The sequence below is a fragment of the Artibeus jamaicensis genome, unplaced genomic scaffold, assembly GCF_021234435.1.
Source record: "Artibeus jamaicensis isolate MK-2021 breed Jamaican fruit bat unplaced genomic scaffold, CSHL_Jam_final contig_64, whole genome shotgun sequence".
NCBI lineage: Eukaryota > Metazoa > Chordata > Mammalia > Chiroptera > Phyllostomidae > Artibeus > Artibeus jamaicensis.
This window is the reverse complement of record NW_026521911.1, coordinates 3840351-4397500: the sequence shown is the minus strand read 5'-3', so window position 1 is coordinate 4397500 and position 557150 is coordinate 3840351. Positions and strand designations below refer to the sequence as shown.

The 557150-nt window shown below is 45.3% G+C and overlaps 5 protein-coding genes, 2 long non-coding RNA genes and 1 pseudogene across 10 annotated transcripts; 5 read left to right on the top strand and 3 right to left on the bottom strand.

Annotated features, from left to right (window-relative positions):
• Positions 1-17333: 17333 nt before the first annotated feature.
• Positions 17334-37830, top strand: WNT11 (Wnt family member 11). Of its 2 annotated transcripts, none has more exons than XM_037131551.2 (6): positions 17334-17461; positions 21375-21555; positions 28054-28289; positions 29845-30122; positions 32767-33059; positions 37025-37830. In XM_037131551.2, exons 2-6 carry the CDS (start codon positions 21473-21475, stop codon positions 37197-37199), a joined length of 1065 nt encoding a protein of 354 aa, XP_036987446.1. In that variant the 5' UTR covers positions 17334-17461; positions 21375-21472; the 3' UTR covers positions 37200-37830. The 2 variants fall into 2 exon arrangements, with proteins under 2 accessions (XP_036987446.1, XP_036987445.1); XM_037131550.2 differs by having other exon boundaries at positions 17334-17616.
• A 43090-nt stretch (positions 37831-80920) lies between these two features.
• Positions 80921-362195, bottom strand: UVRAG (UV radiation resistance associated). 3 transcript variants are annotated; one of them, XM_037131552.2, is made up of 15 exons: positions 361862-362194; positions 332129-332246; positions 321906-321940; positions 312546-312707; positions 306488-306562; positions 284398-284483; positions 245266-245371; positions 225826-225952; positions 210765-210849; positions 209047-209134; positions 208063-208123; positions 200523-200688; positions 154613-154691; positions 107263-107354; positions 80921-82841 (listed from the first exon to the last, which is right to left on the bottom strand). In XM_037131552.2, exons 1-15 carry the CDS (start codon positions 361976-361978, stop codon positions 82136-82138), a joined length of 2103 nt encoding a protein of 700 aa, XP_036987447.2. In that variant the 5' UTR covers positions 361979-362194; the 3' UTR covers positions 80921-82135. The 3 variants fall into 3 exon arrangements, with proteins under 3 accessions (XP_036987447.2, XP_036987448.2, XP_036987449.2); XM_037131554.2 differs by lacking the exon at positions 80921-82841 and adding an exon at positions 82860-83114 and having other exon boundaries at positions 361862-362195; XM_037131553.2 differs by lacking the exons at positions 321906-321940; positions 332129-332246; positions 361862-362194 and having other exon boundaries at positions 312541-312703.
• LOC119038957 (protein FAM204A-like) lies at positions 226908-232641 on the top strand (annotated as a pseudogene).
• A 14815-nt stretch (positions 362196-377010) lies between the features above and the next one.
• DGAT2 (diacylglycerol O-acyltransferase 2) lies at positions 377011-409408 on the bottom strand. Its single transcript, XM_037131508.2, has 8 exons — positions 409166-409408; positions 394901-395029; positions 388751-388858; positions 388304-388374; positions 382086-382290; positions 381300-381474; positions 379866-380068; positions 377011-378202 (listed from the first exon to the last, which is right to left on the bottom strand). The coding sequence occupies exons 1-8, from the start codon at positions 409203-409205 to the stop codon at positions 378048-378050; spliced, it is 1086 nt and encodes a 361-aa protein (XP_036987403.2). The 5' UTR covers positions 409206-409408; the 3' UTR covers positions 377011-378047.
• A 116-nt stretch (positions 409409-409524) lies between these two features.
• LOC128628272 (uncharacterized) lies at positions 409525-435208 on the top strand. The gene is made up of 2 exons (XR_008392587.1): positions 409525-409625; positions 434298-435208. It is a non-coding gene; the product is annotated as an uncharacterized LOC128628272 (long non-coding RNA).
• Positions 418437-425047, top strand: LOC119038941 (uncharacterized). Its single transcript, XR_005080508.2, has 3 exons — positions 418437-418519; positions 419630-419800; positions 424307-425047. It is a non-coding gene; the product is annotated as an uncharacterized LOC119038941 (long non-coding RNA).
• Positions 432889-449383, bottom strand: MOGAT2 (monoacylglycerol O-acyltransferase 2). The gene is made up of 6 exons (XM_037131516.2): positions 449293-449383; positions 444359-444537; positions 435847-436051; positions 435308-435482; positions 434469-434668; positions 432889-433043 (listed from the first exon to the last, which is right to left on the bottom strand). The coding sequence occupies exons 1-6, from the start codon at positions 449381-449383 to the stop codon at positions 432889-432891; spliced, it is 1005 nt and encodes a 334-aa protein (XP_036987411.2).
• Positions 449384-477316: 27933 nt separating this feature from the next.
• Positions 477317-554017, top strand: MAP6 (microtubule associated protein 6). Its single transcript, XM_037131558.2, has 4 exons — positions 477317-478841; positions 533561-533774; positions 535835-536031; positions 552827-554017. The coding sequence occupies exons 1-4, from the start codon at positions 477919-477921 to the stop codon at positions 553950-553952; spliced, it is 2460 nt and encodes an 819-aa protein (XP_036987453.2). The 5' UTR covers positions 477317-477918; the 3' UTR covers positions 553953-554017.
• Positions 554018-557150: the final 3133 nt, after the last annotated feature.

The following is a 557150-nucleotide window of genomic DNA, read 5'->3' as shown; positions in this document are numbered from 1 at the left end:
CTTTTACTGGCGTCTGCCCTGCCCCAGCCTTGGGCTGGGCCCCGGGGACCCTGATGAGTCAGGTCTGACTCCAGACCCCCCTGCCCAGTAGCGGCCGCACTGGCTGCACCCTCTGCCTAGCCCAGGGCTTGCGGACTGGTCCGCAGGACCTAAGTCTGGGCCCCGGTTGGCTGTGGTTGCTTCTAAACGAGGCTGTGGCCTGGACACACACCCAGGACCTCACCTCCTCTGCTCAGGCCCGACATGACTCCCAGAAAGGCCTTCTTCATGACAGTTCAGACTTCCTTCAAATCCTGTTGGGGCTCCCCACAGTTCTGGGAATAATGGCAAAGTTCTTTACCTGCCCGTCTGGGCCCTTTGAGGCCTGACCTCTCCCCTCTCACCTCTCAACAAATCCTCCTCACTCCACCTTGAACACCCCAGGCCATGGCTCCATTCACGGCTTCCTGTAAATTCCCATCCTTGCCCTTTCTGCTCCAGCAGCACCTGCTCAAGGCAGACCCGAGCTGGGCAGGGCCTCCTCTCGAGCCCCAGCCCCTGCTCTCCTTGTCACCCTGGTTGCCTGACCCCAGAACACATCTGTGTCTTCAGCAGCTGGCATGGGGGAAGGCCCCCTGAGGAAGGGCAGTGGCCATGTCAGCCCAGGGCCAGACACAGATGACCTGTGGAGAAGCATTTGTCGAATGAATGGTATTCTGTCTCTTTCTCTAAAAGCTGAAACCAAAGAAAAACGTTACAACAACTCGAAGCCTGGTGTAAGTCAGGGGTTTGAAGTTTGTTTGACCTCTCAATTGGCACAAAATGCATGTCAGCAACAAAACTTCTGAGAGGGGTTCTGTGGCCCCTGTGCCAGCGCTGGGACCCTTGGAAATGACCTCATGACACAGAGGGGTGGCAGGGCAGGAAGGGCCCAGTAGGTGAGAAGGCAACTTTCCAACCAAAAGGGCTTCTGGCTCAGAAGCCTCGGTGTGGAGTGAGTAGGCCCAAGACTGTCTTAGGAAGGCAAGAGCGGAGGCCAGAGCATGAGGGACAGCCAGGGGCGGGTGACCTATGGGTGCAGCTCCCCACAGTTTGCAGAAAGGAAAGGAGCAAGGCCGTGTGTGTGTGTGTGTGTGTGTGTGTGTGTGTGTGTGTGTGAAGAAGGTGTCCTAGTGCCTGCTGAGCCAGGGGGTGGGACACCAGACCTGTCAGGCCTGAAGGCCACTGCTCCAGGCAAGTCCGTGCTGCTGACTGGGCTCTCTGAGAAGGTGGCTGGGATATTTAGGCTTCACTGGCTGTTCTCCCTCTAACTCTAGGGAAGACCCAAGGCTGCACTGATGCAGGGCTGTGATTGATACCATGTGCTTGACAGCGGCTGAAGAAGTGGCCTGGACCTGGCCAAGCAGGGAATCTTGGAGATTCTTGGCCGTGAAAGCAGAAGAGAAGGAGCAGGGAGAGAGGGAGGAGGGGAAGGGTAATCTCCTTATACGCACCCTCATTTATCCTGTCCCTTCAGCAGACAGCCCTGGTCGGGGAGTCTGGGGGAGGCATGCAGAGCAGCAGACTGATTCCCACGGGGCTCTGTCCAGCTGGGGTGCCGGTGCCCCGGGGAGGAGAGGATGCGCCGGGAGAGAATGGAGAGGATGGGAGGAGAGCAGGGAGCTGGAGGTGAGAGGGAGGAGGGGCTGGAAAAATGAAAACCCAGCCTGTTGGTGGCTTCTTCTTTTTTTTAAGAGCCACAAGCTGAGATCAAAGGTGATATTTTTACAGCAACTGAAATAGAAAACCACTGGGCACACAGTGGGAGGTGAGCAGCCGGAACACAGGCCCCTTTATGCAGCCTGTGGCCACAGCAAGCACGCTGCCCTCTGCCCAGTGCCACCAGGGTGTGGGGGTCAGTGTGGCCTTGATCTTCCCAACTCAGGTTCAAGCAATAAGTGAAGGGAACGAGCTTGGCTCTCAGTGCTGGAAGGGAAAGACAGCAGTGAAGGATGGTAGTGAGAATCAGCGCCTGCCACCTTCCGCCAGGAGCCTCCCCTCATCACTCTCGCTGTGGGCCCTGGAGCTGTGCAGGCCGTTTCATCCTCACAGACCCCTGTGGCGAGGAAGGGATCTTATCACCTCTGTTTTATGAAGGGGAAAACCAAGGCTGCGAGAGAAAGATGATTTGGTGAAGTCCCACAGAGAGTTGGGGGCAAATGCAGGACCAGAACCCCAGGGCTCCTGGTCTGACACCCTTTCTGCTCCCTGTGATCACTCGCTCACACACCAGATTGTGCATTGAGCCTCTGCTATTACTGGTCCTCCTAGCTGGCCCTGGCAGAAAGGGGCCACCCTCGGGTCGACTGGAGCACTGTTTCCCAGAGGGTGGGCGCTGGACCAGCAGCGGCAGCCTCACCCGGGAATACGAAAGAACGGCAGGTCCTCAGGCCCAGCCCAGACTCATGAACTCTCCATTTTCATGAGCTCTCCCGGTGACTCCGACGCACACTAAGTCTGAGAATCAGTGCGTTATCTCAGTTTCCACGTGGGTACTCCAGGGAAAATGACAATGCCCTTCTCATGAGGTTGAGTCCAGCATCAGCGAACACACATGCTGGGTGCGCGCCCTGCGCCGGGCACCCTTCCAGGCCCTTTACCAATGTGACTGATTTAACTTCACAGCTCGGTAAGACAGGAACTAACATTACCATCGTTTCACAGATGAGGAAACAAAGGCCAGAGGTGAAGTGACTTTGCTCAGGGTCCCCAGCCAGCAAGCAGCAGAATTCTGGAATCCAGGCTTTTAACGGCTAGCCAGTGGGACGCCCCCAGCAGCGGGCCTGGCTCCCGGAATGTGTTCCAGGCACGGCTGGGGATGTGATAGTATCATGGAATTACTTCACCTGAATTTGAGATGATGGTCCCCATTTGGTAAATGTGAGATCTATTACTTTGTCAAGATCGAGGAGTGAGTCAGCTGCAAAGGTAGCCTCAGTGTCTGAAGCCCGGGGGCAGCCCACAGGTCCCTACATTCCGAGCAGGTCTGAGACGACAATAAACCATCTGGTCTCCTGGAAACGTCCTGGTTCGATGTAGGGTAGAGGGTAGGCTCTGGCAAGGGCGGGCTGACACCTAGTACGACTGACTGCTCAGGAGCTCGAGACCTTGGACAAGTCACCTCACCTCTCTGAACCTTTTTTCCTTCTCTGTAAAGTGGATGACAGCAGTTTTAACCTTGCATGGCTTCCGGGAAGGTTGGAGAAGGAGACACTCATGCACAACCCAGAGCAGGCACAGAGCCCGCCATCAACAAGCAGGGCGCCCCTCTCTCTCCCCCTCCCTGCTGAGACCCCAGTGGAAAGGCCAGCTCTGGGCCCAGAAAAGTTTGGAAAGAAGAAGAAATAAGTTCCCAAATGATCAAAATAGATTTATCCTCTGGCTTTTCCTGCCCTTTTTCCATATTTCCTTGAAATAGCCTCCCCAACCAGGGTTTCTGGGGTGAAACACCGGCACCTGCTGCACCCAGGTTGGGAGTGAAGCAACCTGTGAAGGGAAGAGAAGGTGTCCTCCCCGCACCGCCGCCACTGGCCAGGCGCCAGTAATCAGTGTGAGCGTCTGAGCATCTGCCTGCCCCGCGGCAGGCTGGCCCAGACATCTGAAGTGCATTAGCTGCCTGTACCCCAAGGGCTGACCCTGCTTGTTGATTATCCCAGAGCCACAGAGGATGGAGCAAACAAAGACCAGGTGAGGTGTGGCCACAAAAGTGGGGGAGAGAAATCTCTGGAGCAGCCTCTGGGGACCCCTGGAGAATGGAGGAGCCTGGGAGAAAGTGCGGGGTCTGGGCCAGCTCCAGTCCAGCCATGGGCTCCTTGGCTATGCAAACCGGAGCTGGAGGCTGGGAGGGGGTCTCTTTCCCTCTGAGGGCCTTCTGGCACCGACCTAGAATTGTTGGGCCCCAGGCCGACCTAGCATTCCCTGCCTCTGAGGTTTAGCCCGTTGTTGGTGAGAGGTAAGTGATAGATGGAGGGAAATAATTCAGGAGTGGAGAGCTGTGATCCCTCCCTCGCACCTGGACATCAGAGGGGAGCTGAGAGGGGAAGACAAGAAAGTGATACCAAACTTCAGAACAGTCACCTGGGTGCCCCATTGGTGACCATAGGTGGCAGAGACAGTGTCCCTTCCAGAGACCGGGGCTCCAGCTGGGGGCATGGCTGGGATCAAAACATCCTTCCCTTTCTGGACCCATCACTCCACCCTGCTGCCTAGATAGGCCACAGCCGACTTTCACTTAGCAATTTTTATTGATTCCTTATTCTATGGCAGGCAGGTCTTAGGTGATTGACCAACCTCCAGTCTGGCCCTCATCTGACTGGTTCTGACATTGACCTTTCTCAAGACAGCCAGAGAGGTCAAGCAGGCTGGCCCTGTCACTCAAGATCAATGCCTCCTCTCAACACTATTAAAACTGATACCAGACAGTGTCCCTTCCTGCTGACAGGAGTGCACTCGTCCCCTCCCTGTTCTCCTTTCCTCGTGGGAGCTGGGTCTCTGGGAAGCTGTTACCTGGTGGGCCTAGAATCTGAGCAAAGGGGCGAGGAAGGTAAAGCCTGAAAAACCATCTCCACTCTGCTCAGAGAGGGCCTCCGTGGGGACCAGGACGGGTCTGTCCCTCAGACGAAAATTTTTACCTTCCGGACAAGTCCAAGTGGCCTTCCCTGCACCTCGGCTTTTCTCTGGACGCCTATCTCCTGGGTGGCTGTGTCTTTCTTTGGATGGTTTACATCTCTGATGACCAGGCTGGCGAGCTGCGTCGTGAGCCAGGGAGCCTTTCAATTCACTCACTTCTCACAGGGCAACCTTATTACTGGCATTTCTAAGAAAGGCCCAGAGAGGGGTAGGTGGGACTCTGCCCAAGTTCTAACAGCCAGCAGGACCCAGACCCTCTGGATTCCCAGACAAGTCCCAGCTAAATAGTTTATCACTTTCAAATGTGAAAACTGAGTTACAGAGCTGCAGAAAAGTTAGAAAATAGAGATAAGCAAAAGCAAAATAAATATACCTTTGGTTTTCTTCTCAGAGAAACTTCCACTGCCCTTTCCCATCCCTTCTCCCCCCGACACCCCCCCCCCGCCTCAGCCATAATCAATACCGTACCTCCTTCGCCAGCAGCTGTTCCCCGAGGAATGGGCCTTCACAGCACATCCTGGAAGACAGTCTTAGACCGGATTCTGGAAAGGCCTGGAGTCTCTTCCGGAACAGAAGAACTTCCGCCCAAATGAAACTGTTTAAGTGCAGAATATAATAGGAAATTCTCCTGGCCAGGAGTCCGGAGCCTCCATCTAGCCCTGCATGCTCTGTGGAGGGACTGCGAGACCATAGGCCGGTCCCTGCTTCTCAGTTTCTTCTGCTGTAAAATGAAGACTTGGACTTGACCACGTGGATTCCCCACAGCTCATGTCCGTCTGTTGGCTTCTCTCAGGCAAGGGCCCTGCCTTCTCCTCTTCAGTGGAGCATAGGATTTAGAACCAGAGGCCAGGGTTCAAGCTCCCCAGGACCATCAGTCCCTGCCTGCGTGTCCCTGGGAAGGGCGCCATACCCCTCTGCACTCTGTCCCTCCACGTGAAGACGCAGATGAAAGTATTGGCCCGCTGTGTGTCTCGAGGCTGCCATAGATCCCATGGGAGGTGTATCTTTAAAACCTCGGGGTGACAGAGAGGGGCACTACTGGGCTAGTGCCTGAGAGTGCCCGATGCCTGGCTCCATCCTGGCTCAGGGAGGTTGGCCCAGGCCCCCGATGGAGCCGCCACCGGCCTGTGGGCCGGCCTAGCTCTGGCAAGCGTGTGCACCCTGGGCCCAGCCCACCGTGTGAAGTGTCAGTAAGTCGCTTGGAGGGCCTCGGGGCCCACGACACATGAATAGCAATTTCCATGTCGGAGTTCACAGAGCTAAGGCCGTTTTAAAAAATAGTACTTCCTTTTTGCTTTACTTCTTTTTCCGTTTTGGCTCAGGCATGGATAGAACGTGAAAGCTGCCGAATGACTACAGGGAGGAGAAGCGGCGGGGCTCACAGGCTGACTTGCTTTCTGGGCTTCTGAAAGCAACGGCCAACCCAGCAGGTCTGGCCCCTGCTTCCACGTGCCCATCCCGACCTGCTCCAGGCTCCCCCTGGCAGGTCTGGGGGAGGGGGCCATGAGGACCACCCTCTGGCTCCCAGATGACCTCTCTGGATCCCAGCTTACCATCTGCTGTGTCTCCCCAAAATGCATATGCCGAGGCCCTACTTTCCATTGTGATGGCCTTCAGAACTGTGAGAAGTAAATGTATTTCTAGGTCACCCAGTCCATGGTATTTTATCATAGCAGCCTGGACGGACCAAGCTACAGATACGTGCATGAAATGGTCATAAAACCCCTCTCCGGCCACTGCTGAGTAGAATAAATGCAGCGAGCATTCATTTAGTCGTGCATTCATCCACCAAAGCAGACGCAATCCCTGCCAGTAAGGAGCCGCCATCCCAGTACTCGGGAAGACAGTAAGCAGATTAAGGAGCCAAGGACAGAGAACACCCCGTGGATGACGGCCAAGTGCTATGGAGAAGCCCGCCTGGGGGGAGGAGAGTGCCGGCAAGGGGCCTGTTTGCACTTTTCATTAAGGTGGTCAGGGCAAGGCCACCCTGAGGAGGGGCCTTTAGGGGCTGCTGAAGGAGGCGAGAGGAGGCCAGGCAGCCACGTGGGGGAAGGGCGTCCCCAGCTCTATCAATGAAAGGACACCGGCCATGGCAGGAAGTGGGGTACAATTTGGAAATGATTTTTAGGTGTCTCCTATGCCTTCAGTGACATTCTGAGCAAGGGCAGGCTCTGAACAGCTAAATAGTTAAGCGCATAGCTACAGAGGGTACAGTCTCATCTTACCTGTTAGACTCAATTGAACAGGCCTTTGCTAAACCGCGTGCTCACATCAGGTGCTTGAGGGCTCAGCCCTGCTGCCTGACTGAGAGGAGTCGGCGTCAGGAGGCCTGACAGCCGCCCTCTCTGGGCCTCAGTTTCCATGTCTTTTTTTTTTTTTTTAAAGATTGTATTTTTAGAGACATGAGAAGAGTGAGAGAAAGGGAGAGAAAGCTCAATGTGAGAGAGAGAGAGACATTGGTTGGTTGTGCATCCCAACTGGGGACCGGACACGTGTGCCCTGAGCAGGAATTGAACCAGCAACCTTTAACTTTGCCATAGGCTGCCCAACCAGCTGAGCCGCACTGGCCAGGGTAGTTTCCCTGTCTTTAAAATACGATGGCCAGTGGTCGCTAGGGGCTGCGAGGAGGAGGAAAGCAGGCATGATTGCTCAGGTGTGGGGTTTCTTTGGGGAATGATAAAATGTTCTGGAAATAGATAGCAATGGTGGCTGCACAGTTCTGTGAAATACTGAAATTCACTGATCGGTACACTTAAAAAAATTATCAAAAAGGTGCTTGGTGGGACAAGATAGCCTCTAAAAGAAGGAACACAAATATTGTTTGTGCCTACCATACCCAGGGCCTGGCCTCAGATATGCTATCTCATGATCCCTCGGGCTCGGACTTTCTGTGACCCGGCGCAGTGGCGCTCACAGCGAATCCGGTCAGCAATAAGCCCGACTGCAGGCCCACCGCCAGCGCAGAGACTGGGCTGGGAGCTGGGGCGGGGCAGTGAGCAAAGCAGACTAGTACAGACACTGGGGAAGAGGAGAAGGAGATGCGGTCTTTCCCTGCAGGAGCTCCGAGTCTGTGGAAGAGATCAGAAGTGCATGCTGTACCCAGGAGGTTATTTTCTTTACGACTAGCTCCTTTTATTCCTTGTATGGGAAAGAACCAAGAAAAAAAATACAAGGGGGGCCCATAACCATGGAGTCCTACAGGAGCCCTGGGAATTGATTGATTCCTTCATGCATTGGGACCGTGGGCTGGGGGTTCAAGACACAATAGTGGGCAAGTCAGACCCAGCCCTACCCTTAAGAAGGGAGACAGACTTTCAAACAAACACACAATTAAGAATTTCATTATTGTGGTTGTGGTCCGTGCAGTGTTGGAAAAGAACACGATGTTTTGAATGGCTTAACAAGAACAGTGGTGTGGCTTGAGGGTGAGTGGGAACGATGAAGGGGTGTGGAGAGGTGTCGGTGACGCCCCTGAGGGCTTGCAGAGAAGGGCCAGTGCGGGTGAAGTCAGAGAGCTAGGGGCAGCCGCTGCACAAGCCAGGCCCACCGTGCTGGCCTCGGAGGCTGGGGACATACATGCTTACTCCTGTCGTCCCTGCCCACGCTCTAGTGTCCCAGTTTGACAACAGACTACACAGCCACCTTACTCCCAGGCCACCTTAGGGTGTCTGTCCTAGAACAACTGGCATTCCAGGAACGCCCGGTCCGCGTCCTGCCGTCCGGCCTCCGAGCCTGCTGCTCTGCATGTCCAGGAGCGAGGGCCTGCCAGCCTGAGCGGCCTCCGTGGTCACTTGAGCTGGATGATGTGCGAAGCACCTTGCTTGGCCGCCCCTGGTCATCAGGTCCACCCCCCCCCCCCAGGCAGACCCTGCCACCCCAGGCCAGCTTCCCCTTTTCAATATCTGGAGGTGAGAGCTTTTCTACCAGGTCTCTTGGCCCCAGGCTTGGTGAGCCAGTTTCCAGCCATCCCCACCCTCGTCTACTCCCCAAGGACAGGCTCCAGGACTCAGCTGTGGCCTCATTCTCTTTCCACTCTTGTTTTTTATTTTTGCCTCTTTATTCTCATCCCCGGGTGACTCTCCGCCTCTGCTGGACTTCTCTCCATCTTGCCCTCCTCGTTTTCTCTTTAGGGTAACTCGGCATTCTGAGACCAGCATGAGCTTTAGGACAGATGGATCGGGGTTCAAAATGTAGCCCTGTCACCTGTGGCTGTGTGATTGCAGGCGAATGTTTCCTCCTCTCTGAGCTGATTTGGGGTTCTATGAAATGGGATGATTCTCCTAACTCCTGTTTCTCTGGGAGGTCATGGGCTGAGACAAGTTCATAAAGTGCTTCTGGGAAACAGTAGCGGCTCAGCCAATGGCAACTGGTCTTCCTTTCCTGCTGTGCTTTCTCCTCTCTGGCCTTCCACGTGACTTGCTCATTGAACCACAAAGCAAGAAACAAAAGCGATCCCACTGGACCCTAACCACCTTGCTCACTCAGCTCAGCCCACCACGCCCAGACTAGAGCGCAGCCAACAGCATCATGACAGAGAGCAGCCTGCTCCCTGCTAGCCCTGTGGCTGGAAGTCAAGGCTGGGCTCTTCTGCCCTGGGGCTCCTGAGGGGGATGTGGGAGGTACGGTGTCTCCTGTGACACAGGCACCAGCGTTTTCTGTTTTTCACCGACCTAAGGACAAGTGAGGCAGCCTTTCAACATCACCCACCCTGGCCTCAGGGTCCTCATTGTCCCCCCACACTATACCCTGCCCTTTCCAGCCTCTAAGCCTGGCTCATGCCCCTTACCCTCCAACACACCCTTCTGCTCCCTCCCTCTTGTTTTGGGCCTTACACTGTGTCTGGGACTCAGGCACGACCGAGGAGGAAATGAGGCTCAGGTACCCTTCTAGCAGGGGACTGGGCTCCGAGACCGGCGGCCTTACCGGAAGCTCAGAAAACGGAAACGATAGAAGGGGTGAGTACTTTGCCATCAAAAGCAGGAGGGAGACTGAGCAGGCAAAACTCAGCCACCCCCTCCCCTGGGGGCAACTGCGGGATGGCCTAAGAGCCAGGGAAGACATGTAGAGTGACCCAGGGTGCGAGTCCCAGCTTTTCTCTTTCTGGCTGTGTGCAGGTGGGCAGGTCGGCTTACCCCAAACCTCTGCCCTCTGGACTGCAAAGTGAGAGCTGTGACTCCCAGTCCATAGACTTGTAAATATTCGAGATAGGAAACACAAAATGATAGCTCAGAGCCCGAGACATAGTAGCGGCTGTGCTAAGGGTGGTTATTATCACTGCTATTGGTGCTTCGGGTGGGTCATGTTCAGGGCAGGAGCTGGGGACCCTGAGAACATGCTCCAGACAATGGGGGCTCACCAAAGCCCAGGTCCTGGCCCAGAGCTGCAGGGTGGCTGTGAGAGGGGCCACTCCTCCCTGGGTAAGGATTATATAAGTTGTCATATCTTTGGGACATGACTCAGGATCAGCCCAGCAACACCCCAAACTGCTGGTGACTTTGGCCTGGTGACCTGCTCTTTCTGAGCTCGGTGATAGCCGAACTCAGGGCCCTACGCTGGGCACAGAACTCACAGATGACTCTGACCTGGCCCTACTCAAGGTGCCTACAGCCTGCTAGGTGAACATGGTCGGTCACCTGAATGAGGGGACCTCAGTTACTGACCCCCTGTGTGACCTTGGACAAGCCACCACGTAGCTCCGGAGCTCCCTTTTGCCCCACATGTAAGGGAAGGAGTTAACCACAATGACGACAGTTTGTGTCCAGGCCCACAGCCCCATCTGGTCCCCACAAGGTGACTGGATAGCCCATCCCCCAGGCCTCTGCCTTAGAGTCCAGTGACATCATCCCAGCCCTCTCTGTTTCCCCGGCAACTGGGGTGCTGTTCGAGGCTCCCCAGGGGCCTGGACCGTCTGGATTTCCTTACACGTAACTGTACCTTGTCCACATTTTCACAATTAAATTGTCAGTTTGGGTTCAGTGTTGTCTGCTGATGCCTGTCAACCTCTCTAGGGCTCCCCCTCACTCTCCACCCAGAGAACGTCCTGCCCGGTCCCTCACCACTGCGGAAAGAGGCAAGGATGCGAGTGGGAGGCAGCAGGTTGGGCTGCCAGCCCAGCTGTGCCACGTATCTGCTGTGTGACCTCAGGCACATCTCTTCCCCTCTCTGGGCCTACGTTTCTCCAACTTAAAAATATGACTAATCATCTCTGCCCAGCCTCCCTCCCTCCCAAGGCAGCTGCGAGTCTCAAAGTGGCCCATGCCTGTGGCAGAGCTCAGGGACTTGTACAGCTCAGCCCAGGGCCCGGGACGGTTCGTAAAAGGAGCAGGCAGACCTGGAAAGGGACTTCTCTGTGTCCTCAGCAGATAGATGGGTACTGTGTGCCCCGCCTCCAACTGCAGATCAGGCCCAGGCCTTCTCTGGCCTCCCTACAGCCTGTTCTTAGATTGAAAGGGCAGAAGGGGTGCATTTCATACAGGGCCTGGACCACAGATGCAGAGTGGAGCTGCTAAGCCAACGGCTCGGGGGCCCTGCTTCCCCGATAGCTGTGCCCACACCATGTGGCCAGGCCCTTGCTCCCCACGCTGGGCCTGAGTCATTCCAGCTCCCACCCCAACATTCCCTCCCAGGTTCCCAGGAACCCTCTCCCCCCACCCCTCCTAATCTACCCCCCCATATGTTCAGACTTCAACCCCACACCCAACCCTCCCCTCCCTTCTGCTTCAGACCTCCTCCATGTCCCCCTTGGCTAAGCCGTGCTCCTTAGCCCAGCATTCCGGGCCCTCCCAGGCAGGGGCCACTCCTCCACCCCAGCCACTCCCCCTCCTGTCGCTCTTGATGCCAACAACACCGAACCCCTACTTACCCTAAAACCAAACTTGGCCCTCTGGTCTTTGCTTAAGCTATTCCTGCTGCTGGGAGTGGCCGCCCCCATCCCAGCCACCTGACAGCCCCTCCCCCACCTGCACACGATCTACATAGACATGAATACTAAGTGCAGATGACCTCCCCTCTGGAACTGTTTATGCAGCCGCAGAGAAGGAACTCACCTTTACCTAGGGCTGATTGTGTGCAGAGCGTTTTACATAGACCGTCTCCCTCAGCCCACAGCAAGCCCAGGTGGTAAATTTCACTACTCCTGTTTTCCAGAAGAGGAGACTGAGGCTCAGAGACAGGAAGTCTTTTCCAAGGCCACACAGAGGTGGGGTTGGGGTTGAAACCCCAAACTGTGTGATCCCAGGACCCGTGCTTGTTTGAGGCTCCAGTGAAACACTTCTTTAAGATTATGGCTGCGGCCCTCATTTCCTGTGCACCGACTTGCTATGAGGGTTGTGCTGCTTTGCAGAGGCCGGAGACCACTGTGACATGCTCAAGGCTGACATATAGAGAAAGGGAACCCACGAAGAGAGCCAGGGTCCCCGGGGAGTCACAGGCCTCTGCTCTCGATGGAGGGGAACCCGCTCCTGGGCGGCACCATCTCACAACGGAAGAGGCTGTCCTGGAGGGAGTGAGCGTCCTTCCCTGGGAGGCGTGCAAGCAGAGGCTAGGTGAGGACCTTCACTCACTCATTTGGCAACTTTGGAGCCACCGCTGTTCTCTGGCCCTGATGGAGCATCAGGGGTGCAGTGTGGGTGAGACAGAGCCAGTCGCTGACCACATGCTGTGCCCAGAGCAGTGGAGACATTTGCAGGGGCTCTGGTGGCCAGAACTTCAGGGACATTACAGGGAAAGTGGCTGCACTTTGAAATTCTGAAATGACCTTAGGCAGGTGCATAGTTTTAGGTTTTTAACTAGTTAAGCCTGGCCACTTCAGGTACCTCTGGCTACTCGACAAACCATGTCGGAACGTCCTGGCCCGCTGGACAGTCCTGCTGATCTCACTGGGCCTGTCACGTTGACTGGTGGGCCAGCAGGCCTGGGTGCTGCTGGGATGGGCGGGCCGGCTGGGCTGCTCTCGACTTGGCCTCAGGGCCTCTGTCTGCACTGGACTCTTATTACTTAGTAGTCCGGCCTGAGCTTGGCTGGGCTCCAAGGGGGTGAGAGCAGAAGCGACAAGGCCTCTGAGGCCTGGGCTTCAGAACACATACAGCTTCCCTTCTGTCACATGTATCGGTCCACGCGAGTCACAAGGCCAGCCTGGATCAAGGGGCGGGGAAACAGACTTCACTTCTGAATAGAGTCACATTTCAAAGGGTTGTGTGTGTCTTGGGGTGCAAGGAATTGGTGTCATCAAAAAGCTACCTCACTGGCCTTCCCAGAAAGAGTTCATACCAGTGAGAAATTGTTCTCTTCTCTCAGCCTCAGTTTCTCTCTGTGTTCAGTGGGGGCACTGGTGTGGTGAGACCCCAGCCCTGTGTGTGTGCAGACTGAGACCCAGGTGCAAAAACACTGTATCACATCAGAGAAGTGGAAGCTCAACCCTAGAAGGAACTGCCAACCTAAACACAAGTGCCCCACTGGCCCACTGCTTCCCATTCACCCCTTTCAGGCACTGTCCCCTGGTGATTCCCAGGGCTCCTGGTGGCAATATCAGCTGTCAGTCAATGGAAGGGCTTGTGACTCAAGCAGATCAATCAGTTGCCTTCCCTGAGACTCATATAGAGGCTCAGGAAGGCAGGAGTTCTCATTTGCCTGGAATTCTGAACTGGAGCTGTTGATGGCTACATACCAGGGGGAAGGAATGAGGCCCACATCAGCTGAAAGAGAGCAGCAAGAAGCAGAAGTGAGTTTCAGACCGCATTCCTGGGGGCCACGGAGCTCAGCCCCAGTCCCGAGCCCTGGCGTGTACAGCTCTCTGTTCGGGTCACCAGCCACGCCAGTTTCTCCCCCAGCTGTGCAAGCCAGTTGGTTCTCCTATGTTTAAGCTACTTGGCATTGGGTTTCTCTCTTGGAGTTGAAAGAGGCCTGAGAAACACAAACATTGTCTCCTGAGCAGCTACCACCACGATTAAACAATCGAGAGTTGAAAGCAGCCTTTCAGAAGAGACGCCCTCAGTCCACATGACGGGTGGCATTTTGTTATGTGCACACGGACAGAAACCTCCCGGCTGACCCTGCCCCCCACCCCTAGCCTGCTCCCTGAGCCTTGTAAAACAACAACTGCTTCCCCAAGGGAACTGAAGAGGAGGAGAACATGACCCACTGGGCAGAAGCTCAGCGGCCCACGGTGCTGGGTTGGCAGCCAGGCTCCGGCAGTCACTGATTGTGATACGAGATCCTGCAGAAATGACCAGACAGGCCGGGGCTCCACATACTCATCTGCAGAGCAAGGCCTGTCTTGCTCATGGGCACAGAAACTGCCTGGCACACAGTAGGTGCTTGGTCAATAATGGTATTTCTTCCCCTCAATGTTACCTCCCAGCGGCCTTGGGAGAAGACAGTTTAGTGGTTTTCCCATTTTGTGGGTAATGAAACCAAGGATCACAGAAGCTGTGTGGCTTGCCCAGGGTCACACAGTGGGTAAGTGAAGGAGGACAATCTGAGACCCAGGCCCAGGTGCTCTGATGACATGCCTGTGGCTCTTTGCTCCCCCTCCCCCTTGCCTGGAAGCTCTGGCCTCACTGGCACACCAGCCCCTGGGTCAGAGGGCAGCTGGGCTGGACTGCTCTGCCCAGGCCCCTGTTCACCTGCCTTCCCAGGAAGGCTCTTCTAAGAAGCACTCTGGTGCTGAAAAGAGCCCCCTCCAGTCTCACTGTGCCCACCATGCTCATGCTGTCCTGTGACACAGGTAAGATAAAAAAGACCCAATGCCTGGATTCTGGAGCAAGAAAGTCCTTTATCTAGTTTAACCCCCTCACTTACAGATGGGGGAGCTGGGACTCCAAGAGGGCAAAACAATTATCTGCTGTTACACAGCAAACTACTCACAGGGCTAAGGACTACAACCAGGTCTCCAGTGTCCCTATCCAGAGCTCCTGGGAACAGCCAGCTCAGCCCCAGCCAGCTCAGCCAGGGCCTTGGTCCCAGGGCAGTGAAGCTGAGGTGGGTGGAGGGGTCAATAGAGGTTGACACAGAGAACGAAACTGTGGCTTCCCGACCCCTGTGTCCTTTCAGCCTGGGTGCCCCCTGGATGGGCTGCGTGCACGGGTGGGGGTGTAAAGGTGTGTGCCCCTGACCAGTGGCGGTCAGGAGGGGGCCGAGAAGCCTGCTGACCGGAAGTCTCCAGCCCGCCTGGGTGATCAGGTAACCAGCATCACCCAGGGTAGCAGAGGAGGAGAACAGTTTACTAATGTCCACAGCAGCAGCCACTGAGAGCGTGCCCACAGTGCCCAGGGCAAGACGTCCACCCTCGGGAGGGAAGCCTGCAGTCCAGGTGGACAGCACAGGCCTGACCGCCTCCTCCTTGAGGAGGCCCCGCACAGAAGGAAGGAGGAGGAACAGGGAAGGGGGAGGAAGCTCAGCTGGTTCTAAAGATGAAAATAAAACTTCTCACAAGTGTCTCAGGGAATCCCAGGGTGTCTGAGGTGGCCGAGTACTCCCTCACACAAGGTTGGGGGGGGGGGGGAACCGCGGTGCGCAGAGGGGCAGACCCTGGCCCCAGGTCTCCCTTGACTATCCATCCAAGGTTTGGCCGTTTACACCCTCCTGTCCCCGTCCCGGCCTAGGGCAGGGGCTCTCCAGGCAACAGAAAGTCACTGTCCTCTTCCCATCTGTTCCCTTCGGGACCACCAGCTGCAGTGCTGAAAGGCCTGGGTTCAAACATCAGCTCCAATGCTTGCCAGCTTCTCCCCTTTGAGCCTCAGCTTCCACATCTATGAAATGGGGTACTAATTCCCATCTTGGAGGACATAAAGGATTTGATGGGATTGTATTTTCCCATTTTGTGGCTGAGGAAACTAAGGCCTCAAGTAGTTTAAGCAACTTGCTCAAAATCACACAGCTAAAAATAAAATTGGGCAGCCAGTATTGGAGCCCCAGTCTACATAACTCCAAACTGCTTTCTGTGCCCCCTGGAGTGGGGAGCCAGACTGGATTTCCCACCAAAGGACCACTTATGCAAATGCGTGGAGGCAACTGCTTTAGCTTTTCTAGCAAGCAGAGAGCTCGACCTAGAGGAGGGGGCATGCCGGCTGTACAGAGGCCACCTGGAATGTCTCTGTCTGTGATGGCCAGAGTGCCTACTGCAGAAGAGCTAAGGACCCTCTTGACCCCTAGGGGCCTTTGCCCCCAGCCTCTTGGGTAGAGCAACCCTGTCTCACCTTCTTAGACACCCTATGCACAGCCCCACTACCTCGCCGAAGCGTCTGTGCTCTTTGCTTCCCACAGCTCGTACTGACCGCAGCGCTCTGGGAGAAGGGGCGGGGCTCCGGGATGCTCCTGCACCAGACCGCAGGTGTTCACCAGGACATTCCTGCAACCGTGGGCAGGAGTACGTGTGCAGCTGGTGCTGCACTCGTGGATGCTGTGTGTGCATAGAAGCACATGTGTGCTTGTGTGTGATCTGGTTGGGAGCATCTCAAAGATGCGTGTGGCCATTCATTCATATGCGCTGTTGAGAGAGTGTAAGCCTGTGGCGTGTGCATGTGTCTGCTGAGTGTGTTTGCAGCCATCCGTGGGTGATGTGTCCCGGCCCTGTGTGCCGGGGCACTGGCTGTCCACGTGTGGAGGGAACTCATGCAGCTGAAAGCTTGAAGTGGGCTCCGTGGACCCGGACGTGCTTGCTGTGTATGGAGGTTTCCCGGGAGGGCAGCCCGTGGGCCGCTTCGTGGGCAGCTGTACGGAACGGGGAAAAGAGCACCAGGAGGTTCGGGGGACCTGAGACAAGCCCCTCTCCATGAAGTGCATGTTTACCTTCTCCTGATGAACTAGACCATCCTTGGGATGGAGGTCCCCCTGGTGGAACCCCCTGATGGAAGCCATGGAAACCTCTGCACCTGGCCCAGCAAGAGGGGGAGGGGTGCAATCCTCAGGCTGGAAGGTGTACCCTCAAGGTGGAGATGAGGGGGATGGGCGCTCACCCAACCAGTCCCTGGGAAGTTGCCCCAGAAACGCAGTGCCAGTCGGGGTACACACCACACGGGAAGCAGCTGTGGAGTTTCTTTTAGGTTTTAAAATCAGTCTTTTGCTGGTGGTCGGCCCCCTGGGGACCAGGGTCAAGGTGCTCTGAAGGCTTCCCCAGCACTCACCCCAGAAGCTCAGGCATCTGCCTCCGAAGGTTTACAGGGAGCCTCCCAGCGCCCAGCTCGTGCACCTGCTCTCCCCCTTCTCCAGACTGTGTGAGAACTGGCCCCAGGAAGGACGGACTGGGACGCCAACGCTGCCCCGCACCTATAGTAACCGACCTGCAGGATTCGAACACCTCGCGGGCTGCCGATGGGGCCTAAGTGTGCCTTCCCTTTGAGCTTCCTCCTCTCAAACCAGATGGACTGAGAGTCTTTGCCCCGCTTGCTGAGAGGTTTAGGAACCTGCCTTACCTGGGCCCCACGCGCCGCCACGGGCACGCAGTAGGCTCGCAGTCGGCACGCCTGGTAAACACCAGCCACGGTTAGCCAGTCCCCTCTTTGTAACTGAACAGGGTGCGAAGTCCTCTGAGCCGCTGGCACCACGGGTCAGTGGCACCCGAGGGGACCCCGCCCCCGGCGAGCGTGGCCAGAGCCGCTCGGTGGGGTTTCCGCGCGCCGAGTGGGCGGATCAAAGCGTCTGCCCGTGCCTTATAAAGCAGTTTGGGCGGCCCGCGGCGGAGACCGTGCCTGGCCGGGAGGAGAGCAGGGGCGCGCGGGCGAGTGCAGGCCCTGGGAGAGGGGAAGAGCCCAGAGCAGGCAGAGTGCGAGCCGCAGTCTCCCCGGGACCCGAGCCGCCGCTACTCGCCAGGATCCCGGTGAGCGCCTTGTCCCCGCGGCTTTGCCAAGAGGGCACTGTTACCGCCTGCCCAGCCGGGAGAGCGCTCGGGTCCACGGGGGCCGTTCTCTCCGCTCCCCGGCCGGCCGGGCAGCCGGCCACTCCGGGCGCGACCGGCCGACGAGCGCCCAGGAGGTGAGCAGTGACTGGGCAGCCAGCGGGCGCTCTGCGGGGACCCGCTGGGGCGGGAGGCGTCGGAGTCCGAGGAGTCGGGGGGAGCCCGTTGGGCGCCCGCTCGCCGCTAAGAAAACCGAGCCGTCCTCCGCCCCTCTCCTCCTCCGCGGCTCCGCGAGGCGTTCCCCTTGTGGGGAGCAGCCCCGGGGTCGGGGGCGCGCGGTCTGTGGCGGAGCCGTGGAGGTGGCCTGTGCGGCTCCTGCGGCCCGCGCGAGCCATCCGGGCCCTGGGGGCCCCCCACCCGACCCCCTCCCTCCCGGTCGCCGCGGATGAGGTCACGCCCGAGCCATGCCGGGGGCGGGGGACTTGGACCTCGCGCGGAGGGTGTGCGGCTGGGCGGGAGAGAGTGGCGGACGGCGGAGAACCGAGGCGGCTCGGACCCAACGTGGGGGGGGGGGGGCGGTGCGGGTGAACGCGGCGCTCGGAGACCGGGTCCCAGAAGCTGCGGGGACGGGGCAGAACCGGGTTTGTTTACGGACCTGGGCCCCAGGCTGGGGGTGGGGAGGAGGCGAGTGCTGTCGCGTCCCGAGGCACATCTGGAGCCGCGGGCACATCTGGCCGAGCTCGCGCACACGCCCCGCACTTCCCACCTCTCGGCGCCGCGGTGCTTTCATCCCCTCCCGGCTCCTCGGCGCCCAGGGCCGGGCTGGGGGCGTAGTCCCAGGCACCCCGAATTTTCCCCCACCCCACCCTTCGCACTTCCAAAAACAAAAAACCGTTTCACGGTAACTCGGCGAATCATCAGCAGGGCAGCCGACCCACTTCTCAGTTCTCTATCGATCGGGTCCAAGCAGGGTCTCGGCCCGGCCTCCCTGCGCATTGCAGGCGACCCTGGAGCGGTCGCTCGGCTCGTGGGGTCCCCCGGGGAGCCGCGCCACCCCAGGCTTCGGGCCGGCGGGCGCAGACCCGACGCGCTGTGTGGACACCCCGCCCTGGCGCACGGAGCCGGCCCCCGGGGTGGGGGAGGCTCGGCTCAAAGGGGTGGCCGCCAGAGACACACGGGGCTTCCAGGGGCTTCCAGAGCCCAAGCCCAAGAGCCACCTGTAACCTCAGTAAGCAGTTGAAGCGGGGGTGCGGCTACGGATCTCTGGGCGCTGGCGGGCTTGTGTTTCACCCGAGGCAACCGGGATACCTTGGGCCTCATCCCCCGTGGGGAGGGTCCAACGACACCGCTTAGACGCGGGACCACCACCGCCTGACCCCACAGGAGGCTCAGTGCCAGGCCCAAAGCCTGGGGTCAGGTAGTTGGGGGCTGCCCGCGGCAAGTGGATGTCTTACAGGGCAACCAGAACTGCGAGTGCGCTTACACTGCACCTCACCCCGTCCCCAGGCAGGGACCCCGGGGCCCAGGAAGAGCAGGGGACTTGCCGGGTGTCCCACCGAGCGCGGCAGGCAGCCGCCTACCTACCTCGAGCCCCCACTTAGCGCCCCCTGGCGGGCCGGGGGCTCGGGGAGGCGAGTGCGCCCTGACCTGCTGGGCGCAGGCCGAGAGTGTGACCCAGCGGCCCGCGCGGCCGTCCTGGACGCTCTCACGCGTGACAGGAATAACCCATCTGCACCCAGTGGCCGGGTCCAGGCACTGCCTCTCCCAGCGTCGCTCTGGGGAGGCGGAGGGAGAAGTCCGGGAGCAGCAGGGAGGCTCGGAAAGCGCCGGAGTAGCTGGAGGTCTGGGTCCCCTTTTGCTGTGTGACCCGGGAGGGCAAGTGGGGCCGGACACTTCTACCCCGCTGTGAGTCTTCGCACTCCTCCCTCCCCGTGCAGCCCCTTCCCCCTGCCCACCCAGGAATGCTGGGCGCCGGGGCGGGGCGGGGGGCAGAGGGGAAGCCCACACTTTGGGAAAGGTGGAGGCGCCGAGAGACAGTGACTGGAGGTTTGATCCTTTCTGTTCCCTCCCATATCCAGCTGGCGCTTTTCTCGTTTTCTCAGGAGCGTGGTAAACTTTCAAGGCCAGGAAGACAGAAGGTTTGAATACAAGCTGGGTGGGAGGAGGGGGCTCAGTTTCACTGAGGCCCCCAGCCTTGACTTTTGTTTGTAGCCAGCTCCTCTGTGTTGGGCACCTAGGGAGAGACTCCGCGAAGGAGGAAATAAATTTAATTCAGGGTTTCCTCCCTGCCTTCTCCTGGATTATGGCGGAAGGCTCCGGAAAACTGCGAGGTTTCCAATCTGTGTGCGTGTTTAAGGCATACAATACGCAGGGGTGCGGAGCAGTGGACGCCGAGGCCGAGGCCGAGGCGAGCGCGCAGACCAGCAGTCCCGCAGACCACTGGGAGGCTGGAGAGGCATCGGCAGATGCGCCCGAAGGCCAGTCCCTCATTTTTACAGAGTGGGAAACTGAGACTGGGGGTGGTGCAGGGCTTGTCCAAGCTCACACAGTTAAATGAGAGCTCTCTCCCACTGCTCAAGCTTCCCCACTAAGGTGGGTGCCTCCTTTTCCCAACTCCCCACACCCTTCAGAAAGGAATCCCTTTGTCTCTGCTCCTCCCCAGGGGAAAGTGGCTGGGACTGTGAATGTGTCCAAGAGAACACCAGGAGTTGGTAAATTTGGGAGAAGCTGGGAAGGGAGTTAATGAGGCAAGAATGAAGAGGGGAAAGGTAAAGAAAAAGAGCCGGAGAAAGCGGTTCTGCAGCCTGACCCCTGGAGCAGTCGAGGCTGCTCCGTGGCCCCGGGACGCCGCCTGGCGGCAGGAGGCGGCATCGCGCCGTCCTGGTGCGCTCCCCGCTTAGCCAAAGCCAGGCTGCCCCGCTTGGGCTCTGGCCTGGATGCCCCCTGACCCTCCGAAGGGGAACGGCCAGAGAGGGACTTGGAGACCCGGCATCTTAAACAGCTCTCGCTGTAAAAAGACTTTGCCATCCCATTTCTCAGTCTCCCCTTTGCAGACTGAGAAACTGATGACCAGAACAAGCCTCCATGTCTTCTCATAGTCTGTGATCTCACCAGGACTTGGGAGTAGACTTGGGAGTAGAACGCCGGGCGTGGACAACCCATTTCATGTCTCTGGGCATTAGTCCTCTCATCTGTGAGATGGGGGCAGTGAGAGCATCTATCTCACAGGGTTGCTGGAAGGAGCAAATGCGATACTGTTACAGGGAACGAACGTTATCATAATTGTGTCCCTGGCATACAGAGAGGGTCAACTGAGGCCCAGTGGGAAAGGAAAATCACTAGGGTCATAATATAATAATTACAATTGCAGAGATAAGAACCCAGTTTCCGGGCCCGAATTACTCCTTCCTGGCCCGCCTGCGGCCTCGGTCCCGACCGCGCTCACCCTCTCCTTTCCGTCCCTCCCGGTCTCCAAGTGTCTATCCCCGCCTTTCCCTCTGCTCATTGTCTTCCAGCCTCGGTCTCTGAGCGTCTCTCTCTCTCTTGCAGTCTTCTTGCCCCTCTCTACCAGGTCCCCTCTCCGGTGTCTCCGGTCCTGCCTTACCGTTCCTTGCCTGCCCGCAGCCCGGGTCCCAGCCCAAGTGGCACAAAGAAGCGTCCGGGTGCCGAGTTAGGTGGACACACCCTCGGCACCTAATTCCAGCCAGACCCTGGCCGAATCCGGGTCTGTGTGGGGCAGGAGGTGACGCCCGCCTTGCGCTGACCTCCCCGGACCGGGACCCCCCTCCCCCGCCCCCCGCTTTGTAATTTGAATAAAACGTCCCCCCTCCGCCCCGCTGCGGCCCCAGTCCTGAGCACCGCCTTAACCCCCCGCCTCCGCTCTCCCCGACTGCAGGCAGCCAGCGCGAGGAGGAGTTGCGGTGGCCCCGGGCGTGGTGCGACTTCGGCAGGGCTGCTCCAGGGTGCGACCCCAGACGCGCCCACCGCGCGACGATGAAGGTGTGGCCGCAGGTTTGCGAGGCGCTGCTCTTTGCCCTGGCGCTCCAGACCGGCGTGTGCTACGGCATCAAGTGGCTGTAAGTAGGGACCTCGTGTCCACGCAGACAGGCTCCGGGATAGATGGCTAGGGGTGGAGGGGAACGGTAAGGAGCAGACCCAGGAGCAGAAATTGGCTTGAGGTCATGAGCAAGTCACTCTTCTTAAGCCTCCTTTCCCTTCTGCAAAATATTATCCACACCTCCCCAAGGGTTATGAATTAGGCGCAGGGCATGGAGGGCGACAGAATTACCCTGTCCTGGGCAGCTGAGGATTGACAAGACCTCCCCAGGGGCAGATGAAGAACCATCAAGAAGGTCTGCGCCCTGCACAGACAGAGGGCCTTCCCAATGCTCCTTTCCTTGTCAGTCTCCTGACCCCAGCAGGAGGTCCTCGAACAGTCCTGGTCCTTCCACCTGAGTGACATGGGGGAAGTGTCACACAGCCTCTGGAAGCCTCAGAGTCTTCCTCTGCCAGAGGGGAGTAAGTAAGCATCTGCACCTCACTCAGATGAGATGGGGAACGGTTCTGGAAAGAGCCTCACAAACTGTCAGATGCTGTGCACACGTGAAGGGTAGTCCTTTAGATAGAAATGATTAATGGACGGGTGGGTGGGGGAGAGAGGTACCCTTCCATCCAGCAGAAGGGAGTGCCTGCTCTGTGCAGCCCAGTGGGCCCTGCAGGGGTGGAGAGCAGTCCAGCCCAGCCCCTTCCTGGAGGAGCTGCCCTCTGGACTGGAAAAGATAAGCCCAGGCTGTAAATAGCTGCGAGTACCTTGGAGAGAGCTGGGTGGTGTCGTGGGGGCCCAGAGCCAGAGGAGGCCACCTGGTGGGAGGCACACACTTGAGACCCCCGGGAGATTCTTCAGGGGCAGTGGACCCTAGGCTGGCCCTGGGGAGGCTCTGGGAGTGTGGCAGGTGGGGACAGTGGGAAGGACGGCACATGGAGTGGAGGGACTCCCTGAGTGGAAAGTCCAGGACAGGACATGACACAGTCTGGGGTTGGGGTGGGGGTGGGGAGCGGTACAGATAAGGCAGAGGCAGGGACAGATTATGGGGACTGGGCAGGGGCCGTGAGGAAGGCTCGTGGATTAGCTGGGAGACAGGATGATAGTGGCCAGGCCACCACGAAATAGTCCTTTTTTTTAGAGTTTTATTTATTTTTTGGAGAGAGGGGAAGGAGAAAGAGAGGGAGAGAAACAATGTGTGAGAGAAACATCCGTCGGCTGCCCAGGCATGTGCCTCAACTGGGAATTGAACCAGCAATCTCTTGGGCACTGGCCGGCCCCCAACTCATGGAGCCGTGCCGGCCAGGAGCAACAAGTAGTCTTGCGGTCATCAGCCCTACCCCTTGTGAAGCTGAGTCATCAATTAATTGGCTAATCAAGAGGGAAACCCCATCCTCCTGCATTTTTCGTTTGCAGGAAGCCTGTGCTCAGCAGCCTTCCAGCCGCTCCTCACTAGTTTTGTAAGAAATCATCAACCTTCCTTCTACTGCCTGTACCTGGCCCTGTCCCAGCTGGTGGGGACCTCTGACCGGGGAGTCCAGGCCCTTCTCACCCACCACCACCATTTTACAGATGCGTAAACTGAGGCCCGGGGAGGGAAGGCATTTACCAAGGAGCAAAGTAATGGCAGGCTGAGCTGAGCTTGTTCCTATAGCGCTGCGAGGGACACAGATATCATTCCTGGCCACAGTGGGGCCGCTAGGACTCTGCGGAGTGTCACACATGCGCAGCTCCCGGGCTAGTATGTGGCTGAGGAGAGCCTGGACTACGGAGCATGCTGTTCCCACCGCGTAGCTCAGGCTGCTGCAAAAATGGGCACAACCCAGTGTCTGCCTTACAGGGCTTCCTAACCTCTTGGGGAGGTGACATGTAAAAAAAAAAAAAACCCTAAGTGGACTTTGGGCTGTGTCCTCAGAGAGCATGGGAGCCCAGAAGACATGCAGTTTTCCCACCTAGGGTAGGACTTTGGACTGGGCTTTGAAGGGTAGATAGGACTTTAATGGCTGAGGATGGAATGCAAAGCAGGCACCTGAGGTGGGAAGAACAGCCAGGGCAAGAGCACAGAGGCAGGACGTATGTGGGGAAACAGAGAGAGAAGGAATTGCAGGGGCCTACTAGTGAGTCCCAGGCACTGGTCTAGAGCTTTAGTCAAGAGGTAGGTGATATTCTTATCAGTACCCTTTTACAAATTCGGAGGTAAAGGTGCAGAGAGGTTAAGTAACTGATGCAAGGTCACACAGCTAGATAATAGTGGCTGTGAGATCCGGGGACCCAAGCAGACAGCCTCCATGAAGCCAAACCTCTTGACAGTGATTTAACTCTTGCTGGAGCTGAAAATAGAGGGGGAAGCAGGAGGAGTGGAATTTAAGAATAACAACCATAGGTCCTGGCCGGTAGCTCAGCTGGTTAGAGCATCATCCAAATATGCCAAGGTTGCGGGTCTGATCCTGGTCAGGGTACATACAGGACTCAGCCAATGAGTGCATCAGTGAGTGGAACAGGAAATCCATCTTTCCCTCTCACTTTCTCAATATAAAAAGTGAATAACACTAGTGCATGTGCACACATATGTATATATACAGTTGAGCCTTGAACAACATGAGTTTGAACGACACAGGCCCATGCACCCGTGGGTTTCTTTCAGTAAATCGCCATGCCGGTTCCCGCCTGTGGCTGCGAGTCCTCAGTGTGGAGGGCTGGCTGGATGTGCTGACCTGCACTGCTTTACACGGGGGCCGTGAGCATCTGTGGACTTGGGTGTCCACAAGGGGCCTGGAATCAGTCCTCCATGGGTGCTGAGGGACAACTTTAAGTTTTGGGCGAGTCAAAAGTTACATGCAGATTTTTTACTGCATTTGTGGGGTTGGCCTCCCTGTCCCGTGGGCTGTTCAAGGGTCACCTGTGTGTGACCTTGCTGCATGCCAGGCTTGGTCTCAGCACTCTGTGTGTGTGGCTTCGTTCGAATCCCCATCAAACAGAGGAGGAAATGGAGCCACAAGGACTCTCTGACTGGCAGGCTGTCATAGCAGAGGCGGGTTAGGCTGTGGCTCTGTGGCCTGTGGATCGTCCAGGCAGCCACTGCGCAGTTGGGAACAGGGAAGTGTTCAGTGTGGAGAGGAGGCTGGGGACTCATCCAGGAAGGCCCAGCTCTCCGGGGCTGCCCTGGTGAGGGATTTGGGGGGGCTGCTACCTTGTGTTTTGGAAAGTGAGCTAAAGATGGAAGGGCCATTTGACACAGGAGCTGAAGCCAGGTGTGGCCAGCGACCTGGAGTGCTCGCCTGTTGGGCACCTGAGACGAGACTGGCTTCCCCAATGGGAGGGAGGGTAAGGGAGAGGGGGGGCGGAGCCTGGCAGCTTATGGAAGCAACTGACAAGAAATAACTTGGGGGGGGCTTCTATGACCTCACCTCCCACCCAAGTCAGCTGCTGGGATGTTCTCAGACCAGCAGGTGTGGGGGAGCCCAGGTGGGCCGTCCACCCCCTTCTCTGGCTGTCCTGGGGTAGGGGAGGGTGGGAAGGGAAGGCAGGTTCCAGCCTCCTGAGAACCCCTGGGGGCTGTCAGTAGGGGAAAGACCCAGGGTTCCTGGAAGGGCCCACAGAGGCCACCCACCTTGCCTGGGCAGCCTCAAGCCTGCTGCTGACTCCAGCCGGGCCTCTCATGGAGGAGTCCCAGGAGTCTCCAGAAGGGACAGAGCGGCTGCAGAGTCGGTGGGAGGAGCACCAGGCCAGAGCTGGGAGACCAGGGCCGCCGGAGCCCAGCCTCTCTGAGCACCAGTTTATTCTCTGACGTGGGAGTGGAGAGCCCCAGCCTGGGAGCCGGGCGGCCTGGGTTCTGGCCTGGCCCCTGGCCTGGCCCGGCTGCTGACTGGCTGCCTACAGGTCTGGGCAAGCCCTGCCCTTCTCTGGGCTTCCTTGTCCCTCCTTACACAATGGGATGGGGACAAGTTGGGTGAGCAGCTGAGCCGGGACTGAAACTGCCCGCTAGACTTTCTCAGAACCGCCAACCCCCGAATGACGAGACCTCGCCGCCCGAACAGCGCCCTTGGCACAGGCCTTGCCCATGAACTCTCGGTTCCCTCCTGTCCTCTCTTCCACCCTCCCTCCCATGCCCCCACCCCCAGACAAGCCAAAATGTTTTCAATTAGGGGTCTGCTGCAGTGAGGCTCGCCGCGGAGATGTCCAGACGGGTGACTCCCCCACCTCCCGCCCTAATCCTTGATTACCTCCCCGAGGGGGACTTAGTTAGATACAGTCATTACCACTAATTACCAGATGACCGAATCTCCCTCCGCAGGAGTGGAATCTGCTGCCTCCCACCTCCCGATCTCCCGGCCTGCACGCTCCCGTGGGCGGTCCTCCCCCCACCCTCCCCCACTTCCACCAGCCCACTCTGTACCAGCCACTCTCTCCAGCAGCTCCCAGCCTCCATCCTGCGCCCACCAGGGGCCTCCTATTTTTCCACCACCCACCTGGGAAGTCAGCCTTGTATGGGAGCGTCCTCACTGTGGTGTCCCTCAAGGCACTTCCTCTCACCATCAGCTGCCAAGGCAGATGCTTGATGACTTCAGAGGTGAACAGGCCGAGTGGCCCAGGGTCCCCAGGCACCAGGAGGACAGAGCACACCTTCCTGGGAGCTGCAGCCCGGGGCATTCAGGAATTGCCTGGACTGAGCAACCCAGGAAAGGCTGGGCTCATGTTCCCCCACTTCTTGGCCTGAGCAGGGACGCGGGGAGAAGACCCGGGAGGGAGGCAGCCCACACTGAGTGCTGGGTCCGGCACAGGGGGTTTCCAGGTGTATCTCATGTAATCTTACCTGCTGCGGAACAGATCACTGACTCAGAGGGGAAAGAAGAAAGCTGGATGAGGGAGGGCGGAGCAGCTCGGGACAGCTGAGTGTGCGCGGCCCCCAGCCCTGCATGAAGGGAGGACCAGGAAGGGAGTTTTGGGGGCAGGTCTGCAGGAGGACGGTGTCAGGAGAAGGCTGAGCACACAGGCCCTGCGTGTCCTCAGTGTCCCCCTCTGTACAGGGACGATAATGATCTTGTCCAGGCCCCCTCCTCCAGGTGTGGTGAGTTAGGAGGAGGCAGCACACGAGAGGCTGTGCAAGCTGGTGCCGCACCTGTAGACAGTGGCTGCTCGGTGGGGGGGAGGGGTCACCTCGGAGGGGACGGCTCTGCCTCCGTGTGCTCACGCCTCACCCAGCGTGGGCTGTGGGAATTCAGACCAGGTTCCCCAGGTGCACCAGCAGGGGCCGGCCTCAGTGGCTCAGGCAAGAGCGGACGGACGCTCAGTGCCATCTGGAAACCTGCCTGAGGTCTGCTCCGTGCACCGGAGGCGGTTGCTCCACTGCTTGTGGCTGGGGAGGTGGGACTGTCCCTCTAGGGTCTCTGCTGGGGTGCTGAGGGCAGGGGGCTAGTCTACGTGAAACCCTTTACAGCTGGGGGTCTGTCTTGCCTGCCCAGGGAGGAGGTGCTGCCGATGCAGTCTGCTCCTCAGAGAAGGCCTGGGGGAAAGGCAGATCCAGCGCGGACCCACGGTCCCTGGGTCTTGGAATCCCGGGGGTCCATCCCTTTAGTGCCAGGATCTGGCACATCCCAGGAGTGTCAGGGCCAGGATCTGGGAAGCCCTTAGGTCCCTGGCACCACCAGTGTTCAGAGAGCCCCCCTTGGCCAGCATTGCCCCAGGGTGGAAGAGGCCAGCCCTCCTCAGAGGGCTCTGTGCCCAGCAGACGAGCGTTAAACCCAAGGCTGTTGCTTTGCTGCTGCGTTTCTCAGGGACACAGTGTGTCACGTGTCCTAAGTGTGCTCAGCCACTGGTCCCCTTTTTTCAGAGTGTCTCACTGGACTGGAAGTGTATTTACGGGGACAGACACCAAGGCCCAGAGAGACAGCGGTTTGTCTCAGGTTGCACAGCAAACTAACGGCCAAGTCTGTTCTATCACATAATGAGTGGCTCTCGAACCCTTTCACAACAGTCCCTTGCGTGTGTGTCGGACTTTCTAACCTAATTAGGGAGTTTAGCAATTAAATGAAGCAATGGCACGGAGCTCCTAACTCATGTTGTGCACCTAGTAAATGTTTAATTAATACATATTAAGATGATGATGATTATAAAATATAGCACTTAGCATGGTGTCTGTTGAGTGCTTAGTGTTGAGTGGATGTTTAGTAAGGAGGAATAATTCATAGCTATGTGAGCACTGAATAAAGGCAGTAGGTGTGAGCACCTTTCACGCTGTGAAGTTATTGTGAGTGGAGTTATGATAAAGCTTAGGTAGGATGGAGGTCATGATCCTACATTATGAATGAGAGCCTGAGGCCCAGAAAGGGACAACGATGTACCCAAGGTCACAGTGGGGTGGGAGGAGGAGCCATATTTCTGCCCTGGACGGTGCTTTGCCTCCTGGTTTCCTAGCTGCTTTTTCTAGCGAAGGCTCCTGGGAGAGGCTGGGGCCAGTAGATGGGTGGAGGCAATGTGGTCCCTCACACCCGTGTCTTTCCTTTCATTGTTGTTGCCTTTGGGCTGTGCACAGGGCGCTGTCCAAGACGCCGGCAGCCCTGGCGCTGAACCAGACACAGCACTGCAAGCAGCTGGAGGGCCTGGTGTCCGCGCAGGTGCAGCTGTGCCGCAGCAACCTGGAGCTCATGCACACCATTGTACACGCCGCCCGCGAGGTCATGAAGGCCTGCCGCAGGGCCTTCGCCGACATGCGCTGGAACTGTTCCTCCATCGAGCTGGCCCCCAACTACCTGCTTGACCTGGAGAGAGGTAGGGAGCCAGCAGGGGCTGCTAGGGCCTGCGGAATGCTTACGGGCGGGGATGGGTGAATTCGGGCATAAATGTATGTGTTTAGATAGGTGGGCGAAGTCACGGGTGGATGGATGGATGAATATGCAACGGGTGGGTGAGTGAATGGATGGATGGATGATGGACGGATACATGGAAGGTCAGAGGCGTGGATGGATGGATGGGTGGGTGAATTTATCACGGATCTGGGTATTGAGGCAGGAACTGATGAATGAGTAAACACGGAGCGAGTGGATATAGCAGCATGGGGAGCCGGAATGGCAGCATAAAGGCACGTGCACTCTAAAGCATGAGTGAGGCTTGAATGATCCCAGAGCAGCTCTTGGGGGCTGGGGGGACGGCCAGACAGGGTGTTGGAGCCCACCTCTGGGGCAGGCTGGTGTTCACAAATGATTCTAGGCCAGTCACCGCAAGATGCACAAAATGATGTGCGGACTAAAGGACATCTGTGGAGGAGACTTCCTGGAGGAGGTCCGGGGTGGATTTGGGGATCGTGGGCTTGACAGAGAGGCTTTGATGGGCAGAAATGCCCTAATGGGCCTAATCTGTGCTCTGCGCAGTAACAGTGGTATTTGTGGGGCACTCGACGAAGCTTCCTTCCTTCCCGAATTAGCTGAACTCTAGAGTTGGCCTGGGAGGTAGGCATTCCCGCCCCATCCCACAGTTAGGGAGGCTGAAGCTCCAGAAGAGGAAGTGACTCTCTAGTAAAGGGATGGACCCAGGGCTCAGACCCAAGGCCAAAACACCCCACCGCCGAGGCACAGCGGGCTCCATTGCTGGGGCTGCAGTAACAGAACTGCAAATGAGAGGGTGGGGCTGGTTCAAACAGCCGAAATGTGCTGTCTCACAGTGCTGAGGCTGGCAGTCTGAGATCGCGGGGTAGGCAGCGCTGCGCTCTGTCTCGGGGTGTAGGGGTGGGTCTTCCTGGCCTCCTCTTAGGTTCAGGCAGTGGTGGCGGAGGGTCCTCATTGTTCCTGGGCTGGGAGCTGCATCGCCCCAGTCTCTGTCCTTGTCACTTGGCCTTCTCCCTCTGTGTGTTGGACCCCAAAATCCCCCCTCCCTCTAAGGGTACCGGGCATTGGATGAGGGCCTGCCTTGATCATTTTAGCTCTGTTACACCTGCAAAGACCCTGTTTCTAAATAAGGTCTCATTCACAGGTTTGAAGGGTCAGGATTCGAGCGGGTCTTTTGGGGGACACACTTCAACCCATAGCAGGCTCTCTGCACACTCACCTTGCCCTTCAGGCCATGAACTCTTGGCGGAGCTCAGGGACTAGGCCTTCTTTTCCCTACACCAGCCCCTGGCACTGGGCACAGAGCAGGTGGGGGAAGTACAGGGTCATGAGTAGGTGGGGTGAGGGTGTGCCTGTGTGTGGAGGGGCCTTGCAGGCCTGTGTGGATGTGTGTGTGTGTGCAAGTGTGTGTGTGGGAGAATGTGCAGGAGACTGATTCCTGGGCCCAGGAGAAGGCCTCAGCCCTGGGCCACCCCCAGTGGCTGACCCGCATTTTCCCACAGGGACCCGGGAGTCCGCCTTCGTGTATGCGCTGTCGGCAGCCGCCATCAGCCACGCCATCGCCCGGGCCTGCACCTCCGGCGACCTGCCCGGCTGCTCCTGCGGCCCCGTCCCAGGTGAGCCACCCGGGCCCGGGAACCGCTGGGGAGGATGTGCGGACAACCTCAGCTACGGGCTCCTCATGGGGGCCAAGTTTTCCGATGCTCCTATGAAGGTGAAAAAAACAGGATCCCAAGCCAATAAACTGATGCGTCTACACAACAGTGAAGTGGGGCGACAGGTAACCACCCCCCACCCCCAGATGGTTGCGCTTGTGCCAGAAAAGGCCACCCAGTGTGCCCCGATGGGGGGGTAGCGGGTGGGGGTGGCGCACGGGCCCTGATACACCCACTCTGATGTGCTCCCGGCCTCCTGCAGCTCTGCCCTCTCCAGCTGCTTGGGGCTCGCCTGGCTCCTCCTCCTCCAGGGGGTCCACTGGGACTTGGGTTGGAGAATGTGGGCAGAGAAGAAGGAGCACTGAGCTGGGAGTCAGCAGCTCCTAGTTCCCACCCCGGCTCCACGTGCAAGTGTCCGGCCTTGGTTGCTCCCGTTGTCAGTGGAGGGCTTGGTGCTGAGTCCCTACTGGCCGTGTTCCTCCAGCCCTTCCTCTGGGCGTGGGAGGAGATGCAGAGGGGGCTGTGGCGCAGCCCAGCCTTAGCCTAAGGCATCGTCTCCTGGGACCTAACGGGGACTCCCTCCTGGCTCCAAAACCCACCCTAACCTCCCAAACACAGTTTCCCCCAACATCTGTTATCAATTTTTCCTTAATTCCTTACCTCATTTCACAAAAGATTGGGTGAGTGAATGAATAGACCTTTTATTTTTTGACAATTAAAAAACAACAACTTCACACTAGTCTGTATGTCAAGCCCTGTGTTGGGTGCTTGGTGAGTTTTCTCTCCTGTGGCCCACAAACCACCTGTGAGGAGGTGCTGCTGTCTCTTCTTAGAGATGGAGACGGGCCTGGAGGGGCGGGGTTGGCTGCAGGTGGCATCTCGCGGCCTCCTCCCCGCAGCCCTGTGCCAGGCCCCATTCACAGAGGCACCGAGTGAGGCACAAAGAGCTGAGGTGGCCCAGTCAAGGACACAGGGCACAGTGGAGCCCAGGTCTGTGGGACTCTGAGTCCAGAGGTTTCTGTGTCCTCACCTTCCTTTCTCACTGGTCTCCCTTGTGTAAGGGACATTTGGGGAAACTGAGGCCAAGTCACACTATGGGTCTGTACTAAAGCCTGGCCAGAGACCCAGGACTCCAGCTTCTGACCCTGGGGGTCCAGGCCCCCATCCTTGGAAACTCAGCGGGAGCCCTTCACCCAGCCCCTAGTGCAAGAAGCCAGCCCTGCTCCCACCCACGGCCAGGCCCAAACCTCCACCAGCAGCACAGCCATGGCTCGCGCCTCACAGTCCAAACAGCATTCTCAGCCCAGGGTCACACTGGACTTACCCTGAGGCCCAGATGCCCAGAGCCGGCCTCTCTGGTCCCCCTCCCCCAAGCCGAGGGCCGTGAGGGGTAAATGGCATCTCAGCTGCAGGGTGCTCGTGCTGGCACACTGGAGCTGAGGGCCTGGACACAGTTCACCTCTCCTTCAGGACTCAGAAGCACCGCCCCGCCTGGGGCGGCTGAACGCGCCCCGCAGTGGCGTTCACTTCCTTCCTGAGCTCGTCACAGGCCGCGCTGAGCCCGCTCCAGATTCTATACCTGAATGGGCTCCGTCATTCCCCGCTCCCTGCACCTGTGAGGGGGAAGAAGCCGGGACCCTGACCAGTACCCTCACTAACTCACTGAGGGATCTGGGGCAAGTCCCTGCTCTCTCTGTGCCTCAGTTTCTTCGTCTTTTTGGTGCAGGGAGTAGGCCCAGGGGACATATAAGTCTTGCGACTGTCTGCACAGGGCAGGCAGGAGGGCCGGCCTGGGCATGCTGAGCTGAGTCCCGTGTGCAGAGATGCGGGGGTGGAAGGGCAGAACCAAAAGGATCAAATTCACCCCCCCCCATACACATGGGGAAACTGAGGCCCAGGGAAGGTGGTGGGGCAGAATTACTTCCGAAGCCAGGGCCAGAGTCTCCCCGAGCCCCAAAGCCCAAAGCCTTGTCCCTCTACCAAATTATTACTTAGACTGATTTTTCAAAACCAATATGGATTTAAATTTTATGGTTCACAAAGCCCTTTCGTAAATGCCATTTCATTGAGTTCTCACAACTACACAAGGTGCCGACTGCATGTCGACCCCACACACAGAAGGAAAGGCGCTGAGAGGTGCCGCGGCCGCAGGGTGCTCACAGCGGAGGGGGGTCGGCCGGGCCAGGGAGGGGAGGGCCACCTCCTGCCGCTTCCCTCTCTCCCTCCCTCCTTCCTCAGCCCTCTCTCCCACCTCTCTTCCTTCTCCTCCCCCAGACTTTCCCCCCAGTTTTTTGTGTGAGAGAAAAAGTGAGGACCTATAGAAAACCATGGCTTTTGGGATCGCTCCCCAGACCTGGGTTCAAATCCCAGCTTCCAGGTTTCCTGGCTGTGCAACCTCATGCCTGAGTCTGAGCCTCCATTTCCTCTTTGCACGCTGGGGGTTAGGACCCCCCCGCCCCCCGTGATGGGCTGGGCGATGACCGAGCCACGCTGTGTGTTAGAGCCCTGGGTGTGCGAATGGCGTCTGTCACCCTGCGGGTGCCACGCTCCTCCTGCACCTCCCAGCTGACCCCCAGTGGGGAGGAGGAGCTGAGAACCTACAATGCCCCCCAGATTTTGAGCAACAAGCCCTGTCGCTTGAGGTTCAGAACAGTCAATGACTCCTGAGAGCGCCCAGCATGGGACATGGGAGGAGCGGGGCGCAGAGTCCCAAGGCAGGCCAGGGACAGGGCCCCGGCCACCCAGCCCGACGCCGCCCCCTGTCCGCAGGCTTTGCGCGCCTCTCTGGAGGTGAAGTGTAAGTGCCACGGGGTATCTGGCTCCTGCTCCATCCGCACCTGCTGGAAGGGGCTGCAGGAGCTTCGGGACGTGGCCAGTGACCTGAAGACCCGCTATCTGTCGGCCACCAAGGTGGTGCACCGACCCATGGGCACCCGCAAGCACCTGGTGCCCAAGGACTTGGACATCCGGCCTGTGAAGGACTCGGAGCTTGTCTATCTGCAGAGCTCGCCCGACTTCTGCATGAAGAACGAGAAGGTGGGCTCCCACGGGACGCAAGACAGGTAAGGGCCTGCCGCCTCCCTGGCAGGAAGGGGCCCCATCCCAGCTCCGGGCCAGGCACAGAGCCAGGCCTCAGTTGGCATTTGGGGAATGGAGTCCATGCCCTGTTGAGAGAGGTGGCCCCAGGAATAGTGAGCGGAGGTGCCGGGGCTCAAGGGACCCCTGGCAGAGCCTCTGGGAGTAACTGTTGTGTGCCGCGCCAAGGCCGGGGCCCCTGGGGAATGGAGGTTGGCGAGAAGCCCCCACCCACCTTCCTTCAAGTTGGGAGACAGGTGGGAAGAGACACAGACTGGGACTAGCCTCAGTAAATGTTTGCCAGATGAACACGTGAAAGATAAACGTCATACAACTTGCTCACTGGACCAAAGGGGCAGTGGGGCCAGCGGCCGGCCCACAGCGACACAGGCGGTCTGCCCAGAGTGGAGCCAGAACTCGGGCAGCCGCTTTCCAGAGGCGCAGCGGGAGGGGAAGGGCTGACTGCATTCCTTACGGAGATAGTGGCCCCCTGTTCCTCCACACACACGCACCCCCCCGCTGGCCCCCACTTTCAGAGCCGGGCCTGGGTCCCTACAACAGGCCCCATCCTGGTTGCTGGAGCTGGCTCAGGACAGGAGAGAGGGAGGGAGCCAGAGATGTCTGCAGACCTACTGTGTGCCGGCCGGGGCAAGTGGGGAGCAGCATTGCCCAGCGATAATTCTGTAGGAAGCCGGTCCTGAGAAGCTACGATAGAGACAGCTCCACGATCGTGTTCATCTGGGAAACTTTCTGGCGACTCACAAGGCACGAGAACATATTAAAGGCTGGGAGGAGTCCCACAGTAAAGGGCCTGTCTAAGCTGTGTTTCCCAGAGGTGTTTGGCTGTGGAACTCTTTTATTAAGGAGCCCCTAATAGCATTCCACAAAATGAGTGTTCCGCGGGGTTAAAAGAATATTGAACCAGAGCGAGGGTGTCTGAGAATGTGTTTGGCACATAGTTGGTGCCCGGCCAGCATTTGCTTCCTCCGCAGCCCACGTTCCTGTCTCCAGGAGAGGGGGGCTGCTTCGGGGGGCTCTGTCTTCACAGACCAGGGCGGCAGGCCCTGCGAGGAGGCCCGGGCTCCCATCTGGAGGCCAGATTGAGGGGTCGGGCTGAGTGAAGATGGAACTGGGTCAGGCCAGGGGGATGGGAAGGAGCGAGGCAGGCAGGGTGGGTCTGACGAGGGAGGCGGGTGGGGAGGAGGATTCTAGAACCCAGAGGGGCTATGGAAGCCCATCAAGGACTCCTTTCCCTTGGAGTGTCCTTTCCCTCAGAGCAAAGAGAGGGTCTCCCTGGATCTACTGGGGGCTGTGTGTGTGCTGGGAAAGGACACTTTTCACCCCCACTCTGCAGTTTCCGAGCTGGCAAATCCCTCCACTCATCTGAGGCTCTGCCTCCTCCTCTGAGCAGTGGGGTGGATAGCACACACCTGGGAGGGGTGGCAAGTGAGCTGTCATTGCACATACGGAGTGCTCCTCTGTGCCAGGCAGTGTCACTCTCCAGGGAAGGGCTCACTGGTGGCAGTCTCCCCTCCCCTCTTCCCATCCCAGGCCTCTTCTTTCCCAGCTCCCCCAACTCTACCCCTAGGATTTGCCCTCACACTGCTGGTGGGGAGGCCCATCCCACAGCACCAGCTGGCTCCCTTGCTTTCTCAGAATGCCGCCCCCAACCCAGGCTTCCTGCCGTGCTCAGCTCTCAGCCACTCTTTTGGGAGCCTTTGCAGACATCCGTCTGGGTCAGTGTATTCTGCAGTAACACACAGCCTTGCTCTCTCAGCAGCTTCCGACCACAGGCATGGCCCACACTCACGACCTGGGGGTCTGACAAGCACTGGGCAGGAGGAGAGACATCAAGTGTTCAGATTGTGACAGAGGGGAGCCCAGAGGGGCCCTGGCCCAGTGTGGGCATCAAGGAAGGCTTCCTGGAGGAGGGAAAATGGAAGCTTTACCAGGCTAGGACATTTGGGGGTGCAGGGAGTTGGATGTAAATGAGCCTTTTTAACTGTCAGAGGCATGTGTGTGCAGAGGCTGGCCCCCTCGCTGGGGAAGGCACCCGCCTCAAGCCCACCCTGACGAACTGAGGCGTCTGCGGCTGTCGGTATTCTGAACCCCAGCCCTCGGTCCTCTTTCTTCCAGAGGCCCCTGCACCCACAAAGCTGCCCTCTCATGGCCTGTGCCGCTGGTTCCCTGGGACTCAGGTGTCCCAGGAGTCTTCCCTGGGGCGGCGACCCTTCCTCCAGGCCCCCGCTCCTGCCTCCCCCGTCCCAGTCACCACCTCAAGCTCTGTCTGGCTCCGAGGTTGGAGGCCAGGTTTTCAGACACTGCCCGTCAGGTTCCCAGAGTAAAAAGGGAACTCTGCCCCCTCCCACACCCTTTCCTTCAAGCTAAGGTTGAGGGGCACTGATGGTGCCGAATGATGAAACAAAGCCCAGAAAGGTTAAATGACTCATCTTAAGTCACACAGCCAGTAGGGACAGAGCTGGGGTTTGAACCCAGGTCTTTCTGGCTCTGGGGTATGTGTTCTTCCTGCCGTCCCTTCCAGCTTCCTGCCTGACACTGTTTGCAGCCCCCATGCGGTTCACCGGCACCTCCTGACTCTCCCCCCATCAGCTGCTCCCCTCCTGCCCACCACACGGGCCTCCCCAGCTGAGGGCTCGGCCCCCACTCAGCTGCTGCCCACCTCCTCCCGGACACCCCAGCCTCCCGCCCCTGCCCTTCCGTCTGTTCTCTCACTCCTGTTAGCTCGGGGGGGGGGGGGGTCAGGGCTGTCGGGCCTCTGTGCACCCAACACCCTCCCCTCCCCTCCCCTCCCCTCCCCTCCCCTCCCCTCCCCCTCCCCTCCCTCCTCTCCTGTCCCCTCCCCTCCCCTCCTCTCCTCTCATCTTAGATTCCTGCTCTTCTTTTACTGGATGGCCTGGGCAGCTCGGCCTCAGGTGGCCATCCTGAGCTCTCACCAACCCCCAGCTCCCCCTGTGTGACCTTGGGCAAGTCCCCTCTCCCCATGCTGTGCCTTGGTTTCCCCATCAGGAAATATGAGGGCTGGATTGGTCATCTCTAGGGCTTGTCCATCTCGGACATTCTGGGACTCCTCGGTCCACAGGGCTGTGGAGACCCAACTGTGTCCCATGGTGACATCCTTGTTCCCGCTAGAGGGACGGCCACCCTGCACAGATGTCTCTTCACCGACAGCAGAACTGGTGGCAATGGGATATGCGGGTTTTCTGGGGACCTTCTGTGTCTTCCTGTCCCACACGCAGGATTCAGGAGCAAACGCAGCCCTGGACTCTCTTGGGGGAACACGCCCTGGACTTAGTCTCGGGAGCCCCGAGCTCAGCCCCTGCTTACCCACAGACTCCTGTGAGGCCCGCACAAGCCTCTGCCCTTCATTCACAGGGCCTGTCTCCCCCCGGAAAATGGGCATGATAATTCCAGCAGCCCTAGGACCCTGCACACCTGCAGTAGGATAAAGTAGTGGAGAAAAGTACCTGGCACGCGGGGACGAGTGGGTGCCAGACCCACGCTCCCAGGGACCTGTGCCCAGGCCCCGCTTTGCTTCACATCCAGCACCATGCTGTCTGTTTCAGAATTCAGCCTGGGATCCTAAAAGTAAGAGCGATCTTTACATTCATCACAGTATAACAAATATTGTGAAGATAAGAGGATTAGAGTGATTTGAGGCTCCTTCAGGTATTTAGAAGTGGAAGAAATAGGAAAAAAGACACCCCCACCAAATACAACACTCCCATCATTTTGATAAATGCCTATTAGAAAGAGAAGGCAAAGTGAGCAGTAGCCTTACAGAAGAGGGTTACTTAAAACCCCCCGAGACCGAGATCCCTTCCACGGGGGAACTGAGTCTGCAGCCACGGCGCAGGGGGCTGTGGGCCGCCAGGCTGGGAGTGTGGGGCTGGAGGTGATGGGAGTGCTCACCAACTGCCCCTCCTCCCCCCAGGCAATGCAACAAGACGTCCCACGGCAGTGACAGCTGCGACCTCATGTGTTGTGGACGCGGCTACAACCCCTACACAGACCGCGTGGTCGAGCGGTGCCACTGCAAGTATCACTGGTGCTGCTACGTCACCTGCCGCAGGTGCGAGCGCATGGTGGAGCGCTACGTCTGCAAGTGAGGCCTGCCTGCGCCCGTGGGGGCTCCCGGGGGCCTGCCAAGGCCCACCGGGGGGCCTGGAGACACCCCGTAGATTTCTGCTTGTGAATTCCAGATGCCAGGCACTGGAGGCGGTTTGTGCTTCCCCTTGGAAGCCACCGGGAACAGAAGGAGCCCGGAACATCAAAGGAAACCAACAAGATTAAAAATAACCTGGCAGCCGGAGGCCCTGGAGTGCCCGCTTGCTGCCTTCCAGGCTGGCGGAAGAAGCCAGGGGCATGGGTTTGGCAAGACTGGTGTGGACTTGACCTTTCACAGCCAGATCACCAGTCTCCCGGGAAGGAAGAGGGGTCTGTCTGCCCTCATCAGAGTGTCTGCAGGCCCAGCCCTCGGGCTCCCCGGGCCCCCAGGGTTGAGCCTGCTGGGCCCACCACATGGAACCACTAGCTCGGGTTGTAAATGTTTTTTTTGTTTTGTTTTCTTTTTTCCTCTGGGATGTGGGAGCTACAGAAATATTTATAAAACATAGGTTTTCCTTTGGGGTGGCTTGCCTCAATTCCTCTTTATATATTTTATATATATAAATATATATATATAATGATCTATATTTTAAACAAGCCTTTTAAACAGCTGTATGAAATAAATGCTGAAAGAACCTCAGCCCGCCCCTGCAGTGTCTGGCCTCAGGGGAGCTCAGCAGACCCTGGCGCTGGCGTGGGGGCTCTCTTTTCCAGGCAGGGCGGCTTCTCATTGATGTTCCTCCCCCCCCCACCCCACCCGGCTCTGGGGCTCTGGCCCTAGTCTCCCTGTAAGATCTCTTGGTCAAGGGCAAGGACAGAGGTCTTGAAACATAAACCCAGCTGGCAGATTCCTTGCTCCTCAGGGACACACACAGACGCACACAGCGTGGCTGTGTCGACGGGCCTGCTAAGCTAGCTTCAAGGGAAAACCCAACCCAGGGGATGCTGGGGACACGGACTCGGGTTCCAGTTAAGCCTGTGGTTTTTCTGTGTGACTGTGGGGAAACCTTTTCCCCTCCAGAAGCCTCGGTTTCCTCATTTGTAAAATGGGGTGGTGGAGAGTAAGGTTGGTGGGTGTGGAGAGAGCGGTGGGGTCCCTGTGGGCTTCTGCCAGGATTTGTTCTCTTCATGGCTGTGGGTGTGAGGAACAGGAAGATGGAGAAGGATGGGGGGGGGGTTGGCCAAGCACTGGGGAGAGTGCTAAGATGGGGTGCACAGAGGACTGGGTTCAGACCTGGAACCTTGGAGATGGAGATGGTGATTCCAGTGCCACGGGGGAACACTGAGTAGATGGGCAGATGTTCAGGTCTGGGGTTCCGGGGTTCCGGGGAGAGGCTGGTGGCGAGGGGCACCGTGAGGCCTCAGCACTGAGGGCTATGACAGGGAGACAAAGAGTCCCCAAGGCCTATGCCTGGCACCCCCACTCTGAGGTCAGGGAGATGAAGAAGAAAAGCATAGAAACTGAGAAGCAACGACCAGGGAGTGGGAGAAACCCCAGGGTCCCTGCGCTGGCCCAGTGACGACAGAATGCTGTCCCTCTCTGAGTGTCAGCCTCACTTCCGGTCTCAGGGACAGCACTCAGCACAAGGGGAGAGTCTCCTGGGGCCTGGCCCATGGGAGGCCCCCACACGGAGACAATTATTAGTCACCTGTGTCTCAGTCTGGCTGTGGGTGACCACATGAGACACAGGATGTAGGAGGCTTTACCAACTGAGCTTCTTTGCATGTGGACGGAGATGCAACCTGCAGTGGCTAGAGCGCAGGGCAGCCTGGGTGCCTGGACTCAGTGAAGCGAAGCAGGCACCCCGGGTGGGGTGTGGTGGATGCACTGAGAGGCCAGACCCATCACGGGGTGGGCCATCCTCCAAGTCCCTGCCTGGAAGTGTGCGGGGGGGCAGCCACGGTGACAGAATCCTAGCTGAAAGGAATTCCGAGATAAATATCTTGGTCCCTGTGCATCTGTTTTGCAGATGAGGAAATTCCTAGAAGGGAGGGGCCTTTCCTGTGGTCACAGAGCCAATAAGGGCTGCGGGCTGAGGTGGGGTTGCAGGACAGCCCAGCGCAGGGCTCCCACCAGCATCTGGGCAGGGCTCCCACCAGCATCTCTGCAGAAACCAGTTAGCCTCCACTGAACAAGCCCTTGGAGTGTGCGCTCTCACTGGCCCGGGGCTGCCCCTGCTCCACAGCCTTCACTGGCCCCCAGGGGTCCACAAAACCAATGCCCAGTTCCCTGCCCTGGTGCTCGAGGCCCTTCCCCCAGGCCCCAGGTGACTTCCAGCCACATTTCCAGCAACTCCCCACGCGCCTCCTCTGCTTGGCCCACCTCTGGGCATCTTCTGTTCTTCAGCTTCTACAGCACACCCGCAAAGCCTTCCCCAGTTCCCTCAGGCTCCCAACACCCTTCAGCCTTTATTTTATTTTATTTTTCATCCTCACCTGAGAATGTGTCTTTATTGATTTTAGAGAGAGGGAGGGAGAGAGAGAAACATCGACGTGAGAGAGAAACATGGATTGGTTACCTCCTGTACATGCCCGGACTGGGGATCAAACCTGACACCTTAGGTGTGTGCCCTGACCAGGGATTGAGCCCACAGCCTTTTGGCGTGTGGGATGGTGCTCCAACCAACTGAGCCACCCGGCCAGGGCAACTCTTTGAACCTTTAAAGCAGTTGTGGCATTCACGATCGCAGTGCCTGCTCTTCTTTCAAGGCCCGTGTAAATGGTTCTCTCCTCCAGAAAGCCTTCCCTGAACATCCTCAGCCTGGGTCAATGGCCTCCCCTGAGTTCCCATAGCTCTCTGCATTCCTGTCTGGTGTTGCACTGAGTCAAGGTGTCACAGAGGTCTGTGCTGTGTCTGTGTTTGCCTCCCCTACCAGTGTGAGCCTTCTCATGAGCTGGAGCCAGCCCGGTGCCCCTGTGCATCCCCAGGCTAAGGGTGGTACACTCAGGGCCAAGTATGTGCCTTGGAAATGTTGGGTTTGGGCTGCCCAAGACAGCAAACAGGAAACCAGACCAAGGACCCGGAATGACTCTCAGAAAGGGAAGTCATAAAATATAAATGCTACCCTTTATTGTGTACCTACTGTGTGCTGTGCTGATCGTACTACCCTGGGTGGGTATGGCTCTCACCATCTAACAGGTGAGAGGGGCTGACTGGCCCAGATCGCACAGCAGGTTCACAGTAGGGCAGGGCCAGGAGCCCAGGTGTCTGACACCAAACCCCTCCCCACTCATCCTCTAAGGAGGTGTGGGCTGAGCAGCATAAAAGGCAGAAGACCATTTCTGGCTCAGGGCAGGATACCTAGCTGGGCCCCTGACTCAGTGGGCCTCATATACCTGCTGTCGGCCAGTGCCCAGGTCTGCAGTGAAGCCCCTGGACTTCCTGGCTGGTCAGGGGCCAGGCAAGGAGGCTGTGGTGGAGAGCTGGTCCCAGGACCACTCCTCCCGCCAGGCCGGTGTTGCAAGCATGTTGCTGGGCTGCACCCACACTCAGGTGAGGCCTCCTCCGGCGTGACTCCCAGGACCTAGGCACTCTAGTGTCTCAGATTGTATTGTGGCCAGAGACTTAGAACCATAAAATCTTGGTACCTTGGACTTTAGAGTGAAATCCTCATACCATTGCACCAGAAGTCCTATCGAGGCCAATAGCCAACCCAAAAGGCCCAGGGGTTGATCTGTAGTGTCAGGTGCTTGTCACCAGCAGGGGTCCTGACCCAGGCTGTGCCTGCTCCCTGGCCCTCCGTGGTAAGAGCCTGCAGTGTCAGACTGGGCTCTGTGATGCCCAGAAAGCCCTTGAGAAGTGGCAACTTCCCGAAGATGCTAGTACCGGCAGTGTTGAAGTTTCTGAACCAAGTGGGAGGCCTGCTGGAGACAAGGGAGAAACGGCCAGGGAGAGAGGCAAGAAGGCGGCAGAAAGGAAACAGGGACTCTTGAAAAGAGGGAGAGATTAGCTTTGTGGGAAAGGAGAGAATAAGCAGATAAGGGCCCCTCGGGAGGCCAGGTCGGGCCAGTGGAACAAACATGGGGGGCCCAGGCCTGGCCCTGAGCAGGCAGACGGTCTGCTGTCCCTCAAGTCGCAGGAACCAGCTGCCAGGTTACACAGACCAGGCCTTGCTCAGGATGCAGGCAGGCCCCCGCCCGGGACCCCGGGCCTGAGAGAGGCTGCAGGTGGGCGGGGTCTGGGGCTGGGAACCAGGAACCCCGGTATCTTTTCCACTGTCTTGCTGTGTGACTCCAGGGAGCCAGTGGCCCTCTCTGGGCCTCTGAAGTAGTTAATTCTCACAACCATTCCGGTCTGTGTTTTTGATGAGTCCTGGAGAGAGTAGGGATTGACCCCAGGTTGCAGAGCCATAGGTGGCGGAGCTCAGAGGTTCAAGTCCCAGGCTGCCTGGCTTCATGTCCATGCTGGGCAGCCCAGGGAGGCGGGGGGTCTTCCACTGAGTGGGTAGCTGGACTCTGAGGCAGTGGAATGGCAGACAGGGTGTCACACAGGAGGGAGAGGAAACAATTCACGATTGAGCAGCTCTTGACATCTGCCACAGGGACCTGAGACTGCAGTCCGGGGCAGGCGCAGGCGGCCCCGTCCGCATGGCCATCACGCCATGGCTCAGACAGCGCTTCCCTGCCCTGTCTTCCCCAGCTGGAGTTCACGGTCATCTGGGTGTCTGGACTCCTGGGAATCACCTGTATGTGGAAGCTGAGGGGCGAAGCACACCTGTCCTCTTTCAGTGGACCTATGGGTCCTGGTTGGCATAGCAGAGATGGCTGAAGTCAGAAGACAGGCAGGGTCCTGGCTGGGAAAGGAAAGCCCACTTCTCTCAGGATGTTGGGGGTAGGGAGTGGAAATCTGGAAGACTTCATGGAAGAGATACCGTTTACACTGGGTCCGGAAAACTGAGTGGGATTCTAAGATACGGAGGAGGGGGTGAAGGGGAGGGGTCCGCGTGAGCAAGGCCTGGCAGCAACCTTGCTCAGAGGGTGCCAAGAAGTGGGCTGTGGCTGGACTCAGGCCTGTGGGCACCAGGGCCACAGAGGTCCCAGCCAGGCTGCCTTGGGCCCTGGGCCGACGCTGCAGAGCCAGGGTGTCTGAGCACAGCTCCAGTGGGCACTGGCCACTGCTGGTCCTCCCCACCCCCAGCCCTCTCCTGCCTGCCAGGTCCCCTGCCCACCCGCAGAGATGGCTGGCTTTAGGCAGAGTGATTTAACAGCTGAAGTTTAACTGGTCCCTTTGCTCCCGTAGACAGAATCAATATCCGCTCAGCTCCCCAGGCCTGTGGCTGCTGAAGACATTCTCCTTATCGGCCCCTTGGTCCCCATTGCCTCACCTACAGGGCTCCAGCCAGCGGCTGAGGGGCCGGAGTAGGAGTGGAGGGGGAAAAGGAGGCAGCAGATCACACAGCCATCCCCATCCCGGCTGGCAGGAAGGTGCGCCCTGACCTCGGGCCGGCAGGTGAGGGCAGGGCTTGTACGAGGCCCAGACGCCGGTGCTGCTGGAAAGGGCGTGGCCACCGCTAAAACCCGAGTGTTTATTTTATGTTGTCGCCGTCTTCACATCCACAAAAGCATGCCGTCTGTGGAAGGGGCTGTCTGGGAGGTGCTGGGACAGCAGCTCATTAGATGCCGAGCCCTTGAACACCCCTTCTCACTAAAGCTCTTGATTCAGCTTTTCTTAGATTCTTAACCTCCACTCAACGTGTTGCAGGTCCTGGGAGTTTGGGACTCCAGGGCGGCAGGATGCTCAGAGTGTCCAGAATCCGAAGAATTCCCAACTGTATGCCTTTGCTTTCTTGCACCTGCTGTGGGAGCGTCACTGTGGCTTCTCTGGTGTTTGTATCGCCCTTCCCACCCCTCATTTCTCCATCTGCCCCCGCAAGAGAGCTGTTCTCACTTCCAGTCACATCGGACCCCAGAGAGGGCAGGGCTGACTGGCAGGAATCCAGCTCGCTCAGTCCCCAGTTCTGTTTAGCATTTCCCTGGGCATCTCTGGGTGAGGGGGTGAGCAGCCCAGCGCCCTCTGATCCAAGGGCTCCTCCTGGGGACAGGACATTCATCGGGATGGTTCCCCTGCGTATCCGTGATGGGGCTGATCCTTGGAGCTCCAGGTGACATTCACCAGCAGCACCTCTGCCCCTCACAGGTCAGTTCAGGGGGCTCTTCCCCTTCTGGCAGTTGCTGTCCCCTCCTGCCTTCCTCCCCTGAGGGCTCCTCTCCCTGCAAACAGAGGCCCCATTGCCACCCCTGGTGATGAGGCTGTGGACCCTCAGGACTGGTGTAAGGGTCACTGCCCTTGGCACACCCTGGCCAGGCCGAAGCCCCAGCTGGATCTAAAGTCCATTCTGGGGTAAAGGAAAATAGACAGCCAATGCCTCCTGAACACACAGAGCTTGCCTCTCACACCCCAGAGACACCCTACCATCCTCTCTCTGTCTCTCTCCAGGACACCCCCGAAATGCACAACCATGTGGCGAGGCTGCCTCATGGAGCAGGTGGGGGTGTGGCCCGTTAGAGCCACACAGCCAGGGCTTTTCCCCTGCCCCTCCGAGCTGAGTGGCCCTGGACAAGTTCTGGCTCCCAGGACTCTGTTCCCTCAGCTGTCAGGTGGGGCTGCGACAGGCTTCTCCTGCCTTCTTGAGGACCACACGGGGCGGGATCACCCAGCCGGAGCTCAGCCGGGACCCCCTGTACTGTGCCCGTCCTTCTGCCCCCACGTCCCCGAGTTTGGGCTCCAGGCCCCACCCTGTGCCGTGTGCTGGGGACAGGGGACCCACAGGGGTGGCGGAGCCTCCGAGAGGGAGCACGCCGGGAGCGCTGCTGTGGCTGGAAGCATGGCTTTGCTGCGGCCCAGGCCTGCCTGACGCCTGGCTCTGCCCCACTGGCTGTGTGACCTGGGACTAACTACTTAACCCTTCTGAGTCTCGGTTTGTTCATCTGTACAGTAGCATGAATAACAAGCCCCACCTCTTCAGGCCATTGTGAGGCTCAGACTAGATACTGAACATCAAGTACTTGGCAGGTAGCAGAGTTACTCACTAGTAGCCATTGCTATCAAATCAGACGTCGGTCCCTGGAGCAGTCACCAAGCCCCCACTGAGCACTGTGCCGCCTGCCAGGTGCCAGGGAACCGAGCTGAGACCAACAGCGTGGGGGAAGCCAAGTGGGCTGGGAGCCCAGGGGGCTGGCAGTGAGGGGTGGGTCGTGAGTCAGCTGGCCCTCCTAGAGGAGGCCCCTTGGCCTCTGGCCCTACAGCTGGATGTGGAAGAAGGAACAGTGGCCAGATGAACTGGAGGACAGCCCGGCTGAGGGACAGCACGGCACAGAGACAGGGAGGCAAACAACCATCAGGGGTTTATAGAAAAGCCCGGCCCAGGGCAGGGGCAGGGGGGGTCTCACAGGAGGCTGTGGGAGGGGCGGTGTAGAGCAGCAAAGCCCGGCTCTGCCCTCACCGCTGCTCCTTTGACAGCTGGGTGGAGCCCAGGGAGAAAGGAAGAGTTTGCTCCGCTTCCTGATGCAGCCCTGAGCAGGTGGGCACTGCCGGTCCTCTCCCCGGGAAGCCGAGGGCCCCTGGGGAGGGGCTTTCTTCATCAAATCCCCAACTCCAGCTTTGCACAGCGCCCCCACTGGTACCTCAGGCGGTCCTGGGGCTCCTGGTGATGCCATCCTATTCTCGCTGTCTCCCCAGAGCCCCAGACAGGCCTGGCCCAGAGATGGAGCAGGAGCATAAGGCCCCTCCAGGTCCAAGGATGGGGTTTGGATGCAAGCTGTAGGGGGAGCGGTGCCCGCCTGGCACAGGGGCAATGGAGGATGGTGCTCAGCTGATGGCTGGGGGACACCCATTGAGGTGGCCAGACCCCCACCCTTCTGCAGGTCAGCCCCCATTTACAGAACAGAAAACCAAAAGGAGAAGACTGTTCTTCACAGCCGACTCACAGTGGTCCACCCAGCCTGTGCTAAGGGCTCTCCTGCCGCGTCTTGCCTGTGCTGCTGTTTTGTGTGTACCTACTCTGTGCTGTGGCTGCCCCAGTGTGTGGGGGGGGCACCCCATCTCTCCTGGAGAGTTTGAGGCTGAAGTAGCAGGGCTCAGAACCCCACACCCTCCCACAGACCCAGCCCGCTGGGCCAGGGCCTGGCTGCTCCAGACCGGATATCCCGTCTTGCCTGGAAAAAGCTCCCAAAGGGGGCACCTTCAGAAGGCACAGCAATTTAGAATCCGATTCACAGACTCACATGCCTTGGAATGAGCTCCTCACACGCACTGGGTGCTGCCGTGCCCACGTGTCCTGACGACTTTGTCACTTACAGTGCTGGGAGTTGGTCACACCATTATCACCAAAGAAAGAACCTACTTGGAGGTGACTGTGGAGCCAGGCTGAAGCTCAGCCACACAGTGTCATTCTTGGATGGCCTGTGTCATTCTGGATGCCTCAGTTCTTTCATCAGTAAAAGGGGGGCAATCACAGAAATAGGCGAGGCCACCAGCTCCAGACAGCCTGTGGCAGAGCTGAGGCTTTGCCAGTGTTGCCATGGAGATCACAGTGTTGGGATCAGATGCCCAGACAGGTCCCATCAGGCCACGTGCTTGGGTTCCCTCCCAACCCATCGCTCCCGGGAGCTTGAGGCCCTGCCTCCTGCTCAGCCCTTGTCCTGCAGGGCCACGCTGGGCACAGAGCAGGTGCTTCTAAACGGCCAGTGATTATGATTTGGGGAAGGAGGGAGAGTATGGTGGCATTTGGAGATGCTTCCATGTAAGCCTGACCCTTCTCTCGAATGCCACCCTGGTAAACAGGGTCCCTCCTAAGCCTTCCTTCTGACTCCCTGCCCAGAGGGCCGTCCTCCTGTGCAGGCTCCCTTCGCCGAGGCTCACCGAGGGCTGCTGTGTGGCAGGCACACCATGGGGGGTGGTCTGGAGAGGCCGCATTCACTAGAGAGACCATAGGAGCCTTGGAAGTCAGCCTGTCCGACCCTCCTGTGCCCAACCCCATTCCATAGATGGGGAAACTGAGGCCCAGTGGAGCAGGGCCGAGCCAGGTCCCACTGTGTCTGATGCAGGATCCCTGGCGGGGCTCTGACCTTTGAGGGGCTGGCGGGCGTGGGGCTGAGCAGGGCCTGCTGTGATCAGTCTCAGCCATCCCGCCTGCCTTGCCCCCGAAGCAGGGTTGTCCCCACCCACCACAGCCCCAGAAGCCAGAGTGGCCACACCAGAGGGGATCCTGGGTCCCGCCAGGCCGGGAAGAAGCCCAAATATTTAGTCTGGGTGGAAGGGAGCAGGGTTCAGATCCCACCCGGTGGCCCTTCCCCCGGCCCCCTGCCAGGAGCCACATCACAGAGGGGTGTGAGTCCTCCCCACCCCGCCCCGACATGTCCGATGACCCCATCACAAAAATTTTTTACACAAACATGCTCTGGTGCCTGAAATGCCACCATTCGTTATTCCTCTGGGTTAAGGCGTCGTGTCTTCCTGCCCAGCTGCCTCCCCGATAGGACAAGCTGTGGTGATAATATTGGCAGCTTGTGCTTGCACACGGGTGCACACTTTATATGTGGCTTCCATATCGCACAGCACCTCGTAACATCTCTATAGGGCTGTCCTACTGTTGCCGTTTGAGGTGGGAAACCTGGGATCAGATGGGGTGTTGCTTGTCTGAGGCAGCTGGGCACAGAGTCCTGGTCCCTGGTCTGGGGGGCCATGTCCGCAGAACCAGGGCCCAGATCAGCCTGGCCTATAAAGCGAGGCCTCCCCCAGGTAGGATGGGGACCCATTGTCCCCCAGGATCCTCCCCTGTTCCTGGCTTCAGGTCTCTTGCTGCAGTGTGACACCCAGGTCTGGGTTCCCAGGGGGGCCTCTGGGAGCCTCAGTTTACCCTCCCCTCATTACCCCCACTCCCGAGCTCCTTCGGGTTCCTACATCCCTCGTTTTCTATTCCATGTATTTGAAATACAAATCACCCCACCTCTGCAGGATCAGACACTCTGGGGTGGCGCCCAGCAACTGGTGTTCAGAAAGGGCCCGGGCGATTCTGGTGCTGCAGGCCGAGGGCCAAGCTGTGGCACACCCACCCCTTCACTCCTGCTGGACACCGTCCACCACTCCCCGTGGCCTGCAGGATAGCTCCTGGCTGCTCAGCCTGGCACAAGGGCCCTCTGACCAGGCCCCCACCCCCTCCCAAGCCTCCTCTCCCAGCCTGCTCCTCTCCACACCCACAGGCACACAAGCCCCTCCGACCCCTCTCACCCCTTCCGGACACCATGCTTCTCACACTCGGTGCCATCTCCTGTCACGTCTCAGGCCTGTGCCCACACCATCCCTCCTGCTTGTCCCTAAGCAGCCTGGAAACTTCTTTGATCTTGCAACGCCCTCTGTGCCTGGGAAGTCTTCCCTGGCTTCTCCAGGCACAGAGGACCCTGGTTTGGTGCCTATGGCTGTGCTGTGGCTCCAGAGGTCCCTAGGAGCCGCTGCCGCTGCCCTGGAGCAGGCCTCCCAGACCAGCGTGCATCTCCCGCTGCAGACCGTTGTCTGCCTCCCACCTCGGTCCCAGGTGGCCACCTACCCTGGCTACCCAAGCCCTCAGCCTTCAAAGTTGGATGGTCCTTAGCTAGAATCACAGCAGCACTAGGTGACCTTGGCCAGTGACTTGTCATCTCAGAGCCCTGGTTTTCCCAAATATTGCTGAAATGTATGATGACACAGGCCTCGTCACCGGGTGTAACTGTGTCGGGTAAATTGCAGCACCTGACTTTCCTGGGCTCTTCCTCGCTTTCCTCAACTACATGATTAATGACTCTTAGAACTAAGTCTTCCTTAAAGGGCTGTGATTTCTTTGGTCAGACGATGCAAAGTATTTAACTCATTGTTATTTCCTTTATACTGTGGTGAACAGGAAGTTCAGCACTAAACTTTATCTTAATCATAGTCATTACATAGGTTACCATGAGGTTGATAAGTTTACTTCCTACTGTCTAAGGGGTTTTAGTTAAGGCCTCTACTGCATCCTTTCTTTTAAACTACCCCTAATCTCTAAAAGATTTCCGTATGTGGGGAATACACTGTTACTTTTCAATCCTGCCTGGCCCAACGTAGCAGCTCAGCAGCTCTCCTCTGTATGGCCCGCCTGCCCAGACCCTCCTGCGGCCGGCCCTCATCTCCTCCCCAGCCCCCTGGCCTCCTGACTCTGCCGCCATCATGTTATGTTTATGTTGCGCCTGCCACCAGGCGTTCGGTGGTGCCCCAGACCGGTGAGCCTTGCCCTGCCATCTGGCAGATGCCGAGCCCTCGAGCCAGGCCCAGCTCCGTGCCACTTCCCCCAGGCTGACTCCCTGGCTTGCAGGCCCACGCCTTCCCTTCCTCAATGTCCTATTGCCCTCCCGCCCACCTTCTGTTCCTTCATATTTATTGAGCATCTACTTTGTTCCCTGCACTGTTACTGGGGAGTCCTCAGTAAACAAGAAACAAAACCTCTGCCTTCATAGATCTGACATTCTCATTGGGGAGAATGACAATAAACAAATAAAAGCATTTTTTTCAGGTGGTGGCCAACATTAGGGAGACGGTTAAGACAACAGCCTAAGGGGGGAAGGGAGTGCCGGTGAGAGGAGGGGACATTGTGGTGAGGAAGGATTCTATTTAACTTCTGTGGTCCAGGCAGGGGTGAGGGAGCAAGCTATGTGGTCATGGTGGGGGAGCCCTGGGGCCAGAGGGGTTGCAGTGGGGTAAGGGAGGGAGGGGCGGTGGGAGATGAAGCCGGAAGCCAGCAGGGTCAGACGGCGAGAACAGGGGAGCCACAGCAAGCTCGGGAGCAAGGTCAAGAGGGGGTCTGCCCTGGGCCAGGCTCTGAGCTGGGTGCTTGCCATCCAATTTCTCACTTGGTCCTTCTGGCAATTCTGTGATTTGAGACTGGTTTTCAGACCACTTCAAAGGCAGCGGAGGCCCAAAGACAGAAGGAACCTGCCCGAGGTCACACGGCAGAGAGGCCCTTTCCCGTTCCCTTTCTCTGCGGCGGGGGGGTGGCCAGTGAGGAGTGGGGAGGAGCGTGCTGGGAGACCGCTTGTTTTCCCCCAGCCTCTCCGTTCAGCCTCTGAGCATAAATCACTCTGACACCCGATGAGGGGAGCATGAACAGATTCAACATCACCTCTGTGGGTGAGTGCTTCCCAGGCCCCTGCACTCCAGCTGAGCATGTGATTCTTGGCTCTGATGCCAGCTGCCCGGCCCAGGGCTCCCAATGCTGAGCCCATAACACCAGGGGAGCTGTGTCTGCCCCAGGCTGGGAAAGGGCTCAGGAGAAAAGGGAGGACCCCATGGGGCTGGAGGGGCTGGCTACTAGACAGAGGGTTGAAAACACTCAAGTCCTAGGATCTGAGAGAGACTGGGCCTCCATCGGAGAGTGTGGAGGGTACAGAGGGCCAGAAGCTCTGTGGCATAAGAGGAGGGCTTGGCCTCCTAGCTGGGGGCCTCCTTCTCCCTGGGTCACCCCCGCCCCGCTCCACCGTGCTGATAGTTCCCAGTTGTGCTGAGGCGGCTAAGATTGCTCTGGAGCTAGCACAGGAGCAGAGGCAGAGCGAGAAAGAGGGAAGACTGCCCCCACCCCGCAAGCCTGACTGCCCTCCTCCACCCGCCCCACTGGTGTGCGTGTGCAGGAACCATCCAATAAATGCTTTCTACAGGGAAGTCCACTGGGGGCTTTGCAGAGGAGGCCTTGTGGCTTCCCACGGCCCCCTGGAGGAGAAGTGACCCTTGTCTGACAAACCTTGAGGATTTGGAGAGCCCCTGTCCAGTGCGGGGCTCTGAGCTGTGCTGGGACAGCGCCCTGCCCTCAAGGAGCTGCTGGTCTCCACGTAAAACCCACTTCTTGGCCTGGCAGTGGGTCCAGCTGCTCTTTCCCACCAGTCCTCCTCCTCACACCTGCCGTGCCCCACCCAGTTGTTTTCCATGAGTGCCTGGGACTCCTAAGCTCCCACGCCTTTGTTCAGGCATACCCCTCCTTCCACTGTCACCTGCCAGAGCCCGCTGCCCTTCATGTCTGGGTCACATCTCCTGCCCCTCACTTGTTCTTAGGCACCTGCTCACTCCACACCTCACCTCCAGGTCAGAGGCCGCTCGGCAAGGTTCACGCCAGAGGGCGGGAGGCACAGTGGGAAATCATGGATTCTGGGGGCAGAGAGATCTGCTGGGCACCTGGCTCTGCTGACCATCTGGCTCTGCCACCTACTCAATGGCTTACTGGGTAAGTTTCTAAACCTCTCTGGGCCTCAACTTCCAGGTGAAATACTCATTATTAATCTCGTTAGGACACACAGGGTTATCACAGGAGCACATACTTGTAAAGGTTCACTGAAGGGCTTTGCAACACTCCTGGCTATCATCAGTGATTCCACAGCTCTTGCTCCAGTGCTGGCCCCAGTGGTCACCTCCAGCTGAAGCCCCTGCCAGCGGTCACCAGCAGATTGGGGCACCAGGGGGAAAGGATCCTCCCTGGATACTGGGAGGGGAGGATCAAGAGCCTATGCTTCCTCTTCCATCCTCAAAAGGATAGGTCCCTGGCCCAATCTGAGCCATACCAGGACTCTAGAATTCGGGGACAGGGGGATGTCTGCCCCCATGTAAATCCTCTTTCTTTCCAGAACTGAGGGCAATAAGAGATGTGAACCTTGAGAGGGGAAATAAAATGACACCTACTAAGAAGAGCTCCTGGTGGCCAACTAGGCTCAAATAAAAAAGCAGAGCCTAGCAGCCATTTCTGTACAGAGGCTCTCATGCAAACAGCATTTCATCAAGAGGCTTCTGCACTGAACTGTCTGCCCACACTGTGTTTCTGCCACGTGAGCCAGCCCTTATAGAGGAGTTCCTGGAATCCTATTTCAACCAATAGGGATGAGGCTTTCCCATCCAATGGGAGCTATGCAGCTCCTGCCAATCAGAACAGCTCTGTTTGGACCAATCAAGACTGTCCTTTTGGATCAATCAAGCTGCAAGGATTTGGAATCCTATTTGCTTGAGAACAGACCAATCAGGGACCAGGGCGGGGACTCCTATTCATATAAGCCAGCTCCCCTGTAACGCCAAGATCACATTTTCCCTTACTGCCAAAGGTTAGAGACAAGCTTGGCCTGGTTGAGCTGAAACTCAAAGCTGTCTCATCAGCCCAGCCCAGCCCAGCCCAGTGCAGAGCTGTCTCTTGGGAGAAGGGTCCGGTCCTGGGGCCCTGTCACAACTGTGCACTTCTCATAGTCTTGTGCTTCTCACAGCCACACTGTGTCACAGTTGAGCTGTTTTACACTGGACAGTTTCACCTTGGCTGCACTCCAAATTGGGAACTCCTGTTGGCACTGAATTGACATCAACGACCACTATTTGACAGAGGCTGACCCAGGTATGGCCTCCTCTGGCCATGGGTCCCCAGCCTTTTTTATGTAGCCTGGCTTTGGTTAGGCCCCGCCCTTTCTCAGCAAGGAGCAAAACTGGTGGGACCCCTGTGCCCTCACCTCTCTGAGCCCGGCTCTGTGGCCAGTGAGAGGCTGTGAAACAGGGCTGGGTGGGGAAGGGGAACCTTGTCACTTCTAGAAACCCTGCTTGTTCTGAATTTGTGGGGCTCTGCCTCCACTTAGCTGTGAGGGGGAGTTGTCTGAGCCCAGCACTGGCTGTTCACGGCCTCGTCTCGTGGCCTTGGACAAAGGTCGGTGCCCTTCCTGGCAGGTGGGGGGACTGGTCTCACAAGGCTGTGGAGGAGTCCATCGGGGGTGACTGAGGCTGGAGACCAGCGAAGTCCCCTCCCTCCCTGTGTTCAGTCAGAGCTGCTGTGGCTGGGGCAGGAGGGAGAAATGGGGAAGAGCTGGCAGCAGGGGCTTGGGGATACTGGCAAGGGCCTGTGGGGGCCCAGTAGAAAGGGGCTACAGAGGGTGGGCAGGAGGGCTGTGGGGGACCAGGAGGGTAAGGGTTGGCAGGTGGCCAGCCTCACCACAGGCCCCCCAGAGCCCCCTAATGGACCCCACAGAGGCTGCTTGTGAAGGCCCCTTGCCTAATTATCAAATTGTTCCCAGATCCCCTCCTGCAGACTGACCTCCTCCTAGCCTGCGGCTATTAAGAAATGTCAGCCATCAGCCCAGCCAGAGTAGGGACAGTAGTTTGCAGGACAGCAGGGCCCTGACTGTGCCCCTCCCTTGCTCTTTCAGGGCCAGGGGGGAAGGAAGACTTCTGCCCCCCCCGTCCCCTGTGGAGCAAGTGTCGGTGCAGGAATCAGCCCCGCCAGAGGGGACCTTGGCTGGATTCCCCGGTTCTTGGTTTCTTCCTGGAGTGGGATTCAGCCCTGACTCCCAGGGGCATTGAAGACCATCTGTGGGGACTCCCAGCGGGGCCAGTGGCCTCCCTCTCACTCCACACCAGACTCAGGGCACAGGTGGGCGAGGGCATGTAGCACACTGCACCTCTGTGCCCACTCCTCTGCCGACCCTGGTGTGGGCTCCCTCAGTTCCCAGTAAGTGCCCTTCGTTCCCCCGTTCTCCGGGGACAGCCTCACACCACCTCATGAGTCAGCCGGTCTACAGAGCTCTGGATCTGCTGGCCAACCCCCAGGTGGGGAGGGCGGGTGCACTCAGCACCCCCATAGCCCTCAAGCCTCGCTGAGTCCTGTTCTGACCTGTACTGCTCAGGGCTATGGGGGCCCCTGCTGCAGACTGGGTGGGGACCTCCCAGGGTCCCACCATGAACCCTGGCAATGCCAGCACTGTCCCTGGACCCCCATCTGGAGCTTCCCCTGTTCCCTGGTGCACCCTCATATCTGTGTGTGCACACACCCACGCACACTTGTGCGAGCGCACACGCAGGATCAGCAGGGGTGATGAGGAGCCGACATCTGTCCGCCAGGTGCACCTCAGCTGCTAATCAGTACTTGGAAGGAGCTGCTGGTGAAGCTACCCCCAGGGAGAGGAGGGCAGCCAGAGGTCACCTGAGGTTCCCAAAGCCCCTCACGGTGGCCGCATGGAATGAGCCAGGCGCCTGTCAGCCCCTCAGCTGACTTCTCCCATTTCCAGATGGGGAACCGGGGCTCAGAGAGGGGCAGGGACTTAGTGGGGGCCACACATCGGTGGCAGCTGGGGCTGGACTTTCTGCTCAGCCCTCATGACCTGAGTTGGGCCTCTCCCCTCCCCACCCAGCCCCAGATGTCTGCCTCACACCCACGCCTGCTCTGTGTTCCCTGCCGGTGAGGAAGAGGACCCAGGGTGCCTTGACTACCATCTCTAGACTCTAAAGGGCCACAGGGAGGTGCAGGGCACTCAGCTCAGTGGGAGGAAAGACATTCTTCTAGTCAGAGCTGTCCCCCAAGGGTGGGGGCTGCCACAAATTGGAGAGGGAGCTTCTAGCCCTGGGGGTGTTGGAGCAGGGGCTAGGGGCTGCTGGGGATGCTGTGGGTGGGCTCAGTGACCCTGAGAGTCCTTCCAGCCAAAGCATTTCTCTGTTCTGAGATTCTGAGTGTCAGTGGCCCCCTAAGTTGAGAATTCCTCTGAAGTTTGGATTAAACACAACTAAGTCCCCAGACTTCTTCCAGCCCCCAAACTACAAGACTTTCTGAGCCTCCAGAATCCTCTGTGCCAAGCCTCACAGCACGTGAGCAGGCACACCAGGACTCCAATCCCTCCTCATCAACGACAGCCAATGACTTGGCCTCCCAGAGACGCAGGGCCCCATGTGTCGGGTGGGGACCACTGCAATGGCACCAGCCTCATGCACTGTGGTTGTAGTGGGGATAAAATGAGGGGCTGCACGTGAAAGCCACTGAGAACTAGGCCAGGGGCTGTGAACTTGACTCTGGCTTGGTGGCTCTGCAGGAAGAGGAGACAGTGGGAATGAAGACAGGAGGTGGTGGCAGGGGATAAAGGGACTACAGTGACAAAAGGCCTGGGTGTGAGCAAAGGAGCAATAGGGATGGTAGCTGGAGGCTTCCAGTGCCCGGCGGAGGCCCCAGGACCTGCATGAGGGGACATGTGCCTCCCAGTGGGACACTCGGCAGGCACATCCATCACTGCCAGGGTCCGCCAGCCACCAGAGCTGGCAGCAGATCAAAGGGCCTTGAGGATGAGGCCGACAGCTGGGCCAGGCCCAGTGACCTCGCTGACCCCAGCTGGTCAAGAAAGTAGGGCGGAGAGATGCCTGAGGGTGGGGTTGCAGGGAGGCAGATTCCAGTCTGGCAACAGCACCTGCTGGGACCAGACCGGGCAGGGCCCAAGCCCTCGTCCCTGAACTGGGTTCCCAAGTTGTGATCGTGCATTTCTCAGGTGAGGACACCACCACCTCCTCCGCCTGATCTCCACCTGCCACTCCCCCATGTCCTCAGCCGGGAAGGAGAGAGTGTGGGCAGAGAAATCTGGCAGAAGCATCCAGATTGAGTGGGGAGAGATACCGGAGAGCCGGGAGCAGGAAAGTGCCCTTGCATCTTGATCTGTTCAGCTTGGAGAGCTCCGGAGCCACGGTCCCCTCGCCTGGCGTGGCTCTCCCTGATCCACGGCAACCACAGCGGCCTTGGAAAGGTATCTCCAGGCCTCCATCTCCCCATCTGTAAAACGGGTGGGTTGGACTCACTGCTCTCCAAGAGGCCTTCCATCTCTGAGGTGGGATGGGGAGGGCTGGCGAGGGGGGTCCAGAAAGGAGGCCTCTTCAGCTCGGATTTAACGAGCCGTCTGTTTGGCTGAAATTGATCAAAACCAGACTTGAGCTCAGCCATGTCTCTGATTTGCACCGACTGAAGCCGCCAAGAATTCATCTTTCACTGTTTCCAGTAAATAATTGGGCTCCCGTGGGGTTCCCAGGGCGGGCCGGACGTCTCACCTCGTCTCTTCACAGTGGACTTGACCAGGGGAGGCCGGCAGGAAGGAGACCCGCAGCCGAGCCTCCAGTTGTGCTTCTGCCTTACCAACCCGTGGTGGCGGGGCTGGACTCGGGGCCTCCGGCCAGTGATCGGGTGGTAGGGGCTGCGAGCCGGAGCCCACGCGCCCACACACTGGGCGCCTGGCCCCATCCCTTCCTTCCTTCACGCAGTCGACACGGCTCCTTGGAGCTCCCAAGCACTGGGTGGTGGGAGGCGGTGGCCTGGCCTCTCAGGGGTCTTGAGGGTCACTGCCTCTTCCATGGTGTTCCCCTACACATTGTTTATAAAGGAAACGAAGAAACGCCCAAACCGGGTTTCAAACAGTGGCACTGTGCAAGTCGCGAAGTTCTGTAGGTTGCACGCACACGGCTCTGTCAGGACCTGGGTAAAATACAGGGCTGCTCATCCCGTGGGGAGGAGACAGCACTGGACTCTGCACCTTACAAGGGTCCCTGGGGATTCTCCCTCCCTGTCACGTTTGAGAGCTCAGACTGTAGACTTGACTTTGGGGTGGTATCCCCCCTCCCCGCCTCTAGGATTGTAACCTTGGGGTTCTCTGGACCTCCAAGTCACCCTTCTCCCTCCAAAAATATGAATAAATAAACACAAAGCCACCAAAGATACAAAGATGAAGGTAATGACGGGCACCAGTTTGCTGCCATTCCCTCGCTCACGCTAAACTGTGAGTGGGTAGGTTTTACCCCACAGAGGAGAGTTTGAGCCGAACACTTGCAAACTGCTCTCCCGCAGCTCTGCGCACGGATGTGGGAGGAAGATGCAGGAGCCCCTCGCTCCTCCTGCAGCTCTGCTGGGTGTGGGTGTGGAAGAGAAAGGCAGACCGTGTGAAGGGGAGCCCGGGAGGGGCACAGAGCAGGGAGCGGCCTGGGCGCTGTTTTTCCAAGCTAGGCCCCCTGCTTACAAGTAAAGGGCCTGTTGGTGGCAGCGGGGGTTTGGGAAGGAACCTAAAGAACAGTTTAGTGACCTGACCTGTCCAAGGACAGTGTGGCCCCGGGGCCTGGCTTCCTGCAGGTCGCCTCCCCAGTGAGAAGAAGGGACATGAAGCCTGAAGCCTCATTCACCGCAGGTCTGAGGCTTCAGTGAATTGCTCAAGGTGTGGAGGGCAGAGTCGTCTTGCCAAAAAGGGCGACGGCTGAGCCCCTTTGCTCTCATTTACATTTAGCCACGGGACTGAATTCATCTTGAATTTCAAAAATATGAAAAGAAGGCACAAGGTGACATAGTTTAGCAAAAGGGAGCAGGATTTTTAAAGTTTCAGAAACGCTGGGAAGGTTGCTGGCTGCCAACCTGACCCACCCGCCCAGTCCTCCAGCCGCACTCTGCGTCTGAGGTTTGAGTGCAGGTTCCCAGTTATCGGTTTGGGCTCTGCGCTCTAGTTGGTTCAAACCAAGGCCTAATAGATCCTAGCGGGCCCTCAGGCCCCTAACAACATTCTGTGAATAAGCAGGAGAGTGAAGACAAGGGCAGCAAAGGTGTGGAGGGAGGCGAGGCAGGAAGGGTGGGCGTCGTCCCACCATCGCCACCCTCCTAGGTTCGGCCCAGTGACTCCATGTCCCCAGGGCACTGGTTATCTGTCCTCCTTTTGGCTTTAAAAATCTAGGTTGAGGGCAGGTGTCCTGAGAGTAGGCCACTCATTGGCTTGATGCCCTGGGAAAGGGATTTAGGGAAACCTGTCTCTCACCACCTGGACCACTTTAGGGTACTGGCACCTGCCCCCCACCACCGCAGGCCCTGTAAGCAGGGGGCCTAGCTTGGGAAAACAGCGCCCAGGCCGCTCCCTGCTCTGTGCCCCTCCTGGGCTCCCCTTCACACGGGTCTGCCTTTCTCTTCCACACCCACACTCAGCAAAGCTGGGCTGCGGGAGGAGTGAGGGGCTCCTACCTCTGCCTCCCACATCCGTGGACAGAGCTGCAGGAGAGCAGTTTGCAATCGGAGGAGCCTTAAGAACATGGGTGCCAGGAGCATTGGGCTCTCTGACCCCAGACCGGGTCAGCCCTCCTCTGGGTCCCAGCACCCAGCCCAGGCAGGGCAGGTCTGAAAAGGTTCTGGAAAATATGAGGAAGACTCCAGCCTCCCCCAAACCTACCACATCCATACAAGACTGACCCAGAGAGAGTGTGAGGTGTGAGGAGCACGGGACCTCCCCTTGGGGGCTGAGGGGCTACTAGGGATGGCAGCGGCTTGCCAAGTGCTGGGGACAGAGACCCAATGCCTGTGGGTGTGGGGGCCACGCAAGAGCGGAGCTGCCAGGCCCCCAGATCCTTTGCCCAAAGTGCCCTCCCTCCAGGGGACCCTTCCCGCATCCAGGAAGCCTACGTGGCCTGCCCCGGACACCACCATCTCTCCGTGCCCCGAGGCCTCAGGCCGGCTCCCTGAGCTGCCCTGGAGACGGACAATGGCAGAGGTCTGGTGGCTGAGGCTGCCAATGGATGGCTTAGCATCCAAGAGGCCAGTTGGCCACCCCCACCCCCAACACGCACACCTGAAATAACAGGCACGCGCCTGTGTTTCCAGTCTGTGACCTTCACTCCCTCGTTCACCCTGAGTTTGAGGGATGGTTGGAGGGACAGGCCCTGCCCAGGTTCCCTCCACCCCACTGGCAGCCCGGTCCTGCCTCATCTACATCCCAGACTGCAGAGGCCTGGCGGACAGGTGCCTGGTGTCCTGGACACGTTCCTGCCCTTCCCAAACCCAGCCAGAGGAAGTCACCATTGCGCAAGTAATCCACCCCTGAGTACTTGTACTCAGTTTCAGGCCACCCAAGGGACTGGGTCAGCTGGCCTGAGGCCCCCAGTGAGGAGTGTCACGTGACTTCGTCCACATGCCCAGCCCCAGCCCAGTAGTCACAAGACTGGGCCTCTACCTGGTCTTCGTGACCTCTGATCTCCGAAGCCCTGACCTTGATGTCTCCTGACAGCAGCTATGCCCAGCAAGTCATGCTCCCTTTCTGGGCCTTACCCGAGAAGAGATACAGAAATTATGACCTGGGCCTATTACTCCTGTCATGCTCACATCCCATGTGACAGCCCATTAGACAATGGTGAGCAGGGTTTTACTCCCCATTTCTCAGATGCAAAGAGCGGAGGTGAAGGAGCTCCCCGCAGGGACCTTGCGGCAGAGACGGGTCACAGCAGCCCCGTGAGCCTAAACCAGGAACCCTGCCCTGTGAGGAGGGGCCATGGCCCTGAGCGCCCAGTGACTAGTCTTAGCGTAATGAGAGCCAGTGCTGATGGATTGCCTGTTCCCCGTGTGATGTTAGCCAGGTTAAGGGCTTTGCGTTATGAATTCTTTTAACCCTCAGAACACTGGCGAGTTTGGCCCCTGTTATGGCCCCTGTTCCACAGACAAGGAGCCAAGGCTCAGAGAGGTGAAGTGATTTGCCCACAGCCACACAGCTTGAAACTTGGGTGTGGGGCCTTGAGTCAGGCTTTGGGACACTCTGCCTAATCTGTCATACCTGTCCCTGCCAAGACTCCAGCCCAGAGAGGCTGGCCTCAAAGCTCTCCGATCTGCTCTGGCTGCCTCTGCAGGCCCATGTTGGGGAGGGGACCCCCAGGCTGCCAGAGAGGGTGAAGGTAGGGTGAGGACCTGCGCCAAAGTTCCCTAGGGCCAGTGCTGAGCACGGAGTGGTCAGTGGCCAAGTGGTTCCCCCAGCTCACCCCGGCTCTCCTCACACCCAGGGACAGGTTCCCCACGAGCCTGGGGGCCTTGTGGTCTCTGGGCAAAGGGAAGCAGCCACCCTGAGAGGGGGCTCGGCTGGTTCAGATCCAGGAGGAATTTTCTGTGGGAGGAGGGAAGAAGCTCATAGACCCAGTCAGAGGCCGCCCAGAGCAGCCAGCGTTAGGTGCGCACAAACTCAAGCCTCAGCCCTTCAGGTAAGTGCTCCTGTATGGCCCTTCACTAGCCCAGTCCCCACACTCAGAGGACAGGCAGCCCACCTCCCACCCAGGTCCAGACTGTCCCTCCACCCTGGCCAGAAGCCCTTCCAAGCAAAGCAGGAGGGAGGGGGACACTAGTGTCCGCATAAAGCTGTGTGGCTTCCGGTAAGTCACTTAACCTCTCCGAGCCTGATTCTATCACACAGGGGTTATTCCCACAGACCTCTCAAGCGGCTTTGAGGCTTGAGTAAGAGAAGGTGTGCGAGGGGCTTGATTCACACCTGCTAGTGCATAACAGGGGCTCAGTTGCACGTCCATGGCATCTGTACCGCCAGTGGGGGTTAGATGCAGTCTGGGTTCAGTCACCAAGCACCTGGGCTCATGCAGGGCACTGGGAGGAGAAAGGTCAGGTGGCATGTGGCTGCCTGTGGAGAGAGGGCCCTGGAAGGTATCTTCAACTCCCACCCCCTCAGGGCGAGATGGAGAAACTGACCCACAGAGGGTAAGTGACTGGCGCAGAGTCATGTAGCAGCTGGCACCCGCCTCTGCACCCTGTGGGCCTCAGTTTTCTCTCTGTGCCTTGGTTCCTGTCCTCTGCCTGCCCTGAGGAGGTCCGAGGGAGGGAGATGAGGAGGGGAACTTGCTGAGAAGAGCAGGAAACACAGGGGCTTCCTCCTGTTCCCCCTTTGGGGCCATGGGTCTCAGGGTCTGGAGCAGGTGGTGAGCCAGCCCCTCAGGCCATGGAACAAAGGGCCGCCACCCCAGGGTGCTCTCTGCTGCGGCCTGTGTAGGGGGAAGGGCCAACTCCCTCTGCATACTCACGGGTCCTGGTGGAGGCACCAAGGGGTCCGGGGGCAGGGTGCGCGAGGGACACGACCCCTAGACCCCTGGGTGCTCAGGAACGGGGTGAGGAGGCCCTGGAACAGGGTGCCCTGCCTGTCCCTGAGGAGCGGCTTGAGTGCTCATGACACACTTGTGCACACCTCTTGCACACACCCAGCTTCTACTGGGCGGAGAGCCCAGCTGCTGAGACAGAGCCCTGGTCACTCAGCAACGAGCAGGCCCGGGAGCTGGCAGCCCAGCCTGAGTGAGACCAAGGCAGAGACTCGGGCTGTGTGCCAGTCCAGTCTGATGATCTGTGGCCACTTTTCTGCCTCAGGGGACAGTAACCTTTTCTTGGTGGGAGAGTTTGGGTGAGGGTTAGACAGGATCTGTGTGTGTGTGTGTGTGTGTGTGTGTGTGTGTGTGTGTGTAAGAATGTCCCCTCTCATTTTAATGGCTTTTTTGTCAGATACAGGACGGGCCCTCCCCACTGCCTCCCAGTCTTCCTTTCTCCTGGCCTCTACCTATTCATCTGTTCAAGGGGGAGACTGCTTTAAAGCTCATCTGTCAGCTCATTGGGAAGGAGGGACCCAGCAAGACTGAGGACCAGGGTTCACAGAATATTAGGGGGTTCGCTGGGCCCTCAGAAATGAGATTCCGCGGTGCCCTGAAAGCCTGCGATGTCCAGCAGAGCCCCTGACATCTGGAACAGCCTGGAGCAGGGCCAGGCCTGCCGTGCTGGAGATGAAAACAGCCCCAGGGACAGGGTGAGGAGAAGGGGGTGGGGAGGGGGTCTGTCACCGCCAGGCGGGCGGGATGAGCCTGAGTCTAAATAAATCACTAACACACGGGTGGAGAATTCCTTGAACAGGCGCCCTGGATTATGGAAAACAAGGGGGGGAGGGGAGACTTTCGGGGCAGGGGACCATTCTTGCCGCCCCCTCCCTCTCTCGCACCAAGGCCCATCCCCCTCCCGCACCGGGGCGGACCGTCTGTGGACCGGCCGCCTTAGCTGGGGGTCTGCTCTGCCGCCCGGCCCCTTGATCCGTGCCGTGAGAAACTCCAAAAGCCTCGAGCCCATCCGAGGGGAGAGAGGTGTTGAAAGCCGCATCCTGCTCTGAGGGCTGAGCCAAGGCCAGAGATAATATGTGCTGCAGAGGAGCAGGCCGGGCCTCCGCGGCCCCCTCCCCCACCCCAGCCCCAGTCCCCAGGCTCTGCACCGCTGCCTGCGCCTGAAATCAAGCTGTTGGGCAGCGGCCCTGTTGCTCCCAGCCTGGGAGGTGGCCTGGCCCCTGTCCCACTGGACTCGCTCCAAACACGAGAAACCCCCAGCTGGCCCAGGGCGGGGTCAGAAATGAGCCTGGAGAGGGGGAGGAGCAGTTTAGGCTGAGGTCTGGAGTTGGTCAGATCATCCTGGGGTTCCCTCCTGCCTCTCTTGGGACCTCAGTTTGCACATTTGGGACGTGCAGTGGGGAACCCCAGCTCCTCTCGCAGGGTGTGTAAGTACTGGGTGGGGGCCCGAGGCTGGCTCTGGGTCACGCGGCCCAGGCTTTAGCTGCAACTGTGAGGCAGGGGCTGGTGGCTGCTGGATGGAGAGACAGACAAGGAGTGACTGAACAAGAGTCAGCTGGGATCTAGAAAGCCTACCACCCAAGTATGACTGGAGACCAGATTCAGAGAAACACGTGTCTATTTCCCTGCCCAGCATGGCACCCTTTGAGTCCCACCCCTCAGTTTACAGAGGGCCTCTGCGTTCATTCCCTGCGCTCTGGGAGGAAGGACAGAGAGGCCCGTGCCGCCTGTGGCAGGCGAGGAAACTAGAAAAGGCCTGGCTGAGCTTGGCACCTGGACGTATCCCCCAAACCTTCCATGTTCTCTGTCCCTGAGCACCCCCTCCCCCCAGCCCAGAATGCTAACAAGGCAGGAAATGTCACCCTACTCAATAGATGAGACTCCCAGGTCCAGGGAGGTCAACGCAGGGACAAAAAGCCTGGCCAGCACCAGAACTCAGGTGTCCCGCTCCCACCCGGGCCCTGTCCAGGCCTGGCTGGAGCTGGCTGTGTGCCTGCGGCAGGAGGCACAGACGCCCCCTGGAGCGCAGGGTCTCTGCCCAGGCCTCGTCCTTAGGAACGCCTGCCCCGAGGCCAGGCCCCAGGGCTCTCTCCTGCTTAAAACCCTTCCTTGGGGTGGCTCTAAGCCCAGCTCCTCCCCCAGCATTTGAAGCCACTCACACCTCGGTGTCGTGCCTGCCACTTCCCACTGCACGCTGGAGCCCTGCCCCTGAGCCCACGGTAGAGGAAAGCCCTTTCCACAAATCAGGCACAGTCTCCGCCTCTGCAGCCTGAGCCTCCCCACAGCACACATCTGTTCTGGGGCCAAACAGGTGCCATTGAAAATGGCTCTGGTCATTCATTCCCACTCTCACCAGCTCAAAGGTTGTTTCCTGCCTGATCCCAGGCCCCTGCCAGGCCCCGCGAGGGGTGGGGAGAGGCCAGGCTGTGGCTGTAGGGTGGGTGGACCCTGCTCTTTGCTGCTTGGGTGACTTTGGCCCAACCGCGGCCCTTCATGAACCTTCATCTGTTAAAGGGGGTGATGATTCACACCTGGGAGGATGCAGCGTGGCATCGAGGAGAGGAGAGACGCGAATGCGCTGCGCAAACTGCAAAGTGCTGTTCAAGGAAATACAAGTGGAGTGTGAGGGAAGAGCCTGGGTAGCCGTCTGGGGTCCCACAGAGGTGGGGGAGGACATTCCTGTGCGACAAGGCCAGAGGGGGACAGCTTCGGTGTGGGTCCCCGAACCAGCCCTCCCACAGTGGGAGGGCCAGCACGGGGGGCCTTGCCCTGGAGGCCAGGAGAGCCTCTGTGCCTTCTCAGGGTCTGTACCTTCTCAGGGAGGGCCGGCCCCTCTTCGGCACTGGTCACAGCCCCTTCCAGGAGAGCAGGGGTGGGCCCTTTCCTCTGAGCTCCTCAGCAGACCCATTTAACTCCTTAGGCTCAGCAAAGGGAGACACCTAGAGTCACATGGCCACTTGGAGGGGCCCAGAGGCCCACCAAGTTAGGGAGTCACCAGCTGGGCCAGTGTTCGAGCTCCTTGAGGACCCTATGCACACTCACAGGCCTCAGCCCCGGGCCACTCATCACCTTGTAGCCTGACCAGGCCCCGCTGGTGGACAGGCGGGGCGCCTAGAGGTGTGCAGGGAGGTGGGCGGGCAGAGGGAGTCTCCAGAGAAGAACCAGAAGCGGTGCTGAAAGGGGTTTGGAAGAGGTGGGTCTGGAGGAGCACCAGAGAATGGTAATGGGAACCAGAGGCTGTGGGAGGGGCTGCTCTGGGCTCACCCCAGCCTGCTGGCCCCTGGAGGTTCGGTTGGGACACTGAGGCCTGGCCCAGCAGCAGAGCTCCCCCTTGGCTCCTTGACCACTGCCCAGCACCCCCCACCCCACACCAGATGGTCCCCACAGCAGAAGGGTACGGGGTTAGCCAGTGCTGGCAGTCGGGAGTTTGTGGGGTTTTGGGATGGGGCCAAGCAACATCAGACGAGTGTGTGAAGCTAATAAATAAAGTCAACATGATAGCTTAACCTGCTGAGGAGGATCAGGAGTCACCCAGGATCAAGACAGACAAATGAGCAAATGAGTCCAGTGTCCCTGGCCAGCTGGGGCGCGGTGAGGCCGTGCTTTCATGACGTTTGTTTCATTGGTTCCTCACAAGAGCTGCGGGATGAAACAAGTATTTCCTGATTTACAGATGAGGGCACTGTGGTTCAGAGATGTTCAGTCATTTGCCCAAGGTCACACAGCCAAGAAAGGACAGAGCAGGCACTCGAACTGAGGTCTACAGATTTCAGGTCAGGGTCCTTTGCACTGCCTTTCTCCCTCCTCACCCACACTGCCCACCCTGTGGGATTTCACAGGAGAATGGGGCTCCGCCCTGGCGCCCCAGTGGCTCAGCAGGGAAAGATCCTGGCACCAGGAGCGGGGTGCTGCTCTAACGCATGGGCCCTTGTCTCTCAGGAGGGTGCTAGCGGCTTGCTTGGAGATCGACACAGCCCTCTCCCCAAGGCGTCCACAGGTTACTTTCTTCCCTCATGTCCTTGAAATTTGCCCATTGGTCCCTACCTTTGCTCTCTCCCCCAAAGCTTACCCCCACAGAGGACAAGGGGAAGCCAGTGAAGCCCCCGGGGACCACGAGGACCCAAACACCCAGCTTTTCCCTGAGGGTCATGGGGAGCCACAGATGGGTGTTGAGCAGGGAGAGATGAAGTAGAACCAAGCTGGATATGAAACCCGAAAATACAATGTTTTAACTCCAGTTGGTTAGGGCCTCTGTCACCCTCCACGTTGCTCCCACTGCCCAGCCTCTTCTGGAGCAACTCTGGGTGTTTTGGGAATCCAAGGGGGAATTGAGTGAGGTCTCAGTTCCACTGGGGCTTGCGGGGGTGTGTCTACACGGTCCAGGTCCCTTGCGAGTGTGGTGTCGTCAGTGCTGGTCCTCCTGGGGTGGAACGGCTTCCAGGGACACTCCTCCCGCCAGGCCCACCCGGCGTGGTGCCACCGAGGTGCAGAACCACGTGCCACATTGTGACATCAATGTGTCCTCGTACAAACCCTTGAGCTGGCAGCATGTGGGCAGTGGGGGAGAAGCAGTGTGCGAACGGACGGAACCAGAAGGCGGTCTGTGGAAAGCTGGCCAAGCATCGGACTGTGTAAGGCTCTAACTGATCTGACTCTGGCCAGTGCATCCTCAAAGGGAGCGTTCTGTCCAGGCAGGGAGACACTCAGTAGGGCAGCGCTCATTTTTGCTCTTTTCTGATGACAATTACGCAAGATAGAATTGGGTGAGATGACTGGCACGATTTGTTTCTCAGTAAGGGTTCCCCACATTGTGCAAAGCTTTAGGACTTTGAACTTGATCTGCCCCTGGTCTGTCTCAGAGGTCTTGCTTGTAACTTCTACATTACGTTGTCTCTGGCTATAAATTGTGTGACCAGAACTAGGGGCTCCCTGTGATCCAGGTACCCCCAAGGCCTCACCTGTCTTCTTGGAACCTCTGTCTACATGTTTCCCCCAACCCCATACACTTTAGGGGCTGAAAGCCTCTCCTTCCCGGGCCTCCCCCATCGGCGGTGCATTTCTGCAGGTAGTGATGAGGTGGTTGGGCCAGGGCCAGCGCCCAGGGTCTCTGCAGAAGCAGAGACTGGGCTCCCACCCTCTCCAGGCCTCTGCAGCTGGACTGCACATGTCCGATAAAAGCCCTGGGAGGGCAGACCACAAAGGAAGCGAGTCTGGCAAGCCTGCACTTCAGTGAGGGGTCCCTCAGGGCCAGGGTACCTGTGTCAGAGCCCCTGCACCCCTTCCCACCCCTCCACACGTGCTCATCTTCTCTCTGGAAAGCCCGGGCACCTGGGCCAGCAGCCACACCTGTGCGGAGTAAACATCTGCCTCCTCGTGACCTCCACCCACCCACGGGGCGTGGGTCCACCCCTTGGATCGAGCAGCAGAAAAACTCAACCTCCCCTTCACCATCTGCCCATCCCTTTACTCTTACCCGTCCCTCATGGCCCTGGTGAAACATCGCTTCTCTTCGAGGTAGGTTTTCCCTGCTCCCCATCTCACCTCCAAAGTCCAGGGGCCCCCACACAGGGCAGTGCAATTATCCATCCGTGTGTTGCAGACTGGAAGGTCCTGGTGGGGGATAGGAACTTGCTCTCTGCGCCCCAGGGACCAAGCAGCAGAGGGAGGTCACTGAGGCCGGGCTCAGCAAAGGTTTGCCAGCTGTCTGCCTCCCTTGTCTTGCCAAGGGAAGAGGGCAAGGCCACACGGCAGGTTGCACTCCCCCCGGGGTGTGCCTTGTCGGCTCCTGGGGCAGACACCCGGCTCCTGCCCTCTGCCGCCCCACAGCATCAGGCTCCCCCCTGACTTCTTCTTTTTTTTTTTTCAAGATTTTATTTATTTATCTTTAGAGGGGAAGGGAAGGAGAGAGGGAGAGAAATATCAATGTATGGTTGCCTTTCGTCCGTCCCCTGCTGGGAATTGGCCTGCAGGGAACTGGTCTGCAACCCAGGCATGTGCCCTGACTGGGAATCGAACCACGATTGTCTGGTTTGCAGGCCCGTGCTCAATCCACTGAGCTACACCAGCCAGGGCTCCACCTGACTTCTCATCAATATTTCTGTGGCTGGCCACAGCCTTTTTTATGAAAGCATGCTTTCCTCACAATCCGTGGTTCCCTCGCACTTTTCTTCATAGTCTCCCGAGAGGACTCCTTTCCTCCTCTTTCTCCCACCTCTAAATGAGCCCCAGGGCTCAGCTCTGAACCCACTCGCCCCACCCTGCAGTCTCTGACTAGCGCCTGTGCCTCTGGTCTGCACACGCAGCCGACCGACACCTGCCCGAGCGGGTCCGACGGGCCTCTCAGACCGAGCGGTCCACCTGAAGCCAGGTTTCTTCCAATAAGCCCGCTTCTCCTCTTCTTTGCATTATATTCCCCGTCCTGCATCCGTTCCAGCCTAGGTTACCCTCCTACCCCTCAGCATCCACCGGGCTTTTCTTTTTAAAAGAAAAAACCAACCACCTTATTGAGATATAATTACACAATAAACTGTCCCCATTTAAAATGCACTTTCAGTTCTAAAGCCAATATAATCCTAACACATGTCTTGATTATTGGCTACTGTGATCTGCCCAGTACTGTTCCATAAATGTTTGATGAAGCTGCAGTTTGTTATTCACTTTTCTTTGATCTCTAAAATAAATAAAATTAAAGAATTAGAAAAAACAAAAGGTACTTTTATAATTCTGATATTTCTCAATGTACCGAGCTTTTTACTGTCACTATAAATTGTTCTTTATGCCTGCTGACAGCCTCATTCTCAAGTCTACCCTACCTAACCTGAGTGCAGCCACTCCAGCTGCCTCATGCTTACTGTTTGCACCGTCTCTACTTCCACCCTGTTACTTTCAGTCTGTCTGTGTCTTCACATCTAAAGTGCGTCTCTTTTAGCCCTGGTTGGGTAGCTCCGTTGATTGAAGCATCGTCCAGATGCACCAAGGTTGTGGGTTCAATCCCTGCTCAGGGCACAAACAAGAATCAACCAGTGAACGCATCAATAAGTGGAGCAACAAACTGACGTTTCTCTCTCTTAAAAAAAATCAATAAAAAATATAAAGCACGTCTCCTTTAGGCAGTCTAAAATTTATTCTTGCCTTTTAAAATCCAGTCTGACAATTCCTGCTTTTTTATTAGAATATTTATTGGATTTGCATTTACTGTAATTATTGAAATAGCTTTGCATTATTTATTTTTTTAAATTTATTTAACTTTGCTAATTGTTTTTTATTTGTCTCAGCTGGGTTTTTCCCCCTTAGTTCCTTCTTTCTGGCTTTCTTTTGTGTTAATAAAATATTTTCTAGTATTCCATCTTATTGGCTTTCTAGCTCTATCTCCTTGCATAACGTTTTATGGTTGTTCTAGAGATTACAATACACACTTTATTATATTTATATGTATATGATATGTGCGAAACCTGAGTGGGGGGAAGGCACAGATTAAGAAGGGCTTCTGGTGGTTAACTGAGCTCAGCTGTTAAAAAACAGCCCAGCAGCAGGGGGTCTGTCACAGAAACCGCACTTCGTGGAGAAGCCCGCACTGAGCTGCCTGCCTGCACTGTGTCTGCCAACTGAGGCAGCCCTTACACAGCAGTTCCTTGAATCCTATCTCAACCAACAGGACCAAGGCTTTCCCCATCCAATTGGAGCTGCACAGCTCTGGTCAATCATCACAGCTCTGTTCTGACCAATCAGGATAGTGCCTTTTGGACCAATCAAAGAGTGAGGATTTGGAGTCATCATTTGCATGAGGTTGGGCCAATCTGGAACCAAGGGTGGTGACTCCAGTCCAGATAAGCCAGCTGCCCTCTGGCTCCAGGGGCACAACTTCCCTTTCCACCAAAGACTGTGTTTCTTCTGTCAAAGAAGAGCAGTGAGGAGCGTGGCAGGACCGTCTAGTGGGAGGGGGCCCTGGCCCAGGGCCACCTCAAAGCCATGCAGTTTTTACAGCTGTGCTGTATTACAGTTGGGCTGTTTTGCACTGAATAGTTTCTTTCTTAACCATACCCCAAATTGGGGAAACCTATTGGCATTGAATTGGCGCCCATGACCATGGGTTGACACATGCATGCCTTTATCAGAGTCTACTTAGAGTTAATGAATCACTTTATGTAAAATTTAAGACTGTTGCAACATATATTTTCACTTATCCCCCATCCCATTTTCCTTAATGCTATGTTGTCAATTACATGTATACTCGTATTTTATAACTCCATATATACATTTTTAATTTGTTGATTTCAGAGAGAGGAAGAGGAGAGAGAGACAAACAGAAATATTGATTTTGTTTTTCCACTTATTTACGCATTCATTGGTTGATTCTTGCAGGTACCCTGACTGGAGGTAACCCAAAACCTTGGCGTATTGGGATGATTCTCTAAATAACCGAGTTACCCAGCAGGGCAATATATATAGTCTTTTTAAAAAATTGATTTTAGAGAGAGAGGAAGTGGGGGGAGAGGGAGAAAGAGATTTGTTGTTCCACTCATTTATGTATTCACTGGTTGCTTGTATGTGCCCTGACCAGAGATCAGACCTGCAACCTTGGTGTATCAAGATGACACTAACCAACTGAGCTACCTCGCCAGGGTCTATACATATATATAATACACACATACACACACACACGCACACACACATATACATTTTAATTGACACATGCTTTTTATCAATTCCAGTTCTCTTCTTTCCTTACTATAGATCTGAGTTCCCTTCAGCTTGAAGGTTTTCCTTTAGCCATTTTTTTTTGTCATGGTGTTCTGTTGACAAATTATCTCCTTATTTTCACTATAAAATGCCTTATTTCACCTTTGTTTTCTGGCCTCCATTGTTTCTAAAGAAAAATCAACTATTACCTGTATACTGTTCTTCTGTATGCAAGGTATCTTTTTTCTTTTCCCCCTTTTTTCTAGCTGCTTTCAAGATTTTCTCTTTATCTTTGGCTTTTATCAGTTTGACTATTAAGTGCCTAGAAATGGTTTTCTATGTGTTTTCCTGCTTGGGATTTGTTGAGATTCTTAGCTCTTAAAGTTAGCTTTTCACCAAATTTGCAGTTTTTGCCCAGTATGTATTCAAGTATCTTTTCCTGCCCTTTCATCTCTGTCTCCTCTCATGGCACTCAATTACACAAACTTTGGACCTCTTGATATCCCTTTTAAGTGTGTGTGTGTGTACACACACACACACTATATATAAATATAAATATACAATATATATAATATGCATTATATATATGTTAAAGATATACATATTAAATTGTTGGGAACTGCCCTGCCTAGTTCAGAAGCTTTAACCCTCCAATGCTAACACTGAGTAAGAGACCTTGAGACCATAAGCCACTAAGGAGACAAAGCTTATCTCCCTGGAAGGGGTGCCACCTCTGCTCCCTTTTACTTCACCCTGCTTGGCGCCGGGGCAGATGACTGTTTAGCCAATGACCAGTAAGTTTCCTCAAGGGAGGGACAACCTAAGACAGGCATGGTTTCAAAGGAGCCATTAGGGAAGGACTTGGGAGCCTATAGCAAAAGGCGGGTGATGGACCCTTGCCCCTCAACTTTGACATAGCCTGAGTCCTCATTCTGTCTGTAAAAAGTCTCCTAATCTCTTAGTTGTCTTACTTCCCCTGCCTGACTTAAGCCTGAAACAATGCCGGAGGTGGGTGCAGTCCTGTGCTGGAATAAGCACTCAGGCCTGAGAAAGAATGCATGAAATCCTGTGAAACCTGCTTTGCTAAGAATGCCCTCATTTTAAATCATAAGGGTCCAAGCATGAAATGAGTTTGTTTCCCAAAGTTTTATGGCCCTTTAGCTAACTGACCCTGACTCAGAATAAGCCCTCATAGTTCTTTGAATGTTATCTATTGTTTGATCATTTCTGCCTGACAGTGATGAATGAAGCTCTTCCTTGGGGTAATGCTCCCAGAAAAGCAATAAAAGCCTGTCCAGGCAGGGGTCGGGCGCTCTCTCACTGAGTGGCCATGTCGTCCCCTTTTCTCCACAGGACTTCTGTAGTCCATGTGTATTTGTTCATCTGATCCACAGCATACGGACCCTGCTGGACGAAGTCCACATCATTACACATATAAAATATATGCTAAAACCTAAATACATATATATATATTTGCATTTCTTTGTTGAGATTCCCTTTCTCTTCACTCATTAAGACCACTTTTTCCTTTAAATCTTTGAATATGTGTTTTTTTAAGATTTTATTTATTTATCTTTAGAGGGGAAGGGAAGGAGAGAGGGAGAGAAACATCAATGTATGGTTGCCTCTCGTGCATCCCCTGCTGGGAACTGGCCCGCAACCCAGGCATGTGCCCTGACTGGGAATCGAACTGTGATCCTTTTGTAAGCAGGCCCGCGCTCAATCCACTGAGCTATGCCAGCCAGGGCTTGAACATGTTTTTTATCATTTGTATGAAAGCTGCTTCGAGATCTTCCTTTGCTAAATCTAATATTTGTGCCTTGCTCTGTGTCAGTTCTCGTTTACCTTTCTCTCACCTGAGTACAGGTCGTGTTGTCCTGTGTCTTCGCAGTCTAAAAACTAGACACTGAAGTCATTCTGGGTGCCATTGTGCTTTTTGATGACTGTTGGTGTCCATTCTGGTGGGCAGTTAGCTTGCCTAGATTCAAACTGCCGACGGCCTCCACAGTCTGCAGCATCGCCTCTCTCTGCTCAGCGCCTGTAGCTCCTAGCTGCTGCTTCCTCAAAGTCTGGCTCCCCGGGGTCTCCCTGGACCTCTGTAATGTGGCGATCCTCCGAGTATTTGGACAGTTTATATTCAGAGTTCACTGCTCACTTTCCTGTGTTTCCATTGTTTCTGTGAATTCTCCCCTAAATTTCCAAGGGCTCTGTCAGTCTTGGGTTCTGTCCTCTGACACCTCATGCCCTCAGGGTGTTAGCTTTCTGCTGTGTGCCCAGACTCGGGCTGGGAGGTTCGCTCAGTCTTTCTGAGGCGGCACACCCACAGGTCCCCCCAGGCTGGCATGGCCCTGACTTTCAGGGGCAGCTTCCTCTCTGGTCCCTGCCTATTTCGTCATCAGGTCCTTGGACTAAAGATACGGACTAATAGGCTAAAGGTACGAACAGTTCACGCTCAGATTTGGGGTCTCAGGCCTTCTGCAGTTCTCTTACTTCCAGAATTTCCACCTTAAATTTCCAGCTTCTCTTACAGCTCGGAGCTCCTTTCCGCAGCCCACGGTGAGGCTGTGGTTTCCACCCGCCACAGCACTGGGGTCTGGGAGCACCACCCCAGTTACCTCTTTCAGTTGCAGTTTTTCAAGGGTAAAAAAAACTCTTCTTCAGCTTCATTTGTTTTGAAACCCTTCCCAGAGCCTTTAAATCATTATTTTAAAAACATTGCCCAAATGTCATAATTGTTATCTGCAGAAAGGTTCACGCAAGCTTCTCGAAGTTTCTCCCACTGCATTCTTTGTAAACTGCTAGAGCACGTCAGTCCCCACACTTAAGGCCCTTCGATGAGTTCCCACTGCGCCAAAGGTAAAGTCCAAAACCCCTAGTGAGAACTGGGACACCAAACAACAAGAAATGTATATGGAGACTCTTTTAAGATTAAAAGTTCCTGTTGACCCTATGGGGTTGAAGACATTTTATTTATAAATAATATTGCCTACACAAGTCTGTGCCAACATAGGGTCTTTCCCTTCCCCATCCCCTTCCTGGGCCCTGGCCCATGTGGAGGCCAGAAAACAGGGGGTGAATGTGGGGAGGTGGCCAAGGTGAAGCGAGGGACAGAAGCTCTTCCAGCCAAGAGGGGCCCCAGCGGGCGATGCAAATGATAGCGCTGCTGGTGGACGCTTTGCCACCAGGATCCAAAGCCCCTTCCTTCTGCCCAGGCCCTCCAGAGGGGAAGTGAGGGGAAGGCACTGTGTAACCCAAAGGAGGAAGGAAACCCAGGAGTGAAAGGCGTCTGGGAGGGGAGAGGGCCTCAAACAGAACAACAGGCCAAGTGCAAAGGCCAAGGTCGGGTGCATGACTGCAGCCCCTCACACACCTCAGGGTTGGACAGGTAGGGTCCAACCCTGACGCAAAGGCCATTTACACTTCCTCTGGACTCCTTGTGTGTGTGTGTGTGTGTGTGTGTGTGTAATTTTTCTGCAAGGAAAAATTGCTTAGTATTGACTGCTCCACCTTTCCATTTTTACTTCCAAGAATCTTTCACAAACAAAAAAAATTAAATATAAACTCACATTTCTATTTCTCCTACAACCATAAAGCCAAAACAAGTTGACAAATGAAAACCACACAAAACTACAAAGCCAATGAAATGGATATTTGTAACGTGAATCTGACGTGACGGATGATGTTTCGCTGAAACCAAAGCACCTCTGACTCTGGCACCACCTGCCACATTGCAGGTTCTTCAGCCTTTAAAACGCCCCCACTCCTGTCTCCCACCATTTCTCTCCCTCTGAACTTCTGGGGCGCTTTGGTTCAGGCCACAGGCCCTGGCGTCATTTGGGCTCCACTCCACAGGAATGTGTCGTTATTTGTCCAGTGGCCTCCTTTGCCCTGCTTGACGGCAGTGAGAGCGGAGTAGCACTGAGCCAGTGTTTGTCATCCCTTAGACCCCTTCCCTTGCCCCACCATTCACGGCCCCCCAGGCAGCGTGGATACGGTTCAACACAGCAAAGGGAATGGAAGGCTGAGGTCCTCCAAGGCCAGGCTTTCGTCGTGAGGGCAGGAGTTGCTGAGCAAGAGGAGGATTTGTGGGTTCTGACCAGATGGAGCTGGAGCCTCGAGAACTCTGAGTGTCCAGCCATTAAAAAAGGGAAGCAATAGAGGAGAGAAGGCCCCAGGCCGTGATGATGTAGGAGCATTTTCTCCACTCTGAAAAAGGAAGTGGAAGTTTGAAGAGCTGCCGGGGGGGCTGTCTGACCCCAAACTCAAAAGGCTGGTGAGCCTGAGAAGGGCTGTTCCTCCCCTGTCCCTGCCCCCTTGGGGGTCGAAATAGGACACAGGTTGGGCCAGTGGCAGACAAGGGCCCGGCTGCCCAGGGTCTGCCAGGATGGTCTAGGCAAGTCTTCGTCCAGGCTCCACGCTCCGCAGGGAGATGTCCAGGCAGGCAGGCCTCCTTCAGTGGGCCAGCCTCAGGGCGGTGAGGGGAAATGGGCTGGGGGGCCTAGGTCTGTCCTCAGGGGAGCCAGGCAGATGGAGACCAGAACCACAGAGGGGCCCCGGGTAGTGGAGGCCAGCGCCAGACACCGAAGGAGCCTCACCAGGGGCCGGACTGGTCGGAAGTCCTGGACGTGGGGTCAGAGTGGCTGGAGGGTGGGGTTAGGGAGGACTTGAGAATTTGGACACTTACCCCAAAGAGGGTGAGAGTTTTCTGCAACTGGCTGAAGAGGGCCAACAATCTCTGACATTGTTTGAGGGCTGCCGCAGGGAAATAAAGTTCCATGTCTGCACCTCTGGGTTTTGACTGCCCATGCACACCTGAGATGGATGGTAGTGTCCCCCTGCTGGTGGACGGTCAATACCCAGAGGTGCAGGGCCAGCGTTAATGCGGAGTCCTAAGGGGCTGTCTAGAGGGGTCAGGATGCGTTCTCACTGTACCAATGTTAGAAAACTGGACAGGGGCGGGGGCGATGTCTGCGAACCCCAGCTTGAGGAAACCTGGTCATCGTCCCTCTCCAGCCTCATCACTCACTGCTCCCCTGCAGCCCCTTGGGTGCCTTTGAGTCCTTCCCGTGTGCCACGCTCCTTCGTGCTCCATGGCTTTGAACACCTGTTCCCTAGGACTGGAGTGGATTTTCTGGCTTCAAATATATGTTTTCATTTTACTCCCCCAAAGGAGGCTTGCCTGAGATCCCAGGGCAAAGTGGGTTTGTGACGCCACAGCCTCACGGTCACCTGTGGGTTTTCTTCATAGCACTGCCCCCTGCTCAGGAGGGTCATACCAACAGGGGGCGCCCAACCAATGCTAAATGGGTGAACGAATGAAGGCGAGGGGCGGTGCCTGCAGTGCAGACGTAATGAGCGTGACTCAAAGGTTCTGGTTTCACGTCCTAGCTCCGTCACATTCCAGCTCTGTGAACTCACTTCTCTGGGCCACTGAGCTGTGACACTGTTTTCTCTGGGCCTCGGGTGCTTCCTCTATGAAAAGGGCACTCAGCACACGGAACGATCTGGAAAACCCTGGTTGCGCCTTGAAACAGGGCACCTGCCGCTGGGAGCTGGGGGCCTCCGGGAGGCGACAGACTGGGAAACCTGCACAGGGTGCCCGGAGGGCTGGTGGGAAGTGCAGCGTGAAGCGAGCCGCAAATGCAGGCCACACTTGTAATTTAAAATATCCCAGTGGTCACATTTTAAGAAGAAAGAACAAACTGATGACATTAATAATTTAAAATTTATTTTAAATTTTACTTATTTCGACATGCCCAAAATACTAACATTCCAACATGTAATCAATATGAAAATTAGTAAGTTATTTACATCCTATCTGTGCAGTAAGTCTCTGAAAGTCACGGTGTGTTTTAGACTTACACACGTATTAACTTGGCCTAGCCACTTGTCACTCACTCGCTAGTCACACATAGCTAAGGTCTGTTGTATCGGACGTCACAGATACAGGTGTGATCATCTTTAGGGTCAAGCATTTGCCAGAATACTTCAAGGTGCCGTGTTCTTCCATCAGAAAGCACAAAACACCTGGTTTGCTCTCCTTTTTGGACACCAGCAGCCGTCGATGGTCATTGTCTCAGAGACACAAACACATAAGGTGCAGGAGGTGACAGTCTAACTCTACTGTCCCTTCTGAGTCTTTTTCCTGGGAACGTTTCTTTAAGGGAAACTTCTGCTCCCCAACCATTTGGCTCACCAGTGTGTGCAGCTCGGGCAGCAGAGGAAAGCCAAGCCACTGTTTGATTCTTTACTGAACAGCCCCTAGGGGGTGACAGCTGTGTTTGGGACCGGTCACTGTGTTTGCAGGGGGCAGAACAGGTCGGGGGGCAAGAGGTGGCTGAAGAGAGCTGGGGGAGGAAATGATTGCTCTCCAGGTGGCACCCCAGCCATGGTGAACCCCTGAACAGCCAGGCAGCCCACTCCTCTAAATAAACGTCAGGAGTCTCCTTCAAAAGGCCCGAGAAGCTCCCGCCACCCCCACGGTGCCCCTGCAGTCCTGGCCTGTGCCTGCATGGTCACTCCTGGCAGGCCCCCACCCCAGGCCCTCTCCCATCAGGGCCTCCCACCTTGCGCAGGCAGCTCCGTTCAGTCCTGCCCTCCTCTGACCCAGGTCACGCCCTCGCCACACCCAGTCTCCCATCTTGTCCACCCCTTACACTTTCTCTGAGGCTCCTTTTATTACTGGAAATTTCTACTAGGAACTTTCTCCCTTTTGTTGGCTCCTTCCATTAGCATCTACATAAAAATCCCCCTACTCACATTCTCCTGAAGTTTCCACTCTACTTTTCTCTGCCTCCTCAACAGGTAAACTTCTTGTAAGAGCTGTCTCCACTCGCTGTCTCCACCTCCTCAGTGTCCACTCTCACTGCCACAGTCCCCTGCACTCCTCATGCTGTGCCGTGCATGCCCAACTAGTCACTCAAGGAATGGCTGCACACAGGTCCTCGCGATTCCTTTTCTCTGGCCAGTAGTACTGCCTCCACGGAATCCCCTTGACCTACCTGTTAGACACAGCTAAGGTGAGTCCTCAAAGAAGCTTCCCCCGCCCCTCTGGCTCCCTCTCTATTGTATGTCTCCTGGACTTAAAATTTTTTTTTAATTCACTTTAGAGAGAGGAGAGAAACATTGATGTGTGAGAGATACATTGATCAGTTGCCTTGCACACGCCCTTTACCAGGGAACTGGCCTGCAACCCAGGTATGTGTCCTGACTGGGAACCAAACCCATGACCTTTTCGTTTGCAGGCCGGTAGTCAATCCAGTGAACCACACCAGCCAGGGCTTTTTTTTTTTGCTTTTGACATCATATTTCTGATCGTTGTGAATATGCATCCCTGCACCCTCTGGAAAGCTGTAGCACGTCTCCCCATGAGATGCTCATGAGCCGCCCAGCTGTTCCACTCCCTGGGCAGGAACACCCTCTTGATTTGTTCCTTCCTAGTGAGAGGCTGCTGGATGAGGGTGGGCTGCCTGGAGCTGGTGGGATGCTCCAGGAGGGAGCAGGCTATGGGCCTTCACAGCCTCGGGATGCAGGAGAGGACTTGGGGAGAGGTCAGGGCCTGTGGTCCCTACTGTGATCTCGGAATTTGCAGAATCCCTCCTCAGGGGCCTCTCTAGGGCTCCCCTGAGAGTGGCGATGGTGACACGCTGCGCGTGTCCTCCAGGGGTACCCTCAGCATAAGTGGTCTCACATAAAGCTCCAGTTTGGGGGGGGGGAGCACCGCACACTTGAGGCGTTGCTGCTGCGTCACCACAGAGAGAACGCAGGCGCCCCAGTGCAGATGTCTGCAAGGCAGGGGAGGGCAGCCGAGGCCCGGCCTGGAGCACGGGGTTTACCGCTCGGGATGCTCACTGAGAGTCTGTGATACCAAACCCAGCTCCAGTCTCTCTGGATCCTCCCACTGCTCTGCCTGTAAAGGTCACATGATGTTGACGCCAACGCTCAGCACGCTGGGCCCTCACAGCGCTCTCGGGGAACCAAGAGACAGACAGCGGGGATACAAAAACCCTCGGGTCCATGTTCTGCCTCCTGTGGCCACTTACTCGAACTTTGTGTCTACCATGTGCCATGAAGGTCCGGGCATGGTTGGGGCCAAGAAGTCAGGTGACCGACAGGCTTCTGGGAGCCAAGGACCAGGCCGGGAAGGCTGCAGAGACCTCTGTGGCATGAGCGAAAGAGCATGTGCTCTCCGCATACCAGGTAGCCTGGGGGTCTCCCTGCATCACAGTACCACAGTGTGGCCAGGCCCGTGACCCACAGACCAAGACATTTGTGGAAATACAGAGAGATGCTGAGATTTTTTTTTGAAGAATAAACTATTTCCTAAAAGCTAATTAAGAAAAATTTTTGCAAGTAACTTTTGAGAGAACAAGCTTATCCCTTAAAGCATCAAAACTTATTCTAACCATTTTGAATAATATACTACCTTAAAATATTTGATGCATTTCCTATTGAACTACCATTAATTTATCCTTTTTTCCCAATGACAGAGGGCTATCCTCAGAAAGTCTCATTCAAGCTGAATTTTTAAAGCTAACTCTTTAAGTTTTGCTGTTATTGCTAAACCCTTGTGTCAAGGCTCGGAGTAGACAGTGGCGTGGCAGTGCGTACAAAACCCTGCGCAGAAGCAGTGGCTGTTGAGTGGGTTGGCCCCAAATTTCACAACAGGGGCGGGTCCTCGCCTTTCCTGCCAGGCTGAGCCAAGTTGTGAAGAACTGACCCCCCAGGGCAAGCGGAGCCTGGGTCCAGGCCCCGGGAAACCCTGAGCCCGGGCTGAGGAGAAGCACGAGGCTCAGGGAGGTTCAGCGCCTTGCGGGGCTCGCACAGCCCGGGAGCGGCAGGGCTGGGCTCGGCGGGGGCTCCTCACTCGCGCTGCCCAGGCTGCGCGGGTGTGCCTCTCTGTCAGGTTGCCCGCTATTTCTGTCCGCTCCCACCTCCATTCCTTCGGAAATGGCTGCAGGTGATGTCCCGGGGACTAAAAGGAGCGGTTAGAGCTGCGCTTTGTACGAAACCTAAGGCTCCTCTGAGCCCGGCCGGTAGCCCCGTGCAGGGGCTTGTCTGGCCACAGCCACTTCACAAATGGCTGGAGTTTTCACTGTCATCATGCTTCACGACCGTCCTTCTTCTGGATTGCTGACACTGCCGGCCTCTAAAAAGCGTGAAATTATTTCACAGACATGTATTTTTTATTCATTTAAAATCCACAAGGCTGAGCTGTCTACCTACAAAACTGTAATTAGATGCGCTAAGAGTAAAAAAGGAAAAAGAAAGCTTCTACCTACTCCGAGAGCTCTGGGCACTGATTCAGCACGCAGCGCGGCTGTGGGAAGCTGTGTTAGGGGTGTCTCTGGATGAGGTGGGCCAAGATAAGGTCATCTGCCAGGTGTTAAGAAACGTGAAAATTGAGCTAATTAGGCTTCTAGGCTGGGTCTCCAGGGTCCAGGCCACCCACCAAACACCTTGAAACACTCGTCATTTGTTTAGAACTTCGTTTTTTGCAAGTTTCAGTCCCGACACACTTCCTATGTGAACAGAATGAGCACTGTATTTCAACTGTTCCACCCAAGCCTGATATATATGATGCAAGAAATCCGTGTTGAAGGACTAACTGCTCCCAATGTGCATGGTGCTTTGTAAAGAGCATCCAGTGCTTCCCCAGAAACAGCTCTCACACCGCCCAGCCCTGGGAGTGGTTTTAGATGGTCGGGGGCTGCGCCCAAGTGCTGGAAAAGGTAACGGTGGCAACAAGTCTCAGGGGCCCTCTGTCCCTATGTAGTGGCCCCCACAGGACTTAAGCGAACCAACAAGACGGTGAGGCCCCATGCAAAGAACGGTGAGGGCAGAATTCTCTCCAAGTTTTCACAGATTAAAAAATGGGCGTTCCTCAGAGAACAATGGCGCGACCCAAGTCATGGCTTTGTAGTAGCTGAGTTGGGGCCTCCAGAATGAGGCTTCTGAAGAGCATGCTGTTTGTACCATGCGGTAAAAACCCAGCTTGTTATTATTCAGTTTGCCCTGAAAATGTTAGGGACACAAGGATGTACCTCCTTTTCAGACACAGATTTTTTTGTAAACAAAAAAGATGAAATGTACTCAAACAATAATCACTACAGTCCGGCCTCAGTGGGGCTGCCAGTCATAATTCATATCCAACCAAGTTACTTTTTGGCTTTAAAGCCTGGAAAGGGCACCTAGGAGTGGCCCAGGTCACGCATTCGAATTTCCTGACGTGGCGCCTCAGTCCTTCCCATTGGCCTGCAGTTCAGTTTCTCCTCACTGTTCTTCACATCTCTGGCCCCACGCACAGCAAAAACCTTGCTGTTCTGCAGACAGGGAGGCCCCGCCTCGCCTCTGGGCCTTTGCCATGTGGTTCCCTCCATCCATAATGTGAAGTCTTGCACAGCCTTTACCTGCACTGCCCTCCACGAACCTTTCCTGATGCTTGCTTGAGTCAGAACAGCTTTCTCTACCTTCCACAGGATGGCTATATATCCCTTTGTCATATAATTAATCACACTGAATTGTAATTGTTAATATACCTATCCCCTCTCCTTCCACTAGAGACTGGCAGAGGTCAAGGCTTATTAATCTTGGTACTAACCTTGTTCAGCCAGAGAGAGAGAGGGTGCGCTTGCAAGAGTGAGCTAGTTCAGTAAATGTGGCATGGCTGTCTGGCTGAGAACAAGGTTTTCATACTTAACTCAGCTTCAATATGAAATTCAAAACAATGAAGAAGACAGGACTCAAATATAGCAGGGAAATAACATACACTTTTACTCTCAAAATAAATACTAATCAATTTTATTTTATAAATACAGATGCTGAGTTTTCCTCCAATTACCAACAGATCAGTTTCACATGCCATTTATTATTGGTGGTGGTTTAAAAAATTATTTAAATAACCGGTTAGGTCAGGATAAATGGGCACCATTAGAACTGCTAAAAAAATATAGCTGGATACAATCTTCCAAAACTAATATTCTGAGGGGGGAAAATAATCTCTGGAATTTCTAAAGTGGTTAAGAGGAAGTGGACAGAGAAAACACAATCAAATGTTCATCTGATAACATTTGCTGGCTGTTAAAAGTGTCTCAGCTGTATGAAAGCTGAAAGGGCTCTTAGTTGTTCAGAAAGAATAGTATTGAACTTTCATTTCATTTTATGTCCTCAAAGCAAATTTGAATATTTCTAGTGATTTACAAGATGAATTAAAAGATTAGTAGAAGAGAATAGTTCACCCCATATTTTGGCTATGGCCACTTTAAACAGAGGCAAAACTAATTCTGCAGCTTTGGAAAATGTTGAACAGTTATTTCTGGAGACATGTAATAGAACCTGTAGGTTCTACCCAGGTTACGGCAGAAACTGCAACAACAGAAACACTCAATGAAAACAGAAAACTCAAACCTAAGTGATGTTTAGAGGTGTAACATCATTGGACGCCGCCGACCAAGCAAATGTGTTGGTAACTACCGATCAGTTCTGAGCAATCTAATCACATTCATGGCAGGGCTCCGAGTCGGGGGGTGAAAAGCTGTGAATCCCAGAATCAGGCAGTCACAAATTAGAGATGGGTGGATGGACCCGAGAGCTCCATCTGGTCCTGTGGGACCTGAGATAAACACTATGACCACAGGTGCTCTGAACTTGGTGCCCTTTGCTTGGTGTTGCCCGGAGCCAGGCTGGAGGGCTGCAGCTTGAATACACCTTGATTTGAGTTTGGCATGAAGTTTAAAGTCTGCTCCCACATCTTGGGAAACCACAATCACATGTGATTTACCTCCTACTGTTCGGTACTCACACAGTCCTTCGAACACCTTTTCCGGGGGGAGGTAGATCCTACTTCATTGGAGGACCCCCCAGATCAGCCTGACATGGACCCCTGACCGAGCATGCCCCGTCCCGTTTGACTGAAAGCGAACGGCAGCACATTGCGAAGATGCTGCGCCTGCTGCACGGAGGGCTTCTGCTCTGGCTTTGGAGCAGCCCCGCCTCTCATGTGGACTTTTTATGGATCTCATCAGACCGAGTTAAAGCTTTTCACTGCTCGCAGGCTGGACTTATCCGTCACGCAATGATTCTGTGAGTTCTCTTTACGTAGGAAATAACAACATAAACTATTCCATTTCAAATGTCGCTATAAATTAAACTTGAGCCCGAGAGTGCCTGGGCAAAATACGGAAATGATTATGCGACCTGTGAGGTAAGATGTTACGAGGGCAAATGCAGCCACTGCAGCGGATGCCTGTGAAGGGGCTTGTGCTGCTCTAACAACATGTAAATTCGAATGAAGTCAACAACGCTGGCTTGGACGCAGCCCGGGGTTTGTTCGGGCTGGTCCTGCCGTGATGCAGCAGCACACGGAGATGTAGTTTCAAGAGGAATTTGAAGATGAGAAAAAAATCAGATCAAGTGAAGTACACACAATTTTTATTCTTCTATACAATACATAGATATATATGGATAATTTTCCTTAAAGAGCTTGCAACCCTGAGGCGATATCCATGGGCATATAAAATATAAAGCAATAGCAAATGAAACTGGCGCTCAGGAACGCCAACCGGACTTTGAACACGTAACGAACACGTATGCAGTCGCACGCACCCCGACAGCGCTCCACGCCCATCCCATCTCAGGCCCGCTGCCTCCACTGCCCTGCACTCTGCAGGCCGGACAGCCCGACTTTGAGGACATTTCATCACACAGTGTCTTCCTTCCCAACTGAAATTTAATAAATTAAATTAACGTGGATTTACATATAGGGGGTTTTGTCTGCTGAGTGCATTGCCAGAAAGCATGCCTAGTTTTGATGCCAACATCTGCCCACGTAAAAACCTGGGCCCTCAAAGGGCATTGGATTCCATCTGACTGTTGCAACCTTGGGGTCCTGGAAGATTCCGTGGGAATCCACCAAAAGTGAGGGTTTTTTATCTAATTTGAGGGTGACATCAAGGGTATGGCTGATTGAAAGAGGTGAAAGGTCAGAGCTACTGCATTAAAGAACCAGTAAATCTGATGTCCTGGGGTTTCAGGGTGCACGACCCACCCACTGTGAAATGGGGCAACAGTGGGGTCTACAGGTTGCCGGTGGGGCCTGGGGGCAGGGGCAGACGGGCCTGGGTCTCAGGAGACTATTGTGCTTCTTATTCATCAGCCTGATGGATGGCCAGAGATCCTTCAGTAAATGGTAGAAATCTTTCTCTAAATATTCACTTTTCCCAAAGTCTTATAAACTGCAGCGAGGGCAAATGCTTGAGAAACTAAAGTTGAGTTCATTATATTATTTATATATTATCATCTTCCCTCTGAGGATAACATAGAAGTGTAAATAAAAAAGCAGACAAATACCTTGAAGGTGACTTGAGCTAGAGAGTGACTTTTACTTTAAAACAATCGTCAGGCCTGAAAAGCATGTCTTGAAAGTAAAATCTAACTCGTCTGGCCCACTGATACACATGATCCCAAGTCCCTCCTCGATCCACAAAGTCTGTTTTTCTGAGGACTATTCCCCATTAACCATCATTTTATGTCATAATTATTACCAAGGGTAACCAGTGCAGCTTCATCCTCAGTTTGGGCAGCGACCCTGTCCTGGTCCTACGGGTCTGCCTGCTCGCTTCACTTGTCAGAACTCCTGCGTGGCCGGCGGAAGCTGGATACGTTTTCATTCAGTGCATAGATCCTTCGGGAGAACTCTTCAAATTCCCCCAGAACTTGTTCGTCGCACTCCACTGCCACAGCACTGTCCACTGGGATGCAGTTAAATGCTTCCAGCTGATCGCTCGAGGTGAAACCCGTGGCTTCCATCCCGATGATCTCTTCTGCTTGCTCCACGGCACAGCAGAGCTCAGCTTCCGAGACTGGGTGGAACTCGCCCGGCAGCTGGACACTGGCGGGGCCGGCCTGCTCACTGGGTAGGAGAGAGCCATTTACTGTGGCTGGATGTCCGGAGAGGGCTTCTCCTCGTTCTTGGCTAGTCTTTCCACCCACGTGGCCTCCATTTAAGCTGTCACCCAAATCTACTCCTTTTTTCTGGTTTTCTTTGGAGAAGTCCAAGGAGGCACCCAAGGAGGAGGACAGGGGTGTTGTCTTTCTCTCGGACTCTCCCGGGGAGGGGCTGGCGGGCATAGGCTGGGCTACTGCGGAGTTGTAGCTGGGAGGAGGGGTTCTGTACTGTAGTCTCTCGTTCTCCGAGCTGGCCCGTTTTCGGTGTCCTTTGTCCGGGGGCGAAGGGATGCCCCCGGAGAAGCCGGCATCTGCACCCCCATATATGGAGCTTTGTCTCTTTGGGACAGGGATTGCACTGGAGGTGTGATGTCTGTCACTAGAAGACAAACAAAAATGAGAAGTTTCAACTTTAAGCCTTCTGGATCCAGACACAGGAAATAGCAATGTTTAGGACCTGAGAGAATAAAAACTGATAATAATCGATCTTAGTACGATTGTAGTGTCCGAATGGACGAAACAACCCAAAGCGTTCTGAGTCCAACTTGGGGAGCTTCCTTCAGGAAGCACGCAAGACAGAACGCCCAGGGTAGGAAAGGGGATGGAGACCGTGTCACGTGGGGAAGAGATGAAGTAACTGGAGGGGCTGGATCTGGAAAGAAAAATATATAAGGGAGGTAATTAACTTCATGTATCTGAAAGACTATCCGTATTCTTATTTTTCATATTCCACTTACTTTATCTTCATAAAGCAGGCACCCTTACATGGCAGAGAAGTTAAATGACTTGCCCGTGACATTGCAGTGAGGCCGAGGTAAGGCCAGACTAAAACTCATGACTCCTGGCGTGACAACTAACGGCTTTCCCGACACCCAAACCCTAATCACCTGGGACGAGCGAGAACTGACGGAGAGAGGGTCAAGGACACTTGTAATGAAAGACTGATTTGGGCAATGACTTCTCCTTTACCAAGCTGGACACACACGTTTTGTAAGTTTGGTTTTCGGTGCCTACTTTCAAACTTGAGACACTTCTTAGGAAGGTACTTTGGACAAGCAATGACAGTCATTATTAAGCAATTCAAGTTTTAGTTTCTAAAGTCATTTCATAGACATCATGTTACTTGGTTGCCACAAAAACCCTGTCCAGAAAGCAGAGTAAGCTTTACTACCTGTACATCTGAAGTACCAACAATGTGTTCATGAAAAGAGAGCATCCAAGCCCCGGGAGTAAGGGTCACGTTTTGTGCCGTGCAGGTACCACCGTCCATGCTGTGGTCATCACGACTTCTGATGTTGCACTTGGACGAAGCTGGTCAGCTCCTACAGAACCGTGCGGCCAGACCAGGTCCAGAGACAGAGGGCGGTAGAGACATGAGTGTTTCTTCAGGGGAGGAAACACAGTTGCAAAAGGGCAACTACTGGGCCCGAGCGGGAACCCACCCGAAGCACAAACAGCTACTGCACGTGCCAGGACTCGGGAGGGGAAAGGAGCGCAGGCCCTGCCTCTGAGGGGCTACCAGTCTTGTCCAGGAGAAGACACCCAAAATTGCTTAAATAATGCACTTTCAGATCACAGCTGTGATGTGTCCTAAAAAAGCAGGAAGGATCCAGGTTCCTTTACCTGTGTCCACAGCCACAAACCCTTAAGCCAGATCCTTGCCCCCTCTTCTCACAGTTTTTGACTCGGGATTATCCCTGCGGTCTCAGAGACCTGAGCAAGGGTTATTCTTCTTGAGAAAAGGCAACCGCAAGTCTTCTAATTCTCGGGCCTGTCAGACAAGCACGCTCGGCTGTGCTGGTGCGGGGAGAGATTTCATAATTAGGGGTGGTCAGTGGGATGCACAGAACCGGGCAAGCAGACCAGTAAATTACTGTTTCTGGTTCTCAAGAGAAGCAAAACAAAACAGAGCAAAAGCTGCTAGCCCCAGTCTAGGTTTCCAGTTAGCATGTTGTCAAAACTCACAGTAATTGGGTATGCCATGCATTTTTGTGAGCCTTGTTTTTTCTACTGTACCACTTGCTGACAGTGTCCCTCTCTAAACGATTCTGCAGGGGCCCAGCTAATCAAACCAAAACGGAGCATCAGCACTACTCAGAGAGTCTATTCTGGGCAGTTTCCACCCCAGCCGAGGAGGGGCAGGAAGCACCAGGTGGACCGGCCTGGAACAGTGACAGTGACAGTGACATTGCTGGGATGCGACTAGACACCAGGTGCTTAACCACTGCTGGCCATGAGGGGTGAGTGACATGAAACCTTCCCTGCTGCCATCACCTCCCCTCTCCCCACCCCATCCTGCTCTGACTCTCTACCGGGTTGATAAAACAGCGTGAGAAACTGGCCAGGGTGCAACAAGCAGAGCTTACGACACAGAGGAAAGGGGTTTGTGTAGTTCTCTGTGGTTTTGAGACTCCCCTCAAGCTCTCAACTCTGCATAACAGAAAAGTAATAAAGTGTGACAACCCTCCCTGCAACCACAACGGGCAGGGAACTGCCGTGTTCCCGGGTATCACTAATGTCGAACCCTCACAACTACCCTGCGGAAAAGGCTGGCACGTGTGTGGATTCTGCGGTTTAAGGTTGCAGAACCCACATCTGAACTAGACTTGGTCTGACTCGAGGGCCCACGCAGCCCGATGCATCCCACGTGGGGAAAATCACACTCAAATTTAACATTTGCTGAGCGCCGACGACAGGCCAGACTTCAGCTGCTTGCCCTTCTACAGGCCTTTGCACGGAGCTCGGGGCTGTTGCTCCGGTTTCAGAGGATGGATTCTTAGTCTTTTCAGAGGTCCAGGCTTTGGTGTCTTCCGACTTCCTGATTTTGTGGCATTCTTCTCTAGTTCCCTAGGATGTTTATGAGAATCCAGGTGATGAGAATCTGAGATACAATTTGGAGAGCTCCTGTAACAGTGAAATGCTCCCTCTTAAGGACGGTCAGGAACCGAGTTACGATGCACAGGCAATAAAGAAGCCTGAGTGTCTGACGTTCACCCTCTAGTCACCACATTTTCGTCTTTCCCCCATTTTTAGCCACGTGTAATGAAACCTACCAAAGACTATTACCATAGTTTTTCTTATATCTCAAAAAGAGTCAGCTGAACAAAAAAGGTATTTTCCTGACTCTGGGCCACCACTGTGGATGTGTATTACTAAATCACGACACAGTAAAGAGACTGCAGTGTGTTCGGCGCTGTGTTTCGTAGGACACGAGTCTGAGAGTTAAGTCTGTGCTTAAGCTTTTCAGTGTCCTTGTCCTTTCTCAGTCAAGGTCAGTGTGGCTGTGTCAGCACTCTTGCCTACAGGGGCTTTTCTCTCTCTCTCTCTCTCTTAGATTTATTTTTAGAGAGAGGGAAGTGGAGGAAGAGGGAGAAGAATATGGATACAAGAGAGAAACATCCATTGGCTGCCTCTTGCATGCATCCCAACCGGGACTGAACCTGCAACCCAGGCACGTGCCCCAACTGGGAATCAAACTGGCAACGCGTTCCTTTGCAGAACAACGCCCAAATGACTGAGCTACACCGGTCAGGGGGCTGGGGGGGTGGCTACTCTTTTTTTAAAGTTTGCCTCTATTCTGCTGTGTCCTTGTAAAGCAGACGTCCTAAGAATTGTGTGCGAAGTAAGAGTAAATAAGGTCTGAGTGATAGGCCAGCAGATGTCCTGGGCATAATATGCTTTAGTATGAGTTTTGTAACATTAGCTTTGGCTGCTTAGAATTCATTTTTTTTTATTGCTTCCAGGATCTTAGCAATGTTCCAGCTTTTTAAGATAGCTGAGCTCCAAACAGCTGAAGTGTTGAATGATTACCTTAAAATATATACAAACACAGATGCATTTTTAATTATTGTAATAATTTTCTCTGGAAACCTCAAAAATATAAACCATATGAAAAATAAAAATCACTCACGAGGCTATTACCCATCAAACAACCGCTATTCACTGGGGATAGTTTCCTTTCAGACTTTGATTTTGCATGTGTATGTGTTTAAAAGACCAAGAGAACCAAGTGTGTGTGTGTGATACCCACACACGCACACACAGCTCTGCGTCCTGCTGTTGGATGCCACTCAAACCTCCTGGTGAACAGCTCTCAGTCGTTGCTCCATTGACTAGATACCATAATGTGCCTGAACATTCCCTTAGTTTTGTAGACTTGGGATGGTTCCAACATTTTACTATTAAGAAACTGCTGTGAGCAACTCTGTATAAAAACACAACACATAGATTTTTGATAAAACCTGATTTTCATGGTTAATGGAAGGTTTCCAGGGGAAACTTGCATTTCAGATTTCGGTAGAAACTAGGTTCTTACATGAAAAAAGGAGCATTTCTTCTGTACTGTTGCCTAAGAAGGTAAAAAGTGAAATTAAAAAGGCAAATAATAGATCAAAAAAGAAGGCCCAGAAGGCTTCGAAATTCTTTTTGTCTGATTACAGGCTGGCTTCATGATTATTTCATCTAGATGGAAGAAGAGGTTGAAATGCACAGATTTCCTAATTATATAACCAGTTTTTAAAAGGCTGTTGACAATTTACTTATCAAATGAAATTAGTATGTCATTTAAGTTGTGATGAATAACTTGTAGAGTATTTCTACTCTCAGAAACAACCAGACTACACGTGGCTGTTTGGGAAGGAGCTGATGCAGCGGGAAACGTGGGGGCTTCGCTCCGTCTTCCGCCCCTGCCTTGGACCAGAGACCTGGCGGCCCCGAGCCCGAGGTCTAAGCCACTGGACTGAGCCCCCAGCTCCCTGAACACCTTCTCCTTGAAGCCATGTGCCTTGAGTGGATGTCTCTTCCAGCTTGGCTAAGGTCCAAAATGGAAACCTGGAAACATGACATCTGGGGTTTAATGCTGCAATTAAAAGGAATTCATTTAAAAACAACCCAAAGATACTGTGATTGCAAATTTACTAGGCCATGGTTTACTGAAACACAGCACAGGCTGTTGAATAACTGAACCACATCGGGCCTGTTTAATTACTTAATAATAAACCTCTTGCTCCCAGTAAAAATGGATACTCCAGGGTCACAAACAATAGCATGATGAGGGAGAAGCCAAGTGGTCTGGAGTTCCGCGGTCAAGGAGAACAGTCTGGTTTAAATTTGGCTTCTTCGGATCAAATCTTCTCTGATTTCTGCAAATTAAGGTGATTAATTTCTTTCTCATTCCATGAGTCCCCATTTACTGCAGGTGGTTACCTTTTGTTATCCCTTTGGCTGTACTGGAGAGAGGGGTGGTGATGAGAAAGTTCCACCCCAGCTCTGCTGCCACCGTGCTCCTGGTTGGAGCTATGCCTTAGGGACGGACTCGCCACTTATCAGCTGTGTGACAGCAGCCGGTCACGTACCTTCTCTGTGTTCCTGTTTCTCCTTCAGAAAACAGACGGCTGACTACGGTGGGGAGTAAATACAACGATGCGCTTCAAATCCTGGCAGAATGCCTGGCATGTATGCTGATGGCTGCAGGAGCCGTAGCTGTGGTTGCTGTCATCACCACCTTCCGTGGGCTTCAGATGCCACAAGCATTGTCCTCATTCCACAGGAGGGGTAACTGAGGCTCAAGGACATTAATGTCTTGGACAGGAACACGGGGTAGAGGTGGCAGAGGAAAGACTAGGAGCCACATCTCCTTCCTTCCTTCTACGGTGTCCCTGACCCAGAACACTGTTTAAAGCAGGGACTCTTCCCACCCACCCCCTCTCCACTTCTGCGTGAATTAAGGCTAGTGTGAAAGTTTGAGAAAAAGTACTAAATCAATCAAAAGATTTATTCTGCCTGATGTGAAACTTCATTCCGTTTTTTTTTTTTCCTTGAGGATCTGGGGTGAGGAAGGCTTGGAATAAAGTAAAAATGCTCAAACCGCCTCTGTTTACATGATCCACCAAATGTTTAGGGACTAGAAGAACTTCCCAGAATCCTTTGTGGTGCATTCCAGTCGTCCCCAGACCCCTGATGCATCATCATTTTTTCTGCATGAATTTAGCTTCAGGGGAGAGTTTCTATAAGAGGCAGAGTTTCTCTACCACCCCAGCACACACGAGGAGAGGCATGTTCAGGACTTTTGTGACCATCGTACGAGCACCCAGCCATAAAGCCGACCCGGAGACACAATCCACTCCACTCCACCCTCCTCAACCCCACAACTTTCTCCTCTTTCTCTTTTGGCTGGTTTATTGCCTGAAGCTATAGCCTCCTTTTACAGAAAAGGGATTGGGAGAGAGCAAATGAGGTACGAAAGCACTCGTCCAAAATGCATTCTCATTGCCAGTCCCGTATGCAGAAACTCCAAGTGCGACCCCGCTGTTACAAAACTCAGAAACTGGTGAGCACGTCGTCGCTCTGAACCTGCGCTTCCCCTTCTGTAAGAAGGGCTTACCAACCTAGCAGCTGTTCCGGTCAGAATTAAATGAGACATACAAGTAAAATTCTTAGTACGATGAGTAGGTACTCCATAAATCGTTAATGAATACCGTCTTCATTTCACAACGAAGAAACTGAGGCACAGAGGTAATTTACCAAAGGTAGTCTGACTAAACACACATTGGTTCCCCCATCTCTCCCAGTCCCTAGGACTTGCCAGCAAAACACCCACATCTGATCTCTATTTCTGTTTGAGGGAGGAGTGAGAATCAATAATTTTTAGGTCAAGTGGCTTGGTATCTTTTTCTTCTCTTCCTAATTACATTAAGTTTTTGTGGCTATTTTGACTTCCGAAGACTTGTTACGCTGCTAACAGGAATGCTGATGTAATTTAAGCACCAGTTTTGAACAAAAACACATTCTGAAATGAAACAATGTAAATGTGGAGACGCAGGGGAAAATAAAATACAGGAAAAGTGAAAACTTACTAACATTACGAAAGTTCCTGAAGCTGGCGCGGACCTTTACCTATCTGAAAATACTGTTTCCTGCTCTCCTTTGGAGCCACTTCCGCTCGTCGCATCTGCCTGCAACCAGGCCCCGCACCGTAAAGTGCCAGGAAAGTGCAGTTCACAGACTCCGATGCGTCTTTCCCTCCTGTAAAACGTTTCCTCGGAGGAACATTACTAGATCACAGCTGGTCAAAACGCTAAATCTTGATTGTCTGGATCCTGGCCAAAATCTACAGCCACAACTCTGTGGAATAAGAATACTTGAAAAGAAAAAAAAATCCTTTTAAACAACATTTGATCTTCTTCTTTCTCCCCCTGCAGCGAGCGATGACCTCATGGCAGGGAGGCCTCTCCACGGAGGTGTTTGGATTGGTTTACCGCCATCAGGAATGTTTGAAGCTGTAGGTGCTACTCTGCGCCAATATCATGTCAACTGTGCTAAAAAGCAATAATAGTTTCTCACCTTCTTAAAGATTACTGCTTAAATAATGCAGAGCAACGACAGGGCTGCACAGAGTGCCAGGAGCAGGCTGCCAAGGCAAAGCTAAGGGAGAATTACGTCTTTTGGCAGCTAAGAAATTATGACATAGAGTTAGTTTTTTCAAAAAACAACCTCCATAAATTAGGCTACTATCCCTTTTCAAAATCCAGCAAAGGTTAGGGTCTATCTTTTGCTCCTTTCTCTTGCCCAGATCAAGCAGGAGCACAGAGCCTCCTCGGGAAGGCCGCCCTTACCGGCTCGGCCTCGTGTCCTGGGGGGTAGCTGGGCGTTAACAGTTGTAAGCGGCAGTCGCAGGCCAGAGGCAAGCCACCTAAAGACCTCTCGCCATTACCAGATAAGTGAAAGTGCTTAATCTTTGCCCTGGATATTAACAAAAACAAGAAACAAAATAAAAATAGAAATCATCTTGGGCCAAAAGATTATTTGGCTGAAATCTGTGCCAGTGGTCACTTTTCCCCTGGGCTCAGCTTGAAAGGTTTCCTGCCAAAGTCTGACTAAATAAAAACAGAGAGTTTAAAAAGGTATAAATGAACAAGGGGGCCTTTAGATTTTCTTTAAACCAAGCACTGACGGAAAGACAAAGTTCCACAGGCAAAGGATAAAACAAGCGGGCTGGAGAAACCCACCTCCCCAGACTATGCGACGTGAGGGCCTGGCCATCAGGCCTCCATGGCCTGGGCTATGGGGCCCAGTGTGGAAAAGAGGGACCTGGGGTCCCAGGACAAGCCGGAGACAGAGGCTGAGCGGTGCCCACAGCCAGGAGGCCGGTCTGGAGGCCAGCTCAGTGTCAAGGCCGAGCTTCTTGGGATGAGGGAACAGAAGATAGTCCTCCAAAGACAGAGAGGCCTGGGGGGGGGGGGGCAAGTCAGCCACGCCTCCTGTTAGCTTCCACTTTACAAATCATTATACAAATTAATCTAGTGACACGCAGTCAGGCAACAAACAATCTGAGGACCGTAAAACAGTATTTTTTACACAGAAAGAGATGACACCTGGGGACCCCTTGGAGTGTCTGGACAGCACTGAAGACATGGAAGCAGTAAAGCATTCACGCTAAAAACTAGAAAAAAAATAACCCCAACTTTGCCGGGGAAACCAGAGGAACAGCCCCCTCGCGGAGCCCAGCCCCAGAAGGGGCTCCGTGGGGCACCTGAAACCTCAGTCAGAGCGCTTTCAAAATTTAAACAGCTGACTTGCAGAGAGAGCGAAAGGAAGCGTCCGGCTCCAGAGGCCAATGGCGGAAAGGCGGGATGAAGCCCGCGAAGGACACTGGGGAGCCGGGCCACCGCCTCGTTTGTGTGAGCTGCGCCCTGGGCCGAGCCGAGTGGCTTCAGTTTCCCTCCAGGGGAAAAGGACAGCTCTGCCATCATTTTCAAGAGGAACCTGGAGAAGTGCTGGAACTTAGCCACGACCTGGCAGGAGGTGGTGGGAGTCTAGGAATGGAGTCTTCAGAGCCTTCTCTTACACCGTCCTCCGGAACTCCTGAGAGAGGCGACGTGAGGTACCGTGTAAAACCGTGTGCATGTTAACAGAACATGGCAACGAACTGAATGATTTACTTTCTTATTCAAACATTGGTTGAGTGTGTACTATGCATAAGGCCCTGCGTGCTGGACGTTACTGTATCCGGGGGTTGTATCTAGACACTATCGTATATGGGGGCACAATAATGACTGAGAAAAAAAGCTGTGGTTCCTGCTGTTATGGAGCTTACACCATAGGGGGGAGGGCAGACATTTGTCAACAAAATCACAAACATAATTGCAGAATGACAGCCTCTGGCACATGCCATGCAGGAGAGGGCCTGGGCTGAGAAAGCTTGTAACAGGACTGCCCCAGAAGGGCCGAGATCCGAAGGGCTAGCGGAATGCTTCACCAGGGTTGGTGAAGAGAGGGTTGGTGGCTGAGAGCATCTTCCAGGCAAAAGGAACAGCATATGGCAAGACCCCATTGTCACGACACAGACAATATGTAAGGACCCAAAAGGTCACCAAGGGAAGAAACTGGAAGAAAATAAAGCTGGACAAGAAAACGAGGTCTGGACCATGCAGAAGCCCACGGGCCATGCTTAGCATTCTCCTCCTCATTTAAGCCACTAAGTGTTTGAGGCTAGTGTGGAGTGGGGGAGAAAGAAAGACAGGTTCATTAACTGACAGAGTTGTATTTTGGAAAATACGCCCTGGTGGAAGTTGGAGAGCAGACTGGAGGTGGCCCAGAGTGGACACTGGGGCACCACGGGCTGAGCCATAGGTTCCGGCTTGGACCTGCATGGAAATGGATAGATATGAGTAAGGACATATTAGGGGAGATGAGCAGGGGTTGCTGAGGTTGGATATGGGGGTGGAGGGAAAGGGAGGGCTACGTGTGGCTCCCTGGCCGGTGTAAAGAACAGATGGAGATTCCGTTGCTGAAAACAGAGGTGAGGTGGAAAGACGGGATGAAAAATAAATGGGCACAAAGAATGTGCGGTGAAAACATCCAGGAGGCAATTGGAATGGAGATCTGATGTCAGAGAGGAGGTCTAGGCTGGAGATTTACACTCGTGCTTCGTTTCAGTGTGGATGACCACGAAAATGGTGGCTGTCACCTCAGGATGAAGAATGAAACGAGGGCCCAGAACTGAGCTCTGAGGGGCTCTGGTTCTTTTTGATGAAGCAGATAAAGAGGAGCCTGCAAATAAGAAACAGTCAGCGAGGAATGAAGAAAACTAGGAGAGGGTTATAATGATAGGATTCCTTTTCTGGAACCACAAGATGCCAAATGATCCCTTGTGTAAAGCATTTTAATCTTAACATAATTATAAGAGCTTGTACTGAGTACTAGTTAAAACAGGGGCCTATCACTGTCCAGCCTGAGCTCAAATGTTAGCTCCTCCACCTGTGGTTCTGTCTCCTATAAGTGACTTTAACCTCTCTATGCCTCAGTTTCCTCACTGTAAGATGACAGAGGATAATAGGTCTTAATTGTCTCAATTGTCTCACTTCACAGGGTGGTTGTAAGGATTAAATGAGGTAAGTAAATAATATATTCAAAGTGCTTTGGAAGAGTGTCTGGTTTAGAGTAACAGTCATCTGATTTAGCTATACTGACATTACTTATTATTATACATGGTTATCCACTAGCAGAAGAATCGCTGAACAAGTATATAAAATGATCTTTAACAACTCCAAAGTTGAACCACAGGGAACAGATCTAAATTGAGCTTAACTCCAAGGTCACATGCAGCAGCCAGTGGTCATTCCTAATGCTGCAAACCCTTGTTAGCTTTCGATGAGCAAAGACCATATCACTACAGCCTTCTTGAACCATAGAGAGCAGGGCTTTAGGTCTAGAAGGATGCTTATCTGCTGATACTTAGCACATGCTAAAGAATCCCTCCTTAGTACAGGATACATAAGTGGCTTTTCTGTTAATTCCTTCCCTCCATTCATTTAAGTGTGCCCATCTTCCAAAGCCAAATTCAAGTCCGACCTTCATTAAGCCCTCAAACATGCCAATCTGAAGTGAGCTCTTTGAACTCAAGCAGCTATAGTACTTGTAAACTATGGCATCCAACTGACGTTTAATATAATCACTTGTATCTTGTACGCATACTCCAGTAGACATTACCGAAATCCCTGTCCACTGCCTGGCACTCTGCCAGGCTCTGGGAATAGAGGTGTGTAAGATCAGGGTTATGTGGTTAAGAAGTCCCACTGGTTGCCATTGATGGTAGAAAAGACAGAGAGTTAATCACTAACCAGAACACCACGGTGCTTTATGTACAATATATATTTTGCATATTATAAGGGAGAAGGGAGGCAGTCATCTCCTGAAGGACTCATCAGAGGAGGCTATGTTTAATTGGTGCCTCGAAGGATAAGGGGTAATGGATCAGGCTGTGTGTGTCTGGGGGGTCTGGTGGGGGGAGGAGGCACAGACTAAGAAATGAAGAGAAGGGTATTGAAGGAGGAATAAAATACAGTGTGTGTGCAGTCAGACGGTGGAGCCAAGTCTTGTAAACACTATGGGAGGGACCCGGTCTTTTGCTGTTTCTTCAGCCCACACTTCTACTTTCTAATCTAATGCAGCACAGAGCACACGGGCAGACACTGAGTGCATACATTTGTTTTATGAATAAATGGATTCACTGAAGCTGTCCTCAAAAGGAGTAATTTTTTTTCTTTTGGCAATGTGTGGACAAACATCCAGTTAATGGTGGGGAAAAAAAGTAAAAAAGAACACTATAGGGTCACTTATAATAGAAAATCAAAACTATCTAATGATACAGTAAATCTAAATGAAGGAATATTATGTAGCCATTAAAGCGATGCCAAGAAGTTTTTAATGGCCCCGGGAAAAGCCCAGGACACGCCGCCCAGGAGAGCAGCACACGCGGCGGCTGCTGAGCGCACGGTGCGCTGCTAAGGGTAAAACATGCCCCAGCATTCGAGAGCATCTTATGAAAAAGGAGTGCGAAGCATTTTATTGATGATTTAAAAAATACTGATTGCATGTTGACATGTTATTGGGATTAAATGAAGTATATTATTCAAATTAACTTACCTATTCCTTTTTACCTTTTTCCAATGTAGCTGCTAGAAACTTCAATTTACGCATGTGGCCCAGACTATATTTCTACTGAACAGCACTGACACAAGTGATATGATCTCAGCTATATGAGAAACACATAAAAAACCAACTTAGCAGTGGCTTTCCCCCTGGACTGTGGTTTCCCCTCTTCTATGTATTTTTACAACTTCCAAATTGTATTCATGGAGCACAAATTACTTTATAATTAAAAGGAATGAACAACAAATGAGACAGAAATAAAAAAGAGAAAAAGATCTCAACTTGGTGCAAACACTCGGCAGAGTAAGACAAGGAGAGGGGGTGTTTAAGGAGGAATAAAATACAGCGTGTGTGCAGCCCGACGGTGGAGTGAGGGCCCAGCCGGGGCTGAGACAAGCAGCCCAGGGACACCCGAATGGCTTTCTGTCACCGAGGGAGGGTGGGCCACAGAGGATGCTAGCCAGCTGTTCTTCATCCTGACTGGAGACGGAGAAAGCGGAAATGGGTGTTAACGGCAGGAGGGGGCCTGTAAGTTAAATACAGGGAAGAATTTCCTGGAGCGAGGGTGCGTAAACTCTGGAATGAGTTATGGGAGAGGCCTGGGCCCCAAGGTCTTTCAAAATACCACAGATACTCATATGCCTTGTGTGTTCCTGTCTCGAGGCAAGGAGACGACTTGTCAAGATTTTTTCTAAAATAGCTATCTTGGAGTAAGTAACTCCGATAAAACTTTCTTTTTCATTTATTTTTGACCAGGCTACGCTTTTCCTGTTCAGGGTGCCAGCCTGCCAGAAGCACTCTGCAAGGCCAGCACATCTGACACAGCTACCTCAAGGAGGACTCTTGAGATTTCAAAGCCAGTGTCATCTGATCTAAATTTAAAAACCAACATCGGCTGGACAAGATGTTTTTTAAGTTCCTCATGGGTCACCTGCCAGAAGTTAGTTCTGAATTCAGCATCAGCATGACAGGGAGAAAGAAAGAAGGGTAGATTTGCTTTTAAAAAGAGAGGCTTTAAAAAAAAGTGTTAATGCTGGACACGGCCTCTCTGTCAAAGGTGAATGGTTTGGCTTAAAAGCAGAACTACTATATTGTTACCCTGTGTAGATTGGCTCACTCACTCTAGGTTTTCATCATGCTCAGTTTACTCAAAATTTTTTTTCTTAAAATGTGCCAAAGCTCTTACTTACTTATTTTAAAATGCTGTTGAGTTTGCTTCTACAATATTTATAAAGAGTGGAGGGCTGGGTCAGCAGAAGCACTATCCAGAGACTTTACCGCGGAATCTTTTGTCCCTTGAATAAATAGTGCTACAGGCAGAGGAGATGCCCAATGAACTGTCCAGGGCACGAGTGCCACTTAATAATGTTTTCTGTAGCCCTTTTTAGTTTATAAGCCACTGAGACAGGTGGTATCTCATTTGCACCACATAACTGTGCTTGGGAAGTAGGGAGGGTGCTACTAACTCCTTTCAAAGAATAGATACCTGAAACAATTTGTGAAAATTAAATGACAGAATTGAAACTGCAGTCTACATTTTCGGATTCCAAAGTCAAGAACTCCTCCCGCTGTACCTACCACACTGCCTTGCTGCTAGATAGTTTAAGCTTCATAGTTGACGAAAATTAAACTTAGAATAAAAAAAGTCCATGCAGAGCAGGACAGATGTCTTTGAAATCCTGCTCTATCATGTCGCAGTCTCAAAAAAGAACAAGGAAGACACCACTAAGGGCAAACATGCTTCTTTAGTTTTCTTGTTTCTTAAGCAATGGAGTTAAATATGCAATTATTTTTGTTTCTTTTGATTTGAAGCTCTTAACTTCTTCACAAAGTTTATAGTCTTAATTTCCTCTCTACCCGAGGTAAATGGGGTAGGATACGCAACCCAAACTGTTTTCACCAGAACTGCTGCCTTAATTCTGCTGTGTATTGTTCTAGTACTCTGGCTCTGACTTTGGTGCGGTTCCAGGTGGAAGGTTACGGGCGTTAGAAACTAAGTGGCACAGAGAGAGGCGGGCGGGGGAGCGCGAGAAGGACTGATCACTAACTACGAAGGTGTGGCATGGCGTGGTCAAAGGAGCCTGGGACTAGGAGTCAGACAATCTGGGTTTCTGGCCCCAGCCCCAGCACTCACGACCTGGTGACTGTGGCAAGCCATTCCGCATTTCTAAGTCTCAGCTTCCTGATCTGTAGAACAGTGGTCATCACCCTCGTCCTCCCTCCCAGGGTTGTTGCATGCTTCAGTGAAAACACGGGAGGTTTTGCAAATAACAGACTTTTTTATTCTTAACTTCTAATTACAGTGAGAGTTACCTAAGAAGGTAGGTGCCCCCCAAAGTAGGCAGGCAAACTGATTTACAGGGGCTTATCTCTAAGGCTTCAAAGGGTATTAAAAGGGCTAGTAGGAAGCAAGAGGGAGATGGTGTTTTGTGATCACCTTACAGACAGACATAGAATATGGCTCTTGATTATTAAAAAGTGTGACCATGAGCCATATTCTGTATCTACTTGTAAGGCGATGACTGTATATTTGAAAGGAAACACAAAACACTTATAGCAAAGAATGGATTTAACTCTTAAAACAGATGATAGCTATGAGTCATTTATCTATTACATATTTATAATGACTACTATGTATTCGGTACTACTATATATATATTAGGAAGTATGCTGGGTATTTACATATTTAATCATACGATTAAATTCCATCAGGTAGACACTATTATCTCATTTTATAGATGAATGTAGCTGATGGCTTAAACTTGCCTTGAGGTCAAAGACACGTTAAGTGGTGGAGTTGGAATTCAAACCTGCAGTCTTGTACATGCTTTTTACACCTGGGCAACTGTTTCCTTAACCTGTTCTGTCCCATCCCCCAGGCTCCACACGCCTGAATCCTTCCACGCTCCAGGTCCACTCTCACGCTTTCTCCGTACGAAGGCTCACCCACTCCTCACCCACGCCTCTCACACAGGAGGTGAGCGACTTCCTCTGAGTGTTCCAGACAACTTACCTCCCTTTCTAATAGTACTGCATGCTTTCTATTTTCTGTTGTGTGTCATTTGTTCCTATTTCATTGCCTCAGTTAGACATGAAACTGCTTGAATGCAAGTTCAAGAAGTACGTTCCATGAACAGAGCAGGATGCACTCACATGCTCACCACTTATAAGCAGCTCCTTCCCGCAGCGTCGGTGAGACAGTCTGCAGCCTCAAGCTGCTCAAAAGCTTGCTAAGACTCACGGGGAGAAGTGAACCTAAGCAACTGGGAGAATACATGGGCACCTCTGTATTCATTTGTCCCTGTGCCTGTTGAGCGAGTGCATAAAGAGGTAGGATGTGAAGCTGGATTTTGACGTGACAGCAGCACTGGGTAGGGCAGAGGCAAGGACAGGCTACTCTGGGGAGCGGGAAGTTGTCTGAGAAAAGAACTGTGGTCAGAAATGAGCGTGGTATGTCTGGGGGGGTCAGATGAGACCTAATCGAGGGACTGTCCCAGGACCTGGGTGCTGGGGCCCCACCACAGGCAGCCCTGTTCTCAGCGACCACAGCAGATAATCTCTTCAACTTGGTTTCAAACTGATTATTTTACTGGCAGCTGTCAAGCTGCAGCTTTCGAGTACAATGTTCCCTGACCATAACTCAGCACCAGCATCAGCTGTGCACACGCACGTCAATTTCAATCTTGGACCACTTTGTAGATGGTAGTAAAAAAAGAAAAATGGGATGTTTAAGTGGTGTGCTGGTGGCTTTTAACCAAAATATTCAAGAGTACGACCTCTGAAATCCTGCTCTTAAAACCCGTGTTGCTTGGAAGTTACAATGAGGTTAGTAATCCTAGGATGAGAAAAGGGGAATGCTTTTGGAAGGAGCAGGTATCAAACACTGAGCCGTGTGTAACTATTCATGAGGAAGAGGGGTTCGTTGAAGGATTAATCAGGTAGATGCTTCTGAAATTAGATATGACTTCTGTGATGTGAAAGGAAAAAAAGGAATTTTAATTGCACCGTCTCTTCTTTAAGAAACAAAACAAGCTGTCCGGTACTTTCAGGCTTGCCATAAGGAGGGATTCAGTGACTGCACTGACCCTCAGCCAGTCTGAACTCCTCGGCACCAAAAGAACACAGAGCAGTTGCTTCCACAGGGACCATCTGTGAATGGTAACAACTACACAGAAAACGGCAGTGTTTTCTTTTAGAAAAGATGTAAGAGACTCTCTGAGGAGCTGGAGTTTTTTTACCCTTTGCCCTGAGGAGCACAGGCGTGGGAGGTGACTCCTCAGCCGGAGCTGCTCTCGGAAATTCTCAGATTTCCTCTGAGGCTAAAAGTGCTTGTTCCAGTTTTGTTTAGATTTGTAGCTTCCAGCCCGGCTTCCTGCAGTCCTCTCTACTTGGGATCCTTATGCGGCATTCATTTCGTGGGACTTCACGTCTACCTCGGTAGCCCATCATTCACGAGAGCACCGTAAAGCGGTGCCATACTACTCATCCAGTGTTAATGTGCTCAGCACAGCTGGCACAGAGGGGCACTGCGTCAATGTGTGAATTGGGGGCTTAATGGGTGTTTAACATCAGTGCCAGGAGACCTAGATTCCAGTTTTATTGCTAGAGGTTCATGGGTCAACCATTCTTAGGAAGTCAGTTAATTTCTCTGTACCTTAGAGATGAAAGTGGCGGGAAGTTACAGTGTTCTGGGAGAGGAGGGGCAGTCAGGCTGCGGTGATAAAGTGTTTCCATGTAAGCACTCTGGGTGATCTGTCTGAAGCGATTTCAGAAGAAAGGGATCTAATCTCTAAGGTGCTGGTACTCTGCTGTGACTTTGTTTCTTATTTTAAATATGTGCTTCTTTCTCCCTAATTGTGAATTTGCAGTTTCGGGTTTTCTTGAAAGGGGCTCCTAAACATACGTACATACATACATACATACATACAGTATGTGCTCCAAGTACCACAATCACCCAGATTCCTGAAATGAGTCTGTGCTCTAGCCAAGGCAGTCATTCTTTGCCGATAAAGCTACTGGGCCTTTTCTAAAAGTATTTCCTTAAACGAGGGGTTGGGGTGAGGATCACTGAAGGGAAGGAAGGGGGGGCACATGTGCTAGACAGGAGGATGGTGAGTGCCCTGACTCTGAATCAGGAAAGAACTTGTTCGAGTTACTAAGAGGAGGTCAGCAGAATGACCGTGAGCACGGGGAGGGGGATGGTGGTGTCGGACGAAGCAGAGCAGAAGGGGCCAGGAAGGCCAGGAATAAGGGCTTGGATTTTATTCTAGCTACTGAAGACAAGATTAAGATATAACTAAAAAAATGTAAAGGCCACTCTGGCTACTGTGGAGCATGAGCAAAGGCGGGAAAAGAGTAAACTCGGGGAAACGCTGGACTAGAGCAGGGTCTGGGTCAGAGAAGGTGGTGACTCGGGCCGGGCAATGGTGGCAGAGATGGTGGGAGGTGGTCAGATTCAATATATATTTTATAGGTAGAGATGACAGGGTTTGCTGATTAGACTGAATCTAGTAAGAGTGAAGGAGAGAAGGGACTCAAGGATGGTCCCCCAGCGTGAGCAATGGGCAGACAGGGCCGTCTGCTGAGAGAGAGGAGACTGGTGGGAGGGTGACCTCAGACACGTGAGATACCTTAACATTCCAGGGGGCGTGTCAAGTAGTCCTTTGACTACAGAGAGTTTACAGGAGAGACTTACACCGCAAACGTAACTTTGAGACCCATAAAGAAGTAGGTGGGTTTCAGATGTAAGGGGATGAATGAGATGGCATGAGAAGACAGCAGAGAAAAAGAAAGAATGAACCTAAGATGGGACCGCAGAGAATTCCGTATTTAATAATCATATGAGTAAGGAGGAATATGAAAAACAGACAGGGAAAGGGCAGTTGAATGGAGGAAATCCATGAGGGGGGAGTGTTGTGGGAGCCACGAAAGGCAGGTGCTTCAAGAAGGCAGGAACGCTACTCAGATGCAGAGCAGAGTGAGGAAGGAAAAGTGACCTTTGCGCCCAGCAGCACAGAGAGCAGCAGACACCTGCTGAGAGAAGAGGAGGTAGGCACACAGATGGAACTGGAAATCAGGTGGGAATGGGGGACTCAGGAGCTGGGAAAACAGAAACAACATAAGTAGACCTGTAATCACTACAAAAATTAAATCAGTAGTTAAAAATCGATACTTTCCCCCAACAAACAAAAAACACTAGGCTTTTGCTAACTACTATCAGACCTTCGACATATAGTGTAGCTAATTCCTATTGTATACACACTGTTCCAGAGAACAGACAAGAAGGGGAAGGTGCTCACTTTAGTTTATGACGCTTACAACCTTGTTACCAAAATTGGACAAGAATTATAATATGAGAAAGAAACATGGGCTGGTTCACAGGTATAGACAGTCTTAAAGTAATAATAGCAAATCAAATCTAACAGTGTCAGAAAAAATAATATACCGTGATTAGAGTTTACTCCAGGAGTAAAAGAAGGTTTAACTTTAGAAAATATATTTATTAGCACATTAAAATAGTAAAGGAGAGCAAATGTACAGTTATCTCAATAGATTCAGAATAAGCATTTGATAAAATTCAAAACACACAAATTTGTGATTTAAAAAACAACCTAGTGAGCTGGGAACAGAAAGAAACTTCCTTTTACTAATATTAAAGAGTATCTACTTAAGCCTTCAACAAATAGATATAATCCTTAGTGGTGACAAAGAAGCGTTCTCTCAACAATCATGAAGAAGATGACTATACCCATGGTCACTGCTCCTCTTCCATGATAAAACATAAGACAATGAAAAGTAATACAAGTTGTGAAGACAGAAAGAAACAATACCGTTATTCACTAACAAAAAAATCGTATGCACAGAAAATCCAGGAAAACCTAAGACAACCTATTGTATTCAATGTTAGCAAGATTGCTGGACACATTCCAAAAATACAAAAATCAGTGGTATTCCTATATGCTGGCCCCCCAAAAGTTGGATATTGTAATGAAAAATTTGTAACAGCAACCAAAATGGTAAGCTACCTAGGACTAAGTATCTAATAGAAGATTTGTAAGACTTTTATGAAGAAAATTGGAAGACCTCACTGAGATGTGTTTAAGAGACAAGAAAACATAGACACCATGTTCACGGTTAAGACTCAATATCATAAAGCTTTCAAATCGTTCAAATATAATTCACATGTCAAGAAAAACCCAAAGAATTTGAAAAAGAGCCGTAAGTAGGAGCCTCGCCCTACCACATTATCAAAGAGGTTGGGGTACCTTCCTTTTCCCCTGCGCTGAGGGACATGATTTAGGAAGAACAGTCCTGGCTTCCCTCCATCCTCTCACTCACCGGCTCTTAACAGGAGGAGCACCTGTTCTGATTGGTGAATTTAGGGAGAAAAATAAAACCTGAGTATTCTGGGCTTAGCCCCATCTGACCGCTCTCTGCAGTGTAGTTAAGAGCCTGCCTATACAGGGAAAGCCTGGGGTCCTCCAGTTCACAATGATTATGAGGGTAAGTTTAATTTTGAGTGACATCTTCGCAAACTCTTATTATTATTGTACCAAATGTCAGGGGGAAGACGGATGCTATTAATAGTTATTGAGCATCCTCAAACCTCAATGAAACTTACAGAAATTATATCTTGCAACTATTCAAAATGTGGTACCAGCCTATGGATGGACAAAGCAATGAAGCAGAACAGGGAGCCTGAAAACATGTCCGTGTATGTAAGTGGAGCGGATACACGGAACAGGCGGCATTACCAAACTGTGGGCAAAGGGCAGGCTCTTCGGCACGTGACGACGGGGCAATTCGCTGTCTGCACTGAGCAAGACTCATTTAGCGATTAATCAGGTAGTGTTGTGGGTTGCTCACAATAATAAAGAGAGCTCTCCCTCTCTTTATTAGTTTAGGTTATTTACCACTTGTGTTATAAAACCTTCCATGAATTATACACCTGTTTCCAACTAGATCACAAATCCCTTGAAGACAGGCCTTGAGTCTTCTTGTTCCCTCCAGACTTTACACAGACTCGATGCCAACTAAATAAATGTCTGCTAGCTTCCTTCTACATCTTTTGATTATTGTTTTATATTAAGACTCAATTCCTATCTCTCATTCCTTAGGACATATCAATAGTAAGCTTTTATAATTATTTTGCTATTCCGACTAGAGTTCTTTAAACATTTGTGTATTTGCTTAACGGGAGTCCTCCCTAACATCAGACATCTGGAACTTGCATTGTGAAGGATCATAGGAGACAAAAATAAAACCAGTCAAAGCAAAGGTTAATCATGTGTTGTTTTCTTACTCTCTTCAAGACCTGTCCTCTTGGCACAGAAGAAAACCAAACCGATCTCGTACCTTCCTCCTCACAAACAGCTTTTCTGTCTAACATTACATTTCGTTCTTACCACAAAGTGGTGAGATGAGCAGGGCAGGGATTACGGTTGAGGAAATTACATTTCCGAGAGGCAGGACCTTAAGTTCACACGGCAGGCCAGACAGGAACGGCAGTGGGAAGCCGGCGTGTTCAGAAGACACCGTGCTGCTCCGGCCGTCTGACTTTCTAAAGGCCCGGTTTCTTTTTTTCTTTTTCTTTTTTTATAATTCTACTTTCTTTTATTTTTCAATAAGCAAAGAGAAATTTGGGGGACAAAACACACAAACTTAGCTCAAGAATTCCTAAGTTAATGCCCGTGGTTCAAGGATTCAAACTTCGAGAATTACTACATGGTTGCAGCTAAAAGCTTTCCACTTATTTAAGTGAAGTGAATCACTCTAATGTGTTCTTGGCACAGGACTTTACCTCTTCACTTCTCTTTTTATTTGATTTTCAAAATTTTATTTTTGTAATTACAGTTTATATTCTGCATCATTTTGCATTAATTTCAGGCATACAGCACAGTGGTTAGACAATCATACTTTACAAAGTGTTCCCTCTGATATTTCCAGTACCTACCTGGCACCATAGTTACTACAATATTACTGACTCTATTCTCTATGCTGCACTTTACACCCACAAGACTATTCTGTGACTACCAATCTGCACCTCTTCATCCCTTCACCTGTTTCACTCCGTTCCCTAAACCCCCTGCCCTCTGGCAACCACCAGTCTGTTCTCTGTGTCTATGAGTCTGTTTCGATTTTGCTTGTTTCTTTACTTTGTTCTTTAGAGTCCACATATAAGAAGTAAAATCACACCGTACTGGTCTTTCTCTGACTTACTTCACTTGGTATAATACCCTCTAGAGTCCACATATAAGAAGTAAAATCATACCGTACTTGTCTTTCTCTGACTTACTTCACTTGGTATAATACCCTCTAGGTCTATCCGTGCTGTCACAAATGGTATGATTCCATTCTTTTTTTATGGCCGGGTAGTATTCTATTGTACACGCGAGTGTGTGCCAACGCATTCTTATCCATTTGTCCACTGACAGGCACTTGGGTGGGTTCCATGTCTTAGCTATCATAAATAATACTGCAATCAACAAAAGGGTGTGTATATTGTTTCAAATTAGAGTTTGGGGTTTCTCTGGATATATTCCCAGGAGTGAAACAGCTGGGTCATAAGGCAGATCCATTTTTAATTTATTGAGAACCCTCCATACTGTTTTCCACAGAGGCTGCACCAACCTGCATTCCTACCAACAGTGCACAGAAGTTCCCTTTTCTTTACATCATCACCAACACTGGTTGGTTGCTGGTTTATTGATGACAGCCATTCTGATAGGTGATACGTCACTGTGGTTTTAATATGTTTCCCTGATGATGACTGACGTTGGGCATCTTTTCATGTGTCTTGCCTACCTGTATGTTCTCTTCGGAGAAGCGTCTATTCAGATCCTTTGCTCATTTTTTAAATTGGATTGTTTGGTTTTTTTTGGTGTTTAGTTGTTTAAATTCTTTACAAATTTTGGATAATACTTTATCAGATGTATCACTGGTGAATATGTTCTTCCATTCAGTGGATTGTCTTTTCATTTTGTTGATGGTTTCCTTTGCTGTGCAAAAGTTTTTAGTTCGATGTAGTCCCATTTGTTTATTTTTTCCTTTGTTTCCCTTGCCTGAGGAGATATATCAGAAAAAATATTACTAAGAGAAATGTCTCTTAGTAAAACATAGGTTTTACTGCCTATGTTTTCTGCTAGGAATTTTATGGTTTCGAGTCTTACACTTAAGTTTTTAATACATTTTGAGTTTATTCTTGTGTGTGATGTAAGGAGGTGGGCTAGTTTTTTTTTTTTTTCCATATGTCTGTCCTATATTCCCCACACTACTACTGAACAGACTGTCTTTACCCCACTGTATGTTCTTACCTCTTTTGTCAAATATTAATAGAAAACATAGGCATGGGTTTATTTCTGGGCTCTCTATTCTGTTCTATTGATCCACATGTCTGTTTTCATGCCACTACCATGCTGTTCTGATTACTTTGGCCATGTAGTATAGTTTGACAGCAGGCAGCAGGATTCCTCTGAGTTTGTTTTTTCTTTTTCAAGATTGTTGTGGCTACTCAGGGTCTTTTGTGGTTCCATATACATTTCTGCATCATTTGTTCTAGTTCTGTGAAACATGTCATTGGAATCTTGATAGGAATTGTGTTGAATCTATATAGATTGCTTCAGGTGGTATGGACATTTTAATGATGCTAAGTCTTCCTGTCCATGAGCACAGTACATTTATTTCTATCTTCTTCAGTTTCTTTCTCTGGTACTTTATAATTTCTGAGTAAAGGTCTTTTACCTCTTTGGTTAATTTATCCAAGCTTTTTTTTTTAAAGGCAATTATAAATGGCATTGTTTCCTTAGTTTTCCTTTCCCATAGTTCACTATTGGTGAATAAAAATGTAGCTGGACTCGATTTTGGTACCCTGCTACTTTACTGAATTCACTTATCAATTCCAGTAGGGTTTTTGTTTTGTTTTGTGTGATCTGTAGGGTTCTCCATGTCACTTGTAAAAACATCAATGAGAGTTTTACTTCCTCCTTTCCAATTCGGATGCCTTTCATTTCTTCTTCTTGCCTGAGTGCTGTGGCCAGGGCTTCCAGTACTATGCCGACTTTGAGTGGTGAAAGTGGACATCCCTCTCTTGTTCTTGGTCGTAAATCAAATGCTTTTAGTTTTCCTCCATTGGGTATGATGTTAGCTGTGGGTTCCTCACACAGGGCCTTTGTTCTGCTGAGGTATGTTCCCTCTATTCCCACTCTGCTGACAGTTTGTATCATAATGGGTGCTGAAATTTGTGCTTTTCTGCAAATTCTACTGATGTCATCATATGATTTTTATCCTTCACTCTGTGGTGAACCACAGTAACTGATTTGCAGTTATTGTACCACCCTTGCAGCCCAGGAATAAATCCCACTTGAACACAGTGTATGATCTTTTTAATGTATTGCTGGATTTGGTTTGCTAATATTTTGTTGAGCATTTTGCTCTGTGTTCTTCAGGGATATTGGCCTATGATTTTCTTTCTCTGTAGCATCTTTATCTGGTTTGCAATTAGGACAACGCTGGCCTGGTAAAATGAGCTTGGGAGTCTTCCCTCTTGAATTTTTTGGATCAGCTTAAAAAAAACAGGTGTTAATTCTTCCCTGAATCTTTGGTAACACTCACCTGTGAAGCCATCCAGTCCAGGGTGCTTCTCTGTTGGAAGATTTTAAATTACTGCTTCAATTTCATTAGTTGTAATTGGTCTATTCAGATTTTGATAGTTCTTAATTCAGTTTTGGAAGACTGCACATGCCTAGGAATTTAGCCATTTCTTCCAGGTTGTCCAATTTGGTGGAATATAGCTGTCCAAACTCGGTGCCAGTGCTGGGACTGAGGCCACTCAGCAAAGACCTCAGGTACACCAAGGTTAGCTGCTACCTGCTGCGCGCTTGCACAGCTTCGTGGTGGTGTTGGGGGTCTTGGGGAGTTTTCAGGGTAAGGCCAAAAGAGTTTATCAGGCCTAAACAGACCAAGATTTGGCCATCTGAAGAGAGGGTTCTACACAGGAAGGATAAGTTTAAGGTCAGGGAAAAAGGGTCTCTGGCTGGGGAACCCCATGTGAGGTTGAGACTCCAGGGGGACCTCTGAAACTGATATCTCTCCGGATTATCAATGGTCCCAAGTGGATGTGGGGCCAGGCCTTTACACATCTCTGCCCTTCATACCAGGCTAGATGTGGCTTCTTTTGGAAATCCTTGGTTATATGACTTCTGTTCAGCTAGTCTTCAATTGGTTATTCCAGTTCATTGTTCTATAATTTAGTTTTAATTCCAGTTTGGACCTGGGAGGAGGTGAGTGTAACTTCTACCTACTCTGCCACCCCTTGGATCTTCATCTCCCCTTAATTTTTAATAGTCACGTCTGTCCTGACAAAGCACTTTTAAGCAGCAACTTGCCTTCATGGTACAACAGGCACTGATATCAAACACAAGAACATTCCAGTATGTGCCTCTTGGTGTCAAGATTAGGTCCCGACAAACCCAACCTCTTCCTTGTCTGCTTTCTCCCCTTGATTCTCACAGCCACTGATCCTGGTGCTCATTCTGTATTTATGACCATCGCTGTTCTTTAGAAGAGTCCCAGGGGCTCCGTGTCTCTCCCTTCCATGACTCACAAGGCTGCCCCTCGGTCTCTGCCTCAGCAATGCACTCAAGGGCCGCATGCCCAGGCAGCTCCCAGCGCTCACACAGCACCTGCTCACAGCCTCTGCCCTCCCGAGGGTGCTTCGCCCTTTGCCACGACGGCTGCCTTTCCTTTTCTTCAGGTATCTCATTACAGAAGAAAACCCGGAAGGCAGGTGTGGAGTAAGGAGGAAGTCAGAAAAGTTTCTTGGGATTATTTTCTGCATTACAGGTCTGAGCATCAGAAACGAAGGTACATACCACCGGACCAGTAGTCCATGTTCCATGAAGTTTTTCAGGTTGGGAAGGGTTTGCCTCAAGTCTGGAGTCCCAAGTCCATGTTGATATCTTAGCTGCAAAGGAAGAAAAATAGAATTAAAAAAAAAATTCTGGCAGATATTAGGCAAGGCTTCAGAAATATGATCTACTGACATGTCTTTTTCTATTTTTGAACTCTAAAAGAAGGAATACGAATGTATGATCCCAAATATACCAACCACACTGTTGGGATGATATTTAAAAGTAGCCTCTTCATTTCTTGCTGCCTCATCCCTAAAGTCAGAGAAGACTAAGAATGACTAACTATGGAATCAGGTATTTCAAAGACCCCTGTAAGATTTGCTAACATCGATTCCATGACCATATACCATAAACCAGTACTTCACTCTGGGTACTGGAGGCCAGTATTATATACTCTGAGCACATTCAGCCCTTTTTCACTGACCCTGAGCTTCATGTAATCAAGGACAAGAGCATGTGGTATTCATCCGATTCCCAGCAGTGTCGGGCGGGGGGCTGGTGCGCAGTCAGTGCTCATTAAACAGGTATAGAGCGAGTCGCCACTGGCAGAGGCTGTGCTCTGTGCTTCTCTTGCATCTGTGATTTCCCTCTTTAGCCACAATCACAGCACCGAGTCATAGGGCTAGCATGAGGAAATTATGGCCTGTGGGCTTGATCTGCTCTTCGTTTTATTTATTTTTAGAGGCTTACTTGCTAAAATTAAGTATCCTTCTATGTTCCCTGGGTAACTTCCTAAATGGTTTTCATCTGTTTGGTCTTTATCTCGTCCTGTTTCAGAACACCATTTCCTTCCCTAACTGACCACAGCAAGATCTGAATATGTGTACACTCACATGCATAACATCGAATACACAGTAAGTGCACGACATAGCCCTGTATAAGTGTGGTTTTCAAATGACATGACACACGAAAAAAACATTCTGTAATCTGCACAGTAGTGTACAAATGAGAAGGGTGGTCAGTTTTGAAGTTTTACTTTTCTAGCACCTAACTTTCAAAGTTTTCCTCTCTTAAAATATAAAACCAGTACCAATAAAAAAATTAAGTGTTCTTTTGTTTTTAGCTAATACTCAATTGATTTTTTATGTAACAGAGAAGTTTATTCCCACTACACTGAATTTTTAAAGGAAAACTCTCAAATCTAACCAGGTCTCTTAAATACATAAAGCTGAGTAGAAACAGTGAATCTTAAAGCTAAAAGGTATCTCGAATATTATTAAAGCCAATCCTTTCCTTCTGCAGATGGGGAAACTGAGGCCCAGAGAGGGGAAGTAAACTCTCCAGGACCACAGGTTTCAATGGCAGAGACATTATTAGCCAGAGCCTCCTTTCACAACCACGAAAACTCACCATTTACCCTGAAGTGAGAGGAAAATTGGTAAGAACAATTGAGAAGACAAAGGGAAATTATTCTTTTCCTTTTCCAAAACTCAGCTTGGTGACCTAAATCACCTCCTGAGGTTTGCTGACCTTGAATTATAAGATCTACTCCACACAAAATGACATCATTTCTTATATTAATATTAAAGTATTTTTTTCATACATCGATAAAAGCAAAATGGCTGATATCCCAATATGACATTCCTGAATTCATTGTTTCAATAAAAGAGAGAAATTGTTTACACATGGCATGGAAATTTCACCTGTGATTCATACTGAAAAATATTACGTATCAAAAACCCGAGCAGAAGTAGCCCCCAGCTGTGTCCCTGAGCCATGAGCAGGCGCTCGCCTGCCCCGGGCGCCGTGATGGAAGGTGGGAGTGGGCTTCTTTTCAGAGACCACCACAAAAATATGTCTGCACACCCGATTTCAACCAAAAAAGGAAAATGTGGGCATTTCTAGCCTCCACGCAGGTCTTAACTCTTCATTTGCTGCACAGCACTGTTATTTTTTGTCACGGAATCGTAGTCTATTATAGCTTAGAGACAGCCTGGAGAAAATCTTTTCTAACCCTCCTCCTTTTATAAGCGAAGACTCCCAGACTCAACAAAGCAAGTGTCCTGCCCCAGGGCACAGAGCTGACAAGGAACAAAGCCAAGGCTGGACCCTCTTAATAAAAACTGAATTCTTTCTACCAGGTCATCCTTTAAATTTTCAACACACACTAAAAATCTGCACATAATACAAATATATTAATTTAATGTTTAAAATGAGGCACATGCACTGTTTAGTAAGTCTACACTATTATACTGGTTATAATACAACAGCAACAGTTCCCTGCTCCTCAGTAGCCACTGCCTTTAGCTGCTGCTTTACCTTCGTACCTCTGACTGACATACTTATGTTAGTATTTCCTCTTCCTTCCCTTCCGGATTTAGGCATCATCTACGATGTCCCTGCTACGACAAATGAGAAGCTAGTTCAACATTATTCTCTTACGCAAACACTTGATCCCTGTACCCACACATTAGCGACTGCCTCTGTTTATTGAAGACTGTGAGGGTTTAACTTTCTAACCCCCCCCAAATATACTTCTCCTCATCCTCTCAAGATATTCAAAATCATATTTTTAAGTCAATATTTAGTGTTACCTTATTACACTGACAAAAATACTGTTCACTTCTTAGCCATGTAGTATACTATTCCTTTTTTTGTTTTCCTTGAAGTGCTAATTGCCTTTTCTTCCCATTTGTTGAGTACCTATGTACCTATCACTAGACCTTCCCCAAACTAGGACAAAACCGTCAAATCTTTCTCAATCTGATTAGAAACACCATTCACACAACCAAGCAGGTCCTTTGCCCCTTTGGAGACCCTACCTGAAGCATCCCTCTCTCTGCTCCAATGTGAGGAGAGTTCCGACTAGTTCTGCTCGACTAGTTCCATTGTTATCATCCCAGAACCCCCCTCCGCCATCCCCTTGGACATTTTGTTCACTTCTCTTCTGCAGTGATCTCAGGAACCCCCTTCTTGACTTACACTGCCTCGTCTTGGTGGAGCATATCCAATCATAGCTTTCCAGGAAAAGGGAGCATGGGTCATATCTTTTTTGACACCTTGGATATTGAAAACTTTTATTTCATTCTCACACTTGAACGACAGTTTCCCTGTGAATAGAAATCTAGGCTGTGAAAGAATAATTTCCTTCTGAATTTCTAAAGTATTGTTTCCCTGTCATTCACTTTGCACACGGCAATTGAGAAACCTGGTAACATTCTGATTCCTGATCCTTTGTGTGTGAGCTCATCCTTCTCTCTGGATGCTTTTAGGGTTTTATTCTTTAACCCTAGTTTTCTGAAATTTCAGTGTTGAGCCTTGTTAGGATCCTTTTTCATTTGGTGTGCTGGGCACTTAAGTGAGTTTTTTTCAATATGAAAACTTTTATTCCCCTAATTCTGATTATGTTCTCACAGTATCATCATCATTATTGTTATTAATTTTATCTCCTCCTTCTTAGACTTAAGATGCTATGTACAAAATTTACATCTTTTTTTCATCTTTGACTTAAAAATCCTATTAGGGCTCTAACGTCCAGTAATCTTTGGTTGTCGTTCACCTTTACAATGCACCGGGGGATTTCACTTTAGAACAGGTGGATGGACACCTTGCTCTCTCTGTGGAGAACATGTCAGTCCCAGTAGCTCTCACTGCACGGCCCGTTTTTTTTCCAGAGAAAGTCCTCCAATCTTTTACTTAGGGGTATAACCTGGATCCCATTTTGGAAGTTAAGTAGGAAAAAGTGGTCTGGGAATTCAGTGCTGGTATGTCAGACTTTCGTTTAGTCCCCTTATTTTTAGTAAGGTATCTTACTTATTGCCCCAGATACCAGGCAGTTCAGAATTCAGAAGTTCTTGGGTTTAATTTGTTCAGAAATCAAACCTCCAGTCTCCACTGGGGTGTGTGCAGAAATAGCTGGTTGGCTGTGCAGGGCGGGGCACGTAACCTGGAGTCTTATTTTTCTTTGCCCTATTTTTAGACTTACTCCTACCCTTACACTCTATGAATTCACTGGTACCTCCAAATCCTAAGTCCTTCTGAAGTTCTAAGGCTTGAATTACATTGCTTCTTGAAGGCTTTAGGTTTTATTTTTCTCCATTCTGCCAATTCTGTTTATTGCTCATTTATTTGCTTGTGATTTTCTAAAATTTTGTTGACTCTTATCACTTGGTCTTGTTTTTTCTGTTCTTTTCATGCTTGTGAGTTGATAGTTTTCATTTTTATCTTTATTAGTAGCATTTCATTATATTCAATATAAAATATATTCAATTTGTTTATCATGAAGTTCCCCATATATATTGTATAAAACAGCTTTTCAATATTGGCTAACACTCTTCCTTACAGCCTTTTACACAGTACTCGCCACTCTGTCAGAGAGCTGCCTTTCCTGCCTCTGAGTTGCTCTCTCTAGATCTGGTCTTATTTTCTACATGTGGTCATATTCTGTCCATTCTCAAAGAGCCAACACAGGTTCCACTTCCTGCAGGAAGCTCTCTCTGATTAGTCTAGGGTAAGGGACATTTTACTCCTCTTCCCAAATCCCTTCCTACTTGCTGTCTTTGGAAAGTCAAACTAAATGAATAGGTACTTGATGAATACTTATTAATTAATAAGTTAAATTGTTGCAGCCTGGGAGGGAATTAAGAGGCATCATGACATACTGGAATGAGCTTAGATGCAAAGCCTTGGTTTGAGTACCGTGCTGTCCTTACTAGTTGTTTGACTTTGGGTAAGTCGCTTCACTTCTCTGAGTTTTAGTCTCCTTACTTGTGAATGGGGATGTTACTTATCCCTGCAGAGCTGTTGTGAATGGGGATGTTACTTATCCCTGCAGAGCTGTTGTACAGATTAAATAAGATAAAGTATATAGAGCATCCAAAGCAGTATCTGGTACATGATAAGAGCACAATAAACTATACCTACTATCATTATAGTACACACACACTCTATATTATCATCACCATAGCATCTGCTGCTAGGCAGGGCAGAAAACTGGTACTTGATAATGGCTCATCACTTAACACATTAGAATGAGAACCAGTAAAAAAAAAAGAGCTCAAATCAAAGGTAAAAAAATCTTCAGTACACTGCTCACTTCTTCAAAATGCTATTTTTTAAACTACTTTACTAAGCTTCTGATCACAATCACATCAGAGAAGCAGCAATGAATACATATACATGTAATATCTTTCAAATAATTACAGAGTGAAATGGAAAGACTAATAACATGCTGTGAGTGGTCAGGAGGCTGGGGTGGCAGACCCAGCTCTGCTCTATGGCCACAAGCAGTCCCCGCCCTGCTTGGGCTAGTAGAATGATTTTCAAACATTTTTGGTAGCTCTGGAATCCCTGGTTCAGATGAAATGCGTGTAGAAGCCCAGACTTTGAAACAAACAGGGAACTGCGCTAACTATAGGAATTGGTGGCGGAGAGAGTAAAAGCCCCTGTAGGCTTTCCCATGGCCCCACCACCAGTGAGAGCCTTTCAAAGGTCTATGAGTTCACTCCAGCTGCTCTAAACATTACAGATGTGAACCACGCATCTAAGGATTTTAACATAAAAAGATGGTTAAGGTAGTGCACATTCACAGTGTGAGTGAGGAAGGAACATCAGCCCATTTGGCCCCATTTCTGGTTTTGTCCACTGCTGATGATATCAGAAGTCAAACTTGGCTAAAAGGGTCCAATCTTTATATGGTCACTGAAGAGGCAGGTCTGATGGAAGAGTCTACAGAACACACGCCTCTGGATACCTCAGGGAAAGTCTGTAAAAACAGAAGGGGTAGGACGGGGTTCCTTTCTCCACTGTACTATGTCAAGTAAAGCCCACCTACTGTTGAAAATGGTCCTTTAGCCTTGGCTGGTGTAGCTCAGTGAATTGAGCACTGGCCTGTGAATCAAATGGTCACCAGTTCGATTTCCAGTCAGGGCACATGCCTGGGTTGCAGGCCAGGTCCCCAGTGGGGAGAGCACAAAAGAGTCGACCACACATGGATGTTTCCCTCCCTCTCTCCCTTCCCCTCTCTCTAAAAATAAATAAATAAAATCTTTTAAAAATGTTCCTTCAGGAGAGGAACGAATCTAAATTTTTATTAAGTAATTCTTCAACAAGTTAACTCTCTGATGAGGTATTAGTTTAAAAAAAGGAAGGAAAAGAAGACATGAGGTCCGGAAGGAAAGAACAAGGATAAGAAGGAAGGGGAGAAAGAATTACACTTTTCTAAGTCCCTCGTGTCCGCTAGGCTATCGGTTCTACATTCTGCCGCTGTCCACAGAGAATCAGTTCATCTCTGGGATGACAGGCCTGGACTCACACTCTGTTCTCACCACAGGATGTACATAACCTTGAACGAGTGACGTAACCAATCTGTGCCTTGTCTATAAAGCAGGACCAACAATATCTGTCTTGTAAGACTGTTATAAGAGTTCAACTTGAATTTTTACAGGAAATGGAAACTCCTCGGGGCTGATTTTTAGAGGCTATTCCTTAGCACTGTTGAGGGTCTAGAGAACCAAGCTCAAGAGTCAGACTTCGCCTTCCTTGTCAGCAGTAAGAACTGACTACAGGATTTTAGGCAGGAGAATGAAGAAAAACAACTGCAGAGGCAACCGTGAAGGATGGGGTACAAGACTGACGTAAGAAATTTAAGAAAGCTTATTGCGCATCCCACCCAAGCTGCCCTCACCGACGGCTATCAGCTCCGCACTTCCCCCAACGCAGCTGCACTCCCACTTCCGACTGGGGAAAGCAGATGCCAAGAACCCAGGCAAATAAAACGTTACTTTGGGTCTGTCTAACTGCTGCAAATTAGTCTCTGAAATAAACACCTTTTGTAACAACTTCCTATTGCACCACCACCCAAAGAGTCTGAGCAGTTTTTAAGTAGAATTTTGGTTTCAATTAGCTTGAATTTCAGCTTTACTCTGATTGGGTTTGAACTCCATGGGAGCAATTAAATTTTTGTGCAACTCTATAGTAGGCTACTAGGTGAAAACTACACATAGATGATAGATGAGATGGGGAGAAGCAATGTTCAGTAGTTTCTCTGGGAAAATGAACAAATGCTATTGTCTACTTACAAAAGAAAATCCCTGTACTAAAGTAACCAGGAAGATATGGCTTTATAGTTACTGCAACAAGCACAGAGAAAGAAAGCAAGAACAAAGAATACACTTAGATTGCAACAGACAATAGGAGCTGTGTCAGTAACAGTAACTGTCTTCTCCATGACCTCTTTTCCCAGCCCACCTTTCTGTATAAACAGGCAGTATTTTTCCAAAGCCTCCTGCTGGTTTCATCCTGAATCACTGTACGTGCACTGTTTCACCAAGTAAGACGTATCACCTCTGATGGTGAAGCTCTGGTAGTTCAAATGAACTAGCTTACCCAGCCTGATAAACAGTGCCCCACTGACTAAGTACGACCATTCGCAGATTTGCAGGTCATATTTAAAGTGTGATTTTGTACTGCCGAGAATAAATGTGGAATTCTTATACTCAGTGAGCATCCTCCTATTGAGCTAAGAGGCCTAATTTAATATCAAAGTGCTCAATTTTATCTTTATTTTATAAACACACAATTTTTCCAGGCAGGAAAGACTCTGGGGGGTTCAGGAATCATTTTGTCATTTAGGTTTTGGCAGGAGAAATTCAGTTTAGACAAAACGCGCGCACACACGCATACCCAAACCCAAGCTACACAAGGCCACTTATTGCATGGCTTATTAGTTCCATATGGGGCTTGAGCTAAGCTGCATGATATGTTTGATACAAACCGTCTGTTACCGTGAGGGAATGTGGATTAATACAACGCTTCAATAAAGGTTACTAAAAGATCAACACTTTCGTGATGGGATTACAATGAATTTGACAACAAAGAGAACTGGTCTAGAGAAACTCAAAAAATAAGAAATTAAAAACGCATATATGCATCTAAGACTTAACTTTATAGTTTTGTCTTATGTAGTCAAGACTCTGTATAGGAGTAGTTACCAATATTTCAATTCATTTTCAAATGCTAAGCTTTCGCTGACATACCAAGAACTAGATTAAGAGCTCAAAAACCAGGCCCCACCATGTCAAAAATAAAACCTGCCTTCCTTGAAGAAAATACAACTCTCTCAAAGATGTGGAAAAGCTACTTAAGGAACATTTAATATGAGCAGTAATACTGTTTCTTACAGTGAGTCTGTGCAATATGTACCTCCAAGGAAAAGTAGAAGAACCTGATTATGAGCCTCTAGTTGCAAGAGCAACCTAAGTACTTTTCCAGCCCCGTCTATGAGCCGTGCCAGTTCTTCCCCAAATCTCTGTGATGTGCTGAGCACGGGTCGTGGCTGAGGCCTGCCATGCTGAGGTTGGAAAAGCCTAAGAGTCGAGCCTAAAAGCTCTTACAGCTTCGAAATGGAGAAGTTTCTTCCAGTCCTCCTCCCCATCACACTGTCAGCTATTCTTGGAATTTTGGATTCATACTAGAGTGGATGGCACCTTTAAGAGCACCAGCCCACCTGCTTCATTTACCTTATAGGTAAGTGGGAGATGACATGGACCATCTGTGGTTGAACCTAGAAACCAGAATCAAGTCTGCTGAGTTCTAACCACAAAGTCCTTTATTTACATCACAAGTTGTATTTATGAGGCACAGGTTATGTTTGAATCAAACTTATCATTATAAAATCTGTTATATTAAAACCAGCTCCTTTGCATCAGAGTCTTTTTGGCAGAAAACCACCAGCAGTACCATTAAACTGATGCAACTCCGGGGTCAGCGTGATCTGGAGTGTGGTCTCTATCCCTACCAATTGTTGTGAGTTGCAGAAGAGGGTCAGTAAAGCATACTGCAAAAGGATAAGCAAAGCGGAACAGGAAATCAATGAAAGGTAGGCGAATCGACCCTTGATAGCAACTAGAATCAGCTTTAAATGATGAAGGTTATTGTTCCTTTAGACTAAAGGCTATGTGAGTGGACAAACTCATGTCGTAGAAGCCATCAGAGCAGATATTCATGCTGTCAGGTTTAGCAAGCTCAACCTTGGCTCCCTGCCCTCACAGTATTAGCTCTGTGCACGCTGATTTACCCCAAACTACCTTGTACCGACCCAACCTGGATTCCCTCGGTAGCTAAACTCTGCTCTCCAAACTGACCAAACTCAGAACTTCTGTTTCCAATTTCCTTTGATGCAAACTTGAGGTAAAGGACTGCATTCGATCAAGAAGATCACAGTCCAATAGGGCAGAGACAGTTTTTTAGAATGCTTTATAAATGGAATCATAGACTATTTAGTCTCTTGTGTTTGCCTTCTTTCATTTACATGTTTGAGATTCATCCTTGTTGTTGCACACATAAGCAGTTCATTCCTATTCATTGCTGAGTAGTATTCCACTGTATGGATATACCACAGGTTGGTTATCTATATGCCAGTTAACTTGGTTTGTTTCCAGATTTGGCTATTATGAATTAAAATGCTATAACATTGGTTTTACACCTGTGTATAACACAGGCTTTTGTTTGGACTTGTATTTTTATTCTTCTTGGAGCCATACCTAGGAGTGGAATTTCTAGATTGAATGGTAGATGTTTAACTTTGTTTTTTAGAATGCCAAAGTGGCTATACAATTTTGCATCCTGCCCCAGTAATGTATATTTTAGTTGTTCTCTGCATCACTGACATCAGGACTTCATACTGTCAGTTTTAAAAATTTTAGTCATTCTATTAAGTATGCAGTGGTACCTCATTATAGTTTTAATTTGCATTTCCCTAATGACAGATACTAAGCATCTTTTCATGTGCTTTTTTTCCTCGACATCTGTATCTGTTCTTCTGGCCCTCCTGCAGTTTCTGTGAAACTACTTCTTATGAATACCTAATACATCTGATTTATAACTTCTGATTAATCTTAATACCTTCTAATTAGTAACCCTCTAATTAATATCACTTCTGCTTAATCTACTACAGTCAATTCTGTTTACAGGAAAACACAATCCTGTTTACAGTCAATTCGTAATGAGGAGCCACAGGGAATTCTTTGGCCTGTAAAAGACACAAATGAAGATGCTGTTCTAAGTGCAAAGATTCTTTATAGAAATTCAGGCAAATCTCAGTGTCAGTTTTACTGGAATAAAAATGCACCTAAATCTGTCATTATAAATTTGATTACACAAGGAACGCAGAAGCCCATTCTGGCATTTCCCCAGGAATGTACAGTGACCACAGTACCTGACATGACCACTGGAAGAAATGACTTAATTCAGTTCAACAAATGATTGCTGAAGGAAGAGCTTGTGTGTGTTACGTGTGTGGTGGTGGTGATAATGGTGAACATGTAGGTATGTACATCGTGTTGTCTGTAAGAGGGGAAATTAGGAAATAATTTGAATATAGCTAGGCCTTCAGCCGGGTTCTACAGTGCAATGGTACTTGTGTTAATGATCAAAATAATGCTATAGCTGCTAATATGTTTACTGAGTAGTTTAATTATGTGCCAGGCATGATGCCGATCATTCCATATCATATTCGTTCATTCGGTCCTCACTATAACTCTCTTATGGTTGAAGAAATCGGGACTTACAGTCAATGGATGTAGACCTTGAACCTGTAACCCCGGTTTGTCTGACTCCAGCACTTTAAACTCCTGACCACTCAGAATGGTGATGACAATGGGAAGGTCAGCAGCAGCTACTGTTCCTCTCTCCCCGCAGTCTGTATCAGGCATGGGGTCAACTGTTCATTTATGTCGTTTTATTTAATCTTCATAATAACCCCATGAGGCAGATCTTGTAATTCTCACTATGATCTTGACCAAATTTAAAAGTATAAAGCAGTTGCTTGAAATTTCACAGGGAACAAGTCAAGTATGAGATCTGAATTCAGGTCTGATAGTTCACATCTCAGCACACGGTCTAAACGTTACCTGCAAGTCGGTTAGGAAAGACTGTTTTCTCATTCCTCACTTTTAGAAAGAGGCCCTCAGCTCTTGGGAGAAACACATTCTCTTGCTATCCGACATTTGACAATAGTTACATCTCCACTCAGTTGTTGTTCGGCTGAGCTATGTGGGTATTTAATCTTTAAATCTCTGCTTGCAAGTCAGTCCCCGCAGCCTCTTCATCACTCTGTGTGTCTCTGAACTCCCTCCAGTTTCCTGAAAAGAATCTGGTAATGAGGTGCCCTAAACGGAACACAGTTTTCCAGAAGGCTCTTTCCTCTCTTTAATGATTTTTTCCTTAAAATATTAATTCTACTATACTTCAACTTCATGCCTTTTAAGTTTTTTGGTGAAATTCTTCTGACTTCACTTGAATTACATTACGGTCCAAGACCACGTGCCCACTGTTGTCTCTCTGGCTGACCACAGGGAAATGTAGCTTCAAAAAAAGAAAAGAAAAAGAAAAACACCACCAGCCCCCGCCCTGCCCGCCAACAGCAATGACCTGCTGAGTGCGCAATGCCCTCCAACTGGACAGACGCTCTTACGGTTTTGTCTGGAATAATTTCACCCATCTGTTGACCTCACAATTCATTTTTTAAAAGGGCAAATTAGATATGTACTGAATATCTACAACAAGGTATGCAAGGTGTGACTGTGTATGGCACAGGGACCCGGCCATGGATGCCACCCTTTAGGAGTCCACCTCATCCATGAATGATAACCAAGTGCCCCTAGAGGAACAGTACAACCTTCAATGAGAGTGCGAAGGGTGGGGTTAGTAGGCAGAATCTTGAAATGGCTCTCATACCTTCTCTCTGGCGTTTCTCCTTCAGATTTCAGGTTGACAGCTAAGGCAGAGTATCTGGGGGTGCCTAGTCACACAGGCCCTTTAAAAACAGTTTTCTGTGGTTGGTGGCGGAAGAAAAAAATAGTTCAGGGATGTGACCCGTGAGAAGGGCTCGATGGGACAGGGCTGGTCTGACGATGGAGGGGCCATGTGAGAAGGAATGCAGGGGACTTCAGGGAGCAAAGAGTGGCCCCTGGCTGCAAGCCAGCAAGAAAGTGGGGACCTAAGACCTACAGAGCCAAGAAGCTGGATTCTGCCAACAATTTGAATGACCTTGGAAGTCAATTATTCCCAAGAGCCTCCAGATAAGAGCCACCCTGATTTTGGCCTTTTGTGACCTAGAAGCAGAGAATAAATGGGCCCGCCCAGGCTTCTGACCTGCAGAACTACGGGGTAAAAATGGATGCTCTTGAAGCTGCTGAATTTATAGTCATTTGTTACGAGCAACAGAAAACTAGAGCAGGTGGAAAACATCACCTCTACCTCCTCCCCCAAGATATCTGGAGTGAATTCACGGGGGAAACACGGCCTGCGCAGTTCCCGGAGGGACTGATGACGTTTGTATTGCGTGTCAGGTACAGTGGGTGGCTCTACGCAGGGGCATGGAGGTTTTTAGTTAGCAAATAATATTTTGAATGCCAAACACATGAGGGAACCTACTGCTGCACTGGCTAACCTAAGTTATCAGGGAAAGGAATAAGGGTGACTAAACAATCATCCCAACTTTATCTATTTTGGGGAGACTGAGTTTTTGTTCTTTAGAAATTATGGTTCTCTAAAATATTTGGCAAGATCTTGTCAGGATGAGAGCCAAATTTGTCTTGTTCAAGTTTATGGAAGACAAACCGAAAAACTAAAAGAACACATGAATAACTAGTTAAAAACAGGACAAAATCTTTGGTTGTTAAAGCTAAACACACAGCATTAAGTGAACTTATTTACTAAACTGAGAAGGCACGATGCGTTTGTGCTAACAACGTAACCAGCTACGGTAACAACACCAAGTGCGTCCCCTCGGGCTCCCCCTCCAGTCTTACAGGTACAAAGGAGACAGGCAGCTGTTATCAGCTCTTCATTCTGGCAACAGCGACTGAACACCTTATATGTGCCAGGTCACAGACTGAAGTTACCAAATAGTTCCTGCATTGAAAGTAATCCTAGTATAAAGAAAAAGATATTTGAAAATGAGAAACATAATTATATTAAAGTATAATGCGTATGGCATTAGAGGAAATGACAGGAACACAGAGGAGGGACAGCTACCCAAGTCTGGGGAGGACAGGGGCTCTAGGAAAGGAAGTGACAGCCTATCCAAGCCACACATACAAGTCTGATTGCACTGGGTCAAAGGGCAGGCAAGGTTTTCCAAATGGAAGAAACTGCATGTGCAAAAGCCCAGAAGCAAGAGAAGTCATGGACACAGCAAGCAGCGTGCACAGGGAAAGGCAAGGGACGAGACTAGAGCAGTGCAGGGCCACCACAGGAGTGTGCAGCCTAGATAAGAAAACCTTAGGCAAAGTCCCGAATTCTGAGTGCTCCGAAGTAACCAGAATGGCAGATGACAGTGACTAGGTGTGATGGAGAGTTTAACAGTTAGATGGCCTCAAAGGCAGATGAGGGTTCTATACAAAAAGGGGAAAATTAATTAATGATCTGGAGAAATGGACAAACTATCTATCCTTCCCTACACCTTCTGTCTTCTTGCTTGGTAGACAGTCAGAAAACTACTCTCCAACGAAAAAGGTCACAGGTTGCAGTTAAAATAAAGAGCCGGAGAGAGTTCTATGGCTACTAGGGGCTTGCAAGGGCCCGGCAAGCCTTCCGTCAGGTTGTCTGGAGGCTCTGGCTCAGGTGGGGATGCCCTCAATTGAGGTCCATGGACCTGCGCCAAAGGCTTCTTTTAGAAGACTGCCTGCCGTGTGTGTCCAACAGGACTCTCACTCAAGGAAGCGACGGCCTCAGGGTATTTGTAACATTCATTAAGGTCCTGGTTTGCAAAACAGGATGTTCTGTGTGAGGTTTCCACTTAGATACAGCGAGAGTCCTGCTTAGGCACAGCGCCATACAGAATAAAGCATAACTCCAAAGGCGCTTGGTGTTGCCCTTCCACAGAACAGAGCCTTTCTCTACAGCATCCTTGGCAATCATGCAGCTTTCGTATGTCCACCTCTGATGGCCTGCACCTCGTTCACCCCGGGGCGCTGCCTTCCCTTGTTGGGCAGTTCTACATGTTAAAACATGCTATCTCTCCTGTGAACTGAAAGTTTCCTCTTTCTGATTTTTATTAATTTAATCCATCGGTAAGGTTTAAGTTTTTTTCTTCTTTCTTTCCCCTGACAGCCTTTTCAAATTGGAAGACAGTTATCTCCTTCCTGTGGCTGTATTTCTTTACTTATGTTTTTTACTTGTCTAGAATAGCTATATATTTAACATACATTTGTGCAGTTTTATCAGTACCTCCCATTACAATTTTGATCTCTATCAGATCAAGTCCTTCAAAAACCTTTGGCAGCGAAGGGACCGCGACTCCCCAGGGGGCCTTTGTTTTGTCTGTGTCTCAGTGCTGCAAGACGTGGAACGCCAACTTTTTTTTGATACAGTGCTCTACAGTGCAAACACCTGGAAATACCTGACATTCCTTAAACAGGCCCCATCATGCTTTGATTCTTTGCCGCAGCCCTGCCGCTGTCACGCTTTTCCTTTGGTCTGGGACGTCCAGCCTAGTCCCCCCCATTTCCGGCTTTCTCCAGTAAACCATGACCTTTCTTTCGGGCTGAGTCTCACCTCACACACTGAAACGCTTTCCCCGACTGAACCAGGAGGAAGAATCATCAATATCACTCAATGACCAGCCCTTTGCCAGGTCCTTTAATGTTGTATCTTATTTAAAGTTTATAAATTCTCAGAGAATTATTATCTTTGCTTCACAAATGAAGATACAGCTTCAGAGGGTCAAGTCATTTCTAAAGGTTATACAACTAATAAAAAACAAAAAACTCCGGTGTATCTGATTTGAAGCCTGCGAATATCAAACGATGCTACTCCTGTGATACGGCTTCCCTTCCTTATTGATGGATATCACAGGTAAACATGCAGGGGGCATACCCAACCTGCCAACCTGCCTCCTTTCACAACCTAAAAGTATCAACTATTTCAGAAGACATTCCTCATCAATTAGTTTCAAGAAGAAGCACAACGAATATCTCTTGGGAATACTGTAGAAAGTGTTGGAAATTAGAGATGTCTCTGATCTTCAAATCTGGGACTCTGTGGACTTCAATTCTTGAGCAGGAAAAGATATTCAGAAAAGCCTGACTCCGGCTTTGGGACAGTCACTAGTTGTATTTGGACCTCATTCTTCTACTGTCAGAAATGCAATAATATCAGGCTGAATTTGGTTAAAATAAAGAAAATATTTTAAAGTTCACTGTTTTCTCACATATTCTAAAAACCTTCCTATATTTAAAAACTTATTTTGAGGACTTGTTGGTTTGGGTGGCAGATTAAACATGTGCACTGACTTCTGCAGCCTCCAGAAAATCCAGTAACGTGTAGTAATGGGATTTTCTGTCTGCGTGTTTCCACTGTTTCTAACGAGAAGATGGCAACGTTTTAAAATTGAAGAAGATGTAATAGCAACAAAATGTTGGAAGTGAAAAGCAATGGGATAAGTGGTCACGAACTTAGCAGACTTGAAAAAGTTGAGATCGAAGCCAGAAGAAGAGGGAGTTGAGAGGCAATCTGAGCTGCCTTCCAGTAACCCCATTAAAGCTCAGGAACTGGTGGCTCCTTGTACTTCTTGAAGTGGCAGTAAAGTTGGGTTAAGAACAGGCAGATGATTTGAAAATCTGCAAGACAATTCTATTTCTGGATCCTCCCCCAACTCTACAGAACCAGGCCATACATAAGCCCTCCCACTCCTTGGCAAATAAACTAGACTTCTATTCTTTCAGAGGAAATCATCAGCGCCATTCAGAGCAAAGGCAATGCACTGGAAACAGGTGGTTAAGCAAACGTACGCATGTTAATGCCGAGACCTGCGGTCCTCTTCCCCCACTCTCTTTCCAGAATGTAGACTGATATTACACAGGCAGGTAACGGAAAGATCCTGAGGAAACAACCTACACGGAATGACATTACATGTTCCCCAAAGAGAAGGGCCCAGCCAAGGCCCCTACAGTGAGTCCTGCAGTTGACAGCTGCTGTCCACACACGAAGAGCTTCTGATGCTATCTAGTCTTCTCCTCTTAAAAGTAAATGTGCAACCAAGTATCAGCAAATTTCTAAGAAAAGCCTATAATGCACATATCAAAAACAATAAAAAATTTAAAAATCATGAGTATGCTCAGATAGATAAAAATGCTATGTACATAAAACCGATGCTATTTAGAAAAGAAGAGCTATTAGAAATGTAAAATATTAGAGCAGAATATGGAAAGTGAAAAACAAAAGGGCAAGAAGATGAAGTTAAAGGAATCCCCCAGCAGATGTTTGTTTTGAGGTAGAACAAAAAGAAAAAGATGGACAAAAGGGAAAAAAAATAAGAACATCAGAAGACAAGTACAGGTAATCAAACATCTACATAACGGGGGTCCAGAAAAGAAAGATAAGAGAAAAATCAATGAAATAATTCAGAAAGAATCCCCAGAACCCAATTACCTTAAGTTTCAAGTGGAAAGGATCCACTGGGTACCTAGCACAATGAATAAAGCTAACCTTATACACATGGCCATTAGTCCGAAATTTCAAAAACACAGGGACAAGAGGAGTTCCTACAAACTTTCAGAAAGAAAACAAAGCAAACAAAATAATAAATAAATTACACGACAAAAAAAGAGGGCATCAAATGTTCTTAGGTTTCTCCAAAGTCACATTGGATGCTAAAATATAATTGAGCAATGATGTTAAAATTCTTAAGGAAAATTATATTTTCAGCCTAAAATTCCATATCCAGCCAAAGAAAAATGTAGTATTTTCAGATTTACAAGGTCACTGAAATTTACCTCCATATAGCTTCTCTTAACAAGCTACAGGAAGATGTACTTCAATAAGAGAGTAAACTAAGAAAGAGGAAGACCTGGGATCCAGGAAACTGACTTCGACATAAGAGAGAAGAGGAGAGTCCCCGGGATTATGATGAAAGCATTGAGGGCAATCAGGCGGATCGGAGCAGGTCAGAAAGCTCCAGAGAGACTGCTTCCAAAGATGAAACGGACTGAATACTTAGCATGTACTTGACTGCATATCTGACATATCGGAACATCTTAACAGACTGTCATAACTGGTAGAGAGTTTGGGGTGAAATTAGTTATGAAAACACTGAAAACTAGCCGCGTTAAAAGAGAATCATAAATTCCAAAGGAAACAAAAAATATTAGGTAGGAAAAAAGTAATCATAGTAAACTGCATGGCTCATCTAAAAGTAGAATTTCCAAAGAGGTAGTAATTTATTTTTTTAAAGAAAATTGGATTTTACATTCTTTTTCTAAATTATATTTTATTAATTTGCTATTACAGTTGTCCTGATTTTTTCCCCTCTACCCCCCTCCTCCAAGCACCCCTCAGGCAATCTCCACACTATTGTTCATGTCCATGGGTCATGTGTATAAGTTCTTTGGTTACTCTATTTCCTATACTGTAATTTACATTCTCATACAAATTTACCTATTTATCCTTCTTAAACTCCTCACCTCTTCAACCATTCCCCCACATTCCCCACCCATCTGGTGACCATCAAAATGTTCTCTGTATCCATGATTCTGTCTCTGTTCTTGTTTGTTAAGTTTATTTTTTAGATTAATTGTTGATATATATGTATTTATTGCCATTTTATTGTTGATAGTTTTGATCTTTTTCTTAAATAAGTCCCTCTAACATTTCATATAATAATGGTTTAGTGATGATGAACTCCTTTAATTTGACCTTATCTGAGAAGCACTTTATCTGCTCTTCCACTATAAACGCTTTATCTGTCCTTCCATTCTAAACAATATCTTTACTGGGAAGAGCAATCTTGGCTGTAGGTGCCCTCTTTTCATGACTTTGACTATTTCTTGCCAACCCCTTCTAGCCTGCAAACTTTCTTTTGAGAAATCAGCTGAGAATCTTAGGGGAGCTCCCCTGTAGGTAACTCTCTGCTTTTCTCTTGTTCCTTTTAAGATTCTCTTTTTACCTTTAACCTTTAGCATTTTAATCCTGATGTGTCTTGGAGTGGACCTTTTTGCATCCATCTTGTTTGGGACTTTCTGTGCTTCCTGGACTTGCATGTTTATTTCCTCCACCAAATTAAGAAAATTTTCTTTCATTATTTTTTCAAATAGATTTCCAATTTCTTGTTCTTTCTCTTCTCCTCCTGGTACCCCTATGATGTGAATGTTGGACCTCTTGAAGTTGTCCCAGAGGCTGCTTACACACACTATCCTCATTGTTTTGGATTTTCTTCCTTCTTGTTCTGATTGGCTGTTTTTAGCTTCCTTATGTTCCAAATCATTGATTTGAATCTTGGCTTCATCTACTCTACTGTTGTTCCCCTATAATTGTTCCTTATTTCAATTATTGTATTCTTTGTTTCTAACCGGATCCTTTTTACGCTGTTCAGGTCCTCACTAAGTTCCTTGAGCATCCTTATAACCAGTGTTTTTAACGCTGCATCTGATGGATTGCTTATCTCCATTTTGGTTGCTTCTTTTTTCTGGAGTTTTGATCTGTTCCTTCACTTGGGCCCTGCATCTTCACCTCCTTATTTTGGCAGACTCTGTGTTTGTTTCTGTGTATCAGGTAGAGCTGCTATGACCCCGTCTTGGTAATGTGGCCTAACGTAGGTGTCCTGTAGGGTCCAGCATGGCCTCCCCTATCACCCAAGCTGGGTACTCAAGGTATGCCCTTCATGTGGGCTGGGTACAGCTTCCTGTTAAAGTTGAGTGTTGGTTGCTGTTGGCAGATCAATGGGAGGGATTTACCCAGGCCAGTCACTGCAAGGATTGGCTGTGACCACTGACCACAAACCTCTGACTTTAATGTAGGATCTGCTAAGCAGGGGCAGGGTGATGGTGTTCTGATGTGGTCTGTAGCTGTTCACTGGGTGCACAGGCCCTGGGGATTCCTAGGTGGTGCAGGTCAAGGTCAGCCCCCACCTGTGTTTTGCTCAGGGCCACAATGCATGATCTATAAGCAGTCTGAGATGGCTGCTACTTGTGCAGGGCTTGGAGATTCCTAGGTGAAGCTAAGCTGTGAATGTAGGCTGGTTACTGCTAGTGCTGGGCCTGGGGACACACAGCAAGAGGTACAGGGGGCTAGGGGCTATCTGAGGCCCGCTGTTGCTTGTTTCATAGAATTTAGGAAATCGTGAGGCATGGGCCAAGATCAGCCATTCATATGGAAAAGCCTTGTTAAAAGCTGTAAGTTGGGTGGGATGGAGCCTCAGGGGATCTCTAGGGCAGGGCAAACAGTGTTAGCCAGGTTGATGGAATCTCAGATATGACACCTGCCTGCCGGTGTTGTGGCTCTGTGTGGGGAGGGTTCAGGAAAGGGTCAATGGCCACCCACCTTTCTGTCTGGGAGAAAGCTGTCCCCCAGCTCTTGCCTTGATGCCAAACACTTCAGTTCCCCCCTGGATGTCACTGGTGCCTTTCAAGATGCTACCCCAGTATTGTAGCTCAGAGGGAGTAAGTCTGTGTGTGGATTCATTTTTTAAGGGGAATTGCTTGGGGGAGAAGTTTCTTCTACCAGCTCAATCACTGCTGGTTTTTGCAGCCAGAAGTTACAGAGATTTGTTTTCCTGGCACTGGAACTCTGGGCTGTGGGGCTGGGACTCCTCGCTCCCGAGACTTCCCTCCCGAAATTTTATCCACCACACGTGGGTGAGGGACCAGCCTGTTCCATGTCTCTGCCCCTCCTACCAGTCTGGATGAATGTGGTTTCTTTTATTCCGTACTTGTCAGACTTCCATTCAAGTTGGTTTCTGGTGGTTCTGAGTGATGGTTGTTCTGTAATTTAGTTGTATTTTTGATGTGGTTGTGAGGAGGCAAGCTGTGTTAGCCTATGCCGCCATCTTGACCTCAGTCCTCCCCAAGATGTAGTAATTTAAATGCTGACCTATATTGTTAGGTTACATACAGGTTACCAACAACCTATATCAGTACAATGGGAGAACAGAAAGGTAATGTGAACATAGTAAAGAGGTGGCAAAAGGAAGCTAGATTCTCATTTTCTACTGAGGTCATCAGTGACAGCCTAAAACAAAACCCAATTGGTAGGCAAATACTAACAGAATCTGTTTAAATTGTTGAAAGTGGTTGCCTTTGGAGAACAAGAAGAATATTATTTTTCACAAGAAGCCTTAAGGAACTATCTGAATCTTTAATAATATATATATAATTTTTATAAAACTAAAAACAAAAAAAAGGTGTTAACAGGCCAGCTGTAGGGTTATCTGAAGACAGCACCCATTTCCCTCCCTTTTTGGGGCTTCAAATGGCACCATGACATGTGTCTCTGTTGAACTGGTAACAAGCTGTCCTATATTGCCACTATAAACACACTAGTTTAATTACACATAAGGGTAGTAGTTTACTAATGCATCTGAAATAATGAAATAAAATTGTCAGCGAAAGAGAAACCATTAGAAAATGCCAGTAACATTTTGACGACATTGGTCAGCTCTCTGTTGAGTAGAAGTAAAACAAGAACTTGAGATCCTGTAACAACTCATTACCAAGGGCGTTTGTTTTGGGGAAAAATGCTCACTTACTGTGTAAAATCTCAACCACTTCTCAAAGCCCTGAATTATCTATCTAGACACATGCAAAGCCAAGCACATTTATAAGTGAAGGCAGCAATTTCATCTGGTGCACAGATGCACACTCCCCCTCCTTTTTCAAATGGCAGGCTATTCCCTTCGGTGCTGAGTTCCTGTCCTGAGTCTGAGAAGGAAGGTGACGGATTCATTCCACCTGCCACACACAAACCTTTTCTGAGTCCATTTTATGTGCTAGGTGCTGTGCTAGGCTGAAGAGATGAACAAGCTTCCATCTCTGCCCTTAGAGAGCTTATTTTCTTGTAAGAGAGACATTCACACACAACATATAACAACAGAAGTACAAGAATATTGATATATTTGATCAATTGTTTTACAAAGTGTTCAGCAGGGAGAACATAAGATTAATGATAACTCTGTTCAGTAGGGTACAGAACAGAAAGACTTCGCTGAAGAGAAGGTGGCCTAGCTGGTTGGTGGAGGACAGACAGGAGTTTAGCACCGGATGGCAGGGGGAGATTTCAGGCAAAGGAAGTATCACAGCGAAAGCAGGTGGGCCTCACCGCAGTGAAGCGGTGCCCCTCTCCTGGCACAAAGGCCAGTGGCAGGGGTTTGGGGTTACTGGCCACAGGAGGTGAAGCTGAAAAGGGAGGAAGGAGATAGATCCTGCGAAGCCTCTGCCATGCTAGTTTTCCTTTTTCTTGAGGGGGCAGGGTTGTGGGAAGGCAGCCGACAGAAAACTATTAAAAAGGTTTTAAGCAGATTTGCAAGGTTCCCCCCACCCCACTGTTTGTGCTCATTATAGGAGCACTTACTTAAATGCCAAGTGTTTGAGCAGGGACTCTACCTTGGAGGCTGTGAAGAACCTCTTACAAAACATCAAGCAAAGGGAAACCACCAGGGCACTACGATGGTGTGACCGATGCCATTACTGGCCTATAAACTTTTACAAGTGCCAAGTAATATCAGAGTTCAGAGGACTGCCCTTCCCGGACTGAACCAGCCTCACTGTAGTGACCACAGGTAAGTTGCTAAACCTCTTTACTCAGTTCTAAAATGGGAATAGAAAAGAATTTATCCTGTCTACCTTAAGGAATGTTCTAAGGATCAGATAAAATAATGTTCATAAAAATCTTTTGGTAAAGTATCTTGATCCTTCATTTATAAGTTGCATGACCTTAGACAAGCTGTTTAACTTTTCTGAGCTTCCAAAGTCCTCGTTTGTAAAGTGGGGATAATTCCAGGTATCTTATCAGGTGCTTTGTCTGACAACATTTGTGCTAGTTAGTTTCTTAGTCGTTTACACTGACTTATAGCAATTGGTCAATTATTCAGTCCACTCGTATTCACAGAGTACATGAAGCATGCAAAGTCCTGATTAGTCAGAACTCACAGGAAAAACTAGCAAAATTAGATAAGAATTTGAGACTACTATCATACTACTCATGATCAAGTCAACATAAGGGAATAGCAGCCAGTACCTGTAAGCTGAAAGATTTCTCCAGAATCTCATGCAGGACTTAACCAAGAACATGTCTCTCTTTCTCACTGGACTTCCTGTGTACCCGCACACATTCACAAGTGCGTGCACGTGTGTGCGCGTGCGTGTGCAGAAACATTAGGACTCACTGAGGAAAAATAAATCTCTCACACTTGAAAATTAAGGAACAGCATAGGCAGCAAATCTCTGGGTGAGGGTGATGCAGTGGATTATACAAGCCAATAATTTATGTGAGGGTTTCACAAAATGTTAGACACTAGGAAAGGAACCAAAATAAGTCAAATTACATCAATAAAAAGGTATGACTCGCTGGGCTGCTTGGACCGGGATGCTGTTTCTTGCTACAAACACGAGTGGCTAGAATTTGGATGGCTAACAAAACAGTGCAATAATAAAAACAAAGCATGTTGTAATGGCCGCTGCTGGGTCCACGACCTTGGGGATCAATGAAACCAAGGCCTGCTGCCATGAGCACACAATCTCCTGGGTTTTGTTTTGGGGGGGGACATAAGTTCATATCATTTCTAAACTAGCAATTTGTCTGCCTAGCTTTTGCTAAGTCTGTTATGGTTACGATAAAATGTAATCTTTCATATTAAATCACTTATGACCTTCGTAAAGTATTACTTTATATCAACTGACTCTTGGGATGCTTTAGTTTTATGAAACATTCACTCTGGTTTCTAAAAGTATGAAAGCAAAACTAGATACTCCTAGTCTACTACATCATGTTAACAAGCCAGCCAGATCTGGGAACAGTAAATATGTACCAAATAAGAAAATATATACCAAACCTCCATCTAACTAGTTTCAAAGAAGAAAGAATACCTGCAAGTATTAATATATAACCTATATTTTAAATCCTTCAAACACACAAGACACAAGTCTGACTGGCTTCCTGGACTCGTGTCTCCCGCCCGAGGTTATTTTATGGGGAAAGGTTACCAAACCAAGTGAAAAACTGTGAGAAAAGCCAACGTCCACATTAGGGCAAAAGGCAGCAGCTTTAAAGAAGCACAATGACAACCGTTTCTAGACCACGTGGCAAAAAGAACGGAAGAAAGATGCTAGTTCATGGATTCAGCTAGGACACGCGCAGTTCAAAAACATGTCATGCAGTTTCATTAAGCTCAACATTTAAATTATGAATATAGAACTAGGACGTTAAGTCACCTTCGTATCACTCATTTAAATCAGACTACCTTCCTCTCAATCTGTCAACTCTCTGCTTCCGAAGGGAACGGGACTGAGTACTTTGGACTGTGAGGGAGAGTGGGTTTCTCGGCGGTGGGGAAGGAGGGTGCACGACTTGAGGCTCAGCTCTAAGAGCAGTGTGAGAGCCCGGCACCAGTGGCCACGTGGCATCTGGCAGGCAATAGGAGCACAATACACACATGCTGACGTGTGAATTGGGAAAAGGACCTGGAAATACCACAGGGACAAACCTGCCTGCTTTGACATTTGATCACAGGCCCTGAAGCTGACAAAGGCTAAAGGTGCCTCTGCCATAAGTAACATGAACCGGCAATGCCCTGCTTGGGGGGTTTCTTCTGTGGCAGAGACGCAGAACGGCACTATGCTAAGAGCTCCATATACAGCAAAAAAGAAAATATGATTTTTAAAAAGATATTGTTTTGCTTTTTATAATCGACTAAACTCCAATACTACTCAAAGTACCAGTATGCAACAAATAAGGAACATGCGTCAGAATACAAATAAATGCACTCCCTCCTCCACTGAAAATGCATTAATAAGAAAACTAAAATCACAAGTAAGCAGTGTACTTTCCGACACAGTTGATTCGCACCGGCACACGCTCCTTATCGTGCTGTAACGGGCAGCAAGCAGCTCTGCGGCTGCCTGCTGATCTGGGGACCACGCTTTGAGCAGACACAACACCCCAGTGATGTTTTTCTAAGGAAAATAAGTTAGAAAATAATCACATGCTAGTAAAAGCTGAGGGCCATAAAGGGAACTAATACTTATTAAGTACCATTATTGCTTCAAAGTTTTTACATATATTATTTAATCTTTATAATAACCCTGTGCTGTCAGTATTGCCCTTCTGAATTAAGGTTCAGAGAGGTGCTAGACTTATTTAAAGTCATGCAAATAGTGTAGATATAGAAGCCATGACATGCACCCCTTTGGTCGCTGGCAGCAGGGAGCTAACTGACTGATGGTTCCAGCTACTGCACCTCTGGATCCTCACTGTGTTAGCGCCATCCTCCCCGCAGGCTGCTCCCAGCCAATGACGGGGCACAGCAGTGGTGCGAAGGCAGGCCCATTTGGGTGACACATGGGACTCCTCCAACAGGCAACTTGGGTTTGAGGACTTTGATCAATGTGGATGAATCTTTCTTAGAACTGAGTTGCACTCCAAGCCTCTTCCTATTCAGTCCTTCCTCCTTCTCCCCTTTTACGAATATCATATATGCATTATAGACTAAAGGCTCTTCGCACCTCCAGCTTCCTCCTCCAACAAATCTTTTGTACATCTAATCCCCTCCTGAGGTCTGCTTCTTGTTGAATCCAAACTAATGTAGCCAGAAGTGGGTACTGATACTGAACCCTGTGATTATTAGAGGAAAGGGAGTGCAGAATTCACTACAGTGAGTCTCAGACGTTGCATTTTACTCACTAAAGGAGGTTTGTACAAGGAGCAAATTAAAAAGGCTGCCATGCCACGGCCTAAACTTCTCCTTCTCCGCCTGGAGTGAGAGGAGTTCACCCACACCAAGAGTGAGGTCCCAAGGTGGCAAGTAACGGTGCTGATAGTGAGACTGATAGAAGCGTGTGCGCCAGCAGATTTGCAAAACTACCATGTCCTGTTATCACTAACTTCATATTGCCAGTTTTGAAAAAGCAATAATAGCAAAAAGCCAAAGCACTACCAAAGGGTGCCGTGCTGCCAAGGTGCTATCACAGCCCCGGTGGGCAGTAATTTATGGATTCCTCGAAAGGAAAGTCACACTGGCACCTCTGCCAAATGTCTCAGAAGATATGATAGGGTATGGGACTGAGAGAGAGCTTTCCTGAGCGTCTGTTCTGGTGAAGGCGCTGTGATAATTACATTTTAAACATTTGTGAACTCTCCGTCACATGGGGCAACTTCGTTTACACTTCTGAACCCCCAGAGCCCAGTTCACTACATTCAGTGAATGCTTTGTAGCTGGTGTATCCAAAAGGCACACACTACTCTGTCTATATTCTGAGTTTCAGATAAAAATTAGAAAACCAAGATAACTTACAAAGATAAAGTACCAGGAACTAGGATAATGTATTTTGTTTAGAAAAAGAGAGTATATATAAGTAAGGTATTAATTAACGTTTAGAATAAATAATAGTATGTATACTTTAATGGCTATATTTTTAGGGAGAGAAAGAGAATAAAAAGGACAACATAGTAATGAGTGCCTTTACTTTTCACATCTTCCAAGTCCTACCAGAATGAAAGATCTCACACCACTGCTAAGAGCTTTGTGTTCTCTTGGACTCTTAAGTTCAGATATTAATAACTCCTTTACAGAAATAAATAAAAAAAGCACTGATGGAAGAAGTAAAGTGCATTAGTGTTTGTGTTATCTCTCCCAAATATGAATTTAATGGGTATCTTAATAAGGAGATATAAACTAATGTCACCGATTAGGAAATATATCTACTCACATCTGTTAGAAGCCTTTAACGGGGCTTGATGGTGATGTCTGAGTGGAATTACTATAAAGCAAATGATGAATTAGTGTTGGGGCAAGGGGAGACATAAATCTGCCTCAGAGATGAAACAATTATATTTTATATCACAAGTTAAAGGTCAACTCAAAAGACAGCACAGTCAATCTTTAAGCAGGGCTAACCAATTTGGCTAAGCCCACTACTTGGAACTTGCTGAAGCTAAGCTGTTTTGATAGCTGGGCCACAGGCTTCCTTGGCTATAATAACCTGAAAGTAACATTTATGTGTTATAAGTCTCTTTTAGTCTCCTAAATACCATGAAGTGATGCTTATCAGATTTTAAGACACAGGCACATTCCACTAAGATGACTTCATTCTCAGGAGACCCCATCATTAGGAAGGCTTATTAAAAGAAGGTGAAGGTTCACAAGCCTTTAAGAAGAATCCTAAGTGACATTACAAACTAAATCTAAAAACAAACTTTTTTTTGGCTTGCCTATATAAAATAATTTCCTTTGTATGGTTAGTCTAGTGGTCATAGTTCAGCAAACTTTAGATTAAGTGACTACCACAATTAGTGTGTCAAAAATATAGACATCATTTCTCTTCCTTTCTCATCTGATCAGGTTCAGTTTCAACACCTACTATAAGGGCTTGACCTACAAGTAGTAAATGCCCAGATACTCACAAACTCACTCACTACTAGGCATTTGAGAAATCTTTTGTTCTTTAGGCATATTTTAAGAAAAGATATCTATCAAAAACTTAGTCTATTCATTTATTCAGAGCTTATTTCTATATTACATGTACTTAAAACGATCCCAAAAATTGTTTCAAAGAAATATAAAAAACACACCATACAGATTGGTTTTGGTGATTTATTTAAAACTCCTTTTCCACCAAGGAGTTATTTACTTACCCCAAGCCTGAAAGAGTTATTGTGAAGATTAGGGATAAAGAATAAAAAGTGTTTTGCATATACATAATCAATAAGAGCAGACGTCTGTACTTGTGAAGCTAAGATAAATCAATTTCCAATTCTTCTCCCCCTTGTATATTTGACAACAAAATACCAAGTCCTTACTAATGACACATATTTCTTAGAAACTACAAGAATTCAATGGAATAGTATCACATGTAGTTTTTAAATGTTGTTATCCTACAATTTTTTAAAGCATTTTTAAAATTTAATTATTGTTCAAGTAGTTTTCTTTTATTCCCATCCCAGCCCTCCCTAGTGCTCCCCACCTCCCTCCCATTTCCACCCCCCTTAGTTTTTGTCCATGTGTCCTTTATACTAGTTCCTGTGAATCCTTCCCCTTTTCCCCTGAAATTCCCTCCCCTCTCTCCTCTGGTCCCTGTCAGCCTGTTCTGTATTTCAGTGTCTTTGGTTATATTTTGCTTGATTGATTGATTGTTGTTTAGCTTCCTGTTAAAGGTGAGATCATATGGTATTTACAATTGTGAAGACACAGCGTACAGATAGGCAAAAGCTGAAAACTCGTAAATGCATTGTTATTGTTATAAAGCAAACCCGTGTGACCAGCACTCAGTCAAAATCCCAATGGTCCTGGGAGCCCCGATCTCACTGTAACCCCTTCTCCCTCCCAAAGGCAGCACTAGTCTTGTTTTCTGTATAGTTTCGTTTGTAAAATAAGTTTAATCCTGCCTATTTTAGAACCACACAAAGATGAAATAACGTTGTGGAGATCCTCTGTTGTTTGGCTTCTTTTACTCCACATGATGTTTATGAAATTTGTCCTTATTGCACAGAGCTCTGGTTTCATGGCTGCACAATATTCCATTACATAACCATGGATTACGTTCTGTGATTAATGATAAACATATTGCCGACAGATTTTGAGCTGTTTTCCAGTCTGGCTATTATGAACAGCACTGCCATGAACATTTTCATATGCATATATTTGAGTTCACTGGATAATGCCAAACTTTACTAAAATGATTTTATCAATTTACATTTCTATCACCTCTGCTGTAAAAGTAATTTATCATTTTTTAAAAATCATGTATGTGCTCAAACAAGATGGGAAAGAACCATAGATTACTGCTAGAAGAAAAGGTTATTTGTTTTTTAAAATAATAACTTATTTTTATTGTATATTTTCCACTACCATTTATCCCCCTTATACCCTCTTCCACCTTCACTCCCTACCCCCCCAAATCACCACACTGTTGTCTGTGCCCGTGTGTCCTTTTCCTTTTTTGCTCTATCCCCCTGTCCCCCAACACCCACTCCCCACCCTGCCCACAGCTGCAGCCTTCGATTTACCTTCCTTACTTTAGAAGGATCTGGGGAACACCTATAAGGGACACCCCGACAAAGCCAAGGGGGTTGGAATCGGGAGGGAGTGGGGATGGAATCAGAGTCTGGGGTTGGGGGGAGTGATGAGGGGTAAATGCAGACAACTGGACTTGAAGTACAATAATTTTTTTTAAAAGAAGAAGGATCTAGGGCTTAGAAAGATGAGGAGACCTGCACAATGTCACAGTGAGGAAGAGGCACACTGAGCCTGAGAACCCAACCGAGGCAACTGAAGCTAGAACACAACCTGGGGCTCTTCCTAGGGCACTAAGCTGCAAGACAGTCTGGAAACAATAAGAGACAGCCATTATCTATAAACATGAACACAAGGAGGACAAAAATAGAAACATTTTGGGCGGTTTAGAAAAGCCTACAAGAACACTGTGCTGTCGGACAGACATCTGTGAGCCCAATTACGTAAGTAAGAACACTCGGGCCCAGACAATTCCTGTGCAGTGCCATAGCTGGCACGTGGCACCCCGAACCAGGATCTGAACCAGGCCCATCGGTGCCTGTGCCCCTGACCACATTATACTGTCCTAAAACCAACCCATGGTTGCGGTGGGGGAGAAACTTTGATTCTGTTAATTTTATTAAGAACTAGTGAGTATCAAAGGAGAACTACACATGACTAAGGAAAAAATGTAGCTAGGCAGCCTCTTTAAAGTTGGAATGTTTGTATCTGCTGGTATACTGTGTAATTTGATGGTGGAAGACAAACACTAACGGACTGGTTTCTAGTCCTGGGTTAATGATGAAGCACTTGTGCCATTTTGAGAATGTCGAGAAACCTCACTAAACCTAACATCTACCCGAAGAAAATGATATATACATGCATATTTTATTATAAAAGCAATGCACACTCAACAAAAAAATCAGAAATAAAAAAAGTAAGTAGAAAGACTACCCAAACTCTCACAAAACTAATCATAATTTTTTTCCGCTAATACCAGACATATTGCTATGCTATTACTTAATCTTCATAAAAATTTTAGTGGCTATGGATCGTCCTCAGTTTATTTAACCTACCCCTAGGTAGTAGCTATTTTCAGTCATGCTAAAGGTGTCTTACCTATTCTCAGGAAGGTAGAATTATTTCCTCTTAAAGAGTTCTTAAGAATTACTAAATCAAAGGTGAAAATTCTTATGAAATCTACTTCTGAGAATAGTGAAAATCAGTGTATGAGCTTTTTGTGGGAAAGCACATTAAACACTCCACAGTACCACGTACACATATGTGTTGTTACCACCTTTTCATATTAGTCCATGCTGGTACTGGACTGACACTGAGCTGTTATTTACCTGGCAGGGTGCTCCATAAGCCTCTGCTTATTTTCTATAAACGAAACCACCAACATAAAACATACTGTTTGCAAACAGTATCTTAGAGAATCTTAAAAACTCTTTGCCAATGCTGTGGTTAGTAAAAAAAAACCCTGAAGGTGATGATTTTTTAAAAAAGCAATGAACAGAATGAACTATGAATGGTAAAGTTATGAAGCACAAATTTAAAGGTTCAGCCTGGTATGGACCTCAGAATACGTGAAGCTCAACCCCTTTATTCTTTAGATGAGAAAGACTGGGCCCGGGAGAGAAAAAGCACCTGCCCAAGGCACCAGCAAGTTAAAAGGATGAACTAGAACACCCAGTTCGCTGCTGGTGTTATGTTCTCTCCATTAACATTTTCGGAGTCCATAGCTGACAAAATTCCATTCCTTCCATTCTATCCCCCAAGTTATTTAAATGTAAAATGCTCATTGGAGTTTATAATCTATATATCTTTTAAACTGACAACTTAAAAAAATATCTTCAAAGCTATTATTGGAAATGTAGGGCTATGATTTGGGTCTATCCACAGATAACTGGGGGCCTGTTAGCATAACTGCTTTTTTTTTCTCTTTTTTTTTTTAACAAGATGAATTAGCAAAATATAGTTATCATTAGAAGTTGCAAAATCTAGAATTTCAAATCAACTGTGCTATCCTTTCCTCTAGTTTTTACTAGAGATCCTGAGTTTTGAATAGGAACACCTAGGTTCCAGTTCTGGCTCCACCACTGAAGAGATCCATGTGACCTTGAGCTTGTGCACTTCGCTTCTTCAGAGCTTAGTCTCCCTGTCAGCAGAAAGAGGACAATAGTAATTCTGTGCCTCATAGGCTTATGGGAGACTGTAAGAAAAAGTGTCCTGTGGCCTGTACAAAGCCAGGCTACAAATATTATTGTTATCTATGTAACTATTACAGTATGTAATGGAAACGAGAAAAAAGTTTAATTTTCAAAGCCCAATCTACCATGCTTAATTAATTCAGGTGAGCCGCAGCCTGGCTCAGTTTTTGTTTTCACATGGATGAACAGAGTAAGAGGAGAGTGGTATTTTTGTTATTAATATATTGAATATATAGTATCACATTTTAATATAAATAAAAATTTATGTAAATATAAAATCGCCTCACTTTATTCTGTAAGTCAAAAATACCACTTTACTAATAGCAAAATAAAGAATACTGCTAAGTTTGGGGGGCGTGATCTAGGAATATTCCACCTGATTTAAACACGTAATGCCCCTGAAAAGGGGAACATGTCACAGCCCATAAATGCAGAAGATACAACAGTGAAAGGAGGATTTTATCACCTAGGAACACAAGTCAGGTCATCAAGAAGCCCAGAGGAGAGACCCAGACTGATGCCAGCGTGTAGGTTACCTCTGAACTTTGCTCCCACTAGTACCTCTACCCAGGCATCTTTACCTTCCCCCCTCCACTCCTCTGCCCTCTGTTTCTTTGCAGGAAAACTGTGACACTTCAGGGGCTCAGCTTGCATGCTTTCTTTAAAAATACTTCCAAAATAAGTTTCCACATATCCGTTGTATTAGCTCATACTACACTGTAATGCCACCATTGCTGGAAGGCGAGCCACCAAATTTAGGGACCAAATCCTGTTCATCCTTGTCTCCCTGCGTCCAGGCCAGCACCTGACAGAGTAAGTGATCGTTCAGCCCTACTTGGAGGCACAGAAACATCAACAGAGTAAACAGAAATGGTCATAGCAGTCACAGGACTCAGATGAAAGAAAAGAAGCATTTTACAGTCGATGAAGAGTGCCAAGCAGAGGAAAAGAATGAAGAAATGAGCCAGGCAGTGGGAGAAGGGAGTTTAGAAACTTCTTCCAAAAGCTATCTTCAGCCCAGTCTTTGCTCTACCGCTGCGGACTGCTTGTACAGACTGCAAAGGAACTGACTGTCCTACGGAGGACTGAGGAAGGAAGGAGGGGAAAGCAGGGAAATGAAGACTCACACCAGTCCACGACTTAGCAAGTTCCTCACACTTCGTTGTAAAGCCTGTGCATTATTTCCTTAGATCTTATATTATTTTTTGGGTTCTATAGTCTATTTATGTTTTTTAAAAGGCATAAAAGTGTATCAGTTATTCACAAAAGAACTTGAAAGAGCAAATAAAGTTTGTGAGCTGATTCACTAATAATCAAAGAGCTATACATAAAAATGTGACAATATGAGGTTTCTTCTCTCACATACAAAAGGTTAATAACACACAATACTGGCAAGAGCAGAGAGAAACAGATAGGTCGAAGTAAAATGTATATATTTTTTGACTCAGCAATTAGGTATTTATACTAAGGAAATAACCAAAAACATGTACAAATATCTAAATAGGAGAATGCCTTTCATTACAATGTTTTCATTAATAAGGAAACATTGGAAATGATCTAAATGTCCATCATCAAGGAAACTACTAGTTACAGTATACCCGTACAACAGAATGCTGTGCAGACAAGAACATTTTATACAACTATAATCACCAATATGAAACTATTTTCACAATAAAGTTAAAAGTAGGACTTCCGGCCAAGATGGAGGCATAGGTGGAAACACTGTGCTTCCTCACACAACCAAGTTTTAGTAACAAAAATGCAGCCAAAACACAGAACATTTAACTGTATGGAAGTCCGACAACAACAAACCATTCATCCAGACCGGTAAGAGGGGTGGAGTCAGTGGCAGAACAGGTTGGGCAGGAAAGTACAGTCAGACCCACCCAGGAGCGCAGGAGTGCAGGCAGAGGGTGGCAATGGGTGAACCCAGTGATGGCGCAAGGCGGCTGGCTGACTGCGGTCACACGTTCGAGCGCAGATAAACCAAGTGAAGGAGCGAGCAGTGAGACAGACTGCTCAGGCTAGGGCCCCAGTGACGGGAATTAGAGCCTGAAAGCACCAGTTGGAAAGACTTTCGGGGTCAAGGTGCTGGGAGAAGCTCCCAGGCTCACAGAGAGTTTGTTGGAGAGACCCACAGGGTCCTGGAGGGTACACAAGCCCACACATCTGGGAACCAACACCAGAAGGGCCCAATTTGCTTGTGGGAAGTGGTAGAGGGGACAGAAATCGGAGAGTGTGGAACAAGGGCCATTGCCCCCCACATACAGCATCACAACCCAGTGACCCAGGTGGCCCCACCGTGGTGAACACCTAAAGCTCTGCCCCTCATACATAACAGGTGCGAACAGACCAAAACATTATGGCTCAAGAACAGCTCAAAGCCCCACAGCCAATAAATCTAAGCGACCAAGAGATAACTAACCTTTCAGATGCACAGTTCAAAAACACTGGTGATCAGGATGCTCACAGAACTGGTTGATTTTAGTCACAAATTGGAGTAACAAATGAAGGCTAAACTAAGTGAAATGAAGGGAAATGCACAGGAAACCAATAGTAATGGGAATGAAACTGGGACTCAAATCAAGGGAGTGGACTAGAAGGAAGAAAAAGATGACCAAATTGAAAAGAAGGAAGAAACAAGAATTCAAAAAAAAATGAGGAGAGACTTAGGAACCTCCAGGACATCTTTCAACACTCCAACATCTGAATTATAGGGGTACCAGAAGGGGAAGAGGAACAGCCACGAGTGAAAAACATTTGAACAAATAATAAAGGAGAACGTCCCCAATCTGGCAAAGGAAATAGACCTCCAGGAAATCCAGGAAGCTCAGGGTCCCAAAGAGGTTGGACCCAAGGAAGAACATACCAAGGCACACCATAATTACATTACTCAAGATTAAAATGATGGAGAGAATCCTAGAAGCAGAAGAGATAAGGGACAGTCGCCTACAAAGGAGTTCCCATCAGACTGTCAGCTGATTTCTCAAAAGAGACCTTATAAGCAAGAAGGGGCTGGAAAAAAGTATTCCAAGTCATGAAATCCAAAGACCTACAACCAAGATTGCTCTATCCAGCAAAGCTTTCATTTAGAATGGAAGGGCAGATAAAGTGCTTCCCAGATAAGGTCAAGTTCAAGGAGTTCATCATCACCAAGACCTTATTATATGAAATGTTCAAGGGACTTACCTAAGAAAAAGATAAAAAAGATGAACAGTGAAAGGACAGCAAACTCACAGTTATTAACAACCACACCTAAAACAAAAGCAAACTAAGAGGACAGCTAGATCAGGAGTGGAACCGTAGAAATGGAGATCTCATGGAGGGTTAGCAACAGGGGAGTGGGAGGAGGAGAAGGGGAGAGAAGGTACAGAAAATAAGTAGCATAGATGGTAGGTAGAAAATAGGTAGGGGGGAGGGCAAGAATAGTAGGGGGAATATAGAAGCTAAAGAACTTGAGACACGTGGTCATAAACTAAAGGGGGGGAATGGTGGGGGAGGGATGTGCAAGGTGGAGGGGAATGAAGGGGGGAACAGGACAACTGTAATGACATAAACAATAAAATATATTTTTAAAAAAGAAAAAAGTAGCACAGCATAAAAATATTTCTGTAAAATTTTGTCTATTTAACTTAAGTATGTATATTTACATAGATGTTTAAAAAGATGTTAACCAACATATCACAATGGTTATCTCTTAGTAGAGACCCAAATGGTTTTAATTTTTTCCTTAATGCATTTCTGTACTTTGAAGCAAATTTATTCTGCAATTTAATCATTTATATGATAAAAAGTTATTCCTGATTTGAAAAAAACCAAAAGGACAAATATTACCTTAACTTGAAACTAAAGGTTCAGTGATAGTGAACTAGGTGTCTGAACACCCTTCCTCCCTGTACATGGTTCTCTCACGTACGCAGCTACGATGGCAACTCCTCCCCTTCTTCACTTATTCTTAACTTGCATGTGACCTGCAAGCTCCCTGCATACACCTTCACCTCACTTTGTATTTGTGGAATATGTGGTTTCTTTATAACAATGATCACACTGCACTTTGGTTTTATCATTTGGCAAACACTTGTTTAGCAATTACTGTGTTCCAGGCACTTATTCTAAGTGCTTTACAAACATTATTTAATCCTCCTAATAATAATCCTCATAAAAGACGGGAATTATACCTATAATTGTTAAATATTACTATTATCCTCATTTTACAGATGAGGACACTAAGGTATAGAAAGATAAGTAACTTCTCCAAAATCGTATAGCTGAAGTGACAGAACTGCCATCAGAACCCTTGCATCCCCAGTCCACAGCACTTATTCTTAAATGTGCAGTTATATTGGATTTATTTTATTTCATTTTATTCTAGGACTTTGGCTTTCACTCGATTAGGTTTAATTAGGATACTGATTTTATTTTCCCTGGTAACCCAAGTCTGCACAATTTAAAGTGCTTTTCTATACTAAGTACCAAAGTTTACATAAAACAACTTTTTGAAGTTCATGTCCTTAAGTAGCTTTAACCTAAGCTATGCCAGTCACTTTGATGCCAACTAAAATCAAACCAAATTCATTTGTCATATACATTTTACTCATAATTCACTGCATGAGGCTTAAACCATAAAAATGTAGTTAGAATTTATAGTCTATCTTCTGTAAACTCAGCACTGTGCATTACATTTCAGTTGAGGTGCATTTTTTAAATAATCTCCCAGCAAAAAGAGCCATGCATGGTGGTGCTTTGGAAAAGGCCAACACTATTACAAACAAGCAGTTTATAATGGTGTGTCTTCAGTTTGCATAAACTGCAGAAAGTTACATGCTAGCTTAAAGTATTAAAATGTGTGAAGTAGGACTTCCAGCCAAGATGGAGACATAGGTAGACATACTGTTCCTCCTCACACAACCAAAATAAGGACAACAATTTAGAAACAAAATGACAACCAGAACTGACAGAAAATTGAATTGTATGGAAGTCCAACAACCAAGGAGTTAAAATAGACACATACATCCAGACAGGCAGAAGGGGTCAAGGAACTGCTGGCTGGAGAGGGGTCATGGCAAAAAAAACAGTGGCACCGGGCATGCAAGGCAGCAGCTGACAAACCCAGGGCACACAAGACGGTAGCGGGGGAACCCTGGCATGCAGGCGGTGACTGGTGGACCCTGGGCGCAAGGTGGCAATGGGCAGACACAGTGAAGTGGTGATTGTGAAGTGAGGCACTATGTGCAAGGTGGCTTGCTGACCAGGTGGTCCCACACTTGCGTCCAGATAAACCAGGTGAAACTGAGGAGCGAGACAGATCGCACAACCCAGGGTCCGAGCACCAGGAAATAAAGCCTCAAAACACTGACTGAAAATACCGGTGGGGGTTGAGGTGCAGGGAGAGACTCCCAACCTCACAGGAGAGTTCACTGGGGAGACCCACAGGGTCCTAGAATGTACACAAGCCCACCCACCTGGGAGTCAGCACCAGAAGGGCCCAGTTTGCTTGGGGGAAGCAGCAGAGGGGACTGAGGTCTTACAGAGAGTGGAGCAAGTGCCACTGTTCCCCCTAGGACCCGCCCCCAAATATAGCATCACAACCCAGCTACTGGTGAACACCTAAGTCTCTGCCCCTCATACGTAACAGGTGCGACAAGACAAAAAAAAAAAAAAAAAAGGCCCAAACAGAAGAACAGAGCAATGCTCCATAGCAAATACAAGTAAGCAATAAAAAGATAGCCAAATCTATCTGATGCACAGTTCAAAACAGTGGTAATCAGAATGCTTACAGAACTGATTGATTTTGGTTGCAAATTAGATGGAAAAATGAAGGCTACACTAAGTGAAACAAAGGAAAATGCACTGGGAACCAATAGTGATGGGAATGAAACTGGGACTCAAATCAATGGAGTGGACAAGAAGGAAGAAAGAAACAACCAAACAGAAAAGAATGAAGAAAGAAAAATTCAAAAACATGAGGAGAGGCTTAGGAACCTCCAGGACATCTTTAAACATTCCAACATCTGAATTATAGGGGTACCAGAAGGGGAAGAGGAAGAACAACAAGTGGAAAACTTATTTGAACAAATAATAAAGGAGAACTTCCCAATTTGGCAAAGGAAATACACTTCCAGGAAGTCCAGGAAGCTCAGAGAGTCCCAGAGAAGTTGGACCCAAAGAGGAACACACCAAGGCACATCACAGTTAGTTACACTGCCCAAGATGAAGGATAAGGAAAGAAGCTTAAAAGCAGCAAGAGAAAAGGAGACAGTTACCTACAAATGAGTTCCCATCAGACTGTCAGCTGATTTCTCAAAAGAGACCTTAAAGGCAAGAAGGGGCTGGAAAGAAGTATTCCAAGTCATGAAATCCAAAGATCTACAACCAAGATTGCTCTCTCCAGCAAAGCTTTCATTTAGAATGGAAGGGCAGATAAAGTGCTTCTCAGATAAGGTCAAGTTCAAGGAGTTCGGCATCACTAAGCCCTTATTATATGAAATGTTAAAGGGACTTATCTAAGAAAAAGATAAAAAATGTATAGTAAAATGACAGCAAACTCACAATTATTAACCACCACACCTAAAACCAAAACAAAAACAAAGCAAACAACTAGAACAGGAACAGAACCACAGAAATGGAGATCACATGGAGGGTTAGCAACAGGAGTGGGAGGAGGAGAGAGGGGGAAAAGGTACAGAGAATAAGTAGCATAGATGGTGGGTGGAAAATAGACAGGGGGAGGGCAAGAATAGTATGGGAAATACAGAATCTAAAAACTTATGACACATGGACATGAACTAAAGGGGAGGAATGTGGGTGGGAGAGGGTGTGCAGGGTGGAGGGGAATGAAGCAGGGGGAAATTGGACAACCGTAATCGCATAATCAATAAACTATATTAAAAAATAAATTAATAGGGAGTCACACATTAAAATGTGTGAAGTAAAAGGCTAATGTGAATCTTTTAAAACAACTAGGATAAATGAAGAACTAGAATTTATTGAAGATGCTAAAATCAACTAAGGTATCAAATTTATACTTAGTTCTTAGACAGAAATAAAAGAGAAAATTGTGACTTAATATGTTTCTTTCTGTCTGATAAAAGGAAACGCGCAAGTGTGGTCCCCTGAAGTTAGAGTCAGACGATTAGGATTTGAATGTCTTTGCTCATTCATCAGCGATTCAGTTTATGTAAATGTGAAATGGAGGTAAGAATAGAGAGACTTTCAGGACTTTTGCAAAAGATAAAATAGATTACATGGAAAGATGGCTGTACCCTAAAATAAGCTATGTAAATATAAGTTATAATTGTTTTAGTTTTCATTTGGAAAGATATTTTTTGGCATTGGATTTCTAGCATCAGTTTAAAGTGGGGGAAAATATTGAAGGATTTGTTTTCCGTATCGATCTAACAGAAATGAAAATAACAACCAATTAAGAGCAAAAAATGGCAGCTACTACCATTTACTGAGTACCCTTGTGGACAAATTCTGATCTACAAACTTGACATTCATTATTTCTCAAACCTACAACAATCTTAGGAAAATTATTCAATCTTCATAGGCACTCCCAACTTCATCCAGTCAGTGGGACATGTATGCAGATCTGTGGGACTCTAAATGCCCATACAGCCAGCCCTGGCTGGTGTGGCTCAGTGGATCTCTCAGTGGCAGTGAGAGAAGCAACAAACCAATGTTTCTCTCCCTCTTTCTCCCTGCCTTCCCCTCACTCTAAGGATAAAAACAAACAAACAAACAAAATCTTAAAACAACAACAACAACAGCGATATAAACTGCCACAGAGCCCTCCTGACTGTGACCCAGAGGGCATTTGTCTGGAACCTCTGCTCTGAGAGCGACGGCTGCGTGCCCTGTACTGCTGGCTGTCTACTCAGGTCACGCACGCTTTTCATCACCCTCCCTCAAGCACAGGCACGCGGAGGGTGCACTCAGCCTGTCATGGGTCTTGCATGGCTCAAACGCTCAGATATTTGTGGATTGGGATATACACCATGCACACGCAAAAATGTGATTTTTCTACTCTTAAAGACAAAACATCGCACAGAGGATAAATTATAAGTTAATTATCATCATCTTTCAAAGTGAGGACTTTGACTAAAAATCTGCTTGTCCACAGCAGCATGAAGTTTAAGTTTGAAGTGATTTGGTGGAAACACTGTAGAATTCACAAAAAAGCTTAAGAGACAGGATTTCTGCCCCTATAAACTGCTTTAATGTTTATTTACCATACTGAACAGTGTATCTAAATGCCACTCTAGAAAACAGAAACTTATTAATATATGTATATATAAAAATATTTCTGCTAACTAATATGGTAACTAAAACCTATCTGGAAGAATATCCAAGATCAGAAGAATAAATAGATGATAACATATGCACACAAATAAAATATATATTAAAATATTGATTAAGGCTTTTTAATGTGTTGGGAAATGCCTGTTTTCAAGAAAAAGAAAAAGATACAGAAAACTCTATCCACTATCTCAACTATGTAAGAAAAAATGAAAAGGTTTGGTCAGAAGCTGCATGTGAATGGTGGGATTGCGGATTGCTTAAAAAATCCTGTTCTACCTTTTTTGTACTTTTAAAAATTTAAACAATCGGTATATATTATTGTATTTAAACATACCTTTTAAATAAAAATAATATAGGGTGGTACTAAGCCTAAGCATAGGGTTCAGAAATAAACCCTCATATATATAGTTAATTTTCAACAAGAGTATTAAGACAATTCAATGTATAAAGAGTAATCTTTTTGACCATTTTTTTCCAGGATATTTCATGCAAAAGAATGAAGTTGGACCCCTTCCTTACACCATACAAAAAAAAAAAAGATTCAAAATTGGTCACAGACCTGAACATACAGGCTAAGAAACCAAAGAAAACCTAAAAGTGCTTGGTCTAAACGTCCTTAGATATAGCATCGAAAGCACAAATAAGAAAAGGGAAAGTACATAATGTTGGACTTCACCAAAACTAAAACCCTTGTGCTTCAATGGATACTATCAAGAAAGTGGAAAAAAAAAAAAAAAGACAACCTGTGGAATAGAGGAAAATATTTGCAAATCATATATTTGAGAAGGTACCTATGTCTAGGTTATATAAAGTTCTCCTACAACTCAACAATAAAGATACACGCCCAATTTAAAAATGGGCAAAGGGTCTGAATAGTCATTTCTCTAAAGAATATATACAAATGCCCAATAAGCACATAACAAGAAGCTCAAAATGATTAGCCATTAGGGAAGTTCAAATCAAAATCACAATGAGATACACTTTACATTCAGTAGGATGGATGTACTGATAATGTACTTTATTATAGTAATAAAAAACCCCAGAAAATTACAAGTGTTGGCAAGGATGTAGAGAAAACGAAACTTTTATACACTGCCGGTAGAAATGTAAAATGATACAACTGTTTTAGAAAACAGTCTGGCAATTCCTCAATCTATCAAACACAGTTATCACATAGCTCAACAATTCCACTAGGAGGTATATACCTAAGAGTAATGAAAACATGTCCTCACAAAAACTTGTACATAAGTGTTCATAGCAGCATTATTCATAACAGTCAAAAGAATAACCCAGATGTCTATCAACTGGTAAATGAATAAAATGTGGTATATATTCATACATAACTTCGATGTGACAAAATGATTTGGCAATAAAAAGAAATGACTGATTCATGTTACAACATGGACGAACGCTGAAACTTGTTAAGTGAAAGAAGCCAGTAAAAGAACGAATGTTTCATGGTTCCATTTATATGAAGTGTTCAGAACAGGCAAGTCTATAGAAGCAGAAAGTAGAATGGTAGCTACCCAGGGAAGGACGTCTGGAGGAAGTGGGGAGTGATTTAAGCTAACTGGTACAGGGTTTCTTTTAGGGGTCATATATTCTAAAATTGACTGTGTTGATAGTTGTACAGCTCAATGAATACACATTTTAAATGGATAAATTATATGGTATGTAAATTATATCTCAGTAAAGTTGTTTTTTAAAAAAATATAGATATAGGACTTAAAAATAGTTTCCACTATATTACTGGCAAACTTTGTAGGCAGTGGGGGGCATTTTGACTGTTAAAACATCCTTGGGAATTTTTATTCTTGATTCCAAGAAGAATTAAGAAAATAAATATGCATTTTCTCCCCATATGTCGTAGACATAGGACTGCAAGTTGAAGAAATAGACAGGAATTTGAGCTGCGAAGTGTAAGCTGGCATTGATCCCTTCTAAACAGTTGTGCACTGTAAGCCCCACGAGTAGTCAAATTTTAGAGAAAGGCCATGTCCTCGGCAGAACAGAGGTTTCCAACTGTTTTTGGAAGAAGAAGCTACTTTTACTTTCTATGAAGTCTTAATATAACTTAATGGGAAAGAGGTAACAGGCTGAAAGGAAGAGAGGTCATGAAGTCCCCAGATTCTAATCCTAGTTCTTCTACCTAACTCTTGGTCATGGGTCTCATCTGCAAAAGGCAGATGACTGCGCTCTAACCACCTTACGGGATTGTAAAAAGACCCAAAAGAGAAAGGGAGAGGAGGGGGAGGTGAGGGGAGGGGAATGAGGAGGGGAAGGGGAGGGCGAAAGAGGAGGGGGAGGATGTGGGATACTAACATTGTATACCCCACAATTAGTGGGGTACAGCTGGATTTGACCTCAGAAGATTTGGTCTTGAATTCTGTTTGCCATTAATAGCTTTGTCATCCTCAGGGAAGGAACCATAGCAGCAACTCAAGTTTTTATCTCTAAAGATAGACCTGGTCAACATAACTTCACAGAGTGTGAAATGAGACATCAAAGTAAAAATATACCAAAAGCCATTACATTCGATACAAATGTAAATCATCATTATTATTTATAAACTATATCTTCAAAGCATTGCTCTTAAGTCCCTGAGCTTTCAAGAAAGAAGACAGGCTTAAGAAAAGCCAAAAGCGATAGGAAGGAAACCACTGATAGCATTATGCCTTGCACTGCACAGTGTTACCAGAATTAAAATGGGCAAGTCTCTTAGACAAGGTGTCCACATTTGGTGAACTGGCACACGTGTCCTGGTTTATCAGACTTGAGCAACTGAGTGTCTCATAGGAAATCTAGATGGCCACGTTTTTCTAGGGCAGTGCTTCTCAATCTTTTTTTTGTCTTGAGATCCCTTTACAGTCTTAAAATTATTGAGGACCCAAAAGACCTTCTGTTTATGTGGGCCATATATATCATGCATTAGAAGATAAATTAAGAAAACTTTAAAATATTCATTTTAAATAAAATATTAGAAGTCTATTACTTGTTAGTGTAAATAATATTTTAATGGAAAACAAGCATATTTTCCAAAACAGGAACTGAGAAAGATGAAGGATATTTGTTTTATATTTTTGGAAGTCTTTTTCTTGCAATTCTGCCTAAAGAGAAGACTGCTGTATTCTCACAAACTCTTCTGTGTTCATTTCATTCCTGGATGTTGTTTCATAAGAAAATCCTGCCTCGTACAAACATATAGTTAGAGAGCAAGTACTTAATATAGCTTTTTCAGAGAACTGTGGCTATTCTTCTCTGGTATCCCTGAAACTAAATCAAGTAGTGATATCTTAAAAGTTAGTAGCAAGGTAAATCTGAAAACAGAACGTTCTTTTTACGTCTGTTATATTAAAACCCCTTGGTTTTTGGCACTTCGAGGAGATCTTTACCTGTACATGATTTCATAGCATCATACATTGGTCACTTGGAAAATCTTGGCTCACCAAGTTAAAAAAGATTTTACATGTTGACACATTCATTAGAACCACAGTTGTTAAATATCACTACCAACTTCATCATAAAAATCTTTAAGGAATGGGAAGCTGTCAATCTTACGGAGGCAAACACAAATTTTCAGAAATACCAATTTTCATTCCAAACCTTGAATTTTATCATCAGTTGACCACCTGCACCCATTTTGGTCACCCCTTAAGCTCCTGCCTCTGGCGACCACCAAACATGTTTTCTGTATCTGAGTTTAGTTATTGTTTTGAGATTCCACATATAAGTGAGATCATATGGTATTTGTCTTTCTTTGCCTGATTTATTTCACTTAGCATAATGCCTTCAAGGTCCACCTACGTTGTTGCAAATGGCAAGATTTCATTCATATTTATGGCTGTATACACACATTGTACATACAATGGAAATATCTATGTCACATTTTCTTTATTCATTCATCCATTGATGGACACTTAGGTTGCCTCCATGTCTTGACCATCATAAACAATGACACTATACACATGGGTGGGGGTTTGTATGTCTTTACAAGTTAGTGTTTTCATTTTCTTTTGATAAATACCCAGAAGTAGAACTGCTGGATCGTATGGTGGTTCTATTTTTAATTTTCCGAGGAATTTCCATACTGTTTTCCGTACTGGCTGCACCAATTTACACTCCCACCAACAGTGCACAAGGTTTCCTTTTCTACACACCTTTGCCAACATTTGTTAGTTCTTGTCTTTTTTATAGTAACTACTCTAAAAGGCGTGATAGCTCATTGTTGTTCTGACTATGATTTTCCCAAAGATTTGTGATGTTTAGTACCCATAATATAGTTTAAATCTGTTTACTGCTCTCCATCTCTCTCCCTATAATCCATTAGAGCAGCTAGAGTAATACTTGAAAAAAAAATCAAATCACACCACTTTCTTGCTGAAATCATTCATTGGCTTCCCTTCATTTTTAGAATAAAATTCAAACTCTTTACTATAATCTCTATGGCCTCAGATATACTCCCTGCCTACCTCTTCCCTTAATTACTATGCTCCGACCACATTAGCTTGTTACTGGCACCAAGTTCTTTCCTGCCTCTGGGCCTTTGCACTAACTGTTCCCACGCCCTTAAGGACCTTCCCGTTTCCTAGCTCTCTGCATGGCTGCTTTCTTGTCATCTCCATCTCTTAGCTGAGTATCAGGTCTTAATGAGGTTTGACAGCTTTTTCTAAAGTAGGTCCCTCTCTAGTTATTTACTATTATATCATCTAATTAATTTCTATCACAGCACTTATAACTGCCTAAAATTATTGTTTATTGTCTAATTCTTTTCATTAGAATTAGATTATAAACTTAATGAGGCAGGGATTTTTTTTAAAGCTTTACTGAAATATAATCATATACCATACAATCCATCCATTTCAAGTGTATAATGCAATGGCTTTTGGTTTATTAAATTAGCTTTTAATTGTGGTCAAATATGTAACATAAAATTTGTCATTTCAACCACTTTAAGTGTATAATTCAGTAATATTAATCACAACCTTGTGCAGCTATCACCACTTTTCCAAATTTTAAAAAATCATCCCAAATAGAAACTGTCACCATGAGTTAATAAGCCTCCCATTCCCCTCTTTCCCTAGCCCTTAGGAACCTCTAACCTACTTCCTATCCCTAGGAATTTGCCTTACAGTTGTTCATATGGAAAGTAATATAATAAATAATAACACAAGAATAAAATGTTTTTCTTGTACTCCCAACTGTAAACCCACTTTTGCCCCATCCTGTTTATAGCACATGGTAGATGCTCAATAAATATTTGTTGAATCAACAAATTAATCAATTTTAAGGAAGTTACAATTTTTCTGGATCTCAGTTTTACAGCTGTGTGATGGTGCTATATTACAATTCATTCATTTACTAAACATCTTTACAGAATTTGTAGTTTTAGGCATTGTGCTTACTCATGAAAATATCATAATGTGCACAACAGTTATAGTCTCTGCTCTTAAGAAACATTCAGTTCCTTTTCCATTTGGAAATCTCACCTTCTTTGATTCTGTGCACACTCAGAATGGAAACATAAAAACGAGGACATATATGGAAATAAGCCTGTTGGATCATACAATACTGCACCGAAGTGACAGATGCCAAAAGCCACGCCGTCTTCAAACTCATTTAATGTTAGCAGCTCTTCTCACTGTGCGGTGATGAGGAGGGTCACATGAATGCATCTGTGTACATTACAAACTATAAATGTAAGGTGGAAGTCTTGTACTTTTTGATTTACTACATTTTATGCTTTGGGAACTATAAGAAAATACTGTGCTATACACAAATTCCAATATACTGACGAACTTACTGACAATTAAGGTGGGACCTTGGTTTTCAAATCAATGCTAATTACACTGAGCCTGAATTTTGCCAGGTTCATTTATTTGTCGTGGTAAATGCTGACCAACAAAGAATGCTATTTCCAGACAAAGGGGCTGACACTTGAAAAACGTATTAGTAAATGGTGCTAAGAACAAGACATTTGCTTTCTTCACTGTCACCACTGCGCCGGCACACACGCTGTTAGGCAGCAACGACAGGAGGAGGGCGAGCGGACCTTGCTAACCCTCTCGGCTCCTCACACGACACTTGAGGATTTCTGCTTGAAGGCCTGTCTTTCTAAGCTTGTGCTTTCAGCCCTTGGGCTGGACTGATCCCAAACACTGAAGTAACAAATATTACTAAATTCTGTCATTTCCTCTACCAAAAAAGTGATTTTACTACTACTTCTGGTTGTGATGAAAGGTCCTATTGACTATTCATTCAAACCCTTAACCAAGTTATGGATGCAGAATTCAATGACTTCACTGCTTTTCTCTGGCACTTTAACACACGCCAGTGCTTTCATCCACCCCCACTAACGCGGTGCAGATTGCCGAGGTGCGGCCATTTTAACGGCGTGGTCTGTCCACGTCCCTAGAGGGGGGATAAGTGAGGCTGGCCGAGAAGACAAACTCCCATTGAACAACACGGACTGGTCTATATGTAGAGAAAAACCTTCAAAAGTCAGACATAGCTTGTTGATACCTTACCTGGTTAGGAACCATAATAATTAATGGTTTTTTGATTTGTTATAAGTGGAAATGTAATAAAGTGATGGTAGAAAGGCTAAAGACAAAATGAAACATACCAAGAAACAGTAAGAGGTGAAAAAGAGTTGAAGCAAAGAGAGGCTAAAGGTCACAAATTCGCTACAAGTTTCTTCCTAAACGCTAGAAAACGGGCTTCCTGAATGAACTCTGAAACCTAAGGAAGTCTGTTTATAAGAAGTTTATTATCCTCTGCTTTTTAAACTGCCACAAGTTATAATTTTTTTTCTTTTAAATCAGAGAGCATGATACTTGCTCTCTCTGGATTTACAGTGGTTAACCTATGGCTCTTAAACACAAACACAAGTGTAATCTCTCATTTTCAAAAAGAGTATAAGGTTACAGATGATACAAAATTACTAGAAGCAATCCATTTTTTAAACAGATGAGTAAAAGTAGTTCAACACACTTGTGGCCTCAGTGCAGTTAGGAATAAAGTCAGAGGCTACCTGGGAAGTGCTCCAAAGTGAGGACCGAACAGATGGGAAACTAAGGGTCTGGCATGGAAAGCTGACTTCAAATTTTCCACTGCACATAGTCAGCCTCCACCTTTGTCCTGTTTTCAGAGCAAGCTGGGCTATTCTTAGCACCTCTTCACACCAACTTATGGCATTCCTATTGGGCCCTAAGAAGAAAGAACTAAGTGAGAGAGAGAGAGAGAGAGAGAGAGAGAGAGAGAGAGAGTGTGTGTGTGTGTGTGTGTGTGTGAGAGAGAGAGAGAGAGAGAGAAACTTGGTTTTATGAGGAAATCTAGGCATTTTGGTCCTAGCCTGAATCAGGAGTAGGTTTCACCGGGAATATTCCAACAGATTTCTAACCTAGGGTGCAGGTGCTTAGAACAAAAAGAAAACAGGCCAAGAAGAGAAGACCTCTGAACTCAGATCAGAACTCAGTTGTACTAAATGAGGCCAATGCTACTGATACCCTGACTCCCAGGCTCTGGACCCCAGAATTCATGTCCTCTTTTCGGCGTTGGCTGACTTCACGTGGAGATGCGCCCCAATTGACTTAGACCTCTTCTTCCTTAACGTACTCTTAGTCTGGTCGGGTTCTGACCAGTTCTAAGCACTGCCTCTTCCATGGTTTGACGACTGCGGTCAGCAGTGTGAGGCTGGCAGCCTTGAAATTAAAGTCCTATTTCTTAGACTGAGATACTTTTCTGCCAAAAACAGAGGGAGGGAAAGCACCGGCTGTGGGAAGAATGGCACACAAAAAGATGAGTCTCGGGCCAGCGACTGTGAGCAGGGCACTCGCCTGGGATTCAGAACAGGAGCTGGTGTGGCAGCAGCAATAAAAGCAGCGGGGCTGAGAGGGCACGCATGCGAGGTTACAAAGCGAGTGACCAACTGAGGACTGCAAACCAGAAATTGGGTCCGATGGCAGAAAAGGATATGAATCTTAATAAGAACCAAAGTAAAAAGTGAACTATTAGACTGAGTTTGGATGAAGTGCAGAAAGGTAAAGATGGCACCACATCAAGGAGTGATTCTATGTCTTATCAAGGATGGATAAGGGAGTTGTTCAGTGAATCCTCAGACTCATACAGATAAAGGGCAATCTGGGCTCACATAAACAGAAGAGTCACGAACCTTACTGTTTCTACAAAATGGAAAGCTCTGGGGATACAGGTGATAACGTCTTTAAGCAACAGCCAAACCCTGGATACTCCGCCATATACTCCTCCAATTGGAATGGTTTCCACGTAAAAAATAAAGCACTGAAGCTGAACTTCCTTTACAGCTAGAAAAGTTGTGAAATGTCTACCTCTTGAAATAGAGTCAAGTATGCTAAAGAAATGCTGCATGTTTCTTTCAGGAAAATGTAAACCCAAGCCAGCATCCTTTAAGTCTTTCCATGGCATGTGGAAAGACATTACTTAAATGAGATATTAACTTGCACGACCTTGAGAGAACCACAAAAATCCAATATGGGTTGGAAGGCCCATGGGCTTGGTCTTTTCTTTTTGGCCCTGGGTCATATGATGAGAAGACCATCAAGGACTTGCCAAAGTTGCTAAACTTGTACTTCATAAACAACTCCAGATGCAAAACGAGCTGCAGAGGCAAAAGGTTGTAAAGCCCACATTCGAGTACAGTACTAGCAAGTGGCAACCCAGTAATGGGCTTCTGCGCTTAGTGGGAGGACTCCAGTTTGTACCCACTGCTTCTCAGTAGTATTTATAATGGCAAAGAATAAGGCCGTGGCCAAAAAGGACTTTGTATTAACACTGTAACTGGTTAAATAAAACAGTCAACTGTAGTTATATGCGGGAAGTGGGAGAACGAGGAACTACTTACCTGTGCTATGTTTTTGTTCAGAAGATAGACGCCATAGTCAAATTGCAACTTCTCCCCGCCTTTTGGGTATAATGGGAACCTAAAAAAGGTAAAGGAGGATCAGAAGTTTTCCAACATTTGGCTGAAACAACCTCGAAATTGCTGAAAAAGGTGGAAGTTTCTTGGATACGGTATGAACATCTAAAGACTTGGGCTAAGTCAGTTATAGTCATTGCAACCTATTATCTTAGCATCTTCATTACGTTAGTCAAATTAGAACAATGGCTACTGTGTTCCAAACAAAAAACTGAGTAGGTCATGCAACAAGGGATGGCTATATTAGAGAGTGACCCCAGGGGGTCCTGGAGGCGGGGGTGGGGGTGGTAGAGGGATTGAGAAAAAAAGGTGGAGTGCGGGGAAGAGAGAGGAGAGGGAGAGAGAACTCGTGGGCATGGACGACAGTGTGGTGACTGGGGGGGCCAGGAGGAGGACTGGTGGGGGTGGAAGAGGGTATGGGGGAATAAACAGTGATGGGAAAAAATAAAATATAAAATTAAATTAATAAGTGACCCATTAACCCCCAGAAGTTAAAGCCACTGTGTTTCATATTTACACATCATAACCATATTATAATAAGATTAAGATCCTAGAAAATTTCTCCTCTAATACTTTGGACCCAGCATCTCAACTTCTACTAAATGGGAAAGAAAGAATAGGAAAACAAAAATCAGACATGAGAGCAATATGTTCAATTTCTGTTTCATTTAAGGTGGTCAGTCAAATCAACAACATTAACATGGATAAAAGTCCATTAAAAAATCCATTCACATTCACAGGGGTGGCTATTTGGATGCTGTGTCTCCAAGGTGATGTACTCGTGCCACAGAGTTCTCATAACACTTTCCATTTCAACCCGACTCACAGAAGCAACAAAGGCAAGAGATCTGTGAATCTTTATAAAGATAGTGAGTTATTTTAGGGAGTAAGTTTCCCTCACTATTTCCTTTTTCCTGCTCCTGCAAGTGAAGAAAAGGTTACAGTATACTTACTTAGTCATATTTTCCCCTGATTCTTACGACCAAGCATACATCTTATCCTCTCAAACAAATTTCTCTATCAATAGATAGGGTCAAGAGGAAAACTCCACCTTCCTTAGTTCTGCAATATAAAATTATTCTCAAGAACAAAATTATCTTATTGAAATGAATGGTAGGTGATAATTACTGGATATTCTTAATTTCATTTGCCTGAGGAAAAGACACATCCCATATGGCCTGGAGGATATTGTTTTTTAGGGAAAATAAAAGAGAATTTAAGAGCCTTAGATTAAGTTCTCAAAAGTTGCTGATTACATAGTGGCCAACAGGTAAATCTGCTGTGCTATAAATTTACAGGCACTGGGGAGTGAGCAAGGTCATGAACTGTTTTTATTCGCTACTAAAGGAACATCAAATGCTTCACATACCCATCAAGAGGATATAGCTTTGTACTTAAAGCAGAAAAAAATATGATATATGGTTTGGTCCTAAATTGAGATGCATAAAAATGACAGCAAAGCAAATTCAGGATAAACAAGGGGCAACACCAGGCTTTCCCAGGGTATCTGAGAATCCATCGGGTTCGTGTAGGATGCAGAGAAAGTACCTCTTTGGAAGGACCTATCAACAAGGGGGCCCCTTGGAAGAAATCCACAAGGGCCCTAGAGCTCTGTACTTTGTAGCTGTTACTCTATAAACCATCACCTGTGGACAGTGCACAGCTCTCCAAATCCACACCTGTCTCCACTTCCAAATTACACATACAGATGCCGCACCAGACATGCTGGAAGCGTAAACGGACGTAAGCATGCCTTGAGGGCCAGGCCTCTGTATTTCTGAAACGCTGATTTCACAACATTAATTTTTTAATTTTTACTTTATTGGGACTTCTTTGTAGAAAGTGTCACAAGGTATGTATGTAACATTGAAACGAATCGACAGTGATTAGAGCTGAAAGTTCAGATAGGGCAATTTTAAGTCAGATCAAATATTAGGACAGAGTTCACATCTTAAATTGCTTTGAAATTCTTAAGTGGTCACTGCAAGTTGAACAGTATAATATCTATAACTATTACATATTCATTGTGCTTTGCAAAAGTGCATGGATTTGTATGTTTATTAAGCAATCTTAAAGAAGGAAATCTATGTTAAAAGGTAAAACCTGTTACCATCAAGATGTAAGACAGAAATCAAAAGCATCTGAACTCAATATAGATAGAGGACCACATTAGCAAACCATAGACGGCTTAGATAAGCAAGTGATCCTTCAGGTACAACCAGAAAAATGTCCTCAGCACCGCAAACAGGCTTCATTAAGGGGAGTGTTATATTAAATAACTGGAGGAAGAACTATACATTTCCTATCATCACGCTCTCACAGAAAAGGGAATTCAAATGAGCAATATTAATTCTTTTTCAAATTAATTTCCAAGCTGTTTAAAAAATTCACACACTCTACATGGTAAGAAATCAATAAATTACTAACAAATAGATTATGTGTGAAGACGATTTAAAGCTCTTCAGTACAAAGTAATCTAAGTTTGAAATAAAGAATTATGTCATAACCACCAAAAGCCTAGTAGGACCCCAGTCCGCTTTAAAGGGAACAGAACAGCAATGGGGGACGTACTATTACTGACAACCACTTTGCATTGGGTCCCGCTACACTGAGAGATTCTGTTCAGTCCCGTTCATTGTTTTCTCAAGCATACAGATAAATAATTGGAACCTTTCTTATAACTTATGTTTCTTATAGGTTTTGTAATCATCCCATTTGACTATAAAAAGCATGCAGTGCAGTAGAACGGTCCAGTGTTTTATTTAAAAGAAAATGCCTGGCCTTGGTCACCTACTTAGTAGAAGAGATGTGACCTCAGTATCAGGTGTTCGATTATAAGTTCAGTACTATTCCTACTACCTCCGAGTCATCTGGAGACACAATTTGGAGAGAAATGATGAAAGGAATCAGAGGAGTTTAGCCTGAAGCACAGAAGTCTCAGGAACAGCAAGTAAAGCACGTTCAGGAAGAAAAAGAGGTTGGTTTTGTTCTCCTGGCTTCAAGCAGAGAGAACCAGAGTCAAAGGTAAAAGTTACAGGAAAACTGATTACACCACAGAGTCAGTGCAGATCCAAAAGCTCTCGGGCAGAGAAAGCCAATCTGAGACTGGCCAACAAATAACGGACACGTTATGCAGGGGTTTCATGGGCTGAATGGAGGCGCCCAAAAGATATGTCCATATCCCAATCCATGGAACCTTGGATATGACTTATTTGGCGAAAAGGGTCTGCAATTAAGTTAAGGATTTTGAGATGAGATCATCCTTGATTATCCAGGTGGGCTCTACATCCAGAAGTACATCCTTATAAGGGACACGCAGAGGAGGGACCCAGTAAAGAGGAGGTCGTGTGCAGCTAGAGGCAGAGACGACAGTTACACGGCCACAAACGCTGGGAGGCTGGAGCCACCAGAAGCTGGAAAGGACGAGGCAGGTTTCTCCCCTGTGCCTTTGGAGGAAGTGTGGCCCTGCTGACACCTTGACTTCAGACTTCTGGCCTCCAGAGCTGCGAGAGAATCAACTGCTGCCACTGTAGGCCACTGGGTCCACAGTGGTTTGTTGCAGCAGCCCTAGAAACCAGCGTGGGGTCCAAACACCGGCTGACCCAGTACACTAGACGAGGCATAACATCTCCTCTATCTCCAAGATCCTATAATTCTAGAAATGCAAAACTAAACACGCAGGAACCCTGAAGACAGTACAAGACTGTAATGATAGGTGTCCGCTAAGGCTGCAAAACTGGCTGACTGAAGTAAATGGTACACAAGAACAGATTCTTGGTCTCCAAGTAGAAAATGTTTTCAATTACATTTTTTTTTGTGTGTGTGTGTGTGTGTGTGTGTGTGTATGTATAACAATTATTTCATGTGTGCATACATGAAAATACATCTCAGTTTGGGGGGAAACTGTAAAAGAAACTGAAATTGGATCATCCTTCCTTAAAAAGACACAATTATTGTGCTACCTGCTCTTCAATGGCAAACTCTGGCTGTTTACAAAGGACTACACGGGGTGGCAGCTTCTCGTTCTCATCTCCGAAGCCCCACACCCAGGTCTGGTTCTTCGAGGGCTCAGTGGGGGGCGAGGATGTGGCCGGAGTTAATTCTGAATTCTGACTGTGGTACTCCTATCAGTCCTGCCCGCAGCAGCAGGACGACGTGACCAGGCGGTCATATGTTGCAAGGCCGTGACTTTAACTTCAAACTTACTTTTCCCATCCAGGTTACTTTTCGACCACAACACAGGTTTAGGGTGACCTCCCTTTTACCCGCTTTCTTTGCCTTTTACACGTGTAGTGATTCATCAAGTCAACAAATTATTTTTCCTCTGAAACAGTCTTATCTCTCCGTTCCCACTGCCGCTCTGGAAAATTCTTTGTTGTTCTATGTGCCGTAGGATGTTTAGCAGCATTCCTGCCCTCTACTCACTAAAATACAGTATTATTATTTAACATTTTTAAAAACCATATCACTCTCTCAACCCTGCTTCCTAATCAGTCACTGCCTTAAATTCGAACCTCTCTGCCTAGCTTTCAAGGCCTAACTCACCTGACCTGTCTGCCTTATTTATCTGCGACATTATTATGCTCAAGAGGTTTCCTCATAGTGTCATGGACACACCAAGTTCAGCTCTGTCCACCTTTCCGCACTTCCTGGAAACGCCCATCTCTCTTTCCTTCCACCTGGCAGGGTAAAAGGCACTATGTTTCACACTGTCGTGTCTAAAGAAAAATAACTCACATTTTTCTACTAAGTTGCATATCGCTAAAGCTTTATCTCTAACTCATTGCAAGTTGGTGATAAGGCATGATGCAGGCCATAGGCACAGGAGACGGAAAATGGCTGGAGTGGAGCGAGGGAAAGGGAAAAGGAGGTACAGTCCAAGAGGTGGCGGGTCCAGGTCAGGCCACAGCAAGTACCTGGCTTTTACTCTGTAAGAAGAGGGAAAGCTCTGGAGGATTCTGAAAAGAGGAGAGACCTGGGCGCTTTGGCTACTCTCTGAGAATAAACTTCAGGGAAGCAAGAAAGAAAACAGAGAGGCCACTACAAAAACCCAGGCAAGAGGAGAGGGGAGTGAGAACCAGGATGGTGGCTATGTAGTGGGGAGAAGTGGCTGAATTCTTGCGTCCTGAAGACACAGCCAAAGCAAGCTGTAGACAGATCTCACATGAGGTGTGAGAGGTGGAGGAGGCGAGGATAACTTCAAAGTTTTCTGGCAAGTGACAGAATGGAGTTGTCATCTTAACTGATAAAAGTACTGGTGGCATTAGAACAGACGGCTGGGGGATTGGGATGAGGAGCACGGTGTGAGGCTCGGTCCTAAAAGATCAGGCTGGAGAGGTCAGCAGGCATCAGACTGCACACGGTCCTATGCGCCGTGTGACGGCTATCCCGAATACATCCTTAAGGACAATGAGAGAATAACTAAAGGTGTTATAAGCCTGGCAGTGCCAGGATTGGGTTTGTTTCTTAAAAACCAGTAGTAAATAAAGGGGAACAAGACCTGGTTAGGAGGGTGTTTCAATGATCCAGGCCAGAATAGTGATGGTTTTGATTAGGATTCCAGAATGAAGAGGGACACATATGAATAGATATGAGCTATAATCTGTGAGAAGTGAAAGGACTCTGAGATATATTAGTTCTGACAGTGGTAAAGGAAGAGGAGTCGAACATGACCCTTTGGTTTCTAGACAGAGTGACTAGGCAGACAGTATAATCCATGAACTGAGACAGGGACACTGGGGGAGCAGCAGGCATATATATTACACATGTATATGCTTATTATGTACAACTTTATTGTATGTAAAATTAGTAGAGGAATTTGGGGTGGAAGTATCAGCTCCTTTTATAATTCCTTTATAAGGAATTACAAAAATGGAGATGGAAGCTGAAGCCATAGGTAGGAGTGAGGGGGCCTACAGAAATCGTAGAGAAGAGAGGGCAGTGGGAATGTCCACGAGAGACAGGGAAATGGGAAGGATGCACGAAAGGACTGGTCAGAAAGACTTGAGGAAAACCGAGTGTTTCACCAGAAAAGCTCAGAGAAAGTGTTACTTTAAGAAGCAAGATTACCATCAGTAGTCATATGTTGCTGACAGGTCAAGCAAAACAGACATGAAAACATGTCTACTGGCTATAATTACATGAGTTCACTGGTAGGTGGCTTTGGTAATATGGTAAACACAAGTTTCAATGAAGTAGTGGGAGATGGAGGAAGCCTGGTGTGAGTTCAGGAGTGACTGGCAGTGAGGGAATGGAGATGACAGGCAGTCTGGCGCGGAGAGGAGCGCTCCGTGGCCGGAGGGCCGCGGCCGGGCAGAAAGAAGGCCCTGTGGAGGTGGGCGGGGGGGGGCTCGCCAGCCTATAGGGGCAGCACAGGAAAAGGATCTGCCCTAGGTGGCAGGTGGGATGGCTCTTGCACTGTAACAGGAAGGGTGAAAGAAAATGACCACTGTGGAGAGTTTATTTATTCAACAAATTTTCACGCTGTGCCAGGTATAGTGCTAGGTGGTAGAGATATCAAGGTGGGCAAACACAGATAATGAAGCTTGAAGTTCAGTGGAGTAGACAGACATTGCTCACAGATCACACTTACAAATATAGGATTTATAAGTTAAGTACTCTGAAGGAAAAGAACAGCATTCCGGAAAAGAACACCATTCCATAGAAGAGACAGACAAAAAACTGAGAACCAGGGAAGACTTCTGGCAGAAAGTGACCCGTCAGGTCAGCTGAGATTTCGGAGGCGGGCAGGAGCTCGGGGAGGGAGGCTCCAATGAAAGGAAGCAGCACGGTGAAGGACATGGCAGGGGGAAGTGTGGCGCTCCAAGGAATCGAAAGAACAGTACAGTCGGACTGAGGGCACTCGTGACAAGAGATGAAGCTGACAGGAAGGTAGATTATGCAGGGCCCTCTGGACCATGTCAACTCATAGTCTCTTTTTCCCCATTAGAAGAAAAAAATGGAAGGAGTTGAAACAAAGGTATAACTTGCTCAGATTTGCATTTGATACCTTCTTTCTTAAATTAATCCTTTCTCTTTCACCTTTCCTGGTAATGGTGTATTTGCATTTTGAAAAAAATAGGCGGATTACAGTGGAGAATAGTTTAGAGAAGGTGAGAGCAGCTTGTTGCAGTAATCTGCGGTGGGTCGGACTCAGGTGACAGCATAATGAGTGGGAAAAGGGAGACTGATCTGGAAGACTTTTAGGAGATAAAATCGGTACATTTGGTTATGGCTGGAAGTGAAAGATGATGGAGAGGATCATGAGTGACTCAGTGTTTTGTTTTGCCCAGTGAGATAGAGGGCTGATCAAATGGTAAAACAGTTGGAACCAAGAAGTGTAACAGAGCTGCTGAACCCAACAGTGGTTATTAATCATGAATTTATAATGATGCAATTGGGTGACATTTGCCTGGGTGCAGCAGGTAGAGAGAAAATAGACGGCAGGGCTCTCAGGATAACACAAAGTCACAACAGTGGGCAAGACAAAGGTGGAACAAAAATAATGAGCCAAAATAAAATCTGAACTAGATAAAGAGGCCAGGGTCTGAAGGTCACCAAGAGGAGCGATGCGCAGATGGGTAACAAACAAGCTGAACGAGGACAGGCAGAGTAAAACGCCTGAATCGAGTTCTGAGTGTGGACTGAGGTGGTGACATGATTCAAGAGTGCAGCCATGGGAGCAAATAAACATGATGGAAGGCAAGAGGTCACTGGTAACAAAGATCAAGAAAACGAGGGGCCAGGGAGTTGGATGAGTCATCCACTTGTGTGCTAATGTCATGCACAACAAGAATTGACGCAGGGAGAGAAACCATTCGTCTGCCCTGCACGCTCTGTTTCTCCTGTTTCTCTGTTGCCAAAATACGTGATGAGTAAGGGAGTCGTAACTGAGGACTGGTAGGTGAAAGAGTGGTGTAGCTGAAGGATGTAGTCTCAAATGAATAAGGTTTTTGTACGTCTACTTAACCAACAGAGAAGGGAAGAACCCAGAAAAAAACAACAAGGAACAAGAAAACCACAAACTCAACTTCTGAATCTGAACACAACATATAAGAAAATGAACAGCTGCCAATGGTAAGGCTTCAGGAAAATGGGGTCCTAATGAACACTCAGGTTTAGACGGGGAAAGAGGCAGGCTGACTTCACTGAGAGGGGCCTGAAGACACAGGAGAGTTACTGGCGATCCAGGTAAGGTGCACTTTCAGGGGACTCAGCTGAAAGACTGGTGGGCCGGGTCAGCATCAAGGAAGTAGAGGGCATTTTGAAGACGATGAAGATAATTATAAAAGGTTTTGAGGTACTTGAAGGGAGGTTGAGGTACTCCCATCTGATATCTGGTTTCTCTATGCAGTCAGAAGTGCGGTGATTTACGAATGAAGTTTTCCCCTTTCATTCTGGGTGCGGAAAAGAGCAGAGAAAGCCTGAGGCAGGCACGTGGCAGGAGAACCAGCTCTCCAGGATCTATCAGTCCGACCGAAACAGAGGACTATGAATTTAGAGTGCTACCATCTTTCCAACTGTGTGGGTTTCTCCAGTAAATAAGTGGGGCAGAGGCAAGAATGATGGGATGAGGGTGTTCGGAACACTGACAGGAGAGAGCCTGTAAGTGAAACCACTGGGTAGGACAGCAATGACGGTGGCCTACCAAAGGCAGAATAATGGTGGCAGTCTGTAACAGGGTACATTATCTGTAGAGAGTTAAACAAAAATCTTTGGATTAAAGATCGGTCTTTCTTTAAAATAAAGATTTATTTTTAAAGAGGGGGAAGGAGGGAGAACGAGAGGGAGCAAAACATTGATTGGTTGCCCCTTGCACAGCCCCAACAGGGGAACTGGCCCACAAGCCAGCCATGTACCTTGACCAGGAATCGAACCAGTGACCTTTCGCTCAACCCACTGAGCCAAACATGTCAGGGCGAAAATTGGTCTTTTTTTATTTATTATCACTGTGACTCAATAAATCCAAATAATGCCAGTGATAAAATATTCCTCCCAGAAAAAAATCTGTTGTTGGGCTAAGTTCTAAAGAATTGCCACTGTGACTATTTAATTTCAATACACATATAAGCTTCTAATTGGGGTGTTTTCATATATATACTCTAATAAGCATTTTCTCTACACGGAAGATAGTTTACAGAAATCCCAGTTTGTTGGGAACAGCCCAACAAAGTGAACTGAACTATACACTTCAGTTTCTACTAAGTTTTGGATGGTTTGGAACGTCCCAAGTTGGCTTTGGCCACAGTTCGTGTCTCCAGAGTGGCTGGTACTACATAATGCTGTGTGTAAGCAGTAGATTAAAAATAAACAATAATAGCAATGTGCAATTCTACTTTTTTGAGTTAAATTCTTTCCTGGAATAGGTTTTTAAATACTTATTCAGATCCAAAAATATTTGAAACCAGCCTTGAACCAGGTACAGTGAAATACAAACCTTTACAATTGTTCCTTGCAGATGAGCACGCAAATTGTGTTCAAATAAAAAAGTAAATATATATATATATATTTTAATAAAAGAAAATTTTCTGTTTTTTTTCTTTGGTGATTGTTTATTTCATGATCATTATTGAAAATAATTTTATCATATAGAGAAAGAGGTGTTAAAAATGATCCACTCCACCCTGGCTGGTGTGGCTCAGTGGATTGAGCGCCAGCCTGTGAACCAAAGGGTCTCCAGTTCAATTCCCAGTCAGAGCACATGCCTGGGTTGTGGGCCAGGTCCTCAGTTGGGGGCGTGTGGGAGGAAACTACACATTGATGTTTCTCTCCCTCTTTTTCTCCCTCCCTTCCCCTCTCGCTAAAAATAAAAATAAATAAAATCTTGAAAAAAAGTGCCAAAAACATTAGGTGTGCCAAAAACACTAGGTATGCGTCACTGAGAAAGGACTTTAAATACACACTGGGAAACACAGAGGGGAAGGTAATACTCTAGACCCAGAGGCATGGACCCAGGGGTATGCGAGGTTAAGACAAGAAAGTCTTTCCTTGGGAAGGCTGCAGGGTAAGTGACACTGCGGTACTGTTAGGTGAGCCAGTTAGTTTACCTCCATCTAGTCTATCCTACTGTTGTATCCATAGTTGTCTAGTAAAGAGGTTGAGGATGTGTATATTATGATTACTGAAAGGGGTTTCAGAAAGCACAGAGGAATGATAGAGTAGGGAAGAAAGAACAGAGATGACAGACTGGAGGAGAAGCAGCAAACAAAAAATCACGCGGAAAGAATTAATGGAGAGAGGGTGACAGAAGTCGTCACAGGAGAACCAGAAGAGAGAAAACAGCAGAGGTGTCCTTCCTGCTGCTGGCAGGACCACAGGCCACGCCCACCCAGCCAGCAGGTGTGCCCGAGGCCCAGATCCATGAACGATAAAAGTATTCTATAAACAAGTGATAAAAAGTATTCATTGAAAAAAGAATGAAAACAGAGAGAATATATAATAGGGTATTATATATGCCAGCCAAAAGAGATGAAGTTTTATATGATAGATAATAAGATGCCACCACAGGTTTTTAAAGGAGAAATCATGTCAGAGAAGGTTTACATCAGATTATTCACATTGTCAATATTAAATATAGTACTTTAGAGAGAACTGTGCTAAAAAGAGAATGGAATTTCAAGGAAATAAAATTCCAAATAATTTCAGTAAGGAAGTTAAAAATAATTTCCATTTTTAAAAAATTGGTAAGGTGCCGGGGTGTGGAAATTGTTAAAGAATTCAGTATCAATTTCCTTATAGAAACCTTCCAGTTTTTCCATATTGTTTTGGTAACTGCTGAAAAATAGTCTACAGGCTACTTTCAGTGAACAGGGTAAAATCAAAGGATGGAAAGCATATCTTTTTAACACTCAGTTTTGAACAGTTCTGCCAAGTCAGTTGAAACCATGTCACGCACAGCGACGGCCGTCCTTGTTTGCCCAGGCTGACAGCTCCCGTTTCCCACAGAAGTCTGCAAACACTAAAAACCCCGAACCCCTACCATTAAGCATGCAAGGTGCGCAAACCCACCATGTTTGGAAATGCCAGAAATGTTTCCATCTAGAACATGAATTAGGAAGCAAAACCATCCACCATTCTAAAGTTTACAATAACTTCACCAAGTGTGCATATAATATAGGTTTGCTTAAACATATCAGTGCTCCTAATATTTTCTGTAAATCACTTCCTTATCAGTGCTGGGAATGTAAGAGGTGCTCAGTCCTAAATTATTTAATTATAATTATTAAATAATTATAATTTCTGGGGGAGAGGAAGAGGAAGGTAGAAAGGAGATTTACATGCAAAAATTAAGGCTTTGAGGTCAGAGAGGTATAGGCTCAGACCTCAGCTTTGCTACTTACTTATAATGTAAACTTATAATATGTACCTGTTTCCGCGTCTCTAAAATGTTTAATAACACCAATCTTTAAGGATTGCTGTGGAAATTAAATTAAGCAAAATAATCTAAGACCCAGCACAGACATATTTCAGTAGACATTCCAGTGTTGACATTACGATGCCTTACCACACCCCCCATACCGATCTTTAAGTTCCACAGGGGAAATACCATTTTTTATTTATTTTGCTGCCTCCTGAAATTACAAAGCATTCTTATGCACCTTTTACTTATACCCTCTATTTTAATTGTCTACACAAATGTGTTATCTCCTCTATTAGAAGGTAAGCTCCTGAGGACCTGGGTGTTAAGCTCAGAGTAGGCGCTCAACAAATATCTGCAAAAAAATGAATAAATTGAATTAAAGAATCGAAAAATAATTGAACATTTAACAAATAGTTAAGTGATATATAGCCCTGTAAATTAAAAAATAATAATATTAAGATTCAAAAACATTGTCATCATTCTTTCTTTCTTAACTTTAATATGCCTAGATGTCCAACTTTTATTTTTAGAAGTGCTTTTGAATTTTGCTCAAAGGACCAGTTCATTTTTGTTAAGTTTTCCTTTTTTTTTTTTTTTTTTTTTTAACAAAAGACAAATTCTTCAGTAGGGAGAAAATTTCAAGTTACAGAGGGCTGTTTGCTGTGAATTAACAGGAAGTAGCCCCCTCTAGTACTAGAGTCGAAGACCCAGTGACTACTGCCGAAACAGCAGCAACAATGACTCCGATGCTGGGCACTGTACTTCCTGAACACCTGCTATGCATTAGGTATTACTATCAGCGCACACATCCGTACAATACTAGCAACTACCCTATTGGCACTATTCTTGAGGTGGCCACGGTCACACAGTCTTTCCTAACACTCACCTTGACCCCCAACTCCACCCCACCACATTCCACCTCAGCCCTGCGCTGAGTTTGGATTAGTTATTCCTCTCCTGTATGTTCTCTCAGAGCCCTTCACAGTCACTGACTCGGTACCTTTTACCCTGTGTTGCAATTGCTTGTTTATTCCTTTGTAGCATCTTCTACAAGAACGAAAACTAGGAGCCTGCATTTTATTAATACTGTACTCTAGTTCCTAGAGCACAATGTCTAGAACATATTTATTTCTAGAATGGAAAAAGGAATAAATGTACAGAGTGGTGAAGCTAGAATTCCAACCAATGTCCGTTTGACACCTAATCCTATGCTTAATTCTACAGTATAATAATCCCATTTTGTAAATTTGGATTATTTTGTAAACCTCCCTTATTCATGACTTCTATAAAAGATTTATGAAATTTCTTCATCCTACAAATCAGACATTCACAAACCAAATTTTTATCATTTTTTTTCAACTGATTTGATAAGCCAGTACCTTAAAAACCACCAACTGTGGCTTTTGTATGACAGCATTTTGGGTTTGGCATTAAGCAAAAAGGCCAATACTGTTGACGCCAATAACTACAGACCTTATTAAAGCCCAAAATGTAACTTTTAAAGTCCTAGTAACAGTATCATACACATTTATTACTCTCACAACATACAAACAAAAGTGGACAAAAGATTTGGAAATAAATCCACAAGTTTCTGAAATATCCACTTAATGTTAATAAATCGATTTTTCAATAACTGTGTGTATAAATCTAACTGCATAAACCTGTAGGTTAATTTTAGATTATCATCACAAAGCCTAAAAACTTCCCACCTGCCTTCTGGATGTCAAAGCCCAAAATCACATACATAAGTTTTCTGGAATGAATATACTGTCTACGAATTCTGCACATTCAGAATATATATGAGACAGATGTATTTCAATTATGAAATTGCAAAAGGAATCACCTCAACTCATCATTTCACCCAATGTCTGAGCACAAAAAGACAACTTAAGAGGCCCCCAAGTCACTCTGTTTACGTGCGGACTCTCAGGAGGAGGGGTCCCTGAGGACCACTGATCTGACAGAAAGCGATGCTAACGTCTCGGCTGTCATAATCAATCTCCTCTAATTATCAACAAGTTTTTCCCATTTCTGACCAGTCACTAGAGCTGACCTCTGACAAGTACTTACAAGTCATCGAAATCTCATTTTATTTTATAGCCTCATATTTGTTATTGGGCTAATCTTTACCTGTTCTACATCACACAACAGCTTAAATATTTGAATGGCCCAGCAATAAATTTCCATGGTCCCCCTGGGTCAGTCAGATGTTAGCTGTTAAGTAAAGCTAAAAGGATCTATGCTTCATAAATTTCCTTCAGGGTCCACATTTGCTCTTACAGGCCAGGCTTTCAAGCCCAAACATCTTTATAGCTATGTGCAGTGATTTATTAACTCCTCCTTGTTTTTATCCAAAAAGATCAATCACATATGTATCAATAAGCTGGTGTGCTGGTGACTGCTTTTATTGTACATATAAGCACCTGCCTTTAATACAAACTTGAGTCTAAAGCTTTTGTAAGCTCTTGCTGGATTTTAACGACCTTCACCTGTTTCTAATTTGGTGTCAAACATATGGTTTAGCTCTGCTATGTACTTCTAAGCCAGCCTGTCTTCTTATGGATCCAACAATAGAAAAGAAAACAAATTCAAAGCACAAAAACCTGAATTTGGAGGATGTTACACACACACACACACACACACACACACACACACACACACTTACATACACCAGTTACTTGCCCAATTACTTCTGAAAACCACTTTAAACAAATAACAGGAATGAATGATTTTATACTTATGAAATCATATTTCTTTACAAACAATTAGATGTGTCCTACATAACTCTCGAGGGTTCTAAGAATTATATGCAAACTGCAAAAATGGGTGTTTAATCTCAAGATCTCAAAAAAAAAAATGGGAACAGCCATATCTAGCTGCCTATGAGGTCAGGAAAGAGAGTTTCTATCTTTATATTCAGGAATCTACATTTGGCTGTGTAAAACCCAGATTTTCTTTTCCCTTCCCTTATCCTTCTCTAAATTAGACCAAAAGTTTAAGAGTCAGGATGCCAGCAGAGAGAGAACCGCCCACCCCAGCAGGCCGTGCGATACTGAAGTCAGGAGTGTCTGAGTGATAGGGCCGGAGGGTAAATCCTGGGAAAAGATGACTCACAGAATGTCTCGGAAGGCGGAGAAGTCAACACAGCCTCCCGCAGCGCTGCCTGACTTCTTTCCTGCACACATTTACTTTTCCAGTTGAGGTGGCACAACACTGGCCACAGCTGGCATTTAATCTCCCATTCAAATTCCTCTCGTCCTCTGAGACCCAACGCAAACACACTGTCCATTCTGGAGAGTTCCCAAATCAGAAATGATGGTGCTTCCATGAGATTTATCAGTGTTTACCCACCATCTAGAAGCATGTAATCACATTAGGCTTTGTTTCACAATGGTGTGTTTACATGTCTCTCTCTTACAGTGATCTAACACAACCACCATTGAATAAATGTCCACTGAATTGTATCAAGTTGGTTTACAAATAAAAAGATTTTGTAAAAATGAAGCATACTTAAAAATTAGAATTTTTATCAAAATAATATATGTACAGGTTTAAAAAGTCAGTTTACATGTTTTTGAACTAATACTTTCTACCTCAATTCCTCACCCCAGAGCCAATTATTTTCAATACTGTAAGGTGTTTTTTTCCTTGCCATTGACCCTCCATATTGCTAACAATATCTTATATTCCTGTTTCTCAATGCTATGGTTTTAAAAATAATCTACTGACAACCTACTGGGGAGAATGAGGATTCATCTCTCTTACATACTACTTCTCCATCTCATCCCAAAGCGTCTGCATGTCCCCTTCCTCCTGTTCTCTCGGCAGCGTCAACACCGCAGTTTCTAGTTAAATCGATATGGAGCAGGGACACCCAGTCAAATGGTGCTGTAGGTAAATGCCTTACTGACCTCCTTTCACAACCATGTTGAGATTACAACTAAGTAACAGAACAACTGACACTCAGAACTGCCTGAAACCTGGCTGAATGGAACTCCTCCAACAGGGAATTAAATAAACAGCCACACTGAGACTGGTAAGAGGGGCCAAGACACAGAACAGGCTGGTTCCATACACGTGGGTGATAGATATCTATCACATGGGTGATAGATAAATACTGGGAGGGACATCTTGGCTGTAGAGGTCCCCTGAGGAGCAAGGGTTCCCAGTGCCACACCAGGCTGGCCAGCCCAGGGTTACAATGTCAGGAAGAAAAGTCCCCGCAACTTCGAGCTGTAAAAACCAGCGGGATCGAGAATGAGGCGAGGTGGAGGACTTCTGGGGTCCCCAGGAATTCTGCTTTAAAGGGTCTGCACACGAACTTATTTGGACTCACTCCCTCTGAGCTCCAGTGCTGGGGGCAGCAGCTTGAAAGGCACCAGACATACGGGGAAGAACTAAATTGTCCAGCACTGGGGCAAGAGCTGAGAAGGAAGCTTTCTCTTAGACAGAGGCCACTGTTCCTTTGAGGTGTCCACCTTACAGAGCCAGTAGGCCCGCGACATATCTGACTCCATGAACCTGGCTCATGTTGTGATACCCTGAGGCCAACTTTTGGGCCCATCCAAGCTGTTTCCAGCAGCTTTTCCATACAAATGATCTGTCTTAGTTCATGCTTCGGATTTTTCTAAAATCTCTCAGACAAGCGGCACCTGGCCTCAGCCTGTCCTGTACCTCTCTATAAATGGCCCCGGGCCCAGCACCACTAGCAGCCAGCCTCGGTTCACAGATCGGCCTTGCCTGGGCACTTCCAAGTCCAACACAAGTAGGAATCATCTGCAGATTTTTAAAAAGATTTTATTTATTCACTTTTAGAGAGAGGGGAAGAAACGGAGAAAGAGAGGGAGAGAAACATCAATGTGTGGGTGTCCTTTACACGCCCCGAACTGGGCACCTGGCCCGCAACCCATGCAAGTGACCTGACTGGGAATCTAACTGGCAACCCTTTGGTTTGCAGCCCACGCTCAATCCACTGAGCCACACTAGCCAGGTGCAGTTTGTTTTGTGGCTCATGCCAGTGGCCTGGGGCAGGCACAGGCAATGGCTGACCTTAGTCTGCACCTCCTTGGAGGCCCACAGCCAGCACACCCAGTGGACAGCGTCAGTCCATGTTGAAGCACCACTACCCAAACACCTCCATGAGCAACACACTCAAGGGGCAGATTTGGTGGGCACCAGGGCTGTGCTGAAGTAAGTCTTTCTCTGTGGGTTGGGCCCCTGTGTCCCTGATACTATTCCACAGTGGTCAGGGGTCACAGTCAGTCCTTGTAGCTTCAGCCTGGAGGTAAATCCCTCCCACTGACATGCCAACAGCAATCAAGGATCAACTATAAGAGAAGGGTGTACAGAGCCCACACAATGAGCACACCTCAAATGCCAGCTTTGGTATCAGACGGACTGTGCTACTGAACATTATAGAACACCTACTGTACTGGGCCATTCTACAAGCTTGGGGGACGTGGTACCTCTACCTAATACATGGAACTAAACACAAGGAGGCTACCTAAATGAGAAGACAAAGAAACATGGCCCAAACAAAACAGATCAGAACTCCAGAAAAAGAACTAAACAAAATGTAGATAAGCAAGCTATTAGATGCAGAGTTCAAAACACTAGTTACAAGGATGTTTAATGTACTTAGTGAAAACTTCAACGGTGTAAAACAGAACCAGTCAGAAATGAAGGATACACCAACTGAAATGAACAAAAATTTATGGGGAATCAGCAGTAGACTAGATGAAGCCAGGAATCAAATCAGGAATTTGGAATATAAGGAAGCAAAAGACAGCCACCCAGTCAGATCGGCAAGAAGAAAAAGAATTCAAGGAGAAAAAAAAAGGATAATGTAAGGAGCTTCTGGGACAACTTCATGCATATCAACACTTGCATCATGGGGGTTCTGGAAGGAGAAGAGAGAGCAAGAAATTGAAAACCTATTTGAAAAAATAATGAAAGAAAACTTCCCTAACTTGGTGAAGGAAACAGACATACAAGTTCAGGAAACACGGAGTCCCAAACACGATGAACCCAAAGAGGCCCAAACAAAGACACATCATAATTAAAATGCCAAAAGTAAAAGACAAAGAGAGAATATTGAAAGCAGCAAGAGAAAAGTGGTTAATTACCTACAAGGGAGTTCCCATAAGACTGGGAATTGAATTCTCAATAGAAACTTTTCAGGCCAGAAGGGACTGGCAAGAAGCATTCAAAGTGATGAAAAGCAGGGACTACCACTAAGACTACTCTATTAAAAAAATTAAAACATGTACAATATATATCAACAACTGAATCTAAAAAAAAATATGCCAAACAAACAGACTCACAGATACAGAGAACATTTTGATAGCTACCAGATGGAAAGGGCAGGGGCTTGGAAGGATGGGTGATAAAGGTGAAGAAATTAAGAAGTACAAATTGGTCATTACAAATAGTCATGGGGAGGTAAAGTACAGCATAGGGAATATAGCTGATAATTATCTAATAACTATGTATGGTGTCAGATGGGTACAAGATTTATTGGGATGATCAGTAAGTTGTGTGATATCTAATCACTGGCGTGTACACCTGAAACTAATATAATAATGTATGTGAATTGTAATTTAAAAATTTAAAAATGATTAAAAATATGCAACGTTACAATAAAACTATGTAATAATTATTTTGAGCTGAGCAACATAATGTGTAATATTTATATATTTTTTCATTTAAATTTGGTTCTTCCTGGTGTTATAACTATCTAGTTTCTTCATTTGCTTACTTTATTGATGTAGCTCTAATTCATTCCCTGATTCCCTGAAAGCAATAAAAATCACCCCTAAATATAATTACATGCGTAAGATAATCTATCCCTTCTGCTCTTTCAAAGAGTCCTTCGTCATCCCACTCTTTAGGCCTTCGATTGAAGAATCAGCCTTCTATAATTTATTTCCCTTCGCCATCATCCTGAGATCCCTTCTTTTCCTTAAATGATGTTTTCCTCTTTCTTGGTTTATTCCCTTGTATTAATAGAGCACGTCTTCCAAGAGCTTCCTAGGACCGGTGCATAGGTAGATCTTTTTTTTTTTTAGGACTTTCATGTCTAAAAAGTCTTTTTCTTCCCCTATCTTTGATAGTTTGACAGCTACACAAATCCAGGGTTATAGAAATAATTTTCCACAGTATTGGAAGGCACTGCTCCATTGATTTCTAGCTTCAGGGTGGCCTTCAACCACTCGGATATCATGACTCCTATTCCTTTACCTGCATCCTTCTCCCTCTGCAAACTTTCACAGTCTTTTATCTCTGGTATTTCAAAATATCACTGGTTCTTTCGATCCGAAATCAAGTCTTCCTATTATTAGAATTTTCTTACATTATTTCTTGGATTCCCTACCCTGTTTTCTCTGTCCTTTTTCTGTACTCACTCTTATTTGGATGTTGGATCATCAGGTGGGTGAGGAAAGCCTTTCATTTCTTATCTTTTTATTTTTCATCTATGCCTTTTGGCCTTTCCTCCCTAGATTTCCTCAAATTTACCTTCCACCTTTCTGTCCAATTTTTAGTATTTCATCATTTTTATCTCCAGGCTTTGTCTTCTAATGAATGCTCACTTTTAATACCTTGTTTTTGTTCTTGGATGTAGTACGTTCTCTTGTCTCTTAGAGTATATGAAAATATATATATTTTTAATTTTTGCTTTTGATTGATCCCTATATTCTTTCTTCCCTCTACATTTCTTATTTGATCATTTAGTCTGGCTTCTGTACTTTATGAGAGAGTTCTCCCCAAATATCTGATAATCCTTGGCTGACCATTCTTAAAATTGAGGCACAAAAGAGCTCATTGAAAGCTATATGAATAGGACTGCAGTTTCATTGGGGGATGTACAACTGTGAAAGTTGTAATTTCTCTTAGATCAATCCGATTTTCCACATTCTTATCAATTTTATCTTTCAGTATGTAGGCATCCACCTAATTCCTCTTTAGCTGGCACCTCTGCCCTCGGTTTTGGGGGCAGTCCCTGAATCCAGGGTTAGTCTGGTTCAACCTCTTCAGAGTAAACCTCCAGGTTTCCGCTGCTGCAGGGAGAAGCAGCAGCATGAGGAGGAGTTGCTGGGGCACAAGGACTTCTGCCAGAAACTTCCAGTCATGCCTGCCTCATCTGCAAAGATACCTGGCCCCCAGTTCTAAGTTTTTCTGAATTTTTACAGTACGAATCAGCTTGCCTCTTACAGCTTTCCCCGCTTGCAGGCTCTTAGATTTTTAGTCTGTCTCATTGGCTAAGTCAACTGCTACTCCTCCATCTGTTTTTCAGTTTTCACAATTTTGTTGCCATCTCCTCACTGGAGGCTGCGTCTCATATTTTCTGTCACTATTGGTTTGTGCTTTTTAAATTTCAATTTTTGTACTTTTATTTGAGTGTTGTGGAGGAGAGAAAAGATAAGTCTATTTGTTCACTTAGAAGTCTGAAGTCCATTAATTATGGTTAAAATAGCACCTTTGGCTTTTCTTCGTGTCTGGCTCTTGCGCCATGTCTTATGTGTATTATCTAATTGTTAAAACAACTCTTTGGCAGAGACTGCTGGTTGTTACCCAATACCCACTCTCTTCTGTGGTTGATAGAGCCCTGACAGTGAGTAGTCTACTCAGGAGAACACATTTCTCAGTCTCTTGTGGAGGCTGGAGAGTAGACAAGTCTTCATCCGAGGAAAGAGCGCCCATTTTCCCTCTAGATGAATGATGGCCGACACTCCCACAACCGTCCTGGAGATGAGGACCACACCCTAGAGATGGAAGAGCAGGGGCTCAAAGGAGCCTGGGTTTTCTGAAGCGTTTATGGAACTGCAATTGAATTACTGATCCCTGGACTTTTATGTGTGAAAATAAAATTTTATTAGTTGAAGTCATTGTCAATTTGTTTCTACAGGCAAACTCCAAACTGATACTATTTCACCAAATCAAAGCTGTGGAAAGTGACTCGCACAAGGTCAGGGTGAGTAGGAGGACAGCTACCTCAGGGCTTCAACCGAAGTCCATATTTCTAACCATAGGCTTCTGAGGTTAGAAATGAGAATGATCAGAAAATCATTTTTCTGAAAATGATCAGATCTTAGAACCACATACACATATATGTTGTAATTTGAGGGCTGAGTATGATTACTATCCCAAGAAAAAATAATAAAAATTGAGGAGCCAGAGTTCTGCTCACTCTTCCACCAGAGGCAAGAATGATTTATGAATTTTACTTAGCTAAGTGATGGGAGCAAACATGTTTCTGAATCATGTAAAAGTGGTTATAAAAGGTTTTCACCAAATCTGGATACAATGCTGGAGGTGATCTACTTTAAACGTAGACTTTAATGCAGACAGGCAGGAAGTGATTTCAAATGTAAGACCCAACGAACATCACACTAGCTTCCACACAGTGAAATCCCAGTGCGTGTTCGTTAAATGAATACAAATTGGTTCTTGATTCATTTGCTGAGAAATACTTCCCAGTTGCCCTCAACTTAAAATAATCATTCCCACATCTTTTCATGTTTATACAACTCATCTGTCATCCGTTTTCCTCTTTTTATTTGTAAAGGTGTTTTTAAATCAAAGAATGAGCAAATAACTCTATACCCACTACCAACTTGGTATTATTTTGCATTTTTAGTTAAAATAAATAAAGCATTACAGATTCTTTAAAGAGAGTCTCTTTTGTTCCCCACCTCTACACTACCTCCTTATCTTGGCCATGCTTTCAACTTCGACCTACAGACAGCCCAAATCAACTGGTTTAAATGAGAAAAAGAATGGAGACAAACTAGTTCCAGAACTGGCTAACTCAGGAGCCCGAGGATCTTCTCAAAACGCGGGTTTTGCCATCTTTCCACCTGCCGTCCTTAAAGAACTGTTTTAGGCCCATTCATGGTCATACAATGGTTGCGACACTAGTGGAAGACGGCAGACTTTCTTCTGTGTGTCACGCACGTAAACTTTTTATTAAAGCACAACATACAGATAAGTGCAAACCCACTGAATTTTCACAGAACATTCCCATGAAACAGAATCTCAGGTCAAGAAAGAGAATATCACTTAGTAGCGCCGCAGCCACGTCTGTCTCAGTGCATAGAAACCATTCCCCGAAACACACTGTAGAACTGGCCAGAACTGTGCCAGAGTTTATGCCTAAACCAGTCACTGGTGAGTGGAATGTGGAACAAGATTACCAAGACTGCTAAGAAACCAGTTGTAGTTTATTCCCTGGGGCTGGGGCCCACCTTCCACATAGCAAGTGAAGAGAAAGGATAGTCAACAAAACGGACCTCTTGCTGCTAAAAAGGAAGCCAAGAATGGCTGTGGGTAGACAACCAACCGCATCTGCCACGGCCTTTCCCACAGGCCAATAGCTCTGTGTATCTGGCAAACATCTGTTGTCGCTCTTTACATTTTTAAAATACAAATGTTTAAATAAATAGTAATGGACCATGCACATCATTCTGCAACTCACTTTTCCCTCGATATTGTTTTTTGAGAGCTGTGTTTTGCTGATACACATATCTAATGCATTCTTTTGAACTACATAGTATTCCATTTTATGGTTATTTCAGATTTCTTCACTTCTTTCTTTACTGACTGAAATTTAGGCTGTTCCTAATTTTTCTATGTTTTTAAATCCTCACCTGAGGATATGGTTACTGACTTTAGAGAGAGGAAGGAGGAGAGAAAGTGAGAGAAGCATCTATGTGAGAGAGAAACATTGATCAGCAGCCTCCTGTACGTACCCGTACAGGAGGGACTGGGAATCAAACCCACAAACTTAGGCATGTACCCTAACCAGGAACCGAACCTGCAACCTTTTGGTGTGGGAGTTGTTGCTCCAGCCAACTGAGCCAGCTGGCCAGGCTTAGTGTATTTTTTCACTAATACAGATAATGATATATTTAACATTTTTATAAGCCCTCTGAGCAAGTTTCTCTAGTATGTATGTAGTTTCTAAGTATGTCCTCATTTTACTAGATTCTGCTCACATGTTGCTGTGGCTAACGCTACAGAACAATGTGTAGCCTTGGAAGTGAATTTCTTGACCTCTTCTTGACTCAGTTTACACAGCAATAGGAGGGAAATGACAACAGCATCAACCTCATACTACTTTTATGATAATTAATTCACAATAGTACCTGAATCATAGACAGAGCAACTGTAATTTTCTTGGTTAGATCTATTATTAATTTTTATATTCCTAAAATAGAGTACAGGGCATACTCGTATCTACTGTGGGTTTTTACTGTGTTCAGTAGGCTAAGCTGGAACTATTTCCCAGAATATCATTGACTATATAGATAGAGGCTAGAGCTGAATGAAACTAAATTTGCATGAGATGTGGGAGAAAGAAGCAAAGCAGCAGCCATTACACTCTGAAGCAGTGGTGATCATCGCAGTAAGTCATAGACGCATAGGCTGCCTGTAAATCCATTTGGTCTTTGTGCTCCTTTCTGCAGCTAGCTCTTGTTCCCTACTGCTGAACCCTGCTGACAAAGAGTGGCTCCAGGCCCACTACCAGATGCAAGGGCATCCGTCTTCCACAGATGTCTCCACCTGTTCCCCCTTGAGGTTCTGCTACGCAGCTGGACAGACCTTGCTTCCTACTTGAGGCCCGAGTGGTCCACCTGCAGTGAGCCTCTGGAGGGCTGGTTAGTGACTCTGATCACCCTCTTGGACTCTCCTCCAGCTCCTCCAACAATTGGGCGGTAACTTAGTCCTACAATAAGTCCCTTAGAGCACTTTCCTGGCTGAAATCTAACTGAGGTAATATCCTTTCATAATTTTTCAGTTGAGCTGTTTCTTGTAGCTACTGAACCATAAGGTTCTTTATATTGTCGGGATTCCTTCCTCCCTCCCTTTCTTTTGCTATTTGTGTGCTGAAGTTTAAACTAAGTTATAAAAGATAACTGTACTGAATCCTGGCCAAAAGAATGAGTATTATTCTGATTTTCTGGACAAATAAACAAAATCTCCAAAAATCATTTGGGTATCCTATTTATTTTTAGCCAAACTAATTTCTCCTATGCGTTCATAAAATTGATCAGTCTTCCTAGGTGCAGTACTGTTTATGATCTCCTTAATGTCAGATAACTTCCACCAGTACGTAACTGCCTACTGATTGCTGTTGTTTCCTCGCTGTTTCAATTTTAACACTGCATTTTTATTTTAACATATACTCTTTATTATATTTTTATCACCATTTAGTCCCCTTGTGACCCCCTCCCCCCAGCAATCGCCACCCTGATGTCCACGTCCGTGAGTCCTTTATACATGTCTATTTCTTTGCTGCAGATCTGACTTTGTCACTGCACACTTTCAGTTAGCCACTGTGGGACAAAACTCTCCTGTATGGTTACTGGCAGAGAGCATCTAATAGCAGTGCATGGGAGAAAACAGATTTATAATATACTGTAAGAGATTATTTCAAATTCAAAACAAATTTAAAGAAAAATGCTACAAATAGTGTTACAACAAATCAAGAGTGGTAGAGGGCATAGTCAAACCAGGTATGTGCGTGCATCCATTTATTTAGATCTTTTATGTCCTTCACTATCATTTTATAATGTTTTTTATATTTTTCATTGATAAAGGTCTTTTATAGTTTTTATTAACTATATGACTAGGTACTTATATTGTGCTTACTGCCTATTTGGTTATGTTGGTGTACAGAATCTACTCGATTTTCATGTGGATTTTATAGCCAACAAATGTGCTAAATTTTCCAATTATGATAGTTTGTAGATTCCCTCACATTTTAACATAACTTTCACATGTACAAAAGACAATCTTGTCCCTTCATTTCAAATATTTATACCTCATCTCTCTTCTCCATATAATTATGTAGACCAAGACCTCAAGCACAATGTTTTATTATAAACATAGTAACTGACATCCTTATCTGCTTTCTGATTCCAATGAGAATGGTTTCACCATTAAGCCTAAGGCTTGCTATAACCATTAATAACTATTCTCTAGCTTTTTAAGGAAAAGGAAATTCCCTTCTGTTCTCGACTTTAGAAATTTGTTCACAGTATGTTCTCAGGATTTTTCTTTTCTTTCTTTCCTTCTTATAACCTAGCATTTTGTTTTTTAAATTAACTTATTTTGTGCTATATTTTTCCCCATTACCATTTACCCCCCCTTCTGCTGCAAACACCACACTGTTGTGATGTCCATGAGTCCTTTTTCCTTTTTGGTCAATCCCTCTACTCTCCACCCCCTATAGCTGTCATCCTGCTCTCTGTCTATAAGTCTATCTCTATTTTGTTTGTTAGTTCAATTTGTTCATGAGATTAAACATACGAGTAAAATCATATGGCATTTGTCTTTATCTGAATGGCTGATTTCACTTAGCTAATGTTCTTGAGGTCCATTCATGCTGTCACAAAGAGTAAAGTTTTCTTCTTTACAGCCAAGTAGTATTTCATTGTGTAAATGTTCCATAGTTGTTTTATCCACTCATTCTCTGATGGACACTTGGGCTGTTCCATTACTTGGAGATTGTAAATAACAATGCAATGAACACAGGGTGCTCATGTTCTTTCGAACTAGTGTTTTGGGTTTCTTCAGATATATTCCCAGAAGTGGAATCTCTGGGTCAAAAGACACCTCCATTTTTAATTTTTTATCTCCATACTGCTTTCCACATTGCCTGCACCAATTTGCATTCCTATCAACAATGCAAAAGGGCCTTTCTCCATGTCTTTGCCAACATTTTCTGTTTGTTGGTTTATTGATGATAGCTATTTTGCCAGGTGAGAGGTGATATATCATTGTGGTTTTAATTTGCCTTTCTCTAATGATTAGTGACGTTGAGCAACTTTTCATATGTCTATTATCCATCTGTATGTCCTGTTTGGAGAAGTATCTATTCAGGTCTTTTGCCCATTTTTTAATTGGATTGTTTGGCTTTTTTGGTGTTGAGCTTTATAAGGCCTTTATATATTTTGGAAGTTAACCCCTTATCACACTGACAAATTACGTTCTCCCATTCTGTAGGTTGTCTTTTTATTTTGTTGATGGTTTCTTTTTTTTTTTAAAGATTTTATTTATTTATCTTTAGAGGGGAAGGGAAGGAGAAAGGGAGAGAAACATCAATGTATGGTTGCCTTTTGTGCGTCCCCTGCTGGGAACTGGCCTGCAGGGAACCGGTCTGCAACCCTGGCATGTGCCCTGACTGGGAATCGAACCGCGACTGTCTGGTTCGCAGGCCCGCGCTCAATCCACTGAGCTACACCAGCCAGGGCTGATGGTTTCTTTTGCTGTGCAAAAACTTTTTAGTTTGAGATAGTCCCATTTGTTTATTTTTCTTTTGTTTCCCTTGCCTGAGGAGATATATTGGATAAAATATTGCTATGAGCAATGTCCAAGATTTCACTGCCTATCTTTTCTTCTAGGATTTTTATGGTTTAGGGACTAACATTTAGATCTTTAGTCTATTTTTAATGTATTCTAGTGGTGTAAGAAGGTGGTCTAGTGTCATTTTCCTATACATATCTGTCCAATTTTCCCAATGTTGTAAATTGGATAAACTATCTTTAGCCCATTATATGTGCTTGCTTCCTCTGCTGAATATTAATTGACTATAAAGTTGTAGGTTTATTTCTGGGTTCCTATTCTGTTCCATTGATTATGTGTCTGTTTTCATACCAGTGCCATGCTGTATTGATGACTATGGCCTTATAGCAATAGTTTGATATTAAGTACTGTGATTCCTCCAACTTTGTTCTTTCTCAGGAACATTGATGCTATGCAGGGCCTTTTTTTGTTCCATGTAAATTTTTAAAATATTTGTTTAGTTATATAAAATATATCATGTAATCTTGACAGGAATTGTGTTGAATCTATAGATAAATTTGGGTAGCATGGACATTTTAATGATGTTAACTCTTCAAATCCACTGTCAACATCATACTCAATGGGCAACAACTATATTCATTTCCCTTAAGATTGGGAATAAACAGGGATGTCCACTTTCACCTCTCTTATTCAACATGGAACTGGAAGTCATAGCAATCAGAAGATATAAAAGGCATCCAAATTGGAATGGAAGAAGTAACTTTCCTTATTTACAGATGACATGATAATGTATGTAGAGAACCCTAAAGATACCACTAAGAAACTATATGAACTGATACATAAATTCAGCAAAGTAGCAGGACACAAAATTAATATCTAAAAATCAGCTACATTTTATATAGCCTTTCTAATAATGACCTATTAGAAAGGGAAATTAAGAAAGGAATCCCATTTTTGATTGCTTCAAATATAATAAAATACCCAGGAATAAATTTAACCATGGATGTAAAAAAACTGTACTTAGAAAATTAGAGAGAACTTCTGGCCAAGATGGAGGTGTAGGCAGACAAACTTCGCCTCCTTGCACAACCAAAACAAGGACAACAGCAAATTTAAAAACAAAAATAACCAGAACTGCCAGAAAATCAAACTGTATGGAAGTCCAACAACCAAGGAGTTAAAGAAGAAACATTCATTCAGACTGGTAGGAGGGGCGTAGCTGAAGAGGACCCATGGCAAGGTGGTAGCTGGAGGACTGGGCTGGTAAGGTGGCAGCTGGCAAACGAGGTGGCCCCACATTTGCATTCCTATAAACAACTGGGGTGTGAGACAGACCACGCAGGGAAATAAAGCCTCAAAACCTCAAAAACCTATGGGGGTTGCAAGTGGCAACTCCCAGCCTCACAGAAGAGTTCATTGGAGAGACTCACAGGGTCCTAGAACATATACAATACCACCCACCTGGGAATCAGAATCAGAAGGGCACAATTTGTTTGTGGGTAGCTGGGGAAGTGACTGAAAGCCAGCAGAGAGCTGAGCAAGTGGCACTGTTCCCTCTCAGACTCCACCCCCACATATAGCACTGCAACACAGTGACATGGGTAGCCCCACCCTGGCTAATACCTAAGGCTCCATCCCTTACAACATAGCAGGTGCGCTGAAACAAAAAAATATGGCCCAAATGAAAGAACAGATCAAAGCTCCAGAACAAATACAACTAAGTGAAGAAGAGAGAGCCAACCTATCAGATGCATAGTTCAAAACACTGGTAGTCAGGATGCTCATAGAAATGATTGAGTAGGTCGCAAAATAGAGGAAAAGTGAAGGCTATGATAAGTGAAATAAAGGGAAATGTACAGGGAACCAACAGTGAAGGGAAAGAAACCAGGACTCAAATTAATGATTTGGAGCAGAAAACAAAAATAAACATTCAACCAGAACAGAATGAAGAGACAAAAATTCAAAAAAATGAGGAGAGGCTTAGGAACCTCCAGGGCAACTTTAAATATTCCAACATCCAAACCATAGGGGTGCCAGAAAGAGAAGAGGAAGAGCAAGAAACTGAAAGCTTATTTTAAAAAATAATGAAGGAGAACTTCCCCAATCTGGCAAAGAAAATTGACTTCTAGAAAATCCAGGAAGCTCAGAGAGTCTCAAAGAAGTTGGACCCAAGGAGGAACACACCAAGGCACATCATAATTACATTACCCAAGATGAAACATAAGGAGAGAAGCTTAAAAGCAGCAAGAGAAAAGGAGACAGTTACCTACAAATGAGTTCCCATCAGACTGCCTGCTGATTTCTCAAAAAAAACCTTATAGGCAAGAAGGGGCTGGAAAGAAGTATTCCAAGTCATTAAAGGCAAGGGCCTACATCCAAGATTGCTCTATCTAGCAAAGCTACCATTTAGAATGGAGGGGCAGATAAAGTGCTTCCCAGATAAGGTCAAGTTGAAGGAGTTCATCATCACCAAGCCCTTATTATATGAGATATTAAAGGGACTTATCTAAAAAAAAAGATGACCAAAACTACGAACAGTAAAATGACAACAAATTCATAGCTATCAACAACCGAACCTAAAAAAAATAATAATAAAAAATAAAAACAAAACCGAACTAAGCAAACAACTAGAACAAGAACAGAATCACAGAAATGGACATCACATGGAGGGTTATGAGCAGGGGGGAGGTCAGGGGAGAATGAGGGAAAAGGTACAGGGAATGAGAAGCATAAATGGTAGGCACAAAATCGACAGGGGGAGGGTAAGAATAGTATGGGAAATGGAAAAGCCAAAGAACTTATATGTAGGACCCATGGACATGAACTAAGGTGAGGGAATGGTGGTGGGAGGGGGATACAGGGCAGAGGGGAATAAAGAGGATAAAAAATGGGACAACTGTAATAGTATAATCAATGAAATATATATTTTAAAGAAGAACATTATAACCCACTGAAGAAAGAAATTGAAGAGACAAAATAAGTGGAAACACATATTATGTTCTCAGGATTTTTCAATCTCCAAGTGTCTCCTTTTTTGTTGTTATTGTTGTCATAAATTTTCTCACTGAATGTTTTAGTCATTAAAAAATTTTTTCCTTTCATTCTCATTTCTATTCCTAGAATTCCTATTCGATACATGTTAACACCTTTTAGTCTGTCCCCTGTGCTGCATTCTGGGTGATGTTTTCATTTCCATTTTACTCTTTACAAATTCTATCTTTATGTGTGGCCACTCTACTATGTATCTTATGAGTTTTTTATAAATAATTTTCCTTTATCATTTAAAAATTTTTTAAATAACTACTTTTTTTGAGTTACAACTGCCCAATTCTGTTTTGTAAACTTCCATTTTTGTTTTATAATTCCCTTCTTTATCTTTGAGAATTCTTAATATACCTAAAAGTCTTTCTTCAGATTATTATTTCAATTTCCTTAGGTGTATATTCTCCTATTATTTTGTTTCCCCCACCTTGTCCTTAGATTTCCACTTTGAAATTGTCTATCCCAAGATGTTTTATAAAAAGATTAAAGTAGAAAAGAGTCAAGGGAAGGAGCCATAAACAATTCAACCTTCTGTAAGTTTGTGGCTCCTGGATGGACATCACAGACTGGGCCAAACTTAAGTGCATCCAGGGTCAAAGTGTTTTGTTAGTATCTTATGAGAGTTCAAGCATCTGGAACACCACTGAGGAAAGAAGGATATTTTACTCAAAAGACATCTGGTGAACATAATGACTGGCTGAGTCCTGAAAACCCCACATTTTTCTAACATGATCCGATACTGCTCCATGTGCAAGCATGCACACACTCGGACATGCCCACATGTGACACTCATGACAAGGAGCCATGTGAGGTATTTCTAATTTAATATGTTTCATTGGCTAGTTTTGAATAAACAAACACTATTTATTATTCCTCCAAATTAATCTCATCAAATAGGTCCTGATGTTAGCATATTGTTTCAGGGAATGAGCATGGGGTCATTCAAATTTAATAATGTTATTTTCACTTAAAAAGCTAAAATACTAAGATAAATATTCTAAGCAAAGTAACCTTTAAGTTGGTCCAAAAAAATTTAACATGTACTTTTCAGTCAATTGTTAGGCCTTTATTCTTAATAGCAAAACAACTATTAAGACCCGTCCCAAACCACCTATCAACCAATCTCATCTTTCTCTGTTCAAGATCAGATTGTCCTTCTTGCTCTCCCAGGGGATACCTGACAAATTTTCCGATGTATTCACGAGACAGGGGCATGGCAGGCGGAAAAGGAGAGCTACTGAATAAAAGGAATGATACAAGGTAATTTTTGTTACCTCTCAAATGAGACAGTAAGCTTAGGTAATATGCTAACTTTCTTGGTTTGTGTCTGTTCTAAAAACATCTAGCATTAAGTCTATTGATATGGTAGACACTCAGTACCAATCACAGAAGTTATTTTAAACTAATTATTAATTTGAAAGAGAAAAAAGATTGTTTTACTTACTGGTGTTGGTCATTACTACATTCTAAAGCTCTAGATCAATGTCCGTCACACAGTCACACTTACTGAGCTTTGATGGATTGCTGAATAGTTTAGCAGGTTCGTGTGTGCATTTATAATTCTGACAACATAACCCTTAATTTTTTAACTAGCATTTAATAATACAAAACTGAGTTAAGTTTCTATTCCAAATTTTATACTAAAAAACAAACAAACAAAAAAAACAGGTAGGTTCCCCCCACGAAAATGATAGAAGTGGGAAGGGAAACTTCTCTCAATTACACATGACCAACCTGTGTCCTCTTAGAATGAAACAGATCAATCACTCCCCTGGAAATCTTTGATCAAAAATAATATGCTATTTACTAAATTTCTTTTCAACCAACTTATGAATCTCCCATTTTATGATTTATGCAAAATCACAAATAATATAAAATCCAAAAATAATAAAAAATTTTTACATTCCTTCCATGGAACACTGTTTAGCAAATTCAATACTAGGAGGTGGCTTCTAAAAAGTTTTTCCTCTAATAAGTAATTTTTAAAGCCGGAAATGACAAATTTATGCTACTGCACACTCAAAAATAAATATTCCCTGTATGGAATATCTTACAACAGAAGTTGTCTCAATAAATTCATTCATCATCTACACATTTAAAAGTGTTTTAGTATAGATGTCAATCAAACTCCAAGAGACCTGTCATTCCTCATTACCTTACCAACCCTATATTTATACAAATTAAAATAATAAAATGCTCCAGTTGCTTATTGGTGTGTTTAATTAACTTGAGCAGTAAATTCCTATAACTAACCACAGTTAACACTTCTCGTATTTCATCACTAGACTCTCCACACCATGAACTTGGGAGCCATCTTTTATATTAACAGGAGTTACTAACAAGCAGCATGGGAAGAATTAATTCTTTTGTAAGTCTTTTTAAAAGGTTTCCAATAATATAAATGACTAGCACTCAAAATTAAAGGCATTATTAACATCAATATTTGCTCAAAAGGAAATATAGAGAACTACTATAAATTTAAAACCAATCAAGAAGCAATAGCTGGTGTATAAAAACTGTATGAATTATGAGAAAAAGTAACCACCCACATCAACTCTGTGTTAATAAAGGAGAAAGGTGCGTACCAAGAAACATATATTCTAGCCCTAAAGGAAGTTGCTTTAAAAAAAATGTTTGCAGGAATGGGGACTCAGACAGAAATACTAGTGCAAAAGGATAGAGGCACTTTTCAAAACTTAACACTAACTGTATAATGGGGAATAATTCTAATACAGAATAATAAAGGCACCCAGGAGACCATCTGTTTCATTATCTATACGATACAGACACAATATATATTTGTAGACTGTGTACATGTAAAAGCTACTCAAGGGTCTAGCAGAGACCCAGAAGTGTGGTAGTCAGGTTGAGAAAGGTTTGTGAAGATTTTACAGTGTTTTGTAATTGCTCTGAAACAGATGAACTAATCAAAAGTCTTGCAAAGGATGAGAATGCATCCTATTTTTTTTTCTATTTTTTGCCAGGGTAACGAAAAAATGTTATGAGACATTTAGTGATTATGCTTTTGTAACAGCTGTATACACTAAGCCCATATTCCTATTGGGTTGATTGTTCCTTGTCTTATTGATATATAAAGGTTTTCCTTGTGAGTTCTGGATGCAGACCCTTGGTTAATCTATGTACTATAAATATCTTCTGACCCCTGGCTTGCCTTTTCATTTACTTGTTTTGTTATAAACCAATTTTCTTCAATGAAATCAAGCTTTATGAAAGTTTTCTCATATTATGGTATGTACATTTTTGTGATTATTAAAAAGATCCTTTCTTAATGGAAAGCCATGGACTTTTCCAATTCTAAAAACCTGTCTTTCATTTCTACCGGAATGAAATAAGATCAGAAAGTACAGACAGAAGAGAAAGAAATTAATATTCTGGTTAATATGTGTATTTGTTCTGTGTATAGGTATTTCTGAGTGAATATTATATGCAATAATTTTATAACCTTCATATTTCTCTAAAGTCATTATCTTTGTTCTCAGGTAAGTGCAGAGCAGCTGGTGAGTGAGACAAATGGTGTGTCTGACGCTGAAGTCCTTTCCAAAGAGTAAACGGGAAAGCCACGGTATCTCCTTTCCTATGTTGAGAACATGCACTTTTTATTATTTCAATGCAAATATGATTTAGCCCTGTTAGCTACTTATATATGGAAGCAAATATATGTTTAAGTCATATGTTTACTATAACCATTCTGTGGTCTAAAACACTTTATAAAGATATGTTACTATGCTTTAAATAAATCAATAAATGTGTGTTAATATTAACTACTTAAAGCTAATCATCTTTGAGAGTAACTTTTAAAAAATTAAATTATAAGCCCTGACTCGTGTGGCTCAGTGGATTGAGCGCTGCCCTGTGAACCAAAGGGTTGCTGGTTCAATTCCTAGTCAGGGCATGTGCCTGGGTTGCTGACCAGGTCAGGTACCCAGTAGGGGTGCATAAGAGGCAACCACATGATGTTTCTCTCCCTCTGTCCCTCCCTTCCCCTACGCCCCCCCCAAAAAAAAAACTTAAAAAAATTATAGTTTAAAAAAAATTAAATTATAAACGTATCCTTCTGTTATCTATGCCTAAAACAAAATCACTGAGCAACTTAAGGTGAGGTGTCTTACCAGGCAAAGGGAGGAACTAGAGGCTTCGGTTGACAGGAAGGTACTGATTTTTGCCAGTGTGTATGTCCTGCTGCATCTAGCCTTTGCTCGGACAGCTCCTCATCTTCTTCCACATTAGCAGCTCAGATATTTAGGGACCAGCTCCTGGAGCATGCATTTGCAGGCAACCCTCAACTCAACCCCATGCTGATCTTGAACATGACCCTTCAAATACTGAGTGTGACTGTCTGCTGACTTGCTGTGCACTCTGGATGCCACTTCAGCAGATGAGTAATTGTATTTAATGTGCAGGGTCTAATATGTGTGAGTCCTCCATATGTGGTTTGACTTTGTTGTGATGTAACCCTTTTGTCGTTTAATCTCTTGTGATTTAAGGATATATGGATTAATTGTCATACCAATTTTTCATTTCAAGGAATTAGAAGAGAAAAACCCTACAAAAACTAATTGATGATTTAATCTGACTCGGAAGTTAATAAATTCGGTGATCTTACGAATCATATATTATAACAGAGAGAGATGTGAAAATAGGGCAGTGAGTATCTGCCATATTTTAACTATCTGGTTAAAAGAATGACATAATTTGTTTCATTATAATCCCAGAATAAATGTCATATTCTCATATCCCTCACTGTCGCCTACCAAAAAGCCCAAACATATAAGAATTAAAGGAAAGAATGGCGCCGCTTTCAATGTGACATCAACAAAATTAAATCTTACTTATTAAAGTAAATGACTGTTTCCTATCAGAACCCACAGGGTCTATGCTGCCACGTGATGCACATTAGCAGACTGCAGAAAGCCGGTCCGTGGGCCACGTGGAGAGCTCACTGATGCCCCGGGGGCCTTCTGATGAGAAACACGGACCTCACATATTCTAATAATGCAACAATCTTTAACCCATGACACAGCCCACTGTTAACTACGTAGAGGCATGGGCAAAAGTCGGCTTGAAGTGGTTTGTATGGAAAATAATACAATAATTAATAAACTATAATACAAGAACAAGCTGAATTTCACGTGCCCACAAGTGTACGTGGTTTTGCCCAACCCTGTGCATTATTCCTCTGCCCCTCCAACCCTCAAGCATTACGCTGAACTTTCCCTCTGACTTGAGTATACTGCAAACCAGAAAAGCAGTCAAGTTCAAGTTGGGGTCATGTGTCAGAGTCATCTGGTTTTCTTTTTTACCCCACTGTCCCATTACATTACTGTATTTTAATTTAGTTGGTTGCAGAAAGCTGAGATGATAATAATACTAGGGAAGACTTCCTCCTCCAGATAATAACATCAGCACCGTAAAAGCACACTTCATTAAAAAACAACACGCACAACAATATGCTTCCAAGTGTCAGCGATGAAATAGCTGCACAATTACTTGTGACTCATTTTCCACATTCCCCCTCTCGGTGGAATGCCTAATCTTCACAAGGTGTTCATTTCCTGTCTCACCCAGCAAACCCCTTCTGCAGTTTTATTTTGTTGATCTCTCCTGCCTAAATTTCCATAGGGATTCCTCATTTTAAAACATGCTCTTTGCTCTCCCTCCTGAACACAACCCCATCAGCACTGTTGCCTGTGCCTTGGATTACAACAGGCGGAGAAGTTAATAGCTTGCCATGGTCCTAAGAGATTATATGAAATAAAGATTGGCCAGAGCATCTAGAGTTAAAACTATGAGCTAGAGTATGGAGCGTCAGATTACCTAATAGCATTTGCAAAAACTGAACATCCCTTTTGTTCTCCTGTTTCAATTCAAGAAATTTTTTATTGAGTATCTACACAATACTAGGCTCTCTGCAAGTCAGTGGTGTAAATAAATGCCAAATAAAAGGTAGTTTCATACTGAAAATATTTCAGACAAGAATAAGACAAATAAATTTACTATACCACTTATATCACTAGGTTGTTGTTAAAATTAAATTAGTATATATATAAATACACTTCATTTCTGAGATACTACATGGAGAGAATTGTTGATAGAATTACAGACGGCTATAGGGGTACAGCAAACTATGGGAAATCAAGTTCAGATCACAAGGGAAGGGCTTTATGTTAAAATAATATTTTGAACCTAGGGAAGGCATTCCAGAGAAGAATAGCATGGACAAAGAGTATCATTAAAGTGGGAAATGATGTGATGTGTTTGGGGAAAAAAAGTTTGACCAAGCTTAGGTTATGAACTGGGAGAAAACTAGGACAGGACAAAAAGAAAAGTAAATAGCAGGCCAAGCTGGGAACTATTTAGTTGGTACATGCTCTACATTCCTCATAAGAATAAGGGCTTCGGCATTCACTACGTGGTAACTTCTGAGATACAGACAGACAGGCAGTGATCAGCCAGAGTGGCTGCAGCGACAGAGACAAGCCTTCCAACCTGCAAAGGTTCTATCTCCTGAACTCTGGGAAACTTCATTAGTTCTCTGCATGACCACTGACTGAGAGTTGATGTATCTCATGGCACTGCTACAAAAGGAGACCTAGTACTATGCCATTGGGTTGCATTTAAAATTTTCCTTAAGCCCGTCTTTCCTTTAAGCACCTAGAAATAGTAAAAGGTTACATGGTTGCCAGGAATCCTGCTGCAAAACTTAATGTACACACATAATAGCTGCAAAATTTTAGTGAGCATCTTCTATATGCCAAGCACTGGGTTTCATTTCATCCTCATATTGATGTAGTGGAAGGGTATTATACCAGGGTAAACCAAGACTCAGGGAGGACATTTCCTCAGTCACTCAGTAGTAAGAGGTAAAGCCAACATAATTCCAAAGTCTTAAATAATTAAAAATAGGAAACAAACTCCACCAAGTGAAATAAGCCAGGCAGTGAAAGACAAATACCATATGATCTTGCTTATAAGTAGAATCTAATCAACAAAACCAACAAGCAAGCAAAATATAACTAAAGACATCGAAATAAAGAACAGGCGGACAGTAACCAGAGGGGAGGAGGGAAAAAAGGGGAAGGGTCGTCAAGGAACAGTTGTTATAAAGGACTCACGGACAAAGCTGAAGTGGGGAAGGAGTACGAGTGGGAGATGGGGGTGGGTGGGGTGGGGGGAAGTGGTGGAAGGAAAATGGAGACAACTGTACTTGAGCAACAATAAAAAATAAACAAAAATATATAAATAAAAACAACTCAAAAACAAAAACAAAAAAATCTTCATCAATTTTAAACAAATGGATGCAAGAAAGAAGGGAGGCATTTTGCATTGTACCTTTTAGAGAAGAAAAAACCGTCAAGTGAGCCAACTAATAAATGAGATTTAAGTAATTAACATTTTCAATGAGAACTTAACATAGTGACTCTGCTTAACACAGGGGGACACACATCATGTCATTTCTTCACATGTCAGCCTTCCCTGATTCATAAAAAGGAGTATTTCAGACATGCATTCAGACCCACTTTGATTAGCACATTTCTTCTATCTCCTAAGTGCTTATTTCAAAGTACCACACTTACAACAAGCACACCATCTTCCGGGCTTGCCTTGCTCAGTGGGCCATATAAAAGTGAGTGCTCAGTTAACTTATTATATAACCTCCCTTCATCTTTCAACTTGCTTTCTCCCCATCTGTGAAATGAAAAATTAATTCCATAACCTAATAATATCCTGTCCGGTTCTAAAACACAGTAAGTCTATAATTCTGCACGAACACACATTATTTTTCATCTTTATTTCTGCCCCACAGTGTACCCTTAGGTAGTTATAATGGAGTTGGACTACAGCCTTTTGGGAGTTTTCCCACAAACAGGGGTTTTTCAATTAGGTCACATTCCTGTAATCAAATGGAAAATCTGGAAGAACTAATACTTTCATTAATTTCAGTATTAACTAATATTAATCACCCACTCTGAAAAATATTTGTTTGATTACACTTTTAAGTTGCACAGCAAGGAAAAGCAAACCACCAAAGCATTCATCTGGTCTACCCACTGCCTCAAGCCATCCCATTCACTGTTGAGTTTGAAGGTGTGAAGTTGGGTTTCTAAATGCCCGCATCTGGGCAACAAGCTATAACAACATGAAGATGAAATGTTCGAGTTTATAGGGTAAACAGTAGAAGAATAGAAAATCTAAGTCTGAGCACAATGAAAATCTCCCACTTCTGAAAGGAAGTCATCAGATTTAATTGGACACCATGAAAGCACACAGATGCTAATTTAGGGAATACAGCAACTATTTCTGAACTCACAGCTTGATTAACAAACAGAAGCTGAGACTTTTTATAGGAAGAAAATCTGTAATTCTAAATATAAGATGCTGTCAGCAGGTTTTAAGTACGCCTTAAGCAGGTAATCACATAAATGAGGAGTCGGAATTACAGCAGCCTGCAAACATTTATGTTTTCGATATAAGCCTTACGCCAACAAAATCCCAGGTGCCGGCCACTATTCCTACAGAGAATTCACTTCTTATACAAATAATGTTCAAGGTATTCTAACTACTTCAAGAGGACACCATTAGAAAGAATTCTCACTCATTTATTCAAGAAGGCAATGTTGCCAGGCCAGAGCGGCAGGCTGAAGGCACATGGACAGGCAATCCGTCTGCTCACTGCCACTCGGCACACTCCTTGGTGTCGTCATTCCTGGCAAAATGAAACCCAGCTATGCTGGAGAGAAAGCTCCACATTCAGATATGCCAAGGTGGCTGCAAAAAACAAAAAAATATATAGAAGACTCAAGCCACTAGCTTAGGGACCCAGCTTCCTGGCCAGCCCCTTTACTTACACACATGCCCTTCACAATACCCATCCCTTCTCCCGCCAGCATCGCATCCACTGGCAATGACTGTGATCTGGACCCAGTATTACCTGATTTTGGATGCATCATAATTCCTTTTTGTACTCCACTGTTTCTGTCTCTTATAAAAATTAGAATTCATCAGGTAAAAAAGGAGGTTTTTGTCAAGATCATCCATCAGAATAAACATAAATACAAAAAAAAATCAAGAAAGTGGGAAAGCAGAATTAACACTTCTCTGGGATCCAATAATCCCACTACAGAAGAAGAGCTGGCCATCTTTTAGGGATCTGTAGAAGCTGTGCATTGGATGGGCCAGGAGTTTCAAAGGTGCCTGCCAATGATATCACTCCCTGCTTCTCCTGAGAACAAAACAAAATGTTTCACACATCTTTTGAGGGCTTGAAAAAGCCCTATGCTCTGACAGGCTCCATCCTAGTTCAATGACTGTTTTACTAATCTATTCTGAATGTATTATCTAGCAACAGTTAAGCAGCACAATAGCAATGACTAATATATTTCATTTAAAATTACACTTTAAAACCTACTTTTCAGTCCTCAGTGAAAGAAGAAATAATGGGGGAAAAAACCTTGCAGCTGGACTCTGGTTACATTCCTTCGTGTTTTGCGGTCTGAGCCTTAAAATGAAATGCAGCAAAGGTTTCAGAGCTTCCCTTTACAGAGTGCAGGTGCACAAGAAATGGCTTACGCGAGGCAGCAGTCCAGACCGAGTTCCAAACAGGCAGACAAAGGAAAAAACGAGCCCCTCAGCCCCCAGCAAAACTAGCTAAACAGGGCTTTGAACTCCAATATTTCACATGCCAATAGCTAGATGAGGAAGGTAATCAGAGAGGGCAGAGGCTGAGGATTCCTAGGTCTATTACACTAAGTATAATTTGTCCAATGAGTCATTCAATTCCTATTTTCCGTCTCCCATGAAGACCTGATTCCACATAATAACCTGGAAAGGTTTACATCAAAACTGACACACTCAGGAGAAAAAGAAACCATGTCTAAGCTCTTTCAGTGATCCAGGCTAAAAACAAGGTTGATTCAATCAACGAGCATAATCAATAAATGTATTTTTTATTTATGTATTTATGTATACATCTATGTTGTTCCAAAAAGGCTTTGAAGTTTTACTAAAATGCATAAAACCAGCCAAAAAATGGATAGTTCATAACATCAAAGACGTCAATTGTGAAATGCATCATTAAGCTTACGCACCAGTAAGATAAATGCTATCAATCATATCATGACTTGCCATTAATTGTAAGCTGCATTTAATTTTTAGCAATATTAAAATGTCAAAATATGTATAACAGAACCAATAAAATACAACATGTGTTTCTGTAGAAGAGGGAAGACAGAGGTAGAATATAAAATTATTTCACAAAAATGCAATTCGTGCGTTTCTACTGGCTGCCAAAGAAAAACGGGTAACATAATCACCTAAATCTACCTGGCCTTCCCAGAGTGCTCAGGAAAATCAATCAATCAATAAACAAATCATCACTGCTCCTCACACTGGGCACACTGCTTGGAGCTGTGCCCAGGAGAAGCTGCTCCTTCACAAGGAGCAGAAGAAAGAGTATTTGTCATCTTGAGGGACTCCCTTCCTTCAAACTCCCAAAGGGATTTTCCTACCAGAGCTAATATTTTAAGTCAGATCATCATGCAAAAGTGTGATTAAAACCTGGAGTGATAATTCTATTAACACGGAATCTGAGGAAGGTTGGCAGGGGGAGCATTCTTCACATGCACACAAGGTGCTCTTTGTCTGAGACGTGTCTGGTCGTGGTGCTCTCTTATAAAATCATCTAGAGTTTCCTTTATCCCTCAGAAGTAAAGTTTTTCATCATTAAACAAACAAATGGAATGATGTCAGTGAAAATGAGAGACTAGGTAGATCTAAGAACTTGTCCTTCCAGAGATAATGTTAAAAAAAAAAAACCAAGCAAAAACGGTCAGCATCAACTTTGCCAAAACTCTGGAAAGTAGGCTGTCAAAGGCTGACAACAACCAGGTGAACTCACTGAATCAAGAAGAAGGAAACTCAAAATCTGGAGGAAAGTTTCAGAGCATTTTTACTTATCTTGCTGCCAACCCCTCTTGAGGCTGCAGTAGAGTCTTGAAGACAGCAGCCTACAGCTTGAGCCTGCAGCAGCCTGATCCCTGTTCTTATTTTTTTTTTAAATTGTGTTTGTCTGTTCTGACTTGTCTGGGGGGCACCTGGAGAACCAGTGAGCGGTGGTGGCCTTTGTTTTGCCTGGTCAGAACTGCTCAGAGGCAAAAGCAGAGCACTGTTCAAGAAGCGCGACAACCAACCCACCAGCAGCCTCGTTGTGCAGAAGACTAAGGTGGAGAAATACAACAGGCTGTCTAAAGCCTGGGCAGAAAAGCTGGGGAGAGTTTCTTTGAGAAATTAGTGCATTCACAAGTGCCCGTATATACTGAGGAATACAGAAGTTACTCATACACGCAGAACATGATGCATGCTCAGAAAAGACCTGAGGAGACCCTGGGCTTTCCTTGCTGGCTGCCAGCTGGTCTCACTGAAAGCAAGCACTGAAGGCTAAGGCCTCAAGGTTGAAATAAAATGAAAAGGAAAAATGACAACAGTTACACAAAAGTATACATAGAAATAATGATCTCCAATAAAAGTAACTACATAGAGTACTATAGGCTCATAATGCTTTGTATAAAGATGTAATTTGTCACAATAACGAAGCTGTACAAAGAAACAAAGACCTCCAATAAAGTAACTACATAGAGTACTATGGGCCTATAATGCATAAAGATATAATTTGTCACAATAACAGCCACATAAACATGGGAGGACAGGCGGAGAGGAGCAGCCTGTATATGCCATTGGAGCTAAGTTGGTATCAATTCGAACTAGATTGTCATGAATACAGGATGTTAAATATAATTTCTGGAGTAACTAATAAGAAAATATCTTAAAAATATACTGAAAATGATACAATAAGGTAATCAAAATGGTACACTACAAAAAAAATCAAGAAAAAAGGCAGTAAAGAAGGAAATGAAGAAGCAGAGCAGAAAACATTATGTCATACAAAAAAAGGTGTACTAAATATGAAAAACAAATAGCAAAATAGCACAAGCCCGTTCATACCGATAGGTATAGTAAGTATAAATACTATATTTTGCCGTGTCTAATCTGCACTGTTTTGCCCAAACTTTTGAGGGAAAAATAAGGATGTGCATTATACATGGGTAGTACTAATTCATATTATACATGGGAATTGGGATAACTCTTTCTCCTTGGATTTGACAATGGATTTAAATATGAAATCAAATGCACTTAAAACAAAAGAGATAGAATACACCTAGTCAAAATTTAAAACTTCTGTGCATCAAAGGCCACCACAAAGAGACAATTCTTTTAATTGCTTCTTATCTACTTTGTTGACAAGAGAGAAATTATGGCCAGGGTTATGGGGATGGCTGAACACTGGGTATCTGACACGGGACAGATGACATTGAGAGCACTTTATCAGTCACATACGCTCTCAGCCCAGGGGAGGTGAACACCACATGCCATACAGGGTCACATGGGGGTTACGAGTGGGAACAAAACATGAAAATTAATAAACAGAAATTTCATTTAGAATGGAGTTGGAAGGCTACAAGAGAGAATTCTCATGCATGTGTCATTCGATACACACTGCTGCCCCAACAGGAGCAGAAGTTCCTCGAATCTCCGACAGGGACTGATAGATACTACATGGCCACGTCAGCAGGAGGAAAAAAAGAGTCCTCCTCATCCAGTACAGCTCAACTCGGGGGAAACTGCCCTAACTGAGCCAATGAAAAAAATCTCTATACTTCAACCTTCCAATTTCTTCCAAGGGATTCTGCATTTTCAATAGCCCCTCCCAGGCCCATTAAACAGAGTTCCTCTCCTTTTTTCTCTGCACTTGCACGGGGTTCAACATTACACCATGTGTCCTTAATTGTGGTTCTTTGTTGTACTCGAATAAATCCACTTAGCTGGAGAAGTATCTGACTATTTATTTAAGGTCAATATTACTGAACAGCCAGGAGCTGTGACAGGCAAGTTTTGTAGTACCAAAAGGATGTGGTGATGGCTGGTTCCTGCGGGAGAATGTGATTGGTTTGTCCCCATAATTTCCTAGACCACAAGGAACTGAGATTTACAACTGGAATCAGCAGGGACTGCACCTGCTTATTGGTGGACAGGGAAGGTTGTCTGAATAAGGGAACTTGTCCACAGGAGCAGAGTGGGGTGGCACTACTCAAGGCCCTCTGGTTTCACCAGATAATCAAGGCAGCAGATACTGTTGACCTTAATTTTAGGTCTTACACTGTAACCACCCAGAGAATGGGAGAAAGTGTTTGCAAATGATGTGTCTGATAAGGGTCCAGTACACAGATTGCATAAAGAGCTTACAACTCAACAACAAAAAAGATGAACGATCCAATTAAAAAATGGGCCAAGGACTTGGATGGACATTTCTCCAAAGAAGATGTACAAAGGGCCAGTGAGTGCATGAAAAAGTGTTCAACATTCATTAGTCATTAAGGAAATACAAATCAAAATCACAATGATATACCACCTCATGCCAGGGAATGTAAACTGGTGCAGCTGCTGTGGGGAAGTTTCGTGGCTCCTCAGAAAGTGAAACGTAGAATCCCCACAGGACCCAGCAGTTCCACTCGAAGGCACACGCACGGAACAACTGAAAACGGATGCTCGAACAAACACTTCTAACTGAACGTTTAGAGCCGCACTGTTCACTAGCCAAAAGGTGGACATAATCCCAATGTCCATCAACCGATGAATGTTTAAACAAAATGTGGTATGTACATTCCACATTTTTTTGTACATGGAGTATTATTAATAAAGTACTAATTAGGCTACAATGTGGATACACCTTGAAAATATTAGATTAAGTGAAAGAAACCTTAACCAAAAGGTCACATAATGTATGAAACATCCATAATTAGTAAATCCATAGTGATGGCAAGTAGACCACAGATGCTGGGGCTGAGGAGATGAGGTGCTGGGTGAGGGGACAGGCAGCCGCTGTTTGATGGGGGCAGGTTCTCTGTGGGGGCGACGAAGTGTTTTGGGACTAGAGAGTTGGCGGTTGCATACCACTGTGAATGAATATACTATGTGCCACTGAACCGTACACTAAAAAATCAATGTTATGTGGATTTAACCTCAATGTTTTAAAGAGAAAAAAAACACTCATGTTGCCTTCTGTCAAACACATACATTTCAGGCTCTCTCTCTATGTTTTTAAAATTAAAAAGGATACTTGGGCTCTAAACCGGTCAATCAGTATCTTTAAAAGGGCACCGGTTTTTACCATAATGTACTCCCGCACCTCCCGCTGCCACACTGAGTCATTGTCTCACCACAGATGACAGACGCAAATCGTCCCCCTGGGGCCTGCCTCCTCTGCCGTCCCTCTGGGGGACATCCATTTCTTCATGCCCATGAACATGACAATCCCTTAATCTACAACAGTGGATCTCAACCCTATTGCACATAAGAATCACCTCCAGAAACTTTTAAAAAGTTATGTAACTCATACCTGGACCGTCAATTAAATTAGAATTTCTGGGGGAGAGGCCAAGAATCTGGCGGTCCAGAGCTCATTTTCAAAACTCCCCAGATGACACTGATGTGCAGTCAGAGCTGAGAACAGCTTACCTTGAGTATTCTGTATCGCTTCCCTTTAGCCAAGTGTAAGTAAGGCTTTCTGGACTCCGCTCATGCACCCTTCAGTTTTGGGAAGTTGTATTTTTCCTAGAAATTTATCTAATTCATTTGAATTTCAAACTTATTTATATAAAGTTGATCATAAGACCTTATCTTTTAATGTCTGTATATTTGTAATACCATCTTTTTTTCTTCATTTACATTCGCTACCTTGCCTCTCTTCTCTTTCTAAAGAGTTTTTCTAAAGGCTTATCAAGTTCCAGTTATTTCAGAAAAGAACTTTTGCCTATATTATTTTTTTCCAACATACAGCTATGCATTTAATTTCTGCTTTTATGATTTCCTTCATTCTACTTTCCTGGAGGTTAATTAACTTTTCTTTTTCTAGCTGTTTCAGAAGGAGACTTAAATAATTAATTTTTAAATCTTTTTTTCTAAAATATGCATTTGAGTGTGTAAATGACCCCCTGAGCACAGATTTAGCTGCACTGTACAATGTTTCATATGCTATATTCTTGTTATCATTTAGCTAAAATAATTTCAAACTGACTTTATAATTTCTCCTTTGATACCGTTTATCATCCATATATTTGGGGATTTCATTATTGATTTTTGGTAAATTCCACTGTGGTCAGTAAACATAAAGTGAATTATTTTAATCTTTTTGAAATTTGTTCAGGCCCAGTATAATCTATTTTGGCAAATGTTGCATGTGTACCTGAAAAGAAGGTACATCCTGTAACTTTGGTGCAATATTCTTTATCTACAACTTAGATCAAGTTTATTAATTGTACTGTTCAGGTCTTTTAGATTCTGGGGTTTTATTTTTTGTTTTTCTACTTTCTAGTAGTTAATTCCAGTTTAATGAAAGAAAATTTAAAGTCCTCTGTTATGAGCATGGATTTCCTTGTAGTTCTGTTAACTTTGGTCTATATATTTGAAATTATAGTTTTAGGTATATATGTACCTAAAACTATTTAGAATTGACTGTATTATCATAAAATGTCTTACTTTATTTAAATTGCCTTAAGTTTCCCTTTATCTGATTTAGCATAGTTCTACTAGCTCTCATTTGGATAATATTCGTATAATATGTCTTCAGTCACTCTTTTATTTTCAATATTGCTGTGATATTTGAGGTATCTCTTGAAAGCACATTATTTATTTTTATTCAGCCTGACAATATTTATTAATAACATTTACACTTAATGTAATTATAGGGTAAGTTTGGGTTCATATCTACAAATTTACTATTTGTTTTTGGTTTGAAATTAATGTTCATTTTCCTTTCTTTTCTTGCCTTCTTTTGGATTAATCAAGCATTTAAATACTTTTCCATTTATCTTCTCTATTAATATTGTTTTGCTTGGACAAAATAACTTTTAGTGGTTATGAGATAATAACATGTATTCTTGATCTATTAGAGTCTAATATAGATTGGGATTTTACCACCTTTCAGATAATGATATAATCTTTAACTCCATTTTCACTTCTAAACTTTTTTGTTAGTTATACATAATTTCTGTGCAAGATTATTTTTATTCTGCCTTTAGATATTTCCCTCAGTACTGATATGCTGGTGTGCATTTTTCTCAGTTCTGACGGCCTGAAATGCTTTTTACTTTGCCTTTATTTTGCAGAATCCATTCAGTGAATAGGAAATACTAAATTGGCAATACTGTTCTACGGTACTTTTACAAGTCACTGCATTACCTTCTGGCACCCAATGTTTCTATTGAGAAATTAGCTTTTAATCTCACTATTACTCTTTAGATGGTGTATCTGTCTTTTTCCTCTATGGACTTTAAATATTCTCACTTTGTATTTGGTATGCAGCTATTTCACAATAATTTCCCTTAGTATTTTGGCTTCATACTTATTTTCTATTGTATTTCATGCTCCTTGAATCTGTAGTTTGATGTTTTTAATCAATTTGAAAAATTCTGTCATTAACTCTTAAAATATTGTGTTTACCCTGTGTCCTCTATTCTCCTTCTTTGTGACTCTAATTATTTGTCTTGTGTGTTAGTCCTTTTGGTTGTGTCTTATGCATCTGGTACTTTTCTATACAATTCACCTCTTTTGCTTTTTTATGCTTGGTCAGGATATAGTCTACTGACCTACCTTGCAGTTCACTAACCCATTATCAGTTATATACAATCTCTTGTTCAGTCTCTCATCCTTCTCCTGGTTGTCTTTTTGAGAAATCTACTTCTTTCACTCGCTGACTAACGGGAAACAGGTACTGCATGAATATTTGCAGAGTTATTATACTTGTCCTCACAAAAACAAATTAATTTAAATGAATCAATTTTGTAATCATTAGCAATTTTAACAAGCACAGGAGTTGGTCCATTATCATCTAAATGGATGAGTACATTCTATTTAAAAGAAACAGAGTTTTACAAAGAAGAATTTAAAAAAGAGTATATAGAAATCTCCACACTCTAGGTCACATTTTATATTTTTAACCTATTCCATGTTTCATAGTAGCTTGATGCTAAAAGTATATTTTAAAAAGATACTTACTCTCTCTCCTTTTCTGTCAGCTTGTCATTGATATTGTCTTTGATTGTTGACCTAGATCCCTTATGAATGACAGGGTATCTGAGGGGCACTTGCAGGAAAAAGGAGATCATGGAGACCAAATGTGCGGTGTAACCAAGGGCAACAGCGATGCTTCCATCATCTTTGGCTGTAAATTAAAAGCAGAAGAAAGCAACTATTTACCTTACAAATGTAGCTATGAGATCATAATAAATCAATTTCAAAGGAGATTTTATTATTAAGAAATAACTGGTAAATAAAATGTTAATCTTATCTAAATCACAGTTTACATTTATAATTTTAAGCTCAATTATATATTTATGTTATAAACTTACTTCAATTACATGAATTTTATATAAATCTAAACACATTAATAGACTTAAAATTTCATTTACTACATTTAAAACTATTTCCCAATAATTAATGTGGTGAGACTAACATTTTATATATATTTAAAGAATTTTTAGTACACTCGAATATCCATTACTTTCTTTCCCAACATTTTTAAAGGCAGAAACAATACTTGAGTCTATTATATAATGTGAAAATTAGTTACAGAGGTTTAAAAATAACACACTATATAAGCACTGCACATTTATTCATTACCAACTTATAAGCAATACAGTTGTTTTGCTATACTACTGCACAACATTATGAATTCTAAGGTGAAGTAAAATAACATAATCCTTTACGGGATATGGTCTCAATATTAATAAAGATAGTGTTGCATAGATAAGTTTGTGAAGTCTGAAACACAATAAGGAGAAAAACCATTTTAAACAGTGAAAACAAAAAAGTAAAAATCCACACTGTTAATATATCCTGTTTATGCAATTTAGGTGGAAGCAATTGTCAAAAAAAAATGTATGTATCTTACAGTCAAATGTAAGCAACTGTTTTTTTAAGACGCCATGGAAAATTACACTTTTAACTCACCATCCAGATTTCAGCTACCACCTACCAAGTGATAAATATAATCATTCAGGTATGCAAAACTAAGAGCAATATTAAAAAATTTAAGCTTGACCCAGGGGGAAGAAAAAAGCAACTGCTTGGTATACAATATTCCTAAAATACTTTAAACAGCTCACATACAAACACACACATGCGTGCACATATGCTACAAGATTTACTGCATCATCAGGAGCCCCTGTAACTAAAGAAAGGCTGAAATGATTGCGATGACCTTGGCTTGTATTTCCTGATTTCTAAGGGCACCTTGAACTTTAACTACTAGTAATGTTTTTCACATTCTTTTTTTACATTTATAGTTAGTTATCTAACTTTACCTTCCTATGGTAGGGATACCGTTAGAGCCACCTAGTTCTCGGCGAACTTTCCACCCGGGGTGACCCTGGCACACTCTCCACTTCTCTCTGATCACATTATAAAAACAGGTTGCTTTCATTATCTATTTTTCTTCCACCAGGAACTGACCACAGTTCTTTATTTACGACAGTCCTTCATTCATTACTAAACTGGACACCTTTTATATGCTATTTCATTCACTTTACAAATAAAGAAACTAAGATGCAAAGAAGTTAAGACACCTGTCCGAGTAACCCAGCGAGTACGCTGCCTGGCCAGGCACTGCCCCTGACCTTCAGGCAGTCCACCACACTGTCCGAGAACTTCACTGCGGAATAGGTAACTTTCTTTTTTGGAAGCTGAGAACATACCAAGCGTACGACACATACATGCTACCTTAGTTTCTTCACTCTTTTCTAGTAATGGCAAAGAACACATTCTGTGAGGCCTACAGTGCCAGGCAGAGAACAAGCTTCTCAACTAACGTCTGATGTTCTCTCACATCAAACTGAAGAAAAAATCAAACAGCGCTCATTTCAAATGACAGTACTGAGTCATGCCCTCACTGACTGGAATCCAACTATCTTTGAATCCTGTTTTTAGAGACCCTGCCCTCTTGCTCCAGTCCCACCCAAGTACCTTCAATACTACAACACTTTACTCCTATTGAAATCTGTATATCACACCACCTTAGAGACTAAAATTACATTACCCTGTGAATTCATCACATTACAATTTAATGATCATATAATATTAGAACTAGGAGAAGCCTTAAAAATCACTGAGTCTAATGCTATCCATTTAGACACAAAATAAAGAGAGCGAGAGAGACCTAGGTAATAAAAGTGACTTGGTCAAAGCCATACAAGTAAAAACCATGAGTGATGGAACAGAAGGTAGAATTGTGTCTACACTCTGGCCCCCAAAATACCTATCCCTGGAGTCACAGCTGGAACAGAGGGCGCTGAATCTTGCCTCCTACTTTCTGTAAAGAGGAAGGCTTATCAAATTTAAAATACTCTAAGGACTTGGTCTTTAAGAACCTTCTTTAGAAGGGAAAGAAGATAAAGAGAACAGATGGTAATGAAGGATGATGATACTCTAGGTTCGGACTTTCCTGTATATGCTTCACACTCAGTTTTTCCTTTCCTATATGACCTGACAGAGGCAAGAGAAGGCCTCTTAACTAGTCTCCCAAATAGGTCAAATGCAAACTATAAATGTTTTTTAAAAAAATATATCCAATGCTAAACACTCAAGCATCTACATTTTTCCATATTACTAAAAGGGTAATACTAAAGAACTACGTTTGCATATTTTGAGCCTACATCCACCTATCTACTAAAAGAACAAAAACTTGTCCTATAACATTACCTCTTTTCAATGCTCAAAACAATTTTGCTTGTATTTAATGAGAAAAGGTATCTCCGAGAAGCCTATACATGTAAATCAAAAACCAAAAAGAAATGGCAAAAACTGGAAACTGGATAACGTTGGAAATCAACTTTGATTCCCATGATTTACACTCATCATCGTTTCCACCACAAGACTCCTGGTTCCACCAATTAAAACTCCAGGTTGTTTCCCCTTCCAGGCCAAAGTGCTCACTCACAGCCTCGCCGTTAAACACCGTGGTGTTGGATTTCCAATATTGAAGCTTTATATTAAAAAACATTTTAAAGGGACCACGGGTGAGGCATTACAGGGCCCAAGGGTATTCCAATATCCTCAAAAGGAAAACCACCTCCTGGTAGGGAAGTCACTTTCACCACCCCAAGACCACTGAACCTCCAGTGGGAAAATGTGAGCTCATGTGGTTAATTATGGCCATTGCTGGCCACAAAACCTCAGATGTCACATTCTGTTGCCAATCACTTTAGCTAAAAAACCAAAAGGTTTAAGGTTTCCAGCATTCCAAGATCTAAAGGACTTTTTACCTGCCAAAGCCAAACCCGGCTCTCTGGGGTGTACTTTTCCAGTAAGCATTAATGACGTCCCCAACACCTAATGCAGAGCAGAGTTTTGTGTTCCTTACGTTGTTCTGGGGTTAGAAAGGTCACAGGTGAGGGTTGTGTTGGTGAGAAGTTGGAGGCAGAGTGAAAGGTTTCAGAGAGGAACAGGAATGAACTGTTAAGAGTCAGGTATGTTAAAAAAACAAACAAAAACAAAACCCTGATTAAAACGACGTTTTAAGTGGCTTCAAACAAAACAAAAAATCTGCAGTTTCCTTATGATAAATATTTCTAACTTGTTTTTTAAATGTTGGTACTCAGTGCTGCAGGTTTTCTGTAACTTTTTCAATAATCAATTCCACAAACACACAATCTCCGTGACAGCATTATAAATTAATTCAAATGTCCCTTTGACTTATATGCTGGACAAGCTATTAATATTCAAATGCATCCAAGTACAATAAGTGATCTAAAAGCTCTTACCATCCTGCCTTCCCAATCCCTGAGGCAGCTGATCTGTTAAGGAACCAAGCACCCACTGATCCAGACAGGATAAAATATTTAAGACTCTAATCACTGCCACAGCATCTATGGAATCATTCCATGTTCTCAATGAGACACTGTTTGACATATGGACTCTCCTTTCCAAGAAATTATGCCTGCATAAAGGGATACAGACACAGAAGGAAATCTGGGTCTCATTAACACAAAAGGCTCTGGTGTTACGGATTACTTAAAAACACACACAAACATTTTTTTTCAAGAAATGTCTCTGTCAAAGGAACTCAAATGAATACCCTTCATCAGACAACTTACTCTCGTTGTGTCCAGGTCTCTCTGACACACTCTTACAGTAACTCACCCATGGAGAAGAGCGCAGTCAATTCTGGGCCACTATGGAGAAGTGTCCCAAACAGCATTATTAACCGGTGCAATGTAAAGTATATCCCAGCATGGTCTCATTAATACCACAGAATAACGGGTTGGGAGTTCCTTCCCTGGAGTCGTGCCAGGAGTGCATCTGCTCCAGAGCACTGCACAGCTGTCAGGGGTCGAGGTGACGCCGCAAACAAGGGGGGAAACTGCCTCATGATGGGAATAACACGGACCTTCCCGTCAGGCTGACCGGGGACGACTTGAGTTTGGACACTGGTTGGTATGAATCTTTGGAAAAATGAACTGATCCTGCTGAGCCTCAGTTTTCTTGTCTTTAAAAAAATGGAGTGTAATTCTTAGCCTCACAGAAGAACTAACAGATAAGATAGCACTGTGCATGATATTTCGTGTTATCATATTTCTACGCACCCAATCTAAAAATGTCCTCCTCCTTTCAACAGGGAATGAATGCTTCATTTTTAAGACACGTCAACCACCATCTTTGCTTCCAAGGCTTTCCTGAGTCCCTCCTTCTAGAACGGATTGCTCCCACTTCTCTGAGCCCCCTGTACCTGGTGTAAACGTCTAAGTGCCTGACACAAAGTATGAATTCAATCAACATTTCGTGTTGGCTCGATCACCGGTTTGACGGCCTCATGGGGACTGAAACCTCACGGGGCAGGATCCACGCCCTCATCATCTTTGTGGGCCCTGTGCCCCAGGCACTGGAGGTGACACACACAGAGCACTTGGCAAACTCCGTGTGTGGAAGGCCTGCCGAATGCTGATGTAACATTTTCAAGTCCAGTGCTATCCTAGGTGCTACTTAAAATTTCTGGTTCCTAGGAGTCATGGGGCCCAGAGTAAAAGTAAACATTTATTTCATTTCATCTCCCATTTCACTTTCCAGCAACTGCTCTAAAAAGCTAAACTTACTTCTTAAAGAGGAGGAAGAATTTATGCAGCTTGCTGGGTATACACAAAGCACAGGTAGCTGATAAAAGGTATAAAAAACTAGGAAACAAACAACTTCAAAGAAAACAAAACCAGAATCAGGAAACATCCAGAGTGTTTTGAGGTAACAGTTCACTGGGACTGATGATACCCTTGCTTCCCTCACTGTCTCCCTTCAAAGCATTCTGTATTTAGCAGCCAGAGTAACTTTTAAAAACATCAATCAGCTCACATCATCCCATCTTGAAGTCTTTCAGGAGCTTCCCACTTGACTGAGAATAAAATGTAAGCTCTGACAGCGGCCTCACAGCTCTGGCTGACCTTCCCTCCCTCCTCCAATACAACCCTTCCTCTCCCTCACGGTGCCCCAGACAGAGGCCTGGTCTGCTCTTTTCTGTCCTTCTTTCCTTCCCTCCCTCCTTCTTTCCTTCCTTTCCTTCTTCTCTCTTGCAACTAATTTCAATTACATTTATATGAGCGCCTTTTATATGAAAAGCATTTTCAAATGTTATCTTAATCAGTCATCACAATGAATTGGAGATGTAGCTATTACCTCATTTTACAGGTGAAGAAATTAGGCTCTGAGAGATTACATGACTGTCCAAAATACAGGGGTCTTCTCCCATGACCCCAACACTGAGTTTTTTAAAGATACACCAAGCCCATTCCCCCCATCCTGACCTTTTTACTTGCTGTCCCCTCTTCTAAGTAATGCTCCCCCACAACTGTGGTATAGTTATTTCCTTCCAGCCTTCAAATTTTCTGTCAAATGTTTCTCTTCAGACAGTTCTCTGCTTTATCTAAAGCAGTGATAGGTTCCCCTATTGTCTATGCTTGCTTATTCTCTTATTAAATACTTATTTATTAGTTACTTATTTATTAGTTAATAGGCTGTGTATGCTCCATGAAAGGAGAGAACATATTTGTTTTTTCCATCATCATATCCTCAAAACTCAGCACAGTGCCTGGCTCAATGAATATTTTTTTCAATGAATGAATGTTCTATATCCCTAGAACCTGGCGCAGGGCTCAAGGTACTCCATAGCTTTGTTAAATAGATGAATGAGGAACAAAATGTCGTGGGCTTTAAGACACTATAACTTTACCTAAAGTCAACACTAAAGCAACGTGGGTATGACTTACAGAGACGGGAAGGAACCTGTACAATGAAAACCAGACAAATCCCAGCTAGATCATTACCTGGCTTTGTGGTCTCTGGCAAGTCACTAAATAGCTCATTTACACATTGTAAAATGAGATTATACCACCCTCCTTCTGCGTGTCTTTTGTTTGTTTTTGTGAGGATTAAAGATAAGACAAAACGTCATGCTTTATAGATGTAATTGTCACAGCAGTCATGTAAAATGCATAGGACATGAATTAATGCATTCATACTACTAATTAGGAAGTCAACTCAAAGTTTAGACGGCTTTCTCCAAATTGCATGGCTTTTAGACAGTGAACCAGGAGTGAATACCGTTTTCTCATTCCTGTTTCATCAACTCTTTTTTTATCATGTTCCAGCTACTTTGTTGTAAGGGTTGTTGTACAGGCCAGTAGAGGCAGTAAATTAAAACAGTCTTAAATGTTAAAGGACTATAAATAACATTTCCTTTACGGGGAGTTGGAAGAAAGACCCAATCAAAATTGGAAAATTGGTAATGCTCTTGAATAACTTCTTTAAATAGACTAACATGCTAGCTTTGAAAAGAATCTATATAGCTATTTAACAGGCCTCAAAGCCTTGTTTAGACTAAGGGGGAAAGAACTCACTTTGCAAAAAAGTAAAACCCCCCAAAAAACAAAAAAACTTTTATTGCCAAGTAAAATAAGTTGTTTTCTTTGGCATCCTGGTAAAGAGACTAGGAAAATTAAAATGTTTTAAGCTTAGCAATTACTATGAATCATAGTCTATAATGTCTTTAATATAATTTTTTAATTAAAAGAGGACAAAAATAACAGAACAACAAGTTTAATCTGTTGTAGTGGGAATGTCGAAAAATTAAATTTCCAAATATATTTCACATTGGTGGAAATATGATTTTCCACATAACAACAGAGCAGATTAATGCGTGTTGTTCTTCTTCCAACCACACACGTATTTTTCCTGAAAATCTAACCAAAGGACAGGGTGGTTATTAGTATCCTTAAGAACCCCCCTGTCTAATTTTCTTAGAGCCCTTTTAAAAACTATTTTCTTTAAAATTCCAAATATGAAGTTCAATAATTTTTTCCATGATTAGACCAAATATTCTTTTAAGTCTTCTATCAGGGGGCCTGATTCTATACACTTACAACTGGGGAGGGACAGAGGAGCCAAACACCCTTCTAGGGAAAGTGCTGGGCAACCAACATGTCAAGATATCTCTCTTTTTCCCTGCCACATGCCCATACAGACACCAAATCTTCAGAAGTAAAAAGAAATAAAATACCTTGGAAGTCCTCAGAATTGGGCAACTTGACACCACATACAAAATAATCCTTATGTTCATTCTGTGAAGATGACCAAAAAATGAAATTAACTCTTTTTAAGTGTAAAGAAGAGAAACGCTAAGTCCATTCTCCAAGAATTCAGCAGTCATTGGCAACTCACAGAAAATACTGTCTTAGATGTAAAATGTTGACATGATTGTTGAAGCTGGATGATGAGTCCATGGTGACTCATTATGCTGCTACTCTACATTTATATTTTCTTGAATTTTTCTATAATTTCCTATACTATACTTGAAATTTCTATAACATATCTAAGCAACAAGCCATGTAAAATTTTTATCATAAAAATATTCTTTGACCAATTCATACCTATAAATGAAAAATTTAAAATAAAATTACAAGGTTCTATGGGGAACCTAAAATCCTATTAACTTTCCTCTGAGAAAATTAGTCTTTTAAACTAAAAATCTGTGTCTTCATTTAAAAAAAAAGCATCAAATTTAGCGGATCTGGTTCTCTAGGAAACGATCCAATCAGCTTTATTAAAGTTTTACTTTTTTGCATTTACTCAAAGAAACTAGATTTAAAAACGTAATATCCTGACAGCAATATCTGAATACTAATAAATATAAATTAATCAGCAGATATATTTTTTAAAGCAGAGCACATACATCAGCATTTATGCATCAGAAATGATTGTAGTTGATAATGGAAAGATCCGAAAGAAACCCAAAATAATTTGGTATTCTTTCAGATGAAAATGAGTGTATCTCCCCAACAAATTGGTATAAAAATTCAAATGGTGGAACCTATTAACAACTAAGTCTAAATCTACTTTTAAAGCAGATATTAGCTCCCGAATGAAACCATGATGGTGCATAAAACTAAGACTAGAGCAATGAGTTTTTTCATTGAGACAAAATTTCAAATAAAAATCATCTTTTAAAAAAGAACTTTTTTCCCCCAGAAAATGTGAAACTTACCAAATCAATGGGGTAAATGTAGGAAAGCTCAGACAGTAACTGCCTGCAGCGGATTGTCAACTGAGCATTAGTCTTCAGAAAGAGTTCTCTAATGAGAAAAGAGAAAAGTTCACTTATTAAAGAATATGCTTACATACTTTCAAATGTTTATTTACACATAACTGACATGGAGAAAGATCACGTGGTCTGCAGCGAGCCACAGAAACTTAGAAGTAGAGGCAAGAATAGTATCTCACCTAAGTCCTGACCTATCTCTAAATATTATCAATGAAGCTAACTAGACACAAGCTAAGGCCTGTTGTGTGGGCCCAGCACCTGGGTAAGAGATGTAAAGGGTACAACTCATCGTTGGCTGAGCACCTACTAGTGTTCTATATCTGGAAACTTTACAAATGGCTTTACTTAATTATTATAACAACACTATTAGGTTGATATTATTATATCCATTTTACAAACAAGGAAACAAGGTTTAAAGAAGATCAGTTAGCTAACCAAAGCCTCGCTTAATCCGATGCCATTGATTTCAGGAACTATTCATATAGTAGTTCCTCAAAAAAGTATCTTTATTTTTTACTTACACCTACAGTTGTAACTACCTCAAGAAAACCTGCTGCCATGTTAGAAACATAACAAAAGAAAAAAGCAAACAAGCAAAAAGCTGTGGCATGAGATGAATGAGCACTTCTTGAACCACTTAAGAAACATAAACAACAGATGAAATACCTACGGAACAAATTATCTGCTCAATTGTGTTAACAATTTTAAGAAAAGAGAATTCAGGAGAAGCTGTAGGTCAAAACGGAACATAAAGGTAGTTGTGTAAATAATGCGAATGGCATTGACGATGTTCAGGGGTCCACTCCCACTTTCCCAGTGGGCTGGACAGACAGTAACTTCCCAGAGCCTAGCTCTCCTATCTGAAAAGTGAGAGGATTAGACTAGATGAAATCCAAGGTCCTTTCTAAAGTCTAATGTGTTTGAATCCTCGGTTGCTAAGGTTTTCTGAAAGAAAATATAAGATGAAATGACTTCCCTGAAACTTTTAAAAAATGAGTAAGGATGAGCAATAGACCAGAGCAGGCAAGAAATTAAGCATATGCTGGAAAAAATAAGCAGAAAAACCATTAGCATTTGTTAAGTGAATGTTGTCGAGTAACTGAAATTAGCTACAGCTGTATAGTGGCAGTTTATTGAAGGTTACTTGAAAGTTAAGCAAAACAACACCATGGGCTCTTAAGAAGAGAAAAAATTACAGTAACAATAGGGTTTTAAGAAGAGAGATCTGATAGCAACATGGAGGATAAAATGGAAAGATTGAGAGAATGAGTCACAGAGATAATCTAGGAGCTGTTGCGGTAATTCAAAGCAGCTAACACTACAGAGGGGTAAATCTAAAGAAATTACTGATGGAAAAAAGGGTAAACTACACTACATGTGGAAGACAAGAGAATATTCAAACATCGCGTCATGGTGCTTGGTCTCAAAAACCAGAGGAACAGTGTTTTCCTCTCTGATTACAGTATATACCAGGAGAACTACGTCTAGCGCACTGAATGACACATAGAAAGTGCTTAATAAATATTTGTTGAAAAATGAACATGGCATTGAGCTGTGTGGAACAGAAATTAGTAACAGCGACTTTTAAAGATCCTAGTTTCCCAAGCCCCATCCTCAAAGTAAACTCGACACTCACAACAATTATTCTGAGTTTCATTTACCTTTTCGCAGTACAGTCCTTCCTCAACTCATTTAAGGATTCCTTCTGGAGTTGAAGCTTAAGGTGCTCAGCTGAAAATGTACTTCCTAGAGAGATGGGAGAAGACAATTTCCGATGTAACAGCGCAGAGAGAGATGCTCAGTCACCTCCAACAGGCACAGCGCAGTCCCCTGACTATGGGAGGAAAATAAAGAGCCAAAAGGCAAACTGGCTTGGGGTACAGAGGTCTTCCAGGGGGATTAACTAGAATAAATTTACCTGTTGGTTCAACTCTTACAAAGGGCCAGCCTCTAGCAGGTGTTAAAGAGTAAGAGTCTAAGATTCCCTGCTTACAGAGTTGTGGGTTGCTGAACAATAAACCCGGGGGAGATTTCCTAATTCGAACAACTTTTTTTACAACACTGGTTCTGGACTCTGGATCACAATAACGATCACCAAGGCTCATTAACTGTAATAAATGTGCATCTCCGGTGGGGGTGCCGACACTGGGGAGGCTGTGCACACGTTGGGGCCAGTTTTGCTGTGAATCTAAAACTGCTCAAACAGATAAAGTTCATTTTTTAAAAAAGGGGTTAATTTCTGTTCAACCAAAAAATGTTACAGTGCAACATTACTAAAATATAAAAAGCAGAACAGAAAAAATTACTTGTATTTCACTACTACAATACAGGTCATATATATAAAGTTTTTATGTACATTATCTGTAAGTATAAGTAGTTTTAGTTACAATCACAGTGTGCAAGAAATGTATATTCTGGTTTTTCCACATTATGTCACAAGCATTTTCACATGTTGACAGGCAGTCTGAGTTATAATGTTTAATGGTTGTATAAAGTTCAACTCCATGGATGTGAGTTATGTGAATATTCCACATTCTGATACGCCAGAGCTTAATCCCATTACAGGACATTTAATTTCCTTTAAGTGTTTGCTTTAGCACTGCAATGATTAATATTTGTGTTAATAGGCCTGATTTTTGTACTTAGATCAAGTTTTGGAACTTCCATTTCTCTTTATGTGATCATAAAATCGTTTTACATCTTTCTACTCTAAGAAAGTGAGAGTCTTACGTTCTTGACACCCCGGGCCCGATAATCCAGCAGCCCTGAAGCACAGAGAAGCAGTCTTAGGTCCCAATTCATGAGGTTCTAGATCCTACAAAGGCGTTAAGTTTCATGAACTGGGACCCAATAGAAAAGCCCTAAACTCTACTGCACATCCCCTACAGGGAGGAGCAAGCAGATGAACTGACCAAAGGAGTCTGCATGTCAGCACTAAGTTTTCTAACCTGAGTAATTTTATCCACATAGTTCTAAGCACCTTGCTCTTCTTTCTCAGCTGTACTCAAATGACCAGATGTCTCTAAAATGAAACTTAGAATGCCACTTATCTTCTTTAGTCCCAATATAATTCCTCCCCAAATCTTCACCCCCAATGAATTCAGAAGACATTTAAGCTGATGACTTCCACCCACTACAACACATACTTTTTACCAGAATGCACATAAATTCTTCCACCACCACAGGAATTCTCAGTATTATCATTTGCAGATACATTAGGCTGCCTCGATTATAACACTGCTGGTGAAACCACCCGAAGGGGCAAGACAGATCTGGTCTTCAAAATGCAAGTGTACATACCCTCCTCAGTTTTGAAGACCTTCTAGAATGTATCACATAACCAATGGGGGGTGGGGGGATACCCTTGTAGAATGAAGAAAGAAGAATTTAATTTTTTAAATATATTAGCCAGCTAACATACAAGGTAAAATGCTAACAATAGGTAAATCTGGATGAAGAACATAGATGATCACTGTACTCTTCTTACTCTTAAAACTTTTCTCTAATTCTAAGACGACATCTAAATAGGAAGTTAAGGAGCAGATCCAGACCCAGAAAGGGTGTCACCTGGGAGGCCATGGTTTTCCACAGGCTTTAGGCTGCACATTGGCACCATCTCTCCAAGACACATCAGGTTCATTTCTGTCAAAAGGTAATATGCCTCATTGGTTACAGGTGGGCTCTGGAACAAACCTGAGTGAGCGTGGTTTAGCTGGGCTCACACAGAGAAGAGCTAAGTATCTGAAGATACCTCAGAGAACTTAACCTAAATTCCAGAAGTCGCATCATAAGGAGAATGATCATCACAATGAGGCAAGGGTGTCCTCAATCTCCTTCGATGTTGTTCAGGTTACATATCACCAGCCTGAACACTCCCTGATTGGTGGTGTGTATTTCTAAGGACATCACATATCCCTGATGTCCATCTTGAAGAGCATGCATATGTCCTGCTTTTCATCTAAATGTCTATCCAAATTTAACATTGATTGGTGTCCTCTCTTTGAATCAATCTTTACTATGGTTGCAAAGTAATAACATTCCAACTCCAGTATTCCTTCCATATTTATCAGTTACTACTCAGCACTCTTCTCTAAGCAAGAGGCCTCCCTTCTCCATTAGCAATCTACTATCAATAAAGAACCATAAATTCTATTTTAATTTTCAATGATTTAGAATTTATTATTTTACAGAATTATTTTGGTGCTCAGGTGGTCCTAGACTTGGTCAGTGGGATTCTCGCCAGCCTTGCTCCAGTGGCCTTCTGACACACTACCATGTTATTCAATATACTATTTATCATTTTAATTTCTGTAGGATCTGTAGTGCTGTTCCTTTCTCATTCCTGAAACTGGTCATTTGTGCTTTCTCTTTTTATTTGGTCAGTCTGGCTAAAGGGCTTGCCAATTTTATTGATCTTTTCAATGAACACCTTTTGGTTTCATTGATAATCTTTACTCTTTTTTGTTGTTGTTGCTTGCGATTTCAATGATTTCTGCCCTTGATTATTTTCTTCCCATTTGATGTGGATTTAATTTGCTCTTTTTTTTCTAGTTGTTAAAATACACAGATTATTGGTTGAAGACCTTTCTTCTTTTCTACTGTAAGCATCAAATATAAATTTCTTCCTAAGTTTGCTTCCCTTTAAATGTTGATGTTATATTTCCATTTTCACTCAGATCAAAAGATTTTCCAATTTCCCTTGTTATTTCTTTTTTGACCCATGATTTATATAGATGTGTTTGTTGTAAATTTCCAAATACTTGGAATTTTTCAGGTATTTTTCTGTGAAGTGATTTCTAGTCTATTTCTGTTTTGGTAAGGGGCCATAGTTTGTATTATTCTGATTCTTCTGTATTTATTTTATTATACCAAAAATGACCTAACTGAATGCTCCCATGTACTTGGGAAAAAAAAAAAGTATATTCTAGGCCCTGGCTAGTATGGCTCAGTGGATTGAGCATGGTCCTGTGAACCAGCAGGTCTCTGGTTTGATTCCCAGTCAGGGCATATGCCTGGGTTATGGACCAGGTCCCCAGTGCAGGGGTGCGGGAGGCAACCACACATTGATGTTTCTCTCCCTCACTTCCCCTCTGTCTATAAATAAATAAATAAAATCTTTAAAAGAATGTATACTCTGCTGGTGTTCAGTGCAGTGGTATACTACCAATTAGGTCAAGTTAGCTGATAGTGCAGTTAAGGTCTTCTATCCTTACTGATTTTCTCTCTACTGATTCTGTGTATTACTGAGAAGAATGCTGTGCTTCGACTATGCTTGTGGATTTGGCTATTTCTCCTTTCAGTTCTATTAGTATTCGATATATGTATATACTATGTTTTATATATATATAAGACAATTCTAAGTGTGTGTGAATATAACAGAATATATATGTCCGTATACATAAATACGTATATGCTGTTATATTCATACACATTTAGAATTGTTATGTCTTTTCATGAACCAATCTCTTCACGATATTGTGATCTCCATCCTTATTGTAGGTAAAACTCTATTCAGAAGGCTACTATGCCTGATATTTACAGGTTGGGACAAAGGTAGGTTTACAATTATTCACATTAAAAATAATACAATAATAATACGAGAATAAACTGTTTTGCATATTCACAACTGTAAACCCACATTTGCCCCTCCCTGTAATAGCCGCTCCAGCTTTCTTTTGCTTAGTATTGGCACTCTGTACTTTTTCCATTCTTTTACCTTTAATTTACCCAAGTCTTTATATTAAAAGTGGGTTTCTTGTCGATAGCATTTAGTTAAGCTTTTTTTTCATATAAAATCTGAACAATCTCTATTTTTTAATTAAAGTACTTAGACCATTTACATTTACTATAGTCACTGATAGGTTTAGATTAGAGCCTACCATTTTGCTAGTTGTTGTCTACGTGTTCCACCTATTCTTTGTTCTTTATCCCTCTTTTTATGTTTTAGATTTTTTTTATGATTTCCTCTTCCTTCCTATTGGCTTATTCTTAACTCCACTTTATATGTTTCAGTAGTTGCCCCAGAATTTAGAGTATATAACTTTAATTAATAAAGTCTACCTTCGCCCTGGATGGTATGGCTCAGTGGATTGAATGCCAGCCTCCGAACCAAAGGGTCACTGGTTTGATTCCCAGTCAGGCACATGCCTGGGTTGCAGGGCACATGCCCTAGGTACCCAACAAGGGGTGCATGAAAGGCAATTGCACATTGTTTTTCTCCTTCTCTCTCTCCCTCCCTTCCCCTCTCTAAAATAAATAAAATCTTTTAAAAAATAAAGTCTACCTTCAAATAATACAATTCACATAGAATGTAAAAACATGAAAATAGTATCCCCCTAATTCTTCCCTTCCCCACTCTTAAAATTCTTCACATATTTTACTATTTGCAATGTTACTAACCCCCAAACATTCCTCTTTGTATATTAAAAAGCCAATTGTCTTTTAGAGCAATGAAAATAAGAAAAAATGGCTTTATACCGTCACTTCACCCACTTCCAAGAACCTCATTTTGTGTGTGTGGAGCCGTGTTTCTGTCTGGTATCACATGCCTTCTGCTGGAGAGCTTCCTTTCACATTTCTTGAGGTGTAGGAGTGTTGACAATGAATTATCTTAGTTTTATCTTAGAGAGTCACTTTGAGCTTCAGTTCGGGTAATTTCTGTGACCCATCTTCAAGTTCAATGGTTCTTTCCACAGTTGTGTCAAATCTACTGATGAAATCTGTCAAAAGCATTCTTTATCCCTGGAATGGTGTTTTATTATTTACAGCATGTCCAATAGACTGTTTCTTACAGTTTTCATCTCAGCTGAAACTGACCATATGTTTGTGTAAGCGAGCCACAGTTCCACAAACATCTGAAGCACATTAATCACAGTTATTTTTAATTCCCTCTCTGATAGTCCCCACACCTGAGTCATTTCTGAGTCTTTTTCAGTTAATTTCTTCTCTTGACAACATTTTTGTTTTGCTTATTTTGTCTCAAAACTGTTGATTGAATCCTGAACAGCATTTTCAGGGCAACGAAGAAAAGGGTAAGGTCTTTCTCCTACTTTTAATTTAGGGGTTGAATCCATAAAGTCCTGAGCTGTATTTGGGTTTTGTTGCTGCCATGGTTACCTTGAGTATACTACAACCTTCGAATGCCCTCTAATTTCTCCTTTTTGTGGCAGTGGTGGGGGTAGAGATGGTTTGCTGGAGGCTCCCTTTTTCCAATGATGCTGCTCTATCCTCCGATTTAGGTATTTCCTGCGAACCTCTACCTAAGTACGGCTGTCTCACCATGCCTTTGCCTGTCCTCTGTTGGTTAACTACTGTGGCTTGGTACTTCGTGCTTTCTAGCCTGGTTGGGGAGTAGGGAAGGGAGTATCTCTGCTGTCCCAATTGAGCCAGACTTACCCTGTGTCCCTGTCTATCAAGGTAACACTTTCTCAGTAATACTCTCCTTCCCCTAAGGATAGGAGATTTCTAATAGTCTAGGTCCAACACACTCTCTGTCCCATCCCCAAGGGCAGTGGTTTTTTACTTTTTCTTCTGGTAGCCACAAAAGGTTTTCACCTACGCTCTGGGAACTGCAGGGTTTGCAGGCTCTTCCCCAGAGGCTTAATGCTTTTGTTCTTAGGGAAGAAGGGCATGACTTTCTTGCAACAGCATCCATTCTCTCCTCTAGACCTATACCACCAAAGGAGACTTTACACAATTTTCTGCCCTGCGTCGTTTTTGTTGTGAACATGTGAGTTAGGTCCATGCAGAATGAACTCAGAGCGGGTGTGAACTGCCTTTTATCTGCTACAGTCTCACAGCAGCCCACAACAGTGAACAGCAATTTGTTGAAAACGATAGCTGAATCATTCTACCTTTTATACAGTGTCCCAGGTTCTCCCCACACTCTACCACTGGTGAATCAATTCTCACACCCAGCCTCTACTTGGAGATGCCCATCTTTCCTTACACATCAGGTATCATATTTTGGTTGCCCAGCAATCTGAGTTCTCTGACAGATTCAAGGAGAGTTAAGATTTGGTACATCACTCAGCTTTCTCTTGTTCTTAGGGTAGAAGTGAAGCCCCTCAACCTTTTTTCCACATCCTAGGCAGAGGCTGGAAATCAAGTCTGAGGATATTAATTTGAGAGTTTTAAAACTGTTCTCTGATCTCTGTATTTTGTTTTGGGTCAGCATTCCTGTTTGTTCGATTTGTTCTCATTCTTACTGTTTCCCTCAAACATATGATAACCCTTGTCTTTCTCTTCAAACCCGTTAACACATGATTAGATCGGACAGTGTAGGTGATGCAGCTTTCCTTTGTCGCCATGAAGATTTACAAGGAAGGCTGCGCTCCTGAGTGCCAGCTCAGTGTACGTGGGCAGGTCCTGCTAACAATTAGGCTTTCCTTCAGAGTATGTGTGTCGAGAGAACGTAGTACCTTTGCTTTAAATCATCACAACCATCAAATAAGAGAACTTTACTCTGGGACTGTATAAATTTAGGATCTTTCACTCTCGGGTAGAGCTGTCTTTCATGCTTTCCCTCTGGGTGGGTTGTAAATGTCTAGTCAGGCTCCGCGCCCCCTTTCCATGCCAAACGCTCACACCACGGACCTCACCAGGTCAAGAATCCACCACGTTTAGAAAGAAGTAGGACCAAATGTTATAGGACGTTACTCTAAATTCCTAGAGGAAAGAGGATGAGGCAGTAAGTCACCCTTCCCTGGTCACTGGTAACCTTCCCTGGTTACGCTCCACCGTCCCTCCTCGGTTTCAAGCTGAGGCCTCTGGGAGCCCCACCGGAAAGCCCCAGTGCGGCCTCCCCCATGTGTGTTCTCCGCACAGCTTTCCTCTGCTCTAGCTTATTCATCGGTACAATCCTATCTACTTCGTGTCATTGAGACGTGTCGAGATCTTTGCTACCCCGATGACAACTTCTTTTACTCTATCACCACAGATTTACTCTTTATGCAGGATTCTTCACTATCATACCAATGGGTCGCTGGGGGAGGGAAAGAAAATGCATGTCTTCTTTTACAATATTCCCAAACCGCTCTCTGAAATGCCTGGCCTTGCGCACACCAACGCTCCCCTCTGTTAAGATGGCCTCTCTGTCCAGCCAGAACTGAAGTCAAGCACTTTAATTTTAATAACCAACATCAGTGTTGTCTCCTGTAAATCTAAAGCTAGGAAATATGAATTTTGCTTCCACCAACAAAACAAAATACGGTCTCTATGGCCTCTCTCTCACCAGACAGTTTGGTCTCAGACTGGCCAATGGCCAGTCCCAGTCAAAAACTACAGTTAAAACCAATAAACTGTCCTGCTTCTGCATTTTCTACATCAAGTCAGATGATCAAAAAGCAATATACTTCGACTGTTTTGGTTTCCCTCCTGCAGAAATGTCTTTTCTATTCTATGATTTATGATGTTGCCTTTCTCAAGGGTTAATAGATATTTCTTGTAACTTTTGCAAAATTACAATTGACTATATTTCACTATGATATTTAATATCTAGCACATAAGAAACCACATGCTAAATTCCTCTCAATTTAGGACCAAGAAAAGATTTTTTTTCTCCCCAAAGAACTGATATATATGCACTTCCTTATAACAGGAATGAGAAGCAAATGATACTTTGCATAACTGTACGCACTTGGCTCGACAGCTATAAAGGTCAGATCTCATTTCAGTGCTTAAATATAGCAGGCAGAGCCTATGGGATGCAGTGCAGTGTACGGAAAAGCCCATCAACTTAGAAAATCAGAAAGGTTTGTGTTAAAATCCTATCTATGCTACTTTTAGGGCTCTAGACCAGTCTCAACTTCTCTGAACTTCATTTTCCTCATCTTTAAAATAGGGATAATTTCACCGTTATTCAATGTTTGCCTCTCAACCTTCCCCCATGAAGCTCCAAGTGGGCGGAGAAGACTGCATAACTGACACAACTGATTCTGTTTTAAAAGTACTAACCACAAAGCACAAATAAGCACACTATCCAGCAAACGTACAATTTCCTCATTAGTTTGCTTTCCCACTCTTGGACAGTACTCCGCTGTACATTACCCCAAATCCTTAAACCGCCCCTAAATCCAACACATAATTACCTTAGTTCATCATACCCTGAAACAATAGGATTTTTTCATAGTCCTACTCACTACCTAATAGGTAAACTCACCTGCACCTATGCCATTTTCTCAGCCTTCTCCTCCTGGTCAACGGATAAAGCAACTACATTCATTTATATCCTGAATTCCTCCTCATCCCAACCCCACCTCATACAACTTTCTTCCTAACAAATTATACTCCAGGGGCACTGGCCTCTTCCCTATGTTCAGGCCTCTCTACTTCTGTCCCCTCAGGTGGTACTCCAGAAATGCTTGTAAGACGGGGCTCCTCATGCAAACCTTTTCTGAGCAGTCTCTGTAAAGGTGGTCTCCCATAGTCTTTTATCTAAATGTCTTTTGCACCCATACACACTCCCTCCTCCCTTTCATTCCTGTTCTGTTTAGAGTTTAATTGTGTATTTCTTAGGGAGTGCAATAACTCCCTAAATAAAAATTCTCTATCCTCGGCTCCTCAAAGAGAATTTTCTAATATGTACATCTAATGTAACATTATTTACTTATTTTTTATTTTATTGATCTAAGAGAGAAACATCAATTTGTTGTTTCACTTATTTATGCATTCATTGGTTGATGCTTGCATGTGCCCTGGCTGGGGATCAAACCCACAAACTCGGTGTATCGGGATAACGCTGTAACCACCTGAGCTACCCAGCCAGGGCTAATCTCCATTTTATATTGTAGTCAATATAAAAGTATATTGACCATGAAAAAACTATGAAAACAGTCCTACCTATTTTTTGTCTTTGGAAAGCTTGCTTATTTAAACAGACCTTCAAATCTTTCAATATAAACTTCCTTTATAATTAGGTAATTCTTTAGCTCTCTAGACTCCTATGGACCTTGACTCAAATGTCTCCTTAGTTGAAGTTTCACTAAAATTACCTGCAATTCTGTAATTTACTTTCAGATCTCCTAATAAAGTGTTCCCTTTACCTGGGAAGTCCTACCTTCTCCCCGACCTAGCCATCTATTACATATTCTTCTGGACTCAGCCTGTCACCTCCTTTACCGGATATTCTGATTTTCAGATGCTCATCTCCTGTGTTCCCATGGCACCCTCTACATATCTCTGTCCTGTAGTTATCGCACCTGTCATTCGGTTTGTAGCCTCTTACACAGTGCCCGGTCGTTTGTAGGTGTTCCATAAATGTGGCTAAGAGCTGATAAGGGCACACGCACACACACACACACACTCAATGCTCTTCTCACTTCCTTTACATATCCAGTGATCTTTTTACTCCTAGGCTGAACTCTCTGACTGTAAATGCATTTTTTGCAAATGTCACTTACAATATTTGGGGGAGTAAGAAGAGAAAAAAATGCTGACAGGCCAAAGTAAAATTCTGTTAGGTGTCTTATTTATACACATTTATACCTTCCATTGCAAAAGAGGGCGATTAAAATATGATAGTTTGACTTTCCTACAATCCAATTGAAATTTTACTGGAATAAATCATTACAAATATATAAAAGATGAATCACTCTGAGAAGAAAACCTGAGGCTTACTTAGGACCCAAATTTACTCTCACAACCACCGAGTTTTCTTGCCCATCACAAGCCGCACACGATGCCAACTGCTGAAAGTAAGGAGACTTTAACAACGTGAATTCCGGGGGGAAATTGTCCTCAGGCACAAAAATGTTTGAAAGGCAGATAGTAACAATTTTGAAGGAAGTCTGTTTAGGAACTGCTATCAGATGGCTATAAAAAAGAACACACACAGAGACTAGTAAAATTTAAATTTTACCATTATTTCAAGTAAGTATATCTTGAATTATAAAATCTGTGAGATGTAATTTTTTCAATTTGTGACCTTAGTAAAAGGAGAAAGTCATTAAATGATACTAAATACAATATCTTTATAACTTCAAATAAAAATCTGGGACTCTTGACAGGAACTTTAAGTACCAATGTAAATATACTGTGTGATTCAACTTTTATTTGAGATGCAGGCTAAACAAACACAATAATTTATTGACCAAGACAGAAGCCTATCAAATAGAACAAACTAGATACACAGTTGACCTTGATTACTAAACTTTGTTACAAAATAACAAAAAGAAATCATAACTGTTGGAAACATCATATAAAACATTTATTTTGGCAATAAAAAAATCAAAACTTTTCATTCACTGGAATTACCAAGAGGAATTTCTCCAAATCTTAGCAATGAAATCTTACATCTTTTACACACAATATCACTAAACCAATGTATTTGTATTTGTTTTTGCACTTGTTTACCAAAACAAATTTAAAAAATCTGTAGAACAGCAACTGAATAAAGCTAGTTATAGGATTCCAAAGAGTGGACCCCATCAAATGACTTTTCAGTTAACAAATGGCATTTATAGACACGCTTGGGTCAGAGAACATTTTTCTCCATCTTTCGTTGATGGGAAGTATATCATTGTTATCAAACTTTGAGAAATAAAGAAATTTATAACAAAGGTGAACCGATCCCCATCTTTCCGCCTGTATCCTCCTGAGACAACTAACACTGAAAGAGCCGTAGGAAATCTTGACTATGAAATTCAAACTTTTGTTTGGCTTGTGAAGTGGAACTATGTCCACATAAGCTGAATGCCTGTCTAAGGACAGACTGAGAGGATGGCATATCGATTCCAATCTCTTAACTAAGATGAAACCTAATCAAAGAAATGATTGAAGCAAATCCATTTCCCCCGTCCTGTTAATAAAAACAAACAGAACCGAGCACAGTGCTCCGTCTGTGAGCCCGCAGACCAAATGGAAAACTCGCAAACCATCAGTTTACATGTTGGACACCTACTCGAAAAAGGAATAGTGATATTTTATTTAGTAGAAACAAGACAGGCTTTGGAATCAAAGAAACCTAAACCTGAATTTGGATCTGTTGCTTATTCGTGCGACACTGAGAAATGTCTGAGTCCCAGTTCTTTTACTTCAAGAAAAAGGGGGTAAAAATTATTATCTCTAGGACTGTCTTAAGAATTAAATATACCTTAAGTGAAATATCTGGCATATTATAGGAACTCAATAAGTTATCTGCTTCATAGGATTTATGCAAGATCCAAATAAACGTACTTCACAAAGTTTTAAATAGTATGGAACAGTGAGAAAAGCACAGAACTTGGAGACAAAAAGTCTGGGTCTGCAACTCAACTGTGTCCCTAACGGTTTGTCTTAGGCTGGCCACTCACCTTCTCAGCATCCCGTACGTGAAATGAGGGCAACATACTTGCCATACTTAGCTTTAAGGGATGCTTTAAGGATCAACTACCATAATCCGTGTGTAAGCACTTTCTAACTATAAAGTACTACATATGTTATTGTTACTATGAAGACACTAACTGCATTAAAAAACAGCTTCTTCCCACAAAGATTAGGGAATTCTGTTTTTATAAAGTTAATATCTGTCTGCAGGCACCACTGAGGAGTTCTTAAATTTTACCAATATTTATATAATTTATTTAGGTTCTGCTAAACATACTTCCTTAGGATCAATGTTTCATACCATTTTCTAAACCGAATTTCAAGCAAACTAGTTTAGATAGAGTGTTGCTGCTTCTCAGAGACTGCAGGGTGAAGTTAGGGCAGAAGACCCTGTAAACCAACACACAATTACTCAATAGGAAGGTTATCCAGCTTAGGACACTAATGATGGGAAATCCATTTTTTATTAAACATCATAAGTTAAACTACTAAAATCCACCAGAAATGAAAATCTATACATTAATAAACATCAATACTGAAAAGATCAGCTCATGACCCAGCTGGAAGTTGCTGTAGACCACAAGCTGAGAACCAATGCCTCTGGGGGATGGGAATGGGGAACTTAATGGTTATGGACTAATGAGGCCCTCAGAGTTATGTGGCCACTCAGCAGCATGGATAAAAATTATCTCTTTTGCTCTTTCCAATAAATCATCCCACTGCAATAATTTTTATAAACAAAAAATATAAAATATATAACAGGCACCTGGTTTCTTCCCAAATGTTTACACAAATTAATCCCCATGGCAATATTATGAGCTGCTAGCTATCCTTACTGCACAGATGTGTAAAAAAGATGCAGAAGTAAGTAATTCCTTTATGGTCCGTTCAGGAAAATCGGTAGCAAAGATTAAATATCATATGTTACTGACTTTGTATCTTAACTGAACTCTTGGGCTAAGAACCAAGTGCCTAGATGAGCACCAAGTGCCAAAGAAGTCTTAATATGTAAGAAGTCACTAGTAATATTCACACTAGCAAATCATTTCACTATTGGCTAGCATGTACTCTACATGAAAGCTGCAAAGTGAAAAATACACTTTTCTCTTTCAATGTACCAATACCAGGGACTCAAGTGCTTTTCAAAATATTTTAACTTGGCTCAAGATTCATTAAATATTAGATTTATTTATAAATATAACTGACTTATAATGTAAGTAAATAAATAACCAGAGCTAGAGCTGAAGCTACAGGGCCATGGCCCTAATATTAGCAACTGCTAATTTGTCTGTGCATGTATAATGAAAATCAATACTCCTGAAAAAAATCAATTGTATTCCTAAATATAAACAAGTTAATAATAAAATTTAAAGATGTTTACCATAGTATCATAAAACATCAAAAGAAAGAAAGAAATTCAATAAATCATGAGAAACAGCCATATACTAGTTAGTTAATTTCAATAGTGTCTTACGAAGATCTAATAAAGGCATATACCATTCCCTGGTTTTAGAAGATGTATTGCAGACATTTATTATCCCCCAACTGTATTGATAAATATATTAAATGTAGTCCCACTGAAAATCCTAGCAAGATTTTCTCTTCTGAAAGAAAATTCATATGGAAATGCAACAGCACAAAAATAATGATGGTGATCTTGAAGAAAAACTAAGCAGAACATTGATAGCAAGGCCAATTATAACATGAGAAAAAATTAAAACACTGAGATAATGTCAAAAGAACAGAAAAATAGGTCAACGGACCAGAACAGAGGCTACTGTAGCAGACACGCAGGTATATGGTCACCTGACTTACGACCAAAGTGAGACTGTGTGCAGTGCGGTGGAGAAAGGAAGTCTTCAATAAACAGTGCTGGGTCAACTGAATGTCTGTATGACAAAAATGAATCCTGACTCTTTCTTACTTTATATCATTCTCAATCCCCGATAAGTTACAAATATAAATGTAAGAAGTACAATAGTAAAGCACTTAAGATAAACCACAGTGGAACATCTTCACGAGATTAAAATAGGCAAAGATTTCCTAAAATGGTTACAAAAAGCCTTAAATATTTTTTTAAAAACCTGATATAATGGAACTTCAGTTCATATAACGGTATCATTAAAGAATGAACTAGCAAGCCACAGAATGGGAGAATATGTGTTTTATGCATATTCAAACAAAGAACTAATATCCATTACAAATAAAGAACTCCTCTCAAAAAAACTGTCAAGCCAATAAAAATATGGGGGAAAGACTTCAACAAGTACTTCACCAAGGAGTAGATCCCAATCAGCAAGAAACATATGAAATAGTGTTCAATTTCATTAGTCTTCAGGGAAATCAAAATTAAAACTGCAAGGAGATACTATGACATACTTAACAGAAAAGCTAAAATACTAAAGTCAGGAAGTACCAAACACCAACAAGGAAGACAAAAGACCCAATACACTGCTGGACAGAAAGGAGGTAAATTGGCAAAACCACTTTGGAAAGATTTGGACACAATTTGCAAAAGCGAAAGATATGCATATCCCATGATTGTGTAATTCTGCTCCTAGATTTATAACCAACAGAAATGCAAAAGAAAAGGAAAGGAAAAAAACATCATTAATAAACATGTACTATAACATTCATGAAGCAATATCTGTATTAGTTCTAAACTAGAAATTACTGAAATGCCAAAAGCAAGAATAAATTCATATTCATACAATGGAATACTATTGGCAGTGAGAATAAACTAAAACCACATTGCATGCAGGTAGGGATGAATTTTACTAACAAATGTTGAACTAAAGCCAGCATGTAAACTGTATATATTATATGATTCTATTTGTACAAAGCTCAAAATTAGGCAAAACCAATCTTTGACTCTGACTGGTGTGGCTCAGGGGACTGGACATCTTCCTGAAAACCAGGGAGTTGCTGGTTCAATTCCAGTCAGAGCACATGCCTGGGTTTCAGGCCAGGCCCTGACTTGGTGGCTTGCAAGAGGCAGCCAGTCGATGTTTCTCTCATGCATCAATGTTTCTTCCCTCCGTCCCTCCCCTGCACTCTAAAAATAAAATCTTTACAAAAAGACAACAACCCACCAATCTTTGGTATAGTAAGGCAGCAGTTAGTCTGGCTAGAGATGTACAGAATGGATAAGATATGAGGAAGTTTCTGGGGTTCCGGGGTCCTTATAATGCTCTGTTTCTTGATCAAGATTCTGCTTATATAGGTGTACTTACTTTGAAATTTGAAATATGGTGTGTGTGCATATATTCATACATTTTTCTGTATGAATCAACTTCAAAATACTTCAAATTTTTTAAAGTTATACCAGCACAGTTGTACAAAGATGACTATTGAGCCCAGGAAGAAGGAAGGAAAATGGGAACATCGAGACTAGACTATTCGTAAGGTGTTCTTACTTACCTTTGTCCTGCAATGCAATTTGCTGCTTTTGAAGTAATGCCACCTCCCGTCCCAAAGCTTTCTTTTGTCTTTCCAGTTCATTTCGAAGTACCAAAATTTTTAATTGCAGGCACTCACTTTCTTTTTTCTAAATAATTAAAAGCACAGGTAAATTTATGAATATAAAAATCACAACTATGAATAATTATGCATGCATAATGTTTTATAATGAACAATGGTATAAAGCACTTTAATACTCATCTAACTTAAACATCTGTTCAGTAATGTAATCATCAGTGCCTATAATTTCAATGGTAAGAGTACAGATGTAAGCAAAGAATAAGAGAAAAAAATTAATGTAAAGCCTGGGGACAGTTCTTTCTAAGAACCCAAAAGAGACCACACAGTATCTCAGGCCTCTTTCCTAACTTCATAATACAATAAGATAAAAAAGAATAACAGAAAAGAAATGGAGTTCTCAAGGTTAAGAAAAGAGTTACCATAGAAGCCAACAGTCCCACTTCTGGGTATGTGTACCCAAGAAAATCAGAAACATGTCTATACAAAAACCTGAATATGAATGTTCACAGCAGCATTACTCATAAATGGCCAAACAGTGGAATCAATCCAGATGTCCATCATCTGACAGAGAAATAAAATGTGCCATATCTATGCAATGGAATATTATTTGGCAATAAAAAGAAATGAAGTATTGACATATGCCACAACATTGAAAACATTATGCTAACTGGAAAAAGTTTAAGAAGGCCACAGATTCCATTTATATGAAATAGTGTCCAGAACAGGCAAATCCACAGTAACAAATAGATTTCCATCTTTGTCAAATTATTGAACCAAGATGCTCTAGTATCTCACAGATTTTAGAGAAAGCCAAGTAGAGACCTGGGCTTCATCCCTGCCACGTGATAAGCAACCAAGCCCCCCAGGGTGGCAGCAGATACCACAGGCAGAGCCTAGACTTGCAGCAAGTACAGGAGACCCTCTCCCTCCCTGCTGGGTGATGTCAGAGCAGGCCTAGTAGTCAGTCAAAAATCTCACTACTGAGGAACACTAATAGGCCACTTAGGATATCAGTAGATGCCATGGCAGGCAGTACCAAGGCACTCCAATGCCTCCCACAGGTAAGCACCAGTGAGGCCTAGTGGACAGCTGGAACTCCCACTGCTAGCCAGCAGTAATGAGCATCAATGGAAGAAGCAGTTTGGGAAACTGGGCTTCCACACCAACCTGGCAGTAATGAGATGCCACCTTTCCCTTCCCTACCAGAGAGAGACAAGGGTGTCAAAGGAATCCAGGTAAACAGAGACTCATAATATAATGCCCAAAATGTATAGGCTTCAATAAAAAATACTTATACCAAAACCCAGAAAGACATCAAATAAATGCAAAAAGATAATGAATAGAAGGCAACAATGAGATGACAGAATGTTAAAACTTTCTGACAAGGACCTGAAAGCAGCCATCGTAAAAATGCTTAAGAACATGCTTGAAAAAACTGGAAAAATAGAATATTTTGGCCAAGAAACAGAAAGTGTCAGTGGAAGAAAGAAGGAAGGAAGGAAGGAAGGAAGGAAGGAAGGAAGGAAGGAAGGAAGGAAGGAAGGAAGGAAGGAAGGAAGAAAGAAAAGATGTAAAAAAAAGAACCAAATAGAAAGTGTAGAACAAGCAATAGGTGGAATAAAAAACTCAGTGGACGAGCTCAAATCAAGAGCAGAATGTAGGCAACCGAAAAAAGAATCTTTGAGTTGAAAGATAGGACAGAAACTGTCTAATTTTGGTGTAAACAACAGAGAAAACAGACTGTACAAAACGAACAGAGCCTCAGGGATCTGTGGAACGCCACCAAAAGACCTAACACTTGTATCATCAAGAACTGGGAGGAAAGAGAGAGGGCAGGAATGGAACAGCACTCATTACAATAATGGTTAAAGCTTCCCGAATTAGGCAAAAGAAATAAGTCTAAAGATTCAAGAAGTTACTGAACCCCGAACAGAGTAAATTCAGCGGTGAAAATAACAAAAATAAATAACAAAATAAATAAAAACTGGGTTTTTTGGATTTTTTTTTGGAAAACATCAATAAAACTGATGAAACTCTAGGCAGGATAACCAAGTAATAAAAAAAGACATAAGTTACTAATATAAGGAAGGAAAAGGGGCCATTACAATGGATCCCATGGACCTTACAAGAGTAAAGAATATTTAATTGGGGTGGGGGGGAGATAAAGAAATAAATATATTTTATTTATTTAAATGTTATAATATATAATGTTTTATAATATATTTATATATTTCATAATATAAATATTCATATATTATATTTACACAAACATATTTTATAATATGAATATATTATTTACTTATTTATTTAATAATCTTCCCAAACAGAGAGCACCAGGCCCAGAAGGTTTCACAAGTGAATTTTAGCAAACATTTAAATAAGAAATAATGCTAGTTCTTTAGGAGTTTCCGGTCAAGATGGAGGCATAAGTAGATACTACTCACCTCACTGTACAACCATAAGAAGGAACACACCTAAAAATGAAAAACACCCAGAATTCCCAGAAAATCACCCAGAACTGTATGGAAGTCTGACAACCAAGGCTTTATAGAAGCTGTGTTCATGCAGACGGGTAGGAGGGGCTGAGGCGGGGTATCTAGGAAAAGAGGACTCGGTGTGGTGGGGAGCAGGGCTGGAGAGGCTGCCAGGTGGTGGCGGCCTGCAGGATAGGCAGCCCCACATTCACATGTGGTGCATAAAAATCACCGTGTGAGCAAGCAAGCTCAGCCCCAGGCCACTGCCCAGTGCCAGAGGAAAAAGAAAGCCTCATTAAATCCTGGCTGTAAACCCAGGGAGAGTTGGGGTAGTAGAAGAAACTGCCAGTTTCTCAGGGGAGCCCAAAACATACACAAACCCTCCCTGGATGCTGTGGCTCAGTGGAGTGTCAACCTGAGAACCAAAGGATCGGTGGTTCCATTCCCAGTCAGGGCACGAGCCTGGGTTGCGGGCCAGGTCCCTAGTGCAGGGCATGCGAGAGACAACCACACAATAATGTCTTTCTCCCTCTCTTACCTTCTCTAAAAATAAGTGAATAAAATCTAAAAGAAAATGAAAAACCATGCAAACCTGCCCACCCACCCTAGGAACCACAACCAGGACAGCAGCTAGAGGGGCATCAGTCACATGCAGGAAGTGGATGAAGTGACTAGAAATAGGGTGAGGGCCAGGCAAGCCCCCAAAGGTCAGTCAGCAGAGGCACTGTCCCCTCTTTGACCCCTCTCAAACACACAGAGCCATGGTTGCCCCGCCTAGGCAAATATCCAAGGGTCCACCCCACAAGACTTAACAGGTATCCTAAAACAGAACCAAAGCAGCTCTAACTAGCACACAGACACAGGGAGGCAGCCAAAATCAGGAGACGAAGAATATAGCCCAAATGAAGGAACAGGACTCCAGAAAAAGAACTAACCGATGCAGAGATAGTCAACCTATCAGATGCAGAGTTCAAAATACTGATGGTCAGAATGCCCAAAGATCTCATTGAATATGGCAGAAGAAATGAAGGCCCTACTAAGGGAAATAAAGAAAAATCCACAGGAAACCAACAGTGAAGGGAAGGAAGCTGGGATTCAAATCAGTGATTTGGAATTTAAGAAAGAAGTAACATTCAATCAGAAAAAAATGAAGAAACAAGAATTTTAAAAAAAACAAAGGGAGTTTAAGAAGACTCTGGGACATCTTCAAAAGGGCCAACATCTGAATCACAGGGGTGCCAGAAGGATAAGAGGAAGAACAAGAAATTGAAAACTTATTTGAAAAAACAATGAAAGAACACTTCCCTAATTTGGCAAAGGAATTAGACACACAAGTCCAGAAAGGACAGAGGCCCAAACAAGTTGGATCCAAAGACAACCACACTAAGATACATCATAATTAAAAAACAAAAGATTAAAGTTAGGGAGAAGCTCTTAAAAGCAACAAGAGAAAGGCAGAGAATTATCTACAAAGGAGTTCCCATAAGACTATCAGCTGACTTCTCAAAAGAAACTTTGCAGGCCAGAAAGGACTGGCAAGAAGCATTCAAAGTGATGAAAAGCAAGGACCTACCACCCTAGATTATTCAATCCACCAAAGCCATTGTTTAGAAGTAAAGGACAGATTAAGTGCTTCCCAGATAAGGTAAAACTAAAGGTGTTCACCATCACCAAGCCCTTATGATATGAAACGTTAAAGGGACTTATTTAGAAAAAAGATCAAAACTATGAACATTAAAATGACAACAAAATCACAACTATCAACAACTGAATCTAAAAAATAAAAACAAAAGCAAACCATTCAAACTAGAACAGGAATAGAATCGGACATATGGAGACCATTTGGGGGGTTATCAGCTGGGAAAGAAAAGGGGGAGAATAGGGAAAAGGTATAGGGACTTAGAAGCATAACTGAGTAGGTACATAATGGACACAGGAGATGTTAAGAACAGTGTAGGTAATGGAGAAGCCAAAGAACTTACATGCACAACCCAGGGACATGACCTACGGGGGGATTGCTGGAGGGAAGGGGGGAACCAGGCAGAGGGGGGCAAAAGGGAAATTTGGGATAGTTGTAACACCATAATCAATAAAATATACTTAAAAATAAATAATGCTAGTGCATTAAAATCTCTTCCAAAATATGGAAGAACTTTCTGACTCATTCTCTGAGGCCAGCATCACCCTAACGCCAAAACAAGAAAAAGGCATAATTAGAAAGGAAAATTACAGACCAATATCTCACATGAACAAAGAAGCAAATTCTTCAGGAAAACATTAGCAAATCCAATCCAACGATGTGTAAGAGTCATATACCATGTCCAAATGAAATTTACTCAGGTATGCAAGGCAAGTTTGACATTCAATAATCAATGAAATTCACCACACGAACCAGGCTACAGAAGAAAAACCACATACTCATATCAACAAATGCTGAAACAGTATTTGACAATATTTAACAGCCATTTATGACTAACACTTAAAAACTCTCAGCAAATGAGAAGGAGGAAGAGAAAAGGAAGGAGGGGGAGGGGAAGAGAAAAGCCTCCTGGAACTAGTAAGAGATGATGGCAAGTTTGCATGACACAAGGTTAATACACAAAAGTCAATTTTTTAAATTGCTTTCTTATGTAACAGCAAGAAACAATTGAAACTTGAAATTAAAAACAAAACATCAGTTATAGTGCATAAAAAATGAAATACTTTGGTATAAACCTAAAAACTATGTGCAAGAGTTATATGAGGAAAACTACAAAACTCTGATTAAAGAAATCAAAGGAGATCCAAATAAATAGAGACTGCCTATGTTCATGAATAGGAGAACAATATTATTAAGATGTCAAATTTTCCCAACTTGATCTAAAGATTCAGTGAAATACCAACAAATTATTTTGTGGATATCAACAAACTGATCCTAAAGTTTATAGAGTAAGGCAAAAAAAATTAATAATAATAAAAAAGAAAACAAAACAACCCCCCCGCCCAGAATAACCAACTCAATACTGAAGAAGAATAAAATTAGAAGACCATCACCATCCAATGTCAAGACTTTCTATAAAACTACGGTAATCAAGACAATGTGGGATGGACAAAAATAAGTCAGAGAAACAAAATAGAGTCCAGAAATAGATACACATAAAATATAGTCAACTAATCTTTGACAAAGGAACAAAAGCAATTCAGTGGAGAAATGACAGCCTTTTCATCCAATGGTGCTAGAACTACTGGACAGGCACATGCAGAGCAAGACAAAAAATGTAGATATAGACCTTTTGCCTTTTATAAAAATTACCTCAAAATGAATCACAGACCTAAAAAGTAAAATAAAAAATTATAATAAAACTTCTAGAAGATAAGATTATAGAAACTCTGGGTGACCTGGGCCTGGAGAAGACTTTTTACATACAACACGAAAGGTATCATCCATAAAAGAAGAAACTGATATGTTGGCTTCATTAAAATTAAAGCTTACACTCTATCCACAGGTAAGATGGCTGCCAGGCAGCGGCTCCTGACCAAAGAAAAGAAGGAGTGGGCTGCTACCTCCTGGCCTAAATGAAAGTTAAGTTGAGTTTCATTCGGAAGATGAAGGCACATTAGAGAACTCTGGACTTAATTTACAGGAACATAAAGAAGATGGGACCATTACAAAAACAGAGATCTCAGATTTCCCTAGAAATGGACCAAACACTGAAGCAGAGGAAAAGGTAAATGCATACGAAAAGTGTCCTTCTAGAATGTCCTTACATATGTGGAATAAATTTCAAGAATTGCATAAAAACACCCCAAATGGAAAACCTCAACCTCAAAATTCAGAAGGGAAAAGTAAATGCTCCAGAAAAGGTAAATTGAAGAATGAAGAAGAATCTCATAGAGAACAGTCCTCAAGTAAAACCCAGTGGAAGGAACTTACTCAGCATTTTGGAGTCAATGACAGTTTGAACCCCTGTTAAAAAGAAGAGAGACAGACAGAGAAGCGCAGACCAGGCGGTGGAAGGAAGAGTGGAGTATTGAGAAGGCTGAGGAACTCAGCAACCAGCCAGCTATCCCAAAGACTGCTGTAAAAACTGCCAAAGCAATGACCTGCCATAACTTCGTAAAAGCCAAAAAGGAAGCTGAAAGTTCTCAGACTGCTCCAAAAAAGATGAGATTTGCATAGGGATGTAAAGCAAAGAAGAGACAGGAAACCAAAAGCAATTGGGATGTACATAATTTGCCAGAGTTCTTCAAGACTTTGAATCTTTTCTTGACTTTTTACTTGAGTATTCAATTGCTAAAGTGACTGAAAAAATATTCCTGCTTATGTTAAATATGTCATGAAATTGACAGTAGAAAAAATAATCATAACATTTGCGAGTTGACTATCAAATTTTTTCAGCCTTTTCCTAAAGAGTTCATCCTATTGAAGTGAATGCAATGGAATGTTCTGTTCTGTGTACAAGGAATCTAAGCATATATACAGGGGAAAAAGATAGGATTTTTATTTATTTATTTATTTATTTATTTATAGAGGCTTATAGTATAAAATTAATTTTAGTTTTCATCCATTTGGCATAGCATAGCCAATGAGCTCCTTGTACTTTTTAAAATCTGTACTCAGTCTGCACTTATTCTGGAACCGTGTTTTTAACATCAGCACTAGTTTACAATGGATCAGTCTTAAGTGTAAGGAAGTCTTAATTGATGCTGTCTTTATAAATCACTTTATCTTAATGTTATAAAACTAATTATTGTTTCTTTATTGGATGCAGTAGAATTGATACTTCGCAATCACACAATAAAAGCAAATGATTAATTTTTGTGTACATTCAGATAAAATACTATAATTTAAAAAAGGATGGAATTTTTTAAAAAAACTTATGCACTACAAAAATTACTATCAAGAGAATAAAGACAAGCCACAAGCTGGGAAAAAATATTTGAAAACCACTTATCCAGTAAAGAAATGGGATCCCAAAATACATAAAGAACTCTAAAAACTCAACAATAAAACAAACAACTCAATTAACAAATGTGCAAAAGTTCTAAACTGTCACCTCAACAAAACAAATATATGAATGGCAAATAAGTATATGGAAAGATGCTCAACATCATATGTCATCAGAAAATTACAAATTAAAACAACAATTAGATACTGCTACACTCCTATTAAATTACTAAAAATCCCAAACACTAACAATACCAAGTGCTGGCATGGATATGGAGCAAAAGAAATTTTCATTCATTGTTAGCAGCAATTCAAAACGTGTTCAGTCAATTTAGAAGACTGCCTGACAGTTTGTTATAAAACTAAACATAGGCTTACTACACGATCCAACAATTGCCCTCTAGATATTTACCCAGATGAGTTAAAACTTATGTCTGAAAAAACCCTACACATAAACCTCGACAGCAGTTTTATTCATAATTGCCAAAATTTGGAAGCAACCAAGATGTACTTCAATAGGTCAACAGATAAACAATCTGTATTGTACCTGAACAATGTAGTATTCTTCAGTGTTCTCAATAAAAAGGATGAGTGATGGAAGATAAGAAGAAAATTTAATTGCATATTGCTAAGTAAAAGAAGCCAATCTGAAAAAGCTCTATACTATGTGTGTAATTTCAATGATAAGACATTCTGGAAAAGGTAAAACTATGTAGACAGTAAAAAGATCAATGGTTGCCAGGGGCTTCAAAAGAGAGGGTAAAAGATGAATACATGGAACGAAGTAATTTTAGGCCAGCAAAAATATTTTGGATGATACTGGTAGATACACAACATTGTACAATTCGCAAAACCCATAGACTGTATAACTCACGGAGCGAATCCTAATGGAAACTATGGACTTTAGTTAATAATATTGTATTGATACTGATTAAACAATTATAACAAACGTGCCACTCTAATGTGAGATGGTAACAACAACAAAATTGAGGGGCAGAAGAGGAGAAGTGGAAACTTCATGCATTTTATGCATAATATTTCTGTAAACCTAAAACTACTCTAAATAATAAAATTTATTTTTATACTTCCCAATAAGTCAATTTTATTGAATGTTCATTTAATAAAACAAATCTTGGACACATTCTACCAGAGATACAATCAATTCTGCTAAATAAGTTTATTAACTCATCTTTCCATAAAAATATTTCCCACTTAAATCTATGAAACCATGGTTTGAATTTTATTCAGACTCTCTTTTAATTCAAATACCTTGCCAGAATTTGCCTCCAGATAAAATGTGAAAACCTACCCCCAGAACGAACATATATGTGCCTATACCGGTTTGCATTCATTAAACAGAACCACTCTGGGTTCTATTGCCCGCCACTAGGAAAAACAAAACAAAACCAAACCATGATATTCAATGCCAAAGTCTTATGAAAAGGAAAGGAGCTATTTATTCAAAAGTTATACAGGATTAAAATAATGGCAGAATTTTTCCATTAAATCCCACTCCCTTAAAAACAAACACCCCCCCCCCACACACACACAGTCCTGCCTCTCCTTACCAGACTAGGCCAGTCAAGGTACCATCTCTCATGAACAGAAACAGAAGTCTGTAGCTTGGCTAGGCAGATTCCCTTTTTAATGTTCCAGCTCCTCCCAGTTGCCCATGTTCAGCGAGGCTCCTGCTCTTATCCCCAAATCACCTGGCCCCTCTGGATGGTGGGCCAGTGAGGGTCCTTCCGCATCCTTTCAAATCCATGGCCAAGACAGATTCTAAGTTACATGGTCAAGAGTAATTCTCCTTCCCAGGCCACATGGTTAAGAGAGCATGGCTGCCCTGCACTTGAGTTTAAATCTTCCTGGAACAGAGCTTCCTCTATAACCCCATTTGCAACTCTCCCCACTGCACATGCCAGTACTCTGGTTTCTTCTCCCTTTCTGGGCTGCCATTGTTAGTCTCAGAAGGCTGGGCCCAGCTGGGCAGTAACCAGGGGACCACCTCCAGCAGCGACCTGGGTCAGAGTCGCTATTAGTATTACTAAAAAGCTGGCCAAGTTCTATAGATATGCAAAGTAACCCTTAACGACCCTGGTCAGCTGTCCCTTCCCCCAGCCAGGTTAGTGGAGGACTTCTCATTTGGGGGACCTCAGACGGTCCCTGTTACATTAAACACAATTACTGCATTATAAATGCATGGGCCCTTCTCTCCTGGTGGTTGTCAACAGTGTCAATAATATACTTTCCTTGATTTTCCATAACATAAATCTTAATGAAAGAGCAAGCCTAGTAAACTCTTGCCTCTGTCCTCAGATACATCCTAATTAAAACTGTAACAAAAAAAAATCCATTCATTAAATAAACTGAAGAGGTTACTTATCCCACATAAACTGATAGAAAACTTTGAGAGGGAAGAGTTAGCATCTCCATATGATTCACAGAGAATGAGGAAACACAGACTCTCGGTGAGATATGACCTTGTTGAAGGAATGGGCATGGAGAATGACTTTGACAGTTGTGTGGAAAGTACTTCATAGCTGTCATTTCTCACCCAAATGCTTTTTTCTCATCTCTGAAATACTGATTCTAAACAGATGGCATGATCTGTTAAAGACATTCAAGCCAAGAAAACAAGCAGAAAACCTTATTACCAATCATCATTATATTTTGACTGGAAAACTCTATGAAATATGAAATATTGCTGATCAATTTCTGAGCAAAACAAATATCTAATGAAGAGCCTACTATGTGCTTCTGGATGAATGAGGAGTGGTCTCTGCTTTCTAGCTTGGGTCTGTCTAATGGAGACAAAAGCCATTTCACCCTGCCAACCCACTGTACAAACAGAGACGAAAGTCAATGAGATTATAGAAAAAAGAGCCAAGGAACAGTTTGCTTTCTTGCCAACAGTGTTATCACTAGCCCTAGGGTATTTTTACAACACTGAGGAAAGAAATATGTAAAATCTTAGGAAGCAACCTTTTCAACAAAGAGATAAGGGTTCAATTTCCTTAACTTGAATTTTTCCACAGAATATATAAACTGAATTCTACCTGGGCAGGGGAAAAAATAAAATTATGATAATAATTAAAAAGCACCTCTTCAGAGAACACATAGACATACCAATCTTGTCTATTCCAGGGTCCTGCCCAAATAAGAGTATGTTTTCTGAATTCACAGAACTAGGGATACTAGTTTATCTAAATACTAAAGTAACACAGGAAGGCATGTGTGTGTAGTGTGTTTGTGTTGTGGTCCATGTGCAGAAACCAGCCCATTTACAGAAATACATCCAGTTATTCAAAATGAAAATTATTGGCTCTGATTTCTGATGAGAGTAAACGAGCCCTGCCTGACGAGTGGGATCTGGTTCTGATCCCTTCTAATGCATCTAAGGCAAGTGCTCAAATATCTTAATCTCCCATTAAGTATCTTCTAATGGGTTTCTGTGTTCTATTTATCTATTTACTCTAAGTATAGTTAATGTCACATATGTTATCTCCAATGAATCACGTTTACTTGGATTTTAGCGTTTTTTAATACAACACTCTTTGATCTGAAAATCACAGACGCATTCATCTATTTGCCAGCACATGCTCTCCTATTTATGGGTGTTTACAGAGGCAGCAAATGAGTAATGTTAAAGATTCATTTCAGCATAACAATGATATAATAAAAGAAACAGTTTTGTTCTCAGAGATCACACTGGAGCTAAAAATCCTTAGGCAAAAATTCTTAGAGCTTGGTCCAGAAAACTGTGAGGATTCCTGAGACTGTTTCATAGTCTGTGGCATCAAAAACACTTTCATAATAATACCAGGCCATTATCTCCCTTACCACTCTCATTTTCTCCTAACTGTATGATGCAGTTTTACAGATTCTATAAGATTTGTGATATCACAATAGACTGAGTGCAGAAGTAAATGTGAAAATTCATTGGTCTTTTATTAACCTAGATATTATCAATAAATATATCCTAAGTTCTATGAGGTCTTTACAATTTTTAAGAGTGTAAAGAGGTCTTCAGACCAAAAAGTTTGGGAGATACTCATCTCCATTAGTTTCCCCACCAAAATTGAAAATAATGAACAATCTGAAAAAAATTGGCAGTTGTCCTATAAGTCAACAAATATGCTTTTAAATGCCATGTATAAGTTGTTTCTATTGCACCTGCAGGTACTCAGTAGGTACTGAGTAGGTACTTTAGTAGGTACTCAACCACTAAAAAAAGGGAATATTTTCCTTAGAAAATATTTAATCTAATCCATTAATTTAATAGATTCCGTGGCGCTCTCAGCTAGAACACAGGTCTAGATAGGGAGCAAAATGTTTATCATAATAAAATGCACAGGAGTTCTGCTTCCGGTATAAAAGAATGAGCCCCTGACAAACTGGTCCCCACAAGTAATTCCGATACAATCTAGATAAAATACTATCAGCTACTACTTGAGGCTTCTGGAGAGATCAGAGAGACTCAGATCCTAGGGCAGGCAATCAAAACAGAGCCAGCCCCCCATTCTGTGGCTGTGCCCTGCGGGTGGCTGCAGTGGAACTCCAGCAGAAAAATGGATTTCTGCTCTCCCGCCAGAGGTACCAGGAGGAGAGGCGAGGCACCAAGGCCACCAGAATGCAGGACTCCAGGGACCAGGTCCCCATTATGTTTAAATACCATGGAGCCCCTGACTGAACCCTCAGCAATACATACATGCACACGCATGTGCCAAGCTCCCACGTTTGCTGGGCTTCAGGGTAAAAGGACTGAACTAAAATCTGAGCCTAACCAAGTTACCGTATTTTGCTATATATAATGTGCACCTTTTTGCCCAAATTTTTCAGGGGGAAAAAGGATGCACATTATACATGGCTAGTGCTAACTCTATACCTATATAAATGTTTTTCATTCTTTTATGCTTATGCATTAAAAGTATAACTCTAGAAGCCAATAACAATATCCATATGCAAAATAATACCCAGGAATATGATCACTGGTTTTACATACAAATAAAAAATTGAATTAAAAATTAAAACAAAACATTCTTTTCTGAACGTTTGGGCCAATAATGTAAGTTATAACATGGCAAAATGCGGTAACTACCTGCTGAAATAAAAACTTCTCCATTCTTCAGAGCAAAGAAAGAAAATCCAGAGATTCTGCATGACTATATGCATGATGTCCCAGATACCACACGTTATCACCCAATATATGAAGAGCCAGGAAAATGTGCCTTACTCTCTAGAGAAAAGACAACCAACATAGGCCAACTCCAAGATGATCCAGATGTTCATAATATTAGACAGAAACTTGAGAAGCCACTATTTAAATATGCTGAGTAAGAATAAGTAGCATATTCTCATAATGGATAAAAAGAGAGTTAATATCGCCCTGACTGGTGTGGCACAGTTGGTTAAGCGTCTTCCCGCAAAGTCAAAGGTCACTGGTTCAATTCGCAGTCGGGGCGCATGCCTGGGTTACAGGTTCAGTCCCTGGTCAGGGCACGTATGAGAGGCAAACAATGGACATTTCTCTTCCTCTCTTTCTCCCTTTCTCCCCCTCTCTACAAATAAATGAATAAAATCTTTAAAAAAAAAAAGATAGGAAACCTCAGTAGAGTACCAAAAAATATTAAAAATCCGGCAGCCTTCTGCTTCTGGTCAAGATGGACCAGGAAAGAGGAACACTGCCCAGGTAATTCTGCCAGGCCGCTGCAATCCTGACACCGATCTGATAAAGTAAAACAGTGTATCCCAATATCCCTAATAAATATAGGCGCAAAAACCCTTAAATTATTACCAAATCAAATCCAGCAAGACACAAAAAAGATTATGTTTCATAATCAATTCAGGTTTATCCCAGAAGTGGGACGCCAGTTAAACATTTGGAATTAGATCAGTGCAGTTCACCATAACAACAGAATCATGGAGAAAATCACACGCTCATTTCCACAGGTGCACAAAAAGCATTTGATAAAATTCAACATCCATTCATGATAAAAACTCTCAGGAATTAGGAATACAAGGGAACTTCCTAAAACCAATAAAGGGCATTGCTAACATTATAGGTATTTACTGAGAAAGAATGAATCATTTTCCCTTAAAAACAAGAACAAGGAAAAGAGTTCCACCTTTATCACTTTTATTCAATGTTGTACCTGTATGCCTTAGCTATTGGAATAAGAAATATTAAATGAAGCACATAGAGCGGTCCGTGTTTGTAGGTCCAATGCAAATCTCAAGAAATCGACAAAATAACAACCTGAACAAAAAAGGTAGTAACAAGATTGCAAGACGAGTTTAATAAATTTTATTCTTATACAGCAGCAGCAAAGAAATGAGAAACAAAAATTCAAAAACAATCCCATTCGCAATCATGCCCCAAAACCCTTCCATGAAATACTAATAAAAGATGTCCAAAATCACTGCAGTGAAGGCTACAAGATATCACTGAGATAATTAAAAACTAATCTAAGTAAAAGAGATACATGCCATGTTCGTGGATTGTGGAGTTTGAGAGTTAAGATGCAATTCTCTACAAGTTGATCTACAAACCATATCAATATCCCAGCAGGCTCTTTAAAATTTTTTTAGTAGAAACTGACCAGTTGATTCTCAAATTCACTTGGAAATTCAAAGAAACTAGAAAACATACAGAAAATTTTTAAAAGAACAAAGTTAAAGGACTCACCCTGTCTGGTTTTAAGACAAGGAGTCTGTAATAATGAGAGAGTATGGTATTGGTGAAGGACAGCCATACAGACTGATGAAGCAAGACAGAGAACCCAGAAAGAGGTACGCATACCTTATCAGCTGATGTGAAACAACATTACAAAACAGTTCAGTGGGGAAAGAAAAGACTGGTCAACAAATGATGCTGAATCAACTGGATATTCATACAAAAAAAATTACCATGCTTAACTCATACAGAAAGACTAACTTGAGATGGACCAGAGATCTAAATGTAAAGACCAGAACTATAAAACTTCTAGAATAAAACACAGGAGAAAATTTACGTGACTTGAAGTTAGGCAGAGATTAAAAAAAAAACAACAACCCACAACGAGCCCTAACCATAAAAAAATACACTGGATTTCATCAAACGTAAAACTTTTGCTCTTTAAAAAACATCATTAAAAAGGCAAGCCACAGGCTGGAAGAAAATATTCCCAACACACATATCTGAAAAAAGATCTGTGTCCAGGAAAAAGAAAAATCTCATATTCTCTACCCCCGTCTCTTCCTCTCCCCTCCCCGCCCACCAGACCCCAACATAAAAAGACAAAAATCCCATTCACAAATGAGGGGGAGGAAGGTCGAACTACATTATGAGTATGGAGAAGTGAAAAAAATTACTTGTAAATAAATTACAATAATGGGAGCTTGGTTTCTCACTATCAGAAAAAGATACTACAAATAAAGTGAATGTGGAGGCTAGAATGAACCCTGTGGTTTTAGAGTTGAATAAATTCATATGAACTCATGTTTACTTTAATGTATACAGATACTTCTCCCTATCGGTGTGTCCACTGAGAGAGCCCAGAAGCAGTCACAACCCAGTAGCAACAGGCACACACAGCCCCCAGGCCTTGTTTCTAAAGGCCGTTACCCAACGAATGGCCGATTCTAAGGCTGGCGGGGGGGGGGGGCCCAGATCACATAATGCCCAAAGTTAAAGGAAGTGCTCTACCAAAACAAACAGAAAAGGGATGAAACCATGTCAAAAGGGCACAGAAATCAACTTGAAAGACCTCTCAATGCCACGAGTTGAACAAGAAAAGAAAAAACATAGTATTGGATTATAAACTGAAGTAGAAAATAAATATATACAAGTCCATACTGATAAACAAAATGAGTGAATAAATAAAAGGCAGGAGAAGGGGAGAAGGGACAAATCTTCCTCACAAAGAATTTAAATAATATGCATAGACCCAGGAGCTTAAGTCCCCTTTTCTTGCATATAGGGTGGACTTTGCATTCTGCTTTCAAAAAAGCTGAGTATGGGAAGGGAATTTTATAGTAGATAACCTGAAGACACTATGCTAACCAAGAGACCAGGTTAATATAAACAGCGATTTGTCCTGGTACTTTAATAAAAGGAAAGAACGAGAAACTTTCATAGATCTCAGAAGCCTAGGAAGACATGATGTCCAAATCCGGTGCTCTATCCTGGAGTGGAACAAAAATGGGGACATTAGAACCCAGTCTAACCACGACAAAACATCAGACAAACCCCAAAGGCAGAATAGTCTATGAGACACCAGGCACAGTCCTGACACAATCCTCAAAACTGTCAAAGTCATCAAAACCAAAGAAATTTTTCACTACCAAGGAGAATCTGAGGAAGCATGACCCTAACTGTAGTGTGGTTTCCTGAATGGCATCCTAGAAGAGAAAAGGGACATTAGGTAAAAGTTAAGGAAATCTGAATAAAGGAGGAACCTTAGCTACTATATTTTTTGGACCATAAGATGCACCCCCCCCCCAAATTTGGGAGGAAGGGCGTGTGTCTTACAGTCCCAATGTAGCCTGGGACTGTGTTATTATCGCCGGTTATTAAATATTTTACCACATTTTTTGCTTCAAATTTTTTTCATATTTTCCTCCTCTAAAACCTAGGTGCACCTTATGGTCCAGTGTGTCTTATAGTCCTTAACAAATACAGATATACCTTTTCAATACAGCTTCATTAACTGTGAAAAAAAATGTAGCATGTAAGATGTTAATAACAGAGAAACTGGGTGTGGGTATATGGGGTAACTCTCTGTACTATCTTTGCAATAATTCTATATCTAAAACTATTAGAAAATAAAGTTTATTTATTTTTTAAAAAGTCATTAGTGGACACACTGGGGAGACTTGAAAAAAGCCCATAGTTAAAAATTTGTCCATGTTGACTTCTTAGTGTGACGATATACCACGTCACACGTGCCACATCATATGTAGAGGCTCGCATTAGGGGAAACTGGATAAAACGTACATGGGAATGCCAAATTCTCTTTGCAAGTTTTTTGTAAATCTAAATAGTTTAGTTTTTAATAGGCAAAAATAATTTTATTATTAAATAAATTAAAATATTTAAACCTACCAATAAAGATATGAGAAATGTTCATCATAGCAATGTAGTTGTAAACAAAACTAAGAAAGCACCGCACACCCATTTAAAATTAAAAAGACCGACCCCTTACATGAAATGGACAAATCCTTGAAAGACACACTGGTCAACTACCACAGCTCGCTCAGGAAGTGGATAACTTCAATAACCCTCAAGTACAGACCTGAATACCTAGTTCAAAATCCATGACGACAACTCCAGAACCAGATTGGTTTCAGTAAATTCTACCAAACATTTAATAATAATTCTAATTCTGTACATAGTCTTTCAGAAAACAGAAGAGGAAATCCTTCCCAACTACTAGACGTGGCTGACATTATCCTGACACAAAAGCAGACACATTACAAGAAAGCAAAATTATAGACCAATATTCCTCATGAATATACTAGACATAAAAATCCTTTTTAAAAATGTTAGCAAATTAAATAGTAATATAGGTAAAAATAATAATTCACCAAGAGGGGCTTTCCCCAAGAATGTGAAGATGGATTAACCTTCAAAGACCAAAGATTAAAAAAACATATACACACAATATCTCAACAGATACAGGAAAGATATATTGCAAAATCCAAGGCATATATATATATATGCAAAAATTCAAAATGACAACAGCAGAAATTGCATAAGCAACATAATGCCCCCCCAAAATGCAATGTGAGAAGATGCAGAGTCTTTGAAAGTCATCATCAAGTACAAACCCAATTTCTTAGAGATGTGATTTCTTTCAGAGGCATATATGCCTTCTAACTGTATTTACTTATGCTGAAAGTTAAAATGAACCCTTATACATGGAAAATGCTTGGAATGGAGGATGATGACCTTGGGCCAATTTGGAAAGGACATGAGGAAATAAAAGATAATACTGAAAGTTTCTGATTTGCTACAGGTAAATCTTTCAGTAGATCCTTAACGAATACAGGGCATCACTCCTTGAAAGGAGACAGGTAAACCGAAATTTGTCTCTACTTGTTAAGTGATTACGGGAAAACTGTTTCCTTGCTCCAGGTCTCGTTTTTCCTATCCTTCTCTAAGACGACAAAATTCAACAAATATTCATCGAGCATCTACTGTGTATCAGACACTTTTTTTTTAGACACTGGGGAATATACCAGTGGGGAAAGAATAAAACACAAAACTCCCTCCCTTCACAGTTTAGAGACAAAATATATGTAAGATACACAGCATGTTCAAAGAAAATAAATACTCTGGGGATAAATAAAGCAGAGAGGCGCGCAGAATGTACTGAGAGGGGTGGGGTTATTAGGGGACTAGAGGATTTCTAGGTTCACTTTCAGTTCAAACATCCAATGATTTTCTTCTAGGTTGATTAGCAGCATAAAACCACACAGTGAACCTCTGAACCCGACCTCTTTAAACTCACATATTCTATCACCTTGCTCTGTATGTCACCACTTATATTCTAGAAAAACAGGATTAAACATACATTTTTCCATACTGAGACAAAGCATATGTGGCTATTTAATGAAATAAGTAAATTCCCAGTCTTGCCTTGGGGGAGGAAAATAAGAAAAATAAAACCTAGCAATTTTTCCCCAGACAAAGGTTCTAAAAATGTGGCATTTTTGCACGATATAGAAAGGATTAAAATTAGCTGTTTTTCCTCCTCCTCCAATATATTTGTGGTCTGGAATCTGTTCCTTTATTGGGCCTAAGTTACAAGAGGTGGTTTAACAGCCTCTCCAAAATAAAAGATTTGCCATAGGCAAGAAAAGTCAAATAAATAAGAAGTATCACTACTACAGCTATTGCAGCTACAATTTTTGTATGCCTGCTAGATGCCAGGTACAGCACAAGATATTTTACATATTAGGCTAAACTATATGAAACTGTCATTTATAGGTCAATATCAGCAATTATATAGAGTTTAAATAGGTTTTCATTTATTACTTTCAAATTCCATGAGAGGGAAGTTAGTGTAGGTTAAATGCTCTGCGTAATTACCTACACAGAGCATTTCTATAGCTCATCTAAATTATTATCTTGGGCAAAACTTCAAGGTATGATGAAATTTCTGTTTGGGTAATGGCATAAGGCCCTCTGCCAAGTTGGCAGCGCTAAAAATGACAACCGGAAGATACGCCTTACCTGTAATAATGAGTTTGTGCAAACAAATAACTTTTAAAAACTTTAGTTAGGGCTTCATTTAGAATTTAAATTTTATTTTAAAAACATTATAATTCAGAGCACTAATTGCATCAAAAGCTATTCATAGCCATGTGGCTTCATTTTGAAAAAAGCTCAGTGTATTGGTTATAACCACTACCCTACTTAAAAAGACAGAATCTTTTTTCCAAAACGAGTATTGTTTTTCTCCACTAGAAAGAATAACCAAAAATTATACTAATGTCTTAAATCTGTTTATTTGGAATGGAATTTCTCTTTCTTTGGAAATGCCTCATTAAAAGAATCTCTCAAAAGAGAATTGTCTATAAACCAGCTTAATAAATTCAATCCAAATAATTTTAAATTCATCTTTTAATAGTAGGTAAGTCCCTAAAGATTTTTTTTCTTCTGGCAGCTATTTTTCATTCACTATACAGTTCATGTGTAAAGTTCACATTTATAAGACATTAATAAAATAGCGTTTAATTATCTTATAAGTAATTCTATGTAATCTAAAGTATTATCTAGCAGAAAGAGGCAGGCACTTTGTACATTACATTAGTAGCAGATGTGAAAGTTTATTTCCAACATTTAAATGCCAACAGAAGTCTCAGTGAAACATTAAGAAAAAAAAAGATAGAAAACTACCTAAAGTTTTTTTGGGGGGAAATAAATTAATATAAGAAGAGTATGATGATTATATTCAGAAATCAAGGAGTCTGTACAGATAATATATAAAAACCTACCAGCTCATTGCTTGTAGATGTGAGTCTTAGTTTTTCTTCAATTTCCTTTCCAATTTTCTGAACAGTTACCTGAGTCTGTTTAATTGCACACTGGGCTCTATGAAGCCTAGAAATAAAAGATGTAGAAAAATTTAAGTAATTAACTTTCAACACTGAAGCACAGATATAAATGGAAAGAAATGAGGACAAATCTTCCAGGATAAACAGAATTAATAATGAACCCAAATTGATTGTTTCACAATTTTCTAGAATATTTACAATGAAACACAATATGCTCTAAAAGCACACTTTCTATACCTGCCTGACTACCTCTGACACACTGAGAGCTCAACTGAAGAACTCATGGGAGTCTGGAATAGACGTCAGAAAATCATCCGGTCAAATCCTATCACTTCACAGATGCAGAAACTGAGGCCCCAGAGAAGTTAAGTGGATTGCTAAAGTCACCAGGAGAACATGATCACTTCAAGACTTAATATTACTTATGAGTATCCATAAAAAATTCAATGATTTATTTCAGTTAAGGAGACTGATTTAAAGTACCAGCCAGGTTGAAACAAGCGACGTTAAAAAAGATTGAGCTATTTTCTTTTTTGGTTTGATTATAGGTGTGTGTTTTTCTTGGTCTCTGTCCTTTGATATAGTGTGTTTCTTATACTCTTACATATAAAAATTGGTCAAACTGTCTTTATTTGCAGACGACACGATTTTCATGTAGAAAATCACTGGGAACCTGCAAAACAACTAGCATGACTAGCAGTCAGAGGACACAGGTGAACACACACACTCCGGGAAGTTTCGGTGCATGGGCCAGTGGCTTTGCAGCCACAATCACAATCCTTGTGGATGGAAATCAAGAAGAACCTGATACACCAATTCATACAGAAAAACAAGAATATCTAGAAGAGATAAACCAATCTTGTAATGTGCCAGATTTCAAGGCTTATTTTGAAAAATATATTTATTGATTTTAGAGAGAGAGGAAGGAGTGGGGAGAGAGAGAAAGAGAAACATTGATGTGAGAGAAAAAAAATCGGTTGCTTCCCAGATGCACCCCAACTGGGGATCTAACACACAACTTAGCTATGTGCCCTGACTGAGAATCGAACCTTCAGCCTTTCGATGGACAAGATGATACTCCAACCAACTGAGCCACACTGGCCAGGGCTCAAGGCTTTCGTTTTTATAAAGCTACATAATCAAAACAATATGGTACTGGTATAAAGATAAAAATATAGATCAATGGAACAGAATAAAGAGTAGATGTATAGATGGTTATCACATAGATAACCAAATGATTTTAGACAAAGGAACCTGGGGAAATCAACAGTGAATGTAAAGTTTTTAAAATCAATGATGCTGGGACACTGGACAAACATTGAGAAAAATGAATCTCATTCCCTACCTCACAGCACACACAAAAATGAGTTGAAGAAGATCACAGTAAACATAAAAGCAAAAATCATAAAACTTCTAGAAAAATACATGGGAAAATCTCTTGAAATCTTGAGTTAGGCAAAAATTTCTTAGAGAAGACACAAAAAGCACCAACCATAAAATTTTAAATGGATAAATTGGACTTTACCAAAATTTTAAAAAATGTCTGTTCATTTCAAGATGCCATTAAGAAAACATAAAAGCCGCCCACAGACTAGAAGAAAATATTTGCAAAACATCCACTGACAAAGAACTGTGTTTGGAGTATTTAAAGAACTCTTACAAACCAGTAACAAAAATACAACCTAATTTAAAAGGAGCAAAAGTGTGAAATACTTCACAAAAGAAGATATAAGACTGGCCAATAAACAGGAAAAGGTGCTCAACATCTTAGTCATCATGGAAATGTAAACTAAAAGCATAATGAAATACCATTTCACACCTGTTAGAACAGCTGAAATTAAAGGGACAACACTCCATTGGAGCAAGGATGGGACGAACCGGGACATGCACACAGCACTATCGTTTTGAAAACTGTCCCTTATAAAGTTAAACATACATCTAACACACGACCCAGAATTTCTACTCTTAAGTATTTACTCAAGGCATATAAAAACGTATGTCCACAGGAAGGTGGACATACGTTTTTATATGTTTTATAAGAATGTTCATAGAGAACAACCCAAATGTCCATCAAACGGGAGAATTAATAAACAAATTGTGATATATAATGAAATTCTACTCAGCGATAAAAGAACACACCACTGACACAATATAAATGAATCTCAAAAACATTATGTTGAGTGAAAAGAGCCAGAAACAAAAAAGCACATACTGTATGATTTACACACACACAGTTCAGGAACAGGTAAAAGCAGTCTCGGGGGACAGAAACCAAGAGCTGCTTAGCTGCCTGTGTGGGGTGGGACCGACCGGGGAAGAGCAGGCAGAGCGAAGGAATGACCTGATGTGAGGGGCAGGTTCTGCGTCTCGACTGGGGCAAGGGGCCCATGGAGTAGACACAGAATTTAAACTTAAGAGCAACTCATTTCACTGTATGTCAATTTTACCTGTTTTTAGAAACTGGTCAACATTCTAACCTGAAAGTTACCAGATATATGAGGAGGTTAGTGTTACTAGGGATTTGATGGCATCAATATCTGTACCAATATTATTATTATTATTACTACTACTACTACTACACTACACACTAAAAATATTCATGATATATTATGCACTTTTGGAAGTTGCTTGGCAGTTATTAAGGATTTCTTAGGTCATCTGAAAGGGAGCAGCTCTCATTATAGCTAGTTTGCTCACAAGATGAGTTATTCAGCAACTTCCTTGAGGCTCCTAAGGAACCCAACAGAATCATTCTGTTACCTCTTGCTCTGGGTGTGTATATGCACACTTTTGAAAGTAATACTCTCTTAGAAAGGTGGCTCTAAAGACATTTAGAAGTGGGGAAAAGCCCTTTGCAATGTGCTGCCAGCACACTGAAGCCCTTTTTCTGGACGCCCTTATCTTGCACACCGCACTCCAGCAACGCTGGAGCACTGGCAGTTCCCCACACACGTCACGCCATTCCTCGCTCCTGCACCCTTCGAGCAAGCTGCCCTATCTCCCTCCAGGTTTCTCCTGGCTGTGAAACAGATAAGTACACTCGTGATCCATTAAGAGGCAGCTCAAGCATAACCTTTTTTTTCAAAAGCCTTTACAGACTATTCCAGACATGTGGAGGCACTCCTTCTCCTGGAATTCCATGGCATCGTGTACACAGTGCCGCTGACAAAGATTACAGAACTGCACTTAAGAGCAGCTATTTATTTCCTTGTCTATTTCCTCTCCGAGGGGGGAAAATTTTTAAATACAGTCCCAGTGCATATCACAGAACAGGGCATAAAGTAGGCACTCAAAAAGTTTTTGCTGACTGCATGTCCACTAATGCCTCATTATAAAAGCACAGTCCCAAGATTTAATTATTTTTTAATGAACAGCGGGAGACTGAAAGATTAAAACGATAGTTTTCTATATTTATAATTTCAAAATAATATATTCAAAACAAAGAGCACACACATTAAAGACCACTCATTTGGGCAGGGAAACACTATTTTTACTAAAAACATTATCATAATTCTAACAACGATAGGCATTATCGACCCAGGATAGAAATCAACAAAATACCCTGTTACTTTAAAAGAGGGAAAATGCTGCCTAAACTCACTGGTACTATGCAAACAACCTTGTCAAATGGTAAAGACTTTAAAAATAAAAATGATTCATGACCATAATTAATGTATGACTTCAACTATTTGGCTCTCACTGCCCCAGACGCTTTCTGATCTTACCTTAGGGGCTTAAAACACACAGACAGAGTCACATTTCCTCCAATCTTCAGTGTTATCCAAATAGACTTCCAGAGCCCCTGTTACATCAAGACAGAGCTAATAACGTCCCCCTTTCAAACCCAACAGCAGAATAAAAGTTTGAAGTGTTTAGGCGTTTAGGCATAACATGGGACATCCTGATTCCCCTGAGCCTGAGGAGGTGAAAAATTAACAAGAAAAGAAACAACTGCTTTACCTCCAAACCAGCTAGCCAGTTTAGCCAGTTTCGGAGGAATATTTCTTAATTTTGCAGACTATGAAATGATACTGTAAAGCAAGAAGTACATGATCACCTAGTCATCCGGGTGATTGGTCAGTTACAACACTAACACCCTGAAGCTGAAACAAAACTCATCATCACTGGTGTGGGGAGGAGGAACCAAGTAGCTATTTGATAGGTATTCTGATTATCGCAAATAATCTGAATATGGCATCCCTGTTACTTAACATGATTTGAGTTAACAGTACAACTGAAACTGGGCTAAAAAATAATGCTTTGCAGTTACATGTTGGTGTGACTATAAAGATACATTGAATAAAAGGTATTATATCAAATAAATATTAATAAATACTGAGACAATACCGATGAGATATTAACAATAATCTCAGTGAAGGAGAAGTTACAATTTTTGTCTACTTAGTGTTGATCTTATCACATCTGAAATGCTGCATTTAATTTTAAGGGGAAGAATGACAAATTAGAACCCCTACAAAGGCAGTGGTGTATAGGAGCCTACTGAGAAAAATAGAGACCTTATCATTAATAGCTTTGTGTTCCTTACAAAGAAGCCTAGATTTTTATTCTGAAGGTATTTAATAATCATTAAAAAGTTTTAGGCTGGGAAGAATTTAATTGCATTTGCACTTTGAAAAGGACTTTCTTCCTGCAACAAGGTGACTGGGGCACTGAGAAACAAGACTGTAAACAGAAAGGCTAATGTGAGGTTATTGCACAGTCTTAGCAAACATTAGGCATTGTCCTAAATTACACTAGTAACAGGAGGGACGGTGTAGATGTAAAAAGTGAGAAAGAACGAGAGATAAAAACTGATGTCTAGCCCTGACCGGGCAGCACAGGTGGTTAGAGTGTCGTGCCAATACGTCAAGGTTGCAGGTCAGCGCATGTGCAAGAATCAACTAGTGAACGGGTAGATATGTAGAACAACAAATCAATGTTTTTCTCTCCCCACCCCTAACTCACTCTCTTTCTCTATCTCTCTCTCCTCCTCCCATCTATCTATCTCTCCCTTCTATCAAAAAATAAATTAAAAAAAAGACATGCCTGAAAATAAAATACCAACATCAAAAATGCAAAGAGGAAACATCACTACAGATTCTGTAGACATTTAAAGGGAATTGAGGGAAAAATATGAACAATGTGCCAATAAATTCGACAACCTGGATGAAATAACCAAACTGCTAAAAGCTGCAAAATTCTAAAGCAAACTGAATAGCTGTTATCAGTTAAAGAAACTACATTTGTAGTTAAAAACTTTCTCACTTAGAAAACTCTAGGTTCCAATGGCTTCACGGGTGAAACACTAGTCTTAACAAAATCTGTCAAAGAAGAGGGAACACTTGAAAAGAAATTATATCCAAATATCTCAAATGAATACAAATTCAGGAGAGAATGAAAGAGAAAAATTATATAATTATTTCAAAAGATGTCTTCCCCCCCCAAAATTAGAAAAAAATGATTAAAACAAAAAACCCTCAACAGATTAAGCTTCCTCAATCTGATAAAGGGTTTACACAAAGAAATCTACAGCTAATGTTATACTCAAGATCAAAAATAAGTAAAGATGTCTATTTTCACCATTCTATTCAACACTGTATTCAAGATCCAAACCACTGTAACAAGAAAATAAAAAGAACTCACAAATATCAAAAAGGAAGAAGCAAAAATGTCAATTCCCAGATGATGTGACTATGAACATGGGAAAACAAAAACCAATCTATAATCAAATAAATAAATTTAGCAAGATTGCAAGGTTCCAAATTAAAATACAAAAGTTGACTGGTATATTTACCTAGTATCAACAAGTAATTAGAAAGAATTCTAATGAAAAAATGTGAAAGACCTATACCCTAAAACATGAACTAAAAAACGCTACCGAAAGAAATTTAAAAACACCTAAACAAATGAAGACATACCATTTCACAGATTGAGAGACTCAGTATTGTTACAAAGACAAGTCTATCAGGGTGATCACTTCATAAGTTTATATAAATGTTTAATCACTGTGTTGTCTAATCACTATGTTGTACAACTATGTCAACTGCAACTGAAAGAATTTATTTTAGTTTTTAAAAAGAAGCCAAGGTCTCCCTTAAATTTATCTCTATAATCAATGCAATCCAATCAAAATCCTAGCAATCTTTTCTTTTTCATTGACAAGCTAATTTTGAAGTTATAGGAAAATGGACAAGTCCTAGAACAGCCAAGTAAGCGATGAAGAAGAACGGAGCTGGAGGGCTACAATTCCAGGTGTCATGACTGAACACAACGCTACAGTCTGGAAAGCAGCAGTATTTGCACAAAGTTAAACGAACAGATGAAAACAGAATTCTGTTTATAAAGACAAAACTATTCAAATACAGGGTGGGGGGAAAGTAGGTTTACCGTTGTTCATATGGAAAGTAATACAATAATTAGTACATGATAATATGAGCATAAACTGTGTTTTGTGTTCTCACAACTCTAAACCTACTTTGGCCATAGTTTGTATAATCAACTTATTTTCTGATTAGGGAAAGAAAAGCTATGTCAACAAATGACCCTGAAATGACTGTGTAGGTTGATAATAAGTCATTAAGCAATTATAAATCTTCCTATCTTTACTATCATCTAGCTTATTTTGCTCCCAAAGTTTTCATTACATAGCTTGTCAAACACCTTAACTAGGGTTATTATCTGGATCTACAAATCTAATTATATTTCCAAAATGGAGACGTTAGCCTGAGATAAGTTGTTCTTGGGAATAGCTTACTAAAGGGGAAAGGATTTAAGTTTCAATCTGAAGAAAGGGTAGGGAAGACTCTGAGGACTGTACGAAGTGGACAGCCGTTTAGGGCACTGGGAACAGATATTCAAATCTGTGAAGACTCAAAGTGCGTTGCCGGCTCAGAGCAAGGAGTAGATGGTGTGCCAAAGGAAAAGGTGCATGAGAGCAATGTCATGAGAGGCAGTCTGAGAATTTTGGTTAGAGTCAAGTTGCTGTGTGTTTTTTTTTAATGCCTGAGAAATCTTTTTCATGTCCACATCACCTACAGCAGTCTTGGACACATGGGAATCACTCACACACTTGTTGATGGGTTTATTAAATATGATAGTTTCCCAAAACATCAGAAGTCTACCCTAAAGCCTGCTTCTACATTCCTCTGTCTAGACCATGAACATAGTTGAGAACACACAGTCTCATGATAATAGAATCAAATAAAAGAGAACATTATTTATGAAATTAACATACTCTCGTGGAAAAGTAAATGGTAACACTGTGTGTGGGAAAGTTATATTGAGGAGATGGTGGCTGGTATAAAAGCATGGGACAATAAGGGTGTCTGGTCTAACCAACATGTGCCCCCCAAATTAGCAAATAACACTGATGAAGTTATAGCTACACAATAATCAACTCCTCGCAGTTCCAATTTACATCTCATATAACTCATTTCAGGCAAGAAGAACCACATTTGGCATAAGTGCAGGCCAAATCCTTTCCAGACATTTTCATAATACTATCCATGTGCTAAAATGCAAGTTTAATTTAAAATACATTCATTGTGTAATAAACATACTTAAAGAAGTACATTACATACAAAAGTACTTCAGAATTAGAAATAAGAAAGGGGACAAACTATGATATGGGCAAGATGTTAAAAATTAAAATAAATATTATATACAACTTTATGCCAAACTAAAAAACTCACAAAAAGAAAATGATTTTCTAAAAGTACTATAAATTGTCATGTTTTAATCTCTTGTTGAGATTAAAAAACAGAATTGATCAACAACCATACAATAAACAACCAAATATGGTAAAGTTACAGGATACCTAGTCAATGTACAAAGGTCCACTGCATTTGTATATACTAATAATAAGATTTCAGAAAGAGAAATAAAAAAATAATTCCTTTTGCTGTTGCAATAAATAAAAAAACCTAGGGAAAAATCTTAACAAAGGATTTGAAGGACCTACACACTAAAAGTATAAGACATTATTAAAAGAAGCTGAAGAAGACACAAAGAAATGTAAAGATATTCTGTATTCATGGATTGGAAGAATAACATACCTATAATGGTCATTTTGCCCAGAGCAATACACAGATATAACAGAATCCCCATCAAAATCCCAATGGCATTATTTAAAAAAAAAAAGAAATAGAACAAAACATCATCACATTTGTATGGAACCACAAAAAACCTAAAAAGCCAAAGCAATCCTGAGAAAAAAGAACAAAGCTGGAGACAGCACAGTCCCTTCAATTACACTACAAAGCAACAATAATCAAAACAGTATGGTACTGGCAGAAAAACAGACACACAGACCATGCTACAGAATGAGAGGCCATAAATAAATCTGCATTAAATCGGCATATAATTTTTGACAAAGGATCCAAAACCATACAATGAAGAAAAGAAGGACTCTTTAAGAAATTATATTGGAAAAATTGGAAAGCCACATGCAAAAGAATAATACTAGACTCCTATTTGCCACCATACAGGAAAATTAACTCAAAATGGATCAAAGACCTAAATAACACATGAAACAATAACATTCAAAGAAGATACATGATTTGGTACCTATGTTTTCTCAAAAACATAGAGATTTTATGAATCTGACCTTAAAGGCAAGGGAAGTAAAGGCAAAAATAAATGAATGGGACTATCTGAAACTAAAAAGCTTCTGCACTGCCAAAGAAACCATCAACAAAACAAAAAGGCAACCAACCAAATGGGAGAAGCTATTTGAAAATAACACCTCCCATAAAAGGTCAATATCCAAAATACAGAGTCCAGCAGAAGTAGTTAAGACCTGCTTGAGTGTGGTTGGTAAGGCAATAATACGGGTATAATCATTTATAGTTTTAATTTGATTATTTCACCTAAAATGTCATATGGTGTGCTTGAGTGTGACATTGTTTTATTACAGAATTACAGGCTTATGATTTTGTAATAAAAGATTTTATAATAAAATAAGAGGCGTTATTTGTGCCAGGCCCTGTATATTAAGAACTCATACAACTCAACAACGACAACAAACACAATCCAATTAAAAATGGGCAGAGGACCTGAACACTTATCCCAAGAAGACATACAAATAGCTAATAGATATATGAAAAGATGCTCAACTTCACTAGCATTAGGGAAATGTAAATCAAACCACAATGAGCTACAACCTCACACCTCACAATAGCTATATCAAAAAGACAAGTAATAATAAGTGTTAGAGAAGTTGTGGATATTAAAAAAAAAAGCCCTCATACCCTGCTGGTGGGAATGTAACCCAGTACAGGTGTTATAGAAAACAGTTTGGTTGTTCCTCAAAAAATTAACAATAGAGTTACCATATGACCCAGCAATCCCCCTTCTGAACATCTAATTGAAAAATTTGAAAACATTTATTTGTAAAGACATATGTACCACTACGTGCATATTGCAATCAAGACATGGGAACAGCCAAAGTGCCCTTCTTTCGATGACTACATACAGATGTGGTACATATACCCACAAGATAATACTACCACTGGGCCATAAGACGAAATATTGTCATTTGTAACAGTGTGGATGGGCCTGAGAATATCATGCTAAGTGAAATAAGTCAGATAAAAAAATAAAAAACCATGTGATTTCACTCATATGTGGGATATAAAACTGAAAGCAACAAATTAAGAAAGAAGACAGAAAAACAAACAAAAACTCAGATACACAGACTACAGTATGGTGGTTACCAGACAAAAAGAAGGGTGAGGGAGGTGGAAAAAGGGGTGGGGCATCACCATGTGGTGATGGAAGGAGACTTGACTCTGGGTGGGGAACACACAATGCGATGTACAAATGATGTATTACAGAACTGTACCCTTGAAACCTATGCAATTTTATTAACCAATGTCACCCTAATAAATTTAGTAAATTTTTTAAAAGAAGGCAATTTCATATATAAAGAACTCAGTTTGTCAAGAGGACTTAATTCTAGCCCTGGCTGGTTGGCTCGGTTAGTAGGGCGGCATCCTGCAAAGAGAAAAGTCGCTGGTTCAACTCCCAGTTGGGGCACATGCCTGGGTTGCAAGTTCGGTCCCAAGTCGGGGCAGGTGTGAAAAGCAACCAACTGGTGTTTCTCTCTCTCACTGATATATCTCTCCCTTTCTTTCTCCCTCTCTTTCTTCCTCCCTTTCCCTCTCTCTAAAATCAAAATAAAATAAAAATTTAAGAAAAGACATAATTCTAAACGTTTATGAACCTAGTGATAGCTTGAAAATACATGAAACAAAGTGTGGTATGATAGAGCTGTAAAATGACTAGGCAAATCCACAACTGTGAGAGATTTTAACAGCCCTCTCTGAATAAATAGCAACCAAAAAACAGCACACAGAAAATAAGTGAGGATAAAGAACACCTGAACAACACACCTGACCTGATTAACATTTATACAACACTCCAACATTCTTTTCAAATGCACATGAAATGTGTAACATTCGAAAACACATTCTGAACCACAAGTCCCAACACGTGTACAAGAATTCAAGCCATATGATGTTAATTTCTCTCATCCCAATAAAAGTTAACTAGAAATCAATTTTTTAAATCTGGAAAATATATAAATATGTGAAAACCAAATAACAAAGTTCTAAATGACCCATGAATCAAATCAAAAGGAAAATTAGGAAGTATTTTTTAATGAATGAAAATAAAAATATTACACACCAAAATGCACAAAATGCAGCTAATGTAGAGAGAAATTATAGTACTAAAACCATGTATTAGAAAACTAGAAAAGCATCAAACAACAATCTCAGCTTTCACCATAAAAAAGCTAGACTAAGAAGTGCAAATTAAACTCAAAGCTGGCAGAAGAAAAGGAGATAATAAATATAAGAACTGAGATCAATGAAAGAGAAAACAAAAGCAATACAGAATAATCAATGATACCAAAAGTTATTTGTTTGAGGTCAATAATATTGGTAAACCTCGAGCTAGACTAACCAGGACAAAATGACCCAAATTACCCATAGCAGGAATAAAAATCACAACTTTAGAAGTCTTACAGACATGAAATTTTACCACATGGGCAAAATGGTGGACCCATTCCTTAAAAGAGACAATCTACCAAAGTCAAGACATAAGTAACCTGAATAGTTCTATATCTAAGAAATTTAATTTTCATGAAAATCTTCCCACAAAGAAAATTTCTGGCCCAAATGGCTTCACTATGAGTTCTACCAAAAATGTAAAGAACAAGGAATAGCAACTCAGTGCAATGTCTTCATAAAATTGAAGTGGGAATACTTTTCAATTCATTCTATGATCCCTTACAGAGGAATCAACTGTTGATGGACATCTGAATTCTTTTCCATTTTGACTAGTAGAAAAAAAGATATTATAAACATTTGTATACAAATCTTTATTTGGACATATGCTTTCACTTCTCTTGCATATATACCCAGGAGTAGAATGGCTGGGTCATATGACAGGTACAAGTATTTTGGAATATCCATAGAATGAAATACAATTTAATAACAAAAAATAGACTACAGTTGGCCCTTGAACCATACAGGTCTGAACTGCATGGTTTCACTTAAACACAGTATTTTGAACACAGTAACATGAACAAATCTCAAAATAATTATCTAGAGATACAGAAGGCAGACCAAGAAACCCACATACTATATGACTCCACTTAGAAAATTCAAACTAATCTATGGTGAAAAAAGCAGAGATGGAGATAGAACGAGTGGGAAGAAGAGACTACCAAGGGCACTTTTGGAGCTGTTGAATATGTTCACTGTCTTAATTATGGGGATTGTTTCATGGATGTTTGTATATCAAAACTTACCAAACTACACCTTAACTATGTGAAGGTTATTATGTCAACTACATGTTAATAAAGCTGTTATTTTTTTAATCCTTAGCACCAGAATTGAAGACTTCATCTCCGTTCATTCTTACAGAGGTGTACCACTAGCCCTGTAGACACAGACATCATGCTATTTGCTTAAAAACTACAGTAAGAAATTCACCAAATATTTATTAGACACCCTCAAATATTCCACTGAGTATTTCAATCAATATATATTCAGAACCTAAATACTGAACAGTGCTGAGCTAGATGCTAAGGGTGGTGCAATGAAGAATTAGATCTGATTTTCCCAATAATCTCTTTTAAAAGATTTAATTAAAGTTACTGGCAACAGGAAACAATGGCCTTTCTCAGTTTCTGGCGCACACACACACAGGCACATTTGGGATCTGTCCAGAAAGAGTCCAGCCACTGCTGATGTAACAAGAGTGGTTTGCACAACATCAATGTAACCTGGCAGCCAAGGAGAATGAACTGGAAGGAACATGCGTGAACAATGACGACTTCATTGTATTAGTCAGTGGGGACAGTAGATGCCATTGAGTGAGCATGTGTGCCCTGTGGCTGTCACATTCAAATTTACTAAGCAAGTAGAGTAAGGAATCTGCATCAAATTATGCGTTAAGCTTGGAACATTCCTACATGGAAACTATTCGGACAATTCAGGAGGCCACAGCTCTGGGAAACTGATGATTGGTAGCTTCACCATGACAACACGCCCGCTCATGATGCACATCTCTGTGGAGACTTTTTTGGTGAAACATCAAATCACCCAGGTGACACAGCCCCTACAGCCCAGATTTAGCGCTCTGTGACTTCTGGCTGTTCACACAACTAAATTCACCTTTGAATGGGAAGAGATTTCACACTCTCAACAAGATGTGGAAAAATACAACGGGGCAGGTGATGAGCATTGAGAGAACTGTGTGAGGTCCCAAGGAGCCTACTTTGAAGGGGACTGAGGCATCACTGTCCTGTGTACAATGTTTCTGGTATCTTGTGTCTTCTTCAATGAATGTGTCTATTTTTCATATTACATGGATGGATACTTTCTGGACAGCCCCCATACACATCTCTCTACAAAACTGCTACAACATCTTGCTCTATATTCTAAAGATACTTGATCCCTAGGCTGGTAGGAAACGCCAGCATTACTACTATGTGCATTATGAACATGTGAAGTGAGAGTTTTACCATTTACCCATGTATTTTTAGAGAGGCAGCTTATGGCAGCATGTCTTTCAGCATTATATAGTTGTATCATCCATGAACTGAGCACATGTCCTTAAGAACCACATTAATATTCCTAGTGAAAATATCAACATTTGGAATAGCTTAGATGAAAAGATTAGATAACAATAAAGCAGCATTTAGTATAGTTACGACCCCACGCTAACCACCATCTCTACGCAAGTAGGCTGTTTAACCTATCACATCTCCCTCCTGTATAGGACTACACAATAAAAGTAATCTGCTTTAAATTTAAAAAGCCCCCCAAAAATGTAGTGTGGGAGACAGCAGAAAAAGGGTGGAAGCCTGGCCCAGAGTGTGTGAGCTTGAGCCGGACACAGGGGAGTCCGAATGGAGGGAGGAGGATGATGACTCGTCTCAGGGAGCAGAACCTCAGTGGGGTAAGGATGGCATGTCCGCGGTGGTAGCGGGACAGCAGCAGCAACGGGAGATTACTACCTACAGAGGGAACTGATCTAGAAAGTACACTGAGTACCACTTGGTAGGATGGGAGAACACATCACTTGTATAACTTCCCTTCCAAAAATATATAAACTGAATCTCTTTGTGAGGAAACATCAAACAAATCAAAAGTGAGGAACACTACCCAAATTAATGGCCTAAAATCATTTGAAATGCCAGTCATTAAGTCGAGGAAATACTAAGGAATTTTTCAGACTGACAGAGAATTAAGAGAAAGGACCACAAATGCAATGTGTGATCCTGGATAGAACCCTTTTGTTATGGAGGACATCAAGGCAGTTGTAGAAACCCAAATGTGGTGTGTCAATCAGATGGCAGTAATGTGTCGACCTCAAATTCCTGATTTTGATGGCTGTACTATGGTTCTAAAGGAGAATGCTCTTATTTGTAGAAAATCTGCACGCATTTATTAAGGAGTGATAAGGAATCATCTTTCTAATTTACTCTCATATGGCAAAAAAAGGAAAGCTCTTTACTGGAAGAAGGTAAAAGTATCACAAATCAAGACCCTTTCACAAGGCAACCAATCCAGTCTCTCGTTCTGTAGAAATAAAGGTCAATGCAGTGGTACTGACATAGTGTTTAATGCACGTATTCATGACAAAAACAAAGGAGGGGAAAAATGCCCTTTTTTCCCAACTGACATATTTCACAATGAGGTCAACATCTGTCTCAGAGTAAAAACCACAAAGAAGCAGATTTCTTAGGACTGAGTTTTAAATGACTTGACAAACATTTCCATCAATATTACAAATATACTATACAGAACAACTATATAATTTGGCCAAGCTCAGAGACAACCTCTCATGCAAATTCTTTTTAACTATTCATATGCTTATTGTTTTTTTTAAAGATTTTATTTATTTATTTTTAGACAGAGGGAAAGGGAGTGAGAAAGAGAGGGAAAGAAACATCAATGTGTGATTGCCTCTCATGTGGCCCCCCCTGGGAACCTGGCCTGCAACCCAGGCATGTGCCCTGACCGGGAATTGAACCAGAGATCCTTTGGTTCGCAGCCCATGCTCAATCCGCTGAACTACACCAGCCAGGGCCATACGCTTATTGTTTTTAATAGTAAAAAACCATTTCTAAATATATTTTATTGATTATGCTATTACAGTTGTCCCATTTTTTCCCTCCTCTTTATTCCCCTCTGCCCTTTACCCAGCCTTCCTCTACCATTCCCCCACCTTAATTCATGCCCATGGGTCCTACATACAAGTTCTTTGGCTTTTCCATTTCCCATACTATTCTTAACCTCCCCCTGTCTATTTTGTACCTACCATTTATACTTCTCATTCCCTGTACTTTTTCCCCCATTCTCCTCCCCACATTGATAACCCATTTTTGTGATTCTGTTCCTCTTCTAGTTGTTTGCTTAGTCTGTTTTTGTGTTGGTTTTTAAGTTCAGTCATTGATACTTGTGTGTTGTCATTTTACTGTTTATAATTTTGACTGTCTTCTTTCTTTTAGGTAAGTCCTTTTAACTTTCATAGAATAGGGGCTTGGTGATGATGAACTCCTTTAACTTGACCTTATCTGGGAAGCATTTTATCTGCCCTCCCATTCTAAATGAAAGCTTTGCTAGGAAGAGTAATCTTGGATATAGGTCCTTGCCTTTCATGACTTCAAATAATTCTTTCCAAGCCCTTCTTGCCTGCATGGTTTCTTTTGAGAAATCAGTTTAGAGTCTGATGGGAACTCCTTTGTAGGTAACTCTCTCCTTTTCTCTTGCTGCTTTTAAGATTCTCTCCTTATCTTTCATCTTGGGTAATATAATTATGATGTGCTTTGGTGTGTGCTTCCCTGGGTCCAACTTCTTTGGAAGTCTCTGAGCTTCCTAGACTTCCTGGAAGTCTATTTCCTCTGCCAGATCTGTTCTTTCATTTGGGCCATATTTCTTTGCCTCAGTACAGCTGTTACATAGTGAGGGGTGAAGCCTTAGGTGTTCACCAGGGCAGGGTAACCCACGTTGCTGCACTGTGATGCTGTATGTGGGGGAGGGGTCCGAGAGGGAACAATGCTGCTGGCTCCGCTCACTGCCGGATTTTAGTCACTTCCTCTGCTTCCCACAATCAAATTGGACTTCCGGGAAGTCCTTCTGACTCCCAGGTGGGTGGGTTTGTGAGACCCTGGGACCCTGTGGGTCTCTCCAACAAACTCTCCTGTGAGGCTGGAAGTTTCTCCTGCTGCCTCAACCACCACAGGTTTTTACCGCCAGAGGTTTTGAGGCTTTATTTCTGAGCACTGGAACCCTGGGTTGCGTGGTCTGTCTCACTTCCCAGTTGTTCCTCCAGGTTTATCCACATGAAAATGTGGGTCCACCCAGTCTGCCAAGCACCGCCTCACCCACCCCAGTCCTCTAGCCTCTGCCTTGCCACGATAACTCTCCATCCTAGCCACCCATCTCCGCCTCTCCTACTGTTGTGAATGAATGTTCTTCTTTAACTCCTTGGTTGTCGGACTTCCATACAGTTTGATTTTAGGGCAGTCTGGTTATTTTTGTTTTTAAATTCTATATCCTCAATGTGTTACTACTCACTTATGTGTATGATGAAAACAACAACATTTTCTTTTAAAGACTGAGGAGCATTTCAAACATCAGCTAGAGATGCTGAGATGTATAGAACTATCCTGCATCACATAGTCCTACCTCATAACACTGTTTCTGCCTTTCCTCTTTTTATAAGGCTTTCCATAACATTTCTCAGGGTTTTCAATGTTCCTGACAGTAGCATCACCAAATTATAGCACTTAATCTACTATGGACTTGGAAATTTGAACATCGTGCTTTATAAAATGGCAGACGAAATAATAGTAAACAGTTTTTGAACAACACCTATACATTTTTACTATGCATAAAATGTAGAACATTGTAGGTATGAAATATTTTTGCAGCTTAGCAGATTTATGTTACCATTTAGATTATTGCTTGGGGGTTATAAATTGATACTGCCAAATAAATAAGGCACTACTTTATTTCAATTTTAAAACAATATATTAATTTTTGTTCAGAAAGAAGGTTGGAATTCACATATCCGATCAGAGAAAATAAGACTTTGTGTTTAACCAAAAAAAAAAAAAAAAAAAAAACAGGGGGAGAGGTGAAGGAAGAGGGAGAGGGGAAGGGAAAGGAGCAAGGGAGGAGAAGCCACCACAAGTCCATTCGTTGGACCCTGTCTCTTGGGAAATTGTTCTAATGTTAGGTCAGCAACATAGAATTACAGTCCTCTGCTATGTGACCAATTACTTTTGGACCTATAGTAATAGTCAGTATGTGTGTTACTATATACTGTACTATACTATGCCTGTAAATGTTACTTGGATCTACAGTAATATGATGAAGGGTGTTTCTCTGTGGCTCAGTTGTTTAAGTTATCCTAGAAACAAAGCACAGAACAGTTCATTATAATAACATAGCAGATGTTACTTCTTTAATAAAAAAGTTGATAATGTAAGAATAAGATAAGTAACAAAAACACAGAGGTGGAGGGAGAGGTGGAGGAAGGTACAATAAAACTGCTAAATTCCTCTTCTTTCATTGTCTGAAGCCAAGAATCACTGCATCAAGTTTATTTATCAAATAACAGAAATCATCTGTATTATTTCAAGACTGGAGCAGGGCTAGGGAGAACAGAACAGAAAAATCTTATTTTTTTTTAGAGTTTGGTTTTTTGAAAAAATATAGAATGCAGGTTTCATTTAAATTTTTTCAATGGCACAGAGGAAGGGATGAAGAAAAGGGACAAAGGTATCACTTCCTCCAGGAAGTTTCCCACGACCACGCTGGGGCCTCTTGGCTTCTGTGCTCCCAGAGAAACCACGGGGCACTCTCAGAGCATTTGTTACCAGGTACTGTGTTCCTGTGCTCCGTTGCCTGCCTAACCCACAGCCTCAAATGTGCTAGAAGGCTGGGGCCATGCCTCACTCACCTGTGCATCCCCAGCACAGTGCAGTGACTAGAGGAGCAGTAACATGGCTGCTCAGCGGAGGGGCGACAGCAAAGAACGGTCACAGGACATAGGGCTGCTAACGCCGATTTTTCATTTGAAAAACAGCAACACGGAAAGGGAAACGAACCTCTCAAAAAATGATAAAACAAATGTTGACATTTATGGTTGTATCGTGGTAACTATATCTCATTTTGAAAAAATTTTGATGAATTCTCAGGAAAAATAAAAAGAAATTTAGAAAGCAAACGAGGGGAGCAAGGGAACCAACACCTTGCCTTTGCCATTTGCTTTCCATCAGGGGCCCCTTTCGCCACCTCCTATGACTAGTCTCAACGAGCATCGAACACGGGCTGACTTTTGCAGATGCCAGCACATACTATGCCTGTTCAGAAGATTTTTCAGAGAAGTGAATTTATTTATATATAAACAATGTCTCAAGTCTATTCAAGTGGCTCCACAGAGTAATTTCACATGACAACTTTTTTCTACCATCAGAATCTACTTACGTGAAAAAGAAAACTGCAGTGTAAAAACAAGCACCGAGAAGCCCTGGTTTCCAAGGCTACGGGGACAGCTTAACGTTGACGCATCAAAACTGGAATGACTAACACACTTCAAATAAGTATATTTTTTTCTCTGAGCTATTATAAAACGTTCTTTTCCTGTCTGTTCTATGTAAAAACAGTTCTATAATAATAGTTTATCATATAAGGAATCACTAAGTTAGACATTCATTTTTAGCCTTGAAAAGGCAACATTTGAAGTTAGTTATTTTACCAGTTTTGCTCCAAAACTTTGTTCAGCTCCAAAGTTTGAAGGAGTGTTAGGATTACAGGGTCCTTTGATCAATTTTTTTTTTAAAAAAAGAAAGGGAATGGAATTGTGATGAGGTTTGAAGAGTATAAAAGACCTTCGTTAAGCATATAAACCTCACTGAAGCAATGCAAGATGTTCAAAACAGCACAGAGCAGTAGAAGAGGCCTCAAGCTGCTGGAGGGCGCCGAGAAAGGGCTGCATGATGTCGGGCGAGTCATGAAACCTCCTAAGCCTCAATTTCTTCATTTGCTTATTGTGCCGCATTGTTAAAAGGATAAAATAGGATAATAACATATGTACAACACATATGTTTGCACATAATGGACACTCAAAAAAAAAGCTAGTACTGAGACTATAAGAAGGCATCTATACAAAAAGAAATAATGCAAGGTTAACAAAGCTGTGTTTAGGACACAGAATGCTTGTTAAGTGTGGTAAGGGTGCAGAAAATGAAGCGAGGTCCAAGAAGGCTTCCTAGAGCAAAGGAATGTGATTTACATCTGGAAGAATTTATTTAACATGTCAGGCAAGCATACCCTACCTTTCTACGTGCTCGTACCTGGTATAATCTTCTGTTCATTGTGCTGCCTGATGAACTCCCACTCATTCTTTATTAACTTAACACCTACCCTGTGCTAGGGAACAGGCTCAGCACCAGAGGCTACGATACAGCAAGAGAAACCAGACTCTCTGTCCCCACAAAGGTGACACTCTGTTGGGGGAACAGTTATCACCAGGCAATGACACAAAGTTTTATAAAAGATAGCAAGGTGCTTCCTTTCTCTCCTCCACTGACACCCACCCCAAAATGAAGACACGACTGAGCATGCTAAGGCCAACAGTGAGATTTAGAGTCAGGTGGGAGGCATCCTTAGGCCTAAACTTCCTGCATCAACTCCGCCTTTTCCCAGAGAGCGGCCCTGACGCACTCTGGTTCCCATTCTGCCACACGAGCGCCCACGGGAACTAACAGGAGGGGGGGACAGCTCACAGAGCAGTGCAGGGCCCTGCTAACGGCAGGTGCTCAATAAAGATTTGTTGCTAGTGACATTTTTATTTTACATTATTGACCAGCATTCTTTTCTTAGATTAGTGGATTACTAAACCCTGAACCTAATTTATTTTAAAATTCTCAACGGCAAAGTTTATCTGTCACACAGCGTGCTCCAGGGCTCATGTGGATAACGTGTAGTAAAATTCTCGATCCTCAGTTCCTATACACATTCTCACCATCGTATAATCCTAACTGCCTGCTAATCAAAAATACTAGAATAGCCAAACTAATAACATAAAAAAACATCAGACATCTCAGCAAAAAGACCTTCCACAAAACACTTGACCAGTAATCCTCCACACAATCAAGGTCATCACTGACAAGGAAAGTCTGAGAAGCTGACAGGGGAGCGGAACCCCGGGGCACAATGGCTGACTATAGTAAGGCATCCAGAGTGGGATCCTGAAAGAAGACATCGAAGTATGGCCTTCAGTTATTAACAATATATCGGCATTGTTCACTCATTATAACAAATGGACCTCTGTGAGATCACAGAAAACACATATATCGGTGCTCTCTGCCCCTGGTTTCTGGCACGGAGCTCCTAAAACTTCATAATTTCCTAAATGGTAAAAGCACTAGGAGTATCTTTTGTCCTAAAAGCTGGTCTTTGACCCTGGTTCCTGACACGGTATTCTGAAGTCCCTGGGAATCTGCGAGGTGACAGCAGCGTCTTGCTATACTGAGGTGGCTCTGTGTGAGCTCCTGGATGATGGCTGATGACCAGAAAGAACAGGGCATGGTTACAAGCTTGGAATTTTCCACCCTATCCCCTGTTCTCCAGACAGAGGAGAAGGGTTGGAAATAGAGTTAACAATTAATCATGTCTATGATGAAGCCTCCCTAAAACTCCCAATAACAGGCAGCCCGAAGAGCTTCTGGCTTGCTGGCCACGTGGGGGTGCTGGGAGAATGGACGCCAGGAGGGGACATGGAAGCTTCACACCCCCTCCACACAGCTTGCTTTACACATGTATTCCATCTGGATATTCATCTGTATCCTTTATCATATCCTTTTATAATAAACTAGTAAACAGTAAGCAAACCGTTTTCCTGAGTTTGGTGAGCGACTCCAGCAAACTGACTGAACCCGAGGAGATGCTTGTAGAAACCTCTGATTTACAGCCAGTTGGTGAGAACCACAGGTGACAACCTGGACCTGAGATGGGTATCTGAAGTGGGAAACAGTCTCACGGGACCGAGCCCTTAGCCTGTGAGCTCTGATGCGACCTCCAGGTAGATAATGTGAGAATTGAGCTAAGTCGTAGGACTTCCCGCTGGTGTCACAGAATTTCTGGGCGTGGGGAAAGAACGCACACATCTGGTGCCAGAGGTACTATGGTGTGGGAACTGAAAGTGGACGAGGAGCGCCACTCACCAGCGAAAGGTGTTATGAACAGGGAGACAGACGGGGCACAGGTACACGGGAACTCTCAGTGCTCCCTTGCAATGTTTCTGCAAAACGTTTTGTAAAATGAGAACAGATATTTTCAAAGATGAAAACAAAATCAGTTGATTTATCATAACATCAGATTCAGGATGTTTATAACACCACTGTGAAAAATCAATAATACCTAAAACACTCATAGAAATTAGCCAACAAAACCTGAACAAATAGTCCCTTTTATTTAAACAAAGAATATATTTTCAAAAAAAACCCTGCCAGATCGTAATCAAGCCTAACTAAAACATGATCATACCCTGCAAGATCAACAACTCTGTATTTCTGCCACTGAGTCCTTTCCCTGGGGATTTAGCTGACATGATGCTCTTTTAAAATATCAACCGAACCCCCTACAAATTTTTGAACGGATGTCACAGTTCAAGCTTAAAGATCTTGAAAACTAAGTAGGCTATCTCAAACTCACACACCTGAGAAAAGGCAGATCTGTGCCAAGTACACTGAGGTAAGAACAGACGGTGGAACCCACGTGAGCTCTTCCTCCCCAGAAGCTTCCCAGCAACAAACTTACACTATTACTGTGGCACTTAAGGTTGACCACCTTGCGTGATCAGTTCTCTCCATACGCACACATATGTTCACACTTACCCCAAGTCTAAGTTCCATGTAAATGCCTTTCTATTTTTTTGTACCCAAAGTGCCTCATGTGGAATTCCGTAGAATGATGAAATGCCAGCAGAATGCAACAGAAATAGCCAGTTTAATCAGAGGTTTTAAACTGAGGTGAAATTCACATAACATACAACTAACCGTTTTTAGTGTACAATTCAACATTTAGTGCATTCCCAACATTGTACAACTACCACATAATCACAGATTCTTATCTTGAGATAATTAAGTTCAACTATTTCCCTCCCTGCCCCCTCCTCCAAATAGCTAATAAATATCAATTCCCTTCTTCCTTAACTATGTACAACAGGTTCCCAAATAATGTCGTTTATTTCAACATCATTTCATTATAACAGTAATGAGATGCCACAGGAATTTAACTCCTGTTTATATCGATTAGCCGGTGGTAGAACTGGGTTTACTATATGTCATACATTGTTTCGCTGAAGGTGGCAAAACTTATTGCCGACACTGAGAACTTACTCATCTATAGTGGTTTTCTCCTTATATCATTCTGTGATTAAATTACTTTGCAACGGTGCTGGCTGCAGGTAGGCACGCTCCAGTGATAGGAAATTCACCCTCTCTTCCGAAGGAATGCTTCCACTGGTGCACGCCTCTAACTGCAAACGTGCACCTTCCTACACTGGGCCAACATCTGCCTTCCTCTGGCATCCACTGGACTCACACGATGCCACCCCCAGTATTCTCAAGCTGCAACTCCCACACCAGTTATTTTAAGCCCCAGTCCTCTCCTCTGGAAAAACAAGCACAATAATACCTACTGTTACAGCGCTGTTGTGAAAAGTAAATAATATTACACATGATTCAAGTGAGGTTCAAGTGTTTTCTCGTATACCCTGCATAACACTGACGTGGAGAATGAAGCAGGTTTGTTCCTTGCGACTCACTGCTGCTTTCCAGGCCACTGCTCTCCTCCATTTCCTAACACTCCCTGTTCCTTTAATGCGCATGCAGATTATTCCACTTTCCCTTCGTGCTACTGTGACCCACAGCTTTCCATTCCAGCTTAATAACTGAAGACCTCAGCACCTAACTCACCATCTCCAGCCATCGTTCCTGATGACTTCTACATCCACATAAGAGATCCAGCCAGTACTCAGCCCTCAGTTCTTGACCAGTTCAGCCACTTGTTCTCTTACCTTAAATCGCAATTAACAATTACAGCAGCTTTAAAACTCCAATTTCAAACATCCCAGCCTCTGGCCAGTAGTCGCTATACTTCCAGATCACTTCGTTCCAATTCATCCTCACCACCAGAACTGCCAGTCCAATGACCGACCCGCCACTTTTTCGCTGACCGCCACTTCCTGCATGTGCTCACCTCTCTCCTTACCGGCTCAGATTCTGTGGTGTGTCATCACACAGTACTCTCATAGCCCTCTCTTCTTCTCCATGAACTCATGTGGCAAAACCCGAATCTGATTATATTCAACTCACTGCCTTTTCCACCTTTGGACACAAGTGGCTAAATGAAGCTGGGAAAATACACTCATATGCCGAACAGTCTCCACCTTAAGTTTATAACTAAAGTATGCAGTCTCAAGACTAGAAGCTCCAGGTTCACCTGAAAGAGTTATAAATGCAGACTCCAAGGCCTCACCCCAGACCTAACGAATCAGGAACTCTGGAGTAGGGCACAGCAATCAGTGTTTTACCAGGCCCTCCAGCTGATTCCCATGCAGGAAAAAGTTGAAAACTACTGGGCCTAATTCTCTGGGATAATTCACTCTGTTATTCTCCAAGATGGCTATTTTAAACCCTCTCTTTTCAAACTTCATGCATTTCTTATACCTTCCTGACATCTTTCTAATGACTACTGAGAACCAGAAGCAATCAGAGGACAATGTATTCACTCTCCCGTCACCAGATTTACAAGCAATTCTGTATCTGTACCCACAAACTCTGCCTCCCCTGGGTATACAGCCCCTCCCCCTAAAGCTGAGCCTTCCATTTACACACAGAATTCCACTGTCTTTCACTTACCAAAGGTTTCTGGGCCTGCTATTTCCCCTCTTTCTCCTGCACCCACAAATTTTCCTTCGGGAGGTAAATATGCTAAATACCTCCCACCTCAAAACAAAAGAACACTTCACTTAGCTCCTGGCTCCCCTCCAGCTTCAGTGCCACTTCCCTGCTCCTCCTCACAGGAAAACTTCACAAGAGTCGTCTGTACCCCTTGTCTTCATTTCCTCACTCCCCATGTACCCTTAACCTATCCCTGCAACACCACCAAAACTGCTCTTATAAATATCACCAGTTACTCCAAATGGCCACGTTCAGTGTTCAATTCTCAGTCCTCATCTTACTCAACCAATCAACGAGCACTTCATTCGGGTGATCAGTCCCTTGAACACAGTTACTCACTTGGGCTCCGGAACACAACAACACCCTACATTCCCCCCAGCAGCTTTAGCTGCCCCTCTCCGCCGCTATATCCAGTTCTTCTTCAATGTTGGAGCAAAATCTGGAAGACGGAAGTCGTAGAAGCCATCCTTCCTGTAGGAGTGACAGGCTCTCTCTTTGTGAGTTGTGCAGTAAACCATTTCCTCATCTGTGAGTCTGGTGGTACAGGATGGCTGTATTACCAGCAGTTTGGGGTCACAGGTGTGGTGGCTTGACCCTGAAGCCTAGTGGCAGTGTGTCCCTGAAGCCTAGAAGCAGCGTTCCAACTTCTACTCCTCCCACCCTCTAACGGTTCTGTAAACACCCAATTCTCTGTATCAAGTCTCTTTCTGATGAAAACATCTAGAGTGGTGTGTTTTACACACTGACCATTGGCCGACACAATTCCCAAATTCCTATCTCTGGCACTAGTTGACCCCTGAAATTAAAATTGCATATCCAACTACCTTCTCGGGACTTTTTATCTTCATAACTAATTCATTATCTCAAGCCAAACACATCCCAAATATATCACCGATTCCTCGTTACCTGCTCCTCCTTCCCTCCAGGAATCTCACACCAGTTACTTTCATAAATACTGCCACAATTCCCTTAATTGCTCTGATTAAATATCTATGAATTACCCTGAAATCCAATTTCTTTCACATGACATAGCTAATCCATTGGGAAGTTTGGTTACCTCTATCTTTAAAATATATTGGGAATCTCTTGGTTTATCTCAACTGCTACAGCCGAGGTCACTCTCATCTGTACCTGAAAACTACAATAATGTCTTAAGTAATCTCTCTGTTGCCTTTCTCCCTCTCCCCAGTGGAGTCTCCTTGCCAGAGTTATCTTCTTTAAATAAAAACCAGATCACACCACTCCCATGCTCAAAACCCTCCCACATGTTCCCATCACACTTAGAAAAAGTCTAAAACTCTACCAGGGATGTCCAACTTTTTGGCATCTCTCGCCACACTGGAAGAAGAATTGTCTTGGGCCGCACATTAAATACATTCTGACACATAATCACACTCAAAAAATGAAATCTCATAATGCTTTAAGTACATTTACAATTTTGTGTTGCATTCGTAGCCATCCTGGGCTGCACGCGGCCCAGGGCCACGGGTTGGACACCCCTGCGACACAATCTGGCTTCTGCCAACTTTGCCACGATGCTGAAACTAAACTAACTTCTTAGCTGTTCTTTTATTTTTTTAAAGATTTTATTCATTTTTAGAGATGGGGGAAGCGACGAAAAAGAGACAGAGAGAGAAACATTGATGTGAGAGAGAAACATCAATCCGTTGCCTCTCCTATGTCCCCAACCAGGAACCTGGCCCACAACCCAGGCATGTATGTGCTCTGACTGGGAATCAAACTGGCAACCTTTTAGTTTGCAGGACAGCACCCAGTCCACTGAGCCACACCAGTCAGGGCTTCTTAGTTCTTGCAACGAGTTGACCCCCACTTCAGGGTTTGTGCACTGGCTATTTGTAAGCTCTGGGGTGTTCTCCCTACAAATACACAACATGCTGCCTTATCTTTCTCAAGTCTTTGCTCAAATATTTTCTTCTCAGTGAGGTCTTCCCTGACCACCCTATCAAAATAACTCATCCTGCCATCCTCAGTACTCTCTGTTCCACTTAGCACTATCATTATTCTACCCACAGGAACAATATACAATGTACCTACATACTTTTTTCTCTTCCAAATTCCATCACTTCAGAAGGAGTCCAAATTCTACTGAGTGTGAGCAGTCCCATGGGACAGAGGAAAGAGAATGGAATCAGAAAATCGGTCTAGCTGGCTGTGCCACACTGCAACCCTGGGCAAGTCGATTTCCCCTTTGGGACCTGTTTTCACATTAGAAACATAGGGATAACAAAGAACAGCACCAATTTCACAGATTTGCTTTGAGGACTAAATGAGATGAAGCATGTAAAAGATTTCCCAAACAGTACATTTTACTATTACCCAAATAACTGTTTGCCAAATTAATGAAATAACTTCATTTTAATGATAGTGACTCTATTCCCATAGTCCTCGATTCCTAAGTAGTTTTTGATGATTGTTTTCAAACTCATCATGCTGGCCATCTTTGCTGGCTCTTTCCCGTCAAAGTAAACTGGGACTCAAATCAATCAAAATATTCCAAATATGATCTAATGGACACAAAGTCCAGGAACACTGTTATGTCCCTTGATCTGGGCATTGTATTTTAATTAGGAAAACAAGATCATCTTAGCTCCTCTTTGAAAGCTGCAGAATTCATTTCTTGGCTTGCACTGAATTTTTCTTAAATTTTAATCTCTAGATGTTCTCCCCATAAACTGTGTAACGTCAGTTCTACTCCAGAGTTCCTAGCAGACTCCATCACTAGAATAAAAGAATCTCCAAGATAGAAAAATTAGTGCTACTGTGTATGGAAAAGCCATTTTGCCTGCACGACAGCATTGTACTTCTTGCAGAGTCAGGATTTACAAGATGGGAACTTCGAACTAGAGAGAGATGCCAGCTAAGAAAAAGTCCTTATGTCCAAACACTTCACACTTACCAGACTGATGGAATAAACATAAAAGGAACCTGTGGTCACAGAATTATAGAGATGTTCCTCAACGGCAAACCCACAGGCTTCACTTAACACCCCCAGCATGGGGAGGTACAGAGGTGAGGGGCATGTTAGGCATACTTTGCATGATTCGAGGAAAGCCTATTATGGAAGCCTCCATTGTGCAAGCACGACAAGACAGAATTTCCAAGCCCATTTCAGCCTCAGGTGCACCACCAAATAAATTTTACTGGAAGGGTATGGATGCTGTTAGGCAGTCTGAAGAAGAGAAAGGACTGACATAGGGAATTCTTCCACATCAAATAGAGAAATACATTGGAAAGGCCAATATATACTAGGTGAACTTTTACAAGCCACAGTTTTCTTATCAATAAAACACAACTGTAATAGTAGCATGGCTATTGTGAATATTATAAAATATATATCCTAAGTGGTTAGCATTTAAGTGCCTTTCACATGTGAGATAATCAAATATTATTTTCTTCCCCTACTGCCCATGTAGGTGAAGAAAGGATAGGATTCTGACTTTATAAATACAAAAACATATTTAGAAGTTATTATTAACTTCTTGCTGTATCTGTTAGTATGTCCTATTAGAATATAAGTCCCCAAAGTAAGAATCTGGTTTCTCATGTTAATAGAGTACTTCCAGTCATAAAGAACCAACTATAGGAATGAGGTTATTACAATGTCCACTGTCCTCAACACAAATTAAACAGGTTGAATGTCAGATGTTCTTCAAAGGTAAAATAACTACTTTTATAATAAAGGTTATTTCAAGGGCTAGGTGATATCCTGATGAGTATAACATATTAATTCTAAAATCTCTCTGATAAGTCCCCTTTATAAAACAGTATATAAAAATCAAGCTATGGGTGGGGCAAGTATTTAATGTAACGGGTTATTTTTATTGGCACAGACATCAGGGTGAAATCACTAAACCTTGGAAAGCTGCCCTGAAACATGCCGGCACCAGTGGGAATGGAGAAGTTACAAGGTGGCCATGAGGGTTGTGATGGCAAAGCCTTAATTTGCAGTGACATCTTCAGCAAAGCAGTCTTAGCAAAGCAACTCTGCATATGCAAGTCAGAACTGAAGGTCAGGGGCAGAGACAGAGAACACTTCCTAGGCAGAAGACACTCATACACGTAACTGCCTTCAAAGGATGCTCTTTACCTCTTCACAGTGATTTTATAAACTTCTTTCACTATTCCAACAACATTTGAAAATTAACTATTGCTCCAAGCCAGGAGATCTGAACATTGTTTTGGAAAGGGCTCCTTTAATTTACCCACTACATCCCACTCCCCATACACATTCAGTAACTGGAGAAGGAGACTTAGCAGCATAAATAGCCAATACAAGGCCCTAATTAACCACTATGAAATCTATCAGTAAGTCATGACTACTGATTAACTATTTAATAAATTGGAATTAATTTACCACAAAATGCCTTTGCACTACTTTCATTAGCAAGGGCTCTAAAATTAAATACTCATATTTTATACATTAAAAATATGCTACTAATGTGGGAGAATACATCCAAGGTTAAAATTATCTTTGGGAAGATGATTAAAGATCTACCACTTAAAAAATCTCTCCCCAAACCTACTTGTTATTTAGTTTTTATCCAACCAGATTGTACTTCACCCACTCATTTATTAACTTAATGATTTATTCATTTAACAAACATTTACTGGGTATCTATGCTGAGCCAAGTCAATGCTACATGCTGAGAACAAATTTGTAAACTAGAGAAATAAACTCCCTAAATTTATATAGTTTATGTTCTCCATTCTTATTCTAAGAAACTTAAATACTTTATTTTAGCTCATACAAAGTATTACAATTTCAACATCAGAAAGCATACTGTCCAAGAAAGGTTCATTACATAATATTTCTATAAATGAAATACTAGAATGGTTTGGGTTTAATTAGAAAATATGCTGTACATTACTGAAAAGGTTAAGAGAATTATAAAATAAAACTGTACATAGTTTCAGAAATAAAATGTTTAAAAGAATCCAAAAAAACTAGGATAGTGTAAGAAGCCCCTGAAACAACATCAAGCATTCAATATTCTCAATCCAGGGGTGCCGGAAAGAGACAAGAGAGAACAAGAAAGTGAAAACCTATTTGAAAAAAATGACAGAAAATTTCCCTAGCTTTGTGAAGGAAACAGAAATACAAGTCCAGGAAAAGCAAAGAGTCCCAAACAAGATGAACCCACACAGGCCCATCTCAACACACATCATAATTAAAATGCAAAAGGTTAAAGACAAAAAGAGAATATCAAAAGCAGCAAGAAAAAATCAGTTAGTTACCTACAAGGGAGCTCCCATAAGACTGTCAGCTGATTTTGCAACAGAAACTTTGCAGGCCAGAAGGGATTGGCAATAAATAGTCAAAGTGAAGAAAAGCAAGGACCTACAACCAAGATTGCTCTATAAATATGCACACAAAGCTATCATTTAGAATTGAAGGACCAATATATAACTGCCCAGGTGAATTCCACCAACTGATATTACCATATTTTACAACATATAATGCACTTCTACATTCTGTGTGCATTATACACGGGATTATCATACCCATATTATATAGTCACTATACTCACATATAATGCTCATCCTTAATTTCCCTAAAAAATTTGGGCAAAAAAGTGTGCATTATACACAGCAAAATACAGTATATGAAATGTAAGAAGACAAAAAAGATTAAAATATGGCAATAAATACATATCTATCAACAGTCAAATCTAAAATAAATAAATAAATAAACAAAGAAGAACAGACACAGCCTCATAGCTGGAGAGAATACTCAGAGTTGCCAAATGGGAGAGGGGTTGGGGGGTGGGTGAAAGAAGTGAAGGGATCCAGAAGTACAGGTTGGCAGTTACAGAACAGCCATGGGGAAGTAAAGTACAGCATAGGGAATACAGTCAATAATATTCCAATAACTATGTATGGTATCAGATGGGTGTGAGATTTATCAGGATGATCAAGTTATGTAATGTCTAATCACTGGGGTGTATACCTGAAACTAATATAATAATGTGTGTCAACTGAAAAATGATTTAAAATGGAAAAAATAAAATAAAATATTATATACCCTTTGACTCAGAAATCACACTTCTGGGAATTTATTTCATATAAATTAAAACATCATAAATATAAGAATATGTACATACATAGATATATACTGCAATACTGTGCATGGTGGCAAAATAAGCATATAAAAAGCCTAAACTAAAATAAATATAAATACCTATTAATAGAGTAATGGTTAAAAAATAACACCCCACTATGGACTATTATAAAACCATTAAAACAGCCCTGGCTGGTGTAGCTCAGTGGATTGAGCGCAGGCCTGCAAACCACATGATCACGATTCAGTCCCCAGTCAGGGCACATGCCTGGGTTGCAGGCCAGTTCCCAGCAGGGGACTCACGCGAGGCAACCATACATTGATATTTCTCTCCTTCTCTCCTTCCCTTCCCCTCTAAAGATAAGTAAAATCTTAAAAAAAAAATTAAAATAGATTTGTACATGTAATGTTGAAACAAACAAAAAAAAGATGTAGAGTCATTTATATAACATCCACTCCAATGTGCAAAACAATTAAAATTCTTAACATATATACATACAATATGTGTATATATAATGATATCTATGGCATATCTACAGAGACCATGGGAAAAAATAAAGACAGACACACATGGGTGAACAAGCGAGCAGAGCAGGAGGCGTGTGGACATGTGTTCTGGAACTGGGAGGCATCTCCGTTAATTCTGGCTGCTATAATAAAATACCACAGACCGGGTGGCTCAGAAACAGAAATTTAGTTCTCACAGCTCTGGAGGCTGGGAAGTCTATGATCCAGGCACTACATGGTTGGTGTCAGACCAGAGCCTGCTTCCTGGTTCACGGACAGCAGTCTTTTCCCTCCAGCCTCACGTGGTGGAATAGCAGAGATCTCCCTGGGCCCCTTTTATAATGACGGCTCTGCCCTCATGCCCTAATGGTCTCCAAACACTGTCACACCAGGAAAAAGGTTTCTGCACATGGCTTTTGGAAGGACACAACCATTCAGTTTGCAGCTGGTGGCTTTGTTGGCAGGGTAGTGGCAGGCCTGCTTAAAGGAAGAAGGTAAACCAAAAAGTAGAAGTAGGGAGTGGTGGGGTGCACCTAAAATTACTCCAGTACTTTGTTAAAATACTGTTTCTATAAGTATGTGTATAAATGTGTAAATGTGAATGTCCTTATGTATGTATGTAGAGAGAGCAAAAAAGAAGAGTAAGAATAAAATGTGTGTCATTACACATAAATATCAAATTTTATTTAGCCAAACTTAAATACCAAAATTTTTCATTTCAAATTTTGATTGAAAAACTTTCTAAAACTTATCACACTTCTAAAACTTATCCCTGCTTTCTTACATAAGCTCTAGCAATTACAAACTTGATATTTTACTCATAATTTGACACCAACACAGTATAATGAGAAAAAGCACGAGCACTGCCTGGCAGACCTTTGTGCAACCAGCTTTACCACTTACTCATCTTACGGTGCCAGGCAAGTCCTCTCACCTTTCCAAGCCTCAGTCTCCTGATCTGTTATATGGAAATAGCATCAGTGAAAACTAACAAGAGTGCGCTCAATAAAAATAATTCTCATTCTCATCATTAACTTCAGGATCTGTAACAAGGAGACAGGCTTGGGTAAAGGAGTAACTGTTCATACACAGAGAGGTAAGCTGTCTGTGCTTTCTTAGTCGGTCTCTCTTTACAGCTGGAATATCTCTCCCCGCCCTCCTTTTCTGTGAAGTAGTGAGAGAGGGCTGCTTGCAAATTCAAACAGCAACTACAAAGGTAGGACAGTAGCTCATATGATTTACCACTCAGTTATATTCTAGAACCAAAGAGTAAATCACAAACAGAGCAAACTATAAGCTTTCACTTCTTCTGGCTGTCAATTATCCACCTTAACAATAATCCTCTTAATTCCCCTCCTAATTTATTAAAAACGAGCATCCAGAAACAGGCTTAAGAGCCTAGTAGTCTCTACCATAAGTAGAAAAGTGCATGCGTTTTAATACATAAATTTTGTGACATAGTGTGCTTTTCAGCTGAGTACTTAGCTATATTCTGTGTAACTGCAGTTACTACTTAGGGAGAGATCATTAGGAGGGGAGACAACTTCCCCTGTACCCAAAAGCTGGTTATCACATCCAAAATTTAAAGGTTGTAGATAGTTATGCCCTTATATATCTAATCTCATCTGTGTTCCAATATCATCCTAAGAATAATTTGTCTGACATAAGCATTCCCTTTTAAAATTAAAATTTTATAGCAGAAAGTACTCTCTATCAAAGTGGGGGAAACAATTCTCTTCCAGACAGCCAGACCAGAAAAATCTATATCAGGAATAAAGTTAGAAGTCACAAAATCCTGAAATCTCACCAGATGTTACATGGAAGGCCGTGGAAGAAAAGAGAAGAGGCAGCTAAAGGTTCACAAATCTGATTATATTTTCAACACTTTTGTATACTTGACAGCAAGTGATCCCAGCCCCAGGCCAGATCGCACGGCCCAGGGTTCCAGTCCCAGGAAGAAACTGCCATATTTTCAGAAGACTCCGCTTAACCGGCCTGCACGGACCCGCCCCTCTAGGATTCAGCACCAGGGCAACAACTGGAAGGGTGTCAACTGCACAGGGCAACTGCCAGGCAAACCTCCAGAATCCAGGCAGCGGCACTGTCCTCTCCCCAAGTCTTCCCCTCACACAGAGGCACAAAGCAGTAAGCAGGTTGCCATACCCTGGCATTTAGCTAAGGCTCCACCCCACACAATTTACAGGTGACTTTTCTACAATAAGCCACATCACTAAAACAGGGAGTCAAAGCAGCTCTACCTAATACACAGAAACACAGGGAGGCTGCCAAACTTAGACAGAAAAAATATGGGCCAAATGAATTAATAGAACAAAACCCCAGAAAAAAGAACTAAACAAAATGGAGATAACCAACCCATAAAATGCAGAGTTCAAAACACTGATGATCAGGATACTCAAAGAACTCACTGAGTGCAGCAACAAAATAAAAAAGACCCAGGAAAAAATGAAAATTACACTAAATCAAATTTTTAAAAAATTCTACAGGGAACCAACAGCAGAGGGAATGAAGCCAGGATTCAAACAGATGATTGGGAACATAAGGAAGAAATAAGCATTCAACCAGAACAGCAAGAAAAGAATTTTTAAAAAATGAGGATAGTATAAGGTGCCTCTGGGACATCTCCAAACGTACTATCATCTGATTCATGGGGGTACCAGAAGGAGAAGAGGAAGAACGAGAAATTGAAAACTTACCATATTTTAAAAAATAATGAAAGAAAACTTCCCTAGTTTTATGAAGGAAATAGACATTCAAGTCCAAGAATCACAGAGTCCCAAACAAGTTGGACCCAAAGAGAACCATGCCGAGACATACCATAATTAAAATGACAAAGGTTAAAGATAAAGAGAGAGTCTTAAAAGCAGCAAGAGAAAAGTAAAGTTATCTACAAATGAGTTCTCATAAGACTGTCAGCTGATTTCTCAAAGGAAACTTTGCAGGCAAGAAGGGACTGGCAAAAATTACTCCAAGTGATGAAAAGCAAGAACCTACATTCTAGAAATACTCCAGCAAAGCTATCATTTAGAATGGAAGGGCAGATAAAGTGCTTCCCAAACAAGGCAAATCTAAAGGAGTTCATCATCACCAAGCCATTATTACATAAAATGTTAAAGGTACTTATTTGAGAAAGAAGAATATCAAAACTATGAACATTAAAATGGCAACAAATGCACAGCTATCAACAAATAAATCTTAAAAAACAAACTAAGCAAATAAGCAGAACAGGCACAGAATCGCAGACACGGAGATCACCTGGAGAGGTATCAGCTGAAAGGGGAGGGGGAGAACGGGGAGAAAGGTGCAGGGATCAAGAAGCATAAATGGTAGGTACAAAATAGACAGGGGGAGGTTAAAAATAGTATAGGAAATGGAGATGCCAAAGAACCTGTATGCACGACTCATGGACATGAAACTAAGGGGGGGTGACTGCTGGAGGGAAGGTGGGTACCAGGCAGAGGTGGGCTAAGGGAAAAATCAGGACAGCTGTAATAGCATAATCAATAAAACATATTTTTAAAAAACTTTTTGACAATTCTCATTTTGCCAGATGTAAATCAAAAGTCAGAGCATCAAAATCCTGGTTCTCTGTAACTTGAAGAATAGTTCAATTTGCAGATAATAAATACTTCATACGTATGATATACACTGTGATGGGGTGAATACAGTGACTGATAAAACATGGATTCTAGCCTGAAGGAGCTCTCAACTTGGGGATGCTGAGAAAAGGGAGAATCAATACACGCTCGCTATTGATTGCACAGGCGGTCTAGGAGAACCTGATGTAAGGACACACGTCCCTATGGAGTGTATGAAACAACGTCTTCTAAATACCACATATGCTCAAAGATTTTTAAATGTAATGAATGACAAAACTGATGCATCTTTTAAAAGGTTCCTCTGGCAGAAATGTAGCAGATGAATTCTAGAGCCATGTACAAAGCTATAGAGCAGTAAGAGGTACTGGTTAAGAACATGGGCTCCAGAGCATTCAAACCGTCTGGGTTTGAATACAGGCTAATACTAGTCATGTGACCTTGAATAAGCAACTGAACTGCTTTCTGCCTCAATGTCTTCATCTGTAAATGGGAACGGGGATAGTTTTTACCACAGAGAGTTGGAGTGAGAATTAAGAGGGTTAATTAATGTAAAGCACTTAGAATAATTCCTGGCACAAAGTAAGCATTCAATTAATAATAGCTATTAATTGCATGAAAGAAAAACTGGTAGTAGGGAGATTAGTTAGTAGGTCAGGAAATAGCCCAGGAAAATAGAAACGAGAACAAATAGGGGTGTGCTCACTTGGGGTCCCCGAAATGCTGATAATACCACTAAACAATTGGTGGGGTGGGCAGGCAAGTAAGAGGAAACTTAAGCAAATGAGTGTAGCTCTCAGCCTGTTAAGATTGAGGTTCCCACAGAGCATGAAAGTATCAATATAAATGTCTAATGGGCACTGGGAGGGGGGCACATCAAAAATCCCAAATAGAGACAGGAACCAGAGATACGGATCTGAGGGTCATTAACACGCAGATGTGCTGTTTGAAGCTGTGGCCATGGCAGCGAGTATCAGGGAGAAAGGGACGCAGAAGAGTCCTCGGACCCACAGAGATGAGGGCTCTGGGACCACAGTAGGAGCCACGGGGCCTCCGACAAAAGTGAGAACTGTCGATAAAATAGAAAGAAGGGAGAAAATACACCCATATGAAATAACCCCCTCTTTCCAGAAGTTTTCAATGTTATTAGGCAGAAAGAACACACTCATTAAACAGTTTTTATCGTGACTATTGAGGATTAATAAAAGCAACTCTAAAAGCAGAGGCAGTAGGTATTAGAAGGGCAAGAAAGAAAAATCGTGTTGAATTCGGGAAAAGCTAGTGGTCACATGAAAAGGAGCACGGACACAAAGGAGAAAGGCCATTCTGAGGTGGGGGAAGTGAAGGGCAAAAGGTAAACTGTTATTTATTGAATGTTAACTATGTGCCAGTAACTGGAGTAGAGCCTTTCAAGTATTTTATCATATTTAATTCTCATAAAGTCCCTATGAGACAAACATTATCCTCATTTTACAAGAGCAGTTTGAGGCGTACCAAAGTGAAGTTCCTTGTCCAAAGTCTTGCATCCAGTTATGGGCACATGACAATTTCACAGCTGGACCCTCAGCGGAAGGCCCATAATTTCCCCACCATATTTCCACCTACTTCCCAAAGTAGGCCAAGTCAAAAGGGGAGAGAAAAAATAATAAAAAGTACACTAGAAGAAAAGCAGAACTGTTCTTACTTATTTCATGCAGTAGGGCTGCTCTTTGAGGAAGCATGAAAGGAAAAAAATGAGTTTCTAAACATCAGAAATACTCTTTCAGTCTCAGAGAACAGGGAGGGTCACAGACACCTCCCCGCTGTCAGCTCAGCCCTCGGGCCCACTCCCCACTGCGGCCGTGGCTGGAGTTCCAAACTGCACACCTGACCACGTCATCCTTCCTCCCCTGAGTCTTTCCATAACTTCCTATCACCAACAGGACAAAAAAAAATCAATAGAACCAAAAGGAAAAAGCTTTCTAATAAATCTAGAAACTCATTAACCTATTGTAGAAGGAATAATAGAAAAAAGTTCTCACCTCAAAACTATGCAATAAATTCCAAATGCCAGTTAAAGAGCAACATCGACACCTTGTGGTGAAGACAAAGCAGTTCCTAATTAAATGCCTGCTTACATGAAAACTAACCCTTTAATCCAGCAATTTCTAAGGGTTAAAGAAGCAAAATTTTAATTACCATCATACACACTGAAAGCAAATTTAGAAAGAACTTCTATTACTTTGACAACTAAAATTAGCTTAAATTCTTAACTATTGATGAAAATATGAATAAAACATAAGGTCACTGTTTTCCCAGAAAATGGTACAACAAATCCATTTGAAGGCGTTTTAATGCCCTGGTCTTAGGTGCTCCAAAATCCCTGCCTTAGTCAAGATTCCCGCCCTGGCTGGCGTAGCTCAGTGTCGATTGAGCGCGGGCCTGCGAACCACATGATCGCGGTTCGATTCCCAGTCAGGGCACATGCCTGGGTTGTAGGCCGGTTCCCTGCAGGACAGTTCCCAGCAGGGGACTCACGAAAAGGCAACCATACATTGATGTTTCTCTCCCTCTCTCCTTCCCCCCTTCCCCTCTAAAGATAAATAAATAAATAAATAAATGCCGAGCTTTCAGTTAAAAAAAAAACACAAGAAAGTTAAAAAAAAAAAGATTCCCTATTTTCACTCTGGCCAGGTGGTCCAGTTGATTAGAGCATCGTCCCAATATGCTAAGGTTGCAGGTTCAATCCCAGGTCAGGGCATATACAAGAAGCAACCAATAAATGCATAAATACATGGAACAACAAATTGATATGTCTTTCTTTCTCTGTCTCTCCCCTCCTCTTTCTATCTCTCAAATAAATCAATAAAAAATGTTTTAAGATTGTCTATTCTCCTGAGACAGTCACACGTAACAACACAGCGAGAGTTATTAACTAGAATACACTGTTGAAAAACAGAATCAGGGAATCTGGAATCTAATCCTGACTCCAAATGGCACCTAGAATTTTGTGGAGTTAAAAGTAATATTGAAGAATTATGACTCTGTGTGTTTTCACATAAAATTACACATCAAGAAAAAACAATTTCACAAACCAAGGAAAGCGTCAGGAAAAGAAGTCTTTTAAAAATTATCCTATCCAGGAACAGAGCTGCCTGAGTTAAAGAGGGGAAAACTATGAACAAATCTGACGGGCACGAAATTGTTTCCCAGAAAGCATTTTACATGTATCAGCTAGAACTGTGGGAAAAGAAGAGCTTTTGGTTGAGCAGAAGATGATGGTTACTCTTTCTTAATGCCTGAGAGAATTTTCTGAGAAAGCTGCATTTTACTCATTAACTTGGACAAGTACAATCTGAGCTTTCTAGTTTCAGAGTAACTCTCTGGGTTCTGGTAATTTGGTTGACAAACTTGATCTGGTTTAGAAAAGTACACCTGTGTTAGCAGCTATAAATGATTTACACAATGGTGAGGAGAAGGCCACTGTTAACAAGGCACTTCAAATTGTTCACACGTCTGAGGAAACCAAAAGGCCCCCTAGAAATGAAACCCCTAAGAGACATATCACTGCGAGATCAATGGTACATAACTGAACCGCCACCAAATTAACCTGATGGTTCTACATCTTTGGAGGGGCTCTTACGACTGTCAGAAAAGTTTCTCTGTCATCATGCCACGTGCATCTCATAACCACCAACCTAGGAAAGCAAGTTCGTCTGTGAAAAGGATCTACAAAACAAGCTTGTCTTAACACCAACATCCAGCCTGGCTATTGCTTGCTGTGTGCCCTCAGATAAATAAATCACTTAACACCTCTTGTTCAGCTTCTACACTGGTGTGTGAACACAAGAAGTTCCTAAGAGAATGAGATTATACATGTGAAAATGCTTGTAAATTATATATATTTTTAACTTCATTGCTTCCACCTTTTAGAAGAATCAAAGAGGTTAAATGAATTGGATAAACCTGGGACAGCTAAACTCAGGGTCAGGTTAATCAAAGCATTCTCTGTCCCCCCACGTTGCTGCCCGGTACCCACAGTCTTCAGTTCCCAGGCCCCTGTATCACAGCAGAGCTGCCAACGCGCCCTGAATCTCCATTCCCCTGGTTTTTCATGATGCTGCCTTTCCCAAATTCTCTGTTCACTGACCTTGCTTCCTTTCTCTTTTAATTCTAATGATTTCTCTAATAAGATCGCAGAATCTCATACCTGAAAAATATCTTTAAATAATATGATTTATACTCTCATTTTACTGTGGAAAATAGGTCAAGAATATTAGTGGCTTACTCACATTTCAAACTATTTCTGTACACTCTTCTTTCCCATACTTAAAACTTAATGTAGTCCCATAAATATAAGTTACATATTTTGACATATTCTGTTTTCTCTACCATCGACTACTAATCCTGTTCATTATGTTCCGTAGCCTAAGAATTCAAAGTGAAAGTACCTCTCAGATAAGAATCAAAAATCATCAAATGTGTGTGGTTACTTGAGTTGAAATCATTGTCTCTTAAGAGCAATTTATATAGTCCATGTGACCAAACTCTCTATCATCATGGATAATAAAACTCAAGATTTGCAAAGGAAAGGCCATTTCATAATGTTTATAAAACAAATAATCGTCCAATTGGAGAATAGGCCAATCGTCCTTTCTGGACTCTTCCTCTAGCAGATACATAAGGGCCGTCTAATGGTCTGAAATTTATGATGTGTTATGTAAACATTAGAAAAATACTGCCAAAATCAAATTTCAATGAACCATCTGTGTGAGGAGGGTGAACACAGGTTGAGTGTCACTGTTAACTTTATTCTGAATTGCATTTATTTTGGTAACCTGCCTCTTGGGAAACTGTCCTAGATGATCTACCACACTGAAAATTAAAACCAAATTTTAAAATCTTTCAAAATGAAGCCCAGACATTATTAAAATGCAGAGCTGACACAGTTAAGCCCCTGAGCGTGAGATCCGTGCAAAGCTCCTTTGCCCTGCCAAACGGGATTCTTTTAAAAGACAAGCAGCAGGTCAGAACTCTAAGCTGTGTCTGGGGTACTGGGGGGCTTTTCTAATAATGCTGTAGTTGTTAAAGTTCCGATAAGTCTAAATTCTGTACCTCTGCTTGCTGCTCTTTATAGTGCAGGAGACCGGAAACAGCTCATGTCTCCGTTTTAAGATCTCTCTCTCCCACTGTCCAAAGAAAGGAAATGACTTTCCAAAGGCTTTGTGAAAGATAAACTTAAATCACTGTAGCTACAAAATTTATGAAGCTCTCACTAAAAAATGCCAAGCCTGAATAACAGCGTCTAAAACTCCTGTACATTTCCTCACACTGAAATGTCACAAACTCAAAATGAGGACGATTCCTTAGAAGATGCAGGACTCTAAGAAGTTTCTTACCGCAACAAAGAGAAGACATCGTAAGAATTGCGAACACAGTTCTGATCCACCTGAAGGAGCACATTCTTCTGAGTGTTTGAATAACCCTAAAAAATATTAATTAACAAGTTAGTAAAAGTGAAAAAGAATAAAATAGGTGCCCAATGAATTGTGTTTGTCTTTTTAAAATTATGATTTATAAAACACCTGAGTAAATTCAAATTGCTAAGAGATTAAAAAATACAATTTCCATATAGCTAACGTTTAACATCTTAGGCAAGTGAACTCAAAATACATTTCCTCTAGTATTTTCCCACAGAAACAATGTTTCACATTTTGTAGTGAACTCTCACAGAAGCCCCGTAAGTCTTCTTAACACGTGACTGGAGAAGAGTATTAACGATGATACTTCAAGAATGCCCGGCCATCACATGTAATGTTTTTGCGGGGACACGGCATTCCAAGTTCCAATTAGGAAGACCAGAAACAAACATTTCCACTTAGTGGTACAAAGATGGTGAGAGCAAGGGTATTTCTAGAGAGAACTTGGCACAATCCATAAGAAGAATAGAACAGGTATCTGCCATAGACAAAGTAAATAGTAGTTTAAAAAAAGAATTCTGGACATAGACTGCCTGCTTACACTGTAAGCCCTTAAGACTGACCAGCTCTGTAGTCTTGAGCAAGGTATCTAAGCATTCTCAGTTTAATCTTGACTTCCTCTCCTGTGCTATGGAGAGGATGTTCTCTACCTCACAAATGGCTGTGGGAATCAAAAGACCAAACGCTTGAGAAGTAAAAGGTAGGTAATAAGCATTATATACATGTCTGCTATAATGCTAGTGTAAGAATTTTTTAAATTATATTACTATAGATGTTAAAATGTTATTAACCCATGTTACCTCAAAAAAGATAATTAAGAGAATATTATGAACAACTTTATGCTATCAAGTTTGACAACTGAGGTGAATCAGACAAACTGCTTTAAAAAAAGTATAGCCTGGGTAGGGTGGCTCAGCTGGTTAGAGGGTCGCCCAGCACTCCAAGGGTGCAAATTTGGTATCTAGTCGGGGGCGTGCAAGAAGCACTGGGTGAATGGATAAATACATGGAACAACCAATCTCCCTCTCTCTCTCTCTCTCCACCCCCCCAAAATCAATCAATAAAAATATAAATTAATAAAAAGAAAAACACAACATGCCAAAATTGATAGTGAAACAATATTTGAATAACCCTATATCCACTGTTAAGTGAACAATTTTAAAAGCTGCCAACCAGAAAGTCTGGGTCCAGACAGTCTCACTGACAAACTCCACCAAACATTACAGAATAATAGCAATTTAATACAAACTTGTTCATAAAACAGAGGAAAAGGGAGCAATTTTCAACTCATAAGACTGGCATTATTAGTACTAAAACTTGCCAAAGATTTCTTTCTCTCTCTCTCTCAAACACACAATTAATTACAGACCAATATCCCTTATGAACAGAGACATAAAAATCCTTGGCAAAATATTAGCAAATTGAACCACCAATATATTCTAAGAATAAAACAGTAACATATCATTATTGACTGAATTTATTCTAGAAATGTAAAGTTGGTTTAGCATTTAAAAATCAACCAATTAGATAAACATATGAAGCAATCATTGTAAATCTATCTTAATGGCCACACAGTTATAAAGATGTAATCTGTGACCACAGTACCGCAAAGGGGAACAGGTCTACATAAAAGAAAAGGTTTTATATAATATTAAAACTAAGTTGATATTAATTTGAACTAGATTGCTATATCATAAGATATTCATGTAATCTCTAGGACAACCACTAAGAAAATAACTAAAAGATCCACAGTCAAAGAAGTAAGAAAGGAATCAAAATGTTACATGAGAAAATGTATAACCCAAAAAAGGGTAGTAATGGAGAAAATGAGAAACAGATAAAAAAGTGGCAGAACTTCCATATCGGTAATTACATTAAGTATAAGTGGATTAGAAACTCTATTTCAAAGGCAGAGGTTGGCAGAATGAATTTTTTAAAGCAGTCCATTACATGCTACCTACAAGAGATGCACCTTAGACCCAAAAATACAAATAGGCTGAAAATGAAAGAATAGAAAAATATTCAGTATAAGCAGTAACCAAAAGAGACCTAGAGAGGCTATACTAATATCAGACAAATAGACTTTAAGATAAAACATTATAAGACATGAAAACAACATTATATAATTGAAAAAGCCTCAAGAACATATAAATGATTATAAATATATATGCACTTAAAATATAACAAAATATATATAAAGCAAAAACTGTCAAAATTAAAGTGGGAAATATTCAAAGACATCAGAATCCCACTTTGAATGGTGGGGAGCACAGCCATATAAAGACAAACCAGGAAACAGAAGACATGAATGACACTATAAATCTACTAGACCCAAGAGACATACACGAAATGTTCTATCCAACGACAGCCATATACACATTCCTCTCAAGTGCAAATTGAACATTCTCCAGGATAAACCATCTGTTCAGCCGCAGCACACATTTGCATAAATTTTTAAACACTGAAATCATACAACATATCTTCTCTGACCACAGTGGAATGAAAACTGGAAATCAATCAATAACAGAACACAACTTAGAAAAAAATAACAAACTGCAAAGTAAACAACACACTATTAAACACCCAGTGGGTCAAAAAACATATCACAAGGTAAACTATTAAATACTTTGAGATGAATAAAAATGAAAACACAATATATCAAAACATATGGGGTGCAGTGTAAAATGTTCTGAGTAAAATTTATAGTTGCAAACATCTACATAAAAAAAAAAAGAAAGAGCTGAAATCAATAACCTAACCTTCTATCTTAAGGAACTAGAAAAAGAAGAGTAAACTAAACCTAAAACAAGAAAGAAGGAAATACAGGGCAGAGATCCATGAAATAGAAAATACAAAAACAATAGAGAAAATCAACAAAACTGAAAGTTAGTTCTTGGAAAAGATCAACAGAATTGACAAACTTTAAGCTAGACTGACCAAGGAAAAAAGAGAGAAGATTCAAGTATTACATAAGAGCCTTATGTCCAATTGTATGCCAACAAATCAGATAACCTAGATACAATGGAAACTCCTAGGAACACCAAAATGACTCAAGAAGGAACAATCCTGACAGCCCTATAAACCGTCCGTCTCGAGTTTAGCTAAGCCTCCCCACAGTATTGCTGCCTCAGCATGGATTTGACTTGGGCCAGCAGCCTGTGAGGACCTTAAACTGACGGTAGCCCCCTCCAGTAAGGACGTGCCACAGATAGCAGCCCACAGAATTAAGAGCAAATGTAAGTTCCTTTATGACTTGTAATCAAACAGTATCCCCTGCTACCAGCACCTGAATGCCTATGTGCCCCTTAAATAAAAATCCCCGTGGAGACTATCCAAAACCCTGCTCTTTTGGTTTGAATTGACCAAGAAGCACAAATGAAGTGAGTGCACTCCACCCACAGATGCTAATAAAGGGATGCAACGAGGGGCTGCCTCTGCCTCCTGCCTCGACTTCCCCATGTGGCTCTTTGAGGCATGTCCTCTAATTCCTCTAGAACCTGTGACTTTAATAAACTTCCCCATTTAAGTTTCTCTTGTGGCCTGTGGTTGTACCATGGATCACCATCTGGTGCCCTGTGCTCCACTCAACAAATGTTAATTTAACAAAGTCATAATAGAAGTTAAACAGGTTGACTCAGTAATCATAAAAATCCCAGCAGAGAAAAGACCAGAACCACATGATTTGACTGGTGACTTCTACCAATCATTTTTAAAAAATAGTAACACCAATCCTTCTCAAAGTCTGCCCTAACATGGAAGAGAAATACTCCTTAATTCATTCTGTGAGGCCAGTATTACCCTAATACCAAAGCCAGACAATAATATCACAAGAAAATTATAGACCAATATCTCTTATGAATATAGATGCAAAAATCTTCAACAAAATACTAGCAAAGTTAACCAAACAGAATATTAAAAGGCTTATAAGATTTAGTCCAGCAATTCTACTTCTGGGTTTATACCAGAACAATGCAAAGACTCAAAGAGATATGTTTTACATCCACGTTTATAGCAACATTATTCACACTAGTCAAGGGGGTAGAAGCAACCCACATGCTCATCAACAGAGGAATCGATAAATAAAATGGGTATATTCATACAATGGAATATTATTTAGCCTTACAAAAGAAGAAAACTCTATAGATGATTCTTGGGGACATTATGTTAAGTAAAAGAAACCAGTGATGGGAAGCAAGCTACTGTGTGATTCCACTTATATAAGTGCCTGGTGGAGTCAAATTCACAGAAACAGTAGAAGGGTGAGTGCCAGGGGGTTGGGGAGGGGGAACACGAGAACTTAAAGTTTAATGGGTAGAGAGTTTCAGTTTTAAAATATGATAAGAGTTTTGATGATGTTTGCACAACAATGTGAACATTCTTAATGCCACTAAACAGTACACTTAAAATGGTTAAGATGGTAAATATTATATAGTATGTATATTTTCCCACAATTAAAAATAATTTTTTCCCTGGCTGGTGTGGCTCAGTGAATTCAGTGCCAGCCTGTGAACCAAAGGGTCACTGGTTCAATTCCCAGTCAGAGCACATGCCTTGTGCTGCAAGCCAGGTGCCCAGTAGGGGATGCACGAGGAGCAACCACACATTGAAGTTTCTTTCCCTCTCTCTCCCTCCCTTCCCCTCTGTCTAAAAATAAATAAAAATAAAATCTTTTTTATAAAAATAATTTTAAAAGGATTATACACCAGGAACAAGTGGAATTTATCCAAGGTATGTAAGGGTGGTTCAATAAATGACAATCAATCAACATAATACAATAACTGGAGGATTCGTGCTTCCCCATTTCAAAACTTACTACGAAGTAACAGTGATCAAAAGTGTGGCACTGGCATAAAGGCAGACGCAAAGATAAATGGAATAGAGCCGAGAATTCAGAAATTAACTCATACATCTATATCCAATTATTTTCAACAAAGGTACCAAGACTATTCAGTGGGGAAAGATGTTTTCAACAATGATGCGGAAACAAGGGGCTAGCCACATGCAAAAGAATACGTGGTGAGTTCACCCCCAACACCACATATAAAAATTACCTAAAAAAATCAATCAAAGGCTAACTGTAAGAGCTAAAAACATAAAATGATAGAAGAAAACACAAGGGTACATCTACATAACCTGGGATTTGTCTGTGGATTCTTGGATTTGACACCAAAAGCATGAGCAACCAAAGATATGACAGATAAATTGAACTTCATCAAAATTAAAACTTTTTGTGTAAAGAACACCATGAAGAAAGTACAAAAACAGTCCACATATGGGAGAAAATGTTTGCAAATCATGTATTTGATAAAAAGTCTAATATTCGGAACACATAAAGAACTCTAAAAACTCCTCAACGACAACACAACAAACAACCCAATTTAAAAGGGGGCAAAGGCCCTGGCCAGTGTGGCTCAGTTGGCTGGAGCGTAGTCCCGTAGACCAAAAGGTCACAGGTTCAGTTCCTGGTCAGGGTACATGGTTGTGTGTTTGGTCCCCAAATCAGGGTTTCTCTTTCACATCATTGTTTTTCTCCTCCTCTCTCCCCCTCCCTTCCTCTTTCTCTTTCTAAAGTCAGTAAGCATGTCCTCAGGTGAGGATTAAAAACAAAAAAGGGGTGAAAGAACTTAGAGACATTTCTCTACAAAACATACACAAATAGCCAACAAGCACATGGAAAGATGTGACGTCACTGGGGAAATACAAATCAATACCACACACACACTACTTTGCACCCACTAGGATGGGGGGGTGGGGGGGTGGACAAATTCTTAAATTAGGAAAAAAACAAAATAACTGTTGGCAAGGATAAGGAGAAATTAGAACCAATATTGCACATTGTCCGTTGCTGGGGTGTAAAATGGTCAGCCTCTAGAAAAAAATGTTTGGCAATTCCTCAAAAATGTAAACAGAATTACCGTATGACCCAGCAATTCCACTCCTAGGTATATACCCAAAAGAACTGAAAACCAGTACTTAAATATTTGTACACAAATGTACAGAGCTGCACCATTCAAAATAGCCAAAAGGTAGAAACAATCCAAATATTCGTCAACGGATGAATGGATACACAAAATGTGGCATGCTCATACAATGAGATATTACTCAGCCACAGAAAGGAAACAAGTACTGACATGCTACATGTGGATGCACATCAAAAACATTCTGCTAAGTAAAAGCAGCCAAACACAAAAGGTTCCATATTGCATGGTTCCGTTCATGTGCAATATTCAGAACCGGTAAATCCGCAGAAACAGAAGCAGACGGGTGTTTGCCAGGGGCTTGGGGAGGGCAAAACGGACAGCGAGTGTTTAATGGGTACGGGAATTTCTTTCAGGGTGATGAAAATATTATGCAACTTGACAGAGGCGGCGGTTGTATAACATTATGAACATACCGATGCAACTAAGTTGTACACTTTAAAATGGTTAACTTCATGTTGTGTGATTTTCACCTCAATTTTTTTAAAAAGAAAGATGGCTATGAAATGATGTACACACCATGAGGGCAGATGTGGAGAAAGAGAACAGAGACAAGAGATAGATCAGTCCTGGGAACCAGCTACAAAATCCAAAATAATAAAAGACACTACAAGTAGATCTAAGATTCTCAGGAGAAATGATTAATGACATTCTACTTAACTTTTATTTTATGCAAAAAGCTGCCAAACATTTTTTCCCATCAAAAGCTCATCTACATCCACTAACACACAACTAAAAGCAACACATTCCAGCAGGGAAAGAGAGCTCAGATGAAAGGTTTTACTCCACGCTGCCTGTCATGGAAGTGAAAAAAAAGCATTTAACTCCTCTGGGCTTCAGTGTAACTATAAAATCAGATGAGACTACTACTAATAAAAAATCATTTTAAAATGACAGCAACAGACGCAAGGAAAACATTTGAGCATTTACAGTGTGCAAGGCAAGTGCTGTTTCCCATGTTAATGTTAATACCTAAATGCTAATATGTTAAAGGTTAACATACTTAATAGTCACACAACCCTGTGAAATAGACACTATTATTATCCCCACTTTAAAGGTGAGGAAACTGAGCCACGAAGAGGATTAAGTGGAAGAGCCATGCAGTCTGGCTCCACAGCCCATGTTCTTAATGACCACGCTGTACTTGATCTCTAAGACCTTTTCCAGTTCTGAAATTCTGGGTCCGTGTACATTTAAGGCAACTTAAGGACATTATTAAACCCTTCTGCTTCAGCCGCCACTTAGCAATTATCATTCTTGAAATACGCTAAGAGCCTTGCTCTGAATGACTTCTGGCTTCACCAGATGTGCAGTCCCGGCAGACCTCTGATGAAGGGCTGTAATGGAAAGAAACGGCTCATTTGTATCTGGTTATCTGTGTGAGATACTGCCAAGTGCCAAAGAGCCCAGAGGAGATTCACATGTCACTCAGAGCTCTTCTGAAGCCAGGCCTACCCATTCTCTTTCACAGAAGGTCTGAGTGCGCACCTATTAAACCGTCCAAGGAAACAGATACTCTCACATATCCAGTGAGCAGGGGCTCTTCCAGGCAGATGGTCAGGTGTGTTTCTGCATCAGCAGTCAACAAACTTTCCCGGGCAATGGCCAGGTGGTAAATATTTTACGCTTTGCAAATCACATGTCATCTCTGTCACATATTCTTTGTGTTCCCCTTTGAATTCTTTACGAATGTAAAAACCATTCTTAGCTTGCTGGCCATAAAAAAACATGTGGCCTGTAGTTTGCTTAACCCTATACTAAATGAGTAAATGAGACATCCATTTTCAAAATTGATTGATTGATTTTAGAGAGAGGGAGAGAGAGAAACATCGATATGAGAAACATCGACCAGTTGCCTCCCATACACACCCCAACCGGGGACTGAACCCACAGCCTAGGCATGTGCCCTGACCAGGAATCGAACCCTTCGGTTCACAGAACAATGCGCCAACCAACTGAGCCACGCAACCAGGGCACCTTTGAAAATGTGTTACTGTACATTTTTGGTTTTTAGTTGCTATAGAAGTCATAAGACTGTTCTTAATTTTATTAAAACTATAAAAATTATACTGAAGTAATCCAGTTGATGGGATAAGTGATCATAAAGCAAACGGTGTTATACATTTATATATATATACATATATATATAAATGTATACATACATTTATATATAAGTGTATATATACATTTATATATATATAAGCAAACAGTATTAAAACATTTCAATGTTTACTAAACACCTAATACACAGAGTATACTAATACAAAAGTGAGTACAAAAGTATACAAGCGAGTACACTTTGAAGTCCACAGCCCAGTTAAGTTTCCAAGTATAGTAAAAATGCAAAGGTACCATAAGAAAGGTTAAAAATAGAAGCTACAGGTGGTCCATACGGTTAATACGGTTAGTATTCCATCTAGTAGAAGCCAGAACATCAAAGATCACAACCAATGGCAGTATTTGGGATAGACCGAGACATGCTAATGAGCTAAAGGGCAGTGAATGGAAGTCCCACACAGACCAAATACCTTTGGACAAAGCATGACAGTAGGAAAACACAAACTGTATTTGAAGAAAATGGAATAGCGGTACAATTTGTTCACCATCAGTGATATAAAAATTACCTGGAACCCCGAAGAGGGAAACAGTGGGAGACAGAACTGAAAAATCAGGCGGAGCCCTGGCCATGTAGCTCAGCAGGTCAGAGCATCAGCCCGACACACCAAGGTCGCGGGTTAAGCCCTGGTCAGGGCATATATAAGAAGCAACAATGAATGCAGGGATAAATGGAATAACAAATTCTCTCTCATTCTCTCTCTCAAATCAATAAATTAGGTTGAGAGGACCAGGCTCAGAAACCCTTGGGTACCATGCTAAAAAGCCAAGACAACCTTTGGTGAATAAGGACTCGTGACAGTTTTCTGACAGTGTTAATGATCAGACCTGCGTTTAAGGAAGGTTACTCTGGTAATAACAAATATAAACTGGAGGAGGCAGAATGCCCAAATACCAGTAGGGGGCTATTCTAAAAATCCACACTAACTAGAGGTAATGTGAGCTCAAACTATGAAAACGGAGAGAGGATGTCAAGATGGAAACAGAGATAGAACCTAAAGAACTACGCCACCAATCGCCAACTGAATTGAGGCTGACGGGGAGAAGGAAATCGGGTCAGAGATGTGTGCACATCTAGCAGACAATGAGAAGTTACTCTAAACAACCCAAATGAAAGTGTGCTTTAGGGAGATTGATGAGGCAGTGGTGAATACGGCAGAGTGCATACAAAGAGACTGAAGTCCACAGGCCAGCCAGGAAACTAATGCAGTAATCAGCCCTCTAGGGATGCCGGTCTGAGCTTGGATTATGGCAATGGAGATGGAAAAGTGGCCACAGATATAAGTTATTTCAAAGAAGGACTCAAAAGAGTCGAGTCTAGTGACTGAATCGAGTGGATAAAAGAAATCAATCAAATCTAACTATAAGATTTGAGACCTGGATAAATGGGGAAATAGTTCATAAAGAGGTGGAAAATTGGACGGGAAAGCAAACCTGGAGAGAAAGATAGAGTTCCATTTTAAGTATAATAATTTACAAATGACAGGTGTCTATGCAGAAATGGTCAAAACCACTTTCAAAAAGAGAACTAGAATTTTGAGTAACAAGCTATACCACTAATGACAACCCAGTAACATATCCCAATAGAATTTTTAATGATCTGCTGCTACAGAAGCTTCATTCACCAAATTGTTATTAAATTATTATTTTATGCTAGGCACAGTACTAAGCACTGGGGATAAATTACACAGTCTACATTCTAAATAAAAAAAGAGAGGTGAGCAAATGGGCCAAAAGAATGTAACAGGATAAGGGTCAGTCATGAGGAAAATGTAACGCAAGGCGCTGTGAAGAATAAGAGGGTATCCAAACCGGACTTAGGGGGTATTCTCAGAGAGCCACTCTATGGAAATGGGATCTGAGCTGAAACTGAGATGGGGCAGTTTTAGCATAAGGAAGTATTACAGATGGGGCACTTAGAATTCAGGTAACAGATCAGGCACAGCAAGACCTTATCAGCCGTTCATTAATTACTCGGAAATGACCTGAATAAAGAAGGGACACGAACAGCATTTTAGAAAGATAAACCTGGCTATCAACATGGTCATAAACTAAAGGGGGAGAATGGTAGGGGTGGGGGGGTGCAGGGTGGAGGGGAATGAAGGGGGGGAAATAGAACAACTGTAATGGCATAATCAATAAAATTTAAAAAAGAAAAGAATCAGGAAAGAAGTAATATTTAGCAAGCATCATCAGAAGTGATTCAAACAAGGGATTATCTTTCCTTTTTATTGAGTTTACTGGGCTGGCGCTTGTAAACAAAATTACACAGGTTTCCGGTGCACAATTCTATCAAACATCGTTGTACACTGTGTTGTGTGTTTACCACCCCAAGTCAACTCTCCATCCATCACCATTTATTCCCCCATCCCCTCCTTCACTTTCCTACCCTCTTCCCTCCAGCAATCATCACTCTTGTCTGTATCCATGAGTTTTTTCTCTCTTTTTCAAAATTTTTGCTCAATTCCTCTACACCCCCGTACCTAGCCACTCGCCCACAAAGAAGTGGTTGTTAAAAAGAGGGAGGGGTCTGGGATGACTTCCTGTTCTCACTTGAGAAAGTGGATGGATAGCAGTACCATTCACTGGATTAAGGAACACAACAGAAGGAGGGGGTTTTTTTGAAAGGGAGGGAAATGGAGCTCAGTTTGGGAGCTATAGGGCGTTGTGACTCTTGAAACATCCAAGCCATTTGACACAGTCTGGATACATGGAAACACAGACAGGAGATGCAGACCGGGGCGGAGCCTGAAGCATCCAGACACAGTAGTAACGAGAAGACAAAAGGCCCACGTGGAAGCCTAAGGACAGTAATGTAAGGGCTCCACTGAAAGCCTGCCCTGGCAGACCTGTCCGTCTTCTACATGTTACTCTTACAACTGTAAGTAAAGCTTTGTAAACAGTCCCTCTACTTACTTAAGTAGACTCAGAAATCATGATAGGCAAGAAAAAAACAATGGCTCATTCTACTACTTGAACACATTTTCAAATGCAATGCATATACTTTTTTAAAACGTAGTATTTATTTGTACAACTAGTCCTAAAATAGCTACCCGATGAATCAACAGACAGCCTGTGTTCCTATGTGTGCATGTTTATCTGAACATTAATAGACTTTTAAGTGTCAGCCAAGTTAAAACTGAGGGAAATTGGGCAAGTATCTCTGTCAAGCACCTTCAAGCCTCGGACGCCCTCTGCCTCTGCACTGTGACGAAGCCCAGACGCTGGGCTGTGAAGGAGGAGAGGGCTCTTCTCAGACGCTGAACTGGAGCTAAAAATGTCCATTCCCCCTGATTTGGTCTGAGGCCTGAGACAACAGATGTTTTCCTCTCCCTCAGTACAGTGAGAAACAATGAGAAGAACAGTGTTAGAAGAATGAGAAGCACAGCTATACAGATCCTGAAAATAAAATCCGTTCTTTTTAATGTTTGATTCCAATCAACAGAGATAAATAGATTCTTGTTCATACACCAGTGTTTAAAACAACCCTCAAAAAGAAACGCGATCATAGTCACAAAGTACAAGCATGAAGTGGACTGATGGTCATCATTCCCACTCCCTGGTGACAGGCTTTAAAGTGACCCTGCTAAAGCAGCCATGCTTTAAATGAAAAGTATATTTTAGGTAGAGATAGGAGCCATGTGGTCCTAGGAGACTTCAGTCACTCATGGTGAAATATTTACTATGTCTGTGCTAAATCCTGGGACTACAAAAGTAAGACACAACCTCAGTTCTAAAAAAGAGTGAAGTGAGAGAGGAAGAGAAGGCAAGAGGGACATCATGTGAACTAGCACTGGTGGAGAGATTTTTTAAGTGAAGGAAAAGGATTCCTGGCTTTGTAGAACAGTTTAAACCGAAACTACCAGAGGGAAGGAAAATGGTCAAGAATGCCCTCATCACAACTCTAAGGGAGAAGAGTAAAAACTAGTTTTCAAAACTTTAAAGAAAAAATTTAAACTCTTTGAATCCCCGAGTGAGGACGAGTCAAGCTGTTTCTATTTACTTTTCAAGAATCTAAAATATCTATACGAAGGACCATGCCTGGCTTTGAATTTTCCAGTATTAAAAATCTGAAAAGCTCAAAAATTGTGCTAAGAAGACAAGAGCCTCCAAATTCATAACAGGAAACGTGGCGTTTTCCCAGATTATTCTCTGGCTTCAATGAAGAAAGAGAATGGGGACCACACTGCAGCAGCAGGATTTATAAATATGAATTACAGGATAAGATGATTTTCCAAACATCTGTCAGAAGTTAATTTGATCCAAGAGAAAGGGGAAAAAGAGACTCAGAGGGAAGCCAAACATAGTGACTAATGCATGGAACTTATGTGGACTTCAGTGGGTTGACGGCCTCATGGGCATTGCATGCCCACTCTGCAATAAATACCAAAAGTCTGTGCAATTTATACCACTCAAAGCACTTTTTTCACGGACTCTCTCATTTTCTTCTCACAATGCGCCTAGTGGATATCTCCGGTTAAATGTAAAGGTAGAGACTTGATACTGTAAAATGCTATTTGAATTCAGAAGACATGTGGAGACGCCACATAGCATAGTGGTTCACAGAAAAGGCCTTTGAACCCGTTGGATCTGGGTTTGAATCACAGACCTGCCTCCTTACTAGCTATGTAATCCTGGATCGGACACGTTAATGTTCTCTTCCAGGGTGTCCTATCTATAAAATGGGGCTCTAACTACCTTGTGGAGTTGTCACACAGGTTAAACAGAAACACATGAAGTAGCTGGTATAGTATCTGATACAAAGTAGGCACTCAGCAAATGAAAACTAGCAACAGCAGTTTCCGAAAGCTCGCCAGCTACCTGGCGCAGTACTGTGACCAGGATATCGCACTAACTCAAACAATTCAGAAACTAAGTTGTACCCTGGACCTAAACTGAGCTCACATGTACCTAGATGTTTTATAACAAAGCAGGCAGCTATTAGAAACTGCCCCTGGGGATTTGTCTCGTCTTCGTTTCTTATATTTTGTAATAGGAGCAAGGGGACTGCAGGGAAAACTGCATAGGGTATGTGTATGAATGAGCTATTTTTATGATTTTTCCAACTTTTGTTTCAGACCTGTACAGAAATTATACCATAGCTCATTCTCTGTTGTTAACACACGGGCTGCTTGAGATACTTAATCCCTGTTTCTGGATGTTCTGCTTGTGTACTTTGTGGAACGTGCTTTGGAAACAAGTTAGCATCCATTAATTAGACTAACAAGAGGAAGTAGCCACTATTAAATTCGAAGTTCCACAAAGTTAACTAAATGGATCTCTCTAATTTTTCTAGGTGTCAGAATCTTTATCCTCAAAATGAAAATACTAATACTTGCCTACCTGAGTTGCTGTAAGTTAAAGAAGATATCTCTAACAGCATATAATCACAATCATAGTTAATCAAGTTAAATGATGGAAGAAACCTCAAAAGCAAATTAAATGATGAACATCATCTATCCATCACTTTTACACAGGTGACATGGTATGACACAGAAAGCGCATTATCTAGAAATATTGAGATGTGTTCGGATCCTCGTTCTGCCACTGACTCTTCCTTCTATCTTGTCCATTCACTTCCTCTCCCGAATGCTCATGGTGTACCCGTTAGATTCCTGCTACTAATGCCACCCAAACTGCAAATAACAGATGCTCTACCTTCCTAACAGGCTATTGTAACAATGGAGTAAAATACTTTGTAGGCAAATTCTTCGAGATAAAAGAGCTCTGAAAGTATGCAGTGATTTTATTCTATCATATATTACATACATACATTATATTGGCTATGTCTAAGTGATCTTCTCTAGCATGAAGCTAACCTGCCGCGTCAGGTTCAAGAGATATGAGGTTTCCTGAGCCTCAGTTTCTTCATTCATGAAATAAGGGTGTTGAGCTAGATAACTTTAGTATTCCCTCCAGCGTTTATCAGGAGAGTCTTACTTCTGAGATGAGAGACCTAAAACTAAGAGAGGTTTAAGTGACGTGCTCCAGAAAGTCAGTACCAAAACAAAACTGGGATTACAATTCCAGTTTTCTACTTTTCAAAAGTATCATGCCTTGGAAAATATAAAATAAGAAATTTTTACTTGCACAGGCTCTCAAACCATGAAACTCGCTATGTCCCTAAATCTTCCATCTCAACCTATGTACTTGAGATCATCCAGCTGTGTGGCTGCATTTGTGAAATTAACCACTAAATTGCTATTTCAATCTCCTAAATTTCATTCCAAATGATTTGAACCTTTTCACTTGGACTCTACTCCTTTAATTCCTGCTCTAATTCTTTTCCACTAAAATGAGAAAGCATTGCCATCTACTGGACTGTGAAGACATTGCTGCCACAGTTTCCAGTTTGACAAAAGACTTCTTACCAATATTACCCAACAGTTAATTATGACAGTATGAGTGAGATAAAAATAAAATTTCAAAAGATTGGGCTGGAGGTAAAGTAAGGTGAAGAGAGAAATAGCATCCCCTCAAGATTTTTAAGCTCAAAATTATTGCTATGACAATCTTAAATATAGCAAGCATTCGCCTGCATTCATTAACAAGTATTTATTGAGCACCCACAAGCCAGATGGAAGAAACACAATGTGGACAGAAAGATAAGCACTGAGGATGCAATCTCTCTTATCCTAAGGTTTAGAGCCTAGTGAGCAGCAGTTTCCATTTATTATTGAACACCATTCACATGCCGGGCTGATGACACACATTATCATCTTTAATCCTCAGAAACCATTTATGATGAGGTAAAAATTATCTCCATTTACAGTTGAAGAGACAAACATAGACATAACTCAATTGGTTCCTGATCTCTCTCACAGGTAAAGAGCAGTAGTGCCTGAAATTAAACTCACATCAATCTGACTCCAAAACCCACATCCTTAACCACTAGGAGTGTGCACTCGCCCAGGTGGCTGACAGCATCCTCCTGGAAAGAGTAGTTGCCAAAAAGAAATTCAGGCAAAGATCATCTTACACATCTACATTAAGGGCGTAACTCCTGAACTTGGGTCTGAAAGGGCACCAGCTTATTGGATAAAGAGCTGGCCCAACAGCCCCTCAATCCACCCTGCCCCACCCCCCACCCCCAGTCGCTGCCCTGCAGTTAAATCCACCTAGAAAACACCACACCTGGCCACCTGGCCTATTCACCAGCCACCATCCGCCCCAACTTCAAGTTACAACGGTATCCCTTTTATAGTCCCCAAACATCTGAAAAAGCACCTCTTCCTAAGGTGCTCTTCAAATTATTTAAGGTTCTGCTATAATTCACCTGTATTATCTGTAAGACCCAAATAATTGATATCCAAAACAATTTTCAAACTAAACCTATTTGTAAACCAGAGCTCTTCTGCAATACATGCAGTTTTATTTCCTCAACTAGAAGAATAAGTGTTTGTGAATATGTGTCTAGTACATTTGTACCCCACAACACCTGTTAGATAATAAAATTTATATCAATTGGTCTCTGGCCCCAGTTCCTGGCACAGAGCTCCTAAAACCCTTGTCATTCCCCGAAGTGACAAGTCTACAAAGCATCTTTTGTGGGACTACTAGGCCTCCCAACACTGGGCTCCTCAAATCCTCTCACCATTCCTGGGTGAAAGGAGTGCCTTTGTTCTAACGAGGCAAGAGTGAATGCAGGCTGGTCACCTGGGAGGCCAAGCCATGATCAGAAGCTTGGAATTTCCGGCCCTACCCTCCACTCTCTTAAGAAGGAAGAAGGGCTGAGAACAGAGTTCATGATCAATCATGCCTATGTGATGGAGCCTCCATAATACCCTGAAAGGGTGGAGTTCAAGTTGGCCTACACATACACTCTGGGAGGGTGACGTACCCCAGCTCCACAGGGACAGAAGCTCCTGCGGCCGGGGCCCTCCCAGACCTTGCCCAATGCATCTCTTCTGCCTGGCTGTGTTCCTCTGTATCCTGTATCAGATTCTTTACTAAGCTGGTGATTGTAATTGTGTTTCCATGAGCTCTGTGAGCCACTCTAGCCAATTAATGGAACCCAAGAAGGGGTCACTGGAACCCTGAATCTAGAGCTGGTTGGTCAGAGGCACAGCTGATTACCTGGGATTGAGGCTGGCATGAGACGGGAGCAGATGGGACAGTCTTAGGGACTGAGCCCTTACCCTGTAGCATGTGACCCTATCTCCAGGTAGCTAGTGTTAGAAGTGAGTTAAACTGTAGGACACCCAGGTGGTTCTCAGAGAATGACCTGTCAGTGTAGGAAGAAACCTCCAAGCATCAGAAGTGAAGCCTGAGTGAAAAAGGAGACACAGAGGGACGGGAACACGGTAGGGAAGAATCGGGCTTTCCCTACAACAGCAGGGAAAACTGCATTGTTTCTCCCTTCCAGTACCTTGTTAAATAAGGGGCACCTAGTAGGTATTTAATATTCATAGAAAAAAATTTTGATCACTTTTATAACTAAAGATAGGTTTTCATAATCATTTATTCAATTATTTCCTTGTGTCTGTTAAATATTCATGAGTTCCACATCTGTATGTCAAATAAATGAAATTTCATGACACAAAATTAACCAGAACATATCGCTCTCCCTGGCGATGCCAGCAGAGGTCACTGAACAGAGGGTTCAGACCCGCAGCGTATTCAGTAGTGAGACTGAAGTCCTCGTCTGTTATGGTGGAGACATTCACTAAAAACTCAACAGTTTTCTGAAGTGAGTAGAGCCTTTTTGAGAAACAAATTTAGAAAAGAGGCAAAAGTTTGAGTAAATAAATAATTTCAGCTTTTGGACCCATGGTAGCTAAAGGCACTTTAAGTAACAAACAAACAGAAGGATTAACAGCAACAGAATCATCATAAGTAGTAATAAAAGTTTCTGGTTTCAGCCAATTTAAAGAACAAGAATGCTGAAAAACTAGTCAACAAAAATTTATCACTATTTTAAAAGTTGCTTTAAAACACCCTTATTGCTTCACAAATGTAACTCTTCCCTCTTCTGCATAGAACACACATTCTTAAAATACAATCCTGTTCTCAAAGTCTTGTTGCTTCAGTCTTTTTTAAGTCCTTCACAGAGTATTTCCAACACAGACATGATATCCATTTGCAATCGCTGTGATTATAAGTAGTTCTGGACTTATTTCTACCACTGTACCACATGTTCCTGTTTATAATTTACTTTTCATTTGTCTTCCTTTTCTGTCTACTATCAAGTTGACAAAACTCAACTCTTTATATTCCCTTTTCTTCCTTTACTAATTAAAAATGTGTATTCTCTGTTTACAGCCACTAGTGGGTATCTTTACATTTATAACATGCACACTTGGCCACTAAGCTTTCTAGGAAACTCTGAAGTGGTGGAGCGCCTCTCCCCCGCTCCCAGACTAACCAGCAGCCGCAGTCGGTCTCAATTCTTTACACCCCTCCCTCACCTTCTCATCCTTGTCTAGAGAGGTGCTTCCCAAACTCTGTGGGGAAGTACCAGTTGCTTTTTCTTTAATTACTTATGAACTTATACTTTTGTAAAAGACAATAAAAAGGCATCATATATCAAATTGCCACAAAAGTTATGAAACATCCACTCTCACTTTTTATATTTGCCTACCACAGACTGGTGGCAGCCAGTTCTTGGACCAGCTCTGGTCCACAGGCTCCATTCTGAATAACAATGGTGTAGTCTGTCCGACCTTAAACCCACATGCTCCCTATATATTAGTCTTCATTTGCTTGCTAGTTTACAGACAGCACTTAATTAGATTCACCAACATTTGAAACATTTTTGTGCGCCTTGCTGTAACCCGCTGCTGCCAGCCACACCTTCCCTTTGGAACCACTTCCCCATCCGCACTATTCGGTACACTACAGACAAAGGGTCTGTGCGTGTCGAACGCTCAACCTCTGTGCCTTTAAAACTGTCTCTGCCACCTGCACTCTCTACTGGAAGTCCATAGAAACAGAATTATACATTAATGGTTAACAGGACTTTGAAGATACATTCCTTCTGGCATCTACTGTTGCTAAGAAGCTGGCTGTCGCCCTAATTTGTGTAGTACTCCCTTTTTCTCTGCTAGCTGTCAAGATATTCCCTTTTAAATTATCCTTAAAGAGCGGCGGTGTCTCTTGGACGTCTGAGGTGTCTCGGGGAGAGCCCTTGCTCAGTTTTGGTGATCGTTTGGGTTCATTTTGCCCAGAGGAGCCCATCTTTCCACTTCTGTCTCAAGGATGTTTAGTATCATGCTTTTTTTCCCTTTGTTTTAGCAAGGTAGGCCCTCTTTAAATTTCTCCAATTTCACCAATCGTTGCTTTTTGTTTGGAGTAGCAGAGGGTCTCAAAGTGTGCACCTATACTGCCAGCCTGACTGGAAACCCTGCTTTCTTAATAAAGAAAAAAATGCCTTTTTAAGGTTCTGCCTCCACGTCAGGTGTTCATCTGGAAGCTGGTGCAGGGGGGAGACAAGCAGGACTTATAAATTTATAAAACTCCTTAACTGAAGGACTTTAGAATAAAAGGTAGCAATGTGACAATCATATATTCAATAAACATCTTTCGACCATTAGGTCTAGAATCCCAGCTCTGCTACTGAGTAGCTGTGTAATCTTGGGGAAGAGACTTCACTTCTCTGTGGCAGCTTCCTCTTCTGTAGAAGGACAACTCTGACGTTTAAATGAGGTAGAACACGTCAAACACTCAGCACAGTGCCTGGCACAGAAGTGCTCACTAAAACTAGCCATTGTTATGATGGCTAGGGGGAGACACTCCACACCCCCACGTGTCCACAGAAAAGAGCTCCTACTCCATCTCCTAGGGCAGATGGTCATAGAATGAACACTCCCTGTTTCTCTGAATCCTTCACGAGTTCCTCCCTGTGTGGGCGGACAACCAGATTGTTGGGCCGGGGACATGAACCTGAGCACAGCTGCCTCGGCTCTTTCCGCTGCTCTCCTCCCGTCCGGAGCAGCCTGTCCAAAGCACAGGTAAATCCCCCTTTGGGCACAGAGGATCGGGCTTTGTCTGTATAAGGGGAAGGTACCGGTTTTGCTTGTTTTATTGTATTTTGGGGGGGGGGGGTGTTGAATTTCGAAGGACATATATACAACTTCTTTAGTTGAGGAATTGACCATATTTTGCTGTGTATTATGTGCACTTTTTGCCCACATTTTGGAGGGAAAAATAAAGATGCGTGTTATAGATGGGTAGTATTAATTCCATATCTATGTTTTTAAATATTTTTAGACTTGTGCATTAAAAGTGTAACTCTAGCAAGCAATAATGATATCTGTATGCAAAATAATACCCTGGAATACAATAATCGGTTTTGTTTCTAAATATAAATAAATAAATAATTGAATTTAAAAGTTAAAACAAAAGATTTTCCCCCCCTAAAAGTCTGGGCCCAAAACATGGTTGTGCATTATGCACAGGAGCGTGTTATACATGGCAAAACACGGTAAGCCACATTTGCCAATTAGTTTTATGTGTAATAAAGCCCATTCGTTCCAAACCAGGAAGAGGAGAAAGCAGTAGGTTGTTGGCCTACTCAAAACCTCCACTGCCATTCCATCTGCTACAGGGCCCTGGGGAGATCAAACACAGCGACAGGCATAAGGGTCTAAACCGTGTCTGATGCACAGTAACATTCAGTGGGAACGGGGTCATTGTGCTGGATGGGGAGTCGGTTACCAGTGGCAGGAGCAACTCGATCCCTCAACAGTGTCGAGATGCCTGACCTGTGGAAGGCACATCACAGACAACACCAGCAGCCGTCCCACATCCTCTCAGTAACTCCGACACTTCTACAAAGCAAACACCCTGTCCCAAGAACTATGATAGGTACCAGCAAATCAAAATTACACACAGAAATCTGTCCGTAAGAAGCTTACAGACTAGAAAGGAAGAGTTGTAAAGTGGTATACTTTATGTCAAAGGTATGCATAAGGTGTTGATGTACTACAGGGTCTCAGAAGATGAGCAGGGCTGAAAAATAAAGAAGAAAAGGTTGTCTATCACAGCTTGAGCTGAGTTCTGAGGAAGTCACTGGGAATAGCTTCCATTGTGCCATTAAAACCAATGAGCAATTTTCAATTCTCATGCTAATTTGACTACTCCCTCCCATTGAAACAACAACAACAAACATAAGCAACCAACTATAAATCTCTCTTCCTTTGGCCTGAGAGTCTATAAGAGACCTCACCCGCTTTTCTATATTTATCACCACTCCTTCTCAGTCACTATTTGCCTCCCGCTCTACTTGGCCTTTAAAAGGCAGAGGTCATCAAGGCTTGGTTATTAAGCCCCTGTCCTTGGTCTGTCTTATCTGTACTCATGACTTCGGTGACTATTTGCCATTGGCCCCCATACTTATATCTCTAATTCACTTCTCTCCTCTGAACTCCAGACTCATATGCCCAAATGCATCCTTAACATCTACATACCAGTATCTTAAAGTCATCCAAAGCCTATATAATCAAATCTCAATTTATGATCTGCCTCCACCAAACCTGGTTTTCCTCCAATGCCCCTTAGTCTCTCCGTGTCTGGCACCTTTATCCATTCAGTTACTTCGCCCAAGACAGAAATCCAAGTCATCCTTAATACCTGCTTTTCCTTCATAACCTAAATTCAAATTATACCAAGTCCTAATGGTTTTAACTCCTAAATTGTCCTTAATCCATTCTTTCTCTATTCTACCATAACCCTACCATTCCGAAGTATCAGCACCTCTTACCTGATATACTGCACCATTCTCCTAACTGTCTTCCCACACATATCTTGTCTCTGTTACAGTAACACCTTACTACAACCAGAGCAAAATTATAAAAACACAAATCTGTATCACTGCCAGGCTAAAAATCCTTCAGCACACTCCACTATTAAGATATAACCCTATAAAAGGTGCTATATTCCAGGGTCCGTGCCTACCTCCCCAGCCTCACCTGGTGTCGTTCTCCTTCACCACTCTAACCTTCCTTCAGTCCCCAAAGCGCACCACGTCCCCTTCTACAACACGGCCTCCAGCACATTACCCTCCTCTGCCTGCAATGACCCCTCATTCCCTCCAAATGTTTCACTTCCCCTGATCCCCAGAACTATAACCTTAAATGCCAAGACTCCAAGAAGACCTTTCTTGAGCCATTAGAGTAGGTAATAAGGTCCTCATGGTATGCTTTTATAGCACTGACAACCATTTTTGAGTTTACATATTTTTGTTAGGTTCCTTTATGAATGTTTCTCTCTTCCACGTACTCCATGACAGCAAGAAAACATGCATTTGCTCACTGTTGTAGCCTCAGCACTTACAACACAGTGGTTGACATTCAGCAGGTGCTCAATAAATAGTTGGTAAAACAATGGAGCGTTCTAACAAAAGGATCTCAGACAACCAGAATTATAAAACGGCATGATCACTAAGAGCAAACAATGTAGAGAACACACTGCGGTCTGTGATACTATTAAGTGGAATACAGAGCGTGAGTCACCTGGCACTGCACCATCAACAGCAGGTCCTCGCTGAATACGGGTTCTCGTCCCTCTCCTTTCTCTAGTCACCTTTAGAAATGGAGATCGCACTAACTATAATATAACTTGACTCTTTGTTTCTTAGTTGTATTGGAAGTTGTAAAAGATATCTGAAACATTTAATACTATTGCATTGCATTTAATCAAAATTCACCACTCTTTCTTAATCCCCAAAGAACTATGTAGAATAAGAAAGAGCAGTTTAGATTTTCTTTGAGGAAAATGAAGATAATTTAGATTTAGAAAAGATGAATTGGTGTGGTTACAAACTAAGTTTTCATGTTTTAGGCATTCACCCTAAACCAACCTGAACAAGTTTGCGGTAATACTTAAAACGTGGTCCTGTTTACACAGGGCGTTTTGCCCTGTAAGTCACAGCATACCCACACTAAACAAAACTCCTAGCACTGGGAAGGTCCTCTTACCTTATGTTCAAATGGAGCACCGTAGTAGCCATCATTCAGCCCAAAAATTATTTCATTTTGGTTGCGGGCATGAATCTAGGAGAGGAGGAAAACATACTATTAGTTCTTCTCATTCGAATCAAGTTTCAATCTGATGACAGAGTGACAGCTGCAGCAGGAGGGATACTCCGGTGCTGAAACCCCGGCTGGCTGTGCCTTACAAGCCAGCAGAAAACTAATCATCGGGCCAGGTGATCGACTGAGAGCACCCTGCTGTGATCAAAAGCCTCACAAAACCTTCATGTGAGGTCACAGGCACCACCATTCACATGCATTTTCCACCAACACTTCCGGAGGTTGTTATGGAAAGACTACTCCTAAAGCACAGGGATTCTGAAGCTTTCTCTTATCTCAGAGAAACACAATCCATTAGTCTATAGGAGTACCTTAAAAAACATGAAGCCCTAGGGGGAAAAATAAAAGATTAATATTTTTTATTTTCAAAAAGACAGTTTAAAGATAATATCTAATCCCTAAAATCTTTAAATGTCTGCTTAATTTTTGTCTGCATGCTATTCTCTTCCAAGTGCAACCGATCTGCGTTCAGTCAGTGCCACCTCAAATCAAACTTCACCTGAAAAGTAGGAAGATTAAAAGTTTAAAACGGAAGAACTAAGATAAAAACTAACTCAAAATAGTATAAATATCCAATTGTGAGACATGAAAATAGATTTAGTTACTTGATCAGGAAGAGCTGTGGCTAAAAACAATTTTTAATTGCTTCAGCAGTGAAGGATTAACTGAGAGTTCAAGTAGGGAAGACAACAAAAACTACCAGGATGGAAAATTCATTCTCTCCTTCTTCTAGCTACAGATGGAGGAGCCAAAGCCAGCAGCAGAAAATCCCTGTGAACATTTACCTACCCTCCAAATCTCCTGCCTCTATTACTAGAGCAAACTAATCACACATTTCCTGTTTACCTACCCACATGATTTACTTAACTAAATACAACACCACCAAAAGATCAGTCTCCAATGATAAATGTATAATAAAGCTATAAACCTATCTCAAGAAGTATTTCATTTTATGAGAGAAAAGAGAAAGTATTAGAAAGATTAGAAGGGACCTAAAATTTTACAAACATAAAATATTGTATACACATATACAGCTAAGGAGAAAGATTAAAGTCATATGAATCTAAATGTTAACAATGGTTGTAGCTAAGCAAAAGGATTATACATAATTTTGTATTTGCTTCTCTGCGCTTTTCAAAATTTTCCCAAGTGCCCACAAAGAACATGTATTACTTTTAAAACTGTAAGAAAATATACCAGCTGGAGGGAGCTGGGGGGTAGGAACCTAACAGCAAGGGCAAATTTAATATGAAGGTCAAGTTCTCATGACATAAGCTTCATGAAGATGGTACTGAATTAGTCTGCTGAAAAATAAGAGACAACTTGACCTTCTTGACCAACCTGACCAACTTGACCTAGTACTTGAAAAGATAGTGGACTTAAAAAAAAAAAAAATCGCCCTGGCCGGTGTGGTTCAGTTGGTTAGGCATCATCCCACAAACCCAAAGGTCTCTGGTTTGATTCTTGGTCACAGCACAGGCCTGGGCTGCTTGTTCGGGCTGGTCGGGGTACACATGAAAAGCAGCAGACTGATGTTTCTCTCCCTCCCCTTCTCCCTCTCTCTAAAATCAATAAGCACGTCCTTAGGTGAGGATATAAATAATCAACTTTTTAAAAGATTTTATTTATTTATTTATTTAGAGATAGGGGAGGGGGGCAGAGAAACATCAATGTGTGGTTGCCCCTCATGCACCCCTCCACTGGGGACCTGGCCCACAACCCAGGCATGTGCCCTGACTGGGAATCAAACTAGCAACCCTTTGCTTCACAGTTTGGAGTTCAATCCACTGAGCCACACCAGCTAGGGCATTAATTTTTTTAAAATCAAGTGATTCGGGTTCTACTTCCAACTTCAACTCTGATTTGTTTACCTTTAGAGTCCTAGTGCCCAGCACTCTACCCAACTTATAGTAGTTAATCAGTGTTAGTGGTCCATATTCTTTAACTCTTTTTATCAGCCAAAAGCAGAAAATGTTCCTTGCTGCATCTTACAGAGGCGTCATAAACGTTAAAAGAGATCATTGAAAATGAAAGTACTTTTTGGAAGTTAGACAGGAATAATGTTGGGAGAGGGAAATCTAACAATGTATCAGAATCAGGCAATCAAAGCTCAGAAAGATCCCTTTGTTCTTGAACTAATAAAGAAAAAGAAAAGCATGCTTAATAAACAGGCTACATGAAATTCCACATGGCTATGTAAATTTCAGTACTGTTAAATTATGTTACTAAGAAATATAGATATACTATTTGAAGTGATAGTACACTATCCTTTAGTATATATAGGTATACTAAAGGATAGTATATGAGTAAATGATAGTATGCTGGTATAATGATCATACTCATATAATTCACTAATTATAGGCTAGTGACCCAACAGAATACAGAGCTCTATTAATCTAACCACAACCTGACACTTGGATCCCTTTATGAAAAGACAGCTGACGAGAGCTAATGAAATGAATAACAAACATAGTCTGAGCAGCAATCCAGCAATAGCCTACACCCCCCAAACTCTGTGACCTTTAGCAAATCTCTTAATCTCTCTAGGCTTCTGTGTTCTCGCTTTGATTGAGTAAAATAACAAAATTTGCTCCCAAAGGGCCCAGGTCATTATTGCATGTAAAAGGGTGGTATAAATATAAAAAAAATACCCAAACAATTAAAAGGTATACAATGACTGTTGTTAGCGATACAAAGGTCTAGCCACTTAAACTAAGCACAAGAACTGCTGCAATTACACATGACCCACGTAGGCAGTTCAACAAATGCTCCCAATTTCCACCTTGAACAGATCTATTTTCAAACTTCTTTGTCTCTTTGTCATCAAAACCCAAGTCAAGACCAACTTTGTTCATGACCTCTGGGTAAAACACCATGATTTACTCCATTACCTCTAAAGGCTATTCAGGAAACGGGTTATAGCATAGCTCTGGCACAAACCAGCGTGTGACTTTGGACAAGTCGCGTCATCGTTCTGGGCCTAGTTTCCTCAACTAAAAATGAATGAATTGGATTATGGTCTTATTTGTGTGCCTATCCACACCTTTTCTCCTTTGGCTAATTGTAACATATCATTCAAAATTCACTAGGACTACCACCCAAGTTAGTCTAATTAACATTTGTAAAACATTACATTCAATGACAGCAGAATACACATCACGTGTACATGAAACATTCATTCACCAAGATAGATCATCTCTTCTGGGCCATAAAATAAATCTCAAAAAAGTTCAAAGGACTGCTGTTGTACGAACTATTTTCTCTAAACTCAAAAGAATTGAAGTACAAATCAACAAACAAAGGATGTCCGGAGAATCTACAAATGTTTGAAAATTAAACAACATACCTCTAAATAACCCATAGGTCAAGAAGAAATAAAAGAGAAAATTTCAAATATTCCTAATTAAAAATGAAAACACAATATCAAAATGTGCAGGTCACAGCTCAAGCAATGTTTAGAGGAAAATTTACTAAATGCTTCTTTTAGACAAGAGAAGTTTCAAATCAGTAATCCAGGATTCTGCCTTAAAAAAACTAGCAAAGAACAGCAAATTAAACCCAAAGCAAGCAAAAGGAAGAAATTAATAAGGATAAAAGCAGAAATCAGTAGAACTGAAAACAATAACAATAAAGATATTCAATGAGATAAAACATAATTTTTGAAAAAATAGTAAAATTGGTAAATCTCTAGTCAGAATGATTTTAAGACAGAAACTATGAATAGCAAGAATAAAAATGGAAAGCATCACCATATCCTACGTACATGAAATGGATACAGTAATCTTTATGGCAATAAACTTGAAATCTTAGGTAAAATCAACAAACTCTCTGGAAGACAACCCATCAAAGTCCACTTAAGAAGACAGAACCTGAACAGCCTCTGACCTAACACAGTAATTGAAGTCATACTTCTAAACTTTTCCATAAAGAAATCTTAATACCCACATGGCCTCACTAAAGAATTCTATCAAACATCTGTGAAATAAATAACAACTCTACACAAATTCCTCCCCAAACAGAAGAGTAAACACTTCCCAATTCATTTTATGAGATCAGCATTACTCTGATTCTAAAGCAGACAAGGACTTTCGAGAAAATGCACACAGATATCCTCCGGTGAATTAGATGAAAGCAGCCTTAGTTGAATGTTAGTGAATCAAATCCACTCCAAAGGAAAAGAAACTTCCTCAACTTGATAAAAGTATCTACAAAAATGTACAGCTAATACACTTAATAGTGAAAAGACTGAATACTTTCCCCCAAATCAGGAATAAAACAAGGATGTCCACACTACGCTTCGACCTTTTAACACTGAGATCTTAACCAGTAAAACAAGAAAAGAGACATAAACATTAGAAAGGAAGAAATCAAACAGCCTGCCTCAGCGAGCCTCCCCACCCCTGCACCCCTCGCTACAAGGCCCCAGGCCCGGCACTAGCAGCAGTCGCCTAGATTCACAGCTTGGCTTCCACTGGGAATCTCCAAGCCCAGCACAAGTAGCACCATCTCAGATTGCTTTATAGCTCAAGCAGAGTGGACCCGGGCAGAACACAGATGGGGGCTGACCTTGGCCTCTACCACCTGGGAAACCCCAGAGACTGTGCACCCAGTGGACAGCTACAGACCACGTCAGACTTATTTAAGAAAAAGATGATCAGAACTATTAACAATAAAATGTCAATATATACATATCTATCAACAAATGAGTCTAAAAATCAAAGAGAGACAGAATCATGGATACGGAGAGTGTTTTGATGGTTGCCTGATGGGAGGGAGGTGCAGGGGAATGGGTGAAGAGGGGAGGGGATTAAGAAGCACAAATCGGTAGTTACAGAATAGCCCTGGGGATTTATAATACAGCACAGGAAATGGAGTAGCTGAAAAATTTATACACATGACCCATGGACATGAACAATGGTGGGGGAATAGCCTGAGGGTGTGGAGGGGACAAAGGGGGAGAAATTGGGACAACTATAATTGCATAATCAATAAAATACAATTGAAAACTATTTTAAAAAGAAATACCACAGCTTATGTATTATTAAATAAAATATTAAGGAACATCAGGGACGTTTGTAGATATGACTAACATTTTAGGGTTACCTTTAACAGTAGTCCTACAGGCACCACAAAACTGAAATGGCATGCATTCCAAGGTAAAGCCGGGCGGGTTACCAAGGACCAGGCATAAATACCAGAGTGCAGCAGCATAGAGACAGTGCATAGTCAGGCTGATCTGGATTTAAATCTTAGCTCCAGCTAGCTGTGTGATCTTGAGCAGTTTCTTAAATTCCCCGAGGACCAATTTTCCCATCTGGGAAATAAGAGCAATTAGTATCAACCTTCACAAGGCTGCTGTTAACCTTAACTGTAATAACCTATGTCTAGGAATGGCAAACAGATTTTGTTTCACATGCAGTCCCAGCGCACTGCTAGTTGCATCCTGGAAATCGTGTTAGAAAGGATCGTGGTGCTACTTCTGGGCTCGGCGGGAAGAGTGCTGCGACTGCCCGGCTACATCACCTACGGGGAATGGGTGACATTTTGCGGGACAGGCATGTGTCATCCCTGTGCCCGAAAAGCAGGCACTAGTTCTTCTTATTCCTAGAAAACCCCAGTGCTTCTGGTCACAAAAGAAGGTGTTTCATATTAATAGTGTGTGTTCCTTGTTCCTTATTTTCAACTTAATTTTCAGATTCTCAGGGGAAGAACTCCAGTAAGACAGAAGAAGCCTTGTGCTATAAAAAAGCATATTCTTTCATACAAATAAAAAAATCCCTTTTAAATTAGCAGATTAGGGTTCTTCTTCATAAGCTTATTCAATTAAAGCTTTTTTTATACTTGATCCAAATTTCTATAATTAGGTAAACAATCGTAAAATGTGCAATCAGAAGAAGAGGTTAATATAGAGAAGACAACTATTTGAAACGCAGCCTCACCTTACCTGCTGACCCAAGTACTTCAGCCCATCCAAGCAAACCTTCCACTCGATCAACAGCTGGTAGGCGTCCTCCTTCCCACCCCATATCTTCACCACGAAACAAGACACAGACGTATCAAGACGGTCCGGCATTATTCCAAAGTCGAGACTCCGCCACGTCGGATTCTGTTGATGGAAACGAAAGCATGCTTTAGGAAGACTATGACTTGTTTACAGTTATTTCTATTAGACTGTAGATCATTTTGTTTTTGAAAACCAAAGACCCCATGACTGCATTAAGTTGCAAACTTAAGTCAACCAAGAAGACACTCCAATTAACACAACAGGGGTGGATGATAATGATATTTTAAAACAGCTCTGCTTATTCATTATAGTCATTAAAAGAGGCATATATCCTTAATCATATGATAATCTATTTATTCAACAATTAAGACACAATTATTAAGAACCAACACAGAAACAATGCCCTCAAAGAACCTGAAGCCTCCTGGATTCTGACTTCCGTTTGCTGGAGCACGCACGCAGGAGGGACGGGACACAGGGACGGGACATAGGGCCAGGGACGGGACCGGAGGAACGACACTGGGCCTTGCGCAGGCAGCTGTCCTCTACTGCATGTAAGGTGTGGGGCCACAGGAAGGTTTTAAGGTTAATGAACTACCACGTGCAATGACATGGGTGAACCTCACAAATACTGTGTTAAGCAAAGACTATATGCCGTATTTTCAAAAACTGCTAGTTCAAAAACTACCAGCACTAATCTCTGGTGCTAAAAGTCAGGACAACAGTTCTGCTTTGGAGGAGGCGGTAACTAGAGGGAAAACACAAGAGGTGCTGATGCTGCATTTCTTATTCTGGTTACACTGATCTCTTTGAAAAGTCACCAGGCCATTATTTGTGCCCTTTCATGTGCTATATCTCAACAAAAAGTAGTAAAACTAATTTTTAAAAGGCCCCGTAATGGGGAAAATACAGCATCTCACAAACCAAATGAAGGTACCTCTTCATGATGTAATTTTAGGCCCTAAAGCCTAGGTAACAGCAGCTGGAGGACCTTCCTTCCTTCACATTACACCTGGAACAGCAGCCATTTACGGGCCCATGTGCAAGACCCCTCTGGACGAAGTACGTGTGCTCTGGAATATAACGTAACTTCCAAATCTCACTGTCAATGACAAGCCCCAGGAAAAGCATGAAATATCCACTGCTTTCCAAAGTAAAAAAAAAAAAAAAAAGTAAAGACCTGGTGAATATATCTGAGAGTGGTATTACATGAGGGATAAGATTGTGGAGGTAGTAGTTGTATCAAATATTCTTAAATACTTCATTCTAAAATAAATGAAAAACCTTTGGAGTGGACAGTAGTCTTTTGAAGTTATTTCATGTGGCTGAAGACTGGGGCTTCTCTCTAAAGCCAATACAATACTACAGCTCTATTACTATAATAGAGCTATTGTCAGGCTTGTTACAGTGGCCTCCCTTTACACTCTCATGACATAGCCTCCAGGAGATGAGTGTAAGTCCCGCGCTGGTGCGTTCAGATGCAGGCAGACACAGTCTGCCACACATTCAAAGATGTACTGCTCAATAATGGTATTGTAAACAACCCATAAAATGATTTTTATTTATTTTTAGCTAAACACACAGCCTGTTTTCAAGAAAGAACAAATTATTCAAGTACTAACATCATTTAGGGACCTAAACCATATTCACTAATTCACAGCGGCAGAATGTCAGGATATGTATAACATTTAAAAATTCACTGCTCACTAACTACCCACAGTGAATGTAAAATAATTATTAATTACCAGAACAATTTCTTTATTAACATTGGTCACTATCTATTTAATTAAAGAAATACCCAAAAATAGAAAATTTTCAAAACACACCAACTAGCTATCACTGTTCTTAATACTTAGTAACAAATGTGTGGTCACAAAAAACACAGCCAAAACTTCATAAAAGGCATTCCAACTTTCTCAAAACATACAAGACAGCTAACTCTCTCAAGAACTGCATACTGAATTTGTAAGTAGTATTTAGTCCTCAGCCCAATAAACTCCTCTTTCCTCTGTTCCATTCACCTCCATTCATCTTCATGTCTCAACTTAGGAATTAGTTATTGGTAGAAACCTTTACTAACCACCCTATCCCAAACTGAGGTAAGTAATACTTCTACATATTTTCATAGGATCCTCTTTTTCCCTGGTAAAATAACTGCACATGTCAATGATCTCAGTCTCCCTCCAAATCACGTAGTTGACCAGAACGAAGCTGAAAAACCCTAAACACAATGCAATGTAAGGCGGAGTAACATAACTTGGCATAATCAAGTGAAGCCAACTCCCTAGTAGCAGACACATCTCTGCAAAGACGAAATGCTAATTCATTCAGTCACAATTGAACAGAAACACAAACTTTGAGAGCCACTCAGGCCAGTATCTCATAAATGACTATTTGTACTGTTCATGTCAGTTTTTCCCCACAGATTTAAAAAGAGCTCAGGCAGCCCTGGCTGGTGTGGCTCAATGGGTTGAGTGCCGGCCTGTGAACCAAGGGTCGCTGGTTCAATTCCCAGTCAAGGGCACATGCCTGGGTTGCGGACCAGGTCCCCAGTAGGGGGTGAGCAAGAGGCAACCACACGTTGATGTTCCTCTCCCTCTCCTTCTCCCTCTCTTCCCTTCTCTCTAAAAATAAATCAATAAAATCTTTTTTTTTTTTTTAAAGAGCTCAGGGAGTCTCAATCCCAACATAAATTTATGATTCTGATAAACTGTTACGTTTTCCCTAAAAAAATACATGCTCTAGAACTTTGTTTACTTGATTATGAGGCCCAGCACTGACTTCTACTAGATCTAACTCTGGGAGATACTTCGTCAGTTGAAGGAGTGTGATCTAGGGAACAAGATGCTGCAGACGAGCAGGGCTCGGGACAGCAGTTTTATGGGTCACCGCTAGCTTTACAGCCCAGAGCAAGTTCCTCAGCCCAAACCTCAGTTTCCCTAATGAAACAGGCATATCTCTTACCTTATAGCACTGTCATCGGAATAAGAAACAATACATTTATTACAGCCAACACCCTATTTGAATTACAAGTGAGTACTTAATAATTAATACCTTTTATGAATTAAAAAGCACACATGAATTAGCTATCACTGTTCTTACTCCGACCATGAGAATTTTCATTTTTTAATAAAAGTTATAAAACTCCCCTTTAAAAATGTATCTAATAATGAGTTTTATAATTGTTAAAGATAGATACAAGTGGGTTCATTATAATTTGTCTTTTGTGCATGTACAAAATCCACTTTAGAGAATTCAGTTCCTTCCCTTGTTACTGCTTCGATCATTTTAGTTATTACCAATGATCCTTCAATCATGTTAAGGCCATACCATCCTCCTGAACCAAAAATAACAAAGTTCCCAAGAGTTAATAAATGGTTTGGACAGCATGGCTAGCTGAAGCCACAGACATTAAAGCTGAATAATGCATTTCACCAGTAATTATTTTATGCTAAATATGTCTTAGAAGAAAGCATCACTCTGATGTATAACTTGCAGGCCCATCTCCACCATCTAACCTGTCAAAGGTGCATTATTCTTGTCACTCAATGCGGCAAACATTTATTGGCCTTCTCTGGGTAAAGCATTGTGCCAGGGCATTAGAATATAGAAAACCGAGCGAGCTGGGGATGCCTGTCCACCAGATGCTCCTAATCGAGCGTGACCTATAACTGTATCCCTTCCAAAGTCTTACTCTTATGCCATCCAGCCGTGCACTACCACCTCCCTCTCTAGGCCATTTCCTCCACTGCCTGGTGCTCAGCTCCCGGGCCCCGGCTTTGTCATACTTGTCTGGCAAACTTGCCTGGCCTGCTCACTCCACTTGGGCCATGCTACCTTCTTAGCCATTTCTTGAAAACCTCAAGTGCTCTCCTGCCTTTGTACTTTCCTGCTTCTTAGCCTGGAAGAGTCCTCCCCCACAGACACACAGTTTGTTCCCCTACATCTTTCAGGTGTCTGCTCAAATGATTCTCTTCTACACAATTACCATAGAAAAACAGGCAAGCACTCATGCCAGATACTCCCTTTTGCTGCTTTATTTTACTCCACTATATTTATTACCATTTGACATATTCCAATTTAATAATTCTAATATGTACTTTTTCTTCACATTACAAGATGAATTCTGACCTCAGAAATGTGAAAACAATACAGTCCTACAATATTTGACCACCAGGTGGCAGTCATCGACTGCCTCCACACACACAACCTTAAAAGTGCTGGTTGTTAGTATCAACTCTTCTAAGTTAGGCCCGGTGTTGGCACTAAGTGTGCTGAGTTCAACTGCCATTTAAAACACCTTTATTGATTTAGATGTAAACAAAAGTCCTGTGTATAATGTCTATCAAAAATTTAAATTCAATATTAAAGAAATAACAAAGTGCTCACAAGTAACCAGAACTTTCACAGACTGCTAGTAAGAGTAAATGAAACAATATATTTGGAAAACTGTTTGGAAATGTGCACTAAAGCTGGTCCCATGCATTTTCCAAGCCAAGTACCCTCCTACATATACACCCAACAGAAAGGCATTCATACATCCAACCAAAGGACATATACAGTAAAGTTCATAGCAACACTACTCATCTCCGCTCAAAACTAGAAACTAACCATCAGCAGAAGACAGGACCCATTCTGATACATTCGCAGAATGGAATACTACAGAACAAACTACAAATACGCCCTAACAATAGTAATAGTGGCTCTTCACATAGGAAGTTAAGATGAGGAAGTCAGACACAGCAGAGTACACACTGTAGGGTCTCATTCCCATAAAGCTCAGAAACAGGTGAGATTAATTTATGATGTTAAAAGTCAAGAGACTGAAGGGGGCATGAGGGGCTTCTAGGGCACTGAAAATCTGCTTCTTCACGTAGACACCAGTTGATACAGGGGTGTACTCGATTTGAAAATAATGATCAAGATCCATACTTAAGATCTGTGAACTCATCTGTATATTAAAAGTCAATAAAAAGATTAAGTTTTTATGGAGGCAGGAAGGCACAGAAATAGAGCAACATGGCATGAACCTGGTATTAGAGAAGCAAATACCTGTCAATGAAGAAATAACCTCATCCATCTTCTTTACAGGACTTAAGAAAATTCCCACAAATTAAGGAAGCAGATTTATATCACTGAAGTACATACAAAAGATTCCCTATCACAGGTAAAGCAATGAACCTAAAGGGAGAAAAAGCTGCTAAATAAATGCTCCCTTGAAATGGGTGAAACAAATTTCAAAGTAATAAAATTTCCCTAAGGTTGAATCATAATTCACACAGGACTATTGCCAGGGCCTGTGTTTCAGTTTAAACATAAGTGTTCATTTTTATTTAGTGAACATAAGATACTGGTGAGTCTTACAACTGACAAGTCAGCTTAGGAGATGGAGACACACACACACACACACACACACTATAAATTGTTTCTTCCTTGCTTGTTTGCCAAGTACAAGCCCAGCACAACACAATGCCCACGGAGGATGCAGGCTGAAGCACACCAAGTCCCTGCCTTCAGGAGGTTTATCCTGCACATTAAAGGACCTACAGCACCTTATGAGCAGCTATTATACTGACTTAGAACAGTACCAGCAGTGTAAGTACAAAGTGTATATTTCTTTAAAGCACACACAAAAAAAGACATTTCTTCCTGCTATATTACAGATTGTAAGAAAGCTTTTCAGAAGCATCTAGAACTGCACTGTCCAATACCATATCCATTCCATGTGGCTATTTAAAGTAAAATTAAGTAAAACTAAAAATTCAGTTCCTCAGTAACACTTAACAACACTTCAAGTGCTCAACAGCCACATGTAGCTAGTGGCAGCTGGACAGGACAGTGACAGGACACTGCCATCAGGCACAAAGGTGATAGGACAGCACTGGTTTGGAGAGCTCAGGAGTGAGGGGCACAGGATAGGAACATATGGACAGTTTATCTGACCTTTAGGGAAAACACTCTTTTTAATCTTGTGTCCATTTTTCCATGTTACCTTGACATCAGAATGGCAAAACTGGGGGATGGGGAGGAGCGGGTGGAGTTGTAAGAGAGTATGGGGGGCAGAAATGGTGATGGAAAACATAAAGTAAAAAACAAGCCCTGGCTGGTGTAGCTCAGTGGATTGACTGCTGGCCTGTGAACCAAAGGGTCACCAGTTCAATTTCCAGCCTAGGACACATGCCTGGGTTGTGGGCCAGGTCCCAAAGTAGGGGGCATGTGAGAGGCAACCACACATGGATGTTTCTCTCCCTCTCTTTCTCCCTCCCTTCCCCTCTCTAAAAATAAAAAAATAAAAACTTTTTTAAATAAATAAATAATAATTTTAAAAAAAAAACTGTCCTGGTTGAGGTGGCTCAGTGGACTGAGCACTGGCCTATGAACCAAAAGGTCGCTGGTCCCATCCCCAGTCAGGGCCAGGGTTGTGGGCCAGGTCCCCAGCTGGCAGCACCCAGGAGGCAACAGACTAATGTTTTTCTCTCACATCAATATTTCTCTCCCTCTCTTTCTCTGTCCTTTTCCCTCTCTATAAATCAATCAATCAATCAATCAGTCCTTTTTAAAACTAAAAAAAAGAATAGCAAAACCAGGCCATTCTGGTCTAAGGACCAAGCTCAGAATACAAACCTAGGGAAAACAGTCAAATCCTTCAAGTTATGTGAGTGAAAAAAATTATTCACAAGCTCAGAGCCCATCTTAGTTTACCCAAGTGCCAAGTGAAAATTTACTGAAAGCTCAGCAAAATGAAGTATTAATTTGTCTGATCCTTTAGTAGCTAATTAGAAGTCAGTCAATAAAATATTTGTGGATGAATCCATTGATTAAGATACATTTGCTGAGCACCTTCTATATGCCAAGCACAGTGGTAACCAGGAGAAATAAAATCATCTAAATCACTAATTCTATTCAGCATATATCAAACTAGTTTAGGAATTAAACTCCTAAGCACGGAAAACATCAACAAATTCTGCTCATCTGTGGTTCCTCAGAGACAGCGAGAAGGGAGGTGACCCTGTGACACCCCCAGCACGTTCACTGGGGAGTCGCTGACTCCTATGATGCTAATCACCTACTAATCTGAACCAGTCGCAATAATTTAGTAAAAAGCTAAGACTCATTTCAAAAAGAAAAGAAAGGAATTGAAGTTTATCAAACTTATATTAAGGTCTAAAAGTACAACAATCCTTGCCCAAAAATATCATAACCTTAAAGGATATCCCTAAAAGGAAGTTTCAATGAACCAACATTTCACAAATGACTACCCACCCAACAGAATGCGGTGGGAGCTAGGGAGACATAAGGATACTCAGGTCATCTCCACCCTCCGCTACTTTGGAGAGGAGATGCTCATAGACAAGTAGAAACACAAGAAAGTGTTGTTCCATGATTTATATATACTCAGGAACAACCACTGTGGAAACTGTAAGTTGAAAGGACCTTGAAAGTCTTTCTGTCCAACCCTCTTGCTCATCTGGAATCCAGCTTACAAAACACTATTCAGCCTAAGTACACCAGGGATGAAGATGCCACAATTCACAGACAGATCAGAAGCGATCAAAGACCTGAGGAGTCAAAAGGAGCTGAAGATAGGAGTGAACATTCAGAGAGAGGATGTTCAGAAATATGGATTTGGAAGTCAACTGGATATCAAGTAACTACAATACTAATAATGCAGAATAACACACTGAGGTACCACTATAGCACAGGGTCCATTATGATACAAATCCAGAGAAAATGCAATGAGATGTAAATCCATCTCCAATGGGAGTTTTGACTGTGGAAAGGGGAGTAGATAAATCCACGTGACATCTACTCTTTCTGCTCCCTTCCCCCGCTCTCACTTGTCTATGGGCCATTTCTACTTCCACCCAAGCCAGAAGAAAAGGAAAAATTAGTATTTACTCAGTAGCGACTATGTGCTGGGCATGGTGCTAGTCATTTATCATGAATCATGTAGCGTATGAGGAGCTTTACTGATGATTGGAGCTTCTCAGAGATGGACTTAAGGAAGCTGGTTGGCCTAGGATCCAAATCTGTTACGATATTTGAGATATTTGGAAGACTGATGAAGAAGAGAGAAATAGAAACGTTAAGCTGGAAGGTCTGGGAACTGAGGTTCTGCTCTTGCAAAAGCTGTTGGCCCTCTCTGTATGTCAGTTTCTTAAAACCTCCCCCATCTACATGTTTTTCTAAGGATCAAAATGGGATAACATATGTGAAAGGCTTCTGCAAATACAACACATCACTGATAGCCACCTATTCGTCTGACAAATACTCACTGAGCAGCCACACTACTCTACAGCGCAGGACTGCACAGGGGAAAACGGCTGCCAAGGTCCCTGCTCTCACAGGTGCACGTTCTCACATGTGGGACACAGAAAACAAACACCGAAAAATACGTGAATGAGAGTTTCCAACAGTGATGAATGCTCTAAAGAAAATGAAACAGATGACAGGAGAAACAGTGAGTAGGAGGAAGAGAACTACTTCCTCCTGTTCCAGATGGAACAGTCACAGAAGGCCTAGCTGGACTGACATAGCTGAGACCTCAAAGAATTCTTCAGCCACGTGAACAGCTGGAAAAACAAGTTGTTCTGGCAGAGCGTAAGGACCAAGATAAGTGCGACATGTCCACGGCACTAAAAAAACTGAGGTGTGCCTAGGATACAGTGAGTGAGAAAAAGTATTAGAAGGTGAGGTTTAAAATGTGGACAGTGGCCTATTCCAGTATGGTCTTGGGCCATTAAAGGGATATTATCATTACCATAAAGCTCTCTTTTTATCAATATGGCCCAATAAATTAAGCCATTTATGCAAATATCAAGTGAACAGAGAATCAAAAGTAGGACACTTCCAAATTTCCAACTCAGCAATGGCGTTGCCATCAACAAGTGGGAGGATCCCAGACAATGGCCCTGGACACAGAATTTTTAAGAACTATTACATCTAAATGAAGATTTACTACAATGCTGGTAAGTCAAAAACCTCTACAGTAAATAGAAGTGATAGAATTATAAAATTTGAGTTGAAAAAAACACCAAGGTTTTTAAAAGAAAACAAATACCAGTTCATTTAGCAAATATTTTTCAAACGCCTACTATGTGCCAGGCAAGCTCTAAGCACTAGAGATACAGCGAAGCACAAATCGATGAAGACTTAAGACTTAAGCATAATTAAGCAGAAGATTTGACTGTAGGAGGATCACAATACCAGAACTGAACTTGACCTTATTTTATGTCTCAGCATTTTCTGAAACAGGAATTGTAGGTTTGGACATATGTACCTGTCAGAAGTCAAACTTACCAAGGAATTCTTAATCACTTCACTTCTATAAAATTCTGGAAAAAAAGAAAAAAAACAATAAGTGATATGGAAGAAAATAAGCTCATTAACTCTCAGTCTGGTAAATCGTTTAACACGTTTCAGTATAACACTTAAAACATTTTCAAGGTATCGATCCTCTCTATATCCTTATCTGTAAAAACATAAAATAAAATAGAAATAAAGATAAAATAAAAGAGTTTTAAAGGGGAAAACATTAGTAAAGAAAAGTCAAAACCAACTGAGATTTGTTAGTGGTTTTTACTTTACTTATTCCTATTTCCCTAGATTCAAATCTGAGTCCTTACCACTAAGACTTTCTTCTCCCCGCCTGTTGCCATTCTCTACAACTGATTCCACACGCTCTGTTTTCTCAAACGTCTGTTATGACTTTGCATTGTGGTATTGTGGAATGAATACTGATCTAGCAGCCAAATAACCTAACATCTACTTCCACCTACCATTAATATTTTGTCCCTTTTAATTTTCTTTGGACCATTTTTCATCAGACAACTTAGAGAAGTAGACCAATAACCAAAGGCCCTGTATAAGTATTAAAATGTCATGATTCTACAAACCTTCGAGTATGCTGTAAATGTTACAAAACTGGAAGACACAGTCAAAAGAGAGAAATGTGTCAGAGGTTCAGGGAGAGGTTCCGGCCACCTTCTCACACCCCCTGTTGACCCTGCCAAAGTCACCTCCCTGAAGCTCCGTCTCTGCAGAGCTTCCAAGGACCTTCGTATCCTGAGGCTGTTAAAGGGCACCGTTCCTCAAGTGCGATGTACATTCCGCTGGCACTTGGGGTGACTGTAGAGGATACGTGGATAGCTATTGTTTCTAACATACTGAAACTTCCGACTCACATATTGAACCCCTCATTATAAGCTCCACAAAGGAGTCATGTTTGTTCTGTACAACTGCTGTCTCCTTGACCCATGAAACCATTCCTGGCACAGGGTAGACAGCACTTTTTTGAATCAACAATTTCACACATTACTCTTTGACATAAGTTTAAAAACAATGAACTTTAAAAAACAGATTAAGCCTGCAAGAGTATAGGTAAAACTCAAATGTGGTGCAAGTTGTCAAGGCAGCCCACTAACAACAACTGCAGCTTGGGAACCGGCACGCGGTGAGCACAGAGCAGACTTGGACGCGACGCTCTCACGGACAACCTCTTTCGGGGAAAGCACTTCCGGACACACACATCGTCCACATTACTCTACACTGGCCTTCCTTCTAAAGGAGAGATGGGATAATTCTATATTGTGGAGAGATAGTCACAATGTACTAAATGAAAAAAAAAACAGGATCTAAGAATTTACTACAAGATCCAAATTTTTATAATTATATTAACAATGTTTATCTTAGATGGTAAAAGTTGTTTACTTTTAGTTTTTGCTTGGAAGTTTTCTAATTTTTCTATCTTGAACAATTATTTGAAATAAAGAAAGGGATAATTCTAATTATTTTTTAAAAGAATCTCCTACTGCCCTGGCCAGGTGGCTCAGTTGGTTGGAGCATCATCCCACACACCAAAAGGCTGTGGGTTCAACCCCCAGAAACGGCACATACCTAGGTTGTGGGTTCGATCCCTGGTAGGGGCGCAAACAGGTGGCAACCAATCAACGTATTTCTTTCATATCAATGTTTTTCTCTCTATCTTTCTCTGTCTCTGTCAGTCTCTCTCCCCCTTCTTCTCTCTCTAAAATCAGTAAGTATATCCTCAGGTAAGGAAGAAAAATAAAGAAATAATCTCCTACTGATTAGCATTTAGGTTACTGCTATTTTTTAGATATTTCAAGTAATGTTATAAGTAATCTTTTAAAGATATATATACTAAGACATTTAATTCTATAGGATAAACTTTTAGAAGTGAAATTGTAAGACAAAAATAAAAACATAAATTTGATAAATATTGTCAAATTATTCTCTAAAAATACTGTACCAATTTATAATCCCACTTATGGTAACACCTACATCCACAAGACTAGGCAATGATAAGTATTATTCTTTTCAAATTTTCCCCAAATGCCTAATTATTCCAACCATGAATTAATTATAGATACATATGTAGGAGGTATTTGTATACATACATATATTCTAATTTATATACACCACACATATTTTTAGGAAAAAAAGACTAAAAAGCTGTTGTTTTTATAACAGAGTACTTTCTTTATAGTTTTACACTTTTGTATTATTTGAATTTGTTACAATATGTATTACTTTTAAAGTCAGTGGTAAACAGGACTTCCGCCAAGATGGAGGCATAGGTGGAAGCACTGTGCCTTCTCACACAACCAAGTTTAAAAACAACAAAATTTTAGCAACAGAAAACACAGCCAAAACACAGAAAATTGAACTTTTCAGAGCTCTGATAACAACGAATTCTTCAGCCGGACCAGTGAGAGGGGTGAAGCCAGCAGCTGGCGGAGCGGGGTAGCACAGGAAAACTCAGTCAGACAGACTCAGGCAGATCCCAGACATGGGGTTGCAACGGGCAGACCCAGTGAGGGTGCAAGGCGGCAGGCTGACTGCGGTCACACATTCGCGCAGATAAACCAGCGAAGGAGTGAGCAGTGAGACAGATCGTGTAGGCCCCAGCAGCAGGAAGCAGCAGGAAGCAGCAGAGGGGATCACCACTGCCCCGCTCTGCCCCCAGCCCCACATACAACGTCACAAACCAGCGTCCTGGGTGACCCCGCCCTGGTGAACATCTAAGGCTCCCCATCCTCATATGTAACAGGCTCGAACAAACCAAAAATGGCTCTAGAAGATCTCAAAGCCCTAGAGCCTATATAAATCTAAGCGATGAAGAAATAGCAAAACTCTCAGATGCACAGTTTAAAACACTGGTCATCAGGATCCTCACAGAACTGGTTGATTACAGCCACAAATTAGACAAATATATGAAGGCGAAACTAATTGAAATGAATGGAATTGCACAGGAAACCAATAGCGATGAAAAGGAAACTGGGACTCAAATCAATGGAGTGGACCAAAAGAAAGCAAATAATGGCCAAACAGAAAAGAATCAAGAAGCAAGAATTCAAAAAACTGAGGAGAGACTTAGGAACCTCCAGGACATCTTTAAACGCTCCAATATCCGAATTATAGGGGTACCAGAAGGGGGAAAGGAACAGCCACAAGTGGAAAACTTATTTGAACAAATAATAAAGGAGAATTTCCCCAATCTGGCAAAGGAAATAGACTTCCAGGAAATCCAGGAAGCTCAGAGAGTACCAAAGAAGTTAGACCCAAGAAGAAACACACCAAGGCACATCATCATTACATTAGCCGAGATTAAAATGAAGGAGAGAATCCTAGAAGCAGCAAGAGATAAGGGGACAGTCACCTACAAAGGAGTTCCCATCAGACTGTCAGCTGATTTCTCAAAAGAGACCTTATAGGCAAGAAGGGGCTGGAAAGAGGTATTCCAAGTCATGAAATCCAAAGACCTACAACCAAGATTGCTCTATCCAGCAAAACTTTCATTTAGAATGGGAGGACAGATAAAGTGCTTCTCAGATGAGATCAAATTCAAGCAATTCATCATCACTAAGCCCTTATTATATGAAATGTTAAAGGGACTTATCTAAGAAAAAGAAGATAAAAAAGATGAATGGTGAAAGGACAGCAAACTCAGTTACTCACAACCACACCTAAAACAAAAGCAAACTAAGAGGACAGCCAGATCAGGAGCGGAAGCATAGAAATGAAGATCTCATGGAGGGTTAGCAACAGGGGAGTGGGAGGAGGAGAAGGGGGGAGAAGGTACAGAAAATAAGTAGCATAGACAGTAGGTAGAAAATAGGGGGGAGGGCAAGAATAGTATGGAAAATATAGAATCTAAAGAACTTGAGACACATGGTCATAAGCTAAAGGGGGGAATGGTGAGGGGTGTGCAGGGTGGAGGGGAATGAAGGGGGGAATAGCGCAACTGTAATGGCATAATCAATAAAATAAAAAAATTTTAAATTTAAATAAATAAATAAAATGAAATCAGTGGTAAACAAATTAAGATACTCTTTTTTCTTTGAGAGAATTCCTCAGCTTAATCTGCAAAGTTAAATTAAATTATTAAATGTTGGGAACCGCCCTGCCTGGTTTCAGAAGCTGTAACCCCCCCCCCCCATGGCTAAGGCTGAGTGAGAGACCTTGGGACCATAAGCCACTAAGGAGACAAAGCTTATCTCCCTGATAGGAGTGCAGCTTCTGCTCCTTTTTCTTCACCCTACCTGGCCCCCAGTGCTTAATCTCTTAGCCAATGACGGGAGATAAGATTCTCCAAGGGGGGGATGACTTAACACAGCCACAATCACAGGAAGGCCCCAGGGAAGGACTTGGGGGACTATAGCAAAAGGGGGTGATAGACCCTTGCCTCTCAGCTTTGACATAGCCCAAGTCCTCATTCTGTCTGCAAGAAGTCTCCTAATCTCTTGGCTGCCTTACTTCCCCTGCCTGATTTAAGCCTGAAACAATGACAGAGGGAGGAGCTGGAAAGGGCAGGTTCCCCAGGGTGACCAGGCCTAAGAAAGAATACGTAAAATCCTGTGAAACCAGCTTTGTTTAGAATGCTCTCAATTAAATGATACGGGTCCAAGCAGGAAGTGAGTTTGTTCCTCAAAATTTTATGGCTCTTTAGCTATCTGACCCTGACCCAGAATAGCCCCTCAGAGTTCTTTGCATGTTATCTATTGTTCTATTGTTTGATCCTTACTGCCTGACAATGATTAATGAGCTTTACCTGTATTCCTATGCAAAATGAACCCAATAAAAGCCCACTGAGTAAAAGGCTCCTGGCCCTTGTCTGTGGAGAGATCAGCCACCTTTCCTCCCCAAGCAGATCACATCTTGGTAGACTTATTCTCATCTGTGGTGGATGGGGGGGGGGGGGGGGAGGGAGGCCCTGTGGGTGGAGCCCCGCCCCACAATTAAACAGTTCCTAAAATGAACTGTTTTCTAGCTCCTAGAAGATTAACAATATCATTATTTCTTTCAAAATTTTGCTGTTTTTGTAAATTAAACTAAGCAATTTTCCTTCTTCCTGAGACCCTCAAAATGGACATGCTAAATGGCTGATTTAAGACAGAGGTGTCAACAAAGTCACACAGTTCGGAAAGAAATCACCGAGTCTGAGGTCATTTCTAACATGCTGACCATGGGCCTACACTATCATTCTGTTACATCTAAAACATTGTCAATAAAATGAGCAGCATGGAGAAAAACGGAACAGTGGGTTCAGAGTCACAAAATAGTCCCAGTTCCAAACTGACCACGTGTCAGCTGGACCCTGGACAAGTCAAGCTTCTGGGGCCAGTGTCTCTGCCTTTCAAAGGAGAGGGACACCTGAAATATAACAGGGTTCTTGTGAGGCTCAAATGAAATAGTGGATTTGAAATGATTTTTTATTAATACAATCTATTAATTTTTATTAATTTAATTTGAGCAAAAGAAAGATTATCATCTGAGACCTATTTCTACATGAGTGGAACTATTAGAACAAACATCTTCCCACCAATGCCCAGGCCCGAGATGCGAGGCAATCAGAAGCTGCAGGACCTGGTTCCGGTGGCACGTTCTGGCTGTTAGGCAGCATTCCATTCATGCGATAAATGCCTTTTTAGTACTACAACGTCACTCATAATAGAAGAAATACAACCCTAAACTACACTATAAAACTGTTTTCACCTATCAGATTGGCAATATTCTAAAGCTTGATGGTACAGCCAGCTGGTGAGGCTTGGGGGAAAAGACATAGCAGGTGGGAACGCAAACAGGGATAATTTTCTAGTATCTACCAACACTGAATGTGCACTCTCTTTATACTTCTGCTTTTTGGAATATACAAACTAATGTGCTTATAAAGTTATTCAACACAGTACTGTGGGTACAGCAAAAGACTGGGGCCACCTATAAACGTCTACCAATAGGAGACAGCCAAATAATTTAAGGTATATCTATCCAATGCAAAACTGTGCAGAAAATTAGGGAAGCTCTCTATAAACCAATGTGGAAAAACATTTAGGCCATGGAAAAACATTTTAAATGTGGAAAAAACATTTAAGACACATTAAGTGAAAATTTCAAGGCATAGAAATATATATACTGTGGTACTGATTTTACTTGTATTTGTGTAAAGAATCTCTGCAAAGATAAACAAGAAATGAGTTACGGTGGTCAGAAGGGTGGGGTGGAAAACCAGGGAGAGAGAACAGGTGAGAGGAAGACTTTGATACAGAGCTGTACGTGTATGTACTCACACACACATACAAGAGCCATGAACTGCATGTTACATATACTCTGAACCATGAACTGCATTAGATAGTCAAAAATTTAATGAAAAAATACATACATATGAACTTAGTATGTGCCAAGCATTGTTCTAACTACTGGAGATAGTTCGGTGAGAACCAAAGTGACCTACAAATTTCTGTCCTTGTGGAGTTTACATGCTAGTGGAGAGAGATATCCATTAACCAAATAATTAAACATACAGTATGTCAAATGACAGTAAGTATTGTAGAGAAAAATATAGCACAAAAGACATGAGGAGAATAGTCCCAATTTTGAAAAGGGTTTAGTCAGTGATCAGGGGAGAGCTCCTCTCAGTAAACAGAGTAAAGACCGGAAGGGGTGCAGGAGCCGTCTGTAAGCAGCAGGAGGAACGTGTGCCCGGGCCAAAGACACAGCAAGTGCAGAGTTCAACTGAAGCAAAGTTGATATATTCAAGGAACAGCAAGAAGCAAGAAGGTCAGTGTGGTTGGAACAGAGAACTGGAATAGAAGGAACTGAATTCGGAGAGGTCACAGAAGGTCAAATCACAAAAGGCCTTCTACAAAACCACAAGGATTTTGTTTTTTACTGAGTAAGATGGGAAGGCAGAGGAGGGTTTTAGGGAGAGGAATAATATGATCTCACTTCCATTTTAACAAGGTCTGAGTTGAGAACATACTGAGGGAAGTACATGAGGAGGCGGGCCTGCTGGAAATCTACTTCAACAACTTGGGCAAGAGATCATAGTGGTTCGAAGATAGTAAAGGGTGATTAGATTATGGACCTATTTTGACAGTAAGAGCCAAAAGTATTTGCTGAAGGATTGATGTGGGATATAAAAGAGGACAATCCAGAATGATTCCAAGGTTTTTAGCCAGGGAAAGGACGGAGCTGTTATTTTCTGAGAGAAGGAAAAATACAGGAGGTGATTCAGAACTGGAATACCAGAAACTCAGTTTAAGTACCTACTAGACTCTAAATAGAGATGCAGACCACTGAATATAGGAGTATGAGTTCAGGGGGGAGGTCCAAGCTAAGAATATAAACTTGCAAGCTGTGAGCGATGAATGGTATTTAGAACTATGAGACTTGAATGAGATCACCAAATTGGATTATATAGAGTTTGTCTTCTGATGTATTCAAGATAGCTGGCTGACATTCCGGGAGAGGACAGGCACTCGCATTTCATGGTGAGAAAATAATTATGGCTTAAGAACAACACCGACTATAAAAAATTCCAAGTTTAAGAGGAAACCAAGATTAAAACCTAGTTCCTCACCCATAACACAAGACTGTGTGCTCTGGAGATGTGATAACTAGCGTTGGCATTGAACTACCTAAAAGGAGAATAGTCTCCTAAGAGTGCTAAAAGATGCCATTTAAAAAAAAAATCTCATATATAACTTCTTAGGATCTCCTGTGAATTCAGCTGACATAAAAGGATAACTTAAAATCAGCATTTCAGATACTCTTCCAATTAAAAAAAACTTTCTTTCAAAACTAACGAATGATGCCGCTAAGCAGGTGGTACGTGCAGTTTTGTGAGAAGAGCCCACTGACTTTCTACAACGTTCATCCTACACCAAGGACCACGAGATAATCGTGAGATGAATGATTAGACCTATGTTTGGCATCACAGGTCCAGTAAGAGAAAGCAGTATTAACTCGGTTTAGTAGGGAAAGCGCTCCTTGGCTCCTACAGTAGATAAAAGTTGCAGAACCCAGTACATGGGCCCGAGAAAGCCACCATGAACAGACTCCGTTCTTCCATGACATTTTCTGGAACAGAAGGAAGTTTCAGAAATCACCAGTCCTCTCATTTCAGAGATAAACTAACCGAACGCCCTACCCGAGCGCTTGCCAGGTAGTGACAGACTCGAAACCACCAGACCCTGGGCTTCCCTGTGGCCTATCACCAGCTGTTCCCTAACTGTGTTAATGATCACTTTATTAAGATAACCTCAACAAACAGTCCATGATAATTTCTAAGATCAGGATTTGAGCTGGAAGACAAAATACAAAAACAAGAAAAACAAATCACTTTTCTCATATCTCTTAGGCAAGTTTTACATCATGGTCATCAACCAGTTCCGTGACAGCTCTTTTTAGAAACTACTATTATGATTGTTAACATTATAATTCTAATAGCAACTGCTATCATTTACCAAATACCTAAGATGTGCTAAGTACTATGTTACTAACGATAATCAGAGATAATTAGTAGTAATTAGCATAGTAACTGGAGCAAGGACATAAAAGTTCTATGAAGATAACCAGGAATAGGTTATACAGAAACATATAAAAAATTTAAAGTACTCTGGCTCCATCAGACATTGCTAATGATAAAAGCAATTAGTAAACAGTAGATCAAATGTATTAAGATCTGCAAAAATGCTTATACCTTTGGGACACACAGCGACCAAACTGTTTATTTTCCTTCTGGACACACAGGAAGACACTTCCCAGGCCCCTTTTCATCTAAAAGGAACAACGCAGTTTATGGCTAACAGAATGTAACAGAATTGAGCTGGGCCTTTTCCATTAAAGATTTTAATCTCCCTCAACTAATCCCCTTCTTGCCAAGCCAGAGGTCCTGTGTTGATGGCACCAGCGTTCCAAAGCAGAAGGAGCCTGGATGTCTGTGTCACCGCCCAGCGGGCAGCTGCCAGGAGGGTCCCTGAGAGAAAAAACCTGCTCCTGCCTCGGAGTGAAAAATGTATGAGGTTAGACCACTGAGGTCGGTGGTATTTGTTATAGTAGCTCGCACTCATCTTTCAGATTGCAACAATTGTTTTAAGAATGTACAACTGTCAGAATAAAAAACAATAAAATAAAATTATATGAAAATGGCAGATTTTAGAGTCCTTTTTCATACTTAAAAATTATTTTAATGCTATTGACATTGGGGAGGTTCTATTCTATATAATTCAAGATTGAATTTTTAATAAGCATATGCTGGTATTAAGATTGAAAAAAGAAAAAAATTGTTAAAACAACTACTGCTTTAATAATCGTTTTTTAAAGTAATTAAAATCAAAAGATAAATGTCATTGAAATGTTTCATTTTTGCCACAGGACAAACTTCAAGTCCTTAATAACTTTTATTAAAATACCTAATGCCACCTTCCATTAATATAAGAAGACCTTCAATAACATCATGCCAACTGTCGATCCTCATAACAATCTGTCTTGCCAGCTTCATAAGACTCATTATCCCCACTTCACGAACGGGAAAAATGAGGTTCAAAAAGCCATGATTTTTGTCTACAGTCACACAGCTAAATAGTAAATAGCTGAGCTACCACTAGTACAGATACTTTCCGTCCTAATCCAGTATCCCAGTGCTTCCTCTCTTACTCCATCTGACATAAGGTCAAACAACTATACCAAAGTGCCTTTCATCCAACAAGTGAGTTTTCAAAAGATGCTTGTGGTTTTGAGTCAAATATTTGTTCTACTTTTAGAACTGTCACTTGCGGAAGAATCAACATTTCAATACATAAAGCTGAATTCAAAGAACCATACCAATTCTTCTAGAAAATGACTCCATATACACAAGGAATTACAGACATGAGAAGATATGACCCAGTTTTATCATAATATTAAAGAAACCAACTACATTTTAAAGAGAAGCAAATTAGTACTGGATAGTAGACTCATATAATCTATTTTAAATAATAGCTACTGGAATAAAGATATTAATCAGTAATATTCATAATAAACTTATCAATGTAAAATTCGGTTAGCTGGAAGAAATATCCAAATGTCATGTTTCTTTAATATATGTAACTGCTCACGAAAAATTGTCACAGCAAGACAATTTAGCTTTTTGGTAAACAATAGTAGCAAGGGGCACTTATGTCACAGAAGAATAAAAATGAGATGTAATGATCTATGGGTAACAAGTTCATGGAATCCCTTACCTCTTTGTACATTTTCAGTGTTACACAGGTGAAGTGTGAAGTACGTATCGAGGAGTTGATGGCCATTTTTATTAATAATGTTCCGGGCAGCGATGTTCCGAAGATGTCTAAGACGACGCTAAAAAGTAACCACAAAAAGAAGGGTGTTCAGTTTTTTTCCTCCTATAAAATTTTCTGGAAGTTACAATTCAAAAATAAAAGAGAGTGAGATGTCATTTATTGTTGAGCCAGCAACCTTAACGCAGCCTCTTACTCATGTCTCAGCACCCACTTTGTCAAATGGGAGTTATACCTGCCACGTTTTATTTACAAGGTTACAACATGTCACTTTCATGTTGTGAGCATGAAATGACAACAATAGGAAATAGTTTTGGAAAGTATCAGTGTTATCTAAGTACTATCTACCTGCAGAATAACATTAGTATTTCCTGGAACATAGACTAAGTAATAATTTGCTTTTTTTTCCTTCAGAAGAATGCAGGTAGACATGCAAAGTTCATCTCATACCAACAGAAAATCAGCAGCTATTATTGCATAGAGCTATTACAGCTCTATGGCTAGCTCAGTCTAGATGCCAGACCATCCCTCTATCTGTACAACCATTAAAAGAGACCAAGATCAAAAAATAAGGCAATAATTCACTGGTTGCCCCATCCAGCCAATAACCCGAAAGTGAGCTTAAATTCTCACTTGGCCAGCAGCCAGCCAATCTCTATTTCCTAATCAGGCTTCCTCTCAACAATTTCTCAAACTAGGAGGCATGAATTATTTGGAGTCTTAAGTGTGTCAGAAAGGCAAAAGGTCCTTAAGCAACAGTAAAAAACAACAAAAATGCAAGATAACTTAAGGGACAGCCAAGTCATCTCATATCACAAAGAAAAATGCTGGCGATGCTGAAATCTGAGCACGCCGTTTTATTCCCAAACGCTGGTTCCCTGGGTCAAATAATAATTTCTGGAGACTTAAAAATAGAAGCAAAGTGTTCAGTTTTAAAATATGCTTAAAGCTCTCCCTGCGGGCTAAAAGACAGCCTATTTATTCTACCGAGGTAAGTCCATCTTTAATTACACATGCAGTCGACCAGAACAGCACAGTTTCTTCTTTATATATAATCCTTTCTCCTGATCCAGAAATTAAGAATCTTTGAGAGATGGTTATTGTCCAATAATTTGTTTAATCCTCTAAGTAAAAAAGCCCAAAATGTATTTACAGAGAAGTTCCTAGGGCTTCCTCTAAAAGACTAGGTTTCCACAATCTGGATTTCCATTCCACACCATGGATTACAGCAACAATCTCCTCCGACTATAGATTTATCAGGAGCCCTCAGTCAGGATTTTAAATTGACAGGAGCCTCTAATTGCCTATACACAATTTATTTAGCTGTAGGATTGCACTCTCATCCTCTATTCACAGACTTGCAAATACAACCCAAAGCCTTCAGCACAAAATACAAACTTCCCATTACTGCTCTCAAAGCCCCGCGCAGCCCCACCTCCCCATATCCTGCCATTACTTCTCACCAGAGCTTCCCGAGGGGTTTCCTAACTCCTCTGTCAACTCGGGACATCTTCAGGTTCTATGCACCTTCCCAGCTGCATGCTTTTGCTAGAAAGAATCTAGAATATCATTCCCTTTAAAGAGATTCTGTTTCTACTTCAAAGTTAAAGAGACAAGATTCCTTCTTGATCTCTAACTGAAAGTAACTGCTCCTTCCTTTGAGTAAGAACTTTGCTTCTGTCTCTACTGTACCACTTATTTTCATTCAGCCTTGTATTACAGGTAGTCATTTACCGCTGTTTACCCCATTAGTCTAGGAAGAAAAGACTGGATGACAGAGACCATAACCATCACTATACCGTTAGCATCACTATACCGTTAGCACTGATGAAACGCTTACTGTGTGCCATGCACTGTGCTGCACACTCTACAGATGTGATCTTCTGTAATCCTCAGAACAGCCCTGGGAGGTCAGGGTTACTCATTATCATTATTCCTCTTTATCCCAACATTTGTAAGTAACCAAATACAAACAAAGAAACAAAACAGCATTTGGGAAGAAGGATATCTCAAAAGAAAGAAGGAAACAAGAAGCAAGCAAGCAAGGAGGTTTAGTATGTATGTATGGATATAGCCTATATGTTTGTATACATATCAGATATAATTTGGTCTTCAGACTCTACTGCTAAGAGGGCAGAGCATCCTTCAACTCAAGAGAATAATTTTATGACAAATACGGAACTGACTGCCTTACAAAGCAGTATGCAGAGCTGGAGAGAGGCTGAAACTGTAATGGATGCAGATATTGCTGAAGCCATCTCCTGTATTCTGCAGAAAGTCAGCACAATCACCTCCAAGCCACTTTCCAACTCCAAGCTCTAGGACTCTAAAATCAGCAATGGAGTATACCAACACTTTTCTGGGAGGATGAGCTATGTATCATTTTTTCTATGCTTCCCTCCACTGACGTAGATAAAACAGAACTGACTATATCAGGGCATTTTATAAGGAAGGTTTACAAAACAATAAAATAAAATACTCCACAAATTAGCCAACTGTACTTAAAGCAATGACCTTGAGTTGTATGACTTTTTGACTTCTCCCTTATTTATTTATTTCAAAAGTACTAGGGTATTACCATGATTAGTTAAAATACTAATTTAATGCTAATTTTCTGTAAATCTAAAATTATGCCAAATTAAAAAGTTTATTTTTTTAAACTTACTGCCTTTTTCAGCATTAACAGGAGTGGCAGCAGAACAAAAAGACCGCCAATAAAACATTTCACAAGCATTACTTAATCAGAATTCTCCTCCTCCCCGCCATTCATCTCTTTTCTTCAGTTCCCCACCTCCTTCCTTCTTCCCCTTCTCCCAAGATTTAATGCAATTAAAAAGCAACATGGGAGGGTTAAACCAGAAACTCAAGAATATAATTACCGGTGGGGGTGAGGACAGGTTGGAGGGAACAGAGCTAAAAGCAAGATCTCCCTGGTACTCGTTTATGTGGTTTTGACTTCAGTACCATCTGTTTCACATACTCAAAAAATAAAGTTAAATAAGAAAGAGTTTAAATCAACTAAACCTAGTCCAAAATAAAACAGCAATTCCAAAAATTACCACCAGTTGTAGAATATACCATCCACCTTTGCCCAAATGATTACCCCATGACCAAGGGAAGTATTAAAGAAATAAAGGTGACCCCAAGGATTCTCTCTGGTCCTCAGTTTCCCATAAGATCTAGACTTGAGCGAAGCAGCAGGTAATCACATCTACCCAGAAACACAGGCAGTTCCAGAGATTTGTCTGCCTTCCCCCACCGTGCGGGAAGAGACTTCACTGTACTTATAGCTGCATCTCTAACACCCTGAGGAGTACCCAGCAAACAGCTGGCACGCAATAAATGTTTGACTGAATAAATCTCCAGTGAGTTAGCCCAGTCAAGAAGGTCCCTGTATGACCTAGGCCTTGCAATGGTCCTGAGTGGCCTGGAACCCACAGCAAATTCTGACACCCACCCACCACACGGTGGGAGAAAACAGAGCACATCAAACCTAAAAACGGACCTAAAAACTGAAAGTGGGATGAGGTCTCACACTGCTTCTGGACTGCAACAAATCCTCAAGACTCACCTCCCGCAGGGCAGGCAGTCTAGCTGGCAGTTCCGCATGGCCTGGTGGCGCCACCTAGCACAAACACAATGCCTCAGACCGTGCCCCAGTAGAAGTAAATACCGAATTATCTCTTGAAATGGTCCGTCTAAACATATATTTTTTTAAGATTTTATTTATTTATTTTTAGAGAGAGGAAGGGAGGAAGAAAGAAAGAAAGGAAGGAAGGAAGGAAGGAAGGAAGGAAGGAAGGAAGGAAGGAAGGAAGAAAGAAAGAAAGAAAGAAAGAAAGAAAGAAAGAAAGAAAGAAAGAAAGAAAGAAAGAAAGAAAGAGAAAGAAAGAAAGAAAGAAAAAGAAACATCAATGTGCAGTTGCCTCTCACATGCCCACTACTGAGGACCCAGCTTACAACCCAGGCATGTGTCCTGACTGGGAATCGAACCGGCGACCCTTCGATTCGAAGGTCGGCACTCAATCCACTGAGCCACATCAGCTAGGGCCATCTAAAGATATTTAAAATCAAATGTTTTTATGAGCTAAATTGGCTCAAATATCTCGGGAAAGTAAAAATATTGAATAATCAAATTACACAGACTTTGGGAATACTCTTTAAAATAACATTCCATGCAGTTTTCTCTACCAGTGACCTCTAAACGTTCCCCAGTGCTCCATGCTTTCAGATGTAAAATGATCTTGGCCTTTCCCATGACAGCAAGTTTCAGGAAGCCAAGTTGTGGCTAATAACACCCATCCCCAAATCTAAAACCTCAATAGACTTTAATTTTTAAGTAGGAATTAACCTAACTCTAAAGTCTTTGAAACACTACCTATAAAATATTCTATACAGAGGTTAAAACATTCACAAACATAAAATTAGAACCTTCTGCACTGACTGATGTGGCTCAGTTGCTTGGGCATCATCCCGTGCAGAGACAGTTGTGGGCTCGATTCCGGTGGCGGCACGTGCCTGGGTTGTGGGTTCAATCCCTGGTCAGGGCGTGTAGGAGAGATGACCAATCAATGTTTCTCTTCCCCTCCTTCTCCCTCCCTTCCCTTCTCTCTAAAAAATAAAATCATACCAAAAAAATATCCTATATTTAAAAAGAAAACCTTCCTATTTACCTTTGGTTTGGAGGATTGAAGGATATACTTAAAACACAACTCTGCTGCTTGAAATATTAGAAGTGGACAAAGGACCAGTATGACTCTAAATTCCTTAACTTTTTAACACATCTTTCAAGAATAACTTCTCAGATAAGACTTAAGTGGCATGCATTGTAGACCTAAAACACTTGCTTTGGTTAAAAAAAAAAAAGTGAACTACTCATTAGTATGATTGTAAACTAGTGCCGCTAAAGAACCTAAAAATGGATGGTCACTTTCCTTCAAAAAAAATTTTTTTATTTACTTTTAGAGAAGGTGGAATGGAGGGAGAAAGAAAGGGAGAGAAACACCAATGTGAGACAGAAACATCAATCGATTGCCTCATGAATGCACGCCAACCGGGAACAAACCTGCAACCCAGGAATGAACCCTGACCCAGAATGGAACCAGTGACCCTTCACTTCACAGGACGAAACCCAACCAACAGAGCCACACTGGCTGGGACCCATGAATAACTCTTGTCTCCAAAACAACTTAACTACTCATATACTAATAGCCTACTGCGGACTACACAAAAGCCTTACTGATAACACAAAGAGTAGATAACACATATTTTGAATAAGTATTATATACTGTATTCTTAAAATAAAGTAAGCTAGAGAAAACAAAATGTTAAGGAAATCATAAAGAGAAAGTACATTTGCAGCACTGCACTGTACTTATCAATACCATAAGTTTATGGTACTAATGGATTTAAATTTACTATATAAATCATTAGTACCTACATCAATATGGTCTTATATGATACAAAACACTGCAGACTTAACATCTGCATATTATATATTAAATATATTACACTAAACATTAAAAATGAAAAGGTAATGTGAAAAAGAATTTCACATTTATTTACAAGTATATCAATTCATTCACTGGTAATAAGGAGGCAGCAATATGGTTGCATTATAGCAGCCAAGTATAATCAATATGATTGTTTCACAGCCATAAAAAAAAATCTCAAAAAAATTTTCAATATATTTATTGAAAAGAAAATCCACACATAAGTGGACCTGCACAATTCAAACCCATACTGGTCCAAGGTCAACTGTATAATTACACATGTAATTACAGAAATGCACACCAAAACAAACATTGACCTTGTGGCAGACTGAGGTTTCCAAAGAATGCACCTATACTCCCCATCCCACATGCTCTCTTACAATGTGTGAGGTTGCCACTCCTCCATTACAAAGCGGGGTGCATGTTCCCTCCCCCTTAAATTTGGGCAGGCCTGTGATTATGGTAGAAACGATGCTATGCAGCCTCTGAGGATAAATCATAAAATCACCGAGTCCTCTCACAGGATGCTGTTCCCTGAAATTCAGTCCCCCTAACCCTACTGTGAGGATGCCAACCAGCCAGGTGGAAAGGATTTTGCAGGCGTTCTCCACAGCCCTAGATGAGATCCCCGCTAAAGCCAGACATATGACCATTCCAGCGTCCTGCCTTTGAGACAGCAGAAATGACATCAAGTAAATCACAGAAAAGTTGTTTTCACCAGGCCCAAGACAAACTGAGTATCTGTGAGCCAAATAAATAATGATGTTGTTTTAAGCCACTGAACTTTTTGTTTGTTACTCAGCAACAGAAAATGAAGAGACCCGTTTGATGGAAGAGTCTATCTATTTTATCTGTGTCAGGGTTGCTGTGAGTAAGGGAAACAAGCCTGGGAGAAATATAAAATGAATAAATTCGAAGGGAGGGCAATTCAGCAATAACTATCAAACTTTAAATTGCATATAATATTTGACCAAGCAATTCCCCAAGTCACAAAAATGTATGCAAACAATGCTTATTCCAATAATGGGTATAAAAGCAAAAACTAAACAACCACTCTTAAATCGTGGTACACTTGTACAAGGGGCAACTATATAGCCACTAACAAAACAAAGTACCAATGAAAGTGCCGATACAGAACACAAAGAAAAGAGCAAGAAATCTTAAATGTTCATGGAAAGGAAAACACTATACACCTTGAATGATACAGAACAAGGGTTGGCCAACTTGGTCCATAAAGGGTCAGAGTAAATACATTAACCTTTTCAGGGCACATCCTGTCTGCACAGTCTTTGTTTTTGCTTGTTTGTTTATAATTAACAATGTAAAAACCTTTCTTAGCTCATCAATTGTTCCAAAAACCTATGACTCTTGGCCAGTTTGCTAACCCCTAATGTAGATAGTCACAGATTTCTGAGATAATTTTTTAAATTGAAGTAGCACTTGGTTTGGAAATATAGTCAAACTTCTTCTGGACACCACCCCCCTTTCCTATTCTCAACTCATTTCAGGTCAGGCGTTTATTTATTCCCAGCCTGGGATGAAGCTAAATGACATGGAAGAATTAAGGCGCAAGATGTTTCCAGTAAACTAAGATTACTGCTACTTTGATATATATTCTTGAGGAGAAACAAAAGCAAACCTGAGAGAAAATTTGTTTTCCACATTTTCATAGAAGTTGAAAATGTTGAATTACTGAATCAAAAATTTAAGCTTGGCCCTGACCGGTGTGGCTCAGTTGGCTGGGCACCGTCCCACAAAGAGGAAGTTCGCCCGTTTGATTCCTGGTCAGAGCACAGACCTGGGTTGCGAGTTCAGAGGTGCTTATGAGAGGCGACCAATAGATGTTTCCACATTGATGTTTCTTTCCCTGTCTTTCTCTCTCCCTTCCTCTCTCTCTAAATTTAAATAAATAAAATATTTTTAGGAAGAATTTAAACTTGATAAATTAGGTCAGGTTTTTTGTTTTTTTTAAAATACAAAAGCCCCTTCTATATTATAGCACTATCAATCACCTATTTTTTCCTTATCGTTTGATAGTACCTGAAAAGCTCACTGGAAAAGTACTGAAAGAACACAAAAAATGCTTTGCTCTTCCTGCTTGGTGCTACTGGCTATAAGCTAATTGTGTCAACAGCCAGTGTTACAAATATAAACAAACAACCCATCAACTCTAACCTCTCATAAAATATCTTATTAACCCTACCCCAAATTGAGAGTTTTCTCTGACACAGATTATAAAACTAAAGCCTTTATTTTGACATTAACTCCACTCTCACCAAAGTTCAAATCAGTCCTAGAATTTAGTTGTCCTGACTAAGCACCTCTAAATAATAAAACAGGCTTTTCCAAAATTTACCTCTTAACTTTCTACTTACACATTTTGGCTCTGGGTTTTTTCAATCTGTACCCTATCCACTGCAGTCTTTGGAATGTCCAAGCCTGCCTTTTTCCTCCTTGTTTCCTGGATACGATCCCTTCCTCTGCGGGCCTCTCACCCCTTCCCTCTCGTTTCCTATTCTGTTCGGTTCCATCTCGCTGGCATTTTCTCCACAGACCGTGTTAGGATTGGTGAGGACACAGACACGGCATTCCCTGATCCCAGAATATAGAATCTTAGGAAAGTACTGGAGTCGGTGCACACAAAAAGGCCAATTTGAGGTTAAAAAAAAAATCCAGCAGTATAATTTTGATGAGCGACTATTAGAGCACTGTTACCTTAGAAATATAAGGCCAAAAAAGAAAGACACAGAATTACACAGGATAACCTGGAGGATAAATTGGAAAACAGGAAAAATATGTTTAACATGTTATCATTTGTGTTTCCTAAGAAAAAAAAGAATATAATTATGTAATTATTGGAGATGCATAAAATATAATTAACAACACTGGTTTCCCCAGGAAATGGAATATGGGTACTTGGAGCACAGAGTGTGTGGAGACCCTTCGCCATATCCCTTTGTACACCTATTGAAAATGTTTCACATTAATATATTATTATTTTTTAAATAAAACTAAATGTACATTTTTAACAAGCGGATAGCAACCAACCACAGCACAGGTACCTGCAATGGCCACTACAAGGAGCAGTGTGACACAGTGGTAGGACCTCAACCTACTGTCAACATCCTGAACTCTAGGGTGGCTCTATCTCCAGGGGGCAAATCACTTAACTCTCTCTGGGCCTGTTTCCCCTTCCATAAAATGGAGATGTTTCCTGCATACTTCCTACATGCCTCCCTCTGTCGGTTATTTTAAGGGTCAGATGAAATAATGGATATAAAAGCTGCCTGAGAGAAAAGATGGCAGCCAAATAGGCGAAAGCCAAATCCACTTGCTCTTGCCCTCAACTTGGATACTAGGCTAATCTTCCGACAAATAAAGGGAACATTCGACGTAATCTAAGCTAATATGAAGTTTGGAAGCCAAGGAGTACAGAAGACACTTCAAAACGGGCATGTACAAGACGTAGCAGGGGTGGTGACTCCCGGTCAGCCATACGGATTGGGAAAACCCACCAATGAATGAGCCATCAACAATTAAAGCCCAAGCACAACCAAAGAGCCCACCTAAACTGAATAAAGGGCAACCCTAGCGCATCCAGATCAGGGGACCGAAGAGACTGCACCACCACAAAGAGAAGTCCTACCACAGACGTCCACCCATGAAGACGGGCAGGGAAAGCAGAGCAACCTGAGATGCAGAAACAAACAAAAAGTGTGACCTAAAATGGAGAGAAAAAGAAATAACCCCACATCAAAAGAAAAGGAGGAATCCCCCAAAAAAGAGCTAAATGAAATTGAGGCGAGCAATCTATCAGATACGGAATTAAAAATAATGGTTATAAGGATGCTCAACAGACTCAGTGAGAACTGCATGGAACTTTATGAGAGCTACAAGGAACTAGTGGGAACTATAGCAGAATGAAAAAGGAAGTACAAACTTTGAATAGTGAGCAGGAAGAAATGAAGAATACAATATCTGAAATGGAAAATATACTAGAAGGAATTAATATCAGACTAGATGAAACAGAGGACTGAATCAATGAGATGGAAGACAAGCTAGAAAGAAATACCCAGTCAGAGCAACAAAATGAGAAAAGACTCAAAAAAGAAAGAGATTAGTTTAAGGGAGCTTCGGGACAATATGAAATATAATAACATTCACATCATAAGAATATCAGGAGGAAGAGAAAAGAAGAAAGTGATAGAAAACCTCTTTGAAAAAATAATGACAGAACACTTCCATAACTAGGCGAGGGAAAAAGTCACACAAGTTCAGGAAGCACAGAGGGTCCCAATCAGATGAACCCAAAGAGGCCTACTCCAAGACACATCTTAATTAAAATGAAAAATTTTAAAGACAAAGAGAAAATCCTAAAGGCAGCAAGGGAAAAACATACAAGGGAGCTCTGATAAGGCCATCAGCTGATTTCTCAACAGAAACACTACAGCCAGAAGGGAATAGAATGAAAATATTTCAGGTAATGAAAAGCAAAGACCTACAACCAAGACTACTTTATCCAGCAAGGTTCTCATTTTAAATGGAAGGCAAAAATAAAGAGCTTCCCAGACTAAAGAAGACTTAAAAAGTACATCTCCACCAAGCCAGCACTGCAAGAAATGCTACCGGGACTGCTATAAAAAGAAGAAATACAGGAGAGACACGGGTACGGAAAAAATGGGAATGAATAAGTACCTATCAATGATAACCTTAAACGTAAATGGATGAAGCACTCCAATCAAAAAACAGAATAGCTGATTGGATAGGGAAACATGACCCGCATATATGCTGCCTACAAGAGACCCATCTCAGAACAAAAGATCTACACAGGTTGAAAGTAAAGGGATGGAAAAAAATATTCCAAGCAAATAGACATGAAAACAAAATTGTGATATCAATACTTATATCAGACAAAACAGACTTCAAAATAAAGGCCATAAAAAGAGACAAAGAATCACTACAGGAGACTGAAGGGAGTAATCCAACAGGAGAATATAACCCTTGTAAACATATATGCACCCAACACAGGAGCACCTAAATATATAAAGAAAACCTTAGAGTACTTCAAGAAACATATTGACAACAACACAGTCATCCTAGGGGATTTTAACACCCACTGTCAACAATGGATAGGTCTTCTAAACAAAGAATCAACAAGGATACTGTGGCACTGAACAACACTCTAGATCAAACAGACTTAATTGACATATAACAAACCTGTCATCCCAAAGAAGCAAAATATACATTCTTTTAAATGCACGGTATCTTTGATGAACATAGATGCTAAAATACAAACAAAATATTGGCAAGACACATCCAGTAATACATTAAAAATATCATACACCATGATCAGTGGGATTCATCCCAGGGATGCAAGGATGGTACAATATTCACAAATCAATAAACACAATACAAAATTAAGGACAAAAATCACATGATCACATCAATAGATGCTGAAAAAGCATTTTATAAAATTCAAACCCATTTATGATAAAAATGCTGAGCAAAGTGGGATTAGAGGGAGCATACCTCAACATAATAGAAGCCATACATAAAAAACCTACAGCCAATAGCATACTCAACAGGCAAAAAGTAAAAGCTTTCTTCATAAGTTTAGGAACAAGACAAATGTGTCCACTTTCACCACTCTTATTCAACACAGTACTGGAAATTCTAGCCACAGCAATCAGAAAAGAAAAAGAAATAAAAGGCATCCACATTAGAAAGAAGGAAGTAAAACTGTCATTATTCTCAGAAGGCATGATAATGTGCATAGAAGACCCAACAGTCTCCACCAAAAAAGGACCTAACCTAATAAGTGAATTTGGCAAAAGAGTGGGATGGATACAAAATCAGTATTCAGAAATCAATGGCATTTTTGTACACCAACAATGAAATATCAGAAACTGGAAAAAAAATTTCATTTAATATAGCAACAAGAAAAATAAAGTACCTAGGAATAACTTTAACCGAGGAGGTAAATGACCCATACTCAGAAAACTACAGAACATTGAAGAGAGAAATTAAGGAAGATACAAATAAATGGGAGCATATACCATGTTCATGGATTGGAAGAATTAACATCATTAAAATGTCCATACTACCCAAAGCAGTCTACTGACTCAACAATTCAATGCACTTCCTATTAAAATACCAATGGCAGCCCTGGCTGGTGTAGCTCAGTGGATTAAGTGTGGGCCTGTGAAGCAGAGGATCGAGGTTCGATTCCCAGTCAGGGCACATGCCTGGGTTGCAGGCCAGTTCCTGGTGGGGGACACATGAGAGGCAACCGCACATTGATATTTCTCTCCCTCTCTCCTTCTCTTCCCCTCTCTCTGAATAAATAAATAAATAAATAAATAATTTATAAAAAAAATACCAATGGCATATTTCACACATCTATAACAAATATTTTTAAAATTTATATGGAATCAAAAAAGACCCCAAATAGCCTCAGCAATCTTGAGATAGAAGAACAAAATAGGAGGGATCACAATACCCATATCAAACTATACTACAAGGCCACTGTAATCAAAACAGTCTGGTACTGGCACAGAGTACCAGACACAGAGATCAATGAAACAGAATAGAGAATCCAGAAATAAGCCCAAGATTTTATGGTCAATTAATACTTGACAAAGAGGGCATGGGTATACAATGGAGTAAAAATAGCCTTTTCAATAACTGGTGTTGGGAGAAATAGACTGGTACATGCAAAAACATGAACCTAGACCGCAAATTTATAGCATACAACAAAACAAACTCAAAGCGAATAAAAGACTTAAATATAAGTCATGACATCATAAAAGTCCTATTGCAAAAACAGGCAGGAAAACTTTAGATAGCCCATGTAGCAATAGTTTTGCCAATATATCTCCTAGGGCAAGGGAAATAAAGGGGGAAAAAATGGGACTACATCACATTAAAAAGCTTCTTCATGGCTAATGAAACCATCATCAAAATAAATAGGGAACCAACCATATAGGAGAACATATTTGCCAATGATACCTCAGACAAGGGTTTCATCTCCAAAATATGTAAAGAATTCATACAACTCAACACGAGGAAGACAAAGAGTCGAATTAAAAAATGGGCAAAGGACCTGAACAGACACTTCTCCAAGGAGGACATACAGATTGTCCACAGACAAGTGAAAAGGTGTTCCACATCACTAGCCTCATAGAGAGTCAAATTAAAACCACAGTGAGATATCACCTCACACCTGTTAGAATGGCCATCATAAATAAATCAACAAACAACAAGTGCTGGTGAAGAAGCAGAGAAAAGGGAACCCCAGTGCACAGTTGGTAGTAATGCAGACTGGGGCAGCCACTGTAAAAAACAGTATGAAATTTCCTCAAAAATATAAAAATGGAACTGCCTGTTGACCCAGTGATTCCGCTGCTGGGTGATATACCCTAAGAATCCCGAATCACCAATTCAAAAGAACCTATGCATGCCTATGTTCCTAGCAGTGCTATTTACAACAGCCAAGTGTGGAAACAGCCTAAGTGCCCATTGGTAAATGAATGGATCAAAAAACTGTGGTACATATACATAATGGAATACTGTGCAGCAGAAAGAAAGAAGGAACTCCTACCATTCGTGACAGCATAGATGGAACTGGAGAATATTATGTTAAGTGAAATAAGCCAATTGGTAAAAGACAAATACCATATGATCCCACCTATAAGAGGAATCTAATGAGCAAAATAAACTAATGAACAAAATAGAACCACAAGCATAGAAACATGGAACAGACTGACAATGACCAGAGGGGAGAAGGAAGGGAAATAACAGTGTAAAGAAGAGGAAGGGACTAAAGAACATGTATGAATGACCCATAGACATGGACAACAGTATGGAACCTGACTGTGGGAGTGGGGGGTGGGGTTGGGGGAGAAAGCCAAGGAGAGAAAGATTGGGACAACTATAATAGAATAACAATATAAAATGATTATTGAAAAGCTGCCTGAAAAACTGTAAAGGACTTTAGCCCCGGCTGGTGTGGCTCAATGGACTGAGCGCCAGCCTGTGAACCAAAGGGTCACTAGTTCGATTCCCAGTCTAGGGCACATGCCTGAGTTGTGGGCCAGGTCCCCAGTAGGGGACATGTGAGAGGCAGCCACACATCAATGTTTCTCTCTCTCTCTCTTTCTCCTACCCTTCCTCTCTGTCTAAAAATTAAACAAAAATAAAATCTTTTTAAAAAATTGTAAAGGACTTTCATCTCAGGTCCCACCACAGACCTACTGAATCAGAATCTATATTTTAATAATATCCCTGGGTAATTTGCATGTACATTTTAAGTTTAATAAGCTAAAGCATTTTACTCATTTTTTAAGATACTAAAGTTGAAGCCCTAAATAAAGGGATTTATCTATGTTCACACTGTTAATATGCAGCAAAATCAAGATGTGGACCCAGGCTTTACCTACTGGATGTGTATGTACACTAGGTTTTTGCTTCCCAGTTACCTTGTTTCAAAGCCTTTGAGACACCTTTGCCTGGCAGATGTCCATATTCCCACCTCCTTTCCTAATCGGCCATCCAGCTCATCAGTTCTTTCTTCACAATATCTCTGGCAGGTTTCCTCTCTTCCGCATCCTTTATTCACTGCCCGAAAGCTACTGCTCTTGTACTATGAAAAACCAGCTTCCTTCTCTTATAGATGTATCAACTTCCTTCTCTGCAAACAACAGCTTAAGGTAGTAAATGTTAATCTACTGATTTCAGGCAGAATCTACGTTTGAAACCCACCGACACTAGCAAACTATAACTTGGTAAATCTAACCCAGAATCTTCATGTCTTCACTTTCATTATTTCTTTCCCATTATTTCCTTCTCTTTGCCTTAGAACTAAGCCATGTTGCCTTTATCCAAGAAGGTCCTCTCTTTATAACCAAGCTTTACTAAATAAATCCAAAGGCCCTAAACTACACTTTCCAGTATGATCTTTTATCCCAATCTGTCCCAATAAGCTGTCACCATTCACAAACATCCTCATAGCTTTGTAATTCTCTCTTCTACACTGCACCCGAACAAACCAAGGTAACTGAACATTTCTTTAGTACCCATGGTGTGCCAGGAACTACACAATAAAACAGAAGTCTAAATGCCTTTGATTATCTTTCCACATAAATTAAATAAAAGTAAAAGTCCTGGCCTCTGGCCCATTTCCACCTCTGAACCAAGAAGTGTTGATGTTTTTAAGAGCAAATAATAAGGAAAGACTTTCACAGATGCTCAGGCAGAAGAGGAATAGATGAGCAGACAGATAAGCCACCCACCACACGAACACTAACTCCTGGGCAACAGTCTGTCCACTAAGCACAAGGGTAAACAGTTCTAGAGACTTGTACAAATTGAGTTCAGTTAAATCAACCTGAAAAACAAAGTGTGCTTCAGTTCAAAATCAGATATTTATTCCAGTTACCCGAACACTGAGTTCTAGCTCTGCTACTTCATTTGGGAATGTATTTAACCACTCCACGTTTCAGGTACCTCATCTGCAGAATGGAGCTAATGCCAGCTTCTACCTCCCAGAGTGGTGATGAGGAATAAACGAAGTACGTGCGGCACTCAGACACAGTGCTGGCACACAGGAGAGTTCGATAACAGTACTATCATTACTGATCACATTCAAGTTTCCTCAGTCTGTGCTGGTTTACCTATATCTTCAAAATCTATCCACCTGCCTTCAGTCTGTTTGTGAAGTTAGAGGCAAAGATGAAATTGGAAAACTGTAGTTTAAAGCCAACAAGCAAACAGAGTAAGATGGTAGGGAAAGTCTGAATTTAGAACCAGAATAGTTGTGTATGAACTTCATGTTCCTTTCTGGGCCTTGATTTTCTCACCTGTTATGTGGGGGAGATGATTCTAACCACTGTGGCTAAAAATACTACGAGAATGGTTTTAAAGAGATTAGCTACTAAACACAAGGCAGGACTTCAGTCAAGGCGGTGGCATAGGTAAAAACAGCTCACCTCTTCCCAAAACCACATCAAGATTACAACTAACCCACAGAACTATTATCATTCAGAACTGTCAGAAATTGAGCTGAATGGAAGTCATACTACTGGAATTAAATAAGGACCATAGCAGAACTGGTAGGAATGGTGAAGACACAGAATGGGCTGGTCCCACATCCACATGGGGCAGACAAAAATTTGGGTGGAATATCTCAGGAGTGAGAGGTTCCAGCCCCACACCAGGCCCCCCAGCCCAGGGTTCCAATGCCAGGAAGAGAAGTCCTGCCAACTTCTGGCTGTAAAAACCAGTAGAGACTGAGGCTGTGGAAGATAAAAACTGTTGGAATCCCAGGCACTTCCTCTTTAACAGGCCCATGCACAGATTTACTGGGACTAACTCACTCTGAGCTCCAGCACCAGAGCCACAGTTTGAAAGGTATCAGAGACCTACAGGGAGGAAGTGAATTGTCCAACATCAGGCAAGAACTGGAAGACAGCTTTCTACCAGACAGAAGTTCTGGCAGAGGCCAGTGCTCCTTTTCTGAGCCCACCCCCCAAAAGAACCAGCAGGCAGTGCCACATCTGAGTCTCCATCAACCTGGCTCACACTGTTTGCCCCATCATCCCCTGAGGCTCTGCCACACCCAACTTTCAGGTCCACCCAAGCTGTTTCCAGTTGCTTTTCAGTATGAGTGGTTTGTCTTGGCCCATGCGTCAGATTTTCCTAAATTCTCTCAGACAAGCAGCATCTGGTTCATTAAGCCCCATACCTCTTACTAAGTTACCCCAGGCAGCAGCCGACCTCAATTCACAGCATGGCCTTACCTAGGCACCTCTAAGACCAGTACAAAGTAACAGCCATCTGCAGATCACTTTGTAGCTAATGCGGTGTGACGGGGGACAAACACGGGCGCTGGGTTACCTGTGCATGCCAACGGCAATCAAGGCTCAGCTACAAGAGGAGACTGTACACACCGCACACAGTGGACACACCTGGAGTACCCAGCTGGCGTAATACAGACAGCTGTGTCACTGGTGCCTGTACAGGACACCTACTATGTTAAGACACTCTATCAAGCCTGGGAGATGTAGTAGCTTTATCTAACCCAGAAACAAACAGAGGGAGGCTGCCAAAATGAGAAGACAAAGAAACATGGCCCAAATGAAAGAACAGATCAAATCTCCAGAAAAAGAACTAAACAAAATGGAGATAAGCAATCCACCAGATGCAGAGTTCAAAACACTGGTTATAAGGATGCTCAAGGAACTTAGTGAGGACATCTCAGCAGCATCAAAATGATACTGTCAGAAACAAAGGATACCCTAATTAAAATAAGGAACAGCTTACAGAGAAACAGTGGAGTGGATGAAGCTGAGAATCAAATCAATCATTTGGAACATAAGGAAGCAAAAAACAACAGATCAGAACAAAAGGAAGAAAAAAGAATCTAAAAAAAAATGAGGACAGTGAAAGCAGCCTCTGGGACAACTTCAAGTGTTCCAACATTCATATCATAGGAGTACCTGAAGGAGAAGAGGAAGAGCAAGAAATTGCAAACCTATTTGGAAAAATAATGAAAGAAAACTTCCCTAACTTGGTGAAGGAAACAGACCTACAAGTCCAGGAAGCACAGAGAGTCCCATACAAGATGGACCCAAAGAAACCCACACCAACACACATCATAATTAAAATGCCAAAGGTTAAATACAAAAAGAGAGTCTTAAAAGCAGCAAGAGACAAGCAGTTAGTTACCTACAAGAGTTCTCCTAACACTGGGGGCTGATTTCTCAACAGAGAATTTGCAAGCTAGACGAGATTAGCAAGAAATATTCAAAGTGATGAAAAGCAAGGACCTATACAACCTAGATTACTCTACCCAGCAAAGCTACCACTTAGAATCAAAGGGCAGATAAAGAAAAAGCTAAAGGAGTTCATCACCACCAAACCAGCATTATATGAAATGTCAAAGGGTCTTCTTTAAGATCAAAACTCTGAACAATAAAATGGTAATAAATACCTATCTACAACAACTGAATCTAAAAAACAAAATAACAAACAAGCAGAACAGAAACAGAATCACAGATACAGAAAATGTTTTGACGGTTGTCAGATGGGAGGGGGTTAGGAAATGGGTAAAAAAGGTGAAGAGATTAAGAAATACAAATAGGTAGTTACAGAATAATAGTCATGGGGACATAAAGTACAGCACAGGGAACAGAGCAGCCAAAGTGCATATATGTGGGATCCAGGGGCATGCAGGTAGGAAGGGACAAAATTGGGACATCTGGAATAGCATAAATAAAAATATATAATTTTAAAAAGACACAAGGTAAAAGATAAAAGATAAAGCAAAAGTATCTATTTCAGCAAAAGATAAAAAAATAGAAGTAGAAATTTGTTCACGAATAATTTTTAAAGGGTATTACTGTAACGGTGTGTGACAATGAACCATGAATTTTGTCTGGAGGAAAAGCTGGCAGCAGATAGTAACCACAAAGGTGGAGTAAAATGAATGTGTACAATTAAGTACACAAACACCTAATCCTTCTTCATTACTCAGCTTCACAATCTCCACTTTTGGAGACAAATTCCTGACCATCCTGTCCCCCATCCACTATGCCACACCAAGATGATCTTCAGATAACCGAGTTCGAGTAATATCAAAAAATGCAACTAATGTGCAATTAAGAAATTCTGCAATTTTATTGTCCCATCTAATAATCAGCCTGTTGGTTTTTGATAGAAAGATATAAATATCCAAAGTAAAACACTCACTCCAGAGCAGCTGGACATCTGTCCTACATTTTTATGTATATCTTAAATACCTTCCACATAGAGTAAATTCCATCAAGTCAATTCATGAAAACGAACCTGAAATACCTATGATATACAATTTTTTATTTATTTTATTTTTAGAAAGGGGAAGGAAGAGAGAAAGAAAGAAAAAGAAACATCAATGTGTGGTTGCCTCTTGCATCCCCCATACTGGGGAACCTGGCCTGCAACCCAGGCATGTGCCCTGATTGGGAATCAAACTGGCAACTCTTTGGTTCGCAGGCCAGCACTGAATCCCCTGAGCCACATCAGCCAGGGTATATATACAATTCTATAATGCGACCAATTCTATCCTGTAATGAGTACAGTCCTGTAAAATACCCTAGACTTATAAGGAGCACCCCACCCATAATCCACCTGCCTACCTTGCTTCGTGATCTATTTTCAGGAGAAGACTTCAAGAAAGTCTTCTTCATATTGTTGTTTCTCATATATACCTAGACATCAATGTTTTAGTGGATGAAAGCAGTGGCACAGTAAAACGCTCAGTCTCTTGGACTCCATCTTGTTCAAGCCCGCTTTGTTCCCAAGGCCTTCAGGCTAATAGCTTCTGCTTAGTCTTGCATAGAAAAATTCTAGTTGTGGCTTGAGAAGATAAGGAAACTATGTATTGTTCATCAAAGATGTGCAGGAATCTCATACTAGACTCATAGCAACTAGCACAATCTTCCTTCCGCCCCTGCTGGCTACCCACCCCCCAAAGCATGCAGTGGTCAATCACCTCTTGCCCCTCCCACTTCCCCTTGCCCTGGCATAAAAGAAGGCTGAACTCTGTATTTTCCAGAGATGAATTTGAGAATTGGTTCTCCCATCTTTTCAGTTGGTGCCTTCTCAATTAATAAACCTTTCCTTATGCCATATTCTGAAGTTTTGAGTTTTAGCCTTTCAAAGCATTGGGCACATGAACTTGGAACTTCTAACAGCAGTACCAATTTTCTCCATGACACTCTAGTCATTAAGGTAGACAAAGTTTAAAAAATTTTTTTCTTAATGTTAAAGTTATTTTCATTTTGCATTTTAAAAAAATCAGTTTTCCTATATTACACAAAAAAAAATGACTGCAATTGTGATGGGAAGTAATTCATATCCTCTGAAAGACATGAGCAGATTGGAGGAAACAAGATATACAGTTTCTAATCCTGGGCCTAACAAAATTCAAAGAACGTACTTTATAAATATCTGGTGAGAAAATGTTCATCCCATCAGTTTCTTCTACTTCTGGACTCAAAATCTGTTTTAAGCTAACATAGACATATGAATTACTTACTTATAGGTCAAAAAACGAAAGTCATATTAAAGAACACCAAATTTTTCCTGGAAATAATGGAGCACAAAGGTCTGATTTCCATTTTTACTTCTTTGTATCTTTTTTCTTACTCAGGACTCTACCAACAAAAGCCAAAGGCAGCTGCCAGTTTGAACCTCCTAATTTTCCTCACTATTTTCAAAAAAAATCTGAATGCATCTTTTACAACATTCTACAAACCATGGTGGGAAAAAGTGCCGGGTATTGCTACGGACGAAGAAACAGACCAAGACTCCGAAGTGCTGGGTGCCAGTGCTTAGCTTTGGCACTACCCATCTCAGCCTCTTAACTAACAAACGCACTCAGCTGGAGTTTTCAATTCCTTACAAAAGTAGAGTAAATGAGGTCGATGGCAATCAGCATCAAATATTACACAGAATAAAACTCCCGACATCAAAAAACCCACAATCACCAGATGGTGATTTAAATTTTTGTTTCACAAATGTAAACAGTTGAAAAAGTGGGACTTCTTAAATGGAATATTCAAAAACGGATAGGCATGGTAAGTACCCAGGGACAAAACAGGAAGACCGATCACTTAGACTGCAGAGGGACATTCCAAAGTTTCACTCTAGTGTACACCATAAGAGAGTGATGGGGGGTGGGCAGGGCAGGGAAGGGGAGGGCTGGAGGGAAGTCTGAGTGTTCTGCCTGCAAAGAGAAGTTTAAAATGCAGCCTTCCTCCCATTCTACTTCTAGCTAAAATTCCCGAAGCTATGGGCATATGCGTCAAAGCACAGAGATAAGTTTAGGAAACAAGTTCTCAAAATACTCAGCCAAGCACAGTGGAACCGCTCAAGAGAGACCCCGGGTCTGGTCAGGTGTCTGCTGCTAACAGGAGCAGCAGGTGGCCCAGATCAGATCTGTTAAAGGAACACTCCTCATTAACTCCTTGAGGGCCGGAATAAACAGGTGGACCATGGCTGTGGCCAGGAAAGGAGTTTCACCTGAGGGCTTCAGATTCTGCACCTATAAATTCAACAATTCAAAATTCATGTTTCCTTCCTAAAGATGGAAAACAAGGGTTATATAATACTGAACCAAGAAGATATACTATAAATTATGTTTTTTTAAAAGTTCCAGTGTCAAGTTTTCCAATCTCCATGTGCTCCTCTGCCTGGATAATCTAAGGATGCAACTGCTAAAATACAATGTACTAAAAAGATGTAACTCTGCTCACAACATGACTGATGTCATTAAACCAAAAGTAAAGTCCATATACAAGCTAAAATGTCCCCTCTTAACATAATGTCTTTAGTTTTCCTAAAACACCCCTTGTTAGTAGCTGCACACATATGAGTACATTAAAAATGACAAATATTTCTTTCTGCCAGCTCCCCTCCCCCCAGCAGTAATATGTCTGACAAGTAAAAATACACATATTATCAAAGTATACATTTGGAAACTATAAAGACCCAATTCTTCATTTTACCACTTTCAATTCTGCTCCTGCTCTATTTCCAGTCAGTTTCACTTCTGAATTTTCTGCCACAAAGTTAAGAACTGTAACCCTGTGGAGATCTAAATACTAAATAAGAACAAAGTTTTTCCTTTCAAAAGAAAATACAATTTTTCACAGGAAAAACCACAAAAAAAATCTTAAATTCCTGATGGCTTTTTGTCACATAAAAATAATGACTTTAGGATGCTGATGTTTTCTTTGAGTTTCTGCAGGTCCCTCATATAATTTTGTTTATAAGATTCAAAGCAGTTCAAAAATTGGCATCGTTTTATTTTATAGATACACAACTATAAGTTATTTTTTTTATTTCAGTCACAAGGAAGGGGCTCAATAAATATTTGTGAAGGAATAAACCTGCATAGCAAGCTACTGAGCTGCATGGGATATACATTCCTGATATGATGGTTTCCCCTCCACCTTCAGCGGCCTTAGCAACAAAACAGGTCTTTTAAAAACAGAGCAAAACAAAAAAAGATGACTATATTAGATGGACAAAAGTAAGATCTGATAAACATAAATATGCAAGCTGAAAATACATATCATGCACAACTAAATTAAGCTTTATAAAGTTTTTGTGCTTCTATCTTTTTTCTTGTATTTTTCAATTCCATTTTTTTCTCTCTTTAGGCTGTCAAGTTCTTCAAAGGAATGATCCATATACAAATAAAATGAAATAATAAACATATACTGAATTCCTATTACATAATCAGCACAGTGCTATAAGAAATAAAATACAAAGCATGATGGTCCCAAACCCTGTAGCTCACCACACCCCTACAGAGAGTGGGTGTCTACAGCAACTGGCTGTCAAACACCCAGCATGTATCCCAACGCTCAAACTGTGGAACCCTAAGAAAGTACCTAGACCTCAGATCTCTCATTCGTAAAAGGAAGTGGCTACTGATACAAATTTCCCATGCTGAAAAATGTCAAGTAATTTATGTACACACTCTGCCCTCAAGTAGGGAGCATAACTTCCCACTGCACAGTGACTTCCTTCTGTGACCCTGAAGAAGATGATATCTACTAAGCAGGGCTCCAGGTGGCTAACTGGGCTGAAATAAAAATAAACAGAAACAGAGCCCAGCCATTTCTACATAGGGGCCTCTCAAGCAAACTGCACTTCAAGAAGCCCTCACTGAACTACCTGCCTCTGCACTGAATTGCCTGCCTGGCACTATGCAACATGCTTCTGCCATCTGAGCCTGCCCTTATAAAGGAGTTTCTGGAATCCTGTACCAACCAGTAGGATCGAGGCTTTCTCCATCCAATCAGAAGTACACAGCTATATTTCCCCCATCAGCTGCTTCACCAACCAATCAGGACAGTGCCTTTTGGACAATCAAATTGTAAAAATTTTCAGTCCTTATTTGCATAAGGACAGACCAATCAGGGGCCAGGGGCAGGGACTTCTATCTATATAAGCCAGCTTCCCAGTGGCACTTAGGAGCACACTTTGCCTTTCCACCAAAGACTGCCATTTCCCAGGCAGGGTTAGAGTAGAAACACCTAAGATGTCTTTCACTGGAGTAGACCATACCTTATCATACCATACCACACGACACCATACCATACAACAGCAGAAAGGACAGAGCAGAGCAAAAGAGACCAGCGCAGGGCAGAACAGACCAGCAAAGAACATAGCTGTCTAGCCCAAGAGGACCTGGGACCCAGGTCTGCCTGGCCCCAGGGCCACTTCACCCTAGGGCTGCCTCACAGCCAAGCTGTACCATGATTACACTGCTTTGCATTGAATCAACTCTTCTTCTTCACCACACTGCAAACTGGGGATTCCTGTTGACACTGACCTGGCACCTATGACCTGCGATTGACACTTCCAAAGAGGACAGTGTGGACAGGTGATCAGGAGAGAGTAACCTTAAAAAAGAGAACACTTACAAACACTACTTCAGCCAGGGGTGAAGATGATTAATACCAACAGTGATGAGTCGTGCTAACAGTATGTACATTTGATATGAAGGATATGATGAAAATAGCACTTTACCTCTCTGGCCTTCCTCCCAAAAACCCATAACCCCATTCTGATCATGAAGGGAAAAAAATACTAATTCCAATAAAGGGGGTATTCTACAAAATACTTAACTAGTGCTCAAAACTGGCAAAGTCGTGAAAAACAAAGTCTGAGGAGCTGTCACAAACAAGAGGGGGATAAGAAGATAAAAAATACATATAATGTGGTGTTTAGGATTTCCAGAACAAGTTCACTAAGTAAACACTAAAGATCCATCAACAGATGAAATGTTTAAACAGAATGTAGTACATGCACACACCAAACTATTACTACAAAAGAAATGAACTTCTGAGACATGCTATAACATGAATGAACATTGAAAACACCATACTGAATAAAATAGGCCAGACACAAAAAACAAATATTGTATGATTCTGCTTATGTGAAGTATCAAGAACAAGTCAGTTCAGAGACAGAGAACAGAATTTAGCAGGGACTGAAGAGAGAAACACAGGGGGAGTTATTTAACAGGGCGGTTTCTGTTTGGAACGAAAGTGGCCGTGGTGAGGGTGGCACAACACTGAGAATGGACTTAATGTCACTGACCTGTGCACTTAACTAAAATAGCGACGTTTATGTTATGTACATTATCACAATTATTGAAATTAAGGAAATCTGAATAATAATAATATATTAATACTGGTTTATTCATTGTAAATCATGTACCATACCCATGAAAAATATTTAAAATCAAGGAAATTGGGTGTAGGATGTATGGGATCTTTCTGCACAATTTTTCTATAAACCTAAAACTGTTCTAAAAAATAAAGTCAATTTAAAACTTCCACAAATAAAACATCAAATCATACCATTTATACCTGAAATTAATGTCGATTATATATCTTAATTTAAAAAAAAAGACCACATGGAGAAGGGAAAGCAATTTCCCAAAGAATGGGTGGGGTAGTGGGTTAAAGTTATCAAAGTAAGTGCAGGAGAGATGACGAACAAAGATAATAATAACAATGCATATACTTACTTCCAAAGAAGGTCAAGGAAGATAAAGGCTCATAGCACGAATATACCACCCCCGCTCCCAAAAAAGGACAAGAAGAAATGCTCTTAGATCAATGAAAAACATAAGTAAGCAATCGGAAAAATCAATGCCAAAGACATGAAAAAGCAATTCATAAAAGGAATACTACACAAATCTGTGTAAAGATACTAAAGCTCACAGGGTTCTATAAGGGTTAGATCATGTAATTAACATAGCACTCGATATACAAAAATAAAACTATTAAAGTATAACTAGTAATTAAGGAAATGCTCATTTAAAAAACAATAAAAGGGTGGGCAAAAATATATTTACATTTGTGAATATGCAAAAGTTTATTTTTATATTATTATTTATTGATTACTATATTATTTTCTTTTTTTAAAGATTTATTATTTTTAGAGCGAGGAAGGGAAGGAGAAAGAGAGGGAGAGAAACATCAATGTGTGGTTCCCTCGTGCACACTGCCTACTGGGGACCTGGCCCACAACCCAGGGAGGTGCCCTGACTGGGGATCGAATCAGCAACCCTTTGGTTCACAGACCAGTGCTCAATGCACTGAGCCACACCATCCAGGGCTAATTACTGTATTATTTTCTACACAACTGTGAACCTATATTTGCCCACCCCTGTATGTGTATGTATATAAATATGTAGGTCAAATATACATACAAAACGTGTATACATAAAATCAGATTGGAAAAACTGAGAGAACTTGTGATCCCCAAATTTGACAAAAAGTGGATACAGGTCCTGTCCTAATTTGGTAGCAATGTAATAGGCATGTCCTTTTTGGCAAATACTTTGCTAACACTTTCTAAAACTAAAGTAATTATATAATAATAGAATGGTAATAATACGTATACGTCCTTTAACTGAATTATTTCAGTACTCAAAATTTATCCTACAGAATTATATACAAATCCTCATTGCAACAACGTAATACAGAAAAACTGGAATGAGTCTAAACATCTACCAATGGGAGGTTAGTTAAACATAACCAGACATAATTATGCAAAATGCCATAGGTGTATGTGTGTGGACATGGACAACTAAGAAGAACAATATTAAATTGCAAAATTTTTTTAATTTGAAATAGAAAAGGATTAGACTGGGTTAGGCAAGTTTAATCTGAGCTCTCCTATTTATACTTCAAAGAAACCAAACCGGCATGCAACACTGTGTTTATGTATGTTAAGTGTAGAGTCTACAGCTTTTACCAAATCTTAAATAAGTGTGTGACATCCCCCCAAAAGGGTGACTGAACAACCACTAAAAAGCCCCCCCACCACACCCGCTCTGAAGATCTGAGAAACATAGTTAAATCATACTCATGTGAGGAAATCTGTGGGAAGGAAATGCTCTCAATGAAACTTTGAAGGAAAATTAAATGTCACTATCACAAAGTACGCTTTTTATTTCAAGACTCTTACATCTAAGGGTGTGAAGGAAGTTATTCTTCAGATGAACTCATAGTCACTATGTAATTACAAACCTCAACCAAAAATTACAGAGCAAAAACAAGTCTTCAAAATGTGTGACTAATTCATACTGAAATTACAGTTAAAGTAAGACCATACAGAAGCAAAAGCAGGCAAAGACTAAGTAGTAGTTCCATTTGACAGACTCAAATAGCTATTATGGACTGTAGTTAGTACCCATACAGGTAATAAAAGTTCAGGAGGTATGCATGCAGTCTTAACTGATTTTTTAAAGACAAGTAGATTAAAATTAGACAAAAATAAGTTAGATCATATACATTGTTCCCAACACTGAAAGTTTTGTGAACTTTCTATAAGCAAAAACAAAATAAATCTTTTTCTGGAGGCAGATGGGGGTGGTCCAATACTTCTGGAACTAATCTATTATAAATTACTATTTTAAACATTACAGCCATTAGAATCAACGGGATTTAATGGAGACTGGACTAAATGAGTAATAGCAGGGATACTCTCTATCTTAAGAAGAAAGTAATTTTGCCCCTTAAGGAATTTCTGGCAACCTCTGAATACATTTTTGATTGCTCAGACTGGGCAGGTGCTACTGGTATATTGTGGGTAGTGGCCATGGATGGAGCTGTAAGATTTTTAGCTCCATCCATCTACCCACCAAAATGCCAACAGTGCCAAAGTGGAAAAACCTTCCTTTAGCAGTAGGCTAGGAAACCACTGAATCTATGCTGTGAGATAATCAACTTTAGTAGAAATTTGTTGAGAATCACCCTGACTGGTCTCAGAAGCTGTAATCCCTCATGGCTAAGGCTGAGTAAAAAGACGTTGGGGACTACTCACCACTAAGGAGACGAAGCTTATCTTCCTTGTAGGGGCACCGCCTCTGCCCCCTTTTACTTCACCCTGCTTGGCCCTGGGCTGATGACTGGTTAGCCAATGATTCCTCAAGGGAGGGACAACCTAAGACAGGCATGGTTGTGAAGGGGCCCCCAGGGAAGGACTTAGAAAAAGGGGGTGACAGACCCTCACCCCTCAGCTTTGACGTAGCCTGAGTCTTCATTCTGTCTGCAAGAAGGCTCCTAATCTCTTGGCTGCCTTACTTCCCCTGCCTGACTTAAGCCTGAAACAATGCTAGAGGTGGGTGCTGCCTTGTGCAGTAAAGGGTGGGTTCCCTGGGGGATCAGGCCTAAGAAAGAATGCGCAGAATCCTATGAAACCTACTTTGCTAATACCCTCAATTTAAATAAGGGTCCAAGCATAAACTGAGTTTGTTCCCCCAAAATTTTATGGCCCTTTAGCTATCTGACCCTGACTCTAAATAGCCCTCACAGTTTTTTTAATGTTATCTATTGTTTGATCATAACTGCCTGACAATGATTGATGAGCTTTACATATACGCCCTGCATTCCTATGCAATTAAACCCAATAAATGCCCACTGAGGAACGGGCTCCTGGCCCTTCTCCTTTGAAAGATTGGCCACCTTTCCTCCCCAAGCAGATCATGTCTTGGTAGACTTATTCTCATCCATGGTGGCAAGGGGGCCCTGTGGGAGGATCTCCCCCCACAGAAATGCTAAATCAATGGGGTTTGCTTATTTGTTTAGAAATATTGACACCACATTAAACAGTACTTATTAAAGTGACATGATTTTTAAAAAGTGTTATTTGAAAGAAAATGAGTAAGATTTCCAATTTATCTAAACCTGTGCAATTCTGCAAAAGCCACAGGCAAAAACAAAAGATAATAAATTAATAATAACAAAAGTTTCATACACACACATACCCTATGACTCTCACAACAATACTGAGCAAAAGCAACCAATCAGTCATATGTTTTGCATGATCCCATTTGTACACAGTTCAAGGGCAGGTAAAAATTGATCTTTTGTGTCTGAAACCAAAACGGTGATGCCTTCAGAGAAAAAGGAGAGGAAGGGATGGAAGACAACATAGAGGGACTTCTAGGATGTATTTCTTAATCTAAGTAGTAATTATATAACTGTGTTCACTTTGTGACAATTCATCAGGCTGTGTACCAATAATCAGTGCAGTTTACTGTATAAAGATAACTAACAAAAATGTTTCTTTTTAAATGTTTATATATATGTAAATTATATATATTTATATATATAATGTTTATATATATGTTTTTATATATAAAAGTTAAGCATTTAGACCAGAAAGCTAAATTAGTATCAAGTGCAAAAGTGAAAGTGTTTTGTTACACTACAGGCTGCCTTCCAAGAATTCAAGGATGACACCCCCAGAAAGCTGTAAATACCAAACTCAGCACTCAGGAAGCATTCACTGTACACTTAACTCACTCTATATTCCTCGTCCCAAAGCCCAGAATTTGACAAACACTTCGCAATGCAGTTGAATTTATTCCATGGAGAGTATGTTTGGATTATTTCCTCCAATGTCCAGCTGTGAACTGTCATCAGAGAACAGGCTCTATGAAACCAATGGTGCTGCTTTCTTTCCTAGTGCCACATTTCCCCAAAGCTCACCCAACCTAACCCCCTCCAGGCCCTCAACTCCTAAGGATTTCTCCAGGCTGCTTATAATGGTACCCACCATTGCCTCTCCCAGTGTCTGCTCTCACAATCCACCTCACCTACACACACACACAAATAATTCATATTCATGCTCATTCCAGAGATTAGGCTCCTCTCTCCCCAAGACTTTCACTCTTTCCCAGCACCTCATAAATACGAGCCAAACCTCACTCCCCAGAAACTCTTAATATTCCCCACAAATTCACTTCCCACAGCACCACAAAACCAGGGAACATGCTATCCCAGTCTTTTAAACCCTCTTCCCAGACACATGCACAAACACCTTGCTCCTGCAAACAACTGAGCTCACTGGCCACCACTGTAACTATTACCTCCACTCCCCTCTTCCCTTTAGCAACACCCCACACACACTTTCCGGCATTCAAATCCACCCCGTTTCCCATCTACCCTCTGCCCAGAACGTCTGCTTTCCCCTTTACGAAGCCTTCCCTTCTCCCCGGTACTCTGACAGATGGAAAGCTGGAGAAAGGGTATAAAGGAACAGGCTCTGTCCTGTGTGAAGGCAGTGCTCAAATCTCAAGTATACAGCCAGGTGCATGGGCTACAAAGTCAGACGTTGGATTCTGAAACTCAGCCCCATCGCTTAATAACTGCAAGACTTTGAATTAGTTATTCTGCATCGTTAAGCCTCAGTTTCCCGAAGTACGAAATGGAGTTAATAAAAATAGCTATCTCATAAGAGTTGTGAGGAATGAAGAGGATGAAAGGTTCTTTCTTTAAGTCTCTTTAAAGCTAATGTTCCTGCAAAGTCTCCTCTTGGGGGATAGAAGTAGGGCAAGGGAATGAAGAAGGGAAGAAGTACTCTACGGATACATGTGTGATACAGAAGATCTTGTCACATCCCCAAACTCAGTGCTCTTTATTATCACCCCCTACAACGTGGGTCCAAGAAGCCATCAGGCTCCTGCAAAAGGATGGGGACATGGATATACATATGCATCAAATACTCCTTCCGCATACACTCATTTGAAGAAATGAGGTAGGAAAGAGCCCCTTAAATCTCCAAAATGCGTTCCTTGAGGGTCAGAGAATTGGAAGGAACACCCAAAGTCTTAGAGAATTACTCTTGAGAAGCTGTTCATAACTAAGAAATCAAAAGTAAAAGCTAGAAATCTTAAAGACTCCTCGCTGCTCCAGTAGGAAAAGTAGCAAATGGATTCTCAGCAATTGGGCTGAGAAAGAAAAAGCACTGTCCCTGTCTCTGGCAGGGCATCAGGGCTTCCCCCGGTCCCTTAGGAAGAGGGATAAGGGGGAGGGTCTCCGAAAGGGAATCCCCAGCTGCCTAACGGTGGGGAAAAGCTGCATCAGGCTGGGCCCCCGGGGAGTTTCACTGTGTCTCTTCACAGCCCAACTCCAGAAATGGGATTTCTCTTAGGACTCCGGGCTATCCCAGAGATTCAGCCATCACTGGATCCCTTCCCTTACAAGACCTGCGGACCGCCCTCGTCAGTCCTCTCGGGGTCTCCCGCTGGCACGGGGACAGCCCGCCGCCCACGGATCCCCTCACGGCTTCCTCCCAGCTCCTTCCGAGCGCCGCGAGCCCGTAGGGTTACCTGCTGAGACGGCAGCTCCACATGCAGGGCCCGCGCTGCAGAACCTGGAGGGAGAGCGGTGGCCGGGCCTGGGGGCGGTGGGGGAACCGGGCCCCCGATCGGCACCAAGGCGCTCATCTTGACCCAGGGGCCGCCAAGCGGCAGGACCAGCGCTCCTCCGGCATCCGCAACTATTGCTCAGCCACGAACCGCAAAGCCCCTGCAGCCCGAACACCCGCCACCCGAAGAGCAGAACTGCTCTACCCCACCTCCGGGCGCCGCCGAAGCCGCCGCCGCCGCGGGCTAAGGAAGAGCCATATTACCGCAGTGCAACCCCCCGCCACCCGCTGAGACCTGGCTTGCTCATTGGTTTAGCTCACACAGGGGCGGGACCCAACCACAGAGAGAAGATGCGCTATTCGGTAGAAGGTCTGTCCGTCTCTGGCCGAATGGAATGGGGGCGGAGGGACCCGAGGATGGCCTAAATTGCGTCTGTCAAACCCGAGTAAAACCTGGGGCGTTGCTTTCTTTTTCCAAGTCTAATTGGTTTTTTCACTGCCATAGGGCGGGGTCTCCTGGGGAACCGCAAAGCCCATTGCTCTAGGTCGCTGTCAGTTTTCAGGAAAGGGAAACAGGGGCGGGGTCTGATTAGGTAGTGTGTGTGCCCAGACTTGGGTGTCACGTGCAGGAGGCAAGCGAGTCACCTGATTAGTGTGAGACAGTTTTCGGAGCCGCTTCCGCCCTAACCTAGTTCCCATAGTAACTGGCGGAGAGGGCTGGGACTCTCGGTGCCAGCTGGATCGCGATGACTAGTCTGCAGTTAGTCGCAGGCTCCCTAAACACTCTTTTCCTAAAATGCTGCAGTCATCGTGCGGGGATAGAAAGGAAATACTCCATGGTTTGGCAGAAAGGCACCACGCAGGATGCAGTAAGACTCAAAAACCCGTCAGGCAGTCCCACCAGCTCTTCCATGACCAGTTCTAACCCAGTTCTAACCCATCCCCTCCTCGCATTCCACTCGCTACTTGCTGACCTACGAGGTGTGCTACGCACCCAGGGCTCCGTTTCTTCTCTACAAGGGGTTGCTTATGCTGTCCCTAGAAAGCCTTTGTGACTTTTCTCCTAATGTTTACTCATCAAATCTCATCTGGTGCTGGGATCCCTTCTTCCAAAAGGCTTCTCTGATTCATTCTGGCATCCTGATTAAGAATCTTGCTTCTAGCATATTCCTCGTTATTCTATTGCATTGTCTCTTAACGTGTGCAATACACACGTGTAGACACACACACACAGATATACTGAATTTCTCAAGAAAAAGGTTCTTGTCTTTCATCTCTGGATTGCCCGTGGCTGACAGTTAATGTAGACAGATAATGCAGATGTTTTTGGTTTTGAAGTGAAGGCCCCCCAAATGCCATCTCTTCCATGAAGACTTCCTTGATCACAATGATAGCGTCTATAGCAATTGTGTCTATAATAAACAGCATTGAGTTGTTCTACAGGATATTGATCTGCCTTTACCCCTCCGCCCCCAGCCACTCCTCCATTGTGAGTATGGACTCATTTGGGCAGAGTGGGAGGGGGGCACCATTTAACCCACTGCACAAGTTTATAAAGTGGGCCTGTAGAGACAGGACCCAGAATCATTTCTTTTTGGAGTCTCTGAATATTAGTTAACTGTATTATTTCATTCATTCAACAAAAAAGTTCATTGAGGGCTTCCCTGTGTCAAGCCCTTTGCTAGGTGCTGGGAAATGAGACTTGGACTCCTCCCCAGAGGAGCTGCCCTCCTTACAGGGAAGTCCAATAGTAAACGAAGAGTGATAATGCAGTTGCTGAGTGCTGGTTCTAAGGAAGGTCCAGGGGCTGTAGGAGCCAGAGGAAACAGATTTCACAGTAGAGGGAACATTTAAATTGGGTATCAAAGGACCAGTGAGAATGTGCCAGGCAGGTAGGTAGAAAAGGATATTCCAGCAGGGGGAGCAGGATCCATTTTTCCACAAACCTTTACTGAGGTGCAACTCTGCAGCAGATTGATTATTGGGCACTGGAAATGTAGACCTCATGTAAACAACCCTTTTCAAACTTCTCTACTCACGTGCCACAAACTAGAAGAACTGGAACCCTCACTGCTAGGGACATGGCCGCGAACTGAAATAGCCAGCTGTTGGCAAAATATTCAAAGTAATGCATGTGAGTGTTTAGCACAGTGCCTTGGATATAGTGTTCAATAAAGGTTACCTGTCATTTCCATATGTCCTACTTCATTCTGAAAATTCTTATATTATTTTAGATCCTATTCCATAATAAAGCTGTATGCTTCAACATAAAAATGTTGTCATCGCTTAGGATTAAATTGTTATAATATTTATGCAGTGCTATATATCCCCTACAGAAAAATGTATCCATGTTCAAGGAGTGTGGATTCTAAGGTAGCCAAATAAAATATACATCCACTAATAGAAGAAGGATCATGGATGAGGGGTAACAAAGTGACCCAAGCCACTGGGTCTGGTGGGCAAGGTCAAAGTAGGCTTCACAAATGTGTTGATGGACGATTAGGAGAGCTTAGATCCATTTAGCTAAAAGATAGCTGGTGTTTCAACAGCTACTTATATTACCATGTTGGGTACTGAAATTGAACATTCTGTTTGCACAGCCAAAAAGTTAAACCTACCCCAATTCGTTTCACTTCCTTTTCTTCCTTGTAAATAAGAGCAAGATAGGGATAATTGGTCTTTTGCTGTCTCAAACTTAATTAAATTAAAATCTGTCTCCTTTCTTTCAAGAGTCCTCTTTCCTCTATTCACTTACTCATTGAGTCAAACATCCATCAGACCTTTACCAGGTACCTCACCCGGGGAACTACTACATTTACAGAAATCATGTATATAGAATCCCTGCCTTTAAGGAGTTGGTAGATCATTTCAGTACAAAGCAGTAAGTACAATCATTAAAATGGTATATGAAGTATAATAGAAGCACAGAAAAGGAAATTGCTAACTGCAGAAGGCTTTCTAGAGGAGAAAGACTATTCGAGGCAGGAGGAACTGCTTGAGCAAAGGCACTGAGGCACGGGCCATGACATTTTGTATACTTTAACCTGGTTGAAACAAAGGTTGTATGGGGAGCAACAGGTAAAGAGGCTGGAAGAGGAGCACGGGGTCTGGTGAGAGAAACCTTACTACCAGGCTAAAGAACTTGAGCTTAATCTTAGGCAACAGGAAGTCATTTAGAAAGATCCTGAGGCAGCCCTGAAGAGGCAATTTTGAAAAGACAGGACAAGAGCAAGACTCGCAGAAAGCAAGGTGAAAATTGTAAAATGAAGAGGCCATCCTCAGAGAGCCTGCACATACCCCACAAACCTGAAAGGCAGGTCTCTGGGCAGCATTTCTCCTTTGCCTTTCTCAACCCTTCAAGGTCACTTTTTCAAAAAAGCCACCCTAGATCTGAGGTAATTGCTACCTCTGGGCTTCTCCAGCAGCTGCCTGACCTCTCATTAGTACATGTGTCCATGTGCCTAGTTTTATATATTAAGTGTTGTATATTTGTCTTGCGTACCCCACCATGAATTCCTGCTTTGATTTTGTTCTGATTCCCTGGCATCCTGACATAAAGGACAGGCTTTAGTAGCCCCAGTGAGAAATGACTGACTGAATGAATTAATACAATCAGTGAATGAATGGCTGAATGCTCCAGGGAGTGAATGTCTGATGACACTGGACACAGCCCCAAAGAGAGTAAATTAGCTTGCTCTAGGTCACACAAACTTTGTAGCAAAGCTGAGGCAAAGATTTGGGCTCCGTGCCCCCAAAACCAGTGCACCTTCCTCAATTTCAGTGTTTTTCACACTGTCATGGACCATAAATGTGCCAATGTGAGTATACAAGCTTGTGAATTTATGGGTCAGCTAGAAGACACACATCAAGTACAAACACATCTAACCCAGGGAGCTCATTTGGTCAGAATCACCCAGAGAAAGCTTTCTCTGGGAATGTCAGGCTTTTACAGTGATGCTGAGGGACGAGCGAGAGGTGCAGTTCGGGCCGATGGTGCAGCCTGAAGAAGGAGCAGGGAGCCCCGAAGGAACTGAAAGAGAAGGCCGGTCAGGAGTAGGCAGAGAGAGGCAGCCAGTGCAGAGGAAGAGGAGGAGAAAAAGAAGAAAAAACAAGATTTCAAAAATAAAATCAAAGACCTCTGATTTATTTTACAGTTTTGTATGGCTTTTATTCCTAATTTCATATGGCAGAAGCAGCATTGTCTTTCCACTGCTTAGAGTTTCTGAAGTTTTAATCCAGCCCCAATGGCCCAGAATGAAGTTGGAGGTTCTGGCAGAAGCCAGGTCCTGCCAGGTGTTGCAGCCCCAGTCGAGTTTGACTTTCAGGTGCACGGGCAACTACTGAACAGTCTAAGCAGGGGAGTGACCTGATCCGACTTACGTTTTGGAGATGCCACTTTGGCTGCTGTGTCAAGAGCAGAGTCAAGGATTGGAGGGGTAGTGAAAGTGGTAGCAATAAATTGACCTTTCTTCACTGAGTTAGAGGACCATTAGAACAAAGGAATATGGCTGAGTTCCTGGGAGTAAAGGGGCTCAAAGGATGCCTGATTCTCTCCCGTGCTCGCCTGCGCAGGCAGGCGGTGATTTCACAGGGTCCCAGAGAATTAGCATCCTGGATGTAAAGCAGTGTGACTGAAAGAGCTCCGATCCACAGGGCAGAAAATGTAAGATCTTTCTGGGCCTGTAGCTTATTAGCTGATGATTTGAGGTAAATGGATTTCCTTCCCTGAGCCTACAGGTTTCCGTGAGGGCTAGAAAGAACTCACTTTTACTAAGTATTTTACGTACATTACTATGATCGATCCCCACAGGAGCCTTTAAAGTAGGTATTCTTGCCCCAATTTTACAGCAGCCTAGAAAGAGGCTCCAGCAATGGGAATGAGCTACCCAAAGTCACAAGGTTCTGAGTGGCAGATTGGCTTGTAAACCCAGGTCTCGTCTCCTGGGCCAGGACTCTGTCCACCAGACCATCCTTCCTGTGTCAATTAGAATACACGATTTAGAAACCTGAATTTTACCAAAAGGATGAGAATTTTACTCCTATCAGCAGCAAAGTGTAGGTACAAAAAATTCAAAGGATAAAACAGTCTACCCAAATTCTTCTTTCTCTTTCTGAATAATTTAGTCCAAAAGCCCTTATGGTGGGGCTGAGAACAAGGTCACAGTAAGCACAGTGCGTGGGGGGGGGGGGGGGGGGGGGGCGTGCTGGCCCAAAGCAGGGGGTCAGAACCACAGCAAGGTGAGAAGGGAGCCCACACAGGGCCAGAGTGAGTGGAGGGGAGATCCCGGCACAAGGGTGAGAACCAGCTGGAGTAGGTACATAGCAAATCCACGTGGAGGGCAGCCTGGGGCAAACTGTCAGAGTCCAAGCCAGATGACAGGAGGACTGGTCCATGGTTTGTGAGGCCCAGTGGGAAGTGGAAAGGCAAAGTTGCTTGTTCAAAAAAATAAGAATTCCAAGGCAGCGTGGGCCCCTCTAAGCACTGGGCTTGGAGCAACTATGTAGGTCAAATCTATAAAGACAGCCCTGGTGAGGAGAGTATTAATACAGCAGATGGGGATGGAGGACACTGGCAACAGGAATTGGTTAAATAAATATAATAAGGATTTGGAAAAAAGGAAAAAATGCAGCCCTGGCCAGTGTGGCTCAGTGGGTTGGAGCATCACCCTGTGACTGAAAGGTTGAGGGTTTGATTCCCGGTGGGGGCACATACCTGGGTTGCAGTTCGATATCCAGCCCATGCACATGTGATCCTGGGTCTGAGTGCCTATGGGAGACAACCAATCAGTGCTTCTCTCTCACGTCGAAGTTTCTCTCTCTCTCCCTTCCTCACTCTCTAAAACCAATGGGGAAAAAATGCTCCAGTGAGGATAGAAAAATAAAAATGTTTAATGCAACTGAACAAAGTTTGAAGATCTCATGGCTTCTGCCCAGGTCTGGTAGCTCAGTTGGTTAGAGAGTCAGCCTGATAAACCAAGGTTGCAGGTTCCATCCCCAGTCAGGACACATACAAGAGTCAACTGATGAATGCAGACATAAGTGGAACAATAAAGTGATGTTTCTCAATCTCTCTCTCTCCTCACCCCACCCATCTTTCTCTTTAAAATCAATCAATTAATAATATGAAATGAAATAAAGATCTTATTGGCTTTATTCAATGACTCATGGGTCAGATAGCATCCCATCTAGCAGACAGAAAAGAGCTCCAAGGAGCTGTACAAAATCAAAGACATTTCTAGGCGGGAGGGAGTGGGAACAAGAAAGTTATGCTAACAAAAAGCAGATGGATTGTAGCAAGGTCACTTTCTTTTAGGGGATGACAGGGTCCATCTGGCAGATTACCTCACTAATGCTGACCAGGTGATTCCCGATTGACTGGTTTAAGATTCCGTTTTCGGGGCAGACTGAAATTGTTAAGCCTCAGTTTGGTGATGTGGGGTTTAGCATAAGTGACTCCATTTCGGTCCCTCTTCTTCTTTTTAACTGGATGATGGGAGCCAGTTTTCTCTCTATCAGAAAAAAAGGCATTACAAATACAGGAGGAGAGAGAACTTGAATGAACCCTGTGCCAACAGACTAAAATTACCCAGATCTTGGTTTCTAGATATCAACTTCCATGAAAAATCTAACACTACTTTGTCTACAAGAGATACACTTGGTTCTACTGAGAGGAACCAAGAGTCTTCGAAGAAATGTCTGAGTCTCAGGATTGGGCCACAGAAAGTACATGATCCTAGGACATCATCTGGAGCAGTTTGAGGATCGAAATAAATAATGATAGAACAGCTTATAGTCCCTTAAAGAAAATAGGGATCCATGAGTCTTTATTAGTATAAATCAATAATAAACTGTCTTATAAGAAAAAATATTACATTGACTCCAAGTACAGAAAAAGAGCAACTTTACAGATGACCTTAATCAAGTGAGCAGAGTGAACATCCCCGGCAGGACAACCGAAATCAGGCGCCACCGGCTAGGCTGTGGTGAGAAGAAAGAGTCCAGTATTACTTGTGTGGTATTTCTGTAAAGGTGGAGAATCCGAATCAATCATGAGGAAAGATGAGACAGCAAAACTACATGGTGTTCTGCGGAACCCCTGGCCTGTGATCTTTAAGACTGTCGAGGTCCTGATAGTCCGGGAGATACTGAGGAATTTTTTTTAAATAAAAGGAGTGCTTGGTATGTGCCAGGCATTGTGGTAACCAAGTCTGTGTGTCCTCACAACACACACTGCCCAAGGTCACACGTGAGCGCTGAGCTGGGGTTTGAAAGCATCCTGACTCCAGTGTTAATGATCCTATACTTTACAGCCGCTAATCAGAGTATTGCGGCGTATATTTTAAATTTTATTTGTACAGTGAAGTCATGTTTATGTTCTGAGGACATTTTATATCTTTATACATTAAATTTTAAATATATATCATTCAGGTTTAATTATAGGAAAAATACTTGTATCAGTTTTCATCAAAAGTAATTAGCCCTCAGAAGTGGTTTGGAACTTGAGAAACTTTTTAAACATGTGCAAGTGGGGTTTAATGTGATGTAAAACATGTGGCTGATAAAACTGGGTGTGTGTATGATGAAAATATTAGATGAAAGTACACAAATGGAAACTCCCTCAGCAGTAAATGGTGAAAAATATCTTGGAGAAGTGTTTTCAAGAAAGGGAAACAGCATTATAAAAGGTAAGTTTGGAGGAGATATGAAACAGAGGTTTTGTTATAATTATTGTGGTTGAAGCCAAAGGGTGAGGGAAATTCCTGTTTTTCTCCTCCTAGTGATCCCATTATAAACCATTGAATGGGGACTTCTCCCACCCTCCCAGAAGCATTGGGAAAAAGCCCCTTCCAAACCTGGAGCCCCCCTCGTGTAAAGACACATGAGGAACTTTGCTGATGAGAAGACCGGACTCTGTCATGCAGTGGCACAACTCCATCAGGGTACAAATATATTGAAGATCACTCTTTGTACTACTTTAAGCCATAAAATGGCTGGTTTAAAACAACATAAATGTATCCTCTCACAGTTCTGGATGCCAGAAGTCCAAGATCAAGCTGTTGGAGGAGCTTTGCTACCTCAGGGACCCTGGGAGGAAACCCTCCCTTATCTCCACCAGCTTCTGGTGCCTCCAGGTGCTCCTTGGTTTGTGGCAGCACACGTGAGCCTCATGTCTGCCTGCTGCACACAGCCTGCTCCCCTTTCCCTGTGTCTTATCTTCCTTCTCTTATAAGGGCACTTGCCATTTGACTTAGGGTCCACCTAGATAATCTGGGGCACCTCATCTTGACATTAATTACACCTGCAAAGACCCTTTTTCCTAATAAAGTCTCAGTCACAGATTCCAGGGATTGGGACATGTGCATAGCATTTCATGGGCCACTATTCAATCCACTACATTATTCTGTTTGTGGCCAGGCCCTCTCTTCTCCCAGGCCGGCCTGCCTGGGAGAAATTAAGAAGGAGAAATTAAGTTGGTATTAATCTGAACTAGATTGTTTTAAGTTAAGATGTTAACTGTAACCTCCAGGATAACCACTAAGAAAATAATTCAAAAATATACTGTAAATGAAACAATAAAAGAATTAAAATAGTTTATTAGAAAATAAATGTTTAACACAAAAGATAGAAATGGAGGAAGAAAGGACTAAAAAGAAGATATTAGACACAGAAAACAAATAGAAAAATGGCCAATTTCAATTCTACTTTATCAGTAATTATATTAAATGCAAATAGACAACACTTCAATTAGAAGACAGAAAGTAGAAGTATGAATTTTATAAAATCCAACGCTACAAGTCATATTTCATATTCAAAGACACAAGTAGGTTGAAAAGAAAAAGATAAAAGAAGATACTCCATGCAACTAGTAACCAAAAGAGAACTGGGGTAATGGATAGAATTACTATGCAGAAAGCAACAAGGAAACAGAAGACTTGAACAATGCTATAAACCAGCTTGACTTAAGAGACACCTACATCTGTATACTAGTCCAACAACAAGGGCAGAATGCAGTTTTCTCAAGTGCACATGGAACATTCTCTAAGATAGACCACAGATTAGGTTATAAAAGAAGCCTCCATAAATGAAAAATATTGAAATCATACAAAGTATGTTCTGCAACCACAATGAAACAAAATTAGAAATAAATGACTAAAGAAAATTTGGTAAAATAGCAAATATGTGGAAATTAAGCAATATACTCTCAAATAAACAATGAAGAAATGAAGAGAAATTAGAATATAATTGAGGTGAATGAAACAAAAACACAACACTCCGTAAGCTACGGGATGCAGCTAAAGCAGTTCACGGAGGGAATCTTCTAGATGTAAATTCCTACACTAAAAGAGAAAAAAGAGCTCAAATTAATAAACTTCCATTTTTTAAAAGAAAGAAGAGCAAACTAACCCAAAGCAAGGACAGAAATAGTAAAGACTAAAGAACAAATAAAGGGTATAGAGAATGGAAAAGTAACAGGCTGGGTAGCTCAGTTGGTTAGAGCATCTTCCTGATGTGTCAAGGTTGCAGGTTCAATATCAGTCAGGGCACATCCAAGAAACAACCAATGAGTGCACGAATGGGTGGAACAACAAATCTCTCTCTCTCTCTCTCTCTCTCTCTCTCTCTCTCTTTCACTCTCTTCTCCCTTCCTCTTGCTATAAAATAAAAACTTTTAAAAAAAGTAACAGGCAAAATTAATGAAACCAAAGTTATTTCTTTATAAAGGTCAATTAAATTGACAAATTTTTAGTTAGATGATCAAGAAAAAAGGAAGAAGCTTCAAATTACTAAAATTAGTACTGAAAACAAAGACATTACTACCAGACTTTCTTTCAGAAATACAGAGAATTATAAGGGAATGCTATGAACCAAAGGAAAAAATTATGTGCCAAAAATTAGATTATCAACTGAAATGGGCAAATTCCTAGAAGCACACAAACTACTAAAACTGATTCAAGAATTAGGAAATCTAAATAGACCTATTACAAGTAGAGTCTGAATTAGTAATCAAAAACTTTTCACAAGGAAAAGCCTAGGCCCAGGTAATTTCACAGTTCAGTTCTACCAAATATTTAAAGAACTATTAATACCAATCTCTCACAAATTCTTTCAAGAATATAAGGAAAGACTTCCCAAATCATTGTATGGCATGACCCTGATACCAAAACCAGGCAAAGACAAGAAAAATACAGACCAATATCTCTTACCCATTAGGAATAAATATAAAAATCCACAACAAAATACTAGTGCGCCAATCCAAATATATGAAAAGGATTATATGGCATGAGATTTTACTAAGAATGTAGGGTTGGTTTAGCATCTACAAATTCATTAATGTAATACGCCATATTAAAAGAATAAGGAACAGAAAACATCACTATCTCAGTAGATGCAGAAAAAGTATCTGACAGAATCTAATCTAACAGCATTTTATGGTAAGAATGTTCAAAAAACCTAGAATGCAAGAAAACTTCTGCAACCTAATAAAGGTTGACCAAACCCCCACAGCTAATACAGTGAATGGTGAAAGCCAGAAAACTTTCCCCACTTAAGATCAACAACAAGACAAGGATACCTGCTCTCACCTGTTCTGTTCAACATCATACTGGAAGTTCAATCCAGGGCAATTAGGCAAGAAAAAAAAAAACAAAGTCATACAGATGGGAAGAAGTAGGACTATTTCTACATACACATGACATGATTTCATATACAGAAAACATTACATAATCCACAAAGAAACAATTAGAATGAATGATCTAGTTCCACAAGATTGCAAGATGCAAGATCGGTATGCAAAAACTGACTGTATTTCTACTCACCAACATGGCAATCTGAAAATGAAATTAAGAAACAATTCCATTTACAATAACACTAAGAAGAATAAAATGCTTAGAAAAAAATTAACAGAAGTGCAAACTCGTACATTGAAAACTACAAAACACCGCTGAGAGAAAGAAAATCCCAACAAATGGAAAGACAATAGTCACCAAATTGATCTTTAGACTCAAATAAAATCCCTATTAAAATCCCAGCTGCCATTTTTTTTTGCAGGTATTAAATGAATCCCAAAATTCATATGTAAATGCAAGGGACATGGAATAACAAAAACAATCTCAAAAAGAAAATAAAGTTAGGATTCACTCTTCTCAATTTCTAAATTAATTTCAAAGCTAACCAAGGAAGTGTGGTACTGGAGTAAGTGTTGTATAGAAATATAAATCAGTGGAATAAAACTGAGAATACAAGAGAAATAAACCCTTAAATTGATGGTCAATTGATTTTTGATGAAGTGCCCAGACGACCCGATGAGGGAAGTGTACCCTTTTTAACGAACAGTGCCAAGATCACTGGGTGCCCACATGCAAAAAAACAAAGGTTGGACCCTCCATCATGTACAACAATGACTCAGAAGAGTTCAGAGATCCCAATGGAACCACTGAAAACTAAAATCGTTTAGAAGAAAACACAGGAGCAATTCTTTGTGACTTTGGATTAGGCTGTGGCTTCTTAGATACAAAAGCACATACTATAAAAAATAAAAAGAAAAAACTAGATAATTTGATTACATCAAAATTAAAAAACATCTGTGCTTCAAAGAACCAAGGATACGTTTGACTCATGATCCATGCCACACTGTGAGTGAACCTCAAAAATATTATGCTAAGTGAAAAAAGCCAGACACAAAAGTCTGGCTATGTCATTTCATTTATATGAAATGAAGAGCTGAGAGGGCAGTGGTGATAAGGAGCAACTGCTAATGGGCCTGGGGTTTCCTTTGGGGGCAGTAAAATTGTTCTGGAATTAGAGATGAGTGATTGATGCACAACTTTGTAAATATGCCACAACCCACCAACTTATCCATTTAAAAAGAATGGACTCTATGATATGTGAGGTGTATCTCAATAAAACTTCTATGTCAGAAAAGGAAGGCAGGCTGGCCCCTCTGCTGCAGCAGCGATGAATTGGTGAGCAGCCTGGAAATGGGGAGCTCAGCACACTGGGTCAGGGAGACCCCATGAGGGCGTGATGATGACGATGGCGACAGCCACACCTCCATGTCCTGTTGAGGGATTAGAGGCCAAGACCTGGGACGAAAACCATTCATTTATAGGTCAGTCAGATTTTTAGATACATATTCTCTTATTTATTTAGGAATATAGGTTATTCCTGTTGTACAGATGAGGAAGTTGAGGCTCAGAGATGTTAGGTGACGTGCTAATGCAGCTGGCAATGGCAGTGGCACAGGCTGGACCCTACGGTCATAAGTACATGTTATCAGGGATGAGACAAAAATTTCAATCATAGCATCATCAGGCAGTGGGGGAAGGAAGGAGGAGGAGGAAAGAGTCCATCAAGACTGAATAGCTGGAGAAAAAAGAATGAAATCCTATTTGCGACCACATGGATGGATGCAGTGAAATAAATAAAAGAAAGACAAATATATTATTTTACTTCTGTGTGGTGTCTAAGGAACAAAGCAAATGAACAAAATAGAAACACACTCATACATACAGAAAAGAGACTGATAGCTGCCAGAGGGGTGAGGGCTTGGGGGACCTGGTAGAAAAGGTGAGGGGATTGAGAAGTGCTAATTGGTAGTCACAGAATAGTCATGGGGATGTAAAGTGCAGCATAGGGAATACAGTCAATAATACTGTAGTAACTATGGTGCCAGGTGGCCACTGGAAATATGGGGGGGGAACACTTTGTAAGTATATGATTGTAATACCACTATGCTCTACTTCTGAAACTAATACAAAATAATATTGAATTGCAATTAAAATTATAAGTAAAAAATAAAATTAAAAATAAATTAATAAAAAGACTAGTTGGTTTTGTTGAAGGGTAGGCAGTAGTGACATCAGGAACCTGGGTAAGGAATGTTTAAAAAGGCAACGGTTTTTAGGTAGATGGGTGCTTTACATCACTGCCTCCCTTATTACACCTGAGAACAGGGACCTTCAATGTGGAAGCCCCTCACTCCCTGTCAAGAGGAGGCCTGCAGTAAAGGTTGATTTGCTGTGTGATTAGAGGCAAGTTGCTTGCCTTTCTGTGTCAAGTTTCCCAGATGAAGAGGCGTTGCTCTAGATAAATGCTAAATTCCTGTCTAGATCTGAGCTCCTGTGAGTCTGTGATTTTATTATCTCTAGCTTGTAGCTCAGGGTACGAACTGAGTTAAATGTCAAAATGTGAACAGAAAGCTTAGGAGGCTGTGTGAAATTGGCCTCAAAAACCATCTTTACTGTCCCCTAGTGGCCATAGCTGGGAACCACAAGCAGAATCATGGAACTGACCTTCAAGCTGAGAAGGCAGCTGTACTCACTGTCCAAAGGTAGGTCTTCTGGAAAAGAAAAGTCCCACGTCTCTCTCCCAAGGTAACAACTCCCAACCCAAGGCAAAGTTCACAGCATTTACCTGGATTTCTCCACACGTAACTTAAGAGTGGAGCTGGCCCCTGCTCAGCACAGGCTGCTGCTGGACATACATCGCCAGCTAGGTGAGGTGACCCCTCCCACATTTGGGACCTGGTTATTGTCCATTCCCTAGGCAGAGATGGTGGACTTCACAAGTGCACAACTGTTCAGTCTTCACAAAATTAGTGCTGAGAATAATGACGTACATTTGTGGGGTGGCCAAGGTTAGGACTAGGACTTAGGCGGGAGCCAGAGGTTGAGGGTTCTGGCTAGCCTCAGGCTGGGGCTGACTCAGCACCATCGGGCCTTTTCTCCATCCTTCGGAAGGGTCTGTCCTCTGAGTGGAGCTCCGTGGCCTGAGGCTCGCATGGTGCTGCAGAATTCAGCCTCTATGGGCCCCTTCGAGGCATCTCCTGTTCCTGCCCTGCCCTCCTACCCTGGAGAGACTCTGGAAGAGCCAGCTCCCACCCTTCCCAGCGAAGCCCCACTGCAGACCTCTGCACACCTACCGCCCCCTCAGTCATTCAAATCAGCAACACTGTCTCCTCCACCTGTACTTTCTGCTCTGCCCTTCTTCAGCTACTTCCTGGCAAATTTCCAGCCACCTTTTGTGTCCCAGCTCAGGCATCAGGGTTCCAGTTCAATGAGGCACCTCAGGTTGGGGTAAGGGCACCTCTGTCACAGGTCTGACCACCCTGCATCCCCTCAGTAGTTTCCAATGTTTGTTTGGGCTCCTCAGGAGCCTGCTCATGGCTTCTGAAACAGAAGAGCAGTCCCTGCAGTAGATGAATGGCAAGGACGGCCCTTTATGCAATGGGAAAGTTGGAATGAGGTCCCTTAGGCTCAGCTGGGAAGGGTTCCCAGGTGCTTAGTAGTCGTTGAACTGAATGGAATCAGAACAGAGAGCTGTGAGACTAAGGTGTGGTATGAAAGCACTAGAGGGACAGCAGGCTAGGTCTCCCCTTTGTGGTATAACTTAGGGCAGGCACAAGGAATTCGGTTCTAGTGATCCATAAGGACCTTTCCAGCTCGGCCTCTTACAGCTGGACAGCAGCCCTTTAGTACGTGTGGTAGGCGGCTGTGAGGTGCTCCAAGGACCCCTGGCTCCTGGTAGTCACTCCACCTGTAATTCTCTTTGAGTGTGACCTGGACCTGATGGTCTGCACCTGATGAAGAGAATATGGCAAAAGTGACAGGTGATCACTTCCAAAATTAGGTCATAAGACTGTGACTTCTGTCTACACTGTTCTTTGGCTCATCTTGTTTCCTATCCCTGATGAGCCAGCTGCTGTGCTGAGATGTTCCATGGACAGGCGCACATGGCAAGGAACTGGGAGTGGCCTGTGGTCACCAGCCAGTGAGGAAATGAATCCTGCCCATGAGCACGCGAATGACCTTCAAGGTGGATCCTCCCCGAGTCAAGCCTCGAGAGGCTGCAGCCTTGTGAGAGGCCCTGAAAGCAGAGGGCCCTGCTAAGCCAGACCTCAACTACAGACTCTCAGAAGTTGGGAACAAACAGTGTTGTCTGAAGCTACCAAGTGTTGGAATAATTTACTACACAGCGATAGATAACTAATACACCACCCAGGGCCACGTCAGCCAAAGGAGCAAGACGGAGAAGGCTTGGCAGGTAGCCTGACTGGGGGCCACGGTCTCCCCAAGTGTCAGTAGCAAGATGCAGATGTAGCCCCAGTAAGAATTCGGAGGACACTCATTTTTATTTATTTGTTCAGGAATATATAAAAGTCTGACATGGTACAATGATCTCATCAAGAGAACACAGATCACATACAAGAGGGGCTGAGTTTCCTCTCTGGCCCATCCTCTCAAAAAGGCACATATATGTGAGGCTTGGGTTAGGGGCCTCCTATCCTGAAACCAGTCTGATGCTCAGAAGTCCCAATTCCAGACCTCCTTCCTCACACCCACTTTCAGAGGTGTGGGTTAAGCAAATGGAGGCCACTGCAAAGTACAGGATTCAGGCCAAGGCTGGCTCTGTGCTGGGTCCACGTCATCAACCCCCTGAGGAAAAACAATCACTCCAACCAGGACGTGATAGCTGGATAATCCAAGAGACAATACATCTGGAACAGCCCTGCTCCCCAACACAGATCATCACCACCCCCGTCGTCTCTCCTAAGGCCAGTCCAGGCTTGGCTGCAAAAGACTGGGGGTGTAGGAAGTGGCAGAAAGGGAATCAGGCTGCAACAGTCCAGATGCTCATCAATGCACTCTTCCAGAAAGGGACAACTGTGCCCTTCAAGGATCCCCCTTGGCAAGAGGGACTATCCCTGCAGTCAAGTCAAGGTAGCTCGGAACAGAGGTGTTTGTGTTCGAAGCAGCTTCTGCTCTTCATCCTCCGGGGACAATGAGCAAATGATCGCGCTAGCCTGAGTCTCTAAGGGCTGTCCTTCCTCCCCAGTCAAATGGGACTGAGTTTTCTCTGTAATTTCAGGGAGGGGAGCAGAGGGAGTGGTTGAGAAACCCTAAAGGCCAAGAGGTCTTAGCCACCACCTAAAACAGGACCAACTAGAAGTAAAAGAGCTTGAAATAGTCACTTTTTCCTTCTTAAAAAAGACCTAGTATTGTAATGGTTTAACAAAATTATTATAATTTCTTTTAAATAACCCACAGACACCCATGACACTTCCAAATTTACAGAACAAAAAGCACTCAAGAACTCGGTAGAATGTGAGGTGCAGTCGGCTCCCCCCGGCCACTGGCCTGAAGGCTGGCTCAGTTCACCTCCAGGACCTCGGTCTCTGGGAGGCCAAACTTGGTCTTGTGCTTGTCGAAGAGCTTCACCAGGGCCTCCATGTACATGGCGTGGTACAGGTCGATGTCCTGCTGGGTGGGGTGTTCCAGCTTGGGAATGGTGATGGGCTCGCCCACTGCAGGGATGGAGCAGAGGCCCCTGGTTAGTCAGTGCCACTCGGCCTACCCTCCCCGGGTATTCACTGTGATGCGGACAGCAGTGGCTCTGTGCAAGGTGCCGACCGTGTGCGAGGAACTGTAACTGCGCTGGACATGTTCTGCCTCATGTTTCCTTTCTACAGGTAATAAGACTGAGGCCCCACGACATGGGGAGGGGCCTGCCCAAGGCCACAGAGCCACGAGGCAGTACGTGGGATGGACCCCAGCTGCACCTACTGCACTAGGCTGGGAGCTCCTTCGAGAGCTGGGGGACCAGGGAACGGCTCTGCTTTTGCCCTGCCCAGGGTAAGTCTGTTCAGCTCTCTGAGCCTCAGTTTCCTCACCTATCATAGGGAATCCTTCCTTAGGGGACTTGGCTAAGGATTCTGTACAATCGTGACTTGCTTTGAGAAGTGTGACCAGGGCGGGACAGGGAGGAGACCAACATTCAGACATCTGTGCATTGTCTTATTTCCTAATCCTGTTTCCACTCCACACCCAACTCATGACCAAGTCCTGTCAAAGACATTCCTGAAATTTCTCTTAAGTTCTCCTTCTATCTCCACAGCCATTCTCTTGATTCCAGCCACCAGCTACCACAGTACTGTTCTTGGAGCTTCCACTGTTGTCCTTCCCAATCCATTCTGCACCCAGCAGCCCCAGGGATCACTTTGAAATGCAAATCTGAACCTTCCCTCCCCATACTCTCAAGCAGCCTTCCACTCCTAAGGTGAAGAGCCCATCCCTTTACAACACCCAAAGGCCCCTGCCCCTGTCCTGCCCTCCCTGGGGCATCTGCTGCCGCACAGAGACCCGGCCTGGTCTGGGATTCGTGTATAAGGGGAGTCCAAGGTGACTTGGGGTCACATGGCCCAAGACGCAGGAAGTCGTTCCTTCTGTAAAGTACCAAAAAGAATACCTGGCTCTGAAATTCAAAGTATCTATGTGACCTTTGGCCCCTGAAGTCCACGGCTTGTGGCCCACTTGCTCCTGCGTGGTCTCTAGCTTGTGAACCATTAACACACACACACATACACACACCCACCCCTACAAGAGATGATCCTTTGGAATCCTCTAAATGGTCCCAGATAAACCCAAAACAACACAGCTGAGGCCAAATGTAGCATTTTTGCTACACTTTTCACAGGACTATGCACCAGTCACGTTGATTTTTTTTTCTGTTCCTCAAAAATCTAGTCTTGCAGGCGCAGGGACTTCCCTTAGGCCGTTGTTTCTGACAAACACTCTGCCCCCTCCACCTCCTTTGCTGGATAATTCCTATTTAGCTAACAGTGTAAGTCACCTCCTCCCTGGGGTCCACACTGACCCCCAGAGCATCCTGCACATCCTACTCACACCCCCTATTGACCTTTGTTGTAACAAGACCTTTCCTGGGCTCTGTACATGCAGAATGACTGGGTCTTGTTTTCTCACCCAGCGCAGCTCGGCTCACAGTGATAGCACTATGCACCCCATTACCTACCCGCCCCTTTGCCACCAACTCCCATAGGGCAGCACCCAACGCGTCCTCATGGTTTACGGCATGGACATCAGAGCCAGGAGGCTTGGATCTGAGCCCTAACTCTACCACTAACTAGCTGTGGCACCCCAAGTTCAGGGCCTTCAGGTGGGGAGGCTCACCGACAGTGGTGATGGGCTTGGAGTAGGGCACCAGTCCCCAGGTGTCGGAGGAGAAGAGGCCTCGGCCATGGAAGATGCATGGGGCGAAGCCAATGTACTTCTGGAACTTCTTCTGGACCCACTGGCCCCAGGAGCCCTCCTCGAAGATCACCTGCTTGTAGACCTCATTCTCTCCAAAGGAGTAGGTGGGGACCAGGTCAGCTCTGGAAGGAACAGGCCGAGGTCTGTCACTCCCTAGGCACTGGCTTCATTTCCTCCTGTCAGCCCTTTAGGCCTGAGCCCCAGCCAAGCTCCCTCAGGGCTGTAGCAGAACCCCCCGGGAACCCCAAAACATGTGTCCCCTCACTACCAGGTTTAGATGGGCCCTCTGCCCTGTTAGTGACTGGGGAGCATGTTAGGGCTCCAGGACCACTAAGCAAGGGGGAGGGTGAAGCCCTGCTCCAGAACGCCTGCTCTCTCTCATCCTGCAGGGCCTCGCTCTGCTGGGAAGTTCTCCCCATCCCACCTCCAACCCAGGCCTCTCTCAGTTCCACATCACAGCCTTCAGCACGCTGCGTTGTCGCTGTCCCTCCCCACTTCCTCCTACCCTGAACGCAGGAATGGGGTCTGACTGTGTCCCCAGTGCCTAGCACAGGGCTGGGCCCTGAAGAGCAGCCTCTTTTGAAGCCTGAGATAAGGTTCTGCGGGGGCAGAGAGGAGGGCTGGGTGGGGCCTACATGGCTAGTGCCGTCCCTAACTTGTACGCGACTGCAGGCTGCAGCCTCTCCCACTCCAGTCTGTTGGTGCTGGAGGTCTGTCACCCCAGGGCTGTCCTCTGGGGGTGGCCTGGAGCCCAGATATGGGAAGAAACACTGGACCTGGAGTCCAAAGAGCTTGCTCTTCCTTTTACAACGTGACCCTGACCTGGCCACTTAGCCCCGCTTGGTTTTCCCCACTGGGAAATGGGGATGTTGGCACCTGCAAGACTGCTGGGAATCAAAGGGGACTTGGAAGCGAATGCATTGCTTTGTCATTTGGAATGTGCTCAACAGGTGGCTGCACAGAACGTGCCTCTGGTTTTCCAGGAAATCTAAGCTGCCCAGTTCGTCCCTGCCTGTCCTCAGTACCGGCCCTCCAGGAAGCCTTCCCTGCGGCTTCCAGCCATTCCAGCCTCACTTCTGGTCTCTTGCTCTCCTAGCAGCATGACACGTTTTTGGCCCCAGGGCACGGTCCCATATATGAACCTGGCCTCGCAGCCCGCCTGTGAGGGCTTGGGGCATACGGGCTGCACCTTTGCTCAGCTGGGCACGAAACTTGGCTTTCCAACCTCCTCTGCCCCACACAGGATGGTGAACTCTCTTCTCTGCCCTCCTGGGGTCTGGACCCTGCCTCCAGGCAAGACTTCGGGCAAGTGTATGCACATGTGCACATGTGTACGTGCAGGGAGGCACCTACCCGTGTCGCAGCGCCAGTTTCACGAAGCCCTTGCGGTTGCGCAGGGTGACGGCATTCTTGCCCGGCCTGGAGCTCAGGGACTCGGCCGCACCCCCCACAACGATGATGATGGCGTTGCCAGTCCCATTCTTTGACAGCAAGTAGTCTATGGTGTCCCGGTTCACAGGGCAGATGCCTGGGGGGTGGAGGGGACACACAGTCAGAGCTGCCCCTGCAAGCACTGCCTACCCTGCACAGCCACCAAGAAACAGGGAGAGCCCTGGACTCGGGCCCCAGACTAACTCAGCCACTTAGAAGTCGTGTGGCCCTACGTAAGCTGTCCTCTTCCTGAGCCTTGGCTGATTTATCTGAAAAATGTGGATAATGACACAAGGCTGTCTGGGTAACTTAATCATTTGGCAAATACTGTCTGAGGTCTTCACTCTGCCAGGCTGGTGCCAGGTGCTGGGAAGCCCCACGAATCAGGTTGCTGGAGGTCACAGGCCAGGGGATAATGGCAGAGCCATAGACAACATCAGGTTGTTCAGAGAGCAGCACAGAGGCTGGGGCACCCAGAAAAGGGGCCAGAGAAGGCTTCCTAGGGAAGATGTTACCCAAGGTGAATCCTGAAGACCTCATGACAGCTCTCCCGCCCCACCCTGGCCCCCCACACCTGCAGCAGGCTGCACCTCTCAGCGTAGGAATGGTGTGGTATACTGGCTTCCAGGTGAATCTGTCACCTCACTCTGTGGTGGCTCAGGTCTTGGCAGGGGAGCCCAGTAAGGATAAGCAGAGATGGACTCTCACCTCCAGACATCAGGTACTCCCTCAGCACTGGCATCCGGAAGTTGCCAGCCAGTGTGGCCAGGTAAGGCCTTATGCCTGGGAACTTCTTGCTCACACTCGTGGCCTCTGTGCTGAAGTTGCAGAAGGCACCCAGGCCCATGATGCCATGGGGATGGTATCCCAGGATGTAGTTCCTGGTGGTCAGCAGGTTGTGAGTCTTCACCAGCTGCAGGGAAAACCCTCAGGTGAGAAGAAACTGGCCGGGAGAGGGGTCCAGGGTGCACCCAGAAGGTGGACAGGCTGGGTTTGCCATACCTGCTGGGACTGTGGGCCTCAAGGCTGGAGCGACTCTCCACACCCAACCTCAGGCTCTCATCACTGGGGCCACAGCACCTCGTGCTTGCCGGTTGCTGTTTGGACTTCGAGTCCCTGGGAAGCGGGTAGGAAACTTTCTCCCTTGACCCCCTGGTTTCGCCAGCGAAACACACCAGGTTCTCTTGTTTGCACTCTCCCAGCCCCCTGTCTTCCCCGCTCTGGGCCTATCCTCACTGCAGCCAGAGTGACTGTTCTAAAACCCAGTGCCAACCCTGTAACTCTCTGGTTCTCACTGGGATAGAGTCCAAGCCTCTTAGTCTGGCCAGAGAAGGGATGGTGTGGCTAGATGGAATGGAAACTTCCAGGCAGCAGGTTCAGCTCAGGCTCTGATACAGGAAGGACAAGGGCAAGCAACAGCCCTTGTGCCAGCGACAGGGGTGGAGGGGGAGAGAGTCAGCTGTACAGCTGGGCAGCTGACCTGTGGTACTTTCAACTGAGCTGTGCTGGGACGCTCTAAAGAATGACTGGCTTCCGCAGAGGCCACCCCTGGTCTGGCGTCAGGGTTAGAGGACGGGTGGCTGGTGCGAGGTTTCCTTCCCTAAATGCTGAGCCCCGAGAGGCACCTGCCCAGCATCGTAACACACAGGCGGGACGAGGGTGCTGAGAGGGGTGGAGAGTGCCGGTATTTTGTTCAGAAAAGACATCACATTTCTTCTGATCAGAAAAATAATGAATAATCACAGAGAATTTTCAAAATACAGAAAAATTTTTTGAAAAGAAAAAAAAAGATAAGGAAGTCAAAAGCACCTACCCTCCCATCATCCAGCTAAACCCTCTGATGTGCTGAGTACTCTTTCTAGTCAAATACACACACACAAAATTGAGGTCATGTGGTTGGTACCATTTATATATAATTCCCCACCAGGCATTATCATATCCTGTCTATTTCTCCTTATCGAATTCCTCAGCCATATGTCTTCTCATGGCTGTATCATTCTCTCACACGGCTGTGCTACCTGTAATGGAACTATCATCAAATTCTGACTGCCGGACCTTTAAAAAGCTTCCAAAATTTCCCTCAGAAATAATGCCTCCATAAACACTATGTTTTATCCACATAACTGATTATTTTCTTGAGACAAACTTCTAGAAATATAGTTCCTGGGTCCAGGGATGTGGTTATTTTGGCCCCGTGGGGTTCCCTGACTCTGTAAAAAGGAGAAGTCGGCGCAGCCACCTGCAGAGTTTAAAAGTGCCTGCTTCCATGCACTGGTGCAGAGCTACCGGCCATCAGCAGAACGTGAAGAGCCCAGGTTCTCTGTGAGCGCAGATGCAGGAACCCCCTGGCTAAGGGAAGGACACTATGCTCCGTTGGGGGTGAGGGGTGGCAGGGGATGGCCTCCGGGAAGTCACTGCTTGCAATCCGAGGGCGGCCAGAGGGGACGGAAGCGGGGGCAGCTCCCTGACTGCCGGTATGCATAAGGGTGAGCGAGCCCTGCTGAGCTCCACTCTCTGTTGCTGGAGATATTCTTACTCTTTCTCCCACTTTGTCTCCGGCAAGCAGATTACAGCTGCTCAAAAACCCAACCAACTCTCAGCTGACAGCTACATAAATGGGGAGCAGCAGCAGTTTGATTTGTGGCTCATGGGGTAGGGGCAGTGGGAGGATCCAATGGGAGCCCAGCTTGTCAAGCTCTGCAAGGTGGTCGTTCTGAGACTTTGCCTCCTAAAGAGCAGGGCTGCCCACCATGTTAACACTCAGCAAAGCTAGGAAGGAAAAAGCACCTGTGCCAGTTGCCGCAGAAAAGGCAGGCACTGAGGTAAGAGCTCAAGCAGCCAGTACTGCGCTGGAAACTTGATCCTGTCCTGAGCGGGTAGCTGGGCCAGGGAGCCCAAAGCACAGAGTGAGCTGGAAGCACCCTGCTCTAGGCCGTTCCTTCCATGACAAGGGGGACACGGAGGCCCAGCGAGAAGAGCTGCTGCTTCCCGGGGGGGCCCAGGGAAACACTCTCCACTTTTCAGGAGGCCACCAAGCTGCACTTTTCCCAGGGCCTGGGTTGTCAGCGTGTCATCTAGTGGAAGCCCTGCTGGCTCTTTAAATCATTTCTCCCCTCCCCTGGCCTGTCTGGTGGGACACGTGGTTAAAGGAGGTGCCATGGAGCACAGTGCAGACTAATGGCCCTTGGTGGCGGTGCAGTGCTGAGAGGTGTGCAGGCGCCTGACACGGGTTCGACCTGTCTCTGTCCCACACTCTTCTTCCCTCAGGGCTGGACAGAGTGTCCGTCCTGGAGAAAGGAGGAAGGACACCTCTAATAAAGGCTCTGTTGACAAGCTGCGCTTGTGAGCCCTGTTTCCCAGAACGAAGTCTCGGTCCGAGGGGGTGTCCGGGCCAGGCCTCCTGGCTCATGTGAGCCTGGGACACATTCCTGGCAAGTCACTCCTCACACTCTGCCTCTCAGGACAGGGAAGGTGCTCAGACAGGCGTGCGCCACCCTGGCACCACAGAGAGGGAAACTCAGAAGCAGAGCAGAGACTCGCAGGGCTCACACAGCAGGGCCGGGTGGCGGGGCCGCGGGAGTGAAAACCTGGGTCCTAAACAAACAGCCTGGGTTCCTGTACCAGCCCTGACACTGACTTGCTTCCTGAACTTGGGGCAGCCCCTCTGCTCTCGGCCTCACTAGGCCTGTCATGAAATGATGCAGGTGGACAAACAGAGGACTCTAAGCTCAGAGTCTTTCGTAGTCTCCTCTCTAAACATCCTTCCTAGACCCAGACACTGCTGGGGAAGACCAGCAGTCCAGACGCCTGCTGCTAACACAGGAGCGGGCAGCTGCGGGTAGTGGGTGCAGCTAAAGATCATTACACAACTGTTGGCAAGAGGCTGGGAACAAGGGGTGAGACAGGAGGGCCAAACATGACTCTCCACAGAGCGCCAGCCCTGATGACAGAGAGGAGCCTGGACAAGGTCACCGGCAGGCAACAGCAAAGGCCAGGTTGAGACTCAATGTCCTAGCCTGATGGAGGCCCGGTGTGGCTTCGGTCCTCATGCCCGGGGGCCTCCCAGAGCCAACCCAACCTGTCTCGTTTCCAATTCCCAGCTGACTGTTTGGAACAGAGGTGTGATAAGGGACACTGGGTTTTGCTTTGGTTCTTTTAGAAAGGCAAAGATCCGTGCAGTCTGACCACAGCCACCGGGGCACTGTCTTCTGGGATGAGGGGGCTGTCAGACTTGAGGAGGGCCCCTGTGGGGCAGGCCACCCTGAACAGTGGGGCCTGGCCCCTGAGCTGAGGGCCCCAGTAGGGAGAACCGAGTCCACAGTTCCTCACAATGAACCATGGTTCACCACTTTTTATCACAGGCACAGCTCCACTTTGCACACCGGACTAATGGGGTTTGGGCAGCTTGAAAGAGTGCAACTGGGGTCCCGTGGGCAGAGAGTGACAGAGTCTAGCAGGATCCATTAGACAGTGAGCTCATGTGAGGGCAGGGACCAGGGCTGACTTTCCTGTGTCCCCATGTCCAGCCCTGCACAGTGAGCAGCCACTGATGCTCCGGGAACAGAGTGACAGAGCAAAAACTCAACCCAGGGCTCCAACAGCAAAGCAGAGAGAGGTGGGGCTCAATCTGATGAGGAAACCTGGGACTGAACCTCCTCCAGAGAAATGGGTGGTAGGAATTCAGGGGGATAGAACCCGGAGCCCGGATTCCAGTACCAGTGCAGGCACGGACTCGCTGTGCAGCCTGTACTGGTCCCTGCCCTTCCTTGGGACGGTTTCCTCACCTCCCAAATGAAAGGGTTGGGTCCCATGATGCAACATGCTCCCAGCAACAACAGCCCTGAATTCCTCACAGAGGGAGGGATGGGGTCAGCAGAAGGGAGGGGTGAGAACCCTGACCCTGAAGGTTCTGGAAAATGTGGGCTCAGGCTGGGTTGGGCAGAAGGAGCTGGCTCTGGGGGAGCCCCACCGTACTGGGTGCAGTGAAGGAATGGAGGGGTCGCCCAGGCACCTCCCCGAGGCCGCACGCCAGGATGTCTCAGTCACTGACTCAGAACAGCAAACATATACCACCCTGCGTCACGCACACTTTCACACTCACAGGCTGCCACCACTCTGAAACCCCACTGCTTTCTGCTGGGTTCTCTCAGCAGCTAGGGTGTGCCGGGGCTGGGGTGCTGGCTGAGCTCGCCTGACAGGTCTTTCCCCTGCAGGATTCTGACAGAATTATCCACAATCCACAAGCGTCACTCAAATGTACAGGGGTCCAGGCGCCTCTGCCTTGCCAAGCTAGCTTGCAGACCACAGGCAGGGGGATGGAGTTGAGACTAAAGCCAGACCACGCCACCATTTATTCTGTCAGGACCTGGAGGTCGGCCCCAGAGAAAAGAGACAGTGGGCGCTCAGAAGACTGGAATGGAGGACTCTGAGCAGCCGATGGTGCATCAGGAAGGAAACCCGGAGACCAACTTGGTCTAAATTTGTTTCATACGAGGGGACTGAACCCTGGAAGGGACAGTGCCTCACCCAGGGTCAGGCTGGGCTCTTCCTGCCTCCACCCTCCAGTGCGGTGGGAAGCCTGAGTGTCCACACTTCCCTCCCAAGGCTCAGCTGCCCAGGGAGGCAGAGCGCTGTGGTGGGAAGGGCCCAGGCTTTGAGGCCAGACAGCAATCGGAACCTACCCTCACTAGCCTCAGTCAGCTCTGCCACTCTGACCTGCCCTTTCCTCTTTTGTTCAAAAGGGACACAGGAGGGGCTCTCCCCTCTCCCTGCCTCTTCCCACCAGGCGCATTATTTTGCCTTTCTCTCTCCTAAACCCCAAGGGCCCTTCTGCCTCTGTAACTTGTTTTCTGAGCCTCCACAGCCCTACTGGCTCACTTCTACTACCTCTATAACTTTCTAAATAAACTTTGTCTTACCGTTTAGGAAACCATAAAAAAAAAACAAGGGAGGAAGTTAGTACCCCTTACAGGAGACTCCTTGGGGAAACTGCTGGCTCCTAGCCGTCTCCCAGTAAACGGAGACCCTCCCTGTCCACGCCAGAGTCTTCTCCGCACACCCAGGCGCCTGCACACCCACGGTTTGCCTGCCTCTTCAGTGCTGCTGTCTTGAGGGTGGAGTTCTAGGAGCAGCGTCTCCAGACGCCTTCCCCAAGCACTTCAGCAACTAGGGTCTCACTCTTCTTTCATTGCACATCAAATTTCCTGGGCCTTATTCCCATGGCCACGACCACCAGTGACCCACCTGTGATGGGCGGAGAGCGGTGGCATTTCTGTAAGAGCTTCGGAAGGAGAGAAAGCCCCTCACACCAATTGTTATACTTGGTTCAGTGAAATCCCTGGTTCAGGCCAGATGAACTTCGACTGCTTAAGTATTACTCTTGATAAATGCCCTCACATGTTAAGCTACGCCTTGAACACTCACTGAAAGGCAGACACACAACGGCCAAAACATCTGCTGCTACACCTGCTCCTCAGATCACTCAGGGTCTCCGTGTCTGAAACACCTTTTAGATTCAAATGCTAGATCAAGTCTTGTTTCCCCAAGGAGAGAGCAAGCTTCTTGCTTCTTCCTTTCCCCAAACAAGAACCAACAACTATCGTATTTCCCCTTTTGCCTTGACTGCCAGGAAGCTCAGAACTAATGCTGAAGTTTAACCACCACACTCTGTGTTAACCCTTATGGCTGAAATACTAGTGTGTTTCCCCCCAAGTCTGATTTTCTGTTTGCTTGGTATGGCATGATGTGTGCCCTAAATTGCACAAATCCTGCATAAATTGAAAAAGAGTATAAACAGATGCTCTGAGTGGAATGTGCCACGTGGTTCAACTCAGCATGGGTGGTCACTGTGGATGGGCAGGTTAAAGCTCGAATTCAGATCTCCCAGCCATTCCCACCCTCCAAAGACAATATCCAAAGATCTTTACCTGAATGGGAAAGTAGTCTCGAAAGTAGCGCCACACAGCCCAATTTCGGACCCACTCTGACCTTCTGCCACCTTCCAGAGAACAAAATACAGTGTTGGAAAGGAGTGGGAATGGGGGAAGGGGACGTTTGGGCAAAAAGACAAGACAGAGGCAGTGTGAAACCCTGAGGTGGGCAACTATCACCCCCTGCCCACTGGGCCCCTGTCCACGTTCGTTCTCTCATGTGAGACCAACCCTCAACTGAGTGTGAGCTCCTACGAGGACCAGGATAGTGCCCCTAGAAGTGGTTTTAGACCCCCCACCCCACCACTCCCTGGTCTAGCCCAAATGTTTCACGTAATAGGTATTAAGTAAAAAGAGGCAACACCCACAATGAGGAACCTCAGCTTGTGCAAGAGGGAAGGTTCTCAGGGCAAGGCAATGGGGCAAGGAGACCCGTGCCCTTACCTTTCTTGGGTGTGTTCCAGTCAAACACCAGCCAGGTGAAGTACAGCACAGCGATGAGCCAGCAATCGGTGCAGAACGTGTACATGAGGATGACGGTGCAGGCCACCCCTGGTGGGCAAGCAGAAGGCCACAGGTCAGGCACTGTCCTCCCCGCGTGGGCCTCTGGCTTCCCTGGGCAAAGGCTCACCGAGTGACTAAGTGAGCGTTTACTGTGGCACTAAGCTAGGCACAACCAAGGCCATGGGCATTACCCGGGGAGGAGCAGACTCAGAGACGAGCCTCATGTCCTTCTGCAGCTCCGAGGGCTGGCACTAAGGGGCATGTGGGCTCTGTGTTGTCTGGGCAATGGCATCAGAGAAGGTGGACTTCAGCTTCTTGTGAAGCTGTCCTTTGAGCTGTTATTTTGACCCCTCCTCGCCCATCCTCTTCCCCACAGAGTCCAGCACAGATACCGCGGACTAGGCAGGGACCTACCAAGTGCCTCCTCATCCCAGGACCTGGGCTGGGCCACTGTCTCAAGCGTGAGGTGAGATTACTTTTAGGCTAGTTTAGAGATGAGAAAGCTGCAGCTCTGGGAGGGGGGTAACTTGCCCAAGGTCACCCTGCAAGATAGTGGCAGAACCAGAATTCAAACCATAATCTGCACCAGGCTTCAGTAATTCACCAAAAACTAGAAGCCGCAGACTGCCACCGGAGGAACCTGAGAGGGGAGGATCCCTGACCCGGCGGGAGGGCTGGCCACTTCCAACACAACAAGAGCCAGGGCCCCAGGCCAAGGCCCAGAGCCCATCAGGCACCCCCCCCCCAAGATAAATAAATAAATAAAACCTTAGCAGGATACTTAGAAGACTCCCTGGGGCCAACTGCCATGTGGTCACTTTGTTCTGGGCCTGCTGGCCATAAGGTTGAATAACCTGGCCCAGAGAGGCAGGACGGTCCATGCCATGCCCGGCTTGCCTCATAGCTTGCCCTTAGATGCCCTCCGCAGGCTTCTACCTTTCCAGTTTCCCCCAGCCTTCAGAAGCTCTGTTCTCCAGTGCGACGCTACCTTCCGGTGTGGGCGCCTCCCCTCTAAGTTCTCTACCTTGGGAGCCACATCTTCTCTGCCCCCGGCACTCAGCACAGTGCCAGGGGCGGTAGATACTCATGTTCCGTAGACACGGGCCCTGTCCGCTGCCCAGGGAGGGAAGCCAGCCCTTGTAGGATGCCCACCCTCAGCTGGACACTGTGCTGGTCAGGGGTGCTCTAGAGCTATCTGGCTCTGGACTTCATATGCTCTTCTCCTCACCCTGCTGACCCTCCTCTGGTTTTCCAAGGGAGAGGGAAGGGCCAGACGGGGGCTCCATGTGGAAGTTCCCTGTCATCCGCAATCCGTTCTATACCCCCGAGCTAGCCTCTCCCCAAGGTGGCTAAAACGGGACAACTATCTGGGGAGGGGCAGTGAGCACTGAGTGGCCAGGCGTCCCGTTTGGCAGGACGAGCTCGGGGCTGTGATGTCACAGACAGGGAAGGCCAGTCTCCAGGGAAGCATTCGCAGCCTATGAAACCCTGTCAAAGGCAAACTGTGAAGTACTTGACGCAATTTGGTGAACGCTTATGTCTAAGACGAGGCCACCTACAGAGTCCCCCACATTATTGATCAGTTTGCCACTGGTCCTCTTTCTGAGGCCTGAGAAAGAGCGGCAGGTAATTCAAGCTCTGAAGAAGCCAGGTGGGCCTGGGCAGGACTGTGAGGCTCAGGTGAGGGGCTGAGCGGCCTGAAAACCTGGCTGCCATCACACCCCTAATTCTCCCAAGGGGCGGCTGGACTGGAGAGGCTGAGCCCCGGGCCCACTCTGGAAGTGTGGGCTCTCTGAGCACGTGGGAATCCCTACCTACTATCCTCGCTCTGGTGCTAAGTCTGGACGGAGGAACAGAGAACAAATGGAGAGTCTGGAGACAGCATTCTAGTTCAGGACTTTCTCCTGGGGGGGGGGGTTGGGGGTCCCACTCCCCTTAATCCTTGTGTGTCCATAGCCTCTCTCACCTCACTCATCACCTGCCTGCCCCATCAGACCCCTTCCAGCAGACCCTGAGCTCCTTGGGAGCTGCAACGGGGTCAGATTAGCCTCACCAGCCCCAGCAACCAACACAGGAAAGGTTTACTGAGCACAAAATGAACTAAACCCACGATCAACCTTCCTTTCTCAAAGACGATCCTGGTTTCCATGCCCTGCTCCACCCTCACAGGTCATGGGGCTGCACAGGAATCAGCGTTGTGGGGTCTGTGAGATATAAGCACCGTCCAAAGGCCCTGCTGGCTTCATGTGTGGAGGCTCAGGACCCCGAGGCCCGTGAGTAGGACAGAGAGGCAGCAGAGGGCCCCGTGAAGAGCATGGATATGCTCTTCCATGAAGCCCCGGCCCTTCCACTCACAGGCTACGGCCCGTCCCTGACCCCCAACCTCCTTACAGGGGGTTGGGAAGATCACATGAGATGATGTGTGAAGAGGACTTACACACAGTTAAGCGTCTGATCCAAAGAACCATGGACTTGGATAGAAAAAAAAAATGACATCTTAATTTTTACCTATCTCTGATGGAAATTTAGTATTTCCTTCATTTACTAATGTAACAGACCACAGTAGTATCAGCAGTGCTGTTGACGGTGACACCAGTGGAAAACAAAGGTGTTGGCCCAGGCCAGATAGCTCGGTTGGTTAAAGCATTGTCCTGATGTACCAAGGTTGTGGGTTTGATCCCTGGTCAGGGCACATACAAGAATCAACCAATGAATGTGTAAAGAAGTGGAACAACAAATCGATGCTTCTCTCTCTCAAATCAATAAATAAAAAAGTAAAATATGTTTATTAAAAGAAAGAAAACAAAGGTATTTATATATCACATTTGTAGCAGTTGCAGATACCTTGTAAATTATTTATTCTCATCACTACTTAAGAATTAGAGTAATGATTACTCCTGCTGATAGAGCTTTTTATTTACCGTAATAATAAAAAGCAGCCCCGGCTGGTGTGGCTCAGTAGATTGAGCGCCAGCCTGTGGACCAAAGGGTTGCTGCTTCAGTTCCCGGTCAGGGCACATGCCTGGGGTGTGGGCCGGGTACCTGGCTGCAGCACTGAGAGAGGCAACCAATGGATGTTTCTCTCTCACATCGATGGACGCTTCTCTCCCTCTCTTTCTCCCTCCTTGCCTCTCTCTCTAAAAATAAATAAATAAAATATTTTTTTAAAAAGCACATGGGTTACTATATGTCTAATTTGATTTTTTCTTTTTTTAATTCTCAATATGTTCATTGATTTTTTTAAATATTTTATTTCTTTCTTTATTTTTAGAGAAAGGGGAAGGGAAGGAGAAAGAGAGGGAGAGAAACATCAATGTGTGTTTGCCTCTCACAGGCCCCCACTGGGGACCTGGCCTGCAACCTAGGCACGCGCCCTGACTGGGAATTGAACTGCAACCCTTTGGTTCACAGCCCATGCTCAATCCACTGAGCTAGACCAGCCAGAGCTGTTCACTGATTTTAGAGAGAGAGGAAGGACGAGGGAGGGGGAGAGAGAAAGAAAATCTGAGAGAGAAAATGCGAGAGAGAAACATCGATTAGTTTCCTCCTGTATTCACCCTGACCGGGGATTGAACCCACAACCTAGGTGTGTGCCCTGACCAGCAATCAAACCTGCAACCTTCTGATGTATGGGACGACACTCTAACCAACTGAGCAACCTGGCCAGGGATAATTTGATTTCTTAAAGTGTGCATATTTATATTTAAATATCATTGGTTTTCAGTATCAGTGGCCACCTTTGAAATCCAATGTACTTTGTATTATACCCTTCAGAGCATTGGGAAAAGTTTGTGGCCTTTATCAGAATGCCAGAGGAAGTCTACGGCAGAAAAACGGGGAAGAGCCTCGCTGGTCCAGAGGGAGGCTGCTGAGGAGGGTCACAACAGCCTTTGCAGCACCAGGAGAGCCTCTGCCAGCAGATCTGGGTGGCAGGAGGAGAGAGAGACCGGGCTGCACAGGGCAATAATTAGCAGCAGCTCAGCAGACCCGCCCATCCAACCAGGCTTGGCTCCCACCTACACGAGGGCGTTGGGAAGATGCTGGGCCGGTTTCTGGGCTGTGGTTGGGTTTGATGGATTGTTAACCTACAGCTCGGGGCCAGTGCCTGTTGGTGCTGCACGGGCTGTGGTTCGACCAGCTGCTCAGTGCTCCATCAGCCACGCTCTGACCCACTAAGACGGGAAAGTGGCTGCTTCTCTGTGCAAATGGGGACTATGGGAGCTGCTGCATGAGATGAAGCAGGGAGCTGGGTGACTGGACTCTGTGGGGTCTTTGCTTGGTCCCACCACTTTCTTCTCATGTGATTCTGGGCAAGGCTCTACCTGTACTGCTGGTCCCCTAGTTCCTATCTGAAAACAAAGGGGCTACGCTGTGCTCTCCGCTCTGTGCAGGTCAAGATGGGGGTTTGAGCCCCGAGGGAGCCAGTTTGATTTGCTGTATTCCTCGGATCATTGTTTCTTTACCTCTTTGAGGCTGTACGTCCCCGTAAGAATCTGAGGACAGGCCTGGCCGCGCACTAGTGCTGTCTCAACACGCCACAGTTGCGGATGTGATCCCCAGTCAGGGCGCATACAAAAAGCAGCTAATACATGCATCAGTAAATGGAACAACAAATTGATGCTTCTTTCTCTCAATCTCCCTCTAAAATCAATAAATAAAAATTTTTAAAATAAAAATAAGAATTTGAGGACAGCAATTGCCTTTGACCCCAGAAAAGGGCGCATATACTCTCACATATAATTTTGCACTTAAGGTTAGGGGGTTCATGGACACCCTAAAGTCTGCTCTTGGGCCTAAAGGTGAAGACTGGCTGTTTTAGAGTCTCATTGCACAGCCCCACGGAACCTCTGTGAGTTTTTATTTCCTCACCTGAGAAGAAGGAAGTCACGGAAAAACTTAGCAAGTGTCTGGTACACTGTGGGGGGCTCAATAAGGGCACCCCCAGCCCCATCCCTTTGCCCTGCACCGGGAGGGAGGGGCTGCACACAGCTGCCCCAGAAATGCAGTCTCAGAGGCCCCCGCGCCTCCTGGTAGGACGGCTGCTCAGCACTGACAGGGTGACTCCTGACAGTGCCATCAGACTGGACAGTCCTGAAGGGTGGGCCCCCCGAGGGACTCGCCCACGGGCCCTGGAATGTACTCTATGCTTCTCTGCAGCAGGTTTGTCTGCCTATGTGCTGGGAAAGCCTCTTGTTATGCTGGAGACACAAGGGCCCACGGAAGAGAAGAGGCTGCTGGGAGAGCAGGGGCTAGCCCAGGCCTGGGCCCCCTCCTCCTCCTACACAGTCTGCGGTGTCCTGACCCTGGTTGGGACAGTGACCCGGGGAGTGAGGGCCCCAACCTGGGCCTGCAAAAGCACAGGTGTGGGAGGTGCTGAGAGCGGAGGGAGCGGCAGCAGATGGGCTGTGGGAGGCAGCCAGGGAGTGTGTTCAGCAGGAGGTGGGTGACTGTACCCTGTGCTACCTGCTCTCATTCCTTATCTCGAATGTCCACAAAAGCCATGTGAATTAGGCGGCATTTTCCTCACCTTCAAAATGGGGACACTAACTTTCGGACACCTGTGTAAGGGCCCAGAGCTCATTAGAACTCAAACCCAGCTTATTTTGTGGCCCATGCTTCTCTCACATCTGGGAAGGTGCCTGTGGGAGGTGGGCTGGCGGTGGGGACTCTGAGGCTGGAGGGAAGGGGACAGCGAGCTGATGTGTCACCGCTGCTGTTCTGAGGCAGTAGAGCACCCTGCCAAAGCAACACACCTGCCAGGAAATGTTTGTTGGTAGGCAGGGAGGCACGTGGGAAAAACAGAGGCTATGGGGTCCTGCAGACCTGAATTCACATCTATGTGACTTTGGACAAACTACTTACCTTCTCTGAGACTTGGGTTTCTCACCTGTAAAGTGGGAACCGTACCACCACCTCCCATATTTAGGAAACTCACTGAGCCCTCATGCATGCCTAGGGGTAGAGCACTGGACTGGGGCCCAAAAGGCGGTAAGTAGTAAGATGCTCTTAGCCCTCACCCCTGAGCTCCTGTTTTAATCTCTGTTGGGGAGGCAGCCCCTGCCTGCCCTTGCCCTTGAGGCCCCAGCTTACCCAGCACGAGGAAGGACAGGACCCATTGTAGCACCGAGATGACCTGCAGCTGCTTTTCCACTTTGGACCTGTTGAGCCAGGTGATGGAGAAGAGGTCCTGGAGGGCGGAAAGGATGCTGGAGCCAGTGCCTGTGGTAGAGGGGAGATGTCAGCCCGCTGTCCCCTTTCCTCCAGCCTCAGAGTTCCCACCACCAGCCCACCTCCCACAGGTACCTTCCCAGATGTAAGGAGCATGGACCACAAAATCAGATAGATGTAGGTTCAAATCCTAGCCCTGCCACCCAGTAGCTACAATTTCTGGGCTGTTATGTGCCGCCCTGTGCCCCAGTTTTTATACCTACCCAGTAGGAATGGTGTCCCCTCATAGGATCATTTTGGAGACCAAGTGAGGTAGCCAGAGAGGCTAGGCGGAGCCTCTCCACAGCTGCCAGCTCTCTTCCTTCCCACCACCCCTACCAAACACACGTCCCTATCCTTTATCTGGGTCTAGTACAAATATTTAACCTTTGGTTTGTGTCTATGAGGCCAAGGACAGAGTTTCAACATCCAATTCGCAATGTTTTTTCCTCCAACTGTACTTTGAGTGCCCCAAGTCCCTACCCCACCCCCTTTACCCCCAGGGCTGACACCCTTTTGAAGGCACTCAGCACCCTTGCCTGCAACCCCAACACCACCAAGCCCGCAGCCACTAGCACCTGCAGAGGGTTTACACTTTCAGCTCCGTCTCAGTGCCCTCAGCTTAGGACTCAGAGAGAAACCAGGCCAGAGCTTTGCTTCTGCAAAGGACCTGCTGGCCACGGAGCTTCAGGCAGCCAGGGGCACTAAGGGCTGCAGTTACACTGACTACCGAGCAAGTGCCGAACCTGGAAGTTAGGACAAGATGTGTTCACTTAATTAGCTCTGTGGTGGTACCCTGAGGACGACGCCCTGGACTTCAGCGACTGAGGGACAGTGGGACCAGAAAGCCTGGTGACAGCAAAATGGGCAGCACTGGAAGCAAGCATGGCAGAGGGTCCTAATCCACACCCCACTCCTTCCAGAAGCTGAGCCAAAGGAGGGGGCCACTTGAAACCCCATGTTCGCTGAACCCCAACTGCATGCCCCTCACTCAACAAATCTTCACCGAGTGCCTGATGTGTTCTAGTTAAACATTCCTTCACACCCGACTCTGCAAGGCCCTGCACCTAAGTCACAATCTTGTCCTTGTCCTTGAGGGTCCCATGACCTTTCACCCTGACCTACAGCTGGGAGTGGGAGGGAGAAGGGTTTAGGGGCTTACAGTCAAGCATTTGCATTTCTTCAAAATCTGTAGAAAAACAAAGCCACAGCAGAGTTTAGAAAGGGACAGAACTGTCATCAGCTGGAAGTCAACAACCACTCTGACATTTAGGCAGAACACAGACAAGTCAAGGCAGACAGATGAGTGCCGTCCTCTCTGCCTGGTCTAACGGATCAGCAGGAGGGTGCCTGGGACAGCAGGGCTCTAACACCAGTCCGAATCTTGGATCTGATTGCTACTGTGACCCCAGGCAGACCGGGAGGGCTCTTTGACATGTCCTCAGGGTATGGCACATACTAGGTGTTCAGCAGCCCCTATGAGGTAGCAGTATGTGACTCACAAAAGCACCTGAAGAGGCTGGGCCACAGAAGCATTCCAGAGGTTTTGCCCCAAACTGCTCTTCCACCCTCCCTCTGTAAAAACCCTACGTCACAGGTCCTTCCCACCTCCACATTTTCCTGACGCCCACCCTGGGGAATCACCCAGCTGGACCATCAGGGAGACTGAGAAGGGCATTGACTTGCACCAGGTTGTCCAGGCAGCAGGGCCAGGGTTGGAATCCAGGATTCCTGCCCCCTGCCCAGGGTACCTCCTATTCCTCCACAGCAGGTGTCAAGCACCCATGGGACACAGTGGCCCAATGGTGGGCTGTGCTCAGGACCTGGTAAACCTGTCCAGAAGTGGGCAGTGGCCTGGGGAGGCACATGAGGGAGGGAAATGAGGCCTCAGCAGTCATAAACTCCTGATCCAAGGTCTGGAGCAGGGGCCCGGGCAGCTAAGAGCGGGCTAAAGGGTGGGCGGGTCTGGGTCTGGGTCTGGGTCTGGGTCCAGGTCCGGGTCCGGGGTAGGCTGGGTGCCCTGGCTGGAAAGAAGGCAGAATGGGCTCTAGCACCTCCCTACTCAAAGAGTGGTCACTTGAGCTGTTTAAAAATACAGGATCTGGGGCCCCAGCCTTGAAATGCTGAATCAAAACCTGCATTTTAACAAGCTCCTCATTTCAAAGTCTCAGGTCGAGTAAGTCTGGGGTGGGGGCAGGGCTGGAGGGAGGAGCTGGGGGCCTCCACCTTCACAGTTCAGGGGAAAGAAAGCACCGTAGGGAAGACCGTCAGACACTGTCTTATTTGCCCACTTCCTACTGCAAACAGGACCTCAAGGCCAACAGCCTGAGGAATGCTTAAGGAAAGGGCTGGGGTCAAGCCCTGCCTTTGTATCAGGGCCAGTCAGCTGGCTGCATTCATCACCACTGTGCTGAGTGCTCCTGCTCGGGGTGGGGCCGGGCACCTAGTGATTCCACACTAGTATCATATCCCCCAAGGAAATGACTGCAAAGACCTGGGTCTGCTAAGCTCAGTAAAGGTTTCTCACAATGAGCTAAGGGCCAAGTGCAGGAACTGCAGGCCCTTTTGTCCAACCCTCATCCAGGCAGGAAGAAGAGGGTGTAAGGGACCCCCACAAGTCCCACAGCACACTGGCCAAAGCTGGGCTTCTCTCACACTACCTAGACTGTTCTCACCGGCCTGGTCCCCACTACGGCCCACAGCCAGCTCTGCCACAAAGTAGGAAATGCAAAGTCCCCTGAGGAATGGCAAGTACCTCTGTGGGAGCCCAGGAGCGGGCAACCACTGTGCTCCTCCGGCCTGAGCCTGCTTGGCTGGCTGTCGGCCGCAAGATTCCAGCCTGGCTGACCACAGAGCTGGGCCCCAGGAGCTGGCCTGTCCCATTTCGATGGTGATAAAAACGGCTTGGGGAAGTAACATGACCAAGGTCACTAGGTCAGAGAGTGGCAGGGTTGGGCTGAATTGAGCCCCGACTTACAGGACTGCATCCTGTCACTATGCTGCAGGTCCCCCTGTTCCTTCTGTCTTCTCCCCACGATAAAGCGGGGGGGGGGGGGGGGGGGGCTGGGGGCTGGGAGGAGACGGTGGGGTGGGGTTGGGGGGCAGATGACCTGTCTTCCTTCAGGGGTGGTCCAGGAGCAGGCATCTTGTACAACAGGCTAAGTGGCAGTAGGGCCTGGGGTTCCAGGCCCAGCCGCACACCGAGGTGTTACGTTGGCCGAGTCACCGCCCCCTCTGGGCTTCGGTTTCCCATCCGTATGATGGGGGTGGGGAGGATGGACTCTACAATCTTTTTCACTGCTTGCACTCTGGTGTGCCCCCTCCTGAGGACATCGCCTAGAGGCTTGTCACCTTGTGACAGCCCTGGTATAGTTGCCTGGCAGGTGGGAGGTAAGGGTTCCGCTGGGTACCTCCAGGCCTCTGCCAGCCCTCGTGGCTCAGCAGTCGGCGCCCCTCTGCCGTGGCTGTGGCAGGGAGGGGTCCAGTAGAAACTAGTTGGATGCCAATGCTACATACAGTCAGATGCCACCACTGCCACCTTCACACCCAGTCCCAGGTGGGGCCAGCAGGGAGCCTCGGCGTCCGGCTAAGTGCCAGCTCCCTCCCACCTGCTCCCTGCCACCCACCCCGGCCTCCCTCAGTACACCTCCCTCTCTGCGGGCCCTCTCAGCACCAGTCCCACCGCAGCCAGTGTCTGTTCACCTGGCCTTCCTCCTCCGCCAGCGTCTCCTGGGTGCCGGCGTTCAGACCTGATTCATCTGTGTGGCCGGGGCCCTGTACAGGGCCTGTGACAGAGGAGCTCACAGAGGTTTACTACATGAGTGACAAACCCATAGGCCCCAGGGCCAGATGGAGGCCTGCATGCCCACGTTAGACTGCACTGCCCGCCAGGAAGGCCCCTGCCCCATCGCTGAGGACACCGGAGCTGGGGTGGAGGGGGCAGGGGGGGCTGCTCTCACTGTTCCTGAGCATGAGTGTCCCCACCTGTGAGGGGAACAGAAACCCTACCCACAGAGTGTCTTTTATCATGGAGGGAGACAAGGCAGGCCACAGAGTGAGCTGGCTAGTGCTATAGAGAAAAGTTCCCAATAGCCAATTCCGATAGCTGCTCCCAGGTCCCGATTATCGTTGGCTCGTAGATTTGGGAGGGCAGAGAGGGTGGAGCTGCCAGAGGCCCAGTGTAGCTCTCTTACAACCAGAAAGGAATCCCCTCCCCTCGAGTCTATATGGGGCTTCACAGTCCACAGCACTCCCCAGGAAGGTAGACAAGACAGGAATAGGCAACCCCATTTCACACAGAAGGAAACTGAGGCAAGGTGAAGCCAAAAGAGGTTAGGCCATTTGCCTGAGGTCAGGATGTAGGGGAACCAGGACTCAAGGCAGGTATTTAGGCTCTGAGTCCCTCATTTCCATGATGCCACGCTGTTGAAGGCTGGTCCCCAAACCAAGCCAGTCCACACCCAGACTCCAGGGACACACCTCCAGCTGAGGGAGGGCTGCCTGCTGTGCCCCACTGCACACCCCAGTCTGGTGGGGACACTCTCCTGTAGACTGGCTGTGCGAAGAATGTGAACCTCACTCGACCCACGTGTCCCGTCAAACCGAGCTCCTGCTGCAAGGGCTGAGCCAGAGCTGCTCACCGCACACTCCTCAGCCTGGGGTCGGCGCGGGGATCGGCACGGGTGTGTCCGAACACCTCCTTGCCCAACATCTGATGGCAGAGTGACCAGGGAGGCCACCCAGGGCTGATGAAAACAGGGTATCCTCTCAAACAAGCCCGAGGGGCAGGGTCTGACCTCTAGTCCCCATAATCTGAAAAAGGGTCCTGGGTCAGCCCGGCCCCCGCCTGGCACTGTGACCTTGGGCATGATGCTGGGGCTCTCTCAGCTTCACTTTTCTCATCTGCTAAATGAGGACAATGATCCCAACTCGCAGCACTGCTGGGCAGACTAAACGAAGAAAACGCACGTAAGGTACAGCTGGCATCTGTTCTGCCATTCCGTGACAGCTGCCGCCATTGCTTCTATCACTGACCAGGGCGGGGAGGGCACTGATGGTGAGCAGTCACAGATTTGTTACGAGAAGAGGGAACAGAGTGAGCACGGCGACAGGGGTGGCTCCAAGGGGGCGGTGAGGCCTTGGCAGGGCCCCGAAGACAAGGTCTGGGAGGCAAAGAGGAGGCAAGTAGGCACCGTGGGGAGAAGCAACTGCCGGAGAGGCTCAGAGGGCGCTGCTCAGAGGCAGGTCCGAAGAGAACGTTTTAGGACCCAAGAACGGGGTTCACGGTTAATCCCAGTGGAGCGGAGGACAGAGGAGTCAGAAAGGGCTACTACAGTAGTCAGGAATGGCTTCCAGAGGAGGCAGATGGGGCCAGAGGTAAGACTGACTCAGGGAGCCCTTAGGTGGGAAGTGCTGTCCTAGCCCCTGGGGACACAGCAGTGAACACAGCGTAGGAAGTCTCCCCAGTTAGAGGTTAGAGCCAGGCTGGAGCTGTACATTCTGCTGGGGAGAGAGAAAGCTCTGATGTGGTGTCAGGCAGTGACGAGAGCTTTGAAGAATAATCATTCTGGGGTAGTGGGCTAGAGAGAGGGGCAAGAGCACTCTGTGATGGGTGGAGAGGAGGCGCTGAGCGTGGCCAGCCTCGGGGGGGAGGCAGGAGCACAAGGGTCATGTCTGTGGACAGCCCACACGGCTTCATCCACCACTGTCAATGCTGACATCTTGGGGGGTGGCGGGTGCGCCAACCTGGGGACAACGCAAAGGACCGGAAGTTAGGTGTCAGGAGGACCTGGCCCCTAACTTGAAAGAAGCGTAGGCTCAGTGAGTCACTTCCTGTGCAAGTCTCAGTTTCCTCATCTGTACAGTGGGGCTAATACCTACCTCGGCAGGCTGCTGTGAGGAATAAATGATAATGCATAGGCAAGAGCACCATAAAAAGGAAAAGACCTGTGTGGATGCCAGATAATTATCAAGTGAGCCTTGGTATCCCCTCCTGTCTACTGGGCACAGCAACCTTTGTCCTGCCTCAAAGTGCAGGCATCAGCTGACCTGAGATTCGCACCCTGGCTCCGACGTCTTACCTGCTGTGAGACCCTGCAGGTCCCTACCCCATCTGAGACTCAGTATTGTCCTTACTTACGACCCAGGATTGTTGTGAAGGATCCGAACAACTAATGGAAGAGGCCCAAACAGTGTCTGGCACATCTGCTACAGACCCAAAAAGATGCCAGTGAGGTCACAGACATGTGAACGGCTTCTGTGAGTGGGGACGACAACCTGCTCACATCCCCAGGGGGATGTGCCCATGGGGCCCACCTGCCCCGGGCCACCAGCTGCTAAGTAGACAGTGGGGAAGTCACCTCAAGCTACTCTAAAGAACTGGGTGCAAGTACTGTACAGAGGCAGAGGATGGACATACTGACACCCTGACTGGCCATTCTAGCCCCAGGGAGGCCAAGGAAGCTAGGCCAAGTGCCAAAGAGATGCCGCATCTTCGAGGTGAGAGGCAAGCTTTCTTCCTGGCCCTCAGGTGGCTGTCAGTGGCACTCCACTCAGGCGATGATGAGAGGCTCGGTCATGGCTCTGGAGGGTCATGCCTGTTATTTTGGAGTCCGAGTCCAGGGCTGGGCTCCCGCAAGACCTGCCCACAAGCCTGTCCCCATTCTGCATCTTACCACATGCTCAGTCAGAAATCCCTTCCCTCCCAGAAGTCTTCCTTCACTCACGGCCCTGCCTGCATTCCCTGCAGGTGGAATTTTGCACCTGCAAGTCCAGTCTGGCCACTGGCTCAGCACCAGCCTGGCACTGAGGGGTGGCCCCTTAGAGACCTTCTGCACCATTCAGGGCTGACCCTTCCTGGGGGAAGCCTTCCTCTGCCCACCCCACCTCAGTGCCCCCTCTACTCAGCCTTTTCTCACTGTGAGAACAAGTGTGCATTTGTTTGCAGGGACCATGTCTTCCTTATCTGGGCCCCTGTGCCCAGCATGGGGTCAGGGACACAGCAGGAACTCAATCAATGTTGGCTGAACGACTGGATGCTCAAGGGGACGGAGACCAACAAACAGGGCCTGGACCAGAACAGAGGTATGCCCCATCCGCAGCTGACCGGCCTGGGCCATGACAGAGGGTCAAATGGAACTTTTTGGGGAATCAGAAGGGAAAGGTCCCCTCCAGCTGGAGGGGGTGTGTGAAAGGCAGGGTAAAGGCGGAAGGCTCTAGAGGAAGGGGGAGAAGGACCAGGTCCAAACATTATTATGCATTTAGCAGTGCTTCCCACGTACCCAGTCCAGGCCCGGCTGCAGCAGGGTGCTGCCAGACCCTGCCTCTGCTTCGGGGGGCCCTGCTGGAGGCTGAGTTCTGCTCCAGGGCCACCTATCCTAGCTATGATGGCCCCAGGAGATAGGGCGGTGACCAATTAGGCACAAAGGGCTAAGTCTGAGCCAGGTAATCTAGAGGAGGCCCCCAATCCACCTGGGGGATATTCTCTGGAAACCCTCCTGGAGGAGGTAACAGATGTAAAGGATGAGCACGAGTGTGCCAGGCCGACAGGAGGCAGGTGCACGGTCAGGCACCAGAGTCCTGCAAAGGCCTGGAAGGGAGAGAGCACAAGTTTGAGGACTTAACTGTAAGCAGCTCAGCCGGGCTGGAGCAAGGAGACCGTGAGAGTGTGTGAGTCTAGGTGAGAATGTGAAGAGGGGGCCACAAATTCAGGACAGGGAATGACAGGTCAGGGAGTTCTGAGCACCGCCACCCTGGAGGCCTGGAAGATTGTCAACCCCAATTCCCCACCCCCCAGTTCCTTACACCAACTGCAGCTGAAGCCTAAGGGCCCTAAGGCCACCAGCCAGCTGTTTACCTGGTGCAGACACATTGGTGAGTTCTTTTCTGGAGGGACTAACAATTCCCACTTTAAGGGTTTTGTTTTGCAAACTAGGGGTCCTTACAGCAGGGCCCATTATGACATCTGGCCCAAGAGGAAGCCAACTCAGCTGTGCAGGCATGCTGGCCGGAAGGCCTGGTTCAGCCTCAGGACCCCACCTGGGCTCAGTGGCTCCTTGCTTGTTGGACCTTGGGGCACCCTGTGTAGGACACAGGCAGGCAGTCAGGCATCGTGGGCATCCACAGATGCTGGGGACCCTGGGCCTCCTCCAAGCTTCTCTAGTTCTCAGTTTCCCCACTGACACTAAATTTGGAGATTGGGTGAGATCCGGTGAAATCTAAAGTCCTGACAACCTGGGCCTTCTGTGCTCTGCTGGAATGTACTAATGAATTTTTATCGGTAAGAGATCCCTCTAAAGAGACTATAAGCCCCTCCTCAGGCTACTCCAGAGACCTGAATTTTCAAGCACTTGCTTTCCCCGAAGGAGGGGAAGTCCTGGGAGGAGAGGTCAAGGAAGTGGGGCCCTTAGGGTTCCGTGTTCCCAACACGTCGGAATGGTAACCAGGACTGTCAGGTGATTGCTGAGGACCCCAATGGCCCACTTTCCCCACCCCCACCTTCTGACACATTAAAAAATAGCTACTGAAGTGGGAGGGGTTGCCATGGCAACGCCTGTACCGTCAGCCTGTACCTACGTCACCAAGGAGTTCTCAAAATAGGTCCCTATCACAACGTATGAGCAAGTGTGGGGAGCTAAGTTCTTCTGGGGAACTTCCTGGGCCCCCAGCAGGACATGAGCTCTTTTTCACAAGGACACATTGAGAAAAGAATGAGGAGGAGGTCAACGCCCCACGGCCCCACAGCAGTCAAGCGCAGGACTAGAATCATTTCTGCAGTAGATTGGAAATGAGCCTGAGGAAGCCCGTCCCAGCCAGCCTGCCTCACTGCACAGGTGAGGAGGTCCAGGTTCTAATAGGGCAGGGTCTGCCCAAGTTCACACGGGAAGCAGAAGCAGAGTGAGGCTCCTGGCCCTTTGCACAGGGCTGTTAAATATACTCTAATTTGAGAGTATAAAATGTGAAAGGAATTCACATTTTCTACTTCTGCTGATTTGCCCAAATGGTTCGTGGGTTCAGCTTCCTTGGGTCTGCAGCATAACCCAGGCAGATACTCTTAGGACACTTTTGCCCATTTCACAGATGAGGAGACTAGGAATAGGAAGGGGTCCTGGCTTGCTGAGGCTTCACAGCAGTTCAGGGGCTGAGTAGGGGCTGAACAGACCCCAGGCCTGACTCCTAGCCCCAGCCGCTCAAATCTACTAGCAGCAGCTCCATAGCAGGAGACCCCAGAAGTGGCAGAGGCCACGAAACCAAGTGCACCAGGCTCCTTTTCTCCCCAGGCAGGTGTAGGTGAGCCACCGGGCCTGGGTGTGGCAGCCCGTCTCTGCCCCTTAAGGTACATACCAGGACTCCGGGCCAGATTGGGGGCTGGGAGGCCCTGCAGTCAGACTGCCCCTCCCACCCAGTCTCATGCCCCCGTTTATGCCATTCCCTGTGCCTGAAAGTTTCTTCCTGCCTTGCTAATGCCTACTCATCTTTCAGTATCCACGCTGAATGTCACCTCTTCCAGAAAGCCTTCCCTGACCCCAAGGTGATTAACTGTCCCACCCTCACCTCCAGGCCTCCACAGTTTCCCTTGCTTCATTCTCTGACACTGTGTGGGTCACTGCGTATGGCCATCTTGTGTATACCCCCTAGTCCCACTTCCTCAAAGGCAGGTCCCAGGGCCGACCGACCTGTGCGCAGCCCAGGGTCTAACTCACAGGAGGCGCTCCATCAACAAGCTGAAGGGTCCCCACCGTGCTGAAGCTTCCTGGATGCCCCAGAGCAGAGCCTGCCACTCTCCACAGTGCTGGGGACCTGTTGTGCAGCGTCACACAGGATAGATGACAGGGACTACCTTTGGTGCCACAGGTTGGTTTACAAAGCACTTCCCATTCACGCTCACTTTCTTGAGGGTTTGAGATTTCTGAGCCTATATTACAGGGGGAGTGAGATCCCCAGAAGGGAAGTGAGCTGCCGGTCAGGTCCCGGAGGGAAGCCAGGGCTGGAATTCTAGCTCTCTGGCTTCTAAGCCCTGGAAGCAATGAGGGGGACCATGGTGAGCCAGGCTCCACCCACTTCGCACTCAGCCCTAGAGCCAGCTTGGGCTGAGACTGGGTGTCTCCAGGGCAGGGGGCAGCTGCAGCCCCAGCACAGGCAGACCCAGAGGAGGCCCGGGGAAGAATGAGGAATCACACAGAGCTTCCTGCCAAGAGGGACAGAGCAGCTCTCAGGAGGGATGAGGACCCATTAATGATTCATTCACTCAACAAATATTTGCTGGTCACCTACCACCAGGCACTGCACTGCAGGCCCGAAGGTACAACACTGAGAAGGACAGACAAGGTTCCTGTTCCCAAGGGCTGACATTCTTATGGAGAGACAATGACCTAAACAGACAATGACCTCCACATAATAATTTACATAATGATAAGGATTATAAAAAAATAAAACACGATGTGGGGAGGCCACTAGGGGGGCAGCTTTCTAGATGCATGGTCCGAAAAGGCCTATGAGGGGGGCTGAAGAGTAGGAAGCCAGCTGTGCAAAGATGTGGGCAGAAGGGCAGCGAGGCGGGGCTGAACTGGTGGGGATGCTGCAGGGACGGGAAGACCGCCGGCCATTCCCGAGCACAGCGTGGGAGGTGAGGAGGCCACGAAGCAGTGGAGCTGCTCGCACGGGGCTTCATGGCCACAGGGAGGAGTCTGAGAGGTTCAAAGTGGGATGAGGGGCAACTGGCAGTCCGCCTGCCGTCCATGCTCCGAGGGCTCGTGGAGGCGCCACCCATCAGGGCGAACTGCAGTGGGAGGGCTTCCTCAAAAAGCCCGGGAGGGGTGGCCTGCCACCCACATCATGAAAACTGGAAGCAGCTGAGCACCTACAATGGCCAGAGCCCTGTGCTCAGCCCTTTGCTGCCTCACCACACTTCCCTCTTGGTTTAAGGGGGCAAGTCACAGACAGGAGATGGGCTTGGGTTCTAACCCTGGCTCTGATAACTCCAGACCAGAGCCCCCTCTCTGGGGCACTCACTGTCCCATCTGTAACTTAAGGTCTGGGCCAGATCCACTGTTAACAGATAGTTATGCTTTTATGACTCAAGTATTGCTACTGTATTTGGAGGTAGGAGGAGGGGGGTGGGGCAGGATTTCCACACTGGTACTGACTCACCCAGCCTGCTAGTAAATATTACTCTCGGACCTTCTTTCCCAGCCCAGATGAGCCACTGGCATCACAGATAACCCAAAAGTGGCCTCTGTGCAGTGGGGAAGTTGGACAGGGGAGGGGAAAAGCTACAGCAAATTAGGGAAGAAGAGAACATCAGAATGACGTTCTCATCCTACAGTTTAGGACTGAGTTAGGTAACCGTACCACGCCTCGGTTCCAGAGTTACCCCCCAACAATCTAGCCTCTTAGTCTTACCTCCCCACCAAGTGCCTGCCTGCAACCCCACCCCCCGTGATGGGGAGCTTCACCCCCACCCACACTGAGCCTGCAGCAGTCCTTAACAGCTATTAGAAAGAATTCCTCCAATACGGCAAAATCATTATGAGCCCATAAACCCACCCCTGTGCCAGGCCTTGCTGTTTGAAACCATACACAACAATCAGCTCAGAACGTCACTGGGGCGGTCACCGTCTCATGCTGGGTCATGGGTTGAACCCTAGGGACAGAGGCAGGCATTAGAGGGCTCTGACTAGAAGAGCCTCCTGTCCAGGGGCGAAGGCAGGGATGCAAATGTGCCTAACTCTACAGCCTTCACCCCAACACAGGACAGTCCTTCAGAGATTAATCAACACAGACTCCCGCCTCCCTCCTGACAGACACCCGCCCACCCATGCTCCCATAGCTGGCCTTTTCTTGTGGTCAAGAAATCAGGCACCAAGGTGTCTATTCAATCTCTCACCCATTGCAGGACTTCCCTTCACAGAATCCATGGTCTCTCCTTGAATACTGCCACTAACAGGGTGTTCACCACCTCACAACTGTGGCACCTTATCTACAGAGGCAAACCGGGACACTGGAGAGTGTTGTCAAGGGCCAAGGAGGTAGAAAGCAGGTCTAATGGAGATATCTAGATAACACAAAATTTGCTTCAGCACCCTCCCCTACTCCACCCAGTCTTTCATCAAAGCAGATCCCAGAGAGCTAAATTGATTGGCTCGTATTTCATACCAGCCCTTGCTACATCCCATGATGGAATTCTTTGCAGCCAATTAAAAAACAAAAATAAAACAAAAACCAGTGTTTTCAAGATCTGATAACAACATGGGGAAAATGCTCCTAATATGATATTAAGTCACTTGGTCAAAATCATGCCCTAGAAGTCCTCCTAAATAACGAACTCTAGGTCAAAAGCATGAGAGCCAGGGGCCCTGGCCCCTGGAAGACATGGTTCCCAGCCTGCGGGGAGCAAGATGAGGGAAGGGGATGACCAGGAAGGACCAGCACAGAGAGCATCCCTGGCCCATTCCCTGGAGCCAAGAGCATTTTTTAAAGCCTGAATATGGGTAAGTCCCTTCCTCCCCTTCTTATGGGCCCCCAAAGGGCACAGTGAACAGACCAGCACTCTTAAGTGAGAGAAGAGGCTGTCAGAGGCTACTGGGCCGGGCGCACTGGGCAGCTTAAGCTGCTTGCCCCTCCAGACGGCAACGGCAGTGCAGTACCTCTCCAAGAGCAAGCAGCACCCAGACCAAGAGGGCAAGCAGTCATAGCGACAATCTCACAGGGAACGACAACGCCCAGGACACAGTTAACCTGTGACACTGCTCCACAGTGATACAGCCACCAGAATATTGTGTGTGATTTTGAGTAACAGAAGGAAATAATCACAATGTAGCGTCGAGAGGGAGGAAACAGGCTCCAGAATCTATGTACAGCATGCCCTCGACTTTACCTATATAATGTGTACAAACAAAAGTATAAAGAATGTACTAAAATGGCAACAGAGAACTATCTTTGGATAGTCGATACCAGCAATTTAAATTTTCATCCTGTTTTTCTATGCTTCTCAAAATTCCAATAATTAACATGCTTATTTTTATAATGAAGCTAGATGGAATAGGGGATTGTTAGTTGCTAAAGAAAAATCCTGAGTAGGACAGGTTCAGCAAGCAGAATAAAGACTTGCGGGGAGGGAGTGAGGCAGGGAGGGAGGGTTCAAGCAAGACAGACACTCAGACCAGGACAGCTATGTTGACTTCCCAGAGTCTCCTGGACTTGTGTTTAATCCCCTCCTTAAGGCCTTTGTTAAAGATACCTTAAGCAAGTCCTGTACTTCTCCAGCCGCACCTGTGGGGGTGGGGTGTGGGAGGGGGAAGGGAGGATCTGCCTCCAGGGGGAAAGCTCTGGAATTTGATCTCAGCTCTGTCCCATTCACCCAGGGTCCTCTGCCCACTTTTACATGTGCCAGGCTCACAGTTGCTTCTGAGGGGGCTCCAGAGCCTGAGCTGGAGGATGGATGTTGGACAGAGGACAGTGCCGGCACACGGGTCCCGTCAGGCACGTCTCTGTCTGGTGGCTGTTTCGGTTGAGTGCAGAAGCCTTGTGACTCTGCCCCAGCCAGTCTCTCCCCTTTGCTCCCTCAAGTGAGGAGAAAGGGGAGGGGGTAACTGCTAGGGGTCACCAATAATGCTGGGGGCTGGAGAGTTGTCAAATATCATCCCTATTTCACTAATGAGAAAAACAGGCTGGGGCAAGGAAAGTGATGTAAGAGCGGATGCAAATATTGATGCGTGCTAGAGTGGAGAATGAACCCAGACGTGACTACCATGCCAAACTGCCTGGATCAGGCCAGGTAACCATTATTCTTCCCTCATCCCAGACCCAGGTGATCTGCGAGGAAGGGGCGGGGACGGGAACGACAGGCTTTCCCAAAAGAAAAGGGGATAAGACCTTAACCTGCACCGTGGCCAGTCCTCCAGCAGCACACCCTCATTATAAGAACACAATCCTGCTGGTCGTTAGAGCCCTTCATCACAGCTTTTTCCGAAAACCTTCTTGCAGCTTCGTAGCCCCAGGACGAGAAAGCCCGAAAACCCACGCAGACCCCTTGGTGGTGACAATTTATATCTCCCATACTCTCATCACCCCATCGCCGAGACACCTCACGTGACAGCACAGACCCTTCCATTCCAGCCCTCACTATGGGCCGCTCAGGCGGGTGCTCACCTCGCAGGACCCCGGAATACGCGGCTATGAGGGTCTTCATGCTGAAGCCGGTGCAGGTAAAGGCCGTGCGGGAAGCCGCCTTACCCTGCGCCCCTGGCCCATGCCCCGGCCGCCGGGGCCAGGGGTTCGCGCCGAGGACTGGAGCCGAGGAACGGCGCTGACGCCGGCGCTGCTACGGCTGCACCGGAGCTGGCGGCTCTCGGCCCTCGGCGGTGGGAGGAGCAGCCGAACTCGAAGCTCTAGCCGTGGCCACTGAGCTCGTGATTCGGAGCGCCGCATTTTATAACCTCACAACGGGGCGGGGCCCGGTGAAGGCGGGGGCGGGGCTGGGGCCGGCGTTCCAACCCCGGCACGTGCCACTTCCTCCTGAGACCTGCTCCGGCTCTGCTCTGCTGGCCCCCAGCTTGGCGGGGATGAGCCGGCAAGCGGGCTAGGGGTGGAGGTCAAATCATTGCAAGAGGTGAGTCTGCGTCCTGCTGCGTCCTGTATCCGCTCCTCTGACGCTCTCTTGCGGAGATTGGTACCGCCTGGCTGCTAGACCGTAAACTGGCAGGTGGGAACCGAGCCTGTGCAGGGGGCAAGCCAAGGGCATGTGACCCGGGTGTTGTGTTTTAAGTCTTTTGACAAGGCCGGTCCTTGGCTATAGATGCCGCGGCCCCGTCTCTTGTCGGGATCAGGGATTAGGTACGTTAGGGTTGGTTGGGCTCCTAAACCACCCCAGCTGCCTCTAACTTTCCTTCCATCTCTTTGTTAAGAAACCGCACAGAGCATCTACCTGTGCGCTGCTGAGGGCCGGGATCCAGACCAGCCAGCCCAGGCCCTGCACTTGGGACGCTCACGTGGGTGATGACGGTGGGGGTGGGGAGGTGTTGGTTGCACAAACATGCTGGCGGCAGTTCTGGGGAAAGAGAGAAGTCCCTGCCTTGGGACTAGGTGCACTTCCCAAAGAGGTTAGTGCACAGCAGCTTCGGAATCGGATAAACCTGGCGTCCAGTTCTGACCCTACCTTTCTCAAATCTCAGTTTCCATATTGGTCAAAGGGGAATAAAAACAATTATTTTTGTGAGGTGTTTTGAGAACTAGGAGAGGTTAGGTATGAAAACAGCCTAGCATAATGTCGGGCGCACAGAAAGGGTTCCAAAATTATTTTCAGTGTACGCGGATGAGTAGTATTGTAGATGGAAGGTGGAGGAAGGACAGGCAGGATAAAACCTTAGAAAGGCCAGCACACTGGGGGCAGCGCTAGGGCACCTGAAGTGGGCGGAGCTCAGGCAGCGGTGGACAGGAGGCTGGGCTTGATCTGATGAAAGTCCTCGAGTGCCACTCTTGGGATGTTGGGGTGGGAGTGGAGTTTTGGGAATGGCTTTGAGTAGGGAAATGACAGGTGGTCAGATGAGTGTTTTAGAGCCTTCCAACCATAACTGGAATGGCTGGGAAGGGCTGGAGACCAGAGGGCAGTGGGGAGCTGTGGCAGGGACCCAGGTCAGAGGGGCTGAGCCCCGAGCTGGGGCGGTGGTGGAGGGAACAGAGCGAAAGGCCCGGTCTAGAGACAAGTGCAAGAGGCCGTGAGCTCGATGGGACTGTGGTGAAATGACTTATTGGATGTTGGGGGTGAGCGGAGGGGTGGGGGCAACAAGCACGTCAGTGAAAAGACATTTCTTGGGCACAGTTTGAGCAAGGCAGTGTGGGGTAACAGCCTAAGAGAAGGGGGAGTGTCTGCTGTTGAGACCTTTACCACCTCAGGGGGAGGAGTATGACAGAAGCCACAGTGCCAAGGCAGCATGTGGCAAATGCCACTGATGGGACTTAGAAACACTTCTATTTGTTCAACCCTTTCAGGGCCATAGAAGTAAACTTCTATGAGAAAACATCATTGAACTCTGAGGCATAAGTTGATGAGGAGGAGAAGAAAAACCATCTAGGTAGAACATGTGGTGAGGCTCTGAGGCTGAAAAGCCTTTGGTGCCTTTAAGGAAACTAAGGGAAGGCTAGCAGCATAGCAGATCTGTGTGGTCATGGGGTTGGAATGTGCAAAGGCCCGGAGGTAGGAACAGGTGTATTTCTGGGTAAAGAGTGCAGCCAGGTGGATGCTGAAGATGCCACTGGGTTCCTGCATCCTCTCCCCAAAGGTGTTTTGGGGTCTACTTGGAGGAAAGATTCCTGCTGGCTTGGAAGGAACACAGTGTGTGGATGTGCCTCTTTCAAAAGGGTCTCCTGTGGAGGAGGCGTGGGCTGGAGCCTGCCCACTCGCATGATAGTATGATCTAAGCAGCAGAGCTGGGCTGGGAGGCAGGAGGCCTAGGTTCTGGCCTTTTCTTTGCCACTCACTTGCCAAGTATCCTGCCCCAGTCTAAGGGTCAGTTTCTGCCTCATGAAATGGAGGTGACAGTTTCTCTCTTGTTGATTTCATTTCAATATTTGAGGATCAAATGAAATCATAACATGTACAAGGGTGTTACCACTGTGCTATGGAAAGTAAGATATCTTAAGTGGCAAGATTTTGGGTCTTCAAGTCCTCTCTGAAACGTTTAGATCCTAAGTTCATCCACTTCATGTTTTCCATGTGTACCTCCCTGGGCCTGGCTTTCCTTTGGACATAGAGGGTGACCAGACATAGTTTTTGCCTTCAAGGAGACCTAGCCAAGAGACGGTGTCCCAAAGCTAGTGTTTGCAGCCAGCCAGCGAGGCTGTGCTATAGGGGGTCATGGGAGGCTGTGCCGAGTCCAGCCCTTCCCTCCTGTGCTGACATCGTCTGTCTGCTGTGTCTGCCTCTCCCTTGGGCTGGAGCTTTCTGGAGGCAGGACCCTCATCATCTTGTGCCCTGGTGATGAGGCCTTGCTCAGCAGAGTGGCTCAGTCAGTGCTGCACTGACTGATGAAGGAGTACAACAGAGTCACAGACAAAGTGCCACAGGAGCACTGAGGAGGGCCGGTAAGTTAGGAATTTAAGAGGAGATGGCATTGCTGCTGGACCTGAGATGCTGGACCTCATCCGACTGTGCCTGGCAGAGAGGAAGGAGAAGGGTGTTCAGGCAGAGGCCTAGATATGGGAACCGTTTACACCCTGGTGGGGCTGGAAGAAGGATACAGGCAGGGGAGGGACAGAAGATACAGCCCGAGAGGTCAGCAGGGACCAGAACTGAAGGGCCTTGCAATCGAGACAAGAAGCTGGGGCTTTATTCTGTGGGGGTCGAACAAAGAAGGGGTGTGAGCAGAGGAGCACCCTGATTAGACTGGGAGGTTAGAAAGATCGAGTGGTTTGGTGGTTTAGAGCCGGGGCGGGTATGGGGAGTGGGGGGAAAACCTGTCCCAGTTTAGGCTCCGTACACACATAAGGGAGCACCCACCAAAGGTGCAGAAGGCCAGTCCAAGGACTGAAGGGGCCATCACTTGCTTCTGGGCCACCTCACCAAGTGACAGTTCCCTCCTGTCAGCCCCGGCTGCTAAGCCTATAGCTAATGCTTGAGCAGTTTGGTCCAGATGGGCTTTGGATGGCAAACCAGCTCTAGTATTTGAGTAGCCCAGAGAAGACAATTCTTGACAGCCTTCCGGGTTCTGGGACTGTTCTCCCCTGTGTGAGGCGAGCATGGGGGCTCACACAAGGTACTAACTTGTCCTGGCCCCTCCCCACACAGTCCGCCATCCCCACATTTTTATCCGTAATGGCCTGTCCTGCTCTTCCTGCCAGTGTGTGAACAGGAAGGCTCCCAGTCCTGGGTCACCTTTCCTTTATCATCTCCCAACCTCGCCTACAGACGCTTTGGCCAGACCACAGCTAGAGAAGTCTAGCTACCAGGCAGAGCTTGATTGGAGAACAAGGGGGTGCTTTACCAAGGGTGGTACTTCCCCCTACGCCCCTTCAGTCAGCAGTGTTATTCTGCCATTAGGAATTATGGGTACAGCTCTGGAGCTAATGAGGAGTTGGACACTTGCCCCTCTGAGACTCCTTAGGGTAATTGCATCCTTAGCTCCTCCCCTCTCCATTGCACAGATGAGGGTAATTGTCCAGCCTGCAAGGCAGAGAGGACGCTTGCCCTAAGAGAGGCAACAGGGTGAAAGGCAAAAAACAGACATTTACTAAGCACTCTGCTCCATGCTAGGCTCTGGCCTGTGTGAGCCTACCCAGTCCTCACAGGAGGAGAAAACAGACCCAGTCCTTGCCCTCCTGGAGCTTTTGAAGTTCAAGCTCAAATTGAGAAGGTGGAATATAGTCCTCACTGGAGTTTTCAGGGAAAGTGTCCTTTAGGGTAAAGACCAGAGACTGATGTGATTTAGCCCTGACCTTGCACATAGCATTGTAGAAATGTCCTGTTATTTAACTTTTATTACCCTGGAGGTATGAGTTCGCAACTACATTAAAATGATGAAAAAATTGGGGCTTAGAAAGGTGATAGCTAGTTGAAGAAAGAGTGGGGACAAGAAACTTAGTTGGTCTGATGCCGAAGTCCTTGCTTGTTCTGTTCCCCTGGGCCTCACTCCTGGGTGGAGTAAGGGAGAGAGGGATGGGGGTGGGGAGAGAACCCACCTGAAGAACCTGAAGAACCCACTGAAGATAGACATTTCTCTGTCTTCCAGTTCATTTAGTTCTGTTCTTTATTATTTCCTTCCTTTGGCTTAATTCAGATATAATTTGATTTTCTTGAGTTTGAGTGACTGGTTCTAAGCTTTTCTCATTTCCTAACATAAGCATTTAATGCTATAAATTTCCTTCTACAAACTCGTGTAGCTGCATCACATAAATTTTGATATGTGTTCATTTCAGTCCATTCAAACTATTTTAACTTCCTTTGTAATTTTTTTTCACTGAACTACTTATTTATTTAAAAGTGTATTGCTTCTCCATACTTGGGGGTCTTTTCTTTATTACTGATTTCATTCTAGTTTGATTCCATTTGAATTAGAAAACATATTTCATGTAATATCAGTTCTTTTACGTTTGTTGAGATTTGTTCCATGGTCAGAATATGATAATAGGGTCTGTCTTGGAAAAATCCTTTTTCCCCGAGTCTTCAATGTGCATTTGAAAACAGTGTTCATTCTGCTGCTGTTGTGCGTAGTGTTTTATAAACAGCAGATAGGCCAGTCTGTCTGAGGCTGCTGTTTCGGTCTTTGGTCTTCTTGTGATTTTTGTCTACTTTTGTTCTCTCAATTACTGTGTGAAGAGAGAAAGTCTGATGTCACCAACCATACTGTGGATTAGTCCAGTTTTTCTTTCAGCTCCATCAGGTTTTGCTTCATGTATTTGAGATACCTGTGTTTTTGGCTCTGTGCACTTAGGCTTATGTGTCTTCTTTGAGAGTGGCTCCATTACCATTGTATGAATCCATTCTATGTTCCTGTGATATTTATTCTGAAATCTAAAAGCCACCCTAGACTTCTCTGGATTAGTGTTTGAATGATGTAACTTTTTTTATCCCTTTTTAACCTATGTTTTTATATTTATTTTAAAAAATTTTTATCTTCACCCGAGGACATTTTTTAAATTGCCTTTAGAGAGAGAAGAAGAGAAAGAAAGAGAGAGAGTCATTGTGAGAGAGGAACATTGTTGGTTGCCTTCTCGTATGTGCCCCAACTGGGGATCGAACCCACGACCTTTTGATTTATAGGACAATGCTCCAACCAACTGAGACACACCAGCCAGGGCTATGTTTTTATATCTAAAATGAGGTTCTTACAGATACCATATAGTTGAGTCTTTAAAAATAAATTCAGTTCGACATTCACTGCCTTCTAATTGGGTGTTTAGGTCTTTTCACTATTAATATAATTATTGATATTGCAGAATTTAAATCTACCACCTTGCTAGTTATTTTCTGTTTTCCACTGTCTGATCTTATATACCTTTTTTCTTCTCTTCATGCCTTTTGAGGATTAATTTAATGTTTTATTATGATTTCATTTTATTCTACTACTTGGTTATTGACTGTACCTCTATGAACACTCTTTAGTGGTTGACTAGTGGTTTACAATACATTTTAAAGTCATCAGATTCTGAGGACATCTGCCAAGATGGAGGTGTAGGTGAAAACACTGTGTCTTCTTGCACAACCAAGTTTAAAGACAACAATGTTTTAGCAACAAAAATGCAGCTAAACCACAGAAAATTGAACTATATGAAAGTCCGACAACAACGAACCATTCAGCCAGACCGGTAAGAGGGGCGGAGCTAGCAGCAGAGTAGGGTTGGGCAAAAAAGGTCCCCCAACCCAGGCGCACAGGCAGCCAAGGGCGGATCTCAGGTGTGGGGTAGTGATTAGTGGACTCAGTGAGGGCGCAAGGTGTCAGGCTGACCTCGGTCACGAGTGCAGATGAACCAGCAAAGGAGTGAGCAGTGAGATAGACCTCGAAGGCCCCAGCAGCGGGAAGCAGCAGAGGGGACCACTACTGCTCCCTCTCTGACCCCGGCCCCACATACAGCAGTCACAAAACAACGACCTGGGTGGCCCTGCCCTGGTGAACACCTAAGGCTCCACTCCTCATACATAACAGGCATGAGCAGATCAAAACATGGCTCAAGAAGAACTCAAACCCCTGGAGCCGATAACTATAAGCAACCAAGAAATTGCCAACCTATCAGGTGCACAGTTCAAAACACTGGTGATGAGGATGCCACAGAACTGGTTGATTTTAGTCACAAATTACAGGAACAAATGAAGGGTAAACTAATTGAAATGAAGAATAATGCACAGGAAACCAATAGTGATGGAAAAGAAACTGGGACTCAAATCAAGGGAGTGGACCAGAAGGAAAAAAAAATGACCAAACAGAAAAGAATGAAGAAACAGGATTCAAAAAAATGAGGAGAGTCTTAGGAACCTCCAGGACATCTTTAAATGTTCCAACATCCGAATTATAGAAGTACCAGAAGGGGAAGAGGAACAGCCACAAGTGGAAAGCTTATTTGAACAAATAATAAAAGAGAACTTTCCCAGTCTGGCAAAGGAAATAGACTTCCAGGACCAGGAAGCTCAGAGAGTCCCAAAGAAGTTGGACCCAAGAAGGAACACACCAAAGCACATCATCATTACATTAGCCAAGATTAAAATGAAGGACAGAATCCTAGAAGCAGCAAGAGATAAGGGGACAGTCACCTTCAAAGGAGTTCCCATCAGACTGTCAGCGGATTTCTCAAAAGAGACCTTACAGGCAAGAAGGGGCTGGAAAGAAGTATTCCAAGTCATGAAATCCAAAGACCTACAACCAAGATTGCTCTATCCAGCAAAGCTTTCATTTAGAATGGAAGGGCAGATAAAGTGCTTCTCAGATAAGATCAAATTCAAGGAGTTCATCATCACCAAGCCCTTATTATAAGAAATGTTAAAGGGACTTATCTAAGAAAAAGAAGATAAAAAGATGAACAGTGAAAGGACAGCAAACTCACAATTATTAAGAACCACACCTAAAACAAAAGCGAACTAAGAGGACTCCTAAAACAGAAGCAGAGCCACAGAAATGGAGATCACATGGAGGGTTAGCAACAGGAGTGGGAGAAGGAGAAGGGGGGAGAAGGTACAGAAAATAAGTAGCATAGACAGTAGGTAGAAAGTAGATAGGGGGAGGGCAGGAATAGTAGGGGAAATATAGAAGCTAAAGAACTTGAGACACGTGGTCATAAACTAAAGGGGGAAAGGTGGGGGAGGGGTGTGCAGGGTGGAGGGGAATGAAGAGGGGGAAATAGAACAACTGTAATGGCATAATTAATAAAATATATTAAAAAATAAAGTTATCAGATTCTACCTTTGAATAATGTATCATTTCACATACAGTATAAGGACCTTATAAAAAGTATTCTTCCATTTCCTTACCCCTGTCCTTTGTGCCATTTTGGTTATATAATACCTTTTTTATCTGCAGCTGTTATGAACTCTATGATATATTGCTACTATTCTGCTTTGGATGGTCAGTTATCTTTTATGGTGTTCACAGAACACTTTAATAGTCAAAGTTCACTCCTAGTCATGGCCTCATTTGGCAGTAACAAGGGCCTCCTGGGGTGTGTGTGCCAGGTGTATGTTAGTCCCCATTGACAGTGAACAGAGTGAGATCCTAAAAGACCCGAAAAGGGGAGGAGATTAGGCCAGGGTCACCCAGTGAGATCAGAGTAGAGCTAGCCTGGAACCCAGGATGCAACGCTCTTCCTCAGAGTCCAGGCAGGGTCTGTTCTCCTACATTTTTGCAGCATCTTGTGCCTTCCTCTGTGGGAGGGTGGGTAGGATTTGGTGAGGCAGAGGCCTGGGTGGGGGAAGCCTGGATGGCTGGTGGTTGGAGCCATGCACCAGATGCAAACACCTCCATGGGCTGTGGTGGGTGGTGCTGTGCTGTGAGGAGGGCGTCCTCCATTGTTGCTTCCTGGCCCCATGGGCTTGACAGGATCAGGAGAGTTTTGTTGAATAACGAGATGAAAACAAATTCTCTTCCATTGTTCAGGCTTATGAATCCTAAACCTTCAGAGCCAGAGAGGAGCCTTGAGCTCCTCCCGTGTTTCAAGCATAGCACGGTGCCAGGCACCTAGGAAACCTTTAGTAACATTTATCAAAGGGAACACACCACCAAACTCAATTCTTGCACAGATTAAAAAAAAAAAGGTCAGGAGGGTGGGGGGAATGGGCTCCCGCTGTTTGATGGGGACAGAGTTTCAGTCTGCAGGATGCAGGGTTTCTGGGGATGGGTGGTGGTGGCGGCCACCACAATATGAATGCCACCCAAGCGTGCACTTCACCATGGTCAAGATGGTAAACTTTATGGGACTTACATTTTATGAGAATTTTTAAAATTTGAAAAGAAATATGATGCAATGAGTGCATTTTCTAACTGGGTTAAGCCTGCATTATTTCTATCCACTTCACTGAAGGTGAAGGGCACTGTCCGGCCGTGTCCTTCAGCAGAGGTTCTCAGACACACATGTGCCCACCCACTCCCACCCGGGGTAGCCCATCTGTCCTGGGGCACTCGCCCTGACCTCAAGCTCCTGGGGAAGCTATTTCTTTTTCTGAACCTGGAGAAGGCTTAGAGGCAGGGCAGGTAGACTAGGGAGAAGGGGAGCCCTTTAAACTCTCCCTGCATCAGACAGTGTCTCCCTCATGAACATCCTCCGGCTTTTATGAAGCATGGGGGTTATGTCACATCAGCAAGGACACGGGACCCAGCCAGTTACATAACTGTGGATGGTACATAACATGAGCAAAAATAATCACCTGCTTCCCAGAGTTCGCCATGTGCTGGGGACCTGCCAAGCGCTCTGTGTGCGTTATTTCATTTAATCTCCCAACAAGCCTTGAGGTCAGTCCTCGGTCATCAGCTTTGACAAATGAGGAAAGGAAGACGCAGACGGGGAAGCAGCTGGCTCATTCATTCAGTGAGTGCTACATCATGACAAGTGGGTTTGAGCCCTGACTGGTGTGGCTCAGTGGGTTGGGCATCTTCTGCAAACCAAAAGGTGGCCAGTTGGATTCCCAGTCAGGACACATGCCTGGGTTGCGCAGGTCAGGCCCCTGATTGGGGGCACACAAGAGGCAACCACTCGATGTTTCTCCCCTTTCTCTCTCCCATTCCCTCTCTCTAAAAATAGTTTTAAGTGAGTTTGAGGCTTGAATCTTATGCTCCAAACACCAGACTTTGCAGAGTCCCATTGTGGGCCTTCCACAGACGGGGGAATCGGGTCCCACAGAGGGTCTCTAGACTCCCTGAACATCACTCAGCCAAGTGATGGTGGAGTTGCTGTGGGGATCCAGGCCTCCCAGTTCCCAGAATGGTGTCTTTTTTTTTTAATCCTCAGCTTAGGATATGCTTATTGATTTTTAGAGAGAGAAGGGACAGTGGTAGGGAGAGAGAGAGAGACATCATGTGAGAAGCATCCATCAGTTGCCTCCCATAGATGCTCTGACCAGGGACCAAACCTGCAACCTAGGTATGTGCCCTGCCCAGGGATCAAACCAGCGACATTTTTGGTGTGTGGGACAACCAATCGAGCCATCTGGCCAGGTCCAGAATGGCACCTTTTCTACCACAAGAGGCCTCATCAAGAAAGAGAAGGTCTAGACTGTCAAGCAGAGCACCCTCTGCCTCCTAGCTGTGCGCCCTTGAAGGCAGGGCGGTGAGGGGTATTGGCAGAGCAGTTCTTGTCTCCCTGACCCCTCTTGAAATATTTTTTTTTCCTGCTTTCTGCCCTGACTGCTTCATCTCTCCAAGGAGAGATGGTTTAAGGAGACACCCTCAGAAGGGGACCTGAGTAGGCTTAAGAAACCTTTCTAATCCAGGTCTGCTGGGGGTGTTTCAGAGACGGCCTCAGGTCTGCAGGGCAGGTGGGGAGTATGGTGGCTGGTGGGGCTACCGAGACCAAGGGTGGGAGTACATCTTGCCAAAGGGGTAAGCCTGGGGAGGCACATGTCCCCCTCTGGGTCTCAACATCCTCTTCATTTAGCGGGGGTCTGGGGAGGTAGTTTCTAAGCCCATCTCCTAGTCTTAGGTCAGGTTTCTGAGAAGCAGACCTCGTGCTGAGGAGACCTGTGAGACTGGTTTATTGAGGAAATGCCTGCAGGAGAACTGGAGGAGGAGCTGGGGCAGCCGGAAAAGGAAGGGGAAGAAACTACGCAGGGTGTGAATCTGAATCAGGAGCAGCCTCGGCCAGATCCCTCAGGTGAGCCCTGGAGCGAAGATAATGCCTAGAATTTGTTCCAGCTTAGAGCAGGCAGCTGGCTTTCACCAGTTAGTCTTGGCTAAGGTGCCCTGGGATGGGGTAGGGTGGGAGGGGGAAACACAAACTCCCAGGTGTTTACTGTACTCTGCACTCAGTGAAAAGTATCTTTGGTGGCCCCAGGCAAGCCCAGGAGAGTTGCAAGGGCAGGTGGTTTGAAAGAAAAATCAACAGAAGTACAGAATAGGGTCCACATCAATGACGAAAGGGAATCCGGTGGAGTAATGATGGCATCCCCAGCACCGCCCTGAGGATTCATGGTTCCTAATATTTCATGATTCTGGGTCTTTCCCAGCAGCACTAGGTCAATGACAGAAGGGGAGAAGGTACTGATAGGCTGGGATCCTGAAGCCTAGGGGGGCTTAGGAATAAGAAAGGAGGGTACAGCATGAGAGGAGCCCCAAAGAACCAGATGTGGTAGTTTGGCAGGGCTGAGGGGGCTTGACTCTCAACTCCTCTCAACTCCTGTCTTTACTTGAGCGCTGAGTCACACACACAACCATGCACGCTTGGACACCTGGGGCGCAGGAGCATCCTTTTGTGAATATATGTGCACACAGATGTATACACACAGGCTCATGCGCAGGCATGTACACACTTTTTATACAGCCCATATTCACACATGGCTACTCTTGAAGAAATAAATCCACAGACGTGCACACTTGCTTGTACATGCATCTTCCTAAGCTCATTCCAAAAGCACAACCAGCCAAGGCTCTTTTTATTCCTGTTCAGGAGAGGGAAAAATAGGGGGATGGGGAGGCAGAGTCCAGGGCTGGGCCAGCTGCAGCTGAGGACTGACCTTTGGCTGGAATGGCCAGATCATGCAGCCCTAGAGCCCAGGCTTCTGTCTGTCTGTGCCTGGGAACTCAGCTGCCACCCCCTTCACCCTCTCCACGTCTGCCAAGGTTCCACTTCCACCTTTGACCCAGGCATTAGGTCATCCGTGGGCCACAGGCTCCCTGGCTCCACTGTACAAGTGAGATCTGCAGTCCAGGGGAGGAAATGAACTGGGGCTCCTGACAGGCAGCCCCAACCCCTGGCTGGCAGCCTGCTTCCTTTCCAAATGGCAGGAGGCAGTGGGAGGATTGTTCTTGGGAAGCAAGGGACATCAGTGCAGAATCAAACTGACTTTAGTTTGGGGGGCTGGAGCTCCTGTGCGGCCCCCAGGCTGATAGCGGTCACAGACATTTCAAAAGTGTAATCAAGCCCTAGCCTGGGAGCTCAGCTGGTTAGAGCATTGTCCGGGGAACTCCCAGGGCGTGGGCCTGAGCCCCAGGCAGGGCACCTACAAGAAGAAGCCACCAGTGAGTGCAGAAATAAGTAGAACGACAAATCAGTGTTTCTCTCTCTCTCTAGAGTGAATAAATAAAAATTTAAAATTAAAAAGTGTGATCAGTGCCATGCTATAGGAAGCAGAGGACCACGGAAGCTCAGAGGAGGCCCCCAAGGGCCTGGAGGGGGGGGGTCACAGGGCCAGGGAAAGCTTTCTGGAGAAGGTGATATCTGAGATGGCTCTTAAAAGACCAAAAGGAGTTGGATTTGAGTGGGAAGGAATGGAGTAAAAGGCATTTTAGCCAGAAGGTACGGCTTATATAAAATGTTGGCTCCAGGGGAAGCAAGGTGTCCTAGGGAACCGGAAGAAGTTCAGAAGGCTGGAGGGGTTAAGGAGAAGCACAGGAGGGAGGCAGAGTCGCACTGCAAAGGGCTGCGAGCCAGCCAGGTCGCTAGAGGCAGCCGGAGAGCACTGAGAAACCCCTGGGTTTTCATCGGAGACATGATTTTGTAAGACCTACGCAGGGGGGAGATCCTTCTGGCTCCAAAGTGCAGCGGGGACCCGGGGGTGGCTTAAGACAGATTTGAAGTGGAACACAGGGCCCCTGATTAAGTGGCAGCTGGCAGAAGCTTTGCGAGCTAAGAGGCAAACTGAGGCTATTAGATATTTATATAACAAGACAGAACACAAATTTCCACAAAATTTTAATGGTCAAAATTCAAAGTAAATCATTGAATGCCAAGTGGCAGTACAGGTTGACTAATGAGAAGACGGGGATTTTTTGGAGGATAACGTTTCACTTAACTGGGACTCAAAGCTGCCATTCCCTGACATCACATTGATTGCAAGTGTTCATCCGTAAAAAGCATGGTTAGTTCATAGGTTATACAAACACAGGCTGAACCCTGGCCTAGGCCAGGGGGCCCGGGAGAAGCAGGAGAAGCAGAGGAGGCGTCCTCTCTGCGCCTCAGCTCTGCCGTTGCCGCCTGTCCTTCGAGAGAGGCTCCTGCTCCCAGGGGCTCCAGTCAGAGTGTATGCTTGTCACTAGGAGAGACCCAGACCCTCTAGCCAACAGGAAGACAACAAAACAGGAACCCCTGTAATTATAATATCTCAGGGCAATAAGTCCCTCTCCAGTCCTCTCCCAGAATAATGAACACATGTGTTTCTTGGAATTGTACTGTATCCCAGATATGGAAAGTGACTTCTGCTTGTGGTTGCACTGTAAGTTGCCAGCAGAGAGGGGATTTGAACCCACGTCTCAGGGTTCCCAGCTGGGGTTCCTTTCCCTGTCACCACATCCCTGCCACTGACCCCTGCTAGTCTGGTCGGGGTGAGCACATGGAGAAGGAGCAGCGTCAGGACTCACTGCCCGGACAGAACCCTCTTCAGGCCCCTGCCTTCCCCAACTAGCAGTCCAGTGGTGGCAGAGCGGGCCTCTCGTTTACATACATTTGCATATATAACTTCCAGATGAAGAAACTGAGGCTCAGTGAAAATGAATAACTTGCTTGGCATGTGAAGTAGGCTGAAAAAGTGGCTCCTCAAAAGATATTCACGTCACAGTTCTTAGGACCTCTGAATGTAACCTTGTAAAAGAAAAAAGGGCCTTTGCCGATGTGATTAAACTAAAGATTTTTAAGTGGGAAGATTATCTTGAATTATCTGGAGAGGCTCTAAATGCAAGGCAAAGCCAAGAAAAGTATGTCCCTGTACTAACTCTTGCATGTGTACACTTTACCATTATTTCTGTGTCTATCCATCTGTATCTATATCGAACTCACGTGAATCCACACCGCCCTCCCACTCTCATCTGTCTGTGTGGGGGTCACTCTGGCCTTTCCCCTTGCTTCCCTGGACCCTGTGAGAACATGAGCTCCCAGCATGCACCCACTTACGCGGCAATCTCCATAGACAAGCACAGCACTTTCCGGGTCGTCAACCTGGATCCCCATGAGAAATTCAACTTTACGGGGTGGTGTGAATGCACATTTTATTCGGACATTAGTCTTACAGTTCCAAGTTCAAAACACCGTTCTCCTACGTTACTTGGACCAGTGCTTTCCCAGCGACTCCCTTTGGTAAGGCTTCCTCATATGTTTGTAATACAGTTCGCTCCATCTTGGGATTCCCCAAATTCTGGGCTGATTTTTAAAAGTGAATTTCTATACTTTAAGTCCTTGTGGGTTGTGACAAATGCCTGGTGTCACGTGTACAATACCATACGGATTCCCCCACCACCCAGAAGAGTTTCCGGTGCTTTCCTAGACGAAGGCTCTCCCTCCCAAATCCCTGACAATGCTAGTCTGCTTTCCATTTCTATATTTTATTCTATTCCAGAATGTCATCTGAGTAGAATCAAATGGGGCATAGCCGTTTTACTCTGGCCAGAATTACAAGTTATCCACGTCGTTTTATGAATTAATAGCTCACTTCCTTTTATTTCTGGGGAGTATTTCATAGTCCGGATGTACCATAGTTAGTTTATCCGTTCACCTCCTGAAGGACATCTGAGTTGTTTCCAGTTTATGGTGATTGTGGTTGAAGCTGCTTTAAATATCAGTGTGCAGGCTTTTGTGTGGATGAGTTTTCAGATCAGGTGGCCAAACGCCTAGGATCATGATGGTTGTGTTGTATGGCAAACCTATGTGTAACTTTATAAAAAACTGCCAAAATGTTTTCCAAAATGGTATGCCATTTGAATAAATTAGTTCCTTTACATTTCACAGTTTAAATCCAACTCTTCTGCTCTTTTTCCTTCATTTCCCAAGCTGGTAGTCAGGAGATCACACTCACAGGGCCAAGAGCACAGGCTTTGCCATCAGATCTGAGTTCAAATCCTGGCTCCAGAAACGTAAAAACCATTTAAAAACTGTGACTTTGGACAAGCTAGTTAGCCTCTCCGAGCCTCATATTGGGAATGAACTCTTCACATATTCACGATGTCACAGTCTGGGGTGCCCGGGAAGTGGATTCTGGAATGGCATCCAGCCTGCGGGGTGTTTATGAGAAAGAGGCCATGGGGTTAATGCCTTTACAGGAAGGCAAGGCAGCAGAATTGGGCAGAGGAAGAGGTCGGACTGAGCCGCCACCAGAGTTGTCCCGGTTTGGGCTGAAGTGGCCAACTCTTTATGTCCCGTCTGGACCAGTCATTGCATCTGCTGTCCCTACAGAGGCAGCTCTCTGCGACTGGAGTGAAGTGCGACTGGAGGAGGTACATCCGGGTGGCACATTCCAGTACCCACCACACACGTCAGAGCGGAGAGAGCACCGGCTGAGAGCCAAAGACCATCCTGCCTCGGCCACTGTCCAGCTGTGCGACTTCAGGCAAGACCTTCCCTTCCCAGGGCCGCCGGAGCTCACCCAGGTGTAAGTCACCAAGATGACGGCTTCAACCAATCCGCATACAGCACATTGCAGTTCACCAGGCAGCTCTGTGAACTTTAACTCTCAACAATCTTGCGATGCCAGGAGTCAGTCACCCAGTGGGTTTTAGGGCAGCGCGGTCCCAGTGAGGGCTGAGGACCGGAGTTCGCCTGTGAGCTGCTTGGTACTGGCCTCCGACAAAGGACGGAATTCGAGAATAACTACTGGGAACATTAGAGCAGCGATTTTCAACCTTTTCGTTACTAAAATTCTGTGTGGCACAGCAAAAAAATGTATTTTTTGCTGATCTGACCAAAAAATAGCTATAATTTTGATTCATTCACACACCAGATGGCTATTGTTGTATTGACTGTTGTCATTTTTTTATTTGGCAATCTAAGGGAGAAGAGGTCAGTGCCCCCGACTAAATAGACAGGTATTGTGTGTTTTAAAATTCTTGAGGCACACCAGTTAAAATCGCCGCCTAGCGCAACGTGACAGAGTGATTTCATGTCTATTAAAAAATTTTTTTAATTTGGCTGATGATATGTTAGTCTTTTTCTTATTTCATTTTTCTAGTAATTTACATTGTATTTTACAAATGGATAGGTCCATGATGGATCTGGAAAAACTCACAAGAATCTGGTCCTTCACCGCAGACATTTTGAGAGGCATTGACCAAGGGCACCCCACATGCAGGCTCCTGACAATTTTCACATTTTGGGGGGAAGAGAGACCGCTTTTGATGCTTAATCATTGACATCTTATTGAGGGCCAGGGTTTGTTGCCGGGTTTTTCTGTCGTGTCCCTTTGAAAGGGCCTGCCGGCTCATCCCGGTCTGTTTGTTCTCTCACTAAGCGCTAACTGGATGTGCATGGCACTGGCTCAGCTGTTAAAATCGGAAACACTCAGTGTTCCGGCAGGGAGTGAGGGGAAGACACGGAATCTAAGAAAAGCCCAGACCCGGTTGGTGATAGGCATGACCCCCATGGGTCTGTTAAGGCCCATTGCCTGGCACTCCCAGAGAGGAGAGGTGATGGAGAATTAGCGTTTATTAAATACTCCCTTAAGGATGAACCATTACGGGTGAGGAGACTGAGATGCAACAAGGGGGTGTGACTTGCGTGGGGTCACCCAGCCAAGCAGGTGGGACAGCGGGTGGCTGTGTGCCAGGCCCCTGCCGTTCCCAGCATGCCATTTGGCCCCGCTGCAGGCCACAGCCGGGCAAGGTGGGAGACAGCAGGGGACTTCTGCCTGGGCAGGCAGGCCTCACGTTGGGAGTAGGATTTCAGAAGTTCCTTTGATTTCTCTGACAGAGGAGCCTCATTTATTACAAAGAGGTCACTGTGTGTATGTGTCACTGAAATAATGCACAAAAAGCACCCCACCTGGAGCTCAGCACACAGGCTCTCCATAGGCATCTTGGCATGCTGACTCTGCCCTTCTGTGAGATTATTAAGACAGATGCCCAGGTGAGCCCAGGCATCATCTGGCCCTCTGGCCCTGACTCAGTCCAGGGCAGAGGCCTCCCAGGGCTCCTCCTTGCTTCGGAGATAAATTCCTGACTCCTTGCCTGGACATTTGGGTTTCACTAGCCAGTAGGTCAGGGAGCCTGTCCCCCTGTTCACCACTCTCTCTCAATACAGACACCTCTAGCCTCCTGCTCCCCACACCTCACTCCTTCATCAAGAACCACACCGGCAGCCATCACAGTGTGTGCCCTGCACTTTCCCTGCTCTCTGCCTTTCCTGGCTCAGCAGCACCCCACCCCCACCCCACCTCGCCTCCTCCTGAACCTTAGCAAAGCATAGTGCCCCTGTGGGTTGAGCTGTGGCACCTGCCACGTGGCTACCAACAGCGCTGTCCTGGCTGATCCCTGTCACCATAAAGCAGTGTCAGACAAGCTGGGCCCCAGCAGGCCCTTTGTTCCCTGTGGGTAATGATGTCTGAGCACTTCTGCCCAGGTCAAGGGCAGCCTGATTTCCTGAGTAGACTCCAGCTTCCTCTGTTACTTGCAGCCTCAGGCAGGCTCTGGGGGCCTCTGCCCCTCTCTACCATGCCAGAAAAGCCCTGCCGTCCTCTGGCTGTCTGAATCTGTGTATGTGTTGGGGTGAGGGAACCCATCTTCCCACAAAATGGTGAGGCCCCTCAGGCAGGCTCTGGGGGCCCTGAGGAGGTATCAGTTAGAAGGCACTAATTTAATAACTGAACCCTTATATGTGCAACTCCTGGCCCACTGTGTTAGCAGGGGAGGCCACCTGCTATAACAAATACTCCAAATGTCAGGGACTTGACACAGGAAAAGGACGTGTTTTGCTCATACACACTCCAGGACAGATATTCCTGTTTGGTCAGCTGCCTTGGCAGCCCTCCCCCAGGATCAGTGCTGCTGCTGTCTTCAGCATGGGGTCCTCAAGATTGCTGGGAAAGAAGGAGAACACACTTCCCTCTGGCCTCTCAAGTCTCTCCCCATTGCCCATCGCCCATCCTGGTACCCTCAAGTCAAATGGTCTCCCTGGACTTCATCCCAGCCAGGTAAGGAGGTCATGGCCATCTTTTCCATCTCTGACTTTGCTCAAACTGTTTCCCCACCTATCTGGGGACCCTCTATTTGGTCAGCTCAGCCTCTGTCCTCCCAACTGGCTCCCAGTGACCTCCCCCTTTGGGATCTGCACTCTTGTATGGACTGTGGGCTAGACTTGGTGACTCACATCTAACCAAGAGAATAAGGCAGAATTGATGGTGTTCGGCACAGAGGCTAGATCATAAATGGCAGTGCAGGCTCTCTTGACTTACTTGCTCTGGGAAAAGCACCATCATTGGCAGCTCTTTGGAGATGTGGGCCTATCAGGGGACAGAAGCCTCCCGCTAACAGCCACATAGGGGACCTTGGGAGTGGATCTTGCAGCCCCACTCAAGTCTTTAGAGACTGTAGCCCCGACCCACAGCTCGGCTGCAGCCTCACGAGACCTGTGCCAGAACCCTTCAAATCCCTGACCCTCAGAAGTTGTAGGACAATAAAGGTTTGTTGTTTAAAGCGGATGAGGTTTGGAGTGTCTGCTATGCAGCATTAACTTTTAGAGGCAGGGCAGTCTCCTCCCTCAGTCCTGCCCCAGGCCCAGTGTGCCGACTGACCGGAGGAGGCACCGTGTGAGGGCTCACCCATGCTGCCCACTCACCCAGCCTGGGCTGCCGAGCTGCAGCGGGTCTGGTGATGAGCACTGGGGGTCTGGTGCTGAGCGCTGGGATGGGGCTGCGAGCAGCAAGGGTGTGGTCTTGATCTGGAGTGGGGGAGTCCAGTACTCACTCATGACTGTGCCCTTTTCACCCCTCAGGTAGCCTAAAAGAGGGGTACCTAACTCTAATTTAGGACAGTGATGTGGGAAAGCAGGTTTAGAAGATAGGTGGGGTGTGCTGAAGTTTGACAAAGGTGATGACCTTCAGGGGTGACTGAATATTTTTTTAAATGAAGTCATATGGTTTATTATTAAACTTTCTTTTTTTTCCTGCAAGGCTGGTTGCTTCATTGTGTAGAAACAGCACCAGCAAGCTCAGTGTATTGCAAAATCAAGGTAGTATTTTTGTCGTCTGACACTAATAACCAACAAAAACTTTGCTCCGCTGCTGGCTCTTTCCAGTGGAAAGATCATTAAGTATTCTGACCTGAATCCCGAGGTGAATGTAAGCAGGTTATAATAAGGTTATAGAAGACTAAGATAACAATGTTATCTTTGAATTACGTAATTTTATAACTATGTTTTACCACAGAGAACTTAAGGAATTCTGAATATGATAACTGTAGCCTAGACTAAACATCATAGGGTACATATTGTGTATATCAGCAACCATTAAAAAGTGAAGGGGGTCCTGGCTGGTGTAGCTCTGTGGATTGAGCGTGGGCCTGCAAACCAAAAGATCGCGGTTCGATTCCCAGTCAGGGCACATGCCTGGGTTGCAGACCAGTTCCTAGCAGGGGCCAGTTCCCAGCAGGGGACACATGAGAGGCAACCATACGTTGATGTTTCTCTCCCTCTCTCCTTCCCTTCCCTTCCCTTCTAAAGATAAATAAATGAAATTTAAAAACAAAAAAGTGAAGGGGTATTTCCTTCCAATAGCATTGTTTTCGTTTCTTTTTTCACTGATATTACTAAAAGTTGCTATTTTAAATCTTAATGTCTACCACTGAAGACAATTAATCTAGACCAGGTTGACCGTGCTCCCTCATTGAGGGGGTCTGTTTTCACTCTGCAGCAGACTTTCTCTGTTGCTCATTCGCTTCCTTGCTCTTCAGTCCACCTAGTTCTGCAGGGTCTCTCAGCGCCACCTTTACCAGCCACCATCCTCAGAACAAGACTTGTCGACAAGTCCCAGATTTTCTGCAAGAGCTTCATTATTTTCAGTCACTTCTCCTGACAGAGGGAATAGAGCTCCCTGGCGCCGTCACATTTTCCAAAGCACCAAACTCATCTTGTTTGTCCAGTATTGTCCCAGTTCCAGGATGACTGCAATAAACATCTCCCCAAACTCCCTGTGCAAATTTGCTGAGTGCTGCTGTGCCAATACCATTTTCTGTTGTTACCCATTCACGTTTCTTCGTGAACTAGCGCTGCACTGAGAGGGCAGGTCGGGGCAGCGTGCGGGGTTTTGGGCCCAGAGGCTGCAAGCAGGCTGCAGGCTGCCATGGGCACTCTCTGCACTTGCTCTCAAGGCCAAGTTCACAGGGGTGGGGATAGGGGGTTCATGGCACAACTCCTCGGCCACCCAGCTGGTCTGGGGCGGTGAGGTGGGCACGGAGTGATGTTGACCAGATAGAGGAGGTGTTCCCAGGGGGGAAAAAGTAGCGTGCCCCTGGCACAGCAGGTCCGAGAGCAGAGCATGCTCAGTGAGCAGAGAAGGGCGCAGGGAGTGATGAGGCACTGGGCAGAAGGTCTAGGAGGTAAAGCTGGTAAGTTTAGGTCAAGGCGGAGGATGAGAAGGGTCTGGAACACCAGGCTGAGGAGGCCTTTAGACCTCTCTGGAGGCACTGCAGGCCAGTTCAGGGACCTGGGTTTTGCTGGGGGGAGAGGATGCAGGTGCCGCACGTGGGTCGGCCGGGGAAGAGCAGTGGAGACCCAGTGCCCATCCAGGGTGCCGAGGGTTGTGGCAGAGGAAGGGGCCGTCTGGGAAACCCCCAGCTCCACCGCGGGTCCGAGGGAGAAAAGGCTTCCCTGAAAAGATGAAACCGACATCGAAGGGTGAGTAGGAACCACCCAGAAAGAAGGGGAGTTGGAATGGAGGAGATGACCTTCCAGGCAGAGCCCAGAGATGAGAGAGAGCGAGGCTGATACGTGGACGTGCAGGCGGTTCAGTCTGGGTTCAGTCTGCCCGGAGGGAGCATGCGCTGCGGGCAGAGGAGGGATGGGGGAGCGGAGGACTGGGCCGGGTGGTGGAGAGTGTGAAGGGCGGGCTGAGGAGCTTGGGCTTTGAGGGGCATCTTCTGTCTGCTGTTGAGCCCTCCGGGTCCACTCCCTGCTGCTGTACACCCTGCTCCTTCCAGGGAGATCCACCTGCGTGGACTGCGGCCACAGCCCCTCAGGCTCTCTGGCTTCCATTTGGGTTCAGGCAACAGGGAGTCTTGGCAGGAGGGGGAGGGAGGAGAGTGAGGTGGGAATGCTTGCCTGGCTCCTTTCCTGCAGTGATGACCCCTGGCCATGACTTTCCTGATAACTGCTGCCTTCACTTGTCCTTCTGGGCCTCAGGGCGGAAGCAGGACTCTGCCCTGCTGCCCGACCTGGCCCAGCCCTGGCTTAGTGCCCCATGCTGTGTGCTTTCCCATACCCCAGACATACTCCAAAAACCTGTCCTTTCTCAACTCTCCTCAAAGTACCCTCAGTTCAGCCCTGGCTGGGCGGCTCAGGTGGTTGGAGCCTCATTCCTACACCAAAAAGTTGTGGGTTCAATTTCCAGTCAGGGCACATACCTAGGTCGCAGGTTTGATCCCCAGTCTGGCAGCATACGGGAGGCAACTGACTAATGTTTCTCTCCCATATCAATGTCTCTCTCTCTCTCTCTTTTTTCTCTCTAAAACCAATAAAAAATATCCTTGGGTGAGGATATATTTTTTAATTAACCTCGTTTCGGCATGGCATCTGGTCCTTGCTGGGATCCAGGCTGACACTGTACAAACCCTGGGAGCCACAGAGAATCACTGAAGGATTCCAAGCCGGGCGACGCAGTGGGATTTGCGTTTCTGACAGCTCACTGTGGCTGTGCTTGGCAGATGGGCCCAGGACGGGCATAGGTGCAGCTGAGCTGGGGTCCTCCGATGAAGTCTGGCTTTTGTCATGGTGATGCAGCATTCCTGGGTATGTGGGGAGGGGCAGTTCTGGTGCAGGTTTTCACTGATAACTTTTTGGTAGGTTATTTGCAAGGATGGCCACAAGAACCCCCCATGGGCCCCTGGCCTTTCCTGTGATGACACTGCTGCTCCTCCCGTGAGGGCAGCCTTGTGACTTGTTCTGACCGACAGAAGGCAGCAGCAGTGACACTGCAAGTTGGATAGCCTGGGACTTAAGAGACCTTGCAACCTCGCTCATTCTTTCAAACTCCAGCCACCACCGAGTGCCCAAAGGTGGGTCAGTATAGAGAGGGGCCCGGGACCTGCCTGCACAGAGGAGGCCAGCCGGTCTAGCCCTGCAGCTGTCCCAGCGCCAGCCGACCCACCGCTGCTTGCAGCCATGTGAAAGCCCCAGCAATACCCAGAAGAGCCACAGCCAGCCTGCAGACTTGGGGGAAATAGTAGGTGCTTGCCACATGCAGCTGTTAGGTTTTGGGGCGGCTCATCACATGGCAACAGATCACTACCACAGGCAGGCGCCTCTCTCTTTTGCAAGTCTTGTCCTTCTTTCAGGGCCCAGCTCACCCGCCACTTCCTCCAAGACTTCCCTGGCTGGAGATGGTCCCTCCCTCCTCTGCACTCACTGTTCTTCACTCCCCCTTCCCATGGACCTGCATAGCACATTGCCTTACAGGGTAATGGGCACCTCCCTGAGACACTGCAGACCCATCACCTGACTCCTTACTCACACGTGCCCGGCATCATTCCAGACAGGACGTGATGTGGCTTATGATCTCAAAACAGTATCTTACACCCACAGCACTGGAGGTGGATATTGTAATCCTTATTTTTCGCAAGACAAAATCAAGGCTTGGAGGTGATGTGATTGGCCCCCATTTACTGAAAAGTGGGGGTGGGGCAGGGGTCAACCCAAATTTACACTTCTCAAAACACCCCCGTGTTGGGGTGGTTGGCATGGTCTGTTCCTGGGGGGAAGGACCCCACTTGCCCACTGGAGGATGAGGGGGGTTCATGAGAACTGGTCTCACCAGCTGTCCCATCCCTGTAAGGCTGTTCCAAACCCAGGGATCCAGAATTCTTTCTGTCAGGACACTTGTCCCCATGTCACCCACCTACAGACACGTACAAACATCCAGCGCTCATGCCTCGCCTTCATTCTGTCTTGGTCTGCCCTGCCTCTGAACACACCGGTCCCCTCTCTCCCAACAGAACAGGGCCGGGGGCAAGCCCAGGGCTGACAGATCAGGAAGGGTCAACACGCCCTTCTCTGGCCCAATTCCTGGGATGATGAGACAGGGCCACAGGGTCTGGCCGGGGGGTCCAATCTCTTTTAGTTGTGGGTGTGAAAGAAGAGAAGAAGGCTGAAATAGAATCCTTTCATTTATTGGGGTGGAGTTTATGGAGCCCCCTTTTGTGCTAAGGTAAGGGGCTGAAGTTACAAAGGGTGAGTAAGAAGTACCTCGTGGAGCTCTTGGCCTGTGTGACGTCAGAGCTGAGACTCAGAGGCCGTCTTAGCCAGTCAGGGAGACTGAGGCTCAGAGGGAGAGTGACAAGCCTGCAGACATACGGTCAGGGACAGAGTGCAGTTCTCCTTACCCGGCTCGGGGAGGAAGGAGGTAGGTCATCCAGCGTTTGGGATGAGGGAGCTGGAGGGACTGGAGCTGGTGGCTTCTTTGGTGCTGTCACTCAAGGTGGAGGAAGAAAACCTAGTAATCAGGTGCCTTCTCTTTTCTCTTCCTACTGGGTGACATTACCACAGAGGATGGAGGCCTCGTTCTCTTCCCACCTCCTCGCCCATGTCACAGAGGAGCAGACTGGGGAGAGGGGCTTGCAGAGGTTTCTCAGCAGGAGCGTGAGTGGCCAGCGCCAGAGTCCAGCCATCCCTCCCACGCTGCCAGCTGTGACTTGGGGTTGGATTTGCAGGAGTCTTGGAAGACTCTGGAGAAGTGTTCACCGAACGCTTCCAGGAAGTCTTCTCAGTTCACACACCTCCCACAGGGCTCCCTAATGCCAGCCCAGCCCTTCAGGGCAGCCCCTCCTCTGGGGAGGCGCTCAGCAGAACTCCAGGTGTTGGTCCGTGGGGACATTGTATTTGAGCTTGTGGGCTTCGAAGAGTTTGCACAGCTCATCCATGTAGTGCCGGTGCAGCTCGTCCACCTGCTCCTGAGAGGGCTGCGTTACCTGCTGCACCTCGATGGGCTTCCCCACTGCAAAACAGAGGTGGGTGGTAGCCCAGGATAGGGGCCCTCGGGACAGGCGCCCACTGCCATGGTCATCCTTGCAGGAAAGCGACCTCACTGCCGGCCCCTCTGACCCTATTTTGAGTGGTGAATTCTGAGACATTAGAGCCACTCCACAGTTTGGATACAATAAATAACACTACCGCCAACTGGCACAGCAAAGTACCTAAAATATGCTGGGTGCTTCACATGCACTATCCCCTTTAATTCTCATTAAAGGGGATAGAATCTGTTATTATTCCCACTTATGGGGGGCCATGAGGCTTAGAGAGGTTAAGTAACTCATGTAGGGCCACAGAGACAGGAAGAACCAGTGCCAGGTTTTAAACCCTGGGGATTTGCTCTTAATCTCCAGGCCACGTGGTCCCAGGGGTCTAATGTGCGATGTTCAGAGGTGCCTGCATTTCTAGGGTGAGGTGGGGCTGCAGCCCCAGCAGCTCTTCCTCCCTCCCCGCCCTCCATGCTGGCAGGCAGTGCCCCCTTCATTCTAGGGAGGAGTCAGGAAGGCCCCAACTAATCTCCCTCTGGTTCTGCCTGCCTGAGAAGGCAGCCCCCGACCTCTCCTCTTGGTGATAGCCTTTGGAGGCAGCAGCCATATTAATGTTCATGAAAATATTGCCACACAATTGGGGGTGAGTCCTGGTCCAGGGGGTTCACCAAGTCTGTGCTCCACTAACAAACGAACAGGTGGATGGAGATGAACGGACCCCTCTCCACAGGCTTTGTCAGAGGGACCATGTTCGCATCCCAGAAGCAAGCAAACGAGGCGTAAAAATAGCTGGGAAACGTGCTGTTAAGTCCACACACTACAGCTCATGTCCGCTCTTTATAGGAAAATCCCCCCGCTCTACTCCAGGCCTATTGATTGCTGCTTTACACACAATTCTAACAGACTTGGGATTCTCTGCCCTTGTACCCACCTTTTCCAGTAAGCCTTACTGATCCTCTGGGTCAGAATTAACCCTTATTTCTGTGGCATAATACAAAGTCACACAGGTCCTGATTCAACCTCACCTTTGTTACCAAAAGCAGTCTGATTTTTTTGGAAGTTACTTCTCTGAGCCTCAGTTTCCCATCAATGAAATGGGGATAAGAGTCTCTGCCTGGCAGGTTGTCAGGATAAACAGGACCACGGCATGTAAGGAAGCCTGTGCAGTACCTGGCACACAGTAGGTGCTCAATAATGGGCAGTGACTGTTGTTCTCTGTGTCTTTGTTACAGGCTCATCCCAGACTGCTTCATGCTGGGGTTATGTGTGTCTGTTTCCTGGTCTAAAATGTGGGCTCCGTGAGAGCTAGGATGTGCGTGGCCCGTCCCCGGGTCCCCTTGCAGCTCACAGCCCAGGCCCCTTTTCCTGTAGCCCACCCTGGCCCAGCCTGGGTCTCCGCTCACCCACGGTGGTGATGGGCCGGCGGTAGGGCAAGAGACCAAAGCTGTACTGGAAGATGCCACGGCCATGGAAGAGCGGGAAGGAAATACCCATGATCCCCTGCAGCCAGTTCTGGATCCAGCGCAGCCAGGAGCCAGGAGAGTTCTCAACTTGGTCAAATAAGTCATTCTCCCCAAAGGAGAAGACTGGCACCAGAGCTGCCCTGGAAGGAGACAGGGGAGAGGAGGCATTTTGAAGGCCCCAAAGACGACCCCAGCTGGCCCCCTAGCTTCCTGCAGGGACCCAGTGACCAGGAACTGGAGCAGAGGACAGAGCCCTGGGCTGGAAGTAGCGTATAGATTGCCTCCCAGACCCGTTGGAGCCTCGCTCTCTGACCCAGGGCAGGCTCTGGCCCCTCTCAGAGCCACGGCCTCCCCGTTGCACCATGACAGACAGATTAGAATGCCTCCGAGGCCTCCCAGTTGGAAAACGCCTGCCAACTTTGTAGAAACGTCTCTCCTGCCCCAGCTAGCTCGGGTGCTTCACAGGCGCTTCGAGATAAGAGAACAGCCCTGCGCTATGCATTCTCCCACATCCCACAGGCCTCAGATCTAGTGCTGGCTTTGGGCAACATGTCCCTTCCCACCAAGGCCCTTTGGTGACAAAGTCTCCATTCTGGAACCTTTTCTGGGTATTTGGGCATGAGACAGTGCAGGTCTCACCAAAATATCATCTGTATTGTAAATAAATGTACTGAGAGATCTCCCTGCCAAAACAGAAACTCCATTAGTCTCTGCGGTCTTCCCACCAAAATAAATCCTTGCCAATCTTCAACTTAGCTGAGGGCCCTCTTCCCAGATACCCATGCATCAGGGCAATCCTGATGAAGCCCTTGCGGTTCTGCAGCAACAGTTTATAAGACCCGGGCCTGGCGTTCAGTGTCTCCCGGGCGCCCCCGACAAGGATGCCCAGCAGATTGCCGCTGCCCTTCCTGCTCAGAATGTGAACAGCACTCTCCTTGTCTGATGTGACCAGCCCTGGGGAGAGAGGAAGGTGGTTAGATGTAGGGTGAGGGGGCAGGGACTATGGGTGTGGACGTAGCCCAAGAAAGAGATCATCAGAAGTACCTACAGAGGCCTGGATCCCCTTGCCCCCGCCCCCACACTCCAGGTAGGAGTTCCCTGAGGACTGGGACTGAGTCTTCTCCCTCATTCCGAACCCCCTTGCTGAACTCACTGCCCTGCTCAGTGCTGTGGGAAGTGTTTCCTTGGGTCTACCCTCCTTCTTCCACTGCATATGCTCTCAGAAGATGTACAGAACTATTGGTAGCCCTTCCTAAGATCCCCTCCTCCCATGCTTGCAGCCTCATTGACCTAGGCTACTCAGGCGGGGAAGACTCACCCCCTGACATGATGTAATCCCTGAAGAAGGGGAACCGGAACCACAGGGTCAGCATCATCAGGTGGGGGCGGATGCCGGGGAAGAGTTTAGAGAAGCCCGTGCTCTCAGTGCACAGGTTGAGGAAGGATCCAGTGGCCAGGATCCCGTGGGGGTGGATGCCGGCGAGGTAGTTCCGGGAGGGGTCCAGCTCGGCAGTCTTGACCAGCTGCCGGGACAAGAACCTAATAAGCTAGGGCTGGACCTGCATCCCCCCTCTGATACCGACACTCCAGCGTGATCGCGGGCAGCTCACTCCTGGTCTCTGAGCCTCTGGTTTTCAGGAAGGTTGAGAAATGGTGTGTGAACGCATCTGGTGTATTGCCAGTGCTGGCTGCGTCTCAGACTCACAGCTGGCTTTGGGTAGATTGCTCCCTCTCGGACTTTTCATTTGTAAAATGGGGGCATTGGGCCCCGTCCCACCTGCCTCCCAGGACTGCTGAGAACCTCCGGTCTTGGGGTGCCCTGGAATTACGAAGACTGCTACATGACAGGATATAATTTGAAGGCACAGAATGGCCACACGGGGGTGCCACTATGCTGGAAGAACCCCATTTTACGACTCAATATGAGAAAAATTGGCTTTTAAAACCAGGAAGTGAGCATTTGCAAGATATATGGGAGAGATATAGGTTGCAGACCAGGAGGCCAACTCTAGTCCTATTTACTTTTCCTGTCTCACCCATGGCTCTCTGCTCCCCTCTGTCCACTCTTGCCCCAGACACGGGCAGCTCTGCTGGCACAGAAACTTGCCTGAGTTAGTCCCGCCTGCAGCACAGAGGGTGTAGCAAGGACCACCAGATGCTGTATGTAGATTGAGTGGGAGAGGAGAGCCGTTTGTCATTAGCAGTTTCCAGGTGAAGTGGGGTGAGGGGAAGGGGCAGGAACTGAGTTAACAAGTGTTGCTCCTGGCCAGTTACTAAACAGGGTGCAAAGTGGCTGGGCCTGCAAAGACTTCCACTGCAGGCAGTGACTGCATGTGTGTGTGTGTGTGTAGGGGGGATCAATCCTCTCCTTACCCTGCCAGGAACTGTGGGGCCCACCTTTTACAGGTCTCTGCCCTCTGGGAGTCATAGCCATCAGAGTTTGAAGGCCCCGAGGCCCCAAGTGCTGACTCCCTGAGGACTCCGTTGCTGCCTTGGGGACCCCAGAAGCCAGGCCATCCACCCTCAGAGCAACCTGGAGGGATCTGGGGGACAGCCATGGGGGTCTGAGCCTCCCTGCTTCATCCTGCTTCTCCTGTCCTTGACCTGGACTTGGTCTCAGTGCGTGTGCGTGCGCGCGCGCACACACACACACACACACACACGCACACACACTGGCCCTTTGGTTAACCATTGACCCTCCTGCAAAAAGGCTGCAGAGACCACTGCTCCCAGATAAGGACAAAACTCTCCCACTCATGCAGTGGGGATTTATTGGATGTCAAAATAAAGACTTACAACTGGAGATTTCCCACCACCCCACTGGAAAACGGGCCTCCTCAGGAAGCCATCTGGTGCCGTTTCTTTAAAGACACGCCCATCTCCCTACAAGAAAGCACTAGCTTCTAAATATTCTTTCTCAGCTAGAGGGAAGGTAATTTTGTACAACCCCCCTAAAGGCAATTTGGCCATATCTATCACAACCAAAAAATGTAACTGACCTTTCAACCCAGCAACTCCACGCTGAGGAATTTAGCTACAGAATTTCTCATGCTTGTGCAAATGACATCTGAACAAGATTATTAACTGAAGCATCATTTTTTTTGTGTGTGTGGTAATAGCAAAAACTTGGCCTCTACCCAAATGTCCATCAACAGGGCCTGTTTAGACAAATCAGGAACAATTTACATGACGGACCACTCTGCAGCTGCCCAAAGCTCTTCCTGCCCTGCGAGGGGAAGATTCCACTGTTGCCCAGCAGGTGGGCTGGCAAGGGGCAAGCCCAGCCTGCAGACTGCTACCCCCAGATGCTCTCTTGTGGATGCACCAAGCACAGGCCATTGCGGCTGCCTCTGGGTAAAGAACTGGGGAGATGGGATACGAGGAAGGGCGGGTCTTTGCACCATATACCCTCCTGTCCCTTTTGAATTTTGAACAAGAATGTAGTGCCTATTTTAAATGAACAATAAATGAATAATGAATAAAATACATGAAAAAATAAAGGAAGGATTATCCCTTTCATGAGTAAGTCTTAGAGGTGCTCCCCAAGAGATCTAAAGGAAGGAAGGAAGGAAGGAAGGAAGGAAGGAAGGAAGGAAGGAAGGAAGGAAGGAGTACATGCACAAATGAGGCTGACGCAGCCCACGCCTGCCCCTGGTCTTGTTCAGATGTGTCACCTGGCTTCCACTGAGCTGGCAGTCACGAGACCCAGGTTCTGCCCCTGGCCCATCACATGACCTTTGCCCAGCCTCCGCTCTCTCTGTGCCTCAGTTTCCCCTCTGTCCCAGGAGGACCGCGAAAATGCCTTTCTGGCAAGGCTGTTACTGGGTTCAGGTGTGGTAAACATGGAGGAGGCAGGCTTGTAAAGTGCTGTGTCCTCTACCTCACTCCCGCAGAGCTCTTCAGGGTGGGGATGGTGACTAAGTAAAGGGGGATGGCGACTAAGCAAAGGGGGATAGCTGGGGAAAATCCCTTTGGCGTGTGTCCTCATGTCCTTGCAGGCAGGGCTTAGCACTAGGCAGTGGCAGCCAGGGAAGGAGGTGGCCAGGTTGCCAGGCTCTGGGGATTGCTTTTTTTATTTATATAGGTCATATACCTTGTTAAAGTGTGCAGTTCAGTGATTTAATATATTTAAAAGGTGCACAATCATCACCACTACCTGATTCTAGAGCACTTTCAATACCCTAGGAAGAAACCCACAGCGGTCTCGCCTCTGCCCTGCTCCCAGCCCTAGCAACCACCAGCCTAATTTTTGTCTGTGCGGATTTGTCTCTTCTGGACCTCTCACATACATGGAATTATACGGCACGTGGCCCTCTGTGTCTGTGTTCTTTCACTTTGCAGGATGGTTTCGAGGGTCGTCGATGTCGAAGCCCATATTGGCCTTGGTTCCCTTTTATGACCAAACACTACTCCTCTGTCCACTTAATGCTCTTTGGCCATCACAGATAATGTGACCACGAACATGGTGCACAAGGCTTTGCACAAATGTGTTTTCAGTCCTCCCAGGGGTGTTCCCACTTTGAGTTCCAAGACCTTTGCCTAGTTGACCCTGCGCAGGCTCCCCTGGAGAGGACAACCGGACTGTGGGTGGGAGGGAGGACAGTGAGGGGCCATGGCTCTATCATGTCTGCCCCCTCCTGTCTCTTGACAAATGTCCTTGTGCCCTCTCACAACCACAGGGTGACCCAAATGCTTCAAGAGCCCACAGTCCCAGAGGCTCCTTCATGGGTCACAAAGCACCCACTCCACCAGCGTGCTCAGCCACAGCCCCCGGAGGTCGGCGGCAGTGTGGGAGCCATTAGGAACAGTGAAGCAAACCATGATGCTGAGTGGTCAGCGGCCTGCGCACAGCCACACAGAGGGGTCTGAGCTCTGCTGTCCGTCTCCTGCCTCCTGTGGAGAGCATCAGAGAGAGCCAGGAAGCCTCTGCCCCAGACCCAGAGAGCTGGCCTGAGACCCGGCACTAGCTGGGGCCTTCTCCTTTGTGCACGCACTTGGAAGGTTCAGGGCACGCAGGTGTCCTCTCCAGGATGCAGCTCCTGCATCAGCAACCAGGCCCCGAAGCACCTGTTCCTGGTTATTAACGCACCTTGATAACTTAACAGGGCATGTACGCAGGGCAAGCAGGGTCTGATTCAGAAGCTGTTTCTGGCTTTGGGCATCTATGTGACTTGTGACACATTTCCCAGGGGTTCCTGTGTCTGTGAATCACCACTCTAAACCCCAGGAGTCCCCTTCCGGGTTCAGGCAGATGGCCGTGTGTGTGTACATGTAGGGACTGGCGTTCTTCCTTATCTCCTCCGACCACGGCCGGATGGAAGGGAAGGCGTGGGTATTGTCCCTGTCCCTGGCAGTGGCTCGGTGTGGCTCAGTGTGGCTCAGGCCAGGCTTCGGCCTCCCCAGGCTGTTCCATCAATAAGTTCTCAGCCCTGTCCTCTCCCCGCCCTGCCCAGTCCTGCCGCCCTATAGCCATGGGTTCCCGCTCAGCTAACAGACACACTCACTAGCAACTGCAAACCTATTTCCTCAATTCTAAGGTGCATTTTTTCTCACATCTTAACATTTTGTTGTAAAGATGCACCTGACAATTATGATTAGATTTTTTCTTAGTGGTACCTAAAGTACTGAAATGTTTTACCACTGAGGATGTCTGCCAGGCACTGAGAGCTGGAAAGGGTGTCTGTCCCAGGTGGGGAATTCTCAGCACCTGCTGTATGCCAGGCACCTACTACACTGCTGAGCTTCCTCCTCTGTTAAGCACTGTGAGGGAAGTGTTGGCACCAATGCCCCATTTTACAGATGAGGAAACCAAGGCACAAGGTTAATTCATTTGCTCTGGTCACATAGCTAATGAAGCGGCAGAGGCAGGATTTTGGCACAGGCAGACCGGCCGGCTCCATGTGTGTGACCAGCGGGCTCTACCTCCCAGCCCCCACCCCGAGGGAAATGTGGGGAGGGTTAACAGAGGGAAGGGGTGCATCACAAGCCAGGACACCAGCGCGACTGCCACAGCGTGTGCCTGGAGAACTGGGGTGGCAAAGGCGGAGGGAGAGGCAGGTGAGGAGTGAGCGGGGTCCAGAGTGCAAGAGTCTGCAGACTGCAGGGAAATAGGTCTTATTCTAGGTAAGATGGCAGTCATTGCTTTTTCAAATTTAAAAAAATATGAGGATTGTTCTGGCTGCTGAGTGGAGCATGGAGTATGGGGAGCACTGGCAGAAGTGGGGTGCAGATAAAGAGGTAAGTGTGTTCAGGACTTAGTTGGAAACAGAGAAGGGTCAGACCTGGAGACGTCTGGGAGGCACGGCCCAAGCTGTAGAGCAGCAATTCTCAACCAGGTTCGGTTTGTCGCCCCCCCCACCCCCACAGAAAGGGCATTTGGTAACGTTTGCAGACGTTCTTGCTGCCTCAGCTGGTGGAGGGGAGTGTGACTAGTATCTAGTGGGTAGGAGCCAGGGATGAAGTCAGAACACCCCCCCCCCCCACACACACACACAACAAAGAATCATTCGGCCCAAAATGTCAATGGTGCTGAGGCAACCTACTTGAGAGCTAACTGGCTGGAAGAGGGAGAGGTGGCAAAGGCAGCCAAGTCAAGGGGAATGGAGGCCTCATCCCACAGGGCTGCCCTAGAGCTGAGGGGACAGCTCTGTGCCAGGTCCTGGTGCCTATGGCAGAGGTGGGACTCCTGGGAGGGTCCCATCTCCTGTGTGCTGGGAGGTGACTGGGCCGGGAGGCGGGGCAGGAAGTCTCTAGAGAAGACCTCAGGGCTGCGGAGGAACTAAGGGATCAGGCCAGGTGTGGGTGGGAGGGGTCAGGGAGGTGGCCCACACTGCCTCACTTCCTGACACTGGGCCACAGCCCTGGCCACAGAGGTCTGTCTCCCAGACTCCTGCAGCTCTGACCCTCCTCAGGCCTCAGCCTGTGTAGACAGGACTTGCTCCCGGATGATGAAATCATCAGGGGAAACCCAGCTCCCAGGCTGGTCTTCACCACGAGGTGGAGACAGCCTCTCCTACACCAGACATTGCCTGGCTCTCCAACATTAGGTCTTTTGGAAACCTACAGGGTCCATTTAGAAAACTCCAGGGCCCGGAAACAGTTTCTTAATTTTGTTTGAAATTCCACCACTAGATACTAGTTCATAAAATCACAGTAAGAACAGATGGGAGCTCAGAAATCCACCTGTATTTGATGGGAGTGCAGAGGCTTGTGAATGCAGGGAAGCTCCAGCACAGCTGGGACTTCCTCCCTCCTGCCCACCCCAAGGTCCTCATAGGGCCTTCTGGGAGAGTTGGAGGGTCTCCTGGGGGCCTGTGAGAAAGGCAACCTGCAGGCTCCCAGCCTAAGATGGGCAAAGTCAAAGTGCGTGTCATCTTGCCCTCTGTTGGCCACTTGGTGGTACTGCCTGCCCTCTGCAGGTGGTGATGCTACAGGCCTGCAGAGCCCAACAACCCTAAAACACTGCACACAGAATTTCTGCAAAGCAAGTCTCCTATTCTACCAGTGTCAATAGTGCCAAGATTGAGAAATCCTCGAGAGCTACCTGGCTGGGGGAGGACAGGAAAGGCAGCAGAGAGGATATGCACAGTGCCACCTCAGCTTCATTTTTGGGCCAGACCTGCAACTGGCAGCAGCTCCAGGTGCCAACAGCCAGTCGCCATCCTTTGCAGGCCCCCGAATGACAGCCCCCTGAAGAATTTTCAGTGGACGAGTTCCAGTTCTGTAAAACCGCCTTCAGTGGCTTCTGTTACCTTGTCCCTGAAAAAATCTTTAGCCTCCTCCCCACCTGGGCCTTTACTTTATAGTCAGTCACACTGAACAGCATTAGGCTTACAGCTCAGAGCCACACTGTGGCCAGCCTCTAAGCCTGTGCTTGTGTCGGTCCTTTCTTTCCCTGGTGAACTTGTGACTCAGCTCACAGTGGGTGGTCAGACCAGAGAGTGAGAATTCATGAAGCTCTACTAGAGGCCAAAACCAGCTTCCTTTGGCTTGGAAGTTGGTGTCCACACACACTCCCAGGTTGTAGACCGTACTTTCCCATGGAAACCCTCACCTTCCTAGAGCACAAGAGCAAGCCCTGGCCTGGGAAGAGGAGAGGGAGGGAAGGGAATTCAGAATCTCAAGCTCAGAAGTCCTGGGTGGGGATAAGGGACTCTGTCCATGATATGCCCATGGTCCTTTTAGGATCCAACGAGCCCTGCCTGCCTTTGATGACAATGTCCTGGAAGAGCACACTGCAGAGGAAGCAGATATAGGGGGTGTGGAAGGCCACCCCCCACCTGGACCCCTCAGGTTAGCTTAGCACCTCCTACTTCCTACTCCCTGCACATTACAATATGAGCACAGAAGTCTCCCCCAGCCAACTTCCTGCCTTCTGCCCAGCCCCTGCCTTGCCTGCCTGCCCTGCTTTGCCCTGCCCTGCCCTGCCTGGTCCCACCCTTGTCCTCTGCCCAGGAGGGCCTGCTCACTGGGGTGTCAGGGGGTCCTGCACCTTGTTGTTGCCCAGTCTTTGCTTGTTCTCGTTGGGCCACAGGACTTTTAGAAGGAAGCAATGCAGAAGTGCTCATGACTCAGGTGAGTTGTTGCACTTCTGCGACCCTGTTTCCTCCACTCCTTTCCCCTTTGCTGGCTGGGATCGTGACTTCTAGAGGGGCAGGAAGAGGCAGAGCTCTGGGGGATACAAGGAGCCCTGCAGGTGTGGAGGTCAGAGCAGCAGGGCTCTGGCCTACCAGCCCCACAGCCCACCCAAGGCTCCCAGGCTCCCCACTGACTCAGTAAGATAACCTTAGCTAATCGAGTACTGAGATCCTACAAGGCACTTTGCCCCCGTCTCATTGAATCCGCACAGCCCATGATGTATGTGGCATTGTCTCCACTTCACCTGTGTGGAAACTGAGGCTCAGAGAGACCGTGTAACTCACCCAAGGTCACGCAGTGGGTCTGTGGCGGAACTGGTGTCAGAACCTGGTCTGTCTAGTCTAGTTCCAGAGGCCACATTTTATACTTCTTCTGCCTTCCCCATTCTATCCCATCTGGCCAACACGCCACCCTGCCCAGCTGTTTACATCCAGGGTACAGTCTGTTTGGGGTTCAGTAAAGGAGCTGAAGGGACTCTGCACTCAAATCTAGGGATCTGCTTCACTCAGAATGATCTTTAGGTCCAGGATCAATGGTTTGCAGTGGCCGTGAGTTGCCCTGGGTCAGAGAGTCAGAGATTCAAAGGCACTCAGAGTAGGAGAGATGAGTCTGCTTCATGGATACAAGGAGAAAATGAGGTTCAGAATGGGCAAGGCCTTACCCAAAGACACACTGCATACCGGTGTTAGGAGCAGGAGAGAACCCGAGAACCAGTTCAGAGTTCTCTCCCCTTCCCCTTTACCCATAGTTCCTGCACAAACTTTGAAACCAGTTCAAAACAACAACAACTTGTTATGTGACCTTGGTCGTAGCTTTGTCCCTCTGAGTGCCAGTGTCCTCATCTAATGAAGTATGGAGCAAGATGATCCCTCAGGACCTTGAGTTTATTATCCCCCACTCCAAAAACAAATCTGGGCTGCTGAGAGGGTCACACCTATAAGATACATGTATGTGCCACGCCGGATGCCCCACAGACCCTTCAGACCCTAGGCGCTTATCAGCCTTCATACTGGCCCGACGTCCCCACATACAGGAAACCACACCAGAGAGGAGCTGGGCTCTTCCCCATGCTGGTGGCAGCCCTAGATCCTGCCCCAGTCCCCCTCATTTCAGTTCACACAGGGCCCCACTTTCCCCACCGGGACATAGGACACCATGGCCCTGGCCACACCATGGCCAGCCCAAATACTCACCGAGACAGGGAAATAGTCCTTCATGTAACGCCATGCCACCCAGTCTCTTATGACCTGGCAGGGCCGGCCGCCCTTCCACGGCTTGTCTCTATCCAGGTACCACCAGGCTGCATACAGAACACTGAACAACCAGAATCTTGTGAACAGGAGGCCTATGAAGACCAATACGCAGACCTGACCTAGGGAGGAAAGCAGGTGAGAGGTGTGAGAGGACAGAGATGAGACGCCCAGACTGAACCTCCCTCGATGCTCAGCGCAAGCAGCACCGTCCCGACCGGCCCGCATTCCCAGGAAGGAGGCATCAGCTTCCCCTGCCCTCCAGGAGGAGAGAACGCGGCTCGCCAGTGCTCTGCTGGGAGCACTGATTTGAACCGAGGTGGGCCTGACCCCCAGGCTCAGGTCTTCCCCGCTGCCCCAGGCTGCCTTACGCACTTCGGTCTTCCCCACCCACCTTCCCTTCCTACAGTAGAGTAGGGCAGACCCTTGAACATCTGGGTCACAGTGTGAATTCAGTAGGCCACAGGTGTCAAACACAAGGCCGGAGGGCTGGATCCCGCCTGTCACCTTGTTTTATTTGGCCCGGCACCTTGTTTCTATCCAGCAGCAGCACCGAGTTCCTTGCCCCTAGTTAAGGAGTAGTTACATTTATTCAGTCCTAGAATTACGTTCAGCCCCTTCTAGGCAACCTCGAGGCTGATGTGGCCCCTGGGGAACATGAGATTGACGCACTGTCTTCGGCCCATTTATATGTGGATCTTTTTCAATAAGTACACTACAGTGCTCTACATGTGTTTTCTCCTCCTGATAATCTTCTTAATTACATTTTCCATAGCTTGCTTTATTATGAGAATACAGTATATAATACACACAACATACAGAATATGTATTGACTGTTGATGTTATTTGTAAGGTTTCTGGTCAACAGCAGGCTATTAGTAATTAAGTTTGGTGGGGAGTCAAAAATTGCATACGGATTTCCAACTGTGCAGAGGCCGGAGCCCCTAACCCCCGTGTTATTCAAAGGCCGACTGTAGTCACCACGCACCCAGTAAATACCTGGTGGACAACTGATTTCATGACCTGCTTTTAGTTTCCATATTTGGGGACCTCAAAGAAGAGAGGCACTGTTTCTGCCCAACCCTCCGTCTGTTCACCCTCTACCCCAAGACCAATCCAGCCAGGTCCCCCTTCTAACGAAAGCCTTCCATGGATTTTCCATAACTTCAAGGCATGACCCAAGCAGCTGGGTCTGGCATTCGAGCCCTTTGTGGCTGGCCCGGCCCCTGCTCCCGCCACAGCCTCACTGAGCTCACTCACACACCCACTGCTCTGGCCACGCTAAACTGCTCCGTGTTCCTGTAGCTCACTGAGACCTTTCCAGCTCTTGGCTTTTGGGCGTGCTTGCTCTGCCCACAATGTTCTTTCCTGCCCACTTCCCTTCAACATGTCCTAGAGGTCCTGGCCAGTGCCCCATGGAAAGGAAAATGAATGGGCAGCGTGGGGACCGGAAAGGAAGAAGCAATTTGTCTCTGTTCACAGACGCACGACTCAATACTTAGACGGTCCTAAGGAACTTCCAGAAGCCGCTAGAACTTGTGTGAACTCAGCAAGGTCTCGGGACCTTGGGAAAGAACACTTGCACATGCGTGGTTGCACACGTGTGTTGCACCAGCGTGGTTGCACACGCGTAGGGGGTGGCAGGGCTCAGACCCAGAGAAAGGAGACAGGATGCCAGGGACAAGGATGTCAGGGAGATCAGTTTAAATTTTATTTATTTTTCACATTTAAGAGGTTTAATGTGAAGAAAATAGTAAAAAGCCCCAGTCAGGGCTCCCTCCCCTTGGGCCAAATGAAAGGTCTGTGTGGGTGACTCCCACTTGGAAGAAATCAGCTCTAGAGAACACAACAAACTATTACCGCTCACTATGTGGAAGGTGGAATTTGGGGAAGTCTTATACTTTTAGGGTGCACATTTTGTTTGTAGGTTTTATTTATTTTTAAAGAGGGAAGGAGAGAGGGAGAGAAATATCACTGGGTGGTTGCCTCTCATGCATCCCCTGCTGGGAACTGGCCTGCAACCCAGGCATGTGCCCTGACTAGGAATCGAACCGCAATCCTTTGGTTCACAGGCCCGCGCTCAATCCACTGAGCTACACAAGCCAGGGCATTTTGTAGGTTTTATAATGGCCTGTATTAGTTTTGCAGTCAGGAAAAAAAAAAAAAGGTTAGGCAAAAACAGACAGGGCACGTGCACTTAACCAGAAAGACCTTCCGGGCTGGACCAGCCCCTCACCCTGGGTTCACTCTCCTGTTAGCAGCAAAACCCAGACTGCAGGTGACTTAGGAAGGGGACTCTTTCACTGAATCCCCACGACTCTGAGAGGGAAAATTCTAAAATGTCATTATACAAAGGCTGGGAGAAGGTGGGCATATTGGCTAAGGTCCCACAGCAAGCCAGTAAAATGGGACCCGGGATTCAATTCTACTATTTTGGCTACATTGTGCTCCCATTTATTACACATTCAACAAATATCTATCAACTGCGACTATTCCAGGAGCTGGAGATGCAGCGAAGAACATGACAAACTGTGGGCGTCTTGTGTGAGCTGGGAAGGGGAGGGGAGGGGAGGAGACAGACAGCAAACGAGCAGCCCACTGGGCAAGCATTTGACTCCAGGCCCTGAGTCCTCAGTGACAGGTCCTCGCTAACTCCTTCGGCCATTTTTTGCCACTCCCCAAAATGCCTCCTGTTACTCGAGTGAACCAGCTGGAAGCCCTTACTCTCCTGCCAGCCTTTAAATCCTGCCCTCTGGACCCCATCTCCTAAATACCTCTTGACTAAAGGGCCACTTCCTTCCACCCACTGCTGGCCTCCCTAGACCAGGGTTGTCAATCTTTTTCTTAAAGGGCCAGACTGTAAATATTTTAGACTTTGCAGCTAAAGATGCAACCTGGAGGATATTACATAGGCACATAACCATTTAAAATGCAATCATTTAAAAATGTAAAAACCACTCTTATCTTATGAGCTGTGCACAGACAAAAACAATCAGTGGGCTGGATCTGGCCCATGGGCCATGCCTGGGTAATCCTGATTAGATGGCACCTGTTCCCTGCCACTGGTCTATTCCCCACACCCAAACACAGTAGATTCCCCTGCAGCCACAGGGCCCTTGCACACACAGATTGGACCTTGTCACTCCCCTACCTGAAGCCCTCCTGGGGCTCCCCTTTGCCCCCAGGATAAGGGATAAGGTAAAACCTCCTACTCCTGGCACCAGTGGGCCCAGATCCTTTTCTCAGCTGTCCCCACTCTAGTCCTTCAGGCTCATGGTGGCTTTGACCTCTGTGCAGCGCCTGACATCCCCAGGCTCCCAGGCTGTGAGTCTGCAGGGCTGGGGATGGGCATAGCCAGTCAGACACAGTTCTGCTCACAAAGCTCATAGGAGAGACAAGCCCAGTATGAGGTCCCTTATCCCCTGTGATCTCTAGGCCACGGCCTGACTGGTTCTGCCCCACCCCTGCGCCCTTTGGCCAGGAACCAATGCTTAGAGTCTGTCCTGGGCACAGACCTCCCCAGCCAGGCGTCCCCCACAGCCTCCCGGCCCACTCCACCTCCCACACCCTCCGCCCTCTCCCCTCCCTCTGCCTCCTCCTCCTCTCCCAGTGTCAGTAGGAAGAGCCCGGGACTCGGCAACCTTTGACACAGAAGGAGGCACTTAGGACTCTACAACCTTGGGCATTCAAGGCCCTTAGTTTCTCTGCTCATCTGTGTAATGGGGATAACAAAGGATATTTAAAATGATCAACAACCTTTACGATGGAAGACGTAGATCAACATAAAGGATGCTAGGGGCAGGGGACCGAAGTGCCTGCTTTGCTGGGGGTCAATCCTTTAGCTGCAGAACTGTAAGGAGGTTCTGAGTGTGTGTATGTGTGCCACGGCTGTTGACCAAGCCGCACGGAGTATGTCCATATTTTAGCATCAGGAGAGCGATGTCTGTATACATGCTGAGCACCAGCCCTGGGGTAGCGGTTTCCACCCAGGAAATGGCCTCACTTCATTCACCTGGAGCCAGCAGGTGAATGAAGAATCCACAGACTACCAGTCGCTCTCTTTTCCCAGCCCTTAGTCCTGGGCCCTCCTCAAACACACATTCCCTTCAGCAGAGCTGAAGTTCGGGCAAGTGTGGCCTCCCAGCCTCAACAGAGATGTTCATTGTGGGGGTGGGGCAGGTAAGGGCCCCTCCCGTGTGACTGCAGCCTAGGAGCCAGGCCGGGTCTGTGCTGGGCAGAGCAAACATATCTCTTCATCCCACCCCGAAGCAGCCCTGCAAGGTCAGTACTGTTATTCCGGTGATGTAGATGATGAATGAAATAGAGGCCTGGAGAGGTCAGGCGTGGGGCCACCAAGGTCACACAACTGGCCAGTTGCCCAGCTGGAGTATGACCCAGGTTTGCCTGGTGCCCCGCTCACTCCCCAGTCCATGTTCAGCCTGTACTTTCTCTCCCCATTCTGTTCTTTTCCAGTTCCTCTTTCTTTCCCCATGCCTCCCCACCCCCTCAGTTTCTTCCTCTCTGGGAGGAAGAAAATTCATCCGTCTGAGCACCTAGGAGTCTCGCCCCCTGCGCCCTCCCACAATTGCTTAGATCCTTCCCACACCACAGGCAGTCTGAGGCCCATGCTCTGTCCTAGTACTGAAGTGGAGCCCACAGCCCAGGAAAGCTAAGTCACCTGCCCAAAGGTACAGGTGATGGCTTCCACCCTCCCTACCCCCACACCCGACCACGCCACCCCCCAAGCCCTCTCCGGGGACTCTGAGCACAGCAGAGACCCCTTGAGTACTGATGTCCTTCCACCATCAGTGCATCCTCTGCACCTCAAGCAGCAGGGGCCAACAGTCTCCCCAGTCCCCAAGTGCAACCAGCCTTACCCATGAGCAAGAAGCAGACTATCCACTGCAGGACCGCCAGGGTCTGCAGCCTGTGCTCCCACGGCACGAACAAGGGCGCGAACTTCACCATGCTGGCTCCTGTGTGGGCTCTGGAGGTTTCGCTGCGATCCAAGGCACCCAAAGGTTTTTGCTCCTGGCAGACGTTGTGTAAGCATTTGTAGGAGAGGAGGCTGCCCTGCCCAACCCTACGGCAAGGCCTCCCTGCCCCCACCCTGCAGGGACCTGCTTCCTAAGAGAAACCTTTGAATCCTCCAGCCCTGAGCTCAGCTAAAGGAGCAGGGAGAGCAGGAAGTGCACAGCCTTTATCCAGAGTGGTTAGTTGCCTCCTTAGGCAATACCTTATCTACAGGCCCACGTTTTCTGATCCTTGGAATCTTCCCTTTTATTTACCTGCTGAAACTCCAAATATAACTCAATCCTGTCCTCTTCCTGCCTACCCAATAATTGTTTCCTCTCTCTCCTACCATGCCCATAGCTATCCCTGGACAAATACGGAGTAATAGCTCCCATCTGAAAATCCTTTGGCCCCAGCAGCTAGTCTACCTCCTGCCTCATTTCACAACAAAACTCTCAGCAGTGCTGCCTGCCTCCCACGCCCTCACCTTGGATTCTGTCCTCAGCTACTCCACACCTCGGAGACCACTGTTCCACAGAACTGTCCTTGACAAGTTCTGCAGTGGCCTCTGTGGACAAAAAGGGGCCACATACAAACCTGACAAGCTCAGGGGAGGCCTGCATGACCAGCCTTACTGTCTCAGAGACCGAAGTAGCCACATAGGATGGTCTGAATTAAAACTTTCGAACTAAAAGCAGGTCATGGCAGGCAGTCCTGTTGGAGGCTAGAATCCTCCCTGACAAAAGTGGATCTTTACCTTAATTGAGCCTGTCTCTTGTCTCCTCGCATCCACCACGACACGCCTGGGGAATGCCGGATTTCCTCCCCCACCGGCTCCAAGGACAGGGGGAGCCCGCAAGTCCCTTCATTGTTGTCACATGTTCACTGTTGACTGTTAACTATCCTGTACCCACCCACCCACGGGAAAGAAATATGTGTCCATCATTTTACTTTTTATCCAATCCCAGAGGTTCCCCCACTTTACTTTTCCCCATCGCCCTAATCTATCACCAACAAATGCCACATAACCCACTTATGTTTTTTGTTTTGCTCATAATGTATAAAACTGCCATTTTCCAGAACATTTTCCCTATCCATTGAGGATTTGCTCAAATAAACTCATAAAAAATGTTACAGGTTTGGACATTTCTTACACTGACATTTACTTGGCGTACTTGGCAGGATTCCAAAGAAGCCCCCCACCCCCACCCCCCGGGCCACCCAGGTCTTGCAGACCCACAGACCATTGCTTGGTACTGATAGGGGGCTCAAGAATTGGCAAATTTTAGCTTCAGGTAAAAAGTTATAAGTCTAGGAGTAATGTGCATGTTAAAGCTTTTGTTTCAGAAACTACAGATAAGGCCCGTCCTGGCTGCTGGGAAAACAGCCGGCCTCCTGGGGCAGGCTAGAGATGTCTGCCTGGGGACAACTGGAGGCCTCCGGACCTTCGTGTTCCGGGGGAGACAGACAACCACAGCCCCTGGGAACAACTAACTGCCCAGGACAGGAATGTTGCAGTTTCTGAATCTCAGAGCCCTCACCTTGTTTATTCCCCCGTTATAAAAAGTCTGGCCTGGAAAGAAAAGACAAGATGGTCTGTTAGGGTATGAACCCACCATCTTCTCAGATCACGGGCCATCTGAATAAAGCGCCCATAGAGATTCAATCACTGTCATTGTTTATTGGGTTTTGTAGTGACAGGCAGCCTGAACGCTGGTGTCTTTTCCGGTTTCAGTACCACAGAGCCCCGGCTCCCTGTACCTCACCAACTCCTTGTTGTTCAAAGAGTGAACTTGGGTGAGTTTCCATGGGAATTCTGGGCCTCCCTGTTTGAAACTAAGAGGCCCTGATTTTATTTGAGCAATCCTTTTAAAAATAATTTCTGAAATCCTCACTCAAAGATATTTTCATTGATTTTAGGGAGGAAGGGAGAGGGGGAGAGAGAGAGAGAAAGAGAGACATCGATGTGAGAGAGAAACATTGATTGGTTGCCTTCTGTATGCGCCCTGACCCAGGATCAAACACACATCCTAAGTATGTGCCCTGACGGGGAATGGACCCCACGACCTTTTGGTGGTACGGGGCAATGCTTCAACAAACTGAACCACCTGGCCAGGGCTGAGCTGTCTTTTTAAATCTTCGCGAGGTGGAACTAAAAGTTAAGTGCTGAGAGAGAACCCAGGCTAAGGCAGGACTGGGGGGAAATGGGTGGCTGGTTTTTAACTTTGGCTTTTCAGTTGGCATTGCTTTCGGGGAGTCTGAACAAAAACCTAGGGTATTCTTAGGTGCTGAAGAATCTTCGTGGGGGGTGTCAGGGGGCACCCCACATGACGTGTAGGAGCCGCACAGGGTACTGAAACTCAACTGTAGTTAAACAGTCCACTAGTCCAGGCGTGCACGTAAAGGCTGTTTACCCAGTGCTCTGAGTCCTCACAGCTGTTTTAGACAACCGGGGAGAGAAACCAAGGAGTGTAAGAGGGTTGAGGGGTCTCCATGAGTGAGAGCCTCACGGGGCTGAACCCCTAAGCAGCACACTCAGACCCACCACACAGTATCTCTAGCAATGTGTGCAGTCTCTACAGATCCCAGCAGAAGTCTAAATTAACGTGGGAAATTGTGTCTCCCAGACCCCAGCCCTCATTCATACTCCTGGTAGGAAGCCTTGACTTGCAAGTGCTTTACTAAAATGGGAAGATTTCATTGGAAATGATATCAACTTAAACTGGCCAAAATGCAGTTTTCTTGTGGTATCTAAATTACTTCTTTTGCATGCAAAATTGGAAAATGCTGGTCCTAAAAGTAAATTGAGTGGGAAACATATATTGATTTGGAAATCAAAAGCTTTTAGGAGGAGCACAAATAAATTCTTTTTTGAAAAGTTAAAAATGAAATTTTAGAGACTTTCTCTGAACTAAAGAAGGCTTCTGAAGCTTATAAATGCCATCTCCTCATTCCTTCCCTTTCTATGGTTCCTCCATTATATTTGCTCTATGAGCTTCCTCATCCAGACTTGCCTTCCCCCTGCCTGCCTCCTTCCCCTGTATCTTCTCTACCACTCCCTACCACTCCCTACTGACCTGGGGAAATGAGAATAGGAATTCAAACAAGGATAATCCAGGAATTCCAGCAGCTCCCTTTGGAGAAAAGCTGGTCTCAGGCAGAGGAGAACCAGCAATCGTATACAACTGTTGGACCAGAACAGAATTAAGCAACCTCCCTAAAAATTTCGCCAATTTGCTCTGAGATGCTGATGGGTTCACAAAGGAATTTAACTTAACTGTTAGAATATGTGATCCTGGCCATTTGGACCTCTTCTAGTTAATAATATACCAATTGGTTACTGGGAGCTAAAGCAACAGAATTACTAAGTAGGGGTCATAGGAAAACCCTTACCAAGGATTCAGTTCACCTTAGGAAGGCTTATAGGAACGTGAAATGGGATTTAGAAAAAGAAAAGAAACAGAAGCGAGCACAGGGCTGCTCTGAAGACTGTGGAAAGGTGTTTCCCCTTCTCCTTACTAGTAGTTTAGGAGAAATGAAAATTACCATAAGAAAGGGAAATTACTAAGGCCCTTGGAAATACTGGGGCTACTTTATCTGTTCTTAATTACCTAAGTTGCCTCTTCACCCAGAGTAACCCTTCTGTGCAGATGGTAAAGATACCTAATCAGCCCATGTCTGCTTTGAAATCAGAACCTGCTCTCTCCCAACCAGGTGATGTTATGGAGCAACATACATTTCTGCTAGTCAAATCATCTGACAGGGCGAGATTTTATTGAAATCAATGATGCCCACATATCCTTTTTCCAGGAAGGTGTAATGCATTTAGAAATAAATAAATTGGATAGTGGATCAATTAGGAACATATGATTTTAAAGGAAATTCCACAAGAGGAAAATAATCTCAAGACCGAATGTTTGTGCAGAACATTCCAGTGCAACTTGAGGCCTTTGTCCAGTCCTGTGCAATATCCTATATGCACAAGCTGGACTTGAGGCCATTATGCAAGGCCACTTAAAAGGGGGATTTAGAATCCCATGCACAAGCCCCTGTAATTCTCCTATCCTTCCAGTAAAGAAACCCAATGGAAAAGAATGGAGATTTGTGCAGAATCTCACAACCACAAATAGAAGTTATTCCCAGACATCCCGTGGTTCCACACCATGTAACCTATTATCAGCTATTCCTGTGAGCTGCCAGTATTTTTCAGTAATAAATGTATGCCCTGCCTGTTCCAGTATTCCAGTAGAACCAGACAGAAACATGTCTTTGCTTTCACCTGGGAAGATTACAAGTTTACTTGAACAGTAATACCCCAGGGATATATGGAGAGTCCTACCTATTATCTTAGATACTAAAAGCTGGTTTAAGTAATATTATGTTTCCTAGAGATCCCACTCTAACTCAATATGAGGTAACTTAGTTTATGCTCTAGGAAATCACTAGACTCCCCAAAGGACACGACTTACCTAGCAGGACAGCTTGCTATGAAGGCACACAGGATGTCAAGGGACAGGCTCTCCTGTTTACCCCAGGTAACACACTTTGGTTGTCTAATAGCTAAATATAGGCTACTAGTTAACCCTGAAAAACTCAGAGGAATCTTATCTTTTCCTCTCCCAAAAGCAAAAAAAAAAAGCAGCTTCAAGGATTCCTGCGTTAGCCTGGATATTCCAGTTGGATGCCAAATTTTTTATTAATGGCCCAGCCTCCATATGTCTTATTGAAATCACTGAGTAAATTCAGTGAAATTCAGAAGGGAAACAAGCTGTAAAATCTCTAAAGAGTTATTTAAAGCCCCTCCTCTGGGGAGCTTCCGGGTCGGTGAACACGCGGAGAATCTGGGAGAGTAGGGCAGGGAGCATGGAAGCTCCGAGCCCTTTTCCCACATCCTAGACTGTGCATTTCTTCTATCTGGCTCTTCCTGAGCTACATCCTTTTATAATAAACCAATTATCTGAATGCAAGGCTCATGAGGACAGAGATTTCTGTCTGTCTTGTTTACTGCTTTATCTTCAAAATCTAGAACATTGCCTGGTGCATATGGGGCCCCTGAAGCAGCAGACAGGCTCCTGTGATTCAGTGAAGGCATGCAAGCTGCTCCCCAACACCACTGCTTCTCCCCTACTCAGTATAGTGTGCCAGTCTCACCACCCCCCGCACCCCACACTTAGAGCAGTTTCCCAAGGAAGGCAAAATGACCTAAAAATTATCATAGGGGCAAAAGGGAAGCACGGAAGAGGCAAGATTACCAGCAAGCTAATAAAGGAGTTTTGATTTTGAGGTACAGGTATGCTTTTGAATTATTTGAAAGAAATAATAAAAGACTTCTGGTCAAGATGGAGGCCTGGGTAAACACACTTCACCTCCTCATACAACCACAGAAAGAATTACAACTAGATCTCAAAATAATTAACACCCAGAACTGTCAGAAAAGAGAACTGTATGGAATTCTGACAGCCAAGGATTAAAGAAGCCACATTCATCCCGACAGGTAGGAGGCGTGGAGCTGTGGTATGGCGTGGAGAGGCTGCAGCAGCGGAACGAGCCATCACACATTCACGTTCGGTGAGTAAAAATCTGGAAGAACACCTTGGCAGGGAGCAATACCAGCCTCAGGCCAATCTGCACAGCCCAGGGTTCCAGCAGCAGGAAGATAAGTCCCCATAACTTCTGGCTATAAAATCAGTGGGGGTTGAGGCCACAGAATAAACTTCTGGGTTTTCGGGAGACTCTGCTCAAAGGTCATGCACAGATCTAAAACATACTCAGCCCAGGGGCAACAGCTGGAAGGGTGCCAGTCTCACAGGGCAAGTGCTGGGCAAACCTCCAGATGCCATACAGTGGCATTATCCCCTCTTCAAGTCCTCCCCCCACACAGAGTCACAAAGAGGTGAAGCAGGTGGCCCCAACCCTGGCGATTACCCAAGGCTCCGTCCCACACAATTTACAGGTGCCTTTTGTACAACAGGCCACACTACTAGGACAGGGAGTCAAAGCAGCTCTACCTAATGCACAGAACACACAGGGAGGCTGCCAAAGTTAGGAGACAAAGAAATATGGTCTGGATGAAAGAACAGGAAAAAAACACCAGAAAAAGAACTAAACAAAATGGAGATAAGCAACCTATCAGATGCAGAGTTCCAGCAATCAGGATGCTCAGAGAACTCATTGAGTAAGGCAACAGCATAAAAAAGACTCAGGCAGAAATGAAATACTAAGTGAAATAAAGATATTTATACAGGGAACCAACCACAGAAGGGATGAATCAGGGATTCAAACCAACAATTTGGAACATAAGGAAGAGATGAGCATTTAACAAGAACGGTAAGAAGAAAAAAAATTTAAATGAGGACAGTATAAGGTGCAAGTGACATATCCAACTGTACCAAAATCTGAATCATAGGGGTGTCAGAAGAAGAGGAAGAACAAGAACTTGAAAACGTATCTGAAAAAAATAATGGAAAACTTCCCTAATTTGGTGAAGGAAATAGACACACGAGTCCAGGGAGCACAGAGAGTCCCAAACAAATTGGACCCAAAGAGGAAGACACATCATCATTAAAATGCCAAAGGTTAAATAAAAATAAAGAGAGAATCTTAAAAGCAGCCAGACAAAAGCAGAGAGTTATCTACAAAGGAATTTCCATAAGTCTGTCAGCTGATTTCTCAAAAGATACTTTGCAGGCTAGAAGGGACTGGCAAGAATTATTCAAAGTGATGAAAAGCAAGGACCTACAACCTAGAAATACTCTATCCAGCAAAGCTATCATTTATAATGGAAGGGCAGATAAAGTGCTTCCCAGACAAGGTAAAGCTAAAGGAGCTGATCATCACCAAGCCATTATTACATGAAATATTAAAGGGACTTATTTAAGAAAAAGAAAAAGCTCAAAACTATATTAAAATGGCAACAAATGCACAGCTATCAAAAGCTGAATCTAAAAAAAAAAGCAAACAACTAAACCAGGAACAGAATCATGGATATGGAGATCATTTGGCAGAGTATCAGCTGGAAGGCAGAAGGGGAGAATGGGGGAAAAGGTGCAAGAATTAAGAAGCATCATTGGTACGTACAAAATAGACAGAACGGTGTCAGGAATAGGAAATGGAGAAGCCAAAGAACCTGTATGCGTGACCCATGGTCGTAAACTAAGGAGGGGGGTGACTGCTGGAGGGAAGGTGGGTACCAGATGGAAGTGGGCTAAGGGGGGAAAATTGGAACAAGTGTAATAGTGTAATCAATAAAATGTATTTAAAGAAGAATAATAAAAAAAATAAAGTTCCCACTTTATTTTTTCCTTTGGGGATACCTCAACTATAAACTTTTGAGCTTTTTATGCCTGAAAATACAGAAACTACTTTTAGAAACTTGAACTGAGAGTGATCACTGCACACCTAGTGCAATCAGCAACTAGACTCAGTGGCCGAAGGGCTCGCTCTCTCCACGACGGCCACCTCTGCTGCCGGCGTGTTGTGTAAGCAAACAGAAAAGATCGTGATGGAATCTCCTTTGCTTATGTCCCTCGTTCTGCTGAATCTCCAATGAATTTGCATCACACTCCACACTTCTGACTGGCTCTTGCCTTCTACACCTAATTTTACTTGAACTCAATGTAACAGTCTTAACGCAGCAACTGTGCTGCTTTCTTTGCAGGATGAAGACCTCCTGCAAAATCCAGGACTGCATTTTGTTTACTGACCACCTTCTTGTTATTAGGAACGGTTTATAGAAAACCCCTTGCTGACTGAGTTTGTTTTACATTTGGCTTCTCTTTCTCTTTGAAAGAGAAACAGGAATGTTACTGAGCTGGATATGCAGCAACTTCCGTGGTGGACATAATGGAAAGTTCTCATTTACTTGAATAAGATCTGCTGAACAAGCCTAATTATTTTTCTAACTTGGACTTGTCAACTGACCAAAGATCAAATAGCCAACATTTACACTGATAATAGCTATGCCTCTGGTATAGCTCGCAGCTTCAGAATACTGTTGGAGCAGCAAAGCTGCTTAATTTTCTCAGGGCAGCTCATAAAGAAAGGAAAGTAGGTTATAAAATAGATTTCCTACAGGAATGGAAACAATTGACAATTATCAAAATCCCAGGGCCTTCTAGAGCTGTCGCCATGGAAGCAAGAGGAAATTATTTAGCTGATGCTGCAGCTAGACAGGCAGCATTAAACAGCCAAATATTCCAGACCCAAGAATGCTCCTTGCTCCCCATTAAATGTACAGAAGACTCTCTTTCCTAGTTCTAATGGATGGCTGCAGAGGGAAAGAGTATATGGCAATGAAAGGGAGAAACTTTGTTCCGGGCAAAGGGATAGGGCTCAGACCCAATCAGAACCAACCTTACCGACAGAGGCTCAATTACCTATACTTTAACATGTACATAAGCTATTAGGATCACATGGAAGGTTATCAGCTTGGAAGGGGAGGGAGGAATGAGGGAAAAGGTACAGGGAATAAGAGGTATAGATGGTAGGTACAAAATAGACAGGAGAAGGCTAAGCACAGTGTAGGAAATGGAGAAGCCGAAGAACTTATGTGTATGACCCACAGACATGAACTAAGGGGGAATCGGGGGAACGTGGGTGGGAGGGGGTGTGCAGGGTGGAGGGGAGTGAAGGGGGGAAATGGGACAGCTGTAATAGCATAATCAATAAAATATATTTTTAACAAAGCAAAAACACTGAAGTCCTAAAAGACAATTTCACAAAGTAAACAATATTACTGCTACTATAGCACATAAAGTATATGGCAGATATTCTATCTGTCCAAGTATAACCCTGGGAAATCATTCCACGGGGCCCAAGGACATTTCCCACTTTCTTTAGATCCACTTGAAGCGTGGGGATTGGATTTTAGCCAATGCCACCCTCTCAAGAGACAAATCCATTAGCTCTGGTTTTGTCCGTTCGGGCTGAGGCCTCCCTTGCAGGAGAGCAACAGCCTTGACAGCCAGTAAATTGTTGGGAAAGAAATTCCCATCTGGGGAATTGCTTCTCGGTTATGGTGACTCACTTCACCAGACGAATAATGCCATCCCTTGGTAATGTGTGGCCTATTCTACAATATTTTTATTATGCCTGTCACCCCCCCCCCAGTTGCTGGACTGGTAGAGCATAAAAATTTTACACTTAAAACTCAACTAGGTAAATTTTCAGAAACTCTTAATTTCCCTTGACCAAAAGCTCTCCTTATAGCACTCCTCAACCTGAACCCTGTGGTAGTAAACACTGCCTTCCTCCTCATGAAAGAGTCAACAGCTGTCCTATGATGAAGGGACACATGAATCAGTTTTACTAAAAGCAGACGTTCTGGCCCTGGCTGGTGTGGCTCATTGGACTGAGTGCCAGCTTGCGAATGAAAGGGTCGCCGGTTTGAATACCAGTCAGGCCACAGGCCTGGGTTGCAGGCCAGGTCCCCAGTCGGGGGTGTGAGAGAGGCAACCTAACAATGTATCGCTCACACATTAATGTTTCTTTCCCTCTTTCTCCCTGCCTTCCCCTCCCTCTAAAAATAAATAAATAAAACTTTAAAAAAATAAAAGGAGACATTCTGCATTATTATCAAGGGCTCGTTAACCAGCTTATAGAGACTGATAAATTAGTAACAGTCATTTCACAGTGTGCTCTTGGGTGACGAAGACTTCAAAAACCACAAAAATCAGGAGATTTTTGTCCTGGAAAAGATACTAATTAAAGCCTCTCTCTCTAACACTGTCGGATGGGACATTAGCAGGTGTCTAACCACAAGTGGGCAGCTGCCCCGGCCCCGACACTTATCTTCGGTGGAAATCAAAGGCTTCTGAGGATGTGAAACAGGTGACATCAGATATAAAAACTGTCCCATGGCATCAACAAGGCCTCTTACCTACAAACTGACGTCGAATGGTACTTATTTGATTGTCTTTACCCATCTGCTAATATTAATAGTAACAATTTTACTTGTTCTTTAGGCTTTTCTCAGACCTTATATAGCCCAACTGTTAATAATTGCTGAAGGTGTGCAAGATAACTTTTGTTTTATCAATAACACTCTTTTTATGGTTTTTCTTTTGAAATTTAGAAGAAATGCTATTACAAAAGGAAGGAAAGTGATATATATATATTAAAGTTAAAAGAAAGTAGTTCATCCTATTAAGTGGGTTACTTCTAAATGAATTTTAAAAAGACAGAACAAGGGAAGTCGTAGAAAGGTGGTGTGGACCAGGAACACGAAGGAAGGAGTTTTATGTACAAACACCAGGACCCAGCTATGGGGAGCGCTTACTAACTATGCTAACTCAGAAAGAAGCCAAAATGACTATAAAAACATGGCCCTCTACAGCTGCTGCTGAGGCACAGGACATCTACTCAAGAAACTCTTACTGCCCTCATGGTCTCCAGAATTGCACTGGATAATTATAACTTACAGCATTATATTTTTACAGCCTTGGCCCTGATTAAAACTTAAGGTCACAGCTTCCAATTGCAAAACTAGTGGGAATCAGACTAAGAACAGCACCTGAGTGCTTCCCGTGAGAAGCACACGGGCCATAGTGAATAGACACCCACCTCACGGCTGTCTTATGAAAACCAAAAAGGTGCATGGCATGCCCTCAAACTATCCATAAATGCTGTACTAGATACAACGCGTTGCACAATGAGACAGGCAACAGAGCCTGGGGTGTGAAAGACCTTTCACACCCCAGGCTCTGTAAATAGGAGGCAGTTGGGTCATAGGCTAGAGATGACCCAGAGTGCCTTTCTTAATAAAGTCCCAAAGACCCAACTGCCTCCTATTTACCTACTTCTCACTTTTAAGAAAAATTTGGCCTTGAACTTCCAAGATTATGGTCTTGCTTCATCCTCAGGGATCCATTGCTCAGCAAAGCAGCTGACATTGAGACTTCCCAGGAATGAGCTTCCCTAGCACCGGGGGCCCTCGTGAACCAACCAAAGCAACCAGATCAGTTAGCCACCTCAGTCAAGTGTAACTCCATTGACCAAAACTTAGAAATCACACTAGGCTGTCCCTCCTCACTCACATCTATCAGTCAGTTCTCCCAAATCTCCCCTTGTAGATGTACACTTTGAAGTATATCAAACGTAGAGTGAAGTGCACAAATCCTAAGTGTATAGAGTGGTGCATTTTCACAAAGTGAACACACTCACGTAATTGCCACACTCAGTGACTGACAGGGGTGACCAGCACCCCGGCACCTTGCGGTCGACCTCTCCTCCCCTGCAGGGCACTGCCATCCTCGCCTCTGCCTTTGAAGTCAGAAAAAGTGTATCTCACACTATAAACTCTTTAGGGACTGATTTCTGTGGCTCAAAATTATACTTTTGAGAATCATCCAAATTCTGTTTATTTGTAGTAACTTTGTTCTCATTCATATATGGATTTTATTGTGTAACTATGCCACAATTTATTCATTTTACTGCTCAGAAGCATTTTGGTTTGTTGCCTGTTTCTGGCCAGTGTGAATTGTGCTGCTATGGGTACCCTTTCCCTCACCCCTAGTTTTATTGAGAAATAGTTGGCACGGCATGGCGATTTGATTTGTATATATTATGGAACGATTACATAACAAGTTTAGTTAACACTCGAGTCTCATTACATGGAGCTGAGTTCCGGCCAAGACGGAGGCATACGTAGAAACCCTTCACTTCCTCGCACAACCAAAAGGCAGATAACGACCACTCTAAAATCAATAAACAACCAGAAGTGCCAGAAAGTCAAATGGCATGGAATTCTGACAGTCAAGGAATTAAAGAAACAGTCAACCACAACAACCAGACCGGTAAGACAGGTAGCCGGAGAGGCGGCGGGCCGAGAGGGTGAGGCGGCTGAACTGCACACACACTGACAGCTGACTGTGGGCTATGATGGTCGCCACAGTCGGAGAAACCCCCAGTTTCATATGGGAGTTCATTAGAAACTGGGGCTAGAGACCAGCAGGCCAGCTGCACTGTTCTGTCTCTGGCCCCTCCCCCACCGGCAGTGCCTTGAGCGCAGCAAAGAGGGTTGCCCCACCTTAATACCTAAGGTCCCACCCCTTTATAGCTTAACAGGTGCACTGAGACAAAGAAATAGGGCGCAAATAAAAGAACAGAGCAAAACTTCAGGAAGAGAGCTAAGCGATGAAGAGATAGCCAACTCAGAGAGGAACATACCAAAGCACATCATAATTACATTAGCCAAGATTAAAATGGAGAGAATCCTAGAAGCAGCAAGAGAAAAGGAGACAAGTTACCTACAAAGGAGTTCCCATCAGACTGTCAGCTGATTTCTCAAAAGAGACTTTGCAGGCAAGAAGGGGCTGGAAAGAAGTATTCCAAGTCATGAAAGGCAAGGACCTACATCCAAGATTACTCCATCCAGCAAAGCTATCATTTAGAATGGAAGGGCAGATAAAGTACTTCCCAGATAGGGTCAAGTTAAAGGAGTTCATCATCACCAAGCCCTTGTTATATGAAATGTTAAAGGGACTTATCTAAGAAAAAGAAGAACATCAAAACTGTGAAGAGTAAAATGACAATAACCCAACTATCAACAACTAAACCTAAAAGAAAGAAAAACAACAAAAACAAAAACTAAGCAAACAATCAGAACAGGAACAGAATCAGAGAAATGGACATCACATGAAGGGTTTTCAGTAAGGAGGGGGAGGGGAGAGATGGGGGGAAAGGTACAGGGAAGAAGAAGCATAATCAATAGGCATAAAATAGGCAGGGAGAGGTAAAAAATGGTATGGGACACAAAGAACTCAAAGAACTTATAAGTATGACTCATGGACATGAACTAGGGTAGGGGGAAATGCTGGAGGATGTAGGGTGGAGGTGGGGAAAGGGGGGGAAATGGCAAAACTGTCATAGCATAATCAATAAAATATACTAAAAAATTCATCATCTCATGGAGATATCATAAAAAGAGAAGAAAAATGTTTTCTTTGGGTTGAGAATGAGGGATCTACTCTCTCGTCAACTTTCCCGTGTACGTCATACTGTAGCATGGGCAGTCTGCACGTGTCTTTTGGTGCACAATGTATATATTTCTGTTGAGTGTGTGCCTGGGAATACAATTGCTGGGTACCCTGGTATAAAGCCGTATAGTTTTCTAAAGCAGTCACAGAACTTTGCACTCACACAAGCCTTTTGTGAAAATTCTGGTTGCTCCACCCCTTCCACGATGTGTTAACCCTTTCAGCAGCTGTGTAGAGGAACTTCTTTGTAGTTACAGTATGTGATTATATTCCTAATTATTTTCCTAATGCCTAATGAGGGCGAGCACATTTTACATGTTTATTGGCCATTTAGATATTTTCTGTGAAGCTCTTGTTCTAGTCTTTTGTTGATTTCAATATCTCTTGCATCGAAAAGCTGTTTCCACTCCTACCACCAGCCTCTCTGCCACCAGCTATCTAACCGGTCTATCGCTGGGCCCACTCTGCCCCCCACAGTCACCACACAATGGGGGCAGAGTGTGTGCATGCTCTGGTGTTGCAGCAGTGCCCAGCTGTGTTCTGAGAGAGTGGCACCAGTTCGCACGCCCACCAGGAACGTTAGAGAGAACTCACAGGTGCATATCCTCCCTGACCCTTGGTATGGTCAGACTTATTTTTTGCTAGAGTGTAAAGTGGTATCTTGTGTTCTTGGTTTGCATTTCCTGATTAAACCACCTCCTCCCTGCAATCACTACACTACTGTCCACATCCATGAGTCCTTCTTCTGTTTTGCTCAATCTCTCCACCTCCTGATGGTTTTCTTTCTTTCACACTGCATAAAATCTTCAATCTCAGGCATTGTGTGTTCTCAGTATGAGATACAGAGTGTAGCACAGAGAAGATGGGAGGAAAGTTTTGATGAAAGACACAGAAAAGGGGAAAGGGGGGGAGAGGAGGTGTGAGAATGAGGGGAGGAGAGAGAGCCAGCAGGCCCCAGCTGTGAGGTGCTCTCTCTGGTGGTCATTGTGAGGAGCTGGGGGCAGGATGAACTTTTCTTTCCAGAGAAGGGTTGGTAGAGGGCTTGGGAGGAGCCTGGATGACAGGCGAAGCTGTGAGGGGGACTTACAGAAAGAGCTGAAGGATCTATTTCCAGTGGCTTTGGCTGGAGAAGAGCTAAGTCTTTTCTGGCCTGGTCAGGATGGAGAATTCTGAGGCTGGGTCTTGGACGACAGGCTCCCAGGGGCCGAGTGTGGCCCGCGTGCTCTGTTGATGATGGATGTCCTGGGTAGGCTGGATAATGGCCCCTCAAAGATGACCACATCCTCACCTCCGGAACCTGAGAGCCTACCTTATAGGGCAAAAGGGGCTTTGCAGATGGGATCAAATTCAGGGTGTGAGATGATCCTGGATTATTCTGGATTATGCAGGTGAGCTCTCTATAACCACATTCATCCTTACAAGAGGAATGTGTGGCAGTTGTAGTCACAGAAGAAGTAAATGGAAGCAGAGACTGGAGTGATGAATTTGAACACTGTGGGAGGGGCCACAGGCCAAGGAACACAGACAGGCACTAGAAGTTGAAAAAAACAAAATAACAGATTCTCCCCTCCAGGAGGACACAGCCTTGCCAATACCCTGACTTTAGCCTAGTGAAACTAATTTCAGACTTCTGACTTCCAGAACTGTAAGAGAATAAGTGTGTGTGTGTGTGTGTGTGTGTGTTTAAGACACTAAGTTTGTGGTAATTTGTTACAGCAGCAAAAGGAAACTAATACAGCACCCAGTAGGAGTTCAATAAGTCTTGATTCTAAAATTTTTCTTCTGTCCTGCTCTCCCCAGAAAGCCATGGCAGAACGCTGGCCAATACTCTGTGCTCGGTGAGTTAGCCTGTTCCTCTCTCTGCCTGGAACGGCTCTCTCCCATACGTGCCCCACCCAACCCTCCAGACCCAATTAAAACACCACCTGCTCCAGGAGGCTTGCTCTGACCCCACCTCATCCCACCAGGTAAGTAAGACTGAAGACCCTCAGCTCTCAAACACGGAATCTTTCCCACTTCATTCATGTCTCATTCCCCATGAACATCATTAGAGGTTTCGTGTCTGGGGTGATGAATGGTGCATAAGGTGAGAGCCCACTGATGAGGACTCTGCCCTGTGGTCCTCTAGTGAAATAAACAGTGCTGTCTCTGACCTGGATGGGTGGCCTCCTCTGTGCCTTCACCTTGGCCTACTTCGTGAAGCCAGTTTGTCACTTTATACCCTGGGCGGCTTCCTTTGGACATCCCACAAGCCCTTCAAGCCTACATTCTCCCAAACTGGATCAACTTATTACCGCATGCTTGCTCCCCCTGCATTCCCTGGCTGCCATTGGCACCACGCCCCAACCCCCCCCCCCCAGTCCAGCACTCTGGGGTCATCCAAGATTCTTCCCTGTCACTCTCCACATTTGGTTATTTAGAAAGTCCTGTCATTTCTTAGACACATCCCCCAAATCCCGTGTTCCTTCCTCTGTGTCCATTGTCTTTACTGCAGGCCAGACCGCCGTCAGCTCTTCGCTGGACCTGCCACAGCCTCACCCTGCACCTCCCCACCCCGGTCCTTCTGCCTCCAGGCTGCCCCCAGCCAGCCGCTTCTCCACACCACAGTGGTCAAAAGAGTTGCAAAACCCACATCTGAACATGTTCCTCTCCTGGCTCAGGCAGAGCAGATGAAGGATGAATGTTTTGGTTCTCAGTAGCTGCCTTGCTCCTTACCCTTCTCCAGTATTTCCTGAGAGACCACACCTGCTGACGGCAGACAGCCGCGGCCACGGCCCTGCTTACTGAATTGTGATACCCAGTCCCACCCAAAAACCAGCGGCAGCTTCTGTCCTCTGTGACCACTGCTGTGACTACAGGGGACCCAGCACCACAGGCCCAGCAGAGTCCTTCAGAGGCCTTCATGGACCAGAGACACACTTTCATCCTGACAGACATAGGAAGCTGCTCCCGCATCAAATGCCATTTACTGTAGGAAGGGTTTTGAAAGGGATTTCTATGATTTTGAGTTTTTTAAAGAGTAAATTATTCTTTTTGTTTTATAACTTGAACTATATCTATTATAACTAAATGAGAATTGGCTAGGGTTGCCCATGACTAATTGGCATAATATTGCATTTGTAGACTTTTAATTAAACATATAATTAATTTCGATGTTGCTTTTTTTCTGATCACGTTTTGGAACCAGTATATTTTTCTTCTCAGGCCTTAAATATTTGAGTAAGTGCTTGAAAAGCTCATGGTCCCCAAATCTTGAGGGCGTGAGACTATGAAAATGGTGCTGGGTCTCTGCGAGGAGGCCTGGCCCCAGACAGCTTAGGGCTGAGGTCACACCAGAGCTGGGTGGTTGGGACGGGAGGGTTCCCAACTTCTCACATGGGCATCAAGGTCACCTCTGCTGTGCCCGGAGGGCCTGGGAGTGAGAGCGAGAGCGAGGGGGAGGAGGCTTTGAGTGGGGAGAAAATCCAGGAAATTCCAAGCACCTCCTCTCCTCACTGCATACCCTCCTGCTGATCTCTTGCCCACCCTGCCTCCGCCCCACCCCCACCCCATGTGTTGCTGGCTCAGATGTAGCTCTTCCTACCTCTCTTTTGTTAATCCTCACCCAAGAGTATGTTAATTGATTTGAGAGAGAGAGAGAGAAACATCAGTATGAGAGGCAAACATTAATCCATTGCTTCCTGTACATGCCCCAACTGGGTATCAAACCCTCAATCTAGGTATGTGCCCTGACTGGGAATCAAACCCACAACATTTTTGTGTATGGGATGATGCTCCAGAAAACAGAACTACCCAGCCAGGGCCAGTATAGCTCTCTTGAAGTGCGGCTCCTCGAAGAACTTAGGGCCTGAGCTGAATAAGTGAAGAGAGAGCAGAGCTGTTGGCTCTCGCACATATCAGTCTAATATTCAGTATCCCCTGTCCCCAGCATCCAACTCACAGGGCTGTACAATGGAAAGTGTAGAGACTTAAGGATTCTAAAAGGCCTGGACTCATGTGCTGGCTCAACCTGGAATTAGTTGCATGATTTGGGGCAAGTCACTTGCCCTTTCTGAGCCCTGATTTCCTCACCTGCAAAATGAGGTAAATAATACCAACTTATGGACTGTTGTACAGACCAAATGTGAAGCCACTTGCACAATGTTTGGCCATCTGTAGACACTTTGGATAATTTCCTACCATATGATCTCACCTTTAAGTGGAACCTAATCAACAGAAGAAAAAAACGAGCAAAATATAACCAGGAATATTGAAATTAAGAACAAACTGACAGTAATCAGAGGGGAGGTGGTGATGTGGGAAGCTTTGGAAAACCTTTGTCCACCCAAAACCCCAGGCGCCCTGGGAGAACCATAAGGCCATCTGGGAAAAGCAAATAGCCGGATAGTCACTAGGACTGGGGCTAGCACCGCCACAGATAGAACCAATTTTCACATTTAGCCTTTGTACTCTGCTTCTGCCCCGTAGATAGAACTAATTACCGCATTCTGCTTCTGTATCCCACTTTGCCACGTAGACAGGAAGACCCTGTAGACTATATAAACCCCAAGAATCCTTTGTTCGGGGCTCAGAATTTGGAGACTGACTCCTATGGGCCCATACATGTTAATAAACCTTGTACTCCAGAATCCCTCGGTGTCTGGTTGCTTCGTTTCCTATAACAGTGGGAGGGGAAAATGGGGGAAGGGATTTCAGGAACAACTATAAAGGACATATGGACAAAACCAAGGGGGCGGGAATCAGGGGAGGGAGGTTGGGATGGCTGGGGTGTGGGGTGGGGGAGAATGCAGACAACTGTACTTGAACAACAATGAAGTAAAAGGGACAGTTTCCTTTCCTCCAGCCATTTCTGAACCCATGATTTCAATGAGTTTGGTCCACCATGTCCTGGCTTCCTTCCCTTTTTATGTAGTCCATGCCATTAGGTCACCAAGATGACGATCCTGTGTGAGAAAGGGAACGAGATGTCTATTGGCCTCATAGCTGACATGTGCCAGTCACAGTGCTGGGTGCTTTAAGCAGGTGATATTATCACTAAGTCCTGCCTGAGGGAAATATTTCTCTTTTCTCAATGGGCTCTGCTTTTTCTTCCCAAACCTCAGTATCCCCAGTGATCTGCCACTCTGCAAAGGTGCAAAAAGCAAAATGTGGATCCTCTTGGCCAAATTTCAAGCCACAGTCCCTCATATTCATCAAGAGGAAATTGATTCTAACCAAAAACTATTTCTCCTGACCACTTCACTTGACCCTACTATTTAAGCCCAGCAGGAAGGCATATATATCTTTTAAAATAGAAAAAATGTAATCACTTAATTTCAATGCTCATCATAAAAGATTTCAAGTCAGCAAACAGTAGGATGGATTGTGGCTAATGCATCTTCCTTTCAGAAAGTGCATGGCCGGTGCCCAGTTCTCATCAAAACTGCAGTCATCTTGCAAAAAAAGGCAGCACAACCTGGCCCACTCTTCTGCTCTCTACTCCAGCTTCATGTGGCATCCTCACATCCAGGGCTCATGCCTCAAAAAAATCCAAGTTGAATGCTCCTCGACGAACAACAAATTTAAGTTCTCTAAATTGTCTTCCAGTTACCATCACCACCATCTTTATCATCGCACCACTACCACCATATCTCCACCAACATCATTACCACTATCATCACCACCATTTAACCATCATCATCAGCAGCAGCAGCATTACCACCACCGCCATTACCTATGTTATCACCATCACCGTTGCTACTGCCACCCACCATCACTACCACTATCATGACCACCATCCCACCACCACCACCACCACCATTACCACTGTCATCTGTAACTGTTTTGTCCAAAGTTACCCAGCAGGTAAGAAGTAGAGCTGGAATTCAAAATGTGGTTGCTCTGATTCTAAAGCCCAGGTTTCTTCTACTGTGATGTAATTTCTTGTTTATTTCTCCTTTTTTCCGGATGACCCATCTTTTCCTTTGCTTGTCACCTCTTGTCAGATCCTCTTCTTCAATGCTCCCTAATTTCTGGCATGACCTCAAGACTAAATTCTTCCTTTTCCCTCACATGTTTTCAACTATACTTTCTATAATGCATTTTTGGCTGTCTCATAGCAGTGCTTGCTATTCTAACTTTATGCCCACTGTTCTGCCATCCCCTCCAGACTTATACTTCTTGAGGGCAAAGACTGTCTATCCATCTATCTCCAGTGCTGGGTTCACGACTTACTTAAAGTTTGTGGTCTGAATCTATGAATGAATGTGGATGCACAGACAGATGAATGAAGAGACAGTTGGACTAAGGGATGAATAGGTGGGTGTTAAGTGCACTAATAGATGATTAAGGATAACTCTCAAATCTACATTTATAAACTTCTCCAATTCACTCCGCTCTTTATCTCCAAATGTCTATTAGAATTTTGTACTTTGTTGTCATCTAAAATTAAACCTGTACTAACATGAACTCCACCCTAGCTAAGTCCTTATCTTTTTTGTTTTTATTTTTTTAATTATTGTATTTTTCCATTACCATTTAACTTATCTCTTTTTCTGACAATAATACTACTGTTTTCCCAGTGTTCTCTTCACTTGTCCTCTGATTGATTCTTTCATTCACCCCACAGTATTTTTTGTTTGCTTTTTTTGTTTTTTGCTATGTGCTAAACACAGTTCTAAGGAATGGAAACAGAGTAAATAGTCCAGGCAAGGCCCTAAAGAACTCAGAGGAGTTCCCAGTCAACAGTAGGGTAGAAGGTGGTACATTAAACAGTAAGCAAGTCAAAGGTAAGATAATTACAGAGCATAATGAGTGAGACATTAGAGAAATAAACAGTGATAAAAGAGAACAAAAGGAGCTTACACTAAATAAGATGGTGAGGGAAGGCTTGCTTGAAGTTGGGGTATTAAGAAATATCTTTAAAAAAAACCTGACAGGTGAGAATAAACCATTCAATATAAGAGCTGAAAGAACATTCCAGGCAGAGGAAAGAGCGAGTGCAAAGGTTCTGGTGCTGAAAGAGCCTGGTACGTTCCAGGAACAAAAGAGGGCCAGTGCAGCTAGAGTGCAGGGAACAGTGGGACACTGTCTGAGAGCAGGTTGTTAATAACCTACGCAGGCCATGTAGAGTCCTGAAGGCAATGGTGAGGAGTCAGATTTTATCTCAAGAGCAGTGGGAAGCAATTGAAAAGTCATAAACAGGAAAATGCCATGACCCACCTGGCAGGGTGGCAAGGAGCTCCCTCAAGAGCCCAGGTGCAGGTGATTGCTAAGCCAGTTATCTTAAGTCTTTAGGAAAGGGATCACCCCAGTTCCACTTGCACCGTCAGAGTGCACAGAAAGCACAGCGTCCAGCTCCTGTTTGTGAAGTCATCATAACACTGCCGGCCACCCTGATGAAAAAGTGCAACAAAAGGATAACAGACCAAGCTTATTTAGAAGTGTTACTACAAAAAATCCTTAACATTTTAGTAAAGAGATTTCTGAAACACATTGAAAGAAAAACAAACCACAATCAAATTGGCATTATACCAAAAAGGCAAGAGTGGTTTATTACTCCCCAGTGTTAGAGGGGCTCAAAGTGGAAAAGACACAATCATCTCTAAGAGACGGAGAAGACACTTGATAAATTCACCACATTTTTCTTTTTCTTTTATTTTTTAATTTTTAAATTTTTAATATATATTTTATTGATTATGCCATTACAGTTGTTCTGTTCCCCCCTTCATTCCCCTCCACCCTGCATACCCCTCCCCCACCATTCCCCCCCTTTAGTTTATGACCACGTGTCTCAAGTTCTTTGGATTCTATATTTCCCCTACTCTTCTTGCCCTCCCCCCTATCTATTTTCTGCCTACCGTCTATGCTACTTATTTTCTGTACTTTCTCCCTCTTTCTCCTCCTCTCACTCCCCGGATGCTACCCCTCCATGTGTTCTTCATTTCTATGGTTCTGCTCCTGATCTAGCTGTCCTTTTAGTTTGCTTTTGTTTTAGGTGTGGTTGTTAATAATTGTGAGTTTGCTGTCCTTTCACTGTTCATCTTTTTATCTTCTTTTTCTTAGATAAGTTCCTTTAACATTTCATATGATAAGGGCATGGTGATGATGAACTGCTTGAACTTGATCTTATCTGAGAAGCACTTTATCTGCCCTTCCATTCTAAATGAAGGCTTTGCTGGATAGAGCAATCTTGGATGTAGATCTTTGGATTTCATGACTTGGAATACTTCTTTCCAGCCCCTTCTTGCCTGCAAGGTCTCTTTTGAGAAATCTGCTGACAGTCTGATGGGAACTCCTTTGTTGGTGACTGTCCCCTTATCTCTTGCTGCTTCTAGGATTCTCTCCTTCATTTTAATTTTGGCTAATGTAATGATGATGTGCCTTGGTGTGTTCCTTCTTGGGTCCAACTTCTTTGGGACTCTCTGAGCTTCCTGGATTTCCTGAAAGTCTATTTCCTTTGCCAGACTGGGGAAGTTCTCCTTTATTATTTGTTCAAATAAGGTTTCCACTTGTGACTGTCCCTCTTCCCCTTCTGGTACTTCTATAATTTGGATGTTGGAGCATTTAAAGATGTCCTGGAGGTTCCTAAGCCTCTCCTCATTTTTTTTTTGAATTCTTGTTTCTTCATTCTTTTCTGTTTGGTCATTTTTTTCCTTCCTTCTGGTCTGCTCCCTTGATTTGAGTCCCAGTTTCTTTTCCATCACTATTGGTTTTCTGTGCATTTCCCTTCATTTCAATTAGTTTAGCCTTCATATGTTTCTCTAATTTGTGGCTAAAATCAACTAGTTCTGTGAGCATCTTGATCACCAGTGCTTTGAACTGTGCATCTGAAAGGTTAGTTATCTCTTGGTCGCTTAGATTAATTGGCTCTGGGGCTTTGGGCTGTTCTTGAGCGATAATATTTTTATCTGTTTGTACCTCTTACGTATGAGGAGAGGACCCCTAGATGTTCACCAGGGCGGGGCTGCCCAGGTCGCTGGGTTGTGATGCTGTATGTGGGGGCGGGGTCAGAGAGGGACAATAGCGGTCTCCTCTGCTACTTCCCGCCGCTGGGGCCTGTGTGACCTATCTCACTGCTTGCTCCTTCACCTGGTTTATCTGTGCACGAATGTGTGACTGAGATCAGCCTGCCACCTTGCGCCTTCAGTGGGTCTGCCCATTGCTACATCACACCTGGGATCCACCCACAGCTGCCTGCGTGCCTGGATCAGTCTGGTGGATCTTTCCCGCCGGACCCTGCTCCACTGCTGGCTCTGCCCCTCTTACCAGTCTGGCTAAGTGGTTCATTGTTGTCAGACTTCAGTATAGTTCAATTTTCTGTGGTTTGGCTGCATTTTTGTTGCTAAAACTTTGTTGTTTTTAAACTTGGTTGTGTGAGAAGGCACAGTGTTTCCACCTATGCCTCCATCTTAGTGGAAGTCCCACATTTTTCTTAAGTTTAAACATGACTAGCAAAATTTGGAGTAGATGAATAGTTTCAAAATATTTTCTGTCAACACAACATCACACTTAATGGTGAGATACTGGAAACATTACCTTAAAATTGAGAACAATAATTCTAGAGGTACATTAGGAGCCATTGGATATGAGAAAAAAATGAGAGGTACAAACAAAAATGAAGGGGCAGTGATTTTAAAAAGCACCTAAAACACACACAAAAAATGAAGAGGCAAAGCTGCTACCTTTTGAACAAATTTGAGGTCATCTATAAACTATTAAATCTAATTAGAGAGTTTAATATGGATGCAGAATAGAGATCAATACATGCAAATATTCATCAATCCTGTTGTCTATATGTGCAATAAAAGATGTAATTTTAAAAATATATCATTTCAAAGAAGCACATGAAAAATGTTCGACATCTATGGCCACTAGGGAAAAGCAAATTAAAACTATGATGAGATACTGCCACATGCCTATCAGAATGGCTAAAATAAAAAAGAACGATAGTACCAAATGCTGGCAAGGGTGTAGAGAATTGGATCTATCGTCCACTACTGGTGGGATAGCCACTCTAGAAAACAGATGAGTTTCTTTTGTTTTTTTAATCCTTACCCAAAGATATATTTATTGATTTTAGAGACAGAGGAAGGGAGAGAGAGAGAAACATCCATGTGAGAGAGAAACTTCAATTGGTTGCCTGCCATAGAGCTCCAAACCCACAACCTAGGTATGCACCTTGACAGGGGATCAAACCTGTGAACTTTTTGGTGCACAGGATGATGCTCCAACCAACTGAGCCAGGGAAGATGACAATTTCTTAAAAAGTTAAACATGCACTTACTATAGAACCTATAATCACACTCCTGAGCACTTATTCTAGAAAAATTAAAACAGATTCACAGAAAAACTTGCACATGAATGTTCATAGCAGCGTTATTTGTAATCTCCCCAAACTGAAAACTACCCAATGCCCTTCCATGGGTGAGTGGTTAAACAAAATGAAATGTGTCCATCTGATGGAATAATACTCAGCAATACAAATGAACAAACTATATATATGTGTGTGTGTGTGTATATATATATATATATATATATGAGAAACAATTTGAATGGATCCTAAGGAACTTATACTGAGTGAAAAAGACAACTTCAAATGGTTACCCACTACACGATTCCATTTATATAACATTCTCAAAAGTCAAAAATCTAGAGGTGGAGAAAAGATGAGTGGTTGATAAGGAAACCAGGGAAATCAGGGAAGGGGATGACTATGAAGGGTTAGCAAGAGTTAGATCCTTTATGATAACAGAATAGTCCTGTATTTTGACTGTGGTGGTATTTATATAAACTTGTATTTGTGATAAAACATCATAGAACTATAAACTAAGAAATATAAATAAAATAATTATGTGCAAAAACTTTTGAAATCCAAGTAAGATACAGACCCTACCAGTCTATTGCCTGGCACTAATGTTGGTTTTCTCATTTTGGTAATGCGCTGTGGTCATGTTAAATGCCATCATGGGGAGAACTTGGGTGGGGGGTACAGTAGGCATCCTGTAATATTTTTGCAGCTTCTTGTTAGTTTATAATTATTTTAAAATGAAAATAAAAAGCCATTCCCAACTATAACGAAACACATTACTGAAGAACACAAAGAACCGAATAAACAGAGTACTTTGGCATCTTTTTTAGTAGAAAGTTTCAAAATCATGAACTGAAAATTCTTCTTAAATACTCAATCAATTCAATGCAATTCTATAAAACATTTTATAAAACTTTTTGTTTTCAAAAAAGTTGTCAAAGAATTTGGCAAGCTGCTTCTAAGATTCACACGGAAGGATTGAGGGCAAGACTTCCAATGCAGTGTAAGCACCACAAGAGCAGAGACGTTCATCTCTTTTGTTTAATTCCACATCCCAGAGTCTAGAACTGTGCCTGGTACCTACTAGGTGCTCAAAAACACTTGTGAACAAATGAATGACAACTTAGAAGAAGAAGGACAATAAGAGAAGGAGGAGAGTTTTACCATATCAGATATTAAGGCCTACAATAGTTTTAGCCCATAAGATAGGCTTGGTGATAAATACATAGACCAATAAAATAGAACATAGAATTTAGAAACAGATTCACATACATATGAAAACTTGTTATGTACTAGAGGAGGTGCTATCAATCAGTGAGGAAAGGATAGACTATTTAAATAACCATGCTTATGTACAAAGCAAGATGGTGGCCACCTACGAGCCAAGAGAGGTGACCTCAGGATGGAACCTACCTTCCTGGCACCCCTCTCTTGGATTCCCAACCTGCAGAATGGCTCCTACAGTCCCTGACGAGATGTTACTCCAGACATACTTCCCAGTGATTTTCTGCAAATGTATCACAAGGAATGTGTGGAGAGTACATGGATGTTGCGCCAGGCAGAAGCCAGGGAACAAGCCAGAGGATTTCACAGTAGTCCAGCCATCGTCACTGGACTTGCTGAGCCGTAGATCGTGAACTGCTGTAGAGAAGTCAGCCTCCACTGCTGGAATGCCTCAGTTCCGTTTCCAGCAAACTGCGGCAGATAAACTTCATCTCTGTATCTGCTGTCCCTAATCTTTCTGTAAAAAATACCCTCAGCTTGTCAACATCTTTATATAGCGGGAGGTATCTCCAACCCGCTATATAAAGCCACAGTATATAGCCACAGTAGCCTGTGGTAGCACACCCTTTTTATTTTCTTAGGTGCTTGAACATCAAAGGTCCAATTAAGGTATTAAAAAATTAGCATTTGGCAAACTTATTTCCAATGTTCTCATCTAGCAAAGTTGTGAAAGTATTAAAAATTTTAAAGCCATATATAAATAAATAAATATCCAACCATGCTTAAAGAATTGGTTATTTATATGAAAAAAATATATCCTTACTGGTATTTTTTAAAGTAGAAGAAGGGTGCATATTTATTTATTAACCTTACTTTTATTAACACTATTACAGATTTCCCCGTTTTCCCCCTTTGCTCTCCTCCACTCAGCCCCTCCCCCTCCCAGGCCATCACCACTGTCTGGGTTATGGGTCCTGCAAATGTATTCTTCAGCTAATCCCTTCACCTTCTTTCATCCTGTCCCCCCCCCCCCCCCCCGCCCCTCTGACAGCTGTCAGTCTGTTCCATGTATCCATTCCTCTGTTTCTGTTTTGTTCTTAGGATTCTGCATATAAGCGAGATCCTACGGTATTTGTCTTTCAGATCCTTATCAATATTAATTAGGATTTGCATTTTGCTACAAGCTTTATGAAGGTGACCTAACCAGAAGTTATATTTTCTCTTGCAAAAAGAATTATAGAAATAAACAAAAGGAAAAATTTAGGTCAAAAATAAACGAGAGTGTCCAGAGGTAGGCTGGTGCAGCGGCCCCGCCATGTCACTGATGCCCAGATTCTCCGTCTGTCCACGCCTCTGCGGTTCTCAGTGTGCAGCGCCTCCTCAAGCTTCTTACCCCATGATGGCACAGGGTGATTCACCTCTAGCACGTATTCATTTTTCAGAAAAGAAATGACACAGTGAGCATCAGAGCGAATCAGGTCTAACTCCAAAATCTACACTGCCTGACACACACTTGTATTTCTGATTCAAGAGCTCCTACTCACATCTCATTAGTCGTTCATTCAGCACCTAGTAAATGAATATTTCCTATGCCGACCATACTGTTTCTTAATCATTTATTTATGTGCTGGTCTCCTAGTTCTCTCACAAAACATCTCTCTAATGGAGCACCACCCCCAACCAGAGTTAGACTCCACCTATGTTCCACAGTGTCCAAAGCCCAAAGTAGGCATCAGGAGAGTTCAACTGTGGTGTAGGAAGGTCAGATCTAATTATATTGTTTACAGAAACATATTTCCTAATGGCTGGGAAATAAGGCCAGGCATCATTTTATTTGTGGAACTCAAATCAAATTACCAAGAGGCAAAGACCCAAGCAAGAGGAAGTCCAGCAGATAATTGACTAATCAGAATGATCTTCTCAGCTCTTGTTTAATTATAAGGTATACAAAGAAACAGCTGTGTTTTGCAATCAGTTCCCAATCTAAACACATAACTGACTTTTCCCCAAGAAACACCAATGCCTTTGGCTTAATTGAGTCTGGAAACTCTGTCTATATGGGAGAGAAACAGAGCATAAGGCCAGCAAATGTATCTAAAGGTAACGAGTAGAAGATAGTGTAGGAGACATACATGGAGGGCCATCAAGGAGAGACCTAAGCATACTTGGAAGAACAAGAGGTCTTCCTGGAGACGGTGTTCAAGTGGCTGGCCTGCTCAGGAAGCCCCACCCATGAGTTTCCTGGGTGGGTTCTTTGAATACTAATAGCTACCCTTTATAACCATTGCTTCATGCCAGAGTACTTAGTGAATTACCTCATTTTCATTCTTAGAACAACCTTGCAAGTTCATAATTGGTACCCCTATTCATAAATGAAACTAAAAGTCAGGAAGTTGCAGTCATATGCGGTGAATGCAAAAGCTAGGATTTGAATCCCCCTGGACTTGATTTGACTCAAAGCTTCTGCTCTGAATCCTTAACTATCTTCACAAAACCACTTTAAGGTAACTATTATTGCCTCCACTTCATAAAGTGGAGCTGACCGAGGCCCAGGGAGGACCCAGCTTGCCCACATGACACAGATAGTAAGTGTCGGAGTCAAATCAGGCCTGACTCCCAAATCTACTCTACCCCCCAGGCAGAGGAAGACCGAAGGCCAGGGGTCAGGGCCATGCCAGAAAACCCCTACATGACAGGCCCTACCCTTGCCTAGGACACTGCCCCTTTGTTTTTCATCCACCCCAACCTCACCACTTAGGTCTCTTTCAAGAATCTCTGTTTTTACTGCCTCTCTTCCAGTGTTACCCCTGGGCTGAACGAACTGGGACTAGGTGGCTCTTGGGAGGCTGGGAGACACCCCTCCCCCTCAAAAAGGCATAGCCAAGGTACCAGCAGCCTGGTAGTCCCCCTCCCGACACGTATGAGCAAGGCTTGCGCACAAGACTGTAACTGCTTGGATCAGGGGCCAGTCCAACTGGGTTCAAATCCAGTCACCTTGGCCAATAACGCTAACTCCTTTTTACAAAAGTCTCTATCCTGGGACAGACATTTCACTAGTGGTTTCCTCCATGATTTTTACGATTTTTACAGTTACCTCCCCCTACCCCCTTAATGGACCCTATTTTACAAAAGAGAGCCAAAGGACCCCGGAAGGGAAACGACCAGCATGAATAACTGCAAGTAGCAGGAGCCTAGGACTTGAACCCATCTCGGCCCCGGACTCTGCCGTTGCCTAGGAGCGGAGGAGGGAGGAGGTGCTAGAGTGGAGGGAGGAGGGAAAAGAGAGAGAGGGCGAGCTCCCAGAAGCGCACACTGACGACAGCAGGTGATTTTTTTTTTTTTCCTGCAGCGCGCTTTCTCTCAGTCTTTCCTGGATTTTTTCCCCTGCTCAGTGGCGGAAAAGGGTGGGGCCGCTTCCCTGCAGCAGAGACGGCGGCGGCAGCAGCTGCAGCAGCATCATTGGGAGCAGCGGCAGAGGCAGCAATGCTTGGCCTTCGCTGGAGGTGATCTCCTCCGAGCCCTGCTAGGTAGCCGGCTGCGACCGGACGCCGGTGGGAAGGAGAATAGAGGTTCATCCGTGGACCCCGCTGCCACACTGTCCTGCCCTTCCTCTGCGCCATGGCTTAAGACCGCGGCCACTTCGCCTCGCGTCCCTGGCTTCGCTGGGGTCTGAGCACCGCCGCAGCCTCAGGGAAGGGCGCGGCCCAGACGCCTTCGCTCCGGGACTCCGGGACGCCTGGTCTCTGACCTCCCGAGCCTGCAGCAGACTGCGTTCCCAACACCTTTGCAGTCGGTAATCGAGGGACTTTATCTCCGTGACAGTTTTGCTGCCCTGACCTTCCTGGGGTGCTTTCTGAGGGAGGAGGGCGAGGTACTCAGGCCACCAAGGAAAACACGGTGGGAATCAGATTGGCTGGCTGGTCAAGCGCCAAGCGACTGAGGAAGATTACAGACTTGCTTTAGAAACACAAAAAGAAGGGAAGGCCAGCTTTGCAACTAACATCATGGCGTGGCCGTGCATCACGCGGGCTTGCTGCATCGCCCGCTTCTGGAACCAGCTGGACAAGGCGGACATCGCCGTTCCCCTGGTTTTCACCAAGTACTCGGAGGCCACCGAGCACCCAGGCGCCCCGCCGCAGCCGCCGCCGCCGCAGCAGCAGCAGCAACAGCAGGCGCAGCCGGCGCACGCACCCCCCTCGGCGCGGGCGGTCGCCATAGAGACTCAGCCGGCCCAGGGCGAGTTGGATGCAGTTGCCCGGGCAACAGGGCCGGCTCCCGGGCCTAGTGGCGAACGCGAGGCGGCTGCCGCCTCTGGCCGGAGCACACTGGGCTCCGGCCCGGGCTCAGGCTCCGGCTCCGCCTCTGGCGCGGGCCCTGTGGACTCGGTGATGCGTCAGGACTACCGCGCCTGGAAGGTGCAGCGGCCCGAGCCAAGCTGCCGACCGCGCAGCGAGTACCAGCCTTCCGACGCGCCCTTCGAGCGCGAGACCCAGTACCAGAAGGACTTTCGCGCCTGGCCGCTGCCGCGACGTGGGGACCACCCGTGGATCCCCAAACCGGTGCAGATCCCCACGTCCTCCCAGGCTTCAGCGCCTATTCTCGGTGCGCCCAGGCGCCGGCCTCAGAGCCAGGAGCGCTGGCCAGTGCAGGCCGCCGCTGAGGCTCCGGAGCAGGCAGTGGGTCCTGGTGGAGCCGGTGCGTTCTCGGCAGGAAAGGCATCGGGTGCGGACGAGCGCGAGACACGCAAGAAGGCCGGGCCCGCCTGGATTGTGCGTCGCCCTGAGGGGCTGGGGCACGAGCAGACGCTGCTGCCCGCAGCCCAGGCCCAGGTCGCGGGCCCCGAGGGTGGCAAGGGGCGTGCGGCAGCTGATGCCCTCAATAGGCAAATCCGCGAGGAGGTGGCGAGTGCAGTGAGCAGCTCCTACAGGTGAGGCGCCGGACACAGCTCCTGCAACGGGGCTGGTCACCCTTTCCTTCTGAAGACTGCCCAGGATTCAATCCGCACATCCTAGGCCTCACATCAGCCTCCCCTCCCCTCCCAGGCCACACCCTCTCCCCAGCCCCATCCCAGGCACCCTGCCACGGCTGATTTCCTTCTGTTCTTTCCTAAGTCCCTTTTCCCGGGCCTGCCCTGGTCTTTCACTCTACCACCTCAGCCACCTTTCTTCCCATCCCGCCCTACTACAAATCCCTACGCACCCAACAAAGACCCTTTGCAATTTTTTCACAGGCTGTGATTTCATTCCGCCCCACTCAACTTCAACTTACCAGCGGCATTAGTCTAAATGCCGCCTTTGCTGGCTCGGTTGCCACACACCAGCCTTGGTGCCTTCCCTCAGGGCCCCATCCTTCCAGAAGAGAAGTTCTTTCCCAGCGATCAATAGCCTCACCCCCATCCCCGCCCCAGCCCCGTTCACTTGGCCTTTCATTCTTCCCTCAACTCTCTCAGTCCCTGGGAGATTCCTGAGCACCACACCCTTTTCTAGATTCCAGAAAAGAGGATCCGTATAGATCCCCCTCCTAGCTGAGGCTCTGAACTCAGACTCCTTGGGTTTCTTACTGTCTGATACGTGGGGCAAGTTTTTTTTCTGGGCCTCAGGTTCTTACCTGATGTGACTGATAATAGATTGTTCTCTTGAAAGTGCTCGCTCATTTATTAATTTAATATGAACATTCAACATATTTTTGAAAACCTGCTCTATGCCAGGCACTATACTAGACATTTCGAGGATTAAATCAAATGGATCTGGGGAGAATTCTGCCTGCACATTGTAGATGACTAGTGTGTTTTGGTTCCATTCCAACGGTCTACACAATGCCTCATTATTCTGATTTTCACTTCCGGCCTTCTTATGTGTCTTTTCTCCTGTCCCTCCATGTTCTACAGATGTGTCTCCCATTCTCTTACCACCAAGAACCCCCTTGTTAGTGCATTTAAGTTCCCTGTAAATGAATGTCTTTAAGCAAGTGCACAACGTCTCTCTGTCTCCATTCTTCTGGAATTCTCCCTCTGCTGTAGTCTCATCCCTCCCGGCCTGCTTTCTCATCCTTATATCCAATCTGTATTTTCTGAATGCATAGCTTTCAGTCCTGCCCTTATGTTTCAACCCAGATCAACCAGCTAACAGATCACAGTTGACTCTGAACACATTACATGGGGCTTGGAGGTCTCTGGGGAAGCAGGCTGCATGATGGATAATTGGGTGAAAGGTGTCCAGAGTGTGGCTCATAGGGTCCTTCATTGATGCCACAACTAATTGCCTCCTGCAGCCTGGAGGGTGTGGCCAGGAGGACTGCAGGGTTAGTGTTTTTTGCCAAGATCCTAGGTGTAGCCCCCTAGCAGACTGATGTCCTTCTTCAGCGAATATAACAGCCACTTCTTTACATGCTGAGGGAAGAGTAGCATAGATAGTCATCCTCTTTTGCTAAGACAAAATCCCCTCCCCTCCCAGGTTTTAACTCTGGAAAGTATTTCCCAGTGAGAAGCAGTAGCTAATCTGTTGGGCACGACTCCATCTCCCTGAATTCCACATCCCACTTGGCATTTTTCTCTTGGTTTATCGTTACCATGACCACACTGGTCCCCCAGGAGTACACCACTTCCCTTTGAAGCTCTGGGTCATGCAAGAACATGATCCTCTTCCTTGATTCTTAGCCCTCAGGAGGTAAAATTTTCATAAATCTTTATGCTGCTACCAATGGAGCATCAAAAAGAAAAGAAAGGAAGCAAATAAGCAAGGGGCATAAAAAAACAAAGCCAAGATGTGGTTTTGTGATTCTGTTGTGGCTTTCTTATTTACAGGGCCTTACTTCATTCCCTGAGCACCCTAAGGTCACAGATCCTTGGCCTGGCCTCTATCTTCCTACTTCCTTTTTACGACCCTGTGGAAGGTGGAACCTTAACACCCACCAGGCAGTAACTGCCTCTCCTCACTCCCATAGAGTCAGTGCCAATCAAGGGAGATTCCAGATTCTCACACCTGCTTCAGTGATCCCACTCAGTTTATGATTCCCAGCGGGTGGGACTAGCTTTGTCCAAGGATGACTGGCCGTACAGTCAGGGAATGACCCACCCGTTGGATACAACTCACCCCGAATATTTGGCTCCTACATGTTTCCGTAGAGCCTCTTCCCCCAGACAACACCTGAACTCTGCTTCCTTCTGCAGGAAGCGTGTCATGCTTTATGGTTGGCACCACGCACACACTGTAAGTGATTGGATTTAGCAGCAGAAGGCTATACTCTCATAGCTGATCCAAAAAAAGGAACCTCTGAACAACTCAAAAATATTTTTTCTAATTTTTGGGTCTTCTATAAAATTTTATTAGGCACAGGATTTGGGGCAGAAGTTCCATTTTGCTGGATAATTAGAAGGGTTTTGAAATATTAAGAGAATGAATATTGATAAGAGACATTGATTTCTTTCATGGACAATATAAGTGCATGACAAATTTTATTTGAAATTTAAATCAAATTTTTTGTTTGATTTTTTTGTTTGTTTCAGAAGAAAAATAAACCAATAATAGAGAAATGCATTTCGGGTGAAAGTAGATATGAAAAATAAGATAATAAATTAATTAAATATAAAGAAAAATGCCTGGAAATTGTAGGCTTATCAGGAACATTGATTTTCCTTCCCTATTGTTCTCACGTTTTTTTTTTTTTCTTGCTATGACTCTGAATATCTGGTGAATTTATGCCCTGGGTCTGTTATCAGTGAGCCTTGCCTACCGTTAGCAGCCAAGTTGGGTTCCATTTCAATGATAATTTGATTTACAAATCCTTTTCTTGTGTCACCCTACATAAATCATGGTGGTTTACCCCATGGTGACTGGCTTATCTCACAGGCTTCACAAAGGACATCTGCCGCATGACAACAATGCAGGCGGTTTGCTTAAATAAAGGACACATAATCAATCCATCAGCTTAATTTATTGGTATATAATGTAAAATATTCATTCAGCATTCAGATTCATATACATACTAATTGGTTTTGTCTACAATATACATTCAGCAAATAATATCGAATGTCTTTTGATGCTATGGTTTTGAGAAACCTTCCCTATTTAACAGTTCATTTAATACACAGCTTACCCGCACTACCCTGGGATTTTTTGCATTCAAATGGTATCTAAGGCATCTTTAGAATTATTCACAATCATGAAGTTGATTAATTTTCAACACATTCGTATTACACGGATGATATAAAATTGAGAAGCATGTCTTTGTTATCGTTTTTAATGTTAAGAATGGATTTTACTGGTCGGCCATTTATGACTTTAGACCTGGCATTCTCAATTAGAAAATGAAGAGTCGCGAGGAGGGGATTTAAATTCCCCTCCCCAGTCAACCCATTGCCCTCGCCATCAGTTAATAGGGATAGATGGGGTAGCAGGTGCTCCCCATAGAAATGTTAATGAAACTTTTTCCTGGAAGAAATCAGCTGAGGCACCAGGAGGTAGAATTAATAAACCGGAGGCAAAATACTTGAAAAATGAGAGCCGTCACAAGGAAATTAGAAAGAAAAGAACCCTTTAATGTCTGCCCCGCAGTCTCCGTGAAGGTTAGAGAAAGGCCGTCTGACCTGGCTTGTGCCTTGCGGGCTGCCCTACGCCTGCAGCGCCTGCGCGTTTCCTCGTTTCTCCCTTTCTTCCTAGGTAAGTCACGGCGATACTTCGGCGCCACTCGTCGATGCTGCCTTCCAGGTTCTGCCATTCAGAATCGGATTTTCCTTTATTCCCTTTTAATGTTTCATACACTTCTAAAAATACTTTGATCTGCTCCTGCCTCCCCCACCAGATTGTGCACAGTTGAAGAGAAAAGCTGTAGTTCGTTCACTTCTAAACCTCTTACACATAATACTGTGCCTAGGTGCGATGTAGGTTGGTTGAATCCAGTGGAATTGTTAGCGTTTGGTGAAAATTTTATTCGCTTACATACCGATTCATTTCATTCAGTTTCATTTAGTTGAATTTATTTCAGAAAATGATCACCAGGCTCCTGCTATATATCTATCAGACGTATTCCGGGGATACCAAATGGATAAGTCATAACCCTTATGTAAGAAAACTGTCTCCCTTAATCAAAATAAAGCCCATTTCCTACTAGGCTAGCACTAGCAGTAAATGTTCAAGTGTGGAAGAGCAGCAAACCTTACAGACCTGACTTTCACTTCACTCTCATCCAGGACAGGGGTCCTCAACCTTGGCTACGCATCGGAGTCACTGCAGAACTTTTAAAATGCTGTCCCACAGGTACCCTGCCCAGAAATTCTGATTGGCTTGGTCTGAGGTGTGGCCTGGGCATCTGAATTTTTAAAAACTCTCCCAGATGATTCTCATGCGTAGTTCGTTTATGGCCTTCTTCCCCAAGGCAGAGGCCCTCAAACTTTGGCACATGAAAAGAGTCATCTGGAGAGCTTTCTAGAATTCATATTCCTGGGCCTCATCCTCAGACATGCTAATTCAGTATGTTTAAAATGGAGCCTAAGAATCTGCATTTTCAAAAGCACTCTAGGTGATTTTGATGCAAGTGAACCTCAGGCTTTTATCTGGGAAAACTCTGCGTGGAAAGACTTGATGTCTTTAAGGTTTTGCGTTTTCCCACGTTGAAATCTGGTGTTGCTCACCATTTACTTAAGACTTTTATGTCCTTCACTTACATTTTGTAATTTTCTCCAAAAAAAGTCACACGTAATAGTTTTTAAGTTTTATTTTACTATAGTTAAGTCTCAGTTATCTAACTGGAGTTTTACTTTGCATATGGAATGAGGTAGAGAAGCTAATTTCCTTTGACCCATAGGGAAAGTCCTTTATCCTAACACCCTCTTAAAAAGTGCAACTTCCCCACACTAACATCTCCTCTTTCACATGAGGTTCACATTTGCTTGCATATGGATATTTCCGAGATCTCTTCTGTTCATCTGAGCTAATGCCAAACTATCATCTGTTTTTGTCTAAGCTCTTTTAAATTATTCTTCCTACTGTAAAGAGTGGGGGTTTTTTTACATTTTCTAATTTGTTATCATTCATATGCACTAATTTTTATATGTTAATTTTGTATTCAGCAATCTTACCACACTACCCAAATTAGTTTTGCTGTAGACTCTTAGATTATCTGTGAAGATAATGTATGTTTTTAGCAAATACTAATTTGTCTTCCTTTCCAGTATTTATGTAGCTTTGCATTGTGTGTGTGTTGCTGCATCGGTGAGGTATTGGTGTAGATTTGACTGTAGATGCTAACGTGCATCTTTTTCTTGGGATACAGGGAGGCTTCTAAAGTCTTATCACTAAGTATGCGGTTTTCTTTTTATTTTTATGAGATAGCTTCATTTCAGATGAAGAACCTTCCCTTTATCCTCATTTCCTAGGGATTTCTAAAAATGTGGATGGGTATTGCATTGTATTGAATGCTTTTTCTGCATCACTAAAATAACCAGATGGTTTTTCTTTTGAAATCCATTGATAAATTTTTTCTGCTGTTGAATCATCTTTGCATTGCTAAGATAAACCTTGCTTAGAGAAAAATTTGTTTTATGATGCTGAATTTGGTTTGCTATTTTTTGTTTGAAATGTTTGCATACAGGGAAGGGGGTTGGGAGACTGGGTGAGAAAGGTGAAGGGAGGGAGGAGTACAGATTGGTGGGTACGGAGTAGTCATGGGGATGCACAGGGAATGTAGCCATTAATAGTGTGATAAATATGTGTGGTGCCAGGCGGGGAGCGGAAATATGAGGGGGAAGACTTGGTAAAGTATGTGATTGTCTAATCACTATGCTGCACCCCTGAAACTAATATAAAATAATAGTGAATGTAAAATAGGTAATTGATAAAAATTAAAGAAATGTTTGCATACATATTCATAAGTAAAATTAGTTTACAGTTTGTTTCTATTTTTAGGTTGGTCTTGTGCAATATTGGAATCAAAGTTATATTTATAAAATTAGATAAGAAAGTTTCTCCCTTTTCAGCTGTTTGGGACAATTCACATGTGAGCCGGTCCTTAAATATCGGATCAGATTCTTCTGTGAAGATTTCTGTCCCTGGTGTCTTTTTCATGGAGAGATTATTTTTTTACCAATGATTTTCTGCCTTCATTCACTTATCCAGCTTTTGCATTTCTTGTCAAACTAATTTTAGCTATTGATATTTTCTGGAAATTTTTATATTTTTTTCTAATTTTTAAATTTATTGACATAACATTGATCATAGCATTTTCTTGTGGATTTCAAAATAATCTCTATTTGTATCTAGTCCCTTTTCATATCTAATATTAATTTGTGCCTTCTCTCTCTCTCTTTTCATGATTAGTCTTATTGAGGTTGTTTAGTGTTTCAGTTTTTTCAAAGCATCAAACTTTGGTTTTGTTGATGATCTCTTTTCCCAGTAAAATTTGCTCTTATTATTTACTATTTCTTTTCTTTTTCTGCTCTGAGAGGCAGGCATAGGCTAGGTTAGGAACAGTCTTATATTCCTGGTTAGGGAGTTTGGATTTTCTCCTAAAGAAATGAGTCACTGAAAGACTCTAAGCAGCTCCCACTGGCTGGTGTGACCTGGGGGAGTTAGAGAAAAGGAGGCCTGTAAGGCAGCTATTGAAACAATGCACAGAGAATGACAGACCAGAACCGTGGCTAGGGATTGGAGACTTATAATGACTATAGAGGAGGAAAAAACATCAGGCGTGGAAGTTGAGCTTATTTTTTAGTGTCTGGAATCAGAGTTCTCTGAAGAAGTGTTCGTGGGCATTGAGTAAATGGGTCTGAAGCATGAGGGAGAGATCTGGGCTGTGAGCATAGATTTGAAACACCCTGTGGACGTTGTTAAAGCCGTGAGAGGAGGTGGATCACTCCCAGAGAAGGGGAATTAGCCACCAGAGAGTGGAGCTGTGAGTGGTGCAAGTATGTGGGGGTACGGACGGCAGAAGGAATGCCGTGAAAAAGACAAAGGAGTGAGCAGAGGACGAGGAAGAAAACCAGCAGCGAGACACCGTGGAAGTCACATTGGATACTTCAGTGATGCCTTATGCCCATTTGGAAATGTTTACTGAGGAATTACTGTGTGCGGAGCATCTGCTAGATCACTGGTTGACCTTGTGCAGTTAACTCTTGGAGGTATAACACTGCCTGAGACTAACCCACAAGGAAGAGAGGAGATGAGATAAACACAATCAACTCTTGGTTGCTCTCCTAGGAAACGCCGCCATCTAATGCATATATGAACTTTAAAAAAGTCAAGCCAGATTAGTTCTAAATCAACAATCACTAAAAATTAATCAGTGTTTCAGACACAAAGCTAAAATGATTTAACAAATGTTCACTAGGCTTAAGGAGTGATCTCCCTCATCCACATAGCTTTGGCTTTACAAATTATGCCAGGCGTATAAATGTGACAGGTAAGCGTATAATTCTTTACTAAAAGAAGAAAATTGCCAGATAGGCCTGGATGAGCAGCTAAACATCCTCTTCATATTCACTGAAGATCTGGTTTTCACTGTTAGAAATAATAATAGTAGCTAATTGAGTGCCTACTATGTGCCTGGCAGGCCATTAGAAAACCTAGATGCATTTTCTCGTGCACTCTCTACAGTAGCCCTGCAAAAATTACACCAACATCAATACTTCCCTGCACGGCACTTCCTCTGTGTTACATTAACATGTATTGTCAACTCAGTTTCATTCCAGTAAACATTGATTAGTGTCTACCATATAGCAGGCTAATTCCTAGGATAACAAAGTAGTCCTTGCTCTTAAAACATTTATGTTTATTAGGCAGAGGCAAGAGAAAAGTTACAGGTACTCTAATAAAAAGTTTGTGCAGGGTGTGGTGGGCGCGGAGGAAAGCAAGGGGTGAGTCTACTTGGTCTGAGGGATATCAGGCAGAGGGGTCAGTGGGGAAGGGACTAGCAGGCTGAATCTTCAAAGATGAGTAGACATTGAGTGGGGGAAGTGACAATCTGAGCAAACTGTAAGTGGTTCTATGCAGGGAGAACTGAGAGGTCTCACTGAATGAGGATAGAATGGATGGAGACAGACGGGGTAAGGAGGCTGGGGCCAGCTCCTTCACCCTGTGAGCAAAGGGAAGAAGCGGGATTAGGTTTCGGATTTTAGAAAAGGTGACTGTGACCGCAGTGGGAAGGTCGGGTTGGAGGGGGTTAGATGGGGAGCATGGAGTCCAGGAAGGACAAAGTGAGAAGATGGAGACCTCCAGCAAGGAAAGACTGTCAACAAGCGCTGATGCGACAGAACAAAATAATGTAGAGGCTAATTGCAAGTGGGCAGAAAGGGAGGCGTCTAGGTGCTTCCCAGATTCCATGCTTTGGATATCTGGGGAAACAATTGCTCACTGAGCTAGATAGCACAGTTTGGAGAAGTTGAATTTGAGGTGTCTCTGGGAGGTCTGCAATCACAGACATGTTCAGTGGAGAGTGAAAGAGAAACCCACCTTGATGGTGAGAGCGTAAATTGGTGCAATCACTTTTTGTAAAGTTTTTTTGTAAAACTTTAGCCTTATCTACTGAAGTTAAACATATGTTTACTCTATGACCCAGCAACTGCACACTTGAGTATATACTTAATGGAAATAGGTGCAGAAGACTTGTACAAGAATGTATAGAGTAGCTTTATTAATAATAGCTAAAAAGTAAAAACAGACCAAATGTCCACCAACTATAGCATAGATAAATTGTGGTGTATCCATACAGTGGAACAGCTTATGGCAAGGAATGGTAAACAGTGATGTTGCCTTTGCCTACCCACAGCCTAGTTCCTAGAACCTGTGAATATATTATATTACAAAGCAAAAGGGACTTTGCATATATGATTAAGTTAAGGATCTTGAGGTGGGTGAATATCCTGGATTATCCAGATGAGTCCACTGTAATCACAGATGTAGTTATGAGTGAAAGGATTAATGCCACAGTGATGGAGTGTGATAAAGGCTTGGGGACACAAGCCACGGAGTATCAGCAGCCCCTAAGAAGCTGGGGAAGACAAGGAAATGAATTCTCGCCTGGGGCCTTCAGAAGGAACACCTTGATTTTAGCCAGTGGGGCCGGCCCATTTCCCACTTCTTACCTACAGAACTGTCATACATTTAAGATAATACATTTATGTTGTGTTGAGTCATTTAGTTTGGGGCAATTTGTTACAGGAACTGTAGGAAACCAATATACAGGGTCTCTCAGTCCTGGCACCCTTGGCATTTTGGACCATTGTTGTGAGGAGCGGTCCTGTGCATTGTGAGCTGTTTGGCAGCATCCCTGGCCTCTGTCCACTCCATGCCGCCAGCATTCCCCACCGCACTCACCCTAAGATCTGACAGTCAAAAATATTTCCAGCCCTGGCCTGTATGACTCAGTTGGTTGGAGCATCATCTGGTAACGGAAAGGCCATGGGTTTGACACCTAGTCAGGGCACATACCTAAGCTCGTGGGTTCAATTCCCAGTCTAGGTGCATACAGGAGGCAACTGGTTGATGTTCCTCTCTCACAATGATGTTTTACCCTCTCCCTTCCTCTTTCCCTCCCCCTCTCTCTAAAAGCAATGAGAAAATGTCCTCAGGTGAGGTTAAAAATTTTTTAAAAATATTTCCAAATATTGCAAAAAGCCACCCACACTCGAGGGTGTAGCAAAAGTGCCTCTGGTTGAGAACCACTGTTCTACAGCAATAAAAAGGAAACCACAGCAACATCGGTGATATGGATAGATCTCCATGATGATAAGTGAAAGACACCACATACAAGCTCACTTACATTTATATGAATTTGAAAAACAGGCAAAAATAATTCGTGGCGATGGAAGTGAAAATAGTGGTGATCCCCAGGGGTGGGTGGGCAGTTGGTGGAGGAACACGAGGGGACCTTCTGAGATGCTGGGAATGTTCTGTGTCTTCATCCGGGGGGTGGTTATGTGGGGCTACACACATGGACATTTAAGATTTATAGACTTTATTCTATACAAGTTTTCCCTCAATCAAAAAAAAAACACATCACAAGCTAAGTGAATGGAGACATAGGATGCTCAGGAGAAAGGGCAGATCAGTAAAAAGGTCTGGACACTAGCTGTCACTGAGGGTCAGACCTGCAGGCATGGGGGGGGGTGGAGAATAAAGAGGGTGAGGAGGAGAGAAGAAGAAGGCCAGAGCCCAGGAAGTGCCAACATACCAGGGATGGACAGAAGAAGAATTGGTCAGGGACGGACCTTTGGTGTCCGTGTGTCTTCCCCCTCTGAGAGCGAGAGTATAGGCCTCGCCATTGTCCCAGCCTCCCACCTCTCCCGCCTCTGGTCTTGGGGGTACCTGCAGGAACCACGCACATGCCAAGAGAATGCCTCTCTATTCCCCCTATGCTAGCATAGTTCATTGCCATTTTGTATTTGTTTTCCAGCTGAATGAAGAGGGTTTCACTGGACCAAGCATGGTGTAACCTTTTATGGTGGGAAAATTGAGCCCAGGCTCCAAGCCGCAAAACCCACCATAAGTGCCTCTCTGAAGCATTGCCTTCTCCGCCGCGCTGTGCCCTGTGCTCACTGTCTGTTTCATGCAGTGATTTGAAAACGTTGGCCCATGTTGCGGCATATCCTAGAGTGCATTTTTACAATCTTCTCAGCCCCTAAGAATTGTTTTCTATTAAACTATAGTGAGAGGCATAAGGCAGACAATGGCAGAATGCAAAAGAACACAATGTTAGAACAGAGACGTAATTGAGTTTCAACCTCATTTGCCGAGTGCTTACCCTGTGCCAATTGCTTTAACACATTTTTTAAACTTTAGACTTCATAATGACCTTTTAAGGTAAACCTCTCTCTTTAAAGATGAGTCCAGGAGGTCTGGGGACAGAGGTCTGCGGACACAGGTCATGCAACCAGTCAGTGGCTGAGCTGGCTCAGGAACCTGGTTGTCCTCATTCCAGCCTACAGCTGTGTCTTAGCTATGTGCTCACGTGGACCCCTGCATTGCCCCCCAGTTTGCCGTGTCATTCCTGGGAGGGCTGCTGTGCACCCCCACCCCACCCTTCACGCTGTCTTTGTGGTTCCAGCTGTCCCAAGCCCAGGCCGTTCTCCCTCACCAGCCTGTCTCTGCAGTGGAGAGGGGTAGGTGGTCACACTACCCCTGACCATGAACTCTCTCTTCGTGGATCCCCTTCATCTCCAGGGCAAGGCCCAGACACATTGGCCTCAACGCTTTCTAGGATCTGACCTCTCTGGTGCTTCCAGCGTTTTTTGTCCACTGCTTCTCACAACACACCTGATGCTCTTTCCTGGAGGTTCTCAGTCCTGGTTTTACATTAAAATCACGGGGGCCTGAGCAGGGGATCTAGCCAAATGACAGCCTGAGCTGGGCCTTGACAAGCCCCACATTAAAGTACAGCTGGATTTGGCTCACCGTTTTCCCTCCTCCCCTCCTCCCATCTTCTTTCTAAAGCCTTGCTATCCTTCAGGGCTTTTAGTCCATTGTGAAAGAGGCTTATACTATAAAAGCAGGGAATTAGGTTGGATTTATTTGATTATAATATCATAATAATAATGCAGTGGGCTTAATATTATTTTTATTCCAAATTCAATGCAGCATTTTAACAGCATGCGACGGCTGGAGGTATGAGCTCTGAGAATCCAAGGTGCAGAGCCCGGGACCCCTGTGCACAGGGCTTGCTGTCTCATGAGGGAGGTAACATGGATGCCAGCCAGTGTCTAAGTACCAGGAAGGGCCTGGTGAGGGTTAAAATCAGGGGCCAGGGCTCTCCAGGGCCACAGCAAAGGTTGGTTAATTATTGGCAGATTCATGGAAAAGATGGCTGTATGAGTCCTGGGAGGTGTCCCGCGAAGGATTTGGTGGCCATTAAAATCTCCCTTGTAACTTAAAATCTGAGTGACCTTGAGATCATTACACGTTAGTGACTTCACAGCACCGTGATGAAGATGGAGAAAGGTGATACGTTTACCCAGCACATACCTATCACAGTACATGCTGGCTACTTTTATCATCACCAGAGTAGGTTACCAATAAAGTTCTTTTATTTATTCACTTAGTAAACCTCTATCACATCTGTATCAGGCACTATGCTGGGACCTGGGGACACAGAAATGAATGTAGCACGTGTCCTAAAAGAGATGCTGGTCTAGTGAGAGAAACATGCTTTAAAAATTGTAGTTGTGGTAGTAAGTACAGTAGCAGGAAGATGCATAGGGTATTGAGAGAATGTAGGTACAGGTAGGGTTCTAACTTAGTCTAAATCAGGTACAATTCCTGAAGGAGGTGGACCTGTGCAGTGTGTCAAAAGCATGGAGTTATTTCCACGAGGAAGGCAAAAATGATGAATTCTATGTTCCTTCCTCGAGGTGTTTAACAAGAATATAAAAACAAAGAAAGCCATTTAAGAACACAATACCTACTAGTAATTCCAGCTTCTCTCAGATGTCTAGCTTTGTTTGGGGCTTTGCATCCAGATCCTGCTCACTTCTTATTACCCATATCTTCGGGCAAGTTGTTTACCCTGTCTCCTTGGATTTTTGTTTCCTCATTGGTAAAATAGAACCAATAATACCTACCTTGCAAGGTTAAGTCTTGCAAAGACTTAACATTTGGTTAAGTCTTTGACTCTCTTACCTTTCTTATTTGCCATTGCAACCTGAGCACTAAGCTTAGTGCATGGTATTTAGGAGGTGCTTCGTAGATCTTAATTGAACAAATGAATGAATGATGTATGTACAGTACTTAGTATAGTGCCTAGTCCATAGTTAACACTCAATAAAGAGCAACTATCCTCTTTGTCATTATCCCCAGTGGGTCTGAGTTACCACTTGGCTAATATAAAGAGGTAATTTTGCATTTCTGTGTGCAGATGTTCTGAATTTCTTCAAAGAGAGCCATGAAGTGTGCAGATAGGAGATTTTCTGAGTATTTTTTAGTCTGGCTTGGAGGATCAGGGAAGACATCAGAAAGGAGGGTGGCTTCTGAGCTAGGCCTTGGGAGATCAGTCCAATTTCAGTAGGCAGAGCAATCAGGAGCGCAGGGAAGTGGCACATTCCAGGTGGAAGGGGCAGCTGGAGCATGGAGGGCTGGACCTGCTTTGGGCGACCACGGATACTCAGATATGACGAGTGTTCCAAGTTCGAGGAACAACATGGCAGGAGACGAGTGTGGAAAGGTCTAGATCAACAATAAACAAAACTGTAAAGGGATTGATAGCAAATATTTTAGGCTTTTCCCTTAAATATTATATAAAACAAGAGAACAAATTTCCCATTTTATTGATGAAATTAAAAATAAAATAATAATTGAATGCAAATCCTTTGTAATACAGGTTTACTCATGAGAAGAGTAGATGTCTTAGGGGAATAATATTCGCTGAAATGGGATTCAAAATTAGCATTCCATTTCATCATATTGATTGCAAATATTTACTTATAACACCCTTTTTTAACTCATGGCTGAACAAAACCAGGTCGAGGGCCAGATTTGACTCATGGACTGTAGTTTGCCAACCTCTGCTCTGTGTTACTGAGAGCAGAATGCTGTGCTGCCCCATTTCAGACTCCATATTTAAGCAGCAAATAACCTCTTGAACGAAGTGCCCAAGAATATGTGGCTTGACTGTGCCTTATCAAGCACATCATTTATTCTCCCCAAGTCACATAGTCATACTCTTGTTTTCTCACAACTGAAAGCAACTGGGCACTAATGTATGCATGAGAGTTTGTCTTCATATATAGTGGATAACCAACCTGTCTCTCACAGCAACCAAACATACAAGCTACACGAGTTGTCATTGTGAAATAATATCAGTCTCTGGCTGCCATGACCATTTTGAGTGGGGTTTCCCCAGCAATTGGAACGAGACTTTTAAAAAATCAACAAGGAATAGGTTGTATTACAAGGTGCATGGGGCCATAATTCACTTGCCTTGGGTTCAGCACCTAAGGAAACACAAAAGAGAGCTCTACCATGATAGGGTTGTTATGAGTCCACAAAGAAGCCCTGACCCAGCATCTTTTAAGTCTGCCAAAGGCTGGCTGTGAATTGGAGAGAGGTTTGGTGTTTTTAGCTGCTAAGAATCTAATGTAACAGCGCCATTCTCTGGGGAGCCCTTTAGCATATCATAATAGTCCTAATCCAAACCACATTTGTGAGAAGGCAATGCTTTATAAGTGCTTTTTTTTTTTTAAATCCTCACTCAAGGATATGCTTTTTGATTTGAGAGAGACAGCAAAGGAGAGAAAGAAAGAAGGAAGGAAGGTAGGATGGAAGGAAAAAGACAGCAAGAAAGCAAGCAAGCAAGCAAGAAAGATTTGGTTGCCTCCTGTTCACACCCTGACCAGAGATCTCACCCAAAATTTAGGTGCATCCTGACCAGGATTGAACTGGCAACCTAGGTATAGGCCCTGACAGGGAATCAAACCAGCAACTTTGGTGCATGGGACAATGCAAAACCAGTTGAGCCACCTGGCCAGGGCTAAGTGCTCCTTTAGTCTCTATCTGAATGGAGTGAATTTGGTGCAGACTATTAATTTGTGAATGAACAAATTCTATTAAATTCAATTCAATTAAGTTTATATTTGTTGAGTATTTTGTATGAGTAAGACACTGAGCTAGGCTCTGGGGATATGACTATGAGGTCCACAGTTTAGGACATCCCGATTTACTCTGTATCCGTTCCTACTTCAATAGTAGGGAGAAATGTGATGATGAAGACAGTGGTGATGATGATGATGATGATGGAGGAAAAAGAGGAGGTGGGAGGAGATGGTGCATCAGCAGAAGCAAGAACGCTTTTAACCAAGAAAGGCTTTTAGGGCTGGGGATGAGAGAAAAGGGAAGATTTCTGAAGAAAAGGTGAGGAACACCAGGGAAATTAGTAGTCACAGCTACTGATTTGGTAGCCATGGCTCAGTAGTGGGTTAACCAAACATCTCATGTCAGATAAACCTCAGTTCAAATCCCAGCCTTTCCATTTATACAACACTGATGAAGTTATTTCAAGTCTCTGAACCTCAATTTTCTCCTCAAGAAAATGGAGCAATATTATATATGTCATAGGTTGCATGGATGTGAAAAGTTTTGTAAGCACAGAGGTCTTTGCAGTTGTAATTACAAATATTAACACTTGTAAGTGAGCATGGAATCTAAATGAATACCAGTTTAGACTCTGAGAGAGCACCACTCAGAAGACACTGTGAGCTAAGTTCTTGGATTGCAGCTGTGAGCAAGGCGGACACAGTCCACCGTGGAGTGAGCAGTGTAATGACCGATACGGTGTAACATGCATTCCGATGGCTAATTGTTAAATACAGCTCTGATGAATTTTACTCAGGGAAGGTACAAGGTGCTGGCAGAGCATTGAACGGGAACTGGCAGGCCTAACCTGGACCAGGAGTTGGAGCTGTCCTCTGAAGAAGTGGCATTTGAGCAAAGCCCTGGAGTATGAAGATGATGAGCCTTGATGTCTGACAAGCCTCTCCTTCGGGCTTCATTTTCCTCACCTGCCACTAGGGCTCCGGCCCAGTCGCCTCTCACTCAACCGCAGCACTCCAAGATGCCTTTAAGACCCTGGTGCGTGATACCAAAGCGCCCCTGTCATGGGTGTTGCCGTAGATAGCACAGGGTAGTTAGAGGAGGGTCCGTGGGCATTGACGAAGGAGCTCACGGCCAAGGATTCTGTTTCGTCCATCTGATGCTGCCCTCGCTCCCATCTAAATATCCGGTGGTATTTTGTCCAAGAAACCTTCAAAGCATTTTCTGGGGTTTTTTTTTTTTTTAGAACTTTAAAAACCATACTGCAAAGAACAGTATAACACCCATATTCTCACTAGCCAGAATCTTAAAAATTAACGTTTGATTACATTTACATCTAGCCTTTTTTGTGCTAAAACATTTTTTTCATAGTAAAGTTCTTTTTGCCCACCTGGCCCGGACCCGTGCTGCTCCTCGCTCTGCCCTGCAGGAGCGCACCGCCGCCGCCCAGTCAGTGCGCACGCCTCTTTGTCACAGACAGAGTGAGGCATCGCTGCCCGTGTGCATGTTCCCTTACATGACATACAATGTATGTGTCATTCTGTGACTTTATTTTTGTCACTAACATTATATATCCTGAAGAATACAAGCACACATAAACACCCACTCATGTACAGTTCCTTCTTTTAATAGCTGTATAGTCAGTCTGCACAGGAATATATCACACATTTATCTTCTCTATTTATATTTAGGTTTTCCTAAGTTTTAACTACCATAAGTAATGCTGCAGTAAACATCCTTATACATGTTTTACACAGAAATGAATTTGAGTTAAAAGTAAGATTGTTGGATTTCCACCAAGATGGAGGCGTAGGTGGAAACACTTTGCTTCCCCGCACAACCAAATCTAAAAATAACAAAGTTTTAACAACAATAAACGCAATCAAACCACAGAAAATCAAACAATACGGAGTCCAAAAACAACGAACCACTCAGCTAAACCGGTGAGAGGGGCGAAGCCAGCAGCGGAGCAGGTCGGGCAAAAAAGATCCCCTGACCCCGGCGGCACACAGGCAGCTGAGGGCGAGGATCCCAGGTGCAGGGTAGCTATAGGCAGATCCAGGGAAGGTGCGGTGCGGCTGACTGTCTTCAGTCGTGCATTTGCGTGCAGATAAACCAGTGAAGAGACAAGCATTGAGACACACCGAGCAGGCCCCAGCGCAGGGCAGCGGGCTCACACATTTGCACTCAGATAAATAGGTGGGGACTAGCAGTGAGGCGGACTAGGTGAGCGGAGAGGACCGCCATTGCTTCCTCTCTGACCCCGCCCCCACATAAAGCATCACAACCCAGCGACCTGGGTGGCCCCACCCTGGTGAACAGCTAAGGCGCCTCTCCTCAAACATAACAGGTGCAAACAGATCAAAACATGGCTCAAGAAGAACTCAGAGCCCCAGAGCTGATAAATCTAAGCGACAAAGAAATAGCTGAACTTTCAGATGCACAGTTCAAAACACTGGTGATCAGGATGCTCACAGAATTGAAGAACACACCAACAGTAGACACAACCAAAGAGCCACACGGAAAATCGACAATACGGAGTCCAAAGGACAACTAGATACTCAGCTGGACCGGTACGAGGAGCGAGGCCAGCAGCAGAGCAGGTTAGCAAGAAAAAATTCCCGGGGCGGTGCGCGGTGCGTGCAGGCAACCGAGGGCGCGATCCCGAGCGAGCTGGCTGCCGGAATGCACAAAGAAGGGGCGCGGTGGGTCGGTCGGTGGCGCGCATTTACGTGCGGAGAAACCAGTGAGAAGGGAAGCCGGCGCGGGCAGCAGGCTTGCACAATTCCCATCGGATAAACAAGTCCCAGGCGTGTGGAGTGACTGGATGCGCTGGGCGAGCAGAGAGGACCGCCATTGCTCCCTCTCTGACCACGTCCCCACACACAGCATCACAAACCAGCGACCTGGGTCTCCCTGTCCTGGTAAACAACTAAGGCATCGCTCTGCTCACTTAACAGCACGAATAGACCAAAAATGGCTCTAGGACAACTCAGAGCCCCAGAACCGATAGACCTAAGTGATGAAGAAATAGCCAGTCTTTCAGATGCACAGTTCAAAACACTGGTTATCAGGATCCTTACAGAACTGGTTGATTTTAGTCACAAATTAGAGAAACATATGGAAGCTAAACTAATTGAAATGAATGGTGATACAAAGAATACCAATAGTAATAGAAAGAAAATTGGGACTCAAATCAAGGGAGTGGACCAGAAGGGAAGGAAAAAATGATCAAACAGAAAGGAATGAAGAAATAAGAATTCAGAAAAAATGAGGGAGAAGCTTAGGAACCTCCAGGACATCTTTAAACGTTCCAACATTCGAATTATAGGGGTACCAGAAGGGGGAAAGGCACAGCCACCAGTGGAAAACTTATTTGAACAAATAATAAAGGAGAATTTCCCCAATCTGGCAAAGGAAATAGATTTCCAAGAAATCCAGGAAGCTCAGAGAGTCCCAAAGAAGTTGGACTCAAGAAGGAACACACCAAGGCACATCATAATTACATCAGCCAAGATTAAAATGAAGGAGAGAATTCTAGAGGCAGCAAGAGCTAAGGGGACAGTCACCTACAAAGGAGTTCCCATCAGACTGTCAGCTGATTTCTCAAAAGAGACCTTACAGGCAAGAAGGGGCTGGAAAGAGGTATTCCAAGTCATGAAAACCAAAGATCTACAACCAAGATTGCTCTACGCAGCAAAACTTTCATTTAGAATGGAAGGGCAGATAAAGTGCTTCTCAGATAAGACCAAATTCAAGGAGTTCATCATCACCAAGCCCTTATTATATGAAATGTTAAAGGGACTTACCTAAGAAAAAGAAGATAAAAAAGATGAACAGTGAAAGGACAGCAAACTCACAGTTATTAACAACCACACCTAAAACAAAAGCAAACTAAGAGGATAGCTAGATCAGGAGCAGAACCATAGAAATGAAGATCTCATGGAGGGTTAGCAACAGGGGAGTGGGAGGAGGGGAAGGGGGAGAAGGTACAGAAAATAAGTAGCATAGACAGTAGATAGAAAATAGATGGGGGGAGGGTAAGAATAGTAGGGGAAATACAGAATCTAAAGAATTTGAGACACGTGTTCATGAACTAAAGGGAGAAATGGTGGGGGAGGGGTATGCAGGGTGGAGGGGAATGGAGGGTGGAATAGAGCAAATGTAATGGCATAATCAATAAAAAAGTTAAAAAAAAAAGATGCTCACAGAACTAGTTGATTTTAGCCACAAATTAGAGAAACATATGAAGGCTAAACTAATTGAAATGAAGGGAAATGCACAGAAAACCAATAGTGATGGAAAAGAAACTGGGACTCAAATCAAGGGAGCAGACCAGAAGGAAGGAAAAAATGACCAAACAGAAAAGAATGAAGAAACAAGAATTCAAAAAGAAATGAGGAGAGGCTTAGGAACCTCCAGGACATCTTTAAATGCTCCAACATCCAAATTATAGAAGTACCAGAAGGGGAAGAGGAACAGTCACGAGTGGAAGCCTTATTTGAACAAATAATAAAGGAGAACTTCCTCATTCTGGCAAAGGAAATAGACTTTCAGGAAATCCAGGAAGTTCAGAGAGTCCCAAAGAACTTGGACCCAAGAAGGAACACACCAAGGCACATCATCATTACATTAGCCGAGATTAGAATGAAGGAGAGAATCCTAGAAGCAGCAAGAGATAAGGGGACAGTCACCTACAAAGGAGTTCCCATCAGACTGTCAGCTGATTTCTCAAAAGAGACCTTACAGGCAAGAAGGGGCTGGAAAGAGGTATTCCAAGTCATGAAATCCAAAGACCTACATCCAAGATTGCTCTATCCAGCAAAGCTTTCATTTAGAATGGAAGGGCAGATAAAGTGCTTCTCAGATAATATCAAGTTCAAGCAGTTCATCATCACCATGCCCTTATTATATGAAATGTTAGAGGAACTTATCTAAGAAAAAGAAGATAAAAAAGATGAACAGTGAAAGGACAGCAAACTCACAATTATTAAGAACCACACCTAAAACAAAAGCAAACTAAGTGGACAGCTAGATCAGGAACAGAACCACAGAAATGAAGATTACATGGAAGGTTAGCAACAGGGGAGTGGGAGGAGGAGAAGGGGGAGAAGGTACAGAAAATAAGTAGCATAGACAGTAGATAGAAAATAGATAGGGGGGAGGGTAAGAATAGTATGGGATATATAGAATCTAAAGAACTTGAGACGTGTTCATGAACTAAAGGGGGGAAATGGTGGGGGAGGGGGTGTGCAGGGTGGAGGGAAATGAAGGGGGGAAATAGAATAAATATAATGGCATAATCAATAAAATAAAAAACATATTAAATTAAATTAAAAAATAAAAGTAAGATTATTGAGTCTTGGGTTATTCAATTTCACTGGACATTAGAAAATTGTTCCTTTTACTGATTGGACTCATTTATCCTTTACCTAATAGTGTATAAAAGTGTACCTTTTGCCCTGGCTGGTGTAGCTCAGTGGATTTAGCAGTCTCCGAAACAAAGGGTCACTGTTCAATTCCCAGTCAGGGCATATGCCTGGGTTGTGGCCCGGTCCCTAGTGCAGGCCATGTGAGAGGCAACCACACATTGATGTTTCTGTCCCTGTCTTTCCCCCTCCCTTCCCTTCTCTCTAAAAATAAAAAAAAAAAGAAAAAAATTTTAAAGTGTACCTTTTACCTATAATGTCAGTTAAAATTTTGCCAGTTTCATAGTATGGAAATGGTATATTTTTAAATTAATATTTCCCTGATTTTTAGTGAAATGCAAGAGCTTTTTATGTGTTTATTTACAATTTGCATTCCTCTTATGTGGGTTGTATGTTCAGACTCTATGCCCATTGTCTTATTAAGTTGTAATCTTTCTTTATTGATCTATATTAATTCTGATTATTAATCTTTTTTTCCTATGGCTTGTCTTTTACCTTTGTATATAGTGCCTTTTGCTACACAGAATTTTTTATATTTTAATGTATTCAGTTTGTTTAATCCTTGCCATTATGGCTTATTTTTTTATTCCTAATTTAAGAAATACTTTACTATCAGAGGTGGTAGACAGTTTTGAAAAATATTTTCTTCTGATGGTTATGAGGTTTATCTTTCACATTTGGGTTTGTAATGCATCTGGGATTTATTTTTGTGCATAGTGTAAGACAGGGGTGCGTTTTCAGGTTCTATTAAGAAAGCCAGTGGTCCCAAATCCATTTGTTTGACAGATGGCTTCCTCTCCAACCACCCCACCCCTGCTGACTTAGAAAGTTTTGTCTATCTTATAACAAGTTCCCTCTTCTGTGTGGATCTGTCTCTGTATTTTGTTGCAGCTGTCTACTAACAAATATCATGTTTACCTGACTATCATAGCTTTGTAATATGTTTTGATTTTTAACAGGGCAGGTCTCCCTTTCGGTTGTTTTTTGTTTGTTTGTTTGTTTGTTTGTTTTTCAGAATTACCTTGGTCTTTCTTAGACATTTACCTTCCCATATTTATTTTGGACTGAGCCACACAAATTATTATTGAGATTTTGATTGGGCTTGGGTTACAGTTATGAATTAATCAGAAAGTGGACATCTGTATAATATTGAGTCTTTCAATGAATAAACAAGATAGGTCATTCCGTTTACTCAGGTCTTCTTTTACATCTTTCAAAAAGGTCTTTTTTTCTTTGTTTTTTTTCCAAGATGTTTTGTTGCTATTACGAATGAGATTTTTTGTTGTGTTTCTGACTGGTTTCTGGTGAGGTATAGATAGTGTATATACAGGTCATGCCATGATTCTGTGGTACGGTGAGCAAGGTTCCAGGTAACACAGGTCTAGAAGTCAAGGTCGTGAATTCTGGATGCCCCAAATAGCATGTGCAAAGGTTTGAGGTATGAGAAACCAAGCACAGGAAGCAGGGATGGTGTAAGAGGCCTGGGTATAGACTTCCTGCTGGGGAACGGCAGGGATATGGCTAGAAATGTGGGCACTGTTGGCACAGTGTCAGGGATTAGTCCTGCTCAGGGAGTGCACTGGCAGGAAGCGGGGTCACTGTTCTGTGTTCTCTGAACCGAACAATTGAGTAACTGCTAAGTCTTTTGGCTTTCCTAATTGGGCTTTTGGCAGGTAAGTGCTATAGGAACCAGCCCCTGGGAGGCTGACTATCTAGGTCCTTGTTTCTCAAAGTGTGGTCCGTGGATCTGCCGCATCAGCCTTTCCTGGGAGCTAATTGGAAACACAGAACCTCAGGTACCAGCCTGGACACACTAGGTCAGACTGCATTTTAACCAGACCCCTGGGCAGCGTAGAGTCTGAGAATACCTGAGCTAGGGAAGGTGGTGCAGACCACCTTCATGGGAATCCCGTGGAGTGCTTATTTGCAGCACAGATTCCTGGGGTCCATTGAGAAGTCTGGGTCCCACTCCAGTCTTTCTGAACCTGAATTTCTAAAAGCTAGCCCAGGAACCTGACATTTCAGTGTGCTTCTGAGATTATTCATATGCACATCAACAGTTCACGCTAATCCCCCCAAAACCTGGCCCAAACAATCATGCTTGAATGGGTCAGAAAAACTGAATTTCTTAAACTGTTCTAGTAAATTATTTCTTTCCCTTTGTGTGCAAAACACTTCCTAGGCCATTGTCTAATAGGTGTTCAGAAAAGATAAACAATTGTTGTTTTAGATTTTGTGATATTTAAAATGTCCTGAGTCCCTTGTCAAGGCCAAACCAAGCAGAACCTAGGAAAAGAGGTGTTTGTGTGTGTGCGTGTATTTGTGCATTGTGTTGGGGAAGGGGCGAACAGAAGGATGCAGGGTGATGGACAACTCAGAGGTCCCCTCAGCCTGTTCCCTGCCCAGTGCTGGCGACCATCTGTTCAGAGCAACCGCCTGTCTGGGAGTCGAGGGTATCCATGGGAACCAGTCTGGAGGTTGCCAAGAGGACTGATGGCTGCCAGCCAGAAGGGAGAGTGGAAATCAAGTGGAACCAAAAGCGACAGACTGGTGTGTGTGTTTAATGGTGCGGGAGGCAGTCGGCTGAGAGAGCAAGGGCGGGCACGAGCACAGCCAACCTAGCGTCCAGGCGCTCAGAGGACACCCCCGGCAAGCACCGTGCCCTGCACAGCTGTGCCCAGAAGGACCACTTGCAATCATGGGAACAGCAGCACTTCTGTTTTCCTGCCTGCCTCTCTCTTTCTCCCTTCCCTCTCTCCCTTCTCCCTTTAAAGGAAATTTAGGTGTGTTTTTTTTAAGGTACAACTATGTAGAAAAGTAGAACACAAAAATTTTAGTCAGCTCACATCCCACAGATGCTTTAATTTTGGTGTTAGTTTGTCTTTTTCTCTATGCATATATTTTATAAGGCTGAAATCATGCGTTTCCAGTTCTGTGTTCCACTTTCTACACAGTTCTTTTCAGTAAGGCATTTAGCTTTGAGAGAAAAGCATGGGACTTGGTGCGAAAAGTCCCTGCACATACATCCCGAATCTGCCCTGTTAAAAATGAATAACTGAGGTTCATGTGGCATTTTTTTAAAGATTTTATTTATTTTTAGACAGGGGAAAGGAGGGAGAGAGTTAGAGAAATATCAATGTGTGGTTGCTTCTCATGTGGCCCCCAATGGGGACCTGGTCTGCAACCCAGGCATGTACCCTCACTGGGAATCAAACTGGTGACCCTTTGGTTCACAGCCCGCGCTCAATCCACTGAGCTACACCAGCCAGGGAATGTGGCATATTAATGCAAAATGGATATTCCTGAGTGAGTGTTATTGTGCCATCGTGGGCAGAGGTGCCCATTTTAGTCATTTAACCAGTTTTAATTGGTCATTTAAAATGACCAATTTAAAATGACCCTTGTGTATTTAAGCAACTTTGGTAATGCCTGTGCATAAAGAAAAACTCTGCCAACAGGGAGAAAGAGTGGGGATTTTTTTGCTTAGATATTTCTGAAAACATCTAAATGCTGTGTGGAGCCCAGAATGTGACGTGATGGGGTAAGAATTGTTTGTCTGGATCACTTCTCCTTTTCACTAGTCCATCTGGAGCCTGTTCCTGTTGCCCCCAGAGCACTTCCGCCCCAAAGGCAGGCTCCGCGACCTTCAGTGACCAGCCACGTTTGAGGGGAGGAGGCTATCACCAGCTGAAATGTGCAAACCTGCTGGAGAAGCTGAGATGCCATTTCCATCAGTGTTTTCTCAGACAGATTAACTGTTCAGACCAGTTCTTTTCTACTCGGTTCATCCAGTTCTGCATGGTCGTGAGCAGGACACTGCACGGGGCTGAGACAGCCCCCCCCAGAGCTGTAACAAGGCTGGCAGTGATGTGGGGGGGGGGGAGCTTGACCAACAGGGGCTCAACAAGGGCCAGCTTAGTCGTTCTGCATTGTTCCCAAGGCTTTTACAAACTCTTGTTTATATCAGTTAAATGAGTGTATACTGTAGCATGTTTTTTAACTGTCTCCTATTACTGGACATTTTACTTGCTTGTAATTTTTGACCAGTATTATTAATTCAAAACTCATAGTGGTCATTTCCTCCCCACCCCTTTCTTTCTCCCTCTCTTCCTTCCTTTTTTCTTCTTCCTTCCTTCTCTCTCTCTTTCTTCCTGTCGCTCCCCGTTTCAGATCCTTAATTTTACTGGCAGTTTGCTGAGCAGAGGAGTTTTGGAAGTACTTTGTCCTGACCTCCCCTTTTACAGATGAGACAGCTGAGGGTGACGGCTGGGTTTGTGATGTGCCCGGCGGCACACAGAGGTGGCTTCATGGTAGGGAGTTGACTAAATTTTTTTGGACTCCTTGTCCAGTAGTCTCTTGCCTCTCACTAAGCAAACTGCAGCTCCGCCCTTTTTTTTTTTTTTTTGCTTGCTCAAATATTTCACATCTGACCATATAGAAATATTTTACCTTATTTTAATTTTTTTAATTTATCAGTTTTAGAGAGGAAAAGGGAAGGGGTAGAGAAAGAGAGAGAGAAGAGAAACATTGACTTGTTATTCCACTTTTTAATGAATTCATTGGATGATTCTTATATGTGCCCTGACCAGGGATCGAACCCACAACCTTGGTGTATTGGGATGACCCTCTAAACAACTGAGCTGCCCGGCCAGGGCCTCATCATGTGGAAATACGTTAAAGTTAGTCCATTTAAGACACTATAAATAGCTGAGTGTATTTTATTGGATGTGTTTCTGCCCTTTTAAATGTATATTTGTAAGTCAGCACTGTCTGTTTTCATGGCAAATTAGAAAGGCAGAACTGTGTCTTTTTCGACTTGGTGTCAGTAAGCACTTTGCTTGCATGCTTGCAGGGAGCCCGTGATAACCCAGCCGTTCCACGTGGTCCGCCATTCACGTTTACCCTTCTGCTTGAGAAAAACAGCATTAAGTTTGGAAGCAGCTTAAAAATTGACTTAAAATTCTACCCCCCCCAAAGTGAACAAAATCACCAACAGAAGGCTTTATTTAAGTTTCTTGACTAATTTTTTAAATTAATTCAAGAAATATTTTTGAACATCCATAGTGAACAGGACACTGAGTTAATATAGTAACTGTTCAGAGAGAGAAAGAGCTTGTCTTCAATTTGCTTCTAGTTTAGTATGGGAGGCTGCTTTAAAATGCAGGCTTCATTATTATCAGGTATGGTTGACCAATGGATCAGGTGGCGGCTGCCACTGAAAAGACATGTATTCTCAAGAGGAGGGGGCAGGCCACACACCATGCCATGCAGGGCCACAGGTGGGAGCACCAGGTTTGGTCCGAAGGCAGAAGTAGTGACAGAAAATGAATCAAAAGCCTTTACTGTGGTTTTTCCAGGAAGAAGTGGGTGAGGCAGGCTAAGCAGGTTTATGATTGGCTAGTTGGAATAGATTTGGTGGGCTCTGGGACACAGGGGCTGTCTGGGCCATGGCCCTGGGATGATTAGGGCAGGAGGATGGTGGCCTCAGAAAGGAAGTGTGGGGTATGGTCTTTGGGTCGGTTGGTTTGCATTTGAAAGGAACATTCACTCTCTCTAGGAATGGCCAGCCTGGGGTAAGGGTGGGGTCAGTTTCCCCAGGGTCAGTAAGGCCACAGATGTTGAAACACCAGAATAAAGACATGCTTAATACACAGGCGAGGTAGGCACTTAATTCCAGCATAAGGAAGAAAAAAGAAGCACACTTTGGGTGTTAAGAGAAAGAGATTATTTTAGGAATACTTGTTCTGACAAAGGCTTTTCAGCAAGGTTGGGTATGGGGACAGAGTCCCAGCTCCCACCGCTCACAGGCAAGTGGCCCGCTTTGGGCAAATTACATAAACCCCTCTGAATGTTTGTTCTGTGTATATCCCACAGTTGTTCAGGTCCAGGAAACTCCTCAGTGTCTCCCTTGTTGTGCACCGTTCAGGGACCTGCATCAGAACCACCTGGGGTGTTGGTTTAAAATGCAGCTTCCTGGGACCCAAACTCAGACTGTGAGGGTGGGGCCCAGGAGCCCGCGTTTTAACCAGCCCTTCGTGCCCACCCTAGGTGATTCTCGGGAACACTGAAGTTGGAGACCAGCCTACAGCAACAGTATTGGGCACATTCTAGGCTCTCGAGGGTCAAACACTATACATATGTAAAGAGATCTCTATGTAGTTATTACAAGTGTAGCCTTGACCCTGTTTCGGAATCGTACACATGCCTGCTCCTTAAACGAACATTGTGTTTGGGTTGCCCACCTCCCATTGCAGCTGCTGAGCTAGGTATTAAACACATGGATGACAAAGAGACACCACGCCCAGGCCCTGCCTCCTGCCGCTCCGGCTGGGTGAGGCCGGCTGCTGGGGAGGCTACAGCTGCAGACCGATGGGCAGCAGGAAGGAGTGCACCAAGGAGCCAAGTCCTCCGCAGGCTGCCGCAGGCTCGGCGCACTGCTGCTGCTCGGCCTCCAAAGCAGCTGTGTGATTTCAAATTCCATGTTTATCCCCGTGGGTTTCTAATTTTACCTCAAATTTTTAAAAATAGAAACTGACAAACTAGCTGAAAGTCATGTTGGCACTTTCAAGGGAAAACATATGGGTAAGAATTATTGAATAATTGCAAAGTCCTCTGGCCTTGCCTAATTAGGTTTTTAGCCTATAGATGCTTTATGAACTGGAGGTGATTTAAAGGGGTCGCGGGGAGTAATTCATAGTAAGCACCACTCTGTGACCTTGGTGTTGATGTTTTTAATCCTCACAAAAGACCTATGAGGTACATTTTCCGCATTTTGCTTGAATAAAGGCTCAGGTGTGTTTATCCCTTGTCCAGGGTCTCACGGGAAGGAAAGTGTGAATGGATTTCAGGCAGGCTTTGTTTGACTGCAGAAGCCCCTTGCTTTGCCTCCAAGCTGCCTCCAGGAAGATGCTGGATTCCCAGGGGGAGGTTAAAAGCTGTGGTTCCCAATAATTACTTTTATAAACCCCTAGTGATGCATCTCTCTCATTTTATGAATTGAAAAACATTCGGTTTACTGCCTTTCACAGAGATCATTCTTACCAGATCTCTGACATAACCCCAATCCTGGCTGCTTATTTTGCTCCATATTTTCTTTCCCACTCTCCTAGTAATTATACAGTAATTATTATGTTGGTAATTACCTCATTAGTAATTTGGTAGAAGAAAGCTCAGTGAAAGAATGATAAAAGAGCCTCCCTTTATAGCTACAAGATTACAAAAGACAAATAGAGGGTTTTTTAATAGCCCTTAAGCCCTCATTAAACGGCCCTTAAACCCTCATTAAAAGAAAAGGAAGCATTTTTCCTGCACAAAATGTTTAAATTTAAAAAAATATTTATTTACTTATTTTTAGAGAGAGGGAAAGGGAGGGAGAAAGAGAGGGGGAGAAACATCAATGTGTGGTTGCCTCTTGCATGCCTTCAATGGGGGACCTGGCCTGCAACCCAAGCATGTGCTCTGACTGGGAATCGAACTGGTGACCCTTTGGTTCACAGGCCAGCACTCAATCCACTGGGCCACACCAGCCAGTAATTTTTTTAAAAAGTATATATTTATTGATTTCAAAGAGAGGAGAGGAGGGAGGAAAGGGGACAGAGAGAGAGAGAGACAGACACACATCGATATGAGAGAAATATCGATCAGTTGCCTGCTGCACTCACCCCATCCAGGGACCCAACCCGCAACCTAGGTATGTGCCCTGACCAGGAATCAAGCCTGTGAGATGACTCTCCAACCAACCGAGCTGTACCGGCTGGGCTCCTGCACCATATGTTGAAGTGTCAGTGTATATCTGCATATCTCTTAATCAATACGAGTTTCTCTAAAAAGCCCATGTTTTCCCTGTGGTCTGAAGAGCCCATTTCTAAGCAAGTGAAGGCATTTTGAGGGCTGAAGTACAGAGAGAGCTTTGGAAAAACTGGAAAAGAAGCCCAGTCTGCCAACAGAACCAGTGTCCCCGTCCTTGGTCCCCAGCACCAGTACCTCAAAGTCCCTCCTGCAGAAACCAAATCGGAAGCCCCTGAGGCAGAAACTTTGTCCTGCTCAGCCTACCTGACCTGGCTCTGGGCAGGAGGAATGGAGAAGTACCATCAGGGCTTCTCAGCAGACAGCTCCGGCCCCTACCTCTGGCTTCACTGACTGTCATGCATCCCCACGTTCCCTGCCCTGCAGGAGCCTGACCACAGCCACGTCTGGGGGTCTTGGTGGAATTTGCCTCCCTGTTTCGGCCATGAAAAGCTCTCTGTGCCCCATCTTTGGTGAAGTCTTACTCATTGAAAGTCAGCTCATGCCCTCTTCTACATTTCTGTCCCCTCTCTTGTAAGGTGGAGTAAATCCTCTCATTTATTTGCCCTCGGGACTTTTTACAGACTTCCTGTGTAACAGTATTCATTCATTCAGCAAATATCTTTACTCAGAGTCCCTTCTGCCTGGCCTGGTGATAGGACACAGCTACTGTGCCCCTCCACCATCACCTCTCATCCTGAAGTAGCCTCCTGTCTACACTAGCAGTGTCTGTTCTTTACGCTCCAAGACAAAAGGCAAAACATGCCGGTCAGAGTTGCGTGGGGCCTGCTCAAACCCTCCAGTGGCTCCCCACCTCACGCAGAATGAAATCACATCCCTCGCTGGGCTATGCAGGGCCTGACCCCATCTGACCCTCCTTCTCTGGGATCTCCCGCTCCTCCCCATCATTAGCTCCAATCCCTCGGCACTGGCCTTGGTGCCTCACACAGGTCCCTTGCCTCAGGTTCTTGCCCCAGTGGTCCACGAGGCTCACTTCCTTCAGGTCTCTGTCCAAATGTCACTTCACCAGAGAGGCTGCCCTTGACCCTGGGTAACACAGCACATATGTATATGCATAGGCACAGTACACAGGACTCTCTGTCACCCTATTAGCCTTGTTAGAACTTCACAGAACCTGACGTATTATGGAACTGCTCATTGGTTTATTGTCCGTCTCTCCACTGGGATGTAAGCCACTGCTGTCCAAGACAGCAGGGGCTTTGTATTTTCTGTCCTCTAGTGTATTTCAGGCTCCTATCTGTAGACTTGGCGAAATGTATGTGGAATAAATGAATGAGAGAATTATTGAGCATCAGCCATACGCCCCTCAACAAATACTTCCTGATGGAAAATCAGTTTGCTCAGAGTAACTGCTAAAGGAGGGAGATTTAACTTCAAGTTAAATGCAGATTAACATAGAGGACAGCAGGCAGGTGGACATGTTGGAAAGATCAGCTGCCTTCACAAGTCCCATGGAATAGGGATTGATGAGCAAACACCAAGAAACTTGTAGAACACAATGGAATAATTTTTAATGCCCTGTAAATGGTAACACAAATGAAATACTTATGTAAAAGCACTTTGCAAGCTTTTAGGTCTTATGCAGATATTATATACTGTTGTTTTAAGCAACAACATCTATTAGCAACTTTAAAATAACCAGTCTAGCCCTGGCTGGTGTAGCTCAGTGGATAGAACACGGGCCTGTGAATCAAAGGATCGCGGTTCGATTCCCAGTCAGGACACATGCCTGGGTTGCAGACTGCTTCCCTGCAGGCCAGTTTCCAGCAGGGGATGCACAAAAGGCAACCATACATTGATGTTTCTCTCCCTCTCTCCTTCCCCTCTATAAATGAATAGGTAAATAAAATCTTTAAAAAAAACTGTCAATATTTATATGAATAGTAGATATGCTTTAAAATAAATAAATAAATAAATAAATAACCAGTCTAATCCAGTCTAATTCTGGATGGTGTGGCTCAGTGGATTGAGTGCCAGCCTGCAAACCAAAAGGTCACTGGTTCAATTCCTAGTCAGGGCACATGCCTGGGTTGCTGGCCAGGTCCCCAGTTAGGGGCATGCGAGAGGCAGCTGATAACATTTCTCTCATACATCGATGGTTCTTTCCCTCTCTTCCTCCTGCTCTTCTCCCATTTCTAAAAATAAATAAATAAAATCTAAAAATAAAAGTGTTAAAAATAATAGTAAAATAAAATAACCAGTCTATTCTGGTGGGAGAAAAAAGCAAGCTAGGAAATGAGAGGCTTGAATGCGGTTTCTCCTCTGCCATGCTGCATTTCGTACAGTTGCTGTCCCTCTGCCCGCTGCACCTCCCCGGTCTGTAATTAGCACACCGCATCGAGTTACCTCTGAACGCCCACCAGCTCTTCAGTTCGAGGCTCCAGGAGCTGCTGGCGGCCTGCTGTTTGGAGGGGCGGACGGAGGACCCTAATTTCCACCCCCTTCCCCAGTCTTAACTCCCCGGGTTGCTGTCGGTTTCTTCTTGCTGCTCTCTGTCCACTCTTACCTAGTCCAGAAGGGCCCTCCTCTTCATCTGAAAGTTTGTTCTGTGCCCCTGAGGTCCCTATATTTTCTTTGAGTGGTAAAACAGATAGAAAATAGAACATTGTAGAACAAAAAAAAGCAAAAATGGTGGTAACTGAGGATATGTATCCTGGGAGAAAGGAAGAAGAGAGATGTTTATTTACATCTAAGCACAGGAGGAGCATGTAAAGTCTATGGAGCCTGTTTTACCTGTGGCTATCTGTTTTTGAGAGGCATTTCTTTACGTACTTTTGCACAAGTATTACACATCGAATCTTCCCTCTGGCAGATTATAATGTCAAATGGCTGGACCTGGAAAGAACCAGAAGAATCTCTGAAGAGAGACCTTGCCCACCTAATGTGGTGTCCTTGGGAAAGTCCCCGGAGTTGGGATAGATGAGAACACAGAGAGGAGTCTGTTGGGGTTCAGGTCTGCCGCTCACTAGCTAAGTGACCTTGGAAATGACCTTGGGTAAGGCACCCCCTATACCTCGTTTTTGGGGAAATAGAATGTAGTTAAATAGGGTTGAAGTGAGAATTAAATAAGAAAGTTCAGTCAGGTAAACTAACTTGCCGCCTAGGTCACAGATCTAATCACTCGAACCCCAAAGCCCTAGTAGGAAATGGACATAAAAGGTATCAAAAGAAACTGTCTTATCATTTTTAACTGTTGATTAAATTAATGAATTTAAAGTAAGAGATGTCTAGATTGTGCACAAAGAGAAAATTTTGCTATTGGTAGAGATTTCCTCATTCATACATTTGCTGTCCCTTGCAGCAAAATATAGCAGAGATACTTTTGCAAGTGGCATTTGCTGGGTGCAGTTGTATTATTCCATCTAAGTAACATAATTGGCATAATTGGATACCCAGTGCCTATCTCCTGGGACAGCAGAAAAGATCGCTTCTCATTGATCCCCTTTTAGACCTGACCTTGATATTCCTTCCTGTCTCCTCCTAAATATATCAAAGCACTCGAGGATATAAGCATGTTCTCCTTCAATTGAATTTCACCTGCCTCCTGCTGAGGTTTGTGTTCAGAGCACACAATGAAAAAAGCTGGGTGCAGATGTGATCTTCTAGTTGCCATGACCCTCTGGTCACCAGCCCTAGAATCTGCCTCTTTTCCCCCTGTTCATTTTGAGTTTTGTTAGCTAAGGCAGCCACCTGACAGCTACCCATCATCATGGTTGTGAAAGTGCATTTGCCCCGTGTTCCTCTGGACCTCTGTTAAATGGTTCCGTCTGAAGGAGGAAGCATGGGAAGGGGCTGAGGCAAAGGGCAAAGGTCCATGAAGAAGCACAGTTCTACTGTATTTCATTAAATCTTCCCATGGCCCCACAAGGTGGGTGACACGATCCCTGTTTTACAGAGAAGGAGACCAAGGTTTAGAAAGGTTAGGCAACTTTCCTGAAGTTACAATGCTGATGAATGGCCCGTTTGGGGCTCTAAACCCAAGTTCCTTCTGATATGCCAGGCTTATTATTGTCCAGCGCAAATGGGGACTGGGAAAAAGAAGTGGCCTGCAATCCTACCAGTGATTAATTTTCACGCAGTGTAACCCTCTTCCAGGTGATTCGGATAGTACGTGATTCGGATTGTACATAAATGAGTCCTCCTGGCACCCGCAGTGTGCTGCCTGGAGCCAGGTGCTGTGCCGGCCCTTCAGACACTGTTTCTGTTCTCCTATCCATCACCTCTCACCCACGTGGCCACCAGAACTCCAAAGTGTTCTTTCTCCAAGCATGTTCCTCTGACCAACTATATCAGAATCACCAAGGAACTTGTTGAAATGCAGATTCCAGGGCTCCGCCCTGGGGTAGGAAGGGGTTGTCTGGTTAGGTTTGGCATTCAAGGTTTGAGAACGATTGTTCTTAAAAGGTGATAGATCCTCGTTATTGATTTAACACTTGAAATCACTCACTACCTGTTTCGAAGCCTCTCTCAGTTAAGTGTTTTGTATTTAAAATGTGGTTATGAATTCCTTTAGTAAATAGTGAGTTTAGGGGGATATAGGAAGCTGGAACTCAGTGTGTGGGACTTGGTTGAGTGATTTCTACTGGGCACCCAGGGGAATCTGAGGGAATTTATTTTTAGGGCTGGTTAGTAGGTCACAACTGTAAAATTCAAGGCCTGGTATAAATAGTCTGAAATTCGGCCTCCAGTCTAGACTTCTGTGGTAGCCTATGATATAGCAGTGGACACTTTTCAACATTTAAGTAAAATATTCATAATAAATTGTATCAGATAAGATACAAAATTATAGAAACAATTTATTTCAACTAAATGTCCTTTATAAATGTCAACTACTCATTCGGTACAGTGGGTTACAGCAACATTAAGCTGGTGAATTCTACTGAAAATTAACACTGATCCTTCACAAACTTCCAAAGGCAGAAGAGAAGGGAACTCAGCACCGCTGTCCTTACACAGCACCGCTCCTTCTGTAAGGTCGGCGCCACTCTGAGAGCAAAGTCAGACCAAGGCACGAGGTTTACCCGCAGAGGTGCAAAGTGTTTCTGCCCAAGTCCCCCGCTGGGTCTCTGACCCCGGCAGGCACATTCCAAGGACGGGGTTGAGACAGTGAGATCAGTCACGAGCACGAGGAGGACAGCGATGATGAGGGTGGTGGAGAGGACGGTGGGAGCGGTAATTCCAACAGCACATGCGCACACTCACAGAAACGCAGGTTGGGAGTCCCACGTGCGTTTCTGTCAAACACACTTCTCCAGGGCAGGCCCTGGTCTTCTCCGTGCTCTGGGCACCTCATTGCTGGGGGTATTTACAGCACATTGGTAGACGGTATTAAAATCAACATGTATCTCGTGAACAAGGACTGGGACTTTGGCTCCGGGTCAGTAAAATTACACGCGCTGATGCATTTCCTCCTCTCCCTCCGCCTAGCTCTGCCAGCTCCCCTTACTGTCCTGCACGAGCTCCCCGCACGAGCCCGCTGCCAGGCACCCAGCCTTGTCTCCAGCCTTGCTTTACTAACTGGAGTTCAGATCTGGATCCAGACGCTTTGATCGTTTTATTTGGTTACGACTGTAGCAGTTTGTATTAACCCTTTGACAAACAGTCAATGATGGGAGCTAAGGAATCAGCTGTTTTCTTTCTGATCCCTTTGATGTTAAAATTTTTAAAAATACATTTCGTGTCACTCAGTGTTTAGAGCAAAGCCTTTTAACCAGTGTAGTGAAGTCTATCAAATGCATGAGAATTAATTCAGAATAAATGCACTAGTGATTTCAGGATGCCAAAAGAGCCCCCCTCCTGGGCACCACATTTTCTGGAACAGGCTGACCTGCTAGTATCCGAAGCAAAGACGAGAGAATGACTCAGGCTTGGAGTCTTTGTGAGTCTGGGTCCTGGCGCTGCCACTTGCCAGCTCTGTGACTTAGGGCACTTTACCTCTCCAAGCCCCCACGTTTTCACCTGTACGGTAGGTATAATTTCTATCTAGAGGCATTGGCTTGAGGTTAAAATAGATGAAGTATGTAAATCAATTACGAAAGCTTCTGGTATACAGTACATTTTCACTAACTGTAAATGTGACTTTTGCATTCAATAAATGCAATTTGGGACATAATTGTACAGTGACTTTACTATGCTTTTAAAGATTTCATTTATTTATTTTTAGAGAGAGGGAAAGGAAGAGAGGGAGAAAGAGGGAGAGAAACTTCAATGTGAGAGAGAAACCTCGGTTGGTTGCTTCTCACATGTGCCTGGACGCCTGGATCAGGACTGAACCTGCACCCCAGGCATGTGCTTTGACCTCCTTTCACTCTGTAGGACACCCAGCCAACTGAGCCACAACGGGCAGGGCATAAAGTGACTTTATTTTTGTTTCCCACTATCCTTTTAAATTTATTCTGTGGGGCAAGTTTTTCCCCAACCCTTGTGTGAAATTTGGGGCAAGTCCTATCATTTATTTGACAAATTTTAATAAATAAAAGCCCTCCAGTCATTAAAATGTTTAGCCCTGTGTTACAGTCAACCTATCAGTCAATTTAAAGCCCATACTGTCTCCCTCTGGCGGCTCTGGCCTGTTCCTGGGGACAAGCCTGCAGTGCAGTTTCTACCCCACCTCTGTGACTCCTCTTCCCCAGTATCTAGCCTGCCCAGGGCTGGGGTTCAGGGGGCAAGAGCGGGAGGCGAGGGGAGCAGGAGGGCTCTTGAGTGGACTGGTATGGTCCCAGTGGTCCATGTTCTCTGGATCAGCAGGTGTCTAGGAAGGACTCTGTCTTGTGGGTGCTTTGCTGGGTTCTCTAGGGGCCCCACTCATCACTGCAACCTCTCCCTGCAGGTACCTTTCTGAACGTAAATTCCTCTGGCTAGACTCATACTCCTTGCTCCACCCTGGGCATCCTGTAATCCCTCCAGCTTCTTTCTGCTGAGACCTGTTTGCTCCTTGAGGTGGCCCTCTTGACAGCACGTGGCCACAGCAACCTCACCACACATTCTTTGACTAACTAACAGACAGCCAAGTCACCCCCAACACAGCCATTTCTCCTCCTCTCTGCTCCTGGACAGACTAGCCTGCTGTCTCTGACCCTTTAGACTTTTCAGAAGAGTCACTGTTGGTCCACATGCCCCCAGATCCACCGCCCCTAAGATCCAGGTGCCCTTGAGCCTCTCTTTCTATTTCAGTTGAAGGCAAAGCGGCCCCTTCACGGCACGCAGACTTCTCACCTCTAACTGGGCCTCCATCACTCCTAGCCCTTCTTTGAAAATCCTGCATCGTGATCTCATGCTTTACTTTAGAATATAGTGTTATCTCAGTGCCTCAGCTGAATTTTCCATTCTTTCCTGGGACGTGGCTATTATTGTATTATTCTTGTTTAATCTCGGCATCTCTACTTACTGCTGACCAAGATCACAGCACTTGACCACCCTCAGCTCTGGTTCCTCATTCGTAAAATAAGAACAGTAATAATAGTGCCAGCCTCATAAGGTCTCTATGAAGATTAAATGAGATAATGCATAAAATGTTCATACAGTTCCTGGCACAGGGAAGTTTCTCTGTAATGTAAGCTGTTTCAACTATCATCACCATTATCATGATTAATCTCAAAGCAAATTGATCCCTAACTGGGAAGGACCCCTCATTGACATTCCCACTCTCCCTTCTCTCACTGCCTGGCGGGAGTGCACACACAGACAGCACACACAGAGATAACACGCACACAGGGGACGTGCACAGGAGCACAGCGACATGTGCAGAGTAGTGGCTATCTGGGGGTGTCAATCCCTGACACCCTTTGAGGCTGGCTGTCTTGCAACCAGCATCCTTGGTGCCCTGCCCTCCCCTCCCCCCACCATTTCATTAATCTCTCTATACTGTCCCTCACAGCAACCTAATTAAGTAGTGGGCCTGTGTGGGGCCATCTGCTGCTGGATTGTTTGCTATCTCTCTCCTGGGTTCCCTGGGAGTCCCCTAATGGCCCCGGCATTTCCTGAGGCAGAAAAATGGGGCTAATCCCATTGTTGGGAGATCACAGGCAGGAGCTTCTGTGTTAAATGACTACAAGCGTGAAGATGATTTTTAAACCTCATACAGTGATGCTCTGCATATTTTTCCTTCTGCTTTCAGTCATTTCTTCTTAGGTTTTGCGTAGTCTAGTTTGGCTCCAAAGTGAGAAGAGACAAGTAATAGGGTGGTAAGGCTGTTTCCAACTTGTGATGCATTTTTTCTGTCATCCATCAGCCACTAGAAGTGATCAGAGGCCCTGGCTGGGGCCTCGTCAGCCCCCTGAGTTGCTCTCTGTTCAGTACCTCTCATACCACATGACTCCAGTCTGGTTATTTTTCTCCTCTGCCCCTCACTAGGCAGTGAGCTTCCCTTCCCTTAGCCCAGGTGCTAACACTGTGCCTTGTTCATGGTCTTTTTTTTTTTAGTATATTTTATTGATTATGCTATTACAGTTGTCCCAGTATTTCCCCCTTTGCCCTCCTCTGCCTAGTACCCACCTTTCTTCCAGCAATCCCTCCCTTAGTTCATGTCTGTGTGTCATGCATATAAGTTCTTTGGCTTCCCCATTTCCTATACTATTCTTAACACCCCCTGTCTATGCTGTACCTACCAATTATGCTTTTCATCCCCTGTACCTTTTCCCCTGTTCTCCCCCTTCTCCCTCCCTGCTGATAACCCTCCATGTGATCTCCATTTCTGTGAGTTTGTGTCTATTCAGCTTGTTTGCTTAGTTTGCTTTTCAGATTTAGTTGTAGATAATTGTGCATTCGTTGCCATTCCAACATTCATAGTTTTGATCTTCTTTTTCTTACATAGTTCCCTTTAACATTTCATATAATAAGGGTTTGGTGATGATGAACTCCTCTAGCTTTACCTTATCAGGGAAGCACTTTATCTGCCCTCCCATTCTAAATGATAACTTTGCTGGATAGAGCGATCTTGGTTGTAGGTCCTTGCTTTTCAACACTTTGAGTGCTCCTTGCCAGTCCCTTTTTGCCTGTAAAGTTTCTTTTGAGAAATCAGCTGACAGTCTTATGGGAACTCCTTTGTAAGTGACCCTCTCCTTTCCTCTTGCTGCTTTTAAGATGTTCTCTTTATCTTTAATCTTGGGTCACTTAATGATGATGTGTCTTGGTGTGGTCCTCATTGGGTCCAACTTATTTGGGACTCTGCTTCCTGGGCTTGTATGTCTACTCCCTTCACCAAATTAAGAAAGTTTCTTTCATTATTTTTTCAAGTAAGTTTTCAATTTCTTACTCTTCCTCTTCTTCTAGCATCCCTGTGATGCAGATGTGGGCACTTTTGGAGATGTCTCAGAATCTTCTTATTCTCTTTTTCTTCTTTTTCTTTCTTTCTTTTTTTTATTTTTTATTTTTTTGGCATTCTTGTTTCTTCATGATTCTGGTTGACTATTTCTTCCTTATGTTCCAAATCATTTATCTGAACCCTGGCTTCCTTCCTTTCACTGTTAGTTCTCTGTGGATTTTTCTTTATTTCCCTTAGTGTAACCTCTATGTCTCCCCTTACGCTTTTGCCATACTCATTGAGTTCTCTGAGCATCCTGATCACCAGTGGTCATCTCTGCATCTGATAGGTTGGCTATCTCCATTTCATTTAGTTTTTTTGTTTTGTTCTGTTCTTTCACTTGAGCTGTATTTCTTTGTCTCCTCAATTTGGCAGCCTCCCTGTGTTTGTATCTGTGTATTAGGTAGAGCTGCTTTGACTCCCTGTCTTAGAGCACCTGTTAAGTTACATGGAGTAAAGCCTTATGTATTCACCAGGGCGGGGCAACCCACTTCACCACTTTGTGGCTCTGTATGTGGGGGAGGGGTTGGAGGGATCAATGCTGCTATCTGGCTGCTGGAAGTTTACTTGGCACTCACCCCATTTTTAGTCACTTCACCCACTTCTGCTACGGGACTGGTGCCCTTCTAGCTGCTGCCCTGGTGGTGGTTTGCAGAGTAGATGGGTTTGCACACATTCTAGCACTGTGTGGGCCCTTTAAACAGACTCTCCTGAGAGACCAGGGTTGCGTGGTCTGGCCTGGGGCTGGGATTGCTGGCTCCCCAGCTATCCCTCATGATTTTTATCCACCACATGTGAATGTGGGACTACCCATTCCACCGGCTGCCGCACCTCCTCACCACCACCGCGCCGTGTCCTCTCTGCCCCATCCTCATCTCTGCCCCTCCTACCCATCTGGATGAATACAGCTTCTTTAACTCCTTGGTTGTTGGCTTTCCATACAGTTCAAGCTTTTTCCAGTTCTGGGCATTTTTTATTTTGAGGTTAATTGTGATCCTTCTCATAGCCATGCAAGGTGGCAAAGCATATCTACCTATGCCTTCATCCTGACCACAAGTCCTTGTTCAAGGTCTTAAGAGGACTTAGTAACTTCACCTCTCTGGGCTTCATCTCCTATCCCATAAAATAAAAAGTAATAGTGTCCATCCTAAAAGGTAGTTCTGAGGATTAAACTGAATAATGAGTGCAAGGTACCTACCTGGCCCTTTGTAGGCCCTCAGGAAAGAGTAACCACCTTGTAACTGCTATAGACACTCCGTAAATAAAGTAAATAACTTGCTAGCAGAGTTAACACTGAGTTTTAATTCAAGTCATTATTAAATAAAACACTTGTGACACTTCAGCCTCCAGTATCTCTCTATCCCCAGCCTCTCATTGTGCCCAAGTGGCTGGAATCACCCAACCAGAGTACCTCCCAGGCCACACATCCCACCACTGCCCTCTGCTGGCCAGAGTAAGTGATAACAAGACTGAGTTTTGTACTACATAGAGAAATCCTAGATTCCATTTTTGAGGAAATACCTCATTATTTGTGATCTGAAAAGCATTCTCATATTTTCTTAGACTCTGATGTCTCTGAGCATGCCTATTACTTCCTTAGAGCTAGCAGGTTGCTGAGAGACTTGACAGAAGTAAAAAGAAAGAAAGGGCCTGAAGCCATGAAAGCTCAGTTGTGCCTGGGTGAGTGAAGTCCCTGATTCCGCTCACCAGACTGCCCACCCCTGACTGCCAGGCCGGCTTTCCCTCAGGTGCCCCCAGCTCCCTTGGCCTCAGACACGGTAGTGTGGACAGCCAAAGGCAGGCTTTAACGAGTATCACTTCCAACGACTCGCTAGCAACAAGAAACAAACAAGACACCACACGCACCCGAAATGATATCATGGGGATCACTATTTAATATTTTTATGTTGCCCTGACCGGTGTGGCTCCCTTGGTTGGGCATTGTCTCACAAAGCAAAAGGTCACTGGTTTGATTCCAGGTCAGGGCACATGCCCGGGGTGTGCGTTTGGCCCCTGGTCAGGCTGCGTGAGAGAGGCAACTAACTGATCGATATTTCTCTCTCACATTGAGGTTTCCCTCCCCCTCTCTCTCCCTCCATTCCCCTCTCTCTAAAAAAAATAAATAAAATCTTTGAAAAATATGTTTTTTATGTTGAGTACTATGTAATGCTTTCTGAGATTTCCTCGTGCTCAGCACTGACAGACTTAGAATGCATCCCTATTTCCAGACAAAGAAATGATTTGCAGCTTTCACACGTGATGATAATCGAGAGCTTATCATACATGAACAAAATGCTTTTTGTCTAGCTATTTTTTATGACAACTTCCTAGAAATAAAATCAAAGGGCAGCAGTTTTGAAAGGCTTCATTCAGCAAGCCACATACTCAACAAGTACGCGTTGAGCCCCGGTGATGCACGGGACCCTCTGCTGGGCCCCGGCGTCACAGCGGTGCCCTGCAGTGCCGGCCAGCCCCACCCCCCACGTCCTCGCTAGCAGCGGGTCCTTTGTCCCACTTGGGCAGGCTATGGGAAAATAGTAATATATTCCCAATGACTTAAAGATTTCAGTGTCATAAATAAATACATAAATGTGCAAAGAAGACATTACAGCTATTTATATGATTAAAGACTTTTAAAGCATAACCTTAAGAATAAATAGGATAAAGAAAAAGATTGACAGGTTAGGCCATGTGAAAATTTAAAGCTTTTATATGCATATATAGCTATAGATATGGATACACATATATCCATATCTTATCTCTCCATATTGCATAGATCCATATATAAAATATATAGCATATTATATATGCATGTATGGATATTATATATCCATATGTATACAATATATTGTATGTAATACATTTTATGTTAATATCTTATCTCTATATATATCCATATATAAGGCAAAAGACAACTGGGATACATAGTTGCAAAGAATTATTATCTTTTATTCTTATCTTTAATACATATAGAGAATTCTTGCAAATTAATAGGTAAAAGAAAAATGGAAAGCTTACTGTAATTTCTCTGTGTTACTTTTATATTTTAAAAAGTCAAGACAAGAGTGTTTACTTGTTCAGCAACACCGAGTACATGCTGAACTGTTCAGCCTCCAAACCAGGCACCAGGGACACAAAGATGGTGTGGAAGCCCCCTCTGCCTTCCCCAGACCCACAGACGGGCTTGGGAACAAATAACCAAGAACACAGTGTGAGAAATCAAACAAAGAAGCTGGTACAAGGAGGTCCCAGGACACTAAAGCAGTCAGGGATCACCTCCCTGCAAGCGGGGGGACTGTCTGGGAAGAGGATGTCCCAGCTGGATTTTTAAACAGCTTTATTGAACTATAATTTGCATAACATAAAATTCACCACTTTTAAATGTACCGTTTGATGCAGTTTGATGAGCTCTGGTAAATTTATATAGTGGTCCAACCATCCCTGAAAGAAGGTTTTAGAAATCTGCCATTTACATGCATGCTCAGGTGCAGTTGGTCCTCTCTCCCACTCCAGGCCCAGCAGCCACCGGGCTGCTTTCTACTGTTTGTCTTTTCTAGAAATTTCATGTAAATGGAATCATGTAATATGCAGTGTTTTCTGTCTGGCTTCTCTCATTTAGCATGATATTTTTGAGATTCATCATATTAGTTTATTCCTTTTTTACTGCTGAGCACTATTTCATTGTATGGATTAATCCACTTTATTTATTCATTCATTCATGAACATTTGGGTTATTTCCAGTTTTGTGGCTACCATGAATAATGCTGTTATTAACACTTATGTAAAATTGTAGGGATATGTTATCATTTCTCTTTGATACTTCAGAGTAGAATTGCTGGGTCATATTGTAAGTATATAAATTTAACTTTTGAACTTTTTTCCCCAAAGTAACTGCACTGTCTTACATTTCCACCAGCAATGTCTGAGGGCTCCAGTCGATCCACATTCTTGCCAGCATTTAGCATTATCGGTGTCCTTTATTTTGGCCACTTTAGTGAGCATGTGGTGGCATCTCACTGTGATTTCAATTTGTACTTTCCTAAAGACTGCTGGTGCTGACCCTGCTTCCACGTGCTCATTTGCCATTTGTGTGTATTCTTTAATGGCATGTCTATTACTATTTTCCCATCTTTAAATTACTCTGTTTGCCCTCTCAGTAAGTTTTAAGAGATCTTTATATATTCTGGATACAAATCCTTTATAAAATACATATATATGCTTTGCAAATATTTCCTCTCAGACCACAGGTTGTCTCTTCCTCATCTTAAGGGTATAGTTTGAAGAGTAAAAATGTTTAATTTTGATAAACTTGAATTTATTATTTTTTATTTTATTGCTTTTGAGTTTTTATATCTAAGAAATCTTTGTTTACTCCAAGGTCACAAAAATTTTTCCCTATGTCTTGTTTTGGAAGGTGTGTGGTTGTACGGTTTACATTTAGGTCTGTAGTCCATTTCTAGTTACTGTCTCCCACTGCATAATGATGTTTCTCAAAAATGGACCACATATACCGTGGTGGTACCGCAAGATTATAGGGAAGCTGAAAATTCTTATCCCCTAGTAACATTGTAGTGTAGGAATGTTGTAGCCGTGGTAACGGTGTAGTACAATGCATTACTCAGGAGTTTGTGGTGATGCTGGTATAAACGGACTTCACATGCTCCCAATCCTATGAAAGGGTAGCACATATAATTACAGGTCTGAGTGGGTGCAGTCTGTGGTGTTTGGAGAACGACGAAGCTGCCTGATGATGCATTTCTCAGAACATGTCCCTGTCCTCAGGGGGCACGTGGCTATTATTTTCATGTATGTTGTAAGCTAATGGTTGACATTCATTTTCTTTTCATGTGGATATCCAGTTTTCCCAGCATCAGTCATTGAAAAGACTGTCCTTTGAATTAATTACCTTAGCACCTTATCAAAAATAAATCAACCACATTCATGAGCAGTGGTGTGGTGGTAGATGCTTAACAACTGGCTCTCGGGGAGGGGGCAGGGCCTGATCTGTGGTCCAACTTCCTGATGTGAATACTTTCATGCGGCTGATTTCAAGCTACCGAAAATTTAGCAATGGGCTGCGTGAGCCCGTACACCAAGCCTGTTTCTGAACTCCACTCTGGTCATAGGTGACTCTAGCTGGGTAATTAGTTCTGAACTCACTGTAAATCCTCAGGTGTTGTTTCTCTCTCTCAACGTTGTTTTGACAATTCTTTAAGAGACGCTTGTCATTTTCTACAAAAATCCTGGGATTTGGGTAAGGATTGCTTTGAATTTATAGACCAATTTCTAGAACTGCCATCTTAACGATATTGCATCTTCTAATTTACAAACACGGCGTGTGCCTTTATTGACTTAGACCTTCATTTCTCTCAGCAGTGCCACGTAGTTTTCAGGGTACAGACTTGTAAACATTTCCCTAAGTATTTTATTCTTTTTGGTACTATTGTGAATGGATTTAACATTTTTTCTATTTCTTTTTAAAATTTATTTATTTTTAGAGAGAAGTGAGGGGAGGGAGAAAGAGAGGAACAGAAACGTCGATGTGTGAGAGATGCGTTCCCTGCATTGCCTCTTGCATGACCCCTACTGGGGACCTGGCCCACAAGCCAGGCATGTGCCCTGACTGGGAATTGAACTGCCGACCTTTTGGTTCACGGGCCAGCACTCAATCCACTAAACCACACCAGCTAGGGTGAATTTTTTAATTTTTTATTTTCCCAGTGTTTGTTAATAGTCTGTAGAAGTACAATGAATTTTTGTATATTGATTGGGTATTCAGCAACCTTGCTAAACTCACTTATTTGTTCTATGACTTATTGTAGATTCCTGAGCTACATGTAGCTATATTGAGCATATTGCTATATGTAAGATATTTCAAAGTCATGCTATATGTAAATAATAATACTTTTACTACTTCTCTTCTAATCTGTATGCCTTCAACTTTTTTTATCACTTTATTATACTAGTTATGACCTCCAGTTCAATGTTGAGGGGAAGTGAGGAGGGCGAACATCCTTGCCTTGCTCCTGACCTTGGAAAGGAAGCATGCAGACCTTCCCAGGGAGTGTGCTGTTAGTTGCCGAACTGCTGTAGGTGTCTGCTGGGCTGAGGGAGTTCCCTCCTATTCCTAGTTTGCCGAGTTCTCTTTTTTTTAAATCATGGAAAGTCGTTCACTTATGTCAAATGTTTTTCTGCATCTATTGAGGTGATCGTATGGTTTCTGCTCTTTACTTTATGAAAATGGCATATTACATTAATTGACTTTGGGTGTCAAACAAACTTGCATCCCTAGAATAAATCTCACCTGTTCCTGGTGCTTAAATATTTTTATATGCTGCTGGATTTGAGTTACTGATCAGGGTTTGTGAAGGGTTTTAATATCTATATTTGTGAGGAATATAGACCTCTAGTTTTCTTATGGTGTCTTTGACTGGCTTGGTACCTAGGTAATACCTGTGTTGCCCATCCTAAAATGACTTGGGAAATGTTTTCTCTTCCATTTTAAAACAGAGATTGTTAGGATTGGTATTTCTATTCCCCTTACTGTTTTCTAGAATTTAGCAGTGTTGCCCCTGGGACTGGATTTTCTTGTGGAAAAAAAGATTTTCCATTAGTAATTCAATTTCTTGATATGCATTGACTCAGATTTTCTATTTCTTTTGAGCCCATTTTTGTAATTTCCATCTTTCTAAGAATTTGTCCATTTTACCCATGTTGTCAAATTTATAGATATAAAGTTGTTTTCCCTTATAACTGGGCTACATTTAGAAGAGTAAATTAGCATGGGTCTTACAATTTTTTTTTGCAGCACCAGCTTTATTTGTGAAAAAGGTACTTATAGTGCATAATACTTCCTATGCACAGGACAAAGAGCGAGGAAACAGATTCACAGAGCACCTCACTAGCTGTATCATACAGCGTCCTGGGCATTCTGTGCAGCTCGGCTCTGCGGGGTGTACCCCCAAATTCCAAGTTTTCCCCCAGAAGGAGGCCACACTTTCCCCCCCTTTCAGGGCACACACTCAGCATTCCCATTTCCCGTCTTAGGAACCATCGTTCTGCAGGTTGTGGACACAGATCCTTGGGGACCCCACGAGCCAGAAGAGTGCAGTTTTCCCTCAGCCTCAGCTGGACACCCTGTGGTCTTGTGGCACTATTGCCCCGGCGCAGGAAAAGATATTCCTGTGACTAGTAAACAAACCAGACAATAATGGGGACACGAGGGATGAGGCACAATGAGGAGACAGTCATTACAGTTTTCTTATAACTTCTCATCTAGCTCTTATTTTTTCTACTTGAGGTGTATTTGTATGTGTAGTTATTTTAATCACATATGAAGGGGGACCCAAAAAACCCAAAATTTATTTATAAAAATTGTGTATTTATCCTTACATGTTTAAACTTCAGTCACCTTCCAAGCACTCTCCATTTGATGCAATACACCTACTGAGACATTTTTCCACTTCATGGAACAGTTTATGAACTCTATTTGATGTCTTCTAGTGCTTTGACCATTTTTTGTTTCACCTCTTCCACAGCAACAAAATGTTTCCCTTTGAGAACTTTTTTCATCTGGGGAAACAAAAATGTCGCTCAGGGCGAGATCAGGAGAGTAAGGAGGGTGGGGCACAGGGGTCATGCCCCTTATGGTCAAAACTGCTGAACCCTCAGCACAATGTGGACAGGTGCGCTTGTAAATCACCTGTCATGAAATGGGCAAACGTGCTGAGTGTTCTCTTTCAAACATGTTGAAGACAAAAACAGCCTCTCACAACACCACCACCTGGTACACTGATACATGGGGGTCCCTAGAACACCCACCTAGTGGGGGAAGCCTGTACAATAAGAGGCCCACCCTCCAGAAGATCATTCTGATTTTCCTTCGGGGTCTTCCCTCATCCTCCCCCATTCTTATCCTCCACCTCTACACCCATAGGTTTCTTATTTTGCACCCTTTTTCTGCTCTACAGTTCCTTGCATAGTGAGTGTTCTGTAAACACTGCCACCTGAATCAATTTGTGAGGAATCGAATGGACTCCTAGTTCGAGCAGATTCCGTTTTTGACCGTCCTCATAATTCTCTGCATATTGTGCACGAGGGTGTTCTTTGTGTGTGACACTGTTTCTCAGGTGCACGGGGGCCTGGGAGCCTCGTGCAGCCCGTGGCAGACTTGGCAGTTCTCTGCAGAATGAGCCATTTTCCTAAGGAAGGAACCGGGGTCCCGACAGCTGTTGTTGCCGACTGTTACCCGTGGCAGATCTTCCCCTGGAAGGAGAAGGGAGGGTGCTTTTACGCTTACTCTCCATTCACATTACATTAGCTTCAAGCTTTTCTTCACATACAGATATTTTTTTTGCCCAAATGTGTGCTTTTCTTATTTTAGAAAATCATCAAACATGGTTTTATTGGTGTGCTTGCATTTATTAGCTATTAATAGCCAAAAAGAGCCATTCTAAATGGTTAGAATGCGAACATTCCCTTTCACACAAAAGAAGCTGAAAGATGCATTCAAGAGGACACGCGTGAATAGATCTTAAAACTGCTCTCTCAATCCAGTCATTTTCGCCAGGAGGAAGCAATCTTACACCTCTCTCTAATCTTATACCCCTCTGTAACACCCCACCCCCCCATTCCTCTGGGCTCAGGGGTGGTTTCCTTTTTAATCTGCAAATCTCAGGTCCCTTCACCAACTCCCGACAATAGCCTGGCAACAGACAGCTTCCAGGGACTGGCTCTGTTGGAGTTCGTGAAGGCGCCTGCTTCGCTTCCTAGAGAACACTTTAGCAACAAATGCAGACAAGAGTTCTGAACAGAGACTCAATATGTCTCCATGACAACTTAAATTAGCTATGAAAATCTGTAGGAAGATTTTAGACCATTGAAATCTTAATGCACACTTTTTCTTTGTTTATAAAGCAGTTGAGGAATGTGAACATTTTGTTGTGAAGAAGATGAGGAAAGGATTTTATTTTCCAAGGACTGGATACATAAGAAATAAATCTGGGGCTTATAGATGGAAAAGTGGAACTTATATATGATAGTAGCTGGCAATAATCCATTATTCTAAGTTTCCATTTCTGTCAATAAGTCATCTGTACCAATTAACACATGAATATATTCTTCACAGCAGTAAAATTGTGTCTGGTACAATTCTGGTTCATTGCTTCTTGTGAATGTCAGGATTTTTCAAATTAGAAATGAAAGGCCAGCTTCTGTTCTCTTCTTCTATCACACTGTCTTTCCAAGGCCAAAGCTTCTGGCCATTCAGCTGATGCCTCCCCTCCTCCCTCTTCTGGAACCTGGCTTCATCAATCACCCGGCTCTCGCCTGTCTCAGTCGCTCCCTTTATAACTGCTCTGTCAATATCTCCCCTTGAGTCACTGTTAAGAAAATGTGCCTCACAGAGACGAGGCCTTAAGAAGGAAACATCTGTTTATAGTGGACCCTCAGTATTGGAGATTTAATTTATCAAGTATTCACTGAATGCTATTTTGTTCAAATCTAATATGAATTACGCTCAGAAATAAACCTGGCACTGTAAGCTGTTGCCTAGATTTTGCCCACACTGGACACCCGACTGTTTTGGCTCCCGTGATCAGAAATGTAACACTAGCTGGACGGACAGTTTGACGGTCTGCGTGGCCGTTTGCTCGCCCCACCTTAACTGCGAGGCCCCAGAGGCAGGAGCTGCCCCTGCCTGTTCCCACTGCATCTCTACCCCTGTGCCCGGGACATAGAAGAGAGTCATTTTTCTTGAACAAACAGCTCTGTAATGAAAACCAAACACATTAATATACAGTTGTCCACTGTGGACTTCGTAATTCTGATGCAAACGTCCAGTCCTCTTTGGAGGCCTTGAGTCTGTCTTTTCCAAATGAGCTCACTGCAGCTCAGAACAGGTGCGGGAGTGGCCCGAGGATTAGAGCCTGGGCCAAGTCCATCTCCCGTGCCCTCGCCAGTGAACCGCTGAACCGCCAGCTCTCCCCTGGCTGGGCGTCTGTGCTTCCCTTCCCCTTGTTAACCTCCGCCTGCACTTGCCCGACCCCGTCTGTGCTGTGTGCCCTGAGTCGTCGTTTTCTCCCATGAGTGCCTGTCTTTCCTTGTTTCTGCTTCTGAGCTGGCCCCGCCCCAAGGCAGGTGCACTTGTACCATCTGTGCTGCAATCAGAGGCTTTGCTACCTTCTAGTGAAGGCTGCGAAATGTTCACCCTCAGTTTCTAATGACCAGAGCATGACCTGCGCCCCTGACTAGACACTGCAGATGTGCTGGGAACTTGAACTTCCTGTGCTCTGCTCACACCAGTGCTTCAGCCTTGCTGACATGAAGCCTGGGGCTTTTAAACTCTTTTGCATGGGAAAAAATAATCTCTGATCAGGGTCTGTATTAGAATCTATTGCTGTGTAACAAATTATTGTAAAACTTAGCAACTTGAACCGACAAACATTTATTATTTCATGTGGTGTCTGAGGGTGAGAATCCAGGAATGGCTTAGCTGGGTGGTTCCAGCTCAGGGTCTCTTATGAGGTCATCTGAATGCTTGTCTGGGGCTCAGGACCCGCACTGAGGATAGCCCACTCACATGGCTTTTAGGCAGGAAGCCTCAGGTCCCTGCTAAAGGGACTGCTCCATGGGGGCTGCTCCAGGGAGCAGTGAGCACGGCAGCTCCCCGTCCCGCAGTGAGTGGTACAAGAGAGGGAGAAAAGGAGGGCGCGAGGCCTTTACTGGTCCAGAATCGGAAGCTGCATACCATCGCCTCCACCATATTCTGTTTGTTGGAAGCGAATTCAATCACATTCAAGAGGAGAGCAATTAAGGCCCACCTAAGGGAGGGGTGTCAAAAGAGTATGAAGACATATTGTGGGAAAGTGACATAGTTGCCAGATGCCATGAGATGTTTGCATAGCAACCTTCATGCCCCTCCCAGGCCGGGGCGGCCCAGGGACTTCCTGCTTAGCCATTCACATGGCCGAGATGGGGCTGCATTGTGAATTCCTGTCCTAGGCATGGTGGTGGGGCTTGCACAGATGTGAAAGGACAGTCCTGACCCCCAGCTACTGCAGTCTGGAAGGGCAGGACGACATCTACGCAGGTAGCCTAAGATAAAGCACGGTGAGTGGTGCAGAGGTGAAAACACCGGACAAGCTTGACTCGGAGGCGGGGTGGGGCAGGCTCCCAGGAGGGGAGAGCACTTGAGCCCTGCACGAATGGTCGTGTAGTTATTTCAGTGGCTGGAGGTGTGGAGAGAAGAGCGTGCCAGGAACGGGAACAGCGTGGGCAGACACAGTGGTAGGAAAGTACAGTCTGTGTTCAGGGAAGGACGGCATGGGGTTCTCACTGGCGAAGCTGTTGACAGTACCTATGGTGCAGGGTTGTCGTGGGGAGCACATGGGTGACGCGTTAAAGAGCTTTGTGCAGAGCCTGGCACACAGGAAATGCTCACAATGACGATGCAAATGAATGACTAATGAGAATAAAGAAATAGGCTGGAAAGGTAATTTGGGGCTAAGTCACACATAACATGTGGGAACTAAAAGGAACCTTAGTTTGGACCGGGTCCTGTAGGAAATCGGGCTTTGCTGAGCCGTTTTAGTCGGGGAGCAGCGTGCACACAGCAGAGCTGCAGGGACATTTCTCCCGCAGCCAGTGCCAGAACAATCACAGTGAGGAGACTGGGACCAGGATCCTGATGCTGGGATCCTGAGGCCATGGTCCAGCAGAAAAGGTATGGCGACCCCAGGTGAGGTGGGGCAGAGGGACCAGGCAGGAGGAGATGGAGGTAGAGTATGTGTTGGCTCTTTTAGAAATTTTGCCTGGTCAACAAGATCCTAAAGTCCTGCTCTAGCAGCTGCTCTGACCGTGACCATGCGGCTGTTTAAAAGTCCCAAGGGAGCAGGCCAGGAGCATCTTGTCCACCAAGTCTCCAGGAGATGGCTCACCTAAACCTCGCTCTGTCATTCCTGGGTGTGGAGGGAAGCCGGTGATTGGCCCAGGCTTCTCCTTATAGATTTTCCCAGTACAAATGAGCTGCTGCTAGAGGGGTCACTGAGCCCCAGTTTACCACCCACAGAGGGACATCATCATCCCAAAGCCTCCTCTGCCTCTGCAGGAGAGTGAGCTACACCACGCATCAAGCCTCACGACAGGGTTCCACCCATGGATCCGCTGCGGAAGAGACAGTGGGCCCTTGGCAATGCAGTTGGAGATCATCCTGTCCCTGTGACCCCCTCACTTCATGACACAGGAGAAGCTGTGGCAGGTGCTCTGGGGTGCCAGAGGCACAACTAACAGGTGGGGCTTCCCTGGTGCGCCCAGAGCCTCACCATGGTGTGCACCCAAACTAGTGGAAGGGAGGTGATCTCTTGTGATTGCTACCGGGAGCCGAAGCTGCCGTGAGTTGCCATGAGTTGCCATGAGCTTAAAGAAGGTGATGGGTAGGTGTTAATTACGTTTTCCTCTCCGTACCTGCCCCTGATGCTCAGGTGCTCCTTCCTGCCCCCAGCCCTTCACCACCAGGGCAGCTTCACTCTGCAGCGGCCCTGGGCTGCCTCCTGTCAATCTAAGGAGATGGGTTTATGAAAGCTTGGCAGACTCCCAACATTTGCTTTAGTATGGGGAACTCATCCCCGTAGGGACTTAGCGACTCAGGGCTCGTGGGGGTTAGAGGTGGTTTTAGCAATGAGAAAAGCCCCAAGTGTGAGCAGCCTTCAGAAGTACTGTCTGAAGTAGAGCAGAATCCTTCGTTTCTCTAACTCTCCAAGTGTTTCTGGAGTGTTCTGCGCTGCGCTGTGCAGTGCCCCAGGGAAACACAGAGACAGAGAGCTCAGGCCCTGCTGAGCGGCAGCTCTGTCTAGACAGGAGACAGGCTTGTGAGCACGCCACCATGCCATTCATAATGAGCGGCGCAGGAACAGAAGCACATGCAGCGTGTCTTCATGTCTCCGAGGGGCAAGCACCCCCCGGGTGGGGAAGGGCAGGAAGGGTTCAGGAGGAGGGCCATGAGCTGACCAGAAATAAAATAAAATAACAGCTGCTTTCATTAAATGCTCACTCAATGCCAAGCCCTTTCATCATACGAAGAATGGAACAAAGATATGGAGTGTGGCTTGGGTGAGGGAAGGGCCCTGGTGGGGCAGGTGGGGCCCAAGGTCCTAGATCAGCTCTGCCCCTAACCTGCAGTCTGACACAGGACAGGTTAAAGGACATCCCTTTGCAGCTATGCAAATGAGATTGGACTTGAAGGTAGGGTTCTCTCATGAATTTTCTAGTAAGTATCTTACTTAGACTCTTACTAGAGAGACTAAATGAGCTCAGAAAGGCATTAAAGAACAACACGAAGCTGCACAGGTAACCACAAAGTTGGAAACTACCATAAAGGGTCCAGGAGCTGAGAGACAGGAAACTTTGGGCCGAGAAATCCAGGAGGGGTTCCTGGCAGAGGAGAGCCCCGAGCTGGGCCGTGAAGGATGATTTAAATTGGGGCAGTCTGAGAGGAGGAGGACACTGTTGTGGAGGACGACAAGTGCAGCCTTGCTCAAATGTTCAGTGGCTCCCCAGGCCTGTCACCCATGGCATGGCAGGCTCTGCACAGCGTGACCCCAGCACCTACCTGGCCCGGTCGTCCTGACATCCCTCCAAGAACCCCACCCTCCGGCACCTGGAGCAGTCTGCCTGCTCCCTGAACCTGCCACACAGAAGCAGGCTGCTGCTGAATTCCCTTCACCTCCTGCTCTGTCTGCATTTCCCAGTGACCCCTTCCCCACTCCCCCCTTCAGAATTAAAGATCCTTTTCTCTTTCTTTCTGAACTCTGTCCCATTTGCTTAGGGTCACACATGGACAGATCCCGAGCCACTAAACTATAGACACCTCAACCGTGGCTTACTCCTCCCTGTGGGCCACATGCCACACTGATGGCTGGTGCTTGACAAATGCCAAATGCGTAAATGAATGAATGAATGATGAAGCTGAAATCTGGTCACAGAAAGGGAAGTTCGTGACTACAGGGGATTGTGAACTTGTGGCCAGAGGCACTGGATATGACTGACCTCAGGGTGTGGCCTATACTGCTGTGGGTGGGGCTTCTCAAAGCTGGAGGAGCTCAGATGTCATGGAGTCCAGTCTGTGCCATAAAAGCCTCTGCAGCAGCTGCAGCACAGCGCTGTGGGCAGCAGGCCACACCCCCCAGTGAGGGCTGGCAGGTGCCCTGGGCTCGGATTTCAGCTCTGCTGTTTACCAGTTCTGTGGCCTTATGCAAGCTACTTAACCTCTCTGAGCCGTGGTTACTGTCTTTTGTAAAAGGGATATAGTACTACTTCCTTTCAAAGTTGTTGCAAGCACTATAGAGAATATATATACAAAAAAACAAAAACAAAACAAAACCCCAACCCACCCACCAGCTGGTAAAAGGTGATTAATGAATAGTAGCTAATTCTGTTTTTATGACATATGACTATTTGTTACATATGGCTGGGGAAAGTGTTGTGGAAAGTTCAAAGACAGTTCTAAGTAACAGAATTTGGGTTTAAACCTAACAGCCTGTCATAATTAGTGACCTTATCATGGTATTAATGGGACTCATTAACACAGTGTCATGTGAAGATGATGTGCCAAAGATTCTCAGGATCAGGGGTTACGAAGCTTTTCCCGAGGACACACCCCATGAAAACTGCGCACAGTGAGACACTTGTCAGGTCACAGAGCCTGCTGCAGAGGTTGGCAGCCTGGGAGAGGTGACCTAGAAACAGTGTTCAAGGCCAGTGTCTGCCCAGCTCAGTCCTAGTTCTGGAAGCAGGCAGAGATCGGGGCAGAGAGCCCGCATTGCTGCCATTACACACTCCAGAGCCGTGCTATTACTGGTTTGGCTCCTGGGAGGTCCAGGCCAAGCATTAGGGCCTCATCTAACAGGCCGGGCTTCGGGCACGAGGGGCGGGAGGAAGGAAGCAGCCCGGAGCCTTCTGTAGGCAGTGGTGGCCGGAGCCCCAGATGTCACCTGGGCTGGGCCTGAGCCTGTGCAGTAGAGTTGAAATGGTTCAGAAGTCGAGTCTCGGTCACTGGTTGGGCCTATGGAAGGTGGAGGAGGGAGGAGGGGAGGAGAGAAAGAATCAAAAAGTAGCGCCGATGCTGGACTGAGTGGGTGCCATTAACAGAATCAGGAGGGACTCAGTTCTCATCCCAAGTCCCCTTCACCCAGTTTCCCCAATCGCAGTGGGCAGCACCCCCGCCCACAGGACCAACATCCTGGAGTCTCCCCAGTTCCTTCTCCTCGCTCTGCCTGGAACCGGCTCCCTCCTCCTCTGGCCAACTCCCTGCCAGCCATTTTCAAGTCCTGCCCGTCCACAGGTCTCTCCTGAAACGGTGCCCTACTCTCTGTCCCCACTGCCACTGTCCCGGGTCAGGGCTGCACCTTCTTCCTGGTTCACAGCACAATCTCAGGCCTCGCTGCTCCCCTTCTGTCCACCATTTACACTCTTCCCCACAACCAATCAGGCCACACTCATCCCTGGCTTGCAACCATTTGGCACCTCAGTGTTACACAGTCCAGAGCAACCCCCTAGCATGGCTGGTATAGGACCTTTGTGATCTGTCCAGCTCCTCGTGCCCTTCCTTCCACACAAGCCTCAACCCAGCCACCTGAACTGCCCGTGGCTCTCACAAGTCTCGGTGTTCTCCTCATTCTGCCTGGAACCTGCTGCCCCCCCCTCCTCTGGCCAACTCCCCATCAGCCTCTCTGACTCCACTCCAGAACCCCACTCCTGGCCCCCACTCTGGGGCCACATAGGAGCTCCTCCTCTGCGCTCCTCACTCCTTCCTCCTCTGTGGCTCCCACCGTATTGTCCAGGAATAACCTCGGATCCCTCTGCCTCTCATACCTCCAGCCCAGGGCCTGCTCTTCCTCAGTTTCAGCTTCAAAGAGCTCAGCATCCTGCTGGAAGCAGTCAGTAAATATTTCGTGAATGAATGGGAGAAACAGCAAGGAGGGGACCCGAGAGAGGATGATTCGGCAGGGGAGCCGACACAGTTTGGTTCTAGGACACTGGTGTGAGCTGCTGGTGGCGCATCGAGGTGGAGGTCCAAGCTGCCCCCGGAGGGCGACTCTGGAGCTTGGGGGAACATCTGAGAAATGGTGGTCTCTCTGCTCAGACAGGAGCCAGTTTCCCTCAGGAGGTCAAGTGACCAGCAAGTGGCCCATAGTTAGCAAACCAGCTTCATCGACTCAGAGAGCCTCAAAGCCAGAAAGACACCATAAGGACATAGTCTGCTGTGATTCTTTTATTTAACAAAGCAGGGAAGCAAGGCTCGGCGAGGGGAAGGGCCGAGTCAGAGGCAGCGTTTGGACAGACCCCGTGTGCCTCCACCATAGTCCGAGCACCGTTTGCCACCCCCGTGGTCTCCTGTGCGTGGCACTCTCTCTGCTCCCTGAAGGAGGGCGCTGTCTGTGCGGGTGGCAGAAGGCACTAGAGGCACCTAACTCCACAGATGTCTGCACACGGACTCTTCCCTTCCCACAACACAGTTTCTGGTGGCCCAGACAAGATCAGACACAATGAAGATGCTGGGTGCCACAGAGCTTAGGCACTGAGTCTCACGCACTCAGCAAACAGGATGAGCCCTGTGGCCTTACCTCAGCCACAGCTGCATTGATTTTACCATGTTTTAAACAGTGTTGACCATCCACTCTCCAGTCCTCAGACAGATGAGAATCAGCTCATTAGAAACCACAAGAGAGATTGCTGTGAACAAGAAAACGCACACACTAAGAAAAAGCAGAAGATGGGGTCACTTAGGGTAAGGACCAAAGCCATTCACAGCAAAGCGGGCGAAGACTCTCCACACATACACATCTCAACAACACAAGTCCTGGTCGTGATATCCATACCGTGTGCTCGCTTAGGGTCTGTAAGCATTTAGACATCTCATATGGATATCCATCTAAAGTGATTAGGATTGTTAAAGTTCTAGCACTACAAGAAGCAAGCCCTGGGCTGTCGAAGGGAGGAATTATCCTTAAAAATTCTGAATAGCAAAGGTTCTTCATCAGGACAAAGTGGCGAAGGCAACTGGTATTTGACAATTGGCCACAATAAAGCAGGCACGTTGTCCGATGCAACGCTAACACATCGTATCGTTTAACTTTCACAATTCTTTGACCTCACAGACAGCAGGTGTCCAATTATACAGGCAGGGCAAAGCAGGTGTACAGTTGTGAGTATGCAAAACACAGTTTATTCTTGTATCATTATTAATTCTTGTATTACTTTCCATACAAACCCATAAATGATTGACTGGATGGGCTGAGTTTTTCAGCCTCATTTTTAAAAATGGGGAAAATAAGACGCGCCGATTAGAACTGCCTGGCCCTGACCGCTCAGTGGGCGCTGGGAGCTGGGAGCGCTGCGCCCAGGCACTACTGTGGTGCAGGTCAAAACCTGCAGCAACTTGGCCACAGAAAGACTGGCACTTAACTCTGAGCACAGAGTGCAGCCAACTGCAGCCACACTGCTGTTGGCGCCACGAGCACTAATCGTGAGTTTGCAGCTCTGGGTGAGGATCACCGCTTCCAGGTGTGTGAGGTTTCATAGTACCTGTGCTTTCTTTGATTCACAGGAATGAATTCAGAGCATGGACGGACATCAAGCCTGTGAAACCAATAAAAGCCAGGCCCCAGTACAAGCCCCCAGATGATAAGATGGTTCATGAGACCAGCTACAGTGCCCAGTTCAAAGGGGAGGCCAGTAAGCCAACACCAGCTGACAATAAGTTCGTTGAACGCAGAAGAATACGCAGCCTCTACAGTGAACCTTTCAAAGAACCACCAAAGGTGAGGCAGATCTTGTGGGGAGCCCACCAGCACAGCCTGGGGTGGAGGGGTTCGCTGCCACAGAGTGTGGGGGTGGGGCTGCTGCCATTTCTGGTCCAGCCCCCAAGGGTTGGATTGAAATCCCTCCTGTTTGCAGCACTGAGTCAGAGGGGCTTCTTAACAGGAACCACTGTTAAATTCAAGAGGAATGTGTAAAAGGAACGTTACCTGAAATAAAAACAGCTTAAAGATAGGCAGATGTGCAGAAAACTAGCTTCTGATTTTGAGAAGCCCAGAAAAAAAGTGGTGGAAAAACCTTATTTGGGTCCCGAATCCCTTGTCATAAAATAACTGTGCTTTTGCTCACGGTTGGGGGCACCCTTGCCCAGCTTCCTTCCCATCCGGCCCGGCCTCCTCCTCAGCTCCAGTCACTGGACACTTTCTCACCCCACACCCCCTACCCCCGTGTCCCTGAACATCACCTACCCTTTCTTACTCTCTCCCTTGATAAACACCACTCACAAGCAGTTCGTCACACACGCCTGCTGTGTCCGCTGGAAGATGTGACTTGAGTAACATGTTACTACAATAAACAGTCTGTAGATGATTTGCATCACTAAGTAACTTACAGTGGGCTCAGGGATTTTCCTCTAACGACACTACTTTGCCTTATTTGCAACCCAGAGTACACTCGGGAGAGGAAGAAGCGTGTCGGGGATTCGGCTGCTGACGCAGGAATCATGTGTGCCAGGCTTGTTCTCTGGGGTCAGGTCGCGTGGAAATATGCAGATAACAGCTGTCTATAACAGCAGAAAAAGGCTGAGAACCTACGTGGCCTTTTTTATGCTTGAAGTCTTGCCCTCCGTGGTTCCCTCTGTGGTCAGGACTGGTGGGCAGGTCAGACAGGTGCCGCCCCAGTGTGCCTGCACCCGTCCAGCTGTAGCAGTGAAAGTTCCATGTTCTATGAAAGCTCTCGGTCCTGGGCAAACCAGGCCCACTGGTTACCTTATGAATGGGTCAGAGGTGAGTGACCCATCCTGTGAGGCCCATTGTCATCTCTGTCCCTCTTCCACAGATGAGGTAGGACCCAGGACATGGGGTTGGCTTTGGGCAAGAGAAGAGTAAAGGGAAGAAGGAGAAAAGATTGGGGAAAATAAATCTAGAGTTGGATGGGAGGTGGGTGACATGTTGGGAGATGGCCCCCAGTGACCCCAGAGTTCTTGAGAAAGAGAAGGCAAGGCCGTCTTCAGGGATGAAGGGGGCAGAGCTAAGGAGGGAGTTGGGGGAGTGGAGTGGGCTGGAGCAGCTCCTCTGGACCACTCGGTCCGGAGGGCCGGCCTGGGAAGAGCAGGGCGACTGGGCAGGCGAAGGCCTCCCTGAGGAGGACCGCCTGGCGCACACACCGCAGCAGGGACGTTTCTCCACGCGTGTGCACCGTCTCAGAGACGGCAGCAGAGGGGAGCGGGCGTGTGCTGCGGTGATGGCCCACCCAGAGCCTCTGTGTCTTATGTCGCAAAGGTTTATTTCTACAACACATATCCATCGTGGGGCCATGCAGCTCCCCTCCTCGTCACCTCTTTGCTCTGGGACTCAGGGAAGGGGCAGCCCCCTGTGGCAGGGGACGAGAGCACCGAGAGGCACGCGCTGACTCTGAGTCCGGCTGGAGGTGACCTGGTTTGCGTCACTTCTGCTCACATTTCACTGACTAAGGCAAGTCAGTCACACACCTGCCTGACTTGCACAGGGCGAGGAGGGAGGTCCGATGTCCCCACAGAAAGTAGAGGCGGGCAGCACAAACAGTGACACGGTCCCCCGCCGGGGTGGGCCAGGGAGAGAGGTCCGGGGGTCCGGTGTGACCAGTGGGAGTGTTGCCAGATGGCTGCCCGCTCAGAGGGTGCGGACGCCTTCTAGAAGCCCAGTGGAAACACTCTATGCTGTGTGCTCCCCTGGTGTCAAATGTCATCGTTACCGTTATCCTTGAATTAATCATGTCTTCTCTCTAAATTCTCTCTCCCACTCCCTCCCCTTTTGTGTTTCTGTATTTGCTGTCTGTCTATCTGTCTGTCTGTCTCTCCATGCAGGTGGAGAAACCCAGTGTCCAGAGTTCCAAACCAAAAAAGACCTCAGTGAGCCATAAGCCCCCGAGGAAGTCCAAAGATAAGCAGGTGGTGTCGGGCCGGGCCTCCAAGAAAAAGAGCACAGAGGGCCCTGGCGCCGCCCAGCCCGACGACAAGGAGCAGAGCAAAGAGATGAACAATAAACTGGCTGAGGCGAAAGAGTAAATGTCACTGCACTTTCCTTTTATTCTTCTCCCCTCCCCCCCTTTTTTTAACCAACCAACAAAAAAGGCCACAAAATTGATTAGAGGCTTCTCATCTGTCTTGGTCCTGAGTGTTCTAGGAGCTCTTTGGTTTGGTTTCTTTTAAGGGAGGAAGCCTGTTTTCAGAGGCTGTGTGGCGTGCTCTCCTCTGTGCCCCTGTGGCTGTGCCCAGGGCCCTGGAAGCCCAGGAGGCAATGGCTCACCGGCCGGGCCTGCCCCTAGGCTGGTGAGACCACGTGCTGGTGAGGAAGGCAGGCAGGCCATTCCCAGGTGGCTGCGGGGGAAATCTCCTGGTAGTGCTTAGAAACGTCTGCGGGATGTCCTCCTCCTAGTCCTCCCCAAGGTCAGAGTCAGTGACCGATTTGGAACTGTAGGTGAATGTGTTGTTTCCCAAATTCGGAGAGTTTTCATGTGTTATGGAAGCCTAACCTGGCCTTCAGCAACTGACAACGTTTGTGGACATATTTTGAAAACACAATGCGAGAAAACCTTGGCCTTAATAAAATCAGTTGTGTCAGTTAAGTAATTTTTTCATAGAATCTTCTGTTAGATACGTGTGGCTGCATTTAGTCTCCTATCGGTAGGCATTAAATGGTATGTGAAGTAGAAGACAGGCCCCTGATGACTGGGGCAGGGTGAAGGTTGGGGGTTTTAGGTACATTCCGGAGATCACAGGAAGGTGACAGCGATGAAGGCATTGTTTGCTGTTTCCCCTCAGCCGACGGCCTACCCGGGGCTGCCGATTTTGCAGAGCGGCTGGTTACAAGTGACTGAGGAAGACAGTTCAAGGTGTGGGACAGTGTTTAGAACGTGACTTTCCTGTGCCTGAGACACACAAGGCAGGAGGTAGACGTAGTGACAAGTGTGGCAGTGTTTACTCTCCCTTCCTGAACTGTTCTTACTCTGCTCCTTGGGGAGGACGGAGGACGCTGAGCTTCAGGCTGTGGGAAATACCTGTGACTTAGCTGAGACTAGGAGAGTTCCCTGCTAAGTGATTAGCAAGCATTTTTGACCTCCTTAATGAATAAAAGTGGCTCTCAATGGATTATGTGTTGTGTGTCTGTGTGGCCAAAGGCTCCCGTGGGGGCAGGTGCCACCGTAGCTGTGCTAGACTTGTGTTGTAGGCATTAGTCAAAGAGGTGTCGTGAAAGAACCCAGTGCTCATGAGGGAACCCAAAAACACCTGCCAGAAAAAAACGACACATGCCAACCTGTGACGTGCGCACTGCTCGCTGTGCTCTCTCTCTCCTGTCCTCGAAGTGCTCACTGTCGCCAGCGCTTGGAAATTGCTGGGCAGTTGTGTGACGCCAAGCCTCTGCTCAGGCTTCCTTTTCGTGTGTGGTTAGATAGTCGTGGTGCTGAGTGCAGCGCGCAGAGTTCCTTTCCGTCCTTCCCGTTTTGGGGAGACCGAGCCTCCGTGTGCTCTCTTGTGTTCCGGCCATTGAAGCAGCCAAGTCTGTTTACACTGCTTGGGTTGTGACCTTGGAGCTGATGGAGAAGTGGTTTGTGGGTTAATTGAGCATGTGCTATGTGGGCTGTATTTCTTAAGAGAACAGGACTCCGAAAGATGAAGCCCTCAGCCAGGCCCACTGCCACCTTCCTGTCCACCTCTGAGTATGGAACTGTGAGGAAGGAGGAGGGTTGAAGAAGGTAGAAAATCTGAGTGAGGTTAGCGTTCACGAGTCTCAGGTTTTGAGGCCTATCTGGAAACGACCCGAGCTGGTCTCAGTTCTGATTCCACCTATGCGCTAGCTCATCTTACCATTAACCAGAACGCTCTGTCAACATGATCTTAAGTTTGTCCAGGAATGTGCAAGTGTCTGTTCATTCTCTCAAGATTTGGCATCACTCAGACACGTGGATGTTCGCTGAAGTTTGGATTTCTCTGTAGCATAGTCCTACATTTTCTGCAGATGAAGTAAATCAAATTCTACAATGCATAGGGGACCACTTATTCAACCTTTATTTATTGAATGCCTGTGTGTCGGCCGCCGGTCTGTCCTAGACATCTGTACTGTCCTAGGGCGGTATAAACAAGCCCGTCTCCACAGCAGCACAACCAGAAGGATACCAGTGACTTGATCCCTGCGTCTGGTTCAGGTTTGTGCTGCCCAAACTATAGGGCTCACCACCCACCTGGCTGCCCCAGGGACTAAGTTCCCTACCTTGCTGCACCTTGAGGCTTGAGATGACCTTGTAATGTGTGTTTCAACCCATCAGTATCGCCAGCTTTTTAACACCTTGTTTGCCATTCACTTTGACTCTTGAATGTGTCATTTCACTGGCAAGAAAATTCCTTCGATTTCTACTGTTTACAAATAAAACTCGGCCAGTCTTGTTCTGTACCCCAGACACACTGATGGAAACTGATCTCGGTTTCACAAGCAGTGTTTATTTCTGCCTTTCTGAAGGTGACCAAGCTGCCAGTGCCTGCGCTGCTCATTTTTGCGTACCGCCCTATGGTCTCCTCAGCTGCTCTGGCAGGAGCGTGAGAACAGAAACTTCCCCACTGGCTGCCTCACTGGCCTGCGCAGTACCCGCTGCGGCTGCGCAGTGGCTCCCGCGGCTCTGTGGTCCCCACCGCGTGCCCATTCGGTCCATTGTGCTTTTGGCTCTCGGAGGCAGACAGGAGTGTCTAATTATGATTTTGTGGCCTGGGTTTTGTTGCATACCGCAGACTGTCTATGTCATGTGTAGCGCACTCCTCTCTTGGTGCTATTTCATTCCCGCTGTTGGTAAGAAAATAACAAAGACATTCATGTATAGCCAATTGATTGTGACGTGCTTGTGGTCTATGCCTGCTCAGAACGAACAAACAAACAAACAAACAAACAGTTTTTCCAATTATAAATAAATGCTAAAGACGAACACCACTTTCTTGATCTTATTTCCTCGGTAAGGCCCAGCTGAGTAGGTGAAGGACCCACCTTTGCCACTTGAGCCGCTCTCCACGAGAGGAGCTGCGCCCTGCAGTTTTTCGGGGGCTCTCCGTAATGCAGCTTGACTCTTTTAGATTGCCTCTCAGATACTAATTGCGAGCAGTCAGAGCTAAGTGTTGGGAAAGGCGAAGATGGACCGGGAGACCCACTGGCCAACCAGGTAGTGTAACGTTTTGATCCCATGTTGCTGGGGACGAGCGATCGCCTGAGTTCAGCACGTCCTCGCCAGGCTGGGAGACAGGGCCCTGAATCTCTCACCCCTTCCTGTCAACCAGCAGGACTGTCGGTCCTGGCTTGTTCTTCTCCCAAGGGAGGGCAGAGATGTCTTCACCTGCTCATTTAATCAGGTCATTGTGGAGACTCCACCCTGCGGGAGCTGGCTCACTGCATGGGTTACAGGAGTGACAGTCTTGTGTGTGCCTGACATGGGGGTGTGGTCCAAATTAAGTAACAACAGACCAGGTTGCTGGGAGCTCAGATGAAGGACAGGGGTAGGGAACTGGAAGGCTTCGTGGGGGAGGGCTCCCTGGAGAGTGGGGGGGATGCAGGCAGGCGGAGGCAGGCAGACGGGCAGGATTGCAGATCCAGGTGGGAATCTCGCTCGGAGCTGAGGTTGCCCACTTTGCTATCCTTCTGCTAAAGTGGGAGGCAAAAGCTTCTTGTGGGATCCTTCTTCCCTTTTCCAAGATATGTTCCTTGAATGCCCGCTCTGTGCTAAGCACTGTGTTGGGCACTAAGAAACCAGGATGACTGAGCCCCCCGCCCCCCAACCACAGTGGGGTGCGCAGGAGGAATTTGTTCTGGCTGTTCTGTGGATTGGGGAAGGCCTCAGTGGATGGGCTGGTGATGACCAGCTGGGCCAAGGCATGCCAGACAGAGGGAGCTGCACAGCAAAGGTGTGGAGGGGTCCAACACCAGGTGAGCTCAGGTCCTGGGGAAGCAGTTCACACAAGGAGGGTCAGGCGAAGGCTGGCCACTGGCAGAGCCTGTCACGGAAAGGCCTGGTGCCAGGCCGGCGGGCAGTTGCTAACTGGGATCTCCATCTCATGCACCCAGATTGCACCCCACACCTTCGCATGCTCCCCGCCATCATGCTTCTCACCCTCACCCACACATCAGGCAACGGCCACGGGTCCTCTCTTTCTTCAGGCTAGGAGCTCTAGGCTGGGACTTTATGCTCCTGCTGGCCCCAGTTTCTGGGTTTGCGGGCGGAGGCTTGGTAGGTGTCAACCAATCAATGGTCATACATATGAAAACCACTATATCTCTGTTTTCTGGATTAACAGAAAAAAAATTACACCCACCTGCCAGCTTTTGTATGAGGCAGAACACAGAAAATCGCCTGTTCTATATAGAAACCCTACTTAAAAGCATATTAAAGTCAAATTATCCAGCCCCTTTTGATCAGCTAAGGATTGTTTTGATCAAAACCAGGGGTTGAGAGAGGTGGAAACAGCGGTAAAGAGCGAGACGCACAGAGATGCAGACACAGAACGACCCAAGAGAGGGCAAAACACTGAGAACAAGGACAAGACCTGGGCGACGGGGAAGGCGGGAAGGGGGGGAGCCCGGCCAGCTCTCTCCGTGCCGCCCGGTGGTCGGGGCTCGTCCTGAGCCGTAGCCTGTGCTTCTCGCCAGGCTCCCTGCTGGTGCCCGGAGCCCAGGAGGTGAATCTATAACTCATTACTGACATCACCTCCCTAAAACAGCGAACAAAATAAAAACCAGCCCTCTAGTTTTTAAATAGTTCATTATTACTAAATTAGTTATAAGTGTTTTTTCATTCTTTTTTGGTGTTTGCGTGTTCTTAGTGAAATTCTTCCCTCATTTTTTTCACTTGGGCTGAAAAATATAGAACCTGCTCCTCATAGATTTGGGGAGTGTTGAGTCCCATTTCACAAAAGCTAGGAACTCCCTTAGTGTGTCTTCCTGCAAAAATGTTTTAAAGCAGTTCACATTTTCAGGACCACGGGTATAACATGTCTCTTTCAGGATGTAGCCTGTGGACCCTCTACAGTTCAGGCAAGGCCCTCCCCCAGCCCAAGCTGAGGCCTGCAGGGCTGGGCGGCATCTGGGGCAGCCGCTAGGGCAGCTGTTCCAAATGATGGGAGCCAACCCTGCCTTAGGCTCCACTTCTGCGGAACCAGGCACATAGTCCAGAGCTCCTGCACTGCACTGCACTCGACGCGAGATCCTTGTAGCACCTAGACCACCCTAGAAGACCTGTAATACTGGGATTGACGTCATTCCGTACAGGCAGGCCTTGTTGTATTGCACTTCACTCCACTGCATGTCGCAGATCTTGCTTTTTGTTTTACAAATTGAAGGCAAGACCCTCCACCAGCAGAAAGATTAGCACTCACGTTATTACAATGCTCACTTTATTGTGGTGGTCTGGCACCAAATTCACACTCTCTCCAAGATAACACCTGCCTGAATTTTATTCTTTATTGTGTGAACACTGGTTAACATTGGCAGTGCACTTAGTTGCAAGCTGCCTGGGTGGACATCAGTGCTAGCTGTGAAAGCCTGTGCCACTAGCCTCTTTGAGCCTTGGTGTCCTCAATACAGGGACACTAATACCCACCTCAGAGAAGAGAGGTGAGGGTGAAATGCCATAATGGCGACAGGGAACCCAGAGTGGACATTCAATACCGGTCATTTCAGGCCCTTCCTTTTCCCTTTATAATACTTGAAAAGTCTGTGTTCACTATCTTTCTGACAGAGAGTTAACAATGCATAATCTCTGACAACACATGAAGGTGACTGAGGCTAACAGTCTGCTTAGGAAGAACACTTCAAAAGAATTCCAGCTCTTGAATTATCTTGAGTCCACAGACCTAAAGAAGAATATCCTAGCAGATTACATTCACTGGTTGCTTACAAAGGAATTTTTTCTGTGCCACTCCACTGACCCTTCTTAACGTTGTGGAGCTGGTGCTTGCCCAAGTAACAGACAGGAAAGGAAGGTCAGAGGGGAGGGGCACCTGCCAGCTCTGTGGGCTCAGAGAGACAAGGTAGCTCGGGGCGCAGGTCTTCGGCCCCACAGCCTCGCTATTTTTCCCTTCCCTGAGCGGGGCTGAGGCTGGTGTGCAGTGAGTCAGTTTGCGGACAAGCTGGACTCAACTGCACTATTACACTGCATAGTGCCCTCATCTGGCCAGGCCATGCTGGCCCTCTGAAAGGCTGCCCTGGGTTCTCTTTCAGTCTTGGGACCCAGATGCAAACCAGAGAAATAGAATTTGACCAGGGATTCACACACAAGTGGCTCAGATGTCCTAAGTGAACTGACAACTTGTCTCAGCCAAATCTACAGGTTTTCTCCTTTAGGTATTAAATTGACTGAGTAACTAAAATGCATGGTTATTGAATACAGAATAATCTGACAAATTTTCATGTATAAGAAATATACTTGTTACTGGAGATACCAAGAGAAAACTGGTGTCCATTACCTAAGGCATGGGATCAGAGAGCATCATTTTGTGCATTTTATGCACAAACCGTGGAACTGAGCATAATTCTCTGTCCCTTGTCCTCACACAAGTGGCCCTCCATCACTTGTGAACTTGGCATTGTATTTTAACTATCTCAACCCAGACATCTTTTCTGGGGCCAAGGGAACTTCGGATGCCGAGAGAAATAAATTACCACCACTGGTACTGGTTTAAGCTGCTAGAAGGATCTTTAGAACATGCAAATCTGACCATATCACACCCTGCTTTCAACCATCCATGGGCTCCGGGCGGCCTGCGGAAGCTTCTTGTCCCCTCGGTGCGCCATGCTGCTTCTCACCTCCATGCCTTTACCCGCGCCGCCCCACCTGCTCCGATTGCCCTCTGCTTCTCCACCCGGCTAACTCATCCTTCAAGACTCCGCTCAGGGGACAGCTCCGGGAAGCCTTTCCCGCACCTCCCAGGCTGGGTAAGATGCCTCCTGTGTGTGTCTTCATCATGGAACTTACCACATGAACTGTGTCACCCATTCATGTGTGCGTGCGTGTGTGTGTCCCCTACTAGACTGTGCTCCCCGGGCAAGGACCAGGTCCTTCTGTGCATACTCGTGGCCCTAGCTTCTGGTCCAACCACAGCGAATGTCTTCTAAATGTGTGTTGAATGAGTCACAAGTGAGCAAATTAATGACAACATTCACCACCTGCCTCCATATTCACTGTGGTGCTTCTGTAAGGCTTTATTTTGCTTAGCAACTGGCTCTGCTCACGTGGAAGGGGTGGTTTCAAGACAGGTCACAGTAACGGTGAAGCTCAGAGCACACACTCAACAGCTGGTTTTGTGATGCCCAGCCCACTTCTGTACTTACATAGCCGCTTTTGCTGAATAGTTCTGACTTCAGAAAACCACAGACTCTTGGTCAGTGGATACTCTTAAGAGGTTGGCTACTCCTACCCCCTGCCCAGTGCAGCTGCCCTAAGTCTACATGGCAGAGAGGCAGCCCTCCAAGGGCACATCTTAGGAGGAAGGGCTGGGAGTTAGAGCCAATGGGCCTGGTTCTAAAGCAAAGTTCTACTACGTACTGGTTGTGTGACCTTGACTGAGTCTCTTAATTTCTTTGAGCCTCAAAGGGATAATAATACTACATGTATCCATCACTATCTAAATCTGTTTGGTTCTCAGATTCAGAAAGTATGAATTTGGTCAGCAAGAGATACAATATTCTCCAAATGTGTTTGGTTCTGGAGTTTGGGAGGGCAGGCAGACACCTGTTTCCGATTCATGGACTGTTCAGGTGGCACAGTGAGGATGCATGTGAAAGTCCTGTGTAGGCTCTAAAGTGGAATGCCCTTGACCGTAGTTCATTTAAGCTTAGATTTGCCGACCACCACTTCCCAGTTACCACCCTTGGGCCCATTGGTGTGGTAGCTGGAGCTGCATCTGAAAAATCCACTCTTTTTGCCACACAACAGGACAAGAGAAAAATCCATCTCTTATGGGTCTTTCTGCCTTGCCCTCTCGCCACTCCCCCAGCCCTTCCCCTGGCCCCTCATCTCTGAGCACAGCCCATAAATCACCCAGTACAGATTCCACTTCTGCAATCACCTGTTCATTTTCATCGATCCCCTCTGGACACACGAAGCCAACTTTGATTAATAGCTCAAGATTTCATCCTTTGCTTTAGGTAAGGTGGGAGGAAAGGACAGAAATTCATTAACAAGTTTCTAGGAGCACAGAGCTAGACAAGAGCCAAGCGATGGCTGTCTGGTTGCCTCAGTCCAGCACTTGACATTCTAAAAAGGGTCATTAGCAGGATCATCAGATTCTTGGCAGCCCACTGAGACAGTCAGCTATACTCTTGATTTTGCCTTCTTGGTGTTAAAACCAAGGATGCTTCTTAAAATATTTATTATGCAATTGGGAATTTATTTAGTTCTTCTTAGCAGGTTCTATCTAGAAGAGGTGTTTAACGGCAAAAAGGACTATAAGAGCGATAGCGCAGGGCAGAAAACATAAGCTCTAGTCACCCAGTGCAGCCATTTCTCCCGACGTCAGGAGGACATGTCCACCTGCAGGGAACCTGGGCTGATGGAGAAAAATCTGAACCGGGAATCTGACCTGGGTTTCTGGTTTCACTTTTGTAAAATGCAGGTTGGCACAGCCTAGGAGGAGAGAACAAACTTCCATTTGGCCTTTATACACTTGTTTTCACAATAGGACTAGAGAGCTTGTAGGTGCGATCCCTATTTACGGACAAAGAAATTAAGACTCAGTGATTAAACAACAAAGTCACACAACTTGTAAGTGGTGAGCCAGGATTTGCAGTCAAGCTTGTGTGACTAAAACCCATGCTCAGTCCAGGACTTGGGGCCATCTGTGGGATCCCTGCTGTAAAGATGTGCCTCTTCCTGAAATAGCAGGCCTGTTCCTTCTGTGCCCCAAACCTTTGATGACTTTGCGTACCCTTGTTGTCTATGAGAAATGAGTCACATGAAGGTCAGAGATGCTGTGTTGGATCAGCACTGTTATTACCTCCCAGCCCCCACCAGCCCCTGCCCAGAATTAAGCGTGTGGTGGCAGCATTTTCCCAGCTCTGTCCTAGCTGCCCTCCCCGTGCTGATGAGCCTCGGCTGGTGGACCCTTCGTGAGGCCCTGGGCTGGAAGACCCAGTGACAGCCGTACAGGAAGAGCTTATAGGTGTAGATGGGCACTCTCAAACCAGGGTGCCGCTCCTTTCTGGAACCAGCCCCTATGCCAGGGTCTGCTGAACAGCAGCAGGTAAGCCTTGGAGGGAGGTCCTTGTGTAGCAGGGCAGAGGTAAAGGAGGGCCCGTTGTTGGGGGCCTGGCCCCCAGAGGGCCAACTCTCTCAGGAGATGCAGCCGGGAGCTCGGAACTGGGAACCTGCAGAGGTCAGTGGCTCCAGCCCCTGTCCCAGGGAAAACCCCAGTTCAGACTTCTGCAGACAGATTTGGAACCTCAGTAGCTGAGGTCACAACATCAGTGTATATAGTTGAAATCTCTGTATCATGAGGGATATTGTTATAAAAAGGAAAGGGCCTGACTGCAAGTCTGTCATCCTCGGTTGGGGTCTTGACATGGCCACAAATTCACTAGGTGGCCTTAGGTGACTTACTTGCCTTTTCTGAGCCTTGTTTCCACCCACAAGTTGGGGTAGGGTGACCCCTGCGTGCCTGGCTGGCAGGGCCGCCGTGAGAACAGAAAGTGTACACTGTATAGAAAGTCCTCTTAGAAAACCATAGAGATGCTGCAGTTTGGGAGGACGAAGCAGGTGCCAAAGCAGTTAATAGTAGGAACTCTTTTTCTGTGAATTGTGTGAATGTGATTGTAGACTTCGGTCTTGTGCAAGTTCCTTCTTCAACTCCTCGGTGAGGATGGAAGTCGCTCAGGGTCTGCCAGCCTTGTGCCAGCGCTCTCTCCGTCTCCACTCTATTCAATGGCCTGGCACATAGTAGGAACTTATTAAATGTTTGTGGAAGGGAGGAGGGGAGAGAAGTGAGGAAAGGAGGGAAAGTTGTAGAGAAAATATAGAGCAGATGTGGTCTCTGTCCTCAAAGAGCCCCCAGTTGGCCACTCATCTGGGGGGGGGGGCTGCTGTGGGGGGGGATGGAGACGCACTGAGGGAATGCAGGAGAAGGAGGACCCGACCCCGGAGGTAGAGGGTGGGGTGATTTCAATGAGGAAGTGACCCTTAAACTGAACTTTCAGTCACTGAAGAGAGGTCACTAGACAGAAGGGACAGTGGCGTTGGCAGCTGCGATGACGTGCCCAAGAGAAAGCGAAAGCAGCCAAGGGCTGCCTCATGGATGGTATGGACTCCAGGGCAGAGGCCATGTGTCCTGCTGAGAAGCACCGCCTGCAATATTATTTTGCGTTCTGGGGTCACACTTTCCAAAGGATGGGGAGCCGGCCGAGATATGCTGTGCAGAGAGCAGTCAGGGCAGCGAGAGCTCGGAAACCAAAGGTCTGAGTTGCTGCGGGCCATGCGTTGCCAGAGGAGCCAGGAATAAGGACCCATGGCTGCCCCCTTCGAATGGCTCCCAACCTCTGGACGGCTGTCCTGGGGCAGGCATGGGGCGTTCTCTGGAAGGGGGGGGCCCTGGAGCATGAACCCGGATCAGGCAGGCATGGGAAGGAGTAGAGCTGACAGAAATACAGGTTTCTGCTTAGGGTCGGACCACTGGGCCACCAAGAGATGGGCTGCCTCACTGGTATACGCCCCGCCCTGGGGCGGTGTGGGAAGGGACTGGCCGGAGCCAGCAGGAAGACAGCAGCAGAAGCTCAGGAGACTGATGACCCTCAGGTCCATCCTTCCAGCCCTGGGTGCCTCTGACTTCCTCTGTGAAGCGTGCTTTCATAGAACAGAGGGCACTTCTCCAGTAGAGTGATGTCTTTGTCCCTGGAGAGACTTTGGGGCCTATTTTAAGAGACACGGGCTGATGAAGGCTTAGAGCCAGGGCTGATGGTGGAGCTGGCGCTCCAGTGGCTCCAGTGCCTGTGGTGTGTGCTCACAGGTCTGTCTGCCTACTCCACATAGGGCGCCCCTCACGTCAGGGCCCCCGTGTCATTCACTCTGGGCCTGGCACAGATTTTGTTCAGTGAATGGATAAAAGAGAAAAAAATAAAATAGAATACAAAGAAAGAGCTACACGCCAGCCATTCGTGACTCCCACAAATGTCTGACAGGTTCTACTGTGAGCCAGACACTGGTTACCGGAGATGCAAAGCTGAGCACACACAGCCCATGCTGGCGGGAGAGTGCAGGTGTTCCTGCCCACCATGACAACTGCTGAAACAGGCTACCACGGAGTCCTGTGGGGGGTGAAGTGGGGGCGAGAGCTCTTGTTTTGAGGATGGTTGTCTCCTGCAGATTCTTTATAATGAGTCTTTCCAAGATTGCTTTCTTGGCACTCCACCTTGGGGTGCGTTGGCAGCTTTGGTTGCGTCTGGGAAATGTGGGTGCCTGTACAGGGCCCTTGGAGGTAGATAGGAGGACAAAACCATGAAAACATCCATATTCTGTCCCCTGCTTCCCCCCCCACCCCCAAGGCCCTAAGGTGTACTCCGCCTGGGCCCTGGCTCAGCCCCCTGGGGGAGGTGCTGGCCTTGGTTTCCCATCTGTAGAGAAACACAGTTGGGCCCGGTCACTGAGTCCCTCTTAGGAACTAACATTTACTGAACCTCACTCATGTTCCAGGGGTCATGCCATAAGAATTCAGGTGAATGACTCCTCCCCAGAAGGTGGGCCCTGTGCTCTCCAGGTTATAGATTAAGGAGACTGAGGCCTGGAGCCTGGCATGCCCATGATGACATCCGATGGCTATGAAGGAGCTGGGACAGAATTCAAACCCAGCTGCTCTGCTCTCGAGTCCAGGGGTACACTTTCTCCTCCAGCAGGCTGCCCTTTGCAGGATAAGAAATGATCTGTGTTAAAACACCCAGCATCGAGTCTGGCATGTGGCTATTGCTCAGAAAGTATGAGTTTCTTTTTTCCTCGGGGCTTTTTCAAACTGAATAGGCAGAGATTCAAGGACAGGGTCCACAGGTTCCTGATTTCTGACCATGGCCCTACACAAGGAGCAGAGCCCCAGCTCTGGGCTGCTTTGATGTTCCATCAGGGCTCACGCTGGGGAGGAAAAAAATCTCTTGGCGGGTTAGAATTGTTGTGCAAGAGCAAGAGCCAGTGGGAAGAAAGAAGCCCTTCCTGCAGATCCTCCAGGGCAGGGCTTGATAATCTGCTTCCAGGCTCTGACAAAGCATGGGTCCAAGGTCATGTGCATGTACCCAGGAGGCATTGCCTGTCTCCATGGAAATGGGAAGAAGGGCAGAAAACCAAGGTCCTAAAACTCAGGGTGTCTCATGTAACCTTGAAACATTGCATTTTACACAAATAGGACAGATCCTGGCACAGAAAAAGCTCTCATTTATTCATTTATTCAATAAATGTGTATTTAGTCAGGGCCTTCCCTGGGCCAGGTACTGTTTTAGGTACAGAGAATACACTGCTGTGCAAGTGTGACATGGTCCTGCCTGCTGAATGCTTCGGGTCTAGTAGGGGAAACATTAATCCAAAGAGGGAAGTGATTTGCTGTGATAAAGATATGAAAGAAAGGGCCAGGGACTCGCAGAGCCTGGAGCAGGGGTCTGGTCGCATCTGCGAACCAGGGAAGCCTTCTTCCTGGGAACGTGCTCCAGTGAGCTGAATGGTGGATGAGTAGGCATTAATCGGTGGAAGAAGGTGCAAGAGAACGTTCCAGGAGGAGACAATAGCATGTGCTAAGGTGTAAATGGAAAGAGAAGTGCAGACTAAGCAACAGAACCAAGTCCCAGGGGCCAGGGCGCAGGAGCCGGGAATGGGGTGGGAGCAGGCTGGCCAGCCCGGTGTGTAACAGGCTTCACTCTTCATGCTGAGTGCAAGGAGAGGCCACTGGGGAGCTGCAAGCACGGAAGAGATATGCTTTTTTGAAAGATCACTCTGATTTCTGTTGAACAACAATAAGTGGAATGAGGAGCAGTGGATACCAGTCAGGAGGCTGTCACAGTGGCCCACGGAGATGATGGCACAGCCAGTGGGGGAAAGGGAGGGAGGAAAAGGAATGTAACTCCATTCCTTTTCCTCCTAACATGTAGCTCCAGAGATACATGTTAGGAGCTGGGACAGACGGTTCTTGATGGGCTGGGTGAAGGTTCTCAGGGAAAGGAAGGCCTACAGGATGACCCTGGGTTTCTGGCTGGGGCCACGGGGTAGATGATGAACTAGGTTTCAGCAACAATAATTTGTGAATCTTTCCATTTGACCTTCTATGTTCCAGGAACTACTATGCTAGGCATTGGGGCTGCAGGCCAGGAGTATGGCCCCTGCCTTGATCTAATGGGCCCCTGCCCCCATTAGATCAAGATTAGCACAGTGCAAGGAGGGCGAAGCTGCAGGGCGGGCCACCAGCTGCCCCGCCTTCCTCCAGGGCTGCCCTGAGGGTCCATTGTGTGAGCACTTAGTAAACTGCTACTACAGTTATTACAGTGCTGGCCTTATGCGTGTGATGTGCCAAAGCACTCTACAGACACGAAGGATTATTTCAGATCCCTGCCTAGAAGGATCATCTGAAACAAGGTCTACTATGTATGAGTCATTGCCCAAGACCTCACAGGCAATAAGCAGCATGGAGGCTGAGGGAAACCCAGCAGGTTGTTCATTTTACTTACCAAGAGGGGACACAGGCTGGGAGGAGAAGGGGTCTGTGTCACATGCTGCCTTGAGAAGGTTTGCACCTGGCTCCAGGCACTAGATTTGGTTGTGCAAGGTGAGCCATGTCCAAGGACAGCTGGCCTGTGGGCTGCATGGGGTGACTCCAGCCTGTCTCCACTTACCAGTGACATGCCCAGTGTCACTCCAGGGCCACAGCTTTGTCTGCTTCACGCAGAGGGCACTGTAGGTGCTGCTTTCGCCAGCCTTGCGGAGATTCAACAGTGGAGACTGACAGGGCAGCATGGAACCAAGGATGGCCAGTTGGCACCAAGGAGAGCTTTATGTCGCCCTGGGGGAGGCTTCATTCAGAGGAAAACCAACCAAGGCTGCCGTGGGTTTAAAAACGAAGGCTTAATTGATAAAAGCAACACTGAAAAATCTAGTACATTTTAACAATCTCTTTTAAGGGGGATTTTATTACTTAACTTAATGTCCCTGAATAATTAAAAGTATAAATAATTTAAAATAATCTAAGCTTAAAAAATATGAAAGCTATTAGATTGTCATAAAAGTTCCATCATTGCTTACAAGATTTATAAAATTATATCTTTCAATTAAATATCACAAGTCTAAATTAATTATTGCATATTTTATATTGGGATCACAAAGCAGATCTGTTACATATTGTAATATGCCAAATTATTTTAATATTTCAAACACCTTCAAACTAAATCTACATTGATTTTTTCTAAATATAATACCAAAAAAAGAAAATATTGTAGATTTATCATTTCTAATATTAATGTTAAGCCTTCCCACAGCTACAGACACTCACTACAGAAACATGTTCATTAAATAGAGCAAAGTAAGGTTATATAACCACGTGAATTCGGGCTTCATTTTGGACTGGCCAAGAGTGCTCACCAGACACGGGGTGTGACCAGAGCGCCAGCGCTGTAGTCAGGGAAGCGAATCTGGTGACCCCCACAGTGGAGCGGGCCCTTTTCTCAGTGTCCACGGCAGCAGGGGACTCTGAGTCCACATCCTGCCGATGGAATTGGTTTTGCAACCCAAGGCCCTAAAATCCAATTAAGCCCTGGGCGCCTTTTCTTGTCCCCTGTCTCACCTTCACCACCCCTAAAGGATGACGCTACTGGGTCATTCATTACAGGATCCATCTAATCTATTTCTTTCTTGATTCTCTTCTGAATCAGGTTGCTGCTTGCCTTCTCCGGCCAGCCGCCGAGCGCTGGCAGTGTTTTCCTGCCCTCCTTGGGTTCTGTGTGCTCCGGGGAGCCTTGCCTGGCTCGCTCCACAAACACTAAGGTCTGGCTGGTGGCAGCCAGCTGTGTCCATCTGGCTGGAGCAGCTGTGCTCTGTGTCCTGCTGAGCCAAGGAGCCGCGCTGGCTCCGCTCTGTCCACTGCGGAGCTGAGAGACATCGAGAGGGACCAGATGGACAGGTTGCCTGTGCTCCTATGTCCTCTGCTGAAGGATGTCCATCCTCTGGCACCTCAGGTGCTAAATGCAGTGAAGAGCTTCTGAATCAGGATGACATGTCAGAATTTAAGAACTCCAAATACATGTCATTTTACTTCTAAGTAACTAGAAGAAGAATTATAATATTATATAGTAACATCATGGTTCCGGTGCTCTAAGTACATGATCTCTAATTATCATAAATTTTTGAGTAAATATCACCATACCCAGTGAAACAGATGACAAACTTGAGGCCCAGGGAGCTGAAACCATAATGAGCTAATGTGTTACCAAGTAGGGGTGTCACTGGAATGGCTTTAACGAGCAGGTAAGAAATAGCCCTAAAAGCCAATAGGAACTGTTAAAACACTCAAGTGGCGTTAAGCTTAAAGACTTGACTGGCCACAAAGTGTAAAGGGTAACCATCGCTTCCCTGCACTGAGCACCTACTAAGTGCCAGGCGTGACAGGGAAAAGAAACCGGGCTCCAGGAGGGAAAGGACCCGGACCAGGGGTGTGCCGGTCCTCTCACTTTCTGCGTCACTTGCCCTTGCGGCCGCAGTTTTCTCCTCTGACAAGTACAGGGATAAAACCCTTTCTGCGTGCTCCCCAGGGCTGCTGAAACGAGCCATGGGAAGAAGAGATTTGGAAAGTAGGATGTGTGCTCTAGGTGTGCAAGGGCATGTGACCCTGGCCGAGTGGCCTCTCCTGAGTGGTAACTTTCAGCCTGGCCTGCAGGGAAGGAGTGTGCATTCTAAACCAGACTGGTGTCATCTGAGTGTGACAGTGTTTGTCCGCTGTGTCAAGGATGTCACCTGCTCTCCTCCACGTGGGTGGGCCAAGGGATGGGGCGGTATCTACAGTGAGGCCAACCAAGCAGCCTGCGAGGATCCTGGTGCGAGGCATCAGCCCTAGAGCCTTGGACGAAGTGTGGGCGAGGGCCCAGAGGGAGCAGAAGGGGGGAAGGAGCTGCAGGGCCTCATCCCTGCCCAAATGGGGAGTCCCAGCCCCTTCTCTAGCAAAGGTTGAGTGATGGCAGCAGCACGGGAAACACTGGGGTACACTGTCCATAGAGAATTTAAAAGCAGTAGTAAAACCAATTAAAAGCTGGTCTGCTTACTATTACCACCATATGCTGGCTGTTGCAAAAATTATTTTCTGCTTCCAAGGGATAGGGGGAAGAGGGACATCCCCACTGCTCTCTTCCTTGGCATGCCATGGGCCCCTTGCCCCTCCCCACAGTCAGCCCTTAACAAGGGGTCAGGAGTGGAAGGCCAAGAGGACAAGGAAAGAGCCCTCTGGTCTATAGGGTCATCTGAGCAGACAGCTGGAGGAGCTCCCAGGTTGGGCCCGGCTGTCCTGGAGGAAGAACAGCCCCAGTGGAGTAAGGGTGGTCAGGCTGCTGGGTTGTCCAGGGGAGTCCCGTTCTAGCACCGCCCTTTTCACCTGGGTGCCACCCGCTATTATGCCACGTGCAGGTTATAATCAATTGGCAAGCACACTGAAGGACTGATTCCCAAGCCTGCCCCTCACCCCACCCCACATTCTGTACCTGGAGGTCGGGTTCTCCCCCTTACTCTCCAGCAAGAGCTGCCCTGCCCAGGCTCCACAGGCACTCTGCACTCTGCCCTACTCCTGGCCTGAGCTCTGCCCTCACAGTGACCACCTCTCTCTCCTCTGCAGGAGCAAGGTCGATCCCTCCAGTGATTCACATAGGAATCGAGGTCCTGTAGCCCCAGAGCCAGACAAGGATCAAGTTGCCGTGGGCTTGGGGCCTCTGAAAGATCAAGGTCCTGTGATCCAAGAGCCTCCAAAGGATCAAGGCCCTACTGTTCCAGAGCCTCTGAAGGATCAGGCTCCCGTGGCCCCCAGGCCTCTGAAGGATCAGGATCCTGTAGTCCCAGAGCCTCTGAAGGATCAGGGTCCTTTGGTCCCAGGGCCTCTGAAGGATCAGGGTCCTGTGGTCCCAGGGCCTCTGAAGGATCAGGGTCCTGTGGTCCCAGGGCCTCTGAAGGATCAGGGTCCTGTGGTCCCAGGGCCTCTGAAGGATGTAGGTCCCATGGTCCCTATACCAGTTAAGGATCAAGACCGTGTGGCCCCTGGGCCTTTGAAGAATGAAGGTTCTGTGATCTCAGCACCAGTCAAAAATGAAGGTTCCTTGTACCCGGTGCCTCTAAAGAGTCAAAGTCCTGTGGTTCCAGCAAGAGTTAAGGATCAAGATTCCGTGGCACCAGAGACTCTGAAGGATCAAGGTCCAGTGGTTCCAGCACCTGTCAAGGACCAAGGTCCTGCGGCCCCAGAACATCTGAAGGGTCAGAGCGCCATGGGCAGAGCCCCTGTAAAGAACGAAGGTCCTACACTCTCTGAGCCTATAAAGAACCAAGGTTTAGTGGTCCCAGAGCTTCTGAAGGATCACGATTCTGTGGTTGCAGCACCTGTAAAGAATCAAGGTCCTATGGTCCCAGAACGAGTCAAGGATCTGGGCCCCGTGGTCCCTGAGCCTCCAAAGAACCAAGGTCCTGTGGCTCCAGCACTGGTCAAGGACCGAGGTCCCATGGTCCCCGAGCCTCCAAAGAACCAAGGTCCTGTGGTCCCTGAGCCTGTGAAGAATCCAGTCCCTATAATCTCGGTGCCTCTGAAAGATCAAGATCCTCTAGTGCCACCACCAGCCAAGGACCAAGGTCCTGCGGTCCCTGAACCTCTGAAGACTCAAGGTCCCAGGGGCCCACAGCCGCCCACTGTCTCACCTCCACCCCCAGTCATGATCCCTACTGTCCCCCATGCAGAATATATAGAGAGTTCCCCTTGACACTCACCCCTTGACACCAAGGAAGGAGCTGGCGGTGAAAGTTATCCCTCCCCAGGGCAGCGAAGACTCACATTTAATCTGCATGAAACACTATTGTATAGTCTTGCAGAAATCTAATAAAGCTGGTCTCTCTGGCTCAGCAATGTCTCTCTCAGGCTCCATTTGAGTGTGTGTGTGTGTGTGTGTGTGTGTGTGTGTGTGTGTGTGTGTGTGTATGCGCCATGCACATTTGGAAGTGGGCATGCAGGACTCTGCATCGTCCATCTGAGCAAGAGGAGCCTGAGCAACTCCCAGCTCCTTCAAGCTGTAAGCATGATGGGAGAGGGTGTGGGGTGCTAGAAGATGGAGGGCAGGACACACCCGTGTTTCTCCTTCCCTCTCACACTCCTATACTTCACTTCTGACACCAGATGTGTGGGAGCTGCCCACACATCAAGCAGTTATCCGACAGGAGCTGGATGTCTCACAATTCAACTCAACTATCTCCCTGGAGAGAATGTCATCTCCTGCAGGAGAAGGGAGTTCCATAAGACTGTCCCCTCCCCTTCAGAGGCAAACTTCAGGTCCCAGATTTTGTGTCACTTGTACTTCGAACTGGCTAAATTGGGGTTCCTGCACCCCCTACTAAGTCCCAATAATTTGCCAGAATGGCTCATAGAAGTTGGAAACACATCTCCTGCTTTATCATAAAAGGATCAAGGGCAGAGATGAACACCCAGGGGAAGGGGCGTAGAGCATCCATGCCCTCTCCAGCCGTGACACCTCCCGGTAGCTTCAGCAACCCGGAAGCTCACTGACCCCCTAGTTTTGGGATATTTATGGAGACCTCATCACAGAGGCATGATTGGGCATTAACACCCTCTTCCCAGAGGATGGGGGGTGGGGCTGAAAGTTCTAAGCTTCTACTCACAGCTTCATCTTTCTGGTGACCAGCCCCCATCCCAAAGCTACCCAGGAGCCCACCAAGAGTCACCTCATTAAAACCAAAGGCACTGGCTCAAGAAATTATAAGTGTTTTAGGGCCCTGGGGGCCACACTGAGCCTAAAAAAGTGCTGCGTACGAACACCTCCCTCCTTTCAGCTCTGCCCCAACCCACACACCTGGCCCCACGACCCACACCATCTCTGAGATGTATGACATCCGGGGACATGTCCAGGAGGCTATTGCCTACCAGGTGTGCACCTCTGAAGAAAGCTGCCTTTGTGTGTGTGGAAGGGGTTGGTCCCTGAAGCCCCATGTTGGGGAGCGCACACACTGAGCTCCACCAGATAGTGTCATGGAAAGGCAAGGGGCCCAGCTCAATGGTCAGGACACTTAAGAGGCAGGAAAAGAAGTGCACAAAGGAAGCTGAAGAGGGCTGGCCCTAAACTGTATGGAGGAACCAGGGGCCTGCAGGGCCAGGGGCGATTTGGTAAGGAGAGGGCACAGGTGCAGGCCAAGTGGCTACCGCACAGGGCAGCTTCCACGTGGGAGAGGGCTGACCTGGGCTGCAGCCCAGTGCCAGTCACCGCAACTTCCTCATCTGTCAAAGGGTCCTGGTCCCGCTGATTAGAGGAGATCGTGCAGGCAGCCGCCACAGCAGCATCTCACCGGCTCTCCACTGCACAAAAAGAAGGCCCAGTGAGGGAGGAGATGGCCAAGGCCTCCGGGAAAGGCAGGAAATGAACTAGATTTTCCTCACCCTTCCCGAAGCAGACTCCATTCAGGGCCCGGTTCTTCCCAGTCCCTCCCAGCATCCATCACCTCCATCTCTACCCCACCTGTCCCTCCTCTGGGAGGCCTGGGGAAACCACATGCAAATCAACTCGTGGCCCGCCTGGGAGGGGTGGGGGGGCACAAAGAGGGTGCGGAAGGGGCGGGGCGTTGTGGGGTCTCTGCAAGGATTGGTCCTCATTCTGGGCCCAGAGCCAAATCCGGACGGTTCAATGCCTGAGCCCGAACCTGAGACTCGGATCCCGAAGATGCCGAGACTCCGCACAAGAGTCCTGCACCCGGCCCTTTGCTCAGACTCCTGTCTCCCGGGTTCCCCTGCCGGCCAGCTCACCACCCTCTGCCTGGTACCCCCCCCCCCCGCTGTGCTCTCCAGGGCCTGGGCTCTGAGCCTCTCTCCGGTGCAGCCCGGCTCTGCGGGGGCTCCAGACACGGGGTTGGCCGTGGGATGGACCTGCTGAGTCCGGGTGGGCGACCGAAGCTTTGAGGCCTCCCGGACACGGACCACGCCCTCCTCCCACTGGTCCTGGAAGATGCTGGCGCCACCTGGAGGCCGGCCTCGGAGATCCCCGAGGAGTCCCTGATCCCGAGAAAGGCCGTGACTCAACTGCTTTTCTCACAGAGGTCCTTTCCCCCAACAGATCCTCTGAGATGGCATGTCAGATCCTACCAACAGCCCGAGCCTGACCTACCCACCTTTGCCCCTGCCCTGCCACCCTCCACACCAGCAACGTCTCCGATCCCTGCGCAGTGGATGCAATGCACACAGACCTCTCACTATCCTCTCCTGTGCCCAGTGGAGGCCAGTGGCCTCAGGCCCTGCTTTGTGTCATCTGGGCATCCAGGCCTGGCTTCTCTACCCACTTCCACCTGCAGGAGGAGCTGTTGCAGGCTGGACTTTGGGCCCAGGGGTCCTTGCTTCTAGGCCAATCTGGCCATCTCTGAGCTGCACCGGTAGGATAGGGATGACTTCCCACCTAATTGGGCTATGGTGGGGGGAAAGCTGGACTGGCAAATACAGACTTTGAGCAGGTTATGCACCTTTATTAGTATCTGGCCAGCTCCTCTCCTGCCCATCCTATGTGGCATGAAGAACAATTATCCAGCTGACAGAGCAATTCCCAGGACCTCAGGCAGGTCACTTAACCTCCCGGCCTCAGTTATCTCACCTGTAAAATGGGGATAACCGCCAAGTAGCCAAGTTTCTAGGAGGCTGGGACAATATACATATCAAGTAGCTGACATGGTGATTGGCATGTAGTAGCAAAACACAAAGGCAGTACCAGCTGCTATTATTAAAATTATTCTGATCAAGAAATGCCTATTCACCCTCCAAGGCAGCCCAGTCACCTCCTCCTGGGAACCTTCCTTACGTTCCCCATGGCAGTCATGGCTTTCACCTCTGGGCAGCCACAGCCCCAGGGACCTTCTAGCACAGCCTTTTCACTTATTCCACAAGTGCATGTTTAGTTCCTCATGCGTATGCT

What these genes read in the sequence shown, in the direction of transcription:
- WNT11 (XM_037131551.2), top strand. Translation starts at nt 21,473, where the DNA reads ATGAAGGTGTGGCCGCAGGTTTGCGAGGCGCTGCTCTTTGCCCTGGCG. An exon ending in CCTGCTTGACCTGGAGAGAG is followed by an intron (nt 28,290 to 29,844) that starts GTAGGGAGCCAG and finishes ATTTTCCCACAG; the next exon opens with GGACCCGGGAGTCCGCCTTC. An exon ending in TCCCACGGGACGCAAGACAG is followed by an intron (nt 33,060 to 37,024) that starts GTAAGGGCCTGC and finishes TCCTCCCCCCAG; the next exon opens with GCAATGCAACAAGACGTCCC.
- UVRAG (XM_037131552.2), bottom strand. Translation starts at nt 361,978, where the DNA reads ATGAGCGCCTTGGTGCCGATCGGGGGCCCGGTTCCCCCACCGCCCCCA. An exon ending in GTGCTCCATTTGAACATAAG is followed by an intron (nt 284,484 to 306,487) that starts GTAAGAGGACCT and finishes AATATTTTTTAG; the next exon opens with GGTTATTCAAACACTCAGAA. An exon ending in CAATTCTGAGGACTTCCAAG is followed by an intron (nt 200,689 to 208,062) that starts GTATTTTATTTC and finishes TTTAATTTACAG; the next exon opens with CCAAAGATGATGGAAGCATC.
- DGAT2 (XM_037131508.2), bottom strand. Translation starts at nt 409,205, where the DNA reads ATGAAGACCCTCATAGCCGCGTATTCCGGGGTCCTGCGAG. An exon ending in CTGGAACACACCCAAGAAAG is followed by an intron (nt 388,375 to 388,750) that starts GTAAGGGCACGG and finishes GTTCTCTGGAAG; the next exon opens with GTGGCAGAAGGTCAGAGTGG. An exon ending in GAGACTACTTTCCCATTCAG is followed by an intron (nt 382,291 to 388,303) that starts GTAAAGATCTTT and finishes TTTTCCCTGCAG; the next exon opens with CTGGTGAAGACTCACAACCT.
- MOGAT2 (XM_037131516.2), bottom strand. Translation starts at nt 449,383, where the DNA reads ATGGTGAAGTTCGCGCCCTTGTTCGTGCCGTGGGAGCACAGGCTGCAG. An exon ending in GGATTACATCATGTCAGGGG is followed by an intron (nt 435,483 to 435,846) that starts GTGAGTCTTCCC and finishes CTCTCTCCCCAG; the next exon opens with GGCTGGTCACATCAGACAAG. An exon ending in AGGATTGCCCTGATGCATGG is followed by an intron (nt 434,669 to 435,307) that starts GTATCTGGGAAG and finishes GTCTCCTTCCAG; the next exon opens with GGCAGCTCTGGTGCCAGTCT.
- MAP6 (XM_037131558.2), top strand. Translation starts at nt 477,919, where the DNA reads ATGGCGTGGCCGTGCATCACGCGGGCTTGCTGCATCGCCCGCTTCTGG. An exon ending in GCAGTGAGCAGCTCCTACAG is followed by an intron (nt 478,842 to 533,560) that starts GTGAGGCGCCGG and finishes TTTGATTCACAG; the next exon opens with GAATGAATTCAGAGCATGGA. An exon ending in AAACTGGCTGAGGCGAAAGA is followed by an intron (nt 536,032 to 552,826) that starts GTAAATGTCACT and finishes TCTCCTCTGCAG; the next exon opens with GAGCAAGGTCGATCCCTCCA.